This window comes from Cydia amplana, chromosome 13, assembly GCF_948474715.1.
Source record: "Cydia amplana chromosome 13, ilCydAmpl1.1, whole genome shotgun sequence".
Classification (NCBI taxonomy): Eukaryota; Metazoa; Arthropoda; class Insecta; order Lepidoptera; family Tortricidae; genus Cydia; species Cydia amplana.
In genome coordinates, this window is record NC_086081.1 from 16,296,532 (window position 1) to 16,873,247 (window position 576,716).

The following is a 576,716-nucleotide window of genomic DNA, read 5'->3' on the forward strand; positions in this document are numbered from 1 at the left end:
GCAGAACCATAACATGACCCTCTGTTTGCTCACTGGAAATCATTTTTTCATTCAAATATCAACCTTTCTACCCTTTAATACAGTTCAGTCTAACATACACAAAAATCGAGTAACATAATATCCTTATTACCATAATTTCATAACGAAGGGTGCAGAGATTTTTGATATTGCATTTTGATTCTCGATTCACTTTTTTTGGTTATTAGGAACTCATATTTCATGATTACGTTTAGATGGTTTGAAATTTTAGATGCGGTCAAAGATAAAGTGAAATTGCAGTGGTACGTGAGTGGGAAGGCAATTTGGTGGCTATATGACCTGTAACTGTAACCTACTTGTTCGTCGAGATGAAAAATTGCTGACACAAATTGTCTTGCAGTTTTTAACATCTCTTTTAAAGAATTTAAAATACCTAGTTATGAAGTTGATATATTATAATATTTAAATCTTTGTTTTGAAATTGCTTGGCAACTTTTGGTACCTTAGCCAAAAATGGGTATGTTTATTGCAATGTAAGTTTCCGTAACAAAATGTGCAGATATTACAAAGAAATTGACTGTAGAAACTGATCTCCAAACACCAAACGTACTTTAGCTATTTTTTGACTCAGTTCAAGTGAAAATTATTTGGCAGCTGTAATGGGGATGCAGCGAAAACTGTTTAACTAAAATCACGGGAAGGTAGTTTATTTTTCCAAGATCTACTAGATACTAATAATTTGTCATCGTAATAATTAATGTTTTATTTTAATTCTCACTTACACAATCACTACCCGTTGCAGAGCGGTCTCACATTGAGCCGTGGCAAAAAGCGGAGACAACACTGTAAAAACTAAAAATTTAAATAGGTACCTGCGAGTAAAACTTAAAGGGGCCATATATCATGCATGTCACCTTACTTTTCCAGTATGTATTTTTATTTGTATTTAATAAAAGGCGTGAAATTAAACCCTCCTTTATACGTAGCCCAACACTCAATTTTAAAGCCCCTTTTTACGTATATGCGGCTCAGTAGGTATAATCGTAATTCGCTTAGATTGATATACCTACCTTATTAATTATTATTACATACTCGTACCTACAGGTTCACATCTCATGGTCGACGTTCAGTCGCGGAATAAAATAACAGATGACACATCTAAATATTAAAACTAGATCTACGGATTAATTTTGGAAACAACGCCCGTGTTCGCCTACGGTTATGACCATTTTATTATTATTGCGTATACGGGGACGCATAAAGAGGCGCGACGGATGAGTGATAGATCACGTGTGGGCTTCTGTCGTCGGCAAATATAGGAAACCTTTTATATGTTTTATCAAAACATACCTACAGTGTAAGTATATTGTCTGTACATTTATTCACAAATTAAAAGTGAAAACCCCGAATAGAGGGATTTTAGAGGAATACAATATATGGTAGTCAGGATTAGTAAATTTTTTTCCAGTGCCGAAATTTTATTTAGTTTTAAATATCACACGTTGTATGGGGACCTTTGGAAACGTATGGAAAATATCATAGCGTAAACCATGAGATGTGCAATGTGAAAAGAAGTCGTTGTCATTACTACCCATTACTTACCACATGGAAAAACTGAAATAATTCGTCTAAAAAATTGTTCGTCTCTAAAAATTGTACGAGACATAAGATTAACAGTCCGGCCTTAAAAACAAATAGCAGTTTGTCTTTAGAATTTTATTAAAAGGTGATATTTTTTTGGATATTAGTCATAATTATAATATATGACCAATGTTCGATTAAAACAATAATAATAGTAGGTACAGTCAGCGTCAAATACTTTGTAGCAACCAAAGTAGCCAAATAGTTCGGTACACCATATATTTAGTATGGTGTACCGAACTATTTGGCCACTTTGACTGCTACAAAGTATTTGACGCTGACTGTACCTGACTCTAAATGAAATCAGCTTAAAAGTGGCATTATCGAAAAGAAATATTATACCACGCTCTTAAATTTTACTAAATTATTCATACATTATTATTACACAGTAAAATTTAAGAACGAGGTAATATCTGTTTTCGATAGGTAATGCCTTGAAGATACCTGGATAAAAATTACCTGGAATCAAAAAATGCAAATTTTATTCTGAAGTTTGTCTGCTTTATCGATATTTAATGCCTGTAACTAGATTATTAGTGAGTTATACAATATAGGTACCTATGAAACTATGAATAAGAAAATTTTCTCTATACTTCGTTTTTTTTAGGATTAGAAATTTGGTAAACAATCTTGATGTGTCTTTTAATTGAAAAACACTTTTTAAAAAATAATAACTATTACTTATGAAAGCAGAAGACTATAAAAGATCGTATTAGATTCATAGTTGTTACATATTTACCGTAACTTATTTTTAAAATGTGTTTTTCAATTAAAAGACACGTCACGATTGTTTACCAAATTTCTAATCCTAAAAAAAACGAAGTATAGTCATAAGACATGTCATAATGTTTATACGTCTGTGACGGATAAACTCTTGTAACTAAATACATTATAGTTACCATCTCTGTACATACAATACAATACTATACCTATAAATATAAAAAGCATCCCAAATGTGAGGCTCCAAGGAGGGTGGGGAACCAGTCTGCTGAAAGTGCTGAAACACTGGTGGTTTTATGGACAACATATTACCTAAAACGACTGTAGGATGGCGGTGCAGTATAAACAGCGCTATCAACTGCAACTGTAGTCTATATGTAATTAGTAAAGGATGACTCACGTTAGACCGGGCCGTGTCCGGGCCGGAGCTTCCGGCGCTTACTTTTCTATGACAGATGATCACGTGATGCTTTCCATAGAGAACGAAGTTCCGGAAGCTCCGGCCCGGACACGACTGGCCAATTACATTTTAGTATAAGGAAGCTGTCAATAACTGGCCACCCTTCGGTAACTAGTCACCTTATACTAAAAGGAATTCTGTTTATAGGTGAATATAATTAATTTCAGTATAAGGTGCCCAGTTATTAAACCAGTGGCGATTACGATACCAGTTAACGATTTACCCTATTTTCTTTCACATTTACATATTTTAACATATCTAAAAAATATTAAATCATATTTAAACCTCATACAACCCCAATTTTACTATCGTTCATTAATTATAACTAGCATTATAATTATATTAATATTTTTTTCTACTCCAGCACTTAAATGTGTCAATTAAATGACTGACAGTGATATCTAAAGCAATGTCATTTGAATGCTTTGTCTATAGGCTCATAAGATGACTGCTAGCAGTCATCTTATGAGTATAATACAACTGCTTTATTTTTTTTAAAGATACAAGTTCCGATCATCTTGATTGAAAGAGGTATGTTTTCATTTACAATAATAACTCTTTTTTTTTTTAAATAATAACTCTTTTTTTTTAAATAATAACTCAATTTTTTTTAAATAATAACTCTTTTTTTTTAATAATAACTCTCTCTTTTTTTTTTTCTTTTTTTTTTTTTTTTCTTTTTTTTTTTTGCTGCAGCTGTCATAGAAAAAGTAATGTATGCAACAGCTCATAATTGGTTCTTAAAATTCTCGGGTCTTTTTTTACAAAACTCGACTACGTCTCGTTTTGTAACTTCGACCCTTGAATTTTAAGAACCCTTATTATATCACTGTTGCATAAACTACTAAATTACTCGTTTATCTACTGTACGATACACCGCGCTTATTTAATCAAGTCTAAAGCACTCCGGTCAGTTACGCCATTTAAAACGTCATAAGAGACATATTTACGCTATGAGCATACGACGTTTTCTTCGTGTAAATGTTAAGGCAGGTGCACATTATGAGTCATGATTTTATAGCGTAGGGGGACAAGAGATAAGGCGTAATGTGCTTTATCACACATTCATTCGATTTAGGTAATTTTGTTAGGGTTATTTGTCGTGTGTAGTTAAGGAATAGCGGCCTTTAAATAGTATTTCTCTCTCTACAATCTTTTAAATAGTAATTAGTAACACTCTGTTTTTTCCTTGCTATACCTATGAGAGATCTTCACCAGTTGAGTCGTTCACAGATTTAAACAATGAGTTGGTGGCAGAGTTTTCAGGTCTAAGGTAGGTACCTACCGTTCGGATTCAGATTATAGCAGATTATTTACTGTTGCTGCAAAATTGCTGCCGACTGCACTGCTGCCGCAAATATCAAAATTTCGGTGATCAGTCGATCGATTAACTAATCTTGTCTGGTAAGTTTACAGATTGACAGAAAGTGTAAAATTATAAGTAGAAAATATCTCATGTCATGTATATTCACAATACATAAAAAATACTACATGCCCCTCTCGCTACAATATAATGTACTAGCTGTTGCCCGCGACTTCGTACGCGTGGATTTGTATATTGGTGGTTATATATTCTACATTAGCTTAGAACATTGTGCAGCAAGTGATTGCGGTAGGACGGTTAATCATTTGTTAATTATTAATATTATACAACGCATGAGACTTTGTCTTTCACAACCTACGAAGTTTCAAGCCCCTAACTGAATAAAATTGTCCTCGATATAATCCCTCTAAACCCCCTTAGAAGATTTTCATGTCCTCTATTTAATAAAACCTACTACCTAACTACCTATTTACGAAGTTTGAAGTTCCTAGCTTTAAATAAAATTTGAACCCTATACAAACTTTCAACCCCTTTTTAATCATTTTAGGGGATGATTTTTTAAAAGCTGAAATTATTTTTCTTGTATTCTAATAATATGCCTTTATACAACGATTCAAGTCCCGCACTCAAAAAAATGTTTGGCCTCCAAACAAATTTTCAACCCCTTTTTCACCACCTCGGGGGATGAATTATCAAAATCTCTGAAATTCGTTTTCTTCTCTTTTGATAAAATACATTTTTACGAAGTTTCAAGTTTGTAGCTTTAAATAAAATTTGAACCCTATACAAACTTTCAACCCCCTGTTTTAACCCTGTTAGAGGATGAATTTTACAAAACGCTAAAATAACTTTTCCTGTCTTCTAATAATATCCTCAAATAGAAAGATTCAAGTCACGCGTTCGAAAAAATGTTTGATATCCATACAAACTTCCAACCCCTTTTTCACCACCTTAGGGGATGAATTTTCAAAAACGCTGAAATTGGTTTTCTTGTATCTTAATTTAATACCTTTTTGCAAAGTTTCAAGTTCCTAGCTTAAAATAAAATTTGCACCCTAAGACGAACTTTCATCCTCTTTTATCCCCCTTAGGGGTTGAATTTCCAAAAACGTAGCAATTACTTTTTTTTGTAATCGGCTATTATGCCTTTCTAAGAAGTTTCAAAGCATTTGTAATGGATTAAAACTTTCAACCCCTTTTTAACCCTGTTGGGGGGATGAATTTTACAAAACGCTGAAATTATTTTTCCTGTATTTTAATAATATCCCGAAATACAAAGATTCAAGTCCCGCGTTCGAAAAAATGTTTGATATCCATACAAACTTTCAACCCCCTTTTTACCACCTTAGGGGATGATAATTCAAAAACGCTGAAATTAGTTTTCTTGTATTTTAATAACATATATTTTTACGAAGTTTCCAGTTCCTAACTTAAAATAAAATTTGAACTCCATACAAACTTTCAACCCCCTTTTAACCCTGTTAGGGGATGAATTTTACAAAACGCTGAAATAACTTTTCCTGTCTTCTAATAATATCCCAAAATACAAAGATTCAAGTCCCGCACTCTCAAAAATATTTGATCTCCGTACAAACTTTCAACCCCGTTTTTACCACCTCGGCGGATGAAGTTTTAAAAACGCTGAACTTAGTTTTCTTGTTTTTTTAATTAATTACCTTTTTACGAAGTTTTAAGGTCCTAGCTTAAAATAAAATTTGCACCCCAGGACAAAGTTTCATCCCCTTTTTTACCCCCTTAGGGGTTGAATTACCTGAAACGTCGCAAGTCCTGTTTTTTGTCATCGGCTATTACGAGGGGTATTCAAAATATTCTCGGTATGAGAATGAAAACAAACAAGTACGAAAAGTTTGATATTTTTATTTTTCTATGTACTCCCCCCCTATGTTCATACACTTAAAAGATCGATCAATTATTTTTTTTAATCCTGCATAAAAATATTTTTTATCTTTGGTGTAAAAATGCTCCTCCACTGCCGCCTTCAATGCTTCATCATCGGAAAATTTATTTCCACGCAGATCCTTTTTAAGATTGGGGAACAAAAAGAAGTCGCTGGGGGCTAAGTCCGGACTATACGGTGGGTGAGTAACAGTTTCAAACCCACATTCAACAATAGCTGCCTTGGCAATATGAGCAGTATGGACGGGGGCGTTGTCATGCAGAAGCATAACACCTTTGGTTAACTTTCCTCGCCTCTTTTCTTTGATTGCATCCTTTAATTGACGTAGAATGTTAGCGTAGTACTGTCCTGTGATATTTACACCTTTTTCTTTATAATCGATCAGTAATACTCCTTCACAATCCCAAAATATCGTGGCCATGACCTTGCCAGCTGAAGGGATGACCTTGAACTTCTTGGGATGAGCTGAACCCTTAATGTGCCACTGCATGGACTCTTGTTTACTCTCTGGGTCATAATGATGAACCCAGGTTTCATCTCCAGTAACTATTCTTTGCAGCACCTCATCAGGATTTTCACCGCACAGGTCAATAAAATCGGAACAACAAGCTACACGCATGTCTTTTTGAAGCCGAGTCAGCATTCGCGGAACCCATCTTGCACTTACTTTTGACATATTAAGATGGTCATGGATAATATCATGTACGGTACCAATAGAGAGATTGGTTACTTGTGCTATAGATTTTACCTTCACTCGACCATCTTCCAATATAAGTTTTTCCACTTTATCAATATTTTCTTGTGAAGTAGCTACTACAGGCCGGCCAGGTCTAGGGTCGTCTTCAACACTCTCCCTTCCACGTTTAAACTCGCTTGACCACTTTTGAATGGTAGATAAAGAAGGAGCAGACTCACGGTAAACACAATCCATTTCCTCTTTTATGGTTTTTTGATTTTTACCATGTTTTGTCAAGAATTTTATCACGCATCGATGTTCTAATTTAGTTAACATTGTCAATTCCCACATGATGTTCATGTTTGTTCAGCAATTGCAGAAAAACAAAAGAACATCTCGGTTCGAATTATACTTTTTTTTAATGTCAATGAATAAACCTTAGCGGCCAGTAACGAAAGAAATTTTAGAAGAGGTTGTAAGATATCAATACCGAGAATATTTTGAACGCCCCTCGTATGTCATTCTAAGAAGTTTCAAAGCATTTGTAATGGATTCAAACTATCAACCCCTTTTTAACCCTGTTAGGGGATGAATTTTCAAAAACGCTGAAATTACTTTTCCCGTCTTATAATAATATCCCCATATACAAAGTTTCAAGTCCAACACTCACAAAAATATTTGATCTCCATACAAACTTTCAACCCCTTTTTCACCACCTTGGGGGATGAATTTTCAAAAACGCTGAAATTACTTTTCCCGTCTTATAATTATATCCCCATATACAAAGTTTCAAGTCCAACACTCTCAAAAATATTTGATCTCCATACAAACTTTCAACCCCTTTTTCACCACCTTGGGGGATGAATTTTCGAAAACGCAGAAATTAGTTTTCTTTTTTTTTAATTTAGTACCTTTTTACGAAGTTTCAAGGTCCTAGCTTAAAATAAAATTTGCACCCCAGGACAAAGTTTCATCCCCTTTTTTACCCCCTTAGGGGTTGAATTACCTAAAACGTCGCAATTTCTTTTTTTTGTCAACGGCTATTATGTCTTTCTAAGAAGTTTCAAAGCATTTGTAATGGGTTCAAACTTTCAACCCCTTTTTAACCCTGTTAGGGGATGAATTTTCAAAAACGCTGAAATTACTTTTCCCGTCTTATAATAATATCTCCATATACAAAGTTTCAAGCCCGTTTTTACCACCTCGGCGGATGAAGTTTTAAAAACGCTGAAATTAGTTTTCTTGTTTTTTTAATTAATTACCTTTTTACGAAGTTTTAAGGTCCTAGCTTAAAATAAAATTTGCACCCCAGGACAAAGTTTCATCCCCTTTTTTACCCCCTTAGGGGTTGAATTACCTGAAACGTCGCAAGTCCTGTTTTTTGTCATCGGCTATTATGTCTTTCTAAGAAGTTTCAAAGCATTTGTAATGGATTCAAACTATCAACCCCTTTTTAACCCTGTTAGGGGATGAATTTTCAAAAACGCTGAAATTACTTTTCCCGTCTTATAATAATATCCCCATATACAAAGTTTCAAGTCCAACACTCACAAAAATATTTGATCTCCATACAAACTTTCAACCCCTTTTTCACCACCTTGGGGGATGAATTTTCAAAAACGCTGAAATTACTTTTCCCGTCTTATAATTATATCCCCATATACAAAGTTTCAAGTCCAACACTCTCAAAAATATTTGATCTCCATACAAACTTTCAACCCCTTTTTCACCACCTTGGGGGATGAATTTTCGAAAACGCAGAAATTAGTTTTCTTGTTTTTTTAATTTAGTACCTTTTTACGAAGTTTCAAGGTCCTAGCTTAAAATAAAATTTGCACCCCAGGACAAAGTTTCATCCCCTTTTTTACCCCCTTAGGGGTTGAATTACCTAAAACGTCGCAATTCCTTTTTTTTGTCATCGGCTATTATGTCTTTCTAAGAAGTTTCAAAGCATTTGTAATGGGTTCAAACTTTCAACCCCTTTTTAACCCTGTTAGGGGATGAATTTTCAAAAACGCTGAAATTACTTTTCCCGTCTTATAATAATATCTCCATATACAAAGTTTCAAGTCCAACACTCCCAAAAATATTTGATATCCATACAAACTTTCAACCCCTTTTTCACCACCTTGGGGGATGAATTTTCGAAAACGTAGAAATTAGTTTTCTTGTTTTTTAATATAGTACATTTTTACAAAGTTTCAAATTCCTAGCTTAAAATAAAACTTGCACCCCATACAACCTTTCATCCCCTTTTTAACCCCCTTAGGGGTTGAATTTTTCAAAATCGCTTCTTATCTCTTGTACACTTTATAAATTCAACCTAGTGTGCAAATTTCAACTTTCTAGCTTTTGTAGTTTCGGCTCTGCGTTGATGAATCAGTCAGTCAGTCAGTCAGTCAGGACACTTGCATTTATATATATAGATTAATACGAGTGAGGTGCCCGGAGATTATTGTCTAAAAATATTTATATAAAAAATTTAAAGATTTCGCTAAAATTCCTACGGTAACAAAAGTGAAAAGGTCTCTACGAGTTAGACTTACATTGTCAAATTTTCTACGTAATAAAATCATGTTTAGTATACGATTTTATGATAACCAACCGTTAAACTCGATCATATTTCATAGCAGGAGAGTGTTAGGACAATTTTCATAGCTTCATTTAACACTAACTCAATACGAAAGCCAAGATCCCACTTACCCCGGTATCCCTTTACATAATATTCAAACTACTATCACTAACACTATATCGTCCCCTGTCCGAAAAGCCACATAACAGTTCTTGACCCTTCCTTTCAAGTGCAAGAAACCCCGATGCATCCACTCCCCACCGGTTGCAGGATTCCCCGCCCCATCTGGGTGCGGAGCTCAGTTCGGTTCGGGTTGTCTCGGGGTCGCACGTCGAAGGAATTTCGGCGTTCTGGCATTCGAAGTTGCCGAGAACTTCTCGTAATTCAGTGATTATTACTGGTGCGTGCCTACATTGAGGGTGATACGTGATTCCGGTTTTGGGTAAGTTAGTTTCTATTGGTTTTCCCGATCGAGTGTTAATTAGGACCTCGGTAATTGGCGTTAGTTTTATTTTGTTTCCTTGTTAATTTTGTTTTCGCCTTTGCTAAATGTTGTTCACCGTTAATTCTTATATATTATTTGTTTGTTGAGGAATTATTGCAATATTGGATTTGCCTTTTCTGTTTACCTCCCGGTTTAGTTATTTATTTCATTTGCCAAAAAACAAAGGCGGTTTTTATTTTAGCTTTGTACTTGAGCTAGAATTTCGGGTTACAGGCAGAATTTTTCATTTAAAATGGTTTTTTGTTTAGCTTTATTTTATTTTATAGCTATTATTTGGGCTGCAATAAAAATGACCCAAACTGATTTTTAAATATTAATTTATAACTTTACTTACACTTCTTCTTAAATCACATATTTTTCTAAATGATTATTTTCCTGTTACAATCGTTTTTAATTAAGAAAGATACTTTTGAAATAATAGTCATTGGCTTTTTCCTATGCATTTGAAATAGGTAATTATGCGTATAATTGGTGGGCAAGACAATTTAAAACAGTTAAATTGTCTTGGTAAGCGTTGCAGTAGCGTTAGTGTCGCTAAAGTATGAAGTGTTTCAAGTTTTATGTATTTATTTGCATTTTTTAATTACACCTCTTTCGAAGTTATCCCAATGCACCTTAGACATACAATCGGTCCCCAAATACGTTAACCTGTAATCCATCTTCCGCTGGGTGAACACTGGAATTGCTCTAATTCCGCAGTTTGCCGTCCGCTTTGACCCATTATTACTGCCCAATTTGTCATCAGCTCAACCAATGATCTGAGAGAATTCACTAATTCTTCGTCAGGGTAGTTATTGTGATCGTTATTGATATTGATAATTAACCTTTTGGAGCTCATTTCCTATGATTGAATACACTAATTGTAATTATTTGGTCCTTTCTAAAATTTGGCCTGGAACTTAGCTTCGTGCTGCTACTTGGCTGCTACCTACATTCACTCTGTCTATTACCTCGCACTTTATAGCCAACTATAGTTTGAGTCCCTGGGAAGGAAATAATATATTACGTACTTTTTTTCACCTCAGCAGCTCGAACAAGGTTGTTTTGATGCTTAAAAACAGTGAGCAAAATTCGATTCGCTTTTACAAGTTTTCTCTTGAAGTGAAGAGTTGTTTGTTATCAACCGCTCTGGGCGAACACTGGAATTGCTCTAATTCCCCACTTTGGCCCATTACAGCCCAATTTGTCATCAGCTCAACCAATGATCTGAGAGAATTCACTATTTCTTGGTCAGGGTAGTACTTAACTATGATCGTTATTAGTAATTATTCTTTTAGAGCTCAATTTCTTTGATATAATTCATTATTTTAACAAAATTTGGTCCTTCTAAAATTTGACAGGAACTTAGCTTCGTGCTATGAGTACAGGCGCCATCAGATAAATCGGAGCGGCCAACGCGTTGACAAATATCTGAACACGCCTCTATTGTCAAGGCGCTAGAGTGCGTGTTCAGATATTTTTGAGCACCTCGGGCGCTTCGATATATCTGATGGCGACTGTACATTGCGTGTTGAGGATCATAATTTAGTTGCCTTTTTAACGCCACCATGGAATAATGTTTATTTTTCTATATATGTAAAGTCAACATTAATAGCAGCGGACGAAAGAGATTATTTACTGACTGTACACTGGTAGCGATAGGTACAGTCGCCATCATATATATAGGAGCGGCCAAGGTGTTCACAAAATCTGAACACGCACTCTAACTTCTTGACAGGAGAGGTCTGTTCAGATATCTGTGAGCACCTTGGCCGCTCCGATATACATATCTGATGGCGACTACAGTATATATTATTATCGCTACTCGTAAATGAAATACGTCTGGCATTTGTAGTATTGATTCTGACTGTGACATTACTGACATTATAGCCATAACAATAGTGTCTAGCGAGATTGTATTTCATTTGCTCGCATTACCTACTTAGGTATTATTTATTTTTGAAGTTTTGGTGCTCATTTTGTTAATGCTCTTTGTTATTACATATTTTGTATATTCAAGACTCAAGATTCAAGATTCAAAATATACTTTATTCATGTAGGCCTAGCAACAAGCACTTATGAATCGTAACTATATATAGTTATTACGTTTATATTATCTTAATTATTTTTACTATAACCTCTATATTATTATAAAGCGATTGGTACCTACGTGTTGTAAACAAAATGTAAGGACGGTGAATCCTGACCCACGTGATACAGTTCACACTAGTACGGGGGTCAGATGACACTTACTTGCCTGTTGGTACAAAGTACCATAAAGCAATGTAAGTTATGTAAGTAGTTTAACACCTTTATTAGCTCAATAATATATCCTTTATCTTTATTAAATTGGTACAATACAATTAACATCATTTACTCACAATGTTTTATGATTACCAAGCGGAAACGCAGCCGGAAAAGAGATTTTATGTAAACATTAATGTCCTGTCTCGGTTCTAGTCTAACCATCTCCCCTCCAATTAAGCATATGGCTCACTGTCGCTGTAATTATACTGGGATATTGATTTTACCGAAATATACGCCTTCCGCCGGCAATGAGATGTCACCTTTCATATAAAACATTGATTTTGGTAAGCGTATAGGCCTGTTTATTTTGTGTTACTGTCAAAGTTTTGTCTCAAGTTGGTTTTTAAATTAAAGTAGGTAGGTACATATCTTTGAATTCTCGTAATGTAAACAAAACAAAAAAAAAATACAAGCAAATATATAAAACTTCCCAAGGTACATTGACTTTCGGAATCAATAGTACTTAGGGCTTGTATATCTTTTTTTTTATTCTTCTTCATATTTAAAGGAAGCCTGTATCAAAGAGACATGTCGGCTCCGTTGGGGCTTTATATTACAGAGTTTCAATAAGTGTTACTTGGCAACTAGACATCAAAAAACCGGCCAAGTGCGAGTCGGACTCGCGCACGGAGGCTCCGCACCATCAACAAAAAATAGAGCAAAACAAGCAAAAAAACGGTCACCCATCCAAGTACTGACCCCGCCCGACGTTGCTTAACTTCAGTCAAAAATCACGTTTGTTGTATGGGAGCCCCACTTAAATCTTTATTTTATTCTGTTTTTAGTATTTGTTGTTATAGCGGCAACAGAAATACATCATCTGTGAAAATTTCAACTGTCTAGCTATCACGGTTCGTGAGATACAGCCTGGTGACAGACGGACGGACGGACGGACGGACGGACGGACGGACAGCGGAGTCTTAGTAATAGGGTCCCGTTTTTACCCTTTGGGTACGGAACCCTAAAAAACTGTACACAAATTTCGCAGTTTTAGACAGGGGTTCCGCCAATATCGATTGAAAAACCCCAATATCAGTTACCGGATAACTATAGAACATAATTATGGCATAATCAAATGAATTGTAATGATGGATATTTTTAATTAACTGATTTTCTTAACGTTCAGTATTTTTTGAAGATTAGTGTATAAGTTATTGTTTTTTTAAGTCATCAGACCATGTAACTTAAATACATAATAAAATTATAAAAGCGGCCAAGTGCGAGTCGGACTCGCCCATGAAGGGTTCCGTATTTAGGCGATTTAAGACGTATAAAAAAAAACTACTTACTAAATCTCGTTCAAACCAATTTTCGGTGGAAGTTTACATGGTAATGTACATCATATATTGTTTTTAGTTTTATCATTCTCTTATTTTAGAAGTTACAGGGGGGGGGGGGGGACACACATTTTACCATTTTGGAAGTGTATCTCGCGCAAACTATTCAGTTTAGAAAAAAATGATATTAGAAACCTCAATATCATTTTTGAAGACCTATCCATAGATACCCCACACATATGGGTTTGATGAAAAAAAAATTTTGAGTTTCAGTTCGAAGTATGGGGAACCCCAAAAATTTATTGTTTTTTTTTCTATTTTTGTGTGAAAATCTTAATGCGGTTCACAGAATACATCTACTTACCAAGTTTCAACAGTATAGTTCTTATAATTTCGGAGAAAAGTGGCTGTGACATACGGACGGACAGACAGACGGACAGACGGACAGGCGGACAGACGGACAGACAGACAGACAGACATGACGAATCTATAAGGGTTCCGTTTTTTGCCATTTAAGATAAGATAAAAGATAAAAGATAGTTTATTCAAGTAGGCATAATTACAATGCGCTTATGAACGTCAAATAAAGCTAGGTAGACCGGCTCCAACCCTACACCTCTGCCCCGAGAAGATTTAAATCCCCCCTCAATTGGAGGAGGGTATCCCAATATGGGACCGGCAACAAACTCGGCGGGACACATCTTTTCAAAAATAATTACATCTTATAATTAACATGCATTACGAGAAAATAAGGGAAAAAATACAATTTAAATTACTATAGAATTCATGCAATTATACACATAAGGTGTAATAGAAATTTGATTTAGAAAATATACATATGTACATGGAATCATACAAAATCGTATTTGGCTACGGAACCCTAAAAATGTGCATAAATACGAAAGTTGTCCGCTATTGTTGTCGGACACGGCTCGGCTCCGCGAACTAGTCTTGTTAAAACTTCGCCAGCTCAAGTATTTGAGGAACATAACCAAATAAACCTGCTCAGAAGTTTGGAATACTTGCAGTACTATTGTGCATTAAGCAACAAAACATACCCAGTTCTTTCAGTCACTCAGGCCTTACACTTAGAAACAACGCTGAGCAAATACAAGGTGTCATACGTTTGACACCAATGACGTACTACAGTTACAGATTACTGAGTTAAAAACTAATTAGCACAATTCACACAAAGCTAATATAAAACCCGCTAACTACAGCAAACTAAGTAAGAAATAATTAACCGAACTCATTGTTAAATAAAATTTTGTTCAATATCCTAAAACCGATTTTATGACGGGTAACGGGTAAGTATAGTTCGCAAGTCCCATTTTTTGTGTAAGTATTAACAAATTGTTTGTTACTGTTATGTAAACATCACTGGCATACACACTTGCAGCACATACTCTAGGTTTGTTCGCATCGCACCTTAAGCCCTTCCAGCAGTGGATAAAAAAAAAGGTTTATAACAAAATCCATCAGCTAAACGGACATCCGAAGCAACAACGTGTAGCCAAGTTTTCCTTCAAAGCCCCCTCGGGAACCTACCCAATTTGAATATGCGCAGCAGCACAAACACCCTAAAGAAATTTATCATTTACAAAATTAATGTAAACAGACTTTATCAGTTACTTACGGGTGATGGAAACTCGGAACTTTGAGTTAAATTTGACGAGTGGCTCTCGAACGAAGTTTTCACTTAAGGCAATAAGTTTTGAATTATGGAGGCTCGAGATTTGAGTGATGGGAAATTATGTTGTTCTTGCGAAGGTGTGCTTAGTTACAAGTGGGGTAGGTGCGTTTTTAAATGGCAGCGTTATCTTTGTAATTTTACTGGCTATTTAGGTTGCAAGTTGGTTGTTAGTCAAAATAGAGCTAAGGGCCATTGAGGGTCATTGAGGGCGAGCAAGGCTTAGGGGTAGGTGAGTAAGATTTAATTAATGTTTAACTTGTTGGCGTTTGAACCTTCGGGGCATTTAACTGTCTCAAACGGTATTAGTTTCACTAACTCGGGTTTCATATCAATTCAGAGTCTTGATTAGAGTATCATAACACCCTAACATAATATTTACATAGAAGCCTAAACGTTTATAAATAATATCTAATCTATCTATCTAATCTATCTATCTAATACCTTTAAACGAGCAATTCTTGTTTATTTATTTATTTATATGTATATTTATTTATATATATATTTCGGGGGATCTCGGAAACGGCTCTAACGATTTCGATGAAATTTGCTACATTGGGGCTTTCGGGTGCGATAAATCGATCTAGCTCGGTCTTACCTCTGGGAAAACGCGCAATTTTGAGTTTTTAATGTTTTCCGAGCAAAGCTCGGTCTCCCATATATTATTATTGTAACGTATGAATTATTTCATTTCATTTATTTCAGCATATACATACATGTATAAGCATTATAGCGCCATACCAAAGCGCTTACATACTAGTCACAATATCAATTAACTTAAAATAACATTTAATACACATTATAACCACACCAACTTAATTCAATAGCAATATTTTCCATAATACATTCAATAATAATGTATCTATACTAGATACTACACTATATATACTATGTATTATGGTTATGTATCTATACTATCTATTTTACACGTATACTATTTTTTCCAAATTCCATAAAATAACCTTCTCCTCTTAAGAGTCCGCAGCAAGTTCGGTTCTCCATATCAGAAATCAGAAATTTTATTTGCTTAAAACACACAAACGTAATTAACTATGTAATTACGCTCTCATTTTAAAACCACTAGCTAGATTGCTTTGAAACTTGTAGGATAAGGTATATCACTAATTATTCTAATTATTTTATGTACTTAGCTTTAAATATTTCATACAAAACTTGGTTTTTCCTCTATTTCATTTGGTTTATAAGCTGGAGCTATATAAATTACAGGCATACTAATTACAGGCATAAATAATTACATAGTATGAGGTATGACCTCATATCATTGTAAGTGCTACTTTTCATTACAATCCAATACGTAGTTTTAAAATTATAACAAAACTTCGTTTGTACGGGAAGGTGAAATTCGGCCGAGCTTAAGAAAAAATGCGTAATATTTCAGATTATCTATAGAACTTGAACTTCTATAACTTAGACTTACCTTATACATAAATTTACATTCTTCACAGCGAATTTTTAAACCAGCATTATTTAATTAAAACTTTCCTGTCTATTGTAAATAAACAGAATACCTATAGTAAAAGTTTAAGTTGAAGCATGATACCTAGATAGCAAAAAGCACAAATTTAATATTCTTAAAGCTTTGTCTGAAGTTAAGTAAAAGCTCTCACTGAACAATATAAATGCAATAAGGATGAAGTTAGGGCGCAGGACGATCCTGAATGGATAGCAACTATGAGCCCGATTCGGATTTTGTAATAGACATCTACTAGATATCTTTTAGACATCGCCAAGATACGATAAAGATATGTTTAAGATCTAACCTGTCAAATTTGACATTTCCGCGATTCTGAAGATACTCTTGAACGATTTCCACAAGATATTACTTGGAGATCTAATTCACATCTAATAGATATCTAACACGATCTATCATAAAAGTGACATTGGTTGCCCGAATTGCACTGCAAAAGAGAACTAGTTGAAATCTAAACTATAACGTATCTAGAATGGATCTAGTACGTGTCTACTCTTGTGAATATCTTGAAGTTCGAATACGGCAGTATAGCAAGTTATCCTGTTTCATAATAAAGTGCGTTCATGTCCTTATCCGAAGCGCGCCGAGCACTGAGCGGACGGCCGTGCGTGCCCGGGATATTACTATTATTGTATTGTTATTTAAAAAAAAAGAAAACGTTGAGTCGATCAAAATCAGAAGAAAAATAACTATTTAGTTGTTGAAAGTTTATTCCCAAAACAAAAGACTGGGTACTTAGTTACTTACCTACTTACAAAAATTGCATGTAATTGTCAACAAATCTTATGATTTGAATGAAGTTCCATAATCTGTGAGATCCGTTCGTAAACAATCACAAATGCCAATCAATAAGTTAAGTAAATAATGTATGAAAATTACAACGTGGCATTTCGTTTCCAATTATTTACAATCGTCTATTGGCATCTTAGCTAATCTACGTGTTTGTTATACATAATTATTGCTCCAAATAGATTAATCGTTTCATATAAGGCATAAAAATCCCTAAGCTACCGTTTAATATTTATCCGAAAGCTGGGGACTATTGTAAAAACACACGATATAAAGGAAATTCTTGTACTTTTCCGCCTTCATTAGTAAAACGTACAGCCAAAGAATTTAATTTCACTAATTTCAGTTCCATTTCGTACCTTGTCACAAATGTCACAGTGACAATGGGCTAGGAAACTCATACTATTGTCACTGTGACAAGGTACGAAAGAATACTAAAATTAAATACCTTGACCGTACCTTCCTACTCGTAATAAACGTATTCCCTTTTCCCCACTCACTGCAAGTCTCAAGTTAAAGACAAGCAACCATGGAAAGCTGAGGAAGGCACACAGAAGCCGCAATTTATAAAGGAGAAAATTAACTGGATCCATTAGAATAGAAAACTAATTAAGCTTTTCTACTCATTAAGTTATCTTAAGTAAGATGAATGGGCGGAGAAATGACGACCAGTTAAGTAAAGTTGGTAGATATAGATACGCCCATGCAAATGGTGATACTGGGTTTCCCGAAAGGGTCACTGAAAGAAATGTTTGCATAACAGTATGAAAATATTTTGTTACTTACGCAAAAATTGGGACTGATGAACTATGTGTGTCGGTTTTAGGAAATTGACCGAAGCTATTTTTTTAATTAGGTACTCAATGAGTTTAGCTTATTATTTTATTTTGACCTGGATTGTGAATTACGTTAGTACGTATTTTACCTACAAATAAACCGACACAAATAATCTATAAACTGCGCAGTGCTAACAAAATGTTAATTTAATGCAAAATCAACATAAGTATACTGGTACTATGGTACTTAACGTAGGTGTATGGTTTTTATGAAGTATCAATTTTTTGATACTGAAATAAAACAAATGCCAAAGAAGTTCTCTTGAAATTAAGACTTTGTATGGACGATATTTTATCTTTATTAAAAGTAAATTTGGTTGTCGCTTTGGTTGTTTTAATATTATGCGTATATAGTATGAGTATTGATATTGATACCTCATGCATCTAACACACAATTAATAGCCAAAACACTTGATCTCTTAAAAATCAAACAATATGCTGCTCAATTTGTACTAGCAAAAAAAACATTTACCTGCTCCAAAATCTTACACTTGACAAAACAAAATTCAACCTGTTGTATAAAGAGGTCTTATACAACATTTGAATGCGTATTACCTGTACCGTTTAAAAAACAAACAAAAAAAGTCTATTATTTCATCTTGACCATATATTGTAAAGTCACGTACAATGAAGGATGACTCACGGTTAAACAGTCCGGGTCCGGGCCGAAGCGTCCGACAATTTGTTTTCTAATTATAGAAAGCATCACGTGATCACCCATCGTAGAAAATGAAGTGCCGGACGCGTCGGACCGGACCCCGTTCTAGCGTGAGTCATCCTTAAATGTGTGTTCGTTAAAAAGGGACTTTTTATATATTAGTGCTTCCACTAGTATCAAAGATCCTCTAATACATCTGCGACCCCTCATGACGCAATCTATGCTTGCAATTGCCTAGAGGTCCCTTTTGTGGCGTAACTACACGGATAAGTGCACTGCACGCACATAACATTTCGCGGAACAGAACCGTGACAAGAAACGCTAAATTCTTACTAACGCGATGACAAAGTTTAATACAGAAATTCAAAGCCGCTTTATCCAAAACAAGGAAAGGTGGACATAGTTAAATCGAATACAAAACGTAGTACAATATCAAAGGCTCCTATAGATTCACTCTTTTTCTATCGCGACGGGAGAGTTTCGAAGTATTTGAAGAAATATTCCTTAAGCCCACAAAGGGTCCTCAGGTAGATTGCGACAATGCACGCAGGTAGAAAAGTAATCATTTTTTGGACTGTGAATTGGGATTTTTGTCACGAAGGTATTTGGGGTAATTGGTCTTTTAACAAGAGTTTACGCTGTTATTTGGCGACAAGTAATTTTGTATCGGATACTTTGTCGGTTTCAGACATAAAATGAAAGACTTTTAAGAGGGGTAAAGTTAATTTGTTGTTTTTATATAAAACTAGCGACCCGCCCCGGCTTCGCACGGGTTAACAAATTGTACATAAACTTTCCTCTTAAATCACACTATCTATTAAAAAAACCGTATCAAAATCCGTTGCGTAGTTTTAAGCCACTTTCCCGAATGAAGGTTGAGGGAGGCGATGGCTGAGATACGCGTCGTACTCGTGAACGGGTGCTGTTTGTGGAGACGGGTCTGTTTAAGCTAACACGAATATATTTAGTAACTTTATTTTTTAATTTAATTGCAGTGAGACGCCTCATTCGGTTCTCGTATGTTTTTTTTTTTCTCTCGTAATGTGTTAATCATACAGGATTGTGACTCTTGGAGACCCTATACATCTCTAAGGATAATTTGATAAACTATGTTATTTTTTAGTTCTGACACTTAGAGACATTTACACCTCTAAATAAGTTTAGATTTTTTTTCCATGTATCTGTTTTGTTTTTATTTTAATATTATTATTATAGTTTTTTTATGTAATTCGACATTAAGAGACCTTATACATCTCTAAGTAATTGTATTACGTTAGTTTGATTTGGTAGTTGTAGTTGTATTTAATAATTGTTGATGTATAATTATTATTATTTTGCTTGTATGTAAATTCAATGTTGACGTGTAAAAGTGCCCTTGTGGCCTATTTGCTGAATAAATGTTGAAGTTGAAGTTGAAGTTAAAGATCTAAGCATACATACAGACAGACAGCAGGAAGCGACTTTGTGTTATAGGTAGTACACGATAAAAAGGGCAAATACCATAAAAAATTACAGAATACATATATTTACAAGGGCAGACTCCAAAAAAGCGCCACAATTTTTCAAAATTTTTGTTGGCTTAACCCACTGCACCTTAAAGTAAATATTTGTTGTTACGGATATTTTCAGAAATCCCAAAGTTAAACGCTAACAAGAGCGCCAATTAAGAGCTCTTAGCGAAAATGTACGGACACAGCTTACTGCTTTTATACTTCGACAGAATTCCGGCCTTTATATTAATGAATGGCTGCCTTTAGTCCAGACGGGATAAATCGGTGTTTCACAAAATTTATCAAAGGAAATAATATACAGAAAAAAATATCGCAGTCGGAATCGTGGTCGAGGATTGTGAACCGTTATGTAATTAATTAGCTTTAATTATTATGTATATTTCAATGTTGTAATTTGTTTAAGTGTATTTTTAATACATTACAATATTACACACGTAGTATACGACACGGGCTCGACCTAAATACTGTAGTGTGAGGGCTATTGTTCGTTCTAAGAAGCTGTTGTAAGTACATATTATGTAGTTAATTTTAATTTAATTACTAAGGTCTCATGTCATGTCAATTTGCAAAATAAATATTTGTATATTGTATATTTGTATAATACAGTAAGTATAGTACGTTGTGAAACGATAGGTAAGTGAAATATTGCAAATGAGAGACAGCAATCTGAATCCGAACCGTACCTTAATCATAGCCGTGTAACAAATGTGAAACCTATTATTTACCCTTGAAAATCTATGTGACACTGCGCCCTGATTTGACATCAAGTGAAAGGTACCTTATTATACAGGGACGTCACGTTTCCGGAAAATTAAACGAATGTGAATTACAGAGGACCTTACCGATTTGACTCCCCATGACTGTAAACGATGTGGAAATTTATGGGGACCTTAAATTTCGGAGACAAAATGCTATCGATGTTTTCACAGTGAAATTCAAAGGATTGCATACTTAAGTACTAGTAGGTAAATATTAGTCTATAAATTTAACTACAAAGAAATGTTGATAAAGATGAGCTTAAAGTATTATTTGAGACTACAACTAAAATATGTTTAGATCATTTTTAAAGGTTATTAAACGTCTGGCGTAGAAGTCATTGTTTTTACATTACAATAATAGTACTTAAGTATGTTTACTTTACCAATTAGTTTACTTCAAAATATTTTCAGTCATCATTAAACGTGCTTAAAATACTGTTTTAAGCATTGAATAAACAAATAATTTTTTTAAGAATCATTTTTACGGTTATTTTCTTTCTTATTACGACACATTAAGTACAATGCGTCAAACCAACAAAATCCTTTAATAACATTAAAACAAAAGTCACTGGGCGGGCAATTGCCCTTCCAAAGTCTCTTTGCTTAAATAAAAACGTCAAAAATGGGTGAACGTTAAGAAAACTTGGTCTAAAACGACCCCAGCTACTTTTGAGCATTGTCTCTTCTTAAGGTGCAGTGAGTTTAGAGTTTTTGTAAAATCGTAGCGCTTTTTTAGATGATGGTTGCCAAAAAATATGAATAGCCATCATGTGGCCTATTTATATTCACTTAATCGATTCGAAACTGATCAGACAAATTTCGCTCGATAGAAAAATATCTCTAACATAGGTCTAAAACGCATCATTAAAAATTTGTAACTATTTTTGCACAAAAGCTAATTAACATGGAAATTGCTTCTAAAAATGCGTAATTTGATTTTTGATGAATTCATCCATGAATTGTTTTTTGTTAATAATAACTAAAAATAATAGTTCAATAACAATATACCTATCAGCGATCCCGGGTACGCACGGCCTTCCGCTAAGTGCTCAGCGAGTTGCGATCGAAGAAAGACCAGGCCGCGTAGCCAACCTGCCAATCGCTTACGCTCCGTAGCGATCGAAACGCAACTGTCACTGTCGCACTAATAAGGAAGAGTGATAGAGATGCACAAAGCGTTTCGTTGTCGAATCGATAGCAATTGTCAGCTTGGCTAGGCCGGCATGGCCGCAGGGGGTCTAGCCAAGATGACAATCGTTTGCGCTACGCAAACGCTATATCTCTCTATATCACTAATATTGGAAGGGTGATAGAGAAACCTGAACTCACGGCGCCTTAAGAACTTTCTCGGATTGAAATTGCAGGCACGCTCCCAGTGGCGAAATTAAATTTAAAAACAAAAGACGGATACAATTCGTTAATCTCTCTTCTGTTTTCTTTCCGCGCTTCCTTTAAACTTTTTAAGGTTCCTTGTCTCTAAAGGGGCCCACTGATTAACAGTCCGCCGGACGATATCGGCCTGTCAGTTAGAACAAAAAATTGACAGCTCCGAACGACTGACAGGCCTATATCGTTCGGCGGACTGGTAATCAGTGGCTCCCTTAACGCATGTTTTGGTTTTTAAACTGACTTGGCGATTGTTTTTTTTTATCCCCGACGCAAAATGAGGTGTTATACGTTTGGCGCCAATGTCTGTCTGTGTGTCTGGCATCATAGCTCTCAAACGGATGGACAAATTTTGATGTGAAAGCAATCTTCTTGCGGCGATTTTTAACTATGTTTGATAAAAATGGATCGAGCGGTTTGAAGAGTACTTATCAGCTTTTTCCTAAAATGATGTAAGGCATTTTTGGCATAAAATGGTTTAAAATTTCAAGAGTTTTATTTTATTTATTTATTTAATATTTATTGAGTGTATTAATATCTATATTCGTAACAGTGATGTCATTTCATACGTATCTATGCTTTAGTTGTGGTAATGACTTTGTTGATGCCCTTTAACTCATAAAACAGCTCTATAAAGTACATAATAATTAATATTATCCTTTTGCAAAAAAACGCAAATGTCAAAGTACTTAGATGGTAGACTGATAAGGACAAATATATTAAATAGCGGTTTTAGGTTTCTTCGCTTCTGAAAAACAGAAACTAAGTAGATAGGTAAATATTTATGTCATCTGAGTGAAAATTGTTTGAGTTTAAAATATAATTATTTCACCTTCGCAAGTTCAAATAAATTAGAGTCTATCAATAAAACCGACTAACATGTACCTTTGTTTTGTTCATTTGTATGTTGTATATTCTTTACTTCAAGTACTTATATTGTATATTATATTCTTCTTATTTATTTATTTTTAAGATTTTTTTAATTCAATTCTTGTACAGTCGCATGTTTTAATTTATGACCCATTTTTTTACCTTGTTACAGTGAAAGTCGCTAGAGACCTCATGCTATTGTCACTGTGACAAGGTTCAAAAATGGGTCATAAATTAAAACATGCGACTGTACCTACACAAGCAAAAAATGGATCATTTGTTATCAGACAATAAATAAATTTGTATTTTTGTATTTGTAAAATAGAATCACCAAAACAAAAGAAATAGGTAGGTACTTAATAACTCTAGACGGAAAAATAAGTCTCTGTTTAGAAAATTTCACGAAAATATCATTTCAATTTCAATGCCGAAAAACAAAAATAACTAAAAAATTTCGTTTCTCTAAGTTCATTTTAAGGTTAATCATTCAGAGGGCAGATGGTAAATAATGAATAAAAAGCGGCCAAGTGCGAGTCGGACTCGCCCATGAAGGGTTCCGTATTTAGGCGATTTATGACGTATTAAAAAAAAACTACTTGCTAGATCTCGTTCAAACCAATTTTCGGTGGAAGTTTACATGGTAATGTACATCATATATTTTTTTTAGTTTTATCATTCTCTTATTTTAGAAGTTAGGGGGGGGGGACACACATTTTACCACTTTGGAAGTGTCTCTCGCGCAAACTATTCAGTTTAGAAAAAAATGATATTAGGAACCTCAATATCATTTTTGAAGACCTATCCATAGATACCCCACACGTATGGGTTTGATGAAAAAAAAAATTTTGAGTTTCAGTTCGAAGTATGGGGAACCCCAAAAATTAATTGTTTTTTTTCTATTTTTGTGTGAAAATCTTAATGCGGTTCACAGAATACATCTACTTACCAAGTTTCAACAGTATAGTTCTTATAGTTTCGGAGAAAAGTGGCTGTGACATACGGACGGACAGACAGACGGACAGACAGACAGACAGACATGACGAATCTATAAGGGTTCCGTTTTTTGCCATTTGGCTACGGAACCCTAAAAAGAGAACTCACTGTCCTTCCTTTTTAATTAAACAAAGCGGCAAGGGATCACAGAATTCTATCCCTAATAATCATTTAGACAATATTACCTTTTTTGTCTCGCTCTAATCAGAGCTCATTTAAAGAATGGACAAGGACAGATGTTTAATTAACAGCGAACGTATTGTCACTGTTGCGTTTTTGTTAGTAATAAGCGTTTTAAGGGCTTTTGTGACTTTGTTTCCATTTTTGCTACGATTTTTTGGTATTTTAATTAGACACGCTCTTTCTGTATTTTAATTTTTGTGGAATATATATACCTATAGAAAATACTGAAAGATAGAGATCTAATATTTTGTATTCGCTATTAACGAATGTTTTTCAAGTATAGGTTAGGTATATTGGGTATAATTATCATTAAAGAACATTTTATGATGTTACATAAATAAAAAGGTGATGTTTGGATAGCAACTGCAGCAGCATTACTGTTGCGACAATACTGCTATGGCCTTGACGCAGTTCTGTATCTGTCAATTTCCTTGATGAAAAAAGCGACTTTTTAAAGTAAGTGACTTTTTAAAGTAAGTGACTTTTTAAAGTAAGGGACTTTTTAAAGTAAGTGACTTTTGCCGCCGCATTACTGTCGTGATTATAACGTGAATCCGAGAATCATCAAAGAAGTTGACAGTAAACGTTACGTAACAATAAACCGTCAATGACCGGACAAAATGGTTAAAAAGAGTTAAACAAGCTGTCTCTTTGTTACTTAATTTGAACCCACTTTATGACAGTATCATCGTAGATTTTAATGGATATAATTACTTTTAATTGGACATGTACCATGACCAACTGTCGCATATGCCGCCATATTTATGTTTAGGCTCATTCACCACACGCCAATGAACACAGCAACATTCTTACTGGCCATAAGTGGACCTTATGTCATGGCAATAAGGTTCTAATTGTCATTTAACTGTGTGGACGATGGAACAAGGGGTCCAACGAAAGAGTCACACAAACCTAACCTGGTGGCTGGGTGGGTATGCTGGTGCATACGATACACCACACCACAAAACGACATTCCGAAATAGGTAACATGAAATTAGACATGAATTTGAATAGTACCTAACAAATGTCTGTGCCTGGTACTAATTTTCGTTAGTATAACGAAAAAGAAACATAAAACATGAAAAAAAAACAACGGGTTGCACTCAGGGAGTGCCGGCAAAAGTGAAAACTCAATGACTAGTGCAAAATGCACTATGTATTATTGAGGTTAACGCCATCTAGCGTTAGCGTTAATTCTAAGCACTCCACTGTTAGTACTCGAGTTATATTAATACCAGTTAGAGCGCAACTCACTAGATGGCATTTAAATCAATAAAGAAAAACTCAATGACATTACATGTAACAGTTTTTCATTGAGTTTTTCTTTATTGATTTAAATGCCATCTATAAATGAGTGACCATCTAAATCTTATACGGTCACGTGATCGTCTTACGCTGTCTCGAGTTTAACATTTTTTCCCCACCTCAAAAAGTGCACAGCGCCGCTAAAGAAGTTTTCACTTCAAAAACACACACACAGTAGTATGAGTAGTTAAATATTCGTTATTTTCTTTGTATAACAATTTTTAGCAACACGAACTCGTACCCACAGAACATTATTAAAGAGGTTAGAATGGCTATCGCGCGCAGTTAGTATCGGAACCGGTGTCGCCGCTCGTTCCTCTCCACATTTCCACATTTCTCGCGCAACGGTAGTAAAAACTTGTGTGCCTGGTGAATGGATACGCCTCCTTTAGACAGATTTGATGTCTGGCTTCTTAATCTGAACGTTATTGTGGCGCAAAAGGCATGTTTACGTTTTTCGGTCAGCGCGGGCGAGTACTAGCATGCGAGCGTTTGCTCATAACCGGCGGCGACACGTACCCTGCTCGCATCGCCATTCTACTTGTTCTGTGCTCGTACCAGACATAAGTAAATATTATATATGTTTCCTAAATATTATATATGTTTCGTAAATGTTCATTCCGATGCCGATGGTTTGAGACCATCATGAGTAGACATTTAAGGGTAAATTTTCATGAATTTAAGCTTGTTTTAAAATGAGAGCTTATCTTCGAATGTATGGGTCTGGCTTGCTTATGGCGGCGGACCACAGCGGCGGACTCATGTGACTCACTGTGTGGACGATGAAACAAGGGGTCAAACGTTAATGTCAATAATCAGTCAAAGTAACGCGGACTCGGGAAACACCCCACTTTAATTATACTTAGAATGTATGCAAGTTCTGTAATAACCGTAATTTTCTATTAATGACTAGCAATAATAGACTGAATTACCGTAATTGCGTATGGCTCATGGCGTTTTAATATACCTACACCTACACTATTTGCTTTGAGGGTTTGATATTTGATGTAGCTAGACGTCCATACTACATAAGTTGTGTAATTAATAGTGTGTACCTAACATGAATGATTTACTTACTTACCTCCAAGTCAATTAGGGATTGTAGAAATGAAAAAGAAAACTTTTAACTTAAACTATTTCTTTGACAATTAGTGATAATATGTTCCGTTTTATAAAAATTTAAATGAAGAGTAGAAATGTTCCTTTAACTTCAGTTCAACCGTCCTTTCATTTTCTCGCTCGTAAATAAACTTTCTTTCAACCGTTTTTTTCCATTTGTTACAGGTTGTGAAAGGCGAGGGTTATGGAGTCCGTAGTCCAATATTTACTCCTAGCTCTGGCTCTGACCTCCGTGCAAATATCCTTCACCGAGAGCCGGCTAAATGAGAAACGCCGCGATAAAACTGAAAGGAGACACCACACGGCGCAGCTCAACGACAACATCTGCGATATATCCGACAGAGAATCCAAAGTGCACTGCTATTGTGATAATAATGAAGTAAAAACTGCAACCAAAGCTGATTGTTGGGTCTTCAATGGCGGCATTAACGAAACTGACCCCATTTGGTCAAGCTTCAATTCACAACCACATCTAGAAAAACTCAACTTCAACGTCAGATCCAACGGAGCTTTGAAATTCATCCCATTACACGTGATACACCGCCTGAAGAAACTACAAAAGCTGTACATTCATTACGCGACTATCAGCAAAATAGAGAAGAGGACGTTCGCAAACATGACCATATTGAGAGAGATAATGCTGACCAACGACAAAATAACCGAGTTAGATTTTTCGTCGTTCACCAACTTACCGGCGCTTGTAAACCTAACTATAAAAAATAACAAAGTGACTGAGATTCAGCGCGACGTGTTTGTGGATTTGCCGGCTTTGCGATACCTGGATTTATCGTTCAACAACATTAATCTGGCTCACGAAGGTTGCTTCGAGCATCTGACGGTGCTGAGTGATCTAATCCTAGAAGGCAATTCGATTACCGTCCTCAGCAGAGAGACATTCCGAGGGCTAGCTAATTTGACGCGATTAGATCTCAGATCTAACAAGTTAACAATGATCGGAGATTTCACTTTCGCTGAATTGTGGAATTTGAATGAGCTCCTGTTGGATAATAATGAGTTGGAATATTTACGTGAAAGAGCTTTCGACGGGCTCGCTCTGTGCCAGAAATTGTCTATGACCGGGAATAAATTGAGGTCTATAAATGATCGGCTTTTAGAAGGCGTTAGGGGACTTGAGTTATTAGATTTGAGGAACAATGAGCTTGAGTTCTTTACATTGGATACGGTTAAACCGATACTCGACAACTTGAAAGCGAAGACGTCAGTCCTTTATCTGAGCGGTGAGTGATAACGATTTAATTTCATTCATTTCTCGAATAACATTTTATAGAATGGCATTTATAATTTGATCTGATCGAATTTGGGAGTTTATTCTACAAGAAAATTTGCTTTATTTCGCTTCCATTGGTTTGCCTTTCAATTTGGTCTGTTAGCGTTGATGGAGTGAACTATTGTAACGTATTTGGCGCTGTAACAAAGACAGAAAATATTTCTCGTCGTAACAATGAAATATATGATTTTTTCTAACACAAAACACAATGAGGCAAACAACAATAAGTTTATTGTAATCAAATCATACGAATCTTATATTTGGCGCAAACGTGTTATTTAGGAGAAAATGACGCACACACGAGTGCTTAGCGCGCTCATGGGAAGATAAACAACTATTATTTCCGCCAAACAATGGCGCAGTCCCCGTAGAGCTCTAATCCCCTACAAAAGCACCCTCCATATTAAAGACAATTAATGAGTGTAACAACTCTCCCTATAGCAAGCCAACAAAGCCATAATAATAGCGTATACACAATGCAATGTGTTTAATTCAGTCAACAAACAGAATTTGTTAAAAACGATAACTTCATTACTTTTTTCGCCACGCGCCGGTTCAACGGAGAATGCCCCAGAGCCACAGTAGTTTAATTGAAAGTTATGCCTCCATTAATTTCGCTAAAAAAATTTAGTTAAATTTATTTGGTAAAGAACTCTTTTTATAAACTGTTGGCCAGGAAAATTAACAGTTTTTTGTAACAAAAATATGTTATGTGGTAGCTTGGGAAACTTGACATTTCGTATTGCTAGGGTCGTATTTATTCCAAAGCTTTGGACTTTAAAAAGATTAAGATGCTTACGAAAGATTAAGATTAAGAAAAATATCTGTTTAGAAAGAAAGGAAAGATCTTGGTTTATTAGGTTATGAAAAATACAGATAAACTTATAAACTTAATACATATTAAGTCGATACCTATTACGTATTTATTTTGGTACATTAGTATTTATAAAAACACTGATTACTGTGGTACATAATAGAATAGGGAATTATAACAAAAGTGAATCCTTTCAGATTTACATGACCTATCAATAAATAGTATAAAACAAAGTCGTTTCCCGCTATCTGTCTGTCCCTATGTATGCTTAGATTTTTAAAACTACACAACGGATTTTGATGCGGTTCTTTTTAATAGATAACTCTATCTATTCAAGAGGAAGGTTCATGTATAATTTGTTAATCCGTGCGAGGCCGGGGCTGGCCGCTAGTTGAGTTATAAAGTGAAGCGTATTGGGCTTTTTAGAATATTTAAACACCACTTATTTACACCAAAATCTTTGCGGTCTCTTTTCATTAATTACGAAATCGTAATATTTAGTAGCATTATTAGAAAAAAAATGGTCAGAGAAATACACAAAAATCGTAAAGCTAGTTAATAATAATTGAGAAAACTAGTTAACAACTAAAAATTTCCGCGGCGCAGTTTTATAACGAGTTGTAAAATTACATAGACACAAATTATAAATGGAATTAATTTATAAAGTGACCATGTACTTTTGCAGCTGGATGAACCTTTGTACAGTCGAGTTCACAAACATCTGTACAAGCCAGCTTTCAAAAATATATTTACACGCCTCAAAGAGACCGACATTAAAGTCGTGTAAACATATTTTTAGAACGTTGGCTTGTATAGAAGTTTGTGAACTTGACCGTACCCTCGTTGCTGTGTAACACACGTAATAATCTACACTTGTGTCACAATTTAATAGACTTCTCTCTCCACAGGTAACCAATTAACTTGCGACTGTCGTTTGTCGTGGATCCACGTACTGCGAAACGAGACAAAGAGCGAACCGCTCATAAGCGCGCTAGACGACGTGACCTGCGTGCAGAAACCCAGAGAACTACCCAACAACATCCCGCAAACTTACGACCAAAAACATAGTTTCAAAATAGAAGCCAACGCCGACGTATTTCAACAAGATGATGAGGAAGTATATGAAGAAGCCAGTCCAGCGTACAAACTGGAAGCCACCGCTCCACCAACAGTTGAACAAGTTGTAGTATTAGATATCCCTGTACAAGCGTTAACGTGCGCGCAAGAAGTACCACAAAACGGGGAAGATTCTTTAATGTTGTCCTCAAAAGACGAGAGCTACTGGCGACCGAGCTCAAGTTTCAAAATCCTTTCAAACCTCTCATTAGTGCTCACTCTAGTCACTATAAGTTTTTTAAATTAAACGCAAGCGAAACCGGACTTTAAGGGAACAATGGGTTGCGCAGGTTGCGCTTGTTTTGTAAGAATTTGTAAGTCTGCCGTTTCTTCTGTAGTTTGTAAGGATGAAGACTGGTTAATTCTATTTTATTAAATTATTTTGTAGCGATAACTTTGGTGGTTGTGAGCTGGCTTGCTGGGAAGTCTTAGAACAGTAGTATTGGTCAATTTGTGATTGAAATTAAGAACGTAAAATTATTTGAAAGCCCTCCGCTTGAGTATGAAATTAGAATATGTAATGCTTTTAATAATTAACCGGAACAGACAAGCAACAAGATAAAGTTGATTGGCCTAAGTACATGTAAATTGTAAAATCCTATAAAGTAATGTACTTAAAGTTAAATCTGAATTTCAAAATCTGAAGCATATTACCATCTTAGGACCATGTTTGTGTCTGTAATATTTTAATTAGATCTCCTTAGTATAATAATAAAACTTGGTTGCTAGTTGGTTATATGCACAGAGTTACCGCTTAAGTTGAGAAACTGTGACGGAGCGATGCTTTACACAGTAACTAGGGAACTAATTTCTAAAGCTTGGTTTTGGCATACATTAACTTGATTAACCTAATTGTGAGGCAAATAGTAGACATAAAACAATATTTGGAGAATGCTAAAATCATATAAGTCTTAAAGAATACTCGCTAACTCGCCACAACGTTAAAAAAAACCCTAAAAAAACAACGGGTTGCACTCCGGGAGTGCCGGCAGAAGTGAAAACTCAATGACTAGAGCAATATGTCTGTATAATTGAAGTTAACGTCATCTACCGTTATTTCGTCGCATTACTTGAAACCCCTAAGCACATCACTTTTAGTACTCGAGTTATATTAATACCAGTTAGAGGGAAACTCACTAGATAGCATTTAGATCAATAAACAAAAGCTCAATGACATTGTAACAGTTTTTCGATCAGGTCACATCTCCGTCTTACGGTCACGTGATCTGTCGCGAGTTTAAATATTTTTCCCAAATATTTTTCGCTAAAGAAGTATTCACATCAAAAAATTAAACTGGAAGAAAAATATTCATTTTATTGAATCAGTCTTGTTCTACATATTACTCGTAACACTTGGCAATATAACAATAAATTAAAATGAAGAACGTGCCCTATGGTAAACCAGGTCATGTACCATCGCCCACACTGTTAACTGTAGGTACATCGGTGACCTTTATGCCTTTTGTAATAAGGTCCACCGATGTACAGTTAAGAGTGTTGCTGTTTGTACATTTGTTTTTTCTCCCACTCCTCGACTTTAATGGTTGAATTAAGACTTCATATAGCAAACGGATACTTTTCACTGTCGACTCCCGACTCGACTATAATGACTTCATTATGAAACACTTTAGTGTACTATAATGAATTTGACCAATCACGTGTCGCCGCGGTCAAGAGGGCAAAACAAAACGATAGAACCAAAGACAAACGAGCCTCTTTTTCAGTAGATTTGTTTAATTATTTGGGTTGTATAGTAGAAAAAGTATAATTTTATTTGACTCATAGAAAAGTATCAGATATAATTATAAGTACCATAGTGATATAATCAAGCTTTCAATCTCGTACCTCACTTAGGCCACTCATCAAGCTTCGTGGCTAAAACACGATACTCTACTGAAAAGCTCTGTATTATATCACGACTGTATAAAATACGATGTGAGTTCCCGATATTCGGCAGTGTCATCGTCACAAAGTTACCCTGTTCTCCGTAAATCTCATTATTAAATAGTTGTTGTAATATTATATATAAACTTGAAAAGAATTGTAATTTTGTAAACTACTTGTAGGTATTTCTTATATTTATTGTATATTTTGTAAGTTTTTTTGCGCTGCTGATATTTGTCTGTATACGCGTAAGTCATAGTGTAGGAATGTTATAATTATTCAGATCTAGTTTTTGTCATACAAATAGTGTGATCAGTTTTAATTATTAGACCCTTTGTGTACCTATATCCTTAAACAAAATAGGAGCTTTACTGACTCAATTTACTGAATATAAGGGCTGTAAATATATTACTTAGATTTAAATTTAAAATAACTATAAAATTTGGAATGAGAAAATAAAGTAAATAATTAAATCGACTTAGAAATTTTAATTCCAAACTTACCTATATATAGGTACCTCTCGCATCAAATGATGATTAATTTCAACATTCACGACCCCTTTTGATCCTAATAGAAGAAAAGTGTCCCAAAATTCCCATACACGTTTCGTTCCTTCCATTTACTGTCATACTAAGTGTATAAATAATGGTAACGAGATAGAAATAAAAATCTTGGGACACTTTTCTTTCTGTTATGAATGTTAGTGTACAACTATAAAATGGCCGAATAAAACTACTGCAGGATACCCGGAAAATAACGTGGATTTGTGCTTTTCATCTACCATAAAAGGAAATGTTTCAATCGACCTGAACTCAATCTAACCGGCCACTGCACTCATTTAAAACGGTGTACCCTCGGTCCTTTGAAGCGTCACTCAATGTCGACGGGCGGCTCACCACGGGTTGCGATTGTCGATATGAGATTTTGCTTTTTGAACAAAGAGGTGTCCGTGTGATCTGGGGGCACGGCAGTGCCCCCGCCAAGTCGAGCGCGAAGCAAACACTGCCGTACCATCCTTTACTGGAACCATTTCGCCGCATTTTCAGGCCCCTATTTGAGAACCTCTGCTTAAGACCAGAACGCAGAAATTTTCGTCATCCAGTAAGCTATAATCACATACTTAAAATCCAAAATTTCAAGTCTGTAGGTCATTTAGTTCCGAAGTTAAGCGAAAGCAAAGTTTCGCATTTATGACACTCACTCACTCACTCATGATCATCAGAATAGAACTAGTACTTCCCATAAACTCAGAGTGCTGAAATTTGGTACAGAGTTAGGGTTTAATGGCCACATAAAGGGAAAACCTAAAAATATTAGTCACGTTCTAAAGATCTAAGAACTACATACGTAAGTTTGTAATCCCATATAAATATATGATATTACAAAGTTACTGTTGCAGTTCCTACAAATAGTAGGTAAAGGTACACTACGATGTACGATGTGAGTATGAATGAAGATATGTTTAGTTATGATATGTGTATACATAGTATGGGTATGAGTACCCGAAAATAAAGACTGCCTACAAAAAGAGATGAGATCCGATCAAAAACATTACATGTAAAAAGGTGCAAGTCTCGCAACGCTTTTACTACAAAAAAGTTTTGAGATGTAATGTGAAACCAAGTCGGTTATTTTAATCAGTGCCAGGGGGTGTTAAAACCGTATCAATAAGATATCTTTAATTTGTAATACATATAATGACTTGGCAATCGCACATAATGCTTTACTCGTACCGTACTCGTAAATATGTGTAATGCTCAAACTGCAATTAGCGCTAGTGTTATGTTCAATTAGAATTATTTTTAATAGGTGACGATGATCCTTTTGACATTATGCAGCCGTGCGATGGCCAAGTCATTATACATATTACAAATTAAAGATATCCTATTGATACGGTTTTAACACCCCCTGGCACTGATTAAAATAACCGACTTGGTTTCACATTACATCTCAAAACTTTTTTGTAGTAAAAGCGTTGCGAGACTTGCACCTTTTTACATGTAATGTTTTTGATGGGATTCTACTTACCAGTACCCGTACCATGAGTCACTGACAGTGTCAAAACTAACGTCTACGTAATTTACTTTCTATACATCTCGCTCGCACTAATATGAGAGTAGGTACGAGCGAGATGCATAAAAAGTAAGGAACGTTCTCGATAGCGTTTATAATGTCAGTGCCAAAATGAATTTTTCGGCGCTTATGAGGTTTTGGTCGCGTGGCTCTACAGTAGGTAATAATAACTCAATGAATTTTGTCTAATAATATTATCTTATTAGTCCTTGACGTCCGATATTTGATTTTAATTTAGGTATACCGTAAAACGGGGTGAGTAGGTTTCGCGGGGAGAGGTGGGTTATGAATGGGGAGAGAAGGTTTGAGAGGGGGGTGAGAAGGGATTTTAAGGCTACTGCTACAAAAATAATGTCTACCAATTTTAAATGGAGCTATAGTAATACGCATAATAAAAAAAATCGATCCAACAATCTTCCAAAATCAACTTTGTATGAAAACCCCTCTCACCCCAAATACGAGGCACTACGGGGTGAGGTGGGTTTTCCTCTTTATCGTCAAAATTATGTAATGGAACTAGCAAAAATAAAATAAAAACTAAAATACAAACGTCCGGAACACTTATTATATACACCATTCAGTTTTCATATGTAAAAATAAAATGTCATTGAGGTTTGAATTTCAGTTTTGATTCTACTCACCCCATTTTACGGTACATATTTTTTTTAAATTTAATAGGTAAGTATATACTTATAAATTCATACCTGACTTAAAATTAAATCTAACAATTACACAACAAAATTAATCAATTTAATTAAATCATTAAGCTCCATAATTGAAATCTGATCATTGCATGAAATTCTTAACACAAAATAATGAAATGCTAGCAGTTAGATACTTTTCTGTAACTAAGTAAGTTATAGTCAAGTTAGAAAGGTGACTTTAAGATTTGCTGAACAGTGCAAGGTGAAATTGGATTGGTATAATAAGATTAATAAGCACCTGGGACTTGTAACAAATACTTATTGTTAAGTATTGATTGTATTTAAAATAATGTTTCGTTAAAATGTTAGCTCAGAACATTAACAAATAACGAATGTGTCTATGGAAATTTATTTTTTGAATTTTAGGTTTGACGTATGAAAAGTGACTGGTAAATAATCACATGATATTTCGTAAATAAGTTTACATATTTAAATCGTCTCTGAATGATGAATTAACTAGTGACTTTTGTTTACATAGCATGTTCATAGAATGATACCTACTTTAAACGTAACATTTTTTCGTCCGCTGAAATAGGTCCTCAGCTTAAAATCAAATAAATACTTAACGAACGTGTTCCAAAAGCTCCGTAACTATTGGAAGCTGATTTTCCAAGTTCGCTAATGACATCGAAATTATAATGGAGTTCCAATATCCCGGGGGCCGAAAGTTTCGCGTATCCGACCACTTTTATATAAGTGTCTAACGACCAATGAGAGAAGTGCCGAAAAAGGCGACAGTTTGGTCGAAATTGAGTTGAGTAGTTAGGTGAGTTTAATTTGTTAGTATCGGCTTTCTACAAGTTGTCACTAGTGGCCATATCAGTTTGTTTCTTTGCCGTCTTTCCTAATGACATGTTCGAATTTGGTCGAAAAAAGATACCTCATCACCGTCATCTGGTACTACGCAGGTACTACGCAGCTGGTACTAAGCAGGAAAGTTGTGGGTACTGTACGTCGGTCGAAACATATCTTATTTTAGATCTCCACGACGAAATAGTCAGTCTGTAATGTCCGCCAGGTCTGAACCCTGCGGAAGGGTGCCCACGAGGCTGGCTATATTCCCCCGCTGGATGGCTATGGATGTACCTATTCTTATTATTTGGCCTAGGAATGAGCCAACCTAAAAAAAAACATCAACAACAAATTATATACTTGTAACAATAAGTTACACGAGTTGTAAACGTAACTGTAAATTTTCCGCGCAAACATCAAACTGTGCTGGAGTTAAACCAAGATAAGTCTGCAAGGATTTTGATAGCACACGCAGTGCAAGTGTTATTTATACGTCATAATTTTATAGCAGTTTTAAGTTTAAAATAACGCACTGCGTGTGCTATCAAAATCGTCGCAGTCTTATTTTGGTCTGACTCTATCTATGCACTTAAAGCGTCATTCTATGGAACTTGCTAACTATGTAAACAAAAGTCACTAGGAAATTCATCATTCAGAGACAATTTCAATATGGCGGTTTGTTTACATAGTTAGCAAGTTCCATAGAATGACACTCTATCGAGCCACGTCCGTGACATACCTGAGTATACCCAACTAAAATAAAGTGATAGCTATTTCACTAACGCCCTATACTCACATCAGCAACGACGTAAATGTAAGAGCAATAAAACTCAAAAAAAGACGACTTTTTCGTCAAAAAAACTACAACGTTAAGACTTTTCCGTCAAAAAACGCGCGAGTTGAAACAGGCCAAGCATTAAAGGGAAAAACCTCGGATAAACGTGGAAATGTAATGAAGACGTTATTCCTTACCTTCAACATTCGGCCAGGTAATAAGTAAGCGTATTTTTAACTCTGCGCTATGTCACGTAGACGCCCTTACTAAGGAAACGGTACTGAATAAAAGATGTAAATGAAATGTCTTTGTACCGGTACTACTGAATACCTATAGTACCAAGCAGTATCTAAGTAGAGAGATAGGTAACACTGAAAGTTCTTAGAAAGGGCCACTTTGATACCATAAAACAAAATCCGCAAACTTTTTTTTTTTGAGGTTACGGTTGTATTTGTATTTCAGGGTTGCTGGCTATTTGAAAGTAGTATGAGTATGTCGAGCGTTATTTAAATTTTAATATCATAATTTTCTACGGTTTTCACTGTAGGCTCAGCCAACAACAGAGTAACAATAGGCTTTAGTTACAGCCTGCACGGCTAGCACATGATTACCCGCGGGATAGCTCGCGCCGCGAGAGACGGCAGTCGCCCGTCACAAATTTCTATCTCTATCTGTCAATTCCTCGATTTTGGCAGCATGAGTTCGCACATCGAGAAAAGAGTTCCACGAGAGAGAGCCATCCCGCGCGCGACTTAGCCAATGTGGCCATTTATACATGGAACAAACTTTTCATTCGTGGCAACACTGAATCGGTAAAATAATAATCGGATAAGTAATGAATAGTCAGCCTTAGAAACGGAGCGTCCCTAGTCACGATAACTTTGTCTCTTTCTCGCAGTATGAAGAATAAGAAATAGCAAATATTATTTTTAAGTCGAAAATGTCAGTGTCAATACTGTCAATCAAAATTTGATTCGCTTTGTCGTTACAAGTTGGAATATATTATTATAATTATCTAAACATTACCTACCTAATCATTAAAATACAACTCCTTACGAATAATTGGCGTTTTGTTAAAAGTTTTGGCTAACAAAATACCATCTTTACGAAGAAGTCAAGTTGTAAGTACTTACGTACACAATTCAATCTTCATAAAGCTCTTTTCCGTTGTCTTTTGCAAAAAAATTACATTCCTTTTAAATCTTATTTACAGACTAAATATCTTATGCTAATCCCCGACATATCTCCCTTATGGCTGGCTAGCCGCTGCATTGCTGGCTTCGAAGATAGATTGAATGACAATCATGCACAAGCCTATCATCAAACACGGAGGTATTCTCTACACCTAAGCATGCTGCTGCTAACCGCAGCCCTCCTGCCATCACGGAGGACATAGAAGGGCTCAAGTTGGGAACCTACTCCGTGCAAGGACAGTCGAGTGTTGATAACACTTCTCAAATAATGTGACTTTTAAATAAATACTACCAAAAACTTTAAATGATTTTATTTACTTTGACCTTTTTGAGATAGGTACTCAGATTTAAGTACGATTCGTCGGAGTCGGAGCGCATTTCACATTTGTATGCCCAAAGCCGGTCGGCTGCTTGCGGATCGGATGGCTCCGAACGGATTCTATCGCTTCTGCCACACATTATGTAAATAGGTACACTGAAAAAGCATTCCGGCGCGGCCCAACTCCAGCCGGTCGGTGGGAATCGTAACTTAAGGATTAGGCTAGTACCAACTCGTACACTACAAAGTAAGTATTACGGCTGTAGTCTTCTGTGAGGTGGAGTTTGAGTTGAGCTGCCAGATTCATTATTTGCATTCTTTGTGGAATGTTGTTTCACAAAATTTCGTCTAAATCGGTTCGGCGGATTAAGCGTCAAGAGGTAACATATAGTCAGCAGCAATAGTTGCTAAGCGGGCGAGGTGTTCAAAATTACCTTGACGCGCTCTTATTCTCTTAACAATAAAGTCGCGTCAAGATCATTTTGAACACCTCGCCCGCTTAGCAACTATTGCTGCTGACTATACATAGGTACAGATTTACTTTTGCATTTACTTATTATAAGTGAGGTTGATCGCAATATTCAGGTCGGGATTGTGTTGTTTATATCCCACAATGAATGGAAACACCTAAGGAGCGACATAATATAGGTTGTCAACAATAATTGCATGTAAAAATACGCGTGTAAATATAACGGGTTAGCACTGATTGATAGCACGTAATTGTTTCCCGGATTAGCAATGTAATATTTTTGTATCAATTATTTATGTTTCTATTAATTATCCCCCAGTCAATTCGCCACCAAAGGTTTGCTTTGTTGATGTGGTCGTGATCGTACAATCTTAGGCTTAGATTTTTTTCTGTCGGATTTTCGTTTAACTTAAGAGAACAAACAAGTCATTGTGAAAAAATATAACAATTTTGATATTAATGGCATGATCATGAAACTCAAGATTCAAATTATACTTAAACAAAAAAGTGTTGTAGTATGAAATAAATATAAAATATGGAAAATTATCTTTCTTTTAGAACAAAAGTCAACAAAACTTCGACCAAATGCGCTTGTCGCCAAACTCAGTACCGGGAGCAAACCCTAGTCGCGACCCTCTAGCCTCGAAGACAATTTCTCTCATTTTGACGTTCAAACGCGGGACATTTTGTCTCCCATAGTACACTCGTGCTACGATTTTCGAGAGTATCCCGCGTGGAACTGTCAAACCACAAAATTATGTCGCTTTGACATTTGTCCGCGAGACAGCGGGTTGTCGCGCGGCTCTTATGCTACCGATTCGCGAGAGAGCTCTATGTCGCGGCATTTTCTCGCCTGTCGACTGTCGCGCCCATCATGTGCTAGCCGTGCTGGTTCTTGTAAGACTGTATACACTTATATTTAACCCTTAATCAAAGGGAAAACTTTTTATGAGATTTTTGAAAACTAAGAATGGTTTTTAGGTAATTTGGGTGCGTAGATTACGAAAAAATATGTATATTTTTTTTTTGTGGGGGGTAAAGGGGGGTTTTGCGGTGGGAAATAATTTCCCGTTATCCGTTACGGAATAGCAAAATATTGAATGAAGTGGGAAATAGTTTCCCATTGTCCGATACGTTTACGAACTTTTTACTAGTTAGTAGCTCCCCGCGACTTTGCTTGGAATTCAAGTATGATTTTTAGTATATACAGTAAAAAAAATTAACATGCAGGTCTAAAATTAAAGATTGTTATTATCTATTTATTATCTTATTACAAGAAGTTGGGAATACTAATGAAAGATTATTATTCCATGTCTCTTTACTAGAAATAAATAAAAATAAAATAAATGAAACAAATAAAAAGAAAATCTAAGAAATAAATAAAAAGAAATTCAAAGATATAAATAAAAGAAAAAAAAAAACAAAAAGGGCACAGATTTTTTTGTGTAACAGACAAACGGGCACATATTTTTATATATGGAATCAAATTAAAATTTAGGTGGGGAACAAACATTGGGAAATAATTTCCCACTTGATAAAACCTATAATTTTTTTGTAAATCGGAACAAACAATGGGAGATAATTTCCCACCTACTAAAATCTTAAAATCTTGGCTAAATAATATCGTTATCACAATTCTTTTCAAACAAAACACAGGGAAAATAAGTCTAGTTTATGATAGTATTCAGTGTATGCACTTACAAGATTTTTTTTTCGCACTTAACCTCAAAACACTAAAAAAACTGTTGATATTGCAAAAAAAATCACGACAACTGACATTGACTTTGATGTATGGTCACAAATGGCGGCCAGTAGAAAAGTGTTGCCATTTTTCAAATTCAAAATGTTACTAAGATTTTAAATTTAGTAAATTAGAATGAAGTGGGAAATAATTTCCCGGTATTTGATTAAGGGTTAATTAAATTTAAGCGCTTTTGTAATGATCATATATAGAAAAGCGTGTTGATTAAAAAAACCGTCAGAACATTGCCTATCACATGATTCTGAAACTCTCAGTATTTCTATGACTTCAGTAAAAAAACTTGAACAAATATATTCAGTGAGTGAAACAACTTTAATTTCGATTGATTTTCATACAAAAAGGGCTTTAGGAGAATGAGCCGCGTGTGGTTCAGGTTGTCCTATGTCATAGAGAAATATAGTAAGACAAGAGTGCTCACTCCATACATCAGTTCAGACTATTAATTTCAGTGTCTACATCTAACATTGAGTAGCGGAACTATCGCGGATAATAGCGGAATAGCGGAATAGATGTAGCACCGACCGGAAAGTCTTATGTCAACAGCATAAGCAGCAACATCGAGTAGCGGAACTATCAGTACTGCTACTTGACAATAGATGTAGCACCGACCGGAAAGTCTTATCTCAACAGTATAAGACTTTCCGGTCGGTGCTACATCTATTGTCAAGTAGCAGTACTGATAGTTCCGCTACTCGATGCTAGATGCTAATAGTCTTTTTCGTATTAAAACTGATGTATGGAGTGAGCACTCTATGTATTTTTTTCTCTATACCTATGCTAATAAAACATGTGCACGCGATCAGAAAAGCGCGCGTTAAAATAAAGTTCTCGTTCTCTCAGAACGATTTTCTCCATTCCAAAAACTTTCAGTCTGCCCCTCGAACTATACCATAATTTATGTTTTAAGATGATACATATGCACATAAATTGTATCACTAATTTTGTTATTGATATCGCTACCTTGAATCATAATCATCCGTTTAATAATACTGATACATATATCAGCATTATTTCAGACATCACCCCATAGACATAGACGTAGTTATATCGGCTATAACTTACGTCGCTGGCCCATGTGGCTAATTTGAACGTGCATTTCGCTCGTACATGTCCGTATATGTATTGGCGAGAGTGAGAGGCAGTCAAACGGAGGTGTGATAACAAAATTACATAATTAAAATATCATTTTGATGTCAAAGTTTGGATTGGACTCTTTGATTAATTCCTTATCTCATTATATATAATCAAAACAATAAGTCCTAAATAAATCATAAAACTTTTTAGTTTACTTAATTAGTCCAGGTGATTTGAGCTGGGTGAACAGAGTCAACTACAGGAATTACATATTTCATCAAACGCTCCTCCACTGGCGGGCTTCGTCACTTTCTTTAGTATGTAAGTATCTAATCTATCTAATACCTTTAAACGAGCAATTCTTGTATATTTATTTATTTATTTATTTATATATATATTTCGGGGATCTCGGAAACGGCTCTAACGATTTCGATGAAATTTACTATATGGGGGTTTTCGGGGGCGAAAAATCGAACTAGCTAGGTCTTATCTCTGGGAAAACGCGCATTTTCGAGTTTTTATATGTTTTCCGAGCGAAGCTCGGTTACCCAGATATTATAAGTTATATGTCATAAATATTTTAGTTTATAAGAAATTAATGGGCACCCGATGGGCACTATAAGCTTACTTATTTCTCTATGCTAAAAGTATACTTTAACGTTTTCCTCAAGATGCTATCCCTGAATAAAAATCTGCTTATAAATTAATGATAAGTTCCGAGAAACTTAGATACGAAGCCACGACCTATAAATACTTTTTAAAGCGTGCACCTTGCGTCTTACATGACTGACTTATTCATTATCATAATATTATGTGGTACTTAAATGTATTTCGCTACTTGAATTAGGCCTTCTCTATGGATCTCTACAACGACCATGTACTGTAGTCCCCACCTATTTATTTTTATTTTACTAGTCTATACCCACAAACTTCCCACAAAACGAACAAAGAAACACCCCACAACCTCAAACAACAAAGACAATGCTGGTTCGGTCACCTATTAAGAATGGCAGAGGACCGAGCTGCCAAGAGGGCGTACTTGGGAAGACCGACTGGTGGCCGCCCGGTAGGTCGGCCCAGATACCGCTGGGGAGACAGTGTGGAAGCGGATCTGCGTCAGCTTCAAGCCCATAATTGGCAGGATCGGGAAAAGTTATGTGCTCTCGCTTCGGAGGCCAAGATCCTCTTTGGATCGCTGAGCCGTAATAGTTAGTTAGCCTATAAAGTGTTCCACTGCTGGGCACAGGCCTCCCCTAAGTTGATAATATAACGAGTAACGATAAGTAACGAGTAAGTGCAGTATCCGTCCAGTTGCTGATATGCGTCCAGGTCGTCCCGCCAACTCCTCCAAGGCCGACCAACCACTCTGGCGTTTACGTTGTGGCCCCCACTCCGTGGCTAGTTTTAGCCCACCACTGTAGGTAGGTAGGTACGTCGTACATATTAGCCTGCACAGTCTCACTTGTCTTTAGCCTGTTTTTGACCTACTTCATTATTAAACTTAAAGTAAATAGTCCATAAACTCCTACAGGCTATTAATAAATCTTATAATCGGGCTATTAGCACGTCAATCCGACGCTGTTAATGATGAATGCCTGGTTATATAATAGCTCTGGTAATTGGTTAGCTTCACACCCTTCTTTAACACGCGACTAGGCTAGAAGAAAATATGAGACCAATAAAATAGTTTAATAGTTAGTAGAACATTATTCAAGTAGGTTATAAGTAAGTGTTATAACTTATAATTAATAATTATAATCAGGCGTTACTTATGCGGAAATCCATTATTAATGAATACAAAAACATTAATACGAATAAGAACGTGCTACTCAATCAGTGCTGACTTGCCTATTTTTACCTGCAATTTAATATTCCCACCCTCTCCAACGCTCGCTACACTCGTGGTTTCAAAAGTAAAATCTAATCGATGCTAATTTCAAGGCACGAGGGTTAAACAAACAACGTTGCTACCGAGTGAAACAGAAAATTTTTCACGATACTAACACCAGGAAAATAATGTAAAACAATCATTACAAATTGAATCAAAATGAATGCAATTACCTAAATATTAATCATTCAAAATCATTAGGACTTAAAAGTCAATTCTGCCAGCCAGCAGTAGGAATCAACTCAAAATTTGTATCAAATTACTTTACCACTCTTGTGGATAAAATGCAGCTTTCTTTGTTTTAAAAAGTATAAAGATGGTGCGGTGAAATAGTAGATTGTTAACCAAGGGATAAAATGATGCCTTTCACCCGAGTTAACCACTCTACTTTTGATTTCGAATACGAGGAAAGTAAAATGCATGTGTTTTTTTTAAACATGACCAAGTACATATATATTTTTATAGCATTTATAGAGGGTACTTTCATTTAACAATTTAGACAAAAGTATCATTATTTATGGAATGGGGAGTTAAATGAGCGTTTTCCAAAAAAAGTGTACATTTCATTAATGTCTTTAAAATATTAACTTCTTGTGCTCATTTTACTCAGAATCATTTGTACATTCACGCCTCATACATAAAAAACTATGTCCAAAAATTTCCTTTCCTGATCGTCACATTCTTGTATAAACATTTTTTTTATTTGTATGAACGTGACGCACTGGAAAAAAATTTTTCATACAAAATTTTGGGACACATTTTTTCATGTAAGAGGCGTGAATGTACAAATGCTTCTGAGTAAAATGAGCCCAAGAAGTCAATATTTTGAAGACATGAATGAAATGTACACTTTTTTTGGAAAACGCTCAAATATCAGAATGGAAATTATATAACAAATCCACTTAAAGCCAAATTTCAATTACTTATCGTACAAAAAAATCGTACTTGGAACGTAAAATGCTCTAGTGCAGAAACGTATCGTTTTCTGCACACCTTTTAGAACAACAAAGACCCTCTTTCAGGGCATGAGAAATGAAAAAGTATGTATAAAATGACGACTCTCCATTGGTAAGGGCCAAAATGACGAGTCATCTCGCCGATGTTAATGTGCCGTTTGGAGATGGGCACCATTTGCCGCTATTACATCCCTTCAGGCTCTATCGGTGCTGAGATGAGTTTTGAAATAACTTATTTTGTCACCTTTTGGCGGTTTTAACTGGGTTTTATGCGTCACTCTTCAGAGGAAGGTAATTTAATTTCGAGGTTGATTGAAATATGGAGGCACCTTAATGTTTTGTTGGAGTATCTTTTACACGATAACACGATTTAGGAAATAATGGTATTGTGTATTATTTAAATATACCTACTTTAAAAATTATTGTTCACATAGCTCGAGTACGATGACAGCTATCATTTGAATAAAATTTTGTGCAATAAGTATTTTAAAAGATTTCAATGAATGTTTAAAAAAAAAGTTTATATCTATAAGATTTAGACCGCCCATATAGGTGTCCTAGTAATTGAACACGCAACCGAACAACTGGAACATCTGAAGCACTATCAACTGGAAAACTGGAATTGATTAAAACTTTGTCTAAGGCTGATGAGCACCATTACTTTTTTAAGAATGATGGTTCATTACCCGTATCTCGCCCCTCTTCTTTATTAAGTACAGTTATTTCTATGGCTTCGACATACCTGACCAAGCGATGAAAATAAGCTAGTGCTTTGACTAAAAGCTAGACAAGTACAGACATTTAAAAATATAAAAAACTACTGTCTTGGGTGAGACAAACTCACGGCCTCTGGATCGATACTCCAGCGCTCTGCCATCTGAGCCACCAGACCTTGGTGGAGGCGACGGGTGTCAAGAGGGCTGGCTCCTACCTCGCGCAACGATTGGCATTGCCGTCCAGCGCGGCAATGCCGCCAGCCTTCTTGGCACCCTGCCACAAGACACCGAGCTGGGGCAGTTTTTTAGGGTTCCGTACCCAAAGGGTAAAAACGGGACCCTATTACTAAGACTCCGCTGTCCGTCCGTCCGTCCGTCCGTCCGTCCGTCCGTCCGTCCGTCTGTCACCAGGCTGTATCTCACGAACCGTGATAGCTAGACAGTTAAAATTTTCACAGATGATGTATTTCTGTTTCCGCTATAACAACAAATACTAAAAACAGAATAAAATAAAGATTTTAGTGGGGCTCCCATACAACAAACGTGATTTTTGACCGAAGTTAAGCAACGTCGGGCGGGGTCAGAACTTGGATGGGTGACCGTTTTTTTGCTTGTTTTGCTCTATTTTTTGTTGATGGTGCGGAACCCTCCGTGCGCGAGTCCGACTCGCACTTGGCCGGTTTTATTTAATTTTAGTTGTTGTAGTTTTTAAATTTTTGTTTATACTACTTGTTAAATATTGCTTTATGAAATAAACTCATTTCATATGGTACAATGGTGGTTTGACTGAACCCATGAAATCGGCTTTGGATCTCACACGTCTTACTCGTACTACTTTTTTATAATAACAGTTTTTTTAACCCTTAAATGCATGACTTTTTCTTTTTGCCCGAAATTAATATATGTATCACATAATTGTTTGCCGATTCTAGGAAAAATAGTAAAAAAAAAATATAACTCGATTTTCACTGCGAAATCAGTGTCAGAAGTTGAATTGGCTAAATCATATTACATAAATATGTAAATAAATACAAATACAAATACATATTTATGTAAATATTTAATTTTCAGTAATAGATATATGAAATTTTTTACTACCATTAGAAAGGTACACTATTTGTGATATGTTACTTATGATAAAGTTTGTAAATATAAAATAATTACAAACCCCAAAAAATCTGCCCAAAATCACATACTAAAAATCATCAACTTCCAGGTTTTTCTAAGTTTTCCGACATATCGTCTATAAACAAATGTAATTTTTATAAATTAAAATACAGCGTAAATTTATGTAATAATTCGGAAAGTTTATTAGTTTTGCTATTGAAATAATATACAGGAACAAATAGAATTTGTTTAACCATTAATCTGTGAGCTGTCTAATGCTTTGTAGACATTTGGCAACACTATGTATTTAAGGTTTAAATATTCACTTGTTTTCTTGCGGTCCAATGTTGTCATTAGTAGTAAATTTCTCCTGTCATTTTACAACGTAGATACCCCGCTTTTAACTCAAGCCACTTCATAAGAAATTGATGAGCTGGAAGCAACGGCGGAAGGACGGAATTACTGTATAATTAACGTTACGTAATGCTACCTGTCATTACGGACCTTACCGTGGGCTTTCCATGGATTAACGCATTTGATACTGCTGTAATTACCCTGTTTAACGGGTAAATACTTAAGGCTAGGTATTTAACAGTGACAGATAGCTATGACATCGCTTACGGGGTTATAACAATTTTTGAACGCAGAGGCCGCATATTCGAGAAATGTATTTCTTGAAAGTACATTTTGTAGATAGTTTAAATAAATACCTAATAATAATAAATAAATATTTTAGGACATTTTTACACAGATTGATTAAGTCCCACAGTAAGCTCAAGAAGGCTTGTGTGTTGTGGGTACTCAGACAACGATATATTATATGATATATAATACAAATACATAGAAAACACCTAAGACCAATACCTATCTGTGATCATCACACAAATAAATGCCCTTACCGAGATTCGAACCCAGGACCGTGGCTTCACAGGCAGGGTTACTAGGTCACTACCCAGACTACCCACTAGGTCAGACCAGGCGTCGTTTAAAACGTTAAAAGTTTAAAAATGTATTTTATTTATTTAAACTGTATTGTACAAACAATGAAACTTGTACAATAATAGGGCCAAACAGTAAATACAATTGGTGCAGAGAAAAGTGCGCAATGTATGTGTGTGTGTATTTCAATGCATATCATTTTATAAAAGTCACAATAAAATGACTCCTAAAGTATGTACTCGACATTCTAACCACACCTAACATGTCCACAATGCATATAATAAACAGTAATAAATCGCCTGTGTCAATACGACTCTCACCCTAACGTATTGTGGAGTCTCCCTACTGGTGCTATTGTTACAACTCAATATGGATTAAGGAAATCTAAATGATGTTAAAATGTTAAGCTTCTGAGGGTGGATTGGGGTTCGGTTGAAAGGCTCAGGCGAAATGGGCTATCGATAAGCTGTATGTGATTATAATGTGCCTATAGTGGCAAAAATTCTGCGCATTGTATGGATGGTTCGGTTTTAGCCCAACCGAATATTCGGCCCAATATTCGAATTCGGTAAAGTCTATATTTGGCCCATCTCTAATATTATACAAGGTACATAAACTCATACTTGACACGCTTTTATTAAAAGCAACAAATCAACTGCATACATTTCGGAGGGTTCCCTTAATATGCCCAAATCCGCTCAAATCGAATAAATCATGTCAAGGGGTGTTCGATTCCCGTTTTAGCCCTGTTTTTGTTGTATTCGGTGCCTAAAATAGCGTGATAATGATAATGGTTCAACTTGACACGTTGGCAAAGATTACGTACCTACTTATGGTACTGAAGATACACCACTTTCAAAATGTTAACTTTTCTGCATTGCCACAACCGTCAGCGAGTAATGGGCCAATTCGAACATACATTATATTAAAAGATTTAGATCATTCCTCCGGTGGCAATTAGGTTTACATCATTCAGATATTAATATCATTCTAAAGTCAGTGTAAGTTTGAATTGGCCTGTGAGTGTGAGTTGCACCCCATCATCATTGGCCTTTACATCCTTGTCAGATGTTTATTACAGCTGCTGTGTATTCCGAGAGTCGCATCTTTTCTTGTGACTGAACAAACCGATGCGGGCCTTGCACTGCTTCCCCCAACGGTCTCAAGTAAATTTGGCGTTAGCTGGAGGTGCCTGTTGCATTAGTTGCACCAAACCGTCACCATTAATACGCTCGCAAAATTTTACTGTAAGAGAATTTTAGGTTCATACTTCTTTGCCACGGGCCGCGTGAGGTTGATCAGTTGGTCAATTGTGGATGATAGTGCAACTAGCCTTTGAAGAATCATTCTTGAGATTATCCTGACTCCTGATAATCCTGATAGAAGACACATAGTGTAGGTATTTAATATTGCCAGTGTAAGTTTATTTTTATGAGGAGCAGAAAAAAGACGATTAATAATAAGTAATTATTGGCAATTAACATTTTCTAATTTTATTCTTATTTTGATACGAACTTGACGATCGCTAACGCTGGTTGGTGCATGGAAAGTGTGCGTGAGCTAATACGCCAATCACCAAGACGATTGTCACGGTAAATTAATATCAACCTGCTTGCCATGTTAGAAACTGCCGAATCTGATGGTTTTATTTAATCTGTAAACTTTGCTCAGCCGTAAGTGGGCGTCGGATGTCCGTTTGACAAATGAGTTATTCTCTGTACACCTGAGATTATTTTACTGTAGGTAAATATCATAATAATACAAGTCTATATTTATCGACAGGACATAATAAATCATCAATATCTTATCCGTCTTTTGAAAGCCAGCATTGAGAAAAATTCAAACTTTCATTTTTATTAGGGTTCCGTACCCAAAGGGTAAAAACGGGACCCTATTATTAAGACTCCGCTGTCCGTCCGTCCGTCCGTCCGTCCGTCCGTCTGTCACCAGGCTGTATCTCACGAACCGTGATAGCTAGACAGTTGAAATTTTCACAGATGATGTATTTCTGTTGCCGCTATAACAACAAATACTAAAAACAGAATAAAATAAAGATTTAAGTGGGGATCCCATACAACAAACGTGTTTTTTGACCGAAGTTAAGCAACGTCGGGCGGGGTCAGTACTTGGATGGGTGACCGTTTTTTTGCTTGTTTTGCTCTATTTTTTGTTGATGGTGCGGAACCCTCCGTACGCGAGTCCGACTCGCACTTGGCCGGTTTTTATCAATATACGATAAGTGAATTACATCATTGTGATGTCGATGTGGAGGGAGTCAGTTTTGTGACGGTTCTTACAAAGTGTATGTGAATATGCGTCACAAAACTGTCAATTTTCTTTACAGTCCTCGTGATTTTGAATAAAATCAACCCGAATTTATTTTCGAAAAAAAATGGTAGGTACCTACTTACTCTTTTTTTCTCATAACGCCCAACGACGCCAAAGCCACTCGTATGCACTTTAATCTTAAGTTTTGTTATAAGGTGATCAATCACTACGTAGGTAAAGGGCCATGGAGATTTCTAAGACAGTGTTATTTCGGGGAAATCCTATTAGCATTAATTGGAATAGGTATGTAGGCAGAATAATATGTGAATAACTAGCCCCACCCGCGTCTTCGTCCGAAATGAAGATCCTATCACGCATAACATCAGTACATAATAGCTACCAGATAATACTGATTCAATTTTCTACCATTCAATTGGGTACTTTCCTACTAGTCAAATCAGCTTCTTTATTAGAACTGTCAAAACCATTTGCCAATATAGAATTTATATGAAAACGTCACGGTCAACTCGCCTATACTTTTTATATTTCTATCTGATTTATTATATAGAAATTGTGTTTAAAAATAACTTATATCTATGTTTTTCTAAGAATTATTTGGTGTTTTATTTCGTGCAACAATAATTGTCTACTTCTGTTGTCTATGGAGCAGATCAATAAGGTTGTTACTTATATGCGCTACAAGGCTACAACCTGACAACCCGTGAGGGATGATTTTGATGAAAAGGTAAACATCCCTGTCCAAGTGTCCATAGGGAATAAATAGCCACCAACACCATATAGTTGTTGTATTCATAATAAATACATATCCCCACGGCTCCGCAAAGCAATCAGTTTTAGGGCTAAACAATTTTTACGATAAGGGTTCCGTCCCTCGTAAACCCGAATAGTATCAGCGTAGTGTGATCGATGCGTTCCTATAAATTCTATAAAACGTTATCTGTAAACCGTATCTATAAAACTATAGAACCGTTGAATAGATCTTTTAGAAACTATCCGTGAAATAGATGGGTAACTGTGGTAAATATGTGTGTACATATAAAACATAGAGAAAATAAATCATACCGTTTTTCGAACAGATTTAACTGTCAACAATAATAAATAATTTTGTTTTTAGGATTAGTATGATATTGTACTTACTTTATTTGGGTGGCGCGATGACCCAAAATAAGTCTTGGCCTCCAACACAGAGGACACCGCACTTTGCTCGATCCAGAGCGGTAGCTTTCGCCGACGCAGAGCTCACGGAGCATGAAATTGTGATATATTTATAAGTAATGGATATACAGCATTTTATTTTTGGAAATATACGCGCGGAGTAGGGAGAAAAAATTCCATGGACTGATTCCTAGGCAAGCGAAGCCACGGGCATAGGTTGAAAGAACATACCTTTCAAAACACGCATTGAAAAATAATTTAAGAAATATGGTTTTAATTTAACGTCGTTTTATTAATAAGTTAAATGTTACATTTCTAAACTATACGATATGGATCGAGGTAGGTATTTATTATACGTAAGATACGTATTTTCGGAACCAGACCATCATACCTTTTATTTGCAGGCCCCGCAAAAGTTTCATCCATTACGAAATTAAATTAGTAAGCTTTCGCTAAATTAAAGGGGGAAGTTATTAAGTAAACAAGTTAGCGAGTTTTGTCTCTGCGTCGCTAATTTGAGCAATTAGGAAGTATTGATACAACACCGTGTTTAATGCATTAAGTATTTTTGATTAAATCTCATTTTAGGGGCTAGCAGCTGAGCCCTAAATAAATTAGAAAATAAGTAAATTGAAATTATGAAAATAAAAAGCAGAATACTCACTATATTTTGACAATAATAACTATTACCACTACACACTAATAAGGGATAAGTAGATAGATACCTAGAATCTTTATTGAAACTCATGTAAGTTTTTGCGTTTTGGCGATACAAACAATTCAGAAGAAACAAAAAACAGCAATTAGTAAATAAGTTTTTTGACAAAAAAATATTTCTGGTACAAGCTTTTATCGCTGACTGTACTTTTCTTTCTCTAATCTGGATTATTATTGTTATCTCTTTAACGGGCAGTAAATACAAAGCCTGCAGTGGAAAATTGCCGTCTGGAATAGGTAATTATAACATCATAATATTCATAACATTCATAGCCAGCCCAAAATATGAATCCCCAATTAAATATAAATCATAAATCTTTATTTGCGATAGATATTGTAGGTATACAAGATCTTAGGCTAATCTAACAACCAAAAAAAAAACTAACTATTACGGCTCAGCGACCCAAACCTCCTCCTCCGAAACGAGAGCACACCATTTTTCCCGATCCTGCGCCGCCGCCGTTTCTTGCCAAATATCGGCTTGAAGCTGACGCAGATCCGCTTCCACACCAATCTAACAACCAACCTAAATAAATACTGAGCGGCTAAAATACTAACTCAGGGATGATGAATTAGTCGCTTAAGGGCTCATTTAGACAGCGCGCGAACTCGTATAGGTACGATTTTAGTTACATTGCGGACCATTGAGGTTACATCAATTCAGCCGACCGATCAAATGACGCAATGTAATGAAACTCGCAATATTGCGGGTTTTGATTGGTCGGTTGAACTGGACGTAACCAACAGTTCGCAATGTAACTAAAATCACATGCGAGTTCGCGTGCCATCTAAATCAGGCCTAAGGCTACTAGCGTTATTCATAAGTTCAAGTTCAAGTCTAACAAGCTCAATAAAATAAAAACAGAAAAGTCAAATGACGGGGCATACCTAACCATGTTTAATATAACAACTGAACCTAATACCTAAATAAACTGACTTATAATATTTAAAATATTATAATAAATAAGTGACTATGACTAGGTACAATAAATTGTGTAAAAATATTTTCCACGAAGTCAGTATTCAGTAAGAAAAATCAAGACTACGTTTATACGGAGTCATCTTAACATAAAAGACGCCCATTTTTCGGAACGTTATTCACTCAAACTTACCATTTTAGTAACAACTTTATCTGTGAGGATATTATGTATTAATTGAACAGTCTCATCCATTACCTCATTTACCTCAGAAAATGTGTAATTTCTTGTTTCCTGTCACCCAATCCCACTTCCTCGAAGCTCCTTCATTCATTCCTATCACTAATAACAACATTGATCTTTCAAGTCCAAAGGTAATACGCAATTACGATTTAACAACTTTACATCTGTCACTCGACAAAGACTCTATTAGCGCTGGTAGAAGGGTCATATTTGAATAAAAAGGTAGGGATAAAATTGCATTTCTTCATTGTACTATTTTCTTTCATGTGATTTGTTGAGGCAAAAACGTTTCCTGTATATAATAGGGTGAATATACCTAGATATACTTATCCGAATAACATACGAGCTGTCTTGACAAAGCCGAATCTGTGTAATTTTTAATGGTAATTGACGAATTCTTCCTTTGAGATACAATGGGTTTCAAATGAAACGTAAATGTAGCTAAGGAATAAGTAAAACATACAGAGCTGTTAAAATATATTGGATGTATTACAAAAGAAAGCAAGGTACATGAAAAATGTTTTATTTTTTTCACGAAACAATATGACTGTGTTGTTGTTATGTTTGAACATAAACGCTACATGATTTATTTAGTAATTGGTTCAACGTAAAACATTTGTTAAATTTTTTTGAAGCAAGAGAGAAGTTAACTTTTATAAAAAATGACATTCTAACTAGATATACCTAAAGTTTTATAAATAACGGGGCAGAATATTAGTGCTTTTCTCGTAAAGTGAAGCGTATAGCTGAGTCGGAAGGCGGAACCCTTAACCGCCTGCAGTTTTACCAAATAAGTTTACATATTTATTTCTTTTATTTTTTTATTGACTTACTTACATTAACAGTTGCTATAACAAACATCTATAACAAATTATTTTATTACTAAGTACTATACTATATAGGTACATGACTACTACTAAATACTAATTTATGATATTCGTAGGTGTAGAGATCGACTCCAAATACCGAGTGGCTAGGAGTCTCGGTTCCTTCTGTGAGAATATGTCTGTCTGGGGGTCGAAGAGAAGAATATTATTTATGTTATTAAGAGACACAATTAATCTTATTACTTTTTATTTTAAATATATAATGTAATTTTTGACGATCATGATGAGAAGATAAACATAATTTTGACGAATGTAGCAAATTTATAAGATAAAGATAAAAGATAGTTTATTCAAGTAGGCATAATTACAATGCGCTTATGAACGTCAAATAAAGCTAGGTAGACCGGCTCCAACCCTACACCTCTGCCCCGAGAAGAATATAGTGTAATTTTCATCTTGAAATAAAGAAATCTGAAATCTGTGATTCATTGCTACATACAGAGGGTTAGTGATTAAAGTCACTGTGTTGGTGCTGGGAATTATAAAAAGAGGCGTGGGGTCGCGGTCAAAGAGTAGTTCTCATCAAATGGTATAGGTAAGTACCTATACCATTTGATGAGAACTACTCTTTGACCGAGTAATATGTCACTTTTAAAGTTAAAAGTGACATATTACTCGCAACGATAGATAATTGGCAAATTATGTTAATAATGATTCAGAAAACCCAGACCTGGCCATTTTCTGCAATAAAAGATCACAGTCTATCCTATCAAACGCCTTTCGGAAATCTTAATATTGTACTGAATACCATTCAGTGTGACAGACCATTACTTTATAAATATTGAACTCTTTTTCGGACCAACATGTAGCTTTTTACCCCCAAAATAAGCTGGGATTTGGCCATAAACCTTTCGTTGCGGATATTGAAAATCCGAACCCAGTACGCATGAGCGGATCCCTTAATGTTTTCACATTATCGGGATACATGAACCGTATTACTAATGTTTTTGGGACTAAAATTGAATAGCTTTATGTAAACATGGAATAGTTTGAACCTTCGGTTCGTTTGATTTATATTTCAAAGTTTAATAATAGATAGAAATCATCACGAAAATGTATATTGGGATTGTTTAAAGCGTTGAACGTGTGGCTAGCATGTTATTTGTAGCTTTCCATTACAGAAGGGTCCTTATGCTTCAAGTGAGAGAAAGAGAGAGAGAAAGGCCCCCAGCGGCGTGCAGTTCCCATACAAGTTGCAGTTGGGTTGCAATCCGTCTGTATCGGCCCTTAGAGACGTATGTTCAATTAAATAGTAAACGTCAATGGATAATGATGATGATGATTATGAACTAGAAACCTTATGTACTTCATGCAGTACCTTACAAGAAAATGTGCCACGAGACGAATATGGGGTGTCATTCCGCTAAAATTGAGGACGCAATCCCCGACAGCGCTGCTGGGGCCCTATTCAACTCGCGCTAATGACATGGCGACTGTAAAGGTACTCGTGATCTGTAAAATTTTGATATTTGAATTAGGTATATTATAGTTAAGTCTCGCCTCGAATTCCACACCGTCGGATGTGAACATGCAAACAAAAATACATTTTAACATAAGGCCTGAGATACACTTGTAAATTTTACTTAAGTACGCAAGTAGGGATAAAGCTATTTGTTAGCATGAGATTAACCGTTGTATTTTATCGGAAACGTTCGTATTTGTCATGCTACTTCAGTCAACCTCAGTAATTTTTGTATGGAGACTGACTGAAAATGCAAGACACCTTCGTATGTTTGCGTGAAAAAAATATGGAAAATAAATTATGCAATACGTACAGACGTATTGCATAATTTATTTTCCATATTTTTGCCGCTGCCGGTACAGACCCGCAGCGGCCGCAGCACTAATGCTGTGTCGTCTTATTAATCCGAACGGTACCTAAAGACTGTTTTAAATGTGTATGCACATACATCACCAGAGTACACATTAAACACACCCAATCGAGATGCATTGAGGAGCCATCAGTAATTTCTTCCAAGAGGGATTTGATCCACTTAAGCGGGGTTTGGGTAAATTTTCTCCAGTTCCATTATTGTGTTTTAAGCTAGAGCAGTCTTTGTTGAAAGCAATCCCCGTAAAACGCGCACGTGCATTCGCCAAGAGACAACGTTGTGTTCCTCATGTCACTTATGTATTCAACCATAATACTTAGATAAAGATAAAAGATTTTTATTCGTGACGATCACAAAACATGTACGGACATGTACAGAGAAAAATTCGTGTGCATCACGAAATGGACCCAACTCAGTATAATGCTAGGAGGGCGATTGTGCACTACAATGAATTTTACTGTCCGGCAGTCCGAGTTTTTACGGTCCGATATGGCACGCCATTAAATGTATATAGTAGCTTGTGCACTAGACGTAATTTTACCGTCCGACATTTTACTTTTCCCCATTCCGAACAGTTTTTTTCCGGTCCGAGATGACAGCTATGAAAAACGTGCACTGCGTCTGGAATTAGTATTATTCATGACTTGGCCGCTTTTGGGTTACCTCTCTTTTAGTAAAAAGACGGACAAGTGCACAAGCCAATCATCCGTTTTTTTCATGCCATATCGGACCATGAAAACTCGGACTGCCGGACAGTAAAATTCATTGTAGTGCACAATCGCCCATAAAAGCCAGCGCTGGTCTTCCGTAGGGCCCATTCGGTGACGCCACGTCAGATAACACATAAAGATAACACTTCGTGACTGTATCCTGTAGGAATAAATTTTTTTTTAAATGAGTAGCGGCCCGCCCTGGCTTCATACGGTTTAATGAATTATACACGAAAAACTTCCACAAGAATCACTCTATTGATACGTGAAAACGGCATGAAATTTCCGTACGTATACAAACAGACGCGGAGGCGGACTTTGTTATATAAGGTGTATTGAATTGATATCTCAGCCTAGTCGGTAGTGACCCTGCCTACAAAAGAGGGAGGTCCCGGGTTCGAAGGGCATTTATTTGTGTCTTTATCACAAATATTGGTTCCTAAGTTATAGAACTAGGTCGATTTGTGTAAGATTGTCCCTAAATATCTATGTATTTATTATTTTTTATTAGGTAACTAAACACTTATCTACTTGGATACCTACTTATTTTAAAATAGTGCCAATTTACAAGTTTAGTTGTAAAAGTTTCGAGCGCTGGCAGACTCAACAAAACAGTTTCAACAAGGTAACTAACTAAGTAGTTAAAAACTTATTTAAGAACTGGAAATCGTTAAGTAACTAAGCAGTTACTTAACGATTTCCAGTTCTTAAATAAGTTTTTAATGATCGGCAGGGTTGATTTTGGTGGTTAAAAATTCATATAATTAAAGTTCATTGTCTGTCAAAAATTCAATCTCGATAAACACAACAACAATGTTGCATACAAACATTATTTTACTGTTGTCGCGGTCCATACCTTAAAAATGTTAAAACGCACTTATAAAAAGTATATTCAATTTTAGGTCTTTTAAGAAATTTCTTAGGTTTGTGAAATCGACGAACCCATTGGGAGTAGTAGGCGGTGGTAACAGCGACAGCCTAGCAATAAAAGAATAACTGTAAAATTGTTTTTTTTTAACGGGCTCGTTCTATTCACTCGTGCATGAGGGATTTGGTATCTAACCGCACTGCATAAAAGAAACAATGCCTTTTATTAAGACTTAAGCCGAAAAATCTCCTCCTAAAATGTCAACTATACCGTAAAAGTACTGAACTGTGACGCGGTGAGCAAAATTATGTTAAAGGGCAAAGTTTTAAACTTTTACGGTACCTAATATTATAAGCACGGTTGAAACCTGACGGTGGTAGGTGGAGCGATCCGCGGTTTACTGCGTTCAGAGGCGCTCTCATATTCATACCCTTCTTCATCGGGCACCTTTCATATTTTGAAGTTAGGATACCGTTTCTTTGACGAGACTATATTTACAGTATTTTTATTGCATATTTTGTTAGTTTGGATAGTACTGTAAACCAAGGTTTTGAGATATAAAAGAATGTACACGTTGCCTACAAAAGTGTTGGGTGATTAAACTGAAATAAAAATAATAATTGTAGGTATCTGTTTGGCCCTATGGTTGACTGGTAAATAATTTTGAATTTCAATTTTGAAAGCAGTAAATTACAATTATTATTATTGGGTGTGTAGACGCTGGAGCAAAAACTAATAAGGTCACAATCAATAAAAATCGTCAAATCGTTTTTCTTCCCACGATTACATCACAAATGATTATTATTAAGCCTTTTGCAGTAAATACTGTAAATAGTATGACGCACTAATGGAACCACTGCCTTATTCAGTGTCGCCGCGCGGCGTCTAAATAATAAAGCCCCTTCTTGGCGACATCACACTCACATACACATTATATAATAAATATACATATTTGCTTGTGTATTATGTTGATTAGAAATAATACGGTAGAGCAAAATATACAGGTATAGCACTAATTATACCTCTACTCGGAAAGAAGTGATGATGAGTTATTTTTTATCTCAAGTAAAAAATGTATTTAAGACATTTAAGTTATTGTTCGTCATCATATAAGTCGTTACCCAGTAGTCATATTGTAAGCAGCAGACTTAGCTTAGTTTGGGGCTAGGTCATCTGTGTAAAATTGTCCCCAAACATTTTTTATAAATACCAATTATGTAGAGAAACGCTCGAGTCTACTCATTTTAGTAAATGCGCGTGGCAATTTAATCAACAATAATTGACAAATAAATGATCAATCAATCAAACTTATATATCCGTTTGACGCCATCTTTATCACTTGAAGGGGAACGAGATAGAATTTTCTCACATTAATCGATTCGAAATCATATGTGTCAAACAGCAGACTACTCAGGTACTTAGACTACTCAGGTTAGGCAATTTTTTATGCTTTAATGACGTTACGTAGGTCACCAAATAATCTTCATCCGCAGAAAACAAACCAATAACAATTCAACATTCCAAATATAGTTTATAGTAGCGATCCGCCCCGACTTTGCACAGGTCATACAAAACCATTACAAATTATACACTTATATCTTCCTCAAGAACCACTTTATTGAAAGGTGAAAAGCGCAAGAAAATTTGTTCAGTAGTTTGTGAGTTTATGGGGATCATACAAACAACTTTGTTTTATAAGGTGTTTATGTAGATATAATTAAGGTACTGAAATAATCATTTTCCTAGAGCGCGTTCACAAATATCTGATCAAAATTAAATTAGGAATTGTACGGAGGTTACAGCTGTCATCTTACCCAAGATATGTGAAAAATACTATAAATTGTCGTGTGATATTAAACAACTTAATTTAAAAGCAAATTACGCCAAACAGAAATCTGTATAATTTTTTATACATAAATAATTTATCATTAATTAATTATATTTTTTGCCTTAAAATTTACCACATAAGTAGTCTATTTATATGTATATATCTGTAATGTTTGCGTATTTGCACGAGTAGGTAGCCTGTGTGATGTTTAATTCAGTATAATTAGTCATTAATTTGCTATGAGCTTATGTTGATTAGTTAAGCGAAGCTTCAAGGCGATGTTTGTAGTAGTTGGAGTTGATACATCATTTATATGAAGAGATGTGAATTTAAGATAAGATAGTTCTGTATTTGTCTACTAAGATTATCGAGATCAAATTTAATATACCAACTATCTAACTGATATATGTACCCCTACTGTAAATTTAATTCGATAGCGTGACGTGACGTACGCGTTTGCGTTAAGTGTCATTTTGTATGGGATTACTAGTTTCCAAAACGTCCCGCTTGAAGCTTGGAGCGCCGTTCAAAATCCCATACAAAATAGACATAACGCAAACGCGAACGCACGTTACGCTATCGAATGAAATTTACGGCTGCTATTTAACTGATCACCAGATTTAGTAAAATTTAATACCAAAATATATATTTCACCACCCTAAAATAATAAATGATCACCAAAATTGTAACTCCATTTTAATGTGAAATGATTACCAATTTTATTACATTTTACTATCCTTTTAAAGGAAATGATACCAAACTAAACATTATTAACCCAAAAATAGTAAATGATTACCAAATTTCAAACCCCATTTTAATGTAAAATGATAACCAATTTTTTAAATCTTGCTATCCTATTAAAGAAAATGACACCAAAATAATAATTGTAAACCCAAAAATAGTAAATGACCACCAAACTTAGAACTCTATTTTAATGTAAAATTATAACCAAATTTTTAAATCTTGCTATCCTATTAAAGCAATGACTCCAAAATAATAACTGTAAACCCAAAAAAAATAAATGACCACCAAAATTGTAACCACATTTTAATTAAAAAGGGGCAAATATTTAATATGTATATCGTTATGCTATTAAATTAATTAATTAATCCACTTCGTCACGTTTTTCTAGTAGCATTTTATTTCTGTAACAATCGCAGTTCTAACCTAACCTAACCCATTTTTCTAGTAGCATTTCTTTTCTGTATGGGTCGCAGTTCAAACCTAACCTAACCCACTTTTCTAGTACCATTTCTTTTCTGTAAGGGTCGCAGTTCAACGCAGTCCAAACCTAACCTAACCCACTTTTCTAGTAGGTACCATTTCTTTTCTGTAGGGATCGCAGTTCAAACCTAACCTAACCCACTTTTCTAGTAGCATTTCTTTTCTGTAAGGGTCGCAGTTCAAACCTAACCTAACCCACTTTTCTAGTAGCATTTATTTTCTGTATGGGTCGCAGTTCAAACTTAACCTAACCCACCGTTCTAGTACCATTTCTTTTCTGTAAGGGTCGCAGTTCAAACCTAACCTAACCCACTTTTCTAGTACCATTCCTTTTCTGTAAGGGTCGCAGTTCAAACCTAACCTAACCCACTGTTCTAGTAGCATTTCGTTTCCCTAAGGGTCGCAGTTCAAACCTAGCCTAACCCACTTTTTAGAGCATTTCTTTTCTGTAAGGGTCGCAGTTCAAACCTAACCTAACCCACTTTTCTAGTAGCATTTCGTTTCCGTAAGGGTCGCAGTTCAAACCTAACCTAACCCACTTTTCTAGTAGCATTTATTTTCTATAAGGGTCGCAGTTGAAACTTAACCTAACCCACATTTCTAGTAGGTAGCATTTCTTTTCTGTAGGGGTCGCAGTTCAAACCTAGTAATTTTGGCATCATTTTACTTTTGTAATTTTAGGCCTTATTTTTTTGGTGTTCAGTAATTTTTTTTTTGGTAAGCATGTTTTTTTTATTTAGGGTACCAAAGTATTTTTTGGTGGTCATTGTATTTGTAGCCGAAATTTACACTTAGGGGTATAGAGCCCGTACCATGAGTCACTGACAGTGTCAAAAGTGACATTTACGCTATCGAGAACTTAATTTACTTTCTATACATCTCGTTTGCACTAATATGCGAGTACGAGCTAGATGTATAGAAAGTAAATTACGTTCTCCACGGCGTTTATGTCAGTGCCAAACTGATGGTAGCCGTACAGATATGAGTTAGAAATTTGGTATAGGTGGGTATAGGTGGTACTTGATCTCAATAATCTTAGTACTTAGACAAATACAGAACTATCTTATCTTAAATTCACACAAGACATTCAACTGTTCAAACACAAGAAAAATATTTTGCGGCCCGTTGCAAGAAAAATATTTTGCGGCTCGTTTACACGAGTTAATCTCGACCCATGAGCTAAATTGGAACAAGAACAATGAATACAAAGTGAGCTAATCGAATAACAAAACCTACATAAAGTAAGGTGCATTGAGGTAACTTCGAATGTAGGGTAATTCTGAAAGTGGCAAAAATCTACTAAACTATAACTTTATATTGTAGCAACATTAAGCAATATGCCTTGATAAGCGTTGCAGTAGCGTAAGAGCGGTTTCGCACTACGTCCGATCCGAACCCGTGAAATAATGGTCCGAAGTAGCCGTAGAACTATGGTAATTTACGCACTAGATCCGTCTGATTTCTTTCCGAAATCGGATGACGGAGATCGGATCGGAGAAATAGTTCTACGACTACTTCGGACCATATTTTCAGGGTTTCGGATCGGATTCGGATCGGACGTAGTGCAAAACCGCTCTAAGTGTCGCTAAAGTAAGTGCTTCTGGTTTTATAGATATTTGCGGTTTAAAAATTACCCCGCTTACGAAGTTATCTCCAATACACTTTAAATACTAAAACATGTTTTTTTTGCGTGGCTGACTACTAACATCAATTTTTATTTTAATAACTACCGTGATACACAATCATATTAAATCAAATGTTTGGTACAGTCCACGTCAAAGATATGATTACATTTTTCGCCTTTAATATATACCACTTCTTACAAAATATTACTTACTTGTTGCAAGGATTTTTTGCAAGTTTACGGAAAAGATTTTCCTCGGAATAAAACCTAACTTATTAGACATTTTTCTTTCAGAGCAATTTCAGAGAAATCGTATAAGTCCTTTCGGCGAAAAGGAAACGATTAAAAAATAAGGAAGAGAAGAGGGCCCTACAGCGCTGCCTTAACATTTTAAGCTACCATTCGGACTTAAGGTGACAGTCCATTTCCAACCGCAGCTGCACTACTGTTCATTTTACTATGGAAATTGACAGTAACAGCGACGCGTTCAGTACCAGTAGTGCAGCTGCGGTCAGAAATGGAATGTTACCCTTAGACTTACTGCAGCAGAATATTGCTGTAACGCGCAACAGCAGCTGTAGCAGTATTCTGCTGCAATAGAAGCGCGACATTACTGTCGACTGCATTGCTGCTGCAGATGTCAAAAATCCGGGCAGTAACAACGAGTGGCACTCGCTCCAGTACTCGTCCAATTCAAACGCCCCCCTGTAAACTTAACAGGTGCTATAAGTTTTCCGATCTTAATCTTTAACAAGGTTACTTATACTTAGGAACTTTGCCTCTTCAATAATTCAGTTAATTGGCTTGCAACTAAAGAGTTTCAAACGGGGACTTGAAACTTGAAAGGAGGGACATTTTCTGTAATTTTATTCAGAAGGGCTTCTATGGTTTGGAAATTAGTCTGCTAGTGGCTTTGAGGGGCGGTTTTAAAAGACGGTAACGGGAATAGCGTAATTTATAAGGTTTACGGGAGAAAAATCTGTTTAGTATGACTTTGCAAAAATTCTTCGTTACAGAAATCAATAGATTTGAATATGCTGGAATATTGGGGGCCATTTGATTTTTTTACAACTACCACACAATCACATGTCAACTCTCTGAGCGAAGCCGGGTACTTCAGCTAGTATCCAAATAAAGCATTCAGGTCCATTTGCCAATCCCTCCGCCTTATAAAAACAGCGGTAAAACTTAATTTGCCGAATTAATCTCCTCTCATTCGGTTGAATATAAAAACGTGAATATGCAAAAGGCTCACACTGTTTTACGGTCAGTTTTGCATAGTAAACGAAGGCCGTGGGACATTTAGGTACTCCGGTCAATTTACGGACCGGAATTATGGCTTATTGTAAATAAAATATACATATAAATATTATTGGACAATTTTACACAGATCGACCTAGTCTAATAATAATAAGCTCAATAATAATTGTGTTGTGTTGACTAGACGGCGATAAATATAATATATAGGAATATTAGGAATACACCGTGTTTTTATATGCTCCGTTAATTTCATGGTTGCATTCCTGAGCTTAAGAAGGTCTCTGATGCTAGCGCGGGTACCCGGTGCAAAGGTTGGCCATCGCTACCAAATGGTAACGCGGCAAGTGTGACCCGGGCCCGGGGCACCTTTGCACTCGCGGAAGTCTTTTAGAATAAGACATTTTATTTAGCATTCGTAGTTTATTCATTAGTTTACATACATTAAACTTATTTTTTATGATTGTATTATTTACCATTAATTTTACTTGAATAAAAAAATATGTACTGGCTTAAATGTCATTCATATATGGGTACCACTACCAAGTCAAAGAATCATGTACTTATAGATAACTAGCTGTTGCCCGCGACTTCGTACGCGTGGATTTGTGAATTGGTGGTTATATATTCTACATTAGCTTAGAACATTGTGCAGCAAGTGATTGCGGTAGGACGGTTAATCATTTGTTAATTATTAATATTATACAACGCATAAGACTTTGTCTTTCACAACCTACGAAGTTTCAAGCCCCTAACTGAATAAAATTGTCCTCGATATAATCCCTCTAAACCCCCTTAGAAGATTTTCATGTCCTCTATTTAATAAAACCTACTACCTAACTACCTATTTACGAAGTTTGAAGTTCCTAGCTTTAAATTAAATTTGAACCCTATACAAACTTTCAACCCCTTTTTAATCATTTTAGGGGATGATTTTTTAAAAGCTGAAATTATTTTTCTTGTATTCTAATAATATGCCTTTATACAACGATTCAAGTCCCGCACTCAAAAAAATGTTTGGCATCCAAACAAATTTTCAACCCCTTTTTCACCACCTCGGGGGATGAATTATCAAAATCTCTGAAATTAGTTTTCTTCTCTTTTGATAAAATACATTTTTACGAAGTTTCAAGTTTGTAGCTTTAAATAAAATTTGAACCCTATACAAACTTTCAACCCCCTGTTTTAACCCTGTTAGAGGATGAATTTTACAAAACGCTAAAATAACTTTTCCTGTCTTCTAATAATATCCTCAAATAGAAAGATTCAAGTCACGCGTTCGAAAAAATGTTTGATATCCATACAAACTTCCAACCCCTTTTTCACCACCTTAGGGGATGAATTTTCAAAAACGCTGAAATTGGTTTTCTTGTATCTTACTTTAATACCTTTTTGCAAAGTTTCAAGTTCCTAGCTTAAAATAAAATTTGCACCCTAAGACGAACTTTCATCCTCTTTTATCCCCCTTAGGGGTTGAATTTCCAAAAACGTAGCAATTACTTTTTTTTGTAATCGGCTATTATGCCTTTCTAAGAAGTTTCAAAGCATTTGTAATGGATTAAAACTTTCAACCCCTTTTTAACCCTGTTGGGGGATGAACTTTACAAAACGCTGAAATTATTTTTCCTGTATTTTCGCGTTCGAAAAAATGTTTGATATCCATACAAACTTTCAACCCCCTTTTTACCACCTTAGGGGATGATAATTCAAAAACGCTGAAATTAGTTTTCTTGTATTTTAATAACATATATTTTTACGAAGTTTCAAGTTCCTAACTTAAAATAAAATTTGAACTCCATACAAACTTTCAACCCCCTTTTAACCCTGTTAGGGGATGAATTTTACAAAACGCTGAAACAACTTTTCCTGTCTTCTAATAATATCCCAAAATACAAAGATTCAAGTCCCGCACTCTCAAAAATATTTGATCTCCGTACAAACTTTCAACCCCGTTTTTACCACCTCGGCGGATGAAGTTTTAAAAACGCTGAAATTAGTTTTCTTGTTTTTTTAATTAATTACCGTTTTACGAAGTTTTAAGGTCCTAGCTTAAAATAAAATTTGCACCCAGGACAAAGTTTCATCCCCTTTTTTACCCCCTTAGGGGTTGAATTACCTGAAACGTCGCAAGTCCTGTTTTTTGTCATCGGCTATTATGTCTTTCTAAGAAGTTTCAAAGCATTTGTAATGGATTCAAACTATCAACCCCTTTTTAACCCTGTTAGGGAATGAATTTTCAAAAACGCTGAAATTACTTTTCCCGTCTTATAATAATATCCCCATATACAAAGTTTCAAGTCCAACACTCACAAAAATATTTGATCTCCATACAAACTTTCAACCCCTTTTTCACCACCTTGGGGGATGAATTTTCAAAAACGCTGAAATTACTTTTCCCGTCTTATAATAATATCCCCATATACGAAGTTTCAAGTCCAACACTCTCAAAAATATTTGATCTCCATACAAACTTTCAACCCCTTTTTCACCACCTTGGGGGATGAATTTTCGAAAACGCAGAAATTTGTTTTCTTGTTTTTTAATTTAGTACCTTTTTACGAAGTTTCAAGGTCCTAGCTTAAAATAAAATTTGCACCCCAGGACAAAGTTTCATCCCCTTTTTTACCCCCTTAGGGGTTGAATTACCTGAAACGTCGCAAGTCCTGTTTTTTGTCATCGGCTATTATGTCTTTCTAAGAAGTTTCAAAGCATTTGTAATGGATTCAAACTATCAACCCCTTTTTAACCCTGTTAGGGGATGAATTTTCAAAAACGCTGAATTTACTTTTCCCGTCTTATAATAATATCCCCATATACAAAGTTTCAAGTCCAACACTCACAAAAATATTTGATCTCCATACAAACTTTCAACCCCTTTTTCACCACCTTGGGGGATGAATTTTCAAAAACGCTGAAATTACTTTTCCCGTCTTATAATAATATCCCCATATACAAAGTTTCAAGTCCAACACTCTCAAAAATATTTGATCTCCATACAAACTTTCAACCCCTTTTTCACCACCTTGGGGGATGAATTTTCGAAAACGCAGAAATTAGTTTTCTTGTTTTTTAATTTAGTACCTTTTTCCGAAGTTTCAAGGTCCTAGCTTAAAATAAAATTTGCACCCCAGGACAAAGTTTCATCCCCTTTTTTACCACCTTAGGGGTTGAATTACCTAAAACGTCGCAATTCCTTTTTTTTGTCATCGGCTATTATGTCTTTCTAAGAAGTTTCAAAGCATTTGTAATGGGTTCAAACTTTCAACCCCTTTTTAACCCTGTTAGGGGATGAATTTTCAAAAACGCTGAAATTACTTTTCCCGTCTTATAATAATATCTCCATATACAAAGTTTCAAGTCCAACACTCCCAAAAATATTTGATATCCATACAAACTTTCAACCCCTTTTTCACCACCTTGGGGGATGAATTTTCGAAAACGTAGAAATAAGTTTTCTTGTTTTTTAATATAGTACATTTTTACAAAGTTTCAAATTCCTAGCTTAAAATAAAACTTGCACCCCATACAACCTTTCATCCCCTTTTTAACCCCCTTAGGGGTTGAATTTTCCAAAATCGCTTCTTATCTCTTGTACACTTTATAAATTCAACCTAGTGTGCAAATTTCAACTTTCTAGCTTTTGTAGTTTCGGCTCTGCGTTGATGAATCAGTCAGTCAGTCAGTCAGTCAGTCAGTCAGGACACTTGCATTTATATATATAGATAATTACCTATATTATTTCAAGATAACTTTCTCAGTATTGTAACTAATATTACTAAAATACCTAAATAATGTACCTCGGGGGCGAGAGTAGGCCTAATCAAGAAAGAAAGCGTATTAGTCCCAGTCAGTACCTAATCATATTACCCGAGGTATATAAGGGCCTCCATCTCATCCACTTAACGTAAATATGTACAGGTTTTACACCGCAATACACTCACGGAATCAATTTGTGAAAATCAATGTCCGAACGTTTTTATCGCGGTTGCTGTCGATTTGTGAAAATTGGATGTGGCGGTGGCGGTGGTTCGATTTGGATTTGTGTAATATTTAAATAAAAAATAAAAAAAATATCAGGGTACATCTTACACAGATCAACCTAGCCCAACTAAGCAAAGCTTGTACTATGGCTGCTAGGCGACGATATACATACTTATATACATAGAAAACACCCATGACTCATCAGGAACAAATATTTGTGTTCATCACATAAATAAATGGCCTTACCGGGATTCGAACCCAGGACCATCGGCTTCACAGGCAGGGTCACTACCCACCAGGCCAGACCGGTCGTCAAAAATTTACTGAGGTAAAATATGATGTATAGGGGAGGTAGGGGATCATTTGGGCGGTTGGGGCCCTTGTAATAAGTCCTGATTTACAAGGAGATGCCCGAGCCTCCCGACTGCCCAATGGTCCCCTACCTCCCCTACAAGTTTACTCTTTAGGCTGTCCCCGACCAAATTATTTTCTATTTGTAGTGGTGACTGTCATGACTCATCATTGTCATCAAGAAATTTGAGTGTCATCTCCCGCGTCATCAACGCTGCAGGCAGTAAAGGTGACATTCGGATAACCAGTTCAGCGGCATTACTTAGAGATTAAAGGTGACAGTCCATTTCCAACGACAACTGCACTACTGTTCATTTTACTATGGAAATTGACAGTAACACCGACGCGTTCAGTACCAGTAGTGCAGCTGCGGTCAGAAATGGAATGTTACCCTAATAGTGACACGTTTTTTCTTTGACTTTATTCATCTTATACGGAGTTACATATGTCTTTTATATGTTAAAAAAAAAAAAATTTTTTTTTGAAAAGATGTGTCCCGCCGAGTTTGTTGCCGGTCCCAATTTGGGATACCCTCCTCCAATTGAGGGGGGATTTACATCTTCTCGAGGCAGAGGTGTAGGGTTGGAGCCGGTGTAGCTTTATTATAGGATTAAACGAACTTACCTGAAGTGAAGTTCAATCCTGATTATATGAAGTATTTATTTCTGGATAATTAACAATGTAGTACATCTCGCTCGCTTGCCAATGTACGCGAATTTAGAGCCGCCATAAAAGAAAAAATCACCAACTGTCACGATGACACTTCATATAGTTTAGAGTATTCATACACTAATTGGGAAGTAACCATGGATCCATGGTTACTCGAGGAGGGTGGGGATATCCCTTATCCAGAAATAAATACTTCATATAATCAGGATTGAACTTCACTTCAGGTAAGTTCGTTTAATCCTATAATTATATTCGTATTTATTTCTGGATAATTAACAATGTAGATGTTTAGAGAAGAGAATTAAATAATTTGTAAAAACCAAATATCTCAAAAATCTACCCAAAAACAAGCACTTGTCTTTTTGGTAAGAATATACATATATATCTATATATCTATAATGGATACCTATCTCTATATATCATCAAAGGTAAACTAAACATAAGTTGCTATGAGACATCTTAAAGTAGATCAATGTTAAAATAAAAATTCTCCTTCCTATGACATGGGAATTATCAACAATAAAATTAGAGTCTGCTATTTTAATAGGTAAATACTTTGAGAATCAAAGATTTACTGTATACAAAATTTTGAACATGTAAATATATCTAATAAATAAGTATCTAACAAAAGTAGCAGACTAGTTATCTGAAGCATCCCTCCATTATATTAAAACATTAAATTCACTGGTGAGACCGGCCCTTATGATCTTTACCTTATCCAATGTGAGACATGATAATTGTCATATGTAAAGAAAATATAGAAATATTATTACCCCCTCTTTTAGTACTAAATAGCATCTAAGTAATGTATGATATATAAATATAAAGCCTCCATAAAAGAAAGAAGACATGTGAATGGCTACTAAAATACCTTGTACTTTCTTGTTACTTGTCTAAGATACGTAAGACAAGGTTTTAAGACATTATGATGCCATATTTTTCTCTTATATTGTATTCGTTTATTCCAATAAATACATAATTTCATTTTATTAAAATTGTGTCAATAGTCATAGGTTCTGGGCATCACCCAGTAAGTAAAATCTTGACAATATTAATTTTTCTTAGCTAAGGTCTTCAAAGAGTTTTGCTATTCTAAGTAAACATAAAAATAAATGTACTAGCTATTTGTTGAAACATGAAGTAACTAACCCTGTAATCTTAGTTTCAAATTCTCAAGTTGATTTATTATTCGTGTCATAATTAAGCGTAATTGATTGCATGTCCATATTCTAATCCGAATAAACTCTTCTTTCCCCGTTTGGAGAATCTTGAGACATGTTTGGAGCTGTTTAAACTAAATATAGTAAATTTGTTACTACATGGTGACTTAACACCAGATAGTTTACGTTAGAAGGGATTAAGTACCCTTATTTAAAATATTGTTAAGTACTTAACTAAGCTAAGTAAGTATTCACTTGCTTACTTGCTAATTATGCTAAACGGGGTATTACCAATTATATAGCCTACACTTAAAATACGATAAATTGCTTTCCTAGCTACAACAAGTTTCACTTTGTATTATATTTTAATAATTTATTTCCTCATCATCATCATCCTATCAGCCAGAGGACGTCCACTGCTGGACATGGGCATAGTGAATATTTTATTTAAGTACTTATTATAAATATCTAGAGGTACTTATATAAAAAGATGATCCTGTTGGGTAACATTCTTTCAATTATTTGTTCTAGTATTTCTCACCACTACAGAATCTAACAAAATAAGCAGTTTAAACCAAAACAACATGTAATTAGGTAAAATAATGTAAAACATTTATTTAGGGACTGTGTGAATTATAAAACCACACATATGTATGTGGATCGGTCTGTGACGTTTCGTGTATTATCCCATAATAAAAACCGCAAATCACTTGTAAGTGACATATGTTCGTACTTCGTATGTTGTACATACACTCTAAAAAAAATTTGGTTGGCCCTATCAATATCTTGATAGTCGTAATCAAGCATCTTGATTCCATACGAGCCTAACAAGAACTTAGACACATCAAATAAGGTAATTCTGATTGTTATTACTATATCTATGTAACTGAACCAATTAAGATCTTGTTCAATATTTACACGAAAAATAATTATGCTAACTAATTGATCCTAGCAAGATCAACTAAGGGCTTGATAATTATTATCATGATAAGTTACTGTACCAACTAATACAAACAAGTCAGTTTAACTAAGATGTAGGTCAATATTAACATGAAGAATTACTGTATTAACTATTTGACCCAAATAAGTTCAACTAAGAACATGATTACATCGACTAATGCACCTTATTAGCCTGAACTAAGATATTGTTAAATTTGAATCTCAATTGTTTAATAATTTCAACTAAGATGTAAATCAATGTTAACATGAAGAATTACTGTATCAACTATTTGACCCTAATAAGTTCAACTAAGAACATGATTGCATCGACTTATGCATCTTATTAGCCAGAACTAAGAAATTGTTAAATTTGAATCTCAATTGTTTAATCAGTTTAACTATGAAGCTTGTCTAGTACAATATACCATTCTTCATCAATTGTACTAGTACAATAACACACAACAACAAACAACAAGCTTCATAGTTGAACCGATTAAACAATTGAGATTCAAATTTAACAAAGTAAAGTTTTATGAAAAGGGGGTAAATGAATAAAACAAAAAATATATATAATAAGATGTTATTTATTCATCTAAACATTTAGAAAACTAAACGTTTTACATTTAAAAATCGAACTTTCTTTTACATACCTTACATATATATTATAATTAACATTTAAAACGGGCTACAAATATAATGACCGTTTGGCGTACAACCGTCGATTTCCCCCTTATGGGTACCCGTTGGCGGCAGGCTCGGGGACGTCTGTCGCCTACACGAGGGTCCCTGGGATGGCCAATGCGCAAAAAATGGCGCACTCTTAGAGAAGTAAAGGGGAACAGTTCCTCCGAAGTCGAGTCCGCAGTTCGGACAGCCGCTGGCGGGGTTTCGGAAGCATGGTCCCGATCATTTCCCGTGCCTCGCCTTAAAGCCTTGAGGCGGCCAATAGGGGTTTTACTGGGTAGACCTGAGGTCTCATTAGTCCACAACAGGGATTCCCACATAACCATCCCGGCCCGTCCCCGCGCCTTTTATTCCCGTCGCCCCGATTAGCACTTGCTCCATGTTGCACATACACTATTATACATTAGGTACACAAAGCAAAGGTAACACGTTCACTGTTCCAGGCTTGCCGTGAAATAAAGGCACAAGTAAAGTTTATTTCGTTGACGCGTACTTGAATGACTAAGTAGTTGAATGTTGAACGTCGAGGCTGAGACTGACTCCCCACTCGCACGGTCACAGGCGCCGAAGGGGCGCGGGCGGGGAGGACCGCGGGTGCACCGGCGCCCCCCCTACTTATCTCTTGATTGAACGGATTAACCGATTATTTAATTTAATTATGAATAAAATCGATTTAACAAATAATTCCTTAATAGAATGGAATATTAGTTTCGTAATTAATACAATAACTTGATCATAATGGGATTGAATGTTTTATCTTCGTTGTTCTAAATATTATATGTTTAGTTGATTAAAATTATGTAAATCAACAAAGAGAAAATAATCACATAAACTATTAAAATGTTTATAACTATTACCATATTTATCTGTTTTAATTAATTTGTTAAGGATTGAATCAACCTACGTTACATAATTATGCCAACAAGTTAATGATAGATGCAAAGTATACAATTGTTAGGATTAATAACATACCTACTTTATTAGTTCAATCACAGATACACTCATTGATTTAAGTAATCAGGTTTCTTTGATTTATATAAGATCGTTATTGTTATAATTAACTTAACGTCAACTAAGAGAAAACTGCTCTTAGTTGGTCTTCATTTTTTAGAGTGTATGCATACACCTCGAGAATTCTAAATAGGTACTAAGAAAAACAGAAAATGACTATTTATATAACATAGTCATGAGTTATTATGGATCGACAGTTTGTCTATAATGCTCTGTTAAGTGCCCAAAAATATCTTCATAGATCAGCTTGAACAGTCGTAAGACTGCTGAGAGGTGTAACTATCTATCCACTTTCTGTTGGATCTTTCTGATCATATTCGTACAGAGAGTATAAAGAAAAGCATATAAATGCAACAAAATGATCTGTTGTACATTTTATTATACTTTTGAAATTGTTTCAATTCACTACTGATTATTTATACATTTATAATTGATTAATTAGATCATTAGAGATAAAAGAAAAATATCTATTGCTCATTATGGCATAAAATGGGCATAAAGCATAATTTTACTTTCGGAATCCAATCCTTCTTTCATTTCAGCTCTACTATTGATAATTGTCTCCGATGGACCTGACCCATTATCATTAGCCCCCCAACCGTTCAAAGTAAATTTACAGTACCAAGAGGTATCAAACATTCTAACACAAATATAAATAAATACCTAAGTAATTATATTATCTTCATTTTATGTTTTGGGCTTAATTTGGCTAAGACCGTTACTGTTTTAAAAAGTCAAGGATTCTGCTATAGAGATTTGTTACTACACTACTGTTCAAAAGTTGGGAAATGTAATATAGCTATTACATACTTACCTATAAACCTAACTAATTATCTACCTACCTACCTACTTATATTATATTAACCATTTCTCTTTCTTATCACAAATGTATTCAAGTCTGCCATTTAATGGTCATGAACTTGTGCTAAACTGAACCCTATCATTTTGTAAAAGGGTTCCAAAAAATAAATAAATGTTACCACTGGCTTATAAAGGTCTGAAAGTTTGATAAATAAATGAGTTTGAAGCGTTGGGCTATAATTTAATTGATATTAAATATCCATCCAATGGCTGACTGATTAAGATTTCATATGTAGGTATAGTTTCGGTATTGTATCCTTGTTCACCTACAGTCTTGTATTTTATACAACATACTTCTCATTATCTTACATTTGAAAGTAATAATAAACTCACTTAATTCAGTATATAATATCTTTATATATCATTTGAACATTTTCACCGAAGGCAATTGGGCTTCAAGAACTTAAAATTCCCATGCTCAACTGACTGAGCTATCCGGGGACATTTCATAATTTTGTTCACACTATAATTGTGACATTTTGGCTAAAATAAATTAGTAGCCCTTGAAGGGTTATGTTATGATGTTATGATATTAGAATTTTTTAGTAAACTTGTATGGCAATTTACCAAACTGCCTGAAAAGGGAAAAAGTTATCCATATTCACACAATATGATATATTATTATGAAACACGCTCAAGCTATAGTAAACTTGTAAGAGTGAAAAAAGTATAAGCCATTAACCCCAGGATATGACCTTCACAATAAGGCAGTGGTTTGGATCTAGTCCTTATAAAGGCTGTTAAATAGCATTCTTTTGTACACTAGTATATGTGTGTGCTGTACACTGCCACGGCACTTATTTATTTTATTGTATTAGTGCAGGTTACAGAAGTTTTGATTAGCAAAGAAATAATAAAAATGGTAGGCCATTCTTAAGCCTTAAAAGGGTTCAGCATATATTATAAATGCTTAGCATATACATTAATCCAGAGGCATTATTCCAACAGCATATTGTTATTATTTGTAAACAGTAAGTAGATGCTTAATTAGCATACAATTTGTTTAATGCCGCTAGCGGGCTTGCTAATGACAGAATATCATCTATATTAGAATATGCTTGTAAATGATACAGGATCACATCCATGAGTGTGACGAAATTCATGCACTGAATTTCAAGTGCTAATGTCATTATAAGAAATTATTAGGTAATACAAAACAATTCACAAATGCAAGTGTGATTGGGGCCTTTGGACCCGGCATGGCTCAGAACAGGTTTTAGTTCTTAAGTTTTGTATGTACGTATTTATATTATTGAAATAAAAAACTTTTCCCATTCACAAATTATCATCCCACGGATGAGGTGTTTCTTCACATTTAATCCATTTTATTATTGAATAGTGATACTCGTGCTCGTCCCACGGACGAAGGGCTCCTTGCTATGCAATAAGCATTATATTATAGTCAAAGTGAGTTGAAAAAGATCTGACCTTCGTTCCACGAACAAAGCACAATGTTGCCACGCAACATGTGGATATTTTCAAGCCAACATTTCAAACAATGTCCCACGGACCTAAGTCTATGTTCTCTATAGAACGAAGCACAAAATGTCGCTACGCGATATGTGAATATCTTTAAGTCAACACCTCCAACAATGTCCCACGGACATAGACAAGCTCGTCACACGAGAATGTATAAAAACTTTGTATAGGTACTCTATAATAAAGTGAGGTTAAGTATGTAAATATCTTTAAGCCAACACCTCGAACAATGTCCCACGGACATAGACAAACTCGTCACACGAGAATGTATAAAAACTTTGTATAGGTACTCTATAATAAAGTGAGGTTAAGTACATGACTTGTATCAGAAGTCCAAGTTTCCCCACGGGAGCACTCTTAGCACCTTCTAGCTGCAAGAATTTAGAAAATGAAAACTACTTTTGTTTACTAGCTGACACAAATGCTGTCCGTAAAGATGTACAAGGCTGTACAATGTACTTACCACAGTCCGTGGTACTTACGTTGCGATATTTACAAATTTCATTTTCCATGTACACATTGCACTGTATATAGTTTAGGTATAACTGCATGGGAAAAACTAGTAATTACTCGATAAAACTTAATTTTTAATAACTATGCGACAGATGCGTTACGGCGCGCGCAAAATATATGAAGTGTCATCGTGACAGTTGGTGATTTTTTCTTTTATGGCGGCTCTAAATTCGCGTACATTGGCAAGCGAGCGAGATGTACTACATTGTTAATTATCCAGAAATAAATACGAATATAATTTGACGTTATACGCGCATTGTAATATGCCTACTTGAATAAACTATCTTTAATCTTATCTTATCTTTGTTTATATATGCATGGGTGCCAATAGTTTTGCTGACTGTACTTCGCACCGCACACGCCGCATCCATTATCTTATCTCTCCGCAATCCGTGCGTTCCTTGTTCCCAATGTAATGTAACCGGATAAAGGTTTTGGAATCCGTAACAGCTGCTCAATTTGCTCGGCCTTACTCGATTTGGCATCGTATAGTCTCAGTGGATAGAGTTTCCAGCACCGTTGTTAGTAAATATAACCGTCCTCGAAACGTCGGAGGTAGGGTTTGCAATCCGGATCCGAAATGCATGGAATTATTCGGATCTGGATCCGGTTCCGCTGATATTTCGGATCCGTCGTGCAAACCCTACCTCCGTTATATTTACTAGTCGGAGGTAAATCTTAAAACTTAAATACGCGGTTAAGTCCCGTTGTACAATTTAATAACATAATTTAGACACTATAGACAGATCCTGCGGAGGATCTCAATTACTTTTTGACTTTCATTATTTGACTAGCAAACTAGCAAGCGATACGCGGCGCAAAATTAAAGCAAATCCGTTCATGTAATCGTATTAGGTTCAGCTCAATCATAGCGCAATCTATGAATGGCCTTGATTTAGTGCTCGCCGTGCCGCGTGCCGTTTGCGTCCACTCTGCGGCTTAAAGGGGCCCACTGATTAACAGTCCGCCGGACGGTATCGGCCTGTCAGTTGTTCGGAACTGTAAAAATTTTGTTCTAACTGACAGGCCGATTCCGTCCGGCGGACTGTTAATCAGTGGGCCCCTTAACAGTCGAATGGCGACGGTGGCGGCGGCGGCAACCAGAGGTTGGAGCGATACGCAGTGATTGGACCTTTTGTTCTCACCTACTTGTCGCCTGTCGCGCAAAGCCGTGGCCGGGCCGTAACGGCAAGATACACACTCAAAGATATTTCTAGTATCCTGAGATACAGCCCACTGACAGCAAGCAGAAGGACAGTGGAAGCCTGGTAATAGAGCCCCGTTAGTCAACCCTGAAAACCTGATGTAGTCCAATTATACAGGGTGTTTGGTACATCGTTTGCCAAATTAAAATGGCAGATAGGTTGAATAATTTGCTATCTTCTCATGCCTAGAAAAAAAATGCACATGTTTTTCTTTTTCAGATCTACGGCAGTTTTTCGTAAATTTCAAATTGAGTAGTGCGTAAAACCGTGGCCTAATTTTTTTTCTAGGCATGACAAGATAACTCAACCTATCTACCGTTTTAATTTAATTTTCAAACAACCTGTATAAGTTTTACAATTACGATTTAAACGTAGTTTTACAATAACGCCTCCTGGCCTAGTCGGTATAGTGACCCATGCCTACGAAATAGAAGGTCCCGGGTTCAAATCCCGGTATGGGCGGTATATGTGTTTATCACGAATATTAAATTAAATTTTGTTCCTGAGGTACCTATGGATATTATCTATGTATTTATCTGTATAAGTACCTACCTATATATAACGTCACTAAAGTACCCATAAGTAGAACAAGTTTTGCTTAGTGTTAGGCTAGGTCGATCTGTGTAAGATTGTTTCCAAATATTTATTTAATTTTTGTTACCATCTTCGTTCTTTAACTACAGAACTTCTAAAATTACGAGTTAAATACTAGTCCTTCTTTTAAAATTAACTTCAACAAATGTACTTCGCAATTTTGTGAGTCGGCCTCACTGAAAATGTAAATTAAATTTTAGTCGAAATAACGTTACAGTGATGCAACCAACATGTCACGCACGAGTTTATAAATGAAACAGTTTGTCTTTGCCCCAACTTTGCTAACAATTAAAAACTTCGAGCCACTTGGTTCTTTGATTAACATTTGTTAGATAAGGGGGCCGATTTTATTTCAACAGTTTAATTTGGTTTTCGTTTTGTTTTGATACGAGCTTGTGTCAGCATCCGCCGCTGCGTCAATCAGCGTAGTAGGTGGTCCTGATACAACGCGAGTAGGGACGCGATTATCGCGAATTTGACTCGTGCGAACGCGCGATGAAACATATTGTACTCGAATAGTGTGGCTAGTATAGCTATCACCAGTTTGGCACTGACATAAACGCTATCGAGAACGTAACTGACCTATGTTGCTGCTCCCATCAGGGTTTCATATGTCATTTGTGTACCTACCTATACTCTTAAGTACTTGGAAAACCTGTAATGTACATGTGAATTGCAATAACTAAATAAATAAATACAATACAATAACATATCAATGCGAGCGAGATGTATGGAAAGTAAATTACGTAGACGTTAGCGTATATTATAATTATGTCAGTTTTGATACTGTCAGTGACTCATGGTCCGGGCTCAGGTGTCAAGCGAGTAGCGCGTGTAGTCGCGTTGTGCAGTCGCCATCAGATATATCGGAGCGGCCAAGGTGTTCACAATATCTGAACAAGCACTCTTAACGCCTTGACAATAGAGGCGTGCCCAGATATTTGTCAGCACCTTGGCCGCTCCGATATAAGTATCGGGTGGCGACTGTAGTCGACCCCTGAGCCATTATCGCCGATTTGTGCTACCAAAATGCAATCAGTTATTGTCTCAAAAGGCACGCTCGCACTTATTCTTGCGCGTGAGATGTCTGATGACACGACTGAAGGTTGTATCAAAATAATATCAAACCTTATCAAATGATTAAAATCAGAATCGGCCTCAAGTTAAGATGGCGTCAGATGTTAACTTTCTGTTGAGTTTTACGTCAATTTAGCTTATTTCTTGGCAAGTTCGCCCGCTGAGGACTATTTGTACTGAATCCACAAGTTTCTCACAATAACTGCCGGTTTTTTCAAGGTAGCAAAAGGGCTTAGTTTTAAGATTGGAGATACCTACTTGTTTATTTCTTAAAGAAGTTATTTAATAACTTAATTAAATGGTAGTATATAATGGTAGTAAAATGGTAGTACATATTTGTACCTTCATACGTACTTATTAATTTATTACAAAGAAGTAGGGCAAGTAATTGGTGACAGTATCGTAATATATATAAGTACCTAGCCATACTTTATAGCTTTTAGGGAGGGCTCATATTAATTAGTGTAAGTATTTTTGAAGAGTACTAATACTGTTATGACATGATTGTATAGGAATAGGACAAAGTAACCATGAACGTCGGTGGCAAGGCATTGATAAGTCAAAGCAAGTCGAAACTAATTTAGCTTACAATTATAATACTGTATTTACGTCACAAGCATCAGTTTCCGACACAAAATGTAGAGGTTTCGAATTAGTTGGAGTTTTAAACTAATGACATTGCTGTGTTAAAACATATTACCTATAAAAACTTAGCTCAATAAAAATCTGAATCAGACAGACAATGTAAGTATGTGACATTAATACCATATTGGTATCAAGTTTTAAAAATCAGAATATGCCGCGAGCCCTCTAATGAATAGCTTTTAAAACGAGGCAACCCTAACGAGTCACATCAAAATTTAACGGCGGAATTTAAACAAAATAAATCATTCAACCCTAAACGTAATCCGGGGCGTTCGGTATCTCCCGAGTTTTTCCTTCGACACCGGCCCTAATATTTTAAAATTTCAGACAAAGCTCTTCTGATTTACGATGGGATTGTGTAAATTGGAAACTTTCGGGAGACATATTGCTTTCGTTAGAGAATTAATGCTGTGTTCCAGGGTAAAAAGCGTCTCCAAATTAGTATGACAAAACGCCGGTTGAGCCCCGAGGACGTTCGCTATCGGTCATCCCGGTTTGAGTTATTGTTTCCCAATTTACTCGGCTAAAAGGTTCGGTGACGTTTGTGATAAAGTTCACGTATTTTATTACTTTTCGTATCATACGGGTGCGTTTCATTGGGTAAATTGAATAGGGTATGTCATCGTGCAAAATGAGATTTATTTTATATTTTTTGTTTGTAAACATTTAATTTTTGTGATTTTCTCAAATGTGCTATACGATACATTACCATGAAATGTATGTATTCAATGATGATCACTATTTAATGTATCAGCTAGCGCTAGAGATCAACGCTAGCCCAGCCAGGCTAGCACCATCATGTTGAGTCGGGACCATTTCATGGCTTGTATTATGTGAAGTTGTGTTACGTGTTGTTTTCTTCTTTTATTTCTGCCACGAATAAACGCTCTATTCCATTCTCTCTATTCTGATATTTTTTTTATAGTTAAAATATGTAAATTCATGCATGTACATCTAAAAACATATATACTCACACCTACTTATGGCTCACCAACTATAATCTTTTAGTACGCGAAAAACGACACAACTTATTTCTTAATGTTCAAAACTAAAACAAATAACCACCAATACATGCTATAGAGTTTCAGCCAATCGTTTTCTGTACGGTATACCCGGTGCGACGAGTTTCACATTCAATTTTATAAGTCCTGTATAAAGGTCCGTAGTACTTCTATAATTTTTAAGTCTATATTTGTCAAAATTTCTCCTTGCTTCTCTTCTATCCACTTCACTGTCATCATGCTCTAAATCTACATATTCTTCAGGCTTCTTAACATCTGCGTCCACCCATCCGTCTTCAAGGTACCACTTGCATTTATCCATAGTATCCAAACATTTGGCGTACTTGAAATTGGTGCAAACGTGTTTCAGCGATTCTGGGTTGTGTTTTGTTTTTGAAGCAACCATGTATTGTTTCGTTTTTGATCGCAGGTAATTCTTTATCGGGATCTTTTTTTGTTTCGTGTCCAAAATCGTTTTAAATTTATTCGAGTGTATGGGAGTTTGCAGGTCTAAGTCATGGATAAGAAATTCTGGGTCAACCCGTACTTCTAAACTTGGTTTCTTCGCTAGATGACTAATGACGTCGAAGTATAAAATCGCAATAAGTGTCTCGGGTAGCATTGCTTCGTCCTCGATTCCACTTGTCTAAATGACATTCCGCCAGACATTACTTGCTATAAGCATAAGATTTGTTATTATTATTCATGAATATTGATATTATCCGTGAGATTGTTCCCACGGTCAGTTGATCGCGATAGAATATCCATGTTAAGATAAAATTGTTTACATAACAGGTATCGTGTCTGTTTCATTTTGTTCACTAATTTTTCACTGCGTAAGTATAATGTAATATTCTTCTATTGTTATCTAAATGTACCTCAATGTCGATAATATTATTACTTTCTGTCGGACTACAAAGAATGGCGAGGTCCTCATTTATATTATATTTTATTTTTTTATTAAATTAAATAAATAAATTATTTTATTTACTCTGCAGAAAACTTTTTTTTTTCAAAGCTGGCACGGGGAAGTAATTTAGTTTATTCCTTAGATTAAAATAATAATCATTCATTAATCAAATATTATCTATCACATAGGTACCCAAGGATTGCATCAGCATTGCCATCCAGCGGGGCAATGCGGCCAGCCTTCTGTACGGATATGATGGTCGTTCTTGTCTACGTGACAGCGTGATAAAACGGTGTCCGTCACTTTCTTTCCCACGGTGTTAAACAGTGACAGTTATTTTATCACGTGGATAAAGATGGATAAAGCTATCCATAATAGGCTGGCTGATCACCCTACCGAGCGACTACGACTTAGGCCATTATTTTAAACAAGCTTTTATTAGGTCGACCTGTATGTAACTATGTAATGGAATGTAAGGTAACTAATTTAACCATCTTCCAATCATTTCGTCATTTGTACTTTTTTATATTGTGCAATAAAGGTTAAATAAATATTTTTCCTGACGCAATGAAAGTTTTAAATCTTTCAAACTGGAAAATTGGAAGAAATACTTATTTCTTCGTACTAAAACAAAATCAATAAGACCTAGTTCGAAGTAGCCGTTTAAACTTCGGCGACCGCATTTGGTGAACATGCAGTTCGTCTATTCACAAAAAAATTGTATTCGTCTGTGAGTTCGTTTTTCATTTAATTTGAATTTTTCGTTCCCTTGCGTTCCGTTCGTGAGGATCGTGACCACATGTAATTCAACTCCATTGTGTACGGTCATAAGCCATGTGGATGGCACGGTGGAGGGGGGCTAGCGCATAAACCGAAATTCGATTTTCGCGGTTATAGCCCTGACTGCCACCAACACCAACCAACACCTTCATAGCGTGTGACCAACTCTTACATCCCCACTCCGAGCACGTTATCCACATTATCCTAAAATCGTATATTTATCCACATTATCCGTTCTTTTTCTTCAAATTTAAGAGTTATTCTCTTGTCGGTGGAGTATCTTCCAGCATTCCCTTGCGCCAGCTCTTTGAGTTTGTGATACAACTCGACCCCTACTTTTTCTTTCACTTGTTCTAAAAAGCTGCGTCTGGATTTTCCTCTACCACGCTTGCACCTATCCTCCCCTCCAGGATAGTTTTTAAGAAGTGGTCGTGTCGTATTAAGTGTCCAATTATTATCCGTTAGAGACCACATAATATACCCGACCCGTGGAGAACCAATGTTGAGCTCTCAATAATATACAGCTTAGTTTTTCTATCTCCACACGGTATACGCAGCAGTCTTCGCTAGCCAGATCTCAGGATATTTATATCCATTCATAAACCTTAGACTCTAAGGCTTAGAGCATTTAAAAAGGATTCGCTCTTATATGTATAAATCTTAGAGCATTTATAAAAGAGCCTTGAGTTAAATGTATCCGCTAAGTCGTTTGTTTCGTGAATCGCTCCTGGCTGGCAAGTATTAGCACTCTTCGTTGCAGGTACTTACTTAGTTAGCGAACTTGTAAACAGTATGGCGGATTTCAGCTCACTGTCTCGGCTAAAGGCTACAGCATTCTAAAAACAGCCACGTAAACTATTTCAGAGAATTCGGAATTATATTTGTCTACTTACCTTTTTTGTGTTTTTGTTTTTGAGTTTTATGTGTTCGGTGTTATTAGCATCTCTTACGATGTTTTAATAGTAGATTGTTAACCAAGGGTGGAAAGTGAACCATACCAGCCCAGATATTTTGGCGCTCGAACGAAGTGAGAGCGCCGATAGTTCGAGGGTGAGATGGTTTCTTGTACCCGAGTTAAACAGTCCACTTTTTATTACGACTATGAGGAAAATCAAATATCAGAAAATATTTTGACGGTTAAGAAAATTAGGGACTGGAATTGGCGAAAAATATTTTGCAATCCAAAACTTTACTGACAATGCATTTAATATTTACGGAACATAAAATTACTAGCTTGCTCCTATCAATTTCGGTAGTAAATTGCTCCCCTTTTCATCCCCTTAACCTGTCGAATCCCACGATATGACGTCACCATAAGCGTTCTGGCTCATATATGAGCCGTGGGAGGAAAAAAAAAACTATCCTTTGTTCTCTCCCGCAACTCAAGCTATCTCCATACCAAATTTCATCAAAATAGGTCCAACAGTTGAAGCATGAAGAGGTAACAGACAGACAGACGGAGTTACTTTTGCATTTATAATATTAGTAATCAGCGTGAATTTTATGAATTCAAGAGAGCAACTGTATGCGTTTATATAATAATAATATATGATGTGTTAATTATTCACTTTTATTTGTGTGCAAAGTTTGTCCTTTCTAAATGTGTGCTTGGGCCGGAGCGCCGTAATGAAAAAGTTTGCAGTAGGAAGATTGAACCGGTAATCTGTTACATTCCGTGTCTGTCGGATTACGCTCTCTGTACAGGTACACGAGATTTAACGATTTTTGTAATTCATTTTTATTACGAGAACATAATTATAAGATTTATCTTATCATCATTATTATCATAACAACCAAAGTCACTACTGGAACTGGTATCTCAAATCGGGGTTGTCAATATTTAAATGCAGTCAAAAAATTTGGAACACTTTAATGATTAAAGTGTTTGTGTATTTTTACGTATGATTAAAGTTTAATCATACGTAAAAATACACAAACTAAGGAAAACTGCACATTTTATAGTCAAGTATAAGTATAATTATGTTACAAAATTCAATAAATATGATACCATAAAGTCGGGCTACTTTAGCCCTGGAGGGTAACTTTGGCCATTGAGATTTACTCGGTGCAGGTTATATTATTGCTCTATAATTATGGAAATATGCCATGAGGTTCGTTTTAGCTAACCTTTGACGTGTTTATGTTTTTTTATTAAACCCTTTTAAATGAGGTTTTCATGTGGGTCAAAATTACCCTGCATTAGGTTAAAGTAACCCGAGTTTACGGTATCAATACAAATTACCGAAATTTTCAAAGTTATACCGTAAAATGAACATTGATGCCTGTTTATAAGTAAAATAGCTATTGAATGCGTTAATATACAGATACCTATGAACGGAAGTCGTCAATCAAGCTTTCCTGATGGATGAACGTTTACTTTTGTCAATCAATCATCGATTCATACGAGCGGGAGAGAATTGACTCAAGGAACTTGGGCCGCTTTAGGCCCTTTCTTGACTTGTAGGTGTTGGTAAAGAAGGGAAGCTTAGCGCAAGGAATTACGTACGTGGACCCACTTGTTCCTCTATCTACTCTCTAAGGGTTGATTTAGACGGCGCTCGAACTCGCATGTGATTTTAGTTACATTGCGGACTGTTGGTTACGTCCAATTCAACCGACCGATCAAAACCCGCAATGTAATGCAACTCGCATGCGAGTTCTCGCATCGTCTATATTAAATGAGCCCTAACGCACGTGCATAATTAATAATTGCTGTGCCGATGCTCTCCATGATGCCGGCGGCCAATGATACTATGCGAGCAGCAATATAATTATGCGCGTGCGTTCGAGATAGGCACAAGTGGAGCAATGTTCGAAATTTGTCTTGTTAGGCAACCTTTCTTTAGTATTTACGCGCCATCCTTGCCCTGTGTCCCCAGCATTATTAATATTATTATAGTTGGTCAAACCAGTAAATAGGAAAAAAAACTATAGGTACTCATCCTTTTCTTTTGGGTGCTAGTACTAGTGTAAGACAAAGATAGTATGATTGTCTCTGTCTATGTTTGAAATGAGACAGTCCTTTGACACACTATAGTTAAATAATTGATTTATTTAATGTATTTAATATTCACCGACAATTGTTAACATCGATACATTAAAATCGTACAAGCTAATTCATGTAGGGAATGTTGTCACAATCACTTACAGGTAAACGCTTCAAGCAAAAATTATAAATAAACAACTATGAAAATTACTAAAATGTATTATCTACTTACTTATGTTTTAAGAAAATATTTTCGGACAGATATTAAATTTTTTCTTAGGCCCTTAGTGGGTCCTTGTCATAGCAGTTGCAAGTGTCCATAGGCTACGGTAACTGTTTAACATCACTTTCTTTGTCACCGAACTCACCGACGAGGTATAAAAAAGAGTAAACATATGTAAACACCAATAAATGAGTAAAATATCGTCCGCCATCTTTTATCAAAGACCGGAAATGGGAAGATTCAGCTCACAGGTGCGCTTTGAAAATATAAACGTCTAGGACAAGACATAGCTTTCATAAGATAGTTTACTCCATACAAACATGGACGCGAGAACAAGCTGATGTAACGTAAAATGTGTCTCCATTGCTTCAAAATTTAATTTAACACTTTGCACGCCGATGGCGAGTACCCCCGATATGCAATTTTGTTTTATGCCGCCGGCTATTTTAATAACTGTCACGCGTAACTCGCCGATCTCGAATGCCACTCGTGACACTTTTTTTCTTAAATCGCGGATGACGAGTACAAAGTCAAAGTCAAAATATAGGTACTTTATTCATGTAGGCCTAGCAACAAGCACTGTACCTACTTGTGATCAGATTTCATAACGTTTGTATAAAAATAACGAGCACAGTTCGTGATTTTAAAATTGTTAAGTATATTGTGGTAGGTTTATTGAAATATAATTATGCCGATTTAAAGTAGACGACCATCACGACTATCATGTCGTAACGCTTAAATGAGGTTGTGATACAGTTTCCATATAAAAAAACTGTTGGAGGTTAATAATACCCAGTGGGGAATAAACCTATTGGCTCGTGCGTCCCATTTCTAGACACGAGAGGACCATTTGATTTTCATTTTTTATTTAATACAGCAAAACTTAAACTTCAAAAAATAGGTAATACTGAAATGTTTCAAATCTTCTTTATCAGTCAACATCCGACAGTCACCTCGATGGTACGAAAAACTGAATTGAAAAGGTAGCAAACTTACATTGTGCAAATTAACTCAACAGTACAGTAGAAAATTGTTTAAATGCCGAAATCCACTTCTTGAGATCTTACCTATCGATTAATGTGATAATATATCTTATGGTATTTATTCTAGGTACCTACTTAGCGGATGGGTTTAATAAAAGACAACCATCCCATTCATCGTCAAACAAGCTCTCAAGTGGAATCCGACATTTGAAAATTTTCTTAAACAACTGGTTGAAAAATTTACAATTTTGAACCATCTTGACATATCAACTCTTGAATATTGGGAAATTTAATAATACCCTCACTTCAACACATGTCGGTGATGTGTACTGTCGGCAGCGACAATATGCAGCGTCTACGGCTGTTGTCGGAAAATTGCACGTCGCCGGGACATTGTTGGGAAATTTTCAAATCTTACCCTGACGGCCGGCCGCTTTTTCCTCTCACTTTAAATCGAATGTTTTGTACTGGTATGATAAATGTTTAACTAACAAAGTAAAAAAAAGTAAAAGTACAAGAGTCCCCAGAACATATAAGCACAGTAGGTATTATATTGAGTTTTTCGGAACTTATGTACGACATATCATTTGATATTTACCAGTTGCTTTTCGGTGAAGGAAAACATCGTGAGGAAACCGGACTAATCCCAATAAGGCCTAGTTTCCCCTCTGGGTTGGAAGGTCAGATGACAGTCGCTTTCGTAAAAACTAGAGCCTACGTCAATTCTTGAGATTAGTTATCAAGCGGACCGGATGTGGCAAAAATGCCGGGATAACGCGAGGAAGAAGAATTAGAGAGTAGGTATTATATTAAAAGTGATAATGATTTTGTTTCAGAATAACGATATCATAAACCACCGCACCACTCGATAGAAACTGTAGCGCAAGCTTTATGCTTTTTGAGAATTACGTCTTATTTAAAGTGACCACTTCATGAGTCTTCCCATTGTCCATCAATTGGGCCATCATAAATACCATTCGTAACTTGTCACAATTCTATATGACTGGTGTGCAGTAGATAACTGGTTAACAAAACAAAAACTCTGACGTTATATGATTACGCATACTGTTATTGCACATATTTTACTTGAAAAACTGTGTTATTTAACAAAAGGATTGAAGAAAAATGTCTGCGGGTTTTCCTTGTTTTCCTTTAATTTTCCGCTCCGTTACCACAACATTACAGTTTGTGTAACTTAAGAAAATATCCCGCCCACCAAAAACTGTCAATGTAACGTTATAAGCCAGACTATACCCGTTCTTCATCAATTCTCATCTACTCAAAGGTAGGTTAACTGGAAGAAATCCCTTAAAGGATAATTTCGGTCGCCTTTGTACTGCCTATCCTGTGCCATAAATTTGTGTTTTGTACAATAAAGAGTTTATACATACATACATACTATAATAAATATTACTTTATGTTAATCAGTTTAATCAGATCAGGTCAAGGTTCTAATTTATTACTTAATATATTCGATCCTGGCAACTTAACCATAAAACTCAGGTACAGTCGACGTCAAAGAGATCTTTACGACTAACGTTACAAAAAATTATTTACACGACTTTATTGTCATAGCATTTAGGTCGTGTAAACATTTTTTTGTTACTTTGGCTGTAAATTTCTCTTTGACGTCGACTGTACAATTAAATATCACAGCATAAATATGAATAATAATATGTATTAATTGCTGCTGCCCATGAAAAACACAATTAAAACGATGGGAATTGTAAAACAGGTATTAATCGTGAAAACTAATGCCATAATAAAAATTCAATATCCACCTAACCACGAAACAAACAAACATACATTAGAAGCAAGGAATCACAAAAAAACTTTCTTTCATCACCAATAATAAATGCTATTACTCACTAATGATGCATTAGAACTATCGCGGGCCAAAATATCGGCGTCTCCCGGGCCTTTGTAGCTGTACCCGGCTTTCACACTAATGTGTTTATTTATAAACGCTATCCTGTAGGAGGGACATATGGGTAAGTGATACGGATGTGCAGCCAACATTATACTTACTGCTGTGGCGCGACGCCCCCAAATGGATTTTGGCCTCCGACACCAAAGACCGACATGCTTCTCTGTCCAAGTTACTGCACTTCGTCTCTCCAGCAGTACCTGGGACGTCAATACGGTCTTCGGCGTTTAGTAGGTACTCCAGAGTATGCCCTTCTGACTGCACGGTCTTTACCCATTTGGACTACGTGCCCGAAACATCAGAGTCTGGCGGACTGTTACTGTATGGGTGTCACCATATACAACCAGCTACCAGAGCATATAAAAGATCTGCCATACACTAAATTTAAAACAGCGCTTTTTAAATGGCTACTGGCGAAAAAATTTTACTCCATTAATGAATTTATTGCACATAATAATGTATAAAATTAATTTTAGTCAAATTTATATTATTAATATTTTATTCGTTTTATTTATTACCATGACATACTCAATTATTTTATTATCAATGGCTGGGACTGTATGTGTATATTGTAAAGTTAATTTATTGTGCTTTCTATTTTAGTTTAATTTAAGTTAATGTAGTTAGTAATTAAGTTAGTTTAAGGTAGTCGTATGTAGTACAAATTTAATGTATTATAAGGACCCATTTGCATGCTTTGAAAAACAGCTAAAAAGGCTTGAAAATGTAACTTTATAACACCTGTATGTAAAACCCTTTTTATGTGCAAATAAATGGTTATGATTATGATTTGTTTCTCCAATGATGTTCGGCTTGGATACCAAATCTTCAATTTTCTGGTTATAAAAAAAAACAATTACACAATGATGTTGTGTACTCTTCATACTAACTCCAGGAGCCTGAATTGATAATATTTATTTACTTGTTACTGTTTTCTGCAAGAAAGAAATAAATAGAGAAGCATGGCGGGAAAACACGAAAAAGACTTCGAGACGACTTCTCTGACAAGAGTATCCGACTGAGAAGAAGAAGAGTTACAGTTTTGAACTGGCTTTCATACGACCTTGATAATCGCTCACGCTGATTGGTACATGCGAAATGAAGTGAAAGCCGTGCGTGACATCCGCGCCAATCAGCAAGACGATCGTCAAGATTGTATCAAAACCGTAACGGATCAGATCCATACTAATCCAGATCTGTCAACAAAATTTCTACAAATGCTAAGGATTGCGTCCTCGTGCGTACTTTAACGCCGTGAATTTCCACGCCAAACGGGGATGGGGGATGATAACACTATATCGGGAAATGGCTAATGTGGCGTGAGGGTGCATTTTTGTATGCATTTGTGATACTCGGAGCCACTTTCGTGGTAATACCTACTCTCTTTGTATCAGCTTCCGTTAGGGGCGGAAAGTAGCGGAAATTTTTGAATTGGAGCTGGTTTTTTACGTGATAACGTCTTATAAATCTATGAACACCGGTAGCATGCACGAAACAGTGTCACGTTGTGGACAGATCTCCATATATGGTAACGTATAAATATTTGCAATTGAAGGGATGTTTAGAAAAACAACATAACTGCTTAGAGCGGTTGACACTTTTTTAAGAACAAATTGTTAATCGTTTCAGGTGTCAACCAGTGTAGTCAGTTATGTTGTTTTTGTAAACATCCCTTCAATTATTCATCAATGTTTTCTTAAGACGTTATCACGCAAAATTATCGTCCGTAAACTGATTTTACAGATAACCATATTTTTTCCGGGTTACCTATGACTTTTGACATAGCCGTGAAAACTACAAGTTAATGTTGCAAGTATCACTGCTGCAATAATATCAGTGGGTATGGACCCAGAACAATATATCCATTTTAAAAATGACTATTAAACAGGTAAGTTTTATCTATTGCTTACTTATGGGTCTCATCTACCTAGATACCCAGCAATTTACATAATATTAAATGGCCTAGTGGGTAGTGACCCTGCCTGCTAAGCCGATGGTCCTGGGTTCGAATCCCGGTAAGGGCATTTATTTGTGTGATGAACACTAATATTTGTTCCGGAGTCATGGATGTTTTCTAAGTATATAAGTATGTATTTATCTATATACGTATGTATATTGTCGCCTAGCACCCATAGTACAAGCTTTGCTTAGTTTGGGGCTAGGTTGATCTGTGATGTCCCCCAATATTTATTTATTTATTTATTAACTTTCTTAAATGCCAAGCAGTAATATTGCTACACATACGTAAGACGTTTTTATTCGTGCTAAACTTGTACTATAGTTCATTTTTTAGCATTAGAAATAAGGTAAACAATCTTGATGTGTCTTTTAATTGAAAAACATGTTTTAAAAATAAGTCGCGGCAAATATGTAACAATTATGAATCTAATACGATCATTTATATTCTTCTGCTTTCGTAAGTAATAGTTACTGATTTTTAAAAAGCGTTTTTCAATTAAAAGACATGTCAAGATCGCTTACCTTCTTTCTAATGCTAAAAAAACGAACTATACCAAAAGATTGTGTCGTATAGCTCTGCGTTGTGAACAAAATATTGTATCATGGGATTATGAATTTTCCGGGTCGATTATGATGATTGCGTTTTTATTATCTATCGTGTACGTGTACTTATTAAAATTGTAACCATCTGGTAACTATCATAACCTACACCACTTTTTGCTACCAAAAGATAAGTCCTGTGTTCCTAAGGATTAATATATAACTACTTATCCAAATAACAAATACCTAAGTGATCAAACGAAGGCGTGCAAATTAAATTACGTAGGATTATTCATTTCCTTCCGGCTAGAAAGGATGATCCCATCATATTACTTATTGGTAATTTGATATGGAACGTTCGCTTACGTCGATGAGGGTAACACATAATTGTTTTTCGTGTTGTCGTGCGTAATATGCCAAGTTGATACGAGTACAAGGGAATAAGTCATTTTTTTCATTGAACATTTTGATTAAGTAGTCACATCTGTCATGACCTAATAGTATTCTTCGGAAAATTGGCTAGACGGGAAAATATAGAGCAACAGATACTTACCGCCGTATTCGAACTTCAAGATATTCACAAGAGACGACACGTACTAGATCCATTCTAGATACGTTATAGTTTAGATTTCAACTAGTTCTCTTTTGCAGCGCAATTCGGGCAACGAATGTCACTTTTACGATAGATCGTGTTAGATATCTATTAGATGTGAATTAGATCTCTAAGTAATATCTTGTGGAAATCGTTCAAGAGTATCTCCAGAATCGCGGAAATGTCAAATTTGACAGGTTAGATCTTAAACATATCGTTATCGTATCTTGGCGATGTCTACAAGATGTCTAATAGATGTCTATTACAAAATCCGAATCGGGCCCCTAATCTCGATAATTTATAGGTAGTTCGTTTTTAGGGTTCCGTACCCAAAGGGTAAAAACGGGACCCTATTACTAAGACTCCGCTGTCCGTCCGTCCGTCCGTCCGTCCGTCTGTCACCAGGCTGTATCTCACGAACCGTGATAGCTAGACAGTTGAAATTTTCACAGATGATGTATTTCTGTTGCCGCTATAACAACAAATACTAAAAACAGAATAAAATAAAGATTTAAGTGGGGCTCCCATACAACAGACGTGATTATTGACCGAAGTTAAGCAACGTCGGGCGGGGTCAGTACTTGGATGGGTGACCGTTTTTTTGCTTGTTGTTTTTGCTTGTTTTGCTCTATTTTTTTTTGATGGTGCGGAACCCTCCGTGCGCGAGTCCGACTCGTACTTGGCCGGTTTTTTTGCATTAGGAAGAAGGTAAACAATCTTGACGTCACTTTTTATTAATAAATATTGAAAAACGCTTTAAAAAAATAGTTTATATTACTTATGAAAGCAGAATAATGTAAAAGATCGTATATGATTTATAATTCTAACATACTCGTAACTTCACCTCATTTTGCCCTATATACAAACGCACACAACAAAGCAAAAGCTAATATCTCACAAATTCAATTTATTGCGCGTGGAAACGAAGTTCCCAAGAATCATTACCCCATTAAGCCGGTGGTCAAAAGTCAGTAGCAGACGCCAAAAACCGGACGAAATTATTTTGGACAATGGACCCTCAGTATTGTGGCTTACGGGGGCGGTGGTCAGGCTGCCTATTGTGATTTGAATTAGGATTTTGTCATTTCGGGGATAGGAGGCTTTGGTCCGTCCGCCGGCCGAAAATTTGTTTTGCTAATCCGTTTCTGTTGAGGATTTTTATCAAAATGTATTACGCTTTTGTAAGTTTTCAGGTAGATAAACGTAATTTCAACAGTAACAAACGATAGCACACATAATACAAGCTTTGCTTTCTTTATTTTGGGGCTAGGTTGATCTGTGTAAGATGCCCCGTAATATTTTTTTTTAATTTGTTGCTACAAGCCGACCAGTTGGCCGATGTAACATAGTTCGTAAGTCTCTAACAAAATATCTTGTAACTGTTAACATTTTTTCAGTGTTGACAGGTAAAAGCGTCATTTGAGCCGCACATCTATCGATGTTCCTTATTTAGCACTCAGCTCTCTGTTAAAGACCGACGTCTTATTAAGCCTACTTAATTATGAAGGCAAATTGTTGACCTCCGGCCAGAAATGGGCAACCGAATGTGGCCAAGTTTAATTATCTTGATCCTTCCCCCGTTTTAACGATTCCCTTGTGCGTAATTGCTTACGCGGGGCCGGAATAAACGCAAGACTGCACATGGGTAAAATGACTTGTAAAATTGGACAAAGGTTCAATATTGTTCTAATGGGGAAATTGGCGAGAGAAGATAATGACGGAGAATCATACGAAGATTTTAAAGCCTTTTTTGCTTGTCTCGTTATAGGTGTGAGGTACGCGCTATAGGCCCGGTTAAACTTGCCTACTTTCAAAATTTTATACTTTTATAAGTTTGGATGGGTTAAAATTTTCCGTCCATGTACCATAGACAAAACTGCAAGTTAATTTTAAACACGAGAAAAATAAAAAAATTATAAATAAAGAGAAGCCTTCTTTGGTGCAGATGGTCGTGTTTAGACTCGTGTAACTTGTGAAATGTTTTAACTAACGCTATTGTTTTGATGTCAACATTTAGCTGATTGCTAAAAACAAACACAATTATTTTTTCTTCATATGCTCCAATGGGCTGATGCGTACTATGCCTTAGCTGATAGATCTTCCTAATGTGTTTCTAAACAAGTCGGTGATCGAGTAATTAAGTATCTAAGTGTTTCATTAATCTGTTAATTACGAGTGTTGTTTGAAAGAAAAAACCGAATGTGCAGTAGCCTACCCAGTAAGGTGTCTATAGTATACTTACATTTATTTTTCTATTTTTTTATTCTTTATTTTTGGACACATTTTTGGCAAAAAAAACGACGAATTTTGATGTGGTTTATTTTAAATAGATGGAGTGATTCAAGATTCAATAATTAATTAACCCGGGCGAAGCCGGACGGGTAGTTAGTGTTAAATATTGTTAAAACAAATAGTGCTGCAAACAACGCAATATGTAGGCCATGCGTGGCCCTCACGCGAAATGATTGACAGTTTAATTTACCTCCTGACAGTTGTATGGGATCGCGGGACTGATGAATTGACACCCAATGCTTGTGGGGATAATTTTTGTACCGGTCAAAATTAGTTTTTGTGACGAGAACAGACTAAAATAGTGAAAAAAAAATTAAGTAACTTACACTCGACTTTTTATTATCACATCATGATTGGATATGGTCCCCGGGGTCAATCTTAAAATGTTTGTTTTATGGTATTTAAAATAACCAAACATACATTTTACGGCAGTTTTAACGGCCCACTATTCTGTTTAGTAGGTGAACAAAATTCATTTTTAGTATTAGGTGGCCAGTTATTGAAGGGTGGCCCAGATTGACGTTTTACCCTATAATCCATACTAATGTTATAAATGCGAAAGTGTGTCTGTCTGTCGGCTCAAAATTATTGCTATTAAATTTTATCCAGGCTCTATACTTACTCTAACTGTTGGAACCTTGGAGGATATAATCAAACGGAGACGCCATGTCTGTAATTTTCTGTACAAAACAGTCTGCCGATTTTTGCGGGGGAGGGGAACGTCAAATGTATGCGTAACGTAAAAATAGCCATGTCAGATAAACGTCAGTCCATACATTGTGTATGACCGTTGGCCGCCTATTTTCGACAGAGGGGAAAGCCTGTTAATGGCTACTCCGTTTAGTTGTATCCTCCAAGGTTGGAACTAATTCCACGCAGACGAAGTCGCGGGCAAAAGCTAGTATTACATAATACTAAATACTATATACTAAATTTATTTCGAACAATGCAATTACAAAGGTAACCCGTGCATGACTACATTACGTAAAACCATTTAGGTAGTCGCGTAAATAACGAGCTATTATTAAAATAAATGAAATTATTCTCGTTTCATATGAACAAACAAACGCTTTTTTTGTATTGTTACAGTTTTTTAATGAATTTACACTTTGCATTTGCAAACTGCGCTTTGTTTGTTTTCGCCGTCGAAAATATCACAGTTTTTAGTTGAAATTTGTTTTTTCAGCGACAAAGTCAATTTTTCACGTATCCAGTGGTTTTGTTTTGCGGAACCTCGGTAGACGCACTTTGTGGTCGACTGGAATTAATTTGTGAATGCATACCTGTTTTGTTTTTGCGTGTGAGTTATTTTTATCGGTTTTTGGGCGCTGGGAAGTCGAGACCAGATCTGAACACCAGAAGTAGCAACGTAACGAGGGGATGGTTCCGTGCCCAAAGGGTAAAAATGGGACTCTATTGCTAAGACTCCACTGGCCGTCTATCCGTCTGTCTGTCACCAGACTGGATTTCATGAACCGTTTGCGTATGACCGGTAGACAGTTGAAATTTTTACGAATGACGTATTTCTGTTGGGGCTATAACAACAAATACTAAAAAGTACGGAACCCTCGGTGGGCGAGTCCGACTCGCCCTTACCCGGTTTGACTTTACGCGTTTAATTTCCAGGCTTTACGCCTCCTCAAAATAGAAAGGAACTCAAAAGGAAGGTATGTTTCAATCATATAAATGTTCTACACTTCTGCGGTGCCTAAATAACTCTAACGACAAAATAAGAGCACGTAGTGGTGTCGTCACCGAACAGGAATTCTTTTTTCACCTCAGCAGCTCGAACAAGGGTATACTTTGCTACTTAAAAACAGAGAGCAAAATCGCATTTTGCTCATTTTGTCTCACTCAGTGAGCAAAATGCGATTTTGCTCACTGTTTTTAAGTAGCAAAGTACCCTTGTTCGAAATTAGTTCTTGTTGAAAACTTTATTGTTGGTATATCTTAAGAAAACATGAGTGAATAGAGGTAAGTGATGAAGAAGGAATACATTTTTCGGGTTCTCTAATATGTTCTCACTGCTGAGGTGAAAAGTTTTGTGAACGACACGAGATCAAAGTTATTTACATCTCGTGCGCTTTTGAGTCCCTTACTACGCTCAAGATTCTAAATTAGATTCACTCGCTACGCTCGTGAATCTAGTATAGAATCTTTCGCTTGCACGGGACTCAAAATAAGCACTCGAAGAAATATCAAACTTTGATCTCTTGTTGTACAAATAACTATTGTAGGTACTTATTTAAAAGCTAGTACCAAATCAACTTCCCGCTGATGTCATACTCGTATTACGGCTCATTTGATGACAAAAAGGGCCTGTAAGAAATCCCTCTTTTGACATCCCTTTTTATTTTTCTACGGAAAATAATCCCTTTTGAATAGAATAGAATAGAATAGAAAAACGTTTATTGCAAAAACCATCTACATACAGCACCACACATATACATTTAAGAAAGAAGATCTTATACACTAAACAGTTAAAACTATTAGTAGCTTAAACTAACATGCAATATATATTGCGATTGCTGAAAGGCGCCTTTTATATCGCGGGGCAAATTTCCAGGTAAAATATAGGCTAGAAGTAGGTAGGCGTAATTACGTATGCGAGGAGAAAATAAGATACAGTATGTTGATATCGTATATTGAGGTCACAGAGAGAAAATTATTTCTTGACTCGCCAGATTATTGATTAGCAGAGTTCCATTTTAGTCGGAAATACTTTGGTCAGTAGGCACCTAACTATTGTACTTATACACTAGCTAAATAATAAGGTCAGTTATGTAGGTATGAATAGGTTAAATATATCATAAATAAATGAATCCATTGCAGAAGCGTTAGGTAATGCTGCAACGTCGCTGGGGTATTTTTACTGCATTGCTGCAAGAAACGACAATTGTCCAGAACGTTATTGATATTGATTTTAACATTTTCTGCAGCAATGTAGTTGGTAGTAATGTCACAGAATAAGTAATAGTATTATCATACAGAACGGGCACGCACCGCCCCGCCCCGACTCGCATTACCTCGCCCCGCGACCATCCCGCGTCATGAATCTGGCGGACTTCTGGCGTGCTCTCAGTACTGCGACTTACCCACACATACACAATGACGCGTGTACAGACGTGCCGTACACACATATAAACGCAAATGATTTTTGATGTATGGCGTCTCCGCTCCGCCCTTTGGTCATGTTGCATAGATCCATTTCTATACTTACTACTGTGGTGCGATCACCTAAAGTAGAAGTTGGCTTTCGTCACCAAAGACCGATGCTTCTCTGTCCAAAGCCATTTCTGCCCAATCGACAGCGCCATGGTCGCTAAGGTATATTTTTATGCTGTTTCAACCAAAGGCCTCCCTCAAGAACACCTACAACTTTAGTCGGTACACTCTTTCGGTTCTCTCAAGAAGGGAAATTATTAGTTTCTCAGTGGAAAGAGCGGGGAGGTGAGAGTCCCGCAACCCCCTCAGAATCGGCCCACCTCAGATCCGGGGGTATTACTTACAGTCAGCAGCAAAAGTTGCTACGGGCGAGGTGTTCATAATTTTTTACCTTGGCGCGCTCTTATTCTCTTAACAATAAAGTCACGACAAGATTATTTTGAACACCTCGCCCGCTTAGCAAATATTTTTGCTGACTGTAACTGCATTCCCACACCGTCAAAAAAGGGTTACAACTGTTTGTGCGCTGCCGTCCTGCTATCTTGACAAGATCATTTAGTTAACCTTGTCGGAGGCTTCTATCACAGGGCGGACACGCCATACATCAAAAATCATTTGCGTTTATATGTGTGCACGGCACGTCTGTACACGAGTCATTGTGTATGTGTGGGTAAGTCGCTTTACTGAGAGCACGCCAGCCAGCCTATTATGGATAGCTTTATCCATCTTTATCCACGTGATAAAATAACTGTCACTGTTTAACACCGTGGGAAAGAAAGTGACGGACACAGTTTTATCACGCTGTCACGTAGACAAGAACGACCATCATATCCGTACAGAAGTCCGCCAGATTCATGTCGCGGGGCGAGGTAATGCGAGTCGGGGCGGGGCGGTGCGTGGCCGTTCTGTATGATAATACTATTACTTATTCTGTGCTTCTATGCTGCATCTGCGGTGTATCAGTCGCCATCAAATGCAACGGTTGGTGCGCTCTTGATTAGTCTAATAGCTTTGTGATGCAGTTGCATACATAATATATTATGACTCGCTTAACATACGCTTTTGAAGAACACAGAACTGTTGTCTCCAGCGGCAGCGTGTTCAGTTTTTAGAAATTGTTGCAACTTCTTCGTATGAAAGTACATACTGTTTAATACAAAGAAATTTGTATTTGTGAAACTACTTTACTAAAGTTATTAACGGAAATAGATATCATATACAAAAAAGTGATAAATGCCGACAAAATACTGGAACTCGACGGCGGATTCAGTCAATTGCAACCGCATTACTGTTACGGCGTCGCTGTTAAAGTCGCTGTATCTGTCAATTTGCTATCGCAATCACTATCGCCCTAAATAAAAATAACATGAGCAATACAGCATGCTTTTCCGCTTGTGACTCAGGCTGAACATTTGTTTGAAAGATCGGTATTTCTGATAGTTCACCAAAATAGTCTGTATCATGCCTTCTGTACAGTTTAAGCCGCACCGCGCAGCTTGATCGAACACATTTAGATTCACGTATGCATATCAGTACGGAAGTAAAGCACACCTGCAATAATTTTGAGTCAAGAGGGTTTACTGATATCGAAATCCTATTGTTACCTAGTAAAGTTGATAGTATGGGAATAGTTGGCAAAGAATTGGGCCGTTGTGTTGATTACATGAGGAAATAGTTATTTTCGATACAAGTTCGAAAAAGAGGAAACTCGAAACGAGTGGCGATAAATTAAAACACGACCGAAGGGAGTGTTTTAAATCGACACGAGTTGCGAATTACCTATTCGCACGTGTATCGAACAACGTTTTACAGTACATATGGCACTTTAAAGTTTCGACATCGCACGAAAAGTGCTATTTTACGCACTAGTGCGGAAAAGTAGCCCCATATATACTGTAAAACACTTTTTCTTGTCACTTTTTGCGATGGTTTCGTCTCCTGGATCAAACTTTAATTGATATTTATAATTCTTAAACCATAAACAATAACCAAACCATATTTTTCAGTTTTAGCTCCAAGTTACATGCCACATATACAAGTAGGCTAACTTGGCTTTACATTCTAGTTCATCTTAATTTATAGCAAAAAAAATTTTCAACACAATAAGTACACACTGAAAACAAAACACCGAACTGATTGAGTACCTACCTAATTTAAAAAAATAACTGAACTTAAGTAATAGCAAAACCCTAAAACCGATTTGTTTACAAACCGACCTGTTAGCCGGTGTAACACATATATAGTTCGCAAGTCCCAATACTTACCTATTTAGTAACAAAATATTTTGTTACTGTTATGCAAACATCTCTTTCATTGCATTATTTACTATTTGCGTGAATATTATTTTCACGCCGCGACAAAAATATTGAAATATCACCATCACACTGTCATCACATGTAAGGGTGTTAGTATAATAAAAGTAACTACGATTGTTTGACAGCAATATTTTTCCTTTACTGACGAAATGACACAGGTGCGACTCGACAGGTCGGCATCGGAAAATTTCATGAGATAATAAAGTTTAGGGACCGACTGCGCACGAAGAAAATGTTGTTATAATTTAGTATACCATTTGTTTTCTATAAACATGAGCAGGCTGTTGGTCTGTAGGAATATGTTGTGATATCTATGAAACAAGATAAAATCTCAACACAAAATTATACGTGTAAGTTAGACTGGGCAAGCCATGTCTGTCGTATGCCGAGTGAGCTGTGGGTCAAGATTATCACAGAGTGCTAGCCTAGCTCAAAACGGGAATTTTGCAGACCACGTTGGCGATGGCGAGACGAGATAGACCCCTTTAAAAAATGGCCAAAGACTGCTCAAAACTTGGCCAGCAGTGGGACACAATAGGCTCTCAATGGTAATAGTAGTGTGTACGTGTGTATATTACTCGTACGAGTAGTATGTTCAATATAGTGTGTAGTATCGCTGAAGCAATCTGATTTTAACTAATGAAATACAATCAATGAATTGGTACTTTGGATATTTTGGAAAATATTAAATATTCACGATTGACAAAGCCGAAAAACTAATAAAGCTGTTTATGCGGAATAACATTAAATTTTAATGCGTTGGGCAAGTTAAATATGAATACCTAGTTCTCGTAATGAATGGTAATAATAAGTACCTAAACTCATGGTATTGTTCCAGCAGGCGTTCTGCATGACATTAAAGCTCTCCAAAGGGCCTCTACGTGTTGGATCTATATCCCCACGCAAGTCTATCAAAAGACCGGGATTTATAGGCCCGTGAAATCCAAAATGGATAAACAAATAATAGTACCTAAACCATAGAGAAAAAAATACATAGAGCGCTCACTCCATACATCAGTTTTAGTACCAAAAAGTCTATTAGCATCTAGCATCGAGTAGCGGAACTATCAGTACTGCTACTTGACAATAGATGTAGCACCGACCGGAAAGTCTTATGCTGTTGAGATAAGACTTTCCGGTCGGTGCTACATCTATTGTCAAGTAGCAGTACTGATAGTTCCGCTACTCGATGCTAGATCTAGACACTGAAATTAATAGTCTAAACTGATGTATGGAGTGAGCACTCTATGTATTTTTTTCTCTATGCCTAAACTCACAGCTTTTATTGTATTTCTTTGCATGATTTTCATTATTTCATACACAAATTTATTTGCTAAATACTATGTATTAATCAACCTGTCGATACCAACGACTTTTGCAATTAATCTCAAAACTCGAGTTGACAAAACTCCAACAATCGATTAGCAGAAAATTGATTAATTCGGTTTCGATGGCCATCCGCCGTTGGCTTATTGCTACTTGAAATGAAATGAAAGTTTATTTACGAAAACATAATTATTGTATAGTAGATAATTTATCTACTGTTGCACAAGTTTAGTATAGGTACATTATTAACCCATGATATGTTCAGCCTTGCTGGGTCCTACATAAAAGCTTTTACTGTGTACATATGTCCACCGGTCAGGCGCTTGTATTCTGCTTACTTCTCTTCCCTTCTATAGTTCGTTTTTCTAGCAAAAGAAAGAAGGTAAGCGATCTTGGCATGCCTGTTTATTAAAAATCACCATTGAAAAATAAGTCACAGCAAATACGAGTATATTTGGAATATGAAGTGGCAATATTGTTTTTTTTTTGTCTAAGAAACTAATAGACACACGTCTTTAGTAGGGCAACAGTAGAGTGAGACTATATTTTTTTCACTAAGTACAATACAACTAACTGCGAAATTATAATCGGGGTTGATACTTGCATTTAAAATAAATTGTTTTATGCACAGAATAAAGGACCAGATAAAACAAAAAACGTAGACTGCCGTTATTTTTTGACATAATTGTTATTTAATAATTAAGAAATAACTCTTTACTGTGTCATTATTTATTTTGTTTTCCATAAAGATTCCACAGAGGCTAAATTATTATTCTTATTTGATTAGTCAGTTTACACTATTACCTATATAAAATTACATGTTATTGTCAAGGCTAATAACTCTTGACAATAGTTATTTGTACAACAAGAGATCAAAGTTTGATATTTCTTCGAGTGCTTATTTTGAGTCCCGTGCAAGCGAAAGATTCTATAATATAATCTAATTTAGAATTTTGAGCGTAGTAAGGGACTCAAAAGCGCACGAGATGTAAATAACTTTGATCTCACAAAACTTTTCACCTCAGCAGTGAGAACATATTACAGAACCCGAAAAATGTATTCATTCATCACTTACCTCTATTCACTCATGTTTTCTTAAGATATACCAACAATTAAATTTTCACCTCAGCATCTCGAACAAGGGTACTTTGCTACTTAAAAACAGTGAGCAAAATCGCATTTTGCTCACTGAGTGAGCAAAATCGCATTTTGCTCATTTTGTCTCACTCAGTGAGCAAAATGCGATTTTGCTCACTGTTTTTAAGTAGCAAACTACCCTTGTTCGAGCTGCTGAGGTGAAAATTATATTATTTACACATACAAACACTGCCCGATTCGAACTTTTAGATACATCAAATATTACATCTAGATACGATTTGGATTAGATATGTCAATGTCAAAAGTGTCGTTTTTGTTTGAAGAACCTTTAACACTGACATATATATTATTAAGTATCTAATCCATATGTATCTAGATGTAATATTTGACGTATCTTAAAGTTCGAATCGGGCCGGTAGATCACAAATTTCCTAGAACAGAAGCCGAGATAATCTACAGATAACGTATTGAATTCTGTGCGGAAATTGGCGCTCGACTTCTCATCCTAATAAACCTTGTGTGAGTAACAATTCCTAGGTGGCAGTATTCAGGAATCTCAATTCAGATTATCTCAAATACCAGAAACTGATAAAACGTGGAGAACACAGGTATAATACAGTAATTATAGTGCTACCGAGCAATTAAGAGAAATCCCATTTAATATTACTAGTGGCTCATTAGTCATTAAGTTAGGTAACTACATACTAAGTATATTAACAATTGAGTACCGGCGGAGTTTTGGCGAATTTTCTGTTCGTAGTCGGCTTCTCTCTACAAAGCGGGAATATGCTGGGATCAGCTACGAACGTAGCGCTACAAAACCGTTGGCAGTGAATGTGTTGAAATGTTTTTAAACTCCAAAGAATGGTAATTGAACAAAAACCGACGTAAACAAGTCAGTGCAAATAAACCGTTCACAAATACATGCAAATATATTGAACGAGTGACATTTTGCTAAGTGTTCGCGCCGGGCCAAATCGCCTCTTCTCGATATCAGTTGCTTATTCAATCGCGCCGATTTGAGCGAGTGGGCGAAAATACAGTTGGGTGCACCGAACAATTTACAATTCACTTGCCTCTCGGTTCAGACTCCAGTGCCGTGCACGTCGTGGTAAATAAAATGATAAACGTTCTTTTCAATAATATCGACTTTTTAGGGTTCCGTAGCCAAATGGCAAAAAACGGAACCCTTATAGATTCGTCATGTCTGTCTGTCTGTCTGTCTGTCCGTCTGTCTGTCCGTCCGTATGTCACAGCCACTTTTCTCCGAAACTATAAGAACTATACTGTTGAAACTTGGTAAGTAGATGTATTCTGTGAACCGCATTAAGATTTTCACACAAAAATAGAAAAAAAAACAATAATTTTTTGGGGTTTCCCATACTTCGAACTGAAACTCAAAAAAATTATTTTCATCAAACCCATACGTGTCGGGTATCTATGGATAGGTCTTCAAAAATGATATTGAGGTTTCTAATATCATTTTTTTCTAAAGTGAATAGTTTGCGCGGGAGACACTTCCAAAGTGGTAAAATGTGTGTCCCCCCCCCCCTGTAACTTCTAAAATAAGAGAATGATAAAACTAAAAAAAATATACGATGTACATTACCATGTAAACTTCCACCGAAAATTGGTTTGAACGAGATCTAGTAAGTAGTTTTTTTCTAATACGTCATAAATCGCCTAAATACGGAACCCTTCATGGGCGAGTCCGACTCGCACTTGGCCGCTTTTAATGTATACTACCTTGAAGAACTTCAGTAAATAATTAAAAAATATTTATTTTCAGGCAACGCCTAGGCCTCACTTAGAAGTTTAAGTCTGTGATACTTAAATAAGTAAAGTAAAATGAAATGTTTTTTTTCTAGAAGTCAATTATTGGTTGATTGCTGACATCTAAACCAAACTTCAACTTCTTAAATTACGATATGTATTATTACTTACCTAAATATCGGTCCTGTCAAGTGTGTGAAAACTGTAAGGATTATTCAAGTTAAAAATTATTGTTTATAAAACATGAGAAAAAAAGTTACCATATAACTGGTTTCATGAGTTTCATCCTTTTCATTGCACTGACGTGTAATCGTATGAAATGTATTTTAGCGAAGCGTTTTCCAGTCCCTCGCTGAAAATGATGTAACCTAGTGTCACAAAATGCACAGAATAGACGACCTTATGTTACTGTAACACGTTGCATTATTGAATGTCATCGTGATTACTGTCGCTAGCATTCGACAGTGGTCTGGCCATTGTGGTCTTTTGACTTAGTGCTGATTTCGAGTTGGATTGTTTAGAACTTTAATTGATACGAATTTAACTGTGTAGCAAATCATTTGAGTACCATCGCCCACACTGTTAACTGTACATCTTTGGACCTTATGCCTTTTGTAATAATTAGAGATGCCACAAATATTCGGCAACTATTCAGTATTCGGCCGAACATGTTGTAGAATTTGTTCAAAATATTCAGCACAATTATCACTCTCTTGGAGTAAAATTCAGAACATCATCTACAAAATTTAAATAAAATAAAATAGTAAGTTTAAATTTGAATATCCTACCTTCTCTACCATTTAGGCTGTGCTTTGTCTTCTTCTTTCTCTTGCCCTTATCCCAAGTTATGTGGGTCGGCACATCATGTTTTTCTCTTCCATTCTCCTGTATCTTTCATCACTTCAGCATTCACTCCTTGCTTTCTCATATCCTTGTTCACACAATCCATCCATGGGTCTACCATCCGCTCTCCGTCCATCAACATTCATCCCTAATTTTTTAAAACGGAGGAGGTTCTCAAGTCGACGCGTATATATATATATATATATATATATATATATATATCTTTTTTTTTTTTATGTATGACCACGCATAACTTTTTACAGAGTAGTTCGATTTCGATAATTATTTTTTTATTGGAAAGGGTATACCCCGAAGTTGGTCGCATATAAATTTGGAAAAAAAATCCAACCTTAAGGGTAGGCAAATAGGAAACTAAAAATGGAAAAATAAAAACTTTTTACAAAAAAAACCGACTTCAAAAAGGATGAAATAAAATATTATCCTTTTTTTGAAGTCTATGCGTTACCAACTGATATCTTTGAAGTCGGTGCCAAGTCAAGTAGTAACAATACCAGTCAAAAATAATCAGCTTTATGGCTATAAATCCCATTTTTGACTGGTATTGTTACTACTTGGCTTGGCACCGACTTCAAACATATCAGTTGGTAACGCATAGACTTCAAAAAAAGGATAATATTTTATTTTATCCTTTTTGAAGTCGGTTTTATTTCTATATGGAATTCATCTCTTCTCATTACATGCATGCTATCGCATCTGTCAGTAGATATCTACACTGAAAAAAATACTTAGCCGAATTCATCGAGTTATTTAAAAATTCACTAAACTTAACTAATAAAGAAATAAGTTTTGACCAATACCGATTTAGAAGTTGCAAACCGGCCGGTCGGTTAGTGTAACACCTAGTTCGCAAGTCCCAATTTTTGTGTAACTAGTAACAAAATGTTTGTGAAGTGTCGTTCGCTATTCACTTTTGACGTAAGTCATTTGGGTATGTTACAATTAAATTCATTGGAATAAAAAGTTTTTACTGTATCGCAGTTCTTTTGGCAATTATGATACTTAGTGTTTAAAACAGTATGTCGTTAGTGGTATGAATGTTTTTCTTTGAAGTGAGCGTTATTAGCATCAACAGGAACATCGTAGAAAAGTATTTTGTTGCCATACTTTTTTGTTTGACTCTGGACGTCCATTTATGAAATGTCATTGATTTTATGTAATGGCGTGGGATGTGTTGATTTGGTTTAATTACTCTTTAACTTATTTTCTTTACTAAGAAGTGCCCGTTGGAATCTAATATATGTATGATATTGTAAGAAATATGATTAAATTTATCGTATATATAGCATGCTTATCGAATCGTAGGCCAAATTCGGCATGATCCAAATAAAATAAAAATAATTTCAGAGACCACGGATTTCGATTTGCTACGATCCTGACATACCTCTTTCGCTTTCGTTACATTCCTTATACAAATTTTATATTAAAGGAAAAAATGGAAAAATTACGCTTCCGGCAGGACTTGAACCCGCAACCTCCGCAATCCGTGCGTTAGGTCTGCCAATTGAGCTACGGAAGCCCACCAGAATCTTGCGAATTTTTCCATTCCTTCCCTCATGCATACACGCCTTTGGGGTGGCGTATAGCGACATCTACCGAGAGACGATTGCATCTTTTTAACGGCACCGGAGTCTCAAGTTGCATTGAGAATTCACCAGTAACAATGTGCTAACCCGTACTAAATAAATTTTTTAAACATGCAGATTACGTCTGCGAGCGATATTCCAAATAACTACAGACGTAATCTGCATGTTTAAAAAATTTATTTAGTACGGGTTAGCACATTGTTACTGGTGAATTCTCAATGCGACTTGAGACTCCGGTGCCGTTAAAAAGATGTAATCGTCTCTCGGTAGATGTCGCTATACGCCACCCCAAAGGCGTGTATGCATTAGGGAAGGAATGGAAAAATTCGCAAGATTCTGGTGGGCTTCCGTAGCTCAATTGGCAGAGCTAACGCACGGATTGCGGAGGTTGCGGGTTCAAGTCCTGCCGGAAGCGTAATTTTTCCATTTTTTCCTTTAATATAAAATTTGGAATATCGCTCGCAGACGTAATCTGCATGTTTAAAAAAATTTATTCCTCATACACGCTCGCCGGTTTAGGGTGCTCTTGACCTGGCCTTTCTTCATAATTTCCCCGATCTGATCAGAATACCAAAATTGCCACAACCAAAATTGCCAAACAGCCAAAACTGTTACAATATCCTCCTGCTTATGCCTACATTTGATGTTACTAAGCCTGTACTTCACATAAAGCTTTTCTCGCTCCCACTCTTCAATGGCTGTCGGTAAGCTCTACGGGCCCGATTCAGATTTTAAAATAGACATCTATTAGATATCGTTTAGACATCACCAAGATACGATAACGATATATGTTTAAGATCTAACCTGTCAAATTTGACATTTGCGCGATTCTAGAGATACTCTTCAACGATTTCCACAAGATATGACTTAGAGATCCAATTCACATCTAATACGTAGATATCTAACTCTATCTAACGTAAAAGTGATATTGGTTGCCCAAACTGCGCTGCAAAAGAGAACTAGTTGAAATCCAAACTATAACGTATCTAGAATGGATCTAGTACGTGTCGTCTCTTGTAAATATCTTGAAGTTCGAATACGGCAGTACGTCACATTTTGTTCGAGTGCATTCATGCTTTACTGAGAGGAAAATGCTTTAGGTGTTACAGTTGCGTTATAAGTATATACAATGAAAGAAATGTGTACACAACAGTAACAAAACATTTTGTTACTAGTTACACAAAAATTGGGACTTGCGAACTAGGTGTTACACTAACCAACCGGCCGGTTTGCAACTTCAAAATCGGTATTGGTCAAAACTTATTTCTTTATGAGTTAAGTTTAGTTAATTTTTAAATAACTCGATGAATTCGGCTAAGTATTATTTTCAGTGTAGATATCTACTGACAGATGCGATAGCATGCATGTAATGAGAAGAGATGAATTCCATATAGAAATAAAACCGACTTCAAAATTATCTTATTACATTACAAAAATAATGAATAGTGAATACATTTTTCACCTTACGCCCATGTCACGAAACGGCCAAGCCACATATTTTGACTAAGGTGTAGAGTCTGTGAAGGTAGGGCCTGTAGAGTTAGAAGCCTGGCTCTACAAGATATCTGATAACTTTTTGTCAGTGCGAGCCTTATGGTTTCGTCTTGGCAACATTTTACATGAAAATGTTTTTGGTGGGATACGGTTTTCGCGGTAGCCCCTTAGCAGGTGACTGTGTACACTTGTACAGTGATCATCAAAAATATCGGCACACTTCAAATTTGTTTTAGATTAATTGTGAAGTTCAGTGTAAGTTGATAAGATTATAATAATATAGGCACTGAAAACTATATTATTTACCTAAGTGAACAACGCCCCCAGTACCTTTGAAAAGATTCAAAGCGGCGTTTTCACTTTTCGCGACTACCGCCATAACCTATAGGCCAACCGATCTGTCCGAAAGCGTCCTAATTTTGAGTACTTATAGCAATTCTTGAAAGTCTAGGCCCCTTTTCATAATATTTCTATCTTGATTTATTAATTATCTTGTAATGTAACGGCCAAGCCACATATTTTTAGTAAGGTGTAGAGTCTGTGGGGGTAGGGTAGAGTTAGAAGCTTGGCTCTACAAGATATCTGATAACTTTTTGTCAGTGCGAGCCTTATGGTTTCGTCTTGGCAACATTTTACATGAAAATGTTTTTGGTGGGATTTCACATCTTTTTGTAAGTTGCTTATGACAATCTTCCCATTTAAAGGATTGCGGATGATTTACTATTAAAAATCCTGAAATACGTACTTGGGGGGTATCTTTTATATACAATCTGCTTTTTTACTGATTCCCTATACAAACTTCAACCCCCTTTTTCCCCTAACGCCTTTTTCTACCCCTTTTCACCCTTACGGGGTGATTTTGGGGTTGAAACTATTTTATATCCTTCCGCATAACAATAACTATCTATATACCAAATTTCAACTAAATCGGTTCCGCGGTTATCGATTTCCCATACAAAATTCCACCCCCCTTTGCACCCCCCTAAGGGCTAATAATTTAAAGTTTTTGAATTATTTTGTTGTTTGTGGACTAATACTATCTCACATCCAAATTTCAGCTTCTTAGGACTTCAGGAAGTACCCTAGAGGTTTTGATGATCAACAGTGAGTGAATAAGTCAGTGACGAAATCGGGGTTTTTTAGATATTAATAAAATCCAAAGTATAAGAGCTATGCAATTGAAATTTTTTATGCTTAATAAGTCCACTATTGACATCATATCCCGATTGTTTTGTTTATCTGGTATAATCCAAACCCAAGTTAAGAGGGTTCAAAAAAACGACGAAGCGCTTCGAGAAAAGGTAGGTAGTGCCCTTGCGCTTCGCTTTGCTCGTCTTGGCGGGGGCACTACCCTGCCCCCAGATTTCGCAAATTGTGGGCATTTTTCTCTGTCCCTCTAATTACGCCTTCATTGGAGTAAAAGAGAAAGATTTCCGCAATTTACGAAATTCGGTTTTCGCGCTAGCCCCTCTGCATTAATATGTTACTCTTCGGAGCCCGCAAAGATGGCTCTACAAATAAGATCGAGTCAGATATTTTTACGGCCTTCGTTGTGTAACATAATTATTATTGCAGGTGACTGTACAAGCTCGTCTTCCCCGCTTCGTTCTAGAAACAATGTCAAAGCCACACACTGAATCCTCTTAAAGTTTTTGTAAGTCAGGCTATTTGCATGTTTGCCTGGGAACTACTTTTAACAAACTTAAAAGCTTTAAATCCTCAACATTAGAGTTCAATTTTGAACAGCACGTGTTTTTCTTGAGTAAGAAAACCTTGTCTTTACGGTCTTGGAAATAAAGTGCAGTTTTGTTTCCATGTTTTTGTTGGATGGAACGTATATCTTAGAACTTGCGACAGTTTGATAGAAAAGCGTAAGTGTGTAGGACATGTACGGCGCCTAAGACCTTTTAGGGGATGATAGTTGGACTCGCCTTCTATGTAAATGCAGGGCAATGAGTATTCCGAATCTGCTACAAGCTTCAGAGTTCAGTAGTTCCGGAACGTTGTTGTAAGAATTATTGCATTTGAATTGAAAGTTTTTAAATTTATTTTCTAAATCGATGAGGCGAATAGTTTGAACGAGTGAAGAATACGGTCTAAAAGTTGACACAGGGACGGCAAATGCAGCTACATTACTGCTGCGTCCTTGACGCGGGCAATGTCACTGTCGATTTCCTTGGTAAAAGGAGCAAACCTCGTTATAAACGTTGCAGTTCATTAAATTCTTGTATAATTTTCATATTAAAAAAAATGTTAGTCGAAGTTGGGTACGGGTAGCAAAGATAAGTTAATCGATCGGCCAGTATGGGAAAATCTGAAACTAAAGGACTATATGACGATCTCTTCTTAGGAACCATGTCATTGATTTTAGTAACAAGAAAAACTGCATTCATACAATTTAAAAAAATGTGTACCTACTCGGCTCGGGAATCGGGAATCGGGAGCTCGAATAATAGGTTTTATTTAAGCGTGCTTTGCAAAAACTTGGTTATAACAAGATTTAAGCTTAATAAGTATTAAGGTGACAGTCCATTTCCAACCGCAGCTGCACTACTGTTCATTTTACTATGGAAATTGACAGTAACAGCGACGCGTTCAGTACCAGTAGTGCAGCTGCGCGGTCAGAAATGGAATGTTACCCTTAGGTCCTAAGCGAGTTTAAAATGCATTAATTATAAGTTATACTTATACCATAGGTACCTACCATAAAACTTATTTATTATTAATATGTAAGGAATGCCTTGTATGGAGCACTAAGTAAGATAAATAAGTAAGTTTAAGAGTGCTTAGTGCTCCATACTAAGCACTCTTAAACTTACTTATTTATCTATACAAGCGCGACCCACAGACGTTAAAATCATATTAATATTATATTTTACGTCTCTGAATACTCTTCCAGTTTTCTTAAGAAAACGTGTGTTAAACTTTTGCTTCTACGTTTTCTTGAAATTTAAAACCCGGTGGAATATTTTTTGGTTTTAGTATTTTCTCACGAGTCTTTTGTGAGTTACTTTTAAAAGTGTATTAATATCACCTCCAGAAATGCTTGCTTAGAAATGTACGAGTATTGTACGAATGCCGGTAAATCTAGAATATCAAACTCGTTGATATTTTCTGTTCTTATATACCGTAAAGCAACGAATACACGAAGAAAATACTGTGACAAAATATGCTGTTTGAAAATATTTTCGTCTAAGACTGTTGTTTTAGTTATCTGACTGTTACGTCGTGTCGTGGTTGCTTACAAAAGAGTTTGTTTAAAAGCTTTAGGTAACATTCCATTTCTGACCGCAGCTGCACTACTGGTACTGAATGCGTCGCTGTTAGTGTAAGGCCTGAGTGGACGCTCGAAGCGGAGCGTTCGGCGGGGCGTGCAGCGTGGCGTCGGGCTCGCAAGTGATTTGAGCAGCGTGCACTAAGGCCGCTTATACGCTTGCATTTGTTTAACATGCACGCCGCACGCCCCGCCCCGCTGCACGCCCAACTCGAGCGTCCACTCAGGCCTTACACTTACTGTCAATTTCCATAGTAAAATGAACAGTAGTGCAGCTGCGGTTGGAAATGGACTGTCACCTTTAGTAAGCTAAAACTCGGATGACGAGTGCAGTAGTATTATCGTTATAACGTTAGGGGTTGTCCGAATGCAACGCGATACACCACGATGACACAATTTAACAGAGCCAATCCGTTGCGTCACCAAAATTAATCCATACTAATATTATAAATGCGAAAGTGTGTCTGTCTGTCTGCCTGTCTGTCTGTCTGTCTGTTACCTTTTCACGCTTAAACCGCTGAACCGATTTAGTTGAAATTTGGTATGGAGATAGTTTGAGTCCCGGGGAAGGACATAGGGTAGTTTTTATCCCAACAATCACCCTTTAAGGGGGTGAAAAGGGGGGTGGAAGTTTGTATGGGGAATCATTAAAAACAGATTGGGTAAAAATAAGCTACCCAAATTACTAACTCCACGTAGACCAAGTCGCGGGCAAAAGCTAGTATCTAAATAAAGGTGACTTTCGGATGTATACCGCAACTGCATTACTGTAGCGGCGGCGGCAACAACGGCGAAGTTAAAAAACGAGCCTAGCCTGGCTTACCGTAAATGGACAATCTTCAAACGTCCAAAAACTTTGAATTAAAAAGGCCTTACTAAGTCTAAAGCAAAAAAGACAGCCTACAAAGGCTTACGTTAATTAACGCCCGTTCCTGTTTCGAATCAATTTACCTTTAAAACGAAACTTATAGGTCGTTAATGGAAACAGATAGCAACCCTTAAACTTAGTGTTATTGGGGCTTGGAATTTCCGATTCCAGGGAGGACAGACTGCTCACTTTATAGTCCACAGTTTTTGGTTTAATTATGTTAATAGTTTTCGACTGAGTTGGAGATTTTAGGGTTAAATAAGGGTTGTTATGAGTTTTGCCAAGGATGTGGGTTAGATAAATACAGTTAAATTAAAAGTAAATTAGGGTGGTTCGAGTGGCACTATCTGCCACTTAAACCACTTTTCCAAATTGCGATTGTGTGGGTAACAGAGTTTGCGTTCAAAGTATCTCAAAATCATTTTACATAATCAATTCTTAATTGCTTATCAAATACTATTTACTCGCGTGGTTTAAGTCGAAAAACGCTCGCCATATTTATTTTCACTCCGTACTAAGGAGTGCCGCCCCTTTTTAGGGTTCCGTAGCCAAATGGCAAAAAACGGAACCCTTATAGATTCGTCATGTCTGTCTGTCTGTCTGTCTGTCCGTCTGTCCGTGTATGTCACAGTCACTTTTCTCCGAAACTATAAGAACTATACTGTTGAAACTTGGTAAATAGATGTATTCTGTGAACCGCATTAAGATTTTCACACAAAAATGTAACAAAACAATAAATTTTTGGGGTTCCCTATACTTAGAACTGAAACTCAAAATTTTTTTTTCATCAAACCTATACGTGTGGGGTATGGGTCTTCAAAAATGATATTGAGGTTTCTAATATCATTTTTTTCTAAACTGAATAGTTTGCGCGAGAGACACTTCCAAAGTGGTAAAATGTGTGTCCCCCCCCCCCTGTAACTTCTAAAATAACAGAATGATAAAACTAAAAAAAATATATGATGTACATTACCGTGTAAACTTCCACCGAAAATTGGTTTGAACGAGATCTAGTAAGTAGTTTTTTTTAATAGGTACGTCATAAATCGCCTAAATACGGAACCCTTCATGGGCGAGTCCGACTCGCACTTGGCCGCTTTTTTAATATATTTAACTAAGCAACGCGCCCGGCTTCGCACGGGTTAACAATATATACATGAACCTTCCTTTTGAAACACTCTAAAAGAAACCGCATCAAAATCTGTTGCGTAGTTTTAAAGATCTAAGCATATATAGGGACAGACAGAGGGAAGCGACTTTGTTTTATACTATGTAGTGATAGTGATACCTTTGTCTGTGTCTCACGGAAGTTGTGTTGTCTAAATTGACTAGGCTGACTCCCCTGCAGTTTAGAGTTGATTCCAATTAATCCCATACTGTTCGCTGTGTCATTAGCTGGCGGTGGAAGTAAGAGGCGATTGCGCGGAGTTTTGGCAAACTTCTGTCGAAATCGTTGACGTATGTATAATTATCTCAGGACTGGGCTTACGGGCAATAAGACTGGGGCATGAATGGGGAGTACAGCGGTGTGACACCGCTACAACGCGATTCGTTGATGAGTTAGCATCACGCGCGAGCGGCCGCGCGATTGGTCGCAACTAGTTACGTTAGACTACACGATTTGTTCGAAATCGTGAGTGACACCACTGAACTAGTACACAGTGCACGTAAGGCCAGTCCTAGATACATATACGTCAATGGTCAAAATACACCTGCTAACTCGGACTAGGGCGGACGGAGTTAGGACGTGCAAGTGGTAGTGCAGTTACTTAACTACTTATGATCATTAGTGTATATCCTCTTAGTGATAATCCCGACAGTCCGTTTTGCTGTTTTTAGGGTTCCGTACCCAAAGGGTAAAAACGGGACCCTATTACTAAGACTCCGCTACTTGGATGGGTGACCGTTTTTTTGCTTGTTTTGCTCTATTTTTTGTTGATGGTGCGGAACCCTCCGTACGCGAGTCCGACTCGCACTTGGCCGGTTTTTATTTCGCTTTCACTTTGCTCTAAAAATTTACGTAATCAAATTATAACTATATTACAAGCTTATATTAACTTGCATTGTTTCTATGTACCGATGTATGTTATGATAAAATCTTACAAGCTAAATTAGATCCACTTCCCATTATTCGATTGAACTGAAACCTCACTAACACAATTTATATAAGTTGGGAGACAATGCAATATCAGTGAGATAGAGACGGATAGCGTTTTGTTTCGTTTCTCTGCGAAAGATTGACATCTTGGCTAGACTCCAGCACCCCTAGCACATGATTGGCGCGACAGTATCTCGCGGCGAGATAGGCTACCCTTCTTTTTCTAACTACTTATGTTAATAAACGAGGGACGAGTAGTCTATTTCGCCGCGAGATACTGTCGTGCATTGGCACGAAAATAGAGACCTACAGGGCTAGCACATGATTGCATGTGCTAGCCCTGTAGGTCTCTATTTTCAAGCAGCAGTAATGCTGCTGCAGTCGCCATCCGTATGTAACATTTATTCAAATTAATCCGATGCTGTTCTGTTGTCATTATGTAATGGCGGAAGTGAGGCGCGATTTGGCTGAGTTATGGGCACGCCGCCGCCGCGACACACCTGCGTTCCAGCCGGGGAATACAAGTGGGTAAGTAGTGAGTAACGCAGTAATGTAAGGCTAAAGTTGACGACTGGTCTGGCCTAGTGGGTAGTGACCCTGCCTGTGAAGCCGCGGTCCTCCTGGGTTCGAATCCCAGTAAGGGCATTTATTTGTGTGATGAGCACAGATATTTATTCCTGAGTCTTGGTTGTTTTCTATGTATTTGTATATTATATATATCGTTGTCTGAGTACCCACAACACAAGCCTTCTTGAGCTTACTGTGGGACTTAGTAAATCTGTGTAAGAATGTCCTATAATATTTATTTATTATTTATTTAAAGTAAGATGGTAAATACTGGATGGAGCAGGGGGATAAAGGAAGGACCCGCCTATTCATACTCATACTCATACTCATAGTTTATTAATAATATAAATTACAGGTCAGGCTTACATGACTAATCTACATTACAGGTAGATAAATATAAAATTTTCATATTCAAACATTTGAGAAAAACATAATTAAATAAAAAGTCAATCATTGCAACATTATTTACTGCTATTATATTTATTTGTATCTCTATCGTACGTATTGTAAGAAATTCTAATTAATTATTAATTAAAAATTTGTATAAAATGGGTTAGTCGCACCTAACTTTTACAATAGGTAAGTAATTGAAAAATCTAAAAAAGTCAAAAGTAGGGTTTTAATACATCAAATGATGTAAAAATATTTTCCAGAATGTGAATAAATATATATCCAGAAAATGGGGACTATCTTTGTATGAAGAAGCGGCTGTGCCCTTTCCTCTTAATCATCTCAAGAACCCTGTTTCGCCTCAGTTGACCAATTGCCTGAGGTCAACGCAGGGCCAAAGGGCAAGGTCCCGGAATACGCCCCCGCTTCTCCTTTGAAACTGTTTAATGTCTTAAGCCCTTAAAGGCTTCCGAAGGTCAAAGGCTGTTTAGGTCGAGCTGACCTAGCTGCTAATGTTGGGAGTTTGAAACTTTAAAGTGCCCGCATTAAATATTAATAAGTAAATATATTAACTCACATTTATAGACAGATCTATCGCGAAATTTATTTAATTACCTTTATTTGCCGATGCTTCGACACAGATTTCACTGGTCGTGGTCGCGGCTAACTGATGTCCCAGCAAAATGTCAAAACAGATTTTTGTCCAACTACCCGACGAAGTGTATGAAAAAGTTTCAAGTAGACATCACATTTTCAAACCACCCACTACACATAAGTAATGTTAATTATTGTCAATAGTAAATAGACAAAGTAATCCTATACGAGAAATATAATCCGTACCGCAACTTCTAGAGACGAAGCAATTTATCATAATAAATTGGACAAATGATGGAGTAGGTTTAAAAAAAGACCTAAAATTTTCATAATTTTTAGTTTTTTTTTAACTTAAAAATTAATTGTATTGCAGCTATATTTTTAGTTTTAGGCATTATACTCTACTACTATGTAGCAGTGTCTGTATTAATATTGTGTCTTTCTAATTTAAATTACCACGCCAACTGAAAATTGCTACGTGATGATTTATATAAAACTTGTGAAATACATGAAGTAACAATTTATAACTATATTGTGTGTGTCAATTATAAATGAAAAATATCACTTTAGAAATAAATTGGTGACTTAAATTCTGCAATTATTTTCAATGGAAAAATAAAGGCAAATCAGCATCTAACGTGAAATTGACAATTTGTACGATAAAAACCTGCATTAAATTTTCATCGTAAATCAGAATAGGGACAAGAACGAAATGTATTTGAATAATAATGGTTTAGTTCACGGAAGTTATTACAAGCTCTTATTTAACTTGCAATGTTTGCATATAGGTACATATATGTACAGTCGCCATCAGATATATCGGAGCACCCAAGGTGTTCACAATATCTGAACACGCACTCTAACGCCTTGAAAATAGAAACGTGTTCAGATATTTGTGAGCGCCTTAGCCGCTCCGATATATCTGATGGCGACTGTACATATATCACATAATATATATTATATTTACGCTGAAAATTGAGCTTGAGCTGAAATTTCACATACATTATGTAAGTTGGGTCATGGGTGACAAATTGACAATGCAATACGGTACCATTGAGGTGATCTGATCGATTTAGCGATAAAAAACTTGTAACAAAAATGAAATTTTAGACAAAAACTTATTATTAAGGTAGTTCACAACTTTGTTCTCAGTTCGATATATCAATAGTAGGTATGGGATATATCGGAATGATTAAAACGAAATGTATTGTTCGGTTTCATACATAGGTACATATTTAATATATTATTATGTACCACAACGATAAACAATTGTTTCTGCTATACACATAACTCAGGAGTAGAAAAATCTCACAAATGTAAACTAAATTTTAACATTAAGTAACTACTTACACAGTAGCTACAGTAACTACTAAACATATCCTGATCAATAATAAGGTTCTATATTTAAAATTTTTAAAACTGAACCCCAAAAATCTCGAAGCTAGTGGCCGCCATTAAAAATCTGTCCACGCCGTATTCCCATTGTGTTCGCAAGCGTGGGCTAATAGAGTTAGCGAAGAACCACTACAATAAGATCCCCGGATCCATTAAATATTTGAGCAATCTAACAGTGCAGTTATACTGGCTTTAGCACCTTCTACTCAATAAGCGATTGCAATGACACTTATGACACTAGCACCGAACGTCAGTCCGGTAGCAATTACTGTCAATCATGCCAATGCAAGAACTATTTTCGTATCTTTTTTAACGGAGGTTGCACTTTGAGTTGTACATGGATAAATGTGATATTGCATAAAAAGCAGAGCGAATACGAAGAGGAATGGATGTCACATGCTTACAGTATTATGCTGAGATTAACAAAAATAGACTGTAATGGCACCTCTACACGATGGCCCATCATACTGGCCCACTAAGATCGGCCAGCGTGTAGAAAAGGTAGTGGTGTCGGATGGCTTATGGCGCGGCGGGATGGCGATGGAATGGCCGTGGTGACGGTTTTTCGGCCGCAAATCAAAGGTAGTAGGCCAGCGATGGCGCGTGTACGCATCTACACGTGGCCCATTCCAGAGTGCGTGCTCTGAACCATCGCATGGCCATCGCGTTGGTCCAGCGCTGGGCCATCGTGTAGTGGAGCCATAAAATGTAGCTCAATTTACTTAATTAATTTCTGTTGAACATGGTTTGGTGTCTGAGATAAAATTTGCCTTGTAAATAGACGGGTGTTCGTTAGTTTGAAGTTTTGTTTCCCCATTTTTTATTCTGAATATTGAACGCAACTTAAGCTTGTTGGTTTCAATCCAAGTGTCAATTTCCTCATGTTATTTCACCCTAAATATTGGATGCAATGCAAGAAATCGATCTTAACTTTTAAACACACTATAGTCAGAGTTTTGTTATTATTGATTTTTGTAGGTTATGAATAATAGTTGACCCCTACATTATTTTTGTGGCTAAAACCTACCGTTTAGCTAACATCCTTAGCGTCATTTATAAGGGCATTCATAACTGTCAAAAATCAATTCTTACGTTACGCCGACTCATCTACTCAAAGGTTAACTGGAAGAGGGACCCTCAAAGGGATAAGTTCGCGTTTGTACTTCTTACTAATTGTATGTTATTTTTAATATGTCTTTTTGTACAATAAATAGTTTACTACTACTACTAAGCATATACCTACCTAGTCGTATCGATCCTGTGTGATTTTTATCCAAACCTAACCTTGAACCGTTTCTACAAAAGTTATTCGTTAATTATAGGCTTATGAAGCGAGTGATTGATTTGAAATACGTTGATCCGTAAACTGAATGTCACCGAGTCTTTCACGTAACCCTTGACTAAGGGCACAGTTGATGTAACGCAGTTCGAACGACACACAATCATTATACAGGGGGCCCATTTAGATTGGTCAGTATGGGAAAGTCTGAAACTATAAGACATACGAAAATCTGTTCTTAGGAACCATGTCATCCATGTTAATAAGAAGAAAAACTACATTCATACCTACGTTTATAGTTTATTTATTTATAAATTCCTTTTTCTTCTTCTTATAGGTCTACTTAACCGTTTAAATCAGGTGAATTAATTTTGTATACAGGGTGACATTTAAGTCGTGATCAGAAACGTCTGCAAACGATGCCATAAAATAAAGAAAATAAATTAAAAGTGGAAAACACACTGTTTCTGGCGAGACTCGAACTCGCGACTCTGTATCACTAGCCCAACGCTCTGCCAACTGAGCTACCGAGACTTTCAGTCGAAGACAGCGTAGTGTTTAAGAAGTATAATACTTTTACGGTAGATGTCGCTAGGTGCCTCCCTAAGGTTCATATGGTGGAAATATTCCTTGAGTCTCGGTAACTAAGGTGGTTGGTAAGAAGTTAATATTGTTAGCCGCGGACTGGTTGAAGACTTAGCTGCATGGAGCTGATTTATGTTATTTGAAGTATTTAAGTAAAATATAAAATATTAAAACTGGCTTTAGTACAAAAACTCGCCTACCTTCTGCTGGAAAATCACGAGGCACCGTCTCAATCAACTAAATGGTAAAACTAAATTCATTATATAATTTACTTCATCTTACTTTTACCTTAGATTTGACTGAAGAATCACACTAATACCAACTTAGACATACTCGTAGATACTCGTAGATAGATAATATCAGTCATTTTACAATAAAATTGTGCCCTTGATTGAAAACTTTTTCAATAGTCTTGTTCACCATTTAGTAACATATTTTACAGTACTATAGTTCGTTTTTTTTAGCATTAGAAATAAGGTAAACAATCTTGATGTGTCTTTTAATTGAAAAACACATTTTAAAAATAAGTTACGGTAAATATGTAACAATTATGAATCTAATACGATCTTTTATAGTCTTCTGCTTTCATAAGTAATAGTTATTGATTTTTAAAAAGTGTTCATCAATTAAAAGACATGTCAAAATCGCTTACCTTCTTTCAAGTTCTTTCTAATGCTAAAACAAACGAACTATAGTGCGGGAAATGGCACTTTCCGTGTGTATGTCGAAAGTTTAAAGTGCCATATGTACCTACGTATACTTACGATACACATGCGAATAGGTAATTCACTACTCGAGTCGATTTAAAAAAAAAGGGAGTGCCTTCGGTAGTGTTTTAATTTATCGCCACTCGTTTCGAATTTCCTCTTTTCCGCACATGTATCGTAAATAACTATTTCACCACACCAGCTCGGTAAGGCTCTCTTTGTACTTCAATAACCAATAAGTTGCATTTTATCCAAATAACGAATTAAAATATGACTAAGTACACCACTATGGACAATGCCCTCAGATTTGGCAGCTTTAAAAGCATTAAAAGCTATATAAAGTCGACTATCGTGTTGGTAAATTTAACTGTTATAGTTATTTTACGCCCACATAGTTTGGGGTTGATAACGCTTAAAAAGCCATTTAAACCCGATTAAATGAATTCGCGAACGAGGCCGTATTAACCCTCACTTGAGTTTCCAAAAAGGTTTATTCGTTTTTTAGGGTTATAGGAAACGGAACCTTTATAGGATCACTCGTGCGTCTGTCCGACCATCCCCTTCCCCCCCCTCTATCTCCGAAACTACTGGGTCTAAAATTTTGAAAAAATACACAAAACAGTTCTTTACCTATAGATGACAGTAAAACCTATTAGAAATGTGCTGTCAAGCGTCAGTCGGACTTAATCGCGTAGTTTTTTAGTTTTGATCCGACCCCTACGGGTTTTTTTAAAGACATTTCACTCACGTTCCACATAAAAAAATAGATTGTTAAAAATTGGGTAATGTACGGAACCCTTGGAACGCGAGTCCAACTCGTACTTGACCGGTTTTTCTACAACTTTTAGTAATGACTGGTGAATAGGTAGGACTAGAGTGAACTGTTAACAAACTTGTGCACATTAAAATCGTCAAACTCAAAATGATCACGAAGTGACCACATTCCTTACGCAGCGTACTACGTAGGCGAACAACACGCGGACGCGAAGCGAAGCGATGCGGCGCGGGGTGAATCAATCCTTTGATATAGGGATTGCTCCCGGTACTGAGTTTGTATGGCGAGAACCGGGAATTCCCGGTTCTCGCCATACAAACTTACCTACTACTACCTACTTACTACTTACCACTACTACTACTACCTACTACTACTACTACTACTTTGATACCTATAGAAGTGGCCTACGTGGTGGGCGATCTCGTTGCGAACGCGAACGCCTTGGGCCCGCCGCGACGTGCCGCGCCGCGCCGCGTTCGCGAGTTGTTCGCTGACAAGACGCAGCGTTAGCAACTGATCCGGACATCAACACTTATTTTGAGAAATGCCAACACGGCAATTGCTTAGTGAACAAGAAAGATTCACTGACTCCTGAAGTCAAATATTAGCTAATGGTGGGTAAGCAATGTAAACGTTGAATTTCATGATTGACAGTAAAGTTGAGGGTATACATAATTGAAAATCATTTGAGTTTAGTGATTAACAAATCATAGATTATGATTATACAAGTTAAGTTGAATATGTACTTTAATCGATTTAAATATAAGACTTAATTTGTATAAATAACTTAGAAATATTTACAAAAAACAAACATGCAAAGATGAATGTAAAATATAGATCAATATAAAAATGGTTTATCTGGTTGGCAACATTGGTTGTCTTTGTTCAAATCGAATATAATAGGTAGTTTCTAAGTCTTGCTGAATAAATTATCAAGTATATTAATAATAGTTTAAATATAAATTGTGGTGATTATTTACGATTCCTGTGGTTCCCGTTATACGATGCTTATTGTAAACAAACCTTTATGAAAGCCGGTTAAAAAAACAATATGATTTCAATATTCCCACATTCGTTAAATAACAATGATTTATAAACTGAACCCGCAAAGTTTTGAGGCAAATGTTATTGTTGAAACTAGTTTTGTTTTATCCGGTGTTATTTATAAATTCAAATATTGAGAGTTGAAGCCTATTTCCGAATTTCGTTTGCAACTTTCAACGGTATTAACTGAAACTGAATTAGGAAGTTTGAAAGGGTTTCTATGTCTTGTTATGAGAAAGTTGCAGTTATGTTTTCATAACAGAAAGTTTAGCAGATTGATATTGGAATTTGTACCCAAAGAGGATCTTGGCCTCCGAAACGAGAGCACACCACTTTTCCCGATCTTGCGCCGTTTCCTGCCAATTATCGGCTTGAAGCTGACACAGATCCGCTTCCACACTGTCTCCCCAGCGGTATCTGGGCAAGTACGCTCTCTTGGCAGCCCGGTCCTCTCCCATTCCTAATAATAGGTGACCGAACCAGCGAAGTCTGTGGGATTTCATTTCACCGATGATACCTAATTGGGTCCGGTCACCAACTCCCCGAAGGTATTTTTTATACGTATGTTGAAATAGTTGTTATCTTTAAATTACTCGTATAGATTTTGTTGATTCCTCACGAATTTTCCTCCTCCTTAGTATCCCAAAAAAAATTGGAAGAGCGTGCTAGTTTTTAAGCCATAATGTGCAATTGTATGTTTCTCATGATATTGTACGATATATGTTTAGTGTTTCTAATAAAGTAAAATAAAATAAAACAAATGGATTTGTTTGTAGAGGACTGCGACTACGAACAAACAACCCGCCAAGCGGGTTCCAGGCACTCAATGTGTTAAATACAAGTAAAAAAAAAAATCCATTTTCTTCCACATACTTGCAAAGGATCTCACTGAGCATCAGAAGTGCTCGTAAATCCTGACCGCCTTGCCTTGGCTCTTCCAATAAGTCGTCATAAGTTGGTCGCTGTCGCGGCCAGGCCGCAGCGCCGCCTAACCGCTACTTTTTATTAAATTTCACTGGGAAAAAGTTAAGTTAGAAGTACTTAGTAGTAATTAATAACGATTAGGACAAAATTATATATTTAAAACTTTCGCGTTTTGAACACATATTAACTCACATTTATAGACGGGTCTAACGCGAAATTTATTCACATACCTTTATTTACCGACGTTTCGACACAGGTTTCACTGGTCATGGTCGCGGCTAACGTCGGTAAATAAAGGTATGTGAATAAATTTCGCGTTAGACCCGTCTATAAATGTGAGTTAAAATTATATATTATGGTAATTATGTAAAATTTTAACAATACTTCATCATATTTATGCTTAAACAATCTTCATTTAACTATTCATTTAGTCAATAAAAATAACAAATCGAACTTAAGTTACAATAAGTACTTACCTATAGCCTATAGGGACCGTGCGCATTGGAGGGTCTAACTGACATCTTGTGGCCTGAATCTGAAACATAAACTGTACTATGACACTTTACGCCACAGCAAATGCTGCCCTCCACAGTTCACGTACGTCTTCTTATGCATTACAATGCACAATGCATACTACAGGTTCTGCCATCTTGTGGGCTACATTGGAAGCTTAAACTTGACATTCACATTTCGTGCCATTAAACGGGGGCTCCTGTGCTGCCCCCACAGTTCATGCACGTTCCCTATTTTAAGTATCATACTTTATTTACTTACACTTTCCATTTGCAGACAAATCTTGACCTTAGTACTATTCTTATCCCAGAAATAATATCCAATTTAAGCGCATTGAAATGATATTGAGAAAATTAATCTGAAATTCAAATAAGGCCGGAGTTTCAGTGAAAACCTCTGCTTTTCCAATTCGCTATTGCAACTAATTAAAACTTTTGGTTAATTCGAGATTTCCATTATACTTTCAGAAACGTTTGCTTAACCTAGAAGTGTAAGGAGTATGGGAACATATCACACCGATGTAAGTCGAAACTGTTCAACTAAATTTTTAAACTAAAGGGGTTCACTGATTACCAGTCCGCCGGACGATATCAGCCTGTCAGTTGTTCGGAATTGTCACCTTTTAAGAATTTTCAGGCAAATGACGCTATGGTTCCTATGCAATAAAACTGTGTAAAAAAAAAGCCATGATGTCTTGGTTTGTATGGAGAAGCGTTCGTCCACTATCGTCTTAACTCTGTGCGTAGACTGCTAAAACGCTAAAATCATACCCATTCCTTTTCCTGTCATCTATAGGTAAAGAACTATTTTGCGTATATTTTTCAAAATTTTAGACCCAGTAGTTTCGGAGATAAAGGGAGGGAATGGTCGGACAGACAGACAGACAGACCACAGAACATATTAAAGAGGTTAGAATGGCTATCGCGCGCAGTTAGTATCGGAACTGGTGTCGCCGCTCGTTCCTCTCCACATTTAAGTAAAAACTTGTGTGCGTGGTGAATGGATACGCCTCCTTTAGACAGATTTGATGTCTGGCTTCTTAATCTGAAGGTTATTGTGGCGCAAAAGGCATTGTTTACTTCGTTTTTCGGTCAGCGCGGGCGAGTAGCATGCGAGCGTTTGCTCAAAACCGGCGGCGACACGTACCCTGCTCGCATCGCCATTCTAACTTGTTCTGTGAGACAGACAGATGCACAGGTGATCCTATAAGGGTTCCGTCTTTTACTTTTGAGGTACGGAACTCTAAAAATGGGGCGATGGGCCATTCGGTGTAACATAAACTTAGCCTAGTTAAGACGTCGGAAACACTGACTTAAATTGCTCCTCCTTTGTCCCGAAACTGGCTTGTCTCTGTTGACAAGAATGATCGAACCAGCTGAAGTAGCTGCAACTAGCTATTGCACTTAATTAAGTTTGCGTATTGGTATTGAGTTGCTTGAGCTGATAATTACTTTTAAAGGCTAGGTAAATGAGAGAGAATGACAATTATCTAAAAGATAATAAGATTTGATTTGATAGAAGAATTCCTCAAAATAACGATTAAATCTTATCCAGAGTTAGCCAGTGCAGTCATTAAGTTCAACTCCATTAAGCGTCAAGTTCTGAACTATTTGTGCCATTTCCTTGCTTGAGAAGTTCGCTTAGACCGGTCCCATTTGCATCCATTCATTATAAATTGGTAAAAGTCAGTGAAAAAGCGCATCTACAGCGTTAAATCTGAAATTTAAAGCGCTGGTGATCTAGCGGTAAAAGCGTGCGACTTTCAATCCGGAGGTCGCGGGTTCAAACCCCGGCTCGTATCAATAAGTTTTTCGGAACTCCCATGAGCTGTGGCAAAATGCCGGGATAACGCGAGAAAGAAGAAGAAGATAGCGTTAAATCTAGTTTGATGTGTTTTTTTGCTCGTATGTTAATTCGATGTTGACGTGTAAAAGTGCCCTTGTTGCCTATTTGCTGAATAAATGTTGATGTATGATGTTTGATGTCATAAATGTTTGTAATAAGGTAACATCACTAAAACGAATGTTAAATAAAAACTCAATGGCACCAAATTCGATACTACCCGAGATATTATCCCGTACACGTGTAGGTACGGCCGGAATTATTCGCAGACGGATTTGGAGGTAATTGAACTTATCTCAATGAATCATTATGTATTTTTATAAGCGCGTCATTATTTTTCGTTTATCCGTTTAAGCCTGCTTTGGAAATCGATAAGCCTGTCAATTAATTTTAATTGAAATCGAGCTCTTACTAGTATTATCTGAGATACAAGAAATATATTTAAAGGAAAGAGTCTGGAAAGGGACAAATATCACAATTAAAACTGAAATATGGAGCGGGAGGAGAGTATAAATAATAGTACAGAAGATTCACTCTCTAATAAAACGCGTCTATTACGACAGATATGACCGCTAGGTGGCGCAAGCGCGAGCAGGCGTCCGATCCCTAGCGGTGCGCAGCAACTACTATGGCTAGACACCAAACTTGGTGTGAGCCGCATGTACACTTGTAGCAACGCGATGAAATCGCGGAGTGAGCCACGTCTGGCGGGAGGACGTTTTTTATTCTACTAGAGAAAAACTCCATTGAAGTAAATTTCAACTTCATTGTTCTCTCACTTATCCCAAAATGATATGATATTTTATTTTTTTAGTTTGACAAAGTTACGGGCAAATCTCTAAGTGAAATTGGATTGAAATGAAGGATTATTATGTCAGTCATACCTACCTTTGTGACGGCGTTATTAAACATTGTCTATTCAATATCAGATATTGTGTCTAAAGTTATCCTTCATTTTATTTCTTTCTAGTAATCTAGAACCTAATTCAAACTTACATTGTGACATCAAAATGATACCTAAATGGTATCATTTGCACGTATATTTCGTAGTAGTCCGTACATACAAGGTGTAACAAAAATAGTGGGGATCAATTCTGATAAGGGAAAATTTTGGATGCGAAATGTTTTTGGCCTTTGTATGGAGGTTTGGCAAACTTGGACGACCCTGCCCAGCTGGCTGCCCCATAGAAAAAAAAAACCGGCCAAGTGCGAGTCGGACTCGCGCGCGGAGGGTTCCGCACCATTAACAAAAAATAGAGCAAAACAAGCAAAAAAACGGTCACCCATCCAAGTACTGACCCCGCCCGACGTTGCTTAACTTCGGTCAAAAATCACGTTTGTTTTATGAGAGCCCCACTTAAATCTTTATTTTATTCTGTTTTTAGTATTTGTTGTTATAGCGGCAACAGAAATACATCATCTGTGAAAATTTCAACTGTCTAGCTATCACGGTTCGTGAGATACAGCCTGGTGACAGACGGAAGACAACGGACGAACGGACAATGGACGGACGGACGGACGGACGGACAGCGGAGTCTTAGTAATAGGGTCCCGTTTTTACCCTTTGGGTACGGAACCCTAAAAACCTTGTTGGTATATTAGCTTGACGTCACAATTTTGAATTGGCCTTCAAGTTTTCCTGTGTATTGTCTTTCGTAACAATATCGTCGAATTATCTTTTGTAATAGGGTATTTTGTTTGATGTCAATAGATAAATTCTGTTTGTGTTTACTTTTAATTAAAAGTCCATCAGCCGGTCGTTCCAGTTGAACTACTTACTGTTGTATTTGAGCGTATGCAAAATAACGTAAGATTCCATTGTATAAATAATTTAGGTAAGAAAATAATAAAGTTTTCGTGATTCATCACGGATAAAATCCATTGAAAAGCTCATTCAAATGTTTATCGTAATTTCGTGCAACAAGTTAGGTAAAATCTCAATGAGTTTTGAGAAGTTTACGATACGAACGAATCTATTACTGAGGGTTTTTTAGCGATAACTCCTCTCGTTGTCGGCCTCCTAGCCTAGTGACCCTGTCTGCTAAGCAGGAGGTCCCGGGTTCAAATCCTGGTAAGGGCATTTACCTATTTGTGGGTCTATCACGAATATTTGTTTCTGAGTTATGGGTGTTTCGTATTTAAATATACCTTCTTGTCGGAAATCGTGGGCGTATCATACCGTCAGGAGCACATCAGGACCTTCAATCGTGGATGACGAGCCCTCGTCAATGAAATACGTTATTCAACTCACAGTCTTTACTGGATAAGACTGATTACAAATCATATCACACGTTACACTTCTTATCCAAAGCAAACCAGTGGATTAGACCCAGGAACCGCCACAGACGTCATCTTCTCCCGTTCGTTCTCATCAAGTTCTCCTCTGAAGATTGATTGACAGCATCACTTCAATTGTTCTGGATTTCATTTGTTTTTGACAGCGCACTCTATGACGCCTTGGCGGAACTATGCCGAACGCCACTCAGGTGTACACATAACACCCTAGTTTGCCCTATTTGTCAAAGATTGCGTGATGAAACGCCTCTTAAAGGCGATAGATGGCACATTTCAGCCATTCTCCGACATACTTATATATTTGTATGTTGTGGGTACTAGATGCCGGGCCCGGGCCGAGGCGTCCAACACGTCATTGTCTATGACGGCTGATCGGTGATCACGTGGTCCTTTCCATAGACAACGAAGCGCCGGAAGCTCCAGCCCGGCCCCTGCCCGGTCTAGCGTGAGTCATCCTTTTAAAGCAATAAGCCCAAAGTAGTGTACATATTAATAAACCAACTCGTCCACACTAACCCCGAAAATGAGTAAATAAGCGAGATCTTAAAATTTAATTATGCCCCTTGTTTGCAATGATCCAAGTTTAGCGGGAAACTTGAGTTGTTAAAGACGCACGTGACTCGTCCTGGGGCGATTCAGAACGGGGTACGTGGCCGAATGAAACTTCTGTAACGTAAATGATCCATGTGAGTAAATATTATTTATTGTATGTATATCAAAATAATCACTGAATAATTTTTTTTTGGTAGATATAGGTAATTTTATTGGGTAAAAAGTCAGCACGAGATAAATAAAAACTGTTTTAAATTAGGTACTGTACAAAGTACCTAAGCTAAAGAGGTTAGAATTATCATAATGTATATCATAATTGTACTAAGCTACGTCTACACAATTAAATTAATGTTTAGTATTAATTTTTCATCTCAGCAGATCGAAGAAGTGCTTTGATATTTAAAATCAGTGAGCAAAATTCGATTTTCAATGACACAATTAATAATTTTGATATGCAAAGTTAAAATATGAACAATCCTATGTAAGTAATATCGTAGTAGTAATGCCAATTACATTAACAAAAGAACTTTGTCTAACTGTTATTTAAACTTAAAGTAACACTGTTTTAATGAGGTTTCATTTAACTTGTTTATTTGTTAGTTAGTTTCTTTGCGCCAAATAAGAGTATTATAAGCAAAGTTTGAGTTCCTTGTGTCGGATTAAGCTGAAACTTTGCATACTGGGGAGACCGGGGTAAATTGAGGTATGGGGTGGAATGGTGCAAATTAATTTTTAGTTTAGGGTGGCCAGTTATTAAACAGTGGTCAGGAATTGACGAATTACCCTACATAATTTAAAACTAAACATTATTTAGGCGAAACACGGACGTGGCTCCAAATCTTCTGCTCTCTTTGTAGGTACCTACATAAGTGTATACAATATAGTAGTAGTAGTAGTAAACACTTTATTGCAAAAAACAAGTACATAACACAGAGAGAATACAGTAAAGGCGAACTTATCCCGTTAAGAGATCTCTTCCAGCTAACCTTTAAGTACTTAACTGAGAGATATATTATGAAATAGTTATTAGTTGTGTTATGTATAGTATCGACACATTATATTATTTATATTAGGATATATACCTAGTTACGACAATGTTTCAATATCCTTGACTTAATGAAATATATTGAAGAAACGATTCAGTTTGCGGAAGGGAAATGAAATTATTTTGAATTATTGGTAGAGACTTTCCTCCCATTTAGTTTAATTCTGACTTATTCTTACGGTTTCCCTTTGTATACTTAGGTACTTGACGTTTTCAATTTCATCTTCGATAAGTATATGCCGTGCGTATGTCTAAATATAAGTATGATATGATATTCTGTATCATCGCCGACACGACATGTCATAATAATATATTAAATATAGGTAGAGTCTGTGCGGAACAGAGATGTGAAAAATACTTTATAAAAAGTATTTAAATACAAAATACAAATACTTCCTTGATATACTATTTCAAATGCAAAATACAAAATAGTTTTTGAATTTGTATTTAAAATACAAAATACAAAATAGGTATTTTCAAAATACTTTTTAAAAATACAAATACTTTGCGATAAAAGGTACTCTGCATAGTGAATACCTAGTCTGAATTAAAAAGTATTACTCAGAATATCCGAATTGAAAAGACTCTCTTCATTCTTTGAAAACAGTGTGTCAATCAGTCCTCTATCTAAAGTGCAAATTTCTAGTTGTTGCTCATATTAACCGGAGGGATGGATGGATGATGGTTTATAACGGACAATTTTTAAAAGCATTAATTTAGATTTGTAATGTTTTACAGCTAGTATAATGCCTCTCGTTAATGTGATGAAAACGTCTCGTTTGTGCAGAAAAGTTTCATCAGGGCAGTAAAGTTTGTTCTCCTCTCGTACCTTGAAACCCTCGCAACACTCAAGATTCCACTTTTTTAACCACTCGCTACGCTTGTGGTCATGTGCGACGTTACTAAACAGATTCAACAGTATGAGAGAGTTGCCAGGATTGTAACATCAGAAGAGATTGTAACTCCTACCTACATTACCTACTATAAAGTATTTTGTATTTTGAAAATAGAAAATAGGTCCCAAAAACTATTTCAAATAAAATACAAAATAGTTTTCTTCAAAAGGTATTTAAATACAAAATACAAAATAGGTATTTTGCATTTAGTATTTGCATTTTAAATACAAGTATTTCAAATAAGTCACATCTCTGGTGCGGAAAGAGAAGAGTCGTAGAATGTATTGGGCCCCATACATTTTACGACTCTTCTCTTTCCGCACAGACTCTATACTTATACCTATATCACGCCGAATGATGGACTCTATCTCTTTTGGATGGGCTTAATTTAAAAAAAAATTGGTGCAGAAATATGTTTTACTGTATTTTTTAAAATGTTTACAAAGATTATAATCACGTGAAAACGAAATACTCCATAAAAATTAACTGTCATATCATAGGGACCATCATTCGACGCTAGAGGTATAAGTTAAAAGTTAAAAGATTGTCTTTGACTAAGAAATGAAATCATTAAGGATGGTTTTATCCACGTGATAAAAGAAGTGTCATTACACCACGCGATTGAAAGTGACAGACACTGTCATTATCACTTATCACACAAATATGGCCGTATAGAACCTTAAAATAAACTTGGTTATGTTTTTTCTAGTGTCATACCTAAAACAAAAACACATTTTACGAGCGTGCCCGTCTCATTATTACAACGACAAAAGAAACCATGAATTTAAGTCTTTTAACAGTATGTACTCGTAATATATTTCAAGTTTTCTGTTGCTAAAGCGATACATTGCCAAACATCTACTGAATACACATTAACTTCGATAACAAAGACATATATCTCAATAGACCATACACAAGTACCTTATGTGCAATAATCATAATCTTGTTCTGATTTCTTGTGATATACCTAGGAGGTAAAAGAGCAGATGAATCGCCTGATTTTAAGTGATTATCTTCGCCCATTGACACTCACAACACTATGGGCGAAGATAAAAAAGGGGTACACGACTGCACGTGCGTTGCGGCCATTAAGATACTTTTTCTTAGTTTGATACAATTTATTTTATTTCTTTATTTGAATATGGTTTTTTTTATGTCATATCATGTCATGTCACAATAACCTTAATGCAATACATAACTTTTATCCAGAATTTACCATAATATTAACAAGTTTCGACACAAATGCTCTTGCCGACAGACACTTTAATTGCTCTACCTGCGACTTCTATCCAGATATATATATGTCTGTGTCTGATATCAACCTATATCTGCTCAACACAACTGACTTACCCGATTACGAGGCCAATCGTCTTCGCGGTACATTTAGCAATTGCCAAGCGTTCGAGTTAAGCGTAGCTTCTTTAACGGTTCGAGTTAAGCGTAGCTTATTTAAGTGTATCAGGAGTATGCGAATAAAATTTACGATGGAAACTTGACTTAAGCATCGACCTTGCTAAAAAAGTTATCAGACTATGCGTCAAAGTCGTCTCTTAATAAAAAAATAGATTATTGCTTGCCCTAAAGCTTTGGTTTCCTCCGAAAGCGGTGCCGTCATATAGTGGCCGTCTCCATACAAATACTACGACATCGGTATTATTTAGTATGGAGACGGCCGCCATATGACGGCACCGCTATCCTAGGAAAAGCGATCTTTAGAGTTGGTCAAAGACGCCTACTAGTCTTAGTAAGATGGCATATAGTCGAGAAATTGGGACGGGTTTTTAAAGTAATTGTTAACAACGCTTGTTGGCAGTTACTATAAAGCTCGTAATGTCATGTCATCTTCTCTTTCTTTATTGTTGCAGTCTTAATTAATGATTAGACGGGTAAATTCTATATCTGGTTTAGTTTATTAGACTAACACACTGGATATATAAAAAAAATCACTGTTGCAGATACCTTTGAACGCAACCTGTCGAGATACATCTCTAATTGGAAAAGTAATTGAGGGTGGCAGATGTTTTTGGCTCGTTGTTTCATCCGCTACTATTGATGCTGACTGTACTTTTATTTAACCCTTAAATTCTAGAGGATACCATCCGGTTATACGAAAGTATTTTTACCCTAGTTGAAACGGATAACGCTTAGGTCAAAAAAAATAAACATGTATAGAAAATTCCCGCTCTCTAAATATAAGTTCCAAAAGAATTCAAGCGCAGAATTTTATCAATATCGCCAATTCGACGTGGCACTCGAAATATTCCTTCACGGGTCGGTTACGCTACTGCCTCCGGCTACTCCCCGAATTCCGCGGAATACTGAATCTACATATTGCGATGCCCCAGAGTTTTGTAACGGAGAGTTATTTAGTAAAAAAAAACATAACAAACGCACAAAATTGTCGTGACTTATTTTTCAAGTGTTTTTCAATAAAAGGCCACGTCAAGAATGTTTACCTTTTTACTAATGCTAAAAAAACGAACTGTAAGTCTGGACCACTGGAGGGCTTCAACTAGGGAACAAATCATATTATGTTATGAAATATTTTTTGATTTGTTTTTAAATCTTAAGATTGAAAGTCTCTTTTATTAACTGTCACTGGTTAAGTCAAACAGTCATCTGGATCAGATTCGCGTACCTTTCGTTTGTTTTAATAAGTGTTGGATAGGCAGTTTTATCCAGCAATTTATAAAGTTTATTTTTGGCTGTGAAATTGCTCGTTGGCTGGTTTGGTCAATTAGCAATTTTCTACCTTTATGAAGACAAACACAACTGAAACAGGTCTATCGTTATCGTTATGCAACAGTTTTGTGTAAATTTAAGTGGCTCGGTGATTAGTTACTTATTTTTATGCAGTTTTATCTACCATTGTTTTTGTTCGTTAATAAATATTTTTTATTTATTTATTATAAGCCCACTGCTGGGCAAAGGCCTCCCCCCTCAATCTCCTCTCGACTCGGTCTTGAGCAATCTCCTGCCAATCGTTGAGATATGCGTCCAGGTCGTCCCGCCATCTCCGTCTGGGCCTACCAGATCCTCGCCCATCTTGCAGCACCCATACTGTGGCTATTTTGGCCCACCTCTGTGGGTGCATACGGCAGACATGGCCGGCCCAGTTCCACTTCAGCTTGGCGGTCTTAGCTCCAACATCAGTAATGCGCGTTTTTGAGCGCAGCGTTGAGTTACGGTTTTTTAAGCCCTAAAATCTGTTTTTACAATCACATTTTTTGGTCCTAATCATTTTTTCTCCGTTTATTTTAGTAAATTTGTTTTGCATAGCACTCGTGTACCAATTATGGATCTACTGATGTCTGGTTTATTGAAATCCACTCAATAGTTTAGGCGCTAGAAGAAAAAATATGATTTAATATTTGGTGTCCTCTCAAGGCGGCTGTTTCGAATTTTCTTTAATAAAACAACTGAAAACAGGTAGTGAAGGGCAAGCGGAATCACCCATACGTCGTTTAAAAAAATCCGCCCTGCAGTAGCCTAAGCTACAGGCAGAGATGTACAAAATGGTTTTAAAAAAGCATTTAAATACAAAATGCAAAATACTTTTCAGATTTACTATTTCAAATGCAAAATACCAAATAGTTTTGCGTTTTGTATTTCAAATGCTAAATACAAAATAGGTATTTTCAAAATACTTTTTCAAAATAAAATACCTTTTGACCAAATCTCAGATATTTTTATTTATTTTAGGTACTTATTTATCATGAGAAATAGAGACACAATGCCGAGCCAAACAAAAACGTCTAATAACATGGCACCTTATGCATGACATTTTGGTCATATTTATCAGTAGGTACGCGTATCAATAATGTAAATCATGTAAATGTTTACATTATCTAAATTATCTTGTTGTAGTACAGTACATAGCCGTTCCAGTATTGTATTGTAGGGATAACAACAACACTTCAATATCATAAAAGTAGGTAATCAAATCAAATCAGTAACCACTTCACCAGCACCAGCAAACAATAAATCAGTGAAATCGAATCGTCGGCGTCAGCGGCGTTGCGTTTCATAGCCATAGATCATGTTCGTCGTTTTCGTTTGACATTGACACTAGTCAGACATAATAGCCGGTTTAGACTCTCGCGCGATCCACGAGACGAGCCGCGAGCCGCGCCACGAAACGCGAGTGTAAGCGGTGGGCTCGCGGCTCGTCTCGTGGCTCGCAAGCTCGTCGAGCTAATATAATTTAAACACTAACGGCACGGCATAAGGTTTATAACCGAATGACAAGCCGAACGCGAGTGCGTCGAGGCGAGCCACGAGCCGAGCCGCGAGCCGCAAGTCTAAACGACTATTGAGACCGTGCACGATGGCAGCGCCGCCTAGCGTTCGCAACGTGGTCGGCGCTGTCAAATAGCGAGCGCAACAAAATAAAGATTATTCCTTAAAAATATTTACTATAATGTACTTAACAATGTGCGGAATCTATTCGTATTTAATGTTAAATACACTTGGTTTTTGCTTTAGTGAAAACAGTAAGAATTATCTGTGTATTTTATATTATTCGGTCAATATCCTTCGTTGTTGTTTCGTTACAAATTCAATGAATAAACGCATGTTTCACTATGTTTTGATGACTCACTTAGTGATCTTTTTCCTGGGGATACGTACGATGCTTGCAATTATAAAAACTTTGACCTTTTTCACAGGTTTTAATCAACACATTTTATGTTAAAAATTTATGTTCTCCCGCTTAAGGCACAATGTCTGTTGTGACACTTGTGACAGACGACAGATAACCCTACGTGCCAAAAGTGTGCTTTTGACGGGCTTTAAATAACTAATATTACAATCACTTAATGTTGGTACACTGTATTAGCTATTTTATTAACATACAAGAAAAACTGTGTTGACATAGACTAGATAAAATGTTTAGCCATTACGTTGTTAAGCCTGGAATAGTACTATATGGTATAAAAAGCTAATATCTAGCTCGGCGTTGAAAATATATAAAATTTACTATTACGGTTTCGTCCAGTATTATTGCAGTTTACCACACAATAGCTATCGTGACCAATTTTTATCGTAAGTATGATTATAAAGCTAAAATAACTGAGAAGTATGGGAATTGACAGAAACACTGATACCAATCTTGTCATTATTGGCCACATCAAGCGCTGCGATCGTTTCGGCTTCCCCTACGGGTGCTTTGCACGGAGCGAATAAGGCGCGCACTCTGACTGGCATGGCTAGCAGTAGGCGCCTCTATCGGTCAAATTCGGCAATACAAGCGTCATTCGTTCATTTCATTTTGTTTGACTGGTAATGTTGGCTAAACTTAATCACAAAGTATTTTGCATTTTGAAATGAATGCAAAATGCAAAATACATCTCGAAAAGTATTTCAAATAAAATACAAAATGCTTTTTACTAAAAGGCATTTAAATGCAAAATACAAAATAGGTATTTTGCATTTTGTATTTGCATTTTAAATAGAAGTATTTCAAATAAATCGCAACTCTGGCTACAGGATGTACTGAATATCAGTATTTAACATACCCATAACCCTACTTTCTGTTTAAGTCGCAGTCGAGTAAAATGTTGATTTTGTGTTTTTGAATGTTGAATGTTGAAATGTAGAACGTATACAAATGCATAGAGAGACAAAAGTGGAATTCATTATCCTCCAAGATATCCCCTGAAAGGGTGTAAGCGCTAAATCTGGATTCAGCAATTATTTTCTATAACAAGAAGGATTTTTTCCGCAAAGACATCTAGGACTTTTCTGTGTAGAATTTATTAAGCTTTAATGTTGCCTTACATCATATTGTCATAGAGAACTTAGATTCCGAGAAAAATGCAAATTTCTCCAAGATGGTGCGATTCCTCGAGGTCCCCAAAGGTCAAATAGTGTGGACATGAAAAAGAGACCTTTAATTAACATACATACCAAATTTCAGGACTGTTCTAGAGATTTCGAGGTTAGACCTAATCCTAATCCGATTGTGCAATATCTCACGTCTTAACGCCTTACGAGTATATCAAAAGATAAAAATATTTCAACTGCCGTTATCGAAGTGAATTTGATAACAAATTAAATCTAGCATAAGAGATAGAAAAAAATGTCTACACGTCACGTGTAACACGTGTACTTTCACTTCCCAACAAACCTATCGCAGTAGTTTCATTTCCCAAATGAAACTTTAGCTTTACACTTCGGATCATCTTCCATATTCAGTCAGTCAAATACAGGCCTAGCCTAGTGCTGGACCCCTGGAAATGCTGTATTTTTTAACCCATGCTATGCACCCACAATGTGTACAATAAACTTATTTTAATTTTATTTTTGAAGTGAAAACTTCTTTAGCGGCGCCGTGCACTTTTTGTGATGCGGAAAAAATGTTAAACTCGCGAGAGCGTAAGACGTAAGACGTAAGATGTCATTGAGTTTTCACTTCTGCCGGCACTCCCGGAGTGCAACCCGATGTTTCATTTTTTTTATTATCATTTGGCTGTTTCATACATTTCGGCTGATGCCGGTGATTTCTATGGGGCAGCCAAATTTTTTTTCGCGATGTCGGCATTGGTCTCATAATAAAAGTTGTTCAATAAAGTCACTATGCAGAGTATGGTCAGTGATTGATATTTCACCTTGTCGGGTATCCCTACCAATATTATATTATGTACCTATTGTCTCGTTTTGTAGCGCTGGTGGCCTAGCGGTAAGAGCGCGACTTGCAATCCGGAGGTCGCTTGTTCGAACCCCGGCTCGTACCAATGAGTTTTTCGGAACTTATGTACGAAATATCATTTGATATTAGCAGTCGCTTTTCGATGAAGGAAAACATCGTGAGGAAACCGGACTGATCCCAATACGGGCCTAGTTTACCCTCTGGGTTGGAAGGTCAGATGGCAGTCGCTTTCATAAAAACTAGTGCCCACGCCAATTACTGGGATTAGTTGCCAAGCGGACCCCAGGCTTCCATGAGCCGTAGCAAAATGCCGGGACAACGCGAGGAAGATGATGACCTAATTGTCTCGTTTGTTTGATATACATTTTGAAGGTAAATCGAAAGATAATTTTATTGTGAACTGGGTTGTAGAAAAAAATTACTTAAAAATAACTAAATTAATGAATACCTAGACTACAAATAAACTAATCAAAAATACCTCCGCGAGCTGTTGTAACATTCATCATCATCATACCACACAAACAAAGTCGCGGGCAGAAGCTACTATTAAATATATCAACAAGGAGTCAAATCAGATTATTATTTACCTGTTTCTAGTTGATCTGTCGTATAAACACAGGGTGTTGCCTGTAACATGAGCAAATAATTAAAACATGTTATACTCCTCAAAATACAAAACTTTTGTTAAACAACTTTTAAAAATTATGAATCCTTTAGACTTCTACTCTTTAATCTTTTTCATACAAAATAAATATTGCCTTCAATGTACGCGGACATCAGTGTGTTTGACATTCCCTGTGACAAAAGCAATATTTCGTCTTAGAATAAACTTTAAAGTGTAATAAAAATCAAAAAATAAGTTATTTCCAAAAGTTGCTGAACAAATGTTGGTCAGTTTGAGGAGTAGAGCCTGCAGTTTAATTTATTGCTCCTGTTACAGGAGACACCCTGTATAAGTATCTGTCAAAAGCTATCGGGAGACAAGTTAATGCTACAATGCTACATACACTGATAAGATAAATACCATTACGGATATGATGGTCGTTCTTGTCTACGTGACAGCGTGATAAAACGGTGTCCGTCACTTTCTTTCCCACGGTGTTAAACAGTGACAGTTATTTTATCACGTGGATAAAGATGGATAAAGCTATCCATAATAGGCTGGCATGTCACCCTAAGATTTACATTTATAAATGTCACAACTATCAGTCTCAATTGTACTAACGATCAAACAACCGATTGATAGGTAATATTTATTTCAAGTCCAAAAACACTTTCATTTATATATCCTGACTGACCTGGCGTAGTGGATAGTGACCCTGCCTGTTAAGAGGCGGTCCTGGGTTCGAATCCTGGTAAGGGCATTTATTTGTGTGTTTAACACAGATATTTGTTCCTGAGTCTTGGGTGGGTTTCTATGTATTTATGTATTTGTATATCTATTTATTATATATATCGTTGTCTGAGTACCCACAACACAAGCCTTCTTGACCTTACTGTGGGGCTTAGTCAATATGTCTAAAAATGTCCTATAATATTTATTTATTTATTTAAATATCGACTGTATTACAATAGTGATAAAGTTCAAAATCGGATGGAAAAATGAAATAACTAAAAGCAAACTATAACGCTGTTGCCATCAATTGAAACTGGTTTTGTCACTGACCATTATCATACTATTGAGTTATTTGAGATCAGTCTGTACCATATCGTTGGATGCTGTGTACGTTTTAGTAGATGTACCTACTTGTACTAGCTTTCGCCCGCGACTTCATCTGCGTGGAGTTATTAATTTGGGTAGCTTATTTTTACCCAATCTGCTTTTTATCGATTCCCCATACAAACTTCCACCCCCCTTTCCACCCCCTTAAAATGTGATTTCTGGGATAAAAACTACCCTATGTCCTTCCCTGGGACTCAAACTATCTCCATACCAAATTTCATTAGTTTTTGTAAGAAGTTCAGTGTCAACACTGTGTTGTAGGTGAGTTTTTTAGTTTTTATTCGTAAAAGTTTGATTGAAAACGTAGTTGTGACATTTAAGTATAGATACGTAAGTATAAAATCAATAAATTAACGCTTTAAACTAGTTTCTCATAGCCCTACTTACAAAAAGACGGTGTCGGGTTCAGAGCTCTGTTAGAGCATAACATATTTCTATTATAGGAAAGAGAATGTATGTTTGTTTGTGTTTTAATTGTTCAAAGTATTTTAAAAGTTATTGAGTATCATCACTAGGTACACCTTATAAAACAAAGTCCCCCGCCGCCGCGTCTGTCTGTTTGTGTGTTTGTATGTTCGCGATAAACTCAAAAACTACTGAACGGATTTTCATGCGGTGTTCACCTATCGATAGAGTGATCCTTGAGGAAGATTTTTGTACATTTGTTAACCCGTGCGAAGCCGGGCGGGTCGCTAATTTATCTATGTAAGTATATTAATGTAAGTAAGTATAGAATCGCCTAGTATATACTAATAGGACATAGTACCTATCCATATTACAAGCCTTCAGTTGTTCCATCGGTTCTACCTATAGTATAAAACAAAGTCGCTTCCCGCTGTCTGTCTGTCCCTATGTATGCTTAGATCTTTAAAACTACGCAACGGATTTTGATGCGTTTTTATTAGATAGAGTGATTCAAGAGGAAAGTTTATGTATAATTTGTTAACCCGTTAGAAGAGGCGGGTCGCTAGTCAATAATAAAATTATCTTAGAATTATTCACCATACTTAAGAGGTATTTTAGGTACTTAATTTACTTTTTCTACTCCAGCACTTAAATGTGTCAATTAAATGACTGACAGTGATATCTAAAGCAATGTCATTTGAATGCTTTGTCTATAGGCTCATAAGATGACTGCTAGCAGTCATCTTATGAGTATAATACAACTGCTTTATTTTTTTTAAAGATACAAGTTCCGATCATCTTGATTGAAAGAGGTATGTTTTCATTTACAATAATAACTCTTTTTTTTTTAAATAATAACTCTTTTTTTTTTAAATAATAACTCAATTTTTTTTAAATAATAACTCTTTTTTTTTTAATAATAACTCTTTTTTTTTAATAATAACTCTTTTTTTTAATAATAACTTTGCTGCAGCTGTCATAGAAAAAGTAATGTATGCAACAGCTCATAATTGGTTCTTAAAATTCTCGGGTCTTTTTTTACAAAACTCGACTACGTCTCGTTTTGTAACTTCGACCCTTGAATTTTAAGAACCCTTATTATATCACTGTTGCATAAACTACTATTAAATAGTTTTGCATTGCTAATATCGCTTGCGTGCAGTGTTGTTATCAAGTTATGATCTAAACAGTTGTAGTTACAAACATGTACCTACTTAACTGACAAAAATAATGATGTTACATACTTTGATATCAAAATTAATGCCAAAAACATGATGTTTATCATATTTATCTGCTTTTGTTAATTATTGCTTTATCTAGGTACTTAATCATCATCATTAATCATACATAATTAAATATTGGTGAATTGAACAAAATCTCAACCCGAATCTGCAATTCAATAATATTTAGAATCATAAATTTAGAGATGTGGCCGTACACTGGGAAGTACTTATAGCAGACACTATGTCCAAGACCTGTCCGCCAGTGAAACTAAATTAGTTATGCGGAACTAAACAAAGTTTATATTTTCAAGTAACCATAGTACAAAGCGCGTCTATGAACGTCAAATAAAGTTACGCACTTCTGGAGATGATTTAAATCCCTCCTCAATGGGATACCTGTTTACCTGTATATATTCTGTATTAAAAATATCTTTTTTTTTTTCAGAGGCCTTCGCCATGGCATCAGCACTATCCAGAACCGTCAGAAGGCTGCCATTGCGGCAGAACCTATCACTTTTGTTCAGGAACCAGTCCGTATGGACGCCTGACAACATCGTCCACTCCCCGTACAAGGATATCCAAATCCCCAACCGGACTGTTGTGGAACATGTTTGGGAGAATCTGGAAAGGTGGCCTGATAAAGTCGCAACGGTAGGAATTTACAATAGGCTACATGACTAATTTTCATTTATGGTATCAATCGATCGGGTTTGTTTTTAGGATCAAATGTCTATATGGGACCCATTGCATTAAATTAACACAAAAGTCAGAAATTGTAGTCAAAGGCGGACAGTCGCACTTCACTCGTCGCCCTATACAAAACGGCAAGGGAACGTGACGTCAAGGTCTCTGGGAGCCCATCTTGTAGTATGGACAAAACAAGAAAATTGCGTTTTTGGCGGTGAAATATTGCGTTTATGTATATAGTTGCCATACAATATTTTTTTGGATGGAATGTAAGGAATCGAATGGTACCCTTACTTTTATCGTTTTTGGAAGTTAAAAAAAAACTTAAATTTTGAAATTTTCAGGTCCTGTATTTTTGTAATTTTTCAATATTTTATTTTAATATCCACATTATTGTGATAAATTGCTCGTTTGCTATCTATTTTACTAGATTTTGTTGTAAAATTCAACATGTGTCATCATCCCTATTTGACAGGGCTTGAAAATAGATAAAATGCTATGAGTCGGTTACACCAAACCAAGTTTCATGTTGATGCATACAGAGTTTTCAATTTTTTTCTGTATGGGGTAACAAAAGCGAAAAAGTTTGCACTGCACATTTGAAATTTCTTTGTTACTGCACTGCTCCTATGACGTCACAAGAATGGAGGCTGCCTTTTTTGCAACTATCGTTTAAATTTTAAACAATTTATCTATACAAGCGAAATATCGTAAAAAAAATATTTTAGAAAAATAATGACGAAACTATACGAAAGTACATAACTGTATTAAAACAATGTAGAATAACCTAAGATTTAAGGACAACAAAATCCGCTCTGCTCGTATAAGCTATACTTAACCTTGCTTCAAATATTAATAATAATCAGTCGCCTTTAGCAGGTGATATATTTAAAACGTGAAAGTTTAAATCTAACTAGTTTGCCCTTTTGCTATTTGTTATCTATTAAAATAAAATAAAAAAGCCTTTTATTTCTTGCAAGTAGTTACAATGTCGTTATATCTAGATTTGAATTTAAAATTTAAAAGGAATATACATTATTATTATAGTTAAAAAATATTCGTAATTAATGTCATTATTATCACTAAATTAAAATTAAAATTGCATTAAAATACCACTAAGCAAGAACCCCTTCTCGGGTAAAGGCCTCCTCCAGAGAGTGCCAGTTAGCTCTGTCCTCTGCTGTTAGAGTCCACTTTGGGCCGGCAATTTTTGAAATGTCATCCGACCATCGCATGTAAGGTCTTCCATCTTTGCGTTTGCCTATTGGTCCGGGCCACATAGTTATTCGGTTTGTCCACCTTTGGTCGGCCATCCTTGCGACGTGACCGGCCCACTTCCATTTCAACTTTCTTGCATAATCTAGTGCGTCTATCACATTTGTTTTTTCCCTAATAATTGTATGTCTAATTTTTTGTATCTTTTTTATGTTTGTAATACTGCTTCTCTGACACGTTTTTATTTTGTTCTTTACCTTCTTCGAGAATTTCCAAGTTCGTGCGCCATATGTAAGTGATGGAAGCAGACACGAATCCATAATCTTCCTTTTAAAATTAATCGGTAAATATTTACTCTTGAGTACCTCTTTATGACTCCAAAATTTATTCCACGTAATCTTTATCCTTCTCTCTACTTCGATTTCATTACTGATTCTGTCGAAAGAGATTTGTTTGCCGAGGTATATGAATTCCTTTACGTATTCTATTTCGATACCTTCGATAATAAGTGGAATTTTATTGCTGTTTGTCATGATTTTTGTCTTACTAATATTGATTTCAAGTCCCGTCTCTCTGCTAGCGGTCTGTAAAGTACGTATCATGCAATCAATTTCCGAGAACCGTTCAGAAATGAGCAGAATGTCATCAGCAAATCTAAGGTGGTGAATCTAAGTCTTAAGTGTTATCTATTATCTGGGGTTAATTAGCTGCACCAACCGCATTTAGTTAATGATGTAATAAGCGAATAAGTTTTCTGGCTTTCTTTGTCCGAGTGTCTTACTAGGTGATAAGTTATACTGATAACCCCTTGTCAATGTTGGAATAAATAAATAAATAAATGTGTTTATGTAATGTTTCTTCATTCAACAGATTTGTGGGTTAACAAATCGTTCATACACCTACCATCAACTTTACAAATACTCCCGAAACTTTGCGTCGCAACTTCGCACCAAACTGGAAGTAAGAGATGGTGACGTAATTTGTACTATGATGCCAAATTCTCCGGAGTATGTGATAGCTATAGTAGGAATATTGACAGCAGGTGCTGAGTTGACAACTGTCAACCCTATATATACACCTCGTAAGTATTTATTTATTTTAGATTTAAAAACAAAATATCTACTCATATTGACTACAGTGGAATCCGTTTATTATGACTCCGCCTATACTGACCAACCGTTTACTATGACGTAATTACTGTGCGAAGTTTGGTTTTCATATACAATTCTTAGTGACAAAGTCGGATAAGATGACTTCGCTTATAGTGACAAACCTATAAATCCTATTTTCATGAAATTATGTCCGGTTATACTGACACGTTCGCTGGTTTTCGTGGCCGTCCCCACGTCTTTCCCCGCGAGGACGTATAGTGCGTGCGTGGCATGTAAGTTGTTTTAGGTTTGATTCTCAGTGACAAGTTGATAATAATTGGTCAGGTTATTAAAACTCATTTCTTACAAAGGAATTCGAGATAAATTCGGAAAAATTACCAAGAATAAGAAGTTAATCCACTATGCTTTATATGACATCCGCTTAGTATGACGTGTTTGTCACTTCCCTTCGATGTCATTATAAGCGGATTCTACTGTACATGTGATAGAAATAAGTTATACTGTTAATCCTCTCGATAATAAAAAAAATAGATAAAAAAGATAATGAAAATCTAATTTTTAAATTAAGATATGTAAGTTTAAATAGTTTGTCCTAAAATAATAATGATATTCTATGTAAGTAATGTTTTCATTTATTAAATAATAATGTGTGTTGTTGTAGTAATAATGTGTTGACATGTAAAATACTTATATTTTATCAATAAAAGTTTGATTGATTGTAAGTATGCCTAAATAAATCATTTTTTTATAAACATAAAAAAATAATTTTGTATGAACGAAGCTACTTTGTGCTTTACGTTTACATATAATAGCATATATTTTACAATGATAACCTTTTGTAATATCTCAATTATTATAAGGATATGATACAAAAATAATACAATTTATTAAGAGCCCGTTAACGATTTTAGAGCCAAACTTTAAAATTGATAGATTTAGTCGTTGAAATTGTACACCTTTTGTTACGTAATATCTAAATAACAAATATTGGTTTCTATTAGCACGTCTTCTCATCTTGCCTTTTAATAATGAGGTCCCATGCGTGCGTCACTGGCAATATATGACGAGAAGGGCAGTATTTAAAAAATCATCAAAAAATTATAGTGGTCAATTATACAAAACAACAACAATTATAAGAACAGTTTCAGGACATGTTGTAGATTATTTAAGTATCAAAATTACGTTGAAATTAAGTCGATTTTCACGAAAAATTTTCATTTGTTTTGAAGTAATTTCTGGTGAAAATTGATTTCGTCTAACTTTCATTTACTCTTGTTCAATATCATAATTATAACAACAATGTAGTCTATTAAAGGTGGAGTACAGGATACCGTGTAATACAAAATTACCTTTTTTAGCAGTCCAAACTTTACGAAATATACAAATAAGATCGACAAAATCAGTGCTTTACGCGCGTTTACCTAAACGTTACTAATTTAGTGAGTCTGTTTTCAAAAAAAATATCTGTAAAAGTGCTTATAAGAAGACGTGCTAATAAGTACTTGTTATTTCTATTAAGTAACAAAAGGTGTACAATTTCATCGAATAAATCTATCAATTTTACATTTTTGACACTAAAATGGATACCGGCCACTTAAATTAAGTTATAATAACTGGTCAAATAAATAGACAAGGCTACACATAAGTTAGAGGTTTGTCAACCAGCAGTCTTATTACGACGATTTAAAAGGTATCTCTTGCAGACAATAACATAGAAATATAACTGAAGTCTACTTATTGTTTGTTTTCAGATGAAGTACAAAGGCAACTTCTACTCTCCAAACCTAAAATCATAATTGGTAACATAGACACTGTTAATGTCATCAGAGAGTCGTTAAAATTAGCCAAAATGAACATACCAGTTATATGTATAGCAGAAAATGATAGCTTCGTTCCTAATACTATTTCATTTAAAGAGTTGACTACAGATGTCGATCATAGTGTTCTTAATGATGTGAAGAAGACTGCTGATGATGTGGCCATACTGCCATATTCTAGTGGTACAACAGGTCTACCTAAAGGTGTTGAATTGACACAAAGGAATATAGTTACGAATTGTGTACAGGCTGATGTTAAAGGAGTTAAACAATATCGTGATACTACAGGTGTGAAGACAATATTGATTTCGTTTGGACGAAACATGTAAAAATAAATATTTAGATTTTTATCGCACATTCTAAAAAAACTTTGTTGGAAGAAAATATATTATAACACTTATTAACAACTTTGGGAACAAATCAAATTATTTTATTAAATATTTTGATTTGTGTTTTTTAAGTAGTCACACTCAGCTTCCTCGCATTGTCCCGGCATTTTGCAACGGCTCATGGGAGCCTGGGGTCCGCTTGGCAACTAATCCCAGTAATTGGCGTGGGCACTAGTTTTTACGAAAGCGACTGCCATCTGACTATCCAACCCAGAGGGTAAACTAGGCCCGTATTGGGATTAGTCCGGTTTCCTCACGATGTTTTCCTTCATCGAAAAGCGACGTAAATATCAAATGATATTTCGTACATAAGTTCCGAAAAACTCATTGGTACGAGCCGGGGTTCGAACCCGCGACCTCTGGATTGCAAGTCGCACGCTCTTACCGCTAGGCTACCAGCGCTTCAAAGGTAAGCGCAGCGCTTTTTAAGTAGTCACACTACTATACATAAATTATAAACTTAAATAGATGTCATATATTAAAGAAAAAGTGACGATGCCCTCCAGTGGTGAAGGCCGGATCCGAACCGGCTCTTTAGCAATCCGGGCTAACGCCTTGAACCCCTACGCCACCCCGCCACGGTGGAATCCGTCTCAATTTCTCGACCAAAATCCAACCAACCAACCAACTTTAACCAACCAACCACCAACTCTAAGGGCAAGCAATATATATATCTTTAATATATGACATCTATTTCAGTTTATAACACTTATTAACTTTATCATAAATGAATCCAACTGATATTAAATTTTCAGCTTCCTACCAAGACTCTATAATAGCCGTGCTACCGTTCTACCATATCTACGGCTTAGGAATAATAACACTTCACAAATTATCTATAGGAGCCAAAATAGTTACTTTGCCCAAATTCCAGCCTAATACATTTCTATCAACTTTGAAGGACCACAAAATTAGCCTGCTGTACATAGTTCCTCCTATTGGTAAGAACGAAATATTCATACATTAAACGTTCTTAACGTAGATATTTCAGTAATATTAATTTCAAATTTATTTCAATAACTTTGTTTTTTTTTTTTTCAGTGTTATTTTTGGGGTCACATCCAGAATCTAAAAAAGAACACCTAGCTTATGTAGAAAGAACAGCTTGTGGAGCTGCGCCTTTACCAAAACTAGATCTAGATAGATTCATGGAAAAGTGCAAGGTAACTATATTTTTATAACAGGTTTAAATATACTAAATAAAATTACTTTTTTAACACAATGTATTTACATTATCATTAGAATCATGTACATTAAACAGGTTTAGTATTTAATGAAGTTTTTGTGATTTCAGCCTGATGTCAACTTTATCCATTTGTATGGTTTAACTGAGACATCGCCGCTGGTATCAACAACTGCTCCAGGTTCAACTAATTATATGACAGCGGGTTTCGCGCTCCCTAACACCGAATTAAAGATAGTTGATTCAGAAATGAGGAATCTTGGACCAAATGAGGTTTGATTTTAACATTATAAAGCCGTACAGTTTAAACAGTTTTAAAATTGAATACGAGTAGAGACCGAGAAACTCAGGCGCATAGCTTTTCAAAGATATCATACACCAGAGAATTTGGGAATAATGGGAAGGGTATCGCATGGCCGGATGGTCTAAGTGGTGAGGACGTTAGCCACGTAAGCTGGAGACGCTAATACATTTTAAAAGAGAGTTTATAAATTATGTATATGTCGCAGGCAAACTGTAAGAATCCGCTGTTTACAAACGGCGTCGTTAGTTTACAAACGGTTTCACGTTTGTGTGAGTTAATTACTGATGTCAATAATAGTTGTAGTAGTACAACATGAAACCTTAATACACATATCAGGCACTTAATTGTAAAACAAGGAGGTAAAAAGGTAATACAATAAATAATAATTAAACAGGTTGGAGAGCTCTTGATCCGAGGGCCTCAAATAATGAAAGGATACAGAGACAATCCAGAAGCCACAAGGAACGTTATAGATGAACAAGGATGGTTTAGAAGCGGAGACTTGGCTTATATAGACGAATATGGCGCTGTCACTATATCTGATAGACTTAAAGAACTTATTAAGGTAAGTTTAATAAGTTTTAGTATGAAACTTGTCTAGTAGGTAGATTAATTTTTAAAACTTAATGGTCTAATTTGGTGCAAATTTTACGTATACAGTTTATGTCGCGGGTAAGTGAATTCATCTGTTATGACCTTTATTGACTTAGAAATAAAGTCCAAAACCTGCCATGCAAACTGCCACGGATGCAGCTGACCACCGGGGAATATTGATTTATTTAGTTGTGAATAAATACAGTAAAATAACTTTGGATATTTTTATATATTCATGGAGAGGAATGCAAAAAAAAAGTTGAAACACTTATTTTAAATTTACTTTAGGTGCTTTAATCCAATAACTAAAACTTTATTTGTATGTATTCGTCTTAATTCTGTCCATGAGTAGTAGGTAGGGTAGGTAGGTATATATATCGTATTTTCTACGCAACCGAAATGAAAAGCATTTAACTAGGGCATAAATGCCGATTTTATCCTCATCCTATAATAAATTGCATTGGATTTAATGGATTAAGTATTTTAGTTATGTTGCAGATAGCTATAGGTATCAGATAAGCGATTATCCGCAAAGATAATTTGAATCCATACATTTTTTTTTACGTTGAACACTAATATCCATTACATAACTAAATTTTTATGTAGGTACTGGATAATTAAGTAGGTATACTAATAAAAAAGAATTATCAAATATTCTTTACACAAATGCTAATTCTTAAGGAGAATGTAAAGAGCCTCACGACAGAGCGGCCCGGGTCCGGGCCGAGGCACCTGACACTTCGTTTTCTATAGAAAGAGTATCACGTGATTACTGGTCACCTGTCATAGAAAATGAAGTTAGTGTCGGTTGCTTCTGCCCGTTCTTGCGTGAGTCATTCTTAACCTTCAACACTTATTTTATCGCATACATTTGGTTGTGTGCTGCAATAAATAATAATTATTTTTAATCCCTATGATATACCAAACATTGACATGCAAAAGTAGATTTACGTGACTCGTAATAAAACGAAGAAAAAGTGTAAAGATAATTATACACATATTCCAGGTAAAGGGGCTCCAAGTAGCACCAGCGGAACTAGAAAGTGTTTTAAAAGAACACCCATCAGTATTAGATGCTGGAGTTGTAGGAATACCCGATGAAAGATCAGGAGAAGTACCAAAGGCCTTCATAGTTTTAAAAGATGGACATAAAGGAGACGAAGAAGATATCAAGAGTTTCGTAGCAACACGAGTAGCAACATTCAAAAGATTAAAAGGTGTAGTTTTCTTGGAGAGTCTTCCAAAAAATCCTTCTGGGAAGTTGCTGAGAAGGATGCTGAGGGAAAAATATACGTGAGAGTGGGATATTATAAATTGTTTATAAGAAAAAGACATTTTGTCTTAATAGTACTAAATATGTGCACTAGTAAGTAATATTGTGTATGTGTAAGTATAAGTAGTAACAAACATAATGTAGAAAAATTTATATTTTGATAATAAAATCAATTTATTGGGAAATTAATTTCTATTCAAATACAATTTTGACAATATTTTTGTATAAATTCTGCACTGAAATATGTTGTAAATATCTATTAAGACATTTTTTTACCTATTTAAACTGTTATACATAGGTACCTATGAAGTAATCATTTCAACATTTCGCCACTTTTCCTTATATTTCCTTATAACCTCAATTTGGAAAGCCAAATCTCCGCACGCAGAATTGAATTCGCTGCCAATATTGCCAGATCAAGCGGATCGTTCACTGGCACGACAACGGGGACATATTTTCCGCTTCCTAAATAATCGAATGAGCTAAAAAAGAACCGTCCATAGCGTTACACTGCCATTCTATAAGGTGAGGGACACAGTGTTGCTCCCTGTGACAATCCCGGTTTTCTTAAACATTATAGAAGTTATTTTAAAAACATCATTAATGCGAATAAGTGTTTTAAGTATTTTTTGAACTACACTGCCTTTCGATGACATTAAGAGTATCAAGTCTTACATTAAACATTATTTTCCATCCCTTTCCCGGTCCTTTTTTTCCTTCCCAAGAAATGTGATTTCATGCAGCGTTTTTGAGTCATCTTAAGGGAAATTTAAAAAACGCAAAAATCCCTTTTTTGTTTTATAACGTTATGTCTGTCTATCACGATTCAATTCCCTCACTCAAAAAATAACTCGTTCCCAATACAATTTTTTTAACCTCTTTCATCCTTTTAAGAGTTAATTTCGGAATCAAAACGATCTTATGCCTTCTTTTGGGAGTCAAACTATCTCCATACCAAATTTCGTCTTAATCGGTTCAGTGGTTTAAGCGTTAAGAGTTATCAGAAAGACCGACAGATATAATTACTTTCGCATTTATAATATGTATTAGGTTGGAGTAGGATGTCTTTAATCAAATGTTGTAACCTATTAGACATAAACCGCACTGCGTCTTTCCTAACCGTACGTTCCTATTTCAAGAGGTACTGCTTTCAAGTAATTTTCCACTTGATCAGACGCCGTTTTTTTCCTCTCCTGTTTCCCCATCGCAAGTCAAGTGTGAGGTTATTGGACTGCTAAGAATTCTAATAAAAGTTAGATACAGAGAGTTAGTAGCTCTAAGTGGCTCTTTACCTTTACGAGATTGGCGCTGTTCGCGGAGGTTTAAACTTTAAAGTGTATTTGGTTCATTTACTATGTGATTCTTTGGGAACATCAGGAACTTGTTTTCCAGATCTTTTAAATTGCTTGCCGTACAGTTTCTTGATGATAGTTAATGCACCAAGTATATGGTGATATGAATTTTATACGACTATAGATGTAACTGCCCTGACATAAAATTAACGAGGAAGAGCTCGCTCGGGGCCCCAATTTATGAAGAATCAATACCAGACTACATTCACACCCAAATTACTTTGCTATCTTTGAGCAAATGCATTTTTGTCATGAGTCATGAGTCTTTGAAGTATAAGAGAGCTGTTAACGAGCTGGTATGGTGAAAAACTATTTTACACAAGAAATCTAATAAATAGAATCAAGCTCAGCCAATCTCAAGTATCTTTATCATTTTTATTTATAATGAAGTTGCGTCCGAATTCCGATCTATTCCCCGTTTCAATTTCAACCCTTCCTAAATTTCGTTAGTTGACTTCCTGAAATTGGACGTAGTTTAGCGTAAAAGATCCATCCTCTAAAATTTGTCATTTAAATGAACGACTTTTCCGTTTGACAGAAAGTTCAAATTTGACTAACAGATTTTTGTGGATTGGATCTTTTACCCTAAACTACGTCCAATTGTTGCCATAGATATTTATTTTAAAGCAAAAGGATATCATATTAAAAGGCAAGCAGAGTATTTAAATGAACAGAGTGTAATTAAAGGTGTTTTTTTTTAATTAGTTGGGGATCCATCGTGCTTTCGTGCTACCAATTGTATCAACAGATCATCACTAAGACAAACTCCCCCGCCTTGTCTGTCTATGTGTATGTATATTCGCGATAAACTCGAAAACTACCGAACGGATTTTCATGCGGTTTTCATCTATAAACGACTCTCCATACAAAGACCAACAATTTTTAGCGTCAAAAACTTGTTGCACGATGCACCGACAATCCAGAATTGTGGGTCCGACTCCAATTTTGTAATGTATCTACTGGTCTGATCTCAGAGTTAGTTTATTTTTTTGCCATTATCTAGTACAAAAAACACTAACAAAAACCTAACATCTTGTCTATTGAGTTTTTTGTTTTAAATTGAACATGTACCAACCGATGTCTAGCAGGTAGCAAACGTGAACTGTTTTTTCTAAAAATATGAACACATGCAATAAGACAATAATCACCAAAGAATTATCGTATACCAAAAAAAATTGTGAGAGTATAAATCATTCATAATTCCAACGTGAAATTGGAGTACTCCATGAAACAGCGTGAATTCTTAAAAATACACACCAGTAAAGCTAAAATTTCTTGGAACTTAAAACCGTTTCATTGCAGCAGAATAGTTTTTGGCTTCCAACTTTTTCATTACTCCCCGTGGGCCGAAATGCTGAGCAGGATGTCCGCAACTAGTGGGGAATCTAGGGCTTTATTGCGACTGTGAAAAACCTTTTTAACTCTAATGACTGCATTTTAATGTTGGTGAGAGGGAACAAAGGGACTAATTAAACATTTGGTGAACTGGAATGTATTACGATTTTGGGATCTATTTACGAGTAGATAGGTTTTTTGTACAAGCATAGAGAAAAAAATACATAGATTGCTCACTCCATACATCAGTTTTAGTACCAAAAAGACTATTAGCATCTAGCATCGAGTAGCGGAACTATCAGTACTGCTATTTGACAATAGATGTAGCACCGACCGGAAAGTCTTATGCTGTTGAGATAAGACTTTCCGGTCGGTGCTACATCTATTATCAAGTAGCAGTACTGATAGTTCCGCTACTCGATGCTAGATGTAGACACTGAAATTAATAGTCTGAACTGATGTATGGAGTGAGCACTCTTGTCTTACTATATTTCTCTATGGTACAAGGTAGCTTTAGGAATTTAATAAAATATATTTAAAAAAGCTTAATTAGATAACTGACGTGTATATCTATCACTAAGTAGTCTAAAACAAAGTCGCTTCCCGCTGTCTGTATGTATGCTTAGATCTTTAAAACTACGCAACAAATTTTGATGCGGTTTTTTTTTAATAGATAGAGTGATTCAAGAGGAAGGTTTATGTATTTGTTAACCCGTGCAAAGCCGGGGCGGGTCGCTAGTTAATAATATAGCTGCTTGCCAGTGTATTTTATTGCTGACTTTATGACTCCGATGAACAATATTTACTACTTTATGACAAAACTATTTCATGAAACCTAATGACAGAAATTAAAATGACAAAACAAACACAAACATAAAGTGACAAATGTACAAAGTTTTCAAAAAAAGTTTAATGGCAACCATACAGATCTGCTCGCGCCTAGTGAAGACGCAGCCCTATGGGCCAAGACATTGGATATAGCTCTTAATTTTTTATTTTTTATATTATAAGCGACCTAAATCTTGCCATACGATTAAATAAATAAAAAAATGTTTTCATGTTTAAAGAAAAGTTTTTTGTGCAAAAAAATATAATAGGATGAGCCAAGAAAAACTAGCCATTGGAACGCCCCGCATCCGAGGCTGCATCCTGTTTTTTCTTGACTAATATTACAAAAGTACGAACAAAAAAGTTGAAACCGAGTTGTTGAAACGTAATATTTTATTTTTAAAGCCAAGCCGCGAATCGACTCGTAAGTATTTTTAAAATACTGTTGAAATGGCTCTCTTAATGGACGAACATGACATGGTTAAAAGATTGGTAGGTAGCATGTGAAATATTTCCAGGGTATTTCTTCCATGTGTTTTGGAATTTAAACGGAATAAAAATGAAATCAGTTTTAAACATTACTTTCTATAGCAAGATGTTGTATAATAATAGCAACAAAATAGGGCTAAGCAGACACAGATAATATGCAAATATCTCTTTCTAGATCCACATACATTTGTAAAATTTATGCTTAACGAGTTCTTATGCAAGACCATATTCACAACGATTTCTTGAAACGAAATATTTATTGCAAATATAAGATTTAAAACGTAACAGAAAAACCCGTCACTACTTACTCAAGACTAAATCTCAACCCAATAAGTTCAAAAGCACTTTGATAATGGAACTCATAAAATCTTTAAAAGGTTTGAAGACAAGAAATTTAAGAGTTCTTTGATTGGTTGTTAAGTACCGAATTAATTACTAGGCATGAATGACTTGGTTTTTCAGTTTCAATTTCTTCGAAAGGAACATTTTTAATATTATTATTTTTAATGAATTGCTTTTGCTTAATTTAATTTTTTGGGCGATTTCACTTTGCGTTATTCTTTGCCGTATTTTATTTTCCGTTTACACGCTAATTTATTCTGACTGGAATACTGTTTTGTTTTTATTTATTGGTGTTTAGTGAATAGAAAAGGGAATTTGTTTACATGGCGTAGATTGTTACCAACTCTAAGATATCCACTTATCCAATAATAGTTGTGTACTTGTATCGCGTACTCAAAAAAATTATGCATTCAAATAAATTCACAAAAGTGATTATCAACTCATAAGCCGAAAGAAGCCGTTCCCAAGGATCTAGCAATGCTTTCGACAATTTTATAGTACTAGGTTTTATTTTACACCTAAAATTATCACCTAAACCTAAAGTACTAAATATTATTCTTGTCCCAGACGAATTTCAGTTAGCTATTCGATCTGTTTCCGATATGAAACTGATCTGTCACTTCTATCATTAGATCAGTATCATATGGAAACAAATCGAATACGCCTACATGTCCAAATGAAGAGATGATTTGTGTCATAGTTTTGTGTCAGTATCAGAAACCTAATAATGCTTCTTTCAAGTTAAAGTCTCCATTCAACTGTCCTTAAATTTACCACAAAGTTAACCCTCTAGTGCGTCATAAAAATTATTTGTTTATATTTGAACTTTAACACATGTCAAGAGAGTTCAATGTTATAACTGCCATATATGGCTTCTTATGAACTAGAGGGTTCATTCGGGAAATAGTGTCATCCATAACGAGACATTCGGCGTAAATCCACATCTTCCGAGGTGTGAACTTTTCCTGTTTGCCTTCTCTCCTTAGGGACTTTTCCACTGAAACTTATCGAGTTTAACTTATTTGATAACGCAACCCCAAGAGTATTTCTGAACAGTATGAAAATGTTTTTACTTTATGGAATTTGATTTGTTTTGCGACGTATTCGTTAGGTGTTGTTTTTTCGATTTACTTTGTTTATTTCGGGTTTAGTTTTAGGTTAGCATGAGAAAAAAGGTGAACAAACTTGATGTGTCTGTTTTATTGAAAAACGCTGTTTAGAAATTAATACCTACTTACTTAATTACTTAAAAAAACAAAATAATTTTAATGTATATACCTATGAATAAAATTTACAATTGTTATATAACTATTTAACGTGACATATTTTTCTAGTGATTTTCAATAAAAATACAAAACGGGTTCACAAAGTTTTTTTATTATTACAGAGTTTCGAGAATTCGTCCTTAATTATTCTTAAAGCTTCTTATATTTACATTGTAATCTTAACCTAACATACATTAAATACCTACTAGGAAGTAAAAATTTAAATATTCTAACAAGGAGGCCGATTCTGCTTTATCGATCTGGTTTCAATATAATAATACCTCCTAGCCGAGTTGGTAGTGACCCTGCCTACGGAACACGGAACAGGAGGTCCCGGGATCAAATCCTGTCTTGTTCCTGAGTTATGAATGTTATCTATGTAGTTAAGCATTTATCTATCTTCTTCTTCCTTATTCTTCTTCGTTATCCCGGCATTTTGCGACGGCTCATGGGAGCCTGGGGTCCGCTTGACAACTAATCCCAAGAATTGACGTAGGCACTAGTTTTTACGAAAGCTAGTCCCATCTGACCTTCCAACGAGAGGAAAAACTAAGTAATACTACTGCGTAGTTGCCATCGGAATGTGATCTTTTTAAAAGATAATAATAAGTCGAAAATTGATCACACCACGGTTTAACCCTTAAATACATGATTTTTTCGTTTTGCCCGAAATTAATATATATATCACATAATCGTTTGCCGTTTCTAGGAAAAATAGTAAAAAAAATTATATCATCGATTTTCACTGGGAAATCAGTGTTAAAAGTTGCATAGTCTAAATCATATTTTTGGAAATATATAGCTATTAGTAAGGGGTATAGGAAAAATCTTAACTGCCAACAGAAAGGTACACTATTTGTGATGTTCCTATGATAAAATTTGTAAATATAAAATAATTACAAACCCCGAAAAATCTGCCCAAAATCACATACTAAAAATCATCAACTTCCAGGTTTTTCCAAGTTTTCCGACATTTCGTCTATAAACAAATGTAACTTTTATAAATTAAAATACTGCGTAAATTTATGTAATAATTCGGAAAATTTATTAGTTTTACTATTGAAATAATATACAAGAACAAATAGAATTTGTTTAATAATGCATAACATTTGATGTTTATGTTGTGTGTATAAATGCATCACTATGCATTTAAGGGATAAGGCAAGTAAAGAAATTGGCAAACCTAAGGCTAACTTATTCTGTCAACTTTGAACTCTCTCAAAAAGTTTGAAGTAGACGTTGCAACTAAAACCAATCTAATAAGAGCATTCAATATTTGTAATATTCTAATAAAATAATATTTACCGAGCAAAAGGCACGGTAAAGGCCTGCATTTTGTCTGTATTAGTCTAATCCAAATGTAAATACACACTTTTATTCAAATCGTGTAACTTACATTTGAATCACTTCCGTATCTGATTCAGTTAAAATTTGGAGTAAATAAGTATATTTCCGTGAGTAAACAAAGTGAGTTGGTGGTAACTATTGGGAATGTTTTTCTCAAATGTGTGTTTCTTTTAACATGGTGGTAACTAGTGGGAACAACCCGAATTCCGTTTCTAGCTGAGTTGTCCGGTAGTTCACGGTCTTACCGAAAGAGATGGCACAGAAATCAATACAATTTCATCCTAATACTAACACGTCGACATTCCCCCAGAGAATCTATTACAGCGTAGGTATACTCAAATAAGTATCTCAAAGTTTTTCCGTTTCATGGTTCCAAGAACACGACAAAGATTTAAAAGTCCGCCTCTTAGTGTAAATAAAAAGTTTTGGGATTTTCTTTTAACTTACTGATAAAAGTTAAAAGTTAGTTGAGACAGATTTGGGTACAGAAAAACACGTAAGTATTTTTGTGGACGCCTTTCTACAACAATTTAAGTATCTTAACTTTGACTTTGGAAGGACAGTCGTTACAAAAAGGACGTTCGGCAGTACAGGATGATTTTATAAATGGAGCACCAAGGGCGGCTTTTAATAAATGCTTTTATTATACGAAAAACTATTTTATTGGACACCAACTAACATTCACTGATTTTTGAATAAGGATAGGTACTTAAAAAATTCGTTATCAGATACTTATATCTCAGCCAAGTCAAAAATATGCGTCGTATACGGAAACCAAAACAAAAGAATAGCCAAGAAAGAAAGGATAGGTGATTGATTACTCCACCGATAAGGGCAAAGCTCTTAAGTTATGATGATGAGGTGGAAATATCCCTAATAATTTGGCGACGTGTTTCTTTCTCAAGTGGCGTATCTACAGCATTGTTTAATCTGTGGTCATGTCGCGTCGCTGTATCATGTCGGCCATTAATTGCAATTTCCTCTAACGTTGATTTTCCGACGTCATTAGTCGAGAAAAGTCTAGTTAATGTTTGCGCGGGCGGTCGCTTTGGAATTATTTTTCTCCTTTCAACCCTCGTTACATGTGTCACTATCTCTATATTAAATAAGTTTCTGTGAACACCCGTTTAAAAATGTAATGTGTTACAACAGCAGTGTGGCTACCACCAGTTTGGCACTGACATAAACGCTAGCGTGATTATAACTTACTATAATGCACCTTGCTCTTACTGACATATTAGTGCGAGCGTTAAAAAGAAAGTAAATTACGTTGTCACATAGCGCCAGCTAGTGGTTTTGGTGGAACTTCTTTGTTTTTGGTATTTCTGTTAGTGTTAATTTATTTTTAGAAATATTAAACATGATTTAATTTAATTATATAGTTTAGTTACAAATAGAAATATTTGTATTTCACCTTTTTTTCCTTGATATTGTGTCGTTAGGTAATTAAACCTACATGTTTTAAAAGGTAGCACAATATGACTGGCAACGTGCAGTTCGTTGTAAAAAGCTCTAATTTGAAATGGGAGAAAAATAGAATGAGAAGAAAGATGGCTTGTATTCGTGTCAGAACATAATATTGGTTGTTACAAAACTAAATTATATTAATATAAAACTCAGCGTGGAAATCAATTGTCGCTGTATATAGTTCCGGAGATACATATTTTGGTTACTGGGCTTTAATAGGTCGAGGCAAATGTTGCTTTCCTTTGCCATGTTGCTGAGGAAAGAGGTGCGTGCCCTTGAGCGTGGCAAGCTGATGTAAGAGACGGGTCTTCTCAAGATCGGGACGTCTTCATGGCCATTGTCACGAGTTCCGACCCAAATGCTATTCTTGACCGCTGCAGACTTTTCTATCGTCAGTCTCGTTCGTCTGGCGGAATGCAGAGGAGTTAACTTGGAGAAATTAACATCGTCTGTGGCAGCAGGTATGTGTGGGCCCTTAGGTAGCCCTTAGGTAGCCCTTAGAAAGCTCATAGTTACTTGAAGTTCAAGTTTTGTTATTGTCATAGATCGGTAACCTTTTGCTTTTGTCACATTTATAATGAATAACTTTAATATCATAACCAAGGTTTACTGTGATCGAATGGACAGTGTTACTTGCCAAATTTAATGCTCAGGTGTAACTTTCCGTGTTATAATTACCTGAATAAAATTTAATTACTTAAACAACTAGCTTGTTGGTGGTTTATCCTAAGATATAAGAATACAGATATTAATGAACCAACAGCTCTACCGTTAGCAGACTGAGCTAGAAGTTGTAATTTTAGGGTATGTAGGAGTTTTGAAAGAAGAAATAAAACAGCTATCAAGTGGACTCTTGTGTTTTCTTTCCTTTATTACATCCCTAGGTATTATGTAACCAGCCGGGTACATTTTCCTTAGTTTCATAGGTTTACAGGTTACAACGTAGACGATATAGACTACTTATATGTCAGTTTTGACACTGTCAGTGACTCATGGTACGGGTAGGTCCTACCCGTACCATGAGTCACTGACAGAGTACCTGGTACTCTATTACATAACATACAAAAAGCGGCCAAGTGCGAGTCGGACTCGCCCATGAAGGGTTCCGTATTTAGGCGATTTATGACGTATTAAAAAAAAACTACTTGCTAGATCTCGTTCAAACCAATTTTTGGTGGAAGTTTACATGGTAATGTACATCATATATTTTTTTTAGTTTTATCATTCTCTTATTTTAGAAGTTAGGGGGGGGGGACACACATTTTACCACTTTGGAAGTGTCTCTCGCGCAAACTATTCAGTTTAGAAAAAAATGATATTAGGAACCTCAATATCATTTTTGAAGACCTATCCATAGATACCCCACACGTATGGGTTTGATGAAAAAAAAAATTTTGAGTTTCAGTTCGAAGTATGGGGAACCCCAAAAATTAATTGTTTTTTTTTTCTATTTTTGTGTGAAAATCTTAATGCGGTTCACAGAATACATCTACTTACCAAGTTTCAACAGTATAGTTCTTATAGTTTCGGAGAAAAGTGGCTGTGACATACGGACGGACAGACAGACGGACAGACAGACGGACAGACAGACAGACAGACAGACAGACATGACGAATCTATAAGGGTTCCGTTTTTTGCCATTTGGCTACGGAACCCTAAAAAGCAACAAAGGTGTTAAGGTAAGATAATATAATTATGTATCAAGCTTCTAAAGGTAGTAAAGCCACATACGTGTCACGACGTCACCAGACTTCGCTCGACATGTGTGGCAACATCAGGGGAACACGTGTCGCCAGTGTGTATCATAAGAGTAACATTCCATTTCTGACCGCAGCTGCACTACTGGTACTGAACGCGTCGCTGTTACTGTCAATTTCCATAGTAAAATGAACAGTAGTGCTGCTGCGGTTGGAAATGGACTGTCACCACTGTCACCTTCACCTTAAGGCAGGCGATGTCAGTCGAGATTTCGCAGACGCACGACTTCGCCTGACGTCGCTATTACGGACATATATGTTAAGAGCGCTCCAACAAGAAAAGTCAAAATAATGCAAAATTGATGATATTCCTCGATGACATTCAGTACTTTAGGGTCATTATTAGAAACAATGAGTACTTGTTACGGTAAAAGCGTCTTCTTATCTTTAGGAATTACTTTTTAAATATTGGAAAAAGGGCTTATTAAATTAGTAATGATTTTTTTTCTGATGGTTGTTTCCGAAAAACCACGTGAAGCACTAAATTGTGAGCTCGTATTTGGAAATGTTGAGAAGTTTACTCTGGTAAAGCTGGCTATTTTGTATTACTAATACCCTGTACATTAGGAATTACTTTTGACATTTTTCCTAAATACCTTTGAGAAAGAGAAAATCGAAGAAAAACAAACTCAATTTTCTCTCCGAAACAAGTGTCAATTCCTACGAAATTCTACTTAATATCGAAGTCATTTTCATACTCAAGCAATCTGCAGCGTTTGCTTATACTGATGGTATACATTAGTGTTTATGAAATTCTACTATAATTTTTTGGCAATTTTTTGAAAACGACTCTAATATTACCGATGACGCGCGGTCGTGAGCTCAGTGCCGCGGCAGAGCTTGTAGAGGTAGGACGTGTGTCGGTCGGCTCCGCACGTTTTCAACGGCGACGACGAGGTTTTTTATCATTGTGTGCGGCAGGCGCCGTGTAAAATGCTATACTGTGTGCGTGACAGTGCGTGTAAACGGCGACTGAGAAACTTTGATCCTAGTACTGTGTATTTGGTTTTATAGTATAGTATGTAACTACCGGACAGCATTAAAGATATTTGAAATGATCTGATATTTTATAGGTACTAAATAAAAAAATGGCTGAATACAAATGCTTTTGATGACATGTCAGAATCAGAATATATAGGTCTGATGATGGAGCTGGGAGGTGGTCACCGGTACCAATCAACCATGCAACTAAACCACTTCGTGTTTCGGCTCGTTTGATTCGTCTCAACAAGATCTTTGACACAAGATAGGACTCAGGGTCTGATGATGGAGCTGGAAGGTGGTCACCGGTACCAGTCAACCACGCAACTAAACCACTTCGTGTTTAGGCTCGTTTGATTCGTCTCAACAAGATCTTTGACACAAGATAGGACTCAGGGTCTGATGATGGAGCTGGAAGGTGGTCAACGGTACCAGTCAACCACGCAACTAAACCACTTCGTGTTTGGGCTCGGTTGATTCCTCTTAACGAGATCTTTGACACAAGATAGAACTCAGGGTCTGATGATGAAGCTGGAAGGTGGTCAACGGTACCAGTCAACCATGCAACTAAACCACTTCGTGTTTCGGCTCGTTTGATTCGTCTCAACAAGATCTTTGACACAAGATATTACTGAGGGTCTGATGATGGAGCTGGAAGGTTGGCACCGGTACCAGTCAACCACGCAACTAAACCACTTCGTGTTTGGGCTCGTTTTATTCCTCTCAACGAGATCTTTGACACAAGATAGAACTCAGGGTCTGACGATGAAGCTGGAACGTGGTCAACGGTACCAGTCAACCATGCACCTAAACCACTTCGTGTTTGGGCTCGTTTGATTCGTCTTAACAAGATCTTTGACACAAGATAGTACTGAGGGTCTGATGATGGAGCTGGAAGGTGGTCAACGGTACCAGTCAACCATGCAACTAAACCACTTCGTGTTTCGGCTCGTTTGATTCCTCTCAACGAGATCTTTGACACAAGATAGAACTCAGGGTCTGATGATGAAGCTGGAAGGCGGTCACCAGTACCAGTCAACTATGCAACTAATCCACTTCGTGTTTGGGCTCGTTTGATTCCTCTCAACGAGATCTTTGACACAAGATAGGACTCAGGGTCTGATGATGGAGCTGGAAGGTGGTCACCGGTACCAGTCAACCACGCAACTAAACCACTTCGTGTTTGGGCTCGTTTGATTCCTCTCAACGAGATCTTTGACACAAGATAGAACTCAGGGTCTGATGATGAAGCTGGAAGGTGGTCAACGGTACCAGTCAACCATGCAACAAAACCACTTCGTGTTTGGGCTCGTTTGATTCCTCTCAACGAGATCTTTGACACAAGATAGAACTCAGGGTCTGATGATGAAGCTGGAAGGCGGTCACCAGTACCAGTCAACTATGCAACTAATCCACTTCGTGTTTGGGCTCGTTTGATTCCTCTCAACGAGATCTTTGACACAAGATAGAACTCAGGGTCTGATGATGAAGCTGGAAGGTGGTCAACGGTACCAGTCAAGCATGCCACTAAACCACTTCGTGTTTCGGCTCGTTTGATTCGTCTCAACAAGATCTTTGACACAAGATAGTACTGAGGGTCTGATGATGGAGCTGGAAGGTTGGCACCGGTACCAGTCAACCACGCAACTAAACCACTTCGTGTTTGGGCTCGTTTGATTCGTCTCAACAAGATCTTTGACACAAGATAGTACTGAGGGTCTGATGATGGAGCTGGAAGGTGGTCACCAGTACCAGTCAACCATGCAACTAAACCACTTCGTGTTTGGGCTCGTTTGATTTGTCTCAACAAGATATTTGACACAAGATAGTACTGAGGGTCTGATGATGGAGCTGGAAGGTGGTCACCGGTACCAGTCAACCACGCAACTAAACCACTTCGTGTTTGGGCTCGTTTGATTCCTCTCAACGAGATCTTTGACACAAGATAGAACTCAGGGTCTGATGATGGAGCTGGAAGGTTGTCAACGGTACCAGTCAACCATGCAACTAAACCACTTCGTGTTTCGGCTCGTTTGATTCGTCTCAACAAGATCTTTGACACAAGATAGGACTCAGGGTCTGATGATGGAGCTGGAAGGTGGTCACCGGTACCAGTCAACCACGCAACTAAACCACTTCGTGTTTGGGCTCGTTTGATTCCTCTCAACGAGATCTTTGACACAAGATAGAACTCAGGGTCTGATGATGGAGCTGGAAGGTGGTCAACGGTACCAGTCAACCATGCAACTAAACCACTTCGTGTTTCGGCTCGTTTGATTCGTCTCAACAAGATCTTTGACACAAGATAGGACTCAGGGTCTGATGATGGAGCTGGAAGGTGGTCACCGGTACCAGTCAACCACGCAAATAAACCACTTCGTGTTTGGGCTCGTTTGATTCCTCTCAACGAGATCTTTGACACAAGATAGAACTCAGGGTCTGATGATGAAGCTGGAAGGTGGTCAACGGTACCAGTCAACCATGCAACTAAACCACTTCGTGTTTCGGCTCGTTTGATTCGTCTCAATCTCAACAAGATCTTTGTCACAAGATAGGACTCAGGGTCTGATGATGGAGCTGGAAGGTGGTCAACGGTACCAGTCAACCATGCAACTAAACCACTTCGTGTTTCGGCTCGTTTGATTCGTCTCAACAAGATCTTTGACACAAGATAGTACTGAGGGTCTGATGATGGAGCTGGAAGGTTGGCACCGGTACCAGGCAACCACTCAACTAAACCACTTCATGTTTGGGCTCGTTTTATTCCTCTCAACGAGATCTTTGACACAAGATAGAACTCAGGGTCTGACGATGAAGCTGGAACGTGGTCAACGGTACCAGTCAACCATGCACCTAAACTACTTCGTGTTTGGGCTCGTTTGATTCGTCTCAACAAGATCTTTGACACAAGATAGTACTGAGGGTCTGATGATGGAGCTGGACGGTGGTCACCAGTACCAGTCAACCATGCAACTAAACCACTGTGTGTTTGGGCTCGTTTGATTCCTCTCAACGAGATCTTTGACACAAGATAGTACTGAGGGTCTGATGATGGAGCTGGAAGGTGGTCAACGGTACCAGTCAACCATGCAACTAAACCACTTCGTGTTTCGGCTCGTTTGATTCGTCTCAACAAGATCTTTGTCACAAGATAGGACTCAGGGTCTGATGATGGAGCTGGAAGGTGGTCACCGGTACCAGTCAACCATGCCACTAAAGCACTTCGTGTTTCGGCTCGTTTGATTCGTCTCAACAAGATCTTTGACACAAGATAGTACTGAGGGTCTGATGATGGAGCTGGACGGTGGTCACCAGTACCAGTCAACCATGCAACTAAACTACTTCGTGTTTGGGCTCGTTTGATTCCTCTCAATGAGATCTTTGACACAAGATAGTACTGAGGGTCTGATGATGGAGCTGGAAGGTGGTCACTGGTACCAGTCAATCATGCAACTAAACCACTTCGTGTTTGGGCTCGTTTGATTTGTCTCAACCAGATCTTTGACACAACATAGTACTCACAGGGTCTGATGTGCAGCTGGAAGGTTGTCATCCCAGACACGAAGTGGTTTAGTTGCATGGTTGACTGGTACCGGTGACCACCATTCAGCTCCATCATCAGACCCTGAGTATCACCTAGTGTCCAAGATCTTGTTGAGACGAATCAAACGAGCACAAACACGAAGTGGTTTAGTTGTATGGTTGACTGGTAACGGTGACCACCTTCCAGCTCCATCATCAGACCCTGAGTATCACCTAGTGTCAAAGATCTTGTTGAGACGAATCAAACGAGTTCAAACACGAAGTGGTTTAGTTGCATGGTTGACTGGTACCGGTGACCACCTTCCAGCTTCATCATCAGACCCTGAGTCCTATCTTGTGTCAAAGATCTTGTTGAAATGAATAAAACGAGCCCAAACACGAAGTGGTTTAGTTGCATGGTTTACTGGTACCGGTGACCACCTTCCAGCTCCATCATCAGACCCTGAGTCATATCTTGTGTCAAAAATCTTGTTGAAATGAATCAAACGAGCCCAAACACGAAGTGGTTTAGTTGCATGGTTGAATGGTACCGGTGACCACCTTCCAGCTCCATCATCAGACCCTGAGTATCACCTAGTGCCAAAGATCTTGTTGAGACGAATCAAACGAGCTCAAACACGAAGTGGTTTAATTGCATAGTTGACTGGTAACAGTGGCCACCTTCCAGCTCCATTATCAGACCCTGAGTGTCACCTAGTGCCAAAGATCTTGTTGAGACGAATCAAACGAGCCTAATCATGTTACTACATGGTTGATTGGTATCCGTGACCACCTTCATCATCAGATGCTTAGTATCAGCTCGTTTCTAAACTTAAGATACAAATTAAAGGTTTTATTATATAGCTAAAATAGTTTCACTATACAACCTATACCATATGCAATGACGAAAAATGAAAATAAGCGAGTACCTAAGTAAGTACGTATAATTTCTTTCTAGTAATAATGACCTACATAAGTATGTATATTTGCACTGGATTTAGTATTTTCGTACCAAATAACATTTTTAGGACTTTGATATTAAAGTACAGTTAGTGTTGTTATGATTGATTTCAATGTGCTTCACGATCGGATCAAGAATGTTTAATCCATCATTGTAGTGCGAACGAGGGAAAATGCGGTGGAAGGGTTCGGCGACCTGAGATCGCGGGGCCTGCCGCAGCGCGTAAAATACCTAAACTCGCTCATCCCCGAAATGTAATAGCACTCTTAAGCGAAATCGCTCGACTTCGGTTGACATGTACACTATAATAATAATATATCCCTGGCTTAAACAGCAATAATCAAAATAATTATCACAGACCAACCAAACATTTAAGCCATCGCTTGAAACAAACAGAAGTCGTCAACATTTTACCCTAGATGTTAATATCAAATAAACAACACGACCACATTACCCATAACTAAATTCCGTCCGAAGCAGGGGTCGTAAATCATTGGCACGTTTCAAATTAATTCACTACAGTACCTGACTAATCCGTGCGCAATCAGCTCGGCTTTTGTGACCGCTGGGGTTAATGAACTCGGGGGTAAATAATTTTGCACAGGTCTTTGGTAAATGGATTGTATTGGAGCAGTAACTAATGTTAGTTAATACTCGAGTCCTTTGAGTATGGCTTTAATGCCCTGGCCGGGCTTCAAACGTGTGACCTCCTGTAGGACTATGGCAGGGTCATATTTAGCAAAGAAAACGGGGTCTAACGCGATTTAATTTTAAAAACAATTTTCTTGTTACTAGCTTTTGCTTGCGACTTCGTCTGCGTGGAATTTGTGACAGCAGCTAAAGTACGAGTAAGTATAGCGCCTGGATAATGCTAATAGCAATCATTCAATTTAATTTAATTATTATAGACAATTCATTAACTCTTTCTATTCTACCCCCCTTTCCACTCCCTTCAGGGATGATTTCCGAAATAAAAACTATCCTATGTCCTTCCCCTCAAACTATATCTATGCCAAATTTTAACTAAATCGGGTTACCGGTTTAAGCGTGAAGAGGTAACAGACAGACAAACACACTTCCGCATTTATAATTTCATTTCATTTATTTATTTCAATATAAACTTACAGTGTAGCACCAAAACGTTTACATGAGACTTACGACTATTAGGTTACATTATGAGTTATACCTATATCTAAGAAAGAAAATTAAATAAAGAAACAATGTCAGCTAAATGATAAAATGAATAATCATTATAGATTAAAATTATAGATTAAAATAAAATAATTACAACAATAAAAAAATGTCAGGTCATTGCCATTAAATAATCAAACTTGAGACACTTAAATTAAATTAGACCAATCGAATTACAATAAGACAATAAAAAATAAACAATAAAATAAATTAATCAGATAAAATACTATTTAAGCTTTGGAGACATTTTCTGCAAAATTCACCAACATGATCAGCGAAAACATCAACATCATGACCCTCAATAGCCATCACATTAAAAAGGGCCAGTGCCCGGGGCGTAGGCGCGTTATCAGCCTGGCGGGTGCGCGCGCGCAGCCACGCGAACAGGCGGTAGCGGCGCCGCGGCGGCAGCGCGTTCACGGCGTCCGACACCGTCCGCTGTACTGGCACATGCAGGCCCATTCGTGCCAGCACGGAAGAATTGTTCACTCTGTTGTGTACAACTCCATGGTAATGTACCAACAAAAGTAGTTTTCGTCTCAGTTCTAGAGAGTGGAGACCTACCATCCCTGAGACAAAACGAGAGGGGTATAGATAGGGGTAATAGCCATAGGACCTGCTGTACAGATATCTTGCGAACTTTTTTTGTAGCTTTTCGATCATGAGAATGTACTTGCACTCGCAGGGATCCCACACTATCGCACCGAATTCGAGTTTACTACGGACGTATGCGTTGTACAATATTACCGCTATTCTCACATTTCTAAATTGAGAACTCATCCTAATAATAAACCCTAGGGTTTTAGAAGCACTTTTACATGTGTCAATGATGTGCTGTCGGAAATTAAGACGAGCGTCCATGGTTAACCCCAGATCACGTATTCCACCCACTCGTTCTAACTGAATAATAATATTAGTATAGGTATGGATTTACTCGTTTGGTTAGATACTGAATCATACACAAACTTAAACTAAATACATATAGAAATATATACCTACTCAAGCAAAAGCAAGTAACTATTTCTACGTCAGTATAAACACTGGTTTTAATAACGGGCTGCCGTAGAACATAAAGATGGCAATTTTTAAAATTCCTACCCGTAAGTCCCAGTTTCTCGAGACGTGTTGCAAGTCTATATAGCTTACTAGAAAACGGGGCATAGTTTCTTGTTCCAACTTCTAAGGGCGTCCGCTAGCTGGCGCGGTTGCACAGAGCGGGTGAGCGGGTCGAGGAAAAATAGAATTAGCAACGCTTACTGGCGCGGACGCGTGCGACCGATATTACGACAGATATGAATATACACAGTGTATATATTAAATCTGTGGATATTACCTACAATGGCACTCGTGTTCGTGCACCCCAAAGAGTATGGTGCACCCGCTCCGTGCACTCGCGCCAGCTAGACGCGCATACTTATGAGTTCTACCATAGAGTAGTTGTTTTAATTTAATAACGCATACCTACTTAAAACGTATGCGATATGCGTATAGGATTATATCCCCAAAACGCTCTGAATATAAATTCAGGTTATTCCTGCAACCTGTGCCGTAATAAAACGACGTAAGTGCCGCGAAAGTACGCTCTTTTGCGTTGTACAGTCGCTATCAGATATATCGGAGCGGGCGAGGTATGCACAATATCTGAACACGCACTCTAACGCCCTGACAATAGAGGCGTGTTTAGATATTTGTGAGCGCCTTAGCCGCTCCGATATATCTGATGGCGACTATACATGAAGGCACGGAACCCTCCATTGTGCGTGTAGTGGTCCGAAACGCACTTTACCAGTTTTTATTTTTCCATTCTACTGTATTCTTTTATAACTCTTCATTCAAATACCTATATACCCTCAATAACACTTCAATCTTAATTTAAATTCCTCTGAATATTCTCGATTTAAGTGTTTCAGCCAATGGCGTCAATGGCTGAGTAATTACCCAATTACCTAAACTGTTCAAGCACTTAACGTGCCTAGGTTATGATCGATTTATGACCTGGCTTCACAGGTCATTTGCTTCATAGACAGATCATGTTAGGGCAGCTCCCCAACTGACAGCTACAGGCGAATATAAGTATCTTTATTATGATTTCGCACTGAAAAGTAAGTAGATCCATACAAATAAACGTCAAAAATGACATTAATATTGCTGCAGTAACGCTGGTGCAGTCTGAAACCGAACGGTACGTTAAACGGTGAAAGATGCGTGGCGCAGCTAATTTACAAGTAAAATGGTGCCGATATGTGATTGTGTTCGTACAGACAGTGCAGTGTCTATTGTAAGACAGTCAACGCCTAGCTCAAATGCCGTCGCCTCCTAGCGGATACCGTAGTGCATACTAATGCAGGTCGTTGGCACGTCAGGGATAATCAAGCGGTAATTATTGGGAAATCGGGATGCGTATTCGACAACTATAATTCAGAGATCGCGAACTGTTGGTCCGTGGTCTGTTTTAATGATGCGTTCCGTAATTAAGGATGAGGTATGATTTAATTATGATTTGCGGTTGATGCAAGTCATTGTTTTTTGTTTAGGTAATAAGACTTATATTGTGTACTACTTATAGTTTATAATTAAGTGAATAATTAATAAATAGTTAATATTGTCCTTCGCTGCCTGAAACACAGGGAATCCTAGTTCAGGCATTTGTAAATCACTTGTCTTTATAAATTCTTAGTCTTTAAGAGCAACCACTGTACTATACTTTTCTCAATAAATTATTTGTATTTGTTTGTATTTGTATTGTTATCCATAACTGAAGCAATATAATGTTAATAAAAAAATTACTATGGGAATTTCTTACAGAAACTGACCTAGCCCCACAGTAGGTATGCTCAATAAGGCTTGTGTTGTTGATACTAGACGACGATTTATACATATAAATGTTTTTTTAGCCTATCTGAGTGTCCCACTGCTGGGCAAAGGCCTCTCTCCTTGATTCCCACGACTCCCGATTTGGTGTTTCCTCTGGCCAGTTGTTCAGGTCATCCCGCCATCTCCGTTTGGGCCTGGCTCGTCCACATCTCTCTATACCGGCATCCACATATATCTTCTAACAAAATGTGCTACTGTTGTGTCTTGGCAGATTGGACAAAATAACAACAAGAAATAGCAGATCAGCTGTTCAAATATTTCAAAAATCAATGAAAAAAGAGAAAGAAACAGTCTTAGGACCAAAATAAAACGATCGATACCTAGTGTCTATTAGTAGGTACCATTTGTGTCTACAAATGTCTATATTTAATTAACGATTCCAAAGATAGATCAGACGCTAGAAGCAAAAGTTGGTTTCTCTGCGTTTGTCAGACCATTATATTTTGACCCCTGCAATAGTGGTAATTGTTTGAAAGTGGGGACCAAAATCTTAGGTTGACAACACTGCCAACTTTAGTAGCAACGTCTTGACCTCGTTATATTTGGATGAATTTAGGCCCAAGTTAAACAGTGACGATCAAGTAAACGTATACTAACAGCCATATTCGAACTTTAAGATACGTCAAATATTAGATATCGAAACGATAAGTACTCGTAATTCACGCGTGCGTTTCGTTTAAATGAGATAAAACGTTTAATTATCAAAAATGTAAAATTAAAAAAAAAAACAGAAATGAGCAACAACAAAACATGGCGCTAGTGCAGGGTAGAGGTATAGACGCGTTGGGTAGGTTTTTCGTTTAAATTACATCATTTAGATATTACAAATTATTATTTTGACATGAAAATGTACCTACCTTAAGTTTGAATTGCCGTCTCTACTGCGTCTAGGCTACGGATGTTACAAAGAGAAATATCTAAGGTTATTATCAAAAATAATCCCATAGGATTCCCTAGTTTACTCATGGAGCGTGTCAAATATTCAGTCAAATCTGCCCTGATCCGGTATAATCCAGTATTCTCGTGTTTCGCTGCTTTCACTCGGATTTACCTAACAATACGGAAATGCAAATGGAATAGAGAACAGAATGTAAGTATTTTTATACCTTTTTGCTGGTTTGTTTCAATTTTTTATTTCGTTTCAAGCATTTTAAGCTGGTTGAAAGTAGGGGTTTGGGATAGATTAATTGGATTGTACCTACCTATTTTTTTTCCGCAACGACAGTGTTAAATAGAAACTTTAAAGCTGGCTAACATAGCTCTGTCTGTATGCCCTTTTTGATATTACTATTATGATAATAGCTAATTAACCCTTAAACAGGCATAATACGTTGTTGTGAGAAGTTAAGGTGACGTTTATATGTCAAACAAAAACGTCACTTTTGTCGCGACGCGTTGTTTTTTTTACCCGGTACTATTTCTTAAAATATTACCGGTAAAAAAGAGTAGCATTGTAATCATCATAAGGCAACCATAAATATACAGATTAGTAGCCATTAGCTTAAGAAGATGACAAAGTCAACCATGTCAAGGAAATGATACTTACGCCTTTTTCATTTTATCTAAATGATAATGTTAATGGTATTTGGAATAGCCCATGACGCACACTTTATTTGTAGCATTGACAAACATACCCATTCAATAGACGTCCTAAGTTATTATTTTTATGAACATCGGGGGGGCTGACAGTTCTTTCTTTCTTTCTTTCTTCTTATTTAGTCTCTTTTGGTTTATTTTAATAAAACAAATTGATTAAATATGTTTTAGATTTAGATTTAGATTTATTTATTTCAAGATGAAAATTACACTATAAATTTGCTACATTCGTCAAAATTATGTTTATCTTCTCATCATGATCGTCAAAAATTACATTATAAATTTAAAAATAAAAATAATAAGATTAAGATTAATTATGTCTCCCAATAAGGATCGTCATGTACAAAGAAAAACATGTCAAAACAATTGAATATAAACCTAGTTAACATTAAAGTCGATGTCAACGTAAATAATTTGTAACTGTCATTAAAATGTCAAATAAAGATAAAAATATCACAAAAGAACAAAATGTCATGTTTTAAATACAAATCAACAATTGAATAATAAATAAAATTACATACATCGTTACAAATTCAATTCCATGTACTCATTTATAGAATACAGAGGGTTATCCAACAAAAGGTTTCTCAATTTGCGCTTAAATGTTTCGTCACACGGCTCATTTCTCAGATCGGCAGGAAGGTGCTCGTAGTAAGTCGGGCCGATGACACGTGGGTTCTTTCTTGAAAGTGCCATGCGACGGGGAACTGTTCTCAGACGCCCTGCAGCTCGAAGCAGTTTGCCCGGAAAGTTAATACGCACAAATTGGGATATATTCTGTCTTACATATATCAGTACATCGAACAGGTATTGTGAGTAGTGCGTCATTATACGTTGAGAACCAAAGAGCTCTTTACAAGGGTGCCTGTCTTTTACACCGGCAAGTGTACGTATTGCGCGTTTCTGCATTATTAAAACTCTTTTTGCATCTGTTGAATTGCCCCAGAGCAGTGAGCCGTATGCCATGATAGAGTGGAAATGCGCAAAGTACACCTGCTTTAAGGCTTCTGCTGAGATAAGTGGCTTCAGTTTCCTCAACGCAAACGACGCACCACCCAATCGATCGCACAGGTTGTCTACATGGGGACTTCCAATTTAGAGTGTTGTCAATCATAAACCCTAGGAACTTACTCTTATCGCACATGGGCATCGGAAAATTAGCCATGCACGGTGGCAGTTGAACCTTTCGACCAGAAAACAACATAACATTTGATTTTGAATAATTAAGTAACAGCCCATTTGCTGAGAACCATTCCTCCAATTGGTTGCAAGCAAGTTTTTTCCGTATGATTATTCTTTAAATGGTACATTTCTAAATCCATTAGTGTGCTAAACTTCCAAAATTCTAATATTTACGTGACAGCTAGTCCATATAAAACTTAACTGTCATAAACTGATGATTACGGCTAATACATTGGTATTTGACAAGATATAATATTGTAGATGTTATTATAATTACATCGATATTCTCAGTTAGAAACGGATTTAAAGTAAATATAGTTTTTTAAACGAATCAATCCTAATAATATATTTACTTTGACCATGTACCGTAACCGTACCCAGCCCTAGTAGCACGGTCGCATTTTTATCATTTATCACCATGCCTGTCACGTTCTAACAAGTATCTAAGTGCGAAAGTGACGGGCTTAGTGATAGTGGATAAAAATGGAACCGTGCTGAGCCCGCAGGGTACTCGCCTATCGGTTATACATGATTCCTTCTGCGTGGTCTAGTCAAATACATGTCTATATGTTAAGGAGATCAAGTTACCCTTGTTTATAAGATGTTGTGAGGCTTTTCCTGTATCAGTAAGTTTTTTGACGTTTGGTGGTAAGGTAGCTTTTTTTAATTTTTATAAAAATGTACTGTTTGTGTGTAAGTTTAGTTTTGATATCAGCAGTGTTGTATACCAACGCTGCTGTTGCGTTGTATAAAGCACAAGAGAAGCCGGCAGAATTTGGTAAGCGAGACTTCTCAGTTACTTTGTTATTTACTATGAAGTAAACCTTAAATACCTATATCTAAAACTTGGGCCCCTTTGGCATGGTGCAGAGGATGCTGGCTGCATTTCTGATGTATGAGTTAATTTAGACACATATTATTATATAATATGTAAGCAGAGTATATTCAGCACAAGAGTAAAAACAAGAACAAGAATAGAAAGAATAACAAGCACGTCAATCACATTTTGATATGTCATATGCCGTCGGCCAGGATTACAGTAAGTAGGTTACTATTCTACAGATATGAAACCTCTAACAATTTCCCCGCTGTACCTAATGCGATATTAATACGTTGCGCGAGGAAGCTGCCAGCTCTTCAGTCACCAGTGGTGTCAACCAGTCTTTTACTAAACTTTTTAAAAAGCTTTAGGGCGTCAACTCCAAGCCAAGAATCTCAACTAAGAAGTGATGATGATGATGCATTCCTGTTTTTTCTTATTCATATACTTCATTACACGACGGAATAGGCCCTATCTACGACGGAATTAGCCACATTGCATCAGATCTTAAGGTTTTGGCTTTTGTTTTTAAATGCACCTTAAGTATTTTATAATATTTGTTTCAGCAAACCAGGAGGGATGCTACCTAGAACACTTGAATAAAGTGATACCATATGGCGATTACTACCCGGCGAAGTCGTGTTACAAGTACACGTGTGATACGGATAATATTACGCAGACGTTTTCGTAAGTATTGATAGACATAGTGTCACTACACATTAACCTCCTCCTCCTAACAAATATTAAATCCAACATTTCCTATAATGTAGGAAATAGAGTTGATTTTGCGTTGTTGGTAAATTGAACGAAACAAAACAAAAGCGACTCTGTTCCAATTGAATAGGATTTCATTTCATCGAACTGAAGAGGTACTACTAGGTAGGACCTTAAGCCTTAGGAGGTTAAGAGGAAAGGGGATGACCGCTTCTCCATACAAACGTAGTTCTCATTATTCTTCCTGGATATTAACGTTATAAACATTAACTATAGCTAAGCTCTTTCGTTTGTTTTATTAATTATTGTAGTTAAGAATTAGGAGCTTTATACTTTAATCATTTGTTTTTCGCTTATAACTCGTATTTTTACCAAAAAATTCGAACAAACGGGCATAGCTACGGATAAAATACATCAAATTGTGTAAAAATATTTTCCATAAGGCCAAGATATCGCACGTGCGATAGAGATAGAAACAGGCGGGTCAGTGTACGAAATTATTCGTGCTTAACCCTTCATATGTCTAAGCACTGATCAGTGCGCACGAATTTAAATCCATTGTTTTAATACAATAGGTTTAAATTCGTTCAAACTGATCAGTGCTTATACATACGAAGGGTTAACGTCCTTGCTTTAACTTATGATACTAATATCACCGTACACCGTTAATAAATTCATAAATTCATTTAATACTGATAAATATAATAATCTTCTAGCTTTGTCCCGTCATTTTATACTACTGTACAATTTCAACATTTTTCTTTTAGTTTGATATAAAATTTATTAAGATACACTAAAATAAAACATTTTAATTGTAGATGCGGCGTAGTGGAAGTAGACATAAGATGTGCACTCGTCAGTAACGAAGACGCTGACTATCCTGATTGCTGTCCTACTGAGGTGTGCGGGACTATTTCACCAGAATATTTAACTGAGGAAGACAAGACTAAACCAGTGATAGAAGAATCCAGTGAAAAGGGAAGTAAATCAACAGAAGAATCCAGTGGAAAGGGAAATAAATCACCAGAAGAATCCAGTGAAATAGGAACTAAATCACCAGAAGAATTTGAAGAAGGCAGAACTGGATCGCCCGTGTTTGAGGAAAGTGAGAGTGTAGCAACTGATAGCAGTGTAGTGAAATCACTAAATCGTGAAGGATCGGTTAATGAGATTCTGATTGCTGATGAGAATTCGAATTTAGGTGGGTCAGTTGTTACCGTATTATAATAAGTTAGAAATCCTAATTCTAACCGTTTTTTTTGTTACAAATTGTTAATTTTAAAATGTACCATGAAAAAGCAGTAAATTAGTACGTAATCATTTGAAATTAATATTTCTTTACACCAATAATCATTTTAGGTGGCCAACGTAGAATCAGTTAAGTAGATAGGTAATCATAATCAGTATTAGTTTTAACACCACATTTTTTATAGATCGCTTTAATTTGATTTAAGAAGTATTTATATGGCCCATTGCAAATAAAATTGAACGAAGTCTAGGTAAGAATGATTCACTAGTGTTTTTATATGTATTAAACTAATTTACCTGTATATAAGCTGAAGTTTTTCTTTCATTTCCTTTAATAAAAAAAGAACGCTAGGCAATGAAACGTTGCTTTACATTTTTGGGTACGCACCTATTAAGTTATAGGTATTATTAATTATAATATATTAAGTACATTAGCGTTATCACAGGTGAAAAACATATGATGTTTAAACCCATTGTTGACCGTTTAAATAGAGTAAAAAACATGTTATTTTATGTTCGTGCTATAAAACATATTAAGTCTTGTATATTCATTTTTATTGCCGCATCGACTCACAAGGCAGACAACATAGGTACTTATTCAATTTCAATAAATTTCCAAAATAAAAATGCAAAAGCTGAGTATCTTTGTGGTTTTGACATGTATTGTGACATGCGTTTTAGCTGCTGCAAGGGTGTATCCCTATGAACCGAAACCGCCTAAATATGGTGAGTCTTGTTTTTTTTTACATATATTTCACATTTTTTTTCACAGACTGCAATCTAATAGTAGATTGTTAATCAAAGGGGGGCACTTATTTCTGCCGAGGTAGTTTGGCGCTCGAACGCGGTGAGATCGCCAATAGTCCGAGGCTGGATTGATACCTTTCAACCGAGTTAAACACTCTATTTTTCATTTCGAGTAGGAGGAAAGTAAAGGGTGTTTTTTTTATTACGAGTAGTATACATTTTCATAGTATTTCTTGAGGGTACTTTCAATTAACAATTTAGCCAAAAGTATCGTTATTTATGGAATGGGGAGTTAAAATCAGAATGGAAATTGTATAACAAATCCATTTAAACCCAAATTAAAATTGCTTATCGTAATAAAAAAACCGTACTTACTTCGAACGTAAAATGCCTTAGCGCAGAAACGTATCATTTTCTGCACACCTTTTAGAATAACAATGACCCTCTTTCATAGCATGAGAAATGAATAATAGTTAGTTGGCTTACTTATTACGTTACATGTTTGCAGCTTGCCGCGTGGGGTGCTATTTAAGCGAGTTGGACCTAGTGTTACCGTACGAGAAACCATATTATCCAAAGGGTAAATGCGAGGTGTTTAATTGTCAACGAAACAATCAAACGTTTTGGTATTCGTGAGTATCGTCTTCTTTACTGACTTGTAAATATTATAATAAGCCAAAAAAAACTTAAACGTAGTGACATGTACTGTTTAGATATTAACTGAAGTTTAGAGAGTGCCTATAAGATATTTACCCGTATGGGAGCTGCATAAATTGAATTGAACTTGATTGATTTTATTTTATTTGTTTTATTATGAAGTGCAAAACTGCACCGATAAAACAGTCAGCTATTTTGAAATATTTATTAAGTATAATATTGTATATGTATATATATGGAGCCACGACGCCACACCTGCTAATAGTAGTAATACTACCTACCAGTTTAAAAGGATCATGGCAAAACTGGCAAGGTAAAACAGGTCACGATGTGCCATGTTAGGTACCTTGTGAGAGTTGTGAGTGGGATGGTATAGCAGGAAAACATAAGGAAAATATATTTTAAATATGCGCTGTAATATTATTCTCAACTTCTCATGTTTGTGACTTTATTCATTACCTACATAAATCGCATAGAAGCCCATGAAAGTGATCCAAGGTCATGCTATTCAAATATTAATTTAATTATTAGGTAGACATATTTTTCTAAATTATGATTAAAAATTTGAGTCTGAATACAATTGAACCCCTTGAAATAATAACCCAGGTACATTTATACAGTTTTTATCTTGAAATGAAATGAAAAACATTTATACAGTCACATGTGAGGCAAAGTAATCTGATGCAAATCTTATAGAATTGACTTTTAAGTGATGATTTAATGATAACTATACAATAACGTTCATTTGAATTTGATTTGTAATGTTTTACAGTAGTATTTTCCTCGTGCTGGTGTGGTGAATAATTTTGTGTTTCACTCGGGAGCAAAGTTTGCTTAACCGTCTCGCGTTAAAATTCTCGCAACGCTCAAGATTCCAATTTTCGAGCCATTTGCTACCCTTGTGGTTCAATTTTGGAGTCCTTGCCCCTTGTATCATATTTTTTCATATTAGAGCCGGGCTCTGCTAAGTTACACTGCTGATACCGGTGTGGTTTTACGCATTAGAATAAGAATAAGATTTTTTTTTCTTAGCCTATTTGTGTGTCCCACTAAATCCATGACTCCCGATTCAGCGCTTCTTCCGGCCAGTTGTTAAGGAAGGCGTCAAAGTCGTCCCGCCATCTCTGTCTAGGCCTGCCCCGCCCACGCTTCTTCGTCGGCATCCACTTGGTGGCTATGTTAGCCCACCTATCCGGATGCATGCGATAGACGTGGCCAGTCCAGTCCCATTTGATAATAAGAATAATATTATATTAACATACCTATTATTTATTTTTATTCTGCAGGTGTGGTGTCATAGCAGTATTGCCTGGTTCTCGTATAGTTGAAGACCGTTATAAGCATTATCCTGACTGCTGCGGTAAGGCTGTATGCGATACAACAACCACGCCGCCTTCAACTGCGACAACCTGCGGCGATTCTGCAACCACTGAAGCTCCAGGAACCACTGAGGCATAAAACTAGAACTTAAACTCAATCTAAGCAATGGTACCTACTAATGTAAAACAAAACTAATCGACATTTATTATAACTTTTCGTAGATACCTAATAAGGTTGCCGCCCTAATACTTGTGTCGTTTTTTACTGTCAATGGAAGCACAAACTTTGAACAACAATGCAAGCAAAAATTGAATATTTGTGAAAAAAACTAACCACCATCGGTAAGAACCGTGTACCTAAATTCATTTTTCAGCACGGTACTTTAAAATTTAGGTTTGATTTAGTACCTATATATTTCCTTAATGTCAATAGGACATGTGGATTGTAGAAAATTATAAAGTAGGTATGTATCTAAGCAATGATTAAACGATAAAACAAGAATATCAGCATTTATTTAATACATGATCTTTCCAAGAGTTATCGAATGCTCTAAAGCTATATGCGATATTCGTATAACTACCGTGGTTGAATTGACCTGAAATTAATTTGTAACCACTGAAGCACCTAGCATCTATCTAACACATAATATACCTACTAACACCATAAAATATGTTAGGTAAAGATGGGGCATGGTAAACCTACATCAATTACCTACAGAAATTACTAAAATTATAACGATATCCGTAAAAATAAAATGCTGTATTGCTGTTTTTCGATGATAGTCGTCAGAAGAAAATTTCAGCAAAATTTCCACCAACTGAAAATGAACTAGGTAAAACCAACAGAAAAGATAAAAAAAATAAGATGAAAAATTGAACGAAATAGAATTTATTCGAGTAGTAGCTAGCAAATAATATATTCTCCCTATATAGGGATATTAGGGATACTATATAGTATAATAATTATGGTTTTAAGATTCGTATTTTTCTACAGGCAGTTTAAATTTCTTATGTCCAAATGATTCTGCCACTTCTGGATTCTTAGCTCTTAGCACCTGGTTTTTCCAGTGATTTAGGAAATTTTGGCGTTTTCGTTCTGGGAGTTTTTGGACTTTCCGGAGTCTTTGGGCTTTCGAGTGCATTCGGTTTCTGAGGTGCCTTTGGGGTTTCGGGCGACTTCGGCGGTATCGGGTCTTTAGGTGGTTCCGCAGTGACAGTTACGCATGTTGCTTCGGTAGATGTCGTTACTGTGGTTGGTGGTTCGGTAGTTGGTGTTTCTGTAGTCGGTTGTTCTGTAGTCGGGTCACACACCAGTGTTCCGCAACATTTAGGGTAGTCAAGGGAGTAGTCATACTTTAGATGACAATTGGCCGGATAGCCTAGTACGCCACATCTGTAAATTCAGTTTATTAGATAAAGCTAAAAAACGATAAAATATTTTTATTCATGACGATCACAAAACATGTACGAACATGTACACTGTACAGACAACAACAGCAAGAAAAGAAGAAATCAATAAGTGTGCATGGACCCAACTCAGCATAATGCTAGCTATAAAGCCAACGTTGGTATTCGGTAATACCACGACATAACACAGAAAGATACATATTAAAACATTACAAAGATACACAAAAATATGCTATAATTGACACTAATCGGTTAAAAAAAAAACAAATTTTTCAAAAATGTTGTGCCATATCCGCATTTTACTACAGGATAATTAATTACACTCTGTTAACAGAAAATTATCACAAAAATGTGACATATCCAAAACTTTTGTGTCATATAATACATTGTACGTTTAACATTTACTCATCAAAAACGGATATGGCAATAATAAAAGTGCTTTTATTTCATGATTATTACCACTTTATTCACAATATTAGTATAGTATACTATAAATAGTAAACATATGTGCCGAAATGATAAATAAGTTCAATATTTCCTAAATGTAAAACTTATCGAAAGAAATTATAATTTTTTGCTTCTTTTCGCTCTGCTGTAAACCAATGTCAGTACGTATTCTCACCCAACGTAATGTGTATATCGTTGTTGTTGCGTAGATAAAAACGTTATACCGAAATAATAAAATGAATATTATTATGTATACTTACGAAACTAATTGTATTTGATTATTGGTTTGACATGTATATTGTAGGCAAGATTTTTCACCTTTTGGATAGTATGGTTTGTTATATGGCAACACCCTATTTAAATCTTTTATATAACATCCCTCTTGATCCGCTGAAAAAAAGAAAAACATCATTTAATAATAACACATACTATTAGTCAATAATGTTAATGATGTTGACGATCATTAATATAAATTCACGTAGATTAGTTGACCGAACGTAAGCGAAGGTCTCCGTTTCAGATTGTTGATCGAGCGTTAAGGGGCCCACTGATTATCAGTCCGCCGGACGATATCAGCCTGTCAGTTGTTCGGAACTGTCAACTTTTTGTTCTAACTGACAGGCTGTTGTCGTCCGGTGAACTGATAATCAGTGGGCTCCTTTAGCGAAGGTCTCCGTTTCAGCTTCGGCCAAAAATGCTTTCGTAAGTCCGGATGTTCTCCGCTGCTAGTCGTACAAAATAAAGAGTACTTTATTATGATACTAGCGACCCGTCCCGGCTTCGCACGGGTTAACAAATTATACATAAACCTTCCTCTTGAATCACTCTCTCTATAAAAAAAACCCGCATCAAAATCCGTTGTGTAGTTTTAAAGATCTAAGCATACAGACAGACAGAGGGAAGCGACTTTGTTTTATACTATGTAGGGTAAAGATGTCCCAATTTTACTCACCAAACTCCGCTGGCTTAGGCTCGTAAGGGTATATCGCCACTGCAGAATATACATATGATACCGTAGAAACCAAAATTAAAAAGCACAGCCTGATCATTTTATCGACTATAATCCACCAGAACTCGAACAAAACTGACCCATTTCAAGCTGATACTACGTTTTATTCTACACAAAGCGCAGTACACACGTCAAAAAAAAGCTTAAAAAATTAATTAAAAATTAAAAAACACGACTGCAGTTTAAAAGCGAACTGAAAAGCTAAAAATAATTTTTAGTTATGTTAGTTACTCAACTTAATGAATGTAAAATATAATATATAAGTGTTCTGTCAGGGTCGTAAACAGCAAACGGAAAAGCTTAGGCTCATTTAGGATCGTGACTGTACCTGTATATTTTATTTCGATGCAGTCGGGGACCTTGATATATTGAATTTTTCCCATTCACAGGTCCCCGACTGCATCGAAATAAAATATACAGGTACAGACACGATCCTAAATGAGCCTCAGCTTTTTCGTTTGCTGTTTACGACCCTGACAGAACACTTATATATTATATTTTACATTCATTAAGTTGAGTAACTAACATAACTAAAAATTATTTTTAGCTTTTCAGTTCGCTTTTAAACTGCAGTCGTGTTTTTTAATTTTTAATTAATTTATTTTATTTTATACATTTTAGTGACCATACAAACCAATCACATTTTTTATATGATTTAAGGCACTTAAGTTGCTTCAAGGAGCTTTCATCATGTTGATATTTGATATGTTAGCATAAAACGTGCTTAAAAACCTAGATAGGCCGGACCCAAAAACCAGATGTATTGAAAAGTGCTATGGCTTAATATCTCTGCAACTACATAATTATTTCCCATTAGTTGGCTTTCGGCCTTCGCAATTAAGATACTTAGGGAAGCTGCAGAAAGCATGCACCTATCTTACGTTCCGGGCCTTCGGCCCTACGCGAAGCTCGGCCTTCGGCCTTTGCAATTAAGAATCTTGGGGAAGCTACAGAAAGCGCGCACATTTCTTACGCTCTGGGCCTTCGGCCCTACGCGAAGGTCGGCCTTCGGCCTTCGCAATTAAGAAACTTGGAAAAGCTGCAGAAAGCGTGCACCTTCCTTACGCTCCGGGCCTTCGGCCCTGCGCGAAGCTCGGCCTTCGGCCTTCGCAATTAAGATACTTCGAGCTGCAGAAAGCGTGCACCTTTCTTAAGCTCCGGGCCTTCGGCCCTACGCGAAGCTCGGCCTTCGGCCTTCGCAATTGAGATTCTTGGGGAATCTACAGAAAGCGTGCACCTTTCTTACGCTCTGGGCCTTCGGCCCTACGCGAAGGTCGGCCTTTGGCCTTCGCAATTAAGAAACTTGGAAAAGCTGCAGAAAGCGTGCACCTTTCTCAAATAATTTGTACATTTCGATCACATCTTAGATTAATTCTTCTAATTCTATAAAAATTGGTATGCTGGTAAAGTACATGAAGCTGAACAATTTCCACCGTATTTCCCAAAGAGTCCAAGAAAGTTTGTATGAAACATTCCTTTTTGTTACCAAATGTGTAAGGAAATCTGGTAACAAAAAAGGATGTTTCATACAAACTTTCTTGGACATTTTGGGAAATATGGTTCATATTGTTCAGCTTCATGTACTTTACCAGCATACCAATTTTTATAGAAATCTAAGATGTGATCGAAATGTACAATTTTTTTGAGAAATGCTCACCTAGTCAATCGTTCAAACCGTTGCTTTCGTATTTGACACTTTCGCAATTGAAAATAACGTAAGCGCCACGTATGACGTTGTCGTATATAGCTGCAAAGAGAAATGTCATTAGCGCGATGTAGAACATTTCGTATTTTCTCTCCAACGATACAATTAAACATATAACTTATATATATTCGTATGATCACCTTAAAAAATCCTTTCTTCTAATATCCCATTCAATAGATTTAGACAATTCATTTATCTTTGCGTTATACTTACATTTTGTAAAATCTTGTCCTACCAAATGAATAGTTTAAACCATATTTTGTGTACAGTTTTAGAATCGTCTTTCAAAATCCTTTATTTTAATACCCAACTCGATAGGTTTATAAGTTTTATTTTTGTTTCGGTTGCACAATTTGCAGTGCATAATCCGCCATATTGGTTTTGTGATGACGTCACATAGCCTATGTTACTCGGGATGACGTAAGGATTCCAATGACATCTCAAACACCTAAATCGGTTCAGGCACTTAGCTGTTACGGTGTAATAAAGAAACTTACATACCCACATACAAACATGAACCCTGAAAACAATACACTCTTTTTTTGGGGCAGTCGTGTAAAAATACTGGAGATTTAGTGTAGAGCTGAGGGGCTACCGCGAAAACGGAATTTCGCAAATTGCGGGGATCTTTCTCTTTTGCTCTAATGAAGGAGTAATTAGAGTGACAGAGAAAAGTGCCCGCAATTTGCGAAATTCGGTTTTCGCGGTAGCTCCTCTGCATTCCCGAGAGTCGCCTTGTAGAAAGAGATAGAGCATATGCGTGATATCCAAGGTCAGAGGTAAATCCGCACTTGTATAAAGTGGACTTAAATAGGTACAAATAATGTAAACAGGTAAATTAGTTAATTTACCTTTTTTTAGGGTTCCGTAGCCAAATGGCAAAAAACGGAACCCTTATAGATTCGTCATATCTGTCTGTCTGTCCGTCTGTCTGTCCGTCTGTCTGTCCGTCCGTATGTCACAGCCACTTTTCTCCGAAACTATAAGAACTATACTGTTGAAACTTGGTAAGTAGATGTATTCTGTGAACCGCATTAAGATTTTCACACAAAAATAGAAAAAACACAATTAATTTTTGGGGTTCCCCATACTTCGAACTGAAACTCAAAATTTTTTTTTTCATCAAACCCATACGTGTGGGGTATCTATGGATAGGTCTTCAAAAATGATATTGAGGTTCCTAATATCATTTTTTTCGAAACTGAATAGTTTGCGCGAGAGACACTTCCAAAGTGGTAAAATGTGTGTCCCCCCCCCCCTAACTTCTAAAATAAGAGAATGATAAAACTAAAAAAAATATATGATGTACATTACCATGTAAACTTCCACCGAAAATTAGTTTGAACGAGATCTAGCAAGTAGTTTTCTTTTAATACGTCATAAATCGCCTAAATACGGAACCCTTCATGGGCGAGTCCGACTCGCACTTGGCCGCTTTTTTTCGAATTCTCGCACTTTTTGCAGTCAACCATGATTTAATCAATAGTTTATTATACTTATTTAGACATTATTAGTTCGCCATTTGTATTTTTATATTTTTCTTATTATCTTGTAACTTTAATTTGTACCACTTCCCGATATCTGATTCAGTTGAATTTTGTAGTAATAGGGGATATTACTGCAATGTTCTTCCGCCAGAGTGCAGCACTAGCACCTATCGTAAACCATAGAGTAACTTATACATACTGTGCCTTAAACTGATTTTTGACAAGTTTTCACAGACAATACATCAAGGCGGTTTGTTCAGAAAAGGTCTACCGGGAAACGCGAAAATCGAAACTCAGCTATCGGCCTCTTTATCGCTCGAATATGCAAGAATGATAGAGAAGTTTGATAACAAAATTTTCTACTCTCTCGTTTGCGGTAGACCCTTAGATTGTGACTGATTGTGGTAGTGGCGTCCCCTACGCAGAGTTTCGCGTAATATTCCCTATTCTGTAATTCCGATGACAATGCAATAGGTACGACTACGTACAAAGATGTTGTTCTACTGAATATGGAAAAAAACAACAGTCAATTCAATTCAATTATTCAATGTTAATATGTCTCACAACAAAACTGTTCACAAACAAAATTAGATTAAAAACAAGATTTCAACGAACAAAATAATTTTTTCTTGCAATGTTCGTTTAAGGGTAACATTCCATTTCTGACCGCAGCTGCACTACTGGTACTGAACGCGTCGCTGTTACTGTCAATTTCCATAGTAAAATAAACAGTAGTGCAGCTGCGGTTGGAAATGGACTGTCACCTTAAGTTTCTGCCTCGAAAAATTGCACTGTTCTGTGTGTTCAAAGCCTAAATAAAACGTTTACCAGCATATCGTCACGTTTAAACAAGTTGTTTAAACATAATTAATTATTGAAGCACAAATGAGATTTCACAGACAAAGTCTTTAACAATACAATAAACTATGAATCAAAAGTATAATGGTTTCCCGCGATAACAACCGTCACAGCGGTGCGTTATACCTAAATTCATTTAATAAATTGTATCTATTAATTTATTAAATTATATGAAACGGTATAATATTGACGATAAACGGTATAATATTGGTATAGTCTGCGACGTTTTAGTAGTCGACACGACGACGACACGACAAAAGATCAGAAAAGTGCCACTTTGATCCCTCCTAGCAGGGAAGAAAAACGCCTTTTTCGAATAGGTGATTTGAAAAGAATATTGACACAAACTGCGGTTTAAACGTGAATGAAAACATCAAAACCCGGCAGCCGCTAGTGCACGTGCTAATAAAATCCTGCAACTCGCAAAACAAAGGAAATTCGGTGAAAACAAACGAATTTGGGGAATAACGAGACGCAAGATAACCATGATTTAATGAATGCGGCGAACTTTGAACTGGAAGCCAATTCGAACTTACATTCTAACATCAAAATGATGTCATTTAGTTATCATTTTCGCGTGCATGTCGCTCGGACTTGCCGGACGCGAGCGTGACGCACGGGCGAATACCTAATAAAAAATGACATCATTAAGATATCATTTTGATGTGAAAATATATGTTTGAATTGATCTTCTAAACCATGCTGCTGCTGCAGTTAGTTTAGCTTACCGAGTTTCGCAAAGCCAGAGTATATAGGTAGGTACTTCCACAAATAACGAATTTTCTGAAGAATTATTTGATATGATGCCAACGGCCGCTTTCTAGCACCGCACCTCTTGCCATCGGCAGGGTGTTCATCCCACGCCATATAATAATTATAATACATTGTAGGTTATGAAGGTAGTTAATTAGTAAATTAAGTTTACACAGAGTCAAGGTAATTTCTCCTTATGTACAAAGGTGCATGCATGCATTACCTAAGCTGACTAGAGGTGCATTAACAGCAGTGCAAAGATCAACAATTATGTCACAGATATATCCTGGGCGCGGTGACTAATGTCCGTTATTTCCGGGCCTGGAATTAACTATGCCTCTGTTTTGTCGGCCTGTCTACTTAGGCACGTTGTAAGGCACAAGCGGTGGACCATCTTTTAAAAATGTTCTTTGTGCTGGTTTTGTTCCGGTAAAATCTTTGAAAGCCACGCCGTGCGCGGCGGGTGCACGGAGCGGGCGTACGCACGCGGGTGCCATTGTTGTAGGTTGTAGGTAAATCTATCGCACGCGTCCACGTCATGGCTCCTCTACACGATGGGCCAGCGCCGGCCACTCCAAGGGACGCAGCCATGCGGTAGAATAAATGCGCATAAATGCGTCCCTTGGAGTGGCCGGTGCTGGCCCATTCGTGTAGAGGAGTCATCAGCGTTGCTCATACTATTTTTCGTTAACCCGCTCACCCGCTCGGCGCAACCGCGCCAGGTGGTCGCCCTGAGCCTTGACGCCTATTGGATGCGCGATGGTTGACATAAGCTGTTTACACACACTTGTTTTTTTAAATTTAGGCACACGTAAGCGTAAAGTAAGGTTCAGGTAAGTGGAAGGAAAAGATTCGAGGTCTAGGTACACCCCAGCAGGGGGTAACAGGATGGAAAGAAGAAGAGAAGAAACGTATTTTTTTTTTAAACATGTCACTGCAGACGCTAGAACTAGATCCTTGCGTCGACAGGTTGTCTAACCGCTGCAATTTGAACCCATTGTCTTAATGAAACAGCCCGTTCTACACATTATGCATTTCTCCGGGTCATTTGTGTCTCGTGAATAAACAAACGGCGGGAATGCACTATTTACATTTGCATCAAATGGGATAACCCATTTGAAATTTTGCGATTTGAAATGTCGGGGACGGGCTTTCTGAGGAGCCGAAATTTTTTCTTGATGTTCCTGAGCATGTAATATTATAATAACTGGATTACATACTTAGGAACTGCAAAGAAAAACTTTTGTTGTTATTTTCTAGTTTGCAACATTATAGAACTTTAACCACCGATGGTCAAATCAAAATGGTGATTATATTCAATCGATTTATTACGGAAAACATTAACGCAGGTGTCTGTATGTGTACAAGCTGACGTAGCATATTAATTATGAAGTGACGTTGTCAACAAAATATCAGCAAGAATATCACTTCAAAATGAAAAATTACAAGATACAAATCCCTCTCCCACTTTTTTCCATCCTCTTATACAGGATTTTCCCCCTTATTTCATTGAAATAGAGTTCTATTTAGCATATTTATAAAACAGGGCACTTTTTCACACCTGTTCCCTGAATTTGACTGATCGCCCGTCCCTTTTGATATGAATTTTTATTTCGATTATCAAATGTCTCCAGCTATTGCGTGGTTTATTGGCTATAGGGGGCATAAGGCAATATTTATTACATCAGGATTTTATAGAGAAATTCTGATATTTGCTCAGCTGTATAAGCTTACGATAAATAAAGAGCCAATTCTACGGGTTAACTCATGTATTTTTCGTCACTCGCTGCGCGATATGTTTCAGAGTGCCTAGGGCTCCATTTTTAAAGCACTCATGCTGAGTATCAGGCGGCCTAGTCAAGGTGACAATCGCTATCGTTTTGCCATCGAATCGCTTTGTGTCTCTCTATCACTCTTCCCTATTAGTGTGACAGTGACAGTTTCGTTTCGATCGCTACGGAGCGTAAGCGATTGGCATGTTGGCTACGCAGCCTCTTCACATTGTTCGCGCAGTATATACGTTAGTATTTCTTACAACAGCTCAAATATGAAATTTTAAATGAATATTTTCCAACATAGATATTGTTTTAATATCCAATGTCTTAAAGCACTTCAGAAAGCTAATATTGTTTATAATTAAAAGGGGAGCCCATCAATTATGAACCTCTTGTTTAAACATTTCAATAAGAACAAAAACCAGGACCAGCGTCTTAGGTCTTTATCAAACCAACCAACTCCGAATGCAGGTCAAAACCAGGGATGTTGCGGATGCCGATTTTTTGACATCCGCGGATGCGGATGCGGATGCGGATTTTTAAAGTCTTACATCCGCGGATGCGGATGCGGATGCGGATGTCAAGATAGGTACATAAAAAACGTCAAATATTACATTTTAGTAATTTTTATTTCAAAAAACCGGACAAGTGCGAGTCGGACTCGCGTTCCAAGGGTTCCGTACATTAAATCCCACTCACGCTTGACTGCTAATTTCTAATAGGTTTTTTTGGCTAATGACTAAATTACCTAGCAGTCTAGCACTTACGCCGATGCTATGTTCCTGTACCGACCTGTTCCACATCCGCATCCGCATTAAATCCGCATCGATTTTATGCGGATGTGGATGCAGATGCGGATGTTGAAAATAACGCGGAAGTTCCGCGGTTGCGGATGCGGATGCGGATATTCGCAACATCCCTGGTCAAAACTTCACAACGATTCCAAAAGACATTATTGTGTACCAAAACTCTTTGCAGAATACTTGGAGGATACAACTAAACGGAGTAGCCATTAACAGGCTTTCCCCTCTGTCGAAAATAGGCGGCCAACGGTCATACACAATGTATATGGACTGACGTTTATCTGACATGGCTATTTTTACGTTACGCATACATTTGACGTTCCCCTCCCCCGCAAAAATCGGCAGACTGTTTTGTACAGAAAATTACAGACATGGCGTCTCCGTTTGATTATATCCTCCAAGGCAGAATATAATTGTTAGAGGAGATATTACGAAACTTGAAAATGTGCTACATGTGCTCTGTGGTGTGTGCAGTTGAGTGCACTGAAAACTGGGTATACATTATTAACTAGTTACTAGAAAAATCCTTCGATATTTTGCTATTTTCAAGAAAGTTGTTATTGAATACCACAAAGTTACAGTTGATTTAATATATCTACACTACGAGTATTTCTGAGGTTTGCACAGAATTTAATCATTCGATTTTATATTTGTACGAAATAGTACCAATATGTACTTAGCAACACCTATTTTTAGGGTTCCGTACCTCAAAAGGAAAAAACGGAGCCCTAATAGGATCACTCGTGCGTCTGTCTGTCTGTCCGTCCGTCTGTCAGAGCCTATTTTCTCCGAAACTACTGGACCAATGAAGTTGAAATTGGGCACACATATGTAAATTTGTGACCCAAAGATGGACGTGTAACGTAAATAAATGAATTTTAAATATGGAGGCCATTTTTGGGGGGTAAATGAGAAAATTAAAAAATTAAGTTTTTCAAACTATATCGTGTTCATAAAAATGAAAGAGCTCATTGTAAGAATCTCAAATATATTTTTTTTTATAATTTTAGGATATCTTCCCCCCCCCTTATCTTCGAAACTAGTGGGTCTAAAATTTTGAAAAAAAAATACACAATGTGCAGTCAATCGTTAGTCGGGCTTAATGTACGGAACACTTGGAACGCGAGTCTGACTCGCACTTGGCCGGTTTTTTTTATAATAACTATGCAAGTACCTATTCAAACTTTTTATTTTTTTACATTTAGTGGTTGTTTTTGTTTGTCATTCATCGTTACCCATTACAAACTAAGAATTAGGTATTGGGATTAGTCCGGTTTCCTCACGATGTTTTCCTTCACCGAAAAGCGACTATTAATTATCTTAAACAAAGTAAATAAAGTTGTAGCAGGCAATTATTATTTTATTAATTCTGTAAGAAGCCCCCAGCAGAGCACTGACGTAATAAACGCAAGCGGCGTGATTACGCCGTGAAGGGTCTCGGTGGAATCTGATTAATATGTTGTAGAGGTTCGTGAAGTTTCGGGTAAATTGTTTGATATAATGCTAAGAAATAAAGGAAAGTGGAAAAACTTACTGTTTCGGGCGAGACTCGAACTTCCGGATATATCCGGGTGTCCCAGAGTCACGAGTCTCGTTTGCAGACGTTTCGGATTAATACAAAGTTCATTAAAATTCTTTTTGTTATGAAAATACAAGTGAAAAACAAGTTACTTCGCATTCTGCACTGTTAAAGGTCATGAGGAAACCTACTATCGTACCAGGCGGCCTAGCCAAGGTGACAATCGGTTGCGGTTCGCCATCGAATCGCTTTGTGACTCTCTACCACTCTTCCATATTAGTGTGACAGTAACAGTTGCGTTTCGTTCGCTACCGAGCAGCGATTGGCATGTTGTCAACGGGGTCAGTATATTTTGCCACCTGTTTCACCCACAAAAAGGGGTCAATACATATTGCTTCTTGTGACTCTTATTCGCAGCTGTATTCATTCATTCATTCATTCATTCATTCATTCATTCATTCATTCATCATTTATTCATTCATTCATACCTGAGAAGCTGCCCGCCTTGTTTTCGCTTGCCCTCCTCCAGAGTCCAGCTCCGAATATAACTCGACCCTCTTCAAGCTCCAACGAAGTTGTCGTCGCATAATAATTATAAATACTATTTATATACGCTATACTGGGAATCTTGAAGAGAATCACATGTAGGTAATGAAATGTACAAATTTAATTTTAATTTTAGTTAATGTATATCCAAAAATATTATAATACTCGACAAAAAAATATTTTTCCAAGCTACATCGAAGCCTCAGTCGCACACTACAGTAGGACAACAGTCGGGATAGCGCTTACTGAGGTCGACTTCAGTTTTCTTGCATCCTGGCTTGACAAAGACAGCCCCGCAACTGTGGACATATGAAATATGTCATCGATTTGAACATATAAAGGGGCACACTGATTACCGGTCCACCGGACGATATCGGCCTGTCAGTTAAAAGCAAAAGGTGACAACTGACAGGCTGATATCGTCCGGCGAACTAGTAATCAGTGGGCCACTTAAGGTACCTACGTCAAAGAAGGCCCATCGTTTTTTTTTTCTTATATTTAACGAACGTACAGTTTTGTCTATGGCACTAGCGAACATGGACGCATAATTTGAACCCATTCACACGACATTTTGAAAATAGGCAAGCTTAAGAACCGGGGCCTTCTTTGGCGGATATTGGCAGATACCTTAATTAAGTAAACGTTATACCTATGATACAAAATGTATCTTAACTGTATGTAAATTTTAAACAGGCCATGTCTAGAATTTAAAACAGTCCATGAATGTTTTTGAGTCATTATTAATTTATTAGTTCATGGATCAAATCTCGTATTAAGTCGCATATTTTTTTACAAAAAAATAATAGATCAGTGATTACAACATTATTATTGGTACATTCTGTGAGTGAGGGAAATAAATATTACTATTATTAGTAAGTACCTACTTGATTTTTCATTATCATGGAGTATTTGTTTTATTGTCAGTGTAGATATTTTTTTGTAAAAGTCTTCTCAAACTTACGTTTCCCAGCGTGTTTCTCCGTTTCTCTGACAAGTATACAGTTCACATTTTTGATCTGGATAATAAGGTTTTTCGTAAGGCAACACCCTGTTTAGGCCCTCGATGTAGCATCCTTCTTGATTCGCTGAAATATTATATTCATAAAATATATTATACATAATATGCAATAATAATATTTATACTAATAGTGACTGTCAGCTATACACCTCGAAAACCCCTTTAGGTACACCATTTTGAAAAATTTCCGAAACCTGAATCGACAAGAAAAATCTAGGTATATATATATACATCTTGAACCTGCACACCAAATTTCACGAGAATCGATTGAAAAACGCAAAGCCCGTTTCTCAAAAGCTTGTAACTTGTAATACAAGCGGATGTCACTTTTTGACAGCTTTTGTTAGAAAGGGACTTTCACTTGTATTACAAGTTACAAGCTTTTGGGAAACGGGCCCCTGTAGACGAAAACTACATTATCTTAAGGAGTAGAGTTGCTTTTATTATAATTATAGTTATATATAGTTACTAGAAGAAATTGTGTTGGTACTGTTGGGAAAAGCGACTGTCTACTCTGCCCAAAAGTCTTATTATATCATATAAAGTAAATAAAAAAATCAATTAAATTTACCAAACTCAGCCGGTTTTTGTTGAGGTGGGTATATCGCTAGAGCGGCATAACCCATAGTGACCAAGGCTAAAATACCAACTAACTTCAACATTTTTAACAGTCAATCCTGTCAAAGCCAAAATAACAATGATGATAATTAGGAACCACGTTCCTTTTTATACTCACACTATCAGGCCAATTCGAACATAGACTGAGTAAATAAAAAAAAAATGATTTTGACTGAGATTTTCATTTAAATCATGTTATTTAGTAATCGCGCGTCTCGGCGCCAATACATGTACGGAAGTACCTATAGTTACGAGTTAAATGTACGATAACCAGACGATAACTGAATAAATGATGTTATAGTTTGTCAAAGGACTGTCTCATTTCAAACATAGACAGAGATAATCATACTATCTTTGTCTTACACTAGTACTAGCCAAAAGAAAAGGATGAGTAAAGTTTTTTTGGTTCTTATTTACTGACAAATTGGTTTGATCAACTATAGATATATCATTCTAGTATCAGTGTATTCGAATAGATCTGTATGTACATTTCAACCGTTATTAATGTGTTAAGCATCGTAATGCTCTATTTACCTATACTATATCCTGTAATATGAAAAAACCGGCCAAGTGCGAGTCGGACTCGCGCACGGAGGGTTCCGCACCATCAATAAAAAATAGAGCAAAACAAGCAAAAAAACGGTCACCCATCCAAGTACTGACCCCGCCCGACGTTGCTTAACTTCGGTCAAAAATCACGTTTGTTGTATGGGAGCCCCACTTAAATCTTTATTTTATTCTGTTTTAGTATTTGTTGTTATAGCGGCAACAGAAATACATCATCTGTGAAAATTTCAACTGTCTAGCTATCACGGTTCGTGAGATACAGCCTGGTGACAGACGGACGGACGGACGGACGGACGGACAGCGGAGTCTTAGTAATTGGGTCCCGTTTTTACCCTTTTGGGTACGGAACCCTAAAAAACGCTATTTATTACGTAGTAGTACAACCTTTAATGGCTTGATACGTGTTTTAAAGACACAAGTTTGGGTTGAATCTACTAAAATGTGTCTTTTTTTTAGGGTTCCGTACCCAAAGGGTAAAAACGGGACCCTATTACTAAGACTCCGCTGTCCGTCCGTCCGTCCGTCCGTCGGTCACCAGGCTGTATCTCACGAACTGTGATAGCTAGACAGTTGAAATTTTCACAGATGATGTATTTCTGTTGCCGCTATAACAACAAATACTAAAAACAGAATAAAATAAAGATTTAAGTGGGGCTCCCATACAACAAACGTGATTTTTGACCGAAGTTAAGCAACGTCGGGCGGGGTCAGTACTTGGATGGGTGACCGTTTTTTTGCTTGTTTTGCTCTATTTTTTGTTGATGGTGTGGAACCCTCCGTGCGCGAGTCCGACTCGCACTTGGCCGGTTTTTATATATTTGAACAATCGCGTACCTCAGTAAAACAAATATACATTATAAATAAAGCCGAGTCGATTTAATATGAACTTGTCAGTTGTGTCCATAGTAAAGGGGCCCACTAATTAACAGTCCGCCGGACAGTATCGGCCTGTCAGTTATTCGGAACTGTCAACTTTTTGTTCTAACTGACAGGTCAATACCGCCCGGCGGACTCTTAATCAGTGGTCTCCTTAATAGACAAAACTGACAAGTTCAATTTGAACCCATTCACACTTATATTTTGACAGTAGACAAGCTTAAGGGGGCCCCCTGATTACCAGTCCGCCGGACGTTATCGGCCTGTCAGTTGTTCGTAACTGTCAACTTTTTTTTGTAACTGACAGGCCGATACCTTCCGGCGGAATGTTAATCAGTGGGCCCCTTAAAAACCGGGCCTTCTTTGGTGTAAGGTACGACATAGTCGATGAACTAAAGATACCTACTCTAACGTATAAAACGTGATGCCTACAATCATCATCATATTTAAAGACTAAAAGTTTATATTTGCTTCTAAATAAACTTCATTTTATGGCCATATCTTGGAAAGATGAGAACATTGAATACGTTATGAGCTCTACGTGGAAACGTTACAATAGGACAATAAGGAAAATCAAATACTAGGTATACCTATTATGTATTCTATGTATTAACCGTCGTTTAAGTAGTAGTTACATTTATTGTACAGAAAAGAAAAACGTAACAGGGTAAATAAACATCATCACTAGATACCAAGGCAAACTTAAAAAAGAATAGTGTACAATTTCAAATACACATTATTATAAAACGGCTCTTCTATAATAGTATGAAATATCTGAAATTATTTTTTGCCTCAAACTCTAAGCTGTTCCACAAAAGAGGCATTGTTTTAGCATTGTGCGCCGGGTTGGCTATCTAGTTGCCTTTTGTTTAACAGTAGTTTGAGGCCAAAAAATAATTTCAGATAATCTATATATATAAATGCAAGTGTCCTGACTGACTGACTGACTGACTGACTGACTGATTCATCAACGCAGAGCCGAAACTACAAAAGCTAGAAAGTTGAAATTTGCACACTAGGTTGCATTTGTAAAGTGTACAAGAGATAAGAAGCGATTATGAAAAATTCAACCCCTAAGGGGGTTAAAAAGGGGATGAAAGGTTGTATGGGGTTCAAGATTTATTTTAAGCTAGGAATTTGAAACTTTGTAAAAATATATTATATTAAAAAATAAGAAAACTAATTTCAGCGTTTTCGAAAATTCATCCCCCAAGGTGGTGAAAAGGGGTTGAAAATTTGTATGGAGATCAAATATTTTTGTGAGTGTGTGACTTTAAACTTTGTATATGGGTATATTATTACAAGACAGGAAAAGTAATTTCAGCGTTTTTGAAAATTCATCCCCTAACAGGGTTAAAAAGGGGTTGAAAGTTTGAATCCATTACAAATGCTTTGAAACTTCTTAGAAAGGCATAATAGCCGATTACAAAAAAAGTAATTGCGACGTTTTAGGAAATTCAACCCCTAAGGGGGTAAAAAAGGGGATGAAACTTTGTCTTGGGGTGCAAATTTTATTTTAAGCTAGGACCTTGAAACTTTGCAAAAAGGTATTAAATTAAAAAACAAGAAAACTAATTTCAGCGTTTTTAAAAATTCATCCCCCGACGTGGTGAAAAAGGGGTTGAAAGTTTGTATGGAGATCAAATATTATTGAGAGTGCGGGACTTGAGTCTTTGTATAAAGCCATAATATTAAAACTCAAGAAAAGTAATTTCAGCGTTTTTAAAAATTCATCCCTTAAAAGGGTTAAAAAGGGGATGAAAGGTTGTATGGGGTTCAAGATTTATTTTAAGCTAGGAATTTGAAACTCTGTAAAAATGTATTATATTAAAAAATAAGAAAACTAATTTCAGCGTTTTCGAAAATTCATCCCCCAAGGTGGTGAAAAAGGGGTTGAAAGTTTGTATGGAGATCAAATATTTTTGTGAGTGTGTGACTTTAAACTTTGTATATGGGTATATTATTATAAGACAGGAAAAGTAATTTCAGCGTTTTTGAAAATTCATCCCCTAACAGGGTTAAAAAGGGGTTGAAAGTTTGAATCCATTACAAATGCTTTGAAACTTCTTAGAAAGGCATAATAGCCGATTACAAAAAAAGTAATTGCGACGTTTTAGGAAATTCAACCCCTAAGGGGGTAAAAAAGGGGATGAAACTTTGTCTTGGGGTGCAAATTTTATTTTAAGCTAGGACCTTGAAACTTTGCAAAAAGGTATTAAATTAAAAAACAAGAAAACTAATTTCAGCGTTTTTAAAAATTCATCCCCCGACGTGGTGAAAAAGGGGTTGAAAGTTTGTATGGAGATCAAATATTATTGAGAGTGCGGGACTTGAGTCTTTGTATAAAGCCATAATATTAAAACTCAAGAAAAGTAATTTCAGCGTTTTTAAAAATTCATCCCTTAAAAGGGTTAAAAAGGGGATGAAAGGTTGTATGGGGTTCAAGATTTATTTTAAGCTAGGAATTTGAAACTCTGTAAAAATGTATTATATTAAAAAATAAGAAAACTAATTTCAGCGTTTTCGAAAATTCATCCCCCAAGGTGGTGAAAAAGGGGTTGAAAGTTTGTATGGAGATCAAATATTTTTGTGAGTGTGTGACTTTAAACTTTGTATATGGGTATATTATTATAAGACAGGAAAAGTAATTTCAGCGTTTTTGAAAATTCATCCCCTAACAGGGTTAAAAAGGGGTTGAAAGTTTGAATCCATTACAAATGCTTTGAAACTTCTTAGAAAGGCATAATAGCCGATTACAAAAAAAGTAATTGCGACGTTTTAGAAAATTCAACCCTTAGGGGTTAAAAAGGGTATGAATCTTTGTCTTGGGGTGCAAATTTTATTTTAAGCTAGGACCTTGAAACTTTGCAAAAAGGTATTAAATTAAAAAAAAAGAATACTAATTTCAGCGTTTTTAAAAATTCATCCCCCGAGGTGATGAAAAAGGGGTTGAAAGTTTGTACGGAGATCAAATATTATTGAGAGTGCGGGACTTGAGTCTTTGTATAAAGCCATATTTATTAAAACTCAAGAAAAGTAATTTCAGCGTTTTTAAAAATTCATCCCTTAAAAGGGTTAAAAAGGGGATGAAAGGTTGTATGGGGTTCAAGATTTATTTTAAGCTAGGAATTTGAAACTCTGTAAAAATGTATTATATTAAAGAATAAGAAAACTAATTTCAGTGTTTTCGAAAATTCATCCCCCTAGGTGGTGAAAAAGGGGTTGAAAGTTTGTATGGAGATCAAATATTTTTGTGAGTGTGTGACTTTAAACTTTGTATATGGGTATATTATTATAAGACAGGAAAAGTAATTTCAGCGTTTTTAAAAATTCATCCCCTAACAGGTTTAAAAAGGGGTTGAAAGTTTGAATCCATTACAAATGCTTTGAAACTTTTTAGAAAGGCATAATAGCCGATTGCAAAAAAAAGGAATTGCGACGTTTTAGGAAATTCAACCCCTAAGGGGGTAAAAAAGGGGATGAAACTTTGTCTTGGGGTGCAAATTTTATTGTAAGCTAAGACCTTGAAACTTCGCAAAAAGGTATTAAATTAAAAAACAACAAAACAAATTTCGAGGAGGTGAAAAAGGGGTTGAAAGTTTGTATGGAGATCAAATATTGTTGAGAGTGCGAGACTTAAATCTTTGTATAAAGCCATAGTATTAGAACACAAGAAAACTTATTTCAGCGTTTTTAAAAATTCATCCCATAACAGGGTTAAAAAGGGGTTGAAAGATTGTATAGGTTATAATTTTATTTAAAGCTAGGAACTTGAAGCTTCGTAAAAAGGTATTTTATTAAGAGAAAAGAAAACTAATTTCAGAGTTTTTGATAATTCATCCCCGCAGGTGGTGAAGGGGGTCGAAAATTTGTATGGAACCCAAATATTTATCGGAGTGCGGGACTTGAATCGTTGTATAAAGGCATATTATTACAAATATTACAATACAAGAAAAGTAATTTCAGCGTTTTAAAAAATTCATCCCCTAAAAGTTTAAACAGGGTTGAGAGTTGGTAGAGGATTCAAATTTTATTTAAAGCTAGGAACTTCAAACTTCGTAAATAGGTAGTTAGGTAGTAGGTTTTATTAAATAGTGGACTTGAAAATCTTCTGGGGGTTGAGAGAGATTATATCGAGATTATCGAGAACCATTTTATTCAGTTAGGGGCTTGAAACTTCGTAGCCAGGTTGTGAAAAACAAATCTCATGCGTTGTATAATAATTAACAAATGATTAACCGTCCCTACTGCTATCTTTTGCTGCATAATGTTCTAAGCTAATGTAGAATTTATAACCACCAATATACAAATCCACGCGTACGAAGTCGCGGGCAACAGCTAGTTCATTATATACAGACGTTGTCGGTTGTCGGTCTTCTTGTGAAATTAATCCATTGTTGTAAAAAGGCGGAAAATGTAAATAATAATTATAATTATATTTAACGTCGATTGTACCATGGCAAAGTTAAAGGAGATTACATAAGATATTTATACCTTCCCAAAATTCTCGTTCTGGATTTCCCAATGACAACAATTAAGAAAGAGTAGGTACAACTAATAGCCAAGCATAATAACATCACGATTTCCCACACAAGGTTATTATTATCCTATTTATATTAGAAGTCACAATCATAACATCATTTTCCTCATATCCAACTACTTTATGCTTTTACAAAGTAACTTATAAAGTTATAATCTCTTACCATACGTGTTTCACTCGCAACCAACTGTGTAAACAACAAATAAATAAAATAACACCATGTATAAAACAATTCTGTTTTTAGCTCTTTTGGAAATAGCGTACAGTGCTGTGCATTTTCAGCCATACGTCGAAAAACCTGCCGAGTTTGGTATGTGAATCGAAAATTTTACTTTAATTAAACATTCACGTATTTTATCGTTGAATAAATTGTGGGAATGAGTGAACAGTATTTTGTACTTTATTTAGTTACGTTATGATTTGAACTGTAGTTCAAATTGAACGAAAAGTTAAAAAACATTTTGCGAATTGATTTAAATTTTTATTACCTAATGTTTTTTTTATTATTCCTTGATTCAATATTCAAATAGGTATGTATTGGTTTTTGACTGATTTTCAGAGGATTGGATACCACTTTATTTGCCAATTAAATGTTTACCTACGGCCATCTTTTTAAAGATTGTCATCTGATGTTTATTTTCTCACGTATTGTGTTAAAGGCTCATAAACCCTATTTACATTTACAGACTAAATATTAGTATGTGTCTGTTTTTTACTTGAATTTACTTAGAATGACACATTTTGATTTTACATGACGTATGATTCAAATATTATCATTTAAATTTAGTGCTTTGAATAGTATTTATAGTTTGTCAAAGGACTGTCTCATTTCAAACATAGACAGAGAGGATCATACACTATTACTAGCTCCCAAAAGAAAAGGATGAGTATAGTTTTCCTGGTTGTTACTGACTGACAAATTGGTTTGACCAACTATATTTTCTTTATTGGGGAAAAACAGATACAGACCAATAAAATTTACATCCAAAGACAATTCCCACTAGGAATGCTGATAGTAGTATTCAGAGCATTGTGATCAGAATTAAAGAAAACCGTTATTGATCCGTTGATGGCCCTAATTAATATTTAATCATTTAAAAATAATTTCTGCCCTAATTTTTATCCTATCCTTCAGCCAACCAAGAAGGGTGCTACATTCCGGAGCTGAATAAGGTGTTGCCCTACGAGGAGCCCCACAGGCCCGCAGACGGCAAACCGTGTGCCATTTACGTTTGCCACAGCAATAACGAAACCCAGATTGACACGTAAGTTCAAGAACTTTCCTCTTTAATGGAGACAAGCGTAAACAGACGGGTGACATAGAGACAGTGACAACAGACTAGACCGGTTAATTTTATTAACGTCCACTATTCCTTCATTTACTATATATTGCTTTCGGTTGGAAACCGCCGGACGAAAGCCGTTGCTCCAGGCGTCCTGTACACTCTTGCCCCTTGGCGACGGTTCGTGGCTAACGCCCTGAGCACAGAATAAATAATAGTACTAAGTACAGAAGACTCACTCTCTAACAAAACGCGTCTGTTACGATCTGCACAGATATGGCCGCTAGGTGGCGACACAGCGCCACGCGCGGCTTATGGCTTTCCCCAAAATTGGGGCCGAACGGATGTACTTTTAGCGACGAAATCGCGGAGTGAGACACGCCTGCCCTGAGGGGATACCGCGAAAACCGAAATTCGCAAATTGTGGGGATCTTTCTCTTTTACTCCAATGAAGGCATAATTAGAGTGACCGAGAAAAGTGCCCGCAGTTTGCGAAATCCTGTTTTCGCGCTTATAGCCCTGGACCTCTAGGCTTTGAACTGCGGGGATGAGGGGTAGGCTGAAAATCTTCGCATCCGGCCTTCGCTACTGGAGGGCCTGGCGGCCTAGCCAAGGTGACGATCGCTTGCGCTTCGCTATCGAATCGCTTTGTGTCTCTCTATCACTCTTCCATATTAGTGCGACAGTGACAGTTGCGTTTCGTTCGCTACGTAGCGTTAGCGATTGGCATGTTGTCTACGGGGCCTGGTCACGTTTTCATTATGATATTATGATAACTAATTTCTATTTATAATTTATTTATAGTAGTGTCACTGCTTAAAAAACACAATTCAAAATATCGAATAAGAAATTATTTGATTTGTACCCAAAGTTGAATTGCTATTGTTATTGATGCAGGCATTTTCCCACACAATAAAGAAATTGTTGGAATATCAGTAAATTCTACAAAAGAAATACGCAAAATTTAGTAGATTTGGTAGGAATATTTTGGTAAAAGAGTACCTAAACCCTTAGGTCCGGTATGTAAAAAAATATTTCGGTATTCTGTAAACAATGATATTATATTTATTCACACTTTTGCAGCGCCTTATAAGGTTATAAGGCGCTCCAGATAAGTATATGGCGTTGTATTATGCTTGGCGTTATCATTGTCTGTAAAAACCATAGTTTCTGGAACGATTATACTATACTTAATGTATACTTTCAGGTGCGGCAACGCCGTAGTACCCGACGGTTGCCGTCGTGTCATCCCGACTCCTGAAAAGACAACTGCAGACAACTGCTGTGGCGACATCATATGTGATTAGAATAGGCTTGAATCTTCCAAGGATCTTGCATTCAAACTGGAACTTAGGAGGTCTATTCAAACTTACATTGTTACATCAAAATGATATCCGAATTATGTCAGCCGCGCGTGCATTTCGCTCTAACTAAACTTGTCCGTGCATGTATTGTCGACAGTCGACATCATTTCTAAAACATCAGAATATGGTAAGGTCCTTGAAATGTTCTCAGGCCCTTCTCACAGATCATATGACATGATACAATATACGTGATTTTCTGACATGGCGTGGTAATGACAAGTTAGCTATATTAAAATTATAATTTGAGTAGCTGCGTCTTTTTTATTTATTTATGTTTAAGTATTTAACCTAAAGCATCACGCTAAAACTTTCAAAAAACTACAGGAAATTAACAAAATACAACAGTTTTTTTACAAACTTATTTAATCAATAAAAATAAATTAATTCAACAATTTGGCGGCAAGATAGCTTCGAGAGTCGAAAAAAACTCAACTCGAATAAGGAACTTTTTTAATTCCAATCACACGAGTATTCCAACTGCTTACACTAAAGTCAAACAAATGGTCAAATAATCATAAAATAATATAGGTACTATTGTACAGACCCTTAAAATTATTTTTTGAATATTTATTATAATTTAATTATTATAGATATCTAGTTACATTTTGAATTGAATAAAGTAAATACTAAAAATTGACACTTTCCAATATTTTTTTCTTAAATATCAAGAAAGATTATTATGGGAAACAAATGCTTTACTTACAAAAATAGACAATTATACATATTAACTAGCAAACTTTAAATCAGTGTTATTTAGCTAACCGGTCTACCACTTATCTTATGGTGAAGAAGTTACATATGTTAGTTTATGTTACATTTTGACGTTTAACATAATACAAAACAGCTTACTTCAACCAAGCCTTTATCGGGCCGTAGTTGATCTTAATAACTGCCTACTAATTGCCTCAGTTAAACGGTAGACCGCTAAGTTCAATATAGGTTGTTATTTTAATCGTAAAACCAATATGGACTACATAATCAACAAATCTATGCCATGGTAGGCCATTTTAATCAAAGAGAAACGTTATTCTGAAACCAAAACTCAACACTGTACAATATCAATTTAATATTAAATACATTTTTTTTCCTAATTACCTACAGAAAACGGCATTAATTTTGATGAAATGTATATAGGTAACCTAAATTACCCAAAAAAATATTTTTATCACGGGTTTCATCTCATCAAAAGAGGGGAGTACTAAGTTTATCGCATTATACCTACGCGCAGTCGCGCAGATGCCATTAGATTAATATAATTATAAAGATCAGAGCAATCAAGCCCACCCATTACGTTTTCAGTATAATTTAGCATCAAATGCACATTCGAGAATAAGGCCTTCCAAAATGGATATCAAAACGCAAGTCAAAAGCAAAACGGTCCACTCTGTATCATTGCTCTTTTGATACATCCTTTGATAGCAAATACACTCTCAATGGACACACTAAAACCGTCCATTTTCGAAACGCTGAAAGCCTAAAATGACATCGGGCTCCACCGCTATTTGCAAAATCACAACGTCAGTAATAAGATTTTGATACGCACTAAACGCAAAAGCATGGAATAATAGATCCTGTCAAATTAGTCTGAGCCATTTTGGCTAGCTAATCGACAATTATACGGCAATGATTACTTTCTTACTGAATCACAATAAGAATGGCTTAATGTTTTTACATTTTGTATAATTAATAGTCGGGCCATTCTCAAATGTTATGACTGCGATCGGACTAAACTCCGTCAAACTTTCCGTACATTTTGTATGGGTCGCGGCAATTAGATCCAAGACATATTTTTTTGAGAATGGCGCTGCTAAGTGTGGCTGATCTTTACATTAGGGCCTGTTTATCCTTTAATTAGTGTTTATGGTGAGTACTAACTTCATAATACATATTTGCCCGCTTTACCACACTTAACTCGCAGCCATACTAACTTGTAGTGACCTTATTGAACCCGTCGAACGACGAGCAACGATCGACCATACTTATCTGTAGTAGCATACGTGTGATACTTACTGAGGCGATACGACCCAAACTGAGTTACTATCACACGTGTGAAACTAGGGCGCTCCACGGCATTTTAAATAAATAAAATTAGCTTTTTTTTATTTTCTCACAGCCTTTTTTTCAGCCAGTTGGATATACTCTCATAATAACACATTAGACTTGGTTTTCGGAGTCACACTTGATCGTAGGGCAGCAATGAGGGTAGGGCTTCGTGAGATCCCCATTTGTCTTGTGGCATTTTGGGTCAGCGGAGGAAACCACGCCGCATCTGAAACATGTTTTTTTTTATTTAATAAACATTGCCAAGTCTGAAACATGTTTTTTTATTTAATAAACATTCCCAAGAGTTGACATTAAGTTAAAGAAAATAAAGCGAGTAGCGAGAGAATTTCTTTATACTACTGCAATACTGCTACAGTACTGCTAGCAACGAATATGATTTAGGTATAAATGTCACTTGAATGCTCGTGTCAAATTTCAAAATTAATTATTAAAATGACAGCGTAACCTTGATTGTACGGCGGTGCCTAGGTTCACGTCTCTGGTTGTGAATCTTAAATCTGCGTGAAGCGTAAATGGGGCATTATCTATGAAAAGGGACCTTATTGTCGATGGCGCTTACGCCGCACAGCGTCGCGCGGCATCGTATTTATATCGGAGCATCGTTAATAATGGCGTAAGGGCCATCGACAATAAGGTCCCTTTTCATAGATAACGTCACAAATACGTCGATATTATCAGTTTTGACTAAACATGTAAATTTTCTCTTCAAATTTTCACTTATTTCACAGGCTTTTGAGTCGAATATACTATTTCACCTTGGTATTTTCATTCTCGCATAATACCTAACAAAAAAGTGTTAGTCGTACCTATATATTTCTTGTTTACTTTGCGCTGTAACTAGAAACTCGTACAGGTTTATTTATAGCAAATATGCCTTCGTAATAACATAAATAAAATTATGACTTGTACGCTTTGCACCGATCAAATAGGATAACATGTTTATTCTGAAATTCCAACTACCTGCTCGTATTTTGGAAAAGTATTTGTATATTTAGCCTTATACGAATATACGCCTACAATACATGTTGTTAGTGAAATTTGATTCGAGTAAGTAGTTATAAAATGCTATTATTTTTCCTTTGTTCTAAAATTCGCTGAAGGATGAATCAACTTTTAGAACACTTAATTTCGTGTCCCTAGACTCCTAGACAAATTGATTTTTTCAAAAACCATGTCGATATTTTTACTTTTTTGTTTACACGGGCGTTATTAGATCCATAAGTATTTAAGAACACATTAAAATTAACACTTGATCAGATAAAAGTTACATTTTGTACGGTAACGCAGGAGAAAAAAGTTATCTCCCATACAAAAATCAGGGACACACCATTTTTGCCTTTTTCTACTGCGTTACCCTACAAAATGAAACTTTTATCTGATCAAGTTGTTAATTTATTGTGTTAATTAAATAGTTACGTATCTAATAATGCCCGCGTAAACAAAAAAGTAAAAAAAATCAACATGGTTTTTGAAAAATCGTTTTTTTTTTGCTAGGAAGTCTAGGGACACGAAATCAGTGTTCTAAAAGTTGATTCACCCTGAAACGCATAGAAATGAAACAAAATATTTTTACTGAATTTAAACTTCAGTTATAAATATAACGAGTCCTCTCTAGCGAATGATCCCTAGCTATTCGTTAGGCCTTAGGCCTAGATACACTTTTAAATTTTGCTTACGTAAGTAGGAACAAAGCTATTTGTTAGAAAGAGATAACGATATTCATCTCTCATTCTGTAGTATAGCTGTGTCCCTACTTACGTAAGTGAAACTTACAATACACTTCGGCCTTAATGAATGTACTTACGTAGCATAGTACAGCATATCGGCTCCGCACTCTATCCGGACGCATTGGCCGATGGGGGTAGCCATGGAGCCGTACGGGACGACATCGTTTACCTCCTTCACGTAACAGCCTTCTTTGTGAGCTGAAATAAGAGAAAATCACGTGTGAATACAGACTTCTTTAACCCTTTAAACGCCACGCTCATCGCGCGCGGCGCATCATTGTGAACCTTGTCGGAATGCACGAAGGTTGCTATTGGGATGTATCCGCGCGCGACAGTTGAGGGTTATACATATTTTATGGAATTATTTGAACTCAATAATTATTCTGAAATATTTTATAAATAAACTGTTTCGTACACGAAACTGTGAGTCGCGTCTGTCTAAATGGCGATTTAAACTTCGAAGGGACTCTTTCACCCGGGCTTAACCGGTTATCTACCGGGTCACCCACTTCACCCAGTGTCAAATTGTACTGGTAACCATGGTGACTCTAGGTTTAACCGCTTAACCCCGGGTTAGTGCGATGGTGCAAGTGGCCCTAAGCAATCAAAAGCATATGAACTCTAATAATTATTCATACCTAATCACAAAAAAAAAATCGGTGCTCCATGAAACCTATCATCGTTTGACATATTTAATTACTTAAGTACTCTCTAAATATTTACAGAAAATAGAACTGACACAATCATGACTCAATTTGATTAAATATTTGAATATTAATCAGGCAATTAACCTATCATCCATATGGTTATGCGCAGATCATTGTTTTATTCTTTAAGTTAATCATATTGTTAATGTTCTTCTACCCATAAAATATAGAGGTGATCTAAATGACTTGTAATGTTGTCATATTCGTATAAATACATATTTACGTTACAAGCCAAATTTTCGTCTGTGTGGAAGTCGTACCAAAACAAGCAAGAAAATCTTAACCAATTGTGAAATCAGAATCGGCCTCGTTTACAAACGGTTTCGTCGCTTCTAACTTTTACATTTGTACTGTATAAATTAGAAAAAGCAAAGCTCTTCCTTTCAGACTATATCTGAGTAATGTACGTTTATAACTACTTACTACTTTACTAAATAGTTATGCCTATTAGCAAAACATTTTATATGCCAATGTTCCCCGCATTGACCTTACTAATTTAATTAGGTGCGAATTTTTTGCAGAGCTGAGATTAGGGAATCATGCTCATGACATTATGCTGTATTTTCTTTCAAAAGTTTCAAACAGTGATAAAAATGACAATGAACTAAGGTATTTTAACAAGCGAAGCGCTACACAACCCTGGCACCAAGCCAAGTATGCAATACTGCATTCTTTATTATTTTCTGATTATAGCTCCAATATATTCAAGCATTGCGTGGTCATTCTCAAAAAATATGTCTGCGATCTAATTGCCGAGACCCATATCTTCTCATACAAAATGTATGAAAAGAGGCGTGGCAATTTGACACAACCACAGACATATTCTCAGAGAATGACCCTGGGCACTCCAGTGACCTCCAGGTCTTGGTCACTTTTTCTTTTGTATATAGGTATCTTAGTATATTGTAAAATTTTTCATAGAATCATTTAATTTGATATTATTGCGTCGACGTTGATTTCGCCGCTGTCTGTCAATTTCCTTGATAAAAAGTGACGTTCGCCGGTGCATTCATCTGTCACTCATTTTATTAAGGAAATTGACAGAAATTGTCAGCATCAACGCCGCCGCAGTAATGTCGCAATGGTAATACAGCTACAGTTGACATCCGAATGTCACCTAATGGGATGACAGCTGCTTGCATCATATTTACGTGGAGTGGAGCAATATTGGCCCAGTACTTTTAGAAATTTATAACCAGAGCCCGTACCATGAGTCACTGACAGTGTCAAAACTAATAGGTATGCAGTACGAGCGAGATGCATAGAAAGTAAATTACGTTCTCGATGGCGTTTATGTCAGTGCCAAACTAGTGGTAGACGCACAGACCAGCTATCATGGTCGCATTTTAATCACCTGTCATGGCTGTCATGCTATGCGTCACTTTCGCACTTACGTATTTGTTAGAACGTGACAGCCATGGTGACAAATGATAAAGAGCCGGTCATCTTAGCCCTACTGTGCATTTAGGTCGTCTTATATTTTTAGGTATTTAGCAATCGTGCCAACGTTAGCTCATTAGATTATTTATGTGACCTAGTTCACTTATCGCTGCTTGTGAACTCTGGACTTAAGTTCAAATAGGTCACTAGATTTATTCTCAGATCTATGTTTGAACAAGTGTTTTAATTATTGTCTACCGTTAAGAAATTAAGATCTGTATCTGAACTAGATTTATTGAAAACTGTGTATGTTGCTCTGGCGCAGCCAGTCATTGGCTATTGCAATGTTGTATGGGGTGGCGCTTGTAAAACCCACATGATAAAACTGGAAAGAGCCCAGAGATCCCTGTTGAAGGTCATGACATGTAGACCATATAGATATCCAACGAGTCTATTATATAAACAATGTCAATTGATATCTGTCAGACAACTATATATACTACTGTTAGCGTTGAAGCAGCATAAGCTTACCCCCTATGATCAAAATAAAATTACAAGTAAGCGAACAATGACAAATGTATGTGCACCATATAAATGCAGATTGGCTACTGCCAGACGGCAACAGGGATTTATGAGAATCTTTATATATAATAAGATTAACAAAACTCTAAATATCTATCCCCTACCTAAACATGAGTGTAAGAGAAAACTTAAGTCCTGGTTACTGGCATTAGACTATGATCAAACTGAAAGCATCCTACATTAGAATACTCACACACATACACACACACACACACACACACACACACACAATATGTATATATATATATATAATGTAATTGCTATGCACTCATATTAGAATGGCATTGTTTTCTGGTATCAAAACAGGCCCTATAATTAATTGATTTAAATATAAAATAAAAACAAAATGGGAAATGTAGTAAATAAGTCATACTAGATTAGATGTTCCTTATATAGTTTCTATTGTCTAGGAGAGGACACTGACTTCTGTAACACAGGTCTTTACCTAGCTCAGAAGTCAGGGACTTCAAAACCCACTTAGTAACTTGTTTTTTGTCAATAAAAATATTTTATTTTTATTTTATTTATTTATTATCACAAGTGTAAAGCCTGAGTGGACGCACGAGTTGGGCGTGCAGCGGGGCGGGGCGTGTGGCGTGCATGTTAAACAAGTGCAAGCGTATAGGAGCGGCCTTAGTACACGCTGCTCAAATTACTTGTGAGCCCGACGCCACGCTGCACGCCCCGCCGAACGCTCCGCTTCGAGCGTCCACTCAGGCCTTACACTTAGAGTTAGACTTGAACACCCCTGCAGCCGACCTGTCTCCATACGTATTGGCTCGCCTTTCCTGTGGGATAAGGCAGTGAAGCCGAGAGGGTTATGCAGGTGCTGGGCATCCCTACGTTTCTTTAATTCCGTCCCAGGCGGGGTAATGTCTTACACCATAAATCTTCTGCAATAGACGCTAAGGCCAATGATGAGACTTGGACTACATACCCCTTAATTTTTTTTAACGTGTCAAAAAAAAAATTCTTTCACTTTTCCTAATCAGAACACGATACCGAATAATTATGGTCAAACCGATCCCCACTATTTTTGTTACATCATGTATGCTTCGGTTAAAAAAAAAGTATTTTACATATAAATGTAAAAGCAATTAACATACATTATTAGCAATGGATACTTATATAATAATATACATTTAAAGCAACCTGCGTCATAACCTTAAGAACTATAGTAAATTACACGCAATTTAGAGATGAACAAGATACATTCGGACCGTAACTTAAGGCAAAAAAGCCGTATGTTCTATGCGGTCGTAACATTCTTAACATCATTTTATTTTAAATTGTACCATTAGTCTTAATAGGTCTATTTATATGAGCCATGTCTTATAATAGAACAGACTTTGCAATGATGGCTAAAAAAACTTGCATAATTTAGTTAGTAAGTTCGTATTATCAATCAATTGTAATACAAACATGTACTTAACTACAAGTTGCCATTGGAATGTTACCCTAAGGGCCACCCCATCACACTAGCGTCGGCGTCTAGTTAACTCTATGGCTGCTGCTCGACGCAACGTTGGCGCTACGCAGCGCCACTATTTTCCATAGCGCTGACTAGACGCCGACGCTCAAAAGACGCTAGTGTGGGGTCTCTCTAAGACTATACATATATGATCGTATACACTTGACCGGCTAGCACGAGTTGATTAAGTTGTGTTCTCGCGGCCGAGTCTATAAGTCGCGCATGATGTATGAAGTCGCGCGTGAGAACGCAACTCATGCTAGCAGGTTTGGTAGTCATTGGGATATCATTAAAGGTTTATTGCGATCGTTAAATTAATCGCTAGCGTACTTTATTTTGGCTACAAATTAGCATTACCCCTGAGGTCAAAGCGGCGTTATCAGACCTCAATGTCGCAGTGTCCCCACATAATCAGTATTCACGGTCATTTTACCCGGCACGGCGATAGTACATAAAATATAAACAGCAAACAGGGGCTATAACGGCAAAAATCCAAGTTCGCAAATTGCGGGCATTTTTCTCTGTCACTCTAATTACGCCATCATTGGAGTAAAAAAGATAGATCCCGCAATTTTCGAATTTCAGTTTTCGCGGTAGCCCCTCAGCGTATAAACTGAAGTAGATTGGTTTAAAGATTCATAAAGGTGAGATTCAGAAGTCAACTGCTTAAAATTTACTGTTGTTGCGTCGTTGTTGCATTGCCGACGCTGGTATCTGTCAATTTCCATGATAAAATGTGTGACGGAATGAACGTCATAATCGCGGCAGAAATGTGGCGGCAAACTTCACTTAATTTACCAAAGGAATTGACAGATACAGCTACGGTGAAAATGACGCCGCAACAGCATATAATAACGTCACCTTCATTCTCGTATACAGTGTGTAAGTCAAATACGGGCAATAAATTAAACCAGATATAGAATTTACCCGTCTTATCATTAATTAAGATGTTTTTTTAAGTTACACTTAATTATGACCCCGTGATTAATTTTTTCCACATGTACCGAGCAGCAATGTACTGTAAACATTAAGAAACAAGATGATAATGACATTACGAGATACGAGCTTTTCATAGTAACTGCCAACAAGCGTTGACAGTTACTTTAAAAAGCTCGTATCCCGTAACGTGTGTGGTGTATTACATTGCGGGCCGAATTATTTTGTATGGTTATAATTTTCAATGCATTTCTAAGTAAAATCTATCTCAATATACTTTTTAGGTCCTATGCTAACCACCGTTTAAATATTCGCCCGTATTGGATTTACACACTGTATACCCTTAGATGAAAGAAATAAAGAAGGGGGTGGAACTGGAAATTAAGGAGACCCATGTAAATCGCAGGCACCTACGGCCTCCTAACCTAGACGGTAGTGACCCAGCCTACGAAGAAGGAGGTGCTGGGTTCGAATCCCGGTAAGAGCATTTTTTTTTTGTATTTATCACGAATAATTGGTTCCTGAAATTTATGTATGTATGTACATCGTTGCCTAGTACCCATAGTACAAGGATGGTTGGTTGGGTTTAGGGATAGGCCTATCTGTAAATCCCTCTTTACAAAGTAAAATGTAAAGTTCCCAATTTTTTTCTACTTAATTAACAAATAGGTAACGAAATTCCTTACACTACTGTGAAAATCTGTTTACTGCGCAGAATCCGACCCTTCCGATAATTCTGCAATAATTTATAGAAGATAAAATATTTCACCACAGAGGTCACCCGAAGGTCAGGGTCCTCGTTTTGTAAACAACGCGTTGAGGTCGTTTGTTGCCTTTTAATTTATTTTGAAGAATCCCAGTGGCGCTGGCGTTTAAATTCGATGCGTATTTTATTGCATTCTTTAACCGGTTTCAAGAGCCCGTAACATGAGTCATTGACAGTGTCAAAACTGACATTAAACGCTTTCGAGAACGTAATTTACTTTCTATACAGCTCGCTTGCACTAATATGCGAGTACGAGCGAGATGCATAGAAAGTAAATTACGTTCTCGATGACGGTTATGTCAGTGCCAAACTGGTGGTAGTGGTATAGTGGTTTTAAAATGTATTGTCAACATTTATGCCGCTATTGGTGCCGCATAAGATCCATTTATTACGTTTTGACGATTTTTTTTTCGTCACATTTGATAGACGCATAGATAGTTCCTATTCTGTACAATAAAAAGCGGCCAAGTGCGAGTCGGACTCGCCCATGAAGGGTTCCGTATTTAGGCGATTTATGACGTATTAAAAAAAAACTACTTACTAGATCTCGTTCAAACCAATTTTCGGTGGAAGTTTACATGGTAATGTACATCATATATTTTTATAGTTTTATTTTTCTCTTATTTTAGAAGTTACAGGGGGGGGGGGGACACATTTTACCACTTTGGAAGTGTCTCTCGCGCAAACTATTCAGTTTAGAAAAAAATGATATTAGAAACCTCAATATCATTTTTGAAGACCTATCCATAGATACCCCACACGTATGGGTTTGATGAAAAATTTTTTTTTGAGTTTCAGTTCGAAGTATGGGGAACCCCAAAAATGTATTGTTTTTTTTCTATATTTGTGTGAGAATCTTAATGCGATTCACAGAATACATCTATTTACCAAGTTTCAACAGTATAGTTCTTATAGTTTCAGAGAAAAGTGACTGTGACATACACGGACAGACGGACAGACAGACAGACAGACAGACAGACAGACAGACAGACAGACAGACAGACAGACATGACGAATCTATAAGGGTTCCGTTTTTTGCCATTTGGCTACGGAACCCTAAAAACGCAACCGTATCCTTCAAAATCTTCTTCTGGGTTACGAAAACGTATGGTATTTTCGTAACGCAATGGATCACTTTTTTGTTCAATTTTTGGATTTCGTATTTGTTTCGTATTACCAAATTTTATAATAATCGGACGAAAAAATAAATAATGCTGAGACGGATTTGACAGTGTCTTCCGACTTCTTGTAACATCATAGATTTTGATAGATTTTTGTGTTTTATTTTAATTAGCCTGATTCAGTTACTAGACTTACTAGTAGCCGTTACAAAATATTTACCTTTCTCGAAAAAATATCACTTTATGACCTCTCATTATGGGGTTTAGGTAATAGAAATCCGTAAAGCTCCGAACAGCAAAATTCTGCATATGTAACCAACATGTAAAAATATAAAACTAAAACTACGGATTATTTTAGATGTAAAGCTTCCTTTTTGAACGTAAGCTAAAAGTGCAATCAAGTCAGAGTTATGAAAACAAATATGTGTGTGCAAAGTTTACTATCCTTTTGAGACACACTTTTTTTAAATTTATTACGGCAACGGAAAAACCTAATAAATTCGTGTTAGTGAAATCAAAACGAGTCTCAAATTGAACGCGCCGGGGAAGCCCGAATCCGTGTATTGACAGAAGTTATTAGTGTCATTTTAACAGGTTGTCGACCGAGTGTGTAGCATTACTTAGATTAGATTTTAAGTTTCCAAAACGTTCAGCTTGGCGCGCTGTTCAAAATCCTATACAAAATGAGACAACGAGTACGTCACATCACGCTATCGAATTAAATTTACACTAGGGGTTCAGGCGAATTGAAGTATTGATCAATATAGCTAAAGCTTACCAAGACAAATGCAATTTTATTAATAAATAAATTAAAATAAAAGTCATTTACGGTCGCAAAAACAGCAATATACAAAGGAAAATAACGCACTATATTGTGGCGCCATCGCTCGAAAAGATTGCACCATACCTTTGGTCTACTGTCGGGTAGATGGCGTTAATTTCTATATTTAACAAATTAACACATATCAGTGAATTAATAAGGGTCAAAGTCAAATGGCGTTCTAACAGTTTAATCTTTATAAAAATAATCTTTTGTCAAAAGATGGCAGTGAATTTGCTGTGCCTACATAATTTACTTTGAGAGTCCGCCTCTATTTCAAATTCTCTTTAGTGAAATATAACTAAGACTAGAACGCCAATTGGAACGTATATACATTTTAATATCTAATGGACGCGCTAAATGCCAATTCAATCATTAGCGCGTGCATTCCGCTCGTGCGTCCGTATCATCCGTATCAGGGATGTTGCGGATGCAGATTTTTTGACATCCGCGGATGCGGATGCGGATGCGGATTTTTAAAGGCTCACATCCGCGGATGCGGATGCGGATGCGGATGTCAAGATTAGGTACTTAGAAAACGTCAAATATTAAATTTTTAGTATTTTTTTATTAAAAAAAACCAAACGTTTAGTATTTGAGCAAGAATATAGGTGCGTTATATTTAATAAACAGTAACTTCGCCGACTTTTCTGGATCTAGACGATTTCGTTATAGGTAATGACGAAATTACCTAGCACTTACGCCGCCGCTAAGACGTTCCTGTACCGACTTGTTCGACATCCGCATCCGCATAAGCTCCGCATCGATTTTATGCGGATGCGGATGCGGATGCGGATGTTGAAAATAATGCGGATGTTCCGCGGTTGCGGATGCGGATGTTCGCAACATCCCTGATCCGTATGTATCCGCGCGAGCGAGAGTACGGGCGAATACTAACAAAATGACATCATTACAGCTTGAAACCTTCTTATTGGTTGGAATTTCCAAATCCTTTGCACCCGGATCCGGATGGATGGAATACGTCATTTGTTTTCTTTCTAGTGGGTAAAACAGTTTGTTATGAAAAAAACGGAACTATGATGCCATAGGATCATTAGTTTGGTGAATCAGTTATGAAGGCCGATAGTGAATAAATGCTAATTGATTATGTAATAATCATATAAATGGTCTTACTTACTACTGCAAATTTTTACAAAATGTTACACGTGTTATAGAAGATAGATGTTTATATCGTACCTGCAACAATTATGTTAATCTTCGAAGGCCGCAAAAGTATGTGACACGCTCTTATGGCTATGCAAATAAGATCGTTTTGAATGATTCACGGTTAGTTTCACTAGACTTATATCGATCGGGATATGAACCGTGATTACCTTTTGTATTGTTTTCGAGCTCCCTAACAAAACAAAACAAAAGATAATCACGGTTCATATCCCGATCGATATAAGTCTAGTGAAATAAGTTTTTGGCAAAAAAATAATTTTTGGTACCAGCTTTTATCACTGGCTATACTTTTCTTACGACAGACAACTAATACTCATCGAGAAAATTCTAAAAACCCCTAACACAATTAGGTTGAGTTGTTTCATCACAGAGTTCCTATGGCCACCTCCTCTCTCCATCATCAGATCAGCTCGATGGTACCATAATATTGCATTGTCACCCGACTTACATGTGTATGCAAAATTTCAGCTCAATCGGAAACCGGGAAGTGGATCAAATTTAACTTGCAAGATTCCATTACATAGTTACATACGGGTCGACCTAATAAAAGCTTTGTATAACATATTATTGCAGGTGAATGTACCAGTTTTTACATAATTACATGAAACTTGTTATGAACACTAACGTAACATATAATATAATATATCTATGTCTGGTATCCGTTTTTGTTGCTAATAGTACATTACGATATTAGTGCGAAAAATAGGAACGACCGAAGGGAGTGTTTTAAATTGACACTAGTTGCGAATTACCTATTCGCATATATCGTACAACGTTTCACAGTACATAATATATGGCCGTTTAAATTTTCGACATAAATAGTCACGTAATATGCTAAGTATCGCACTAGTGCGGTAAAGGAACATCATATTATGTACTGTAAAACTTATTATATAAAGAAAATAGAGCTAGTAAAAGTCCCCCCTGGTAGGTAGGTACCTACCTAGGTAAGTACTTATAATATTATGTTAAACAAACATAGTCCATAGAGGCCAAGATTCGACTCAACTCTTATCCATCTTAACAATATCTTAAAATCTCTGTATTATTTTATGGAGCGAGACGCATTCAGCTGGGAATGCGACCGTATCATAGATGTATGCAGTACAGTCGGGATCACAAACATCTACAAGCCAACGTGTATTTAAACGTGTATTTCCGTGTGTAAAATCCAAAAATGTATTTAAACGCCTTTAAGACACTGACAATAAGGTCGTGTGAATATATTTTTGGAACGTTGGCTTGTAAAGATTATTGTGAACTCGACCGTACCAGATAAGTGGAATTATGAGAAATAGAAGTTAATGATAACATTGTCATATTTTGTCTGTGCAAATATAATGCAGAATTAGATTGGTCCGACTCTGAAATAACTATAATATTAATTAGCTGGTATTGATCGTAAATAACCATCTGATAACCTGAAGCTATCATCAAACATGCAATCTTATGCTTGATTACATAAGTGTATACAAACTACGCTTTCATATTAAGAAATTTTACCTGTTCAACTTTCAATTCATCTCGATTTAAGCGCGTTTTTTTTGTTATTATTTTATATGCCTCATATTTAACTAGTAGTTCGCCCCGAACTGAGAACTCGCGGTTCGCCAAAAATATCAATTGAATGCAGTCGTCAGAGGATCGAAAACCGCGTATGATTTATTGCAAGGTCTGTGGAGCCCTTAACTGATACTGTATCTGTGGTAAGCCGAAATATTTCCTGTCAAATACCTATATTATGTTTATTTTATTTTATTTTTATCTTGCTAATTATTTCAAAATGGTAAATTTAAAACGATATTATACAAGTGTAAGCCGAGCACTTTCATTTGATACCAAACTCGACCATACTTTCTTGCAAATAAAATGACCAGAATAGCAAGACACCTCACAAAGAGCTTTTTGGCCTTCTAAGCTCTTCTAGCTCAATAACCCCTTGATCGAGCCTGCTCATAATTTAATGACTAAAATATAATGCCCTCGACTACACGTTTACCCAATTTTATTTAAATTAGAACAAATTTACTTAAGTTATTGTGTATCAAACTATCTTCTGACAGTTCAGCTTAAAAACATCGAAATGCCGGGACGTGCCGCTAGCCAGCCGCGTGTTCAAAGTTGAATGTAAGAACTTCGCTTCGCTTCGCTCGCTCGTTCGAAAACTTATTTTCATTTCAAAAGTCCCAAAGTTCCTTTTGGGACTTTTGGGTTTATTAATCTTATCCGGCAGTGCCTGAGAAGTAAAAGCTTTGAGTAAAGTTTTTGTTATAAAAGCTGTTCATGTTTTGATATTGTTATGTAGGATGGTCGCAGCGAAGAACTCGTTTTAGTAACTTTCCCCCCTTATTCGTAAACGCGCTTTAAGCTGAATAAGCTAATAATCGTTTGTCATTATCTGTCATTTTGACTTACATCTTTAGTAAGAAAGTGATAAAACATAAATTAACTATGTAATTGAGCCTTGTAGTGCCTTTATGAATAAAGGGGGTTTATTGTTAGTTACCATTTAAGGTAAGTAAATAAACAAATAAAAAAATTGTGTGTATCTTTGTCACTTTAATACTGTAAGAGCCATAGAAATAGAAGTTAGATATAATGTATATTCGAATTTTCCTTTGCCTCCTAACCTAGTCGGTAGTGACCCTGCTTACAAAAACCAGGAGGTCGCGGGTTCAAATCCTGGTGAGGGCATATATTTGTATTTATCTAAATCTATTATACCTATATATGTTCGTCTAACACAAGCTTTATTCAGCTTACTAGGGCAATTTTTGTAAGACTGCAATAATATGTATAATATTTATAAATATTATTGCCGTAATAATATTTATAATGTAAAAACTTGTAAACTCACCTAAATGCTCTGGTTTTTTCGGCACTTTCCCTCTAAACGTAGCAGCACTAGCCACACCAATCATCAAACACAAAAATAATAACTTCGACATGTTCAAACACTATCAACTTTTTAAATTCCGACGTACTATATGTTGTGCCTAAGCAAGTAGCTCTCTCAGCGCGTTGGGTTAGCAACTGGCATGCGAGTAACCGGTGTGCCGTATATAGTTGTGTTTGAGCTGGGATTTATACACACATACGATTTGTTTACGGCGTACTTGTGATGCAGGGTCAGCCGGCAGTTTTAGAAAAATCGTAGCGCTTTTTTAGATCATAATACGGTTACAGTTTTGAATGATTCACGGTTAGTTTCACTAGACTTATATCGACCAGGATATGAACTGTGACTACCTTTTGTATTGTGTACCCGTGAACAAGATGCATGTAACTGGGTCGAAATATCGGGAGCTCGAAAACAATACAAAAGGTAATCACGGTTCATATCCCGGTTGATATAAGTAAGTCTAGCATAATAATGATTAATCTTGAAGTATTTCTCTAGTAACTTCATCGATTCAAAACCAGGGCGCCTAGCCAAGATGCCATTCATTTGCGCTACGACAACGAAACCCTATCTGTCTCTCTATCGCACTAATATGTAAGAGTGACAGAGAGATTGGCATCTTCGCTAGGCCCACAGCACTTAGATATTTTATTTTATTTTATTCGTGATGCTTACTGCTTAGCTTGTTATTTGCTAAATGCAAATTACAAGCTTCCACATATATAATGCTAATTAACAAAAATATAAAGGTCTCGAAATAGCAAAATATTACATTGTATAGGTAAATAGAATACACGTTAGAAATTACGAACAAAAACTTAAGTCGGGTATCGTTAACTATCTATTGACAATAATATTTTTAACATTTTTAATCTTACTATGAAACAAATCCACATCGGGCATATCATTCAATTCATTAAATAGCCTAGTTGTTCGGGGGAAGAAACATTTTTTACGAATGTTATTGCGAGAAAGAGGGATGCGAATCAGGGGCCTTCTGCGCAATTGCGAGGCAGGTATATAGAATTGTACTTTACTCACAAGATCCGGAGAATCAACTATACCTTGGGCTATTTTCATTAATAGGTAAGAACATAACTTCTGAAACTCACCCAAGTGTGCTGGCTTCTTTGGCGCATATCCTATGGCCGTCGCCGCCATGGCTACTCCAACCATTACGCACAAAACAGCTAACTTCAACATTATTAGGTATATTATTATATACAAAAATAATATTGTTTAAAACTTGCGGTTTCTCCAACCAGCTTTGTGAGAGAAGTGGCGATACAGTAATAAAAACACGGTATTTATCTCGATGGTTGAAATATGTGCCTAGTTACGAATAACGTGCATTATATTTGTGATGTGATAAGAAAATAATAATTATAAACAATTTTTGTTGCTACTGACATGAATTAAGATAAATATCTGGGAGACCGAGCTTCGCTCGGAAAACATATAAAAACTCGAAAATGCGCGTTTTCCCAGAGATAAGACCTAGCTAGATCGATTTTTCGCCCCCGAAAACCCCCATATAGCAAATTTCATCGAAATCGTTAGAGCCGTTTCCGAGATCCCCGAAATATATATATATATAAATAAATAAATAAATAAACAAGAATTGCTCGTTTAAAGGTATTTAAGATAATACAAAAGATGACCAGTTGTAGACCGTGGCCTTACGCAAGATGGGTCGATTTTTATTTGGTTGACGCTTTTTTTGTTTTTTCACGAAAATGTTAAACGCTTTATTTACTTTTAGCGTTAAATAAACAATGAAATTGGCATATAATTAAAAATGCCACTTCCAATATCTCTACGTACTGATTCTAACCCATAATAAAAAAATGCCAAACTGATATAATATAGGTAGGTATCTACCTACCCTACCTCATGTTAAATATAGAAAAAAAAGTTGATTAGGCTCCTAAACAAAATTAGAATACCTACCTACTCGATAATTTTGTACTTGACTATAATTTCAATGATTAATTGGTTATCTTCAATAGAAGCTGTTATTAATAAATAAAACTCCGAAACGCAACTCTGCGGCCAACCTTAGCAAGGACGTCTCTTCGGAATGCGAAGGCTGGCAAGTAAACAAAGTGAAAAGATTTTGTCAATTTATATGATAAGGTGTATGTACGGTTATTTATTTATTGTTTATGTGTATAAAATGATTGTTTATGTATATAATATCCAAATTCCATTCTTTTTTCTAGACCCACTTTTTAAAATCAGTCTTTCCAATTAGGTACCAAAACTTTACAAATCATTTTTATCACCAGTGGATGCTGTTTAGCAAAAATGTGTCAACAAACAAAAATTTTACAATAATATTATGCCAACTTTAAGCGTCAATTTTTTGAGTTTGACATCTTATTGCAAAATGTATGTGGGTTGACACATTAACAGCATCCCTGTCTATCCTAGCCTAGCCAAGGTGACAATCGCTATCGCTTCGCCATCGAATCGCTTTGTGTCTCTCTATTTCTCTTCCATATTAGTGCGAGAATGACAGTTGCGTCAGGACATAAACGCAAGTCTGTGGGCGCCCTAAGACACAAACACAACGATGGCGCCGCGTGAGTCAAACGAGAAGACGTAAACAAAAATCCGCGGGAAAACACGCCAAATCCAATTATGTAAACAGACGATCACATTTTTAGGGTTCCGTAGCCAAATGGCAAAAAACGGAACCCTTATAGATTCGTCATGTCTGTCTGTCTGTCTGTCTGTCTGTCTGTCTGTCTGTCCGTCTGTCTGTCCGTCCGTATGTCACAGCCACTTTTCTCCGAAACTATAAGAACTATACTGTTGAAACTTGGTAAGTAGATATATTCTGTGAACCGCATTAAGATTTTCACACAAAAATAGAAAAAAAAAGAATAAATTTTTGGGGTTCCCCATACTTCGAACTGAAACTCAAAATTTTTTTTTTTCATCAAACCCATACGTGTGGGGTATCTATGGATAGGTCTTCAAAAATGATATTGAGGTTTGTAATATCATTTTTTTCTAAACTGAATAGTTTGCGCGAGAGACACTTCCAAAGTGGTAAAATGTGTGTCCCCCCCCCCCTGTAACTTCTAAAATAACAGAATGATAAAACTAAAAAAAATATATGATGTACATTACCATGTAAACTTCCACTGAAAATTGGTTTGAACGAGATCTAGTAAGTAGTTTTTTTTTTTATACGTCATAATCGCCTAAATACGGAACCCTTCATGGGCGAGTCCGACTCGCACTTGGCCGCTTTTTTTATTAATAACTCCAATATATTTTCTTCGGTTCCCGCGATAGTTATGGAACAAACCTATGTAAAAGGATTATAATTATCGCGTGGGTACCTAAAAAATAAAAAAATAAATAAAATACATCCCGACGTTTCGAACCACGTAGGTATTAAGCTATTTAAGGTAAATTACCAAAAAATGCATTTTGGTCTGTTTGCCTGTTTGCTGACATTAGTTTGTTAGGTAGGTACAGTCAAAGAATATAATTTCCCACCCATTTTGTACTTTGTCCCAGTGACAAATAGTATGAGGTCTCTAGCGTTTTTCATATTGATTGTATAAATTTCTGTGAATTGCCGCAGTGCACATTTCCTTCCTTGGCTTTGACCCTTGGCTTTGATATCGTTTTCTGTGAACCGATACGAGATATATTTTGCATAATTGCCTCAATGTTCAGTTGTTCACACAATAATATTTAAGTAACTTTTTTTGCTTTATTTTCCCATAAAAATCATATTTTTTATGTCTTCTAACATTTCGTACAAAAAAAGTACTGACTATGTGCAAAAAATTATGCACACCTTCTGGGATTGCGCAAGCTCGGATTACACACATTTAGGACCAAATTAAGGTATTAAAACGATTCCTCAAAACGATTTGTGGGTCTAATTTGATAGTTGTTTTTCATTATAAATAGCTTCATAAATTGTAAAAATAAAATATCTATTTAAAACAATTAACGCAACGTCTGACAAAGTTAATTTGTAATTCTGCTTAGTGGCGCTACCGCAAGTTCAATGAGGTAAGTAATTAAAATTAAAGCGGATTACTTATTAATATTCATCGGGATATCAGTCTCAAGTCGAACTTAGATGGTTTTAACTCCGTAAAACGGTTTACTCCGCTGGGTACTTTGACAAGTACTAGAACTTAGGGAAAAAAATCAAATTATTTTACCAATATTCTGATTTGTGTTTGGTAAATTACTCTGTAAATAATGTGTCATAATGATTGTTTATATGTAAGTAAATTATTTCGGAGAAAAGTTCTTAAGCCATAAACCGATAATTAATCACACTACTGAGTATGTTTTTAATAAACTGAAATAGATGTCGTTTTGTGTGATGATTTTGGCCGGGTCCGGCCTCCGCCACTGGAAATGAAATGAAATGAAATGAATATGTTTATTGCGAGAACATAGTGTTTGATTGATACAATCACAGGACTTAAATTAGAAAGTAGTCCTTATATTCTACCCTATGATAGGCATGCAGTACAAAGCAAGCGGCAAGCAAGCATGCAAAACAATTTAAAATATAAACATTTTATATATCGGATGATAAAAATTATAATTCAAAATTATTCAATTACAAAGTATCACATTATCAAATGTTAATGGAGGGCTTTGTTACTTTTTCTTTAGTGACATGTTACCAATGACCTTTTATTTATGCATGTGACACGTATTTCACTACCCATGGGGACAATAAATGTTTTATTTTATTTAAAGTCCGTCCAACCAAATTTTTATTTATGCATGTGACATGTATTTCACTACCCATGGGGACAATAAATGTTTTATTTTATTTAAAGTCCGTCCAACCAACATTTTCACAGAGCTAAGTGGAGCAAACCTAATCAACCGATCAAGCCGTTGGATATTCTAAATAAATAATTATTCTGATAATTTTATGAGTTTTATTTACGTCTTAGACCTTTAATTAATTTTGTGTAGTATATTATTTTTAGAAAAAACGCTGGGTGATTCCACTATTAAAGTGTCATTCAATAGAACTTGCTAACTATGTAAACAAACCGCCATACTAAAATTGACACTGAATGTCAATTTACTAGTAATTTTTGTTTACATAGTTAGCAAGTTCTATTGAATGACACTTTAGATTGCTAAGTTTTTATACCTCGCGCGTCGAATGGTGGTCCCTTTGATAGTTCATTTACATATACACAGGTACCTATGGAGTAGCTGTCACGTAAAATGTTTGTAGACATTTTTCGGATACAATAATTTATTTTTAATTTTTTACAAGCAGAAACGTCTGTGATCGATGCTATTAAGTGAAATTTATTCTAAGCACAATAATTTATTCAGATATATGGTAAAAACATAATATATTTCTTGAATAATGTTTTAAATCAAGCCCAACCAGAGACTTGAAGGAACTTGTAATAGGGTATAGGGTCCATCATTCCGTCTTAGGTTATGGCTTTTTATTAGGTACATTAGGTACCTACTTTCTTAAGATTGAGTATGTCCGTTTAAGTTTTGATATTTACTAACAAAATTAGTTAAGTCGTAGAATATAATATATACAGACTTTACCAAAAATAAGCGTTGGAATTACCCTAAGATTTTTTGATGCGAAAAAAAACAGGGTCATTAAACGTAAAAAACCGTATGATTCATGTTTTACAACTTTGTTTTTTAATCCAGGGTACTGCGTATTAAACAACATCCTGCTTTGTGAGAATAACATTGTCGTTAAAAAGAATTAACCAACTCTTAAAAAAGAGGAGTTTCATTCTACACTCGAATGCAATGAAAACTGAATGAAAAGGGGTCACTCTAAATGCAAAAATATGAAAATGGTAGTAGTTCGTTTTGTGCTAAATGAAGATGATCTGACGATGCAGTCGGAGGGTAACCAAAGGAACTCCGCGATGGAAAAACGCAAACACATCGAGTTTAGGCTCATCAGGAGGAACGAGGAAAAGAAAGGAGGAGGAGGAAGGATCTAGAGACGTAATTGATGCAAATGACACGCAAATGAGAAGAAGTAGGTACAATGAATGAATGAATGAATGATTTATTCACATGAATACATATACAGCGCATGCACTTAATTTATATATGTACTATATTCTGCCATTTGGCATGAGACACTTGGAAATGCAGCAATAAGTGTATCCCAAAAAATATTGTCAAGTAATTGTTTTGTCGCGTATCTAAGTTTTAAGATTTACCTCCGACGTTTCGAGGACGGCGTTGTCCCCGTGGTCTCGGAGAAGACTGGCTTAAGTTGATATCAGCATCTTCTAACCGCGCGAGTTTTTCGAACTACCCGCACTTGGTCTTGTTTATCCGCTTGAACGTTTTGCGCACTAGGGATGTCACTCTGTCGACACACAACAACAACACATTTTTGATTTCAATGGCTTCCCGTACTTTCCTGCTGTAGAAATGACGATCCGTGGATATTTCTACAGCAGGAAAGTACGGGAAGCCATTGAAATAAAAAAACATAGTAATTTCAATCGGGACGAGGGTTTCAAGATCTCATCCACATGGAATCCAGTCATTAGTAAATGTAAGCGTAAACGAATATCGACAGTCGATAAATCGAATATCGTTAGTGTGTCGACAGAGTGACATCCCTAGTGCGCAAAACGTTCAAGCGGATAAACAAGACCAAGTGCGGGTAGTTCGAAAAACTCGCGCGGTTAGACGATGCTGATGTCAACTTAAGCCAGTCTTCTCCGAGACCACGGGGACAACGCCGTCCTCGAAACGTCGGAGGTAAATCTTAAAACTTAGATACGCGATTAAGTCCCGTTGTATAATTTAATAATGTGTAAAAATCGTGAAAGTTTAAATCAGTGTAATTGTTTTGTGTGCCTAATTATTACAAAGACAAAGGTTATTGTTTCCTCAAAATTACCACGGTGACATGACTCGCCATGCACCAGTTTTGTGAAGTGTCCCAAAACCTAAACGGATTTGCAAAAATTAGAATACCTACCACTCAAAGCGTAATCCGACGAGCCAATCAGAACATTGTTGGTAAACAACCTTGTTTATGTGCCCAAATTGTGGAATTCCCATTTAGATATCTGCATTTATAATCTTGTTTTTGCCAAAACACGTTCTATGCTTTCTACGGGATGTAAATACTTATACGCACAACGAATAGATTCCTCTATTTCGATCTAATAAAAAGTTATGAATATTTATAATTCGTCTTCATCATAATTATTAGACGATATATGCGTCCACTACAGGATATAAAGGATGACTCACGTTAGACCGGGCCATGTCCGGGCCGGAGCTGCCGGAGCTTCATTTTCTATGGAAAGCATCACGTGATCACCTGCCATCTGTCATCGAAAAGTAAGCGCCGGAAGTTCTAGCCCGGACACGGCCCGGTCAGCTCGGTCTAACGTGAGTCATCCTTAAAACTTCCCCAAGTATGTTCACAACGATCGGTGGTGCGATGCCCTTATTCAACTATTCTGTATAAAATATTTTTTAACCGACTTCAAAATTGTAAAAGGAGGAGAGGATTCTGAATTCGGTTGGGTTTTTTTTATGTTTGTTACTTAGGAACTCCGTCATTTCTCAACCGATTTAGATTTTTTTTGATTGAAAATATTATAGTTATTACTGATTGGTCCCATTTTTAAGATCTTGTTCTAATGATGGAATCCATGAGAAATCGAGGGAACTCCTCAAATCTTAAAGGCATAAGTATAGTATTTTTTTGTATTTACATCATCAAATCAACCATGCTGGGAGGATGCATTAACGACGTCATCCGTGGGGCCCTTAACAGTGCCAAGGTTCCGGCAGTACTCGAGACCAACGGTCAGGCCGGGGTCGGTGGCAAGAGGCCTGACGGAATGACGCTGGTGCCATGAAGTATGGGGCGGCCGCTTGTCTGCGTAGATACCCTGGCGACGCGCCGTCCCATATTCCAACTACTGAAGTTGGCGCTGGTGCGGCCGTATCCTCGGCCGAAAACCTCAAGTATGTATGTATATCACCCTCGATAGTATCCAAAGCCTGACCAGGAATATAATTATGATCACGCGCCATGTTGCGGAATTTCACTGGAACTATTTTTTTCATACTATACTAGATAAGATAAAAGATAGTTTATTCAAGTAGGCATAATTACAATGCGCTTATGAACGTCAAATAAAGCTAGGTAGACCGGCTCCAACCCTACACCTCTGCCCCGAGAAGATTTAAATCCCCCTCAATTGGAGGAGGGTATCCCATTATGGGACCGGCAACAAACTCGGCGGGACACATCTTTTCAAAAATAATTACATCTTATAGTGTACTGTCAGACTGTCGCCATATGCATGAGAATAACAGCGCCCTCTTGATAATGATCGTATATTACTGGTCAGGCTTTAGGTACATATTTGCGGCGTTTGGGGTTGAAACTCTGGGGCCGTGACTTACGTTACTTATCTACATACTTGTTATAACGTAACAGTCACGGTGGTAGACGTTAAAGGGACGACCATAATATTAGCCCCGGAAATTCCCATTTAAATAAAACATCCAATTTCAAAGCTACACTTTATTTTTCTCTATTGGCAATATCCTAAACTGACTCTGAAAACAAGCAAATGTGTTATTTTTAGAAAATAAATTTATTTTACAAACATATTCGCCGTACAATCTAACCATTGTAGGAAACGCCGAATCTATAGCATCAAGGTCGATATCTTTCAAGAAATACGTCCCTTTCTTGAGCTTACACCCTGTAATCGGCACACCTATATTTTTAAATGCATTTTTAACCATTGTATTCGTACATTTAATACTTTTTATATTATATAGCCACTTAACCCCCTGTGGTGTTTTCTTTCCTGTCATAATTGCCATTTCTTTGTCAAATCCTGGTATATCTTTTTCCACTGTAAGATTTCCTCTAATGATAGATTGACCTATGATGGTGTTCAGTTCTATATTCCATTTATAGGGCGCTGGTTTTATGAAAGGAGGTTGTACATTTGGGCAGTTTTTTATACTGAGGATATTTATACGGTATGTTTTGCCGCAGTAGCACAGCAAAATCGGTAAAATTATAACAAATGGTAAAGATTTCATTTTACTGATGCTACACTACTGGGTCTATATCACAGTATGAATAAAAATACCTAGTAATAAGTTGCTTTTATAATTTATTTATAGATTCTCTCCGGTAATTTAACATGAAAATCAGATACGAAACTTGAAATAGACATTACTACAGTCATTAAAACTAACATAAATTTGTATTAGGTACTATTTCATAGTACCTCCCACGCAAAATAATTATAAATATATTATATTATAGTATTTATAGTCAAATAACACGAAATATCATTTATGAGAAATTGATTGGTATCATTTAATTTTATAATGATCTTTAAATTATTTCTCGATGAAAAAATAATGTGACCGTGACCATACTCAAATTTTATTTTAAAACACTTTATGCGACATGCGTCATGTCGCCTCATGTCGATTTATAACACTCCCTTCGGTCGTGTTTTAATTTATCGCCACTCGTTACGAATCACCTATTTTTCGCACTTGTGTTGTAATGTACTTACTATTATCTTTATTTATTATTTCTTACTGTACATATCTTTCAGCACACGCCGCAACACTTTGCCAGACGGACTTTTCGGTATGCTGTCGATAAACGACAAAACTTCAATCTTCTTATAGGGCGCTACTCTTTTGTTAACAAAGTCCATAAGTTCAGTATCAGTCACATTTGCCCCTTGTTTCAGCATCACGAAGGCTTTAGGCTTCTCTCCTGAGTAAGAATCAGGAATACCAATAACGGATGCGTCGAAAACTGCAGGATGCTGTTTTATCACATTTTCTAGCTCCGCTGGTGGTACTTGGTATCCTTTTACCTGGAATTAACAACAGAAGTTTACCTACGCCATATAAAGTCCATGGAAAATGGTAACGGAATGGATATAAAAGTTTTAGGACACTTTTCTCCCTTTGGGATCAAAAGAGATAACATAAAAAAAATAAAAATAAAAGACAAGTAACAAATACATATTTTGCCATTCAAAATTTACGCAAAAATTACATTTTTGGTATAAGCTTTTATCGCTGACTGTAGGTACTTTATTTTCCACAGGCAACTACTTAATATTCATCGAGACAATTCTAAAAACCCCAAACACAATTAGGTTTCGTTGTTTTATCACAGTGTTTCTAAGGCCACCTCCTGTCTCATCATCAGATCAGCTCATTGGTATCATAATATGATATTGTCATCAAACTTACTTAAGTATGCAAATTTTCAGTTTCATTGGAATTCGGGAAGTGGGTCAAATTTAACTTCCAAATTTCGACCCTTACAAACGTGTAACATTAGTTAGGTACATTGCAAGTCAATAAAAAGCTTGTAACAAAGGTAGACAGTGTACCAACTAAGCGCCACCTGCACCATCCCACTAACCCGGGGTTAACCAGTTAAGCCTGGTTACCAGTACAATTTGACACTGTTAACGGTTTAGAGTAACATTCCATTCCTGACCGCAGCTGCACTACTGGTACTGAACGCGTCGCTGTTACTGTCAATTTCCATAGTAAAATTGACATTAGTGCAGCTGTCGTTGGAAATGGACTGTCACCTTTAGCCGCTTAACCCTGAGTCAGTGGGGTGGTGCAAGTGGCCCTAAGTAATTTAAATAAAATGGCCCTTTATATGAAGGTACCTTGATCAGTTCCTTCAATCTATCAGCGATGATGACTCTGCCCTTCTCGTCAATGGATGCAAGGTCTCCAGTCCGCAGCCAACCGTCCTCCGCAAACACCTGCCTGTTGCCCTCAGGATTGTCCTTGTATCCCTTCATGACGTTTGGTCCTTTGATTAATAGTTCTCCCACCTGGAATTAGTTACTGGGTTCTAGCAGAATTATCAGTGCTTCACCCGAAAGAGTGGAGCGTATTACTGATCCAGAACCCTTTTGTTTTGCTGCAACGCACACAGCAAACCTACCTTTTATTATGCTTCTTGTTCTTTATTAAATTTTTAGTTTGATATTGTTATTGTTTCTATTTTTTTTGTCAATATGTGGGTATTGTGCGCGCGTCGCCTCTATGAGGAGCTATCAAAGCGCCAGTGTCTGATGACTTGCAAATAGGCTGAGGGCTTGCAAATATTTTGCCCAGCGGATCAGCATTGCCATCCAGCGGGGCAATCCCTCCTACTCAACTCCGTCCTATATAAGTCGAAGCTATATATGTCGCATAGCTCCGTCCTTTAGCGATTCAGTTTAGGTCCTAAACAGAATCGCAATAAGGACATCATGGTAAGGCCCGTGTTTGGGCCTGGTAAGGCAAAACTAAGAGCTAATTATGTAATTATTAAAATCCGCTTACTTCATTAGGACCTAAGTTTTTCATTTCTCCATCCACGATGCGTAGCTCCACGTTAGGCAGAGCACTGCCTACTGTCGTGTAATCCCTGGCTCCGAGAGAATTTGCTGTAGCCAACGGTGAGGTCTCTGTTAAACCGTAGCCTTGAGCGAATTCCACCTCCCGCTGAAATCAAAATTAGTCTAATTATGATTCCCAGCAGATAAAAAAGTTATTCTACTAAGCGCCACTTGCACCATTGCACTAACCCAGGTTTACCGGTTACACCTGGAGTTACCATGGTTACCAGTACGATTTGACACCGGGTTAACGGTTTAACTGCTTAACCGCAGGTTAGTGAGATAGTGCAAGTGGGCCTAAATAACTAACTCCGCCTGGGGTAACTTTTCATCAACTGCAATAGAACAAAGTTTTTAAACTAGCTGAAATTAACGAAATGTGAAACTTAAGCAGCTCAATGACTTGTACCTGGCAAAATATTGCCAGTATTTAAAAACTGATTTTAAATAATTATTTTACAGGATTTATGGTATACTTCTCATTATTGAACTGCCACGTCCATTATAGGGGTGTTTAAATACTATACCTCGTACCTTAGCTTTGGCAAACATCTTGTCGATATCGGCCTGGGCCAACGGCGCAGCGCCACTCATCATGCAAGTGATGTGGTCGAATATCTCAGCAGTTACTTGAGGGTGCGAGCCGAGGAACAGCACTGGAAAATGCACACAAATTAAATTAGAAACCTGCTTTCTAAGAATTAAAAAAAAAACACACGTCATAATCGGTTTACCCGTTTTAGAGCTACTTACGGTGTCGCTGACACACATAGACAGATACATAGCGTTCAAACTTAACCTTACTTTTGCGTCGGGGTTAGATATAATCATTTTAGGTTTCCGTACCCAAAAGGTAAAAATGGGACCCTATTACTAAGACTCCGCTGTCCGTCCGTCCGACTATCTGTCTGTCACCAGGCTGTAACTTATGAACCTATTTTTTTTAAATAGATAGAGTGATTCAAGAGGAAGGTTTATGTATATTTTTTTAACCCGTGCGAAGCCGGGGCGGGTCGCTAGTATATACTAAACATAGTCTTAATTTTGTACTATGCAGGAAAAAAATTACCGCCTCAAGTGAATTTAAATTAAGAAAATATAATTATATTGAGTAATCTTATATCGACCGGGATAATATGAACGACGACGATTATACCGACGGAATATTGTTTTCGAAAACAATACAAAAGGTAATCACGGTTCGTATCCCGGTCGATATATGTCTAGTGAAACTAACCGTGAATCATTCAAAACTGTTATATATTGAGTTGAGGATGATTGACGTTAGACCGGGCCATGTCCGGGCCGGAGCTTCGGAAGCTTCGTTTGTTATGGAAAGCATCACGTGATCACCGGCCATCTGTCATAGAAAAAAAAACCGGCCAAGTGCGAGTCGGACTCGCGCACGGAGGGTTCCGCACCATCAACAAAAAATAGAGCAAAACAAGCAAAAAAACGGTCACCCATCCAAGTACTGACCCCGCCCAACGTTGCTTAACTTCGGTCAAAAATCACGTTTGTTGTATGGGAGCCCCACTTAAATCTTTATTTTATTCTGTTTTTAGTATTTGTTGTTATAGCGGCAACAGAAATACATCATCTGTGAAAATTTCAACTGTCTAGCTATCACGGTTCATGAGATACAGCCTGGTGACAGACGGACGGACGGACGGACGGACGGACGGACGGACAGCGGAGTCTTAGTAATAGGGTCCCGTTTTAACCCTTTGGGTACGGAACCCTAATAAGCGCCGGCAGCTCCGGCCCGGACACGGCCCGGTCTAACGTGTGTCATCCTTAATTTCGCAGCCTCGGTAATAAACTAAAGATTATTGACATTTAAATGAAACTTACCCATCGGTGGTGCCACATACAAAATGTTAATTCTATTATTCCGCATGGCCTTCAGGAAGGTATCGGGCTGGAACTTCGGTAGCACATGCAGCTTTATCCCCACGCACAGCTTGTGCACCATGGCTATGCTCAGGCTGTAGCAGTGGTACATGGGTAACACCACTAGTTGGTTCTCTTGGTATGGAGCTGAAATTTAGATTTAAAACAACAAAACACAAGTCAATACAGTATTAAAGAATTAAATAAACACTTAAACGAAGAACATTTAGCCTCGTAAGACCCACCACATAAAGTTTTTATATTTTTAATTTCAAACTTATTCTTATTAAATTAGAACGAATTTCGTATGTTTTAAAAAGCAATGAAATAAAAGAAATGCTAATACTTTATTTGGTTCATGAAAAGTTCAAAATAGATTGCACGAATCTTAGGTACATTATAATGTACATTAAGTCTCAGGAGGATAAAAATAAACAATAAGCCCTAAAGTGTCATTCTATAGAATTTGCTAACTATGTGTTTACAAACCGCCATATTAAAATTGTCTCTGAATGCCAACTTACACTTTTGTTTACATAGTTAGCAAGTTCCATAGAATGACACTTTAGGTCCTGGCAGAGATGTGACTTATTTGAAATACTTGTATTTAAAATGCAAATACAAAATGCAAAATACCTATTTTGTATTTTGTATTTAAATACCTTTTGAAGAAAACTATTTTGTATTTTATTTGAAATAGTTTTTGGGACCTATTTTCTATTTTCAAAATACAAAATACTTTATAGTAGGTAATGTAGGTAGGAGTTACAATCTCCTCTGATGTTACAATCCTGGCAACTCTCTCATTCTTTTAACATGGAACTGTTGAATCTGTTTAGTAACGTCGCACATGATCACAAGCGTAGCGAGTGGTTAAAAAAGTGGAATCTTGGGTGTTGCGAGGGTTTCAAAGTACGAGAGGAGAACAAACTTTTCTGCCCTGATGAAACACAAACGAGACGTTTTCATCACACTAACGAGAGGCATTATACTAGCTGTAAAACATTACAAATCTAAATTAATGCTTATAAAAATTGTCCGTTATAAACCATCATCCATCCATCCTTCCGGTTAATATGAGCAAACAACTAGAAATTTTCACTTTAGATAGAGGACTGATTGACACACTGTTTTCAAAGAATAAAGAGAGTCTTTTCAATTCGGATATTCTGAGTAGGTAATACTTTTTAATTCAGACTAGGTATTCAGTATTCAGAGTACCTTTTATCGCAAGTATTTGTATTTTTAAAAAGTATTTTGAAATTACCTATTTCGTATTTTGTATTTTAAATACAAATTCAAAAACTATTTTGTATTTTGCATTTGAAATAGTATATCAAAGAAGTATTTGTATTTTGTATTTAAATACTTTTTATAAAGTATTTTTCACATCTCTGGGTCCTGGTTACTAAGTGGGATGCCACAAGGGTCCGCATTATATAAATCTGGACTAAGCGCGGTAGTGGCTAGCCCTTTGGTCACCAGTAGCCTCAATAAGGGCTGTTAATATTCCTATAAATGCGACGCGCTAAAACCCCACGGACCATCCGGTTAACATATGTACCTATTATATTTCCTTAAAATCAAGATGTTATAGTACAAAACCATGGGATAAGACTTGGTTACTGACGTGAATATAATATGCTTGTAAATAAACACAAAAATAAATAAAATTACAATACGTCTGTTTGTCAGATTAAAAATATCAAAAATATTATGTCTAGAGCAATAGTGTTCGTTTCAGATTTTGTGGATTTAAAATATTACCTTACCATCAGGATTATAATGCTTCAATTCTGTATCCTGTTGCGCACAGTTCGCCACAATATTCCTATGAGTCAACTCCACTCCCTTAGGCATACCCGTAGTCCCACTCGAATACGGCAAGAACGCAACATCACTTGTCTTGACGTTAACCTTCTTCAAAATGTCTAAATCCACATGATTATCTTCTATAAGCTCTTTGAATGATACCGTGCCCTCAACTCTAGTGGCTCCTGAGTCCAAACAGACGATTGGTATTTGCTTCTTGCTTAGTACCAACGCTTCTTTTACTGTTGTTATTGTGTCGGGGTGAGCAAAGATTAGTTTTACTCCCGATTGCTGGATTTGAGTTTGTATTTCGTCTGTAAACATGCATTTTTGATTGAATAGCGGTCCGTAACTTTGCTTACCAGTCTAACAGCTCCAACAGTTTTTATTTTATATTAAAACTACAATCTTGTGATTTACTAGACTTATATCGACCGGGATATGAACCGTCATTACCTTTTATATTGTTTTCGAGCTCCCGATATACAAAACAACAAAACAATACAAAAGGTTATCACAGTTCATATCCCGGTCGATATAAGTCTGGTGAAACTAACCGTGAATCATTCAAAACCGTTACAACCTAATTTAAATGTTAAAACATGATAGTACTTAGAAATGGAGGTAATTTAAATCGGCATATAGGTACTCGTACGAGGACATCAACATATATATCACAATAATATATAATAATTTTAAAATGTATACTTATTAATCATTTTACGGTAAGCCAACATTGACCCGGTGTTTTACTGTCAAAGTGGCAAATAATCAAAAATTCCAAATCAATATGGTCAGTCGTCAATAAGTAGGTACTAACGTCTTCTGGTGGAGCAGCGTATCGTTTGTTATGCTTGTTACATAAAATTCTTAGGCATCTATATAACCATAAATGCAGTTTCTCGTGTTTATGAGCCTAATCGAAATTTGCTGTATCGGTCAGGAAATGGTTGTTAAAATAAATGATATTTCTTTTGTTTATTTAGCTATATTTAGCAGCGTTCCAAAGATACTGTCGACAAATACAAATAAACAATTTATTATCATAAAGGTTGTAGTTATACATGTGCAGAGATATATCCATCAGACACCAAACTAGGCTGAGCCTATATCTTGGAAGTCTGCGAGAGCGATTGGCAACTATTTCACATGAGTAGATACAGATGCTTACTTAATACTAAAGTATAAAGTTCAAAGTACCTATAAAGTGTAAGTGTAAAGTGTGTAAGTAAAGTAGACTAAAGTATACTTAGTACTAAAGTGTAAGTATTTACTATGATACAAGCGAAGGAATACAGAATAACTAATGATACTTACATGGCGTGTAAATAGGATTAAAAGTAGTAAGCGTCGCTCCTGCGTCCAACGCCCCTAATGCAACTATAGGGTATTCCGGTGAATTAGGAGATATGACGCCCACCGTATCTCTGTCGTTTATTCCGAACTTCTTCCTTAGGTTGGCGGCTAGAGTTCGGCTAAACTTGTGTAACTGGCCATACGTGTAACTTCTATTCGTAATAGCGCATTCCTTGAAAATAAAAATGGTTGAGGTCAGGGAGTAAGAGAAGCAGGCGAGGAGGAGGAGCAGCAGGCGTTCATAGGCTACGGTGACTGCTTTCTAGGTATATCATACAAATAACAGTTTTGAATGATTTACTGTTTTCGAGCTCCCGATATTTTGACGCAGTTACATGCATCTTGTTCACGGGTATCCGTGCATGTAACTGCGTCGAAATATCGGGAGCTCGAACACAGTAAATCATTCAATACAAAAGGTAATCACGGTTCATATCCCGGTCGATATAAGTCTAGTATATCATACAAATGTTCTTATCTGTTCATACATTAAGCTGTCTTATGCAGTCGTAATTTGGTTTATATTTACGATTGTTTAACAATATGTCTGCAATTACGTTATGGTTGTTAAACGTAGACAAGTACCCAACAGTATCAGATAATAATGATCATAATGTGTTTTTTTAGTGTTTAGTTATATTTTTATAATATGTATGCTAGTTTTAAGGTATTTATGTATGGGCCACTAGTTGCCTGAAATAAACGATTTCATTCATTCATCAGATACTTAGATTTAAATTTCATTTATTTGCATGAAACATGGTACAATGGTTCTTATGCTATTGTTGTAACACATGATTAACTAAATAGTAGCATGCAAATTTAAACTTTAAACTCTAGGACATACAACACATTGAAGAAAATAGACAGGTAGGTATATAGCTACAGCATAATTCAAATGTCAATACTAAAACTACTTAAAAACAATTAATCTACAAAATTTCGTTATCTACCTCTCTATCGCTTTTACATATCCGGCAGATAACGAAATAGTACAAAAATATATCAAATTTATCGATAACTGGGCCAATTTTTGAACTCGAATGTTTTCGTGTCCGGGATGTAAAACGCCAACTACTCGACTACTGTTCAAAGGTATATACAGGGTGCCCGGTAATTAGTGGATAACCTTCTAACCACCGCCATCGCACCATAGCTTTGGCTTAATGTTCAGTAGATGGCGTTACTTTTTGATATTTAACAAATTAACACATATCAGTGAAAGAATAAGGATCAAAGTCAAATGGCGTTCTAACAGTTTTAATATTTTGTCGAAAGATGGCAGTAAATTTACTGTGGCTACATAATTTACTTTGACAATCCGCCTCTGTTTGAAATTCTGTTTGGTTTAACAAACAGACACAGGGACAGATGTAAAATAAAATATTTTACTTATAGCTATGTGATAAGATCGCCTTTCTTGTATTTAATTGTTAAAGATACGACATGGATAAATCAAACCGTCACCGTCATCATTCTTCAAACATAAATGCCACTTTTGACACTGACATAATTATCCGATCCATATCATATCATTAGCAAATTTTTTAAGTAGCTTAAAGTTCGAATCAGGCGTGTCTTTTGCGTTTCCTTTTTCTATGTATAATCAAACATATACATACCTACATGTAATATACTTACTTACCTAATAAAATCTTGCAATAAGTAATATTTTAAATTTATTGATTATTCTATTTGGTATATTATATACACATGTTTAACCAACTTTTTGCCCTTGTTTACTTTTGAATTTTACTTTACCGTAGCAGTTTTCTTCGCCCATTTATCCAAATTACGCCAAACAAACTCGTTCACAGTACACTCCGGTATAACAATATCTTTACAATGCGATCTGACCACATTTTCATTAGACCAGACATGTTTTTTTCTTGAAATAATCGCGGGAAACGAGTTACGAATGAACACACGCGCGGTCATGACTACGACCAAATAATGTATGCGGCGAGAGGCTAGTTTTGAACTATTTGAACTTACATACCTACTTTAACAAATCTAGTAGACTTTATCTCTATATTATAAGGTACACTATTGCGTAACACACCATTGGTAGCGGAGTAGTCAAATACCTATCGTTATGGTTCTGGCCTCGAATATATCGAGTGACAGGCACAAACAACGTACTCGTAATGTTATGTTATAATGATAGCGCATTTGTGATCACTGTACCGACGACTTCAATTGTCTTGATGCATTTTAAGCTTTACTACAATGGGATAAGGTGCAAAACAACGCTCTTTTTTATGGTAAGAAATATTTAGGCCTATTATCCGAATACAGATTTAAGTTATCATTTTGTGTGATAATTTAATTGTCATTATACTCATTATGTAATAATAGTTTTGGTACTAACATAAGGAAGGTTAATATAATTATTGAATTATCCGCAGCTTTGTTTGTCTATTATTTAATCTTGCAGTACTTATTTAACTTTTTTTTATTACTCGTACTCTGAGAGGAACTCATTATTTATAATATGAAGTGGTTTGAAATACTTATTAAGTATTTATAATATGAAATATGATAGTACATATTAAAAAAGAGCAAGCGTGGATAAAAAACATTTTTGATTAAATAAAAATATTAGTGTCCTTTCAACACTATATTCAAACTTTATTATTTTGCTCTGATTAAATATGGCCTGATTAAAAAAAAACTAGATAATATTTTCATAATCACGTATATTTCTCCTTCAATTCTCTCCTCAATATTTTCCCTGTAGCACTTTTCGGCAAACCATCCACAAACATAACATCATTAATCCTCTTATACGACGCTACTCGCTCCTTCACAAAGCCGCAGATGTCTGTAGGAAGGACTTCGTGTCCTTTCTTCAGGACGATAAAGGCTTTTGGTTCTTCCCCGTTTGTTTTGTGCGGAACCCCGATGACGGCGGCGTCGGCGACTGACGGGTGGTCCCGTAGGACAGCCTCTAGCTCCGCTGGGGGTACTTGGAAACCTTTGACCTGGAGAGGAAAGAAATTGATAGGTCAGTGAGGAATTTATTGGTATATTGTTAGATAAAAGCCTCTCTGCGGCGTCTTCAGGCCACTTTGGGTTATCCCATCGAACACGCGTTGTTAGTACGAGGAATCGATTATTGAAACGATTCCGTTGCCGGGTTCCACAATTGGAACCGGATTCCATTTCGCTAAAAGGGATTTAAGATGAATAATGACAACACGACACAAAGACTTTTTAGAATTGTAGAGCTAAATTATCATCACATTGTTAGCTAAATTGACATGGGCGATTATATTTAATTGCATCAACACACAACACACATGTGGTAGAATAAACACACGTCTACATAACAGCACCCATAGTTTAGCTACCTACGTTTCAAAATAGCAGATATTACTGAAGGTACCTACTGTTCCTCGAGTTTAGTTATGATAATTTAATTTTAATTTCAAGTTGCCCCATCAGTATCTCCTTGGAAAACCAGTATTGCTCTGTACAGAGGTTCTGTATAAAAGGAAGGTATTTCTATGGTTATTCAGTTACCTTGATGAGTTCCTTCAATCTGTCAGCAATGGTGACTATCCCCTGCTCGTCAGCAACCGCCAGGTCCCCCGTTCTGAACCATCCGTCTTCAGTGAACGACTCCCTGTTTGCTTTGTCGTTGTCTTTATAGCCCTTCATCACTTGAGGACCTTGAACTAGTAGCTCCCCTTTCTGCAAACCGTCAAAAATATACAAATAAATAAAATAAAATAATAAATTAATAAATATTGGACATTCTTACACAAATTGACGAAGCCCCACAGTAAGCTCAAGAAGGCTCAAAGGTCAAAAGGAGTTAAATACTTGGATTTGGGAGTAATTTAGAATATTTTTATATGACCTTGAGTTACTATAATAGTTAAATAATGACCCTGATACTAGTAGTTTAAGATCCAAAAACATTTAAACGTTAGTGTTATCATTATCAAAAACATTCCGAAATACACAATATCCCTTGTCTATTGAATGTTCTTAAATATTGTTTAGTAAAAGTCAGATCAAGAGACAGAAACCCTGTTTCAGATGAATGTCAGACGGATGGCGAATTTATAAGAGCTCCATATTAACTACAAAACCCTAATAAAATATAATTCTTCGGACTTACCTCATTAGGGGGCGCCATAAGCCTTCAGTAAGAAGTGCATATACTTGGAAAAATTCGACCTATGCCGCTGTGGCCCGGTGGCCGAATGGCTCAGGTACCTGCCGCGATAGCAGAGGACGCTGGTTCGATTCCAGCCTGGGGCACTGGAGGCCTTGGTCACATTTTCTTAGTATATGACATTTATTCAAAGTTTACCTCATTGGGTCCCAAAGACTGGAGATTCTGATCAACGATCTTAAGGTCCGTGTTAGGAAGAGGAAGCCCTACGCAGGAAAAGTTCTCCAGACCTTTAGGGGTCATCGTGACCACGGGTGAGGTCTCTGTGAGTCCATAGCCTTGTCTGAAATCCATTTTTCTCTGAAAACAAGATAATTATTTTCATGAAGACGAGTATAAACAAGGTCATCTTGCTTTAATAATCAGGCATAAAATACATCTTGTATTTGTTAGGTGTCTTAAACATAGACATGCGTAGAAGAAATAACGGGCGGCAGGTATGAGGTAATAACTGTTTTGTTATACTATTTTCTCATAATCGGTTGTTTTGTTTCTACTTTCCATAACCTTTACTTTGTCTCGCAATCTTTGACAAATCACTAACCACCATGTCGTACAACTAAGCAGGATTCACCCACTACCTAATGTGATTCTGATTCGGACATTAATAATAATAGATGCACTTGCTACTGTTGCAATTTGGTTTTAGTGGTTCCAGATAGGAGAAAGATGAATGATTGTCTGTCATTTTGATTTATAATCATTTAAGACGTGTCGTGTACTCGTATAGTCGTACTGTGTTGGCGTCATGGATACATATTTACTTCTTTTGTGCCTCCCTCACAGCACATAGAGTTCCAATCAACAAACTTTTCACCATTACAAAAGTCTGTTATTTTATTGGAAAAATACAGGTTATTTAAAGTACGTTATAGGTACCTAATGTTAACCTACCGATGGACAATAAAATTGATATTTACATTTTTACAGCCCCAGTCTCATTTCTTATCAAATTCCCAGTCCATTTTCAATCATTGACTTTCCAGATCTGAACCATGGATCAATCTTATCTTAGCCTGCCTTTACATTCCTAAAATTAATTTTACCTTGGCTTTCTCAATAAACCTTTCTGCATCAGAGGCTGCTAGTGGCGCCGCTCCGTTGATGATTATCTCCAGGCTTTGGAATGTTTTTGGAGACCCGGCTGGATGCGAAGTCATCATCAATACTGAAATAAGATAAACACTAAATTTAGGATAAGTAGTAAGAATATCAAGGCATTCAAACGTTTGTATCATCGCCATGACTTTCTACAACCAAGGGCGGATTCAATTTTATATTAACTCACATTTATAGATGGGTCTATCGCGAAATTTATTTTATTATACATTTATTTACCGACGTTTCGACACAGGTTTCACTGGTCGTGGTCGCAGCTAACAGATGTCCCAGCTAAATGTCAAAACAGATATTTGTGCAACTACCCGACGAAAAGTGTTCAATTTTATAGTCAGTGACGGCAGAGTCACGTGGTCAAATTCTACGCCCAAAGAGCCCAAGGGGTGGGTTAAAATATTACCCCCATGACCCTGCATCAGCCCTTATCTACAAGCACATCGACACATTCTTTCTGAGGTTGGATTTATTTACTCTTGTTACAGTCGAGTTCATAAATATATAGACGAACTTGATTGTACCATTGCTAGAGACTGTGCGGAATGAGAAGAGTCGTGGAATGTATTAGGCTTCATACATTGCACGACTCTTCTCTTTCCGCACAGACTCTACCATCCATGGCCGAATGCTTTAGAGGTTGGTGGCGTCAGCCTTCATCTTTAACTTACGACATAATATTATGTATATTTAAATTTATAATAGCTTATACATATATTTACTTAGAGGAGGAGCTGCAAACAAGATATTCGCCTTGTAGTTTTCCAGAGCTTTTAGAAACACTTGAGGCTCGAACTTAGGCAAGGTCACCAACTTGGTGCCCTGGGAGAGCTTATGGAACATGATCACCTCCGCCCCGTAGATGTGGAAGAACGGCAGCACCGCCATCACGACGTCCTGGTGCGTCGCTGGAAGATTAGGAAACAAAAATTATATAAAAATGTACATACTTAATCTATAGTTAAACTCTGACCAAAAATAACAGTTAGCATAGCATATTACATAGCAACTTAGGTACGTTAAATCATGCATAATTTTCGTATAATTAAATATATATCAAAATAAAATTTAAGGTTAACTGGAAGTGATCCCTGAAGGGATAAGTTTGCCTCTGTACAAATGATGTGTGTTTTTTCATGTTTTATGTTTCTTTTTGTACAATAAAGTGTTTTACTACTACTGCTAAAATTATCTTTTATAATAGTTACATTTTTTATCACCATAATCATAAAATTACCTGTTGTATCATTATACGCCCTTGTTAGAGGGTCATTAAGTTGCTCCATATTGGCAACTAAATTGGCATTCGTCAGCTCTACTCCTTTCGGTACTCCTGTAGTACCACTAGAATAAGGCAAGAAACACACATCTTTGGATGTCCTTTTTACTTCTTTCAAGCATGATAAATCAGCATGGACATCTTCACTTAGCTCATTGAAAATTATAGCGCCATCTGGCGTTGCAGTATTGTCAGTCTTTACTACAATGATAGGTAAGTCTAATTTGGCCATGTTTAAAGCATTGTTCACTACATCTACTGTTTCCGCTAATGTGACTACGATTTTGGCGCCGGAAAGCAGCAGTTGTCGCTGGACTTCATCTGAAAAGATATTAAAACTTCTTTTAAATACCTATTAATTACTCTATATTAACAATAAGTATTTATTTTTTATATTTACCTACTCCGTACTACTACGTTCTCGACTTCTTCGTCTGCTTACAATTAAATTAATTATAACTAGCATACGAATAAATGACAACAAAAAGTGTATTTATTGTATTTATTTAATCAAAATTCCATGAACTTACGTGCAGTCTAAATAGGTTCTCAATTTACAATGGAAACTATTTTCGAGCGAGAACATTTTCCATACAAAAGGGATAACATTCTCGAGAACGGCACAACTCTCGGTTTGATATACTTGTATCACCAACTCGTAAACGTTTCAGCGTCGAGTATGCCCATCATGCCCATGGCGGCCAGATCATGTGGCAGCTGGACACGAACGGCAGCTATATTTGAATCCATATATTTTATTTTAACTTTATTGCACAAAGATATATATAATTATGTACAAACGGCGGACTGAATACCAAAAGGCATTCTCTACCAGTCAACCATAGCATAGGGCTAAACATAAACACGAAAAGATGGTGCAAGGACAAACAAACAATCCAGTAAAGACAATTGACAAATATGTACATTACAATCCATAGTGCATCAAGTCCGATTAATGACGTAAACTAAACTTACGAGCAGTGTAAATAGGGTTGATACTGGTAATGACGGCGCCAGCGCCCAGTATTCCCAAGGCCACGAGGGGATAGTCGGGTACGTTGGGCAGCATGACGGCCACGACGTCGCCGTCGCGCACGCGCAGCTTGCCGCGCAGGTTCGCCGCGAAGGTGGAAGATAGTTTGAAGCCCTGCGAGTACGTGTAGCCTCGCCCTGTAGAGCCGCACACCTGGAAATAACCTTATCATTATCGTTATTCATGTTTTAATCACCTTAGAGCAAGAAAGATTTTCTCAAGCAACTCTTGAGCTAGCCGTTTACCCATCGAGCTAGTAAACTACTAAAGTGTTTGCTAGTTTAAATGCCGCTTGTCTTGTTGTTTACCTCTGACTTTATGTATTCTTGTATTGTTTTCTGTATTGAGGTGTGCAATAAAGAGTATTTGTATTGTATTGTATCTATCGGTAGTAGTGGTTTAGTAGTAAGATAAATGTGGTGAAGACTGCCTACAAGCTCTTTCGTCGCTTCTGACTCTTCCGTTTGTACACATACTCCGCTTACAGAAGGTCAGCAGAGCAGAAGGAGCCAAGCTCTTCCTGTCTGACTGTGTCTGAGAGAAGAACATAAAAATACGAGAGATCTTGATCTATGACGGACCATCCAACCAAATTCTTTATTTTATATGCGGGTCTTCTTCACATTTACCTTAGTTTCTTCTTTAATAGTCAGATCACAGCGAATCAGATACGAATGTAGTTAAGTATACGGGCAATATATTTCTATTTTTCTCTGTCGTTTCAAAGACTTGGCCATACTCACCGCCATTGTCTTTTCCGACCATTTCTCCAAATTCTGCCACAAGTAATCGTGTACAGTACAGTTTGGCACTTCTATTGGTTCCAAAGGCGACTTTATAATGCGTTCCTGTGTCCACGGACTTCCGCTGAGTTTTCTTGAACTTATGATGAAGGGAAGATTTTTGGTGGCGTTAAGAGTCCGATTTGCCATGAGGAAACACTTTGACCCCATGGTTGGTGTAGAGTTCGAAATTGGCTATCTGGAAGGAGTTTCAAGTTAAAACAAACTTTCATTGATAAGGAAAATTACATGCTGTAGGAACAGGGTCCAAGTTAACTGTCGATGTATGCCGACAGTATGCCAGAATGTACTTGCATCCTAATTCCGATTATAATTTCTTTAAGTTTTGAAGCATCATAAAATTGTTAGCTACATAGGTACCTACTCTAAGAAGCAGACGACGTTTTTTACTCAATTTTGCTTATTTCTTTTTACTCATGGCTATTGCAAAGATTCTTGTTATATTTTTAGGTACCCACCTACCGTAAAATATGCCTATTATGCTCCCAAATTGTGTTCCAAGAGTTTTTATATATGAAAACTATATCACAACCTCATTTAAAAAGTGTTACAATATGATAATAGTGGGGCTATTTTAAATCTGCATAGGCTAAATATCTACCACAATATATATAGGTACCCATATTTTTTTTACATTTCGTATTTTGGGGCACATTTATTTTTAGAGCAAAGCAGGCTTTTACGCTACTAAAAATGCGGCATACCCCGACAACCGAAGAGTTTTATTTACATTGTTATCTATTTGTGATATGACATAAAGATTATGTAAGTAGATAATTTATGAGTATTATAAAATATGATTGGTGAGTAGATAATATTTTACTCTTTTAGTGTGCACGAAAAATGATCGCAATTGCATCGTGATCACGTCGTGATCACATCGTGATGATAAAATGTGATTTTAATCACCAGTAGAAGTCACGCCTAATTTCAATAGAGGTGTTTTAGAAAATATAACTGTTAAATGAATAAGCAATAAAAATCCTACGTATATCATAAGATTTTATGCCAAAAATAGCCTTAGGTTTGGAAAATAGTGCTGATTCGATTTTTGTTACACATTAGCTGAGAACCACCGCAAGGAGTTCCCTTTCACCTTCACCGCATCGGACGATTTGTGATAAACGTGATTAGAAAACATGAAACCAGTTACCTAAATAAATGGTAAGTACTTAAATCATTCATAAAAAAAATAAGATTTACACCATAACTCGGTAATTGTTTATTAAATGCAAACCCGTAAACTCCACTTTACTGTTTTGAATTCTAAATACTTTCGTAACGGTGACCGAAGAGCCGGCGGCTACCTCGCACAACGTATCAGCATTGCGATACAGCGAGGAAATGTCGCCAGCATCCTGGGTACAATTCCTCAAGAGCCTATTTTAGATTTAAGCTAGTTTTTAATTTCTTTTAGTAATACCACTGTACGAGTAAATATCTTGTTTGGAAATAAATGATTTTCAAAATAAGTACTTTATAAATATTAGGTAACTATATTTTTTTACCTTCTGAATATTCAACTATTTAGTTAGAAAATTATAATCACACTTATTTTGCACTAACATTTGGAAACATAAACACTAACTTTTGTACCAGCGCGTCTGTCCTCTACGTCAATTGATAACGTACTAAACGTTTTTAGCGTTATTCATAAACGGCTGCTAACTCAACCATTGATGATCGTCGTTTGTCCCTATCTGTCGTTTTGCCATAAACGACGATCATCAGCTGATTAACTTAGCAGACGTCTATGAATAACGCCGTTTATATTTAATTTCGTTCGTTATCCGAATTACGAAAATCAGCTATTGATATGCTTTAATCGTACTTAACCATTTACTTTTCATTGTTTTTATTATATCTTTATTCCAGATTTTCAACTATTCTAAAAAAAATCTGGAAAACATCGCTCTATAGTGATGAGGCCGCCTGTTGTTTATCTTCTTTAATATATATCGGAAGTCGATAAATGAGAAGTCACTATGACAATTCAAAAGTGCCCCGAGAATTCTGGTTTCTTGTTATACAGTTATAAATTTTTTATCACCTACCAACTGTTGAGGTATATAATAACACATCCATAAATTTAATATAACTACAAGCTAGAATCTAGGACCTAGATAATTACAAATATTTCTTTTTCCTTCAAAAACAGAACCAAAATAATTCTTGTTTTCGGATGCCAAGAACACTCCATCTTCAAGCTGAGAATGAAAAAAAACAGAAAAAATTGTAAAGTTTATTAGATTAAACACAATATAATTGAAATGCTTCTACACAACTTGACTCGACTAACACATGTACGATAGGCGATTAAAATGACATATATAAGGTCGTTGAGGACTACATTATACGCCAACATACGCCACAAAACGACCTCAATGTCAATGATCCGATATAAACCAACATTATCATTGCTATACATTGTTCACTAGTATTACCGTAGGTACATATGCTAATATAAGCCAGACACCATCACGCACAGTTCCTATGAATCTTGGGATCAAGTTAAGCTTGCTACGTGCTCATAGTTGATTTGTGAATAAACACGTCCAAATAAACATGACATAACGTAATATCAGTGTTTACCCGGCCAGCGTGCCGGCGATACGTATTTAAAGTAGGACAGTGTAAGGTCATACAATGATATAAAAAACTTAGTGGCAAATTGATAAAAAAGTAATTAACTAAACGTGATAATTACAGGCGTAAGTACCTAAAAAGACAGGCCGGTGATAGTACCTAAGCTTTTATTTCCTAGAACCTAATGACGGCCAGATAACAGATAACTTGTAAACAGAGCCTAATGGTGGCCAGATAACTGGTGAATAATAACTGATTTTAAAATCCATATCTAAGAGAAATAATACGAGCATTCCTTCAGTATGTGGGTGAGATCAGCATTGTGTTCCAAGCATTTTCCTCTACCTAAGTACAACGTCTTATTGCTTGGCCTAAAGATTAATAATAGACGAGGAAATGAGCAAAAATTAAGAGACATACATACCTAGTCATTGATGCCTTACAAACATTTTAAAATTTTCAAACAAACAAGTGAACTTTGATACTTCAACCTTTTAGATAGAAATATAGTTTTTCAAAATTTGTTGCAGGCTTAATCACCAACTGTGAACTTTTAAAACGACCATTTCACCTCTAAAGGGATTTAGTTCTAATTTGTTATAAATTATAATATAAACTTACTTGACCAGCTCGTTTGATGTATAATTAACATTATCAAAGTCGTTAAAATATCTCAATTAACAGTATCCACTAGGTCACGTTTACGTGTTAATAACACAGTATACAAAGTAAACCAAGATTTCCACTATGTGGGGTACAAATTAAATATACATTGATCATCACATGATATTTTCGAATTTCCTTGCATCGAAAAGATCTTGAAGCAAATAATAATCCTTGGTTCAAGACCTTTTTTTATGTGTGAAATGTTTCAAATCTTTAGTATTCATTTTGAGATTTTAATTATTTAATTACCTACTTACTTACATCATTTTAGCGTTCACTAAAATGGCATCAAAAACATTATTCGCCGCAAATCGAACTGCAGCGCTAACAAAAAAGAGTCTGAAATGCCTTGGCAGCGTGCGGAAGTTTTCTGAAACACCTTGGACTCAAGAAGGAATCATAAAATCGCCTTTCAAAGACATTGAAGTGCCGACGTGTACGTTATACGAGTACGTGTGGCAGAATTTGGAGAAATGGCCGGATCGGACTATGGCGGCAAGTATTTCTAATGAGAATTGTCCCTTAGTTAGTTAATTAGTTAGTTTTCAAGCAAGCAAGTATATCGACATGAATTGTGTCTATTTTGCGTGAAAAATAAGGTCCTCCACGATACCTAGCAATGCCTTCAGTTTGCTAACTGCCTCCTTCAGTGTGCACGGAGTCCCTAGGTATTTGTTTCTCTATACTAACTGCAACTTGGGGTATACCTACTAATATATTCATCACACCGTAGGTAAAAATATGTTTAGTTACCAGCGGTACCTTGAACTCCCAAACATGAAATTGACCGGAAATGAAAACGTGACCTACAATTAGCATACACACCAAATGTCATAACCGCTCTCGACATTCCGACCGTTGGTCTATTTTGACTGCATTATTGTGTTAATTGAAGTGAACATACGATAATCTATTCGACTCGTCGCCTTCCTCATACATTACCAGGGTATCTGCGTCATGACCTGTCAATATGACGAATCTTACAAGTCTTACAACGCCCTGAGCCCTGAGTAACAGTGACAGCTAGCATTAATTAGAGCCTTCATTGTGTAAATGTAAATACATGCTATAAATTTCCAGGTGTGCGGCTTCACAGGGCGTGGCTACACGTACTCGCAGGGCTTCAAGCTATCGTCCACCTTCGCGGCGAACCTGCGCGGCAAGCTGCGAGTGCGCGACGGCGACGCCGTGGCCGTCATGCTGCCCAACGTGCCCGACTACCCCGTCGTGGCCTTGGGCATACTGGGCGCTGGAGCCGTCATCACCAGTATCAACCCCATTTACACTGCGCGTGAGTTCATTTTCGTTTGCGTCGTTATTGTGCTTAATGAACTGTGCATTCAATGGGCTGCCCAACGTGCCCGACTACCCAGTCATAGCCTCGAGCTTACTGGGGGCGCCGTCGTTACCAGTATCAACCCTATTTACACTGCGCGTGGGTTTATTATCATTTGTGTCACTAACCTGCGCTTGATGATGAGTACAGATTCAATGGACGGAGCAATTTGGTCGACTACCCCGTTGTCGTCATCAGTTCAACCCTATACCTACTACCTATACTACGCGTGAGTTTACTTATTTGATGCAAGGCTCAAAGATCACTCACTCACTGCTTTGCTCAAATCGCTCATCCATCGGTCTCTCGTCACTTAATACACGTTTCTAATTAAGCTCCTCTTTTCGTTTCAGATGAAGTCCAACGCCAACTCGTGATGTCAGACGCAAAAGTGATAGTCACGGTACGAGAGACAACTGACGTCGTCAAAGCCGCTCTTAAAATGGCAAAATTGGACATTCCCATCATTGTAGTTAGAACTGAAGATACAGAAGTGCCAGTTGGTACGATACGGTTCAAAGAACTAAGCGTTGACGTCAATGTTGATCTGTCTCCGTTGAAAGAAGTCAGACGAACTGCTGAAGATGTTTGTTTCTTGCCTTATTCGAGCGGTACAACAGGAATGCCGAAGGGAGTAGAGTTGACGAACAGGAATTTAGTGGCAAATTGTGAACAAATGAACGAGCCTATTATCAAAGCACATAATCCTACAACAGGTAGTTATAATTACCTCAATCTAATCAGTCAGAATTGTGTATCCTCTATATGAAAATCACCTGAAATGGATGCACAATCCACTGCTGAAGAAACTAAACCCTGCTACATACAAATTATTTTACAGAGTTTCATAACAGAGGGAGCTACTTTTCTCAGCATTGTATTTCTTATATAACTTTATCATTCTAGTAGACGGTGTAAGCCATAACGTCAAAATCATCAAAATATCTGATGACGCTAATTTTGTACAAACTTATCAGTAACAATGTATACATATCCCATAGGACCGCCATACTTAACGCAGCAATTGGCATAAAAACTTAGCGTGGTCTGACTTTAGAATCTTAATAACTTCACGGTCTGCTAGACATGCATAATAAAAACAACTGGTAATGTAATAACGTTCTATAATTATTCGGTCACGACACTCAGGACTCACGTGCTACCGGACATTGTAAGAATAAGAATAAGAATAAGAATAAGAATAATTTATTTATAATAAAATAGGTAGGCAATCACAAAGGTGTCCGGTAAGCACCAAACTAGGCTGAGCCTGTATCTTGGGGCTTACAAAGAGTAGGTAACATACGGTAACTAAACCTAATTAAAATGATGTGTGAAAGAGGGTGATAAGGTGTAAGCTTTTAGGGTGTGTATGTGTGTGTGTGTGTGTGTGTGTGTGTGTGTGTGTGTGTGTGTGTGTGTGTGTGTGTGAAAGGTGTAGGAGAGCGAGTAAGGACTAGATGATGACAGACCTAAACATAAGAACGTATTATATTTTCCGTATCATTGTAGGATAGGGTCACAAACCATTTTTTGAGTTTAGATTTAACATTTGATAAAGTACACGTTTTTAGATCGATAATTTTGCAAACAGAGTTATATATAAATGGGTGCATATGGGAAGCAAACCTCTTGGCGTGAGATGTATGGACAGCAGGTACCGGGACTCTATATATACGTCTGCTCAAAATGAGGTCTCTTACCGGTAAATTTGTAATACTTTTATGAACTCTACACACTGCGCTGAAAATAAATAATTGTCTGACTCTGAGGATCCCCGTTTCATTATACAGCAAGTCGGTAGGAAATCTAAAAGGTTTTCTTAGCATGACTTTGATGACAGCACGTTGCGCACGCTCTAGTTCTAGGAGTGCCGTCTTACCTGCGCTGCCCCAGACTGCAATACAATATTTTAAAACAGATTGGCACAGGGCATGGTAGACAACGCGAAGGACACTTAGAGGTGAACAGTCCCGCAGCCGTTTCACTAAATAAATCAGTTTTCTCACTTTTTTGGATAGACTAGTCAAGTGTTGTTTAAAAGAAAGGTGTTCATCAACGATAAGGCCCAGATACTTGACGGTGTAGCATCTACTTATGGACCCACATGAGCAGTTTAAGTTATTTGTGTCGCAGGAATGTAACTTTAAGTGGTATGTGAGCGGAGCAGAGGAGACTGATGTCTTTGAGAATGGGATGTGATAGCTTTTGTTCATATTTAGAGTGAGAAGATTGTGATCCAACCATTTCGATACTAATGATAGTCCTGCCTCAGCTGACAAGTATGTTTCCTCCCAAGTATTACCACTAAAAAGAGCTACGGTGTCATCAGCATAGCAGATGAATTCTGAGTTTGGGATAGTGGTTTGAAGAAGGTCATTAATGTATGTAATAAAAAGCGAGGGACCGAGGATACTGCCCTGTGGGACGCCGAAGTAGATGTGAGATCTGCAGCTTGTTGAATCTCCGATCTTAACCGATTGCTGTCTATTTGTTAGGTAGCTGGAAAACCAGTCGTGTGCAGAGCCTCGAATTCCGAGAGCTTCTAGTTTCTTGAGAAGAATGGGAATTGAGACGGTGTCAAAGGCCTTCGCCAGGTCAAGGAATACCCCTATACAGCATTTACCGGCATCTAGATGACCAGAGATCATGTTTGTGAGAGTAAGCACGGCATCTTCAGTCGATTTGCCGCGTCTGAAACCAAACTGATGTTCTGACAACAGTGAGTGTTTCTCTAAATAGTTCACGAGACGAATATTTACAATTTTTTCTAAGATTTTAGAGAAAACGCATAAGAGAGAGATGGGTCTATAGTTAGTGGGCAGATCTTTTGGGCCGGATTTGTGAATCGGGGAGACAATAGCTAATTTCCAACAGTCAGGGAAGTATCCTTTTTCTAGACTAAGGTTGCAGAGACAGACAAAAGGCTCAAGGATTACCTCTTTTATTTCCTTGATTAGTAAAGGTTTGATGCCATCGTATCCAGGAGCTTTGTCAGACTTGAGTTGCCTAATAAGGATCTCTACCTCAAAAGTATCGGTTGGCTGCATGAAAAATGAGTGTGGGGTGGTATGTGAGGGAACAAACTTGTCAGCTAGAGTATGTTGAGATTCCGCGAGTTTGGAAAGTATCTGATCAGCTAAATTACTACCTACCGTAGTAAAGTGAGTGTTACAACTATCAAGGGATTCTTGAGCGGAGTTTCCAGATTTGGTTAGGTGGGCGGCATCGTTTATATTGTTTGAGAATTGGCATATAGTCTTAATTGTTTTCCATAGTTTCTTAGGTTTATCTTTATTTTCTTGTATTTGCTTGTTATGAAATTCAGTCTTTAAATTGTATAATAAGTTGTTACAGAAGTTTCTGTAGCGGGTGTATATTATATGTGTGATCGGATTGTTAGGAGAGGCTCTTGAGTCCCTATGGAGTTTATCTCTGTGTTTTAAGCACCTAATTACCCCAGGTGTTACCCAAGGCTTAATATTGAATTTGGCACGGCTAATTTTTATCTTTTTCGTGTTATTTTTAATTGCAGAGCATAGGATAGTGTTGAAGTAGTTAGCTGCAGTGTTAACATCGCTACTATTAGAGATAGGACTCCAGTCGACCTCCGACAGCTCTTTAGCAATTAATTTGTAATCTGTTTTTAGCACCCAGCGATTTCTGTTATGGGAATTTTGTGAAGGACACTTGAGACCAGCCATAACAATGTTATGATCTGTTACGGAGCATTTACAAACAATACCTATCGAATCAACCGCGGCCTTAATAAAAATATGGTCCAGACACGCATTGTCCCTCGTGGGCTTAGTAATCGCAGGTAAAAACCCGTGGGCCGACATAAGGTTCAGATAATCTGATAGGTTATGATGGGAGGGCGTAGCATTATCGGAGATGTCAATATTTAAATCGCCAGCTATGATGATTTGGCGTGAGTTTGTAACATTGAGAAAAGTGTCTAAGGAGTTCAAAAATAAGCTTGAATCAGAGAAGGAAGGAGAGCGGTAAATGCCTAAAACTGAAGTTTGACCCTCAATATTTAAAGCAAGACAGTTTGCGTCGTCGATAGGTGGTTCGGTGCAGGTTACCGATAGACGGTTGTTTACATACGCAACAACTCCGCCACTTTTATTTATTACCCTTGTCGTATGGAACATTTGGTAGTTAGGAAGTAAATCTATAACCGTAGAATCATTTAACCAACATTCGGTAAGAATGATAATGTCGAACTCAATATTTATTCTATTTAACGTCACAAAGAAGGAATCGAAGTTACGTTGGAGACTTCTTATGTTTAGGGCTGCCAATTTAAAACTATAATTAGGAGTGAGATACTGTTGACAGTTTTCGAGGACTTCGAGTGCGAGACAATCAATAGCCAGGTCGTTGTCCAGAACATTATCTAACTCAAGTAACGCCATCTATGGAAATTAAATAGAAACAAAAAACTAAAATAAGGAAATACCATTCAGACATCGCTCCTAAGTAGCTTACCTGGATTTTACTCGCCGCTCCTTGTTTTAGTGTGGTGTTAAATTTGTGAAGTGTGTATGAAGTGTATAAATATATAACATGATTAAGAGAAGAACATATGAAAAATAACATAAGAATTGAGTAATAGTAAATAAAATAGCGCAAAAATGTTGTAAGAAGGTTGAAGTCAGGGATATTCGGGCTGCATATTTTCTGCTTCAGACCAGGACACATCCTGAGACTTCTCAGCAGCAGAGCTCGTGTAGCAGTCCAAACAACGGTCAAGGTCAGCGACGCGACGAATCCGGATAGCAGCACTGCCTTCTTGCTTTCTAATAAATATTGAACCGTGTTTGGTCCAGCAGAATTTGTACCCGGATTGTCTAGAGCGGGTACGGGCGGCACGAAATAACAGCCGGTTAGACTTTGTAAGCCTTTCATTGAAGAAAAGCTTTTCTGGAGGACCAGCTACCTGGATGTCAGCGGACGTTATGTTGTGCCTAGATTTGCCAGCTTGTAGAAATGCGTTGCGTTTGGTACGTCGTAGCAGGCGAACTACCAGAGGCCGAGGTCTCGTATTGCCCGAATCGTGTGAGTCGTTGGGTTTACGGCGGAAACCAACTCTAGTCACGGAGTCTACGTCCTCTTCTTTCAGAGCTAATCCAATCTTCGCGGCAATACATAACGCTAGATGCACCGGGTTTTCTTGGGGTGATTCATTGACACCCATTATCTCGATTTCGTTTTGGGTAAAAATTTGCTCCTGGTTATTGAGTTGCTCTTCAAGCTCACAGACTCTCTGTTGAAGAAAGTGATTATCAAGTTTCTGCTCTTCCAGCAGTTTAATTTTAGTTTCAACCGTTGTTAGCCTGTTTTCGAACAGAGCTAGTTTATCCGTGCACTTTGCGACGGTCTCAGAGAGCTTGGTTAGCTGTGTGTTTAAGTCATTGCGCAATAGCTTTATTTCCGAAGTGAGCCGTGCGATAGCGTCGATGTCAATACTCTCAGTAATTGGCGGATTATGTGGCACTAGGGTGAAGCAATTAGAGTTGTAAGATACATTTTCTTTACCAGTGTCGGCAGTGCAAGATCGGGTGGAACTGACGGATGGAGTGTTGGATGAGGAAGAATTATTCGCCGGGCTCATCGGTTTCTTTTGTTTGTTCATAGTAGGTGATGGCTTGCCAGATTTTTCGTGGCAATAACGGCACTTCCAGCTACTTCGGTTTTCTATAGTCATTAGCGAGAAGCGCTTATAACCCACACCAATTACATCTAAACACTCCAGGCAGAATCGGAGATTACAGTTTGAGCACTCTAAGAACTTACGAGACGCTGTTTTCCCGCCACATTTACCACATAAGGGCACCATGTTATTTGTGTTTGGAGACGTAAAATTAAGAATAAATGGTAGAAATAAATAAAATATATCGGGAGAAAATAAATTGACGTTGACGTGACACTGACATATGCATTCCAATTCTTAGATAAAGATTGTTATAACAAGCTAGCTTAGCTTAATTGCCGATTTGTGTCCAGTACTGGATGATTTGAAGACTGGAGTGTGATAAATATATGTGTAATTTTCAAGAAAAAGGTACCATCCGCTCCAAAAGTGTTATTAGGTTCTGACATCAGGTTATTTATATAAATATACAAGCAAATCGTAAGCGTAATGGTAAGCGTAAAAATGGTACCTTTAGCTTGAAAATGTCACATATGAAGAGAAGTATCAAAGAGTTGTGCTCGGTGGCAACCGTCAATTAACTAAAGTTTTGTAAGCAACTCATTATGGTCATCAAAGATTATGCGAAATATTAAATTACCTCTCTGTCTGATATTTCAAATCATAAATCGAATTTCCAGCGACGCACCAAGACGCCGTTATGGCGGTGCTGCCGTTTTTCCACATATATGGCGCAGAGGTGATGATGTTCCACAAGCTATCCCAGGGAATCAAATTGGTGACCCTGCCGAAGTTCCAGCCTCAACTGTTCCTGCGAACCTTGGAAAAGTATAAGACCAATGTTCTGTACGCTGTTCCTCCTATTGGTACGCAAAATTTTCAGTTCCTCAAAGTTCTCTCTATTAAATACGAGTAAATTTTTATTTGAATTGAGTTTTTCTAAATATAAAATGTCCTTTAAGGATGACTCGCGTTAGACCGGGCCATATCCGGGCCGGAGTTTCCGTCGCTTCCTTTTCTATGGAAAGTATCACGTGACCACCTATCATCTGTCGTAGAAAACTAAGCGCCCGGCCGGTCCGGTCTAACGTGAGTCATCCTTAAACAGTCATTTCAGTCCATGGAATACTAACTCGTAAAGGTATTTGTGGCTTCTATTTTTGGCTGTTGCTTAATTTTTTATGATTGTTTATATTATGTATTAAAAGTAAAAATACTATGTGATATATTTTACATTCCAGTGTTACTGATGGCTTCACATCCAGAAGCAACTCCCAAAACATTCCAACATCTGGAGGTGATCATCAATGGGTCTGCTCCCCTGACAACCGCAGATGCTGACAGATTCATCGAGAGAGCCAAGGTAACTTTACCGATAGAATGTAGAAACCAATACGCATTCATAATATAGGACAACGTTTAAAAAAATACTGTTAAAAAGTTTTAAGTAAGTAAAGAGTTGTGTATTGTAAGGCCCTCGTTGGGCGCCATAGTGAAGGATATCTGCCCACCACGTATAACAACCGTAGCGTACCATTGAAAAACTATAACAATTGTTAACAATTTTATTGCAAAAAAAAACTAGTCTAGCGATAAAAGTGTGCGAAAAAAGCGCTGGTAAGTAGCCCAGCGGTAGGAGCATGTGACTTCTAATCCGGAGGTCGTGGAAACCCTGGCTCGTTTTTTTGGGACCTTATGTACGATATCCTTTGATATTTACCAGTTGCTTTTCGGTGAAGGAAAACATCGTGAGGAAACCAGACTAATCTAAATAAGGGCTAGTTTCCCCTCTGGGTTGGAAAGTCAATTCTTGAGATTATTTGCCAATCGGAACCCAAGACTCCCGAGAGTGGCGAAAAACGCGGGATAAACGCGTGGAAGATGATGCGATAAATGATGATGATGATGATGGTGGTGATGATGTGCAATAAATTCCACACTCAAAATTATTTTCTGCTGTTAAGAGTAAAAACAGCACCAAGACTGCAACCATCAAAATCTCGTAAATCTATTCAGAAACTTCAGAAAGATATGTTGATTTATTTTTAAATACTGTATAATTTTGATCTTTTCAGAGAAAATTTGACTTCAGGCAAGGATACGGTCTAACAGAAACTTCACCAGTGGTGACTGTAACTCCAAGAGGGAATGACAACTATGGATGTGTTGGTCTTCCCATTCCTAATACTGAGCTTAAGATTGTCGATGGAAATCTTAAAACTCTTGGACCTAATGAGGTATATGTAATTCATTTGTTTTGTTTTTTTACATTTAACTTCAGGAGATAACTCCAAGATGTTGTGATGATGATGATGATGATGGTAATCCTGTTATCCCTCATTAGGGACAATATCTGGGTGACCGAGCTTCGTTCGGAAAACATATAAAAACTCAAAAATGCGCGTTTTCCCAGAGATAAGACCTAGCTAGATCGATTTCTCGACCCCGAAAACCCCCATATAGTAAATTTCATCGAAATCGTTAGAGCCGTTTCCGAGATACCCGAAATATATATATATATACATATATAAATAAATAAACAAGAATTGCTCGTTTAAAGGTATTAGATAGATAGATATATAAATAAACAAGAATTGCTCGTTTAAAGGTATTAGATAGGGTTCGCAAAAAAAAATTCATTTGTCGCAATCCTGAGCGGCTACTTCCAGCTCTTTCCAGCCGAGTCCAGTTGAGCCAGTAAAGTAAAATTGGGGAGTTAAAACTTAATATTACCTATACCTGCCATTATTTTTTTACAGAAAGGAGAACTGTTGATTCGTGGTCCACAAGTCATGAAGGGATATAAAAATAACGAAAAAGCAAATAAAGAAGCATTTACTGACGACGGATGGTTCAGAAGTGGAGACTTGGCTATTGGAGATGAGCAGGGCATCATCACTATAGCTGATAGATTAAAAGAACTTATTAAGGTACTTTTAGAATTACTGACAATTTTATGATAATATTGATTTAAGGCCATAAAATAGGGGAAAAAGACGATGCGAAAACTCGCATGCGAGTGTCATAATATTGACGGCTACTGAATTATTTAATTGATAGAGCAAATACCGCTATAATGTACTGAAACTCGCATACAAGCTCTCTCGCATCATCTGGAAGATCCTGAGCCTGGGCGCTTGCCCAAGAATAACAAAAAGGATAAGGGAAAAGGATAAAACAAAACTAGTCTAATTAAATGTGTAAATGCACTGAAAAGATGGATGAATGACAGTTTTCTGGTAGTATTTTTCCCGATAAGTATCTAATTTTTTAAGACACTTACCAGTATCATCAAGTTGGTTGAAATATGTTGTCTAGTATTTTATTCTTATTCAGGTCAAAGGCTTCCAAGTTCCGCCTGCCGAATTAGAAGGTGTCCTCCGCGACCATCCTTCAGTAGACGACGCTGCAGTTATCGGGGTTCCACATAAGACCAACGGGGAAGCGCCCAAAGCCTTCATAGTACTTAAGAAGGGGCACAATGTAGCCCCATCAAATATTTGCGATTTTGTAAAGGAGAGGGTGGCTGAATACAAAAGGATAAGTGACGTGATGTTTTTGGATGAGTTACCGAAGAACTCGACTGGAAAGATACTAAGGAGGGATTTAAAAGAAAAATATACGTAAATTTTCCTATGCAAATGTGTTCCTTGCAGAAAAACCATAATAATGTGGAGGAAAAATGAGTTGTGTTATTAATTGATTTGTTAAATACTAAAGACTTATATCTACTTACCTACTATAAGTAAATGTAGGCAATTAATTGGTAATATCTGGGTGACCGAGCTTCGCTCGGAAAACATATAATAACTCGGAAATGCGCTTTTTCCCAGAGATAAGACCTAGCTAGATCGATTTTTCGCCCCCGAAAACCCCTATATACTAAATTTCATCGAAATCGTTAGAGCCGTTTCCGAGATCCCCGAAATATATATATAAATAAATAAATAAATAAATAAACAAGAATTGCTCGTTTAAAGGTATTAGATAAGATCTGATTATAATAGGTATTGTATTCGTTCAAAAAAACTATGTAAATAAATTGTACAGGACTGTATGATATTAAGGGTAAGGATAATAAATGTATTTTGTTTTACAACACAATATTTTAATTTTATCATCATCTTGTCATATGAAAGGCACAAAATCTTCACCAAGGATCTACAAACGTCCTGTCGTACACTGCCCCGTTCACCCGTTGGTACGATCTTATTTTCCATTCTGTCGCGCCTGGGATATTTGTAGGAACTGAGGTAAATTGTTTCAACACACTCATTATGTGTTCCCCAATGTGCTAGCCACTCCAGTACATATCCCAAAACCCGATAAGTACAGTCAACTGCAATAAAATGTTGTTACTCTTCGAAGGCCGCAATAATGTGACACGCTTAGGGTTTGCACGACGGATCCGAAATGTATGGGAAGATCCGCGGATCCCGATCCAGATCCGGATAATTTCATACATTCCGGATCCGGATTGCAAACCCTAGACACGCTCTTAAATAAGATCGTGTCAGATATTTTTGCCGCCTTCGTTGTGTAACATATTATTGCAGGTACTGTATGGTACTGTACAACATGAGGAGGCCCGTGCCTATGCCCTCATGTTTAGTTTTGTGGGGCTACGACTACATTTAAGATTACCATGTATCTTCATCATCATCATCAACATTAAGAAGGCCCGGCCCTCTGTCGTTGCAGCATTTTGCATGCGAGCCTATTCTGGGCTTTTGTTTTTACTTCTAAAATAAACAAAGAAACAATAAAATAAAAACTGATCTAAAACTCTAAAGGACGGACTTCTAAATTCTTTATTGTGCCTATAAAATAAATTAACAAAGTATAATTTCCATGAGTAAGGAGATATTTTGGGGCTATATATAGTTAGTATAAATCAAAAATCGATATCATTTATTAAAATTTTCATCAACATACCTAAATATACGTATGGTATAAGGTAACATTAGGTATATTAAATGTAGGTACATATATATCTATTTTATCTTTATCACCCCAAGCCAGACCAGTATAATAGGATTAACTATTATCATCATGTTGAAGTGTATACAACATGTTATCAAGTGCTTATAATAGGTACATACTTATATTATCAGTACAAAGTTCAACGCACCAGAGGGCCTACCGCGAACCACGTTCGACGTGTTGTATCTCTGTCGCACTTATAAATTCGTACGTAAGTGTGACAGGGAGGCAACACGTCGAACGTGGTTCGCGGTAGGCCCTCAGTTATATCTTCCTACAGTACCTACCGTACCGTTCTGCCCGGAATTATAGCTATATACAATTATAAATTAACTACATTAAGGTTGTTCTTCATTCAATAGCCTATATTTATGTACCTACGTCCCACTGTTGTTGCTGGGAAAAGTCATAGGTACACAAAAGAAATACCTACTTATAAACATCAGCCGAATTAAGATAAGATAAAGATAAAATAAGATAATTCATTATTTGGATAATAAAAAGAAAATAAAATAAACTTCGCATAAAAACGTTTAATAAAGTTAAATATACAACACCAAACTTAATAAGATAACTTATTTTAAAAAAATCAACCAAAAACAGGCATTAGATCACAGACGATATTTTAAAAAGTCATTTTAAATTATTCCCAGCTTATTAATACACATTATAATAAATATTTACAATTTTATAATATATGTTTATGTTTTTTAACATTAATTAGGTATAATATACCTACAATATTTTGTATATACTTAGCCGCTGATAAAATAATGTGGCTTAAAATGACAGCAAACTTAATAACCGATAATATAGCGAGAAGTTATTTCTCAGGAACACATATTTATTCATTGAATATACGAAAACAAAACTATTTACATTTTGTTTTTACCTAACGGTTTAAATAGAAGTAAGTTAAATAAGAATAATAAATAATTAATAAGTTAACCTTTATCAATACCGTGGACTCGAAATCAATATTTAAGCCTAAAGCAATATTAACAAACTTAGCTATAATAGTTCCTCGAAGTCTCCTCTAACTTAAATAACGGGTTAACTTCCAAAAAAAATCTACACACACTTTACCAGACAGCTACTCCATTATAAAAATAAACTGTCATAAGGGAACATTTTCGACGCGAGGTGTCATTAACCCAGAAAATGTACAGTATGTACCTACATGAGCGCCACAAAATTTCAAGACTGGGTTAAGCGGCTAAAGACCCAAATCATTACTTCTTTATCATTATGAAAACACACCTATGTACTTGGGTGGGTACCGAAAAAAATCATCATTTTCACATTGTCCGATCCGATATCAGACTTCGGATGATCTTTGGAGAAAAATTGCTAGAAAATTCCTTATTGCAGCCATTCTCAAAGTGTGTTCCGCGGAACCCTAGGGTTCCGCGACACCCCTGCAGGGGTTCCGCAAGAATTTAGAATAATTTAGAATAATAAAATATGCATAATTATTATGCTTATTAATAAAAAACACACTTCTAAAAACTTTATTGTAGGGTTTTATTGTAAAAAGTTTTATTGTAGGGTTCCATCAAGTATTTCGCTTTCCAAAAGGGTTCTGTCAAAAAAAAAAGATTGAGAACCGCTGCCTTATGGTATCATAAGTCTTTTTATATTTGCATCATGGACCTAGAATATTACGGACGGACTGTCACCTAAGACAAACTGTGACACTGCAATGGCGGACGGTTTGAATGTGTGCGTGTAGACGAGTGTTACCATGTAACACAAATTCTCCCCTAATGGTGAAACAATTATTTTTAATATCGTCCTTGTTTTCAAATAAAAAATTTAGGACAGTTTTACGTTAGACAATAAAAAAGGTGTGTACGTATCTGATTTTATAGGTCTCGAAAATGCGCAATATTGCACAATTACTTTGTGCAAACATTATTTTCAATACCTAATGATATTTAGCATCGTAATGAAATCAGTTCGTCATGTTTTTTTAATTTATACATTTAACTTGAAACATATCTGGTTTTCAACAAAAAAAATATAATACATAACAAACAAACGTTAACTATCAAACATGCATGTCTAATCTCCTTAGTATCGGGAAATTACCATACCGACCTAGTTTGAAATGCATAATCAATAATTTAACCATTTATCTAAATGATCTCTTAATACATAATGATTTAATAAGAAGGGTATCAATTACCCTACTTTCGGGAAATTACCCTATTCATGTTACTGGTCACACTCCTGTTTTGCAGTTTGATAATTTATAAACAACAAATTATCGTGATTTTACGTACTAATTGATAAACTTAAGTATGAAAAGTTATTCCGTGACTTTTTTTCTTTCGATCGGTACAATTCTAGCAGGATTTAACTACGCATTCCGGCATATTTTATATTTTTCTTCGACATGTTTACTTCAATGACGTTTCGATTCGTCTGACGGCAAACTGGTGGATGTGGGCTGTCAATGTGTGTGTGTCACGCGTAAATACTATGAAACTGGTGGATGTTGGAATCACAGTTGTGTTGTAAGCGAAACTCTGTCCGTAATATTATAGGTTCATGATTTGCATTACCGTTTTCTTTTAAACAAAACACAATACTTTTTTTAAATGTATAAAAATTGAAAAATGCACTTTTACAGTACATATCGGGCTACTTTTCCGCACTAGTGCGTAAAATAGCACTTTTCGTGCGATGTCGAAACTTTAAAGTGCCATATGTACTGTAAAACGTTGTTCGATACACGTGCGAATAGGTAATTCGCAACTCGTGTCGATTTAAAACACTCCCTTCGGTCGTGTTTTAATTTATCGCCACTCGTTTCGAATTTCCTCTTTTTCGCACTTGTATCGAAAATAACTATTTACTTGTTCTTAAGGTTCTTGGTAGTGAATATGTTAAAAACCTTTTATTATAACGGGCTTTAACCTTTGACTAAACATTACAATTTTATCTAGCACTTATACTATCTCACTAAAATCTCACCTCCACGCCTCACGCATACATTTTCTTCAACTCCCTTCTCAAAATCTTCCCCGTATTCGTCTTAGGGATATCATTCACAAACACTACTTCTTCTATCTTCTTGTACGGCGCTACCTTCTCTGCTACGAAGCTCTGTAGTTCTTCTTCTGAGAGTTTGAACCCGTTTTTAGGTATGACAAAGGCTATGGGTGCTTCTCCGTGGTATTCATGAGGAATGCCGATCACCGCTGCGTCGGCGACGGCTGGATGGGATCGAAGGATGCCTTCTAGTTCTGCTGGCATTACTTGAAGACCTTTAACCTGAAGACCAATTTCGTTGGTTAAATCGATTAAATTAAAATCAATCCGTGGGGAGTTCGAAGTATTTAATTTTAAAGACATCATTATCAATAAAACTGTTACTGTTCATAACAAAAATGCCCGTCCTGAAAATCCTGATGAACCATTGAGGTATATAAGAAGAGACGAGATCTCGAACAAAATGTTTCCGCACCTCAGAGAAGTGCATGCATGCATGAGAAGCCGAAAATTGTTAATAAAGTCGCCACGAGTATTTTTTTACTCAGTTAAACAACGTTGCATACAATACTTTTTCTACGACGAAACATTTACTTTGAAAACTAAATAATAGTAAATCAACAGTCATTCCATTGCTTACCGGTGAAATGTTATTCCATCCCTTTTATTATATTTTCTTGTGCTATTGTTGCAACTTTTTAACACGCACGAAGGCATTTTTTTTTTAATTTTCTGTACATGTGTGGCATCTCGTCAATGGTCGGTGACGTACTAAAAGCAAAGAAGTGCATGCACTTCTCTGAGGTGCGGAAACATTTTGTTCGAGATGTCGTCTCTTGTATACCTCAATGTGATGAACTGATAAAATTGTACATCCCACCAATATTGTTATTTGGCCAATATGTTACCTACTTCGTCCGAGTATAACAAACAATACTATAATAACATGAATAATAAAAATACCCGTACTAGGTAACCGTATGTGGACACAATGCTAAATTACATATTACCAAAATACAATAACAACCAAGGTCAAACGTTTTTATTTTAAATATGTAAATATTATTACCTTAGACTATTTATGTGTATAAACAATAAACATGTTTGGTCTACGTTGTTTTATGGAGGAGAACGTATTGATATGGCTGGGCAAAGGTTCACTGGTTAATGATTTGCGTGATTATGGTTTTTAATTAGTAGTATAAGTAGAATTGCTTTCTTGAAGATATTAACACGGCGCGTGACTACTTATATTTTTATTGCGTACTTAAACATAATAATCATATAGCAAGACAGGTGACCCAGCAAAAATAAAAATATTTTGCCACACTCATCAAATGAAAATTTCAACCTCCCCTTCCTACCTAACCTTTACCTGCGGCGGTATCATGGTCGCATTTTATCACTTGTCCTGTCATGTGTCACTTTCGCACTTACTTGTTAGAACGTGACAGGCATGATGACAGATGATAAAAAACCGACCATCCTAGCCCTACTGGATCTTTAATAGGTAGGTACGAGTACCTACCTATTGATGGTCGAAACGATAAGAACGGGATAAAGCGTCCGTCTTTTACCAACAGATTCTCTATAACTGCGTTATCTTGAGGGCAGCCATGTTGTGTTTTACACGTGGTTGGTAACCACTAGATAATTTATTATTATTTTCTCTTTATTTATCTTTTCTCTTAAGTTAGGGTTTTTATAATATGAATATAAAAGTAAAATATAAAAACACTTACAAAACAATAAAAAATACATATAAACACATTATAAAAAACCTAACCTAGGGTGCCGCCAGCAGCGGGGCAGGGCCCAAGCTACCGGTGGTCAGGGCCGCAGAGAGAGGAACCGGCGGACTATCCGCGCCGTGTCCAAGATCACCGCCTTCTGCATCTGGCCCTTGATCCAACCACCTAGCGAGAGTCTCTCAAGATGTTGGTCGAGACTATATTATAGGATAGGATCCCGGTATTGGAAGCCCTAGTCGAGACTCTTCGCTATTAGACCGTTCGCTGAAACAACTATCGGGACAATGATCGTCGAATCAACATCCCACATGGCGGTTATCTCGTGAGCCAAGTCTAGGTACTTACTGGACTTGTCCTTCTCGGCTTTCACGAGATTCTCATCATGGGGGATGGTGATGTCAACGAGCACGGCCCGGCGTTGCGATCGATCTATTATCACAATGTCAGGCTTATTGGCTACAATAGTCCTGTCAGTGATGATAGATCGATCCCAATAGAGCGTGGCACGACCATTCTCGAGAACTGGCACAGGTGAATACTTGTAGTACGGTACTTCGTGGTCCACAAGACCGTATAGAAGAGGAAGCTGCTGGTGAATAATCCTGGCTACGAGATTATGTCTGTGCAAGTACTCGCCGTTAGCAAGATGAGAACAACCGGAAATGATATGCCTGAGTGACTCTCCGGGACGGCGGCATGCCCGACAAATGTCGACCGTACCGTCCTTCAGGATATATTTCCGATAGTTGTTCGTCATCATTACTTCGTCCGCAATTGCACAGGCAATTATTATTATTATTATTATTATTCTATAAGCAGGCAGGCAGTTGTGACAACTGATATTGCCTGTATCCAGTAATCATTGACAGTTGTCATTGACAAGTTGATGTATAGGTGTGCTTGTCTATTTTATTATTTCCAGAATATTAATAAAATATACCTAAATTTAAAAGTGGAAAAATTACTGTCTTGGTTGAGACTTGAACTCTCTCTTACGGTAGATGCCGCTCGGGTGACCCATATGGTGGAAGATGTGCTGGCTATGGGTAAGGTCTTGGTGGCTCAGATGTGAGATCGCTGGAGTATCGATCCAGAGACCATTAGTTTAAATATCACCCAATACAGTAATTTTTCCACTTTTAAATTAATCCTAAGCTTAATAGCATCGTTCGCAGACGTTTCTCACGTTTCTGCTTGTTAAAAATTAGAATTAATAAAATATGTTACCTTAATAAGCTCCTTGATTCTGTCTGTGACGTATAGCCCAACATCCTTGTCGTAGTAACCCAAGTCGCCTGTTTTGTAAAAGCCGTCCTCTGTCAAACTGTCCGCTGTCGCTTGTTCGTTCTTGTGGTAACCCTTCATGACCACAGGTCCTCGGATGTACAATTCCCCTTGCTGCAAAATAAATTTTAAAACACTGTAACTTACAGTCAAGGCTTTTTAAATTAGAAAAGAATACTATTTGTGACGTTCCATGTATAAAGGGTAATGCACATTGAGCACGAGTATAAGGATCCTTTAGGCATGGAACGCTACATTAATTCAGACAACACACCGTTACAAATAACAAATACGAATGTAATGAAACAAATAAATACAACAAATAAATTGAGAAGCGAAACCAAAATGATCACCAATCAGCAAGGCAAGTAACACGTACGACTATATAGCGTGGTCAACGGGTTTTCTGTGAAGCCAGTCCCTTTAGTGGTAGAAATTTGTGCATGTGTTCTGTAAAATATCTTCAGAAATTGCTTACAAAAAGTCGCTATTTGAATCTTTAAGACATAAGTAATAGTATAGATATTTAGTGTCAAAGATGCATCATCAATTTGGTAAGAAAAACTTTATCAGGGAAGGTACTACTTAGAAACCCTTGAACTAACCAACTAACTAATTTGGCTCCGTGATCCAAAGTGAATCTTGGCCTCCTAAACGAGAGCCGGACGGCCACCAGTCGGAAACCCTTGAAGCTTAATCAAATTTAAGTATATGATAAACTTACTTCACCGCATGGAACAGGGTTCCCAGTCAAGGGATCAACGAACTTCAGCTCTATGTTGGACATGAGAACCCCGCTGGCAGCGAAGTCCGGAGCGGTACCGATCAGCGTTGCTGTAGTCAAGGATGTCGTCTCCGTCGCTCCGTATCCCTGGCCGAATGCTACGTTACCCTGACAATCAATAGTTAGTCGTTTAAGCAAAGCAGCCTTTGGGGCAGAGAAAGTTAAAGAGGTCCGACAAAATTTTTATTAAAAAATTTTTACTCCCATATATGGCGGATATGATATTCAACTCTATTGACAGCTATTCAAGTTCAATTTTAAAATTACATGCATTAAGGGGTTAAAAAGCAGCGTCAACCGTTGGACCACTCGCTTGACAATCGTCATCAAGTTAAAGAACAGATACTTAAGTCTGAAAATCTTGCCAATTTCTAGGGGAAAGTCTGAGAAATAAATAAGTTGACACCAAATTAAAATTGGTTAGGAAAAAGTAATGTTTTCTTCGCTTCTGATTTTTGATATGATCTTGTAAAAAGGTGAAATTGTATTCATATATAAGATAGGACATATACTTACGTTACTTTTTTCCATTACCAATTGAACATCAGTGGCGGATAACGGAGCGGCGCCGCTTGTGATTCGTCTTACATGTTTCAAATGATCTTTGGTCACGTCTGGATGCTTACCTAGTAATACAGCTGGAAACAGTAGTGTTCATTAAAGTTTAAATCTTCTAAAATTTAGATCTAATCTATTATTTAATAGGTTAAGTATGTCTCGTTTCGGAGGCCAAGATCCTCTTTGGGTCGCTGAGCCGTAATAGTCAGTTTAGTTAGTTATGTCTACTTACCAATAGGAGGTACTATATAGAGAAGGCTGGCCTTTTGGTTCTTCAGGATATCTAAGAACAGTCCAGTTGAGAACGTAGACATGGTTACAAGTTTGCATCCTTTTGACAAGTGTCCAAGTAGATTAATCACTAGCCCATAGATGTGGAAGAATGGCAAAATACACGGCACTACGTCTTGGAAGGAATCTGAAAGCAGAAAGTGAATACTGGTTTAACTTATGTACAGTCAGCTGCAGAGAGAGGTGACCCCCCTGCAAACAAGTTTATATGCAGAGGGTCAGGGGCCATCTCTCTCTGCAGCTGACTGTACTTATGTAGGTGAATTACCTACAGTGTAAATGCGGAAGTAACAGATTTTTTTCTACTCAGAATGACGTGTGGCATTCTGCCTTTTGTAACTGTAAATTTTACTGTGCAAAAATGTATTCATAAATGTTCACTGATTTGATGCAATAAGATACGTGAGTTGTTTCAGAGAGGTTTTTCAGAATTGGCCAGCGTTGAGCACTAATGCACGTAATATTTACCTACTCACATAGAGTGACCTATAAGGGCCACGTAGGTACAAATTTCTGAGTAATCGTCACATGAAATAGACCGAAGACGGTAGACAGACAGAAGTATCTTGAGTTGAGAATAATAAGAGGTTTTTAATGTGAACAAACAGTGGCAATTGTGATGAATGAATGATTAAAAAAACGGAATTGCTGTAGTTAATCAAAGATAATTACAATGCACAAAGTCACAACGCAAAAAAAGAATATGCCGTCACCCATCATGAATCATGACATGACATGACATAACAGCTAAAGTTATTTTGAAGTATTGAAATTAGTATACCTACTTACACGTGTTTTTGTATGTCTCGTCAGCAGCAGAAGTTGCTAAGCGGGTGAGGTGTTCAATATGATCTTGTCGTGACTTTATTGTTACTTAAGAGAATATCAATGTGTCAAGGTAATTTTGAAAACCTCGCCCGCTTAGCAACTTTTTTGGGAACCCTTTTTAGATTGGTGCGGCCTGGAAAAAGGTTAACCCCATCCTTTCTCGTAACCATTATACATATCACTCTGAAATAAATATATCTACAAACTCACCAGTCGCAAGTATAGGATAGCAATTTCTTTCCTCAAACATAATTTCAAGAGCCGCAATGGCGTTCCTGTGGGTGATCTCCACTCCTTTCGGCATACCGGTTGTCCCGCTTGAAAATGGAATGGCTGCTATATCATCAGGCTTGCGTTTTTCTACTTTTTCCAAAAGGGCATTATCTATTTCACCATTTTCTGCTACTTCTGTAAATCTGACTGCGCCATTTGGTATTGCGGTTTCTGTACCTTTTATTATAATTCTCATATCAAGGTTAGCATTGTGCATTGCTGTTTTTATTATGTCGTAGCATTTTGATGTCGTCACTATTAGTTTTGGCCTGGTTAAGGATAATTGGTGAGTGAGTTCTACTGCAATAAAAAATAAAAGATAATTAAAAAACTACCCCGGGCCTCAAATTATCTCCATACCAAATTTAATCCAAATTGGTCGATTTACCTAAGCGTGAAGCGGTAACAGATAGACAGGCAAAGTTGTTTTCGGATTTATAATATCAGAACCACCTAGTAGGGATCAAATTGGTATAAAAGCCATCCATGTGTGGCAAGTTAATAACGAACACATTTTAAACAAACAAATGTAAGCCGGTAATAAAACGTCCGTGTAAACTTGCAAAGCAATAAAGATTATCTACTCTCGTGTCATTACATTCCGGATTATTCACTAGAACAGTTTTATTATGACAGATTTTCTTTTCTTTGTAATTTGTAATAATGAGAAGTAGGTAACTACCTAATAAATCATGCGAATTGATTAGCTGTAAGAGATCCCTTAAAGGGATAAGTTCGCCTTTGTACACATTTATTATATTATCTCTTTGTTATGTACCTACTTGTTTGGTGCAATAAAGTGTTTTACTGCTACTAAATAAGTAAATAGTTTAACTCATTACTTCACAATTGAAATGGCATAATTGCTAGATGTTTTTTCCTGGCTGATACTCTGAATTACATATACTGGTAAATAACAATATGTCTATAACTAGTTACTGATAGGTTATTTACTGAGATGTTATTGTTTGGGTTATCCAAATAGATAAAAGTCAGCCGTTCATACTATTACACAGATATTTATATAATACCTATGTAAAAGGTGACATGTCTGTTTAATCTACTATCTCTACGCCTTTTGAAGAGTTTACATTAATTACATATTATTATTATTATTTTTTTAATTTATTATATATTATATATAAATTTAATAGTTAGCAAATAGGTACTTACTCAAGATTCAAAATATTGTTTCCTATCTCACTAATTTAAAATTTCCCTTGTCAAAATTAATAACCCGACACCATTTTGGATTCCTACACTTTGACAACAACCATTAATTTACATTTAGAACCAGTGAAACCCTCTATGTACAAAATATTCTACACAATTTTATTCTGAACTTAAAACAAAACAAAAACTTCTGAATCGATAAAAAGAAGAAAATAACTGCCTAAGCGAGGGTCATGTCGGGTAAGAGAAACATAGTTTATTATAATCGGGCCAAGAGTGATGTATGAGGATACTAATTCCACAGGGCGGACACGCCATACATCAAAACTGATTTGCGTTTATATGTGTGCGCGGCACGTTTGTACACGCGTCATTGTGTATCCGTCAGATACTATCTGACGGACTTCTGGCATGCTCTCAGTAGAGCGACTTACGCACACATTCATGTCGCGGCCAGTCGCGGGGCGAGGAAATCCGAGTCGGGGCGGGGCGGTGCGTGTCCGTTCTGTATGATAATACTATTACTAATTCTCTTGGGTTAGTGGCCGTTGCAGCCGATGAAATACGGCGTTTCGTGAACCGGAGATTTCCTTTGACAGGATTGCTGATCCTTAGGACGTAAAGCCACCAAGATTTTTGATGTAAATTTTGAGAGGCTCTCAACTTTATCTTGATAATTATCTACATTTATGTCGCGTGCAAACGCAACTAGACTAAGTGGTTTGGCGCTTTAATACTCGTATTGAACTAAGTAGTTCAGATACGTAAGGTGCTTAAATGGTTCGATTAGTTAGCTACTACCTATACCTTCACAGTAGGTACATATATTATGTTTAAAAATAGTCCTTACATTCTTTATAAATAGGGTTGATAGTGGTCATCGTGCACCCAGCCTGTATAATCCCTAGAGCTGTCACCACGAACTCTGGACAGTTGGGTAGCATGATAGCCACGATGTCACCTTGCTTCAAGCCGAAATTCTTTAGAAGAGATGTCGCGAAGATGCCCGTGTTGTGCTGAAGTTGCTCGTACGTGTACGATTTTTTGGTCTCGGCGCATTCCTGAAACAAGTTACATTACAAACAATATATATTTTAGTTTTTACTTGAAAATTAAGACAAGCACACTGCTATTAAAATTGTCGTCTTAGAGCGTTGTCACACTGTCAGATCCGATATCGGATATCGGATAAATACGACTACAAAGAAGCAAAAAGTAAAAAAATAAAATATTAAAATGCCTTTTAGGGTTTTAGTTGTGCGATCTGATTCCGATACGATACTTGATGATTTGTCAAGTATTTCTTCAACCATAAACGTCACTTTTGACTGTGACAGATCAGTATCATATCGGAATCAGATTTCATAACTAAAACTCGAACTGAACCGATAGTGTATGTCTGTACTTAGGATAATCCATCTGTCGAACATCTTGGTCCAATGTGTATTTGACTATCATTATATTAGCTTAATAAGAGAATGAGACGCAATGAACATGTACAAAAAAATTGGACAGGTGTGGAATACCACCCTTACGCAGTTTTTGTGATCAGAGAAGCAGCAACGGGCCTGGATTAGTTAAATTATGTTTTATCCCTTTCTTACAAATACATAAGTCAAAATGACAGATAAGAACAAACGATTATTAGCTAATTGAGGTTTGTAGCTCGTTTATGTTATGAATAAGTAAGTACCTAGTAAGTCGTCACAAAGATGGAAACAACTCTATTAAAAGTGATGCAATTTTAGTTCGGATTTACATAAATTATGGCGTGTACATTCAACAGAAAAGTGGACAATCGTTCGCTAAATGATACCTATTCAGGCTGAGTTCAGTATTTTTTCTACCGTATGGAAGTTTCTTAAGATTGCATTTTGAACAAGACTATTATAGCTCTTAATTTATCGGTTACTATTGTTCGTCCTCGAGTTAAAACAGTTTAAAGTAGCTATAGTTTGTCAAAGGACTGTCTCATTTCAATTCAAACATGGACAGAGAGAATCATACTATCTTTGTCTTACACTAGTAGGTACTAGCACCCAAAAGAAAAGGATGAGTATAGTTTGTTTTTGTTATTTACTGTCACAAATGTCAAAATCGATGCTGCTGGCTGGATTCTTGACATTTGGGGCAGCAATGCAGTCAGCGGCAATGTCGCGCAGCCTAACTGCAGCAGTAAATACTGGTGTAGTCTGATTTAAACGATACCTTTAGTCATCTGTCATCAGTTTGACGCCAATGTCTGACTGTCTGTGGCATCATAGCTCTCAAACGAATGGACCGATTTCGATGCGTTTTTTTACGTGAAAGCGAGTTTCCCTGCGGTGGTTCTTAGCTATTTACCTATGTTTGATAAAAATCGATTTAGCAATTCTTTTCCAAAATGATGTAAGATAATCGAAACAAAAACAAATTTTCTTAAACGTTCTTATTAAGTAAAACCTGCTTGCAAAGACCTTTGCCTTGTTTGTTTAGATACTGCCAAGGTTAATAGCAAACGTCCATCTAAAAAACCGGCCAAGTGCGAGTCGGACTCGCGCACGGAGGGTTCCGCACCATCAACAAAAAATAGAGCAAAACAAGCAAAAAACGGTCACCCATCCAAGTACTGACCCCGCCCGATGTTGCTTAACTTCGGTCAAAAATCACGTTTGTTGTATGGGAGCCCCACTTAAATCTTTATTTCATTTTGTTTTTAGTATTTGTTGTTATAGCGGCAACAGAAATACATCATCTGTGAAAATTTCAACTGTCTAGCTATCACGGTTCGTGAGATACTGCCTGGTGACAGACGGACGGACGGACGGACAGCGGAGTCTTAGTAATAGGGTCCCGTTTTTACCCTTTGGGTACGGAACCCTAAAAAATGCGTAAGCGCATTGTTTACCTTGACATGTCCTACTCCTGACCTAGGACATGTTTACCTGACTATGGGAAGAATTGCGAATTGAGCAGTACCTAAATTATGTTATGATATAGAAGGCAACAAGCAGACGAATCGCCTGATGATAAGCTATTACCGTCGCCCATGGAAACCCGCAACACCAGATACGTCGTACGCTTAATTAATAGCTTCTTAGCTTATACGCAATTGGTACAATTAGGTATTTAAAGTGCCTTTAGACCTATGTTCGTGATTTATTTATATCGAGCTAAAGTCATGAAATCAGGATTAGAATGGATAAAGTTAATAGAAAAGGACCTCAAGATTGCTAGTAAAATTTTTGACAACCGTATTATAATTTTATTTTTTAACAAGCAGAAACGTCTGGGAACGATGCTATTAAGTTTAGAATAAATTTAAAAGTGGAATTATTACTGTCTTGGGGAGACTCCAGAGGCCGTGTGTTCAAGTCTCACCCAAAAACTGCCGTCTGAACCTACTGCACCTTAACATTGACATTCATCACGTTTCGGCCAGAAGTCAAGCACCTAGATCGCTAATCTGAATGTCAATTGACTTAACTTGTCAATTAAGTTAACTTCCTTGTTAAAATGGTGTTTACCTCAAATCTAAAGCAGCTATACAGTGTGTAAATCCAATACGGGCGAATATTTAAACGGTGGTTAGCATAGGACCTAAAAAGTATATTGAGATAGATTTTACTTAGAAATGCATTGAAAATTATAACCATACAAAATAATTCGGCCCGCAATGTAATACACCACACACGTTACGGGATACGAGCTTTTTAAAGTAACTGTCAACGCTTGTTGGCAGTTACTATGAAAAGCTCGTATCTCGTAATGTCATTATCATCTTGTTTCTTAATGTTTACAGTACATTGCTGCTCGGTACATGTGGAAAAAATTAATCACGGGGTCATAATTAAGTGTAACTTAAAAAAACATCTTAATTAGGTAATGATAAGACGGGTAAATTCTATATCTGGTTTAATTTATTGCCCGTATTTGACTTACACACTGTAGATGAGTGACGTTAAACTAATCTTTGGATAAGATGAAACAAGGAAGCTCGTTGCATTTTGGTGTTCAGCCCTAGTAGCACGGTCGCATTTTTATCGTTTATCACCACGCCTGTCACGTTCTAACAAGTAAGTAAGTGCGAAAGTGACGGGCATAGTGATAGTCGATAAAAATGGATCCGTGCTGAGCCCGCTGGGCTACTCGTGTAACCGCAATAATCGAAGGTCACTCTCATTATGCCTTCATTGGAGTAAAAGAGAAAGATCCCCGCTATTTGCGAATTTCGGTTTTCGCGCTAGCCCCTCTGAACTTTTTATGGTGCCGCCGTAGGTTGAAAGAGGTTTTGAAAAATCGAAGCGCTGTTTTAGTTTTAGATACGGTTGCCAAAAATGTTATTAGCAATCTTGAGGCCTTTCTCTAGTAACAGATTTTTTAACTTTCGCTTTACACAATAAAATTAGGAACATAAATCTAAAACGCACTTTAAAAATGTGTAGCAATATTGCATAAAATATAAAAATATTTTATTGTTTTATTGTATTTGTATTTGTTGTTTCTAAAAATGAGCAATATTCTGTTTGATCGAACTCATCGATAATTTTTTATTAACAAAAAAAAAAAAAAAACATGGTATCCGCGATCTCGGGCACGCACATCCATCTCGCTCACGCTTACGCTCAGTGAGAGTGAGAGAAGAATCTGAACCTACGGGGCCTTAAAATAAGGAAGTCCAGAACACCAACCTCATCATGTCATCATCAGTTCATCTGATCCTCATTATGTTAGTATCTAAGTACTATATATATATCTTTGTTACTTCCAAATTATCCTCATATATGTATGTATGTGTCTTCACGTGACAGCTCAGCACGGCTACCACGAGTTGGCATTTGACATTTACGTTAGCGACTGTGTAAACTCGATCGCATTCCCTCTCTATCGCACCAATACATCAGTGCGAACTAGATGGACTGCGAACGAGTTACACGACACGCTAACGTGAACGTTAAGTGTCAACTCGGGGTATGGCTACAGGTGATTGTCCGTGCCTAATTTTATTGTATTAGTGAGCCAGTATTCAATATCCCTTCGCGCCTACATTTTTCAAATTTGCCGCCATTTTCTACTGTCAAGATCTGGTTGACAAAGTATATTTACAAATTAGTTGTACCTAACCATAATTTCAACTTAATGATTCACCCGAGTTCGTACTACAAATAACGGAAAAGTACCTAATTAACGAGTTCCTATTCGTTGAATCTCTACTCTGCAAGATTTGTTAAAAAATTAAACCTACTAAATAGTGGCAAACATTTTAAAGTTTTTTACACAAGGTTTCTTCGAACGCACTGAGACAAAAGGTGTTTATCACTAGGTACATAGTATTAAAATAAAACAAATTCGCTTCTCGCTGTCTGTTCCTACCTATGTATGCTTAGATTTTTAAAACTACGCAACGGCTTATGATGCGATTTTTTTTAAATAGATATAGTGATTCAAGAGGAACGTTTTATGTATTATTTGTTAACCCGTGCAAAGCCGGGGCGGGTCGCTAGTTTATTTTAAAAACAAAATACGACATATAAACTCACCAATGCAACTAACTTTTTAAATCCCGCGGACTCCGTCCAAACTCTATCCAGCAGTTTCATATCAGGAATTTTCTTTTCCGGCAGAAAAGACTTTATGATGAAATCCTCGTCTTTTTTCAAAGACGCACTGACAGAGAGTTTCCTTTGCCATTTTATTTTTTTTAATTCACTCGTGATAAGTTTCCGCGCCAGGCTGTTCATCGTGCGCGTGAGGTTCTGTGCGGTTCGCGTACGACTGATCTAAATAAGCGTGTTTCGAAATGAACCGATTCTATTCTGCTTTGTTGTTGTGAGTGACATGATAATAGGAAAGACTGACAATTTTCAACCATCGAATAATGTTATTGAACATCTGGCCCCGTAGACCACATGCCAATCGCTATCGCTACGTAGCGAACGAAACGCAACTGTCACTGTCGCACTAATATGGAAGAGCGATAGATAGACAAAGCGATTCGATGGCGAAGCGCAAGCGAACGTCACCTTGGCTAGGCCGCCTGATCGTCTAGCCAAGATCCAAGATTACAATCGTACTTCGACAAACGTCAAACGAAAAATTAAAAATGTTTCGGTATGACAGATGCTACGAAAAGTTACGTGAATAGTCACGTAACTTTTCGTAGCATCTGTCATACCGACATAGTCCGAAAACGCGAGTGTAGACATAGGTCTACACTGGCGTTTTCTATCAACGCCTGACTAGATTAAGACATTTCGCATAATGTCTGTCATTTGTAGAGTCTGTGCGGAAAGAGAAGAGTCGTGGATTGTATTGGGCCCCATACATTCCACGACTCTTCTCTTTCCGCACAGACTCTACACACAATTTTGTTTCGTTTCATACGGTCACTTTTCATTTTATTTCCGTCTTTTCTTTTCTCGAAAGTTATAAGCTAGACCTATAACTTTCTAGGGTCTAGGGTATAGGTAAAACAATGCTCGCAATTTTAATAAATTAAAAGCTACACTAGAATCGGTTTTGGGGAACTTAAGTCACATCCTGAAATCAGGTACTTACGGAAGATACATTTTTGTCTATTTCTTATCCTTTTAAGGTGTTCAAGTGGCAAAATTGCCTTTTGAAATATACGAAGCATGCTTCGTATATTTTAAAACTATGCAGAGTTTTGAAGTGACGCACATAAATGATTGAGAACTTTAGGATGGCAACTTTATTTCGCCACTTTGCAGTCTTTATTACTTATTTGTCTCCTATATTGTGTGCTACGTAGGTAATAAAGTGATAATAAGGCAATAAACCATGTCGAAATATAAACACTTTCTTATAGGTATCGCGCAGTATGGTCGCATTGTTTTTTGTGAAAGATAGTCAAAGTAGGTACTTATTACAGAGCATTTTAATAAATGTTTCACCTATCTGTAGCTGGTCAAGCAGATCTTGTCAGTAGAAAAAGGCGGCAAATTTGAGAAATGTAGGCGCGAAGGGATATCGTCCCATAGAAAATTTTAATTTCGCGCCTTTTTCTACTGACAAGATTTGCTTGACCATCTATATCAATGTTGTTTTAAATTATAAGTTGCAACATTTTTTTATGACACAACTTCAGTGCTGGAACTCGAAGGGTTAAGACGAAAGTGGACGACCGCCCCGAAACCGCGTTTCCATACCAAACCAAGGCTCGGAACCGGCTTTTTCTTTAACTTCATACAAAAAATACCGGTATTATTTAGTACATTATTGCAGAGGCCGGGAAAGGGCAATTCGTGGATGAGTTTCGATTTTGTCGGACGACGCGTAGCGGAGTCCGACAAAGAAGACGAATCCACGAATTGCTATTCCTGCCGAGGCATATATAGTGCTTTTCTCCAAAACATGCGAGGAAATAAAGTAAAATAATAATTATTTAAGCATCGAGCATCACTCAAATCGAAACTTCACATCAAAAACGTCAAAAACAATTTCCCTCTTTAATTTATTTTTAAAAGTTAAAGGCACAAACTTATTCTGCCATTCAGTACCATTCAATATTCGTTCATTGAAAATATAGTTGGTCAAACCAAATTGTCAGTAAATAAGAACAAAAAAACTATACTCATCCTTTTCTTTTGGGTTCTAGTACTGGTATAAGACAAAGATAGTATGATTCTCTCTGTCTATGTCAAACTATAATTGTGCAATATAAGCTTTATGAACACGGATGAGATCCTTAAAAAATATAAAAATAATCTTTGATTTTATTAAGCAGTATTCGCACGATCATACACGAGCACAACGGTCTTGTAAGAACGAGACATGTAAAGTCGTTTATATTACTATCTCACTCTATCCTATAGCTTGAAATGATAGCTGATCGGGTCGTGTAGACGCGGCCCGCGGCTGTAATAATTAGCTGTTTGCGTTTTTTATTTTAAAAAAGTAAAAAACACTACCTACAGTAATAAGTTATTACTGTAGTGTTTTTTTACTTCCCGTCCGCTAGAACAGGACAGCGATAGTTTTATTTTTTTAAATTAGAGTTTGACAATAAAGAAGTACTTCCGGTACTATTTTTGCTACAATAAGGTGAACATTTCCGAGCATATTGGAGAAAACGTTCTTTTTCATTCTTTGGCTTATTATTTCATTTTTAATGGGACAATTTAATAATATGAATTTGTTACCTAAAAACAAAATTCAGTCCTACGTAACGAGCATAAAAAAATTCAAAATATTGGGCTATTTTGGGTTTTACAAAAAAACCGGTTCCGAGCCCTGTTCCATACAAACGCATGGAAACTCGGTTTCGGGTTTCCCAGTTTTTAACTTAATGTTATAGAAAATAATATGTCTTACACAATTTGATATACCTGGTATTGAATAGCTATAGTTGGTCAAACCAATTTGTCAGTAAATAGAAACAAAAAAAACTACCTATACTCATCGTTTTCTTTTGGGTGCTAGTACTAGTGTAAGACAAAGACAGTATGAATCTCTCTGTCTATGATTGAAATGAGACAGTCCTTTGACACACTACAGGGTGTCTCATTTAAAATTTAAATCGGTCAGTATGGGAAAGTCTGAAACTATAAGACATACGAAGATCTGTTCTTAGGAACCATGTCATCGATTTTAATAATAATTAATAAGAAGAAAAACTGCATTCATACATTTAAAAAAAAACCGGTACCTACTCAAAATAATAAAAAGGCGGTGGTCATTTTCGAACACTTGCTAAAATAAATTAAAGAATATGAAAACAATGCATTTTATTCATTTTAGACATCATGATTCATAGTAAAATTTACTGCTTAAGACCTACACAATCGATATCTAAATAGAAATAGTGTAAGTTTATTTTTTTCAAAACAACCGGGCTCGATTCCCGAGCTGAGTACAGGTTTTTTTTAAATGTATGAATGCAGTCATGGTATAATAATATACTCCGCCTGGTACTCTATTCCGAGATTCGCGAATGACCTAACTGGCACTTGCCTACGTCATCATGCTGTTTACAGGTTCTCAAACTTTAAAATGTGGGAGAATTTTAACCAACAGTGAAAATTATTTTAACGGCATTAATTTTAAGTTATTCATGTAGAAACATAGTAAAATAAAACAAATCTATACTGCACTTTTCACTCCTACTCTTACAGTTCCGAATAGAGCAGCCAACCATTTTCGTAACAAAACATTAATTACGAAGCTTACGACGTGAAAAGTTTGGAAAACACTGCGACTGCTGACACTGAGCGAGAAGGGAATAACAATTAACACGCGTTCGACAAGGACGGTCGGTCAGGGACAAAATGGCGGATTGTCAAATGTGAAAGCGCTATCCTGTGTTGCCAGTAGTGTAAACAGAATTACCCGAACGTCTGAAATTTCTTTCGTGAATCGGAAGATATTGCTAATGAATAATTAAAAATGACGTGTTATTGTAAAATTTAAGATAAAATACATATAAATGAAAATTATTAAATTATAAAGAAATAAATTAACTTATTAACCATAGATATAATGTACCCATGTAACATGTTATGTTGAAATAAAGTGGCAATGTTATTGTGACGTAGGCAAGTGACACTCTGGGAAGAGAAGACCATGTTTTATTAGACCATGAATGCAGTTTTTCTTCTTATTGAAATCGATGACATGGTTTCTAAGAACAGATCTTCGTAAGTCTTATAGTTTCAGACTTTCCCATACTGACCGATTTAAATGAGACACCCTGTATATTTCCCTTATTGAAGCCAGTAAGGTTGTAATTTTGTAAGTAGGTACATTGTAGACAATTGTAGATCAGAGCCCGTACCATGAGTCACTGACAGTGTCAAAACTTACATTTACGCTATCTAGAACGTAATTTACTTTCTATAAATCTCGTTTGCACTAATATGCTAGTACGAGCGAGATGTATAGAAAGTAAATTACGTTCTCGACGGCGTTTGTCAGTGCCAAACAGATGGTAGCCGTACTGAGGCATTGGCCCGTATTAATCGTCATCCGAATGTCACCTTTAGCAAAGCATGACAATCGTAAATAATAATATCGTGATATAGTTTACTCGATCTTAACCCTTTCTCCGCCAAAGACGTGAACTGACGCGCGCGGGTACAGCCCAATATCAACCTTTGTGCATTCCGACAAGGTTCACGATGACGCGCCGCGCACGATAGGGCTACCGTTCAAAGGGATTACATACATTGTATTCATATCTTTTGCTGTATAAATAACAGTACTTAAGTCATAAAAATTTAACTACCACCGTTGTTTTTTTATCTTCTTATCATAATAACTTACTTAAATACTTATGTTTTTAAGCATTGTTTTGTATTATAAATGTGCATATTCATGTGTGTTGTTAATAATTTTAAAGCAATTTTTTATTAAAAAAACATGTAGGTATGTACCTATACCTAGGTACTTTGCAATAATTATTATCTACAAATAATACCTACCTAACATAAATTCTAATATTACCAAAATGTTTCTGTAATGACTGTTGTAGGTACTTGCATTTTTTACACAACTGCCCCAAAAAAAGAGTGTATTGTTTTCAGGGTTCATGTTTGTATGTGGGTATGTAAGTTTCTTTGTTACACCGTAACAGCTAAGTGCCTGAACCGATTTAGGTGTTTGAGATGTCATTGGGATCCTTACGTCATCCCGAGTAACATAGGCTATGTGACGTCATCACAAAACCAATATGGCGGATTATGCACTGCAAATTGTGCAACCGAAACAAAAATAAAACTTATAAACCTATCGAGTTGGGTATTAAAATAAAGGATTTTGAAAGACGATTCTAAAACTGTACACAAAATATGGTTTAAACTATTCATTTGGTAGGACAAGATTTTACAAAATGTAAGTATAACGCAAAGATAAACGAATTGTCTAAATCTATTGAATGGGTATTAGAAGAAAGGATTTTTTAAGGCGATCATACGAATATATATAAGTTATATGTTTAATTGTATCGTTGGAGAGAAAATACGAAATGTTCTACATCGCGCTAATGACATTTCTGTTTGCAGCTATATACGACAACGTCATACGTGGCGCTTACGTTATTTTCAATTGCGAAAGTGTCAAATACGAAAGCAACGGTTTGAACGATTGACTAGGTGAGCATTTCTCAAAAAAATTGTACATTTCGATCACATCTTAGATTTCTATAAAAATTGGTATGCTGGTAAAGTACATGAAGCTGAACAATTTCCACCATATTTCCTTGAATGAAACATCCTTTTTTGTTACCAGATTTCCTTACACATTTGGTAACAAAAAGGAATGTTTCATACAAACTTTCTTGGACATTTTGGGAAATATGGTGGAAATTGTTCAGCTTCATGTACTTTACCAGCATACCAATTTTTATAGAATTAGAAGAATTAATCTAAGATGTGATCGAAATGTACAAATTATTTGAGAAAGGTGCACGCTTTCTGCAGCTTTTCCAAGTTTCTTAATTGCGAAGGCCGAAGGCCGACCTTCGCGTAGGGCCGAAGGCCCAGAGCGTAAAAAAGGTGCACGCTTTCTGTAGCTTCCCCAAGAATCTCAATTGCGAAGGCCGAAGGCCGAGCTTCGCGTAGGGCCGAAGGCCCGGAGCTTAAGAAAGGTGCACGCTTTCTGCAGCTCGAAGTATCTTAATTGCGAAGGCCGAAGGCCGAGCTTCGCGCAGGGCCGAAGGCCCGGAGCGTAAGGAAGGTGCACGCTTTCTGCAGCTTTTCCAAGTTTCTTAATTGCGAAGGCCGAAGGCCGACCTTCGCGTAGGGCCGAAGGCCCAGAGCGTAAGAAAGGTGCGCGCTTTCTGTAGCTTCCCCAAGATTCTTAATTGCAAAGGCCGAAGGCCGAGCTTCGCGTAGGGCCGAAGGCCCGGAACGTAAGATAGGTGCATGCTTTCTGCAGCTTCCCTAAGTATTTTAATTGCGAAGGCCGAAAGCCAACTAATGGGAAATAATTATGTAGTTGCAGAGATATTAAGCCATAGCACTTTTCAATACGTCTGGTTATTGGGTCCAGCCTATTTAGGTTTTTAAGCACGTTTTATGCTAAAATATCAAATATCAACATGATGAAAGCTCCTTGAAGCAACTTAAGTGCCTTAAATCATATAAAAAATGTGATTATTTTGTATGGTCACTAAAATGTATAAAATAAAATAAATTAATTAAAAATTAAAAAACACGACTGCAGTTTAAAAGCGAACTGAAAAACTAAAAATAATTTTTAGTTATGTTAGTTACTCAACTTAATGAATGTAAAATATAATATATAAGTGTTCTGTCAGGGTCGTAAACAGCAAACGAAAAAGCTGAGGCTCATTCAGGATCGTGACTGTACCTGTATATTTTATTTCGATGCAGTCGGGGACCTGTGAATGGGAAAAATTCAATATATCAAGGTCCCCGACTGCATCGAAATAAAATATACAGGTACAGTCACGATCCTAAATGAGCCTAAGCTTTTCCGTTTGCTGTTTACGACCCTGACAGAACACTTATATATTATATTTTACATTCATTAAGTTGAGTAACTAACATAACTAAAAATTATTTTTAGCTTTTCAGTTCGCTTTTAAACTGCAGTCGTGTTTTTTAATTTTTAATTAATTTATGTATTTTCTACTTTGTGCGAAGTGCGTGGTCGAGGAACTAATTTCGACAGTTGGACAATCTGGGGAAAATGTGAACATTTAAGGGTAATTAGATATCAAAATCTAATTCAATGGACACTGGACGTTGGAAACTTGGAACACAGTTGTGTACTTATTACGAAAAAATACCTTAGAAAAATACCTTTGGCAAATTGCCATGTTATGTAAGTAGGTATACAGGGTGTCTTTACATAAGATTTATGTATACTTAAGTAGGTACACCGTTTTTACACGTAGTACGTACAGCAAGAAAATAATGTTATTTCTAGCCACGTAATAACGACATAATAAGAACGTTTTTGACACCCTTTCCGAAAATCTAGTAATTTCTATTATGGCTTGGGGTTTTTAGTTGTCATTCTTTTTTTTTAATCTGAAAGTACCCTTTTAATAGCTTTGAAAACATAGTCTACAATTAACTTTGTGACAGAATTTATGGCTAGATTATATAATATTGAGGTACATGTGATACCATTTTTTTATAATTTACAAACCGGTTTTTGGCAGATTTGACTAGGTTTCAAAGACACAAAATCAAAAATAATAATAAAATAATTTATTTCAAAATATTTTAATAGATATATGAATAATTACCTACATAAAAAGTTTATAAAAGAGTAAATAACAATTAGTATTAGACTAGCTTATTTTATTGATTACGTATATGACTAACAAGCTGTTTCTAATAATACAATATATGGAAAAATAAATGCACATTATTAAGTATTTTTTACTTCTGTTTTTATCTAGGTACTTGTATTTGAATGCTAAATTAACAAAATATTGCACAAGTCTGATATTGTTCCTATAAATAAAAGTTGCATTTTACAATTCATGATCACGGCGATAATATATGAAACCATTGCATTGATTTCAAACATATAAATGTAAATAATTACAAATAAAATAAAAACATAATAATCTGTGATGAGGTGTGCAATAAAGAGTATTTGTATTGTATTGTATTGTATAATAACACGAACATTTTGATGTCATTGATGAAATATTAAATATATTAAAATTGGCCTTGTTTTCATGTGATATTATTTACATATTAAGTCAATACATTCTTTTTAGTCAATACATAACAATTTATAAAACTGTCAACAATTTTCTATTAATACTTCTCAAAAATAAAACTTCACATAAATTTTGGTTACACTATTTGATTGGACCCTTAATTTGACCTTATTGCCTAAGATAATACAGTAATTAATTAATTTGACTTTTGAGAATGAGGACAAGACAATAGTCGTAACTTAAATATTAATAAAACGTCATACAAAACTTGGTAAAAATACTTTTTACAGTTAATTTCGGTTGGCAACTTACATGTACAATTCAGTTAACCCTTTGACCGCCAAATACGTCAATTGACGTGCGCGGCTACAGCCCACAATATGAGTTATTCCCACTAGTTACCACCAAGTTGTTACCAGTGGTAACTACTGGGAATTTTTTTCCCACCTTGTACCACCGAGTTGGTGGTATTATTATTATTATTGGGGGTGTTGTGGGCCTTTGGATGCCACTTCGACCAAGCTGTGATCTATTGTGACGGCCCTTTAAAGTTCACTACTAATGCCCGCTGAATCCAGGAAATTCCAGATTCTTTGGCCCGTAATGCTCTGTACCTCATAGGGTTCCAGTATGTGTCGCCCTAGGTAGGTACTTCTTTTGGACATTAGTGGTCCGCAGGAACAGAGAATGTGCATAGCAGTCTCCTCTGACTCCTGGCAAAACCTGCATGTCGCATCTTGTTTTTTCCCTATTTGGAACATGTGTTTGTTCAACTTGAGTTGGTGGTGACTCCTGGGAATTATTTTCCCAGTAGTTCCATACCAGTGGTAAAAAGTGGGAAAAAAAATCCCAGTGGTTACCACTGGCAACAACTTGGTGGTAACTAGTGGGAATAATCCCCCAATATCAACCTTCGTGCATTTCGACAAGGTTCACGATGACGCGCCACACACGATAGGCGTGGCGGTCAAAGGGTTAAAAAAGGCAGTTCTCTTTAAACAAAAGCTAAGTATGTGTGATTTTCAAACATTTTAACGATTCATGTTATTCCTTAAACAATAATATGTAAATAGATTTATAGTCGAGTAAATACGTATCAGTCTTAAAATACTAAGATCCTTAATACTATACTTTTCCCAATACCAATATGTGAATACTTTAACAAAATACAAATATAATAACATTTTAGCAGTATTAAGAAACAATTAAAAATCGAATGTATAAAATATCTGTACATTTTTGTCTTACCTTTATGATCTAATGGTACACTTAACACATAACGGGGCCGATTACACGTATTTTCCGCTATGTAGCGAAATAAGAAAAGGAAAGCGGGTAAAGTTATATTTAAATTGTATAATTTTTCCTTGCTAAAAGTGTAAAACATCGTGACGTGACAAATCTCTTTTGAAAATACATAGTTAAAAGCAAAACTAGATTTTAAAACTGTGAAATTTTAACCCTTTGACTACCAACGACGTGAACTGACGTGCGCGGCTACAGGCCAATATCAACCTTCTTGCATTCCGACAAGGTTCACAACGACGTCGCACGATATGCGTGGCGTTCAAAGGGTTACTACAAATAGGGTCAACGAGGGAACAGTGGCTCGATAGAAAAAGCCGGGTACAGTGGCTCATTTTACCTAATTTCAACAGGAGAGAGGTGACAGCCACTGTTCGAGCTGAGCCACTGTTTCCGCTTTGACCCTAACCATTATTGAGTCGACACTTAACACAGAACAAATACACTTATCTGATATTAATAGGAAGACTTTGAGACCTAAAATATCTTGATTACCAGTTTTACATCACGGTTCATTTTCAACCCTATACACCGTGTTTTTATTGAATTCCGTTAACTTCGGGGTATGGTTAAGTACTTTTAAGAGAACTAAACGGCATAGTTAACTTTAAAAAAAAAAAACATTTTTTTTGCTTTTTTTACAAATAAAATTAAGTTTAAAAACTAATTAAATGTAGCATATAGCATATAGCGTTGTTTTAACACGGGCTTTACATTTAACTCAACCAAAAAATTGAAATCTGTGACATATCAATGTTATATCGAACATCGATCGACCGAGATTAGCAAATGTATGAACTCATTCTAAACACTAATCAATATGTATACTGGCCCTAAGGCAAGTGTACACGCTTGTAGAGGCCTCATAGGAAAAAAATAAATTATTGATTATCTCCGAAATGGAGTTAATTAGAATATCGGTGTCTTTGAGAAAGTTACTTGATTTAAGCTCAGGAATGCACCCTTGAAATTAACGGAAATAAAATAAAAACACGGTGTATAAGCTCGCACCAAAGAGTTATTGATTGTAAGAGAGGTACAGTCTAGAAAATAACGGAACAGATGATAATGAAACAGACGACGCTGAACTGCTTTGTATGTTTTTAGACCCGTACAGCGCCATCTTGTTTATTAAGCTATTAAATTCGATTTACGAAATTATTTTAGACTCACACATCTTACACCAACAAATATTTTAATACTTTAACAGTACTTAGCCTTCAAATCCTTCCTCAAGATCTTACCAGCCGGATTCTTCGGTATCTCATCAATACTCTGCACCTCCTTAATATGTTTGAACGACACTAACTTACTGTTAACGAATTCCTTCAGTTCCTCAGGCAAGATGGTCTGGTTCGGTTGGGGCACTACGAAAGCTTTTGGAACTTCGCCGGTGACCGGATCGGGGATGCCTAGGACGGCGCAGTCCGCGATTTTGGGGTAAGTTCGGATGATGGCTTCAAGTTCCGCGGGGGGTACTTGGAAACCTTTTACCTGAAATGAAATAGTACATTATTGTCGAGGTTCGGAAGTAGCTACTTGCAGGCTGAGGATTCGTTTTAAACGGACGACCTTGGGAGTCCGTTTAATTGAATCCGAAGCCAGCAAGTAGCCTTCCAGCCGAGTCATATATAGTGCTTTTCTCAAAAATGGTGCAAGAAATAGAAATATTTTACAGAACTTACAGAAGCATCGTTCTAATTTTCACAGAAAAAAATACAACTAATAAAAAAAATTGCTAGCCGCCTTTAAAAAAAAAAAGAAGTGTATTTTTCTGCTGAAAATACGCCAACCTATTTGAGACACCTAAATAGTCGCGGTACCAACATTAAGCCTGTAACAGACTATCGCACCGCACCGCGACCTTGGAGCGTCGCACCCATAAGTGAGAGCGAGAAAGAGATATCTGTTTCTCGCTCTCACTTATGGGTGCGACGCTCCAAGGTCGCGGTGCGGTGCGATAGTCTGTTATAGGCTTTATAATAATAAGTGCTGATCATCTGTTTGGCTGTTTAAGGTCTGTATGCCTTCATTTGATATAGCCATTTAAAGTTTTAAAAAGTTTGGAACTCGTTAAATAATGGAATTTGTATGCGACATTGCAGTCCCGAAATCGAGACTGCAATGTTTTTAACTTTTTAATTTTTTGAATGACCATAAACTACGCACTTCGCGACCTATTTTTTAACCGGCAACGTCGACTTTGCCGTCCATTTTTGAGAAAAATTGTATTGTTTAATGCTTTTCTAAGGGTCGAGTGCACAAAATCATCTGTCACCGTTAAAGCATTCGCTAAATTTTATTGTATCGGAATTTTCATACTACACTGCGGATTGACGTTGATCGGTCCGCTAAATGTGGTCGGTGCAACTGGCCCTAAGTCTTCTGTATTTATGATCCGAGGCCAAAGGAGTGTTTTAAGTTTAACGCGTGTTTATTGGGTGGACAAGCAAATCTAAATTTTGCTCGCTTTATTGTAGTATGTGTACTATGCCTCACCCACACACGTACGTAGTGGTAGTATATAATAGCATGTACGCGTTAGTTTAAGAGAATATATTCGTATTTAGACACCAACAGTTGTATCATTGACGCCACACCTTACATGGCGATCCTGCCAGTGCGGCCTCGCGCTGCACTGGCAGCGCGCTGCGCTTGCCAGTCAAGGACGTGGACAAAAATCAAAAATTTTAAGCTGAAGGACTATGTTAAACAAAATTGTGTCGGACATTTGTGATTAAATCAGAGCAAAGTGAAAATGGGATAAGTGAATATATTAAAATCGTGCATAATTGGACAGTAATTGCCAGGACTAGATACATATTATTTAAAACGAACTCTACACGCGGAAGGTTGTTGTAAAACATTGGTGGATGACTTTATTGCGGATTAGTATCATAAAAACGGTAAAAGTGGACAGTTTTGATACTTCAACAGAAAGACTCCAATAAAAAGTAAAATGCTGACGGGGACAAAGCTAGTAATGATGGTTTGCAACAGGGAGTTGTTGGTGTCCTTGGTCGAGTGTGGCGTCTGGAGGTCCAGGGACTACAAGGAAAGAGTAGGTTGGTGTGTGGAAAAACGATAAAGTGATAAGTGTAGTTTAGTGCTGTGCCGTGCAAAAAGGGACATTTAATTATTTTAATTGTTTATTTTTTATGTTAGCTCCATAGTTACATTTTTTTTAAATAATAGATACCTACATTTTAACGTTTTTGTTGGACTTTATATTAAAGGTCCTTATGTTAGTTTTTTAATGTGACTATTGAATAAAATCCTATTTCAGTAAGTATAACTATGCCGCTTGATGACAAAACCATAATATATGGGTGGTCTAAAATACATACATGTGATAGTTTCGTTTTATTAAATTTCATATATCCTATACTTAGTAAAATGACATGCTTTTATTCCTTATAACTTACAAATATGGCACATAACATAACGGCGGCGCGTGCACTCCTTAAAGGGATCGGTATGCGGCGTCTGTTATTTCATCTCTAATTTCATAGTTCGTACACTGATTTAGATTACTTAAACATTATTGTAATGATATTAAATTGAAAGAATAAGTAGTAAGTAATAATTAAAATATTTCAAATCTCAGATCTTAAAATATAAAAGTATGTCAGTACCGACTTTTAACCATAAGTACTTTATTTTTAATTAGAATTCGAATTGTGTTTTTTTTTATGATAGCGAGTTACAATTGTATCGGACAAGACTTTTTTTTAATTCACGGATCTGACATATTTAACAAAGAAAATAATGACGAAGTATTATAATTATGGATATTATGACTTTTAAAGTAAATAGTGGTATTGCAAAGAAGATCTGTGGTATTGTAGGTATAGGCTTGTTTAAGAAAAGATTTAACGTTGGTTTTTAAAGAGCGCAAGTTTCGTATAAATGATAGTAAATGAATGTTTGTGGTAAGTTTAAGAAAGGTAAGGAATGTGAAATAATGGATAGCATGGTTGTCGATTGTATTATTAGTAAAATGGAATTTGTATGTTATTGGAAAAGTGATAAAATATTGATATATGGGAAAACTTAAACACGTAAGTTTTTCAAAGAACGATTAGCCTGATCAACTAAGAGTTGCTGAAATTCTTATATGTTAAAGTTTTCATGGTGTTTGAGTTATTATGTGGTTGCATTTTGAGTGATGGTTTATTTTGAGAGGGAAATGAAAGAAAGTCATTGAAAAATAAATAATTATGTATCTATCGCATCTTCGGTGGCCCGAGAGGCGGCCTTGAGCGATTAGGTTAGCAAGGGTACGCCAGGATACAAGGCAGGCACGGAATCCTTGGAGGTCTGACCATGATTCGGTCGAGTATCAATCGTGGAGACTCCTTGGACACACGGAATGATATTATGTATGGGTGTGTTAAAATAACTGCCTGTATGAATAAATAAATAGTATATGTGCGCGCTTAAAAATAAATATCCTTGTATCCTGAGCAAATAAATAAATAATTATAGTAAGGTCGGCCGACCACGTTTATAAAAGCGTTGCGTACCCTTGATCTTTGATTTCAGTGAAGCATAAAAGATGCCACTATAAATGAATAAATAAAATAAAATAAAACAAAGGAAATATATTTAAATGAATGACGTCATAATAAAATAACTTGCAAGGAACTGATAATGTATACAATAAAAAATTAGAAATGATATTATAAGGTACCAATGACGAGTAACAAACCTATGTTTGTAACTAAGTAAGACTAAAAAGGACGAAGAAACGAATTGAATTGACGAATACACTACTAAATTTGGAAATAGTTCTTGTAATTTTTGAATTTAGTTCAATAAATATGTCTAGTGTAGTTTTTAAGTGTTTATCTTTTTTTGTGTTTTCATTTTTATTAGACTTAACATACATATTAGTAGTTTTTTTTAATAAATTTTGTTTATCATTAATTTTAATATATATTTTAAAAATAAGTAAATGAAGTTATTTTTGTGTATTTAAGTAGGTATATTTCATAGAGTAAGTTATATAACGGTAATTAAAATAAAGTGGTTCGATTCGTCATCAAGGCATTCATAAATATTTGCTTATATTATAATTTTTTATGCCATAATTTTGCTATCAATTGTATGTTATGATTGTAAGTTAAATTGTTTTGATTTAATAAGCACATTAATTTCATCTGTGTCTAATTTTCTTTTAAATTTGAATTTATCTACTTACTGCTTTGATTGTTTTCATGTACAATCCTTTTTTTTGTAATCATTGTTTTACTACAATGTATTCAATGCTTACGTAAAAAAAAAATAGATTAAGTTTTATATTTTAATCATTTTTTTTTCTTCAAGGGGGGAGGTGTAGTATGTGTACTATGCCTCACCCACACACGTACGTAGTGGTAGTATATAATAGCATGTACGCGTTAGTTTAAGAGAATATATTCGTATTTAGACACCAACAGTTGTATCATTGACGCCACACCTTACATTATCTTGAAGAATAAGTTTTTCAATTAATTTAAAATTAAATTAGGCCAGCAGGCGGAAGTCGATTTCTACACGCCTCCAGCCATATGCGCTGACAATTCTTATTTAGGTTAAAATAGGGCTATTTTAACTAATTAATTATTTTAACTATTAAAATTGTTTTGGCTTGCCTTTTTATAGTGTAACATTGGTATCATCTTAAAGCTGCTTGTTTTCTTAATAAACTATTAAATTCACTTTTACTTATAATACACAAGTCGACAAAGTAATTCGGAATTAAAGCAAATATTTCGTAAGCGAATCGCATGCAAAATACGCTAATACTTTATCCTACACGTAGACATTGCATAAATAAAGAATTTTGTTAAAAAAAAACAACGGGTTGCACTCCGGGAGTGCCGACAGAAGTGAAAATTCAATGACATCTTACGTCTTACGCTCTCGCGAGTTTAAAATTTTTTTCCCCATCACACAAAGTGCACAGCGCCGCTAAATAAGTTTTCACTTCAAAAACTAAATGAAAAACCGGCCAAGTGCGAGTCGGACTCGCGCACGGAGGGTTCCGCACCATCAACAAAAAATAGAGCAAAACAAGAAAAAAAAACAAGCAAAAAAAAACGGTCACCCATCCAAGTACTGACCGCGCCCGACGTTGCTTAACTTCGGTCAAAAATCACGTTTGTTGTATGGGAGCCCCACTTAAATCTGTATTTTATTCTGTTTTTAGTATTTGTTGTTATAGCGGCAACAGAAATACATCATCTGTGAAAATTTCAACTGTCTAGCTATCACGGTTCGTGAGATACAGCCTGGTGACAGACGGACGGACGGACGGACGGACAGCGGAGTCTTAGTAATACGGTCCCGTTTTTACCCTTTGGGTACGGAACCCTAAAAACTTACCGTTTCATCTAGTTTTTCACTTACCTTAATAAGCTCCTTCATCCTATCCGTCACGTATAGGTATTTCTTGTCGTCGTACTTCCCGATGTCGCCGGTCTTGTACCAGCCGTCTTGGAACACCTCCTTGGTGGATTCCTCGTCTCTGTAGTATCCCTGCATCAGGTTTGGGCCGCGGTACCAGATTTCACCTTCCTGGAATGGGGAAAAATTAAATGGTAATTTAAAAAAATGTTGTTTTTCTGTCACATCAGCTAGGTGAGATTGTCACCAGACTCTAGTAAATAAAGAAGACTGACATTGACTGATATGTAAATTTATTAATTTCCGCTACCCAAAGGAAGGAAGGAAGGAGGTTGTCTCGAAGAGATCGCTTTTTAGCGATAAGACCGTCTGTTGTCTCTGCTTGTGTTTCTGTATTATTTTTGTATTGTTTTCTTTTATTGAGGTGTGCAATAAAGAGTATTTGTATTGTATTGTATTGACGACCCTCATTCAACCCCGCGAGAATCGATGCTGTCGTAGATGGCCCAATGGCACTAAATATAATTTTTTGTCCATTTTAGTTACCTACATAAAAGCTAAAATGCAAAATGCAGCTATCTACTACTTCAATAATGTTGAGGATATGTGGAGATTCTATGTCTTCTCTATTTACTAGACTGTTATCCCCTCGAGCGGCAAAGCAATATTTTAAAATTGCCGCGCCGTGCGGTTAGCAGCCGAGAGGCGGCAAATTTTCAATATAAAAAAATTGGCGGCTACACGGCATCTTGCTGCACGAGGGGTTATTAAAGTTTATTATCAACCATAATCTAGCGATCTTGTAGTTGTCTTGTCGCTATAAGACCTTTTTCTAAAGCGACTATCAAGACCTTTTTTGTACCATTCCAGCTTTTTTGAAACTGATCGCGATGTTATTGGTCACTGTGAGACCTTGCTAAGACCAGAGTCTCCTTTCCAGCAGGCATCGCCTCTTGTGTCTGAATGTCCGCGATCTTGACCTGTGAGCTGGAGAACACGTGCCCGACCGACGCGTGGTTGGCGTTGGTGTTGAAACCGATCCCGATGTTATTGGTCTCTGTGAGACCTTGCTAAGACCAGAGTCTCCGAGACAATTTTTTTACCTTTCCAGCAGGCAGTGCGTCTTGTGTCTGAATGTCCGCGATCTTGACCTGCGAGCTGGGGAACCGTGACACGTGATGTTGAAACCGATCGCGATGTTATTGGTCTCTGTGAGACCTTGCTAAGACCAGTCTCCGAGACAATTTTTGTACCTTTCCAGCAGGCAGTGCCTCTTGTGTCTGAATGTCCGCGATCTTGACCTGTGAGCTGGGGAACACGTGCCCGACCGACGCGTGGTTGGCATCGGTGTTGAAACCGATCCCGATGTTATTGGTCTCTGTGAAACCTTGCTAAGACCAGAGTCTCCGAGACAATTTTTATACCTTTCCAGCAGGCAGTGCCTCTTGTGTCTGAATGTCCGCGATCTTGACCTGTGAGCTGGGGAACACGTACCCGACCGACGCGTGGTTGGCATCGGTGTTGAAACCGATCCCGATGTTATTGGTCTCTGTGAGACCTTGCTAAGACCAGTCTCCGAGACAATTTTTGTACCTTCCCAGCAGGCAGTGCCTCTTGTGTCTGAATGTCCGCGATCTTGACCTGTGAGCTGGGGAACACGTGCCCGACCGACGCGTGGTTGGCATCGGTGTTGAAACCGATCCCGATGTTATTGGTCTCTGTGAAACCTTGCTAAGACCAGAGTCTCCGAGACAATTTTTATACCTTTCCAGCAGGCAGTGCCTCTTGTGTCTGAATGTCCGCGATCTTGACCTGTGAGCTGGGGAACACGTGCCCGACCGACGCGTGGTTGGCGTCGGTGTTGAAGCCGATAGAGATGCCGCCATTGGTCTCTGTAAGACCGTAGCCTTGGCGGAAGTTTATTTTTGGCTGAAACGGGGTTTGAATTAGTGAATTTGTGGCGTAAATGGCAAAGTTAAAGCAATATAAAGTTAGTAAAAAAAAAACCGTCGCGATATTTGTTCAATTGTTTAGGATTTTAGGTTAAATTAAAAGGATTTTGTCCAGCAGTGGAGATATTTTTCTGTAATTTGCTGGTAGCCAGACCTTTCGCCAATAACTTTCTTCGTATTAAGTCATATCATTATCATTCGATAATTAACAATCGTCTTTGGTGAAAACACTATAAGCACCTACAGGTGACTTTTTCAAAAATAGCGCTAGCTAATAATTCTTAAGATTAGATTAAGAAAGCAACTGGAAAAGCGCTAAAATGAGAGGAGGAATGATTATGGCATCATTCGATCATTACTGGCGTGATGAAGCTTCACTCACGTTTTTGTTCAGCACGGCGGCGGCGTCGGCCTCGGAGACGGGCGCGGCGCCGCTGATGACGCCGTACACGCTCGCCAGGTGCGCCGCGCGCACCGCCGGGTGCTTGCCCAGGAACACCACTGCGATTAGGTACAAATATGGTTTCATTATGGGGAATTCTGACTTAGGGGCTGTTCATAAATTACATCATTTATTTTTGACGATTTTGACCCCCCCTCCCCCGCTAAAATCATCCAAAAATCATGCTTCGAATGACCCCGTTTCCTCCTACGTCATGCTATGTCCAGAAAGCAAAAGAAAACATAATTGTTTCAGAAATTGTCCACTGCTATCTGTACCCGATTGTGTAAGTTTCGAAAGAGTTAAGAAAGTTCTCAGAAATTTCAGAAAAAATTCACAGTAAAGAAATAAATATTAGGGTACACCTTACACAGATCAACCTAGCCGAAAACTAAGCAAATTTATATCAGATAGATACGTATATACTTTTATACATAGAAAACACCCATGACTCGGGAACAAAATATTTATATTCAGCACACAAATAATGCCCTTACCGGGATTTGAACCCAGAGCCATCGGCTTCAAAAGCAGGGTCACTACCTACTAAACCAGACCGGTAAACAAAGAAAACTTTAATTTTGGAAATAGAAAATCTCGATTCCCGTACCCACATTAACAGCACATTAGCCTGGTACTTGACGAGGGTCTGCAGAAACAACTCCGGCTTGAAGTACGGCATGGTGACCAGCTTCACGCCGAGGTACATCTGGTTCACCTTACCCATGGGCGGCACGAGTAACAGCACATTAGCCTGGTACTTGACGAGGGTCTGCAGGAACAGCTTCAGCTTGAAGTACGGCATGGTCACCAGCTTCACGCCGAGGTACATCTGGTTCATCTTACCCATGGGCGGAACGAGGAACAGGACATTAGCCTGGTACTTGACGAGGGTCTGCAGGAACAGCTTCAGCTTGAAGTACGGCATGGTCACCAGCTTCACGCCGAGGTACATCTGGTTCATCTTACCCATGGGCGGCACGAGTAACAGCACAATAGCCTGGTACTTGACGAGGGTCTGCAGGAACAGCTCCGGCTTGAAGTACGGCATGGTCACCAGCTTCACGCCGAGGTACATCTGGTTCACCTTACCCATGGGCGGCACGAGTAACAGCACATTAGCCTGGTACTTGACGAGGGTCTGCAGGAACAGCTCCGGCTTGAAGTACGGCATGGTCACCAGCTTCACGCCGAGGTACATCTGGTTCACCTTACCCATGGGCGGCACGAGTAACAGCACATTAGCCTGGTACTTGACGAGGGTCTGCAGGAACAGCTCCGGCTTGAAGTACGGCATGGTCACCAGCTTCACGCCGAGGTACATCTGGTTCACCTTACCCATGGGCGGCACGAGTAACAGCACATTAGCCTGGTACTTGACGAGGGTCTGCAGGAACAGCTCCGGCTTGAAGTACGGCATGGTCACCAGCTTCACGCCGAGGTACATCTGGTTCACCTTACCCATGGGCGGCACGAGTAACAGCACATTAGCCTGGTACTTGACGAGGGTCTGCAGGAACAGCTCCGGCTTGAAGTACGGCATGGTCACCAGCTTCACGCCGAGGTACATCTGGTTCACCTTACCCATGGGCGGCACGAGTAACAGCACATTAGCCTGGTACTTGACGAGGGTCTGCAGGAACAGCTCCGGCTTGAAGTACGGCATGGTCACCAGCTTCACGCCGAGGTACATCTGGTTCACCTTACCCATGGGCGGCACGAGTAACAGCACATTAGCCTGGTACTTGACGAGGGTCTGCAGGAACAGCTCCGGCTTGAAGTACGGCATGGTGACCAGCTTCACGCCGAGGTACATCTGGTTCATCTTACCCATGGGCGGCACAAGGAACAGCACATTAGCCTGGTACTTGACGAGGGTCTGCAGGAACAGCTCCGGCTTGAAATACGGCATGGTGACCAGCTTCACGCCGAGGTACATCTGGTTCACCATGAGCGCGTTGAAGCCGAAGATGTGGAAGAAGGGCAGTATTGCTGGCAGCACGGCCTGGTGGGTGTCTGGAAGTAGACATTTAAGGTACATTTGGACAAATTGGGGCAAGCGTACTTTAATTTGAACCTCCTAAGTCCCGATGCCCTTTTAAAAGGACAAATTCAAATCGAATTTCGGACTATAATGGAATAGGAAAGGGTTTCAAATTTATAACTGCAAAAATTACTCAGGAACGTAGCTTACAAGTCTATTACATATGTGACTCGCATCAATGTTGACGGTTTTCATAATCAGTTATCCCTAATATATAGTAAGAGTTTACACTCTAGGAAGCCGGCCTAATTCTAATAAAACATTTCCCTTCGCGGAAATCGGGGCTGGAAACTCGGAAGTATCTTTCCTACAAATATGTTTCTGACATATTAGGCCATATCGGCCATATGTAATGTTTTGAAAAGATGTGTCGCGCCGAGTTTTTTGCCTGTCCCATATTGGGATACCCTCCTCCAATTGAGGGGGGATTTAAATCTTCTCGAGGCAGAGGTGTAGGGTTAGACCGGTATAGATATGAGCGCCGCGCCGGCGCGCCGCCGCCGCCGACAAAATTTTCGCGCCACCGCCGCCGACGCTGCGCTATCGGCGTGGCATCGGTGTGACCTTGGTAGTTACTACTACTTTCGGAATCAGATAATATATTTTTAATCGAGTTTAGATCATTAACGGCGCCACTTCGAATAGTTTATAGGCATTCAAAAGGTATTTTAGGCGCATATAATTTAAAAACATCGAAGGCAAATGCAATCTGTCTAGTAACCGCGATAGTAGTATTGGGGAAACGAAATTATTAAATATCAATTTGAACATCAATATGCTTGTAATAAACACACTGATTTCCTTCCATTTTTATTGTGGAACGTTCCACATTACAATTTATAGATTGTATATACACTACATATGTCAATCACAATGAAAAAATTAACTGTGATCAACTCTGGCTAACGTGAGACTCGAACCCACATCTTTGGATTGCCTATGCAATGCATAACTAATTTTGCCAGCTAACCATCCGTCATTTACCGCGAATTTAACCATTACAAGCATGGTTAAACGTCTTTAAAAGGTATAAAAAGGGGTTAATTTTGAGATATTAAGCGTTTCCACATCCAACATTTGGCTACGCACGGAAGGGCGTCGGAATCGGGTCTCATTTAAACTGGTCAAATTTCAAGCTTTGCTTTCTCGCAGCTCAATCTTTGGCCTTGCATCGCTCGCATGGAAGTAAGCCGCTATCTGAATTTGCAAGTTTTTGGCCCTGTTTGGAGCTCAACTTTCGGCCTCTTGTAAAACGCTTGAGCATTGGTCCTTGTCCGATCTTAGCTCCATTGCAGCTCGGCCTTTGGCGTCGCACGAATGCGCCCGCAGGAAAGCTCGAGATCTTTTTAACACTATGGCTTCGGTTTTTATCGGCCTTCGCCCTCGCTCTGCTCTCTTGCAGCTTGGCCTTCGGCTTCGCACAGAAGCGCGCCGCAATTGCCGCTCCAGGCGTTCGGCCGTTAGCCTTACTTGGCGTTCGATTCTTAGCTGTATGCTTACCTGCAGCTCATCCTCTGGCCTCGCATTGGGAGGCGTCGAATTCAAGTCTTCGGTGTTACCTACATGGAATTCGGCCTTGGGCCGCACTTTTTGACATAAATCGGTTTTGTTGGGTCGATATTGGTTAATGACGGAGCTCGATTTTCTTTGGACTATCGACAAAACGTTTCCCTGATACAGTCAATCCGCAATTTTTAACTTAGCACAAAAGATAAGGGCCTCGCTAAGATCTTCCGACCAGAGCCTCGCCAAGATTAAGACCGCCTCTGATGCCGCGCGATAACGCTTATCCACAGTTTATACGATATCAATTTTTTTCGTACCATTATTCAATAAATTATCGTTGAAAATAAAAAAATGCATTTATTTCATAACTTTCTTACAGTAAAAACATGTTTATTCGGTAAAATTTTGGTTTGAATTGTTGAAGGTGTTTCAAGGCCACGCCACCGATTCGCCGCCGCCGCCGACCAATTTTGACCGGCGCGCCGCCGCCGGCTAAATGCCTATGGGCGCTCATATCTAGACCGGTATAGCTTTATTTGATTATGTTCATAAGCGCATGTAATATGCCTACTTGAATAATAACTATATTTATCTTATCTTTATCAATTACCAGAAGTCTCCTTGATAACAATAATTTCCGGATCAGCTATCTGCTGATTCATGGCCACCACACTCCTATGGTCCAACACCACCCCCTTCGGAAACCCAGTAGTCCCGCTAGAAAACGGCAGAATGGCCACATCATCTGCCCCCCTCTTCACCGACTTCAAACAGTCAGTACATAGGTTAAAATCTTCAGCGAATTCGGCGAATTTTATCGTGCCCTCTGGCAGGTTTTCGTTGTCGACTAGGATTATAGGAATGTCTTTCTTCAGGGCATTTAGGGCCTCTTTAATACTGGCGTAGGAGAATTTAGAGGCGATTATCGCTTGGCAGTCGGTTTTGGCTAGCAGGTGTTGCAGCTCGTCTGAAATAATGAAAGGAATATTTTAATGGTCGCTCAAAAAACGTCCTGTGCAATAAGTTTTCCTGCTGTGCCATTAGTTTTAGGTTTAAATACCGCTTTGAGCAGATTTCATCTTTTATGGATGCTGGAAGTATAACAGGATACCATCATCATCAATAGACGTATGTATCCAATTTCTAGCCTCGTAAGACCCACCATATAAAGTTTACTAATTTTTAATTTTAACCTTATTCTATATGTAAATTAGAGCGAATTTCGTTTGTTTTAAAAAGCAATGAAACAAAAGAAATGTAACTTTATTTGGTTCATGAAATGTTCAAATTAGATTGCACGAATATGTACATTGTAATGTACATTTAGTCTCAGGAGGATAATAATAGAATGTTATAATGTTTTAAATGATAAGATATAAAATAAATTAATTAAAAATTAAAAAACCCGACTGCAGTTTAAAAGCGAACTGAAAAGCTAAAAATAATTTTTAGTTATGTTAGTTACTCAACTTAATGAATGTAAAATATAATATATAAGTGTTCTGTCAGGGTCGTAAACAGCAAACGGAAAAGCTTAGGCTCATTTAGGATCGTGACTGTACCTGTATATTTTATTTCGATGCAGTCGGGGACCTTGATATATTGAATTTTTCCCATTCACAGGTCCCCGACTGCATCGAAATAAAATATACAGGTACAGTCACAATCCTAAATGAGCCTCAGCTTTTTCGTTTGCTGTTTACGACCCTGACAGAACACTTATATATTATAATTTACATTCATTAAGTTGAGTAACTAACATAACTAAAAATTATTTTTAGCTTTTCAGTTCGCTTTTAAACTGCAGTCGGGTTTTTTAATTTTTAATTAATTTATTTTATTTTATACATTTTAGTGACCATACAAACCAATCACATTTTTTATATGATTTAAGGCACTTAAGTTGCTTCAAGGAGCTTTCATCATGTTGATATTTGATATGTTAGCATAAAACGTGCTTAAAAACCTAAATAGGCCGGACCCAAAAACCATGCAGACGTATTGAAAAGTGCTATGGCTTAATATCTCTGCAACTACATAATTATTTCCCATTAGTTGGCTTTCGGCCTTCGCAATTAAGATACTTAGGGAAGCTGCAGAAAGCATGCACCTATCTTACGTTCCGGGCCTTCGGCCCTACGCGAAGCTCGGCCTTCGGCCTTTGCAATTAAGAATCTTGGGGAAGCTACAGAAAGCGCGCACCTTTCTTACGCTCTGGGCCTTCGGCCCTACGCGAAGGTCGGCCTTCGGCCTTCGCAATTAAGAAACTTGGAAAAGCTGCAGAAAGCGTGCACCTTCCTTACGCTCCGGGCCTTCGGCTCTGCGCGAAGCTCGGCCTTCGGCCTTCGCAATTAAGATACTTCGAGCTGCAGAAAGCGTGCACCTTTCTTAAGCTCCGGGCCTTCGGCCCTACGCGAAGCTCGGCCTTCGGACTTCGCAATTGGGATTCTTGGGGAAGCTACAGAAAGCGTGCACCTTTCTTACGCTCTGGGCCTTCGGCCCTACGCGAAGGTCGGCCTTCGGCCTTCGCAATTAAGAAACTTGGAAAAGCTGCAGAAAGCGTGCAACTTTCTCAAATAATTTGTACATTTCGATCACATCTTAGATTAATTCTTCTAATTCTATAAAAATTGGTATGCTGGTAAAGTACATGAAGCTGAACAATTTCCACCATATTTCCCAAAATGTCCAAGAAATGTATGAAACATTCCTTTTTGTTACCAAATGTGTAAGGAAATCTGGTAACAAAAAAGGATGTTTCATACAAACTTTCTTGGACATTTTGGGAAATATGGCGGAAATTGTTCAGCTTCATGTACTTTACCATACCAGCATACCAATTTTTATAGAAATCTAAGATGTGATCGAAATGTACAATTTTTTTGAGAAATGCTCACCTAGTCAATCGTTCAAACCGTTGCTTTCGTATTTGACACTTTCGCAATTGAAAATAACGTAAGCGCCACGTATGACGTTGTCGTATATAGCTGCAAAGAGAAATGTCATTAGCGCGATGTAGAACATTTCGTATTTTCTCTCCAACGATACAATTAAACATATAACTTATATATATTCGTATGATCGCCTTAAAAAATCCTTTCTTCTAATATCCCATTCAATAGATTTAGACAATTCATTTATCTTTGCGTTATACTTACATTTTGTAAAATCTTGTCCTACCAAATGAATAGTTTAAACCATATTTTGTGTACAGTTTTAGAATCGTCTTTCAAAATCCTTTATTTTAATACCCAACTCGATAGGTTTATAAGTTTTATTTTTGTTTCGGTTGCACAATTTGCAGTGCATAATCCGCCATATTGGTTTTGTGATGACGTCACATAGCCTATGTTACTCGGGATGACGTAAGGATTCCAATGACATCTCAAACACCTAAATCGGTTCAGGCACTTAGCTGTTACGGTGTAATAAAGAAACTTACATACCCACATACAAACATGAACCCTGAAAACAATACACTCTTTTTTTGGGGCAGTCGTGTAAAAATGGCCATTATCGCTAAAAGATAACGTTTTAGCAAAACAATATTTGCGCAAAAATATTAGGTAACGCGATACGTATAAATAATCGAACTTAAATAACAATTATCGACTTATCGTGATTATATGATTAGCCACTGATTTATGCAATAATCGTGACTGCGATATAGTCTAAAAAAAAATGCAATAAGGTGAAAAAATATACTTGACTGTACGTGTTCACTTATTATAATGATAAAATACACCAAGTTTTGTAACTTTATGTAAACTACACGGCACATGACGGCACACAAATAATACGGCTAAATATGGAATATATGAATAGAGTAGGTGGTATTTTGTATGGAGACGGCCGCTATAATTAGGTATGACGGCACCGCTATTCTAGGAAATCAGAGCTTTATAGTTATTAGACTTATCTTATACATTTAAACGAGCAATTCTTATTTCGGGGATCTCGGAAACGATTTCGATGAAATTTGCTACATGGGGGTTTTCGAGGGCGTAAAATCGATCTAGCTAGGTTTTATCTCTGAGAAAACGCGCATTTTCGAGTTTTTATATGTTTTCCAAGCAAAGCTCGGTATTGAATATTGAATGTTGAAAGCTCGGTATCCCAGATATTTAGTACTTAATGTATTAGACATCATTATTTTTTATTTTAACTTTAGACTAGTCAATTATCTTCCAACGAATTAAGGTTAGGTACTTTTATATTGAGAAAAATAATGTCTACAATTATATCTAGTCATTGTATCTTATCGTCCAAAATGATAGCAAGTCACATAAAAATTACATGACGTACCCTTGTGATTTTTTCGATACATAAATAATGAGGTGATAACAATCGATACTTATGCCTATGCATAGTATAAGTCCATATTTTTAGGTCTTTGCATGACCCCCTGGGCCCTGGATTGAGTCTAAGACAACATAGCAGCCTGCTTCTAACGTTTCAATTATTTATTTGCGAAAAATTTACTAGATTTTGACCATGCCACCCCCATGTCTATGAAGCTGGATCCGCCCTTGAGCAACATGTGATAACCATGTAAAAATCAAGAATACCAGGCAGCCTGCTTCTAACTTTCCGATCAGGCTAGGGTACTCGGGTAGTTTGGGCCAGGGATCGGATACCGGTTTTTTTTTATGGAAACGGAAACGGTATTCTTTCGTTCTTTGCTAATTATTTCATTTCTAATTGGGCAATCTAATAATACGAAGTCGTTACCTAAACACACCACTGAGTCCTACATTTCGAGTATAAAATAATTCGAAAAATATGGTTATTTCGAGGTTTTTGCAGGTTTGGGCATTATACAGTGATAACTGCGTAAGAATACTCACGAGCAGTGAAGGCAGAATTCACGAGACTGGCTAATGGCTATGCAGCCTGCTTCTAACGTTAGGAGCAGGCAAGAGGGTACTTGGAGAGGTTGGGCATTATACTGTGATAACTGCGTTCAAGAATACTCACAAGCAGTGAAGGCAGAATTCACGAGACTGGCTAATGGCTATGCAGCCTGCTTCTAACGTTAGGAGCAGGCAAGAGGGTACTTAGGGAGGTTGGGTATTATACTGTGATAACTGCGTAAGAATACTCACGAGCAGTGAAGGTAGAATTCACGAGACTGGCTAATGGCTATGCAGCCTGCTTCTAACGTTAGGAGCAGGCAAGAGGGTACTTGGAGAGGTTGGGCATTATACAGTGATAACTGCGTAAGAATACTCACGAGCAGTGTAGGCAGGATTCATGAGACTGGCTATGCAGCCTGCTTCTAACGTTCCGTGCAGGCAAGGGTACTTGGGTAGGTTGGGCATTATACAGTGATAACTGCGTTCTAGAATACTCACGAGCAGTGTAGGCAGGATTCATGAGACTGGCTATGCAGCCTGCTTCTAACGTTCCGTGCAGGCAAGGGTACTTGGGTAGGTTGGGCATTATACAGTGATAACTGCGTTCAAGAATACTCACGGGCAGTGTAGGCAGGATTCATGAGACTGGCTATGCAGCCTGCTTCTAACGTTAGGAGCAGGCAAGAGGGTACTTGGGGAGGTTGGGCATTATACAGTGATAACTGCGTTCAAGAATACTCACGGGCAGTGTAGGCAGGATTCATGAGACTGGCTATGCAGCCTGCTTCTAACGTTCCGAGCAGCGCGCAGGGATACTCGGGGAGGTTGGGCAGGATTATCGCCACCTTTATAACAATCAAGGAACACAAAAATTAAGAAAAAAACGTATAAAAGGAAAATAACAGGGAACAAAAGAGATGGCGCGCCGCGTGAAACTTGCGACGGAAGATATGGCCATCGCACGGGTTTTTACCTTTTATCTCAGTTACTCTGAAAATCTTCTGAGTAATTGAGATAAAAGGTAAAAACTAGTTTAGCTAGGTTTAGCTTGTCAAATCCCTTGGCTATTTTATACTAAAATTATATTGCTGTGGTATGCGGGGTAAAATTAGGCATGTTTTCGTGATTTTTTTTATATCGAGCCAACTTTAACGTTTTTTATGATTTGCTTAGAACCTGCCCTTGCAAATATAGTCTAGTTTCCTTGTTAATTTTTTCATGGCATTTAATTTTGGCCTTGATTAATAGGTGTAAAAATAATTGACTTATATCTCAGGACTGGCCTTACTTGCACTAAAAATGGTACCAGTTCAGCGGTGTCACCCAGAATTCGAGCTTATCCTGCAGTCTAACGCAACTTGTTGCGACCAATCGCGTTGGAGCGGTGTCACACCGCTGTACTGGCACCATTCATGCCCCATTCTTATTGCCCGTAAGGCCAGTCCTGAGATACCTATATTATATACGTCAATGGTAAAAATGCTGTATGAAAACTAAAATTTTGTGTATTAAATTATTGAAAACAAACTTTGTCATCATTCTTCAACTTCAACTTGGTTCGGAGCGAGGCCGCGAAAGCGACGGACATCCTGTGTGTTTGCGCGTACGTGTAGCCATGGCCTGTCACTGCGCACACCTGTAAACAACGCAATAATCAATAAACTAGCGACCCGCCCCGGCTTCGTACAGGTTAACAAGTTATACATAAACCTTCCTCTCACTCTGTCTATAAAAAAACACGCATCAAAATCCGTTGCGTAGTTTTAAAGACCTAAGCATACATAGGGACAGACAGCGGGAAGCGACTTTGTTTTATACTATGTGTGATTTAATACCTCGGTCACATACTCGACGAGACGTAGTATGGCCGCGCCACTCCTCAAACCCACCGCATGGACCTAGAATATTACGGACGGACTGTCACCTAAGACAAACTGTGACACTGCAATGGCGGACGGTTTGAATGTGTGCGTGTAGACGAGTGTTACCATGTAACACAAATTCTCCCCTAATGGTGAAACAATTATTTTTAATATCGTCCTTGTTTTCAAATAAAAAAAATAGGACAGTTTTACGTTAGACAATAAAAAAGGTGTGTACGTATCTGATTTTATAGGTCTTGAAAATGCGCAATATTGCACAATTACTTTGTGCAAACATTATTTTCAATACCTAATGATATTTAGCATCGTAATGAAATCAGTTCGTCATGTTTTTTAGGGTTCCGTAGCCAAATGGCAAAAAACGGAACCCTTATAGATTCGTCATGTCTGTCTGTCTGTCCGTCTGTCCGCCGTATGTCACAGTCACTTTTCTCCGAAACTATAAGAACTATACTGTCGAAACTTGGTAAGTAGATGTATTCTGTGAACCGCATTAAGATTTTCACACAAAAATAGAAAAAAAAACAATAAATTTTTGGGGTTCCCCATACTTAGAACTGAAACTCAAAATTTTTTTTTTCATCTGACCCATACGTGTGGGGTATCTATGGATAGGTCTTTAAAAATGATATTGAGGTTTCTAATATCATTTTTTTCTAAACTGAATAGTTTGCGCGAGAGACACTTCCAAAGTGGTAAAATGTGTCCCCCCCCCCCTGTAACTTCTAAAATAACAGAATGATAAAACTAAAAAAAATATATGATGTACATTACCATGTAAACTTCCACCGAAAATTGGTTTGAACGAGATCTAGTAAGTAGTTTTTTTTTAATACGTCATAAATCGCCTAAATACGGAACCCTTCATGGGCGAGTCCGACTCGCACTTGGCCGCTTTTTTAATTTACTTATACATTTAACTTGAAACATATCTGGTTTTCAACAAACAAATTATAATACATAACAAACAAACGTTAAGTATAGCTCCTTAGTATCGGGAAATTAACATACCGACCAAGTTTGAAATGCACAATCAATAATTTAACCATTTACCTAAAAAATAAATAAAAAGTCATTTATTGTCGCAAAACACAGTAACAAAATAAAACAAACAAGGAAACAGAAAAAAGACACAATAAGCACATAAGTACATAATGATTTAATAAGAAGGGTATCAATTACCCTACTTTCGGGAAATTACCCTATTCATGTTACTGGTCACACTCCTGTTTTGCAGTTTGATAATTTATAAACAACAAATTATCGTGATTTTACGTACTAATTGATAAACTTAAGTATGAAAAGTTATTCCGTGACTTTTTTTCTTTCGATCGGTACAATTCTAGCAGGATTTAACTACGCATGCCGGATATTTTATATTTTTCTTCGACATGTTTACTTCAATGACGTTTCGATTCGTCTGACGGCAAACTGGTGGATGTGGGCTGTCAATGTGTGTGTGTCACGCGTAAATACTTAGAAACTGGTGGATGTTGGAATCACAGTTGTATTGTAAGCGAAACTCTGTCCGTAATATTATAGGTTCATGACCCACCGCTCCCTATTTTGTCGGTTTTTTGGCGCGAGTCAAAGGACCGGCAATATGGAGTATGGAGCGTCGCGATTGATCGCGCGAGTAGAGCAGTGTGTGGCCGGTGTGTGGGTATTTGGAACGTATCGTATGGCCATACACTTTTTAAAGTAGGTATGCTTAAGAGGAAAGACTCCAAACAAGTCTCCATTTTCTCTCTGATATTACTCAAGTTTCACTTCGTCCGACAAAATCGAGTCTCATCAACGAGTTTCCGTTTCCCGGCCCCTGAAATAATGTAGGTACGTACTATTCCTGTCCCTTCTAGCTCCGCAGAAAGACAAAAAAATTAGTTACGAAATAGAACATTGTCCATTGAGGGCGGTAAACAAGGATTTATGAACGAGTGTGAATTGAAGCCCGAAGTCGAAGGCGAGGGCTTCATCAACACGAGTTCCTACCTAATTCCTGTCCCGCGCGTGGCACACACAATATTTTTTTCATCACACTTGTGAAAAAAGGGAAATAAAAATGTTGCCTAATTTCGTACGTAGACGATAGGGCTGTACCCTAGGTGGAAATTTAGGATTTACGGACCGCATCATCTACGTGTAATAACACCTTTTACGAGCAAGGGTGATAAAAAGGTATAAGCCATTTAAAATTATTAACAACCTGACAGTAGGTAAGTAAATTATGTAAATGTTGTTTTGTTGAAGGTGGGCGTAGGCTCAAAAATTCCTTGACATTTGACATTTCAGTATCTTGCTAATAATTGTTATTCACAGCAAAACTTTAAAATTAAAGTATTTATTTAAATCTACATATGTATAGTCAGTTGCTACGTGACAGTCAATAATAAAATCTAATCAACAGATTTCTACTAAGATAAACTGATTATATAATACCACTCATATTGTTGCAAATAAAACTTTGTTTCATAAAAAATATGGTTCAAAATGGAATAAACAACAATTTTGTTGTACTTGTTTGTGAAGTTATCCAGGGGTGTTTAACCTTTAACAAGAGCGCAATCGTTGCAAAAATGCGTTATGCATTAACAATGGAAAGTGAATGTATTGTTTATGTAGGTACTAATGTGAATACTATGCTCTATGCCTACACTACACTATGCTCAGGGGCAGGGAAACAGTTTACAACTTGTACTACAATTTACAAGTTGTTCGAACATCAAAGGTGTGTGAAGTCTGTACGGAAAGAGACAAGTCAAAGAATGTATGGGCTCGCTTACATACCACGTCTCTTCTCTTTCCGCACAGACTCTAAGTATAGAGAAAAGGAAATATATAATTCAGGCAAGGATGAATTAAATTGAAAGAGATGGTTCCCAGGATATAAAAGATTAAGATATAGCTTCTGCCCGTGACTTCATTTGTGTAGAATTAGTTTATTCTAATAAATTAAATTTAAAAGAGGCAACCAATATACATTTTTTTCTACTCCAGCACTTAAATGTGTCAATTAAATGACTGACAGTGATATCTAAAGCAATGTCATTTGAATGCTTTGTCTATAGGCTCATAAGATGACTGCTAGCAGTCATCTTATGAGTATAATACAACTGCTTTATTTTTTTTAAAGATACAAGTTCCGATCATCTTGATTGAAAGAGGTATGTTTTCATTTACAATAATAACCCTTTTTTTTTTTAAATAATAACTTTTTTTTTTTTAGAATTAGTTTATTCTAATAAATTAAATTTAAAAGAGGCAACCAATATACATTTTTTTCTACTCCAGCACTTAAATGTGTCAATTAAATGACTGACAGTGATATCTAAAGCAATGTCATTTGAATGCTTTGTCTATAGGCTCATAAGATGACTGCTAGCAGTCATCTTATGAGTATAATACAACTGCTTTATTTTTTTTTAAGATACAAGTTCCGATCATCTTGATTGAAAGAGGTATGTTTTCATTTACAATAATAACCCTTTTTTTTTTTTAAATAATAACTTTTTTTTTTTAAATAATAACTCAATTTTTTTTAAATAATAACTCTTTTTTTTAATAATAACTATTTTTTTTAATAATACCTTTTTTTTTTTTTTTTTTTTTTTTTTTTTTTTTTTTTTTTTTTTTTTTTTTTTTTTTTTTTGCTGCAGCTGTCATAGAAAAAGTAATGTATGCAACAGCTCATAATTGGTTCTTAAAATTCTCGGGTCTTTTTTTACAAAACTCGACTACGTCTCGTTTTGTAACTTCGACCCTTGAATTTTAAGAACCCTTATTATATCACTGTTGCATAAACTACTATTATACATTTGGCCCCAGGTTATTGCTGACTGTACTTTACTTTCAACAGGCAACTGAGAGAATTCTAAAGGGGCCCACTGATTATGAGTCCGCCGGATGGTATCGGCCTGTCAGTTGTTCGGAACTGTCAACTTTTTGTTCTAACTGACAGGCTGATACTGTCTGGCGGACTGTTAATCAGTGGGCCCATTTACTCAAACACAATTAGGTTGCATTTGTTTTATCAGAGCTACTATAGCCACCTCCTGTGTCCATTATCAAATCAGCTTCATGGAACCATAATATTTCATTTGTTTCGCTACCACAAAACTTACATAGGTAATGAATGCGAAGTTTCAGCTCAATCAAATAATGGCAAGTGGGTCTAATTTAGCTTGCAAGATTTGACCCGAACATACAAACATTGCAAGTTAAGTATAGTCGGTAAAACCAATTTATCTGTCAGTAAGAACCAAGAAAACTATACTCATCCTTTTCTTTTGGATGCTAGTACTAGTGTAAGACAAAGATAGTATGATTATCTCTGTCTATGTTTGAAATGAGACAGTCCTTTGACAAACTATAAAAGCTTGTAAAAACTATGAAGAGTCAGAAAGAGACACAAAATCACAGCATACTTACAGTTGCAGTCTTATCTGGCCATCTGTCCAAGTTCTGCCAAATAAACTCGGGGACGGTATAATTCACTTTAGGAATGTCTTTGAAAACTGACGTTAAAATATTCTTCTCCAAAGTGCTATTGTTACGAATAGCAAGCTTTAAAGCTGGAATGCTCAATCTCCTTGCTGTATGGTAGGCAGATCTTCTTAATGTGCTAGCCATACTTATAATAAAAAGTCTGGAAAATAAGTAGTCCTGTGAATATGTATAGGTTACAAGGAAAATAACTGACTATCATGTTTTGTATTTGTTGTTGTTCTTACTAAAGAACGATTTTATTTCGTTATGTTTAAGAGGTAATAAAATTACATACAAAGTAAAACCTAGAACACCGTTGAAGGCCAGACTAGTGGTAAATCAAGTTGGAATTTTATTTTATTACCTACTTAGACTTCACATTGTAACTAATTAACACTAATTAGTAACTTCGATTACACAACTTGTAATAAATTGATTCGTGATAAATGAGAAAATTAAGAATCAAGACGCTCACCTTAATAAATACCAAAAACACTTGTTTGAATTTAAATTTGGAACACTAGTTTTCTCGTACCTCTACCACAACTACAACACTGTTGACTAATACCTTGTTGCAACTAAACTGGTATTGGAATGATTGCAATATGTGTGATACTATAATCCGTGTGGACTTTGTAACTAGTCGAAGAGTTTACAATTTTTTGTACACACACAGTACCGTGACAGTCCTTTCACAACAAACAAATTGACCTTTGATATGGACCAAAGAGTAACTAGGAATGTAGTTAACGTCAGTAAAGATGCAGGCGATTTCTATATTTTGCCCCCGACAACATACTATTGCGTAAAGTTGACTTTCGATTACACAAACTACGTCACCAGATGTCACTATAAAATTCATATAATTTTAGTGGCATTAATATTAAAATAAAAATAAGTACGAATTAATATTTTTAATTATTATAATTTTCAATTAATTTTGCGAAAAAATAAGAGTTTTGTTCAAATGTGATTTAATTATGCTGGCAACACTTGCATAACCGCCAAGACCATAGAGGTACAATCATAATTATATAGATGAAATGGGCGAGGAGTCAGTTGACCGAACGAGATGCACTTATAGAACTTTTAGTATGGAGTAGCAGAGAAAGCGCTTTTGAAATAACCCGACCAAATTACGTAGGTTATGTTTGGTAGGTTGTCAGGAACGTCAAAAAGTGTTTTTAATTTGGTCGCATCACGTATGTTCTGTCCCTCACGGGCGCACGCGTATAGCTCATTTAAGTATATAATACTAGGTATATGGCCAAGACATGCAATTTTTTAGCTGTCACTGGAAGAGCGTAAATTAAAAATATTTTAGTGATGGTTGAGCCATTTTCTTCGTTATGGTTTGGTTATGGTGCTGGAGGAAATTAGATTATAGCCCGAATGAAAACACATGCATGCCCTGCCCTGCCATGCCCTGTTGTGAAAACCTCCAGAAAGTGCGTTGAGTTCTGTGTTATTTTGTGCAATATGGACGCTATTTTAGAGTAAATTTATTTCGTGATAGGTATCTAATAAGTACCTACTTTTGATAAGGCACGCCACTATCGATAAATCTGCTACAATGCCTAGACTATGTGCTTGTATTGTGCGTAGTAAATTATTCATATTTTCTTATTAACATGTATTTTCTTGTGTGTGAATGCTTTTTCACCACACTCGCTTTCTTTTCTATTGTTTACCTAAAATTGTACTTTCCTAGCGAATAGCGATAATGTGATGTAAAACATGTATGCAATAAACATATTGAATTTAATATTCTGTTTTTTTCTTTATTCCATTATTGATAACATTAACCTTTTCCACATAATGTTAGGTCTACTTGGGCGGTTTACAAGTACATTTTTTGTTTGATTTCTTGTAAATAATTAAAGGTTTTTGTTACAAGAAACCAAACAAAAAATGGACTTGTAAACCGCCCGAGTAGACCTAATATTATGTGGAACGAAAGTACACGTATGGATGCATATGTAGTTGTGCACGCACACAAACATACTTAGTATCGGCGGAGAATCAGAGATGGCTCTTTCAAATGAGTTTCCATAAAATGCTTCAAGAGGGCTCTCTTTACGGGGGGGGACACTAGAAATGTAGTTAACGTCAGTAAAGATGCAGGCGATTTCTATATTTTGCCCCCGACAACATACTATTGCGTAAAGTTGACTTCCGATTACACAAACTACGTCACCAGATGGCACTATAAAATTCATATAATTTTAGTGGCATTAATATTAAAATTAAAATAAGTACGAATTAATATTTTTAATTATTATAATTTTCAATTAATTTCACGAAAAAATAAGAATTTTGTTAAAATGTGATTTAATTATACTGTTTGTTTATGCTGGCAACACTTGCATAACCGCCAAGACCATAGATTGGCTTAAAGGTCTCGTAACCAGGCCATAAAATTAAAAAAAAAAAAACAAACAAGACCATAGAGGTACAATCATATATAGATGAAATGGGCGAGGAGCCAGTTGACCGAACAAGATGCACTTATGGAACTTTTAGTATGAGTAGCAGAGAACGCGCTTTTGAAATAACCCGACCAAATTACGTAGGTTATGTTTGGTAGGTTGTCAGGAACGTCAAAACGTGTTTTTAATTTGGTCGCATTACGTATGTTCTGTCCCTCACGGACGCACGCGTATAGCTCATCTAAGTATATAATACTAGGTGTATGGCCAAGACATGCAATTTTTTAGCTGTCACTGTAAGAGCGTAAATTAAAAATATTTTAGTGATGGTTGAGCCATTTTCTTCGTTATGGTTTGGTTATGGTGCTGGAGGAAATTAGATTAAAGCCCGAATGAAAACACATGCCTGCCCTGCCCTGCCATGCCCTGTTGTGAAAACCTCCAGAAAGTGCGTTGAGTTCTGTGTTATTTTGTGCAATATGGACGCTATTTTAGAGTAAATTTATTTCGTGGTAGGTATCTAATAAGTACCTACTTTTGATAAGTTACGCCACTATCGATAAATCTGCTACAATGCCTAGACTATGTGCTTGTATTGTGCATAGTAAATTATTCAAATTTTCTTTTTAACATGTATTTTCTTGTGTGTGAATGCTTTTTCACCACACTCGCTTTCTTTTCTATTGTTTACCTAAAATTGTACTTTCCTAGCGAATAGCGATAATGTGATGTAAAACATGTATGCAATAAACATATTGAATTTAATATTCTGTTTTTTTCTTTATTCCATTATTGATAACATTAACCTTTTCCACATAATGTTAGGTCTACTTGGGCGGTTTACAAGTACATTTTTTGTTTGATTTCTTGTAAACAATGAAAGGTTTTTGTTACAAGAAACCAAACAAAAAATGGACTTGTAAACCGCCCAAGTAGACCTAATATTATGTAGAACGAAAGTACACATATGGATGCATATGTAGTTGTGCACGCACACAAACATACTTAGTTGCGGCGGAGAATCAGAGATGGTGCGTTCAAATGAGTTTCCATAAAATGCTTCAAGAGGGCTCTCTTTACCTATATACTTACTTTACTCTTTGATTCCTAGTGTCCCCCCCCTGATATGGACGACCAAATAAAACGCATCTGACATCTGTCAAAGTCGCACTTCGAGGTGGCGCTAGTGAAGCGCTTATATATGTGAGTACGAACGAGAGGTCCGATTAGTTTCATTAGTTCCAAATCAAGCTTATCCGTTACAGCATCTTTATCATCTCTTTATCGCTTAAATTACATGTCAAGATAGAATAATTTACGGAGCGATAGGTCAGTAATTTCGCTTTTTAATTTAATTTTAGAATAAGTATTTAAGTACTTATTCATAATATTCTTCCTATAATTATCTTAGAGTATCTATAGAGTCCTACCATCAGAAAATATTCAATGTAATTTGTGAAATACAAAGTATACAAACCTACCTATAGTAAAGTCGAAGGTGCCTAATAAGTATTATATTAGATGCAAAAGGGAAAATAAAATAAACATAAACGTATTATTGTTTTATTACAAGATGGAGTGAGTTAATACAAACATAAATCAGACTTGGAATATAATAATCATTTCAGAGTTTACAAGTTTCCATTCACATGTTACTTAAAAAATAAAATTAAACAAAAAAATAATTAAAAATATAATTAAAAAAAAACAACCAAAATAACTACATTTTAATTCTTTTTTTAAAAAAAGGGAACCGGCATCAAAAAATCAACCCACTGAAAAGCACAAAATAATTTTTATATACCCCAGCCCTATCCTTGTTCAGTCCCTATACCGTCGTTAAGCAAATTTCTGCCAAAAAGTAGTTAATACCTAATAATAAGAAAATTAATAGCCATCCGGGTAATTACTTAGTTTTTGAAGGCGGTGCCAAACCAACAAAAATATTCTTTGCTGCCAAACAGAATAAAAAACGAATAGTTAGTAAGTACCTAATGCAAGAACTAAGTTAGTAAGACTCTAAAATTTTGGTTTGGCACCGACTTCAAAAACTAAGTAATTACCCGGATGGCTATTAATTTTCTTATTATTAGGTATTAACTACTTTTTGGCAGAAATTTGCTTAACGACGGTATAGGGACTGAACAAGGATAGGGCTGGGGTATATAAAAATTATTTTGTGCTTTTCAGTGGGTTGATTTTTTGAAGGCGGTTCCCTTTTTTTAAAAAAAGAATTAAAATGTAGTTATTTTGGTTGTTTTTTTTTTAATTATATTTTTAATTATTTTTTTGTTTAATTTTATTTTTATTTTTTACTTTTTAGTGATAGGTTCATTCTTCATTTATTTTAGGTTTTGAGCTAAAATATGAGTTTGTTTCCTATAGTTATTAAAGCGGTTAGAAAAAAAAAGTCGATCGACCCATACCTAGGTGTCTCTAGGTAACTCTGCAACATAGGCACACGACGACGAGTCGGTTAACCAAAACAGTAGGTGCCTATGGTTTACCAAACCTGAGTTCCATTAGGTACAGTCAGGGTTCAGCATCAGCTCTATCTTGGGTACTGCTCACCCAAGTGCTCATCAAGGCGTGTCGGATGACAAAAACAGATTGTGTCTATGTTGCACCAAACCTGAGTTCCACTAGGTGCAGCCAAGGTTCAACATCAGCTCTATCTTGGGTACTACTCACCCAAGTGCTCATCAAGGGGTGTCAGATGACCAAAACAGCGTGGGCCTATGTTGCACCAAACCTGAGTTCCACTAGGTACATCCAGGATTTAGCATCAGCTCTATCTTGGGTACTGCTCTCCCAAGTTCTCATCAAGGGGTGTCGGATGACCAAAACAGCGTGTGCGTATGTTGCACCAAACCTGAGGTCCACTAGGTACATCCAGGGTTCAGCATCAGCTCTATCTTGGGTACTGCTCACCCAAGTGCTCATCAAGGGGTGTCGGATGACCAAAACAGCGTGTGCGTATGTTGCACCAAACCTGAGTTCCACTAGGTACATCCAGGGTTCAGCATCAGCTCTATCTTGGGTACTGCTCTCCCAAGTGCTCATCAAGGCGTGTCCGATGACCAAAACAGCGTGGGCCTATGTTGTACCAAACCTGAGTTCCACTAGGTACAGCCAGGGTTCAGCATCAGCTCAGATCTATGTATACTAAAACCTTCTCCAAAATGTAACAAACACTTTTCTGAAAACCGCATCAAAATCGGTTCAGCCAAACGCGAGATAATCGCGAACAAATATACATACATACATACATACATACATACATACATACATACATACATACGGGTCAAACTGAGAACCTCCTTTTTTTTTGAAGTCGGTTAAATATAATGCGATGAAGGCGCTGTTCACTTTTAACGACAGATGAGAAATTCTCATCGTGTCAACGTCACGAGCTACACCCCTTTCACTCGGTTGTCAAAAACTGACAGCTGACCGGGACGCGAGAAAATTATCGAGATGAGAGCATGATATTGATAATGTCGGGAATCGGGATGTCTAGTACTGTCAGCACCAAAAACATATATAGTGACGGCCAAAGTGGCCAATATATCACACCTTTGTTATACCAAAGTGGCCAAATAAGTATATCACACCATAGAAATAAGGATGTGTTCCGATATATATTTGGCCACTGTGGCCGTTAATATAGTCGCGTTTGTCTACGTGACAGCGTGATAATGACTGTCCGTCTCTTTCAATCACGTGTCACGTGGTGTTAAAGAGTGATATTTTATCATTAAAGCCATCCATAAGACGCCTGCAGGATGTAGTAGGTGTATTCGGGTAATTTCGAATGTCGGATACTTCTGAAAAGGGACTCTTATTACAATGGAATTTTGGTTGATTTTCATCAGATTTACGGAATTATCTGTTATACGAAATTACCCGAATACACCCTATTAAAGATGGTAGAGCAGGGCCTTCTATAAAAGTACTTAACGGCTGAGTTCATAACATATAACATTGAAATTATTTAATATGTATTCGTACTGCCGGGCCTTAAAATAAAAGGAACATGAAATGTCTACATTTGTGAAGCATTAATATTATTAGTAAACGTATTATGTACTTACCATACTTAGGTACATGAATAAAAAATCATATAGGTACACACAAAAGAAAAAAAAACTGAGTACTTAGTTTTGACAATGCACAACGTAACTTGAAATTTTAAACTTTATCGTATTATTAGCGCCAAACTAGAATTTTAAACTGTAAGAAAGAGCCCGCGTAAAAGTAAAAAAAAAAAGTATTATTCATGTGAATTAGGTAGTGATGTAGTAAAGTTTATGCTATTGCTAGCTATTGCTAATAAATGCTATGATTTTTTTTTTCGTATTCTGAAAAATCTAATGATGTTAAGATTTAGAAATAGTATTCGAAACTGACTAGGCGATAACTACTTTTTTGGTATTTCGCTACAATTGATAGTTTTACAATAACAAAGCTATACTTGGTCAACCAGATCTTGACAGTAGAAAAAGGCGGTAAATTTGAAAACGGTAGGCGCGAAGGGATATCGACTATCGTCCCATAGAAAATTTGAATTTCGCGCCTTTTTTTACTGACAAGATTTGGTTGACCAGCTATAATTACAATTTTCACATCATAATCCCGAGTGCTATCGAATTATCGATACATTTTCATAACAATTCAACACTTCACGTCGTTTGTCGCTGTGGACAAGATAAGATTGAAGCCAAGGAAAGTGTGAGAGTGATCCATTTATTATCCACGTCGATAAACGATAAAAACGACTGCTAGCTGGGTGACTTATGATTATGACAATAATTTCTCAAAGTCCTTTATAGTCTACTTTGAATTTCACTATCTCACCATTATTTTGTTAATGAGTCTCGCTCGGATTTAGGGTGCGAGATGTTTTCCCGGATTCGACAGAAGTCAAAGCCAGGTACACCCAACAAAATGTACTAGATGAACCTGGAACCATGTCAAATTGTCTATAGGAGTTCTCACTTTTATAATACCATCTATTTTATTTAGTTCCATGGTTAGGTCTATCTAGTGGACTGTATTCAGCACTATACTCAAAATAAATCTAGCCTCGTAAGTCTCAAAGCGATATGTGTTTCTAATAAATTCCAACTACAGTAGAACCTCGATAATCCGAACCCATAATTATTCAATTTTTTAGGTGTTTTATATTTTAAGGTTAATTTGTACGTCAAACTTATTATTTTTATGTAAAAAGGTGTTGTTTTTGTTTGATCTTGTCCCAAAAAAACCTTTGATTATGCAAACTATAGTCTCTGTCCATTAGTTCGGTTAATCGAGTTTCTGCTGTATGTAATGCTATAAGATTTAAAAATTTTTTAGTACTTATACAAATACGCGAATGGACTTCGAGGAAAGATACTGCAATGCCAACATTAAGAATACAGCGGGCTCAGCACGGTTCCATTTTTATCGACTATCACTAAGCACGTCACTTTCGCACTCACATACTTGTTAGAACGTGACAGGCATGGTGATAAATGATAAAAATGCGACCATGCTACTAGGGCAGGTCCTGTAACTTTTATAGAAAGAAAGGATGTTATATCTTATCCAAGCATGACCTTAACATAACTAAGGCCCACTTGCACCATCCCACTAACCCGGGGTTACGCGGTTAAACCATTAACCCAGTGTCAAATTGTACTGGTAACCATAGTAATTTCAGGTTTAACCGGTTAACCCGGGTTAGTGAAATGGTGCAAGTGGCCCTAACAGATCCGGAAGATCTTAAGAAAACTAGCCAATTTTCTTTCAATTTGGGAAGACTATATCGATTACAACTTCAACAACAGTCTTTTTTCTTTCATAACAAATCTTACATTAATCGAGACTCACAAATTTAGCAAGTAGCTTGAATTAGTTCTTCTTTATTTCTTCAGTTGAATTTATCATCAGCTTTATCCCCGCTAAAAAGAAATAAAGAATTGTATTATTTAAGTGTTACATGAATAATTGTGTGTATTTTACAAGCTTTTATTTACTTTCACCTGACCGTTGTCTGTTTGTCGGTCTGTAATCAAATCTTGCAAGTTAAATTTGATCCACTTCCCGGTTTCCGATTGAGCTGAAATTTTGCATGCATGTATAAATCGGATGACAATGCAATATTATGGTACCATCGAGCTGATCTGATGATGGAGACAGGAGGTGGCCATAGGAATTCTGTGATGAAACAACGCAACCTAATTGTGTTAGGGGTTTTTAGAATTGTCTCGATGAGTATTAGTTAATTGTCTGTCGTAAGAAAAGTACAGTCAGCGATAAAAGCTTGTACCAAAAATGAAATTTTCGCCAAAAACTTATTTAAATATTAAATTTGGAAAGATAGTATGATTCTCTCTGTCTATGTTTGAAATGAGACAGTCCTTTGACAAACTATAACTCACCATTAATTACTGGAGATTCCCAATTTCTTCTTCAAACAATCTCTTCCCGCCTTTCAAAATCTTCTCCGAGTCCTGTCCATGTTTCTTCATATATGCCTCCAACCGTATCAGCCACTGCGCCCAATGTTCCCTCAGTTTATCCATCGAGAGGTGATAATAGTCAGCTTTGGAACCATCGGTGTAGGCGATGACTAGGAGAGCGTCCCGGACGTTCAAATGCTTGTAGTTCAGGTCGTTGCAGACTGCTCCGAAGTAGGCTGCTAGCTGGACTGGGTTGTCGTAGGTCGTGGCTATGGATTTGCGTTGCTTGTCGGATTTCTTCCATTCGATGACGGTTGGCTTGTCTCTGGAAATTAAAAAATAAATAAATATTAACACCTATTTTAGGGCATGTGGCACGACAAATCTTTTCTGTAAAATGTTTTGATTTACATGTTTTGAAGAAATGGACAATCAGTTTTCGTTTTAGCCTTCATCCTGAGTTGTATTGCAAGAAAAATAAGCCTTTCAATTTCACAGAGAATTTGGCCTTGTTTCTTTATGAGCAAGCTGTTAAAATATCTTCAGCCATAATATGTAAATTGTATAAATTTACATATTATGGCTAATTTTATTAACCGATTGTTTTGTTATTTTGTAAAGAATCTGTAGCAGTCTGGCCATGTTGGCGGTAAAAATAAATATTTGCAAGGACAATAGGGAGGTTCATCGTTTGTATGGGAAAAATTCAAACTGTAGCCACCCTAAAAGACAACTGTAGACTGAACACACTATCAACTGCATTTGATTTATTGCTAAGTCAATCAGGCAATGGCCACATAAATTAAAGGGTTAAGGAGTTTAAGGACAACATTTACAAAACAAAGTATGGTAATGAGTGTAATGAACCTATTTCTCGACTTTTTTTTAGTGTCCGAAACCGACACATGTTTTTTTGCCGAAACCGAAACCGAAACCGAATGTTCGGCTTTGGCTCTAGTTTCGGCCGAAACCGAAACCGAAACTTTTGAAGACTTGTTAAAATCGTTGAAAAAATTTCATAAAACCGCTTTTAAACTCATATTAAGGGGCTGTCAACACCCAATGTCCTTAAAATTGATGTTACTTAAGGGGCTCCGCCACGCCAATGACCTTCGATCTGAATCCCTTAGTTTTCTTATGTTTTTTGTAGCTTATCATATTAACAGCAACGGCTTTAAGCAATATAGTATTCCATATTTACTTCAAAGTTCATTGTCTTCGAGATATTTGGCATCAAAGTTGAACAATTTAAGGCCAAAAAACTGGTTTTCTGGCCATAACTTTTGTGTTAATTCGTTTAAAATTAAAACCATAGACCGTTTTACGACACGTCAAAGACGAACCCAAATATGTAAGTAGATTTCGTATACTTAAGTAATATCCTTCACAGCAATCTAGATACCTACGAAAAAAGTGTTCTTTTAGACAATGTTTAAAAAAATCATAAAATAGTATCAATTTCTTTCAAAATCCGGTAGACAATAATGGGGATAAAGATTGAAGAACCGATAGGCGTTTGTCTTATAAAAATCTATCTGTAGTGCAAAAGTAGGAGATAGGATTCAAAACTTGTCAAAAATCGATGAAAACCGCAGGTAGCCCCTTTTAAGAAAAACTATTTGATTTAGTAAAGCAAAAAATATATACCTATGTTTGTTCCGTTCTTAACGTTTAGTTTTTAATTAATTAATCAAAATTCCGCGCGCTTCTACCGTTTATCGATGCAAAGCCAAAACGCACTTCATAACGATACAATATTGACATTTTAGCCAATAGGATCGTCCGAAACTGCTCGGACGACACGCTAAGGACAACGCCTCAGCAGCGCCTCTGTTGGCAAAAACGAGAACTAGCGAGACGCCGCGGCATGCGTATCGACCGCTATCGATTTAAATCGCTTTATATGTTTTAAGCCTCCAAAACTAAGTGTTTTAGTGATATATCGTGCGTGACAAAAGGCCTAAGACTATTTAACGTACCGCCGGCCGGTGTGTGAGAGAAGAAAAGGTGCTGAACGTAAAAGAAGAACCAGTCTCATCGAGAGGATTCCGCCATTACTGCAGTATCAGGTCAGTCCAGTGCGTGATATCCTTTGGTTATTTTATCGTGTTGTACCGTTTATTACCGGCGAGTATAGATATTTATGCTCGATCCTGAATGTTGTGAATTGGCATTGCATCTCATACCAAAACCGCGCCATTTTGCAACATCTATTGGTGCCGAAACCCGGGAACGACCTTTTGACCTCTATTCACACTCGGCCTACCAAGTACCAATTTCACTTCGTAACCTTCTAACATTGTCGTTAATACTCGTTTAATATCCTTTCCTACCGTGTAAACGAATTGCAACGTCAATCTATCGCGTAATTACGAAGTTAAAATCATAGTCTTTGGTTCATGTTGTCTCGCTTACTCCAGCGTCTACCGAATTTAAAACTGCTTAATCATTTCACTAAAACTATTGAAATATACCGAATCATTTATAAGTTTTATAACCGAATTGTTAAGTACCTAATCCTATAATTTTGTAACGAAAACTACAACTTAGGTACAATATTTCCTACCTACGGGTATTCTGAGAATTAACTTCCCAGTGTAACGAGACCTCCGTCTTACGGAGTTTTGTACGTAGTTCAATCACGCGTTTCGTTGGTCTTCTCCCTTTGTTCAAAGAACCACATAACTTGACCCCACGTCCGAGGCGTAGCATACGGCGACTCGGGTCTTGAGCGTGTTTTATACACAGGTGTTCGGAATTCGTATAACTCGACTAATTTTCTTATTTCTTACCGCTCGACTTACCGTATTGGAAATTGTAATTATATTTTGGAAATCCAACTTATCGTATTAATAACTTTAACGGAAGATAGGTATTGTAAACGTTTAATTAGGTATTAACTTTAGTAGTTCCGGATTTCTCAAATTAATTTCGTGTTATAACATTTTTATACTGGACTTTCTTTCATTTTATTTTCTATCGACTTTACCGATTATCGATAACCGTACCGAGTGCCTTTTGAGTTCATTTTCGTATAAATTGACTAAATTGATTAATTTTACTAAATTAATTCCGCGAACTCGGGGTGCCGGTTTTAATAGTTGCCGCATTATACAAACATCGACGCTGTTTTTATTGTGCTATCACTGATAACGTATAGTGTTTTTAAATACGAGCTTGTTGTTTTAGCGTATATTATTGCGTATTTAGTAAACATTGTTTTCTAACCTTAAACAATGTCTTACCTAACAAGGCGTAAATCTAAATCCAGTGTAGGTAAAAAAGGTACCGATACAACTTACACTGTCAACAACTTACCGAGTTTACGACGTAAACGAACTATAGCGTATAACCGTATAGCGAAGGCTTTGGAAATAGGGACCTTAGCCAATACCGATGATTCACAAGTTGAATTATTTCTTTCATATTGTCAGGAGATAAAAAATATCGCTGATAGTTTTCAAGAGTCTCATCTTATCATTTCGGATCTATTAGGGGATGGTGAGGTCGACGACAGTGAGAACGAAATTCAGGAACGATTCGACGAAGCGTATTTTAACGTAGTGGCCTTACAGCGTAAATTTTCACCGTGTTCGTCTCAACAACCGGGTATTTCGAGACAGGACATAACACCGGGTTCGCATAGTAGTAATATGCGACTTCCAAAAATTTCGCTACCGACCTTTTCGGGTACTATTAAGGAATGGCCCGAGTTCATCGCGACTTACAATGCGCTTATTCACGAATCGACCCTTTTGAGTGAAATTGAGAAATTTCATTATTTAGTGTCCGTTTTACGCGGTGACGCTTTATCGTTAATCAGAACGTTTCCTGTTGCAAGTGAACATTATTCAAGTGCATACGAGGCTCTCAAGTCCCGTTACGAGGACAAACGCGACTTAGCTTTTACGTGTTGGCGTGACATTTTAGATGTCAGTTTTAAAACGACTAGCGCTCAAGATTTTCGACACGCGCTAGATACAATCGATGAAAATCTAACTATTTTAAAACAGTTGAAGTTACCGACCGAACATTGGGACTTTGTCCTGTGTTATAATATTCTAGCCAAGTTAGATACAAAGCTGCGACGCGAGTTTGAGGAGAAACACACCAACGTGGAGATGCCTCAGTACAAGCAAATTAGGGCATTTTTACACGCGAAAAGCGAAGCTTTGTTGCGCGATACGCACTTTACCGCCGTTACTTCTAAAAACGCGAATACTTCTAAAGAGGCAACGGGAACTTTACAGAAACCGAAGCGACATAGCGTCACGCATACACTCCTCTCTCCTACCGTGAACCCCCTTCCAAAGGGTGGTGACAAACAAGAGGTGAAACCGAAAGTTTCGGGAACTCCGAAAGTTGTCCGAAAATGTTCCTTCTGTGGTGAAGAGCACAACATATCAGCCTGCAAGGACTTTATAGCTAAATCGGTGGATGAACGAATGGCTATTACCACGGAGAGGAAATGGTGCTACAACTGTCTTAACGCGTCTCATTCAGTGCGACAATGCACATCGATATTCTCTTGTCAGAAATGCAAGCGGAAGCACCACACTCTGTTGCACCGGGAACAAGCTGCCAGCAATTCTGAACCTTCTGGTGAAAAATCAAGCTCAGTCGTCTTACTGGCTAAAGAATCGTTGACTCCGTCCAATTCACCTTCGAATACGACCGTGCTACTGGCAACCGCGCTCGTCCAAATTCGTGATGCTTCAGGCGAGTTTCAGACATTCCGGGCGTTATTGGACGCCGGGAGTCAAAACAATCTTCTCACTACACAAGCGGCTCAACGGCTAAAGTTGGAGCCTACACCGACTAGTGAGGGGCCCTGCGGCCTAGGAGGTGCACCCGCAACAGTGACTGGCAAGGTCACATGCGATATAGGTGCCAAGGATACCGTACATTTTCGCCTGGAAATGTTTGTTTCACCGCACATTTGTGATGAACAACCAATCGGAAGACTCAATACGAGTGGATGGGAAGAACTCAAAACATTACCGTTAGCTGATCCTGGTTTTGATATTCCTGGTCCAATTGATGTCTTGCTCGCTGCCGATGTCTTTGCTGAGTCACTTCTCGACCAACGTTTGAAACGCTGCGTCAATAAACCGCGTGCTCTCAACTCTGTCTTCGGATGGCTGATTGTCGGAAGAATCCGACTAGCATCGTCGTCTTTATTAAGTGTACCTACACCTAATAAGGATGACAGCTTAAACAATATCGTTCAACGCTTCTGGGAAATCGATACCGTTCCACATTCTTCCCGATTAACCCCAGATGAACAGCTCTGTGAAAATAGTTTCACAAACGAGCATTACCGTGACGAGACTGGTAGGTACGTCGTCTGTCTCCCCTTCAAAGATAACGCTGAGCCTGTGTTTGAAGGCTCTCGGGAGATAGCGTTACGACGCTTCCATGCTATCGAAAAGCGCCTTTCTCGTGATTCAGACTTGAAACAACAATATGTTGATTTCATGACCGACTACATCGAAAGTGGTCACATGACTTTGGTGCCTGCTAACGACTCGCTATTAACAGGCCCAAAGTTACAATCCAACATTGCGGAGATTCTTCTTCATTACCGGGAGCACGAAGTGGTCTTTATGGCCGACGTGCGCCAAATGTACCGTCAAATTAACGTTGCTCCGCATCACCGGGATTACCAGCGTATTCTCTGGCGAGCTCATCCAGATGAGCCTCTTCAGGAATACGTATTGAACACCGTAACGTACGGGGTCTCCTCGGCTCCGTTTCTTGCTTGCCGAACGATCCAGCAATTGGCCAACGATGAAGGTCATAAGCACCCGAAGGCCAAAACCGTTCTAACTTCCGATATTTACGTCGATGACGTCGTTACCGGAAGTTCTTCGCTGGATGACGCTTGTGACATCAAGTCACAGGTTATCGCACTTTTCAAGCTCGGCGCTTTCGAGCTACGAAAATGGGTAAGCAATCGACCCGAACTTCTTAGGGATTTGCCCTCGGAAATGTGTCTCTCGGACGCCATCGCATTTACCGAAGCCGAAGACACCACCGTTAAGGTCCTTGGCCTTAAATGGGAACCCGCTTCAGACTCGTTCGTTTTTAACGTCCAACCTTCGAATCAACCGTGTACCAAACGAACGATTCTAAGTGAGGTCGCCAGAATCTTCGACCCTTTGGGTTTCTTGTCTCCATTGACAATCCAAGCCAAAGCCTTGATCCAAAAACTTTGGATTCTCGGCTCTTCGTGGGATGAAACTCCTCCTCCGGAAATTGTGTCCCAATGGAGCAATTTCTCTCAGCAACTTCCTCAAGTTAGAGATCTGAAAATCCCTCGCAAATTCACCATCGAAGGTGCTCAATCGTATCAGTTGCACGGATTTTGTGACAGTTCTGAGGTAGCGTATGGCGCCGTCGTATATCTACGTGTCACCGAGTCTGATGGCTCCGTTCGCGTCCACCTCGTTTGCGCAAAGGCGAGAGTTTGTCCTCTCCGGAAACAATCTTTGCCCAGATTAGAATTGTGCGCAGCAGTGCTGCTTGCAGATCTCATCAAGTTCGTCAAGGACACGCTGCGGCTGCCTGTCGAAGAAACTTACCTTTGGTGCGACTCAACCGTTACATTGGCTTGGTTACGCGCTCCGTCCTCTCGTTGGGTGACATTCGTCGCAAATCGTGTTAGCCACGTGCAGGACATCGTTCCTACCGCTTGCTGGAGACACGTTTCCTCTGGAACGAATCCCGCAGATATCTGTTCACGAGGGCAGATGCCTCGGGAACTTCTCACCAATACGCTATGGTGGGCGGGCCCAGAGTGGCTCTCTCACTCACCGTCTGAATGGCCAACAGATCTATCGAAAGATCGCAACACCGATAACGTCGTACTTTCCGAACAGCGTCGTGTAACTCTCGTAACAAGCCAAACCGAACCTATCAAGCAAACGTCAATAATCGATCAGCTGTTAGAGAGATATTCGTCGTTGGACAAAGTCTGTCGCATTCTAGCTTACGTGCGTAGGTTTTGTACCAACGCGCGTAGCACCGCTTCACGATCTGAGAGCTTGCTCATAACGGACATCGAGCGCCATCGCGCGCTACTAGAAATCGTCAAGCATTTCCAAGATCGTCATTTTTCCGATGTCATATCGAAACTTAGGTTGCGAAAACAGCTACCTCGTAGTCTTCGCAAACTAAATCCGTTCCTAGACGACCAAGGCATTCTCAGGGTGGGCGGACGACTTGCGCGCTCCGGCTTAGAATTCGAACATAAGCACCCTGCGTTATTGCCTAGAAAGTGTGTACTTACGACACGCGTAATCGAATCCGTCCATCGGAAAACCTTTCATCCTGGTCTAAATACGACTCATTATTTAGTCCTGCAACAATTCTGGATCCTCGCGGCTAGGCGAGCGATACGACACCAGCTGTCGAAATGCATCCGTTGCTATCGTCTTCATCCGCAGCCTCTGCAACCGTTCTCTGTAGTCGGCGTTGATTTCGGTGGTCCATTTCGCATCAAACTCGGATCCCATCGCGGTGCGAAAATCGACAAGGCTTACTTATGCCTGTTTGTGTGCCTAAGCACAAAGGCCGTGCACTTGGAGGTAGTGTCAACGCTATCAACCGATGGCTTCATCGCAGCCTTACGTCGTTTCGTTTCCCGCCGTGGCCGTTGTAACGTCATACATTCGGATTGTGGTACTAACTTTGTCGGCGCGAGCTCACAACTAGCGGCATGTATCGAACGAGCCTCGCACGCAGAACGTATCACTTTCAAACGCAACCCCCCGTCCGCTCCACACTTTGGAGGGATATGGGAGATCCAGATTAAGGCCGCCAAGACACATTTATATCGCATCGTTGGCGACCAGGTCTTAACCTTCGAACAATTATCGACATGTTTCACCCAAATTGAATCGATTATGAACTCGAGGCCTTTGTGTCCTTTAAGTTCCGACCCTAACGATCTGAATGTCCTCACACCCGGTCACTTCCTGACATTAGAACCCCTGACCGCAGTGCCAGACTCTGACTACGCGGACGTTAAACTTAATCGACTAAACCGATGGCAGCTCATCCAAGCGTTCCAACAGCAGTTCTGGAAACGCTGGCAAAATGAGTACCTACACGCCTTAACTCTGCGGGCAAAATGGACCAAAGACTCAACACCGTTAACCGTAAATTCAATCGTACTTATCAAAGACGAGAACCGACCTCCTCTTCATTGGCCGTTGGGACGAGTTGTCTCTCTCCATAACGGACCTGACGGAGTAGTTCGGGTGGCTACCGTGCGAACCGCGAAGGATAACTTAGTTAAAAGGCCCCTGGTCAAACTATGTCCCCTTCCATCCGAATAATCGCTCCCATTAACAACGTTCCCTAGTTTTAAGATTAGTTTCGTAAATCGTATTTTTACCAATAGTTAAGTAACGTTTTCTTTTTCTTTCGGGAAAATCCCATTGGTATTTTGGTGGGCGGAATGTTCCGTTCTTAACGTTTAGTTTTTAATTAATTAATCAAAATTCCGCGCGCTTCTACCGTTTATCGATGCAAAGCCAAAACGCACTTCATAACGATACAATATTGACATTTTAGCCAATAGGATCGTCCGAAACTGCTCGGACGACACGCTAAGGACAACGCCTCAGCAGCGCCTCTGTTGGCAAAAACGAGAACTAGCGAGACGCCGCGGCATGCGTATCGACCGCTATCGATTTAAATCGCTTTATATGTTTTAAGCCTCCAAAACTAAGTGTTTTAGTGATATATCGTGCGTGACAAAAGGCCTAAGACTATTTAACGTACCGCCGGCCGGTGTGTGAGAGAAGAAAAGGTGCTGAACGTAAAAGAAGAACCAGTCTCATCGAGAGGATTCCGCCATTACTGCAGTATCAGGTCAGTCCAGTGCGTGATATCCTTTGGTTATTTTATCGTGTTGTACCGTTTATTACCGGCGAGTATAGATATTTATGCTCGATCCTGAATGTTGTGAATTGGCATTGCATCTCATACCAAAACCGCGCCATTTTGCAACAATGTTAATAAATATTTATTATATTTTAAGACCGTGGCCGCACTCGATACATGATTGAACGACATCGGCTCGATGCTCGATAGAAAATAATTGCAAAGTTTGGTCTTAAAATCACCATTAAACGGTTCTAAATGTTCTAATGTCTTTATTTCTTGACTTATGTGTCTGAAATTAAAATCAATTTGTCAAAACATTTACTTACTTATACCTTATACCTAAACCGCTAACGAGTAATATTACACAAATAATCCACATTTATTTTTATTTCAATAGTTTTCTTATTATTCCCTTGAGCACTGGTGCCTAGCGGTAAGAGCGTGCGACTTGTAACATAAATGTTACGTAACCTAGGTTAATCGTATGTAATTATTTCTGCGTTCATTAATATAAGTACATTATTTTACAAGTACGATATTTTAACACTTACCTAACATTTACTTGATACCTACACTAATCTAGGGATTAAAGTAATTACGTGTGTTCTAATTAAAATCTCAACTTGTTATTTGCGCTTCTGACTGTACTCGCCGCGCAAATCAGTTTTTGGGCCACCGACCGGTTCCATGCCCCTTGCCGCGCTTTCCCCCCGCGCTGTCTGGCTGCCGCGCCGCGGTCCGTCCGGCGATTCATTCGTTTCTGAGATTCAACGCAGGCGCACGTCGCTCTCTCGCAGCGTCCGTGCAAGCCGCGCACTCGCAGCGCATACAATTTTATATTTTAATGAGGGCTTAGTAAATTGCCTCAGTTTCTGTACTCGTTTAGTACATGTAATGAAAGTTAGAGCCAGTGTAACCCCTTTGGGTAAGTGTTGAACATTTAAGAGTGCTTTAGGGAGTAGTAAATTTGAATGTGTGTTCAACGGTTATTTACCGTTAAGTTGTAACGATCTTTTCTTTGTTTGATTATGAACTTCCTTAGCGTAGTTTAATAGGTGCTTAGTTTCGCTTGCAAATCTTAAATGCTAGTGTTAATGTTTTTCTGTCTTATTTAAAAGCAGGATTAAAATTGTAATTTGTATGTTTTTAAAAACTATATGCTTAACTGCTCATTTTGTAAGCTCCGCCTGACTGTGACATTTTAACATCACCAAGGCATTCTCACGGCTATCACGCAGTACTTTCTCTTCCGTTTCTGCTCTTCTTCTTCAAGCCGGTCACAGTCAAGGGAGCCGTTTCGTGGGTTAATTACTAAGGCGAGCTAAAATAATTCCAGGGTTCAATAGCACGGCTAGGAGGCCGACGATGACACGCTCGCGCTGACCCTGACGACCTGGTGCTGACCCTGGTGGAACACGGCTGACGTCCCTCAGTCCTTCATCGCTCACAGCAACACAGCGGGCCAGGGAAGTACTAGCGTGTGGGCAGCGACTACTTTCGTGAACCGGGAGTAGAAATCAGACGGTTAACGGACTTTGACCCTTCGACGATCTTCTCGAATGCTTGCGACGTTTTGAGCGATAAATAAATTGTTATCAAGTGAGATTATTTGTTTTAATTTAAACCTCACAGCTTAAACGTAGCAGTGGCGCCCTTACGTGTTTTTTTTTGAAAGTCTGATTTTACTCCCGGGTAAGTAGTTGTGGTACATGTGCTTGGTGTTTGTTTCTTTTTACGTTTTTATTTTTTTGTGAAACGTTTTTTAAGTTTTTTTTGGTTGCCAGCAACTAAAGTGTACGTAACTGTTCTTTTTAATTGTGTAACTAACTTTAGGTTTTTCTCAGGGTACAGTCGGACGTATTTTTGTAATTTAAATTTAATATATTCATATATAATTTTGCAACGGTTGTCTAACGGCTGTAATTTGTAATTTTGTCCGCTAGTACAGTCTGCTACATTTTGGAATTTTATTTTTACGGCTCAATTTCGGTAATACTCGGTTTCGTACGCATTAGTTGCAATTTAAACGCTTTTTTCTGTGTATTTTTATTTTTGTGTCTGTGCTTTGTTTCTTTTCTTCATCTTTCCGTTTTTTTTACACTTTCAACCAGAACGTTAGTAGCTTTATCATTTTATATTGTGACAGGCGGAGTATTTTGATTTTATTTTAAATATTGTTCAACATTTAGCCAAAGTTTATTTAATAATAGTTCGTAATGGCTTATTCCATAAAATTTATGTCTCTTCAAAAAAGTGAATTAGAGTACGAAGTGGCTATACGGGGTGAGACTCCAGCTGCTTCAGTCCAAGACTTGCGTAAGCAGATAGCCAAATGTGGTCCCGTTTTTCCATCCGAGGACATACTTGTTAGCCCGTTTGACGCGAAGGAGGATATAGACGGGGTGGCTTCTGTTTTGGAGAAGGTCAATACATTGCTTGATTCCAAACCTCTCAATAGAAGTTCCTTGCTCCGAGCACAGAATTTGATCAATCACGTCTATCATCGGCTTAATCGCGTGACTTGTGTCGAGGAGGTAGAGAAAGAGGCTTATGATCAATGTGTCAGCTTATTTAGGCAATTCTCGGACCGCGCCAGTTCCCTTAGGGACGTGGTTGATCCATTCACCACTAGCACTGGTGTGCAGGCTTCTCCTGTCACTTTAACGGCGCCTCTTAATGTCTCGGTGACGTGTGAGGGTAACGACGCGAATAAGTTCTCAAAGTTAAGATATGACGGTCAGACCTCTGTGCGGGCATTCATTCAGCGCGTATCCGAGTTTTGTGCGGCAAGGAACATTTCGAGTAGCAAGATTCTTCATAATGCTACTGAAATTTTTACAGGCAATGCGCTTCATTGGTTTCGCAGCGTTAGGGAAAAGGTAACAAGTTGGGATGACCTAGTTGTACTTTTGAGGCAGGATTTTTGTCATGCTGGCTATGATTTCAAGCTGATCAATGAAATCAGGGCACGTACACAGGGGGAAACGGAAAATATAGTGATTTACCTAGCGATCATGTCTGGTCTTTTCTCTCGTTTAACTAAGCCTTTGCCTGAGAATGAGAGGTTGGAAATTTTATTGCACAATATACGGCCTTGTTACGCGAGCACTTTATCTTCCGTTTCTGAAATTAAGACTATTGAGGAGCTCAAAAATGTATGTAGGAACTATGAGAACATTCAGTCACGCCTTTCTCAGTTCAAAGAACCCCCACGTGCGTCTTCTGATACTCTGGCCCCAGAGTTCGCCTACTCTGGCGGTTCTTCTAAAAATAAGAATAATTCTGCTACTAATTCATATGGGAACAATTACAATAATTATAATTATAAGTATAAACAGTTTAATCAAAACTATAATAAATCGCATGCTCAGAGTAATAGCAACTATAGCGGTAGTACTAATGGCAAAGCAAATAATACTCCTAGTTATGTAGCTGCGGTCACTAAATCCGAGCCGAAGGCACGTTATTGTCCGAGATGCCGGGTGAATACTCATAATTTGAGACAATGTACAGTGAATAAGGATGTCATTGTTTGTTTTGTTTGCGGTCGTAAGGGCGTAAAATCTCCTGATTGTCCTGATTGCATTAAAAATAAGAACTCAGATCCAAAAAACGGATAGAGCAGAATTGTGTCGATAGTTGTGCTACACCTAAATTTGATAAGGAGGACTGGCAGGATTGGTTGCGTACAGTTAATCTTTTCTTTAGGTCATATAGGGTTGACACAATTCTGAGGCAAAATTTAGAGGATGATGACAGGCCTTACGTCTCAGTGCAAGTCGGTAATTTAACTTTGTCAGGGTTGTTGGACTCTGGCTCTGCGGTAACAATCTTTGGCAACGGTGCTCATTCAGTACTCGTTGACAATGGGTTTAAGATAATGAGCGGAAGCTGTTCTTCGATTACTGCAGCGGGTGGTAGCGTTTATAGATGTGAGGGTTACATAGAGTTACCTATTAACTTTAATAACCAGTTTCATGTTGTGAAGGCTTTTATCGTGCCGGCTGTTGTGAATAACTTCATTTTAGGTTGGGATTTTTGGCGTGCTTTTGATATAGTACCCAAGCAACTTTGTGCTATCATCGTGAATGATGGTGCTTCGTCGGTTTGGAGTGTCACCAAACCTGATCGTGAAACCTTCATTCAGGGATACGACAATTTGGATGACTCACAGAGACTATTGGCGGACAATGTAGTAAAACAGTTTGAGGATATTTCTTTTCGTAGTAAAGGTTTAGGCGTAACGAATTTAATTACACACCACATTGATACTGGCGATACGAGTCCAATTCGTCAGCGCTACTACCGGTTATCTCCTGAAAAGCAACGCATTTTAGTTGAGCAGGTGGACGAGATGCTTTCTCTTGATGTAATTGAGCCTTGCGAGAGCGCTTGGTCTTCGCCTGTATTGATCGTCACCAAGAAGAACGGACAACCTAGATTTTGTCTCGATAGCCGTAAGCTTAATTCGGTGACAAAGCGTGACGCTTATAACTTGCCCTATATTTCCGAAATTCTGGATAACCTTAGGGATGCTCGTTATCTTTCTTGTATTGACTTGTCCAAAGCGTTCTGGCAAATTGAGATAGCTCCGGAGGATAGGAACAAGACGGCATTTTATGTTCCTGGTAGGGGTACCTTTCACTTTAAGCGAACTGCGTTCGGCCTGACTAACGCTCCTGCTACTCAACAAAGATTAGTGGACCTGTTATTCTCAGAGTTCGGTCTTAAAGTATTCGCCTACATGGACGACATAATAGTGGTTTCCGAGGATTTCAATAGTCACGTAACATTACTCTTACGCGTTTTGGATAAGTTAAAGAGAGCTAACTTAACGGTTAACTTAGAAAAGTGTCGTTTCTTTAACAGCCAGCTTAGATATCTCGGTTATGTGGTTGATGGCTCTGGCTTACGAACGGATCCGGAAAAAGTCGAGGCTATTTTAAATTATCCTACTCCAACTTGTCGCAAGGAGGTCAAGAGGTTTCTAGGGACTGCTACGTGGTACAGGCGTTTTGTACCTAATTTCAGTACAATTGCTGGTCCTTTAAACAAGCTTACTTCTTCAAAGAAGGGCTCTCCGCCGTTTGAATGGACCTCGGAGGCAGACTCTGCATTCAGGGAACTTAAGGAGCGACTTGTTTCTGCTCCGGTGCTTTGCTGTCCGGATTATTCTAAGCCGTTTGAGGTACACTGTGATGCCAGCAATTACGGGTTAGGTGCCATGTTGACCCAGACTATCGATGGTAAGGAGCACCCGATCGCGTACATGTCGAAGGCCTTGACCGCTGCTGAAAAGAACTACAGTATAACCGAACGCGAGGCTTTAGCTGTAGTGACTGCGTTGGAGTATTGGCGTTGCTACGTGGAAAATGGACAGCCTTTCACGGTCTACACTGATCACAGTGCACTTAAATGGTTCCTGTCTATTAACAATCCCACCGGAAGATTGGCTCGTTGGGGTGTTCGTCTCTCAGCATTTAACTTTGTTCTCAAACACCGTAGGGGAGTGGATAACGTCATTCCGGATGCGTTATCTCGTGCGTCTGTTGGTGCTATTAGTACTTCAAATTCTCATCTGACCTCCAGAGATACTTGGTACACTAATATTTTCAACGGTTGCCTTCATAACCCAATTGATTTTCCAAATTTCATGATTAAGGACAATTCCTTATACCGCTTGTCCAAAAATAAGCATAATCTTACGTCAGAATTTTCATGGAAGTTGGTTGTTCCTATGGAGTTACGTCAATCAACCGTTTCCGATAATCATTCCGAACCTTCAGCAGGGCACATGGGCATTTTTAAAACTTACCGTAGACTTTGTTTACGTTACTATTGGCCTCGTATGTATCAGGACGTTGTTCAGTTTGTTGGATCGTGCGACAAATGTCTGGCATATAAGGTTCAGAACCACCAAACTTTAGGGGTGATGGGTAGGCCAAAACAGTGCTCACGACCATTCCAGATGATCTCTATTGACTTGATGGGCCCGTTGCCAACTACGAGGAAAAGAAATAACTACATTCTAGTTGTCACGTGTTGTTTTTCGAAATATTGTTTGATTTTCCCGCTTAAACAGGCTACTGCGGAGGTGATTGTACAAAACTTAGAGGATTCTGTTTTTCTAGTGCACGGGATACCACAAACGGTCCTAATGGACAATGGACCACAATTTGCGGGGAAGGTTATGGATAATTTTTTCAAATCCTATAATGTTCCAAACGTTTTTTTTACTCCGAAATATAGTCCGCAGGTCAATTTGGTAGAGCGTTACAATCGTACGATTATTACTTGTATTTCCACCTTTGTTGAGGATGACCATAGATCCTGGGACGTATTTATTCCCAGGGTTCAATTTGCCATAAATAGCGCCGTCAACGAGGTCACGAAGTATGCACCATCATTTCTGGTGTACGGTCGCGAGTTAGTACCTTGTGGGACACATTATACGGACAACGATATCGGACACGAGGTGTTGTTCCTACCACGCGATATCTACGCCGAAAACTTGGGTTGCCTTTCCGCTATTTTTGATGACGTGCAAAAGAAACTGTGGCACGCTCATGAAAGAAGTACGTCACACTACAATCTTAGACGTCAACTTGTGGAATTTTCGGTGGGCGATATAGTTATGAAGCGCGCCTATTTCTTGAGTGACAAGGGCAAGCAATTCACAAAGAAACTGGCTCCTAAATTTATAAAGGCTAGGATTATTGGGAAAAAGTCACCTCTGGTATACGTTTTGCAGGATTTAGGGGGTAAAGATCTTGGTACTTGGCATGTTAAGGATCTTAAGTTAGTGGGTCTTAATAAGTAGTTGGTTATTATACTTATTATTTTTAGTTAGTATTATGTCTGTTGATCACACTTCAAATTTGTTGTTGAAGATAATTACATTGCGCTTTGACATCTTTAGGTAACGGTTCTTGTATGGTCTCCAGTTCTTGCAACGGGAAACCCTTATAATTTTTCTGGAATCGAGCGTGGTGATTAAGCCTATAGGGTAATTGCTAACGTGGTAATGTAAGCGTGAAGTATGAAAGATATGTAACGTCAGTGTAATTACAGGAACCAGGCTTCACGGATTTTATTCCTTAAGGGTAATAAAATCCTTCATGGCGCGCCGGGGTACTGTAACATAAATGTTACGTAACCTAGGTTAATCGTATGTAATTATTTCTGCGTTCATTAATATAAGTACATTATTTTACAAGTACGATATTTTAACACTTACCTAACATTTACTTGATACCTACACTAATCTAGGGATTAAAGTAATTACGTGTGTTCTAATTAAAATCTCAACTTGTTATTTGCGCTTCTGACTGTACTCGCCGCGCAAATCAGTTTTTGGGCCACCGACCGGTTCCATGCCCCTTGCCGCGCTTTCCCCCCGCGCTGTCTGGCTGCCGCGCCGCGGTCCGTCCGGCGATTCATTCGTTTCTGAGATTCAACGCAGGCGCACGTCGCTCTCTCGCAGCGTCCGTGCAAGCCGCGCACTCGCAGCGCATACAATTTTATATTTTAATGAGGGCTTAGTAAATTGCCTCAGTTTCTGTACTCGTTTAGTACATGTAATGAAAGTTAGAGCCAGTGTAACCCCTTTGGGTAAGTGTTGAACATTTAAGAGTGCTTTAGGGAGTAGTAAATTTGAATGTGTGTTCAACGGTTATTTACCGTTAAGTTGTAACGATCTTTTCTTTGTTTGATTATGAACTTCCTTAGCGTAGTTTAATAGGTGCTTAGTTTCGCTTGCAAATCTTAAATGCTAGTGTTAATGTTTTTCTGTCTTATTTAAAAGCAGGATTAAAATTGTAATTTGTATGTTTTTAAAAACTATATGCTTAACTGCTCATTTTGTAAGCTCCGCCTGACTGTGACATTTTAACATCACCAAGGCATTCTCACGGCTATCACGCAGTACTTTCTCTTCCGTTTCTGCTCTTCTTCTTCAAGCCGGTCACAGTCAAGGGAGCCGTTTCGTGGGTTAATTACTAAGGCGAGCTAAAATAATTCCAGGGTTCAATAGCACGGCTAGAAGGCCGACGATGACACGCTCGCGCTGACCCTGACGACCTGGTGCTGACCCTGGTGGAACACGGCTGACGTCCCTCAGTCCTTCATCGCTCACAGCAACACAGCGGGCCAGGGAAGTACTAGCGTGTGGGCAGCGACTACTTTCGTGAACCGGGAGTAGAAATCAGACGGTTAACGGACTTTGACCCTTCGACGATCTTCTCGAATGCTTGCGACGTTTTGAGCGATAAATAAATTGTTATCAAGTGAGATTATTTGTTTTAATTTAAACCTCACAGCTTAAACGTAGCAGACTTTCAATCCAAAGGTCGCAGGTACAAACACTACAGACCCCGGCTCATACCAATGAGTTTTTCGGAACTTTGGTAAATATCAACCAACGTGGGTATTGTGGGTCTTTGTCACATAGTTCAGTTTCATAGAACGAATTACCATTGCGTATGTTTCGGCCCGGCCGAAAGGCTCGGCCGTTTTTTGGCCGAAACCGAAACTACGGCCGAAACATGATTTTTTGGCCGAAACCGAAACCGAAACCGAACCTTCGGTCGGACACTACTTTTTAGGGTTCCGTAGCCAAATGGCAAAAAACGGAACCCTTATAGATTCGTCATGTCTGTCTGTCTGTCCGTCTGTCCGTCTGTCTGTCCGTCCGTATGTCACAGCCACTTTTCTCCGAAACTATAAGAACTATACTGTTGAAACTTGGTAAGTAGATGTATTCTGTGAACCGCATTAAGATTATCACACAAAAATAGAAAAAAAACAATAAATTTTTGGGGTTCCCCATACTTCGAATTGAAACTCAAAAAAATTTTTTTCATCAAACCCATACGTGTGGGGTATCTATGGATAGGTCTTCAAAAATGATATTGAGGTTTCTAATATCATTTTTTTCTAAACTGAATAGTTTGCGCGAGAGACACTTCCAAAGTGGTAAAATGTGTGTCCCCCCCCCTGTAACTTCTAAAATAAGAGAATGATAAAACTAAAAAAAATATATGATGTACATTACCATGTAAACTTCCACCGAAAATTGGTTTGCACGAGATCTAGTAAGTAGTTTTTTTTTAATACGTCATAAATCGCCTAAATACGGAACCCTTCATGGGCGAGTCCGACTCGCACTTGGCCGCTTTTTTTACATATCTTTATTACTGAACTTGACATTAAATGTTTCAACTTTATTTACATGTATGGACTGTACTGGTATTAAAGTGCCAAAAATATGTACACACTACCTTAGTAATGTATGGTCGTATACCTACTACACCTACCTACTTCATACTTTTAACAAAGAGCATGACGATTGATGAGTGATGACTAACAAGGCGTTAAATCGCGACCATCATACAGACATGTGTCTCTAAATTGGTTTGTCAGAATTTAGCAAACAATACTTAATAATAAATACTTACTCATAATAGGCTATAGCATCAAATACCCCTCTGTATTTCAAAACTGGGTGAACTACGTTGGACTCGATGGCTTTCGGAGATGATATGTGCTTCAAGACCTCCGCTACCGAATTCCAGACCGGCTCCACATCTTTCTCTATGCGGTGCTGAGACTTCGGCTGAGTGAAGTAGTCTTTGAGCGTGCTGTGGAATTTCGAGCCGAGAGCCAATTGAGCTGCCAAAAAGAAACATTGTATGAATTAAAAGGAAATTGTAATTTTATTTAATTGGCAGCATATAGGTATGTAATGCTGCCAATACATTTTGAAACAAAATTTTTTAATTTGATCCATGACCCATAAGATCTTCCCAACCATTATTGGTGTGACCTGAACTTGGGACCTGCTGCTGAGTCCTGCTTCATAGGCCGGGTCACTAAACGCACTGCCAACTAGGCTAGGAGGCCGTTATTTAATGGTAATATGGAATTATGGATACGTCATTAAGTTCACAATACCGATTAAACTGTTTGAAAAAATGCTATTTAAATGAAACTAATATAATTATAAAATATCTACCTATCTATTAAGCTCTTTTATTCTGAGTTAGAGTATGTCTCTTAACTTCTTAACTCAGTGTGCCACTTGGCAAAGAGTGGCATTCCCAGGTGGCAAACAAAACGCCAATTACTGTATATTATCTACCAATTTATGCCATTCTTAAAAAAAAAATCGCCTAGCTGCATCTAGCTTCAATGCTTTGTATATGAGGTTAAAACTGATAACTGTGTCTGCAGGGTAAATCAATATTTCAAAAAAAATTATAAATACCTATCCCCTAGTCACACTTACCCAGCAGTGGGACCCTCTACTCTCTAGGAAAGATCCTAGTCATGATATTTATCATATAAATACAGATCACAATATACATAGCAGTGTAGTACAGTACATGAACACCTATTTAGAAGTTATGTACTTTATAATAAACAAATAGAAGTACAAATATCACTTGTAATTCTTAAGGAAATAAATATCTATGAGTCAATTGTCAATAACATTATACAGATAATTATGTGGGAGTGGCATTAACCACTACTCTTTTTAATAAAACTGATAAGTTTGGTGGCATACATGAAATGGTAAATGACTCTTACCTTGATAAAATCGATCAAACTCCTCTTGTCCCATTTCAGCAATCCTTTCCTGTTTCCACTTTTCTAATGCTGCCCTAGATTCATTTGTCATAGTTTTGTTCAGAATCAGAGTCACCGACGGATATTGCTGGGCATAATCATTTCTGTAGGGCTTGATCTGAAGTATCTTGTCCTCTGACACATAACCCTGCTCTGCAGCCGTGCTTCTAGCCGCACTGACGGCTGCTGAAGTCTTCAAACCTCTCACACTAGCATTATTTAACAGCACACCCACAAAACTAACACAAGTCCTCGTATTCTGCCACATTTTTCTTTTAAAAATCTCCACCGGCAAAACAGGATTGTATTTGAGGCCGGTTATATCATTTTTCTTAGCGCTACCGTCGAATTTCGCTGCACTTTCGCTAGACGCCGACGCTCCGTTGTTTTGATCCGCGAGTTTGCTATTTTTAGCTGCAAAGATAAGTATAAACTGAGAATGTGGCGCATCTACGCGTGTATAACTCACGGCGCCAGTAGCGTAATGTCATATGATTGTAATTGGCAAGGCACGACTATCTGCATGCGGTTGATACGCAATAAAACAGACGGGCCCGTGAATACAAATATAAACGACCAAGTAAACAAAGCAATTAGAGTAGACGCGCGTCAAATCTTTGTTTCATGAGTAAATGTGAACGTCATATGACTTCTCACATGGCAAACCAGCCTATTTTTACCTTCAGTTGAGTAGAAAGTTGTAATAAATCTCGCCAAGGTTGCAGAAACCTTACAATCGATTTGCACTTACCAGACTTCCGTAATTTCTGTTTCCTCTGCTTGTTTGTCTCCAATAACGGGCCGAAAAGCTCTTTGTTCTCTTTATTGTACAGCTTAATCTTTTCTGCCGGTTTCAAGAGAGAAGCGGGACGGACCACTTTAGTCCTGATCGAGTCCTTCGAATTACTCGATAACGAAATTCTTCGGCCAATTGCCGATATAGGTCGTAACATTTTAAAGAAAGATAAATTCTGTCTTTGTTTTTCGCTTTAAGAAGTATTTTTAGAGAATCAGGACGCTAATATAGAGCACTAGAAATCTAGAACAGATGGTAAAACAGAATTGCAGGCAGGTAGAAAATCAAGTTACATGGCTGTCAAATCTCTGCTGACAGTGCTGACAGATCCAACGCCATTTTTGAATTGAAATGACATTGACAATTGCCATGACGAGTTATGAAGGGCGAAGGGAGGGCGAAGGCATTCAGCGAAGGACATTCATATGAGAATAATAAAATTTTACTTTCACCGTCGTAGTTACTAAAATGAAATACGAATAAATAAGCAATAATAGGACTAACCAAAACAATAACATATTATGGCAATGTTGTTGTTGATAAAGCCGGTCAAACAACTTTGTCAGTAGAAAAAAGCCCGAAATTCAAATTTACTATGGGACGATAGCCCTTCCCACCTATTATATATATTTTTAAATTTACCGCTTTTTTATACTGACGGAAATAATTGACAGACTATAATAATAATTATTATGTTCGTTTGTTTAACGCCATCTATGCAAAAAGAGTAGCAACTTGTTACAAGAAACCTGAGCACATAAAATAATCTACTAAAAGTTGCAGCTATAACAACTAGATGGCGGAACCGTAGGCAAAGTATAATACGAACAATTTAAATTGTTACAAATTGTATGAAATTTGTTACTGATCCCGTGTTTCTAAAATTTTCGTTATAATGGCGAATAGTGAATGAAACTCATGCTAAGCTACTAAATGAAATGTTTGCCTCGTCGTTCTGCGGTCCTGCAATCCTGGATAGTTCTCTATATTTGGCGGTGTTATAGGCAAGGTACACATTGGCGGGAACGCGAAGCGGCATTTCAAAAACGCCGGTTGCCGGATTCGTACGGGACTACGGTTTACTCAATATCTGAGTAAGACGCGCAAAGTTCGAAATTTGAACAAGTGGCAATAGAGTAAACAATGAATGATATTTTATTCATAAAACCGTAATGTAATATTGGACTGTGAAGTGTTGTAAACATTTTGTTTGTGACTTTTTGTGCTGCTGAGGAGTGTATTTTGCAAGTTGGATTCAAATTAAAGGTAAGAATCTTATTTTATTGTAGGCAATAGGTACCTTCAATTATTAGTCACATTTTGGGTACTTATTTAGGTAAAATTAACTCGAAAATGTAGGAATTAAAAAAAATGTAGTGTGCACACCTCAGTAAAAGAAACATCAGGTTGAAGACAAGTTGAAGACAACTTAAAAAAACAATTGATCGCACTATTTGTACTTGTCCGTACAATCCGGAGGTATATACTTAGGGTCGGTTGCACCAAACTGTTCGAATCGTTAAAGAGTTCGCTAAATTTTAATGTAAGTATGGAAAGTTTCATAGTAAAGCGCCGGGGCGCGCCGGCTGACTTTGATCAACCTGTCAAATGTGGTTGGTGCAACTGGCCCTTAATACGTATCTTAGTTAGGGTCGGTTGCACCGTTTAAACGTTCGCTAAATTTTATTCTAAGTATGCGAATTTTCATAGTTCTCTGCCGAGTGATGTTGATCAGTCTGTCAAATATGGTTGGTGCAACTGGCCCTTAATAAGTATAAATACTATAGCTGTTCAAGCAGATCTTGTCAGCAGAAAAAGGCGGCAAATTTGAAAAATGTAGACGCGAAGGGATATCGTCCCATAGAAAATTTGAATTTCGCACCTTTTTTACTGACAATATTTGCTTGACCAGCTATACTTTATAATATATATTGGCGCGAGCGAGACGCATTCATCATTTTACAGCTTGATCTCACAATCTAAGTTTGAATTGGCCTCCCGGCCTTTCTTCCGAGAAGAGTTTTGGGTGATCACAATCAACAATTTAATGGATGAGCGGGAACAATGACCATTCATGAGCATCCGTTGTGACTGATAACATTCACCTAAGTACTTTTTAGGGTTCCGTACCCAAAGGGTAAGAAGGGGACCTTATTAGGTACTCATTACTCCGCTCCACTGTGACGTCTGTCTGTCACCGCCGTATTTTTATACAAACACTAAAAACAGAATAAAATAAATATTTAAGTGGGACTCCCATTCAACAAACGTACGTGATTTGCCGTTTTTAGGGTTCCGTAGCCAAATGGCAAAAAACGGAACCCTTATAGATTCGTCATGTCTGTCTGTCTGTCCGTCTGTCCGTCTGTCCGTCCGTATGTCACAGCCACTTTTCTCCGAAACTATAAGAACTATACTGTTGAAACTTGGTAAGTAGATGTATTCTGTGAACCGCATTAAGATTTTCACACAAAAATAGAAAAAAAAACAATAAAGTTTTGGGGTTCCCCATACTTCGAACTGAAACTCAAAAATTTTTTTTTCATCAAACCCATACGTGTGGGGTATCTATGGATAGGTCTTCAAAAATGATATTGAGGTTTCTAATATCATTTTTTTCTAAACTGAATAGTTTGCGCGAGAGACACTTCCAAAGTGGTAAAATGTGTGCCCCCCCCCCTGTAACTTCTAAAATAAGAGAATGATAAAACTAAAAAAAATATATGATGTACATTACCATGTAAACTTCCACCGAAAATTGGTTTGAACGAGATCTAGTAAGTAGTTTTTTTTTTATACGTCATAAATCGCCTAAATACGGAACCCTTCATGGGCGAGTCCGACTCGCACTTGGCCGCTTTTTTGCGTAGGTAATGGTACGGAACCCGCCGTGAGTCGGACCTCTCACTTGGCCGGTTTTTAGGGTTCCGTAGCTAAATGGCAAAAAACGGAACCCTTATAGATTCGTCATGTCTGTCTGTCTGTCCGTCTGTCCGTCCGTATGTCACAGCCACTTTTCTCCGAAACTATAAGAACTATACTGTTGAAACTTGGTAAGTAGATGTATTCTGTGAACCGCATTAAGATTTTCACACAAAAATAGAAAAAAAACAATAAATTTTTGGAGTTCCCCATACTTCGAACTGAAACTCAAATTTTTTTTTTCATCAAACCCATACGTGTGGGGTATCTATGGATAGGTCTTCAAAAATGATATTGAGGTTTCTAATATCATTTTTTTCTAAACTGAATAGTTTGGGCGAGAGACACTTCCAAAGTGGTAAAATGTGTGTCGGGGGGGACTGATAAAACTAAAAAAAATATATGATGTACATTACGATGTAAACTTCCACCGAAAATTGGTTTGAACGAGATCTAGTAAGTAGTTTTTTTTAATACGTCATCAATCGCCTAAATACGGAACCCTTCATGGGCGAGTCCGACTCGCACTTGGCCGCTTTTTTAATGGCGGGATGGAGAATGCTGTCGATTCTGAGTAGAATGAGCCCAAGAATGTCCAGATCTGAAAGAATCAGGTTTTCGATATTTATTTTAGAAAAAGCCCTTTAATTCGTGAGCCAGTTAGCGTTCAAGTTAAATTTGTTTTCATTGAACTGTAATTTAAGCAGTCCGCCGGACGTGATCAGCCTGTCAGTGAAACGCACAAGGTGACAGTTCCGAACAACTGACAGGCCGATATCGTCCGGCGAACTGGTAATCTGTGGGTCCCTTTAGAAGGAACTTATAAAACTGTTTATTCGAAATCAAAATCCATTGCACACACGTCGCACGGATCTACTTATTATAAGTAATACTTATTAAAATTCAATGTAATTTGGACCACCTTTTGGTTCTGATGGTGGCTCGTGGCTGGTTCCATTTTGGAATCTTTCGCTTAGGTCTCAATATCAGCACGAGAATCTTCACAGTTTTGAATGATTCACGGTTAGTTTCACTATTATACACTTGTATCGACCGGGATATTATACAAAAGTTAATCACGGTCCATATACCATAAGTCTAGCAAAACATTTTTTTCACCACACCAGATCATAAAAGCTCTCTTTGTATCTACTTCAAAACCTGATAACAAAGTTTTTTTAGTTAATGGTTATGATTCCAATTTTTGAACCACTTGCTACGCCCGTGGTTCAATTTTGGAATATTTTGCTTGCTCGGGTATCAATATAAGCAGGAGCGGTTAAACAACAACTTAGCCCCCTTGTAAACCAAATACATACCTAACTATTTATCTTTTGTATAGGCAGAGATGTACAAAATGGTTTTAAAAAAGCATTTAAATACAAAATGCAAAATACTTTTCAGATTTACTATTTCAAATGCAAAATACCAAATAGTTTTGCGTTTTGTATTTCAAATGCTAAATGCAAAATAGGTATTTTCAAAATGCTTTTTCAAAATAAAATACCTTTTGACCAAATCTCAGATATTTTTGTTTATTTTAGGTATTTATCATGAGAATAGCCATAGAATAGATAATGTTTGTCATTTTCGTTTCACATTGACAATAGTCAGACATAATAGCCGGTTTAGACTCTCGTGGCTCGCAAGCTCGTCGAGCTAATATAATTTAAACACTAACGGCACGGCATAAGGTTTATAACCGAATGACAAGCCGAATGCGAGTGTGTCGAGGCGAGCCACGAGACGCGCCGGGAGCCGAGCCGCGAGTCTAAACGGCTACATAGAGAAATAAGTAAGACAAGAGTGCTCACTCCATACATCAGTTCAGACTATTAATTTCAATGTCTACATCTAGCATCGAGTAGCGGAACTATCAGTACTGCTACTTGACAATAGATATCGCACCGACTGGAAAGTATTATCTCAACAGCATAAGACTTTCCGGTCGGTGCTACATCTATTGTCAAGTAGCAGTACTGATAGTTCCGCTACTCGATACTAGATGCTAATAGTCTTTTTGGTACTAAAACTGATGTATGGAGTGAGCACTCTATGTATTTTTTTTCTCTATGACGGCTATAAGGCGCGCACTCTGACCAAAGAAAAAAACCGGCCAAGTGCGAGTCGGACTCGCGCACGGAGGGTTCCGCGCCATCAACAAAAAATAGAGCAAAACAAGCAAAAAAACGGTCACCCATCCAAGTACTGACCCCGCCCGACGTTGCTTAACTTCGGTCAAAAATCACGTTTGTTGTATGGGAGCCCCACTTAAATCTTTATTTTATTCTGTTTTTTGTATTTGTTGTTATAGCGGCAACAGAAATACATCATCTGTGAAAATTTCAACTGTCTAGCTATCATGGTTCGTGAGATCCAGCCTGGTGACAGACGGACGGACGGACGGACGGACGGACAGCGGAGTCTTAGTAATAGGGTCCCGTTTTTACCATTTGGGTACGGAACCCTAAAAAAGGGCGCGCATGGCTAGCAGACGCCTCTATCGGTCAAATTCGGCAATACAAGCGTTATTCGTTCATTTCATTTTGTTTGACTGGTAATGTTGGCTAAACTTAATCACAAAGTATTTTGCATTTTGAAATGAATATTAAAAATGCAAAATACATCTCGAAAAGTATTTCAAATAAAATACAAAATGGTTTTTACTAAAAGGCATTTAAATGCAAAATACAAAATAGGTATTTTGCATTTTGTATTTGCATTTTAAATAGAAGTATTTCAAATAAATCGCATCTCTGTGTATAGGTACTTTAACTTATTTCGTTGTAAATAGACCTTCTTGTATGTAAGTCTATTATTTATCTATACCTACTAACCTATTATAGCTACCAAGCTATAATATCTACTACAAAGTGAAGTAATCAGGTTGATCAAACACAGTTACGATCCACGGTTACTTGTTGATTCTCGCGCCCTTGCTAAACGAATCGCGTCCTAATATTCGGTAAATTAGTGTCTAATGGGTGTAAAGTACCTACATAACGTTTTCCACACGTAAGTATTTAGTAATGAAATTAATAACGGTTTCGTTCTTCTTTTGTTCTTTTACAAAAACGGTTCCGTAATAAACCGGTATAAGTACATAGTACGAACTAAATTAATATCGGTTTAAGAACGATATCAAATGTTTTTTTGGAAACCGGTTCTAAATCCGGACCATGCTAACTCTGCACGTCGTCATCAAAATTTTGGCCTTTTACAATCATTGACAGAACTTGTATTTTGGATTTTTGTCTCATTCTGTTGCCCTATCTATCTGTAAATGAAGATAAAGATAGTTTATTATTCAAGTAGGTATATATTATTACTATGGGCTTATGAACGTCAAATAAAGCTACACCGGCTCTAACCCTACCCTACAGTACACCTCTGCCTCGAGAAGATTTAAAGCCCCCCTCAATTGGAGGAGGGTATCCCAATATGGTAGGTACAGACAGGCAAGAAACTCGGCGGGACACATCTTTTCAAAACATTTCCCGACTATCGATTACCGACGCAATCGCGGTCAGACCTAGCAAAAAATAAAATAGTTTACAGTACTTTCCTTTTAATTCATTATCCGGAAAGCTTGAGAGCACTCTCCCGCTCTGACTTTTTGCAGGCTTATAGCATTTAGCGAATGGAACTGGCGCGACTTTTAAGCTCAGCCTGATGCGAACGCTGCAAAATATCATTCATTCACAATTGAACGAGCGATACATTCGTTCCATTCGTCCGCCGATAGTGTAATAACTTTTAGCGCCCGATCGTCCAGAGGCGTATTCCACGCGTATTCTGATCGGCCAATCTAATACCAATATAATTATTATATCAGTATTCAAACCGAAGTTTGGTGGTTCGATCCCCGGCTCGTATGAGTTTCTTGTAACTTATGTAAGTAATGTAATTTAATATAGTCTGTAAACAACTTTGTCAGTAGAAAAAGGCGCGAAGATCAAATTCTCTATGGGACGAAAGATAACCCTTCGCGCTTACATTCATTTAATTTGCCGCTTTTTTCTACTGACGGTAATGGTTTAACAGACTATATATTATACCAATCACATTTGGGTCAAAAAAACATCGTTGGTTTGGTTTTCCTTTCTTCTTCCATCCCTCCATATTCATTAATTTCTAATACATTTTGCGTCACGTCATCTGCCCGTAGTGTCGGTTCGGAAAGAGAAGAGTCGTGGAATGTATGGGGCCCACAGACCAACCCCTATAGACAGAGCTTATAGGACGACTCGCGGTCATCACCCGTATGGTGCATAGGTCAAATATAATATCGCACGCGCGCCGCTCCGATCAGTAGCGACCAAGCTTACGACCTGTTAGCAGTGTGCACGTGTCTAAGAAAATAAATCGTAAACTATTGAATTCTTGAGGAAATCATGGGATATTGCAGCGTAATATGGTGTGGCAAGTCATCTTTCTACTTACAAAACAGATGGAATTACCTTCGACGGGAAAGTCAAATTCATTATTTCGTTGAAAATTGTTTCTTGTCCGCGGGGTTCATTTTATAGTGGTCAATAAGCTCAGGGCGAAGTATGTCCGTCCCTTTTCGTCAACTTGAAAATGCAATGTGCTATCCCTTTCACATTACGACTAGGGATGCGACGATGATGGTTTCGTCAGTTGCGCGAACTTCGTGCCTTCGTTCGTACCGTATTGTACCATTTTAAAAAATATAAAACAAAACTGTGATTCTCTTTTACTTTTAATTGAATATAATAATGTAATTAATCTGTAGTTTTAATATAATGGTAGTTTATCTTAAATATTAAGTAGGTATACGTATTTTCGTTTTTTGCTAGTAGTATAATCATTATAGAGTTCTAGTATTAAAATAAGAAATGGGTGAGTTTTTTTAGAATCGCGTAGGTGCGCAGTTAGTTCTCATGTCACCAGATGGGCCTCATGATGAACTTCAAAGAAGTGCGAGGGAACTAGGTGTTGGTTTGTGATAGGCATATGTTGTGTGGGTTTTTAGGGTTCCGTACCCAAAGGGTAAAAACGGGACCCTATTACTAAGACTCCGCTGTCCGTCCGTCCGTCCGTCCCTCCGTCCGTCCGTCCGTCTGTCACCAGGCTGTATCTCACGAACCGTGATAGCTACACAGTTGAAATTTTCACAGATGATGTATTTCTGTTGCCGCTATAACAACAAATACTAAAAACAGAATAAAATAAAGATTTAAGTGGGGCTCCCATACAACAAACGTGATTTTTGACCGAAGTTAAGCAACGTCGGGCGGGGTCAGTACTTGTACTTGGATGGGTGACCGTTTTTTTGCTTTATTTTTGTTGATGGTGCGGAACCCTCCGTGCGCGAGTCCGACTCGCACTTGGCCGGTTTTTTAGAATCCTCTAGGGGAGCAGTTAGGTCTCATGTCACGAGATGGGCCTGATGATGAACTTCAAAGAAGTGCGAGGGAACTCGGTGTTGGTTTGTGATAGGTATATGTTGTGTGGGTTTTTTAGAATCCTCTAGGGGAGCAGTTAGGTCTCATGTCACGAGATGGACCCGATGATGAACTTCAAAGAAGTGCGAGGGAACTCGGTTTTGGTTTTTGATAGACATACGTTATCATCTTCCCCGCGTTGTTTCGGCTTTTGCCACGGCTCATGGGTACCTAGGGTCCGCTTGGCAACTAGTCCCGAGAATTGGCGTAGGCTCTAGTTTTTACGAAAGCTTCTGATATCTGACCTTCCAACCCAGAGGGTACACTAGACCTTATTGGGATTAGTCCGGTTTCCTCACGATGTTTCCTTTACCGAAAAGCGACTAGTAAATATCTAATGATATTTCGTACATAAGTTCCAAAAAAACTCATTGGTACGAGCCGGGTTTCGAACCCGCGACACTACTCAGAATAACAAACCATTTCCATTTTTACTGAGAAAAAAACAATGTACCCAATTTTTTTGGCCTATTTCATTATGTTTTTAATAGAACACTCTATAATGACCGTAACAAAATGGAAAGTAAATTGTATGAACTTTCGGTGACAATTTTTTCTCGTATTAGGATTGAAAGAGATCGCGATTTTAAGTGGAAATAATATAAAGATCTAAAGTTAAAATGCAAGATGCGGGAACAACTTTAAATATAAATGCCATTATGTTAAGTAAAATTTTTAGGTTTTACCTACATTTTTACATTGCTAAAATATTATTAGTCAATAATATTCTTAAATAAGTTTACTTTAAGTACCTAAACTAAATGATAACAATTTTACCACAATAAATTACTGTACCACTGTCCGTAATGAACGTGTCCCATCCCTACGCTGACACGTGACATCGCGCCATATTTGAAACGACCAATCGCAACGCCGTGAGTACCCCTCCCGCACCTCACAGTTTGGTGAGTTGCGTCGCGAACAAAATGACCAATATTAGGTTTCTATAGGCGGTATTCTATGATGGGGCCCAATACATTCCACGACTCTTCTCTTTCCGCACAGACTCTACCCCGTACCAAGCTAGTCGATTTGTTCTTAGTTTTTTCAACACTCTGATCCTTAAATGACGACAGGAATTTTAGGCTATGATTATGAAATGCTATGAAGATTTTGCTTGGTCCCACTCTGGTAAGTAATTTTAAGATTTTTATATTTCGAATAGGCCTTACGAGCGGATATAAAATGCGTTTTCGATATCATTTTAATACTTACGTCAAATGCACCCCAATGGTCCCAGTTTGTTGCAATGTAAAGTGAATTTTTTAATTAAAAACGCCTGCTGCAACGTTACAGCAGAATTAATTATGGTTTCCTTTTGTAAATTCATGAATAATGGGTTTTTATTGTACCTATCCAGATTAAATTGCGAAAATGAAAATGCAGCTTTCACAGCTACAAATTTCTTAACTGTTAACCGATTTGAATAAGGAGGATAAACTTCGCTATGTTTATTTATTGTAGTTTTCTGTAATTTTACGAGCTTTTATTTAACTTGCAATAGTTGCAATGTTTGTATGTAAGTATGTTCGGGTCAATTCTTGCAAGCTAAATTAGACTCACTTCATTCGATTGAGCTGAAACTTCACTTACCTACATATGTCAGTTGTTTGCGAGTTGGGTGACAATACTGACAATGCAATATTATGGTACCGTCGAGCTGATCTGAGTGTATTTTTTATTTTTTGCTATTTTTATATATTGTGACTTTTTTTCCACTTTTGTGTTATTTCTAGTCAGGATCGTGAGCCCTTTTCATCCTTATAGAAGAAAAAAAATGTCCTAAAATTTTCATACGTACATTTTTCAAAATTTCCTTTTTGTTACCATGGCGGTAACAAAGTATATATGGGGAAATGGTAACACAATAGGAAAAACACTCTGGGACATTTTTTGATTCCATTAGGATCAAAAAAGCTCGTGATTCTGAGTAGAAATAACACAAAAGTGGCCAAAAAGGTGACAATATATGAAAATGAAAAAAAAAGAAACGCTCATCTGATGATGGTCACAGGTGGTGATAAAACAATGCAACCTAATTTGCATTTGACTGTGCCTAAATTTTTCACAACACGTATAGCATTTTAGTATTCTTTTGATATGCTATTAGGTCATCTATCCAGACAATAAAAATAGCTTTTCCAAATAGCAAAAGCTAACAATGGCCCGCAGCATGAGAAATAACGGTTTTTGCATACTAATGCATTTTTGCGGCTGACTTTTTGATGCCAGATTTAGGAGTTTTTAGGAAAGAATAATGCGCAATTTAAAATGCTCGCTGAATAGTAAATTGAAATAAAATGTTTTGAAAAACTACTGCGGCTTTACATAGTTCCTTTACCACAACAAACAACAAAGATGAACGATAAATTGAGTGTCGGATTGAAAGTTCTCAGCAACGCATTTATTTGATTTATTATCATATGACTAGCTTTTGCCTGCGACTTCGGCTGTGTGAAATGATGATGATTCATAGAAACTGTAATATGGCCTTCCTTGGGTCTCACACTATCTCCATATAAAATTTCGTTTAAATTGGTTCAGCTGTTTAAGCGTGAAGGTAACAGACAGATAGTCTATCTGTCTCTATTGTAGCCAAAGTCTCTATCTGAGATTTTTTTTTACATTTTATGATATTAGTAGGGATTAGTAGGTACCTACATAAATGTGGCATTTCATTTCTGATAGAAATAGAAAAGCAGCCACGAGATGTGCCCAAAACGTCAAGATGAATTATTAAAATGTTCGGAACGAAAATTGCAGATCTGGAAATTACGAATCGGATAGGTAGGTATACCTAATATATCCTTAGCATAGTGCTACTTTCAGTCAGGTAATGGCAATTTCTAGCTCTAGGTCGGTCAGCAGGTCATAGGAACTCTGTGATAAAACAACGCAACCTAATTTTGTTTAGGGTTGTTAGAATTGTCTCGATGAGTATTAGTTGCTTGTGGCATTGAGGTATAACAAGAGACGACATCTCGAACAAAATGTTTCCGCACCTCAGAGAAGTGCATGCACTTCTTTGCTTTTAGTACGTCACCGACCACTGACGAGATGCCACACATGTGTGACACATGTACAGAAAATTAAAAAAAAAAAAAAATTAAAAAATGCCTTCGTGCGTGTTAAAAAGTTGCAACAATGGCACAAGAAAATATAATAAAAGGGATGGAATAACATTTCACCGGTAAGCAATGGAATAACTGTTGATTTACTATTATTTAGTTTTCAAAGTAAATGTTTGGTCGTAGAAAAAGTATTGTATGCAACGTTGTTTAACTGAGTCAAAAAATACTCGTGGCGTCTTTATTAGCAATTTACGGCTTCGCATGCATGCACGCACTTCTCTGAGGTGCGGAAACATTTTGTTCGAGATGTCGTCTCTTGTTATATACCTCAATGGCTTGTGGAAAGAAAAGTACAGTCAACGATAAAAGCTTAAACCAAAAATGCAATTTTTGTCAAAAACTTATTAAATTTAAGTTTAGAGTTATCTTTTATATTTAAAACGTCACTTAAACTGGTTTATCTCTCTTGTATCTAGTCGTAAGCTCGCTAAAAACGACTATCGAGTTGGAACAGCGGCTATCGAGGAAACTCGATAACGCTGTGCCTTGGGCAATGGCCGAAATAATCACATTACAGACGGTTGTGGGTCAGACCATTTAGTAGCGAAATGGAAGATTGAAAATTTCATACAAATATGAATTCTGTATACCTATTGGTATGATGGTTTGACTTTAACTACTATACTTTTAAGACAAATATTTTAGAGAATATAATTTTCATATACTACATCGCAGCAGCACATTGCAGTATTGTTATACTCCAAGAGGTTCCATTCCACATTTTTGTTGAAGACCATGTAATAACGAGAAGAAGAAAGAAGCGTACAACTCCTGTTTGAAGTACCCCAAGTGTGATTTTATGGCATGAGAATTATAAGGAGAAAATTCAAGGGGCTGGTGGGGGTATAAGGTAACGGCACCACTTGTCAGCCTGGCAAATTTTCTTGGAGCTTAGGACGACCACTACAAGGATCAAAAATCAAACTGCGGTCTAAGAATTATGCTAGAGACATAATGCTAGAGATCCTGGTATATTCTACTTAGCTTGCGAGTTTATAAAAATCAAATAAAGTTTTTCATTTAATTTCACAACATTTATTTCTTAAATGTCTGTAAAGATTTCCAGATTTCACAACACTACAATACAATACAATACAAATCCTCTTTATTGCACAACCCCAGAATAAATGCACATGGAAACACAAATAATACATGAAGACAGAGGTAAACAACAGGCGGGGGGGACTACGTAGATTTTACTCTAATACCCCATTTAATATTCAGGTCCGACTTAAATGCATAATGTCTGGCTTTAGTACTTAAGTAAACGGACTTGATAAGATAGCCTAAGAGTGCACCTGAGTCGTGAATAGTTAAACTCTGGTGACCCAAATACGGCTGCTACCAGTATAACATAACATTTGGATTAGAAATAACAATGGGTTAAAGGAGCTCACAGTATACTGGACAAATCCTAGAGAAATAGACGGTGCGTTGTAAATTACAGGCATTATCTGAATCACAAAACATTATAAGGACTAACGCAATTTGTACATACATACTTAGTCCTTGTTTTCCTCTGAATTGGTAATTAAACAATTCAAACACCAAACAGATCGTTTGTGGTAAAGACCAACCACGTAAGAACAACCACAAAAAACAGCATTTAGAAAAATATAAAAGTCGTATGTCCCATGGTGATTGCACAAAATTTCGACCCTTTTGCTATAAGAGAATAGATATCAAAACCCTTTATCGTTTGGGAATGATGCGTATTTTGATTAGTAATTAAACTAAATTAGGTTGTCTGCCAGATCGTGAAATTACATCACATCAACTGTAAAATTGAATCGTGTTTATGTAAAGGAAATACTGTGTACCTTCTGTAAACATTTTGGCAGTCTCGCACTGAAGTTGTTGGAATTTGGACCGCGACTGAAAGTATTAAAGATTATTTTGAATTACGGCATATTATAATGCTTTAAAATTTGCATCTATAGGCAGGTTGTGTTTTAATTATCGAGTACAGTTATAAATTATAAACTAAGAGCAAGCTCCGTAAAAGGATACAATTTTGGGAGCAACCAAACCTCAAGTGAATTTACTTTTTCACCTCAGCAGCTCGAACAAGGGTACTTTGCTACTTAAAAACAGTGAGCAAAATCGCATTTTGCTCACTGGGTGAGACAAAATGAGCAAAATGCGAGTTTGCTCACTCAGTGAGAAAAATGCGCTTTTGCTCACTGTTTTTAAGTAGCAAAGTACCCTTGTTCGAGCTGCTGAGGTGAAAACTTAATTGTTGGTATATCTTAAGAAAAAATGAGTGAAGTGAGAGGTAAGTGATGAAGAAGGAATACATTTTTCGGGTTCTCTAATATTATGTTCTCACTGCTGAGGTGAAAAGTTTTGTGAACTACACGAGATCAAAGTTATTTACATCTCGTGCGCTCTCGCTACGCTCGTGAATCTAATATAGAATCTTTCGCTTGCACGGGACTCAACATAAGCACTCGAAGAAATATCAAACTTTGATCTCTTGTTGTACAAATAACTATTGTTAGGTTCTTAGTGGAGTTCAGTTCTGAGGAATGCTAAAGGAACTGAATTTCTATAGCAAGAGCCGAGAATTCCCAGAGACTGATGTTGTATAGAAAACCAGGACTGGGAGCATAGGTACCCTAATTATTTCTAAATCTGGGCATCTGGCTCCTGTTCATCGGTGGAATCAGTCGGGCATTTTTAAAACAATCGATTTTGTATTTATAATTTTCTTCTGCATGCGCAATAAAAAACAAATAATTTCATACTTTCCTTCTGTTATGCCAAATGTGCAATGTGCATGTATGTCAACTTGTTCCGACCAACGAACTATAGTAGTTTTTTAATCAGTCATTCAAAGAGTATTATTTAGGTCGGGAACTAACGGTGCAAAGGTTATCTATTCAGAGAACCATTCACAAAACCAACTACTGTTTTAAAACCAGTATAACTCTTTCTACGATGTACCTTTAAACGAGCATTTCTTTTTTGTTTTATTTTTATATATACCTGCTTATTTCGGGGATCTCGGAAACGGCTCTAACGATTTCGATGAAATCTGCTATAGCTAGTTCTTATCTCTGGGAAAACGCTCATTTTTGAGTTTTTATATGTTTTCCGAGCAGAGCTCGGTCTCCCAGATATTGTCAAATTATATGAGACGAAGACCTTGCGCAAATGTATGGTGGCGAGTATTTTAAATACTACATATTATTGTAAGTTAGATTCATGCACTACGTGTGATATTAATTTGATAAAAACCGGCCAAGTGCGAGTCGGACTCGCGCACGGAGGGTTCCGCACCATCAACAAAAAATAGAACAAAACAAGCAAAAAAACGGTCACCAATCCAAGTACTGACCCCGCCCGACGTTGCTTAACTTCGGTCAAAAATCACGTTTGTTGTATAGGAGCCCCACTTGGATCTTTATTTTATTCTGTTTTTAGTATTTGTTGTTATAGCGGCAACAGAAATACATCATCAGTGAAAATTTCAACTGTCTAGCTATCACGGTTCGTGAGATACAGCCTGGTGACAGACGGACGGACGGACGGACGGACGGACCGACGGACGGACGGACGGACGGACGGACGGACGGACGGACGGACGGACGGACGGACGGACAGCGGAGTCTTAGTAATAGGGTCCCGTTTTTACCCTTTGGGTACGGAACCCTAATAAATGAGGTCAGTTTTACTTGAAAGCTGAGCCTTAAAGGTCTGGTAATGAGATACAAATTAAAATGTTAATTAAAACTTTGGCAATGAACCGCTTTTAATGGAGTGTAGAGTTTTTGAAGCTTTGTGAAGGATGCGTTGTTTGTTTACTTTGTTGTTTGTGACTGTTGGGGAACAATTCCCTTTTAAACTGAGAGAATACGTTTGAAGAGTTGTACTGTTTTACAAGTTTCAAAGTTTTGAAACGGGTGTTTATGAAATTGTATTCAATTATTAATTATTATTTCATCAAACGCTTATATTTACAGTTTAATTGCTGAGTCAAGGTCTCTCGCGTTGGCCTCAATGACTCTCGATTTTCTTCTTTCGGCCTCGCACCTGTAATAGGGATCATCACTCGTCGCGAGAATAGGTATCCGAGCGAACGCTCGGCTCTCTAACATGCAAATTGCAAACGGAAAAGCGTTAAAGAACATTGTTAAACTTGTTATAGTCTTAATTAATACAACGTCAGACCTTAAGAACGTCAGAACAGTGCTTCCCAGCAGTTCCCATTTAACAGACAATCTCCTTAGTTCCATGAAAGCTTGGAAATGTATTCCGTTTTATACTTCAGGAAGCGTTAAATGGTACAACATCCTTTATACAAGTTGTACGGGTAAAGGTTAACGCTGATACACGCGGTGTGTTATTGGCGTACGTGTCGCCATCAACTTTAAGATTAAGTCTGGTCCCCACAGAAAACCAGTGTCACGGTTTAGGTATGTTGTTTATGTCTGCATGCCTTTCTTTTTTTTAATGTACCTACTGTGTTGTGGCGTTAAAATAAATATATTTCTTCTTCTTCTTCTTCTTATACAGGGTGCTTTCTGTAACAGGAGCAATAAATTAAACTAAAGGCTGTACTCCTCAAACTGACCAACATTTGTTCAGCAACTTTTTAAAAGAATGAATCCTTTAGACTTGCTCTTTTTCATACAAAATAAATATTGCCTTCAATGTACGCTCACATCAGTGTGTATGACGTTGCTTGTCACGCTTTAAACATAACAAAATTTGCAATACATAGCGTCTTAGAATAAACTTTAAAGTGTAATAAAATTCAAACCATGAGTTGTTTTCAAAAGTTGCTGAACAAATGTTGGTCAGTTTGAGGAGTACAGCCTACAATTTAATTTATTGCTCCTGTTACAGGAAACACCCTGTATGTTTCAATCGCCGCCCGATTGAATTAATCGTTCGTGCCATGGCTTATTCATAAACACGCACTTGCGACAAATTCTTTTATGTCGTCACACTCTTCTCAGAGTGGTCGTGGTTGTCATACCAGGGCCGGTGGCAAGCTTCACAATCCGTCGCCATTCTTCCCGTACTTTAGCTCTTCTTGTACATTCATGGAGTGAATTTTTGACTAGGTCTGACCAACGCATAAGGGTTCCGTTTTTAATTGACAAGTGACCTTTAACCTTAAAACATCTGCAAAGTTATCAGCGAGTTCTCAGTTTCCGCGTATTAGCTCATCATATAGTTATTATACTCTTTGATTAGCTCGCTCAATATTTAATTAAGTCTTCAGTATTTTACTGAACGAAATTCAATATGCAGTTGCTCTAAGGGCTCTTACTAAAGCATTACAGGACCCCTAGTGCATTCGATAGTGTGACAAACGTTCGCGATTGCGGTATATCTATTTTTGTATGGGATTTTGAACAGCGCACCTAGCGGGAGGTTTTGGAAACTGTAGTGACTATTTGTTCAGTTTCCTTTATCGTTGTCCGTACACAGACATCAGAATGAAGTCATTTAGTTATCATGCCTCTCGCTCGCACCAAAACATATACAACAAGTACAAGCGAAATGAAATCTAAATTACACTATTTTGATGTCTGTACCTACGTTCGAATTGGCCACGATGTCCTTCATTGAAAAGGGACGGGTAAACACAAATCAAATGAAAATAGTCAATAAATAACATGCTGATGTATCGTAATGTTCGTTAATAGTTCAAACCTTCCCGCAACCTTCAAATCAAGGGTGAACAGGCACCTTCTGGGCAGGCTCGCTCCATCGTAGGCTACGTCACGCTAGTCTGTGGCCATGAGTAAGCCCATTTATAATGTAAAAAAAAATAAGTTAGTGCAGTGATTGTGCAAGAGCAAATAAGAGCTTTAACTTGTTATTTTGTGACGCCTACTGCCATACATCTTCACCTACTACCTGTCAATACAAATAATGTTTATTTGCTTAAAAATATTTGGCATTTAAAAAACCGGCCAAGTGCGAGTCGGACTCGCGCACGGAGGGTTCCGCACCATCAACAAAAAATAGAGCAAAAACATCGTGTTTGTTGTATGGGAGCCCCCCTTAAATATTTATTTTATTTTTAGTATTTGTTGTTATAGCGGCAACAGAGATAGCTAGACAGTTAAAATTTTCACAAATGATGTATTTGTGAAAATTTTAACTGTCTAGCTATCGCGGTTCATGAGATACAGCCTGGTGACGGACGGACGGACGGACAGCGAAGTCTTAGTAATAGGGTCCCGTTTTTTACCCTTAGGGTACAGAACCCTAAAAAGGGCGAGAGTGAGCAATTCTTCACTTTATTAATAACTTACGACATTGCCTAATCATGTCACTCATACAAATGAGTATGCGTATTTATAAATGCAAAAGTGTGTCTGTCTCTCTGAACCAATTTAGCGATAGTTTGAGTCCCGGGGAAGGACATAGTGCAGTTTTTATCCCAGAAATCACCCTTTAAAGGGGTTAAAAGGGGGTGGTAGTTTGTACGGGGAATCAATAAAAAGCAGATTGGATAAAAAATAAGCTACCTACCCAAATTACCCCACGCAGACGAAGTCGCGGGCAAAAGCTAGTAAATTATGAATCTCGCGCTCTATGCAATCGCTTCGATGCGTCTTTGTGCAATCTGTGAGTACCTATTGACTCACCATTTTTGCCGCCTACCTCAACTCGACACTTATCTTCTCCGAATCCTAAATAGAAACATTTGACATCACTAAATGACCTCAGAACGAGAAATATTCAAAGTCAACATGTCTCTCCTATTACGGCATTTACTGCCTTCCTTTTTGTATGTAACAGGCCAATTCGAACGTATAATGACATCAGAATGATATTTGAATCATGTTATTTAGTTATCGTGCGTCTCACCCGCGCCAATACATGTACGAACAAGTACGAGCGAAATGCACGATAACATGATTCAAAAATCCCTCTTTATGTCAGTGTAGTACGTTCGAATTGACCTGACATAGTTAACTGAATAGACCTACACCTTAATGCAGCGTAATAAGATCTACAAATGGAAAATGAGATATATTGCTATTAAACATGGTAAACGCTATAAAAAAATTAATTGCCTTTGTTTTATTTGGGTTATTAGATAAAGCTGTAAATCAAAGGTGTCTGCAAAAGCAATAGGTAAGCGCCCACATTTTTTTTACTTTTTTTTAGTTACAATCTTTGTTAGTTTGATAATAAGGCCGGTTCCGAATGAGTGTCTGTAACAATTTGTTACAGTTTTTTTCTTCTTTTGATACGACCTTGACGATCGTCGTTAGGGTAATATTCCACCTGTCCAATTTCTTGAACCAATGTGCATTACGTCTCCTCTCTTATTAAGCAAAATGAAATTTACACTAGGTTTTCTTTACCCCTGGAGTCTTTCGGCAGCGTGACGTGACGTACGCGTTTGTTGTCATTTTGTATGGGATTTTGAGTTTCCAAAACGTCCGCTTGGCGCGCTGTTAAAAATCCCATATACATAAATAAAAATAAGGCAACCGCGAACGCTCGTCACGCTATCGAATGAAATATACACTAGGGGTTCTGACGTAATTTTAGTGGCAATGAAAACGAGCCCTTAATTTGGCAAAAATCACGGAAGGTCGTTCAAACCTCCTCCACGCTCAATAGTATCAATGATTTTGGTTAAAAAAAATACAAAAAGAGAGTCAAAAATTGTGTACAGTATTTAGGACAGCACCAAAAGGCTAAGTACCAACTCTCAGATCTCGATAAGCCTAATATTTATTTTCCACGACAGCACTCTAATAATGTCTTATTATCTTATGGGTATAAACTTAGATTGCGTCATAGCAATAGCAAAGATGTATAAATATGTAAAAATGCATAGTATAATATTTACTATTTATAGTAGGTATGTGCAAGACTGCAGTAAGACGTTTTCATAGTCATCATGAACAACCAAAGGGCATTGACCGCTCCACTAAGACACTGACAACAAATATTTATCTTACTCTTTGTCATACTAATTTAAATTTAAATAGTCACTCCACTTAAGCCGTAGGAATAATGTAGCATGTAGCCTCTTCGTAAGAGACTGCCGTATTCGAACTTCAAGATATTCACAAAAGGCGACACGTACTAGATCCATTCTAGATACGTTATAGTTTAGATTTCAACTAGTTCTCTTTTGCAGCGCAATTCGAGCAACCAATGTCACTTTTACGACAGATCGTGTTAGATAGATATCTATTAGATGTGAATTAGATCTCTAAGTAATATCTTGTGGAAATCGTTCAAGAGTATCTTCAGAATCGCGGAAATGTCAAATTTGACAGGTTAGATCTTAAACATATCGTTATCGTATCTTGGCGATGTCTAATAGATGTCTATAACAAAATCCGAATCGGGCCCAGATTCATACATTTCATACTTCACACACAGATTTGAAAGCAAAAAATGTATGAATTCGGTAGTCAATAGTAATAAGTACGCCGTCGCTGCTACAGTCATAATCGAAATGTAACCTTTAGGTTTTGGACTTTATGTAGGCATCTCTTTAAGTCCAATAAAGGCTTGATCTATAAATCATTTGACACTTTGACAGCCATCCATATAGCGGTATGTTTAGGGGTCAATGGCTGCCTACAAACTTAGTTTGGTCAAATGGTTTTGACCTAGATTAGTTTTTGGTCTTAACATGACATATGGCTGTGAATATATTTTGTACTTAGTCACAAATTAAACAAATGACAGTGACGTGTTATAACAAGGCCCTATCTGTGCATTGCATTGCGTCGTCGCAGCGTCAATAGTGCGACGTTTTACATACTTATATTTTTTCATGATATTATGCCACATGAATACGTCGCGACGACGCGACGCACGACACTAATGGGGCCTCGCTCTTACAGTTACCTACTTACTTACAACTTATTGTTAGATAAAATATGTTGTAGGACAATGTAGGTAATTTAATTGAACAAGAAACTTATTGATAAGGGAGCTTTGTTCGCAGGCGCGCGGTAAAGTAATGGTAAAATTCACACTTCAGGGGTATACGAAGATAAATGATTGGCTAGGTTTTATATTCAGAAAATATTTTTTTCCAGTTTTACGTCTAAAGTGATATCTTTTCTTGGATACTATATGAGCTATTTTTATGAAATATTGGCAGATTTTGGCAGCGAGAAAACTCACAGCTAAATCTATTGAGGTAAATTTTATGGACATAAACGGTATTCGCTTCGTAAAAAATAAATTTACCTCAAAATATCAGGGCACCGAGATTAAGCTCCGAGTTTTCTCAACAACACTACGGCGTCCACCTGCAGCTGCATAAATGTCACTTGCGCGTTGCAGTTTACAGCTTCAGACTTTGCGGTTGCGCTTCCGCTAAATGTATGAACGGTCTTGATTTGCCGCTCGCCGCGTGCATCCAGTCCGCGGCCTAAGGGATAAATACAAATCTCTCCCCGAGCTTACAACACATTCACAGGAATACCTAATTTCGCAGAGATTGAATTTCAAATTCGATAGTTGAGTAGATGAGATTAGTATGTAATTGTAAAAAAAAAAACAATTTTACAATTAGTTACCATAAAACATATGGCGCCGTATTAAAGCATCATTGAGCTCTGCTGTCAAACTCGGACACGATTATTTTCATAGACTAAAGTGTAAGGCCTGGGTGGACGCTCGAAGCGGAGCGTTCGGCGGGGCGTGCAGCGTCGGGCTCACAAGTGATTTGAACAGCGTGCACTAAGGCCGCTCCTATACACTTGCATTTGTTTAACATGCACGCCGCACGCCCCGCTCTCCTGCACGCCCAACTCGAGCGTCCACTCAGGCCTTACACTAACATTCCTTCTACAATAAAGCCGTCCGCTAGCTGACGCGGTTGTACGGAGCGGGTTAGGTTATAGGTATTCGCGGGCTTGGTTTCCGCAACTCGACGTCATATTATTGCGCCTACGGAGCGGGTTAACGAAAAGATGCGTGCGACGGATTTTACCTACAATGGCACCCGCGTGCGTGTGCCTGTTCCGTGCATCCGCGCCAGCTAGCGGACCCTAAGGGCTCATTTAGACGGTGCGAGAACTCGCATGCGAGTTTCATTACATTGCGTCATTTGATCGGTCGGCTGAATTGACGTAACCTCAATGGTCTAAATGTAACTAAAATCGTATACGAGTTCGCGCGCCGTCTAAGTGAGCCCTAACTCTTTGCTTCCTATCATCCGTAATCACATAAACCCAGTTTCAGTTTCTACAAAATGGTGGCTTTATGTCTCTCGTTCGCTTAGAATTGAAATCGCTTTTGACCTGACTATATTCCCGTTGGTTTAGCGAGCGCTGGGGATTTGAGTTCTTGAACTCAATGTTACTTGATTTACCTAAACTATTTGTGTCTTAATTTAACACATACACAGCTAACGTTTTCATAGCGCTACGATTGTAGCTCATTCCAGCGTTGGCCCGCTTTGTAGCCTGACTTTTTCTTGGATTAGATTCCAGTCACAAACTATGACAGTGACAACCATAGCGTAAAAATAATAATCAAAACCAAATGCGACTTATGTGCCTACGTGACAAGAAAGCGTTTTTAAAGTGTTGAGTCACTAGAGAATTGGTAATAACACTTTTGGCAACCGTATTTTGATATTTTGATCTAAAAAAGCTGTACGATTTTTCAAAAACTCCGGCTGAAGGCTGAAGTAAAGGTCATCTTGAAATAGGGATGAGCTTGCAGACGAAACAGTGTTTTGTGAATAGTCGGGTCTCCAGGGATATCAGAGGGCCTACCGCGAACCACGTTCGACGTGATGCCTCCCTGTCACACTTACGTACGAATTTACAAGTGCGACAGAGAGCCAACGCGTCGAACGTGGTTCGCGGTAGGCCTTCTGGGCCCTGTGTCGTCCCATCTGTTGTAAATGTACTTGACAGTTGTCCGCTTTCAATCGGTCTAAAATCGTAACTGGGGTCTGGTCCGTAACTGGGATATTTTTGGAGTTCTGCGGGTCGCTCAAATGGGGTTTCAGCTTTATTATTTAACAGTGGATGGGCGTTTGTCAAATACGTAGTACCCTTATATTGATTAATTTAACTGTATAGTTCTAATCGATACTCGTACCTACTTATGTCCAAAAGTTTTAATAAGTAATTGAATAATTACGATCGGAATATCTGTAGTAAATAAACATATAAAATATAAACAGAACTATACAAGAAGTTTATTGATAAGGGAGCTTTGTTGCTTTGGTTGCTTATTTTTCATAAAAATAACTCACATAGTAGGTATCCAATAAGAGGGTTCACTTTAGACGCAAAACTGGGAAAAAATATTTTCTGAATATAAAACCTAGCCAAATCAATCATTTATCTTCGTATACCTCTGAAGTGTGAATTTTACCATTAATTTACGGCGCGCCAGCGAACAAAGCTCCCTTATCAATAAACTTCTTGTATAGTTCTGTTTATATGTTTATTTACTACAGCTATTCCAATCGTAATTATTCAATTACTTATTAAAACTTTCGGACATAAGTATTACATAGGTACGAGTAGGTGTGCGCGTAGTTAAAAGTTGTTTTGATACTCGTGTATGAACAAAGTCGTGTCTCATATCATATCATAGTATCAACGGTACTTCTTAGGAAGGAACAGTCAATTATGATTGGCCGAGCTTTAGCGAAAGTCTCCGTTTCAGCTTGGACAAAAATGCTTCTGCTTTCGTTTGTCGGGAAATTCTCGTCTATAGTTCACATTTCTCAACCGATTCTGTTGATATTGTGAGCAGATTCAAATATTTACTGTTTAGCTTTAGTAAAGTTTTTCAAAATGGCGGAGCCATGAGGGTTCGCAGTTCGCGAGGTCCACAGCTCACAGAGGTCTTAGTATAAATTGTAATATTCAAATATTCAAGTCGGTGCACGGTTAGATTAGACGAACTCTAAGTAGATACCTACAAACATAGCGTAGTTTGCAATCTATTAATTCAACTGTCTTTGGCATTAACGTTAAACACGTGAATAACATGTGAATAGACGTAGGTACTTATAACGTCTTCCACACGCTCCCAATTCTCAATTAAAAATGTCTACTCAATTAACCAAGGGACTGAATTAATAAATTTATGGCGGTTTAATGAAGGGCTTAGTGTGGCCTATATAAAGATTTAATCACTATTTATTACTATAGGACAAGATGACGTAAATTGACCTAAGAAATTCTACTTATATGGATCTTTGTATAGGTCCTAGATACTGAGGCTCTACCGTGATAAAGAAATTCGTAAGTTTTTATCGATCCTTTTTTATGGAAAGATTCATGTACATGAAGATTGAAGCATAAGGATCCTTCTGTGATGGAAAGCCACATTTATTTCTAAATTTAAAAGTATTGATTGCATTGACATATGTATATCTAAAGGACGGGCCTCACGGGCAATAAGAATGGGGCCAGTACAGCGGTGTCACGCACACGAATTCGAGCCAATCGTGCAGTCTAACGCCACAACGCGATTGATCGCAACCACAGGGGTTGGTCTGTGGTCGCAACTAGTTTCTTTAGCTGCGCGATTGGCTCGAATTCGTGAGTGACACCGCTGAACTAGAAGTGCATTCTGCTCGTAAGGCCCGTCCTTTGGAGGTACATATGTCAATGATGGATTGTTATTGCTGTGTGGGCAATGCTCATTCTTAATTGACAGCCTGTCATCGCTATGGACATAAGAGTTATAAAGCGGTCATATAAAAGCGTTATTGTGAATGGCGTTTAGTGCAGGCTATGATGCAACCATTATTATGCAGTTGGACCGACACAGTTTCTGTTTTAAATGATTTGTAATGGTGAGTGTCACTCAGCGTTAATTTGCCTGTGCCCTATTAAGGATGACTCACGCTAGACCGGGCGAACCCGGGCCGAGGCGTCCCACATGTCTTTTTAGGGTTCCGTACCCAAAGGGTAAAACGGGACCCTATTACTAAGACTCCGCTGTCCGTCCGTCCGTCCGTCCGTCCGTCCGTCCGTCCGTCCGTCTGTCACCAGGCTGTATCTCACGAACCGTGATAGCTAGACAGTTGAAATTTTCACAGATGATGTATTTCTGTTGCCGCTATAATAACAAATACTAAAAACAGAATAAAATAAAGATTTAAGTGGGGGATAAACGTGATTTTTGACCGAAGTTAAGCAACGTCGGGCGGGGTCAGTACTTGGATGGGTGACCGTTGTTTTTGCTTGTTTTGCTCTATTTTTTGTTGACGGTGCGGAACCCTCCGTGCGCGAGTCCGACTCGCACTTGACTGGTTTTTTATATGATGACGGCTGATCGGTAATCACGTTCCATAGAAAACGTAGCGCCCCGGCCCGGTCTAGCGTGAGTCATCTTTAAGGTCATCGTTCAACGTTAATTAATATATCAATTTCCTTTTGAAACTTACTTTCTCGACAATGGGCTCAAAACCGTGAAAAACATTTGACAATAGATGAACGTGACTAAAATTCTTAAGATAAAAAAATAAATACAATTCTAACAATACAGAGTTATCATTCCCGTGGATTACCGAAAAATAGCCTCACACGAGCCAGGGGGCAAATTCGAACGTACATTTTGACATCAAAATGATATCTACATATAGGTAATTAATGGTCGGTACATGTAATGGCGCGAGCAAGACGCACGGGCGAATGAGAACAAAATCACATCAATTTGAATTGGCCTCCAGGATAGTAGGTACGTTTTGATTAGCATAGTTTTATCTTATATCTATCACAATTAAATTGGAAATGAGAAACATTCACGGTTTTTACACATTGTGAATTATGAAAACGGGACTGAATCCCGAACGTCAGAGGTAATTATAAAACTTCATTCTACGCGATTACTAGACTTAATCGCGTAGTTTTTCGTAATTATCTAATAATGTAGAAATGAGAAGTAAGTAGCTTGGGCTTAGCTAAAACTTAAGTTTTTATCTGGAGATTGATTGGACAACATCATTGTTTGACAGCCTTCGAAATACCTAATAAACTCTCGCTAGTACGCGACAATAGCATCTCAGTCGTATTGTGTAAAATCCTTGACGGGGCGCTTACAAAAAGCTACTTAAATCCTGTGAAAAATACTTTTAGCTGTGCTTCTTTCAGAAAGACCTGGCGTTTTCTAAATCGAGGAAATATTCAGCGAATTTTCATAACGGTTCAGCTGAAAAGCTGTCACTGTGAAAATTTATTGTTTCTGTCAAAAGCTCCAATCGCCATCTTGATATTTAAGGCACAATTTTATATTGTTTTCTAACAGTCCGTGATATACTTATATAGGTACAGTCAGAAGCAGAAGTTGCTAAGCGGCAGTGTTGGGCGTAATTAATTACTTGTGTAATTACTAATCGAATTACATGTAATTATTTTTTTTGTAATTTAATTACATGGAAATTTGATTACATGTAATTCAATTTGCCGTGTAATCTGCAATTGCGATTACATTAATTCGTAATTTAATTATTAGATTACTTTTCGTTAACCTTTTTATTCATTTGCAAAGATGAACAAATTTACTTGGAGTATTATAAAGAAAAACTTTTTAAAAATCCTCTCTTACCTGGATAGGGGTTGTGCACAAATCACGCGAGGTATTATCGGCTACTTTGTGACTGTTATTTTTCTATTTTCGTTAAATAGACTATATTCTTTATTATTTTCGTTATAGACGTATTTTAAAGTGCGGAGTGAAGGTTTATGTTTAACGAAACCGAGAAAAAGTATCTACTCATTTGGTAGGTATTTTTTCTTAATTTCGTTCACTGTTAGTAAAATACACGTGAGGTCTCTTTATAAAGAAGGTCCTGCACACGGCGGCCAGGCTGCGGGCCAGAGAAGTCGGCTACGAAATAGTCTGGGTCAAGCACGGACGAGTGTATGTACGCAAATCAGAAGGAACACAACATATTTGGGTGAAGGACACGGAAACGCTAAAAAACATTAAATAATATAGGTAGCCTAAGTATTCCAAACACTATCCCTTTAGCTGTTAAGTATGTAATTTGGTAACTAACTATTCCTATTCATTCGTAATACATTATACTTAAAAATAGTTTCATATAAAAATAAGTTTTGTTCTAAAATGTGCATGAGCTGTGTTTACAACTGTAAGATGTACTCTATAATAAACAAACTCATACTTATACTTATATACACCTACTATTTACAAATGCATAATATTTATGTTACTAGTTTGGATTTACTACAACTGATCTATTCTTTTTACTTATGCACTGATAACGCGCGGCTGCGGCGGCCACACAAACAAATTCTATGTCTCTGTTATAATGTGGTCACTTATTATGGTTGCCTATGTATTAATATACTTAGTTCTTTACGTACCTTTCCAAATACACTATACAACTTACAGCACACTCGTCATAAACAAAATAATGAAAACTTGCATGGTATTAATACTTACAAAAATAATAAATCATGTCCAATAAACAATAAATATTATTATGTAACTCTCGAATTTTTATTTTATCTTTCAAGCATCTATTTACATCTATCTGCCTGTTTAAACTACATTCGGCGTGGGTTTTATTTAACTAACGTAACACTATGTCTATTAGTTGATACCAACATTAACTTTACAGTTCATTTTTATCCTAAAGCACTAATGAAGCGTGTCTGTTCTAATACAGTCGGTTATTATTCGATATATAGTGGAAAAGTTTGTATTAATCATTTGTCACGGGCGGTTTAAATACTGTGGCTGACGATATTGACGCGACCCAGCTGTGCGATAACAGACATGTTTCATGCCTAGAAGATTGTATTGCGATTAAAAATACATTTAAAAAGCCTTTTATGCTGATCACTCAAAACATACGTAGCCATCAGCGCAACTTTGATTACTTTAAGTGTGTGCTAAAACGAGCTAATCTCGCGCCTGATGCTATAGTACTGACGGAGTGTTGGCTACAGGTATGCCCCCAGCTACCGACCCTCCAGGGTTATAATTGCTTTGCGTCAGACCAGCAATACTTGCAAAATGACGGAGTAATTATTTTTGTCAAAGAAAATTTAAGTGTAAAGGTCCTAAAAAATAATTTTAAAGAGGCAAATGCTTTATTTCTAAGAATCAACAATGAATTTGACTTAATAGGAATATACAGATCGCCTAGTTATTGTAACCCTGCGACCTTCTTGGATTCGTTAGATACGTTTTTATCACATGGCACAGACTGTAAACATGTTATCATAACGGGCGATATTAACTTAAACATCACGCCAAACGCGTGCAGCGGCGGTGCTGACGACTACCTAAATGTTTGTTCGGAGCACGGCTTCTACTCGGGTAATTTTTTGCCCACTCGAGGGAACAATTGCTTAGATCACGTCATGATAAGATCCAAACTAAAGGTGGCAGTCATCACTTGCAACGAAGATATCACAGATCATCTTCTTATTATGACACTCTTTGACCATGCGATATCGAACGAAAAACGTAAATATATCACTAAACTTGATTTAAAAGCTATTGATTCTGAAATTAAGAATATAGATTGGTCACCTTTATACCAGATAGATGACGTAAATGTAGCGTGTGATTTTTTGTGTACCTCACTTACAAACATAATTAAAAAGCACAAACAATGTGTCCGAGTAAGTAACTCTAAACGTACAATTAAACAATGGATTACTCCCGGGCTCCTAAAATGTATACGAAAGAGAAGCAGGTTGCACCAACAAGCAAATAAAAACCCTAACGATGAGTGCATCCAAAACCAATATAAAAAATATAGGAACACTTGCGCTGATATTTTAAAAGAAGTTAAAGCTAAGCATCATCAGCGAGAGCTTTTAGAAGCACGCCTAGATGCAAAAAAGACATGGAAGACGGTAAAATCGGCATGCAATATTGCGTCTACCCGCTCCCAAGCTTCTGAGCTTCTTGAACTTGATACGAACCCTAAAATTTCGCTAAATACAGTAAACACCTTTTTTAGTTCCGTCGGTAAGAATTTAGCGGAGGTGACGCTCAATAAAATGGGAGTAAGTGAGACGTACTTGGCCAAAATGCACCAGGGTGAATGTTCTCCGGTTTCGTCATTCTTCCTCCGACCTACAGACACTCACGAGGTAGCTTCTTTTATTAGTCAATTAAAGGCTGGTAGTTCCCCGGGATTAGACGGTATCACACCAGATTTATTAAAAATGACTGTGACTAGCGTTACCGAGCCCATCACTTATTTGTGTAATCTGAGCATAACTTCCGCTACTTTCCCAAATCTTCTCAAACTAGCTTCAGTAACACCAATTTACAAGGCGGGTAGTAGAGAACAAGTCACTAACTATAGGCCAATTTCCTTGCTTAGTATAATTGGTAAACTCATTGAGAAAATTATCAATGCACAGTTGTTGTTGTTTCTTGAGCGCAATAACAGCCTGTCGCCTAACCAATTTGGCTTTAGACAAAAGAGATCCACCGAACAAGCGATTGACCTACTTGTTGGTAAAATTGTAGATTCCTTAGATAAAGGCGAAAAGTGCGTAGGATTATTTTTAGATCTTGCCAAGGCCTTCGATACAGTTTCTATTCCGATCCTTTTGGCTAAACTCGAGAGCCTTGGCATCAGGGGACTCCCACTTAAGTGGTTTGAATCTTACTTACGAGATCGTAAGCAATGTGTTCGGGTGGGAGACAATGCCAGCGACTTTGCTAACGTAGATTTTGGGGTCCCCCAGGGAAGTGTACTCGGCCCAACTTTGTTTTTGGCTTATATCAACGGCCTCTGTAACCTTAAACTAACAAATGCTATAACTATATCGTTTGCCGATGATACAGCTATTCTGGTACGCGGAAAAACCTGGCCAGAAGTCCAGAGCACCGCGGAGCTTAACTTAAAACTAGTTGTAGAGTGGCTCGATTCCAACCTGCTGACATTAAACGTCCAGAAGACCAAATATGTCTGTTTCTCAATCGACTCCAGAGGCCAACCTCATGACGGATTTTGTATTACGGTTAGACATCAGAATGACGTGTTGTCCGGGTCCTCTAATTTAACCAGTGCTAGCTTCTTAGAGCGTTCAAACACCATGCGTTACCTTGGTGTACTGCTCGATACTCACCTCACTTGGCGGCAGCACATCGAGTCACTCAAAAGCCGTCTTCGTAAGCTTACGTATGTCTTTCGAACTTTAAGAAATATTGCATATCCCGAGCTGTTGAGGACAGTTTACTTCGCTCTTTGTGAATCCGTGCTATGCTACTGCAATTCATTGTGGGGAGGGGCGGCAAAGACGCACCTCATTACTTTAGAAAGAGCTCAACGGTCTCTTCTCAAAGTTATTTACCGGAAACCATCACGATACAGTACTAAAGAACTATACACGCTTGCCAATGTTCTCTCGGTTCGCCAATTGTATCTTAGAAAAATCATGTACAATTATGGAAAACTGCATGACAAGATTTTTGAAGCAGACACAAGACGCCGTCAGCGCTGGAAAACCACAAAAACGCGTACAAAATTTGCCCAAAGATTTCACCCCTTCATTTCAGCTCTAGTAATGAAATCATTCTGCAAACTACATCCCATAAAGGGACCTCCTAGCAAACGGTATTTAACTAATTGGCTTACTCAACTAGATTACCACGACACTGAACTCCTCCTAAACGTGTTAAAATAATTAATTAAATATTTACAATACTTACATAGATATACATTTTATAATAATAACATTGAAATAATACTCCCTTATCATAAATATTATAGTATGCATTTTTACACACTAACACACACACACACACACACACACACACACACACACACACACACACACACACACACACACTCACACACACAGTGTAACTCTCTGTACAATTTGTACCTACCAATATATAGATTAAGAAACTAGTATAAGTAACGAAACTGTGTCCTGTAACACAGGGTTTCCTAGATCAGGACACAGGGACGTGATTTACTGTATGTCTAAATTTATACAATAAACTTTTTTCATTTTTCATTTTTTCATTTTTCATAAAAAAAATGCTTGGATTTCTCATTAAATTATATTCCCTTGTACAAATTCTTGCAAATTTTTTTAATATAAAAACATTGTCATTAATGCACGATTGACAAATTTAAAGTTCATTAAAAATTTTCATCTGATTTTGGAAATAAAAATGATTGAAAATTTGCATTCAATAACAGTAATTGTAATTGACAAAAGTAATAAATTTAAAATTTTAATTTCTAAATGTAATTAAAAATGTAATTAATAATTACATTTTGTAATTGTAATTGTTAATCGAATGCGCGATTACTTTCTACATGTAATGGAAATTATTTGTTGAAATTACATTTTGTAATTGCAATTGTTAATTTATGATTTGATTACTTTTTGCCCAACACTGCTAAGCGGGCGAGTTGTTCAAAATTAGCTAGACACGCTCTTGTTCTCTTAACAATAAAGTCGCGTCAAGATCATTGTGAACACCTGGCCCGCTTAGCAACTTCTGCTGCTGACTGTACCTAACTTTAGTCTAGTCTCTCTATTCAAGGGCAGGCGCAAATTTAAACGAAAAATGAAAAATGAATGCTTGGATATACATACGAAAAAAAACCGGCCAAGTGCGAGTCGGACTCGCGCACGGAGGGTTCCACACCATCAACAAAAAATAGAGCAAAACAAGCAAAAAAACGGTCACCCATCCAAGTACTGACCCCGCCCGACGTTGCTTAACTTCGGTCAAAAATCACGTTTGTTGTATGGGAGCCCCACTTAAATCTTTATTTTATTCTGTTTTTAGTATTTGTTGTTATAGCGGCAACAGAAATACATCATCTGTGAAAATTTCAACTGTCTAGCTATCACGGTTCGTGAGATACAGCCTGGTGACAGACGGACGGACGGACGGACGGACGGACGGACGGACGGACGGACAGCGGAGTCTTAGTAATAGGGTCCCGTCTTTACCCTTTGGGTACGGAACCCTAAAAAAGAATATAAAGAAATACCTTCTCCTTGTGTACCGTAACTATATTTCATTACCTTTTCTTTTGTCAAAGATATAACTCCGTATAAAATCTAAGTAAAGTAAAGTCTAAGAAATAAACATGCCTCTGTAACAGGGAAGTTGCGGATGCCGATTTTTTGACATCCGCGGATGCGGATGCGGATGCGGATTTTTAAAGGCTCACATGTCATGACTAGGTACATAAAAAACGTCAAATATTACATTTTAGTAATTTTTATTTCAAAAAACCGGAGAAGTGCGAGTCGGACTCGCGTTCCAAGGGTTCCGTACATTAAGTCCCACTCACGCTTGACTGCTAAATTTCTAATAGGTTTTTTTGGCTAATGGCTAAATTACCTAGCAGTCTAGCATTTACGCCGATGCTAAGACGTTCCTGTACCGACCGGGTCCACATCCGCATTCGCATTAAATCCGCATCGATTTTATGCGGATGCAGATGCAGATGCGGATGTTGAAAATAATGCGGAAGTTCCGCGGTTGCGGATGCGGATGCGGATATTCGCAACATTCCTCCTCTGTAAATCAAGAAAAATGTTTGCTCGAAAAGATGTAACCTGGCCTCGTCTGGCCTGGCCTATACTCGTGTATATGGCGAGTTTGAAATTTAACTATTTTAACACATATCAGTGAAAGAACAATGATCAAAGTCAAATAGCGTCCTAAACGTTTTTTTCCCGTGCCAAAAGATGGCAGTAAATTTATTGCGACTACAAAGTTTACTTCGACAATACGCCTAAATTACTTATCTTGGCTTTTGTACCTATAAATAGGAATATTTTTTTTCGAACACAAATAGATATTTTTAATTTTTATTACACGACTGCCCCAAAAAAAGAGTGTATTGTTTTCAGGGTTCATGTTTGTATGTGGGTATGTAAGTTTCTTTATTACACCGTAACAGCTAAGTGCCTGAACCGATTTAGGTGTTTGAGATGTCATTGGAATCCTTACGTCATCCCGAGTAACATAGGCTATGTGACGTCATCACAAAACCAATATGGCGGATTATGCACTGCAAATTGTGCAACCGAAACAAAAATAAAACTTATAAACCTATCGAGTTGGGTATTAAAATAAAGGATTTTGAAAGACGATTCTAAAACTGTACACAAAATATGGTTTAAACTATTCATTTGGTAGGACAAGATTTTACAAAATGTAAGTATAACGCAAAGATAAATGAATTGTCTAAATCTATTGAATGGGATATTAGAAGAAAGGATTTTTTAAGGCGATCATACGAATATATATAAGTTATATGTTTAATTGTATCGTTGGAGAGAAAATACGAAATGTTCTACATCGCGCTAATGACATTTCTCTTTGCAGCTATATACGACAACGTCATACGTGGCGCTTACGTTATTTTCAATTGCGAAAGTGTCAAATACGAAAGCAACGGTTTGAACGATTGACTAGGTGAGCATTTCTCAAATAAATTGTACATTTCGATCACATCTTAGATTTCTATAAAAATTGGTATGCTGGTATGGTAAAGTACATGAAGCTGAACAATTTCCACCATATTTCCCAAAATGTCCAAGAAAGTTTGTATGAAACATCCTTTTTTTGTTACCAGATTTCCTTACACATTTGGTAACAAAAAGGAATGTTTCATACAAACTTTCTTGGACATTTTGGGAAATATGGTGGAAATTGTTCAGCTTCATGTACTTTACCAGCATACCAATTTTTATAGAATTAGAAGAATTAATCTAAGATGTGATCGAAATGTACAAATTATTTGAGAAAGGTGCACGCTTTCTGCAGCTTTTCCAAGTTTCTTAATTGCGAAGGCCGAAGGCCGACCTTCGCGTAGGGCCGAAGGCCCAGAGCGTAAGAAAGGTGCGCGCTTTCTGTAGCTTCCCCAAGATTCTTAATTGCAAAGGCCGAAGGCCCGGAACGTAAGATAGGTGCATGCTTTCTGCAGCTTCCCTAAGTATCTTAATTGCGAAGGCCGAAAGCCAACTAATGGGAAATAATTATGTAGTTGCAGAGATATTAAGCCATAGCACTTTTCAATACGTCTGGTTTTTGGGTCCGGCCTATTTAGGTTTTAAGCACGTTTTATGCTAACATATCAAATATCAACATGATGAAAGCTCCTTGAAGCAACTTAAGTGCCTTAAATCATATAAAAAATGTGATTGGTTTGTATGGTCACTAAAATGTATAAAATAAAATAAATTAATTAAAAATTAAAAAACACGACTGCAGTTTAAAAGCGAACTGAAAAGCTAAAAATAATTTTTAGTTATGTTAGTTACTCAACTTAATGAATGTAAAATATAATATATAAGTGTTCTGTCAGGGTCGTAAACAGCAAACGAAAAAGCTGAGGCTCATTTAGGATCGTGATTGTACCTGTATATTTTATTTCGATGCAGTCGGGGACCTGTGAATGGGAAAAATTCAATATATCAAGGTCCCCGACTGCATCGAAATAAAATATACAGGTACAGTCACGATCCTAAATGAGCCTAAGCTTTTTCGTTTGCTGTTTACGACCCTGACAGAACACTTATATATTATACTAGCTGTTGCCCGCGACTTCGTACGCGTGGATTTGTTTATTGGTGGTTATACATTCTACATTAGTTTAGCTTTAGAACATTATGCAGCAAAAGATAGCAGTAGGGACGGTTAATCATTTGTTAATTATTATACAACGCATGAGATTTGTCTTTCACAACCTGGCTACGAAGTTTCAAGCCCCTAACTGAATTTTATTGTTCTCGATATAATCTCTCTCAACCCGCAGAAGATTTTCAAGTCCACTATTTAATAAAACCTACTACCTAACTACCTATTTACGAAGTTTGAAGTTCCTAGCTTTAAATAAAATTTGAACCCTCTACCAACTCTCAACCCCTGTTTAAACTTTTAGGGGATGAATTTTTAAAAACGCTGAAATTACTTTTCTTGTATTGTAATAATATGCCTTTATACAACGATTCAAGTCCCGCACTCAAATAAATATTTGGGTTCCATACAAATTTTTGACCCCCTTCACCACCTTGGGGGATGAATTATCAAAGACTCTGAAATTAGTTTTCTTTACCTTTACCTTTTTACAAAGCTTCAAGTTCCTAGCTTTAAATAAAATTATAACCTATACAATCTTTCTACCCCTTTTTAACCCTGTTATGGGATGAATTTTTAAAAACGCTGAAATTAGTTTTCTTGTGTTCTAATAATATGGCTTTATACAAAGATTTAAGTCCCGCACTCTCAAAAATATTTGATCTCCATACAAACTTTCAACCCCTTTTTCACCTCCTCGGGGGATGAATTTTTAAAATCGCTGAATAGGGTTTTTTGTTTTTTAATAAAATACCTTTTTACGAAGTTTCAAGTTCCTAGCTTTAAATAAAATTGAACCCTATACAGACTTTCAACCCCTTTTGGATCCTTACAGGGGATGAATTTTTAAAAACTTCTCTTTTAATGAAATAACTTTTTACGAAGTTATAAATTCGTAGCTTAAAAAAATTTAAACCCTATACAATCTTTCAACCCCTTTTTAACCCTTATAAGGGATGAATTGTTGTAAACGCTGAAATAACTTTTCTTGAGATCTAATAATATGGCTTTATACAAAGATTCAAGTCCCGCACTCTAAAAATATTTGATCTCCGTACAAACTTTCAACCCCTTTTTAACCCTGTTAGGGGATGAATTTTCAAAAACGCTGAAATTACTTTTCCTGTCTTATAATAATATACCCATGTACAAAGTTTCAAGTCCCACACTCACAAAAATATTTGATCTCCATACAAACTTTCAACCCCTTTTTCACCACCTTGGGGGATGAATTTTCGAAAACGCTGAAATTAGTTTTCTTGTTTTTTAATATAATACATTTTCACAAAGTTTAAAATTCCTAGCTTAAACTAAAACTTGAACCCCATACAATCTTTCAACCCCCTTTTAACCCTTTTAAGGGATGAATTTTTGGAAACGCTGAAATTACTTTTCTTGAGATCTAATAATATGGCTTTATACAAAGATTGAAGTCCCGCACTCTAAAAAATATTTGATCTCCGTACAAACTTTCAACCCCTTTTTCACCACCTCGGGGGATGAATTTTTAAAAACACTGAAATAAGTTTTGTTGTTTTTTAATTTCATACCTTTTTGCGAAGTTTCAAGGTCCTAGCTTAAAATAAAATTTGCACCCCAAGACAAAGTCTCATCCCCTTTTTTACCCCCTTAGGAGTTGAATTTCCTAAAACGTCGCAATTCCTTTTTTTTGTAATCGGCTATTATGCCTTTCTAAAAAGTTTCAAAGCGTTTGTAATGGATTCAAACTTTCAACCTCTTTTTAACCCTGTTAGAGGATGAATTTTTAAAAACGCTAAAATTACTTTTCTTGTCTTATAATAATATACCCATATACAAAGTTTCAAGTCCCACACTCACAAAAATATTTAATCTCCATACAAACTTTCAACCCTTTTTTCACCACCTTGGGGGATGAATTTTCGAAAACGCTGAATTTAGTTTCCTTATTTTTTAATTTAATACATTTTTACAAAGTTTCAAATTCCTAGCTTAAAATAAATCTTGAACCCCATACAACCTTTCATCCCCTTTTTAACCCTTTTAAGGGATGAATTTTTAAAAACGCTGAAATTACTTTTCTTGAGATCTATTAATATGGCTTTATACAAAGATTGAAGTCCCGCACTCTTAATAATATTTGATCTCCGTACAAATTTTCAACCCCTTTTTCACCACCTCGGAGGATGAATTTTTAAAAACGCTGAAATTAGTTTTCTCGTTTTTTAATTTAATACCTTTTTGCAAAGTTTCAAGGTCCTAGCTTAAAATAAAATTTGCACCCCAAGACAAAGTTTCATTCCCTTTTTTACCCCCTTAGGGGTTGAATTTCCTAAAACGTCGCAATTACTGTTTTTTGTAATCGGCTATTATACCTTTCTAAGAAGTTTCAAAGCATTTGTAATGGATTCAAACTTTCAACCCCTTTTTAACCCTGTTAGGGGATGAATTTTCAAAAACGCTGAAATTACTTTTACTGTCTTATAATAACATACCCATATACAAAGTTTCACGTCCCACACTCACAAAAATATTTGATCTCCATACAAACTTTTAACCCCTTTTTCACCACCTTGGGGGATGAATTTTCGAAAACGCTGAAATTAGTTTTCTTGTTTTTTAATATAATACATTTTCACAAAGTTTCAAATTCCTAGCTTAAACTAAAACTTGAACCCCATACAACCTTTCATCCCCTTTTTAACCCCCTTAGGGGTTGAATTTTCTTCTTGTACACTTTACAAATGCAACCTAGTGTGCAAATTTCAACTTTCTAGCTTTTGTAGTTTCGGCTCTGCGTTGATGAATCAGTCAGTCAGTCAGTCAGTCAGTCAGTCAGGACACTTGCATTTATATATATAGATTTTACATTCATTAAGTTGAGTAACTAACATAACTAAAAATTATTTTTAGCTTTTCAGTTCGCTTTTAAACTGCAGTCGTGTTTTTTAATTTTTAATTAATTTATTTTTTACTTCCAATCTTCTCATTGGCTATTTATGGATCAGTAAATATACCTATGCAATATGTAAATACACAGGCCAATTCGAAAGTACACTGTCATCAGAATGATAATTATGAATTGGCCTGCATCAATATTATGTACGGTACGGACAAGTACGTACGAGCGAAACGCACGATAAGTTAGATGTCAAACTGAAATCAGTGTAGGTACGTTCGAAATTGGCTTGATAAATAGTTGAAATCTGTCCCGCAGTGCGATTGCATTCGACCAATGCTAGCCATTTCCTTTCAAGTTTTCCGATTGGAATTTTCTCATTTTCCATGGTTAAATGACGTTCCTTGATCGAGAATAGTACCTACAGTAAGTATATAAATATAATACGTAGAAGTCGCTTCATAAATATGACCGCTTTTAATACGTTTTACCGCGTAATATGTACGACGTCTTTTTATACTGATCCTTGCGTCTTGTTTTCATACATTTATTTTCACGGTCAATACGCTTCATGCACCCTTCAAAATCTGATTTTACTGTAAATAGGTTTCGTGTTGCTAAAAATAAATACAACTTAATAACTGTTACTAAAGACTCAAAAGGTATGGATGAACTGTTATAAATATGTAATTGTATTGATCTAGGAATGCATTAGGGTTCAATTAATAGTACATTATTGTCGAGGTTCGGAAGTAGCTACTTGCAGGCTGAGGATTCGTTTTAAACGGACGACCTTGGGAGTCCGTTTAATTGAATCCGAAGCCAGCAAGTAGCCTTCCAGCCGAGTCATATATAGTGCTTTTCTCAAAAATGGTGCAAGAAATAGAAATATTTTACAGAACTTACAGAAGCAACGTTCTAATTTTCCATTAATTTTCACAGAAAAAAATACAACCATTAAAAAAATTAGCTTGCCGCCTTTAAAAAAAAAGAAGTGTATTTTTCTGCTGAAAATACGCCAACCTATTTGAGACACCTAAATAGTCGCGGTACCAACATTAAGCCTGTAACAGACTATCGCACCGCACCGCGACCTTGGAGCGTCGCACCCATAAGTGAGAGCGAGAAACAGATATCTCTTTCTCGCTCTCACTTATGGGTGCGACGCTCCAAGGTCGCGGTGCGGTGCGATAGTCTGTTATAGGCTTTATAATAATAAGTGCTGATCATCTGTTTGGCTGTTTAAGGGACCTATGCCTTCATTTGATATGGCCATTTGAAGTTTTAAAAAGTTTGGAACTCGTTAAATAATGGAATTTGTATGCGACATTGCAGTCCCGAAATCGAGACTGCAATGTTTTTAACTTTTTAATTTTTTGAATGACCATAAACTACGCACTTCGCGACCTATTTTTTAACCGGCAACGTCGACTTTGCCGTCCATTTTTGAGAAAAATAAAATACTGTTTCAAGCTATTATTTTTCATAGGAGTAAAAATTAGTTTATAAGTAGTTAACGTTTTTAATATATATACCTACATACCTATGTAGTTATGAATATTAATGTACCTAAGCCCAAACACAATGTACTTATCTAGATAAAAAAAGTCATTTTATCGAATTTTGCAATAAACCCCTACGAAAAGAGAACATTATTTCATAAATTGTGTCCAGATGTTCACGGAATAATATTATTATAACTTTTGTACCTTATTATGCGGCGGCAGAATATAAAGTAAAAGGGACATTATGGAGGCCAGACTTACTGAGTGAGGAATTCAGGCCACGTACGTATACATATGACTATAGTTTGCTAAATTAATTCGCGATTACTATATGAAAAGATAAAAACAAATACGTATACATAATTATTTCTGATAAAAACAAGATATATACAGTGGTATTATTAAAAGAAATTAAAAACTAGCTTAAATCTAAAATATGCGCTTGAGGCATTGTACCAAGGATGCTGGCGACATTTCCTCGCTGTATCGCAATGCTGAGGGGCTACCTGGAAAACCGAAATTCGCAAATTGCGGGGATCTTTCTCTTTTACTCCAATGAAGGCGTAATAAGAGTGACAGAGAAAAATGCTCGCAATTTGCGAACTTCGATTTTCGCGGTTATAGCCCTGATACGTTGTGCGAGGTAGCCGCCAGCTCTTCGGTCACCAGTTACGTCAACCAGAAGGCTTCGCGATTTCTGCGAACAACTTATGCGCGCTGGGACCCCACGGACCTAGAGTTTCAACTCCAATTACATATATAATTTATACTTACTGCGGGACATCAAGCTGAGTGAGAAATTTTTAGCGCAATTCTCTGTTACTTTAAATATTAATTTGTGTAGGTACATGTTCTTTTTTGTGCTAATAAATATTTCTTATATTATCTTATCTTACTACGACGAAGCACCAAGTTAAAGTATGTTCAGTCACTTCAGTCAGCTGAAGAGATAACTAACCCCCTCATGCATATAAATTTGCTTGCAGGGGTATCAACTATCTCTGCAGCTGACTGTATATTAACAGCTATGTAGTTGGGTCAAAAACTTTTTTCGCTGTCTTGTTTTTTTTGTGCCCAAAAAATGTGACTGGTAATTCTGTTTATCTACACGCAACACATAATACATACCTGCAACATCAGGTACTTAAACACAATTATTTACCCTTTCAAGGTATAACAGCTTGTCTATAATTTTAAGAGTGTAATAAAGCTCCACGGTAAAATTTGAATCGCCGCGGCCTAAGTGGTCTTTAAGTATTTCTAAATGTAAAATGCCTCATTTTCTACGCTTTATAAATTTTATCAAATGTCACAATAATAAACACCTACAGCTGAAAATGTCACGTCACATCATGTTGCGCAAAATATTGTGTTTTTGGGCCGCAATAATAGGTACTACCTATCTGGCATTATACTTAGTATTTTCACATAGCTTGACTTAGTAACACGCTTATAAAGCTATTTTGAATGCGTAGGTACCTTAGTAACTTTTGAAACTGACTCTATACCTCTCTCGTCAAATGATGGTCCCTACACAGTCACGTTTAAAAATAACGATACGGACAAAGTGCCAAAAATATGTATACACGACCTTATTGCCCCTATATAATTGCCTTCCGCTCGCACATGCTACGCGAGGCACGCTCCTACCTCGCGCGCTTTATGGAGTCTTCATTCAATGCTCGCTCAGTACGCAGATGCTGACATGTTCGCTAATAGTTTAGCATGCCTATGCAATACTGCTAGACTCTTTCTTAATTCTAAATATTGTAAATTATTGACTGAATTGTAAATTTTATTTTTTTCGACATTATTTAATCTTAAAAATATTGTAATTGACTGAATTTGTAAGTTTTATCTTTCTTGACATTGTATCTGTTTGCATGTTTTTCTTTTGTTTTTTTGTAATGTATAGATGTTTCTAGTGTGTAAGTGAATTGGTGTAGTACTGTAAGCTTGCACTGTATTAAATAAATAAAATAAGTATACATATGTCTACATATTATTGGCACTTTGTCGTCTGTATTATCTATCTTTTCAGACGTGACCGTACAGTAACGACCCGATTCGAACTTTAAGATACGTCAAATATTACGTCTACATTCTCATACGATAGGTATGGATTATGTAGATATATCAGTGTCAAAAGTGGCGTTTCTTCAAACAAAAACGTCGTCTTTGACACTGACATATCTCGATCTATCCATATCGAATCTAGACGTAATATTTGTCGTAGGTATCTTAAAGTTCGATTCGGGCCGTAAGTCACATCACACTCACACTCTGTACTCTGGTAAGTACTTACTACTTACATACTACAATACAGGCCAGTTAATTCACGCCTATTAATAGCCCTCTGTCACCATTAAAACACCCAATTTGCATCACCGTTTAACATCAACGTTGTATAAAACAGTGATTAACACTGCCTCATTGTTTATGTAACGTCGTAACTCAAAATTGTAAAAAATGTCCGCGGGTCATAAAAGAATGACGTAAGATGGGCTGCAGGGCATAGTGTTTAGCGAAATAGGTCGGGATGGGTCGTAAAACTCAGGCTGTGGGGTCAAAGGCATAAGAGGCCGCGGAATGTAATCTCGTTCATATTTATACAAGGGCCCGTTTCTCGAAAGCTTGTAATTTGTAATACAAGTGGAGTGGAGTCCGTTTCTAACAAAAGCTGGCAAAAAGTGACATCCTTATTGGAGCTATAATTTTATTTCATTAGTATTGTTATTATTTTCATTTTTATTTTTTATTTTTATTTTGACGATCATGATAGAAATTCTTATATTTTTGACATCAATGCAAACTTATTATGTAATTGTCTTTCATGAAATAAATCATCTATCTATCTATCTATCATCCGCTTGTATTACAAGTTACAGGCTTTTGAGAAACGGGTCCAAGGAAGCATCTACATTATCTGCAAGTACCTACGATAAAACTGTTACTTGTATCAGGCTGGTTCCATTGACAGTTGTTGTTGGCTTTAGTAATTAGAATCCTATCGAAAAATTAAAAAGAAAATGTTGATGTTATTCAAAGAGCTTTGTCGCATAAAATAATGACGTAAGATGGGCTATAGGGTATAGTGTTTTGTGAAATAGGTCGGAATCGTAAAACTCAGGCTGTGGGGTCAAAGACACAAGAGGCTGCGGAATGTTAGCTCGTTTATATTTGGAGCAGCTGAGTTAGAGAAGCAATTACAAGTAACATAATCGTCAACACTGTATCCCTTATTGCAGAAATATAAGGTCCATTATTGATCAGTTGAAGAGTGTTGCTGGGAATACCTAAGGTGTTTTGTGTTCATAACCACGTATTCACGTTATAAGCGTAAATTTGCTCTCAATACTCAAGATTCGAGTTTGGTTAAGGTCGTTTTGATTTGAGGAGAAGTGTCATCAGAGAAGGCAGTAATAATAACTATATTTTTAGTGTTTTAGTCAGCTATAGAGAACTTTAGGCACAGCTTTAGGCTATGTTATGTTTCTAATCAAATTATGGAGCCTCTAAAATCGAACAAATGCAAATAAATGTTTATCAATCCTTCGACTAAACAGTAGAACGCTTCTGATCTTATTTAAATCGCTAATATCTGACGCTTGGACCCTCAGCGGTCAGCTATTTTACGATGTTAGTGTTTTTGGTCCAGCTGCGATATACCCAGTTTTTACCTATAGAGGTCGTTAGCGTTAGGGTAGGTTGACTTAGCAACCAAGGGCAAGGTAATGTAGTTTAAACCGTTGGTATCTTGATACTTGCACTCCCACTATGTTTTTAGTCCACTGCAATTGCCGGCGAACTTTAGTTCTCTTTGTACGTGAATTACGTAGAAGCTAATGGAACCAGTATTTAATGGAGGAAGATAAACGTATAGTTGGAAATCCTTTTACACAACGACTGAGTTTTCGGCGCGAACTGGGGGGGGAGTTTATAAGTTGGCTTGGCGTGTATTTCTCGCTCTGTCATTTTTTTATCAAAATTATAAATCCATCAAAATCAAGTTTCTTCTTCTTTTACGTCTCTTATAATCTCTTCTGAAGTAAAAAGAGTTTATTGACATTGACACTATTGCCCCATAATATTATACCGTATTGTAGCCAAGCCTGGGCAAAAGCATGATACGCGCAGATAGCCGTCTTCAAATTTGTATTTATATTTATCTGTCTAAGAGCATAGGCGAAACAAGATAATTTTGAGGCTATTTTTCCCACGTGAGCCTCCCAGTTTAATATGTTCATCAATTTGTTATCAATTTATTTTATATTACCATACGGACCACGGGTTGATAAAATGCAAAAATTATAAATCCATCAAAATCAATTTTCCTCTCGGCTTCAAAAATAACTCTTACCGCAACAGACCCAATTTCTCTCATTTCCTTATACAGACTTACGTAACACGTATGTACACTACCTACTGGGAATACATGAATAGAACAGCATCCCGAATGTAAACAAATGAGTAATGTAAACAGATAAATATTACCACGTGAATACCCAGTGGGCCGGCTTTTTACTGGATTTAAATTTAATAGGGTTTCTGAATTTTTAATATAAGTTGGTCTGTTATAACCGCTTGCCGTCGTTAAGGCTGCGTTTCCACCAGAGATGTGCGAGGATGCGTAGCGACTAGTGAGGGATGTGTTTATTAACCAATGGGGTTGGCAACTGTCAAAGGTTTGCATATATGGCGCCATCATAGCTTGCCCCTTTTTCTATGAGATTTGGCTTACTAGGGCTGGCATCCAGGGCATTAAAAAACAAAAAATTTGACACAATTCTTGGGATTGACAGGGCAAGCTATGATGGCGCCATCTGCTAAAAATCGACCAGCCAACCCCATAGTAAAAACATTTCTTAAATTATTTCAAATAAATTTGAAGGACCTGTCATATGGACCATCATTCGACGGGAGAGATATAGAACCATAAAGGATAACTCACTCTAGACCGGGCCGTGCCCGGGCCGAGGCGTCCGACATGTCATTTTCTATGACGGCTGATCGGTGATCACGTGGTGCTTCCCATAGAAAACGAAGCGCCGGCAGGCGTGTCTCACTCCGCGATTTCGTCGCTTTGTTACAGGTAGCTAAAAGTACATCCGTTCGGCCCACTTTTGGGGATAGCCATAAGCCGCGCGTGGTGCTGTCGCCACCTAGCGGCCATATCTGTGCTGATCGTAACAGACGCGTTTAGTTAGAGAGTGAGTCTTCTGTACTTAGTACTATTATTTATTCTGTGGCGCCGGAAGGATTACTCACGGCAGGGTCCGGGCCGGTACGGAGCTTTCGGCGCTTACTTTTCTATGACAGATGACCGGTGATTACGTAATACTTTCCATAGAAAACGAAGCTCCTTATTTACCACATGACCTGTGTGCAAGACGACGTCATGTTACGCCATCTGCACCAAAAATTCAAGCCATGGTCGTATAAAAAATGGTGGCGTTCTAATTGATCTTCAATGTAGATAACTGTCACAATACACATGCTTAACAGTTGTTCCAGTATGTTTGTTTAAACTAGCGGTATGATTAAACAATTGACTGTCGGCGGTCGTCAGATTGCTTGTCAGCATGCGATGCGTTAGTCCGAGATACGACGTCGAAAACAGACGCCCCGATTCGAACTTTAGGGTACATCAAATATTACGTCTAGATACGACATGGATTAGGTATGTCAGTGTCAGTGTCAAAAGTGTCGTTTCTTCAAAATAATCGGGCCGAGAATGTCTCTATTGCTTTCGGATATGCATGTGCATATTTTAAAGTTGTATTGTACCCTGCACATTATGTTTAGATTGGGGAATTTTAATGTTATTTCTACTCGGAATCACGAGTTCTTTCCATCCTAAACACGATTCCGACTAGTATTTATTTTTACTGAAATTTCGTTAGTCTAGATTCTCAAATATTTATTGTATACTATCTCGGAGGTGTGTAGACTACTATGTTGAAAATATCTACATTCATTCTACACGGGTCCAGCAAGCTTCGGAAGCTCAGTTAGTAACTTGGTAAGAGCGCTCAGACTTGTGCAGGGTAATTCAAATTAGATAAAAAAAATTCATTTCATTTGGTCATTCTATACATTGTGTTTGAATAACAGATATTTACAAAATTAAAAAATAACACATGCAATAAAATGAAAAACTAACAGTCAGTACATACGACAGAAAAGTGGTTGGATCACGGACTAGTTGAAGAATGCGAAGGGTTTGAGTGCTCAGATTGAGTGATTTAAAGGAGGTTGCATTACATCACTCAATTGTAATAGCCACTGACACTGATTATTTTATTTATCGTATGGCAATGGCAATTATTTTACACTGTATCTAGATTTATTAACTAATTTACAATCTTAAACTACATTTGTCCAAGTAGGGTAATGGCAGCACTCGTTACGGTCTTGATTGACTAAGTAGACTGTATTAGCTCTTGAAGTATTTATTTATTTATTTAAACTTTATTGCACAAAAGAAGAACTTATCGTACAAAAGGCGGACTTAATGCCAAAAGTATTCTCAAAGTATGGTTAGTTACTAAATTTATCCTTGCAAAGTTATTGGCCACTACATAGTATGTAATTGGCTTGTTTCTTTCTGATTTGTTAGGAATAGTGTCAATCAATCAATCTTTGGGTAATATGGCTCCATCGATACTGTCGATGATTTCGCCAACGTCAAAGTGGATCCCACGTGGGATCGAATTAATATTATTTGTAATAAAATTCAGCCAGTGTACGGTATAAAAGTATAAAATTATGGCCTCTAGGGCTCTAGCCAGCCACGGTTAGAGGTAGAAATACCAAAATAAATGCTCTAGAGCACGACGTTGTTCGGTAGTCTGGTTCTCAGTTCTTGTAAGGCGATAGCTAGACTTTACAAGAACCCGCGTGGGCTACCCGGCGTTGACGCCAGAATGGTGGTTATACGCGTTTCATGATTATTTTTTCATTATCTGCACACTTCCACATTAGTTTACTGCATAATACGCTATCAATATTACACTTTAAACAATATTAATAAGCAAAAACAAAGAAACCCTCAGGAATAGTGTCAGAAGCGATGTTTCTTCGCACAAAAACGTTACTTTTGACACTGACATTTCTAACCCATATCGTATCTAGGTGTAATATTTGACGTATCTTAAAGTTTGAATCGGGCCGACCAACTACGAGCATAAGAAGTGAAAACAGATTTTAGTAAATCCCCGCATTCGGCGAGCAATAAGTATACCCCTCCCTCAAGAAAAGTAATGCCTTTGTGCAATTTGTTAAGCTCCTCTGTGCAGGATTAAATGCAACTCTCACCCTGAGGGGTAAAAGGGGGTAAATTGTATCATGGACAATGTGCTGAAACACATTTCAGTATTTGTAGAGCTGAAATATGACAGTGTTTAGGCATTTGTGTTCCAGTCGAGTAGCAATGGGCTGAGACACTTCAGTATATGTATCTTTGTTAGATAACGCTATATATATAAGTAAGTATAAGTTGCAGTCACCTACCATAATAATATTTTACACAACGAAGGCCGCAAAAATATCTGACACGATCTTATTTCTATAACCATAAGAGCGTGTCATATATTTTTGCAGCCTTCGATGAGTAACATATTATTGCAGGTGACTGTACACCTGTGTTATAAAATTAGGAACCTAAAATCCTAATCTTTTAACCTAAGTTATATAATATTTAGTACATTTCACGCTCATCAATAATCATATCAATACATATATCGATATAAAAAAACCTTTGCCGATTTTAAAATTACAGCTACCGTTCAGTGTTTGTCGAATGTACCACTCATTTCCCAAATATTCAGTTATATTTACTGAAAAGCTACTGGTGTAATATCAAATGATATTCATACGTAAGTTCCGAGAAACTCGTTGTTACAAATTGAATTTTGTACCCAACTTCGGTTCTGAAACCAACATCATTAAATGAAATACATAAAATTAATATAACGTACATATATTCCTAGAAAACGGTTGGTAATGAACTAACTTGCTCGAAAGTCTCGAAACGAACATCCATATTCGAACTTTAAGATACGTCAAATATTAGATATCCAAACGATATGGATTGGATATGTCAGTGTCAAACAAGTGTCAAAGTGGCAATTCTTCAATCAAAAACGTCACTTTTGAGACTTGTTTGACACTGTCATATCTTGGTGATGTCTAATAGATATCTAGTTCAAAATCCGAATCGGGCCCCATGTGTTCTTACAAAAGACGCAAGTTACAAGTTCAATTGGTATTCCAATTTAGAACACGAATTCGATTGATAAGTTGCGAAATAGAGCCTTTTGTCAGTACGGTAGGCAATATATATTAGAGATGCTACGAATAGTGGTTTTGGCCGAATATCAAATACCGAATATTCGGCTACAATTTCGGCCGAAGCGCACATATTCGACAGCGAATATTCGGTAAACATATATAAGTAATTATGTATTATTTTCAGTCACATTTCATTTATGAAAACTGGTCGCATACAAAGAACAATGTTTGCTAATATTTAGGTTTTATTGCTCATTAGTATTAGTGTTAGCGTCAAGCAAATCTAGCCTATTTAGGTAGGTACGCAATTTTTCTTCATAAGTCGATAGGTATTCGGTATTCGGCCAAATTGTACACAATATTCGGCTCAATACCGAATGTTCGGCAAAGTGGCAGATAAGCAGAATACCGAATATTAGGTTCCGAATACTCGCGACATCTCTAATATAAATTGCTCAGTAATATCGAAAGATATATTTCTTCAGTTTGGAATAAATTATACCCTCATAGCCCACCTGTGTCTACTTGAAATCTTTTTGCGTATATATAATTTAGGAACCATGTCATCGATTTTAATAACAAGAAAAACTGCATTCATACATTTAAAAAAAACCTGTACTCAGCTCGGGAATCGAACCCGGACGTTTTGAAAAATAAAACGAAAACTAATTCTATTTAGATATCGATTGTGTAAGTCTTAAGCAGTGGATCCGGTCACCTACGGCCACTTCCTTCTACGGCCATCGTGGAAATTTCTACATCGGCCATATCCCTGTTCGGTCTTTTCCTACTACGGTCATTTCCCCAAAGGACCACAATGCAGATTCCTACTACGGCCATTTCCCCAAAGGACCACAATGCAGATTCCTACTACGGCCATTTCCCCAAAGGACCACAATGCAGATTCCTATTAAGGCCATTTCCCCAAAGGACCACAATGCAGATTCCTACTAAGGCCATTTCCCCGAAAGACCACTGTGCAAATTCCTAGTTCAGCCGTTTCCCCGAAAGACCATAAGACGGAGAGCCGGCATACCAGTCACTACCTCATCGGGTAGCAAGATTCGGCTCCTATATAAGTTATTATTTTTTTGTAACCTAATAAGCCAAACCTGGAGCTTTCGGAATCCGGCCTGATCAAAGGGTACCAAAATAGGGGTCGTCTGATTTACCTCATCTCCGGTAGCAAGGTGAGAGTTATACCAAAATGAAAGTACTAATCTTCCGGTACATAAAAAAATATAAATATAAACCTGGAGTATTCTAAATTCAGCCTACTTTAGTGGTTCGATTCAAAACACCTTAGGAATGCCCCCGAAAGATGGTTCAAATGACATAAACAGTTTTCATTTGACAGTATTTACCATAAAATGCAAAATATTAAAGGCTGCAACACAAACCGATCACTTTAACGATTTTGCTTAATTTTTTGGTTACATAAAGACTTAAATAAATGGGCACGGATGGTTCCGCACCATAGACTATACAACAACATTAGCCACGGTTAAGAAAAAGCAGTAAAAAAAGGTTTATTTTATGGAAGCATCCAATATTTATTTATTTTTATTTTTAGTAATAAGGCCATACGAACCCGCGGGCAAATGCTAGTTTCAACAAAAACCCTGACATAGTGGACTGTGATTATTGTATTCTAATGAATCAGGGTTACAATATGTATAAGTAAATTATACAAATGGTATAGTAAATGTATATATTATTATTGAAATAAAATTAAAATAAGGAACAGAAAACATAAAACACTCGTTACTACTTATTAACTTAACTTTTTAGTTTCCACTTCGTTACAATACACGTTCCACTTAAATTGAATAATTGCTTATATCTAGGTCGTCTATTCTTTCTTTTGCTTTAAAAGCAGTCTCCAATAAATGACTTTATTTAAAAATGAGTTTTCAGAAATTTCTGAATTGTCCAGTTTTTGTAGAAGCCTCTTATATTTACGATCGAAATCAATGATATCTTGCCTTCTATTCTTTTTATTTTGGAATATATGTTGCAATATTTTGTTTTCGCTTCGTCTAGCTTCATTTTTTAAACATTTCAAAAACAGAAATATATTGGGTGTTTTTGGTAGCATTGAGTTCAGACGATGATGCCATCCCTCGATGGCATTATTTGTGCGAAAAAACTTATCTGTCGAACAGCAAAACGTGTCAATCGTAACTTTTTTGAACCAGAAACTTTCAAAGTACTTTTTGAATTTTTTTACTATCGGCGTTTGAGGGTGGTCTTGTATAATGGCCAACAACGTCTTTTTTATTTTGTTTGCCGGCAGATATGCCAAATGAGCAGCTTTTCTGGTCAACGTGCGTCCATGCGGCGTTCTCTTGAGCTTAAGTTCCCTGGATTTTTTCCATACTGCAGTGCTGTAGTGGAATTGACAGCCTGTTATTAATGCGTGTGGGAAAACTTCACGAACGCTATTCAGTATGCCTAACTCGTAGTCACATTTGAATTGGACTATATTCACAAAAAGCTTTTCTTGCACTAAACGAAAAAATCGGGTGTATGTTTTTTTTTCTTTATTCGGTAGTAATCCGTAGACCACAGGAACTATATTAACTGTATTTTCACTCGAGTTACTGTCTAGGTGGAGAGCAAATAACTGAAAGAAAGGATGTGGAGCTGCGTGGAATGTGCCGTCTGCGTAATAAGAACCGTCGAGGTTTTTTATTAGGTCTCTGCACATGACAGTGGCAAAAATTAATATTTTGTCGTCAATGCCATCTTCGCACACTAAGAAATCGTCAGCAAGTGTACCTGTAATGTGAACGTCTTCTAACTTTCTGAAGCTCAGTCGATCCGTATGTAAAAATCTTTTCCGGGCGGCGTACAATCCGTTTTTTATTGAGGAAAAGTGGGGAATGTGTTTTGCGAACTTTCGTCCCTTCTTGTTTATCAATCTTTCAACGTGAGTTTCATAGATCTGTTGTACAGATGTGAAGTTGGTACATACCTCCTTCTTACAGTCATCTAATAACATTTCGATTTCCTTTTTTACATAATTAGGCCTGCACTGATGCTTTTTATTATTTTCTCGCAATACATTTTTTCCTTTAGAATCGATAGAAATAGAAGCATAACAATTGTCTTTGTCTGAACAACGCCACAAAGTTGTATGATTTTTATTTTTCTTACCCGTGCGTAAATTATAACGGTACCCTTTGTAAAACGCTATAGGTTTACCTCTACGGCTTGTAGTGAATTGGAGTTCGTCCATTTTAATTCAGTACTTTCGGGTCCCTTTCACGGATTTAAACACTATTCATATTAAATCATAATATTCACACTACTTATTACTACTGCTTGACATAATGAATAAACAAATAAATAACGACAATTTTCCATATAATTCCAAAGTAGAAAGTCTAAGTGGCCAGTTATCACATCATTCAAGTAGGCGACAACGAATAGGTAGATTAGGTAGTAATTAATAGTTGTACAGTCAGCAGCAAAAGTGGGTGAGGTGTTCAGAATGAAGTCAACACGCCTTTATTGTCTAGAGAAAAAGAACGCGTGTAGATCAATTTGCACACCTGGGGCCCGTTTCTCAAAAGCTTATAACTTTTATTACAAGCGGAAGTCTCTTTTTAACTTTATTCGTTAGAAAGAGACTACCGCTTGTAATACAAGTTACAAGCTTTCGAGAAACGGGCACCTGAACCGCTTAGCTACTTCTGCTGCTGACTGTACCGTGAATAATGCTTGATAATATTTATTTATTTAATCTTTATTCTGAAAAATCATAAAGCATAAAAGGCAGATCTAATGCCTGAAGGTATTATTTTCCAGTGAAACCTTAAGGCAGAAACAATAAAGGTACATACATACATATTTTAACTCTTCACCCTAATTTTGTCATCCTTGATGGCAACGGTAGGAGGGTAAGGGGTAATGAGAAGAAGACAGGCTTTTCAAGGAATGTGGGTGCAGGCTATAGAAAAGTGGGCATTCAAGGAAAGGAAAGCAAAGAAGGAATGAAGGAGGGATGAGAAGGTGGGAGTAGGGGGAGAGGGGTAGAGTGGCCGTAGTTGACGAATCCAAAGTGGTCATATGGAGAAGTGGGTGTACAAGGAAGCCGATAGACAAGTGGCCGTTTAAGGAAATGGCCGATGGATGGTCATATGGGGAAGTGGCCGTACAAGGAAGCCGATAGACAAGTGGCCGTTCAAGGAAATGGCCGATAGATGAAATGGCCGGTCACGGGAAGTGGCCGGTCACAAAAAGTGGCCGTAGGTGACCGGATCCGTAAAGGATTTTTACTAATATGAAACATGATGTCTAAAGTGAATAAAATGCATTGTTTTCATATTCTTTAATTTATTTTAGTAAGTGTTCGAAATGACCATCGCCTTATTTTTATTATTTTGAGTACCTACAGGTTTTTTTTTAAATGTATGAATGCAGTTTTTCTTGTTATTAAAATCGATGACATGGTTCTTAAGAACAGATCTTCGTATGTTTCAGACTTTCCCATACTGACCGATTTAAATGAGACACCCTGTATAGGTATATAAGGAATCTGAATTTGAATTTTATGAATTGTAGTGTTAGATTTTTACTAACATTACTTAGGTATATGACGAATTTATGAATATATTATGTAGATTTATCTCAATATTTTGGTAAGGGAAAACGTACCTACTCTATCAGATCTAGGTACCTAACTTAGCGGTATCCAATTTTGCCTATTTTCCCCATATTGCCTATGTTATGTGATGTGAGCATAAGGGAACGATAAATTTTTATTTAATTACTATAATTTTTTAATTTATAATTTTAATTTGTAATTTTAGATATAAATATTAAATTTTAAGATATTTATCTACACTAAACTATGCCAACAAGTATACGTGTTACGTAGCTATGTACATTATAATTTAATTACTTATCTTAAAACGAAGATAAAAAAGAAAGCTTTTATTTAAGGAGATAGTTTCGGGTGGCATAGCGTGGCCCCACATTTTGTAACATTTTTTACTTACCGAAACATTTGATAAACTCATATTAATTTACGTAGGTACCATAACATGCATTAATTTAAAACATTGATTTGAGTGTACCGGTCTACTCAGTAAACCGTGTTCTTTAAATTTTTTAATTTTTATATGATAAAAAAAGCTAAACAATAATTCACAATATTAAAACGGATTATATCGCGTATAGAATTTATACGTACTACAGCTACTACTATTATAGTTTATGATGGTTCATTATTTTGTAAGTTGGTAGTTTTGCACAGTGTACTTCTTCCTCAGTCACCCGTTGTCCACGAACGTTGTAAAGGGTTCGAAACGCCGGGATGTAGAATAAATTCAATATACGCGATATAATCCGTTTTATTTCATGAGTATCTATCGCGGTAACCGAAGACAATATTAATAATTTGCAGATTAAAACATTTGCTAAAGGAATCCCAGGTGAACCTCTCCAACAGAAGATGTTACTTAGCGGAGATGAATTGTCGAAACGAACGATTTATCAACTTCGAGAGCCCTCGAGTTCTTTATGATTTCGAACGAGTGGAGATTTCGCCAACCAGTGTAACATGGACCCCCTATTATGTGGAAGCGAAAAAAAACTGGTCAAGTGCGAGTCGCACTCGCGTTCCAGGGGTTTCGTACACAGAGATGTACAAAATGGTTTTAAAAAAGCATTTAAATACAAAATGCAAAATACTTTTCAGATTTACTATTTCAAATGCAAAATACCAAATAGTTTTGCGTTTTGTATTTCAAATGCTAAATGCAAAATAGGTATTTTCAAAATACTTTTTCAAAATAAAATACCTTTTGACCAAATCTCAGATATTTTTATTTATTTTAGGTATTTATCATGAGAATAGCCATAGAATAGATAATGTTCGTCGTTTTCGTTTGACATTGACACTAGTCAGACATAAATAGCCGGTTTAGACTCTCGTGGTTCGCAAGCTCGTCGAGCTAATATAATTTAAACACTAACGGCACGGCAAAAGGTTTATAACCGAATGACAAGCCGAATGCGAGTGTGTCGAGGCGAGCCACGAGACGCGCCGCGAGCCGAGCCGCGAGTCTAAACTCTAAACGGCTATAAGACGCGCACTCTGACCAAAGAAGAAAAAAAGGGCGCGCATGGCTAGCAGGCGCCTCTATCGGTCAAATTCGGCAATACAAGCGTCATTCGTTCATTTCATTTTGTTTGACTGGTAATGTTGGCTAAACCATGAAGTTATATTTTTTAAACTGGAGCGATTTGTCACTTTTTTTGCCATACTAATTTGAACCTTATCACCGAGACAGAAAGTTGTTCGTACCAGACTAGAGAAAACGGTCCACTTGAGATAGAAAAACCCGAGCCCTGTGTCTCACTCGCACATGTTGCCAATGTTAAAAAGATACCATTATGGTAGAAATTATATCAATAAACTACTGAATTTAATTACCTTCTTATACAATTTTAGTGCTATATTCAGACTACAGTTCTGATATCTTTTAAGTAATTTGTAAATAATTATGATGCCAATATTATTAACTGATTAAACCAAGCGCATACAAAGCAAAAAAAACTAAATTTTAGTATGGTAGAAGTTGTAGTAACTTTAAATATTAATTGGTATCCCCAACTTGATGACATTTCTTCAAAACACGTGAATGCGAAATTTCTTAAAAATTGTGAAGAAATGTTGTGTTAAAGGTTGTTGGAGTGAAATAATTGCTAATTGTGGAATATTGTTTCACAAGAAAGCCACAATTATTACATTTTACTATAAAAATACAAGACAACATTGTCAAACTCATTAGGGTGACTATGATGTCGGCACGTTTTGAATCGGTCTCACAGAATTCTTATTAGTTATTATTAACGTAGGTAATGTAAAAGTAAGTTTAACATAATAGGTACCTACCTTATGTCTTTATTTCGGCATGTTTAATTTAAGATTTGTTGTAGAATAATTGAAGGGATGTTTACAAAAACAACATAACTGCTTAGACCGGTTGACACTTTTTTAAGAACATTGTTAATCGTTTCAGGTGTCAACCAGTGTAGTCAGGTATGTTGTTTTTGTAAACATCTCTTCAATTGCCAAAATTTAAAACCAAAGTGCTTAACTCCTTAAACATTACAGACTCTCATTTATACATAATATTTTGTTAGGTGTGTTAAACTGTTTATATATGACATCGATTCTTTATAGGTAGGACACATTTCCGTCAATAGAAAAAAAGCACCAACTTTAAAAAAAACGTCATATTTGCTAAACAGATCTTCAATGACGCTTATACTTTAAAAAAACTGAAGTGGACAAAAGGGAAGCCTACCTTTATGAACATACCATGAGTGAGTGCGAAAGAGGCCGACTACAAATGAAAAAAAAACCTGACCACTTAAAATTTCACTTTATTTAGAAAATGACACACCCTACTGATATATTCCATGTTATCCTAATATCCCACATACAGATGTCTTATGGTCACCCTAATTAGAACGAGATGCAGGGCTCTAGTTTGACTTCTCATGTGGACACACTTTTTGGTCAATGTACTCGATCCAGTTTATTAACTCTAAATCCGTGGGCTAAACTTAATCACAAAGTATTTTGCATTTTGAAATGAATATTAAAAATGCAAAATACATCTCGAAAAGTATTTCAAATAAAATACAAAATGGTTTTTACTAAAAGGCATTTAAATGCAAAATACAAAATAGGTATTTTGCATTTTGTATTTGCATTTTAAATAGAAGTATTTCAAATAAATCGCATCTCTGTTCGTACATTACCCAATTTTTAATAATGTATTTTTTTATGTGGAACGTGAATGAAATGTCTTTAAGGGCTGATTTAGACGACGCGCGAACTGGTAAGTAGGTATAAGATTTTCGTTACATTGCGGACCATTGAGGTTACACCAATTCAGCCGACCAATCAAATGATGCAATGCGATGAAACTCGCATGAGAGTTCTCGCACCGTCTACTACTACGTCTTTTATATATCTTATGTAATTAACTGGTTTAGTTTGACGTAAATAAATGTATTTTCTTTCTTTCTTTCTAGAACTATTTTGTGTATGTTTTTCAAAATTTTAGACAGTAGTTTGGGAGCTAAAGTGGGGAGGGGGGAATAGTCGGACAGACAGACAGAGAGACGCACGAGTGATCCTATAAGAGTCCCGTTTTTTCCTTTTGAGCTACGGAACCCTAAAAATGTACCATTGTTACGTGTTGTTTTCTTCTTTTATTTGGCCCCGAATAAACGCTCTCTCTCTCTATTCTCTAAAAAGCTGCAACGCACATTTGAATTGGCCTGTAAGTAAGTCGCTCGTGTAGGTAAGCGTCTGAAACGACAAGACCCGAAGATGAATAGTGCAAATAATTTCAGGTGCAAATAATATAATAATCTATGTTGGAGAGTATGGATAACGGTTTATACAGCGTGCACGTTCTATACCTGCATTTATCTTCTTAATCGGAAAAATCGTATTCAAACGACCTATAACCATAATGAGCTAATTTAATTAGTGGAAACTGTTTTCGGTTATGTATACTTAAGGTGACGGTAGAGGTGGGTAAATTTTCAGATTCTGTCAATTTACCCCATTTCACACACAAGCGCACTTCACGCACACTACCTCACTTTACTGGGACAGGTCATTGACCCATCAATTTTTTTTAAGATAGCGTTTTGAGTTTAGTGTTAACCACTGACCTCTTTTGAGGAACAGAAACTGTAAAAACGTTCCATTGAAAGAAGAAAGAGAAACAATACATTAAATCTTGCTCTCCTTGTCTGTTCATGTCACACGTGACGTATTTAAATTCTAATTTAATTCATTTGATTGTTAACTATTTTCTGCATATTATGGCTTTGTCGAGATACGCGTTTTGTAAAGTTAAACCGAATAAACCCAGATGTCATTAAGTCAGATGTAAAATGTTATTTACTACTCTATACGGTTATTCATAAGGCGAAAAATCAATTCAATTAAAAATTTAAATAAATAAAGTTTCGGCAGGGTGGAAATTTAATTAAAGCCGACAAAATAAAATTTAATAATATATGTCGGCTGATGTACCCCTAAGATCTTTACAGATTTACTTGTACGAGTATCGTATATTCGCTATTTATTTTGCTATTAAATTTATAAAATTAAAATAAATAATTAAATATTATACTGGCATTCCACCGCTATTATTTCAGTGCTGAACTGATTATCTTCGATCGTAGCCTTGATGATGTAGTTGTACTTACACTTAAGGCGGTAGGAGCGGCAATGAACCCCGCGCAGCGTAGAACGAGAGGTGCGTTGGGATAAGTGCATATACATATAATTCTTCGTGCGTCTGTCTGTCTGTCCATCCGTCTGTCACAGTCTATTTTCTCCGAAACTACTGGACCAATTCAGTTGAAATTTGGCACACATATGTAAATTTGGCACACAAATGTAAATTTGTGACCCAAAGATGGACGTGTAACGTAAATAAAATGTATTTTAGAGAATTTGAAATACGGTAGCCATTTTGGGGGGGGGGGGGGGTAAATGAAAAAATTAAAAAATATGTTTTTTAAACTATATAGTGTTACATATCAAATAAAAGAGCTCATTGTAAGAATCTCAAAGATATATTTTTTTTATAATTTTAGGATTAATAGTTCAGCAGTTATTCATGAAAATAGGCAAAAAATGATCATTCTCCGCCCACTTTCTCCGAAACAACTGGATCTAAAATTTTGAAAAAAATACACAAAGTAGTTCTTTACCTATATATGTCAGGAAAATCTATAAGAAATGTGCAGTCAAGCGTGAGACGGACTTAATATACGGAACCCTTAGAATGCGAGTCCGACTCGCACTTGTTTTTGTTTAGCTCTTATTAGGTTTAAGGAGTTTTATGAGTGAAAAAAGAAGTTTTTTGTTTTATGTGCCCGCGTTATTGCCGATCGATTGTGTTTTAAACGATAATTAGACAAAAAAACTTGTTTTTCACCCAACGAATATAGATCCCCATGACACATCTTCCAAGTCGCCTTTGGATAGGCTTAATTTTAAAAATAATTGAAATAATGTTCTATATCATTCATACTTGCAAAAAAAGACTAAAAATAATTTACGTGACCAATGCTTATTATTAGTAAATATCTTACAATTTAATATCTGATATATCACACGATACAAAAAAATGGCCGCAAAGTTAAAAGTTTATTTATTTACGTTACTAGTCCATCTTTGGATCACCGACTCTTTGTCATATGTGAAAAATGTGTACCAAATTTCAATTGAATTAGTCTGTTAGGGGCAGACACACGAGTGATCTTAAAAGGGATTTTTTTCTTGAATGATTTGTATGTACTTACCCCAACGCACCTCACGTTCCACGCGGCGCAGCGTAATCAGTAAGTACCTAATAATTAGTGTCCGACCGAAACACAAATTTCTGTATATATAAATATAGTTGTCCTACTTGCTCCCCAACTTTTGGTCTTTGTCACATAGTTTAGTTTCATAATACGAAGTACTATTTCGTATGTTTCGGCCAGGCCGAAAGATTCGGCCGTTTTTTGGCCGAAACCGAAACTACGGCCGAAACATGATTTTATGGCCGAAACTGGCCGAAACCGAAACCGAAACCGAATCTTCGGTCGGACACTACGAATAATCACAATGGTCTTAAGTACCACAGACCCTACTGTCACTTAAGTCCTTTATGACAATCTCTGCCTATTAGAACTTATAAAAAAAAAGAAACCGAGTAATTATATCCAACTACCGAACCTGCTTACAAATTTTCTCGAGATATTTGAGAAATGTGATATGCAAAGGAGAACATTCGAACAAACGAAAGTATTTTTGCCCGAGCTGAAACGGAGACCTTCGCCTACGCTCGGTCAGTGATGGTTTAGGTACAGTCAGCTGCAGGTCACCCCTGCATAGAAGATTGTATGCAGGGGTGGTACCTTTTCTCTGCAGCTGACTGTACACCTATAAAAAATTGTTGTACCTGCTGCAATTTTATACCGGTACCGTACTTTATATTTCAACAGGTATAGTACCTTCAAAACGAAGCGGTATTGATAAATAATAACGGTACCGTACCGCCTATAAATAATAATAATAATTCAGCCTATATACAGGGTGGTCCAAACCTTGACGTCCAAAAATTTTTTTTTAGATTCCTCACGTCGTGGGCTATCAGAATATACCCCATGTATGTTAGCCGATTTTTCGTAGTTATCGAGTTATGATTTTTTTTTACTTTTAACTTTTCATATGAAATTCCGTGGTTCCCATACAGAGTGGCTAAAAAATAACTGCATTTCCGTTGCCAGGGAGGTTTTGGGATTATACTGAGCAACTTTTACAATGGGGCCAACCCCGAAACCGCGAAAAAAAATTACCCTTCCATAGAAAATGGACTAGCCAAAATGTATAAAAAGCCAATTTTTTTTTCGCGATTTCGGGGTTGGTCCCATAATAAAAGTTGCTCAGTATAATCCCAACACCTCCCTGGCAACGGAATGCAGTTATTTTTCAGCCACTCTGTATGGGAACCCCGGAATTTCATAGGAATAAGAATAGAATAAGAATAAGAATTGTTTATTGCCACATACATGAACATAAAATAGAGTTAGAATTACTTACATAATAAAATAAAACAGTTGTTATCATATACAAAACAAAAGTGAGAAGATCTTTGTATTAGGCAAAGGGTTCCAGTCTCAGCGTGTGCCGGGCCTAGGTGCCCGGCGCTGGTTTTCAGACCGGTCCCAGACTAAGGACGGTCGGAGAATATTACCTACATAGGAAAAGTTAAAAGCTTAAAAAATCATAACTTGAAAAGTACGAAAAATCGGCTAACATACATATGGGGTACATTATGATAGCCCACGATTTTTGGACGTCACGGTTTGGACCACCCTGTATAGACAATAATCTCAACGCTAGCCCAATGCGGATTGGGGACTTCACACACAGCTTTGAATTTCTTCGCAAATGTATGCACTACGAGTATGCAGGTTTCCTCACGATGTTTCCTCCTTCACCGAAAAGCTAGTGGTAAATATCAAATGATATTTCGTACATAAGTTCCGAAAAACTCATTGGTACGAGCCAGGATACCAATGAGTTTTTCCTTACCGCTTATACCGTAAAGAAATAATGCAGTCTCTGCTTTGCACGATTATTGTGTGGACATAATTCTTATAATCACCGAAACATACATACCTCTACGCACAGAATGTCATTGAAATAAAACATTGTTTTTTATAGTGAATTAATATAACATTCGATTTATACACATAACAATAAGCAGGCCAGGCCGCAGCGATATTGGCCTGTAAGCTTCATCTCGGTCTCCAAATCCGTAAAACTCGCTGGTACTAAATGCTGGTCTTGCCGTTATTAATTATCTTGATTCTTGAAGATTATCAGAACAGCACGTTACGTAATCGCATACATAGACGGAACGAACGTCAACAAAGTAGGTGTAGACACTGCAAGTCTTTAGGTATTAAACGAATTACGCTTCGTATTAATAGATGAGTAATATTTAAATGAACATATAATATTCTCTAACATAAATACAAGATTACAATTAATTGACATCAAAAGTCATTGACGTACAGAAGTCATATACATTTTTATAATGACGCAAAATTGATACCAGCATAATGAAAATCAATCCCAATCAGTAAAACGAGTCTTTAAACTTTTTTCATTTTAAGCGGGTTTTGAAGGAACAAGTTACTTAAATTCGATTGTAATCGTATTGTTTTAGGATAATTTACTGCTGTTTTCGACCGTTACGACCCGTAAATAACAACAACTCACATTTAAAATTTGACTGGAGCTCGACGTGATTATATTTATTTACCCTATTTTATGAAATACAATTTATCTACTGGTATACATTTTCGTATGCGTATATGATGAAATGTCTTTATTAATGTCAAAAACGAGCTATGACGACGTACACGTCTGCTTCGATGCAAGGCCAACGGCCATCTGACTCGAAGAAGAGTTTTGAGTGATGTCGTCAATGTATGGAAATTATACGAAAGTTTACATTTGGGATTGAATTTCTGTGTTGTATTTGTGAGTAAAAATATAAGTAGATAATAATCTGGTAGTTTAGTTATCTAGCCTTCAAAATCCCACAACAACTCAATTACTGTCAAAGACAAAACTGTAATGCGTCTTGCTCAAACGGAACTCCATATTTTGATTTTTGGACACTTTTAGTGTCGATTTGTAGAGAATTACAGGAAATAAAAAAAAATATGGCGTGAAGAGCCGGTACACGGCTTCTTCGTGAACAGATTTACGTATAATTTAATGCAGTTATTAATCATTCATTGAACAAATTGATTGCACAAAGTGAGGTCTAAATCGAAAACGTCATATACCGTCCCCTTAATAAATATATTTAATTGTAATAATCTAGGTATATGTGTTATTATTCGCTGTTTATTTCCCATTATCAATTTAAAAAAATAAGGCAATTGTCACTGTTGCACATGACGTAATGCATTGTGTGTTATAGTATGTACAACTAGGGAATGAAATATCCCATCAAAAACATTTTCATGTAAAATGTTGCCAAGACGAAACCATAAGGCTCGCACTGACAAAAAGTTATCAGATCTCTTGTAGAGCCAAGCTTCTAACTCTACAAGCCCTAACTTCACAAACTCTACACCTTAGTCAAAATATGTGGCTTGACCGTTACTGTCACATGGACGTAAGGTGAAAAATGTATTCACTATTCATTATTTTTTATAATAAAATAGTTCTTGGAGTAACGAAACGGCCAAGCCACATATTTTGACTAAGGTGTAGAGTTTGTGAAGTTAGGGCTTGTAGAGTTAGAAGCTTGGCTCTACAAGAGATCCGACAACTTTTTGTCAGTGCGAGCCTTATGGTTTCGTCTTGGCAACATTTTACATGAAAATGTTTTTGGTGGGATTTCACTTCTTTTTGTAAGTTGCTTCCATCCCCTAATTTAAAGGGTTGCGCGTGTGATTTAAGGTACTATTAAAAATCCTGAAATACGTACCTCGGGGTATCTTTTATACAATCTGCTTTTTACTGATTCCCCATACAAACTTCAACCCTCCTTTTCCCCTAACGCCCTTTTCCACCCCCTTTTCACCCTTACGGGGTGATTTTGGGGTTGAAAACTATTCAATGCCATTCCCCATTACAAAAACTATCTACATACCAAATTTCAACTAAATCGGTTCAGCGGTTATTGATTTCCCATACAAAATTCCACCCCCCTTTTCCCTCCCTTAGGGGCAAAAAATTTCAAGTTTTTGAATTATTTTGTTGTTTGTGTACTAATACTATCTTACATACCAAATTTCAGCTTCCTAGGACTTCAGGAAGTACCCTAGAGGTTTTGATGATCAACAGTGAGTGAGTCAGTGACGAAATTGGGGTTTTTTTACATATGAATAAAATCTTAAGTATAAGAGCTATGCAATTGAAATTTTTTATGTTTAATAAGTCCACTATTAACATCATATCCCGAAAATTTTGTTTATCTGGTATAATCCAAACCCAAGTTATGAGGGTTCAAAAAAACGACGAAGCGCTTCGAGAAAAGGTAGGTAGTGCCCTTGCGCTTCGCTTTGCTCGTCTTGGCGGGGGCACTACCGTGCCCCCAGATTTTTTTGATTTGCATTTTTAAGTAGTCACATTTATCTTGCTAAAATAACTTTTGCCTACTCAAGAGCTGTAGTACTCACACTAGGTACTATATATGAATACCTTATTACATAAATTACAATCTGAAAGAGCCGTCTGTTCAGGCCGATTTTTCACGAACAATTTTTCTAATTATGGAGGTATTATCTATAATATACTACTTATGCACGTATGAAATGTACACTAACAATTATTTTATAGACTATAGTCGTAAACCAGCACTCATGCTATGTGGAATAATTACCTACATTAACGATGGTTTTATAGCGGTAACCTCAATGATCAATTAGGAAATAGCCAATAAATTAGCACAAGAATGACACGTCGTGACTTCCAATCGTTAGTTCTAAGTTTTAAGGTCAATTTTGGAGTAGGTCAGGTCTGATAATTAGGCAATTGACACATTGATAACTAGAACTGCCAGGTTAGTGAGCTTTGGTTTCATTGCGCCTAAATATCATAATGCCATTGTCATTATTTGTGGCTGAATGTCATAATGACTTTTATTCATATCGTCCAGTAACAAAACGCCCACATTTTAAAATTCCTTCCAAATTGTCATAGTTTGTCAGAGTTAAGTAATCAGGCACACGGTGTATTTTAAACGAAAAAGTTGCCAGAAACAGTGTTTTTTTTTTCTCAATTATTTTGGTTTCATCAGCCGCCGTTTCCATTTTTTTAAAGTGGTCATTTTCATGTTGACAATAATGCTTTCAGTGTGTAAGTGTAATTTAGGGAATTAAATAGGTAAGTAATCGATTTTTCTTCTATATACTGCGTAGGTATATAAATCAAATTTCAATGCATCGTTATCTATGTTAAATACCTATATTACCTTCGTTATAATTAAAATCAACAGTTTCCGCCGAATCCCCGTAGGTAATCCTAAAGCAACATTTACAAAGAAAACACGCGTTAATTTGATTGGATCGATCCGATGATTCGATTCCGGGCAATCAATGTTTGCATGCCATGTGACTGTTTGCCTCCCCTGAGATTATTCAACAATGCCATGTAAACTGTTTGCTACCCCTAAGATTATTCAATATTAGGGTTGTCACTCAAAATCTTCGAATGAATTTAACAGCGTCTCATAGGCCAATTCGATCGTGTTTATGTTTCTAAGCATGTATTGTAAACTGTGTGAAGTGTCCATGTCTCTAAAATATATATATTTTGAAATTTCTTAAAAAAATACATTTTCTGACAACCTTATGCTCAACATATCGATATAAAATAACGTGTTTATACATAATACTCACGGAAACGGAAATACGTGGTTAAACCGGAAATTAAACTCTTAAGATGGCCGAGTTCTGAAGATTAAATGTCAGAAGAGTTTCCTTTCATACTTCCGTTGGAGAGGATCCCGAGAAGATTTATGCTTTACATCCTTTATGTACAGGTTTTAAGTTTTAAATGTGTTTCGGTTATTGATTTCCCATACAAAATTCCACCCCCCTTTTCCCTCCCTTAGGGGCAAAAAATTTCAAGTTTTTGAATTATTTTGTTGTTTGTGTACTAATACTATCTTACATACCAAATTTCAGCTTCCTAGGACTTCAGGAAGTACCCTAGAGGTTTTGATGATCAACAGTGAGTGAGTCAGTGACGAAATTGGGGTTTTTTTACATATGAATAAAATCTTAAGTATAAGAGCTATGCAATTGAAATTTTTTATGTTTAATAAGTCCACTATTAACATCATATCCCGAAAATTTTGTTTATCTGGTATAATCCAAACCCAAGTTATGAGGGTTCAAAAAAACGACGAAGCGCTTCGAGAAAAGGTAGGTAGTGCCCTTGCGCTTCGCTTTGCTCGTCTTGGCGGGGGCACTACCGTGCCCCCAGATTTTTTTGATTTGCATTTTGTAAGTAGTCACATTTATCTTGCTAAAATAACTTTTGCCTACTCAAGAGCTGTAGTACTCACACTAGGTACTATATATGAATACCTTATTACATAAATTACAATCTGAAAGAGCCGTCTGTTCAGGCCGATTTTTCACGAACAATTTTTCTAATTATGGAGGTATTATCTATAATATACTACTTATGCACGTATGAAATGTACACTAACAATTATTTTATAGACTATAGTCGTAAACCAGCACTCATGCTATGTGGAATAATTACCTACATTAACGATGGTTTTATAGCGGTAACCTCAATGATCAATTAGGAAATAGCCAATAAATTAGCACAAGAATGACACGTCGTGACTTCCAATCGTTAGTTCTAAGTTTTAAGGTCAATTTTGGAGTAGGTCAGGTCTAATAATTAGGCAATTGACACATTGATAACTAGAACTGCCAGGTTAGTGAGCTTTGGTTTCATTGCGCCTAAATATCATAATGCCATTGTCATTATTTGTGGCTGAATGTCATAATGACTTTTATTCATATCGTCCAGTAACAAAACGCCCACATTTTAAAATTCCTTTAAAATTGTCATAGTTTGTCAGAGTTAAGTAATCAGGCACACGGTGTATTTTAAACGAAAAAGTTGCCAGAAACAGTGTTTTTTTTTTCTCAATTATTTTGGTTTCATCAGCCGCCGTTTCCATTTTTTTAAAGTGGTCATTTCCATGTTGACAATAATGCTTTCAGTGTGTAAGTGTAATTTAGGGAATTAAATAGGTAAGTAATCGATTTTTCTTCTATATACTGCGTAGGTATATAAATCAAATTTCAATGCATCGTTATCTATGTTAAATACCTATATTACCTTCGTTATAATTAAAATCAACAGTTTCCGCCGAATCCCCGTAGGTAATCCTAAAGCAACATTTACAAAGAAAACACGCGTTAATTTGATTGGATCGATCCGATGATTCGATTCCGGGCAATCAATGTTTGCATGCCATGTGACTGTTTGCCTCCCCTGAGATTATTCAACAATGCCCCTTTTTTGTTTGCTACCCCTAAGATTATTCAATATTAGGGTTGTCACTCAAAATCTTCGAATGAATTTAACAGCGTCTCATAGGCCAATTCGATCGTGTTTATGTTTCTAAGCATGTATTGTAAACTGTGTGAAGTGTCCATGTCTCTAAAATATATATATTTTGAAATTTCTTTAAAAAAATACATTTTCTGACAACCTTATGCTCAACATATCGATATAAAATAACGTGTTTATACATAATACTCACGGAAACGGAAATACGTGGTTAAACCGGAAATTAAACTCTTAAGATGGCCGAGTTCTGAAGATTAAATGTCAGAAGAGTTTCCTTTCATACTTCCGTTGGAGAGGATCCCGAGAAGATTTATGCTTTACATCCTTTATGTACAGGTTTTAAGTTTTAAATGTGTTTCGGTTTTTGTGTTTACGTTTCTTTTAGGTCTATGTATAAGTTGGATTAAGGCAATGAACTACGGTACAGGTAATATTCCAGAAAGCACCATTTTACACGATTTTGGGCCACGCATGGTAACGACACACAATTTTCACATAAAATAATAATGATGTAAACCCTCAATCGATATTAAACTCAACGCGCAACGAGCGACGAGGCGGGCGGCGCGATCAGTGCACGAGTTGCAGTCGCCGCGAGCACTCGAGCCTGAGGAAGGACCCCCGAAGGGCCCGAAACATGTCGCCAATAGCGACTAAAAACTCAAGTGAGTGAAACCGTTGTCGTATAAACAGTTCATGATGTAAACCCTTAAGTACAATTCCCACCGAACGGGCGGAATCGGCGCGCATTTCATTTGTACGACCGCAAGCCGGTCGGCTCCTCGCGGACGCGGACGTGTCCGGTCGGACACCATCGCTTCTACCATGCATAAGTAATGTCTCTGAAAGAAAATACAATTCCGCAAGGCTTTTTTGGAGGTTAAATGTTTGTTACTTACTTCACCAACTATTTATTATTTTGTGCTGCGCCAAAATTTCATAGGTACTTATAAGTACCTATAAGAGTGAATGGGTTCAAATTTTGCGGCCATGTTCGCTTAGTAACAGACTAAACTGCAAGTTTATTTAAAGCAGAAAAAAGTTCGGGCCGTCTTACGCAGGTATTTATGTAGGTACAGTTGCCATCAGATATATCGGAGCGGCCAGGGTACTCACAAATACATATATGAACACGCGCTTCTATTGTCAAGGCATCAGTGGCGGTGCGTCAAACATAATATCCATAGGCAAGCCGGGGCCTAATTTGGCTTACATATTTCCTTTACAACTTTGCTCAAACGTCCAAAAACAGGCAAGCCGGTGGGAATCGGCTTTTATGAACACGCCGCTACTGCAAGGCATTAGAGTGCGTGTTCAGATATTTGTGAGCAACTTGGCCGCTCCGATATATCTGATGGCAACTCTACCTTACCATTTTATTTCATACCGCATAATTTTGGCAAAAAAAAAGCATTTTGGGTCGCGAAAATGACGCTCGTTATCCAGTCAAATTAGACAAATCATCTGAAATAATTCCCGCAGCATTGGAAGTTGGTTCGCATAATTCCTTTTTATAAAATGGAAGAATATAAATACTAATGGCTGGGATTGGACCTGAGTCGAGGAGTGAAAGATGACTTATTTCAGTTTTTTACCGATTTTGCTTCGAACGCTTCATTACCGTGATCGCGCTGATTTCAGAATTTATGAGGTAATACTGCGCAATTTAATAAAATACCTGGCCCCGTAGCCAACATGTCAATCGTTAACGCTCCGTAGCGAACGAAACGCAACTGTCACTGTCACACTAATATGGAAGAGTGATAAAGAGACACGAAGCGATTCGATGGCGAAGCGATAGCGATTGTCACATTGGCTAGGCCGCCTGAACACGTTTGCAGCCAGATATCACCTTATAGTGTACAATTTTACGTATTTTTGAGCAGCATGCTTGCTAAAATCGCACGATGCCCAAAAACGTCCTAATATCGTACTTTTTGGTAAAATCGAAAGTTTTACTAATGTAGTTACGACTCCCACCGACCCGCTGGACACCCACATTTTATTTAACGTGTCTACATAAATATTTAGGTATTTATTATAAATTATAATTTATAACAAATTAATCTATTAAATGTCGTAGGTACAAGAGATAAAAATACTACAACCCATTGAATTATCGATTAGGTATATAGTACGGTGTAGTGATAGTAAGTAATATTAAATGACAGGAAATCTAAGGCTTTACACATTCAAATCCAAATAAATTAATTCGTAATGTGTACAAGCGATGTTGCAGCACCGCTCGCCGTATCATAATAATTAGAGATGCCCCGAATAGTGGTTTTGGCCGAATACCGAATATTCGGCGACCGAATATTCGACATTACAAGCGGACATTTTGAGTTACAATTATTATGAAAACTGATCGCCAGTAAAGCTCAACAAAAGCTGACGTTAGCTAAGATATATTTTTGTTGAAGAGAATTCATGAATAGAGTCAAACAAATCAGATTCATGATAAAAATAAAATGTTTTTTAACCAACAAATGCTCAAAAAATGGTCTTCGTATTTAACAACTTTCCAAGAACACATTCTAAATATAGGTACCTACATTATTGTGCAATTTTTCTTTTTAAGTAGGTGCAACAGATATTTGGGTATTCGGCCGAATAGTATGCAACATTCGGCCGAATACCGAATATTCGGCAAAGTGGCCGAATAGGCCGAATACCGAATAGTTGCCGAATATTCGTGGCATCTCTAATAATAATGTTTAGAGTCTGTTCGGAAAGAGAAGAGTCGTGGAATGTATTGGGCCCCATACATTCCACGACTCTTCTCTTTCCGCACACACTTTGAAATTTAAATTGAGTAAATATAGCAGTAGTACGTTTAAATCGCCCTGGATAATATTTCCAGTGAAAATATTAAAAGTCGAAGCTGAAGCTAAATGTAGAGAGCAATTTTAAAGACTCGCATTCAACCTATGTGAATTTATGCGTACATTTTTGCGCATTAAAGGAAGCAACTTTGTAAAAGATTGCATTTCCCGTAGATCGTTTGAAAGTAATCTCTTTCGTGTATTCCTGCGAGGAATGGTAGGAAATTGGCCCAAAATTGTACGTGAAATGAAATTTGCGTACAGAAAATGATAGTGTGTGTCTTGTAGGAAGCATCGAAATTGTTGCAACAAAATTTTAAACAAGCCCATCGATGGGAATTGGGGATTACATACAATTAGTACATTACGATACTAATGCGAATTACCTTTTCGCACGTGTATTGTACAACGTTTTATAGTACATATGACCCTTAAATTTTCGACATAGGCATATGTGGGGCTTGCTGAATTTTTGTAAGAATGTGGTATAATATTAATTTATTGATGTACTTAATCGTTGTAGTCTGTGTCTTATTTAACAAAACAGTTTAATTAAGTTTATAAAAGGCTTTTTCGTTTTAAGTCTCCCGTTTTAATCCGATCTCTTCTGTTCCTATAATTTGTTTAATTTTAATTAGTTCGCGTTTTAAAAGAAATGTTTTGTGTAAATGAAAACATTTGTTTTGTAAGCAAAAAGAACAATTTTAAACCCGACTTCTTTAGGTTTCTACACAATGAGAAATGCTCGAGAACGTTCGTGAATTCAATTTAAAACTTTGGTATTTTTACAGTGAAAGGATATTGGATAAGTTATGTTATACTAACAATAAGACCGGGTATTACGAATCCGGATAGATTCTCTGACTTTTGTTGTAATTGAATAGCTCACCTAGAGCTAGACCTCATGAACCCTCATGACTCCGCTGTTTTAGAAAATATCCAAAATCGATAAAATAATTTTTTTGATTAGTGTACCTGGGCTATAACCGCGTAAATCGAAGTTCATAAATGCACACTCTAATTACGCCTTCATTGGAGTGAAAGAGGAAGATCCGCGCAATTTGCGATTTTCGGTTTTCGCTCACAAAATTTCACGAGAATCGGTTCAGAAATACATCATGTAGACTGAGGAGATCGGAGACATCCGTAGGTTCGTACAAAAACGTACGGTCAATAATTGTACGAGTACGTAAAAAATAAGTAAAATGAGTTAAAATTAGGACATCTTAAATATTCGACAAGTAAAGATTTGAAGTGCGTACACATCATATCTGTTTTGTGTCGGTCCCTCATTACTGAGGATCGTATATAACCACCTACTTTTGCAGGTCCTGTGATTTGTAACACACGCAAACACTGCAAAAGTACAGGCCTTTGCTGTGAGAGAATTTCTAGTTTAGTTTTCGCAAAGTAGCTTAAGCCACGGCATTTCAGAAAATTCGTTTTAAATAGAAACGGGTTTTACGATTACATACATACTTATATTACTTATATGTAGATTTAAATACGCTTACATTACATTTATATCATCATCCTCTTCCTCGCGTTGTCCCGGCATTTTTGTCACGGCTCATGGGAGCCTGGGGTTCGCTTGACAACTAATCCCAAGAATTGACGTAGAATTAATAAAAATATACAAGTTGACCACTCAAATAAGCCAGCTTAGTCCGGCGTGGGAAACGCCAATAAACTACGGAGTGTATTCAATATTAGTGTTGGTAGGTAATAAGTTATTTTCTAAGTTTTATTGAAATTAGATAGTAGGTAGGTACATATATAGATCCGTAAGTAAGTAACACAAAATGATTATCATCATGTTACATTTCCTGTGTTCAATTCCGTAAAACGTTAAGCAAATCGTATAAGCCGACACGTGTCAAAATAGACGAATAATTTCGTTCCAGCGGCTCGGCTGACAGCTAGGAATGAAGATGTAGGTATAAATATTTTATTCACGTAGGTACATATGTATAAGATGTTCCATCCGTCAAATAAGGTGTATAGGGGTAACTTCGAAGGGGCGGTACTTTTGAAAATTGCTAACATATAAATACAAATAAATACACTCTTTATAGCGCTGAAAGCCACCAGCAACATGCTGAGAGGAGGCCATTTCGTGGCACTTTAATCTTATTTTGTGTTTTCTTTCATATTATATATTGTCTGTGCTTACGAATAAATTCTATTCTATTCTATTCTATTCTATTAATTCTATTCAATATAAGTGGAGGCAAATAACAGGCGCCAGGCAGTCATATCGCTAAGAAGCGAAAGTATGTACTAAATTAAAAGCAGTCTATACTGTAGCAACAGTAAGCAAAATAGTACCGTGAAACTAGCCATTTTGCACACTTTTTTCGAAAAAACACGAGTTTCCCAATACGATTCATTAAGTGCAAAAATAAGAAATTCGCAACAAGTGGCGATAAGTTAAAACACGACCGAAGGGAGTTAGTTGTAACAAAACAGTTTATCTTTATGCTGGCTTTTTGAACGCATTATAGGGGGTTTATGTTGTGTGTGTAGATAAAGTAGGTACCTATATAAATTGCAAATGCGCGCGTCGAATAAAGTAGACTCACTTTATTTTAATATAAGGTAAACCGTGCTAAATGATGAATGCGCGCCTTTCAGCCAACTTCCCCGGAATATTATATACGTAGAGCACGCACCTACAGAATGTTGATTCTATATAAACTTAGTATTGGCAGAATACCGCGCGCAACACCTGGGTTCACCAGTCTCTCTCAGAAATCGTCGGCAAGATCAAGGGTCTGCTGCTGATAGCCTTCTTAGTCGAGTTGGCTTGGCAAGAATAGTGCCGACAACCCACTGAACGAAATAGGCGCAATAAAATGACGTCTAGTTGTGGAAACCAAGCCCGCGAACTCATATAATAAATACTTAGTGTAAGGCCTGAGTGGACGCTCGAAGCGGAGCGTTCGGCGGGGCGTGCAGCGTGGCGTCGAGCTCCCAAGTAATTTGAGCAGCGTGCACTAAGGCCGCTCCTATACGTTTGCATTTGTTTAACATGCACACGTATAGGAGCGGCCTTGCTATGCGCACGCCCCGCCCCGCTGCACGCCCAACTCGAGCGTCCACTCAGGCCTTACACTTAGATCTTCGTTTCGTATGGTTTTTGGCCAGAAAATGCGAAGGATCGAACTACACCTATCTAGGAAGGATTTGCCAGGGTGGGTAACTAATATTGGTAGATAGCAATATTATACTGCCATCTCCCTCTAGAAGTTGGAGGTTTTCCGCTCTTGCGTATTTGCAACCTTACAATCACTCTTTATTGCACACCTCAAAATACATCATATTTAGGTATATAATAAAACCAAAATTACGTTTTGCAAAAGGCCATTTATATCCAAAATTGGTAGCTAGCATTAAAAAGAAACCCAACGGTTCCCTTTTTCGACTCGAGTTTTTTTCCTGATCTTGTTATTACAGTGGTTCGTCTGTGAATGTTTACTCTGCGCTCCGAGGGCTTAGAGAACGTTGCATTGCACCCTGCAATATTCATGTGGTTCCGGTGCCTAATTAGAATTCCATTGAATTTCACTGAGTTTTCGTATATTTTCCAACTTAAGCTTAGCGGTGAATATTATGGTATTCAAGCGGCTATGTAAGTACCTAAGTTCATTTTCTGTCTAGAAATTATTTTATTTTATTTTATGAAAGTGACGACTGTAGACCTACTTACCGAAGTCTTGGACTCGTCATTTGAGCTCAAACACAAAAGCTACCGTCAAATTAGCTACCGTAGAATTTCATCAAATACTAATTGTATAATTGTGTAATATGAGGAAAGTCTAAGACAGTTTTGTGCTACAAAGACAGCGAAACGAGAGCGCTGTACAGCCGTACCATGGCCCACACTGTTATCTGTACATTGTTGGACCTTATGCCTCTTGTAATAAGGTACATCGATGTACAGTTAGGAGTGTTGCTGTTTGTACGAAGCCCCGTACATCAGTACCCGTACCATGAGTCACTGACAGTGTCAAGACTGACATATTATAGGTACGCTAACATCTTCTACACATCTTAGTGCGCGCGAGATGCATAGAACGTTCTCGATAGCGTTTGTGATGTGGCCACACAGCACAGGTCATAGAGACAGGTAAAAGAAATAGTTTTTCATATTGCTAATAAGAACCTATTGCTACTGTCCTAACTTACCTAATATCAAGACAAAGTGAACATTAAATTAATGCCTTTGGCAATAACAGGAAAGTTATAAGTATCACGTGCAAAAGTAATCAAAATAAACGACGATAGGAAGTTATATTGGGCACACAGTTTCTGAAGACAATTACGTAAGCCACATTTAAGATAAAGATAAGATAAAATAAAATAGCATAGTATAGTGTCCCACTGCTGGGCAAAGGTCTCTCCTCGTTTTTTCCACTCGACCCAGTCGTTGATATGTTCCCAACTCCCCACCATTCTGGGTAGAATGCGTGCAACTCGTCCCGCCATCTCCTTTTCGGTCTGCCGGTACGCCTGCGCCATATATGGTTAATCTATATTATTTAGGATTTAGGCTATTGTGCATGCTATATACACCGCAGTCAGGCATACCTGAAATATCCCATATGCAGTGGTATGCCTTGAGGACCCGATATGCTCAAAATAGATATGCCTTACATATCATATTCTGATGCGTGTATGACATTCTCTTCTAATTCGCATTGCGAGTAAAACCTGGGTACACAGACATAATTATAGTTTGTCAAAGGAATGTTTCACTTTAAACATGCATAGACAGAGAGAATCATACTATGTTTGTCTTACACTAGTACGGATGAGTATAGTTTTTTTGTTCTTATTTACTGACAATTTGGGTTAACCAACTATAACAATATAAAATCCTATATATTTACTGTGAATATACTAATTATAATGGTATTATAGGTACCTACAAATAATTGTGAAAAACGTTACTAATCGGGTATAAATAGAACGTGTGGACCACGTACACCCTTAAGTTAAAAGTGACGTAAGTACCTAAACCGTAGGTACAATAGTTAGTGTTCTTTTTCCTCGCGTTATCCCGGCATTTTGCCACGGCTCATGGGAGCCTCGGGTCCGCTTGACAATTAATCCAAAGAATTGACGTAGGCTCTAGTTTTTACGAAAGCGACTGCCATCTGACCTTCCAACCCATGCAGAGGGGAAACTAGGCCTGTTTGGGATTAGTCCAGTTTCCTCACGTTTGTTTGTTGTACAATAGTTAGTGCCTAACAGTTATTTATAACAGTTCCGAGTAAAATGACAATTCCCGCAACAGATGATCTCAACTATCATGCCATGGAAATATACGGTTGAACATTGTGAACTTAAACATTTGCGTTGGGACCTATGCTATGGACTGTTTCGGACCACGATATGAATAATTAAATATACATATGTATATACATATATACAGTGTGTAAATCCAATACGGGCGAATATATAAACGGTGGTTAGCATTCCTTAGAAGTATATTGAGATAGATTTTGCTTAGAAATACAATGAAAATTTGAACCATACAAAATAATTCGGTCCGCAATGGAATACACCACACAAGTTTCGGGATACGAGCTTTTTAAAGTAAATGTCAACGCTCGTTGGCAGTTACTATAAAAACTTCGTATCTCGTAATGCCATATCATGCTATGTTTTTTAATGTTTTTACAGTATGTACATTGCTGCTCGGTAAATAAATAAAAAATATTTACGGGGTCATAATTAAGTGTAACCTAAAAAAACTTCTTAATTCATGATTAGACGGATAACTTCTATATCTGGTTTAATTTCGTGCCCCTATTGGACTTACACACTGTATAAAATGAAACGGTTCCGTTCGCTACGTTTGCGCGTATATTTCGATGCTATTAATAAAAGCGCCGGAGCTCTAAACGCTGTATAGAACTTATCCGCCTACTAACAGATAATATCGGTCAAGGCGATGCTCATATGTTTGTTTATGCCATTTTCCTTTTTTGCCTGATTATTTGGATAGCCTGTTTAAGTGGGCGAGGCGAGATTTGACTCGTGGTTTTTTTATTCTCTAGCTTTGAGCTAGATTTTAAATAGCCCTAACTTTAGATGTTTCTTTCATGTTTAGTCGTTGAATATTTAGGTATCCGTCTTACAGTACCAAATACATTTCTAGAAAGTACGTTATAGTCCACAAACATCTTTACAACAAGCCAAAAATATTTACACGAATTTATTGTACGTGTCTTGGAGGCGTGTAAATATATTTTTTTAACGTTGGCTTGTTAATATGTAACTTGACCAGGTACTTATTTTTATTTTATTTGAAGGTGTCACGTAATTTATACAAATGTTTCTAATTAACAAAAAAATATCAGATTTAAGTAGAGTGTGAGTGGAGTACTTACAGTTTGTGGAAAACAATCGAAATGCGGAGTAGGAGCAAAAGAAAAACCAGGAGATATAAGATGTTAAGCACGGGGCTAATTTTGGAAATAAATAAGTACTTTAATCCTTCGTTTATTTTGCTTTGTTCTCATAAGAATACGTAATACAGATTAAAAAGTCTAAATAATATACAATTTAAACTAACGTCAAACTTCGAAATAAAATTAATTGTCGTAAATCAGACAGTTTAATACATTTTCAGGAAAATAAGTTTTTTTATAAGTTTATTTTTTTTATTTCAATCTATTAGACGAGCGTCTAATAGATTTAATTTTTTTATAATATATTTCATATTATATTTCATATTTCTTTATTCATAAAATTACAAACTTTATATGTCAAAAATGTATACTTATAATTAGTCAATTTCAATTCATTAATATATGTTATATTTATATGTCCCCTTATTTCCAGGACCATTTTAGTACAAAAATAATCTAAATAGGAACCCGAGCAATAATGCACCTATTGTTGACGCATCATTGTGAGATGATTGCAATGTTGACGTCATCGTGCGTCAGCTCTATTTGCTGCGGTTAGACTGCGGGGCGTGCTGATCATTCTAACTGTAGCCTGTTTCATTAATGACTGTTATTAAGTCGCATAGTATGTATAAAGTGTCATTCTATGAAACTTGCTAACTAAAGTAAACAAACCGTCATATTGAAATTGTCTCAGAATGTCAATTTACTAGTGACTTTTGTTTACATAGTTAGGAAATTTCATAGAATGACACTTTAGTGTTAAGTGTAAATAGTAGCTATTAATAATTTGTATTTTAATTGTAATTGTATTTCTGTTTAATTTTGTTTCTACCAAATGTAATTTTAATGTACCTATTTGTCTGAAACAAAATATTTTTTTTTGTAGTAATGGCAGTGTAGCTTAAGAAACCAACAAGAAGCCGTTCCCATACAATCGAAAGTTACGTTCTTATTATTTTAAAACGACTGCATGCTTAACTTAGTTGAAATGCCGTTTACGCCTTTATACAACAGGGGCCCGTTTCTCAAAAGTTACATCCGCTTGTATTAAAAGTTACAAGCTTTTGAGAAACGGGCCCCTGGTCTCCAGTAGTTTGCCAGTTTAACGTAGAATATTAAAAACTAGAATTTCGAATAACCTGCAAATTCAGCTTGCATTGGAAACGCGAACCCGCATGTTCCGCGTACCTGATACCGATACGTCATCGACGTCATGCTACCGAATAGATACCGCTACAAAAGCTTTTCTAACCAATCGTGAGAGAGAAACGTAACACGGGACAGCAGTTTTTTTTTATTTCAGGGGTTCATAACCTTTTTTAGGTTGATACCTATAAGTATGTGTTTTCGTTAAGCCTTACTGGGTAACAAAGTTTGTGATGGTTGGTGGTAGACCAAACAAAAAATATTTTCTATTTTTTTCTTCCCGTTATACTGGCTCCTCCCCCACTAATTAGGCACTAGGCACACAACAGGAATACATGTGCCATTTCCCGTTTTCTTTCATAACCCGAAGCCATTACTAAAAGTAGAACTGCATTACCAATCACAAATCGTGCCAAAATATTACAATGCATTGCATACCGGCAGATAATCGTGACAAGCTCTTATCATGATCAACGAAGCCCTTGGAAATACAACCTTATAACCATAATTTAAGGTTTAAAATCGTACTTTGTGAAATGTAGCATAATGAGCGATTAAGGATTGATACGTTCGAATATCTGGGTCGAATGGTCGGTACGTGACAAATATTTTATGGGTTCTAAGACTTCTAAGTGCGGGTGTTGTGTTTCTAATTTAACGTATAGTGATGTCATGGTTGTGTGTGGTCTGGGATTATTCAGAAATAATGTTTGCGTAGTCATACTAGTCATACTCATTCATTATTATTAGTATTTCAGGGGTACTAGGCAACGATATAGACACTTATTTCCGATATTACCCAAATATTTCATACACGGCTACCTCCTGTTTGACACTGAGATGTTCACTAACGTGTGCGTAGGTAACTTACTTTCTATGCATACCGCTCATACTTGCACATTTGTGCGAGCGAGATGTATACAGATAGGTTACGCAGACGTTAGCGTATATGTCAGTTGGACCCTGCTAAGGCAGTCGTGATATACCATCGGCCACACTGTTGTTCGTAAACCTTATTACAAAAGGTCCACCGATGGACAGTTAAGAGTGTAGCTGTTTGTACAGTCGCCATCAGATATCAGAGCGGCCAAGGTGTTCACAATAATCTGAACACGCACTCCAACGCCTTGACAATAGAGGCGTATTCAGATATTTGTGAGCGCCTTGATCGCTCCGATATATCTGATGGCGACTATACAATACAGTCCAGCAGCGCGAGTATACCTATTTTACTCGGAAGAGTTTATTTCTAAAAGCATGAGTACCATGAGTGACTTCACCGTAATGTGGGACGATTTTATAATACCTATCGCCAACACATTCAAGCCATTCGAGCAAATAATAAGAGCGGTTTCGCACTACGTCCGATCCGAATCCGATCCAAACCCGTGAAAATATGGGTCTAGAAAACTCGGACCGAATTCGGATATTCGCTTACGCACTAGTCCTATCCGAACCCGTGAAAATATGGGTCTAACTCGGACCGAATTCGGATATTCGCTTACGCACTATTCCTATCCGAACCCGTGAAAATATGTCTAACTCGGACCGAATTCGTATATTGGCTTACGCACTAGTCCTATCCGAATACCCCGCCCGCCCCGCTGCCTCTCTGCTCGTACGCAGCTCGGCTTTAACTCGGACACAGTGCGCGAGCGTTCATACAAATAATACTAAGGCTACTTCGGTCCGTCAAACATCTTCTCCGGAATGGAGATTCTAGAATGACGGAAAGAAATCGGACGACGGAGATCGGATGTAGTGCGTAACTTACCATAGAAATAGTTCTACGGCTACAACGGACCATATTTTCACGGGTTCGGATCTGATTCGGATCGGACGTAGTGCGAAACCGCCCTAACGATCAAGAGCGATTAAAATATTTTTACTAGAGCCCGTCTAAGCTTTGCAACCATTTGAATAGAACAAAGTGAGGGAGTGTCATTTGACATTAATGATGACATTGCCACTTAAAAGTAATGTCATTAGGTACTAGTGGAGTCTGGTCCGTAATCACTATACATAGTATAAAACAAAGTTGCTTCCTGCTGTCTGTCTGTCCCTATGTATGCTTAGCGATCTTTAAAACTACGCAATGGATTTTGATGCCGTTTTTTTAATATATAGAGTGGTTCAAGAGGAAGGTTTATGTATAATTTGTTAACCCGTACGAAGCGGGGCGGGTCGCTAGTAACAAATGTCGAATAGCGGCCCAGTGACGTCACGAGCAAGCTCTAATGATTAATTCATAGATCCGTCTTCCTAATGCCAATACAAACTTCCATTTAGCATAATCTTATAAAGTACTTAAAATAATACCAAGGAATAGAACATTTAAGTAACTCGCATAGTTAAACATCTGAAACGCAAATTACCAATAATTATTTTTAGTTACCGGATTTCCTAAAAGTATAAAATTTTAGTAATTTAGAAACGTTGTATTTGAGTTTAGTTAGATAAATAGAAACTAAATTTATTATCAAGGAACATACTTTAAATTAAATACTTGTAAATCAATATTTTAATACGGCTGATCAAAGAGAACACTTAAATTAAACGAAGTAGCCAGATTCAGATTTAACAAATTGATACGGTTTTGATCTTATTTTGAACTTGAAGATCGCTAACGCTGATTGGTGCATGCGAAATGAAGTGGACGTAATAATTCATAATTCATAATTTATTGCATATATAATCATGTGGTACAAGACAGATATGGTAAATTCACACATGAACCCTGTTAGGGCACAGCAAATGTTTCTTAAAACTAAACTATAACTAGGAGGTGCAGTGCAGGCACATGTGCACGTATTGACTCTTGTGTGAGATGCGCGCCAATCAAAAAGAAGATCGTCAAGGTCGTGTCAAAACCAATTCAAACCCGTAGCAAGTTGTTAAATCTGAATCGAGCTCTAAGTCAAAAAAGGTAATTAATAGTTTATTTTAGTTCAGTATCGGCTCTTGGAACACTATCTAATCTTTGAACTTGAGCCTTTCCTGTCTACGGATCTGTTTAGAAGTACTTAAACATTATACATTAGGCCCAAGACACACTTAAATGTTTACTTACGTAAGTAGGGACACAGCTATACTACAGAATGAGAGATGAATATCGTTATCTCATTCTAACAAATGGCTTTGTCCCTACTTAAGTAAGTAAAACTTACAAGTGTATCTCGGGCCTTATATATAGACGAAGCCCTTAGTACTTATGGCTCCTCTACACGATGGGCCAGCGCCGGCCACTCCAAGGGACGATTTATGCGTTAGAGGGAGCAAGTGATATTGCTATCTCATTCTACCGCATGGCTGCGTCCCTTGGAGTGGCCGGCGCTGGCCCATCGTGTAGAGGAGCCATTACATTTTTGACTTCAAAAAACAGACATTCAGTTATCCCTTCTCCGTAAATATTACCTAAGATGTATTCCCCGATCGCAGTTGTTCAATACTACTAAATACACAATTTGTGATTGTTTAATATAAAAGTATTAGGTATATTTAGCTAAAAAAAAAACACTGTAGGTACCTATGTCAAACTTATAACGGTATTACTTACAATTATTGTCGTTGTCAAGCTGCACGCAGTACAGGTACAAGCTGGTACCTAGCAAACGGGACAACAGCAGACTAACAGCCATATTCGAACTTTAAAATACGTCAAATATTAGATATCTATTAGACATCACCAAGATATGTCAGTGTCAAACAAGTTTCAAAAGTGACGTTTCTTCAAACAAAGGGCCCGATTCGGATTTTGAAATAGACCTCTACTAGATATCTTGTAGACATCACCAAGATACGATAACGATATGTTTAAGATCTAACCTGTCAAATTTGACATTTCTGCGATTCTGGAGATACTCTTGAACGATTTCCACAAGATATGACTTAGAGATCCAATTCACATCTAATAGATATCTAACACTATGTAACGTAAAAGTTAGTGACATTGGTTGCCCGAATTGAGCTGCAAAAGAGAACTAGTTGAAATCTAAACTATAACGTATCGTATCTAGAATGGATCTAGTACGTGTCGTCTCTTGTGAATATCTTGAAGTTCGAATACGGCTGAAAAACGTCATCTTTGACACTTGTTTTACACTGACATAATTATCTTGGTGATGCTGATGTCTAATAGACATCTAATAGATATCTAGTTCAAAATCCGAATCGGGCCCTAATTGTCTAAACGTTGTCACCGACGCCGGTTCGGATATTGCATCATCTGCCTTTAGTTGCAAGGAAATGCAATTATGGTGTTGCACTTGTTTGGGTTTACGAGTCACTTGTTTTTATGGATAGGTCCATGTATGTCCACTGTCCAGGCTAGTTTCATTTGGTCGCGAGAAATCGGACCAATAGAATAATTAGGTGGACTTAGCAATGTGCCAAAGGAAATTTTCAAAAATTGCAAAGTTCCCATGAAATATTGTCGGAATATTTTTTCTGCATTTTATTGCAAAACTTTTTTACAGTTGCGAGATTACGCCAGATGTAGACGCCAATGAGTGACGTAAATGTACAATCCCTTCTGAACGGGAACTTTCTTAGTGTAAACTTGCAAATCTCATTAAAGTTTTCAGACATTTTTGTAAAATTTGGGAATGTTATGCAACTTACACATTGCTAGGTGGACTAGTAAAACGCAAACACGTATTGTGTAGGATAATATTTTAAGACATTCGTGGTTTTCCAAGTCAAGTCGGTTTTTTGAAGCACATCAAATGATGCGGACCTCTAACCTCCTCTTAGTCCTACATATTCGTGCGACCAATAATATATATTTTTGAGATTAGATTTTGAGATCAAAATACATTTGCGAATCTATTCGCAAACCCAATCCGCGCTCCGCTTACGCGAATGAATATTGACAGCCCCTTACGTGCGTGCACACTTTCGCAAAATAAGGAAAATCAGTGGCATTCGTAAAGGGGCCCACAGATTATTACCAGTTCGCCGGACGATGTCAGCCTGTCAGTTAAACGCAAAAGGTGACAGTTCAGAACAACTGATAGGCTGATATCGTCCGGTGTACTGGTAACTTAAAGAAAAGAAAATTAACAACATATTTTTGCGTAAAACCTCACAAGTCACAATTCCCACTCAGAATTTCGACTCTTTTGTGAACCTCATTTTCTGAGGCATTTATTACAGAATATTGTTCAGTAACAAATAATAGATAACAAGTACAAAGTAGGGTTTCGTATCAGGCTTTTGTGATGACCGAGCATCGAGATCTATTCGCAATTCATTTTGACACTTTAGTCTCGATACCTTGCGAAATGCGCCCTCTGTGTTTTATTTATTTAATTAACATATTTCTTTGTTACGGAGATCCAATAGCTTAATAGCTATCCAAACAAAATTAAATTTAATAGCGCCAATGAATAAGAGATGGAAAGCCCATTATACTAGTTGATAAAACAGCAGTTGACTTCACAAAATGATATGCTTCCCGAGAGCAATTTTTCGCTACTTCCGAAACTTCCGTGACACAAATTTTAAATACACTGAAACTTTCACAAATGGGACTATTATAATATATGTATTTATTTAATATACTGTGGTATGGTATTATCGTAAGACGTTTTTAACTCGTAGGACGTTTTTAAATCTGTAGATACACTTCGTATTTGAAGAGACAGACTGTAATCCCTCGAGAAAATACTAGAAATTTTACTGGTTTTCATATCACAGCAGCCAGCCTATTATGGATAGCTTTATCCATCTTTATCCACGTGATAAAATAACTGTCACTGTTTAACACCGTGGGAAAGAAAGTGACGGACACCGTTTTATCACGCTGTCACGTAGACAAGAACGACCATCATATCCGTACTGGTAAGTCTTGCGAATTGCCACCTTGTATTGATACCCTCTATACATTGTGTTGTAAAGGAAATAAATACCCAATAGACTTTTTCAAACCTAACAATATAAGCTCGACTCTTTCTATACCACTTCTTTTATTCGATACTCTTAGGGCCTTAACAACAACGAGCCTACGAATCTGCTTATACTTTTTCAAAATTCTCAGTAGAAATGAAATGTATTTATTTGTAGGTACCGTTGCACGCTCGCGTCGAAATCGTTACGCGCTCGCCTCGCTTTCAATTCTCCCGCAAATTGCCAGTGTGATAAGACTCTTAAGGTATGTTCGGGTAAATCTAAATGACGAATAATTTCGAGAATCACTCATAATTCCATCAAGCCAATTCCAATTCCAATTCAGCGCCAATTTCCAGTGTTGAATAAAACTAGACAATTTTCTTGTGAAATTCAAGGAATCTGAGAAACATCTGAAGGGACTAAGGGATTCGATTCAATTTCTAAATGTCAACATACATTTTGGATCTAAGAAGAAATACTTGTCTCACTAGATCCATTAGATCTTTCGACTGGATCTATAGAGAATGAAGGCAACTAACGTAAGTATTAGATTTCCTAATTTTCTATTAGAAGCGTCGTGTCCGAGCCACAAGCAAAGGCTATCTGAATTCCTTTGAAAATCCAATTGCAGTGACTGAATCCACCTAGTGGCATTCAAACATTAAAAACCTATATTGATTTGATATTTATATAACATTACTCACATTACTTATCCAACTTGCACTTATATGGGGTGTTTTTTCAAACCTCCCCCAGATTCTGTGAGGTTAATATACCAAACATATATGGGCCCGATTCGGATTTTGAAACAGACATCTGTTAGATATCTTTTTGTAAGAATAACAACACCCTGGAAGATGTCTAACCATTTATTTTCTTGTCTTGTTCCAATTCACAATAATCTCGTCTTATAACCACCGTTCGCTAGCACGGCTCAACAACCAAAGAGACCCGTCCGCCAAGTGTTATGTAATAAAAATTCCTTCTTACATAACAACAATATATTTCTTGATCACAATATTCCGTTACAGTTTAATCTCCAATCCTCACTTCACAATCATCCTCCCGTCACCTCTGCCCGTAACCGAATGCCCGTTAACCGCCATGCCAGTCCTTTTATTCTTTCTTCAAACTACCTACTCTTTACAAAGGTCAACTATCAGTAACGTTACTTTTAAACTTACTAAATTATAGATTGCCAATGATTATTCAACTCTTTATTTCATTAAATATGCTTCAAATAATTAGTAATTTTAATGAATCTTACATTTTAGACATCACCAAGATACGATAACGATATGTTTAAGATCTAACCTGTCCAATTTGACATTTGCGCGATTCTGGAGATACTCTTGAACGATTTCCACAAGATATGGCTTAGAGATCCAATTCACATCTAATAGATATCTAACTCTATCTAACGTAAAAGTGAAATTTGTTGCCCGAATTGCGCTGCATAAGAGAACTAGTTGAAATCTAAACTATAACGTATCTAGAATGGATCTAGTACGTGTCGTCTCTTGTGAATATTTTGAAGTTCGAATACGGCAGTATGTCTTAATGATTAGATTAGTTTAGATAAGGCTTGTGTTGTGGGTACTAGATGACGATAAAAATAATTAATAACATCCATAACTTAGGAACAAATTAATATTTGTGATAAACACATAAATAAAGGCCCTTCCTTACCAGGATTTGAACCCGGGTCCGTTTTGTGTCGTAAGCAGGGACACTATTACCGACTAAGTTATGAGGCCGCATATTGCTAGAAGATAGAGATGGCAGTTACCTCGCTCAACGCATAAGTCTGGCTGTTCAGCGGGGTAACGCAGCCAGCATCTTAGGGACCTTGCCGCAGGGACCTTTTTATATACTTAGTTTAGTTTAGTTTTATTTTAGAATAGTTTGTATTTAGTTTAATTACAATTTTAAGTTGCTTTTATTTGTTGTTTTTGTCATTTTTTTGTACCTTATATTATAAATAAATTTTTTATACTAGTTTTCATCTAAGATATATCAAATCAAGATTGATTTTGAAATCCCGAATGCCGCTTAGGTTGTTGAGGTCCACGTTGATTGCAAGTAGGGTTTGCACGACGGATCCGAAATGTATGGGAAGATCCGCGGATCCGGATCCAGATCCGGATAATTTCATACATTTCGGATCCGGATTGCAAACCCTAATTGCAAGAATACAGAAGCGTAGAAGTGCAAATGTGGACGTTGTTTGGATCTAAATCTAGGGCACCCATTTCTACGAGCTCACACAAATACCTACCTAGATCCAGTTTCATCTCGTTTCAATAAGTGACGTTTTTCGATCGTTGATGATTGAAACTTTTAATTTTTATTGTAAAAACAATTTTTGGTTATTTTTTTAAATTTTGGACTACTTAATTGCGGCGGTGTGATTGATTTGACTAAGTTTTAATATTTATTTTTAATTGGAAGTTATTATTATGTTTATTTTGTTATAGTATGCATGTGCCTAGATTTAAGATTTTTCAAAGACAATGTAATATTTTTATTAAATAAATAAATGAATGAACTATATAGGAGGCCAATTCAAATTTAAAAAATACGAGAGGTTGGGGGTCAAGTTCCATTAAAGATGTTATACGTATATCGTAACATCTTTTAGATATCATTTTGATGTCAAATGTAAGTTTTGCCATTAAAATAACTTTATTAAGTACACTACTGAAAATATAATATCATGTTTGAAACTACGTCAGAACCTTCCTTCGGTCCACAGATCCCTAACGACCGAATAAATCGGTAGCCAACCTTTTAAACATCTGGCTCAAGTATAAATACAATGTTCTCCTCTCATAAGTTCCTAACTTATAGATAAGGCCCATAAGTTTGGGAGATAAGTCGGCCAAGTTACAATCTTTGTTTGTGATGTCGTGAGAAAAAGTATTGGGAAAGAAATTGGTACGTTTAACGTTCGACTTTATAGGTCTTTAAGAGGATAGTGACTGCTGGGGTCCCTTTGTTTCCCATAAAGTTTTAAGTCATAATGTATCGTTTATCATATTATCATTAGTCATAAAACTGAAACCGTTATCTTTCAGGATTTTCGTAAGGTTATCCTATAGGTAGGTTAGGTTAGGTTAGGTTTGTTTTATGGCAATCCTGAAAAGTGATGCGTTTCTGAACCAAATTAATTATGACTAACGAAAATGCGGGCAAACAATACATTATGACTTAAAACTTTTTGGGAAACAATAGAGACCCAGCAGTGACTGCTTCTCCAAATAATTTTATATAACATGCACTAGAGGGTTAATCCCGAAAATGGAATCTAAATCCAAAAATAGAATACTCCTCATTAAGTAATATCCTTTTAACCCTTCTCACTTACAAATGCATCGTTTGTCATCAACTTATCTTAACTGGTAGTTTATTGCTAGTTTGACAACCCTAGAGTTAGGGCTGTCCCCGCTTAACCATAATTAATTATTCGGGCTACGTCTACTAATGACCCGTACGGGTATTAACGGTATATTTATACTAAAGGATCACGTTGGTTTTAATGAATTAGCTAGTTTTGAATGACCATATTTTTTTTATTAAGCAGATTGCCTTATCTAGTCGAGTGTGCTCAGAACATAAAAAGGGGAACTACGGCGTTGCGTGAACAAGAGATTTCCTTTGGCAGGATTGGTCCTTAGGACCCAAGGATGGATTTAAGAAGTGGAGCCACCCAGATTTTAGATTTTTGATGGGGTGGGTGGGGAGGTTTTAAGGTTTTAAGCGTCTGCGACGTCTGAGGTTAATAATTCTTAAAGTTTACGTTCTAAGTCAAGTTTTTAAGTGCCTATTGTATATTTAATTATTTAAGTATTGCGGAATGGAGTATCGAGACAAACCATTCTGGTTTAATGATGCTTTTGGATCTAAATATTATGTAATTGTGATTTATCTCTAATAAATAAAATAATAAAAGTATAATTTTCAACTACTTAAATCAAAGATGTAAGTAGATATAGATTTCATCCAAATCGGTTCAGCGTTTATTGATTCCCCATATAAACCTACACCTTATCTTTCATTTTTAAGGGATTTTTTGGGATAAAAGCTATCATATGTTCTTCCCCGGGACTCAAACTATCTTTACCTATACCAAATTTTATCTAAATCGGTTCAGCGGTTATTGAACCCCCATACAAATTTCCGCCTCCCTTTTCACACCCTTAAGGGATTATTTTTGAGATTAAAAGTATCGTATGTTCTTCCCTGGGACTCAAAACCATATCTATACCAAATTTCAACTAAATTGGTTCAGCAGTTTAAGCGTGAAGAGGAATTTAAAAAAAAGTTTTTTTCTTCATATTTTATGTGTTTTTACTTCGGAATGGTGTCATTATGATATCATAAACGAATTCGGCATCCCCGATATATATGAAAACGATACCAAACTTGGCCTAGTAACTAAAATGATATAGATATCAAGATAAAGTTGAGAGCCACCCCCTAAAAATTTACACCAAAAATCTTGGTGTCTCCACTTCTTAAATCCATCCTTGGGTCCCAAGGACCAATCCTGCCAAAGGAAATCTTTTGTTCATGCAACGCCGTCGTTTAGTGCCTACACTTTCAACTAATCTATTCTATCAGAACAGAAGAAAAAAAAATCAATTTTTTAGGTGTGTTAGTAATTTAACTTAATGAATGTAAATTAGAAATTTTGTGCAATCAGCGTCCTAAACAGCAAACTTACAAATATGAATCTTGAAAACAATGGCAGTCGTTTAAAAAAGGCAGCTCTTATTTCATCCTTTTGATGTACGGAACCCTAAAAATAAAAACGCGGTTGCTTTGTAACGTAAAAATTGTAAAAATTAATTAAAAAGGTGTCTGAACCGGATTCATTCCGGGCTAATAAGATTTTTTAAGGAGCAAGGCTTTTCAATCACAGCTCTACATTCGCAAAGTTAAATTATCTTTATCCCTAAGGGCGTAAAAAGTTTACTGTGTTACTGTGTAGGTACTGTTACAGATTATATAATACTGTACCTATATAAATATAAACCGACGTATATAAAAATACGAATTTCTTTATCTTTATCTTGTGTTCAAAGTTCCTGAAACACTAGGTACTAAATAATATTTTTATGCGAAAGTAATAGGCCAATTCGACCATACACTGATAATATCAGAATTACATCTAACTGATGTTATCCAGTTATCGTGCATTTCGCTCGTACTTGTCCGTACATGTATTGGCGCAGGTGAGACGCACGATAACTAAATAACATGATTCAAATATCATTCTGATGACAGTGTATGTCCGAATTGGCCTGTGTAACAGGTGTAAATAATATTTCGGCTTATCGGAAAATTCGTTTGAAATTAAGGAGAAAATGAATAATGGAATTCATTAGGAAAAGCCATAGATGAGCATTGAGCAACACAGAACAGAAATTTAATTACTTTCATTATACAGGATTTCGTCTAATTAAAATGCTAATTTTAGGTAATAATTGGGTTATACCATAGAGAAATAAGTACCTAGGTTTAGTTAGAGTGCTCACTCCATACATAGGTAATACGGTACTCATTTATAATAATATTAAGTTTTAAGCGAGCTTTGCGAAAACTTATTTGTTATTAGTACAAAGAGCAGGGTCAATTTTCAAATAGGCATTTTTTGCTGTCCCACGGCTAAAACTCGAAGTCCATAGGACTGAAAGACTAGATATGTATAGGTATATTTTCATTCAGTGTATTATAAACTTCAAAAATAATGTACAACTGTACCTTAAATATTATTTGTTTCGGACAAAATCACATTTGAAGGTCCAAAAACGGCGAAATTTGCCGTTTTTCGCGTGTCCCAGTGGCGGCATAGCCCAATAAAAAAAATCATAACTTTGGATGTAGGCAACGTATTATTAATAGCTTTATATTTTTATAAAGAGCATTTTCTAGAGAATTTATTTAATAATTTCGATAATTTAATGCGTTATTTAATATAACAAGGGAAGCCTTTTTATCGTTGTCCCGCGCGGCACTTGTTTTGTTATGACTTAAAGATACCCCCCAAAATCTTCTTTGACTATTGAATAACGATTAGATTAAGTTTACGATGCAATAGCGCGGTTAGTTGGGCGTCTATCACCATTAAGTATGCAAGCGGAAACAGTTTTATTTATGTAAAAACAGGTAATAATCTCTTTCGATATATTTTGGTACGACTACAATGACATTTGTATGGACGCTTCATATGTTGGTACACAGTCGAAATAAAAATGTGTATTTCATAATAATAGTTGCAAATATAGTGTTAAAATATATAGTAAAATAAATAGGTGAATCGGTTATATGGTGAAAGAAATTTCGCAAAAAAATATTATTGACGACATTTGTATGGCGACATTTGTACGGCTATTTTGACCGTACAGATGTCGATTGTGGCATACAAATGGCGACATAGTGCCATACAAATGTCGTAAAGGCGTCATACAAATGTCGTCAGGGTCTTACAAATGCTACAAAATTAATAAATAGTGACATTAACATTTTGATACTGCCATACAATGACGAAAAAATGCCATATACATGTCAAAAGCGCCTTAATAATTGCTAAATAGTGCCATACAAATGTCGATCTTTAGACGTCCATATCTACCTAACTATAAAAAGTAGCGTGGTGCCTCGTACAGTATATTTTTTGTTGTAAAGAATCCTTCCTAAATCGATGATCATAAATCTAAATTTCCAAAAATAAAAAATTTCCATACAAATGTCGAAAAAACACCCTCTTCAAAAATTGACCCAGCAATACCTACTCCTAACTCTACATCGGTGGACCTTATTACAAAAGGCATAAGATCCACCGATGTACAGTTAACAGTGTGGGCGATGGTAGTAAAACTTAATGCCGGCTGTACACACCCGTCGAGAGACCCCGAGGCAGGCCGGGAACGAGTGTGTACATAATGCTCCCTTCTTGTCGTCTCGTTCTCACTCGTTTCGTCTCGCGATATGGCTAGACATCTAATTTGGTGAGGGCCGCATGCACTTGCAGCGACGCGACGAAATCGCAGAGTGAGCCACGCCTGTCGAAGTCTTATATTTTCAGTCGATGAGATCCTAACCTACACGGCGGCTACATTGCCCTAATTATAGAACAGACCAAAGTAGATTCTTACATTACTCTTTTGTTCTTAAGAGCTAAAACTCTTGACTTTTATCTATTGGTGCACTCTCATCTTGGTTTACGAGTTCAACTATAAAGAAGCTTTAAACCAACTCTATGAATCTTTTAAGACTTGGCTTTAGGGACTGTATTAAAGTTTTATGTTAAGGTTTACTATAAACGTTTCGTACTTTATTCTATTAAGAATAGAGTCTATATTGGTGTGTAGCAGGGTATTTTCTAAAACGCATACTGATGTCGTGTCGGTTTGTCTCCTGATATGATATCCTGCGGCGGTAGCACGGTCGCATTTTTATCGCCTGTCACAATGTCTGTTAAATTCTAACAACTGCGAAAGTGACAGGCATAGTGACAAGCGATAAAACTGCAACTATGCTGCTACCGCTGAGAATGGCAAACGAAGGCATACCGATTTTTTACTATGAATGTTCCGCATTACAACATTTTCGTACAACCATACAATAAGAGCGTATTACAGCTGCTTATATTTTTGCGCGTTTTCATGTTAAAAATATTAGCAGATAACTGTACATAAATATGTTACGCGAAAATAGGTTTTTTTTCTTTACAAGATGTTTCCATGGGACTATTATGAGTGAATCAGAGTGACTGTTAATAAATTGTTTTATAGTTTAATTACCGCCCTAAATCTACTTTGCGCCGTTCTGTGGAGCAAGAGCTGGGTGTATTGGGGATGGGGTGGGACGAGGCTACCCAAGCTGCCCAGGACCGGAGTAAGCGGAAGGAAAAGATTCGAGCCCTACACCCCAGCAGGGGGTAACAGGATGGAAAGAAGAAGAAGATAGTTTAATTACGAATAATTCATATTGTATTACGAGATGACCCGATGAAATCTACAAAAAAAATGTGATTTCAAATAAATATCCTACCAGAAAAGACTACTTGACCTCATAGCAGTAATTACACCTATATTTCCTGCCCGTTCCAATCCGGACGATCATAAACCGCGCATTGTTTAGTAACCACGGTCCGTGGCTATTCTAACCCATACTTTATTACTGCTCAAGACGTATGTCTAAATAGATTTCTCACATATGTGTAGCTCTTAAAATGTAGAGAGAGGCAAAAACGAATGATGCATGAACGAAATCACACGCACATGAACATGAATATGAATAGGTAGCATAGAACGCTGTTTTCAATCTTTGTCCTTCTAAAAAGTGTGTTAAAAACCTTATCAGCAAAATGTATGCAAACTTTATAACTAAAGGAAATACGAGCTAATAGGAGCTGCGGCCCGCAGTCTGCACCGGTCCGTCACCATTAAAGCAAGCTCCTGATGATGCTTCTCGGTACGGAGTGAAACATATCGAGCGTTTTTGTACGTGAGTGACCCGTTTTTAATATATTTAAAGGAAATACGCCTATTTTCCGGAACGCTTTGGACCCGTTTTAAGAATATTGAATAGAATACCAATTTTACAAGAATATAGAATGAAATACGGTACAATACCTATTCCAAGAGGGATGTAGAGTCGGGCCAAGCTAACTCAGGATGACATTTGCATTTATCTCAGAGTTCCTATGGCCAGCTCCTGTCTCCATTATCAGATCAACTCGATGGTACCATTATTGCATTGTCACCCGACTTAGTACATAATTATGTATGCAATTTTTCAGCTTCATTGAAAGTCGGGAAGTGGGCCAAGTTTAACTTGCAAGATTTGACCCGTACAAACATAGTTACATACATACTTACCTAAGTACATTACAAGTTAAATAAAAGCTTATAAAAACGCCTCCCAGATTCTCCTGTGCTTTGCGGTTTCAGCAGAAAGGAAAGAAATATTAGGGCAAAAAATGCAAATGGCCGCAACAGACGACAAGATGGTCGAATAATTCGGAGGCTGTGGTGTTTTTGTGGACGTTGGGCAGAATTACTAAGGCTGTTCCCATTTTACAGTGTCTGCCGTTTATACACTTGAAAACCTAAAAGCTTTTGATGGAACTATTACGACTGTGAGAGATAAATACCTACTTAGGTACTCTCACAGTAGTAATAGTTGTCAATAACATGATTCAAATATCATTCTGATGTCAGTGTAAGTTCGAATTGGCCTGTTAGTGTCTCAGAAAGTAATGAATAGAGTGGCCTATGTCTAATTAGTTAGGATAGGGTATTTACTAGACATGTGAAGCCTAATACGACGTAAATAAACTCAAGGGGTTGAAGTGAATAGGTAGTCGTTAGGAAACCACAATGGGTCCCAAATGTATTCGTCCTGTCAATTAAATAGAAGGTCCTGGAAGTACCTGTTACTCTGTTAGTTTCTAATTACTTTAATTGTTCTGAATCTGCTACATTGTTTTCATTAATTTTATGTTGCTATAGATTCTATGAACGAAAAAAAAAAATCAAAACAATAAAAATCGGCCCTTGTATGTTACAAATACAAATGGTTTTTAGGGTTCCGTACCCAAAGGGTAAAAACGGGACCCTATTACTAAGACTTCGCTGTCCGTCCGTCCGTCCGTCCGTCTGTCACCAGGCTGTATCTCACGAACCGTGATAGCTAGACAGTTGAAATTTTCACAGATAATGTATTTCTGTTGCCGCTATAACAACAAATACTAAAAACAGAATAAAATAAAGATTTAAGTGGGGCTCCCATACAACAAACGTGATTTTTGACCGAAGTTCTCAACGTCGGGCGGGGTCAGTACTTGGATGGGTGACCGTTTTTTTGCTTGTTTTGCTCTATTTTTTGTTGATGTTGCGGAACCCTCCGTGCGCGAGTCCGACTCGCACTTGGCCCGTTTATTTAATAACGCCAAGTTACATGTCAGGTAGGTACATTCCATATCGATTTACAATAAATTGGCAATGATATTATAATAACCATAGATAGGTTATACTCATACTTGAGGAGCACAAAAAATACTTCCATATTTATTTCTGTTCCTACGAAGAAATCTGTTATTTTTGATTAATTTTGTCATTCCATCCATCTTTGTTACACTCGTTGTTAAACTTAAGGTCGTCTCTTTCTCTTTCGGTGTGCGGGAGCTCGTTTGCACGTGTACATTTCTCGCTTATCCAGCCGCGTCTAAAGGCAACTTGTCCAATTTGTCACAAGTTAAGCGCTTCAATTTTGGAACGCCTATAACCTATCTTGAGTTATAAATCATTGTAAATTGGAACATTTTTTATTTGAATATTACAGAAGAATTACAGAAGTTAATTCCCACTAACTTTCAAGTCCCAAAGCCCTAAACTAGTAGGTAAACCTTTTATTCGCATGAAACCTTAAAACGCTTCATCCTTCCAAATCCGGGCTAAGAAATTGAATTTGCTCCCGTCGTCTTCATATAAGTATTCCCTGATTGGGTTGGGTATCTATAATGTGCAGGTAGGTTTCCAGCAGAGTTTTTAAAACATAGGTAGCGGTTTTTTAGATCATATTATACGGTTGCCAAAAAATATGAATAGCAATCTTGAGGCGTTTCTCTAGTAATTTCATGGAATCGAAACCTGATCTAACAACTATCGCTCGATAGATATAAACACGAACATAGGATTAAAATGCATCATTTTTTTATATCTATTTTGGGACAAGAATCTCTTCTAAAAATGTGTAATTTTATTTATGATCGAAGTAGTCGATTACTTTTATTTTATTAAATTAAATATAAATGACGAGTCTCTTTTCAAAAGAGCGTATTTTTCTTTGAATACCATACAAAAATAAGCCCTTTGGAAAAGAAACTCCTCAAAGAATACTTCAATTGCATTTCGCATGCACCAATGAAAACGACTGATCATATCTTATCAATACCAAAACCAACAGTTTTCGAAATCTGAATGTGGTGACCGCATTGACTACGCACCTCCATAATATTGCTGCGTACCTACCTATAATATCTGCATTCTGCACCGACCTATAAATCCACAGTTGCAATCTCGGCGTCCAATTTGTCATTCCACCAACATTGCCGCTCGAATCAACACCTGCATTTGGGATCACTAAGCCGAGAGCGCAATGTACCTAAATGAAATAGTCCAGTTCAGTGTAAAATTGATAAAGTCGAATGTCAGAAGTCCCTTAAAACTCGACTTAGTTTTAAGATTATACAAGTATTAAGTTACATCTTCTGTTTTTGAAGTGAAAACTTCTTTAGCGGCGCTGTGCACTTTTTGAGGTGGGGAAAAATTTTTAAGCTTTCAAGAGATGACGTAACCGTAAGACGGACACGTGACCTGATCGAAAAACTGTTACATGTAATGTCATTGAGTTTATCTTTATTGATTTAAATGACATCTAGTGAGTTTCGCTCTAACTGGTATTAATATAACTCGAGTACTAACAGTGATGTGCTTAGGGGTTTCAAGTAATGCGACGAAATAACGCTAGATGGCGTTAACCTCAATTATACATAGTGCATTTTGCACTAGTCATTGAGTTTTCACTTCTGCCGGCACTCCCTGAGCGCAACCCGTTGTTTTTTTTTACTCTTGTAAGATTTTCGTCATAAAATAATGATCAATGAAGGCTCTCGCGAAACGTTTTGATTAGACAGAAATGGCGAGAGACCTAATAAAAAGCCATGCAAGGACCATCACATCACGACGCTTTTGCCAGGAGTATACTATAATGAAGATGAGACAAGATAATAATAACAAGAGTTCATACATTTTTTTCATTTAATTATATTAAATTAAATTCGTAAAAGAAGTCGTCTCATAACTCAATTTAAATAGCAGAATCTTTTGCCTTAATGTAATCAAGCTCGAATAAAAAACGCTTGATGCTACCCGTGTCTTCTTCTGTTATGATCTCCGTCAATATGGAAACAGAGTGCAATTGCTTTAAAATGTACATATACTATTTTATTTAGTTGGTAATATATTTAAAGCATGCAGTGTTTACCTCAATTTTATTGTACACTAAGCTCTTAGTCATTAAGGATTTAATAAATTTATGTATGCGTCAGTGTAATCAGTTACTGGTAAACCAAAATAAGTACTATAGAAAAATTACATGCTTAAAAAACAATAAATACTCGTAAACTCTTGTAATTAACGGCTTTTTTGTCCACGAAGCTAAGAGCTCGGCTAAGTCCCTTATTTCCGCTGCTGTAATGAAAAGTGGAAAACTCATTTCTCTTCGTGCGCTGATGCATGTTTGTGTTTGTTTTGCTGTTGGGTTGTGTTTGTTCTTTTATAAATCTAAGTTCTTATATAAATCTAAGTCTTAATTACTTTTAAAGTAATTTCTACTCTAGAAGGGACAACCGTTATTTTATGTAAGTGTCAGAATGTGAAAAGAAAAGCAGGCTTCGTCAACTGATTTATTCAGATTTGCCAACTAAACTTTAGGGAATAAAAACGTAAGCAGCAGTAGGTTCAGCCAACAGAGTTATTGAATAATCGGAGCGTTTTTTAGATCACAATATGGTTACCACAAATTTTATTAGTAATTTTTCTAGTAACTTCGGCTTTTTTCTAGTAACTTCGTCGGTTCTAAACCTGAATTTGTCGACTTTTGCTCGATAGTAAGAAATCACACCTAAGCTAAAACGCAACTTAAAATTTCGTAACAATTTTTGCACATAAACTAAACATAGAAAAATTGCTTCTTTATAAATGCGCTATTTTGTTTATGATCTCACGCTAACGCCCATTGAGAGTGGAAGAAGAACTTAAACCCACGGGGCCTTAAAGGATTCATTTAAATTTCTCAACTATGTGATACCCTTTCTGAAAACACCTCTACCATCCTAAATATCATAAGTAGTAACAAACAAAAATTCGAACCCACGGGAATGACTCGGTATTCACCGGTTATATATAGGTGCTTATAGATATATAATACAGGCGTATTATAAGGCTTACCTTTTTTACAAATTTATGAAATTTGATGGCTGAATTCTTCGTCAAGGAAAACTTTGTGCCCTTCTCTTTGACCCCTTGTGAGTGTCCCTTGGTGGTTACCGTGACAAAATGGCTATGACGAAGGTTCATGTCTTGACAGAGGATATTTTTAGGGTTCTGTGACCTAGCGACATCTTATTCGGCACACCTTAGTAAGAATAACAGATACAACATACAGCTTAAAGAAAAATAATTGAATTGAAAGATAAGAGAGATAAAGAAAATATGCGATCTTAAGCGCGATCTCTTCCAGGCAATCTTGGTGTAGCCGAAACAAAGCATTTAATAAAAAAGAGTGTTGCAAAAACATTATGACAACTTTTTGCATACACAAAAATTACAATAAAAAGCGGCCAAGTGCGAGTCGGACTCGCCCATGAAGGGTTCCGTATTTAGGCGATTTATGACGTATTAAAAAAAAACTACTTACTAGATCTCGTTCAAACCAATTTTCGGTGGAAGTTTACATGGTAATGTACATCATATATTTTTTTTAGTTTTATCATTCTGTTATTTTAGAAGTTACAGGGGGGGGGGGGACACACATTTTACCACTTTGGAAGTGTCTCTCGCGCAAACTATTCAGTTTAGAAAATAAAAAAGCGGCCAAGTGCGAGTCGGACTCGCCCATGAAGGGTTCCGTATTTAGGCGATTTATGACGTATTAAAAAAAACTACTTGCTAGATCTCGTTCAAACCAATTTTCGGTGGAAGTTTACATGGAAATGTACATCATATATTTTTTTTAGTTTTATCATTCTCTTATTTTAGAAGTTAGGGGGGGGGGGACACACACACATTTTACCAATTTGGAAGTGTCTCTCGCGCAAACTATTCAGTTTAAAAAAAAATGATATTAGAAACCTCAATATCATTTTTGAAGACCTATCCATAGATACCCCACACGTATGGGTTTGATGAAAAAAAAAATTTTGAGTTTCAGTTCGAAGTATGGGGAACCCCAAAAATTTATTGTTTTTTTTCTATTTTTGTGTGAAAATCTTAATGCGGTTCACAGAATACATCTATTTACCAAGTTTCAACAGTATAGTTCTTATAGTTTCGGAGAAAAGTGGCTGTGACATACGGACGGACAGACAGACGTACAGACAGACAGACATGACGAATCTATAAGGGTTCTGTTTTTTGCCATTTGGCTACGGAACCCTAAAAATGATATTAGAAACCTCAATATCATTTTTGAAGACCTATCCATAGATACCCCACACGTATGGGTTTGATGAAAAAAAAATTTTTGAGTTTCAGTTCTAAGTATGGGGAACCCCTAAAATTTATTGTTTTTTTTCTATTTTTGTGTGAAAATCTTAATGCGGTTCACAGAATACATCTACTTACCAAGTTTCAACAGTATAGTTCTTATAGTTTCGGAGAAAAGTGACTGTGACATACGGACGGACAGACGGACAGACAGACAGACAGACAGACAGACATGACGAATCTATAAGGGTTCCGTTTTTTGCCATTTGGCTACGGAACCCTAAAAACACAAATACAGTAAATAGACATAATAACTGAATTTTAACTTTTTTTCTGCAAAGTGTATTGGGGTTCTTTGGTCCAATTGATCTTAAAAATAACTTGAATATTTTAAACTTTAATTCGGCAACGTCAAAAATACTGAACATAAACTTTGATCGTTTTTCTATTTTTTTCTTTACCAGAAACATTGATATTATTGTCGTTTTGAGGGAGCAAGTTGTCTGAATACCTACAACTTCATAGGTAAATATGTAAGTATAAGTAAGTCTATTCTAGGTATTTCTCCCTGTTATACGTAACGTAACACTCGGTATCAATAAAAGAAAAACGTGTGCCATTTTCTGAAGATCAAATAACAGTGAAAAGCTAAATTGCGTACAATACGTAAGTGAAACTGAGAAAATAGCAGTGTTTCCACAATAATAACATATCAAAGAAAAAGTCAATGTTCTTTATTGCCCAATTGAGGCAAATTATAATAAATGTCAAACTACAAGGTTATGAAAATCTTTTGCTCTGAAAAGAGGTGACGAAGTATTATTTTTTCATCGAAATTTAAATGATACGTACCTACAGGGGCCGTTTCTCAGAAGCTTGTAACTTGTAATACAAGCGGATTGACAGCTTTTGTTAGAAAGGGACTTCCACTTGTGTTACAACTTACAAGCTTTTGAGAAACGGGCCCCAGGTCCTAAATTGTTGGTAGAATATACGTACTAAATAATGTTGCAAATAAAATGTACGATTATGATGATCATGTTAATGATTACTAGTAGGTAGTACCTACTGCAAGAAAAGGTATCTTTAGATAAGTATTAGAATTTACATATATGTAAAAAATCGATATATACGTATAATGAAGGAAAAATGAATATGAAAAAATGAAAATGAAAATGAAAAAAGTTTATTGTATAAATTTAGACATACAGTAAATCACGTCCCTGTGTCCTGATCTAGGAAACCCTGTGTTACAGGACCCAGTTTCGTTACTTATACTAGTTTCTTAATCTATATATTGGTAGGTACAAATTGTACAGAGAGTTACACTGTGTGTGTGAGTGTGTGTGTGTGTGTGTGTGTGTGTGTGTATGTTAGTGTGTAAAAATGCATACTATAATATTTATGATAAGGGAGTATTATTTCAATGTTATTATTATAAAATATCTAAATCAGGGGCCCGTTTCTCAAAAGCTGTAAGCTGCTGTAATATAAGTGGAAGTCCCTTTCTAACAAAAGCTGTCAAAAAGTGACATCCGCTTATATTACAAGTAGTAACAAGCTTTTAAAAAACGGGCCCCTGAGCCCGTACACTGACAGTGTCAAAACTGACATTAACGCTATGGAGAACGTAATTTACTTTCTACAGCGTGCTTCCTGTAACAGGAACAATAAATTAAACTGTAGGCTGTACTCCTCAAACTGACCAACATTTGTTCAGCGACTTTTGAAAATGACTCATGTTTTGATTTTTATTACACTTTAAAGTTTATTCTAAGACGCAATGTATTGCAAATTTTGTTATGTTTAAAGCGTGACAAGCAACGTCAAACACACGGATGTCAGCGTACATTGAAGGCAATATTTATTTTGTATGAAAAAGAGGAAGTCTAAAGGATTCTTAATTTTTAAAAGTTGCTGGACAAATGTTGGTCAGTTTGAGGAGTACACCCTTTAGTTTAATTTATTGCTCCTGTTACAGGAAGCACCCTGTATACATCTCGTTTGGACTAATATGCGAGTACGAGCGAGATGTATAAGTAGAAGGTAAATTACGTTCTCCACGGCGTTTATGTCAGTGAAAAACTGATGGTAGCCGTACTGGATGGCTGACGCGAGTAGGTAACGTAAAACCTTTGATGTCTTTCACCTAAAATTAAGACAAGGTTAGTTTATTGTTGATGTGCTTCATAATAATATAGTTTCATAAAAACGTAGTTAAAATTTTGCAAAACATCACGTTCTGACTCCCACACAATGTTCGCAGCATGTTGCACGTCAATTCACCAACCAAGATTTATCGAAGAACCAATTTCTTGTTCGAACTGACCACCTCATTCTCAAAACAATCTCACCCCGACTGTAAAATACCCAGTATAATTAGACCTGTAGATTCATAACAAGTATACGTGGTTGGAGCTTAAGTTTATGCTGGTTGGTTGAAGGAGAAGCGATGGGTTAGTGGTGTGAGTTACAGACCAGCTGGATTGGTTGAAAGTTTATGACAGGTCGAAGTGTTAAATGTAGAATTAGATTTATGGTAGTGGTCGTTACTTTGAAGTCCAGGTCAGGTTCTTATATCTATAGTTAACCGAGTGTTTCGCCTCGGAACGGGAAAAGAAACTGAGAAATAAGAAATCCCACCAAAAACATTTTCATGTAAAATGTTGGAGACTAGACCGTATGGCTCACACTCTCAAAAAGTTATCAGATCTCATGTAGAGCCAAGCTTCTACCTCTTCTACAGGCCCTAACTCTACAAACTCTACCTTAGTAAAAAATTGTGGCTTGGCCGTTTCGTTATTACAAGAACGATATATGTATTTCATATAAAAATGAGGACTACTTTGTGTGGAGAAGCGGTAGTCCCCTTTCCTCTTAAAGACCTACATATAGTAGGCGGGACAGATTAGTCACAGTTTTGACGGCCGCTGTGACAGGAAGTTACCAAAGAAACAACGTAAAATATTAGTGCATACCTACATAAAAGTCTCATTCTGTGGCCCTAGTGGAAAAGGGTACAAGTCTCGCACAGCTTGGGTGTAAAAGAACATAAGTGTTACGTGGAACTTACACCCTCTTACACCTGCGCTGCCCGAGACTTGTACCCTTTTTCACTAGGGCTACAGATTTTAACCTTGCTTTTAAAACTGAGACTAATCTAGACACGTTTGGGCGGTACGTAGGTAGTGGTGTGAACTAGGCTACCGATTATTTAAGGCTGCCATTTGCATCTATTTTTACTCCGTCTTTTATAAGGCTACCTGCCAGTTCTAAATTAATCTAATAATGCATAATAATGTTATTAGAGTCCGTCTGAGGTAACTTTGTACCGACTTGAATACGACTAAATGAAGGATGTCATCATATTTGAACGTCATAAAATCTTTATTAGCGATAGATATAGAATTTTTTGTACCTAAACCTAGAGATGAAATGAAATTTTCATGCCTCAGCCTCACTACAGCCCAATTCCACCTTCACATATGCGACCAAATATCTTTTTATGGGCACTATCGAGATAAGCAATAAAGAAAAACCCCGTCGAGGGTAGCGTGACCATATTCATAGCAATTTCTTCTGGTAAATGTACATGGAAAAAATGTTAGTGCGTATTCCGAGAAAAAGGTTTCCCGTGGTGTCCGTGCTTTCCCGTGGATTTACCATGTTTCATTTTGGTCTATTTTGTGTTACAAAACAGATTATAGCAGACATAAGTACCTAAATAAAACAATAGGCGTGTTTGTAAACATTGCTAGCCTCCGTAATGAGCTACTGTTTTGTCTAGGACGTATAGAGAGATATGTTTAATAACAAGACTCTAGTTTCAGAATACATAATGATGTTGTTATATACTTAGTACCTATACCGCCATCGCCAGTTGTTTACATCTATTTGAGCTTGGGCCAAAATGCTTTCATATGTGTCAGGATATTTTACTATACAAGTCGCAATTCTCAACCGATTAAGAATAGAATAGAATAGTTTAAATTTTATTCGTATTAAACACAGACAATACACATAATAAAAAGAACATGGTGAAAATAAAGTGTCACGAAATGGCCACATCTCAGCAAAATTCTCGTGAAATTTTGTGAGCAGATTCGATAATTAAATCGAATTTGATTCAGTTTTTGGGAGTTTTTCAAAGTGACGAAGCCATTTAATTAGTTTTAAGTTATGCTCACGAGGTCCCACACAGAGCCACTAGTTTTCATGTACTAGCTCTTAGACTATCCGATGTGCCCTGCCTGGATTGTCCTATGTTACCCCCATCCCCTTGGTGCGACGGTGAGCACTGTAGTCCCGAGATTGGATGTGTCACGGCGTGCTATCGACAGCGAAGCGTAATTAAGTCAAGACGATATTGATGGTGTCCATGTTGTGGATCCAGATGGCACGCTGTCTAACAACTGAGTGAGATATGGTAGAATCTAAAGGGCTACGGCTCATTTAGACGGTGCGAGATCTTGTATACGATTATAGTTACATTGCGGACCATTCAGGTAACATCAATTCAGCCAACCGATCAAACGACGCAATGTAATGAAACTCGCATGCGAGTTCTCGCACTGTCTACATGAGCCCTAAGATGGCCGCTCTTTATCATTTGTCACCATGCCTGTCACGTTCTAACAAGTATGGAAGTGCGAAAGTGCGACACATGACATGACAGGTGATAAAAACGCGACCATGATTATTGTTATTGCGTAGATACTGTCATATCGTCGCTATACTTACTCAACCTCATATCTGCAACAATCATTTGATGGAAATGTCGCTTTTCTTTCATTCGGAATACGGGTGTTTTTGTCATCAAATGAGTATTGCAGATACGAGGTTGAGTAAGTATAGCGGCGATATCCTAGCCACTCAGAGGCCTATAAAGAGGTTTCCCGTTTCATTCTAATTTGAATCGTTATTTTGACAAAACAAAATTGCATTTGTCTTGGCAAGTTTTGACGCGTGGGCAGATATAGTCCGTCAACCAAATCTTGTCAGTAGCAATGTAAAGCAAACTAAAGTAGGGCAACACTCAAAGAGCAGTATTGCGCTAAGAAAAGCAGCAATGTACATCGAACCATAAGATTTTTTTTTCCGCTGAGCGCGCCCTGCGTACGTCAATTCAAATTGTCACTCGCGGTTTATTGAAAAAAATTGAAACATGGACGGACAATTTAAAAGCGATGTTAAAACAATGTTAAGGTCAAGTGAGGTAAATGCAACTATGGGGTTATTGCGACTCTCCGTTCTATCTCGAATACGATTGGTCGAAACGCCCTCTACTATGCAACGTTTCATTTCCAAGTAGCTCAGGCTTTATTACTAGACGACAGGAGGGCGTTTCGACCAATCGTATTCGAGAAAGAACGGAGAGACGCAATAACCCCATAGTTGCATTTACCTCACTTGACCTTAATCAAAATGATGAACAAATTTGAAGATATCAAAAACAACTCTCTATCGTAGTGCTTATATTCTCTTTGTTCCCTATGTCTTCTAAGTTTACTAAAATAAAATCATATCAAAATGCATATAATTAGATAGTGCATATATTTGTTATTTACAATATAATATGCCACTTGTTAATGTAAATTAGTGTACTGTTCTGAATGAATATGACATACCTGTGTAATTTTTTTGATTGGTATATATTGTACAATATACATATTAAAAATAAAACAACTGATATTTGGGTGTTTATTTAATTTAAAGGTAAATAAGATAAGGGGCACTTTTCGACTTGGTTGTGTTGTACACGTATATAAACCGCCATAGGTAAGTATTGTCTGAAGAGATACTTTCTACTACGAACGCCTTATATTGGGCAAGATTTAATCCTGCAACAAACATGTATGGATTAGGTAGATATTGCGAAAGAACGGCGATATAATCAAGGCTCTTAATACGGTTTAAAAGGTTTACCTTTGTAAATAGTCGCAACTGATTGCTGAAAATATTAGACATGTGGGCCTATGGACGGTTTCCAGGACACAATTTATGGTCTTGTTGGATAGATTTAGGCATACGTTTTCATTTTATTTATGCCTTTTAACCCTAAAACAAAAAAACTGAACATAATCTTAAAAGTTCGAAAGAGTTCTTCCAGTACTTGTCATAACCTCCATTTTTAGTAATGTTTACCATCAACGAGCATGATTGTACATTGTAGGCCCCTTAGCTTTGCTTATTCTTATTTAATGTATTGGTATTTAATGGTGACAGCAGAAATATCTCTTGAAACAGAAACGATTCAGAATGAAAACCAAATGAAAACAAATAAGGTGACGGCTGTCATTCACGATCCACATTCCACAGATAAAACACTGATGACACGCGTTTTGGAATTATTTGAACACAGTGTTGCTAACCCGCGATTTTTCAAATTTGCCGCCTTTTACTACTGACAAGATTTGGTTGACGGACTTTATATAGAGGATAAAGTAAGGTATTAAATAACTGTGACATTAATACGAGATGGTTGATCTCTGAATTCGTCCTTGAAATGTATTGTCCCTTGTTAGTAAATATACACTGAAATAGATGTCATATCTTACTAAAGAAAAAGTGACTCAGCCCTGTGTAGCTACCACCAGTTTGACACTGACATAAACGCTGTCGAGAACGTAACTTAATTAGGTACTTTCTATGCATCTCGCTCGTACCTACTCGCATATTAAGTGCGAGCGAAATGTATAGAAAGTAATTAGCGTAGGTATATGTCAGTTTTGACAATGTCAGTGACTCATGGTCACGCGTAAATGTATGGCAGTTTGAGGCATCTACACCCGGATCTGGAAAACCACAAATCAAAATATTTGATAAAAATAATTTGAGCTGTTCCCAAAAAGTTGCAAAAATTTCTTGATACGAGTAGGAGCCTTACCTATTAAAATATGCTTTGTTTGGACCTTAATAATAACAGGTGTGATTTAGTTAGTGTATGTTATAGTGCTAATCTAGTGCATAGTTGTATTGTCACATCCCAATTACGCGTGTAATCAATCTAGGTAATTGAATTACCGAACTAATTTCAGAGCTGCAATCCCCCCGTAATCGACAAGCCTTGTCAACTTGTACAATTAAAGCTACATGTCAATGAAACATGCAAATCTGCAAGCATTTCCTCCACGCCGACGTCAATACAATTACGCCTACCATCTGTGCCGCGACCACGGCTGAGGAATAGACGTAATTATTTAATGCCGCATCACAGATATTCCAGTAATTTAGTTTCCAGTGGACTGGACTGTTTCGTATCAGGCATGGAATAAAAAACAAGCAACAACGGTTGCACTCCGGGAGTGCCGATAGAAGTGAAAACTCACCTCACTATGTTACCGACGCCCGGTAACACGATACATACGTTTAGCGGAGGTATTCTATTTATTTATTATATATTATTATTATTATTATCATTCTCAAATAAGATCACACTTTTTCATTGACATATTTATTTACATACTGCCATGACAACGTCAAATTATTTGAACATAGGTAAAGAGTCTTGAAAAGGAGTCCGCAACATAAATGTCAAATAACATTGAGTTTTTCTTTATTGATTAAATGCCATCTAAATTATGAGTGGCCACCTTACGCCCCTTACGGTCACGTGATCGCCTTACGCTGTCTCGAGTTCAGTTATCATTTTTTCCCCGCCGCCACCGAACAAGCCGAACTTTAGCAGCTTAAGCGCACGGATGTTTCATGCGATAAACATAATAATTCAATACTATTATGAATTATATTGACATTAATAACTTGCTGTGATAATTAGCTTAAGATAATATAATTATATGTTCTTGTTGCTAGGCCTACATGATTAAAGCATAAGTATTTGAACTTGAACTAAACGCATAGGCGCAGCATTGAACGCATGCGACCAAAATGACAATGCTCTTACCGCTGCGTATATCGCGTAAATGTATGGTCATTACTAATGACTCATTAGATTAGGTATCTGACAGTCTATCATGCATGAGTTGCGTTTTCGCGCGCGACTCCATACATCAAGCGCGACTTCAAGTATGGACTCGCGTGCGTGAACGCAACTTATACTAGACCGCCTGATGTCTAATTGTTTTACATAGAGGGATATAATTATCTCTTTTTGAAAAGCTACTTGGTTTGGTTACTTTGGACGCGTAGTCTGATCCGCTACTTTTTATGCCGTCTGTACACTATACTTATCTATTCATGAAGATGTTGAAGTGCACTTGAATAGTTAACGCTAAAGCGGGATCGGCTATTCGGCTGAGCCTGTTGCGTAAGCTTTATTCCTGTCTGTTTGTTTATCATGCAGGTGCGAACTGTACTCGAAACTCTGAGGGTTTACCGCGAACATCGGAAATCGATAACAAGGTTTAAAATAATTCAAGTTTCCACTAAATTATTAGTGTCTGGAAAACTAAGTCGAGTCGTAAAGCAAATACAACCCTTGAAATATTAAAAAAAAAACCTGCACTCGCGACGCAAACAGCCCCAGAAGGGTTAAGATGGCCGGCTCTTTATCATTTGTCACCATGCCTGTCACGTTCTAACAAGTTTGTAAGTGCGAAAGTGACACATGACATGACAGGTGATAAAAACGCGACCATGATACCGCAGCGTTGTCCATATTATAGAGTCTGTGCGGAAACAGAAGAGTCGTGGAATGTATGGGGCGCAATACATTCCACGACTCTTCTCTTTCCGCACAGACTCTATCTAGTTGCTTCTTAAACGCTGCCTAACTTGCAGGTTTCTTTAATATTAAATTACAATTTAAAATGTAACTGTCCAATTTAAATTCTGTTCGGCATTATAAAAAAAAAACCCTTAAGTCTTTCCTGGCATAAAACTAATAAACAAATTAATAAACACACATCGCTGTCGTATGTAATCCTCAATTTTTCACGAGTAACGATTTAATTCTAGCGTCGATCTCACGCCGCCCACACTCTAGGTGAATAAAGACAACTGTTTACATTAATGTTACCAATCTACCCAGATACAAATATAGACGCTACGTGACTCACTTTGTAAAGGCGGGGTTACACTGCTGTTACTGACCTGTGAAAATACACAGGCTAATTCGAACGTACACTGACATCAGAATGATATCTGAATGATGTCATTTAGCTATCGCGCGTTTCGCTCGCCAAGTATGAGCGAAATGCAAGAAAAAAAAACAACGGGTTGCACTCCGGGAGTGCTGGCAGAAGTGAAAACTCAATCACTATTGCAAAATGTCTGCAGCACTATGTATAATTGAGGTTAACGCCATCTAGCGTTATTTAGTAGCATTACTTGAAACTCCTAAGCACATCACTGTTAGGACTCGATTTATATTAATACCAGTTAGATCGAAACTCACTAGATGGCATTTAAATCAATAAAGAAAAACTTAATGACATTGAAGTAACAGTTTTTCGATCAGGTCACGTGTCCGTCTTACGTCTTACGGTCACGTGACACCTCTCGCGAGTTTAACATTTTTTCCCCATCACAAAAAGTGCACACCGCCGCTACAGAAGTTTTCATTTCAAAAATAACTGAAAGGCATCATTTACATGTCATTCTTATATCATGTAGGAATACGAGACGGGAGGAGCCCAAACGATATCTTACCGTATAAATCATTGTGCCATTTTTTGCGGGGGGAAACGTGCATACAGTCGCACTTCTCACTCGCTACATATAAAATCCAATCTGTAATGACGACACAAATACACAGAAAATGTCACACGTCAAAAACAAATCTTGCACACCTTGATCCCTGTGTACCTTAGAGAATATAACCAACGGAGACGCCGTCTATAATTTTCGTTACAAAATAGTCTGCCGTTTTTTGCGGGGGAGGGGCACATCAAATGTAGGTATACCTACGTAACGTAAACTTAGCCATGTCAGATAAACGTCAGTCCATACATGTGGTTGACATGTCGTTGACCATTGGCCGCCTATTGTCGACAGAGGGGAACGCCTGTTAATGACCACTCCGTTTGGTTATATTCTCTAATACATATAAGCTGTGTACGGACGAGTCACAACGCGCAACGCCATAGGTACAGTTTGTACCAAATAGTACGAATGTCGTCTCCCTTCCCGGTGGTGCGAAGAGTAGAAGTAATACAACGGATAGAAGGAACTGAATAATATTACGAAAGGAATGAAAAGATTTGCGATGTCCTGGTAGGCTTCTGTAGCTCAATTGGTTAAAGCAACACACGGATTGTGGAGGATGCGGGTTCAAGTCCTGCCGGAAGCGTAACTTTGTCCATTTTTTCCTTTAATATAAAATACTACGGATAATAAAGCAAAATGCTTCGTTAGGCGTCTTTAAATTTAATTTCACTACTTTTTAGCAACGTCACGTGTACCGTGTACCAAGCCTGTAACTTCAGTGTAAACTAGGCATTATATTGGTAAGATATTTAAATAAGAAGCCCGAGCATAAAAACTAATCGGAAACGATAACTAGATCATCGTGTTTTGAAATTCGCTTGTTGATGTGCATGTTTCATTAAAAAATGTTCTAACATATAACTCCATATAACCCCAGGCACCCCGCACTAGCGTCTTTTGAGCGTCGGCTATAGTTAGCGCTATGGAAAATGGCGTCGCTGCGCAGTTGCGCCATTTGCAATGTTGCGTCGAGCAGCAGCCATAGAGTTGACTAGACCACAGATTATATAATACTAGACGCCGACGCTCAGGAGGTGCTAGTGTGTTTTGACCCACATAATCAGGCGTAGCTCACTCCGCGATTTCGTCGCTTTGCTACAGGTAGCTAAAAGTACATCCGTTCGGCCCCAATTTTGGGGAAAGCCATAAGCCGCGCGTGGCGCTGTCGCCACCTAGCGGCCATATCTGTGCTGATCGTAACAGACGCGTTTTGTTAGAGAGTGAGTCTTCTGTACTTAGTACTATTATTTATTCTGTGCCATAACATAAATAGGTAGGTACCATATTAAGTCATTTTCATAATTGTCATATTTCCAAATTAAAAATTTCTAAACTAAAAGCAAAGTAAAAAATCTTGTTGAGTTGTTGTTTTAATCAATATTCCAATAATCTCATGCTCATCACACCCTCCACATAAGGAGCAATCTAGGCAACCACGGTGCGTAGCCAACATGCCATTCGTTTACGATCCGTAGCGAACGTAACGCAACTGTCATTGTCGCACTAATATGGAAGAGTGATAGAGAGATACATAGCCTTTCGTTGTCGTAGCGCAAGCACCCAGATCAATGGCCTGCACCTATACCTTTATTAATAGCCCTCGCATTGTGTTAACTCGTAAACACAGTTTAACTACTTTTTTAAGGCGTCCAAAATACGGTAGGTATTAGTCATCTAAAAGCAGTTTCTAGACCAACTCACTAAAAGCCGTTGAACTTATTTCTATGCTAAAAATGAAAGCAATTAGCTGGGCGCAGTTTTGATATTGTTAGAACCTAGGTTTCGGTTCGTAGAAATTGATTTTACCGACTGGGTTAGGACAGAGTGTTGCCAGCTGCTGCAATGCAGCTTATTTTACTAAGACGACTAGGTGAAGACGCCACAAGTGCTGGTGGCCTAGCGGTAAGAGCGTGCGACTTTCAATCCGGAGATCGCAGGTTCAAACCCCGGCTCATACGAGTAACAATGAGTTTTTCGGAACTTACGTACGAAATATCATTTGATGAAGTTGCTTTTCGGTGAAGGACTACATCGTGAGGAAACCGGACTAATCCCAATAAGACCTAGTTTCCACTCCGGGTTGGAAGGTCAGATGGCAGTCGCTATCGTAATAAGTAGTGCCTACGTCAATTCTTGGGATTAGTTGTCAAGCGGACCCCAGGTTCCCATGAGCCGTAGCAATGCCAGGACAACGCGAGGAAGAAGAGACTAGGCTGAAGATGCTGGTTCCATTCCGGCTTCCCCCACTGGCAGGCCTTGGTCACTTTTGATATATGACATTTTGTACACAATAAACTGTGGGAGTGTCATTATAAAAGTCATCTTTTCATAGCAATTTGCAAATACCATGCAGTTCTTGGTCCGCCTTTCTGCGTATAGACAGCCTAATCGCGCTTAGTTTTGTCGCGTCGCGTCGTTTCGTGCGAAAGACGATGTTCACAGTCACAGAGAAGGTTAACCGCTCGGCCACGACATTGCGCGACTTGCGACAGCGGCACCAACAACCATTGGTGGGAACGAAACGTCCGATCGCTGTGGCTCGTTACAACCAAAGGTTATCGCTGCCGCCGTCGCAAGTCGCGCAATGTCGTGGCCGAGCCGTCAAACCTAAAAAACTGCTAAAACCTTAAATGGGCGACAACAGAGTCGTTAAAATATTTTTATAAGGCCACGCGACACTGGCATTAATTCCGAGGACATGTTCAGCGTAGATAAATGTTGATATATTAGCTTGAAGTTATAAATGGTCAGATGCGTCGGTTGCGCTAGCGATGGGACATGGGACTACTCTGGTTAGCGGGAATATTGCCACCTGATGCTGATTCAAACTTACATTTGGACATCAAAATGATGTAATTTTGTTTTCATTCGCCCGTTAGAAACACGGTTTATGAACAATGTTTCGTAATACCTATGTATTGTTTACCAACACCGTTTTTAAATAAAATAGTTGATATTTAGTGAATACGCGCCCTTCTTCTTTTTGAAGTGAAAACTTCTTTAGCGGCGCTGTGCACTTTTTGAGGTGGGGAAAAAATGTTAAAATCGAGACAGCGTAAGACGGACACGTGACCTGATCGAAAAGCTGTTATATGTAATGTCATTGAGTTTTTCTTTATTGATTTAAATGCCATCTAGTGAGTTTAGCTCTAACTGGTATTAATATAACTAGAGTACTAACAGTGATGTGCTTAGGGGTCTCAAGTAATTAACGCTAACGCTAGATGGCGTTAACCTCAATTATACATAGTGCATTTTGGACTATTCATTGAGTTTTCACTTCTGCCGGCACGCCCTGAGTGCAACCCGTTGTTTTTTTTTTTATTATTATATGTAAGTTGTCTCGTTTGTGTTTACAAATAAAAATATTGCTGTTATAGGTAACTATTTCTTTTAAATTTTCGTTCTTTTTGCAAATAACATTGCCGGCAATATTTCAAGCCTTTTCCCATCACATCCCTCGGACATTAGTCAAATGTAATCGGCCGTGTCCGTGTCGGCCGTCTGCTAACGACGTGTCACATCTCGGGTGGCTGCTCTACTAATTCACATCACATTTTATACTTACGACTTATGTAACTGGACCTTAATATCCCCAAAACGTAAGGGTTTACAGAGGTCTGATCTAAACTGGTTTGAGTTTAAAAGCTTGGAGTCAGACTAAAAGGTTATGGTGATTTTTTCCGGTTTCGGGAGTTTATGAAGTCAGTACTTCTGTAATTTTGTGTGAAAGCTGGTGTTGTTAATGTAGTAATGAAAATTATGTTAAAAATGGTGTTTGTTTGTTTTTCGACATGCCCTGTCATCGAAGATTAAGTTGTCGGCAGAAAAAAACTTTGGTGCGGTTTTGAAAACACTCACCACAACAGCTTTTAATTTATGGTTACTGAAAAAAAAACTATTATTTGTATACACATTCGCTGAAAAAGATCTATATATATTAATAGTGTAAATGTACGAATATATTAAAAGTCTAGCCATTTTGTGCAAAATAAATCAGTTTTAATGCCATAGTAAAACTGTATAATAACCTTCATAGGTATATTTATCTCGCGTAGGTAGTAATAGTCCGACGTCCACAAACACCATTTACGAGTAAAATACAATTACGAGTAAATGGCTTAGATGGGGTAAATGACGGTCCTAGTGTTTACATAACGCTGTGACTGCTAAGTTTAAAGGGACTATAGATTGGCCACCACTGATATAAAAGACTCGCTCATCGTATGGCTGCATGATGGTGGCTGATGGTACACCAGAGTTTAATCATAAGATAAGATGCCAAATATGCCGCACGTGCAATATTTTTATTTACCTACCATAGAATTATAAACTGAAATAGAGTTTATAATTTATATACTTAGTAGTGTTTCTACATTTTAAAATATTTTTTATGAAAGAATAATTAAATTGTTTCCCAAAAGAATATACCGCATCTATCCATCTCCATACATCTAAGGACTAACAATTAGAACTCACTATCCATCACAACAAGTGTCATCTTATACCGCCCTCTGTTATTGAAATCTGAAGCTTATTACGTTTATTTAAGGTTAATAATAAAGTGTAGGCAAGTGATGAAACGGTGTTTGTATGCCCTCAATTTCAATGGTTCATAAAAGTGAAGTGTTTTATTAAATCTTTGTGAATAGGCGTTAGTCATGATTAATTATTGAGGCGAATATAGTAGGCGCCGTTTCTTTAAACTTATCTATATTATAATTGCAAAAGTGGAAACATAATGGTGCGAATATTAGTTTAATTAACTTAGACATTAATTTTAATTCCTAAAATACCAGCATATTGAAATTCCACATCCGAAGCATAGCTCTATTCAAAGCGTTTAAATGACAGCTTGTGACATGACATAGGTATTAGGTAACCAATTTAACCCCGCTGAATTGAATAATAAAATTATGACTGATTGAGATTAACAGGCCAATTTTAGTTTTAGTTATTAGATCTGTATTCAATATGATACTGTTCTGCCAGTACCTATCAAAAGTGACGTTTTTTGGTTGAAGAAATGTTTTTTTTGACACTGACTTTTTTAATATTTTCCGTTACATTTACGACAGTTAAGGTCAAGAAAATTGATTTCTGTACCATTTCGTACCTTAAATACATAACAATCAATCTGGAAGCCATTCCTTGGCCGGATACATTCATTGGTGACGTGAAATTCACAAAAGAGTCAGCTTTTTGTGAAATTTGCACTACGCACGTCACCAAAAGGCATTGGAAGTTTTGAATAGGGCCTCATGCCGATAATTAATCAGGAATGGACTATGAAATTTCAATATCGACGTCCGACCGAACTTAGCGGAATTCATAATGAACGGTTTGAACTGACAGGCCAATCCGAACGTGCGTTTCACATCAAAACGATGTATAAATGATATCAGTTAGGGCGATTGCTATAGTTATTGGCTACTATACATAGTATTAATTGGCCACTCCTATCAAATCATATGGCTCCTCTACACGATGGGCCAACGCCGGCCACTCCAAGGGACGCATTTATGCGTTAGAGGGAGCAAGTGATATTGCTATCTCATTCTACCGCATGGCTGCGTCCCTTGGAGTGGCCGGCGTTGGCCCATCGTGTAGAGGAGCCAAGAAAGAAACAAGCCATTAGAAGTTTTATTGTTCAGAGTAGCCAATTACTATGTAGTGGCCAATTATAACTATAGCAGTCACCCTAGTTATCATTCGCGCGTTCATTTAGCTTGGACTTGTCCGTACATGCATTAGGGCCACCGCACACTAGCGTCTCCCGAGCGCCGGCGCTATGGAAAATGGGCAAAATGGCGTCGCTGCGCAGTTGCGCCAACGTTGCGTTGCGTCGAGTTGACTGTACTGACGCTCGGGAGACGCTGTCACGTGAATTTTCCTAGCCCGGCCGGGGCTTTACCCAGCGGAAACTCACGGACAATTAAGTTACTTAATTAACCAATCTAAATCTTACCAAAAGCTCAAGCAGGTGCTAACAACTTATTTCCATCAGCCTTTCAGGGGTTTCTAAAGGATATCAAATGAAATGTTAGTTTTTGTGACACATAATTTAATTCTATTCTCACAGGGAAATTTCTCTACAAGTAAATCATTCAGTGAGCTAGCATTAAGCACCTTATTCTATTTGTCTCAGTTGGTAGAAGCTGGGTCGTGCCAAAATGGTTCTATAATGATTTACAAGCAGACCTAACTAAGTTTGTTAGTCCCTAAACTATCATTTGCCATCACATACGATTGTAACTAATTCTCTAAATTTAAATTTGGAAAAATGCTTCTAGGATGGAAGGAAAGCGTTCACCGACCTCATTATAATGTTACCGCCAGTTCAAGCCCGACGTGTCATCCTCCGCTGTGCCAGAGCCGACTTGCAGCAGCAGGAGTCCGACCCGACACCGCAGAGGACTACGGCCTCAGCTTGAAGTTGTCGTGTCCTCCACCCAGCTGAAGAGCGAAAACTCCCATGGCGAGCTGCTCACCAGACACACTTGAAGTTTTAGGAATATGGACAGACTTCCATACTCCGATGTAATAACCGAATTTACATTCGTAATAACATTCGTAATAACACCCAGTCAGCTGAAAGAAACATTTCAAGATTAATAACTAGAAACATGTGGTCTGCTAACCTAAGAGACATTATACGATCTAAGTTTCTCACCAGCTGGAAATTCTTAGAGTGGACTCATCTCTCAGCTGTGACTCCCCCTCCCAACCACATTGTTTTACCAGCAGACTGGAAACAAAGCGAAATGGTCAAATTATGCAAGGACAATGATTCAACAAAGAGTCAAACCTGAAAACACTACACATTATCATATTCTACTTACCGTTTGTGGCAAAATAACTATAGTATGAGCTTCTCAGCTCATGGGCGCAGCGACTGCTGCCTCTCCAGGACTCGGATCGATGCTACCAGAGCATGATGTTTTTAGCTTCACTTTAGAACTTAAAAATGCCCATCACGGGCGAAAGCCAACCAGAAAATGAATCTCAGGCCTACTCTCCCTGGGATGACAGCAATCAAAATAACAGTAACTATGAAATTCATGGAATAATTTTATATGTAAGTTCAACATACAGAAATAAATCATATTTATTTATCTAAACATATTTCAACCTTTATTGTATTTATTTATTAGGTTTTTGATTTAAATTTTAATTAATATTATTCCACAAATTTAGAATTTAGTTTTGAGGTAGCAACCCCATCAGCTTCAAGTTTCTGGCTAGATGGTTGTCATATGTATTGTTGCTACATCAATGACATCCTTGCCACAGAACAAAATCATTCTCTATTTGAGACCTATGTAAAAACGTTAATCTGACATATCCATACAAACGCAGTGTCACAACGCTAGTGTGGGGTGGCCTTTAGGGATCTATATCTGAATCCCTAAAGTCTTTTCTCCTATCTTTGCATTCCCTAATATTGTTTGTCATAATGATCAGTTGTCCTAACACTAAAAACCCTAAATTTGGTTTACCTAATTATTGATTACTTATCCTAATGTTATTAAGCATATTTAATTTTTTACGACGGTCGCAGTTCTAACCCTAACCTAACCCACTTTTGTGGCAGCAAGTTCTAAAACCTAACCATTTTTCAGAACCTTACATTATGGAAAATAATCGTTATGACAATTGATCGTTAGGGCATGTGCCCATTAGGACAAACCAGTTAGGGCAAGTGACTTTAGGACAAACGTTGTTAGGGATTCAGAATGACACCCGGCTTTTAGAGCGAGAAAGACGCTCGGGCGAATGAAATGAATGACATTATATAGATATCGTTTTGATGTCGGGTGTTAGTTTGAATTGGCCTCTAAGCCAGTCGGACTCAGGTGACATTAAGAATTGATTGGAATTGGTCTGTTCATTACCTCTACTTTCAAAATAGAATGTTTGAAATATATAATTGATTTTTCTATTAATTAAAAAGGATGAATTTGTTTTATATTCAATAAATATTTCCTAAAAAGTATGTGCGCTGATGGCCTAGCTATAAGAGCGTGCGACTTTTAAATTTAAATCCGCAGGTTGCGGGTTCAACCCCCGGCTCTGCTCGGCACGGCTCGTACCAATGAATTTTTCAGAACTTATGTAAGATTATACCTAATTTTGTAATTTTCGGTGAAGGAAAACATCGTGAGGAAACCGGACTATATCCCAGTAAGGCCTAGCTTCCCCTCTGAGTTGGAAGGTCAGATGGCAGTCGCTTTCGTAAAAAAATGTACCTATGCTAATTCTAGAGAATAGTTGCCAATTGGACCCCAAGCTCCCATGAGTCAAATAGATATAATTACCTATACAGTTTTATAGATATATCTAGTGTTTCGCTTTGAATTCAATTTATCATCTAACATCGTAAACCGGAGCCGGTCATCGTCACCATTTCCCTGAACTCTTCAGATGGTTACAACCTACGCAAAGTATAACATGTATCTGTCAGTTTCACAAATGTTTCACAAACGGTCCCGAACAAAATGTAACCGCATATTGGTCGCAGGTGTTATTAACGGCCCAATGTCCGTTAAAAATAGTCCAGGGTGCATAGCCAACATGCCAACCGTGTTCGCGCTCCGTATCGTAGCGTAGTTGTTAGATATCGGAACGGGACGAGTGAAACAAATGCTGCTCAGATACGCACTGACGTTTATTCGCCACTAGCGACCCGCCTGGCTTCGCACGGGTTAACAAATTATACATAAACCTTCCTCTTGAATCACTCTATCTAATAAAAATAAATAAAATAAAACCGCATCAAAATCTGTTGCGTAGTTTTAAAGATCTAAGCATACATACAGACGGACAGACAGCGGGAAGAGACTTTGTTTTATACTATGTGACACCTTATTATAAGTACATGCATAACAGTAGTCACCTCTCTAACACTCTTCCATATTAGTGCGACAGTGACCGTTGCATTCCGCTCGCTACGGGGCATAAACGATTGGCATGTTGGCTACGCACCCCGAACAGATGTTGCCTATTTATACTTGTTTATAGATGTGACCCAGTGTATGCGTAGATATCGTAAAAAATCACATCGTTTCCCTTTATTACCAAGTTTATTTACTTTGAGGGACTACATTTTGTGGCCATCATAATTTTGGGACATGGTATATATTTTAACTACATTTCCAATTCCAACATTTGATTTCAAAAACCTTTATAAACCGAAACTATTATTTTAAATACCTTAAAGAAGCCTGCTATTTATTTTTGTACCTACAAAGAAGATTCAATATTTGTTTTTATGAGTTCCCTATATAAAAACTCATAGCACCTCAGTTACTTCTTGATAAATGGCATTGATTGTATATGCAATAGTGCCGAAAAATTGGGTCCTCATAAAAACAAAATACACTCGGTATCTCCCTAAATATTCCAACAGAACCTTAAATGTTTGAAGGATAAGTTATGATATAAATTCTCATGTCAGCTTGAAATTGTGTGATTGTGGCGTTCCATGCCTAAAGGATCCTTACGCTCAATGTTCATAATGACCCTTTAGGGCAGGAACGCCACAATTAGGTATATCTAACAGTGTAACTCAAGCATGGAAATCGTAGTAAACAAATCAAAGTGTGGTCGTCGATCTTTTACAAGATAGCTAGATTAAGAAGCGCACGCTTACGAGATAAAGTGGATACAGTAATACAATAGCCGCAGTAAAAATTGAGACGTTAAATATGTCTGACTGATTTAATTTATAGATAGTGAGTCATAAGAATAAGGAACACGATTTGTTTAAGGCTGAGCTACACCCGTTGCTAGTGTTGGTTCCACAGACAAGACATCCTCTAGACTGAGCATAGTAACTGGCCGGCTACCCCCTCTGCCACTATATACGGTAGTTTTACTCCATCTTCGAGTCAAAGTGTCAGAATCCCGTGCCGTGATTGGTCCGTGTCTTTGAACGGACCAATCACGGCACGGGATTCGCTCACCACGTCCCCCCGCACCCCCGTATTTTTGGCAGCATCGGTTTCATGAAGTAATTGCTCTAAACTCCGTCTAGAGGATTCCTAGTCTATGGTTGGTTCTGACTACCTTGGGTCTTCTGCTTTAACTCAAATCAGTTTTTCAGACTAATTATTAAGTCAAAACTTGCAGCCATATTCGAACTTTAAGATACGTCAAATATTGGATATTGAAACGATATGGATTGGATATGTCAGTGTCAAACAAGACAAGTGTCAAAAGTGACGTTTCTTCAAACAAAAACTTTACTAATTGACACTTGTTTGATACTGACATATCTTGGTGATGTCTATTAGATATCTAATAGATGTCTAGTTCAAAATCCGAATCAGGCCCTTGAGTTCTTTTCAACTTCGCCAAGCAGCCATAATACAAGCTTTGATTTGTTTGGGGCTAGGTTGATCTGTGTAAGATGTCCCCTGATATTTATTTACCTTATTAGACTCGAGTCTTCTTTAGAGAACTCTCATTTATTTTACAAATTTATCAAAACTCATTGTTTTCACATAAAATTCATGAGTAAGATACACAAATCATACAGTAATATCAACTTACTTTGCCACTCTTGTGGATAAAATGCAACTTTCTCATCAGTTTTTGAAGAATAAAGAGAGCTTTTACGAGCTGGTGTGATGAAATTTAGGCTCTTTCCAGGGTTACCATAAGGGAATTAGGGACTTGCCGATTAGGCTGAACACACTTTAATCTTTAAGGTAATTTCACGCGGGGAAATGTCTGTTTGCTTAGGCCCGGCAAACTTTGGCGCGTTTGAACAAATTTAAAAGCAAAAGTAGGTACGTTTAGACCAGGGGCCCGTTTCTCAAAAGCTTGTAACTTGTAATATATACCTATTATACCTACAAGTGGATGTCACTTTTTGACAGCTTCTGTTAGAAAGGGACTTCTACTTGAATTACAAGTTACAAGCTTTTGAGAAACGGGCCCCAGTCAGTGAAGAACAGGGATGCTTCACAAACAATTACAATTTAGTGACTAGTAGGCCAATTCAAACTTATATTGTGACATCCGAAATGATGTCAGTCGCACGTTAAAAGGTACCCCTTTAAGACACTGACAGTAAATTCGTGTAGGTAAATATATTTTTGGAACGTTGGCTTGTAAAGATGTTTGTGAACTCGACCGTACCTAAATGTTATTAAACTAAATATACACAAAGCATGCGACGGCGTCTCATAGTTACTCACCAGTTAGGTTATGTATATTTATATATAATATAATTTTGATATATATTTATTTATAATAGTATTAAATATTATTTGTTCCCGTCGTCCACAACGTGTCCTGCACTGCATGCTGTCCCGCACACTCCGCTGGCTCCACAGAAAACCAGCGCCGTTGGCCACGCTAGTCGTGCCAGCTGCATTGCTGAGTGGAGACCATTTCGGCTTCACATCTTTATACTATATCCGCTGATTTGTTTATCTTTGCCTTGTATCTGCAATGTGTTTTGTTTGTATTGATGTGTTGTCTGAATAAATGATTTCTATTCTATTCTATTCTATTCTATTCATTAATTAATTTGGGCTAATGTTTGCCGTGTCGGGCCAATGTTGGATGCCCTTAGCCGTGGGTAACACGTTAGTAATAGGCTATCCAACCTCATTGTTGCCTAGGTCCCTAATTATGTTGACACACCTATTTGGATGAGTACCAAATTGGACCGTTAAAAGAGAAAATTGGTATAATAATCGTAAAATTAAACGTGTTTAATACTTAAATGCGTGATCAGGGAACAAATTTTACATAACAACACCTACGTGTAGTACATAGGTTGAATTTTACAAAATGTTGGTAGCCTAGGTTTAGTAATTCGTCTAACACTTTTATTTTTGGAACAATTATACCTACATAGTTCGACCTAGAGGCCAATTCAAACTTATTTTTACATCTAAATGATAATATTTAAATGATATGTAAAATGCGTCTTGCTTGCGCTAATACGTACGGACTAGTTATATGAGCCGATTTGTGGTAGTTATTTTCGATTCAATTTATTATTATCAGCTTCCTAGCGTTATCCTGGCTTATTTGCGGAGCCTAGCGTCCACTCAGCAACCTAATCCCGAGAATAAGCAAAGGCACTACTTTTTACGAATGCGATTGACTAACCCAAAGGGGAAGGTAGGCCTGGAAAAGTCCGGTTTTATCGGGACAAATTGTGATTTCATATTTATCCCGCCCTTACGCTTCAAACCAGCCAAACTGTAGTTGGGGAACCGACGATGCTAAAGTGTAGTTACTCAAGCGTCGTACAGACAGATACCTATTGAAATCGAAATATTAGATGATAAGAAGAAAAAAAGTTATATAAAGTTTTTTTTTTCCAGCGAGCCGGAAAGCGTCTACTATTTTTATTTTTTATTTTGATCGTTTTTGTCCACGTTAATGCTATATTTTTTCTATAACTTAATTTAACACTTATTTGTAGGCATTTTCCTAATCTGACGACCACAAGTTTGACACCTAATTTTTAGGGTTCCGTAGCCAAATGGCAAAAAACGGAACCCTTATGGATTCGTCATGTCTGTCTGTCTGTCTGTCTGTCCGTCCGTCTGTCCGTCTGTCTGTCCGTCCGTATGTCACAGCCACTTTTTTCCGAAACTATAAGAACTATAATGTTGAAACTTGGTAAGTAGATGTATTATGTGAACCGCATTAAGATTTTCACACTAAAATAGAAAAAAAACAAATAATTTTGGGGTTTGCCCATACTTAGAACTGAAACTCAAAAAAAATTTTTTCGTCGAACCCATACGTGTGGGGTATCTATGGATAGGTCTTCAAAAATGATATTGAGGTTTCTAATAAAAAAAAATTATAAACTGAATAGTTTGCGCGAGAGACACTTCCAAAGTGGTAAAATGTGTGTCCCCCCCCCTGTAACTTCTAAAATAAGAGAATGATAAAACTAAAAAAAATATATGATGTACATTACCATGTAAACTTCCACCAAAAATTAGTTTGAACGAGATCTAGTAAGTAGTTTTTTTTTAATACGTCAAAATCTCCTAAATACGGAACCCTTCATGGGCGAGTCCGATGTTTGTGTATGTAGGTGAAAAATAGACTTAACTAAACAGACTTGTAACCATTGTTACCAATAAACTTTCATTTTCATTTTTCATTTTCATTCTCCGACTCGCACTTGGCCGCTTTTTTTTACATTGTAACCGTCAGATTAAGGAAATGCGTGCAAATAATTATCAGATTTAATAATAGCACAATTATAGCGTTAATTTGGACTAATATGACCAAATCCACAATCTGCTTAACAATTTGTTGAACCCCCCACCAACCAAGGGCTCAACATAGATGGCTAAAAGGGGTAAAGGTAGACTACACGGGGTAGCAAGATATCACTCATATCTTAATCTGACGCGCTGGAGTAAACACAAAAATCCCCTCTTGGGCTCCCCTACCATTGTATCCCAATATAACGAAAAGAAAATTCAACAACAACATAAGAATCGGCTCATTAAATAATTCCGATAGCGCCTCTGTTCTTGTCATTCAAACCAGGATTAACGGAAATAGAAACAGAAGCTGTTCGCTTTCGGGTATGTTCTAAACTTGGTGAAGTTTAACTAAATGACAAGTTTATATAATAAAGACGGATAACCAGAGACGAGTGAGAAATAAAAGACTGCCAGTTTAAACAAAGTTTCGTTCCTTTGAAATAAGGATTTTCTTTTCCATATATTGAGCTTCTAAAATGTCTATATCTAGGGAGGAAAATGGGGTTACGTTTGTTTGTTGTGCTTTATGTATATATAACAACGGTAATCTGGCCCTATTCACGCAAATAAATAATTTATGATTTATGGAGAACCAGTTTTAACAGTTTTCATTCTGTTTTAACTTTAATATCCTTGGTCAAGCAGATCTTGTCAGTAGAAAAAGGCGCGAAATTTAAATTTTCTATGGGACGATATCCCTTTGCGCCTACATTTTTCAAATTTGCCGCCTTTTTCTACTGACAAGACCTGCTTGACCATCTATACTTAAAATGTAAACTTAAGAGGTCTATATTATTATTTTGTCTGTAGTAGGACTACAATTCAACAGTCTGTGAGTTTAATAATTTAAGAAGAATTAATTTCTATTTCCAGAGTTCGGATTAAGACGAGGCTCTAATTAGGTCGTTAACAATGTATCTGTCATTATACGTGCCAGATGAGGTTTTTAATTGCCATAAATAGTTAACTTTCCTCTTAACTTGTTATACGGGTCTTGGTGTTCTTGTAAAACTTATATTAATTTAGATCGTCGTCGGGAAGTTAAAGCAGCAATCATCATAATTCAATAGTTATTTATTTTATGGACAATGTTGCAATGCAAGGGGGCACTGTTGTTTATATTTCCTCGTGCTAATGTTGATACCCGTGCAAACGCAATATTCCAAAATTCAGAATTCTAACAGTGGAATTGAGAGAACAATGTAGAAATATTTTTCGGGTCTCTATTGTTTCCCATGAAGTTTTAAGTCATAATCAGTGTCATAATGTATTGTTTGCTTGCATTCTCGTTAGTCATAATTCACTTGGTTCAGAAACGCGTCATGCGTCACTTTTCAGGATTTCCATAAAACAAACCTAACCTAACCTAACCTAACGTATCTATAGGATAACCTTACGAAAATCCTGAAAAGTTAACGGTTTCAGTTTTATGACTAATGTTAATATAACAAACAATACATTATGACTTAAAACTTTATGGGAAACAAAGGGACCCCATATTTTTCATATAACCAATATCCAGGAGAAACATTCGTCCACTATCCTCTTCTCGTCTATGATTCATTATTCATTAATTACGACCTTGCTCCTCATTTCCTAAAATACAGTTGCAACACAGTGTTTTCTTGTTATTTGAGACGTGAGTACCAATAAATCTACTGCACGAACACGCATCTGTGTCGCCCGGCTATTCCCGATACAACCATTATGTGGCTAATTCTGTTGCTACTATGTCACCGTTATAAACTCATTGCTTTGAGTACCAAAGACTTGCTCATTGGTACTCAAAGTAATTGAAAAAACTTTGAATATTCAACAAACACCTTAATCCAGTATAAAAAGATGTTGAAAGGCACGAAAAACTAACTAAACTAAAAATACTATTTTTGTTTAAATTTTGACGACGTACAAAGGTATAAAATCTCCAAACTCCATAAAATATTTGATACGATTATAAAAAAAAATGCAGATAAATCAAATTCATAAGTACCTGTGAAAGAGATATATAACACGAGCCCAAGCTACGCGATACTAATGTAGGCGCCTAATCCTAAATGCACTCCTTTTTTTTGGCAGTCGTGTAAAAAGTACGTAAGGTCAATGCGGCAAAATCCGTTTGAGGGAAATTCCGTAAGTACACGATTGTTAACTTCATCGATAAAGCAGCGATTGCTTTCAGTTTCAGCAGTCAAAAGCAGATCTATAAGCTCTATATATTCTATAGTTGAAAAATAAAAGAAAAATACTCTCGTGATCGGAATTTTCCGCAGACGGATTTGGCCGCAATTACCTTAATAAAGGAACCAGAGGGGCATCATGATCTACGCTTTCTACTTTTTGCTGTAAGCAAAATATTTCACAAAATAGGTAACTTGATTAAGCGGGGTACTGTTTCAAACTAATTATTCAGAGCAGTATTCATTGCTTTCATTACCTTGGCAATGGGAAGAAGACGTGACTTGTATGCCGAGTGACTTAATATTTATACTCGTATCCTGTTGTGATGCTAAATATTCTTGCCGTCCTGACTCATGCGCCTGCAATATACACTTTGGTGAATTAATGTCAAAAACAGGAGTGACATTAGAACTTTAAAATCCCAGTTATTTAATGCCTATTGATTTGATATTTACGCGCCTGAACTTATATAGTTGTGGGTGGGTGACATGTGACAATTTTGAAGGCCGAAGGCCTTACGATATTATTATCCTTATTATATCATAAATGCGAAAGTAACTCTGTCTGTCTGTCACCTCTTCACGCTGAAATTTGGTATGGAGATAGTTTGAGGTCTGAGGAAGGACAGGATAATTTTTAATAATCATCATTATCCCACGCAGACGAAGTCATTACACGTGATTAATGAGAGTTTATTTTTATTTCAGGTTAAAAGAAGACAGAAGACCAACGATACAATGGCTGTTCGGATAATATTGGCACTTCTTTACATCACATCCAGCTTCGCAGCAGAAATACATCCTAAAAGGGACCACAGTATCTGCGATGTTGACTACAACAACACATTTAAGATACAGTGCCTCTGTGACAAGGATCAAGCAAACCAATTGATCCAAAGCGCAGATTGCTATGTAACTACTGACAACATCTATCCCGATGACCCAGCATGGGACCAGTTCTCCATTCTGAAAAGCATCACAAAACTAAGCCTATCAAATTCGAGAGGAAAAACACTCAAATATATCCCCACTAAAGGATTACAGAAAACCAATTCCCTGACGAAGATAGACGTTAAATACAACAACATACAAAAAATTGAGAGTTACGCATTTGCCAATTTGACAGAATTAAAAGAAATCTACGTAAAAGATAACAAGATTGAAGTCTTGGAGGTAAAAGCGTTTGCTCATCTCAAGAAGTTGACAAAAATTGTATTAGACAAGAATAACATTGCTGAAATCTATAGGGACGTTTTTGTCGACCTACCGAATCTCCAAAAGTTGTACTTGACGACCAATATTATTACTACTATCCACGATAGAGCATTTCTGAATTTGAACAATCTGAGACTATTGGAGATCGATAACAATTTACTGTTCAGTTTGAATAATGAAACATTTTCTGGTCTTACCAACTTAGAAATATTGGACTTAAGTGGCAATAGTTTGGAAGTCATTGGAGACAACACCTTTTTGCCTCTAAAAAATCTACGTTCCTTAAATTTAGAAGGAAACAAAATTCAAATGCTTGATGATAAAGCTTTTAATGGACTTGGAAAACTGCACTCACTGACTTTAGCTAATAATAAGTTGACTAGCATTGACAGTGTGAGAATCTTCGAAGTATTAAAAGACCTGACGTCATTGAGTCTGAGGGATAATCAGTTGCAAGAACTGAATGCTGAGGTCATGGCGCCGATTCTAAGTAACTTTTATGGCGCAAACAGCACTCTGGATGTAGAAGGTGAGAGATGTTATTATTAATCGTTCGGTAGATTTTGTAATCAAGTTTTCAAAAAGAAGTTCATAGTGTTAATTCCTCGATGAAGCCTTATTTATAATTAGTTACTGTAATAGTAATTATGTACAAGTAAAAGTACTTATCTAGTGTAAAGGCAACAGTGGACAGCCAAGGTCAGCCTTCCTTGTCATGTTTAGCTATAATGAGCAAAATATTAAGTTTTCATACCATAAATAGGTACCTTATAATATTAAAAATTTATCAAATAAGACAAAACCAAGTTACATGATGGCATGGGACCATTTTTAGAGTTCCGCGATATTTTGAACTAGCCTAGCTGGCAAAATCTTTTTGCATTTTCTGTTTGCTATAAAAACCCCACTTTTCCAAATATTCGCTAACACTATAATGCATTAAGTTTTAATGGTATTTTTTTTCTTTCACAGGAAACAACTTCCCCTGCGACTGCCGGTTGGAGTGGTTCACAACACTGCTGAACAAAACACAAAACAAAAATCTCGAAATCGCTTTAGAGAACCTCAAATGTACTCCAGATGCCAAGGTTAGCCATTTATACGCCAAAGCCACAGACGTGGAGAAAAGTCAAGCGATCGAAGAAGAACCAAATCAGAACGCCGATTATGAGTACTATGACGACACACAATTGAACGGAAAGCTTTTCTACGTCGATTTGAGGATATTAATGAACTGCACCAATGATACTGCTACTGCTATACAGCCAATGATACCAGCCAAAGATGCTAGTCATGAAAACAAACGTATCGCTACTGAATCCAAAGTAAATACGATACTCAACAATGAATTCCTCGATTCTAAAGCAAGGAAGGGAACAGTCACTGAATCCAGGAATAAGATTGTGAAACCTACTGATGTTTCCGTTAGTAAGCCGAATCTGTATACTACTAGTCGACTGGCAACAGTATCTGCTAAGCCAGAGAAAAAGGCTTACGATGAGATGGCAGCAGACGAAGCAAAGCCTGACGCTCTAAGAGACCAAATTGCTGAACATATGCCAGGAAATGCACAGCAAAACGTCGCTTGTGCCGCATTTACTGTTACCCTTTTAGTGTCTAGGTTATTATTTTAATTTAATATAATTAAACTATAGTAATTAATAACGTTTAGTATATGTTAATGTATTTAAGCTCTCACAGTCATTAAAATAAAAAATAAATAGATATAAAGACTGGAGGTTGTATAAAATTATTTTCGATCCTGGTTTAACTGTTACAGCGTACTGTTGTCTTACTGTAATCGTCCGTTACGGTTTAAGGTTCAATTTATAATGGTTAATGGCCAACATTTTCAATTGCATTAACGTTTCGGCCAACACTGCTTCCTGGCAGATACTCGTAATGTTTGGTAGGTAAATGGTTGGATAAGATCCTAAGAAGACGAAGAGCACTGAAATTTAAAAATTTGAGGTTCAGACCTAAAATTTGGTATCTTGGTCTGATTCTAGCTAGGTCGTTCTATGAATCTTTAATTTGAAGCTAACTCTCGGCGCGATTCGGAAAATGAATAAGAGATTCACTAGATATGAAATATTAAAGATATGTGACGTTCCACAGCAAAAGGTACCATTGCCCCGGCTGAATATTGGAGCAGGGCGTTAATAATAGCGTAAGCCCCAGCCGCCACAAGGTACCTTTTGCCGTGGAACGTTACATATCTTTACTATCTAGTGAATCACCAATTCATTTCCCGAATCGCGCCGTTTGTATGGCGTTTGCAGGGACCGGAACCGGTTACCTTAACCGGGATTTCTAAGAAACCTGGATATCATTGCAGTAAAGAAAAGTTCTTTACCTATAGATTATTTTACCTATTACCTAGTCACTGTTCAGGTAAGTAGCTAAGTATTTACTTCAAAATTGTAGGTATAGCTTAATATGCCTGGTTGAGAACAACATGAATGTATACAGGCTTTAGTTTCTTTCAACTCTCTGTTTAAATAAACTCTTAAATGATAAGTTAGACAGCTCACTTGGCTTAACTTGGCTTAACGGAAGAAAAATTCATACATTATTCGCATAAATGCATATAAATAAGGTTGAAACTCCAAAGTATTACGAATGGAGAAAAAGGTTTTGACAAACTTTTTCAAAGTTAAGCGCGCTTATTTGTTTATGCAGTAATTTTATGCATCTATTTTATAATATGGACATAAAAAGCTCGAAGTTAGTAAAAATTTTTATTTTTGGTGCAAACTGCTAAGGAGAGAAATTTTGTCGTCGGCATGATCCAGAAAGGGCCTAATAACTAATAACCAAGTTGACAATCGTTAGTAGAAAACACAAATTGAAAATTAGAAACATAATTAAATGTATGGGGTATAGTCCAAAGAGTGTATAGTCGCCTTTCGTAGCAACAATTATCATCTCGATACATTTCCTTATAATCTTTTCGTTTGACGTTTGTCTATGTACGATTATCATGTTGGCTAGGCTCCTAGATCTCTTAAAGGTAAAATACCTAATACGAATATTTCTGAATCTGGAGCTCTATCTTAGGTCCAATTGCCACTTAGAAGATAGTACACAAATGATAATCTCACCAGTCACAGGAACATCAGTGTTTCAAGTCTTCAACACTTTCAACTTTACTTGCTAAAGCTTGGATGTTTTAAATCATGACTACTAGCGCCATCTTGTGGAGACCATCCGTAACGTTAGGCTACAGCCAGCAGCCAAATAACTGTTGAGTGGAGGAATAAGGCTTCGATTTCGATTGCTGTCGTCTAGATGGCGGTGTACTGTAATAATAAATAATAAGGGAGTCGTTCTGACTCATGATTATAGATGGCGATTAAATAAAATTTTGGGTCTTTTTTCAACCCAGTTTATCACAAAAATAAAATTTCTGGTTCGTGTTTGAAATACTTGTAGGTGTGGATAATCGCTCTCTATTTCTTTTTTATTTATTACAAACATCTCTATTACTTTTTTATTTATTAGAAACATACCTACACAAATACAGGATACTTTTTTAAGTAACCTGCAATACTTTACGATGTGAATCATACTAAGCAACTTTAAGTATGGGACCAACTCCGACACCGCGAAAAAAATTTGACTCCTATAGAAAATATCATCAGACCTGCCGAAATGTATGATGTAAATTGTAAATGGACAGATTCTTTTTTTGTCGATTCAGGCTTTGGATTTTATTCTAAATGGCGGTGTCATACATTTATTCAGTTTTAAGCTAAGGTATGCTCGCGAGATCTACAGCTTACACAGCCACTATAGTTATAACATATTACCTAATATTTCACAACGGTCCTTACAAAGGCGGTACATACTCTTACTGCGAAATAACTAACTGACCTTATTAGGTTACAAATACAACAACAACCGACCGTATAGTCAAAATGTTAAGTTCTATTTTAGTTAATAAACTAATTTTGAGCAGAAACATTTTAGCGTAAATAAAACCAGTGCACAGATTAAGCTATAAATATGCCGCTGAATAATGCAAAAGCCTGCAACGGGCTGATAAGAAGAACGGCCTTTATTACACGCACTACTCGCCCAGGGTACGATTCTGGGGCCAGGGTTTAATATAGTAAATAATTAAAGTACATAAGTAAATCTTTTGAAGCATATACGTATTTTTTTAGAAAAATACTCAGATTTTTTATTCGATTCATCATGGGTCATTTTCTGAGAACATGTCTGCGGTTGCATCTAATTGCCACGACTCTTAATACTTTTTGTATGGGACGCGACAATTATACCGCAAACATATTTTTTGAGAACAACCCACTAAAGAAAAAGTGACCAAAGGCCTGATTCGAACTTTAAGATACGATCAATTTGCTAAAGATACGATATGGATCGGATATGTCAGTGACAAAAGTGACGTTATTGTTTGAAGAATTTTTTTAGTAAATTTTTGACGTAGAGTCTCTTCGGAAAGAGAAGAGTCGTGGAATGTATCGGGCTCCATACATTCCACGACTCTTCTCTTTCCGCACATACTCTATCTTAAAGTAACTTTAAGGTCAATCGAGGAACGCTTGAGAAACAGGCATATGTAGCATTTTAAAGCACATGCAGTTGTAACCAAGTTCCACAGCGTGTCTACCGAATAGTCCTGCAGCAAACTGCATATTGCGGTCCACAGCTCTCATCCGCAATCTGCTGCACTTGTGATAAATCTTCTTTCTTACGGCTTTCGCCTTCAGGGTAATGACTGATTACTTCAACAAACAAGGAAAGTTATTGGCCTTGGTTAATTTAATTGAGAAACAATTAGCGATATAGCGGAATTGAACTGTTTTGTTGATACTTTGCGGTGTAAGTTAATATCACATTACCACAGTTTACAGGAGTTGGCATGCCTATGTGTATTGATTACTTAGATTTTTTTTTACAATATATTGGAGCAAACGTACAGTATATTCAGATCCTAATGTTTGATAATGCCACCTTAATACGCCAAGTTTCCGATGATGTATAAAAAAATAATTCTAATTGATGCTTAGGTACTGCTGATGTTTTTGGAGGACATGCAATCAATCAATCACTTGCAATAAAACATACTTAAATGCATGCAATTACAATTGAAATGCATTGACGTTGAATTTATAATTTTTTTAGCAATGGCAAGCAGCGCAGCATTGCTACGCTGCAATGCTTTCGCAAATGGAATATCATTAAAGTTAAAGTTGACGACGCAATATGGTGAAAGCTGTTTAGAACTGCGTCCCAAGTCAAGTAAGTTATGATTTAAGTTATTTAATTGAAGTTAGGTTCACTTGGGAGCAGGAAGTTTTCGGAAACCTAGTGCTTTGGAATTCCAAATAGATTAATTATCTATTAGTGAATGATTTCCTGCGTATGATTTAACTTGATAACTATTGCGACCAAATAAGGATATAATATATCTCTACAGTTCGCGTTCAAAGGTAGGTACTTAATATTATGCTATCCGGTGGCGAATGCACTAGTCCCAAAACGCACTATTAGTCAATACACTCTAATTTCGAAAGCCCCTCTTCTCATAAGAAACTAGGCCCAAAATACCATATTTCCAAAAAGGCTCATTCTCGATTTACACGAGAACCATTGAGAACTAGTTCCAAAATACACCTTTCCCAAAATACCCCAAATTGTGTTCACCTGTGCGTGGCGTAATACTTTATTCTCATAATGCGTGGGTCTCAAAACACTCTAGTTCCAAAATACCCTATTTTTTTGGAATGTCTCTTTGTGACTGCTTTCAGCCGTAATCATTACCCGTTTGATGCCTAAAATATTTTTTTCAAAAATAGGATTTATTTAATTATTATTTTGAGCTATACAGGGTGTAATCGTTAAGTGTTGCTCGGCGATAGTTCCGTAAATATAGCAGATATCAGAAAATTAAGATAAATAATGCCAATAATGCCATAAATGAGGGTAGTTTCTCGCCCACCTAATTATGATAGTTCCATACACTGCTTTATCAACACAGGCATTAAAACACTCGTGTGTATATTGCCCTTCACTTTCACTATATGCACTTTCGATATCAATTTGAAATTTTCTGATATCTGCTATATTTACGGAACTATCGCCGAGCAACACTTAACGATTACACCCTGTATAGCTCAAAATAATAATTAAATAAATCCTATTTTTGAAAAAAATATTTTAGGCATCAAACGGGTAATGATTACGGCTGAAAGCAGTCATAAAGAGACATTCCAAAAAAATAGGGTATTTTGGAACTAGAGTGTTTTGAGACCTACGCATTATGAGAATAAAGTATTACGCCACGCACAGGTGAACACAATTTGGGGTATTTTGGGAAAGGTGTATTTTGGGACTAGTTCTCAATGGTTCTCGTGTAAATCGAGAATGAGCCTTTTTGGAAATATGGTATTTTGGGCCTAGTTTCTTATGAGAAGAGGGGCTTTCGAAATTAGAGTGTATTGACTAATAGTGCGTTTTGGGACTAGTGCATTCGCCACCGGATATACCTACGTAGGTACCTAAGCACCTATCAGTCCTATCACAGTCTAATTGTTGTACATATGGATATGGACTAATAGCTTTTTTTACTGTAAATAGATTTATTTTAGATTTTAGATTTAGATATTTATTCTCATAATATGAAATTACATTATAAATTATGCTAAACTAATCTACATGAATTTATATTATGATCGTCATTAACATTAACATGATATTATTTATTAGATACAAATTAAAAATGTCTTAAAAATAATTAATCTTCTGTCAACAATTTTATCAATTCATGTCAAAACAAAATACGGGAATAACTAAGTACGAGTATCTCTTAATGATCGTCATGTTCTAAATACAATAAATATGGTATACATTACGTTGAATATCAATAAATGAGAACATGTCAAATTTACACGATTCAATTTACAATTTCAAATGTCAAAGTCATATACTCATTTACTGAATAAAGTGGATTATTCAATAAAAGGACCCTCAGTTGACGTTCAAATATTTCGTCAGATGTTTCCATTCGTAATTCAGCGGGTAGACGCTCGTAGTATGTCGGGCCGATTACTCGCGGGTTTTTGCATGAAAGTGCCATGCGTCGCGGCACTGTTCTGAGTCTCCCCGTGGATCTGATTAATTTGCCCGTGACCTCAACACGTTTAAACTGTGGGAGGTTTTTTCTTACGAACATCAATACTTCGAATATGTATAGTGAGTAGTGCGTCATTATTCGATTTTTCTTAAATACTTCCTTACAAGGGTGCCTGGGTTTAACTCCTGCCAGTAACCGTATCGCACGTTTCTGGAGTATTAATACGCGATTTGCATCCGTGGAATTGCCCCAAATAACCGTACCATATGACATCAACGAGTGAAAATGCGAGAAATATACGGCCTTCAGTGACTTCCTAGATATTAGTGGTTGTAGTTTTTTTATGGCAAAAATAGCACTACTCAACCTATTACATAGCCCGTCAACATGGCACTTCCAATGCAGATTTGAGTCAAGTGTAAAACCCAGAAATTTGGTCTCATTACATATAGGCATAGGCCCGTCAGCGATACACGGTGGCACTTCAGCGTTACGTCCTGAAAAAATCATAACATTTGATTTGGCCACATTTAAGAGCAGGCCATTAGAGGAAAACCACGTTTTCAACTGGTCACTTGCTTCGTGAATTTTTTCAGCAAGTTGCGTGTGCGATGGTGCGTTGACGACGACTGTTGTGTCATCCGCAAATAGAATAGAAATGCCACTCGTAATTGCCGACGGGAGGTCATTTATAAATAATAAGAATAACGTGTTGCCAGTTGCCGATCCTTGAGGGATGCCCAAATTGACATAACCAGTATCTGAAGACACTGTTTTGCCACTTATGGACATTTTGACCACCTGCTTGCGGCCAGACAAGAATGATGCAAACAAACTTAGAGCGGAATCAGTAATGCCGTACATACTTAACTTATTTAGAAGCAATTTATGATTTATTACATCGAATGCTTTTGAAAGATCGCACAGTATGCCCGCCATTTTGTACCTATCATCTAGACCAGTCATAATGCAGTCTACCATCTTATGTGCCGCCATGGTAGTGGATCTTTTTTGTCTGTATGCGTACTGATGGTCAGTAAGTAGCTTATTAGATTCCAAGTGGGCCATTAGGGAAGATGATAGAATGGACTCCACTAGCTTTGAGATGGTAGGCACGATGGTTATGGGCCTATAGTTGTTGACATCACTCTTGTCTCCTTTCCCTTTATATACAGGGCATACTCTCGTACTTTTAAGAACACTTGGGTATGTACCAACTAGAAACATGTCATTTAATAAAACTTCTAAAATGTCAGATAAAATAGGCCATATACTTAATATAATGTTTAAAGATATGTCATAGACGTCGACTGTAGTCCGGGTGTTTAACATAGACTTAATCGTCTTGTCCAGAAGTTCACGTGTTACGACAGGAAAAGTGAATGTCGGTATATCAGAGCCATCCAAGTGCCTACTGACGTACTGTTTGGATAATGACTCATCACTGTTTATGACGTATTTCGAAGCTATGTTTAAAAAGTACGAATTAAATGCATTTGGAATTTCTTCACGAGACATGTTAGCGGTCCCGTCAGGCTTTTTTAAAGTAACGGTTTGGGTGCATTTTTTCACGCCGACCTCTTCATTAACAATCTTCCATATCTCTTTAGATGGATTTTTACTTTCCGCCAGTCTAGTTTCAACATATTGTCGACGGGCTCGTAATGACTCTGACTTAATTAATTGTGAGTAATGCTTTATGCAGTCTGATATGATATGGTTATTAGGATACTGGCGCAATATCTCATGAAGGTCGCGGTGCCTTTGCATATATCCAAACAGCTCGTCTGTCGCCCATGGAACCGTTGATTTCTGTCTTAACTTCAATGTCTTAATTGGAAAGTGTAAGTCTATATAATATGTCAATATATTAAATAATTTGTCGAATTTATAGTTAATGTCAACAGTACTATCATAAATAAAATTAAAATTGTAATATGAAATGTCAGTGTAAAATGCATAAATAGATTGACTATTGAATAATCGGCGTTCCATTGTTGTATTCGCTTTGGTGTATAACTTTTTTATAGTGAACTCATACCGCTGCGCGTTGTGATCACTTATAGCGGTATCCAATGCTGTTACTGTGAGATGCTCGCGCGCGTAGTTAGCTAAACCACAGTCGATGGACGTGGCAGAGTCAGCCGTAACGCGAGTTGGAAAAGTCACAAGATTTATACAACCAAAAGAATTAAGTACGTCGTCCACCCGCCGTTTCGAACTATTGTCAGATAGATAATCCACATTTTGATCGCCAACAATGAGGTACTTTTTATTTTCGTCAGTTAGCTTATTTAATAATAATTCAATACGTTCTAAATAAATGTCAATGTCGCCATTACAAGTCCTATACAATACAATAATAATCAAATGGTAATATGGAATTTCAATAGCAGTAAATTCTATGTGATATGGAACGCATAGGTTATGTAGGTCATTCCGTAACTTATATTGTATATTGTCGCGTAAGAAAATAGCTACCCCACCGTGCGCGTCGGCGCGGGCGCGGCAGTAGCCGTTCGCGAGCGTGTACCCACTTAACCTAACGCGCTCCAATTCACTTTTATTACACCAAATTTCGCTCAATCCAAGTATATCTGGGTTTTCATCAAAGCATAATAGTTCAAGTAGTGAAGTTTTTCCACAAATCGATCGTACATTTTGGTGAATGATTGTAAAACTTGTTGTTACCGTTTTGTCGTGGTTGCGCGTTGTGCATTGGAGTTTTTTGGTTGTACGACGTTGAAATATCGTACTCCAACCCCCGACGGCCAATTTGCAACATTTTTGGCGGCTTTCACCTTGTCAGCTGGCACATCTAGGCGGAACGAAGTGTAGTTTCCTCGAGTGACCACCAGTTTCTGGCACACTGGTGCCGCGATACCCATGTTAGTCTGGACGTGGCGCACGACATCCTCCGTGGTGGTTTCCTCGCTGAGGTTATATACGTGCAGGCTGACCACGCGAGGTCCCGCAGCACGCAGGCCAGAGGCGCAGGGAGACTGTGGAACCGGATCAGTAACGGCCGGCAACGGCGGCAACGGAGCTGACGATATCCCGGGGCTACTTACAGCAGGGGCCGTTGGAAGACAGTCATCTTTTTTTGTGGCGCACGTCCTACTTTGGGCCGAAACAACTCCACGACGCGGTCGAGATCGGCGCGTCTCAGTCAGATGGTCAGGATTTGTGGGCGCTGGATCTGGCTGTTGAGCACTAGACTTCACCGACGGCTCTGGATCTGCTGGCTTCGGAACTGGAAGGATAGGGCTCTCATGCCCAGGGGTCATGGCAACAGAGACAGGCTGGGTTGGAGGTGGTGCTGGTGATGATATCAGTTCTACATTTTGGATATCCAGCGGCAAATCATCTTGAAGAAATATCAATCCTTCCGGACCGGACTGATTTAGTGCTTCTTGTGTACTAGTCAAGGGCAGATCTATATTAGTGTTTGTGAGAGTGCCCAAGATTTTTTGAAGACATCTACTCTGATATGTAAGTAGCCTATTTTGTCCATTTATAACACCACAGCAAGAAGTAATCTGCCCTTTCATGTCTTGTATTTGATTTTTTAGACTATTTACTTCTTCCACCAACCTTGTAACGGCCGCTGCCTGTGTCGCTTGTTTTGCCATTGATAACACCGTTTTTGTTATGTTTTGTAACTGAATCACTTATTTGTATACAAAGTAATTGTTTAATAACAAAATTAAATAGCGTATATGTATTAAATCAATTAAATAAATTAAAATACAGAGGAGCCTTTAAATTTAAACGTCTGATGCACAGTGTTCCAATCAGTATCATATCGGAAACAGATCGAATAACTAAAACTCGAATTCGCCTATAAGTATTTCCCTAAGAGTTTCCCTAGTATAGTCTGTAAAGCCGGATATGTCAGTAGGAATGTAAAAACTAAAGTATGGTATCCCTAGGAGACGAACAAAAAGCACCAATGTACATCGAACAATTCAAACGTAGTGCTGACCCGCGATTTTTCAAAGCCGCCTTTTTCTACTGACAAGATTTGCTTGACATATATCTCGATTTATTTAATTTTCTATTATTCAAAACAATATCAACACATAGGTACATTATTACAATCGCAAGTTTGACTAACAGCAAAAACATACCTGTAGTCCCGTAAGTACCTAGTACAGTCGTCAGTTTTGCTCTTAGTCAAACTTGCGATTGTAATAATGTGTGTGGCACACATCAGATGTATCCGAGCTCACTCAAGGTGCTCACAAATATCTGAACACGCCTCTATTGTCAAGGCGTTATAGTGCGTGTTCATATATTTTGGAGCACCTCGTCCGCTCCAATATATCTGGTGGCGACTGTCCGTTCAAGGCCCTGTCGATATCCACGGCACAAGATGGATGGGGCCAATAAACGGCCAGTCCCTGAGGGCCCATAGGGCCTCTCAATCATTCCCTTATGGCTACTACGGTTTATAAGCTCTACTAAATAACTACTGATAAAGTTTGCTTCGGAGTTTGTTTTTGCGGGGTTCCCTTTGAGTTGTTGAAATACACTTGTAACGGTTTAGGTGGTATTCATTATAAGTAATAAGTAAATACCTTTAAACGAGCAATTCTTGTTTATTTATTTATTTATATATTTATTTATATATTTCGGGGCTCTCGGAAACGGCTCTAACGATTTCGATGAAATTTGCTATATTTTCGTCGTACATAATTATTTTATTCTTAATAGCCCTGCCATGTCACCATATTTTCAATTTCATGTTCCAAAAAAGCAAGAAAAATATACAAGCATTCAAGGATGCCGTAAAAACTTCGTCACATCAAAATTAAAAAAACAATCTCGTTATAAAACGTCCTCCGGCCTCCGCCAGCGGCGGTCGAAAAACGTCACAATTAATTAAAGTCACTCTTATTAGCATTAACTTCATTAGCCAACGATTTCCACTTGAATTTTTAACCGAATTTATGAATTAATCAGCGTGCCTTTGGCCTTAATTAACCACTTCGTTCAATAAACAGGGAATAAACTTTAGGAAACTTAAATTAGGTCAGATTTTGAAGTTTGTCGGCGACTTGAAGATTTAATTTAGTGAAAACGACATGAAGGAGGTTATTGAAAGTTTAAGGTGCGATTCAGAGACTTGAGATATTATACTAATTTGGTATCAAAGTGAAACAAGAAATTGTGCTGTAAGCATTTAGTTGCTTATAACACCGGACGCCTGGCTAATAAAATAGTACTTTTTTATTTTATTTCTTAGCCTGTTATAGTATCCCACTGCTGGGAAAATGCTCTCCCCTTGATTTCCACAACTCCCGGTTTTGTGCTTTTTCCGGCCAGTTACTGATGAAGGTCTAAGTCGTCCCGCCATCTCTGTCTGGGTCTTCCCCGTCCGCGCTTCTTTTGCGGTATCCACTGGGTGGCTATTCTAGCTATTACAATTTTATTTCTGGCAGACGGCGATTCGCCCCCACAGGATGGGCCCACACAAAAAGCGACATCTAGAATGGCTTTGTTGTTATTATTAATTAAAATATTGTTATTTTTTAGAATTACGTGGCAGGCCCTTTTTATGAATTTCTACGTTGTTTAAATTACGAGCGACATTGTCGCGTGGGCGTATTTTATACCTAAATGAAACCGCCCTTTGTATTTCACTTCATAATGTTATACGTACTTATTCGTATTTGTATAAAATTGTGTTTTAAATAATCATAAAATAAAAAAGTATATATTAATAAATCGCTTTTTATTTATTTCCTTTTGAAATACACACATGTGAAAAACTGAAAACGGGTCAGTTGGTGTAGAAATTACACAAAGTTTATCCTTAGTAAGACCCAATTTTCATTACAGGGTACCCTTCCGTTTCAAAGTAATTAGAACAAACGACAAGAATTACAAATAGGAAAATGTTGTATGGCAGGCCTTACGAGGTTCTATTGCTGACCAGAAGGTTAAGGAGTTGGCAGACGACGTTGAGTTGGAGATTGCTCTATCGACAAGAGCACAACTCCTAGATATAAAGAAGAAGATAGTGAATTCAAAAAGATTATCACCAAGCGAAGAAATATAAATATTATGTACATATTGGGTGTTGGAAACTGCTGATTTAAAATTGGATTTTCAAGGCCACGAAAATTATACAATATAACTTTACATTTTTAGCATATACTATGAAACAAGTTGAATCTGCCTCCAAATTTAAGTCCTAGCGACCATCTCACACACGAAAGCAGCAGGCTGGAGGCAATTCCTCGTGCCGGTGAATAGGTCTCTGTAGTCATATCGCTTCGATACCGTCCCGCAATCGTTGTTCGATTTGTTCTCGTCGTTTCCATTGTTTCGCCAACGCTTGTAGAATGTGTTGTCGAATTGTTGACCTGAAATTATAAAAAATAAATATTATAGGACATTAATCATTATTATGAGGCCATATTGTCCCACTGTTGGGAAAATGCCTCCCTCTTATTCTTCCACGTATCCCTATAATCGGAAGTCCCCCAACATTTTTGTTAAAGGCGTCAAGCTCGTCCCACCATCTTCTACGAGACCGTGACGCCTTACAATTTGTGGGACACAACGGGTGGCTGTTTTGGCCCACAGTCATCCGGCATGCAGCAGACGTGTCCTGCCCAGTCCCATTTGATTATATGACATCAATACACCATTACATACTGTAAAATCTACATTTTACTTATAAAATCAAAAGTATCAAACCAACCTTTCACCGTATAAAAGTCTCCATTCTGAAACAGCCTCCTAAACCCAACGAAATACTCTTCCTCATATTCTGGCAGCTTCTGAAAGACCACATCTGCCTCATCAGCTCTGGTGACCACCGCCAGGATCCCGCCTTCCATGAAGCAGGTCTGCATGGCTTCGGTCCACGGCTTCTTTCTCTGGTTGAGCTTGTAACATTTTTTGGTTTTTTTATCGTATGTGTAGCCTGGAAAATAAACAAAAAATAGGAGGTTTTGATGATCAAATAATTATATTTTTAGCAAGCAGGTACGTCTGTGAGTGTTAGTACAAATTTTATATTAAAAGAAAAATGAATAAACAAGACTCCAACTTGCAACCTTTTGGAATACCGAAGCTTACTAGAAGCGTGCGATTTTTTTCATTCCTTCCTTTTTTGTTTACCTACACGCCTAAGCGCCACTTGCAACATTCCAATAACAGGTTAAACCTGGAGTAACCATGATTTCCAGTACAATTTGACACTGGGTTAACGGTTTAACCGCTTAACCCCGGGTTAGTGGGATGGTGCAAGTGGCCCTTGGGATCTAGGGAGTGATCGGCCTGGTCGTCCAATGGCCACTAAAGAAGTATCTGTAAATAACCAAGATAAAACAGCACTCACCACGGTCGATGGTAGGACAGGATGGAATAACCTCTTCGACCTTTTTGCAGACAAACGGCTTTATACTGTCCGTGTCACATGCCTCTAGCTTGTAGACGCCTGTATCTATTTCCATCACCACGCATGCGCTCTGGCCTTCTAAATCTTGGTCTTTATCTGGTAAAGGAGATGGTGTAGACAAACCTGGAACATTGAGGATGGTAGCGCCATAGACGCTAACGTCAATTCTGCCAATTTTCGCCATTAAAAACATTATTCAAAAAACGTAACGACAAAAAAAAGTACTATAGAGACTGGTCGCAAAAATCACGAGAATCTGTTAAGAAATACGACCTGTAGAGGAGAACATACGAAAGCATTTTTGCAGAGACGGAAACCCTCGCTAAAGCTTGATCAATAAGTATCTATAATAAATTATAATTATTTCAATGATCAGATGCTGTTTGGACGAAAATTTAAAAAAATAGGTAGACATAGACAGAATCAGAAGACGAAATCGAATTTTTAACATTCCATAATCGATTGTATTCCATAAAAAGGTAAGCGCAGGATTCGATTTTGTATGTATCTTTAGCTTTAGCTGCAATTCGAAAAAAAAAGTATATACCTACTTCTGCTTTTAAATACCTACCGTCAACAGTCATAAACTCCCCCAGCCCAAACTCATCATGTATCCCAACGAAAATCTCCGTAATATTAGGCTTGAGTTTCATCGGGGCGACCAGGGTTTTCACAACGCTCCACTCATCTGCCGTCTTCGGATAAAACAGGGCTGTGCCCTCGTCGTCGCAGGCCAAGAAGGCGGAGCCCCAGGTCTGCCCGGACAGGTCCCAGTGGAGCTTGTAGAAGGCGTCGAACTGGTTGATGTAGGTGTAGTCCTTTCTGTAGAAGTGATCGCAGCGAGAGGCTGCGGCGATATTTAGTCCTGTTTTGAAAATATAATGTTTGTGTTAGATTCTAATTGTTGAGTTGAAATAATATCTAAAATATGTCAGCCGCGCAAGCATTTCACTCCTACTTGTCGGTACATATATTGGCGCGAGCGAGAGGCCAATTTAAATTTTGTTTTATACTTACCTACAAAAACAAATGTAGGTATTAGGTACTCAAACGAAATTAATTAGTAGATGCTACAAATTTAATTAGGCTTAATGAAGATACCTACTAAGTTTCCATGGAAAACGCCAAAAGTTAACCCCTCAAAAGTTCCGGAGCTCTTACTTAAATTGAGTTAGGTAAATGAATAAATAATTTACTCACCGATCACAAAAACGAGTACTTTAAGAGACATTATGTTTAACAGTGTTTCTTATAAGGAACTATTATTAGCATGTCTTATCGTTCATAACATAAACAAGGACTTACAGTCCTTATTATCAACAAGAGAGATTGACCAAAAATAATGAGGTTCCGTAGGAGAATATTTACATTTTGTAGGCCGTTTTATTAGGGGCAAAAACGTACCCGCGCTAGTGATTAAAAGTGTAATCGATATCAATAGCAAACAATTTTTAAATCATACGAGTCTGAGTCCAATAGTCCATAGGCTACGGTGACCGCTTACCAGCATCGTTGTATACTAGTGTTCTGACTCATATTTCTAAAACGGCTCTAAAATTATTATCACAGATCCTTGTGCGGAAATATTTAAATCTTCTATCGGTTCTAGTACAGTCAGCAGCAATAGTTGCTAAGCGGGAGAGGTGTTCAAAATGATCTTGACGCGACTTTAATAAAGAAAATAAGAGCGCGTTAAGGTAATATTGAACACCTCGCCCGTTAGAAACTTCTGCTGCTGACTGTATATATATATATTTATGATCGGTGATCACTAGCGATCACTTTTTAGCACTCGATCACTGGATAGTTTTATTTATAGTTCCATAAATTATGCTCGTGTTGATGTGTGATAAACGGAGCGGGGTCGGCGGCGCCGTAAATAATGGAATAATCGGCTTCTGATAGCCGCACCATCTCCACTGGAGGGTTTAGGGTTCCGTAGGATAACTAGGAGGTATGCGAAGTCAAGCCAGAGTTGCTAGTGTAAAACTGGTCGTATAACTGGTAAAGTTAGACAAATTGATTATGTTATAGGTACCTTGTTTGCTTACTAGCAAGCCTTGTTCTTCTCGGTTCTTTGTGTTTTGCGTCTAGACTCCACAAAAGCTATCTACTTAGCTTCGGAAGATTAACTATCTAGCGACATGTTGACAGTGTTTAATACGTCGCTAGATATCCCTGCAATAATAATATGTTACTCTTCGAAGGCCGCAAACATAATTATGTGACACGCTCTTAATGGCTCTACAAATAAGATCGTGTCAGATATTTTTGCGGTCTTTGTTGTGTAACATATTATTGCAGGTACTGTACGATAGACTTGCTAGCTTGACATCTATAACAGAAACGATTTATCGCCGATATTTTTGTTATATTAAAAACGATTTTGCTCAAAGCAATGAGAATATGGTTCTCTCGATTAGGAAGGCTCGAAAAAATCAAATAAATTCGCATCCGCTACAGGGTGTTTCCGTTAAATGAATAAGGTAATTTAGAAGGGACTGCACAACGAAACTTTTTTCATGGAAATGAAATCCAATATTGTGTTTGTGAGTTGTTTAACAAAATTCGGTTACTAAATATTAAAATGAGTAGTTAAGTTCAAGAGAATATATGAGAAATGATTAAAGTGTACTGATTTATAAAGACCGGTGATACACATAGTATTTATGTACAGTCACATGCAATAATATGTTACTCTTCGAAGGCCTTTTTCAGTAATAAATTACCATACTATGTACGTTTTATTAACGTTGTAATTGGTATTTTCTCTAAACGATTGTCGCATTACCCATGAAAACCTTTTCCAGCGATTCTAAACTCCATGTAAATATTTTTAGAAAGCTCCGGGTTTATTGATCGGCCATCTGCTGCCGTTTGCATAATATTCCCTCCGATCCGAATCGGGGACTAACTAACTTTATTGGATGTCTTATTACTCGATTATGCAGGAAGGTTAATGGTTTTTGTTCGAAGTAATAACAGTAAATGTTTTATAAGATTAAAACGGTCACTTTCTTTTATGTATAAGCCATTCGGATAATTTCAGAATTGGGGTAATCTTGAAAATCTATTTATAGTCACTCATATTCAGATATAATAAGAGTACAGTAGAGTAGAGTTCGGAATTAACCGGCACTTTTGTAGTCTTTTTTTTCCTTTCGAAATTACCCGAATACACCCTACAGTTTTGTGTTTAGCGCTACCTATGTTTCTGAAATATTAACTGGGCGTTTTTTTTTTGTTGTCCCCTACATTTTTTTTTCAAATTTGGGATTTTTTATGTTATTTCTACTCAGAATCACGAGCTCTTTCTATCCTAATAGGAGAAAAAAAGTGTCCTAAGGTTTTTATTTCCATTACGTCACCATTTTTCATAGACTTTGTATGGCGGTCGCGGAATGGAAAGATCGAAAAATGTATGGAAATCTTGGGACACTTTTTTTCTCCTATTAGGATAGAAAGAGCTCGTGATTCTGAGTAGAAATAACATAAAAAATCCCAAATTTGAAAAAAAAAGTGTAGGGGACAACAAAAAAAAACGCCCACCTACACATTATTCAATTTGTGAATGAAAAATAGTCTGAAAACTCTTGTTCTCTAATTAAGTCTTAACATAAAAAAATCCCAAATTTGAAAAAAAAGTGTAGGGGACAACAAAAAAAACGCCCACCTACACATTATTCAATTTGTGAATGAAAAATAGTCTGAAAACTCTTGTTCTCTAATTAAGTCTTAACCAAAAGTATCCATTTAGCAACAAAAGTATTGAAAGAAAACATTAATGTCTAGTCATGAATTTTTATGTTATACCTATACCTAATTTTATTTATTTTTAATATTATCTCAAATGTACACATACCTATGGATCGTTGTTGTCTGGAATAAATGATTTATTATTATTATTATTTGTATCTCCGTTACAAACTCTCGGGTTTTAAGCCCGGTCATTTATAAGGCGTGCGTGGGGATATAGATCCAACACGTAGAGGCCGTTTGGAGAGCTTTGATGTCATGTAGAACGCCTGCTGGAACCCATTCATGGGTACATAAATAGATACCCATAAACCGGTTTCAGCAGGCATTGGAGGCTATTGTAGAAAAATGGAAAGAGTCCTGGGCTATGGTTTAAATTTGGCTGGAAAATAAGACTGGGCTATTGCAAAGAGTTGCGGACACCTGCCATAACATTGTGATATACAGTGTTATCGAGGCAGGCGGTGACTCGCCACTCGCTAGATGGGCACCTGAAGCGCCATCGTACAGACGGCCAGGCGCAACACCGGCGTGAGCGGCTCAGGGGTGTCGAGAGGTGTGCTGCGCTTTCTCCGAAGTTACTCGCGGCGTTATGCCCTTTAACACTTCCACCCCTGGAGCATATAGCTCTAACGACTCCTCTCTGGACGGCCAATTAAGGCAAGCCAGAGTCGAGAGTCCTGCGGGTCCCCTTGGGGTCCACTCCGACCGAAGAAGACACGCCGGAGACGGAGACCCTGACCGACTCTCTGGAGCACTCGGGTCCGTGGGGTCGTTACTCCCCAACAGCTCGCCACAAGCTGCCCTGCGGGCTTATTATTATTATTCTCTTTATTTATTTTAACTCTTAGGCTAGGTTATTTTATAATATGGATATAAAAATAAAATACAAAAACACTTACAAAAACAATACAAAATACGTATAAACATATTATAAAAAACCTAACCTAGGGTGCCGCCAGCAGCGGGGCAAGGCCCAAGCTGCCGGTGGTCAGGGCTGCAGAGAGAGGAACCGGCGGACTATCCGCGCCGTGTCCAAGATCACCGCCTTCTGCATCTGACCCTTGATCCAACCACCTAGCGAGAGTCTCTCAAGATGTTGGTCGAGACTCTTCGCTATTAGACCGTTCGCTGAAACAACTATCGGGACAATGATCGTCGAATCAACATCCCACATGGCGGTTATCTCGTGAGCCAAGTCTAGGTACTTACTAGACTTGTCCTTCTCGGCTTTCACGAGATTCTCATCATGGGGGATGGTGATGTCAACGAGCACGGCCCGGCGCTGCGATCGATCTATTATCACAATGTCAGGCTTATTGGCTACAATAGTCCTGTCAGTGATGATAGATCGATCCCAATAGAACGTGGCACGACCATTCTCGAGAACTTGCGCAGGTGAATACTTGTAGTACGGTACTTCGCGGTCCACAAGGCCGTATAGAAGAGCAAGCTGCTGGTGAATAATCCTGGCTACGAGATTATGTCTGTGCAAGTACTCGCCGTTAGCAAGATGAGAGCAACCGGAAATGATATGCCTGAGTGACTCTCCGGGACGGCGGCATGCCCGACAAATGTCGACCGTACCGTCCTTCAGGATATATTTCCGATAGTTGTTCGTCATCATAACTTCGTCCGCGATTGCACAGGCAAAACCCTCGGTTTCTCCGAAGAGATCCCCGAATCGTAACCAGTTCACCGACGCGAGCAGGTCCACATCGGGTCCCGTGAGGGCCTTGTAGAACCGCCCGTGTAGCACCTTACTCTCCCATGCCGTCTTGCGATCCGCAGTACTTAGTACCACAGGTTTGCGCCAGTTCTCGTTTGCCAAGGAGAGCGGCGTGAGGTTCCTGTCTACTGCCACCACATCACGATGCATCCCACACTGGTTGTTAAGGAAATAATTCCTGAGATTGTACACCTCGCGGTTGTGGAGATCCTTGGCGTTTAGGAAGCCTCGGCCACCACATTTCCGTGGGATGTACAATCTCATAACTGACGAGCGTGGGTGTAGCATGCGATGCGCGGTGAGCAGTGATCGGACCCTCCGATCCAGGGCATCCAGCTCGGTCTGAGTCCACCTTAGTATGCCAAAGGAGTATGTGAGTAGGGGCATTACCCAGGCGTTGAAGGCGCGCACTTTGTTGCCTCCTGACAAAAGACTGTTAAGGACTTTTGTGAGCCGACTGAAAAAGCGCTCCTTCACCGACCGTCTAATACCCTCGTCCTCAATACCCAACGACTGTGACATACCAAGGTATTTATAGGTTTCTGATTCAGAGATAGATCTGAAAGACATTGTCTCAGAAGGTTGTAAATTTGTTGAATTTACAACCCTCCCCCGCTGTACATGCATAACCGCACATTTATCGACACCAAACTCCATGTTGATGGCACTACTGAAGACTTCGGTGGTTTTCAGTAGCTCCGTCAAGTCTCGGCTATTTGGTGCAAATAATTTGAGGTCATCCATGTACAGAAGGTGAGAAATGACTTCACCCTCTCTCCGAAGCCGGCAACCTAGTCCCAAATCCTTCAGCAGGGTGCTGAGGGGATTCAGAGCTAGGCAGAACCATAGGGGACTCAGACTATCACCCTGAAATATTCCTCGCTCAATCCTTATGAAATCCTGCGGGCCAGGGCGGTCATCCCCGCCTCCTGGTTGACGAAGGACTGTGGTCCACTGTCTCATACACGCGCTTAGAAAGGCTCTCAAAGCTGCATCAACTTTATACAGCTCTAAGACCCTCCCCAGCCATGAATGAGGCACCGAATCATAGGCCTTCTTGTAGTCAATCCAAGCGGCTGAGAGGGCCTCCTTGTTCCGCCGGATTTGTTGGCAAATGGTCATGTCTATGAGGAGGAGCTCTTTAGTACCACGGGACCCAACCCTACATCCATTTTGAGCGGGGGCCAAAATATTGTTAGCGACAATGTGCGCGTTGATTTTTGTCCTCAAAATGGATGTAAGGAGCTTATAAAGTGTAGGTAAGCACGTGATGGGTCTGTAATTCTTCGCTTCCGTGGTACTACCGGACTTATAGAGCAGGAAGGTGACACCAGTTGTTAAGGAAGGTGGGAGAGAACCAAGCTCGAGGGCTTGTTGAAATTGTGCTGCCAAGCACGAGTGCGAGCATCGGAACCATTTTAGCCAGAAGTTGTGCAATCCATCCGGCCCAGGACTTTTCCAGTTCTGGGCCGTGCGGATGGCACAACTTACGTCATCGGGGGTGATAGTGACTACCCCCATAGGTTCGATGGACTCGCACTCACGCTCGACAACATTCATCCAACCCCCCTCGGTGTGTCCGACAGGCACCGACCAGATGCTACGCCAGAAGTCAGTCATGACAGTAGGATCCGGCGGCTGCGTGTCGGACTCACGAAGGTTGGTTTCCTCCCACTTTCGGTACACCTTCCTTTGGTCACTCTGGAAAAGACGATTCTGCTGGAATCGATCCACACGCTCTCTGTAGCGGCGAATACGGTTTGCCCATGCGTAGACTTTCTGCTTTAGAAAGTCGATGCGCTCCATAACGTTGGCCATGTAGTCGCGGGGCCTGATATCCGTCCCCGCAAACGCCTGGTTTACAAAGCGCATTACTCGGGGGCGATTGTTGCCCCCCCTGAAGCAGATCAGCTTTGCGATAAGAGTCCTAAAGGAGCTGATACGTCGCTCGATCCGTATTTGCCATGCGGGGGCACCTCCGGCGGTCCTAGGTGCACGTTCAGAGTCCGGAAACTTGACTCGTGCAACACGGCACGCCGCGATGGCTCCGCAATACATGATCGCGTGCGTATCATCTAAATCTTTACTAGTCCGTAGATATGGCTCTAGTAAAGCGTTTAGGGCTCCCATTAGCGCTAGATTGCGTCTATTCATAGGCAAACGTGGTAATCGTGGCCTAGTGTTGGGAGTGGAGCGATACTGCGTAATCGCCTCATCCAGAGTCCTCCTCAGATGCTCATTGGCTGTACTACTCACACTCTGCGCGATCTCCTCCTCGTCGGCGTTGAGATCCACCCGCGGTGCCCCCGGTGCCTGGTCGGGTGCGAGCACCGAATCCGGCAACGTCGCGGGCGGGTCCCGCGCCGAGGTGGAGGCCGCGCGAGCAGAGAGAGCCTCCAGGCGAAGCCGATCAAGTGTCGAGTCATCCAACCGCTTTAGCCGCTGAATGACGCGCACCTGATCCGATAATCGTTGCTCCGACACGGTGATGGTGGGTTCAAGAGCCTGAAACAGAGGCAGTATTCTTGAACGATAGGCGGATAGTTGTGTTCCCCCCTCTGTAGCCCCATAATAGGCGCGCATGACATTCTCGTTCATTTGCCGAGTCCATCTCATGCGTCGCACTATACCACCGGCAGCGGGAGCCGTGGGCGGGGCAGGATGTCCCGCAGGCCCCAAGCGTGCCGGCAGCGGTGGCCGCCCTCGTCGCGCAGGTGGTCGTGGCGGCGGCGGCGGCGGCCCGCTCTCGTCACTGGACCCGTCTGTGTCAGGCGCCGTTGTTATTATTAATTCATAATTACGAACATGTACAATGAAGTTCTTTTATAAGAATTTGGAGAACTTATAAGTGTCAATTAAAGCAACATATTGCCCTGTCCTATTGTTATATACAGGGCCCGTATATTTTATTCCATTGACGCAAAAATGACGTAAGTTAACATACAGGGAGTTTTTATGACACTACAAATTTATACTGACGGGTTACTCGTTCGCACAGTGTATTACTAACCTGTTGATTCGTAGAAAAATAAATACTTGTCATTTAAAATACATTATTAAAAATCTAAAATATGTAGGTACTAGGTTTTACACTGGGGGTAGGTAGGCATTAAATTATTTAATATACTACTAACAATTTGTTATTTAGTTGAGTGACAATAAGATGAAAGTCAGGTTATAGTCCGATAAGAAATTGTAGAAAATTATTGAGCGCCACTTCCTACGTTAGCTACTGTCACATTTTTGATGTTAAATGCTTAAACATGGCAACAGTTTAGTATAGTTTTTTTTTGTTCTATTTAATTTAATTTCTACTATTTTATATCGAGACGTTCCTGTACTACTCTGTACTAAGTACGAGTATCCATATCAAAGACGTTGACAAATGATTAATGATTAATTATTATGAAAATACTAATTGGAATGATTCTCTATGTAGAGTGACGTCATTTATCCGTCAAAAGCGTGATAAGTACGCCCGTACTTATTACCTGGCCTGGCTTTGCCTGGTTATTATACTAAGAACATAAAACAACCATACTTTTGGCAAAAATGTAAAAATAACTAAAGGAAAATAAATAAATGCGGTCGGAGCTTAAGTCTTTCAAAACCATACAAAGTACTATTCTTTCCCAAAATACATATGTAACCACCGTAAGTGACTTTGGAAAGCTCATTCATTTAGTAACCGTATTCTGTTGCCATAAGTACCATTTTTAAACTAATTTTTCAATGTGACTTACGACAATAACTGGGGCAGTATGAATGCACAGAAATATCAAGGTTGTTTTCATAAGAAATGTTCCAGAATAAAGCTAAAGCACTTATGTAACTGTTTCTGGTACTTTGCGTTGTTTCCGCTGTTGGCAGATGTTTATTATTATGGCAGAAATAATACAAAGAAAAGCTAGTACTGCCTAGAAAAAATACTTTGAGAAAACAGCGGCAAAAGGAAATTGCTAAAAATGTGCGGATAAAATGCGATATAAAAACGTATGTACGTAAGTACCTACTTATTATTAAGGGTTCCGTAACCGAAGAGTTAAAACATGGAATTTTATTACTGCCTCTCGCGTCGAATGAAAGTCTCTATGACAGTTAATATTTATATGAATTAGCTGTCACGTAAAAAGTTTGTAGTTTTTTCTTGAAGTTTAGCCCATTAATTTACTTAGAAATGTGAAATTTAATTAATAACAAAATAGTCTACGACGGTATTAGAAAAAAAAGATATTGTAAAAAATAATTCATCACAACAACGCAATCCTCGGAGGATTAGTCCAACTCTCACTTTGCTACTTATTTTCTTTTAATTTGGCGGTAACAGCTTGTTTCACTAAAATTGAAATCTGCCATAAAATTTTATAAACCCCTATAATTTTTTACTTAATATAAAAATGTTTACAACCGTTATAAATGGTATTATATACATAAAGTACTACTCGTTAAATAAAGTGTTCTTAATGACCCTTACGAAAACGAAATCCCTCTTAACGATATAACATGCGTAGTACGTCGAATTAAAAGCATTCCCTTTGTGCCCGAAGATAAAAATGTACTTACATAAGCGTAAATATACCATTTATTTATAACAACGGTATACAAATCGCTTAAAGAATAGGTTTACTGTTTACTGTGGTTTATTGTATTGTAACCTTTATTGCAGACAAATAGTCCATATTATACACATAATAAATTAACAAACAGTATTAAAAAAGAAATAATTAATCATAAATTCACTTCAATTCAATTCAAAAATTTTAATAGTAAAATCAACACATCAAAAAATATAAGTGACATTCCGCGGGTACCTAAATATCTTCTGTACATCAAAGCTCTCCAAGCAGCCTCTACGTGTTTGACCAATACCCCACGCACGCCTTACATACGACTGGGATTGAAAACTCGAGAGTTTGTAACGGATATAAATATTACTCCGCAACAAAATACATCACTACAAATCCAACCATTGTCCAAACCAACGCAACGTTTGTCGGATAAGCTTCTTAATACAAAAGCTACACAACATGGCTGCTCCTGTACTTACCTAAGATTACATATACAAATACTAAACAGACATCACTACATGTCGACCCAAATCCTATAAAAAAACCGGTTGCACTCCGGGAGTGCCGGCAGAAGTGAAAAATCAATTACTAGTGCAAAATGTCTGCAGCTCTATGTATAATTTAGGTTAACGCCATATATAGTACTCGAGTTATATTATTATTACCAGTTAGAGGGAAACTCACTAGATGGCATTTAAATCAATAAAGAAAATCTCAATGACATTGTAACAGTTTTGCGATCAGGTCACGTGACCGTAAGATGGACACGCGATGTGTCGCGAGTTTAACATTTTTTCCCCACCTCAAAAAGTGCACAGCGCTGCTAAAGAAGTTTTCACTTCAAAAAGAATACTTATTCGCAGTTCAAACTCATACTGGTTTAGCAAGCTTAGTAACCAATGGGAACGTCATGATTGCCTATTCTGTTTTAGTTGTTTGATTAGGAGCCTTATTCAAACTTACATTGTGACATCAAAATGATATCTTAATGCATTCTTAATCTGACTGCATTACTGCAGGAAACGTTAAAATAGTTATTTACGATACAAGTGCGGAAAAGAGGAAATTCGAAACGAGTGGCCGTATTAAAAATAAATATCGAATTTGTTAGCTGAATCGGCCTCATATCCCCTTGGGCGGTACCGCTCGCAACAAAAGTGGAATGATTCATAAATCTCAGTTATTGTTCGGATCGCGCCCGCTCCGAATTACATGTCCGAATTAGCGAACTTTTTCTGATGAGGTGGAAGTTGGACATGTTTCCTACACGTGATTTATAATATACATATTATTAAGGGAATATGGGGGATAACTTTCTGTATTGTTACTATTCAATTATACAGCGTAATAACAGAAACGTGATAAAAAGTTTATTTTGCCCCACTTTGGTAAAAAAAAAGTGATACCTACCAAAAAGGCATTCATTGGCACCCATGCATACAAGTATTGTATTATATGTAAGATAAATTTTATAGCAAACAACATAAGATAAATTTGTAAAACGAACTGTTCATAAAAAGCACCCTAAAAGCATACACTTTATCACCCTCTCTCACACATCATTTTAATTAGGTTTAGTTACCGTATGTTACCTACTCTTTTGTAAGCCCCAAGATACAGGCTCAGCCTAGTTTGGGGCTTACCGGACAACTTTGTGATTGCGTACCTATTTTATTATAAATAAATTATTCTTATTCTTATTTTTTCCTGGCCTCTTCAAGGAGCCCGATTCAGATTTTACGATACGACCTTGAACAGCGCTCACGCTGATTGGTGCATGCGAAATGAAGTGAAAGTCGTGCGTGAGATGCGCGCCAATCAATAAGACGATCGTCAAGGTCGTATCAAAACCATAACAAATTAAGAGGGGCTACCGCGAAAATCGAATTCCGAAAATTGCGGGCATTTTTCTCTGTCACTCTAATTACGCCTTCAATGGAGTAAAAGAGAACGATATTCGGTTTTCGCAGTAGCCCCACAGGACGAGCATATCGTCCTAATGCGGCCTTTGTACTCGGCCGAACTGTGACAATGACAACGTTATCCCGCGTGAAGCCGGCCTAATGCTCGCTCTGACTCGTGTAGCTTTATGTGAAAAGGATTACTGGTATAATAAGGAAAATAGTACCGTCTGGTATGTAGCTAAATCTGAACTAAATATGTATCCAGTATGTCGTGAAAGTGGAGTAAGTTGTGATAAAATATTGTGTCTAAAATAACACTAGGTTAGAGACAATATTTTTTCAACACACAATAAGACTACAATATTAATAAATCTAGTTCAAATACAAAGCAAGCGGAGCCAAGAGCACTTGATAAGCGGCTGTTTTAAAAGTCAAATCACCAATCACAAAATATTCAAAGCTGCGCCCGAGACTGTTCCGACTTGCAAATCATACTTCACGTGTACCTTCGTGTGGTTAGTTCATTTCCACTACATTATGTATGAATGGACGGGAATAAATAACAACAAAACATTTCATAATCCCTGTCTGTGGGGATATGATGATTGTATTTTGATCAGATTTGAAAAACAAACTCAAAAAATTTACAAAAGATTCTATAATTTAAATGAATATTTTATGTACATAGGCAATTGATCGTTATGATGTAATGTTCTTTATTTCATTTGGGTCTTAGGTTACGGTTTTACAATGTGAGTATAAAAGTACAATACCAAAACACTTACAAAACATTACAAAAATATACAAAACGATATAAAAATACACACATTATAAAAAACCTAACCTAGAATGCCGCCGGCAGCGGGGCAGGGCCCAAGCTGCCGGTGGTCAGAGCCGCAGAGTGAGGCACCGACGTACTATACGCGCCGTGTCCAAAATTATTATTATTAATTACATTATTTAAATGTTATATTATTGTTATTGTTTTTTTGCATGCACTAGTTAGTAGTAAAATTGTACGCCCGAAATGGGCAAGCTGATGGACTTCTGTGATATGTATAAGACCTATGTCACAGCTTTGACAATAAAGAGATCTTATCTTATCTTATCGTCTATAGCACAGAATAAGTAATAGAACTAGGTTATGGCATAGAAACTAATAGCAGAATGACTGCCTTTACCAAGACGTAAACCTAATACGTTTTCCGGGTCCATAATTAATTTTATTAATGGCTCTGAGCTCTGTCATTAACATCACCAAGCACCAAGAAATACTATTCACCTAATGGTTGGGTGGTGGCAACGTAATAAGATATAACATATGTATAACATTGGATAAAAATAATCTTTTGTTGTGAAGAAAAGGAAAGGGAACATTTGGACAGTAATAATTTCCTAGGTTTTCTGAAGCTTGTGCGAACGCTAAAGCTCTGTTTTCCTAGGATAGCGGTGACGTCATATAGCAGCCGTCTCCATACAAAACGATACGGCTAAATATGGATAAGACGGCCGCTACCTATATGACGGCAACGGCACCGCTACCTAGGAAACCAGAGCTTAAGGAATGGAACTCACTTCCTGCAAATCTAATCCCAGCCCATTATAACTTGGATCGTTTTAAATCGAAAGTGAATATATATCTTTTAGGTAAGCATGCTCCATCCAAGACTGCATCGGCACTTACCATCCGGTGAGATTTTTTCGGAGATAAGGGGGGGAATGGTCATTTTTGTCTATTTTATAAAATAACTTCTAACCTATGTATTTTAAAATTATAAAAAATATATATTTAAAATAATTTTATTTGAAAAACTTTATTTAACTTTCTCATTTACCAAAAGTGGCCCCTATGTTTAAAATTCATTTGTTTACCTTACATGTCCATCTTCGGGTCACTAATTTACACACAACTCACACAAATAACCCAGGACAGAAGATACTGGCAAAGGAAAAGTAGAAGAAACAAACTGCAGACAAATAAACCTAAAATTCTTTAGATATGTAAAACTTTCTAAGAGTCAGAACTAAAACGAAAAATCTAATTATATGTATATTGAAGACATTTTTTATTTTCTTTGAAAAATACGAAATCTTAAATCTTCATTATTTTTAAAAGTCGCTGAACAAATGTTGATCAGTTTGAGGACTATAATAGCCAACAGTTTAATTTTTGCTCGTATTATAAGCCACACCCGGTATAAACAATATTATCAATTTATCCTACGTATAGACATTACTATTATACCGCATTATCCGATACAAAACATTTCTTCCGCAGCGACTGTCAGTCACAAGTGTTACAATTATGAACAATGTACTCCCATAATGCTCACACAAGGAAACCGAGGAGGTTGTATAAGACCAAGAACAGCAACAAAATTGTAAACACCCCCCATCATTGTTGGGTAACATTGTACCCGAACAACACTCTCCGAGTTATTATTTGCTCTGTCGTATGGACTTGTTGCTTCGGGTCACTTTTTATCAACTTTTTCCTTTTGGGTAAAGAGTTTTATGTTGTGTGATTATGTGATTATGTTTGGAATGTTACGCAATTTGTAAGTTAGGAGTTTGTCGATTGGCTAATTTCATCACTGGATAAATTACGTTATTAAATGCCTGCGTGTATCTTTCACTACGTTGTCACAATTTCTGTTAATATTAATGTATACAAACTGTCTTGATTCCTCACGCGTTAGAATTTTTATATGGATAAAGCGTTTATTTGATTGCTGCAAATACACACATAATCGAAATATATAGGCAGAATATAGAAATATATGGTTGCACAACGTACAGGTAACGTATAGGTTACAAGTTACAAGCATATCGCATATCCCATCCAGTTTTTTGTCAGTCAGGAAAAATATTGGGACTATGAGACAAAGCAGAAATGCTAAAGTGAGTACATATAGTATTGTTTTACAGTTAGTATTTTCCTCGCGTTGTTGAATATTTTTGTGTTTCATTCGGTAGCAAAGTTTGTTTAACTCTCGTGTCTTGAAACCCACGCAACGCTCAAGATTCTGCTTTCGATCCATTGCTACACTTCGATTTTTGAATATTTCGCTTGCTCGGGTAAACACGACGAGTTTATGAACAACTATACGTTGTGAATAAACTTAAATGGGGTTGAGAAGAAGAGTTGTAGCGCCATCGGAAGTAAGTCTAATGAGGAGTTCTAATAGAAATGGCAAATAATGTAAACAAGCCAATTTACTTTTTGTGAGCAAACATGATTTTACCAACGGTTCATTTCCTATTTTTTATATATATGTCAATTACTAGTTAAAATTGTAGTTTTTGATAATAATTAACGTATTTCAATTATAAAAATAATATTATAATATAAATGTTAATTATTTTTAACATTTCAATGAAAACAACCATCGTAAAACTTTTAGGTTTTACGTCAAATGCTAATAAAATCTGTCATATTTGGCATATTTGTATATTAGGCATAAAAATTAATATGGCAATAATTGTGTGGAAGCAAGTTCACGTTTCCTATTTTAACTTGCAGGTAACTTGATAATCTCAAACAAAGCCAACGAAGATGGCTACTCTCTCAGCCTCGCCAACTTGTCCGAGAGTCCCCTTAATTAAAAGTTATCGAACTATCGGTAGCATGTTTCAGGATAACACTAATACCTAGTCTGTCAGACAAACGCTGGGATAAGACGAAAGGGGCCGAAGTCACGTGAGCGATTGTATAAAGAAAACGTATTCCCCGTTTTCTTCTCTGGATATTGCCATTACAGAAATGTTATTTACGTAATTTTATGTATATTAGTGCTCACTCCATACATCAGTTTTAGTACCAAAAAGACTATTAGCATCTAGCATCGAGTAGCGGAACTATCAGTATGTACTGCTACTTGACAATAGATGTAGCACCGACCGGAAAGTCTTATGCTGTTGAGATAAGACTTTCCGGTCGGTGCTACATCTATTGTCAAGTAGCAGTACTGATAGTTCCGCTACTCGATGCTAGATGTAGACACTGAAATTAATAGTCTGAACTGATGTATGGAGTGAGCACTCTATGTATTTTTTTCTCTATGCCAAAGGGTAAAAAACGGGACCTTATTACTAAGACCTCGCTGTCCGTCCGTTCGTCCGATTTTCACAAATGATGTATCTCTGTTGCCGCTATAACAACAAATACTAAAAATAGAATAAAATAAATATTTAAGGGGGGCTCCCATACAACAAACACGATTTTTTGCTTTATTTTTTGTTGATGGTGCGGAACCCTCCGTGCGCGAGTCCGACTCTCACTTGGCCGGTTTTTTTATTACTATGAGAGTAAGGAGCTTTTAAATTAATTTTTCGCTCTTAACTCATACGAAATACGATAAAAGTCAGCCCTTCGTCTACGAATAGTACGAACATAGCTATGATTAATATACAACAGCAAATTGTGTTAAATATTTTCCATAGTGTGATATCCAGGTAGAATGGGTACATTTGTATGGAGAACCGGTCATCCACTATCCTCTTAAGGAACCCCAAAACAAAAACACCTATTGAAAATCAATGTTGACTGGACCCCAGAACTGCTTACTGCTTGGCTTATCTACTAATTTTAAAGTCAAATTCTTAATCCTCGCAAGTATGCGGTCCGCGTCGACGGGGCTGCTTTGCAACGCAAAACAGGCAGGCTGGGGGTTGTTTATTATAAAATTACGTTTAACACTGACTTGGATAAGTAGTTGGGTGACAGTGACGGCTTATTTCGGTCAATGGACTGGCGCTTTTGTTTAGTGTAAGCTAACTCTGCATGGAATTTGCAATGATAAAGTTTAAATCAAGCTTCGAAATAAATTAAAAGTGAAAAAAATTACTGTCTTGGGTGGGACTTGAACCCACGACCACTGGATCACCAGTACAATGCTCTGCCATCTGACCTACCAAGACCGTACCCAATTCAGCGAAAATTTCCACCATATAATAATAACATCGTTAATAGCTTCGTTCGCAGACGTTTTTGCTTAATAATAAATTAATTTAAAGTTTAAATCATACTTAATGTCAAATTTCTATGAAAGTATGACGTTTACAATGGCACTCCCTTACTTTGTTCTGTTCAAGTCGGTGCAAAGTTAGTTTAGACGGACTCTAGTCGCTCTTTGCTTGGCGTTAGTCGTTCTGGCGGGTATTATACACATAACTTATCTGTCAGTAGAGGTGGCTGTCAAATAACATGAAGCTGCTATTTCAAGGAAGTTCAAATTTTTATTACTCCATTATGGGTTAAGTATTCGTTGACCACCATTTTGGTAACATCGCCTCGTGATTCATTTCTTTGTTTTTGCTTATTAATATTGTTTAAAGTGTAGCATTGATAGCGTATTATGCAGTAAACTAATGTGGAAGTGTGCAGATAATGAAAAATTAATCATGAAACGCGTTTAACCACCATTCTGGCGTCAACGCCGGGTAGCCCACGCGGGTCCTTGTAAAGTCCAGCTATCGCCTTACAAGAGCCCATAACCCAACTACCGAACAACGTCGTGCTCTAGAGCATTTGGCATTTCTACCTCTAACCGTGGCTGGCTGGAGCCCTAGAGTAGAGGCCATAATTTTATATTTTTATACCGTACACTGGCTGAAGTTTTTCACAAATAATATTAATTCGATCCCACGTGGGATCCACTTTAACGTTGGCGTTGGCGAAATCATCGACAGTATCGATAGAGCCCAAAGATTGATTGATTGATTGATACTCCATTATGTTGTCCCACCCATTTAGCAGATACGTCTGCGATCGATACTGAAAATTCTTATATTAAAGGGAAAATGGAACAATTCACAGCTTTGAAAAAGGATTTAATATATGAGCAGTATGAACTGAACGAAATTTATTTTCTCTTTCACAAAATGACCAATAGTGAGCTATATAATTTATAGGATAAATAAGCACTTTCTGAAACTCAGACTAACGCACAGAGCTATCAAATACCTCGCAGTTCAGCAAAATAACAAAACTAGCACGAATAAATTCAACCGTAACCAGCCAATAGTTTTATAATTTTTTTATTAATCATCAAAAACACCAGTAAACAGCACGTGCACAATTACCAAGTTGCCAAGCAACTAAATTCATTACATCCTTGATTAGTATGCGAGAAAAAAGTCCCATGGGCAAATAACTGTCGCCGAGGAAACTATTTACCGCCCGCCGGGAATTGATAATTAAATTAATGCCCTCATCGGTATGCGTGCCGCGGGAGGGAATTAGGTACTTTCTTATTTGCCCCTTGGCGTAGCTTAGCCGAGCCGGTAATCTAAATAAAGGATGACTCACGTTAGACCGGGCCATGTCCGGCCCGGAGCTTCCGGCGCATAGAACGAAGGATCCTATAGAAGTGGTATTGTCACTTTTACGATAGATCGTGTTAGATATCTATTAGATGTGAATTAGATCTCTAAGTAATATCTTGTGGAAATCGTTCAAGAGTATCTCCAGAATCGCGGAAATGTCAAATTTGACAGGTTAGATCTTAAACATATCGTTATCGTATCTTGGTGAAGTCTAAAAGATATCTAATACATATCTATTTCAAAATCCGAATCGGGCCATTTGTCTAAAACATGTTATTTCAAAATGTCGTTTTAAATTGAAAGCGTAACTTCGATTGTAGGGTTCGTGTAACTCTCGGTGCGTCTTTGTAAACTTTACAACCATATTTTTCTTCCTAAAATTCCACCCAGTCATCGACTTTGACACAATGCGGCAACGCAATACGGTTCATGTATATTGATGACGCGCAGGCCGGAAGCAGAGCTGTCGATCGCTTGTCGCAGTCATTCAGGCCACACAAACAAAACTGTATCATGCATGCTACTCTGACATGAGGGCAACACTGATTTAACTTTTTTCATGTTTTGATTTTGTTTTGATAAGACCTAGAGCCCGATTCAGAATTAACAACTTGTTACGGTTTTGAACTGACGATCGTCTTGGCGAGCATCTCACACACGACTTTCCGCATGTCGAATCAAAATAAGACCAACACTGTACCAAACTGTAAATCTGAATCGGCTCCTTGGAGTCCTGGAGGTTCACTCACGCTGAAATGCAGTGGGAAACTTATCTTTAGACATCTCCCTCTATTATCGGGGCGAGTGAGATGCACTGTGAGTCCATTACTGTTTCACTGTGGCTTCATAATAATATTCTTACAGAGTAATGAGACTTGAGGGCCTCTTGGGGCCCGATTCAGATTTTGAACTAGACATCTATTAGACATCACCAAGATACGACAATGATATTTTTAAGATCTAACCTGTCAAATTTGACATTTCCGCGATTCTGGAGATACTCTTGAACGATTTCCACAATGTCTAAAACGTCTCGTTATGTATTTTTAAATCTCAAAACGATTTTGAAACGATCTTAATATGATAATTTAACGTAAGTGACATTGGTTGCCCGAATTAAGCTGCAAAAGATATCTAGTAGAAATCTAAACTACCAGGTATCTAGTACATATCGTATCGTTCTCTTCTCTAGAACGGATCTAGTTTTCCGTATATCGCGGTTGATCATTTAACGCATTCGCTGCCAGCGCGAGCTACGAGCTACGCGCTACGTCCGTAGCCGACAATACGGAATTACCCACGCGTAGTGAAAAGCGTCTACGAATAGAGTAGCCAGCCTAGCGGTGATTTAGGCACAAATAAGTTTTTCAACTCGCAACCAACCAAATCCCCAAAGCCTACATCCTACATCACACCTAATGTTAGTTGAGTTGGTGAAACACCGAATTCCAGAGCTGAAAATAATTTGTGGCATCAAAGGGAAAAAGATTTATACTCAGATTATTCATCTCACGTGCGCGTAAGGGCAAACGACCTTTACTCACAAGGCTTTAATTCAATTGGAACGCGTGTCGGTTAAGTCTGTTTAAGCGGTAAAGTTGAAGGTATCTGATCTTGGCAAGGATACGGGGATATTTATCGCGGGAAATTCAAGCAGACAGCACGTTCATGGTCCTCGTGCTGGTTGGAGTAAGCGTAGAGGTGATTGCTGAGGTTTGGTACCATTTTTTTACCATATAGGTACCGTTCCGATTCAGACTAAACGTCAAATTAGTCGACTGCAGGAATATTGCAGCGAGAAATTACTGCCGCAAATGTCAAAATCTTTGTTGCTGCCCGGATATTTGACATTTGCGGCAGCAATGCGGTCGGTAGTAAACCCTGCAATACTGCTGCAGTACCTAATGCTAGTGTAGCCAGAATCCAAAAGCGACCTTTAAGGTTGAAGGTGCAAGATAATCAATGTCCTTCGTATATTAAGACGGATTTGATTCGTTCCAATCGATAGCCATGCGTCAAAAACGGCTACTGTATTTATCCAAAACGGCAGTAATGTCGCAACAGCAATGCAGCAGCAGTTGACATCCGAATGTCACCTTACACTATCACTGTTACCACCTCAGTATCTTTTTTTTACGTTAACATTTACATTTTTCAATAAAAATCCAAACTATACAAATGATTTGTAAAATAACAAGAATCTTTAAAATAAATTAGTATTTACCTGTAATAAAACTTCAAACATACCTTTCAAACGTAGCGTTCATTAAACATACCGCTAATATTGTACTCATCCCTTGAAACCCTCGCATAAAAACAACGTCGTCTTCCAAACATCGTTTGCCAAAATGAAAAATAACTCCATCTACATCGTCCGCCGCTAACTGTATCATCAACGGAAAATACTTTTATGAACCGCAAGGATACGAAAATAACGCCAAGAACGCTTTTCGCGCTCATTTCGCTTAAACAGAACAGTCATATCTCACTGAGATGCTCAGTTTTATATTGGATCTTATTTTGGTAAGCGCGTTTCATCCCTCCCTTGATAGAAAAACCGGACAAGTGCGAGCCGGACTCCCGCACGAAGGGTTCCGTACCATCACTCTACTCCGTACTCTACTCGTACGTACCGTACTCTCAAAACGCGTCTGTTACGATCAGAACAGATATGGCCGCTAGGTGGCGACAGCGCCACGCGCGGCTTATGGCATCCCCAAAATTGGGGCCGAACGAATGTACTTTTAGCTACCTGTAGCTAAGCGACGAAATCGCGGAGTGAGACACGCCTGCCATTACGCAAAAAAACGGCATAAAAATCACGTGTTTTGTATGGGAACCCCACTTAAATATTTATTTTATTTTGTTTTTAGTACCTATATGTTGGTATAGCGGCAACAGAAATACTCGTACATCATCTGTGAGAATTTCAATTGTCACCAGGCTTGATAGCTAGTCACGTTTCATGAGTTACAGCCTGGTGACAGACAGACGGACAGGTGGAGTCTTAGTAATAGGGTCCCGTTTTTACCCTTTGGGTACGTAACCTTAAAAAGGGTGAGAACCTAGATAACCGTCGATACTTCAAAGGCAAGAACAAAGGCCAAGCTCAATTTATAGTAATTGCATCACTTTTCACTCCTCCCATTAACGGTACCTTTTTAATCCGATTTTTTCCGGTTAACTCCCGGATATTGGAGAAGTTACGGCCAACTTACTCGGATCTATTGAGGCCCGGGACACTTAGTAGTACTTTAGCCGGGTAACCGGTTTAAAGGGTTTTAATAGATTGGGCTACCCGATATATGGGAGCAATTTATTTGCCTCTTTCGTCGAAGCTAGCCCGTGATTCTTTGGTACTTAATTGGAGTTTCGATTGAGTCGAATGGCTCGTAATTGGCTTTTAGTTCGCGATGGATTTATGGGTACAATTAAGGGTTTATTAATTATCTTGCTGTTATTTGTTGTTACTGTTAGCGTAAATTATAATCGTGTCCTTATTTATCTTTCACTGAAGTGTTATACATTAAGCCGAATGAAGTATTTGTGACTGGTACTCGTATACAACCGTATAATATTATAAATCTTAGTTAGTGGATAGTTAGGTCATAAGATAATTGTAAGTATCGTACGTTATACCTAACTTTAACATTATTTTTTTATAAGTAATTGAATTGAATTAATTTAATTTAGCCATAATTTACTTAAGTAAGTAACAAACAGTGAAACATAATATATAAACTTTACCAGTAGAATACTCGCATCATCTCGGTCGTAATTTACTTTACAACAACCGACGATGGAATATTCCTAAGTATATCAATTTAATAACGTTCATACTCGTATACACAAATTAATTATGTTTCTTGTATCTTCTCGCTGCGATAATTTTATATGCTCATATTAGTAACATGATAAGACCAAATAACATGTTAATTTGGAAATCTTGTTACTAAACATGTTTTTTATTCTTTGTACTGAGTTTTTTTTGCCTTTTGAATGAAAATTACTAAGTATCACGGAAAATAAGCATATCGATGTCGAATGGTTAACAAGATAAGCAAAAACGCAAATTTATAAACATACAAAATATTCCTTTGATCCTTTACCTCATAAGCAACTTTTGATTTTCAACTTAATAAGTAGAATTCATCAGAATTTTTCAGTCTTTTATTTCACTTGACAATAAACATTGACAAAAAAAAGTATAAGCACTATTTGTGCAACGTTTTCGCAACGCGAGGTCAGGTAGACTCCATATACACAGACTTTTCGAAGGCGTTTGATAAGGTGGATCATAATATTCTCTGTCACAAGATTGAGGCCTATTATGGCATTCATGGTAGCCTTCTTCGCTGGGTCCATTCTTACCTTCAAAACAGAAGTCAGCTAGTCGCCATCAACGGGTTCTTTTCTCCTGAGCTCCCCATAACTTCGGGTGTCCCTCAAGGGTCTCACCTGGGCCCGTTGTTGTTTGTCCTATTTATAAACGATCTTGCTGATTGTTTAAGTTGCCCCTGCTTACTGTATGCAGACGATCTTAAAATTTTTAAATCTATTAATGATACGAGCGACTGCTTAATGCTACAAAAAGATCTTACACAGATATCAGACTGGTGTCATCGAAATCATATGTATCTAAATGTTAGCAAATGTCATGTAATCTCATTCTCGAATAAGAAGTGTAAACTCATTTATGACTATGAGCTATCGGGACAGAGTCTCGACAGGAAATCAGTCGTCAAGGATCTTGGAATACTGTTTGATGATCAACTAAGTTTTCGTCCACACTATGATTATATAGCTAGTAGGGGCAGGCAATTGTTGGGTTTTATCTGCAGAACAACCAAGGGCTTTAGGAACCCAGATAGTATGCTTGTATTGTTCTTCAGCCTGGTGAGGAGTGTACTGGAGTATGGTTCCCCTATATGGACCCCGCATTACTCTGTACACAGCTCCGCTATAGAAGCGGTACAGAAGCAATTTTTGAAAGTTCTTGCGTTTAGATTTAAACTGGGACGTACATACAGATCGTATACTAGTCGACTAATCAAGTTCAATATCCCCACACTAGAAGCTCGTCGTAAGATGTATGACTTTTTGAATTTATATAAAATTATACACTCAAAAATTGACTCTGCTGCACTATTATCATCCATTACCTTTAACACACCTAGATTTAGAGGTCGTAACACTAAACTTTTCGCACTTAGAGTGTACAAAAACAACACTTCCTTCTATAATCCAATTACAAGAATGTGCCGCCAATATAACGATTTAACAGCCGGTGATCATCGCGGTAGGGGCATTGATATTTTTGACCCTCACATCGCTAGGTTTAGGAAATGCTTGGCTGGCGTCCTCTTCTCCTCTTCTCCCACTAAACTGATGACATCTGCCTTAATCCTCTAAGTTTGTTTCATCTGTGATGTTTAATAGTCTTTATATGTAAAGTTCGTTACTCGTTATATTGTAATGTTTAGATAGTTTTTCCTTCTCTGATATTTTTCACTGTAGCTATAATATGGTGTTAATTAGTTTGTAATATTTCCGCTAAATTGTAAAACATGCTGTGTACACTTGTTTTGGATCTCGTGCTAGATTTAAGCCATAATGTACAATTGTATTACCCATGATATTGTACGATGTCTGTTTAGTGTACCTAATAAAGTAAAATAAAAAAAAATAAAAAAATAGAATACCTAAGTGCCAGTTGCACCAACCGCACTTGACAGACTGATCAACGTCACCCGGCGCGCCGTGACGGCGCGCGGTTAACTAAGAAACTTTCCATACAATAAAATTTAGCGAACTCTCTAACGATGACAACCAGTTTGCTGCAACCGACCCTAAAGCTTTGACGGTTTTTAAAGTAACAGTTAGTTGCTATTCTTTATCGTGGTGCTGCCTTTGTGGTTGTATGACATGCCTTTTACATTCTCAGGGCACTTGTTAAACGTTACCTCGATTTTTCTAGTTTTAGCATTAGGAAAAGTACAAACGTAGATCTGAGACAAGGAGAAATCTGCCAATAATAACTACCATATTTACATACCATATTTTAGGGTACATTATACATACTCGTAATTGAGTGAGTTTAAGGGCCCGATTCGGATTTTGATATCTTTTAGACATCAATGTACGCAATTCACGTCTAATAGATATCTAATGGAAATCGTTCGTTCATACGATATTTTAACGTAAAAGTGACATTGGTTGCCCGAATTGAGCTGCAAAAGAGAACTAAGTAGTTGAAATCTAAACTATAACGTATCTAGAATGGATCTAGTACGTGTCGTCTCTTGTGAATATCTTGAAATTCGAATACGGCAGTAAGTGGATTAAGTTGTGCGCGATTGAAAAGTTTGGTTTATGCGAACAGGAGTAGGTATCTCTAGTTTATTATACCGATTATACGTACTCTGCACTCTGTATAGGTACTATTTGACAAAGATAGTTACAGAAGGTTACTATAATACTTATGTTTGTTAAATTGATGTCGTATTGAAAAAATACAAGCAAAATATAATAACTTATTTATTGCTGGGTGCTTTACTTTGATTACCTATAACGGCCTCCTAGCCTCGTCGGTATGAATCAGCCGGGTTCATATCCTGGTAAGGGCATTTATTTGTGTGTTCATCACAGATATTTTTTTCCTGAGTTAGGTATGTTTATGTAGGTATTTAAGTACTTATCTATAACTATATATTATATATATCGTCGTCTAGTATCCGCACAAGGATTAGGTCGATTCAGTCGATTTCATTTTCGTGTTTTTAACCACTACTCAAAATTACATAGTACAATTTTATTGTCAATGATTACTTTCATAATGATTTTTGGTCCGCTTTTCAGCCTGAATTTAACAATTTTGCACCGATAAGATTCATAACTTAGCATTTAATTAATATATAATTTTATTCACAATTTTAATGCTTAAGATTAGAACTCCATTAAATGACCCACCAAAACGTGCTTGGACCTATGCGAAGATTAAGCCTTTTAAGAATAATTTAATGAATCACGCGTTTTGGTTATTAATATCTACCCTCGCTTATCTAGTCGGGTAAATATTATATTGAAACCTTTGGTCCCTTTAAATGTATGTTTAAAAAGGCTCATTGTAAAATAAATTTAATGTGGTATCTTTCCTTTTTATCTAATGATCTGAGTATAATTTATTTTTAAAAGTATCCTGTTTTCAGAATGGAATGTTGACGTATTTTTAAGAAGCATTTATTTTAAAGGTGATTGTATTTTTCTAAATTTTTTTATTCAAGCCTTTAATAAATAAACACGCTTTTCTAAAATTACAGGCTGATCCAAAAATAGGTACGCTGACAAATCCTTTGCGGATTATTTTTCTTACTAATTACTACGTCTTTTACAAGTTTAAAAGACATTAAAAACAAAACGTAGTATTTTCTAAATATTCTCTTTTAACTTTGATACCTACACAAACGCAAACGTTTCTAAAAAAAATATCAACCATTTTGTTGCAGTAAAAATTTTCGGTAACGTATTTTTGGGTCGATCTGTTAATATCTACTGTAGCGTATGTTCTACGATTATTCCCGGGGTTGTTAAATAAAACAACAGTTAGTACTTACGAGTATGTACCGTGCGACCGACATTGTCGGTTCGACAAGTCACCGCGCGGCGCCTTCCTGTCAACGGGGTGACGGTTAGCGGGTAGAAGACCAGGCCCCTATTTCACCACGGTGACAGGTGCGACAATTGTCGACATCACTGTTACTGACGTCACAGGCCTCCATAGACTATGGTAACCGCTTACCATCGGACGGGCGGTGTGCTTGTTTGCCACCAACATATTAATTAAAAAAAACTCCATTATATCGCCAATAAATAAGTACTTATTTTGCGAAGCTAATGACAATTGTCACAAGAAACACGACAATTGTCACGAAATTCTCCTTTGTTCTCCGTCTGCCTAAAACGGATAGTGCCTATGTCGCGTTATGCCTAAACTTCAATCTTTAGGGGCATAAAGACTATCTAGCTTGCTGGCCGTTTCGCTGTTTGTCTGTATAGTGGACCGGCTGTTTAAAGCTCGTGCCTAATTCTCTAAGTGACATACTCGCGTTTTGCCTAAACTTCAACTTTCAGGGGCGATAGGTCATTTCTGCTGTTTGTCTATATACTGCCTGTTTCGAGCACTTACCTAAATCTTTAAGTGGCATAGTAATAATACCGCTGTTGTCCTAATGCGTGGTAGTCGTAATGCGATGTAGCTTAACAGCCATTGTCTTAATACCCTTTAGTACAAAAGCTATAATGGCATGTTGATAATTAGGAACTTGACGTTTTATGTCATGTGCGACTTAGACTTGAGAGCTACATAGGCACTATCCGTTTTAGGCAGACGGAGAACAAAGGGAAATTCCGACACAGAACTCATTTACTGTCAAGAATTACCGAAAGTTGTATTAAACCGTGTGACAATTGTCATCATCATCATCATAAACTTCGAAAGAGAAACACCTGTTTTTTGCCGATATAATAAAGTTTTTTTTTTAAATAATACACTGATGGTGGCAAACAGGAATACGGCCCGCCCGATGGTAAGCGGTAACCGTAGCCCATGGATGCCTGTGACGTCAGCAACAGTGATGTTTTACAATTGTCGCACCTGTCACCGTGGTGAAATTGGGGCCAGGTACGCATTGCACCTTTATTGCTGCGCATATTACATGTGTCACTACATCTACAATGTCCTCGGCATAGTCGTACTAAATAAGTTAGCGTACATTATAGAACGTCTAGATACTAACTTATCTAGATAATAATTTATCTTAGTTTTCACCATGAGGTGTAGGTAAGTATTAAGTCCATGGGTACCTGCCATATAAACATCCGGGGGGCATCCGTCTTTCCGTGCCGAGAATTAATTTATTTGGGGCATTTTGACGCGCTTGAAATATGGTTTGGATAACAACTGATAATAAAATAGATGGTTTTGCTTGAAATATAGAGGGTACTTTGAATAATAACATTGGTTCTGTTATCTTAATAATTTGAGTTTGAAAAGGATTTTAATTTATGTAAAAGTTACTGGAGATACTGCCTACTAAATACTACGATTTAGGTTTCAACGAGGGTGCGGAGTGTTAGGGTCATCAACGCGCATGTAACACCTCTGGAGTTGCAGGCGTCCATAGGCTACGGAGACTGCTTACCATCTGGCGGACCGCATGCTTTTAAGTAAAAAGACACGTCAAGATTGTTTGCCATTTTTCTAATGCTAATTAAACAATAGTTAGGGCTGAGCTGTAGGCTACTAGCGGGGTCCATAGGTGGCGGATAATGGAACGACCATTAGATATGATGGTTAGCTAACCATTCGGAGCTCCGAATACCCAATAAGCAGTCCCCGACCAAACAGCGGCGAAGTTATCAGGGCGTGGTGCGAAGTCCGGTGGGACGGGCTTGTCTATAAAAAACCACAAAAGGCTCGTTGACGACTTCATGTCATGGCGAAAAAACGCCGCCATCAAATAAGCGTTCCCCTGGTGTTGGGCAGCAGCAACACCAGTACCATGAAGAGGCCGAGGAAGCAGGTTCCAGTAGGGCTTGAAATGGAAATCAACAGGCATATCCTCGGTTGTTGAACTGCGGTGAGGAAGGCAAGGGGAAACCACCGCACTACACTCCCTTTACCCCGCAGCAAAGATGAATAGTACAATAAACGAAAATACTGTCCTTGACAACGGGCTTCCACGACGTAACATACCGTGGCGGTCCGAGTCCGGCAGGGGCAGAAACAAGGCTGTCTCGGTCTTCATCCCGCGAAACCCTTGTCAGGATATGAAGATAGGAACCTGGAACGTGCGAACTATGCTGCCCGACGGAAAACTAGAAGAGCTTTTGAGTGAAATAAGAAGATTAGACAGCATAGACATACTAGGTATAAGCGAAACACGCTGGGAAGGAAGTGGAGTGATGAAGAAAGTTTACAAAACTATAAGAGAATCTCAAATAAAATAACATTGCTGTGTAGAAAATCAAAAATAGAAGATATGGAAAAGAACTGTGAAATGATTGAACAACTCATCAAAAAGGGCGAAAATGATAAAGCATACGGAATCATAAGAGAACTACATAGAAACCATAAAACCAAGTCAACAACAATAACAAACGAGAATGGACATATAATAACGGACAGCAAGGATATTCTGGCAAGGTGGATAAGATATGTAGAAGATCTGTACAAAGGAGATGGACTGGAAGAAAATGATATTGAGATTGAAGGGGAAGTGCATGAAGATGATAATATGGGGCCAGAAATTATTACAGGAGAATTCGACAGAGCACTAAGAACAATAAAAATGGAAAGGCTGCGGGTGTTGATGAAATATATATAGAAATGATAAAATATGCTAATAACCCAATCCTAATAGAAGAAGTTTTTAAGCTGGTTTCGAATATGTATGCTAAAGGAAAAGTACCCAAAGACTTTACACTGACGAAAACAGTAATGTTGCCAAAGAAAGCAAACACCTTGAAGTGTGAGGAACACAGAACGCTTAGTTTAATATCGCAAGCTTCAAAAATCCTACTGAAGATAATACAGTATCGCATAAGAGATAAGATCGAGAGCAACCTAGGAGAGGATCAATACGGATTCAGGAAGCAGAAGGGTACTAGAGAAGCAATACTGGCATTAAGATTGACCTTAGACCGACGATTAGATATAGGCCAGTATACAAGTGTAGCCTTTATAGACCTGCCCTAGTAGCACGGTCGCATTTTTATCATTTATCACCATGCCTGTCACGTTCTAACAAGTATGTAAGTGCGAAAGTGACGGGCTTAGTGATAGTGGATAAAAATGGATCCGTGCTGAGCCCGCTGGAAAAGGCTTTCGACAGGGTGGATTGGAAGCTGATGATGAGAAGACTAAAAGAAATAGGTTTAGACTACAGGGACCGAAGGATAATATATGAACTATACAGATAAAAAGAAACGATTATAGAAGTAGAGAATGAAAAGGGAATGGCTAAAATAAAGCAGGGGGTAAGACAGGGATGCTCATTATCACCACTCATATTTAATGTGTTCATTGAAGCAGCAATCCTGAAGGTTTTGGATTCGGTGAAAGAGCAGGGCATCCAAATAAATGGAGAGAGAGTATTATTTGTTAGGTTTGCTGATGATATTGCAGCCTTAGCTAATAACAAGATACAATTAGAGATGTTGGTAAATACAGTGGATAAAATATTTAGAGAATTTGGTTTAAAAATTAATAACAATAAAACTAAATTCATGGAAGTGTCTAAGATAGGTAATATAAAGAGTGAGCTGAAAATAAGGGGAAGAAATATAGAACAAGTCAAGAGCTTTAAATATTTGGGAAGTATCATAACAGAAAACTCAAGATGTACTCCAGATATAAAAGCAAAAATTGCAATGGCTAAACAGACCTTCTATAAAAAGAAAAACCTATTCAAATCACGTATATCCTTAAACATAAGGAAAAGATTTATGAAAACATATATATGGTCCATCGCACTATATGCATGTGAGACATGGACGTTAAATAAGAGAGATCAAAAATATCTACAAGCATTTGAAATGTGGTGCTGGCGAAGGATGGAGGGAATAAAGTGGACGTAAAGAGTGACCAATGAAACCGTCCTGAACAGAGTGAACGAAAAGAGAAGTTTAATGAACATTATTAAAAGCCAAGTGAAGGAGCATGTAGGGGCCGTGTCGTACCAGGACACTAAGGGGCTGGCTTCGGATCGACCAAGGTGGTGACAACTTCATCACGCTGCACCGACAAGAGCCCAGCTCTTAAATTGAATGATGATGAATGAATTAAACAATGTAGATATAGCAACCCAATAAGAAATCAAGCACCTGTAAGAATTACAAAAATTTTGGACGCTCACTGAGCATTCTGTTACAAAAATACAGCTTGGTTACCCGTATACCCGAGCCACTCTGTAGGATTATTTAATTGGCTCCCGACCAAGGGCACAGCCTTAATTGGGTACAATTAAAAAAGCTACGAATTCGAAAATATAACTGAGAGATGCCTAATCCCTGGAAGATGCTTATTGATACCAAAAGTCCGGTATATTTCTGTACGGTATCGGGTACCTAATTGACTTTTTTTTACAACTCGTGACATGTCCATCTTTATGTTGACAAAATAACAAGCCGTAATTAGAAATACTTACTTGTTGCACCGTCAGCATTTTAAACGACAAGGACATGTGTACCATTGTCACTACCTAATAATATCTTAATCGTATTTTTGAATAGCCTATAAAACGTAAGTCTAATTTTGTCCTAGTAAAAAATAAAAACAAAAACAAGGTATCCATAGTTACCTATTTTGTTGCTAATAGTTAAGTCCCTAAGCGCCACTTGCACCACCCCACTAACCCGGGGTTAACTGGTTAAACCTGGAGTTTAGTTAAATAATTCAAGTATTTAAAATTATAACGGTGTAAAAAACCTAGGGTTTTGTTTTCTCTCTCCTATAATAGCTTATTGGGACATGTGGCGTACTAGAAGAGAGGCCTATTAGCAGTGGGCGATAAAGGGCTAACATGATGTGATAAGAATTGCTCGTGATTCAGAGTAGGATCAACATAAGCACATTCAAATAAAATGTGTTGACAGTTTTAATAATATGGCCCACCTCTAATAATAAGGCCTTTAGGAATGAGGCCCGTAACTTGATAATGAAATTGGCTTGAGAGTTATCCCATCCAAGCGTGGGACACGCACGAGTAATTCCGCCTCATACTTCCTCGTGCGAGCTCATGAGTGGAGTTATCTCTACAACCTTAACAAATGTAGTAGTGTAGTGTAGATAATGGGTAGTACCTACTACATCTATTACTGGTAATTTCTCTATATGAGTACATGGACCTACGTAAGACAACTTTTGTAGCAAATATTTTTCTAGTATACCTATCTACCTGAAATTAATGTAGGTAATAAAAACTGGGCGTTTATTGAACATACTTAAGGTATGTCCTTAGATGGTCCTTAGTGACAGCGTTGCATGCTGCTGTGATTCCGGATGGCCGAGCGGTTTTAGGCATCAGCCGCGATTGTTTCCACGCCTTTTTTCCACTGTCCATTTGTTTCTTTTAAGCTTTACAGCATCGTTTGCAGACGTTTCTGCAATACAAAATTAATGAAAGATGGAAGATCAATAATTGGACATTTCCAGGAATGAATTATTTAGTTCTTCGCAAAGCTCGAATACAGTTAGTCTGCCAATTTAGCAAGTTCAACTTATTTGCAAAAACCGGGTGTAAACTTACTAATTAACCTAGTTTATTATAAACAATGTTAACATATTTTAGTGTAACGTAATAAAAATTTACATATTTGTGTAAAGTTGGACATACTGTACATAACTTTGAATATGAAGAAACCCACTGAGAACCCATGACTTGGGACTAAATATTTGTGTTCATCACACACATAAATACCCTTACCCTCCTGCATTCGAACCCAGGACCATCCGGCTTCACAGGCAGGGTCACTAGCCACTAGGCCAGACCGGTCTTCAATTGCTTTCATGTAATCAAATTATAACCAAATATCATACAATATATGCAGCCATACTCATATCACATTAATGTAATTAAGGACTAACGAAATATAAACTTTTACTCATTTCAATTGCAAAATATTTGTTTACGTTCGTGTTACAATCCCCATTATGGTTTCAGCGGTGATAATTACGTCATAATAAATTCACGCGACACAGTTACGCATACGCACCTTCATTAGAACATGAACACGTACTAAATAAGCTATCATTATGATTTATCGGATAGCAGCACGCTTGGTCGTGTGTTCGTGTTGCGTGCACGGGAGCGGGCGAGTCCACTTCATGGACTAGTTTAACTTGGTCCCATTTAGGGTTTGCACGACGGATCTGAAATATATGGGAAGATCCGGATAATTTCATACATTTCGGATCCGGATTGCAAACCTTAGTCCCAATTCTTATTGCTGGATGCGCTAGTGTCAGGTGAGTCTAGTTTATGGCGTACCAGTCAAACTCAAACTCGTTTTTCTTGTAATACTTGTCCGTACAATCGCCGTCGTCATTGTCATGTCGTTTGTCATAGTCTTCATAGCCAGATCAAAATTTCACACAGTTAAACACCGTTGTCACCTGTCTTTCAATTCAAAAGTTGATTTTACTGGTCTAATTCTGTGGCCCTAGTGAAAAAGGGTACAAGTCTCGCGCAACTTAGGTGTAAAAGGCCATAAGTGTTACGTGGAACTTTTTACCCTCCACAGGGCCACAGAATTCTCAACGGGTAGTGTACATTCTTTGGGTGCCTTGAAAAGCCGCAATTGCATGTCCTTAGAGCCGCTTCGCGATCCGCGAGTTGCTGACTCCTGACCTAATATCACATAGTCACGCCCCTATTTCACCACGGTGACAGGTGCGAAAATTGTCGACATCACTGTTACTGACATCACAGGCCTCCATAGACTACGGTAACCGCTTACCATCGGAAGTACTTATTTTGCGAATTTTTTCAATTGTCACAAGAAACACGACAATTGTCACGAAATTCCGACACAGAACTCATTTCGTGTCAAGAATTACTGAAAGTTCTATTAAATCGTGTGACAATTGTCATCATCATCATCATAAACTTCGAAAGAGAAATAGCTGTTTTTTGCCGATATAATAAAGTTTTTTTAAATAATACAATGGTGTCAAACAAGAATACGGCCCGCCCGATGGTAAGCGGTAACCGTAGCCCATGGATGCCTGTGACGTCAGCAACAGTGACATATGTCGAATTGTCGCACCTGTCGCCGTGGTGAAATAGGGGCCAGGAGGTCGTCACGTTCCGCCATACTTACCAAGTTATTGGCAGCGAAGCCATCGGAATTACACAGCTGCTCCCATGATATATGCCCGGCATTACGTTTGATAAAATATGTTCGATATTATACTTACCAAAGGTGTGGTAACCACCGACAAGCCATACATTTTGACTAACGTATCTGTGCAACGCAACAGTGAGTGGCTTAGTATATTTCGCTTGAGGACAATTTAGTTTTTTGTTGTTCTGTTTTTTTTTTGCACTGAGCATTTTAATTATATTTTACCTGCTGCCTGAAAGAAATCATGTTTGATGATAATAAACCACTAATGAAAAGATTTTTACATTATTTGATGTATAGATATTTACCATATATAGTTTGTCAAAGGACTTTCTCATTTCAAATATAGACAGAGAGAATCATACTTCTTTGTCTTACGCTAGTACTACCACCCAAAAGAAAAGGATGAGTATAGTTTTTTGTTCTTATTTACTGACAAATTGGTTTGACCAACAATAGCTGTAGCCCTTCGTTGAACATTTTTCGATCTTTTGATGATTACATAAGAATTTAGAAGCGAAAAAAACATAGAAACTATTATCTAAATGCTATAAAAATCATAGGAAGGGCCATAAAATACGTCATTTAAACCTAAAAATTAGTGTAATAGAATTTTACTTTTTTCCTTTTTTATGTGGTTCCGGCGGCGGCCATTACTGAATTATTGTATTTTTGTTTTTGTTTGTTTTAATAAGTTATATTTATAATTCTATTTGAGATGGGCTAGCAGGAACATTAAAAAACTTTTTCATCAAAAGTTAATTAAAAAACAGAAAAGGAAATATCGTTATATTATAACGAAACGTACCTAATTGTGTACTTGTGGTGGCATTATTTAATTAGGCCCAAATTGTCGAGTAATAAAATTATAGCCCCGGGCGTTCTGGCAGGGCTATAACCGCGAAAATCGAAGTTCGCAAATTGCGGGTATTTTTCTCTGTCACTCTAATTACGCGTTCATTGGAGTAAAATAGAAAGATCCCTGCAATTTGCGAAATTCGGTTTTCGCGGTAGCCCCCTCGGATACGACGAAATTTTAATAACGATGAGATGAAGCCAACGACAAAACAGTGTACCTATCTCAAGTTTGAGAGTCGCCATCAGATATATCGGAGCGGCCAAGGTGTTTACAAATATCTGAACGTAACCTCTATATTATCAAGACATTAAAATGCATGTTCAGATATTTTTGATCACCTTGGCCGCTGTGATATATCTGATGGCGACTTTACAAACAATAAAATTTTTAAGCTGAGTGTATAATAACCTGTAGCCGCCCAGAGACCTATAAAAAGGTCTCCTGTTCCATTCTAATTTGAACTTTGTGTTGACAAAATTAAATTTCATTTTGCTTGGCAAGGTTTGACGTATCATATGGGTGGCTAGAGGATAATATAATTATGTAATTTGGAACAAAGATTACGATTTTGGTGTTTTAATTAGATACAAATCTGTGTATGATTCAGATAGACGATCGATTAATTTGATGTTGGAAGGGCCATTTTACAAATACTTTACCCATTTAAGTATTAACTTTACGAGTCCTACCCTTTTACTAATTAAATTAAATAACTACCAGGGTGAGTAGGTTTCGCGGGGAGAGGTGGGTTATGAATGGGGAGAGAAGGTTTGAGAGGGGGGTGAGAAGGGCTTTTAAAGCTACTGCTACAAAAATAATGTATTCCAATTTAAAATGGAGCTATAGTAATACGCATAATAAAAAAAAACTATCCAACAATCTTCCAAAATCACCTTTGTATGAAAACCCTTCTCACCCCAAATACGAGGCACTACGGGGTGAGGTGGGTTTTCCTCTTTATCGTCAAAGTTATGAAATGGAACTACCCAAAATAAAATAAAAACTAAAATACAAACGTCCGTAACACTTATTATATACACCATTCAGTTTTCATATGTAAAAATAAAATGTTATAGAGGTTTGAATTTCAGTTTTTACCCTACTCACCCCATTTTAGGGTATAATAAATTGTATTGTAATATTTATAGAGACAGTGTTTTGCTCTAACACATAAAACAACAAAGTTTAGCTATAAATTCATCCACTTGTCTAAAGTTGCATTTGTGTTTTTGAACATTAACATAACAATTAGTAAGTTTTGGATGTGCGTAGCTGTTTAAACTTGAATTCCGTTCATTACCGTGATTATACAGGGTGTTTCCTGTAACAGGAGCAATAAATTAAACTGTAGGCTGTACTCCTCAAGCTGACCAACATTTGTTCAGCAACTTTTGAAAATAACTAATGTTTCGATTTTGATTACACTTTAAAGTTTATTTTAAGACGCAATGTATTGCAAATTTTGTTACGTTTAAAGCGTGACAAGCAACGTCAAACACACTGATGTCAGCGTACATTGAAGGCAATATTTATTTTGTATGAAAAAGAGGAAGTCTAAAGGATTCATAATTTATAAAAGTTGCTGAATAAATGTTGGTCAATTTGTGGAGTACAGCCTTTAATTTATTGCTCCTGGTATAGGAAGCACCCTGTATACCTTAATTAAATTTACAGGAGTATGTAATGATTTCAGTGTTAGAAATATTTTACCCATTTCAATCTGTATGCCATGGTTTTCATATGAAATACGACCCGCCCCGGCTTTGCACGGGTTTTCAAATTGTATAATGTAAACCTCTTTAATCATTCTGTGTATAAAAAAAAACAGCATCTGTAATGTTTGAGAAAAGATACTTCGATTTATTAACAAAGCACTTTATTGTTTAATTTAGTTTTTACATTCAGTCGGCCATTTTCTATGAATCCACGAATGAAGAGCGAGAGAACGCCGTGCGAAAGAGACCGCATATTAGGTTGCATTCACTATGGATGCGTTCTCACACTCTCCCCGCCTTTAATACTTAAGTAAGTGTACAGCTTAAACCTAACATATTAAATATGATACAGAAATGTAACTTATTCTACACATCACAGTTAACATCCTGCTCTCCACATTCAAGCATTTGGTTAACGTGTCTTTTACAAACCGAACCATTGACATCAACTAAATATGTTGCTCCGGATACAGACTCCTGGACTATAATTCCCTTAATCCATGGTTTGCATCCCTTCCTGTAATCTCTAACCATAACACTCTGTCCTATTTTAAAATCTACACTGCGGTCACCACTACTATAATTATTTTGTTTGATTTTATTTTCATATTGTATACAAGATACAGGAGGTGGTCGCAACAGTGAAAATCTGTTCCTAAGCTCTCTCCCCAGCATTAATCGCGCTGGCGTCACGCCATTGCTTTTGTGCGGTGTGGAACGATAATCTGCTAAAAAGAGATTCATTGCTGTTGTTATGTTGTACCCACTGTCCATTATTTTAGTTATATGACTTTTAAATGTTTCTACAAATTTCTCTGCAGCGCCATTGGTGGCTGGATTTGGTAAGGTGGTGAGAATGTATGTTTAATTTGAGTTAAATTACAAAACTGTTTAAATTCGGCGCTGGTGAAACTTGTGCCATTGTCTGTAACCAGCTGATGTGGGTAACCATACCTAGCAAATAAATTTTTAAAAACTTCTATTGTGGTTTTAGTGGTTATATCATTCATGATAAAGGCCTCTGCCCATTTTGAATAACTATCAATAATTACCAGAAACATCTTTTTTTTATATGGTCCAATAAAATCGGCATGAAGTCTGTACCAAGTAGATGGCGCTACTGGCCACAATTTTACAATTTTTGTTGGATTTTTACTATTACTTAGACAAGCCATGCAGTTTTTGGTAATTTGCTCTATCTGTTTATTGAGTTCAGGCCACCAAAAGTATGACCGGGCTATTTCTTTCATTTTTACAATCCCAAAGTGGCTTTTATGTGTCTCCTGTAATACCTTGTCTTGTATTGAATGTGGAATTATGATACGATAGCCCCAAAATAGGCAACCCCTATCCGTACTAATTTCATCCCTTCGGTTGAAGTATGGTAATAAATTAGGATCTATCATTTCCTTACTTGGCCATCCATCTACTAAATAACGTATTACAGTTGACAGATTACAATCTTTTATTGTTTCTTTCTTTATTAATTTCCAATCTAGCACTTCTAATTCGCTACTATCTGTATAAAATGTATTTCCTATATCCCCTTCTTTACATAGTTTATGTAATTCTACATCATTTTGGCTCTCCTCAACGGTGCGAGACATATAATCTGCAGGGTTTTTACCTACATATATGATTCTTCTACTTACTAGTTTTAAGAATTTTTTTAATCTGTAAAATATTTGTAAAAAATATAACGAATTGTTGATTTGGCGCACAAACATGCTTGAATGGCCCGGAAAAGTCAGCGTAAGAAGTCCCCAAAAGATGGACTGACGATCTGGAGAGCAAATAAATAACACTTACATCGTGACATCATGATACGTGATATCTAAATCATGTTAGTCACGCGTGCATTTCACTCTAATAACCATATTATTGTGTTCAAACATGTATGTGCATACGCGAGACGTACGGCCGACTGACATCATTAAGATATCATTTAGATGTCACAATGTAAGTCTGAATTGGCCTCCTGGCCAAAATTTGCTGGAAGCCGTTAGTTGCGGCCGCCACGCGATCGTATTGATCAGATCCTTAAGGAAAGCCTTTGTCAGGCAATTGTTTGACTTAACGATGATGATGATGAGTAATTTGTTTAGTCTCGCCTGAGATGCAAATTTGTTTAAAAACCGCAACTTGGCCCTTGTGTCAAACTTGGCGAAGTTGAGATATTGTTATCAAGAATTAATTGGGGCGCTAGAATGCCGCTTAGTCATTCTGCTCACAAAACGGCGTAGTACACAGATTTTACGATACAGTACTTACTTGCGGATTAAAAAAAATCACAAAAAAATACTTTTTCTACTCGTCGACTGCAATGCTTGAATTAAGACTTCGTATACCAAAGTGAAATCGCATACTTTTTTCACTATGGGACCCGAACTCAACTATAATATTCATTTCGATACAGTTTAGTCAACCATAATATTCATTTCGATACAGTTTAGTCAACTATAATTAAATTGACCAATCGAAAGCGCGGAGCAAGTACCAGGGCCTCATGAGTTACGAGAAGGTGTCGTTGACCAACCGGCCGGGGGCGCGGGGCGCGGGGTCGGGTCACGTAAGAGTATGAATGTATCGCGGCTGCTCGCGCATCTTAGCTGTATACTTTTGGTTTTTTTACCTACATATATGATTCTTCTACTTACTAGTTTTAAGTATTTTTTTTGTTGACTCGTAGAAAAAGTATTGTATATTATAATAGTGATATAATCAAGCTTTTCAATCTCGTACCTTCAACAAAGCTCTCCATTATATCACGATTGTATAAAATACTATTATTTAGCATCATGTAGCTCACAACGAGTCACAACTGCTTACAAATAATAAATGACACAAGATGATCTTATCATTGTAAACTAAGTTGCACAACATAACAACATACCTAAGTTTTTAAGGTAAATACAATGAAACATTGAGGAAGCGTCATCTGGTCCCCGTACTAGTAAAAACTGTATCACGGTGGAACAGGATTCCCCTTGTCGTTATTTACATTAACGTGTAATGTTGATGTGTGTGTGGATAAACAAAAATAATGTGAAGGTGAAGTAGTAGGTAAGCTGAACAGACACCTGAAGCCGTACCACGATTTGGCATGTGAAATTTACGTTAGGTAGCGCTTGCGACACCTCTCTATTGCACCAATCCATCGGTGCGAGCGAGATGGACTGCGATCTAGTTTAGGCATACTTTTAGCCTCGGGTGTACAATTTTACATACACCAAAAACAACAACATTGCCAGCGAATGTATCAGCGGCATTGATAAGAATGAAAACCCACTGCGGTCGATCATGCCGCGGCACGGGGCCATTTTCCAGTATTTTATACAGCATAATGAACACGAGGTTACTTTTGTACGAAGGTGACTGATAAAGATAATTATCTTTCGAAAGGCGTCTTACTGTTTAACACATTTTACTGCGACAACTTCTAACAAACAGCAAACAAACAATTAAATCACAAAGGGTTCTAATTGTCCAATTTCGGGATATTTAAATCAGAAACGCCATTTGCTTTGTCTGTTATGACAATGGGAGAAAATTGTTTGCGGGGCAACGTTTTTGTGGCAAAAAGTATTTAGACAACTCTGATTTGATTTTGTGACTAGAATGTTTAATTATGAGGTCAACAATTCGACTTATTAACCTGTTCATTTTGATAGAGGTTACATTAGGATGACGACTGTAGGTAGCGTTAGGGTAACATTCCATTTCTCACCGCAGCTGCACTACTGGTACTGAACGCGTCGCTGTTACTGTCAATTTCCATAGTAAAATGAACAGTAGTGCGGCTGCGGTTGGAAATGGACTGTCACCTTTACTGTTGCAACGTTACTATTGGTACTGTTGCAACGTTACGAACTCCTTGATAAATTGCGTTCCTGTCATTACCACATTACTGTCACTATCAATCCGTCACTCATTTATGTATTTTATAATCTAAGACTTCCGGTTCGAGCGCCATCTTGATAATTCCTTTGTATTTTTACTTTAATATTGTTTAAAGTGTAATACCGACAATGATTTATAACTCAAGATAGGTTATAGGCGTTCCAAAATTGAAGCGCTTACCTTGTGACAAATTGGACAAGTTGCCTTTAGTCGCACCTGGGCAAGCGAGAAATGTACACGTGCTAACGAGCTCCCGTACACCGAAACAGAAAGAGATGAGCTTATGTAGTGTGACAAAGATGGATGGAATGAGAAAATTAATCAAAAATAACAGATTTCTTCGTAGGCACAGAAATAATTATGGAAGTATTTTTTGTGCTCCTCAAGTATGAGTATAACCTATCTATGATTATATGTATAATATCATTAATATCATTGAATACCGATAGCTTATTATACAGTAAACTAATGTGGTGGTATGCAGTGAATAAAAAAAAATTAAACTGTTTATTGCAATAAGGTTTACAAACAAAACTCTTAGGGTAACATTCCATTTCTGAACGCAGCTACACTACTGGTACTGACCTAACGCGTCGCTGTTACTGTCAATTTCCATAGTAAAATGAACAGTAGTGCAGCTGCGGTTGGAAATGGACTGTCACCTTTAATCTATTTTTATTTAGATTTTAATTGATTGAGTCCAAGTAGATCTCATGCATTAATTACATTTACATATATTATTTATGCTAAATCTATTAAATTAATTATGTCCATTGGAAGACTTGGATAAATTATTCAGTAACATTATTTTGCTTATCCGATCTATATTCTATTATTGATAAATGGAGAATTAAGCTTGAAGTGTGTTTAACCACCATTTTGGATTCAACGGCCGTTTGTCCACGTGCTTCTTGTAAAGTTCGCTATCGCTTTACAAGAGCGAATAAAATCACCGGACACTGTCTTGTACTAACCGTACAATACCAATCGTGTTATGGCTCCTCTACACGATGGGCCAGCGCCGCGCCGGCCACTCCAAGGGACGCATTTATGCGTTAGAGGGAGCAAGTGATATTGCTATCTTATTCTACCGCATGGCTGCGTCCCTTGGAGTGGCCGGCGATATGGCCCATCGTGTAGAGAAGCCATTACCTTGCTCCTACGACCTTGATACTCGCGAAATAGCCCCCACTGGGCTGAAGCCATAATTTTAAAAGAATTAATGAAATTTTAATCTAAGAAAAAGTGACCAAGCCCTCCAGTGGTGGAGGCCGGATACGAACCAGGTCTTCAGCTATCGCAGCTAACGCACTGGACCTCTAGGCACCTCTAGGCTACACCGTCATAGTGGTAAGTACCCGTCCCAAATTGTCGACTATCTATATGCATCTGAGGTTAGTCAGGGACTGTTTAATTTTCCAACTTTTTAAAATAATACATAGGTACATATAACGACAAAAACGATGTATGTAGGCAAAGACGTGTCTCTAGATATGTTACAGCAATTGACAGTTTAAGGGGACGGTATATGACGTTTTCGATTTAGAGCTCACTTTGTGCAATCAATTTGTTCAAGAAATGTTTAATAACTGCATTAAATTATACGTAAATTTGTTCACGAAGAAGCCGTGTACCGGCTCTTCACGGCATAATATTTTTTATTTGCTGTAATTCTCTACAAATCGACACTAAAAGTATCCAAAAATCAAAATATGGAGTTCCGTTTGAGCAACACGCATTACAGTTTTGTCTTTGACAGTAATTGAGTTGTTGTGTGATTTTGAAGGCTAGATAACTAAACTAGCAAATTATTATCTACTTATATTTTTACTCACAAATACAACACAGAAATTCAATCCCAAATGTAAACTTTCGTACAATTTCCATACATTGACGACATCACTCAAAATTCTTCTTCGAGTCAGATGGCCGCTGGCCTTGGATCGAAGCAGACGCGTACGTCGCCGTAGCTAGTTTTTGACATTATTTAGACATTTCATCATATACGCATACGAAAATGTATACCAGTAGATAAATTGTATTTCAAAAAATAGGGTAAATAAATTTATTTAAAATTTGATTTGTTGTTATTTACAGGTCGTAACGATCGAAAACAGCAGTAAACTATCCTAAAACAATACGATTACAATTGAATTTAAGTAACTTGTTCCTTCAAAACCCGCTTAAAATTAAAAAAGTTTAAAGACTCGTTTTACTGATTGGGATTGATTTTCATTATGCTGGTATCAATTTTGCATCATTAAAAAAAAGTATATGACTTCTGTACGTCAATGACATTTGATGTCAATTGTAATCTTGTATTTACGTTAGAGAATATTATATATTCATTTAAATATTACTTACCTATTAATACGAAGCGTAATTCGTTTAATACCTGAAAGTCTTAGTGTCTACACCTACTTTGTTGCCGTTCGTTCCGTCTATATGTGTGCGATTACGTGTTTTTCTCAATAATCAAGAAACAAGCCATAATCTTCAAGAATAAAATAACAGCAAGACCAGCATTTAGTACTAACTAGTTTTTGCGGATTTGGAGACAAGAGATGAAGCTTACAGTCTAATACCGCTGCGGTCGGGTTATTGTTATGTGTATATATCGAGTATTATATAAATTTACTATAAAATAACAATGTTTTATTTCAATGACATTATGTGCGTAGGTATGTATGTTTCGGTGATTATAAGAATTTTGTCCACACAATAATTGTGCAAAGCAGAGACTGCATCATGCTTTCTTTACGGTATAAGCGGTATGGTACCGTTATTATTTATCAATACCGGTTCGTTTTGAAGGTAAAACTATACCGGTTGAAATACAAAGTACGGTACCGGTATAAAATTACAGCAGGGACAACCATTTTTATAGGTGTACAGTCAGCTGCAGAGAAAAGGTACGACCAGATAGATAATTGTATGCAGGGGTGGTACCTTTTCTCTGCAGCTAGCTGTACCTAAACCATCATTGACCGAGCGTTGGCGAAGGTCTCCGTTTCAACTTGGGCAAAAATGCTTTCGTATGTCCGAATTCTTCTCCTTTGCATATCACATTTCTCAACTGATTCTCGTGAAAATTCGGTAGTCCGATATAATTATTCGGTTTCTTTTTTTTTTGAACAATTTAAAATAGGCAGAAATTGTCATAAAGGGCTTAAGCGCCAGTAGGGTCTGTGACACTTAAGACCACTGCGATTATTAGGTACTTACTGGCCCCTATTTCACCACGACCACGGTGACAGGTGCGACAGTTGTCGACATCACTGTTGCTGACGTCACAGGCCTCCATAGGCTACGGTAACCGCTTACCATCGGACGGGCGATGTGCTTGTTTGCCACCAACATTTTAATAAATAAATAAACTCCATTATATTGCCACTAAAAAATTCTTATTTTGCGAAGCTAATGACAATTGTCACAAGAAACACGGCAACTGTATCGAAATTGCGACACAGAACTCATTTCCTGTCAAGACTTACCGAAAATTCTTTGAAAAATCTTGTGACAATTGTCACAAGATTTTTTCGCGAGAGAAATGTCTGTTTTATCCGATATAATAAAGTTTTTTTTTAATAATAGGTACAATGACGGTGGCAAACACGAATACGGCCCGCCCGATGGTAAGCGGTAACTGTATTATTAAATTGTACAACGGGACTTAATCGCGTATCTAAGTTTTAAGATTTACCTCCGACGTTTCGAGGACGGCGTTGTCCCCGTGGTCTCGGAGAAGACTGGCTTAAGTTGACATCAGCATCTTCTAACCGCGCGAGTTTTTCGAACTACCCGCACTTGGTCTTGTTTATCCGCTTGAACGTTTTGCGGTTCCGTTGTACAATTTAATAATGTGTAAAAATCGTGAAAGTTTAAATCAGTGTTAGCGGTAACTGTAGTCCATGGATGCCTATGGCGTCAATAACAGTGATGTTTTTGTCGTACCTGTCACCGTGGTGAAATAGGGGCCAGATTACGCCGCGCCGCGTGGAACGTGAGGTGCATTGGGGTAAATGCATACCATTCACTCAAGGAAAATAATCTCCCTTATAAGATCACTCGTGTGTCTGCCATTTTGTTAAAGCCAATTTTCAACTACTGGACTAGTTCAATTGAAATTTAGTACACATATGTCAAGTAAGGAAGTAGTAAGTCGGTGATCCGAAGATGAGTAACGTAAATAAATGAACTTTTAACTTTGCGGCGATTTTTGGTATCATGTGACATATCAGATATAATACATAATTATAAGTAGGTGAGCAAAAATGTACCATAACCTAACTCAGAATTGTATTACATAAATACATATACAAAAAATAGTTCAACGCCAAAAGATTAATGGAAGACCTATGTCCTATAATAGGTGAGTTGGTCTTAAACAAAAAATATGCAATAAAAATGTGTAACTGTGGAACCCATAGTGAATCCTACTCGTACATGATCGGTTTTTATATTATGTACCTATAAGATATTTTCTACTTTATACTTTATAAGTGTACCTACATAATATTTACTTATAAGCAGTTGTCACGTAAAATATTTGTAGATTTTTTTGGAAGTATGTGTCACATCATCATCATCTTCCTCACGTTGTCCCGGCATTTTGACACGGCTCATGGGAGCCTGGGGTCCGCTTGGCAATTAATCCCATAAATTGGCGTGGGCACTAATTTTTATGAAAGCGACTGCCATCTGACCTTCCAACCCATAGGGGGTAAACTAGGCTCTTATTGGGATTAGTCCGGTTTTCTCACGATGTTTTCCTTCACCGAAAAGCGACTGGTAAATATCAAATGATATTTCGTACATAAGTTCCGAAAAACTCATTGGTACGAGCCGGAATTGCTATTCGCACGCTCTTACCGCTAGGCCTCCAGCGATTTTTTTGAAGTATGTATAGCACAAAAAAAAAATTTAGAAATGTAACATTTAAGGTAGGTAATTAAAATACGGTATAAACATTATTGGAGAAAACTTGGAGGAAGTGTCATAGGGATCTACATTCGATGCGTGGAAAACAAGTTCTTTTGTCTAATTATAATCCATCGGCAATCACGCGAGCGCATAAAACGAAAATCATTTTTTTTTCACTCCCTAAAACTCCCTTAACGTAATAACAGTAAAACAAAAAATAAAATATAGAGGGTTACCAACCAGCCAAAGAATTATAAGTAGATATATGCACTTATCCCAACGCACCTCACGTTCTACTCTGCACGGGGTTCATTGCCGCTCCTACCGCCGTAAGTAACTATCAACACCTACATTATCAAGGCTACGATCGAAGATAATCGCTTCTGCACTGAAATAATACCGGTGGAATACCGGTATAATATTTTTTATTTTAATTGTATTAATTTAATAGTGAAACAAAAGGCGAATATACCACATAAAAGTAAATCGGTAAAGATATTAGGGGTACATTAGCCAACACTGTTTCCATATATTTTCAAATTTTATTTTGTCCGCCTTAATTAAATTTTGCACCCTGCCGGAACTTTATTTATTTAAATTCTCATTTAATTGATTTTGAGCCTTATGAAAAGTCGTATAGAGTAGTAAATAAAATTTTACATCTGACTTAATGACATCTGGTTTTATTCGGTTTAACTTTAGAAAACGCGTATCTCGACAAAGCCATAATGTAGAAAATTGTCAACAACCAAATGAATTATTAGAATTTAAATACGTCACGTGTGACATGAACAGACAAGGAAAGCAAGATTAAATGTATTGTTTCTCTTTCTTCTTTCAATGGAACGCTTTTCCTAAAAGGAGGCCACTAAACTCAAAACGCTATCTTAAAAAAAAACTTGATGGGTCAGTGACCTGTCCCAGTAAAGTGAGGTAGTGTGCGTGAAGTGCGCTTGTGTGTGAAATGGGGTAAATTGACAGAATCTGAAAATTTACCCACCTCTACCGTCACCTTAAAGTAAATATTTACCTTGTAAAACCAAATGAAAAATGACAAAATATTTTGAAGGAAGTATTTATAAACAAACTCCCGTTTCGTGGCGGACAGCCAAACGTTTCTCTTCTCAAATGACTTTGAGAAGTCAAAGTTTTGAACTTCCTGGTAAAACATTGTTCGTTTTTCAAACAGCCCACAAGAAACAGGGACCCATGATTTATTCACTGAATATCTGTTTGGTACCGTCAAGTGGCAGAAGGTTGCAAAGTCAAAAAATCTGAAATTAGATACATAATAATTATTTAGGGACAATATTACACAGATCGATCTAGCCCCAAATAAAGCAAAGCTTGTATTATGGGTAGGTAGCGATATACATAAATAGATATATAGGTAACATACATCGTTTAGGGGGTAATTGCACAAAAGATCCCTGTAGGTTGAAGTGTATCCACAAGGGCCCCCGAACAACATAAGATAAGATAACATTACATAGTTCAAGAACAAAATATTCGTGATAAACACACAAATAAATGCCCTTACTGAGATTCGAACACGGCCCCTCCTGCTTCTTTTTTCTTTTTTTTTATAATATACATCAAAACTTTATCAGAACATGTAGTGGATGGTCTATGGACATCGGCATTATACGGGATGTTACAAATTTTATTTTGATTTTTTTTTACAACGGCATGAGATAGAGAGCTGTAATTTTTTCCAACAATGGCCTTTAGTTCCAATAATATTTGAGAATAATTGGGGACCCGTCCGTCTCACAGATTTGGATGAAAAAAATGAAATAGTTTTGAGGTTTATTGCGTATTGTGGACCCCCAGGGGGTTGGAGGGGGTTGAAATGTTGTGCAAGTCATCATCATCCTTTCCACCCACTTTGGGAGCAAAATAGGAACATTTTACTTTTATTTTATTTTTATTTGAAAATCAGATAAAGGTAATAAAACAGATGAAGCTGTAATTTCCTGGATTCTCTTGTCTATAATGCTGTATCTCGAGTTGCTGTGTTTTTCCATTCGGCAAACCTACCTGCGTCACAATCGTCACGGCGGACCGCATCATTATTCTTAAATTTTTACTAATAAAGGAAAGTTCAAAATATACTCCACAGCGAACATTGAGTGATGGGTTGACATTTATTTCCTAAATACATCACTCGCTATTGTTGGCTTCCGTTATGAAGGAAGATAAAATATTCCTCGAAGCAAGGCATTGTAGGGAAATGTCGTGGGCCGGAGGGACAAGCTATAGGCGGTTTGTTTTTGATGAGATTAAATAAGTCGCATATTGTTTTTACAGAATAAATGTATTACTTGTCTTGTATAAGACGAAAGTGGACGACCGCTTTTCCATACAAACGTAAGTCCTCATTTTCATCTCTGAATATTAACAGTATGTAGAAAATATTTTTACGTAATTTTATGTATATTAACCAGAGCTATTCTCCCTTCATTCGTTTTTTTTTTCGATTTTTAATGATTAGGTAAGTACTAGAACTTGAAATAGGCAGAGTGCCGGGAGGGGAGTAGACACCAAACTCAGGTTACTGTGTTATACTTAGTTTATCTCATGACACTATACAAGTCACCACCAATCTCCCTAGTAATTCTAATAATCAACTATATATATTGTTAAACTACGTGTCTTGAAGAGGAAATCCCTTATCGAATGGAGAGGTGTTTTATCTGTTTATTAATTCGCTTAGCATCCACTACGTGGTTTACGTGTACTACGTGAGCTACGTGTAGATACGAGCATCTGCCTATCACAAAATTCTAAAAAAATTATGGAATTTATTTTACACTTCCAACTCTTATAATAATAATACAAAAAACACAAAAAAAGTTAAATATTTAGTTATGGTTAATATACATGAAATTATGTAAAAATGTTTTGTCAATATCCAGGGAGGAAAATGAGGACTACCTACGTTTGTAAGATGCAGTCGTCCAATAACGTCTTAATGGTGTAAATCTAATTGAAAATTGCAAACCGTTTTACAAAATATATACTAAATATTTAATATTCCGTCCGTTTTAATACGGAGCTATAAACAGAACAGGCTTGTAAGGCTTTAAACTAACTAGAAAGTTGAGGAAGGTAATGAAGAGAGGAGCCAAGTCAGCCAAGAGAATTGTACACGTGCAAAGTTCGTGGTAATTTTGAGTAAGTCTTATATGGAGGCAATTAAATAAAACGAAGTAGTTAAAGTAAGCATACTAGTATTAGCTTTTTTATGATATAGTAGGCAAACGAGCAGACGAATTGCCTGATGGTAAGCGATTACCGTCACCCATGGATACCCGCAACATCAGAGGGGATGTAAGTTGATAAAGCCGGGAGAGCGCTCTTTTCTTGAAGGTTTTAACCACTTTTAAGGTCGTTTCAGGCGACTGTATTTTCCACAGTTTAGCCTTTTCCGTATAACGGCCCGTTTGTCAAACTGTATTGCTTGTAGTTCATGATTGAAGGTCGTAACTATGTCCAGCACTGAGACATTTAAGTTTTGTATAAAATTATAAAAAATCTTTAAGTAACTCAAACAGTAGAAACCATGTTATTGTTAGTACGTACCTACTAGTAATTTTCATGAAAGTATATTAAATTTTCCGCATGAGTACAATTTTACGAAACTTTTAGTATCCGCAATCAGAATTTACTTATGGTTGATACAGAAAACAGTGTTAATTATTTCACCGTCGTTAAAACAAACAAATCGGCAACATACAACAATAACATGTGTTTATTTTAATAATAGTTTTACAGGCAAAAAGAGAACGTACCTACTCATTTTTTATAATTTGATGTAAAATGAATACAAGCCTGCATCGTTACATATTCTTTAGTGTAGGTACTCTTCATTTGCATAAGTACCAATCTCAAAAAATGTGATATTTTATTATGCGTTATGTTTGGTTAAATTCCAAATGCAAACCCAAGCCCGATTGCAGTGCTGCCATCTGCATTATTGCAGGAAATCTAATTTCATCATTAAGGACATTCATATTGACAACGATATTTTGGCGGGGCAAATGCAGATATGTAATTGAACATTTCTAGATTGTTTACACCTCTCGCGTCGAACGATGGTCCCTATGACAGTTCATATTTTATGGAGTAACTGTCACGTAAAAGGTTCGTAGACAATTTTTGAAAGTTTAGCACATCAATTTATAACCGTAAATTACGGTAAAATAAATGCTTTCAATTATTTTTATCTATAGGTAAAATAACTTAGTTCTATGCATAGTGAAGTAAATTTCTTTTAAACTACCACTTGTAACTGCTAGACAGACGTTTTCCCGGCCGACAGTATCTTTGTATGTAACATATTTCCATAAAACAGTTTTGTGCCCCAAACTCCACCGCACAATATGCGCGAGTTGTGAGTCTGTTTTAAACTACTTATAAATGCGAGAATAAATCGCTGGTCGTTTTGTTTTTGAAGGTTTTTGCATGTTATGGAAATTACCCTTTTTAAAATAAAAACTTTTTAAAATAAAGATGGTGATAGAGTTGAAAATGTTGAGTTTAAAACTTTTTAAACTTTAATTTGAAGTAAATATACCTGATTGAATGTGTAGTGTAGTCAGTAAACTAGTTTCCAACTGAAACAAAGCTAGACATTCTTATCTTTGTTGCGTTGATCTTGTTGCAATAGTTATCGTTTGCAGGCGAATGCTTAGTACTATTATTTATTCTGTAGCGAATGTTTAAATTTGAAAAGAAAAACATGATTTTGGTAAATTGCGAATATCTACGTATTCAATATTACTGATAAGTTGCAGATTTTTTTTTATCAAATAAAATCATAACTCACATAAAGGATCATAGTTTTTTATTTACTTTAATGACACTTATTTATTTGCATATAATATAAATGAATAAAATGTACCTACATATTAGGCACAGTCCAAACTTAAACTATGAAATCTAAAGAGGGCCCTGGGGCATAGTGCCAAAGATACTGGCAGCAGTTCCTTATTTACTTATATTAACTACTAAACTATACTTCAAACTAAAGTAAACTCCATTACACGTGGATCTTCCGGATTTTATCAGCCAGTAAAAGCATTGAGCAAATAGTTCCAAACGCACAAGTTTGTTTTGTGTGTTTTTGCCCAACTCTCCGGAACTGTTATTTGATTTAGAAGTGTTATAGGACGTATCCAGCCAGCCTATTATGGATAGCTTTATCCGTCTTTATCCACGTGATAAAATAACTGTCACTGTTTAACACCGTGGGAAAGAAAGTGACGGACACCGTTTTATCACGCTGTCACGTAGACAAGAACGACCATCATATCCGTACAGTTGTTTACTAAATAGGCCGGCCTTTTTTTCGATTTGTTCAGAAGAAGAAAAACCGGCCAAGTGCGAGTCGGCACGCGTACGAAGGGTTCCGTACCATTAAGCAAAAAACGGCAAAATTTTTTTTTGTGTGGAGACTCACTTATATAAATATTTAATTATTCTGTTTTTAGGGTTCCGTACCCAAAGGGTAAAAACGGGACCCTATTACTAAGACTCCGCTGTCCGTCCGTCCGTCCGTCCGTCTGTCACCAGGCTGTATCTCACGAACCGTGATAGCTAGACAGTTGGAATTTTCACAGATGATGTATTTCTGCTGCCGCTATAACAACAAATACTAAAAACAAAATAAGATATACATTTAAGTGGGGCTTCCATACAACAAACGTGATTTTTGACCGAAGTTAAGCAACGTCGGGCGGGGTCAGTACTTGGATGGGTGACCGTTGTTTTGCTTGTTTTGCTCTATTTTTTGTTGATGGTGCGGAACCCTCCGTGCGCGAGTCCGATTCGCACTTGGCCGGTTTTTTTTTAAGGTTCTGTAGTCAACTAGGAACCCATATAATTTCGCCATGTCTGTCTGTCTGTCCGTCCCAGGCATTGCTCCGTAATCGTGCCAGAGAGCTGACTTTGGCAAGAACATAATAAATCAATCATAACGACAAAGTGATAAAATACATGTTAGAAAAAAAGTAGGCTATAGAAGGGTTGAACAAATGTTGCATGTTCGGTAGTTAGGTCTGCAGCAGAAGTTGCTAAGCGGGCGAGGCGTTCAAAATTACCTTGACACGCTCTTATTCTCTTAACAATAAAGTCGCGTCAAGATCATTTTGAACACCTCGGCCGCTTAGCAACTGCTGCTGACTGTAGCTACAAATGGACTATTCTCCTCGTGATGCCAACCACATAAAATAATATTTCCTTGGGAAAACTAAATCTATTTATGTTCATATATAATAAGTTCAGTTGATTTTCTTTTCATACAAATTTGTCATAGAGAGGTCTTTAGAGATCGTACCGCAGAACTTTTTGCACTTACTAAAGTAGGTACTATATAAAAACACAGTGTTTCCTTGTATACCAATCACAATTCAAGGTAATCCAAATATGTAAATAAATGTATTTACAAATTCTAAAAAAAAAAATGACAAGAATGTGCGCTAATATATTGGTTAAGTACTTAGTCGGTGATTATTGCGGGAGGGGATTGATATTTTTCACCTTTTTACAATTGCTAGATTTAGAAATGCTTGGTTGAAATCCGCTTCGTCGAATGGTGATATCTGCTTCGACGTTTGTTTAAGTTTATTTCATTCGTAACTTTACTGTTTCCAATAAAATGTAAAGTTTATTACTCGCTTATATTGTAATACTTAGTTAATCCCTGATGTTTTTCACTGTAGCTGCAATATGTTTTATTAAATATTTTCCCGCTTAATCGTAAAACATGCCATGCATAAATACATTTACTTATTTCATTTTAAGAAGTGACGTCGACCAAAAGCTGTAAAATCGCTTCAGCTCTAACCTTGCATTATCAATTCTTTCCTAAACCCTCCTACAAAGGGAAACGCCTACGTCAGTTGGTAGGTACCTAAATTGACGAATATTTATATCAAAAACTGTGTCTATTGAACTGGCGGTCTAGTATTGTTGTACGGCGCCAATACTTCCCGGCACATTAAGGGAATTTTGCCAATCTATTTTTGAAAAATTCTTTATACAAATATTGTACATAGAAAAAGCAACACGGGAAACTTTAAGGAAATGAGTGGTCATTTCCTTAAAGTTTAACTGGAAAAAACCCTAAACCGGGATAAAATTAAATTAACCCCGTATTAATTTCCCGTGTTGCTTTTTCTACCACAAAAGAAGTAACGATGAATGACAAACACAAACAAAATTGTACAAAAACTAAAAGTAAGGCTACCTATGCAAGTTTTGAATACACTTTGTTACAAATATAGGCACATACATATATAAGTATAACAATCAATAAAAATTGTTTTCCTTTGTTTTAATATTTTTACGAATTTAAAGTTGATCAGTTGGTAGAAAGTAAATTGTATCCATTACGTCTCCTATTTTAATAACTGAAAGCGGATTAAGTAAAAAAAATGCATTTTCATAAAAATAATTTGATATGTTCTCTATTTGAAAAATAAAATAATAGAATAGGAACGTCACATCACTATAACGTACCATTCCTCTGCGGGAAGAAGGTTAATTTGGTATCTGCAAAGGATCGCACTTTGATATCTTCGATTATATTATTCAGAAGCTTTGCTTATCATGCTTTGATTGAAAATGAATACTTTGAGAGATTATCCGAGCGTAAGGATTCATAGAATAAACAGTTATAATTGTGCTTTGTTTCTTATTGGTTTAGCTGATTGAGATTTTAAGCCATTTTATTAAATCAAATTGAATCCATTCTGAAAGTGTGTACCTAGTTTATGTGAAGTTCATCAACGGTGTAAATAAATAAGGACAATCTTACACGAATCGACGTACTAACCTAACCTAACCTAACCCAACCAATAAAAAAAAATACCTATATCCAGACGGCAATAGAGAATATATAGGTACCTACTTAAATATATTGTAGAAGTGGAAGGTAAACGTGCCTTTAAAATACTTCTAATAATAAAATTAGGAAGGAGAAAGAGCAAAAGCAAAACTAGCGGATAAAATATTTTATATTGACAGCAAGAATAACAACCATGCGTCTCTAGGGACTCAATGCGCCTGCGGGCGGCGTGTGCAATACATGGCTTGCAGCGCTGCAGCCGAGGGCCGATCGTTAGACCGTCCATACGGCGCGCAGCGCTTACAGCTGAATTTACAAAATTTGTAAGTAATAAAATATGTACAATCATCATCATCACCACAATATAAATACACTATTAGATATAAATGTCGGCGGCTGATCAGAATATCCGCCAGATCATGAAATTCATAGGCATATCGCGAAACGTGAAAATAATTGTTATTCCCTGAGTCGACGGAGCCCCGCTATGTGTACAAATTTGGTAAGGTTTTGTGTAAAGGACGACTCCCGCTAGACTGGGCCGAGACGTCTGACAATACGTCATTTTCTATGACGGCCCGGCCCCGGCCCGAAGTAGCGTGAGTCATCCTTAACCCGTGCGAAGCGGTTCGCTAGTATTACTTACTAGGGACTAGGGGTATTGCTTGTTCAAATTGTTTCGCTCACTAATAACGTATTCATACGATAATAAAAAGTTTTTGGCAAAAAAATCATTTTTAGTACAAGCTTTTATCGCTGACTGTACTTTTCTTACGACAGACAACTAATACTCATCGAGACAATTCTAAAAACCCCTAACACAATTAAGTTGCTTTGTTTCATCACAGAGTTCCTATGGTCACCTTCTGTCTCCATCACCAGATCAGCTCGATGGTACCATAATATTGCATTGTCATTTCCGACTTACATGTGTATGCAAAATTTCAGCTCAATCGGAAACCGGGAAGTGGATCAAATTTAACTTGCAAGATTTGATTACAGACCGATAAACAGACAACGATCAGGTGAAAGTAAATAAAAGCTTGTAAAAATCATGTTAATGCGATGACCGAAAGCGGATTAAATAACTTCCCCACGCCACGAAGAAAAATCCAAAGATAAATTGCAAGTGCGAACTCTTGTCTCTCGTCATTTTTCCTCATCGATACTAACTTTGGATGGAGTTGCTAAAACGGTTTGAAATTTTGACAGAACTCCCCGATAAGATAAGGGCCGTTAAATCCCATTGAGGAGTTGCCTTTTCCATATTCCGGGAAAAAGATTACGCGGATTCTTTGAGAGTTTTAAGGCGGGCGGATTTTCGCGATCGTTTCACACCAACAAGTTTTGCCACGGCGATGGGAAGTGGGTAATTATTTTGGGATCTTTTTAGTGATTTTGTGTCAAGGCTAAGTAGGTTCTCGAGAAAGTCCCGGGAAAGTGAAAAAGCGGCCAAGTGCGAGTCGGACTCGCCCATGAAGGGTTCCGTATTTAGGGGATTTTGACGTATTAAAAAAAAACTACTTACTAGCTCTCGTTCAAACCAATTTTCGGTGGAAGTTTGCATGGTAATGTACATCATATATTATAGTGCTTGAGAAAGGAGACCAGCTCTAGTAGCACGGTCGCATTTTTATCATTTATCACCATGCCTGTCACGTTCTAACAAGTATGTAAGTGCGAAAGTGACGGGCTTAGTGATAGTGGATAAAAAATGGAACCGTGCTGAGCCCGCTAGGCTCTCCGAAACATGTCGCGCGAGTGACTTAAAACAAGTGAGTCTAAACCGTAAAATTATTCAATGTTAGCATGTCTCACAACAGTTTAAATTCGATTGGTACATCATATATTTTTTTTAGTTTCATCATTCTCTTATTTTAGAAATTACAGGGGGGGGGGACACATTTTACCACTTTGGAAGTGTCTCTCGCGCAAACTATTCAGTTTAGAAAAAAAATGATATTAGAAACCTCGATATCATTTTTGAAGACCTATCCCCACGATACCCCACATACTGTATGGGTTTGATGAAAAAAAAAATTTTGAGTTTCAGTTCTAAGTAGGTATGGGGAACCCCCAAAATTTATTGTTTTTTTTCTATTTTTGTGTGAGAATCTTAATGCGGTTCACAGAATACATCTACTTACCAAGTTTCAACAATATAGTCTTGGAGGATATAATCAAACGTAGACGCCATCATGTCTGTAATTTTCTGTACAAAACAGTCTGCCGATTTTTGCGGGGGAGGGGAACGTCAAATGTATGCGTAACGTAAAAATAGCCATGTCAGATAAACGTCAGTCCATACATTGTGTATGACCGTTGGCCGCCTATTTTCGACAGAGGGGAAAGCCTGTTAATGGCTACTCCGTTTAGTTGTATCCTTCAAGAGTATAGTTGGTATAGTTTCGGAAAAAAGTGGCTGTGACATACGGACGGACAGACAGACGGACAGACGGATAGACAGACATGACGAATCCATAAGGGTTCCGTTTTTTGCCATTTGGCTACGGAACCCTAAAAAGGTGACGTAATTACGGTCTGGAGGTCTATAGACAAGGTGACAATCGTTGACAGAATAATCGTTGAAAGAAGAATAATGTGTGTTTAATGAGCCTACTCGGATTACTCCCACCTCCGCTACATGTATAGACAACATTTGGTTGAACTGTTCTCACCTGGAGTCAAGTGTGGTGAACGGTGTTCGTTCTGATCATAAAGCTCTTATTGTAAGGCTACCTAGTGAAAGAAAGCACACTGGCCGCGTGATTGAAATAAGACCACTAGGTAAAAACAGACTGATACAACTTAAATCTAATTTGGCAGATACAATTTCAAATTATTATTATTATTACAGCTTTATTTATTTCAGCGAAATGTGTACAGTTTGTAATATAGCAGTTTTTTTTTTTTTTTTTTTTTTAATATAATATAATTTTTGTTTATTTTATTATGTTGTTTTATTACTTCATTTCACTGATCCCTGTTGGGTAAAAGCCTCCTCGAGTCCCTTCCATTGTTCTCTGTCTGTAGCTAGTTTCATCCAATTTTTTCCCGTTTTTTCAACTACTTCAACTATGTCGTCTGACCAGCGCTTTTGTGGCCTACCCTTATATCTTTTTCCTGGTGGTCCTGTCCATTCAGTCACAATTTTAGTCCACCTTTTGTCCGTGTATCTTGACACATGGCCAGCCCATTGCCATTTTAGACGCAGTGTCTGTTTTAGGGCGTCCACAAGCTTGGTTTTTTTCCTGATCTCTTCATTTCTGACTTTATGTATTCGTCTTAGCTTCAACATACTCCTTTCCATGGCATGCTGACATGTGGAAATTTTATTTTTTATTGTACTTGTGTATGTCCATGTTTGACAACCATATGTCAGGCAAGGCAGTATGCAAGTGTCCATTATTATCTTTTTTAACTTTGGATGGTAGTCGCCTTTAAGTACTTCTTTTTGAGACCAGTATTTTTTCCATGTGTTGTTTATTCGTCTGTCGACTTCTTCTTCATTATGTTTTTTGTTGAAGGACACCTGTTTGCCTAGATAAATATAATCGTTTACGTATTCCACTTCGTTTCCATCTACTTTTATTATCCGTGCTTTAGAGTTGGTCATCACTTTGGTCTTTTCTATGTTTATGTACAGTCCAACGCGCATGCTCTCATTTGCCAGAGATTGCATCATTTCTTCCAGTTTATTTGATGACTCAGCGAAGATGACAATGTCATCTGCAAATCTGAGATGGCTGAGATATTTGCCCCGTATCCACAGTCCTTGGTTACTCCAGTTCATTTTTTTGAAGATTTCTTCAAGTACAGCTATGAAAAGTTTAGGTGATAAGGGGTCTCCTTGTCTTACTCCCTTTCTTATTGGTATTTCCTCTCCAGTTTTTTCCAGCCTTACTCTGCTGACGCTTTGATTGTAAATGTTTCTGATTATGTTTATGTAGGCATTGTCCACTCCGCAGGATGTAAGTGCTTTCCAGATGGACTGATGTGTTATGCTATCGAAGGCCTTTTTATAGTCAACGAAGGCTACATACAGCGGAAGCCTGAACTCGTAGTATTTTTCAAAAATTTGTTGCAGCGTATGTATATGGTCTATAGTAGAGTATCCAGCGCGGAATCCAGCTTGCTCAACTGGTTGGTTTTTGTCTATTTGCTGTGTTATGCGGTTTAGCAATATTGATGTGAAGAGTTTGTATATGCTAGACAGCAAGCTGATTGGCCTATAATTGCCAATGTCCAGTGGGTCTCCTTTCTTATAGAGAAGAACTATATCTGATATACACCACTGTTTGGGAACTTGTTCTGCTCTAAGTATCGCATTGAACAGATGCGTCAGGTAAGGAAGCAATAGTGGTGCACCTATTTTTAGCACTTCATTACTTATGTTATCGGGTCCGGGACTTTTTTCCGTTTTTAGCTTTTTGATATGTGTACATACTTCTTGTTCACTTATTGATTGCAAGTCACTGCTTAGAATATTTCCCAAGGAATCATCTTCTTCATTGTTTGTAATATCCGGGTAATCACTATAAAGTTCCTTATAAAATTTTGTAGCTACATTTATTATGTCTTCTCTTGTCTTGGTTTCAGTCTGTCCTTTTTTGAGTTTTTGTATCCATTCTTTATTTGTAGTTAGTTCTTTTTGAGCCTTTTTGCTGCTTCTGTATTTTTGTAGGTTATTTTCAATAATTTTCTTCCTATGCTCATTGTAGTCTTTCTTTATAGCTTTGTTACATAGTTTAAATAATGCTTTTAGTTCTTCTTTCATTTCTTTTGTTTTGTTTCACAATTTCAAATACACAATTAAACTCAAATGATCCGAATGAGCTATTCAACATACTTCAGAGCACGGTGTGCAAGGAATTCGATAAGACCTGCGCAAAAAAGCAAATAACAATAAAAAGTAAGATGTGTTTCCAGGAATGGGCCACGGTGGGGATTCGCATAAGTAGAGACAAATTATATCAGTTATATGAAAGGAGATCATATACGACCAATGAAAGTTTTCATCAGTACGTCAGAAATTATTCTAAATTATTCAAAATAGTATGCAAAAAAGCAAAAGCAGCTTATATCAAAGAAAAAATTAAATGCTCTAAAAACAAAGTCAAATCTGTTTGGAAAATAATAAACACAGAAACGGGTCAAAGCAGTAAAGGTAATTCAAAAATTGCTTTAACAGTTGATGGCAAATTAGAAACAGATCCCGTCAAAGTAGCAAACGAATTTAATAATTTCTTTTCTAAAATACCCAAGGAAACCACTAGATTTCTGGCATCATCAACAGCTGCTGCTGAATCGTTGCTACGTGAAAATGTTAAACTTGAAAATTTAAGTCACTTTCATTTTAATAATATTTCCGCCATAGACATTCTAAAGACGTTCAAAATGATAAAAATAAAACGAACTGAAGATCTATGGGGGGTATCGGTACTGGTACTGGAATCGATTTTGGAGGTAGTAGCACCATCTCTAGCATTAATTTTTAATAGTTGCATAGGAAAAGGCGTTTTCCCAAGTTTAATGAAATTTAGTAAAGTGGTACCAATTTTCAAATCAGGCGATAGTAATAATCCGACTGATTATCGTCCAGTATCTATATTGCCAGCCTTTAGCAAAATTTTTGAAAAAATAATCCTTGTGCAATTAATTTCTCACTTCAATTCTAATAAGATCCTTCATACACAACAATTTGGTTTTACCAAAAATAGATCGACTGCTGATGCGGGTATAAGTTTAATTAAATTCATTTTGCAAGCTTGGGAAGAGTCGCAGGACGCGATTGGCGTCTTCTGCGACCTTCCCAAAGCCTTTGACTGTGTAGACCATAAGACGTTAATTGCCAAGCTTTGTTTCTATGGCATTCAGGGACAAGCATTGAATCTAATACACTCTTATCTATCAGAGAGAAGCCAAAAGGTTGCTGTAAATGGTGCCTTGTCGTCGGATGAAATGGTAGAGCTAGGTGTGCCGCAGGGATCGATTTTAGGCCCTTTTCTGTTTCTGGTTTACGTCAATGACCTGCCGTATATGGTAAGCCGAAAATCCGGCATTGTCATGTTCGCCGATGACACTTCCTTGCTTTTCAAGGTGAATAGAAAGGAGACTGAGTTTGCTGGGCCGAATGAAACTCTCTCTGAAGTGTGTGATTGGTTTGCTGCAAATAATTTAATGTTGAATCCAAAGAAAACGAAATGTTTGAAATTCTCTTTGGTTAATGGTTCTAATCAAAATTTAGTTTCTAACATCAAACTTAATGGTCAGTCTGTTGACTTTGTAGAATCAACGATGTTTTTAGGAATAACACTTGACTCAAAACTGCAGTGGGGAGCCCATGTAACTACACTAGCCAGTAGGTTGAGTTCAGCTGCTTTTGCAGTTAGAAAAATGAGACAGATAACTAATGTAGAGACGGCACGATTGGTTTACTTCGCCTTCTTTAATAGCCTAATGTCATACGGTATTGTACTGTGGGGTTCTGCTGCCGATATAGAAACAATATTTGTACTGCAAAAACGAGCAATAAGAGCAATATATAACTTAAGGGCGCGGGAGTCACTGAGAGATTTTTTTAAGAAAATTGACATTTTAACGCTGCCGTCCCTATATATCTTTGAGGTAATAATGTATGTCAGAAGAAATTTGTACAATTTTCCAACAAACGCTGATAAACCAAAGGTTACCAGAAATTCGGGTAAGCTTAAAGTTTCTTCCTATAGACTTGTAAAAACAAAAAAGACCTTCTTGGGAAATTGTACAAAGTTCTACAACAAACTACCTTTAGAAATTTGTGAGCTCACGGATGCAAAATTTAAAACCGTTGTAAAACGAGCACTCATTGCTAGGGCATATTATAAAGTTACGGACTACATCACAGATCGAGATGTATGGAAAATGTACTTAAGTGACAAATCAAGTAAGGGTTAAATATTTGGCTTTTTTAATGGCTATGTACTTAATGTATGTTTAAGATTAATTGAAATATTTAATTTGTTAAATAATTGAAATTGATTTTATTTATAATTCTTTATTTTGTAAGTACAATGTATACCAATAACGTTATGTGTTCCTAATGGCTATGTATTTAATGTATGTTGTGATTTTTTGTAATGTTTAATTTGAATTCTGTACAACTGTACTTTTTTGACATTCATAAGTGCATTATATTAATGCCTAAATTGAAAAATAAAGAATTGAATTGAATTGAATTGAATCTAATCGAAACTTAAATAATGTCACGTGATTTTTGTGGCATCTTTTATTCCGATACATTTTTTCTTGTCGTTAGGCGTTTGTCGACTATGAATAGAATATATTATGTTTGCAGATGTGAATTCGGTGAGATTATCGCTATCTTATACATAATACAATAAATTAATTAAAAATTAAAAAACACGACTGCAGTTTAAAAGCGAACTGAAAAGCTAAAAATAATTTTTAGTTATGTTAGTTACTCAACTTAATGAATGTAAAATATAATATATAAGTGTTCTGTCAGGGTCGTAAACAGCAAACGAAAAAGCTTAGGCTCATTTAGGATCGTGACTGTACCTGTATATTTTATTTCGATGCAGTCGGGGACCTTGATATATTGAATTTTTCCCATTCACAGGTCCCCGACTGCATCGAAATAAAATATACAGGTACAGTCACGATCCTAAATGAGCCTCAGCTTTTTCGTTTGCTGTTTACGACCCTGACAGAACACTTATATATTATATTTTACATTCATTAAGTTGAGTAACTAACATAACTAAAAATTATTTTTAGCTTTTCAGTTCGCTTTTAAACTGCAGTCGTGTTTTTTAATTTTTAATTAATTTATTTTATTTTATACATTTTAGTGACCATACAAACCAATCACATTTTTTATATGATTTAAGGCACTTAAGTTGCTTCAAGGAGCTTTCATCATGTTGATATTTGATATGTTAGCATAAAACGTGCTTAAAACCTAAATAGGCCGGACCCAAAAACCAGACGTATTGAAAAGTGCTATGGCTTAATATCTCTGCAACTACATAATTATTTCCCATTAGTTGGCTTTCGGCCTTCGCAATTAAGATACTTAGGGAAGCTGCAGAAAGCATGCACCTATCTTACGTTCCGGGCCTTCGGCCCTACGCGAAGCTCGGCCTTCGGCCTTTGCAATTAAGAATCTTGGGGAAGCTACAGAAAGCGCGCACCTTTCTTACGCTCTGGGCCTTCGGCCCTACGCAAAGGTCGGCCTTCGGCCTTCGCAATTAAGAAACTTGGAAAAGCTGCAGAAAGCGTGCACCTTCCTTACGCTCCGGGCCTTCGGCTCTGCGCGAAGCTCGGCCTTCGGCCTTCGCAATTAAGATACTTCGAGCTGCAGAAAGCGTGCACCTTTCTTAAGCTCCGGGCCTTCGGCCCTACGCGAAGCTCGGCCTTCGGCCTTCGCAATTGAGATTCTTGGGGAAGCTACAGAAAGCGTGCACCTTTCTTACGCTCTGGGCCTTCGGCCCTACGCGAAGGTCGGCCTTCGGCCTTCGCAATTAAGAAACTTGGAAAAGCTGCAGAAAGCGTGCACCTTTCTCAAATAATTTGTACATTTCGATCACATCTTAGATGAATTCTTCTAATTCTATAAAAATTGGTATGCTGGTAAAGTACATGAAGCTGAACAATTTCCACCATATTTCCCAAAATGTCCAAGAAAGTTTGTATGAAACATTCCTTTTTGTTACCAAATGTGTAAGGAAATCTGGTAACAAAAAAAAGGATGTTTCATACAAACTTTCTTGGACATTTTGGGAAATATGGTGGAAATTGTTCAGCTTCATGTACTTTACCATACCAGCATACCAATTTTTATAGAAATCTAAGATGTGATCGAAATGTACAATTTATTTGAGAAATGCTCACCTAGTCAATCGTTCAAACCGTTGCTTTCGTATTTGACACTTTCGCAATTGAAAATAACGTAAGCGCCACGTATGACGTTGTCGTATATAGCTGCAAAGAGAAATGTCATTAGCGCGATGTAGAACATTTCGTATTTTCTCTCCAACGATACAATTAAACATATAACTTATATATATTCGTATGATCGCCTTAAAAAATCCTTTCTTCTAATATCCCATTCAATAGATTTAGACAATTCATTTATCTTTGCGTTATACTTACATTTTGTAAAATCTTGTCCTACCAAATGAATAGTTTAAACCATATTTTGTGTACAGTTTTAGAATCGTCTTTCAAAATCCTTTATTTTAATACCCAACTCGATAGGTTTATAAGTTTTATTTTTGTTTCGGTTGCACAATTTGCAGTGCATAATCCGCCATATTGGTTTTGTGATGACGTCACATAGCCTATGTTACTCGGGATGACGTAAGGATTCCAATGACATCTCAAACACCTAAATCGGTTCAGGCACTTAGCTGTTACGGTGTAATAAAGAAACTTACATACCCACATACAAACATGAACCCTGAAAACAATACACTCTTTTTTTGGGGCAGTCGTGTAAAAAGTAGCCACAAAACGAAACTGCAGAGCAGACACAACATTAAGCCGGAATTAGCGGTCAGCATTTTGGGTTAATGTAAAATGTCACCAATGCCTCGGAACTTCAATAGTAGGCTCCAGCGTACTATTCCTGGCTCGGACCTAACATTCACGGCACTTAACACAACTTTAGTACACTTTTACCAGCATAAGCTGACCCCTGAGTACACTTAAGTGTTACGAATCTCTGGGTCAACTACATTAAATGAAAGTATAATATGGGAGTGATGCATTGTACCGCGGCCTGCGGCACCGCTAATGTATTGCGAAGTTTGGATCGAAAATGAGTTTTATTTTTAAAGTTGGAGCCTCTTTTTGGGTTGAAACTGTTGCAGAAATATATTTTTTCTACTCCAGCACTTAAATGTGTCAATTAAATGACTGACAGTGATATCTAAAGCAATGTCATTTGAATGATTTGTCTATAGGCTCATAAGATGACTGCTAGCAGTCATCTTATGAGTATAATACAACTGCTTTATTTTTTTTAAAGATACAAGTTCCGATCATCTTGATTGAAAGAGGTATGTTTTCATTTACAATAATAACTCTTTTTTTTTAAATAATAACTCAATTTTTTTAAATAATAACTCTTTTTTTTTAATAATAACTCTCTTTTTTTTTTTTTTTGCTGCAGCTGTCATAGAAAAAGTAATGTATGCAACAGCTCATAATTGGTTCTTAAAATTCTCGGGTCTTTTTTTACAAAACTCGACTACGTCTCGTTTTGTAACTTCGACCCTTGAATTTTAAGAACCCTTATTATATCACTGTTGCATAAACTACTATAAGTAACGTGATCTCGTCCTCTAAATTTAAATATAATTACAGGTTTCGTTAAATTTGGACGATAAGAGTTCAAATTTAAAATAAAATTACCTCGCCAGTACTTATTTGCCAGCATTTAGCAAAGATTTGGAAAAGTGTATAATTTTAGATATATTTCATTGGATTAAAAGTTATGAGTGTTATGACGACAGTATGCTTTGCAATATTCCTTAGCTGTTAATTTCCATACATATAATTAAGTTTAGTGTCCTCCCTAAAGAATTGAATAAAGTCGCATTTACACAATACAAGAACTTGCATGCGATTTTCGATAAGATCGCGGTATTTAGTAGGGATGTACCGACTAGTCGGGAAAGCCGACTATCCGGCCACTTTTGTAGTCGGCGATTAGTCGGCGGACTAAATACAATTTAGTTGATCGACTGAATTCATTGTACTCTGTAGTTAGCAATCTATTGAATATTGAATAGTCTTCTATCATAATCTTGATTATCTTTTTAAAGTCACATTTGAAATGTAACCAAAACAGCAACACAATTTTTATTTCACAAGTGTGATTCTTGAACAGCGCGAGCTCTGAGTAATTGGTAAAACTAATTATTCACCGTCATGAGTCCCGGGCTCGCGGGACGTACTCTTATAAAACACGTTTCATTCCTAACAAAACGACTTAAGGGGACGGTATATGACGTTTTCGATTTAGAGCTCACTTTGTGCAATCAATTTGTTCAAGAAATGTTTAATAACTGCATTCAATTATACGTAAATTTGTTCACGAAGAAGCTGTGTACCGGCTCTTCACGCCATAATATTTTTTATTTGCTGTAATTCTCTACAAATCAACACTAAAAGTATCCAAAAATCAAAATATGGAGTTCCGTTTGAGCAACACGCATTACAGTTTTGTCTTTGACAGTAATTGAGTTGTTGTGTGATTTTGAAAGCTAATAACTAAACTAGCAAATTATTATCTACTTATATTTTTACTCACAAATACAACACAGAAATTCAATCCCAAATGTAAACTTTCGTACAATTTCCATACATTGACGACATCACTCAAAATTCTTCTTCGAGTCAGATGGCCGTTGGCCTTGCATGGAAGCAGACGTGTACGTCGTCGTAGTTCGTTTTTGACATTATTATAGACATTTCTGGACATTTCATCATATACGCATACGAAAATGTATACCAGTAGATAAATTGTATTTCAAAAAATAGGGTAAATAAATATAATTAAAATTTGATTTGTTGTTAATTACAGGTCGTAACGATCGAAAACAGCAGTAAACTATCCTGAAACAATACGATTAAAATCGAATTTAAGTAACGTGTTCCTTCAAAACCCGCTTAAAATGAAAAAAGTTTAAAGACTCGTTTTACTGATTGGGATTGATTTTCATTACGCTGGTATCAATTTTGCGTCATTAAAAAAAATGTGTATGACTTCTGTACGTCAATGACTTTTGATGTCAATTGTAATCTTGTATTTACGTTAGAGAATTATATATTCATTTAAATATTACTTACCTATTAATACGAAGCGTAATTCGTTTAATACCTGAAAGTCTTACAGTGTCTACACCTACTTTGTTGCCGTTCGTTCCGTCTATATGTATGCGATTACGTGCTGTTCTGATAATCTTCAAGAATCAAGAACAACGGCAAGACCAGCATTTAGTACTAACTAGTTTTTGCGGATTTGCAGACCGAGATGAAGCTTACAGGCCAATACCGCAGCGCAGCGGCCTGGTTATTGTTATGTGTATATATCGAGTATTATATAAATTTACTATAAAAAAACAATGTTTTATTTCAATGACATTATGTGCGTAGGTATGTAGGTATGTTTCGGTGATTATAAGAATTTTGTCCACACAATAATTGTGCAAAGCAGAGACATGCTTTCTTTACGGTATAAGCGGTATGGTACCGTTATTATTTATCAATACCGGTTCGTTTTGAAGTTAAAACTATACCGGTTGAAATATAAAGTACGGTACCGGTATAAAATTACAGCAGGGAGAACCATTTTTATAGGTGTACAGTCAGCTGCAGAGAAAAGGTACCACCCTTGCAAAGATGATTCTATGCAGGGGTGGTATATACCTTTCCTCTGCAGCCGGCTGTACCTAAACCATCATTGACCGAGCGTTAGCGAAGGTCTCCGTTTCAACTTGGGCAAAAATGCTTTCGTATATCCGAATTCTTCTCCTTTGCAAATCACATTTCTCAACTGATTCTGATCAACATTTGTAAGGAGGTTCGGTACTCGGTAGTTCGATATAATTATTCGGTTTCTTTTTTTTGAATAATAAAAAAAAAACCGATTATTTCAGACAAACATGGTCCATATTTTGTTAGTACATCTTAACAATTTAAAACTTATAGCTAAGGTTAACTTAAAATAAAACTTAAATAACTATCATATTAAAATAGGCAGAAATTGACATAAAGGACTTAGCGCCAGTAGGGTCTGTGACACTTAAGACCATTGTGATTATTAGGTACTTACTGGCCCCTATTTCACCACGACCACGGTGACAGGTGCGACAATTGTCGACATCACTGTTGCTGACGTCACAGGCCTCCAAAGGCTACGGTAACCGCTTACCATCGGACGGGCGATGTGCTTGTTTGCCACCAACATTTTAATAAATAAATAAACTCCATTATATTGCCACTAAAAAAATCTTATTTTGTGGCAATTGTCACTAGAAACACGACAATTGTCACGAAATTGCGACACAGAACTCATTTCCTGTCAAAACTTACTGAAAACTCTTTGAAAAATCTTGTGACAATTGTCACAAGATCTTTTCGCAAGAGAAATGTCTGTTTTATCCGATAAAATAAAGTTTTTTTAAATAATACAATGACGGTGGCATACACGAATACGACCCGCCCGATGGTAAGCGGTAACTGTAGTCCATGGATGCATATAGCGTCAATAACAGTGATGTTTTATAATTGTCGTACCTGTCACCGTGGTGAAATAGGGGCCAGATTACGCCGTGCCGCGTGAAACGTGAAGTGCATTGGGATAAGTGCATACCGTTCACTCAAGGAAAAAAATATCCCTTATAAGATCACTCGTGTGTCTGCCATTTTGTTAAAGCCAATTTTCACCGTAACTACTGGACTAGTTCAATTGAAATTTGGTACACATATGTCAAGTAAGGAAGTAGTAATTAAGTCGGTGATCCGAAGATGGACTACTAACGTAAATAAATGAACTTTTTTTAACTTTGCGGCGATTTTGGTATCATGTGACATATCAGATATAATACATAATTAGAAGTAGGTAAGCAAAAATGTACCATAACCTATCTCAGAATTGTATTACGTATACAAAAAATAGTTCAACGCCAAAAGATTAATGGAAGACCTATGTCCTATAGGTGAGTTGGTCTTAAACAAAACATATGCAATAAAAATGTGTAACTGTGGAACCCATAGTGAATCCTACTCGTAGGTACATGATCGGTTTTTATATTATGTACCTATAAGATATTTTCTACTTTATACTTTATAAGTGTACCGACATAATATTTACTTATAAGCAGTTGTCACGTAAAATATTTGCAGAATTTTTTGGAAGTATGTGTCACATCATCACCAGGCACTAGTTTTTAAGAAAGCGACTGCCATCTGATCTTCCAACCCACAGAGGGTAAACTAGGCTCTTATTAGGATTAGTCCGGTTTTCTCACGATGTTTTCCTTCACCGAAAAGCGACTGATAAATATCAAATGATATTTCGTACATAAGTTCCGAAAAACTCATTCGCGATCTCCGAATTGCAATTCGCACGCTCTTACCGCTAGGCTACCAGTAGTTCCTAGGCCTCCAGCGATTTTTTTGAAGTATGTATAGCACAAAAAATTATTTAAAAATGTAACATTTAAGGTAGGTACATTGTAATTAAAATAAGGTATAAACATTATTGGAGGAGACTTGGAGGAAGTGTCATAGGGATCTACATTCGATGCGTGAAAAACAAGTTCTTTTGTCTAATTATAATCGATCGGCAATCACGCGAGCGCATAAATCGAAAAATCTTTTTTTTTTTCACTCCCTAAAACTCCCTTAACCTAATAACAGTAAAACAAAAAATAAAAGATACAGGGTTACCAACCAGCCAAAGAATTATAAGTAGATATATGCACTTATCCCAACGCACCTAACGTTCTACTCTGCACGGAGTTCATTGCCGCTCCTACCGCCGTAAGTAACTCAACAACACCTTCATTATATTTTTTATTTTCATTTTATTAATTTAATAGCGAAACAAAAGGCATACCACATAAAAGTAAATCGGTAAAGATATTAGGGATACATTAGCCAACACTGTTTCCATATATTTTCAAATTTTATTTTGTCCGCCTTATTGAAATTTTGCACCCTGCCGGAACTTTATTTTATTTATTTAAATTCTCATTGAATTGATTTTGTGCCTTATGAAAAGTCGTATAGAGTAGTAAATAAAATTTTACATCTGACTTAATGACATCTGGTTTTATTCGGTTTAACTTTAGAAAACGCGTATCTCGACAAAGCCATAATGTAGAAAATTGTCAACAACTAAATGAATTAATAGAATTTAAATACGTCACGTGTGACATGAACAGACAAGGAAAGCAAGATTAAATGTATTGTTTCTCTTTCTTCTTTCAATGGAACGCTTTTCCTAAAAGGAGGCCACTAAACTCAAAACGCTATCTTAAAAAAAACAGTGTTGGCTAATGTATCCCTAATATCTTTTTCTACTCCAGCACTTAAATGTGTCAATTAAATGACTGACAGTGATATCTAAAGCAATGTCATTTGAATGCTTTGTCTATAGGCTCATAAGATGACTGCTAGCAGTCATCTTATGAGTATAGTACAACTGCTTTATTTTTTTTAAAGATACAAGTTCCGATCATCTTGATTGAAAGAGGTATGTTTTCATTTACAATAATAACTCTTTTTTTTTTTAAATAATAACTCTTTTTTTTTAATAATAACTCTTTTTTTTTAATAATAACTTTTTTGCTGCAGCTGTCATAGAAAAAGTAATGTATGCAACAGCTCATAATTGGTTCTTAAAATTCTCGGGTCTTTTTTTGCAAAACTCGACTACGTCTCGTTTTGTAACTTCGACCCTTGAATTTTAAGAACCCTTATTATATCACTGTTGCATAAACTACTATTACCGATTTACTTTTATGTGGTATGCCTTTTGTTTCGCTATTAAATTAATAAAATGAAAATAAAAAATATAATGAAGGTGTTGTCATTATATTTTTTATTTTCATTTTATTAATTTAATAGCGAAACAAAAGGCATACCACATAAAAGTAAATCGGTAAAGATATTAGGGATACATTAGCCAACACTGTTTCCATATATTTTCAAATTTTATTTTGTCCGCCTTATTGAAATTTTGCACCCTGCCGGAACTTTATTTTATTTATTTAAATTCTCATTGAATTGATTTTGTGCCTTATGAAAAGTCGTATAGAGTAGTAAATAAAATTTTACATCTGACTTAATGACATCTGGTTTTATTCGGTTTAACTTTAGAAAACGCGTATCTCGACAAAGCCATAATGTAGAAAATTGTCAACAACTAAATGAATTAATAGAATTTAAATACGTCACGTGTGACATGAACAGACAAGGAAAGCAAGATTAAATGTATTGTTTCTCTTTCTTCTTTCAATGGAACGCTTTTCCTAAAAGGAGGCCACTAAACTCAAAACGCTATCTTAAAAAAAACTTGATGGGTCAATGACCCTTATTATATCACTGTTGCATAAACTACTATTACCGATTTACTTTTATGTGGTATGCCTTTTGTTTCGCTATTAAATTAATAAAATGAAAATAAAAAATATAATGAAGGTGTTGTCATTATATTTTTTATTTTCATTTTATTAATTTAATAGCGAAACAAAAGGCATACCACATAAAAGTAAATCGGTAAAGATATTAGGGATACATTAGCCAACACTGTTTCCATATATTTTCAAATTTTATTTTGTCCGCCTTATTGAAATTTTGCACCCTGCCGGAACTTTATTTTATTTATTTAAATTCTCATTGAATTGATTTTGTGCCTTATGAAAAGTCGTATAGAGTAGTAAATAAAATTTTACATCTGACTTAATGACATCTGGTTTTATTCGGTTTAACTTTAGAAAACGCGTATCTCGACAAAGCCATAATGTAGAAAATTGTCAACAACTAAATGAATTAATAGAATTTAAATACGTCACGTGTGACATGAACAGACAAGGAAAGCAAGATTAAATGTATTGTTTCTCTTTCTTCTTTCAATGGAACGCTTTTCCTAAAAGGAGGCCACTAAACTCAAAACGCTATCTTAAAAAAAACTTGATGGGTCAATGACCTGTCCCAGTAAAGTGAGGTAGTGTGCGTGAAGTGCGCTTGTGTGTGAAATGGGGTAAATTGACAGAATCTGAAAATTTACCCACCTCTACCGTCACCTTAAGGGACAAACGTTTTGTAAGAATATTATGCCCTTTTGTTATTTCAATAAGTCTGTGTCCATGTAAGTGTGCCAAGTCATTTTATTATTTCACAAGCCGTACGCCCGAGGGGACTTATGCTTCTTAAAAATGACGAAATTTTTAGCGATTTTTTGGCAGTAACGACGTGAAGTAGGGGCCATATTTTATAATTAGAAAAAGATATACCAATTATCAAAATGTCGCACTTGTAAACAAAATGGGCCTATCAGTTGTGACTGACATATTGTATTCTTGAAACATATTTTTGATTTTATGCTGGTATTTAATAATTTTGTTACTTAAAATATAATATTAAGTAGGCAGGTATATGCAAATTGTTTATTTTATTTTTCGCCCAAAAGATAATTTTGAAGTCATGTACCTATACATATTGCGAGCTACAAGTGCGAACAAGATGCATAGAAAGTTAGAAAGTATGTTACGCACACGCTAGCGAATATGTCAGTGTCAAACTGTTGGTAGCCGTACAGTTTGCCCCTCGTATTTATTCGCGTTACACAAGCCTGAGGCCTACCACGAAACCCGAAATTCGCAAATTGCGGAGATATTTCTCTCTTACTCCAATGAAGGCATAATAATAGTGACAGAGATAAATGCCCGCAATTTAAGAACTTCGATTTTAGTGGTTATAGCTCTGCATAGGTACCAACATTTTTATTAAGGGGCCCACTGATTAACAGTCAGTTAGAACAAAAAGTTGACAGCTCTAAACAACTGACAGGCCGATATCTTCCGGCGGACTGGTAATCAGTGGGCCCCTTTACGTACTGTATCGCTGCCGCTGTCGGTTTGTATCGACCGACAGTATTCATTTAATGGTGTCATTAAAATCGGTGCTTTCCAATCGCATACATTTTCAATTTCTTTTTATGACCAGCAGTAAAATGAGCTTTTGTGCAAATCAGACTAGTTCAACGATTCGCTTTTTTGTTTTTTTTTATTTGTGTTGCCATTATCATTTGGCGACACGAACGTAACAACAATGACACAGTAATGGTCAACCGTATGTCGTTTCATTTAGAACAATTCTTCCTGGTAACTTTTTTCCGGAAAAATTAAATCTGAGTAACTATCACTAGTGTCGGTTTCATAATTATTATTATCACAGGGACCCTAGATTTTGGAAGAAAAAGTTACGTACCACTACTTTTGAGGTTAGAAAATTCTAATCTTTTTTTTTATATAGTAAGTACGTTTCTACTAAAAAAACAGTTTTAAAACACAATTAAATAATGCTAATTTGTCAGTAAATTAAATATCTGAAGTAACCGTGTGAACCCAATCTCCAGGGATCCACTAGTGGCCACCAAAGAGTCCCACTATACAGAATGGCTCAAATTACGTTGGCAAATATGCATTTATTTCAAGTAATTGTACATAAAAAAAAATTAACTTATCTATAAAATAAAACTAAATTAAAACTAAAAACGTTGGCAAATATTTTTTACTGTGCAACCAAAGTAACAGATTTATTGGAGTAAAGAAAAAATCAGTACAACATAGCTATGTCAAAAAATCAAAATCAAAATAGTTTATAGAAACAGTGAAACTTATGATTAAACAAGGTTTCGTAAACTTCTATGGTTAACCACTGCTAAAGGTTTGCAAGATATAGAAATTACCCGTGACATCTACACTAGGCTATGCCTGTCTCGCAGGATGGCACTTTTCCTAGTTTGCCGTTTTCCTAGTTATGTTGTACCGATTTTCAGTAATTGGAAACTAAAATCGACAAAACCTTTTACTAAACTTTGACACTATTTTGTGCCGCTTCTGAAATTATATACTTATGGACATATGTGTTATTATATTGAAACTAGATCTTGATGTCCTGACCTCTCATTAAAACGGAGCGTATTAAATATCCCTTAACCAGAAGATATCTTACAAAGTATTAGGCTTTTATCTATTCTAGTAACTCGGTAAGGTCAGCCACGATCGTAAAAATAAATGTAATATCGAGTTTTATCTATCGCTTTAGGGCACAGACTATAGGGATTTCCAAAAATTTCGTCGATTAGTTTTTACTTGCAGCAAAACAAATTTTAATGCCTCTCGAGTCGCCCTACCCTTACCCTTACCCTACCCTAAGATATTATATTTTTAATTTCGTCTTTTTAGGGATATTGAACTGAAGCCATGTCCGGACAAGCAATCTAGAAAGTAATATTCATTTCAGGCAACATTAATTTCCTTAGATTAAGTTACAGTAATTTGATAGTTATAATTATAACTGTTATAACATTTTGCGTAAACTTTAGACTGTGATCCGAGTTACTTTAGATTTTTTCTAGCATTATTATGCGTCGTTTTAATTAAAAAAATATCGTCATTTTAGTTAGAATAAAATAAACGCTTCAAAAAATAATTTTATAATATGAACACCACAGTTGATCGCAAGTTGGCATCAAAGTTGCTTCTCATAGATTTTAGTCACAAAGTTAAGTTATCTTCAATCACATAATGTCTCTACTAAACTTCCTTTATATCTAAATAGGTACAGTCAGCATCAAAAGTAGCGGATCAGACTAAGCGTCAAAAATATCTACCTTTCTCTAACAGCTTAAAAAAAGCGATATGTCTCTATATGTATTTAAAACAATAAAATTTTAGACTGAATGTAGATCTAGGATGTAGATCTTAAATAAAATTAAAATTAAATAAATAAGTATTATATAATAGAATATAATTAATATTATTCGTAAACATAAACGAGACAAACTATAAATATTTTAACAAAAACATAGAAAGAATAAAGTGTCACGAAATGACACACACGCACACAAATTGACTAAGCCCCCAGACGTAAGCTCAAGAAGACTCGTATTGTGGGTACTCACTCTGACAAAGATATATAAATACTTAAATACATAGAAAACACCCATGACTCAGGAACAAATATCAGTGCTCAAAACACAAATAAATGACGTTACTCTGATTCGATCCCAGGACCATCGGATTGATAGGCAAGGTCACTACCTACAAGGCCCGACCGGTCTGTTTGTGGCATGGAGCTCCCAAACGGATGGACCGACCACCCAGACGCGGGGAAGGGCCTGGGATGGTTATGTGGGACTCCCGTTTAAGCTAATGAGACCCACGGTGTACCCACTAAACCCCCTCTTGGCCGCCTCAGCGCAGATACAGGGACACAGGGACACAGGGACACTGCACTGGGGACTCTTCCGAAACATGCTGACTGTACTCTGCAACCACCAATTTCTTTGGGTGACACTGACAATAAAAAGTTTTATCACATTGCGCTTAGTGCACAGGGGAGCGGCGTAAAATTTACTGACCATACCTTTGCTAAATTAACTTTTGTTATTTATAATACTTTAAGGTCATATTATGTTTTATCAATGTTGAAATCGACAGTGGCTTTTTACTCGAAAGAATAAATTATGTTACTGATATGCAGATATGTACCTAATTGTTTCTATCAGTCTTGATCAGACCAGGCCTTCTCATGCTTCAGGTATATATACCTAGTCGCCCTCAGTCACCAGGGGTTTTTTCTTTAGAAGGTATTTATTTTTCTATAGAGCGAAAGTTGTTTAGTCAGATTTCGAATAGATGAAGACAAGTTACAATAGAAAAGTCTCAAGATTATTCATATTTTTTGGCGGCCTTATTGTGATCTGAAAAAGGGCTACAATTTTTCAAAAACTTTGCTGGTTGATCCTGCTGCACCTTAACGAGCGCATCAAAAATGTACCTGGTCTACAAAATTGTGACCTAGACTTAATGTTTATTTATTACGACAGACCTAGGAATAGACGTGTATGTACGTCATATGAAATGGTTCTCGTAAACTCGTAAACGTAGGAATAAAACAAACACATAGCTTTATAGTCTTAAATTATTGTCTCAGCCGTGGTAAAAGTGTTATTTAAGTAATTGGATTTTAATGGTGGGAAAGCGCTGGTGGCCTAGCGGTAAGAGCGTGCGACTTGCAATCCGGAGGTCGCGGGTTCGAACCCCGGCTCGTACCAATGAGTTTTTCGGAACTTATGTACGATATATCTGATATTTACCAGTCGCTTTTCGGTGAAGGAAAACATCGAGAGGAAACCGGACTAATCCCAATACGGGTCTAGTTTATCCTCTGGGTTGGAAGGTCAGATGGCAGTCGCTTTCGTAAAAAGCCCACGCCAATTACTGGGATTAGTTGCCAAGCGGACCCCAGGCTCCCATGAGCCGTGGCAAAATGCCGGGACTACGCGAGGAAGAAGAAAAGGATTTTAATGGTGGGAATTTGGCGAATTAGAAATGTAAATTCAAATGCACATTTACTTCCTTTTAATGTTATAGCTGTACCTACGCGTTGCGCAATAAGCAACTCTGAAAAATCTAGTTTTTCTTTTAGTACTTTATTAAAATGTTACCTATTACATCGAAAAGAAAAATAACTGATCGCAAAAACATATTACAACTGTGTTTTCCTATGATGCCCTTTTCAGTGTTTGAAATTAGATATTTATAGGTACTTTTTCAATGTTCATGCAAAATATAGGTACCTAAGTCTCTTCAAAAAGTGAATTATTTACCGAGAAATATTTTATTCTATGCTTGCTCGAAATAAACCTTCAAAAATGCTAGGGTACGGAGCTAGGCAGTCGAGCGTAAGCTCACATTTCATTTCCTAAATTGGACTATAACAGGGATCTGCTCATTAACAAGGATTTTGTTATAGAGTGCTCTCTTTATACCATCTCGTTAGCTCTGATAATGGAAAAAACACATTTGTGTGGCTCCAAATTTCGTTTAAATTCGAACAAAATATTTATTTCTAAATAAACATCACGGTTAATATCGTGAGCATTATAAAAGGCGACATCATCATTGTTTTCCTAAGTACCTTCGGGAACGAAATTATCAAGCAGTTTAGGCAGTCAAATTTCAATCTTATTTTATTTGGAATAAAGGTTTTGTGGGTGATGTAAATAAGTTTGCAGCTCAAGTGGCATGGCACTGACAACCTTTACGAGTATGCCATTGTTTGCGGCACCTTTGTCTGTGCTCTTAACTGCGAGACTTGCGAGAGATTCAGATAATTAAAAAAAATAAGCCGAGTGCGAATTCCACTGGCATTCCAAGATTTTAAGGCGTATCTGACATGTCTTTTAATTGAAAAACACTTTTTTAAAAACATAATAACTATTAATAAAATAAAAACTTATAAATAAAAAATTTGGCCTAGGTCGTGGTCGCTCGGTACCCAGGTACCTAGAAGGCTGGCCGCATTGCCCCGCTGGATGGCAATGCTGATCCGCTGGGCAAAATATTGGCCAGCCCTCTGGTCACCAGAAGCCTCTATAAGGCGCTTTGATATCTCCTTATAGAGGCTACGCGCGCTAGGTCCCCGCGGCCCCAGGGTTTCCACCCCAAACGCCGCAAATATGTAGCTACTACCTAGTGTCACATATTTGCGACGTTTGAGGCTTTCGGCTGAGGATGCTGCCGCACCAGCACCAACTTTGGCGTACCTATCTTAAATATCATAAGTCGTTGTTTTATTGCTATTTTACAAGTTTTTATTTAACTTGCAATGTTTGTACTACCTGATTTTCTGGTCTAATCTTGCAACCAAAATTACGTAGACCAACTTATCCATTATTCGATTGAGCTGAAACTTCACATAAGTAATAGGTACGTAACGTAACACGTAAGTTGGGTGACAATGCATTAATATGATACCATCGAGCTGATCTGATGACGGACACAGGAGGTGGGTAGGAACTCTGTGATGAAACAACGCAACCTAAAGTTGTGTTCGAGTTGGTTAGAATCGTCACGATAAATAAGTATTGGTTGCCTCGTTGCCTGTTGAAAGAAAAGTACAGTCGGTGATAAAAACTAGGATGAGAACAGAATTTATTGATAAAAAAACTATTTTTTTTTTATAAAATAGTTATCAAATGAGCTGCCTAGTCTTCGGATGGAAAGCGTCCCTTGAATATACATATTTAATCATCAGAAGAGCCTTATATATTGCCGACCTTTGAGGACCCTGAATACTCGCTTCTTATACATGGAAACCCATGTCATAGTGTAACAAAGGGTTTCCTTTGTATTTACCTTCCGGGAGTGATTATTCCGTATGTAGCATGTTCTACGGTGCTAGCGTTGAATGGCCGGCCAAATCGTGGATAAACAGTAAAGTAGGTCCTTAGGTACTTATCCAAAAACTCGGTTCTGTCCAAGATTAAAAAACTCGATAAATACAATTTTATGGTAAGTAAATACATATATAGGTATACCTATTTCACCAGATCGTAAAGGCTTTTAGTTTTATCCACAAAAGAGGCAAAGTTAATTGGTGCAAATTTTCAGTATTTTTCTCTTGTTGGCTACCTACTAGAATAGGCTACATGACTAATTTTTTTTTATGGTATCAATCGATTTGTTTTAGGATCAAATGTCTATATGGGACCCATTGCATTAAAGTAACACAAAAGTCAGAAATTGTAGTCAAAGTCCGACAGTCGCACTTCACTCGCGAAACGCCCTATACAAAACGGCCAGAGGCCGTGACGTCATCGCCCACGTTGTAGTATGGACAAAACAAGAAAATTGCGTTTTTGTCGGTGAAATATTGCGTTTATGTATATAGTTGCTATACAATATTTTTTTTGGTGAAATGTAAGGAATCGAATGGTACCCTTACTTTTATCGTTTTTGGAAGTAAAAAAAAAAACTTAAATTTTGCAAATTTCAGGTCCTGTATTTTTGTAATTTTTCAATATTTTATTTTAATATCCCCATTATTGTGATAAATTGCTCGTTTGCTATCTATTTTACTAGATTTTGTTATAAAATTCAACATGTGTCAACATCCCTATTGATCGTAATGATTTTGAATTATAATTATTTAATAGCGTTATTTTGGATTTGATTTGAATAGTTTTACAGTTAGTATTTTCCTCGTGTGGTGTGTGTGTGTTAAAAAATGTTGTGTGTTTACTCGATAGCAAAGTTTATTTATAACTCGCGTGCCTTGAAACCCTCGCAACGCTCAAGATTCGCCTTTTTCAGTTCAGTGTTGATTTGTGTAGGTTTTTTTTTATTGCTATAACAAATTAAATAGTAAAATAAAAATCAATCAGGGTGTTAGTGGCAAAAGTTCTAATTACTTGGGAAAGGTAAAACATTGCATGATATGGTATGGCACAAAGTCATGTCTTTTCGAATTAAAATCATAATAATTATTTGTTAACGTGTAACATGTAAAACTGCTGTAGGTACTACTACATGTACTACTTGTAACATGTAAAATCATTTAGTTGTATAGGTATATGAGCTATGTGCTAATAAAAATCAACTTACTATAAAATATGAAACATTTAGGAAGTTATATAGAATATTAATAATACAGTTTTAAAGGTACCTATAGATGTAACAGTATTGTACAATACTGTACAAAGGAAAAGCGGATATTACAGCTTGGTCCAACGCTCCAACAATATGTACATTGTTGTTTACAGCAATATTTCATTGAAACAATTCATTTCCCAAACCCAGAATATATAAATTTAACATAAACAGTTCAAATGGCAGCAGAATGGAGTCTTTGTGAGTTGTTTTTAATACCACCAACCATACCACCTCGTAAAGACCCCCTTTAAACTTAAAAAAAAAAACTGTTGAGAAAGTTGAATTTTATCTACAAGAGTGGCAAAGTAATCTGATGCAAAATTTGAGTTGCTTCCTCATGTTGGCTGGTAGAATGACTTTTAAGTGATGATTTTGAATGATAGGTCAATATTGTATATACTTAATGAATAAAAACAACGGGTTGCACTCCGGGAGTGCCGACAGAAGTGAAAACTCAATGACTAGTCCAAAATGTCTGCAGCACTATGAATAATTGACCCATCCTCCTTTCTATTGAAAAACTTTAGTTCCGAAATAACTGGCCAGTGAGCTTAAGCGTTAATTGTTTAAAATTCGAATAGAAAATTGTAAAGTTACCTTGCAGATCTCGCATCTAAATATATTTGGTAATGATATTTTTAGTTTTATTCACCAGTACTAGAGTTAATTTTTAGGGTTCCGTACCCAAAGGGTAAAAACGGGACCCTATTACTAAGACTCCGCTGTCCGTCCGTCCGTCCGTCCGTCCGTCCGTCCGTCCGTCCGTCCGTCCGTCCGTCCGTCCGTCCGTCCGTCCGTCCGTCTGTCACCAGGCTGTATATCACGAACCGTGAGAGCTAGACAGTTGAAATTTTCACAGATGATGTATTTCTGTTGCCGCTATAACAACAAATACTAAAAACAGAATAAAATAAAGATTTAAGTGGGGCTCCCATACAACAAACGTGATTTTTGACCGAAGTTAAGCAACGTCGGGCGGGGTCAGTACTTGACCGGTGACCGTTTCTTTGCTTGTTTTGCTCTATTTTTTGTTGATGGTGCGGAACCCTCCGTGCGCGAGTCCGACTCGCACTTGGCCGGTTTTTATTAGCGATTTCATCAAGATGTAGCTTTATTAAATTATATTTGAGTGATATAAAGTTAGAATGTAACTGTGAGATCCTCGTATTTCAGCCCGTACAAGATTAGAACCTTTTTCATGTAACGTCATTGAGTTTTTCTTTATTGATTTAAATGCCATCTAAATGAGTGGCCATCTAAACCTTAAAGTCACGTGATCGCCTTACGGTCACGTGATCGCCTTACGCTGTCTCGAGTTTATCATTTTTTCCCCACCTCAAAAAGTGCCCAACGCCGCTAAAGAAGTTTTCACTTCAAAAATAGTGTATTATATCATGATCTAAGATGTCTAAGTAGGTACAGTCAGAAAAACTGTTAACTAAGCTAATAATTTTGCTGAATTTACATACCTACAGCCTTAAAACCACCATCAGCACGAATCTGTTCCCAATTTCATTCACATCCTAATGGCCTGCCGTACCTACCGCTACAACCGATTACCGGCTTTATCCCTAGTCGGTTCATTATTCCGATTTAGAACTAAAATGGACGACGTACAAGCCAAGGTTCTCTATACGATTGGCGGACTACGCGATTTTACACAGGGCAGAGTGGACAGCTGTGTCAGTCTCTTAGAAAACTTCAAACAAAATTTCCGTGAGATTCAAAAACATTATAGTTATTTGTTGTACAAGAGGGGACAGTTGTTGTCTAACCTCTCGCGCTATATTGATTTTGCTACCCGCTGAGTAGGGTTTGCAATCCGGATCCGAAATGTATGAAATTATCCGGATCTGGATCCGGATCCGCGGATCTTCCCATACATTTCGGATCCGTCGTGCAAACCCTACCGCTGAGCAAGCGTAAGATTCCACTAAAGTGGAATCTTTAGCGTTGCGAGGATTTCAAGGCATGAGGGTTAAACTTGTTCCCTAAGAACGGTCATAGGGATCATGATTCGAAGCGAGAGGTATAATTATAACTATTCGTGATCGCAGTACGTTGTCGCCATGCTTCAATAGCAATTTAAAAGTTACATTCGTTACCTTTCTTTCAAAGAGTTAATAAAGGTTTTATGCCGCAGTTAAGGCACCTTTAACTTTGAGCCAGATAAAAAAAATACGTTTAACTTTCTGAATTGGCTTAACACGACATGAAAAAAGTGCAAACTTATTTAATTTCACTTGTTAGTGCTATTTGTGATTAACGCGAAATTGTGCTTTAGTTGTATTAACACAACTTGGCTCCGAGTTGAAACAAAAACTGTTCTCACGATGTCTAACTTTGTCCTATATCAATCGTTTTACCGTGCCAGTAACAGACCAAATGCCGGTTCTATTCGAAAACTAGATAAGGTACTAAATTTTAGATAAAATTTAATAGAAAAAGAATCCGACAATCTCCCTTGCCAACACCACAGAATAAATAATAGTACTAGGTACAGAAGATTCACTCTCTAACAAAACGCGTCTATCACAACAAATATGACCGCTAGGTGGCGCAAGCGCGAGCAGGCGTTCGTTCCTTTAGCGGTGCACGGCACCTACTATGGGTAGACACCAAAACTGCATGTACCTACTTATAGGTACTTGTAGCGACGCGAAGAAATCGCAGAGTGAGCCACGCCTGCCAACACGAAAAATCTTACCGAAATTCTAGTCACGGTGACATGAGTTTTGGTAAGTTAAGCTAGCTGCCCCGCACCGTGCCAGGTCAGGTCTCTCCAAATAGCGGCCATATTAACCGGGATTCCTTTCAGATTGCCCCGGCGACCCTCATCACTTTGGACACTGTCATTACGCATTGAACAATTTCACGTCCACGTGCTGTATAACGGGCATGGGACTAATCCTATTGAGAACTTTAATAGTTTTGATGTTTCCTTAGGTTTAGAATGTGAATTGCAAGTTTTATTTACTACTTTAGCTCTTTCTGATTATTGAATACTTTCAATCAAATCTCTGCAGTTCAATTTGAGCTATTTCTTGGTGTATAATTAGCTGGATATTGAACATGATAATTACTTACGTAATTACTGTAAAACTTCGGAAATAACGGCTAGGTAGCATTGCCCACCCATTTTGATGCAGTCTCAGCGGTCCCTTCAAAAATCTTAACCCTAAGAATTGAATTGTTCCTTGTTTCAACGTTTTACTAGCTGTAAATATTTGCATGGCAAACTTAACATAACCCACCATCAATATTGCGAAAGAAAGTGGGTTTAACAATAGTTTAAAAATTATTTCTGTACTTAAATAAAATCATGCGTACATGATCATAAATGGATGTATTTCTTTTTTTTAGAAAATGTTGTTGGCTTGTTAGACGTTAGGTTTTCTAAAAAAAAATTCGATACCTAAAAATAATTTCAGTGCCTGCGTAGTATAAAGCAAATTTTTGCAAGCTCACTCACTGGAAACAAAATCTGAATAGATAACATACCGTCCCCGAATACTAAATTCTCTATTATAAATAGAAATCAAATATACAACACAGAAATATCACAAAAACTTAAATCAACAAAACTTATGGAAGATAGCAGGAAATGTCAGCATCACGTTTCATCTTTAGAAACTTTTTCAATATTACGAGTATCTTCTTATTATGCCACCAACTTTCGTGTTAATATAATTTGTAACTTTAATTAGGTACCTAGTTATCTTGTTACGTGTTACTTTTTATTGGTAAGAAAAGTTAAATAAGGTCTTGCTTGTATGCAGTGACGAAGTATCCGGATAAAAATTCCATATTTGAGATTTTAAATCATTATAACAAGTTTTAAGTATCACGATTTTCACACAATATTATTTACTTTAACGGCAAATGTTACGTGTTGTCAAATTATTAAAAAAAACTGCAATTTTTTGCTGTTTAATGTTTGTAACTATATACAGGGTGCCATTTGAGTCGTGATCAGTAATATGTTTTTCTAACTCCATAAACAACGAGCAATTTAATGCCCCTACTCTTACTAAAATCAGACAAGATTTTTTATTTTTTATTTTTATTTTTTGTCATTTATTTTACGTTTACAAGTGGCAATGTGGTATTTAAACAGCTTTGTAAGATATTTCAAATGAAAGATTAAGTAAATTTACTTATAACTGGGACAAATGAAAAAATTGATGTCAATGACAGTTCCGATTCAAAGAGGCGATTCAATTTACTAATTTAAATATCTTAATAAGGCGTTGTAATATCCGAAATCCCCTTATAAAAGTAAAATAAATGACAAAAAATAAACAAAAAACAAAATAAAAATCTTGTCTGATTTTAGTAAGAGTAGGGGCATTAAATTGCTCGTTGTTTATGGAGTTAGAAAAACATATTACTGATCACGACTCAAATGGCACCCTGTATAATTTCAACAACCAATATCAAAATCCACTTGAACGAAGTCGCGGGCAACAGCTAGTATAGTAATTACGTGTATAACCTTGACGTATCTAGAAGCCTGTCAGAACACCCTAAACATTCCAACTCGGATTACACAATTATGCCAAAACCGCTATTACAATGAAGCATGAACACCTACTATTCTAAATTCAAATCACATCCCCTGGATCCCATTACTCTCTCGCATCTCCACTTAATGACGAAAGAGACGGGTAGATAAATTGTTGGAAGTACCTATTTTGCTTGAGCGTGTGACATTGATTTAGCTTAAGGTCGGGGCAAACAGATCTGTCTTACCATCTTAATGATGTGTTGTAATATTAATACTGATTGATTTAGTGTGCTCAAAGACACGTAAAACTTAAAGACTGCCCTGACATTTTTCGGGGCCTTGTGAAAGCTGGTGGATGCGACTGGGGACCGTATGGGCAGCTTCCTCGCACAGTGTATTAATATTGCAATTCAGCGGGGTAATTCTGCCAGCATCTACGACGGCACCTTACTGAAGGAGGGTGAATGAGGACTATTCATTGAGGAAAGAAAAAAAAAGTGTCCTCAGTTCTTCATACATATTTGGGTGTTAGTTTTGCGACGGTCTATACAAAATATAATAGGTAGGTACTTATGTAAAAAGGTGTAACAAAACTGTTCATTTTTTTCGAACACCTTTTTTCTTTTCAAATCGGTAGTCCTCGTGATTCTGAGTAGAAATAACCCAAAAGTTTTTTTCGAAAAAAGTAAATGGTCCACTTTTGTCTGAAAATGTCCATCTACTTATAAAGTGCTTCTAAATAATAGTTTGTGTTCCACTTACCAAATTGGATAGTTGCACCAGATGCATGGAGCCGGACAGCATAACAAATTGAACAGATCTTAGCACGGGGGTGTTTTCAAACTTTTGAAAATAAGACCCAATCGCAGTAGCAATCACCAGTTTTAGGATTTTCAAAGAGCGGGAAATTTTATTTTAATGGTCTAAAAAGTGTAAGGGTCGGTTGCTCCAAACCGTATGTCACCGTTAAAGCGTTCGCTAACATTTTTTATAGTATTGGAAGTTCACTGCTGAGTGACGTTGATCAGTCCGCTAAGCGTGGTTGGTGCAACTGACCCTTAGTGTTAATTTATTGGGTGACTTGCAAAGTCACGTGGATACCGATCCAGGACCGTTTTCACATTGTCCTATCCGACATTGGATGTACGAGTAGGATCCTATTACATCCGCATCCGCAATTTTGGGTCATGGGGTGTATTTGCAACGGTGCGCTCGCCTGCTGTGACTTCTATGAGAAAAAGTTTTTTTTTTGCAATGCAGATTTCTTAAATTAATTAAATAAATACAGAATAAACATTACTTATAATATATTTTACTTCAATCCGATATGGAATCGGATAATGTGAAAACGCCTAATAGCGCTTTATAAACTAAGATCTCATCGTGAAGTGTCATCATGACACTTGTGTTAAGATATTTTCAAGAATAAAATAAAGGAATGAATGGAAAGATTTGCGATGTCCTGGTAGGCTTCCGTAGCTCAATTGGTTAAGAGCAACACATGGATTGTGGAGTATGCTGGTTCAAGTCCTGCCGGAAGCGTAATTTTTCCATTTTTTCCTTTATTAAAAATTTTCAAGAATCACAAAAAGCCGCTCCCATACAACCAATGTAAACTCTTATTTTAAAACGAACGACATGTTAATGTTTCACAAAACCTAACATGAATATTTAATTTGTATGCCAGCAGTTCTTTGTACTCCAGTCTTTATTATTTGTTTTCTCCATTAGGATTAAAGTTCTGTTGGTTTTGAAAGTTTTGATCATTTGCCGTATCATGTTTCTAATGGAATAGCGATGGAATTTACTTTAGTTTACTTCATAACACAAACACAGACTTCCAGGCTGTTGAAATACTACAAGGGTCGAGTTTTGTACACTTTATTTAAACAAAGTACCTATTTGATATTAATGGTGGATAGCAACGTGGTAGTACCTAAAGTAAAATAAGTAAAATAACTATTTACTTTAGGTAGGTAAACTAAACTTATAAGAGCGATGTTAGACTGTTTTTTTGTAAAGCTTGTGGTTATTTATTACTTAAAGATAGCATTTTATCCACAAGAGTGGCAAAGCAATTTGCTTTATCGAGTGATACGTATTTAATAGCATTCGTTTGGATTTGATTAATGTTTTACAGTTAGTATTTTCCTCGTACTGGTGTGTTAAAAAATGCTGTGTTTTACTCGGGAGCAAAATTTTTGCACTGAAGATTCAATTTTGAAATATTTATTTATTCGGGTATCACGAGAGGTTAAACAATTATTTTGGAAAAAAAAAGAGTGACGATTACGACGCCTCGTTACATCGCGCGCTCGATTACTAAAGTCGTTGCTCCTAGAAGAAGATTCTCAAAAATTGATGATCGAAACATGTGGAACGTTTATTCAACTAATACGCGAGCAACTCGTTTAAAGTAATTTTAATGTGTTCGTGTCGCACGGGAGTTACATAGTTAGAATATTTCCGGATTCTTTATCTCACAAAAACCACGAAGAATTGTCAAATCCCCACATATCCAGTCGCGAATGTAAATGCAGCGCTTGATTCATATTCTCGGGACATTGAGAAAGCGGTTTGGGACGGATTAGGGCGCGGGGCGTAAGGGACAATTAGGCAAATGGGGTTGATAGAGGCTGTAGGTGGTTTTGTATTGAAGGTACAGGGTATAACTATAGCATCGAAAACATAAATGTGAAATGAGAACCTAGTTCAATATTACGAATATGCGTCGTTGTTGACTTCGACTGTAATGGAATTGAGATCTATATGGGTGCCAAGTAGGTCTCTATTGTTTCTCAAAAAGTTTTAAGTCATAATGTATTGTTTGTCCGCATTTTAGCACTTTATGTTAAACAAGGGTCCCTTTGTTTAACATGAAGTGCCAAATTTTAGTTCTCTTGGGGTGTAAATAAAGTTCAGTGGTAATTCCCAGAAAAACTGAGTAGTTTTCCCTGTCATATTTTCATAGAAATTTGACATTAATGATGACATTGCCACACATTGCAAATGCCATGCAGAGAGACGAAATTTAAATAAAAGCAATTTTATAATATGACGGACATATATTGAATTTTCAGTCAGCATTATTCTGTCACAAAAACGGCAGAATTTCTGCGTCCCCGAATATCCAGTCACAGTGGTAATGCAGTGGTGTATCCGTCCCCGCGACGTTGAGTGAGCGGCTCGGCCGGATTAGGGCGCGGGACGTATGGCGCAATTAGGACAAAGGGGGTAAAATAACAGTTTTAAACTTTATTAAAAAAAATTGTTTACACTAGAGACAGAATATACATAAGACAAAGCTTTTAGTATATTTTTGACAATAAAAAATAGTCTACATGACTGACACATATCACTCGGCCCGATTCGAACTTTACTTTTCTTCAAATAAAATAAGTGTCTCATTTGATACTGACATGTCTTATCCAAATCATATCTAGACGTAATATTTGACGTATCTTAAAATTCGAATCGGGCCGACTGACAGTTATCCGCTCCTCCATGAATATTAGTATGATATGCATCTTATTGGGCATTATATTTGACGTTTTCTGCGCGCAAATACAGTTGAGTCACGTGAGCCGCACGCTTCACAATGTACAGCCACCAGATATAGGTATCGGAGCGGCCAAGGTACTCGCAAATATCTGCACACGCCTCTATTGTCAAAACGCTAAAGTGCGTGTTCGGATATCTTTGAGCACCTGACACCTCGGCCGCTCCGATATATCTGATGGCGACTATACTTATAGGTACACTTTTCACTTCGCAATCATTGAGCTCTAGTCAGATATTTTTGACAACATAATAAAGTAAAATTAATTTGATTCCAATGTTAAAAGTATAACAACGGTTAATTATGCGAGTGTCAGTTTAAATTACAATATATGTGTATACAAAGCAAATGAGAAATGATTTTATCCTATTTTTTGTACTTCGTCCTCGCCTCCCTATAATCCGTGTTTCGAATTTTAATCCAGCTCAGCAATATTCAGAAACACATTTAATACAAATATAATTTAAAAATATTGCATCACGGCCGCACACAAACGATTACATTTTTAGCCCCCGAAGTATAAAGAGTTATTATACATTTGACGCCATAAACACCAATGTCTGTCTATGTGTGTGGCATTATAGCTCTCAGATGGATGGACCGAATTCGATGCGGTTTTTTTCACGTCAAAGCGAGTTTCCTTGCGGTGGTTTTCAGCCATGTTTGATAAATATCGATCAAGCAGTTTTAAAAATATCTGGTCTTTTCTATTAAAATAATGTACTTAAGGTATTTTTAGCATAAAATATACCATAATATAATCTTTGTCATAATATTAGCGTAGAGTGTTTTGTACATGATTTTTTTTGAATTTATTTAGTATTATGTGACACATTCAACAAGTTTTTCGATCGATATAATTTTGATATAACAAAATGCTTATTTGTGTATAAGGCCATGCTTTAATGAAAATTGTGGTCTGAATCCTGAAGTGCATACTTCAACAGGAATTTAATTAGCAGTACTTAAGGTGACGGTAGAGGTGGGTAAATTTTCAGATTCTGTCAATTTACCCCATTTCACACACAAGCGCACTTCACGCACACTACCTCACTTTACTGGGACAGGTCACTGACCCATCAAGTTTTTTTTTAAGATAGCGTTTTGAGTTTAGTGGCCTCCTTTTAGGAAAAGCGTTCCATTGAAAGAAGAAAGAGAAACAATACATTTAATCTTGCTTTCCTTGTCTGTTCATGTCACACGTGACGTATTTAAATTCTAATAATTCATTTGGTTGTTGACAATTTTCTACATTATGGCTTTGTCGAGATACGCGTTTTCTAAAGTTAAACCGAATAAAACCAGATGTCATTAAGTCAGATGTAAAATTTTATTTACTACTCTATACGACTTTTCATAAGGCTCAAAATCAATTAAATGAGAATTTAAATAAATAAAGTTCCGGCAGGGTGCAAAATTTAATTAAGGCGGACAAAATAAAATTTGAAAATATATGGAAACAGTGTTGGCTAATGTACCCCTAATATCTTTACCGATTTACTTTTATGTGGTATATTCGCCTTTTGTTTCACTATTAAATTAATACAATTAAAATAAAAAATATTATACCGGTATTCCACCGGTATTATTTCAGTGCTGAAGCGATTATCTTCGATCGCAGCCTTGATAATGTAGGTGTTGATAGTTACTTACGGCGGTAGGAGCGGCAATGAACCCCGTGCAGAGTAGAACGTGAGGTGCGTTGGGATAAGTGCATATATCTACTTATAATTCTTTGGCTGGTTGGTAACCCTCTATATTTTATTTTTTGTTTTACTGTTATTAGGTTAAGGGAGTTTTAGGGAGTGAAAGAAAAATGATTTTCGTTTTATGCGCTCGCGTGATTGCCGATGGATTATAATTAGACAAAAGAACTTGTTTTCCACGCATCGAATGTAGATCCCTATGACACTTCCTCCAAGTCTTCTCCAATAATGTTTATACCGTATTTTAATTACCTACCTTAAATGTTACATTTCTAAATATTTTTTTTTGTGCTATACATACTTCAAAAAAATCGCTGGAGGCCTAGCGGTAAGAGCGTGCGAATTGCAATTCCGGCTCGTACCAATGAGTTTTTCGGAACTTATGTACGAAATATCATTTGATATTTACCAGTCGCTTTTCGGTGAAGGAAAACATCGTGAGAAAACCGGACTAATCCCAATAAGAGCCTAGTTTACCCCCTATGGGTTGGAAGGTCAGATGGCAGTCGCTTTCATAAAAATTAGTGCCCATACCAATTTATGGGATTAATTGCCAAGCGGACCCCAGGCTCCCATGAGCCGTGTCAAAATGCCGGGACAACGCGAGGAAGATGATGATGATGTGACACATACTTCCAAAAAAATCTACAAATATTTTACGTGACAACTGCTTATAAGTAAATATTATGTAGGTACACTTATAAAGTATAAAGTAGAAAATATCTTATAGGTACATAATATAAAAACCGATCATGTACGAGTAGGATTCACTATGGGTTCCACAGTTACACATTTTTATTGCATATTTTTTGTTTAAGACCAACTCACCTATTATAGGACATAGGTCTTCCATTAATCTTTTGGCGTTGAACTATTTTTTGTATATGTATTTATGTAATACAATTCTGAGTTAGGTTATGGTACATTTTTGCTCACCTACTTATAATTATGTATTATATCTGATATGTCACATGATACCAAAAATCGCCGCAAAGTTAAAAGTTCATTTATTTACGTTACTCATCTTCGGATCACCGACTTACTACTTCCTTACTTGACATATATGTACTAAATTTCAATTGAACTAGTCCAGTAGTTACGGTGAAAATTGGCTTTAACAAAATGGCAGACACACGAGTGATCTTATAAGGGAGATTATTTTCCTTGAGTGAATGGTATGCATTTACCCCAATGCACCTCACGTTCCACGCGGCGCGGCGTAATCTGGCCCCTATTTCACCACGGTGACAGGTACGACAAAAACATCACTGTTATTGACGCCATAGGCATCCATGGACTACAGTTACCGCTAACACTGATTTAAACTTTCACGATTTTTACACATTATTAAATTGTACAACGGAACCGCAAAACGTTCAAGCGGATAAACAAGACCAAATGCGGGTAGTTCGAAAAACTCGCGCGGTTAGAAGATGCTGATGTCAACTTAAGCCAGTCTTCTCCGAGACCACGGGGACAACGCCGTCCTCGAAACGTCGGAGGTAAATCTTAAAACTTAGATACGCGATTAAGTCCCGTTGTACAATTTAATAATACAGTTACCGCTTACCATCGGGCGGGCCGTATTCGTGTTTGCCACCGTCATTGTACCTATTATTAAAAAAAACTTTATTATATCGGATAAAACAGACATTTCTCTCGCGAAAAAATCTTGTGACAATTGTCACAAGATTTTTCAAAGAATTTTCGGTAAGTCTTGACAGGAAATGAGTTCTGTGTCGCAATTTCGATACAGTTGCCGTGTTTCTTGTGACAATTGTCATTAGCTTCGCAAAATAAGAATTTTTTAGTGGCAATATAACGGAGTTTATTTATTTATTAAAATGTTGGTGGCAAACAAGCACATCGCCCGTCCGATGGTAAGCGGTTACCGTAGCCTATGGAGGCCTGTGACGTCAGCAACAGTGATGTCGACAACTGTCGCACCTGTCACCGTGGTCGTGGTGAAATAGGGGCCAGTAAGTACCTAATAATCGCAGTGGTCTTAAGTGTCACAGACCCTACTGGCGCTTAAGTCCTTTATGACAATTTCTGCCTATTTTAAATTGTTCAAAAAAACAGAAACCGAATAATTATATCGGACTACCGAATTTTCACGAGAATCAGTTGAGAAATGTGATATGCAAAGGAGAAGAATTCGGACATACGAAAGCATTTTTGCCCAAGTTGAAACGGAGACCTTCGCCAACGCTCGGTCAATGATGGTTTAGGTACAGCTAGCTGCAGAGAAAAGGTACCACCCCTGCATACAATGATCTATCTGGTCGTACCTTTTCTCTGCAGCTGACTGTACACCTATAAAAATGGTTGTCCCTGCTGTAATTTTATACCGGTACCGTACTTTGTATTTCAACCGGTATAGTTTTACCTTCAAAACGAACCGGTATTGATAAATAATAACGGTACCATACCGCTTATACCGTAAAGAAAGCATGATGCAGTCTCTGCTTTGCACAATTATTGTGTGGACAAAATTCTTATAATCACCGAAACATACATACCTACGCACATAATGTCATTGAAATAAAACATTGTTATTTTATAGTAAATTTATATAATACTCGATATATACACATAACAATAACCAGACCGCAGCGGTATTAGCCTGTAAGCTTCATCTCTTGTCTCCAAATCCGCAAAAACTAGTTAGTACTAATTGCTGGTCTTGCTGTTATTTTATTCTTGAAGATTATGGCTTGTTTCTTGATTATTGAGAACAGCACGTAATCGCACACATATAGACGGAACGAACGGCAACAAAGTAGGTGTAGACACTAAGACTTTCAGGTATTAAACGAATTACGCTTCGTATTAATAGGTAAGTAATATTTAAATGAATATATAATATTCTCTAACGTAAATACAAGATTACAATTGACATCAAATGTCATTGACGTACAGAAGTCATATACTTTTTTTTAATGACGCAAAATTGATACCAGCATAATGAAAATCAATCCCAATCAGTAAAACGAGTCTTTAAACTTTTTTCATTTTAAGCGGGTTTTGAAGGAACAAGTTACTTAAATTCAATTGTAATCGTATTGTTTTAGGATAGTTTACTGCTCTTTTCGATCGTTACGACCTGTAAATAACAACAAATCAAATTTTAAATAAATTTATTTACCCTATTTTTTGAAATACAATTTATCTACTGGTATACATTTTCGTATGCGTATATGATGAAATGTCTAAATAATGTCAAAAACGAGCTAGGACGACGTACACGTCTGCTTCGATCCAAGGCCAGCGGCCATCTGACTCGAAGAAGAATTTTGAGTGATGTCGTCAATGTATGGAAATTGTACGAAAGTTTACATTTGGGATTGAATTTCTGTGTTGTATTTGTGAGTAAAAATATAAGTAGATAATAATTTGCTAGTTTAGTTATCTAGCTTTCAAAATCACACAACAACTCAATTACTGTTAAAGGCAAAACTGTAATGCGTGTTGCTCAAACGGAACTCCATATTTTGATTTTTGGATACTTTTAGTGTCGATTTGTAGAGAATTACAGCAAATAAAAAATATTATGCCGTGATGAGCCGGTACACGGCTTCTTCGTGAACAAATTTACGTATAATTTAATGCAGTTATTAAACATTTCTTGAACAAATTGATTGCACAAAGTGAGCTCTAAATCGAAAACGTCATATACCGTCCCCTTAACAGCTGAATCATTATTAGCAGGAATTGAATTCAAAATGTTAAACAGAAATCCCAATAAACCGGACATAACTAACGTATGAAATTACGCCCATAATATTTACGTGATACATGGTTAACACTAACAGAAGTTTATATTACAGTGAAACCTGGTTAATTGACACCTGGATAAATGCAAAACCTCAATAATTGCAACCAAAGGTCCGGTCCCGGTCCCTTGAGACCAAAAGGCCTCTATAATTGAAATTTTGGAACCTCTATAATTGCAATTTAGATTTAATTGCTTTTCGGAATTTTGCCTCTGTAATTGACCACATTGCAACTAAGACCTCTATAACTGACACTGTGCTAAAAGAACCGTTATTTTAGCTCTTCTCATTACCTCTATTATTGAAACAAGTCTTACTTATTACCTCTGTAATTGAAAAAATAAAGACTTGTAGAGAGCCGAAACAATATTTTTATAGCAATGATAATTTTATTTTAAATCTTCATCCGGAAGTAAATTTATTTATTGGATATCTATCACAGAGTGTAGTAGGTGAAACAGTTTTGATTAAATTAAAAACATAGTATGCTTTTTACATTCCAATTAAACTTTCTTCTACAATTCAAGGGATTTGTTTTAAAAACCCAAATAACTACAAGAAAATAAAGTATGAATTAATGTAGTGTATAAAATAAATTAATTAAAAATTAAAAAACACGACTGCAGTTTTAAAGCGAACTGAAAAGCTAAAAATAATTTTTAGTTATGTTAGCTACTCAACTTAATAAATGTAAAACAGAATATAAGTGTTCAGTCAGGGTCATAAACAGCAAACGGAAAAGTATAGGCTCATTTAGGATAGTGACTGTACCTGTATATTTTATTTCGATTGCAGTCGGGGACCTGTGAATGGGAAAATATATCAAGGTCCCCGACTGCAATCGAAATAAAATATACAGGTACAGTCACTATCGTAAATTAGCCTAAACTTTTCCGTTTGCTGTTTATGACCCTGACTGAACACTTATATTCTGTTTTACATTTATTAAGTTGAGTAGCTAACATAACTAAAAATTATTTTTAGCTTTTCAGTTCGCTTTAAAACTGCAGTCGTGTTTTTTAATTTTTAATTAATTTATTTTATTTTATTCATTTTAGTGACCATACAAAGCAACCACATTTTTTATGATTTAAGGCAATTTAGTTGCTTCAAGGAGCCTTCATCATGTTGATCTTTGATATGTTAGCATAACACGTGCTTAAAAACCTAAATAGGTCGGACCCAAAAACCAGACGTATTGAAAAGTGCTATGGCTTAATATCTCTGCAAATACATAATTATTTCCTATTAGTCGGCTTTCGGCCTTCGCAATTAAGATACTTGGGGAAGCTGCAGAAAGCGTGCACCTTCCTTACGCTCCAGGCCTTCGGCCCTACGCGAAGCTCGGCCTTCGGCCTTCGCAATTAAGATACTTGGGGAAGCTGCAAAAACCGTGAACCTTTCTTACGCTCCGGGCCTTCGGTCCTACGCAAAGCTCGGCCTTCGGCCTTCGCAATTGTACTTGGGGAAGCTGCAGAGAGCGTGCACTTTTCATACGCTCCGGGCCTTCGGCCCTACGCGAAACTCGGCCTTCGGCCTTCGCAATTAAGAAACTTGGGGAAGCTACAAAAAGCGTGCACCTTTCGGCCTTCGGCCTTCGCGATTAAGATACTTGGGGAAGCTGCAAAAACCGTGAACCTTTCTTACGCTCCGGGCCTTCGGCCCTTAGCAAAGCTCGGCCTTCGGCCTTCGCAATTAAGAAACTTGGGGAAGCTGCAGAGAGCGTGCACCTTTCTTACGCTCCGGGCCTTCGGCCCTACGCGAAGCTCGGCCTTCGGCCTTCGCAATTAAGATACTTAGGAAAGCTGCAGAGAGCGTGCACCTTTCTTACGCTCCGGGCCTTCAGCCCTACGCGAAGCTCGGCCTTCGGCCTTCGCAATTAAGATACTCGGGGAAGCTGTAGAGAGCGTGCACCTTTCTTACGCTCCGGGCCATCGGCCCTACGCGAAGCTCGGCCTTCGGCCTTCGCAATTAAGATACTCGGGGAAGCTGTAGAGAGCGTGCACCTTTCTTACGCTCCGGGCCATCGGCCCTACGCGAAGCTCGGCCTTCGGCCTTCGCAATTAAGATACTCGGGGAAGCTGCAGAGAGCGTGCACCTTTCTTACGCTCCGGGCCTTCGGCCCTACGCGAAGCTCGGCCTTCGGCCTTCGCAATTAAGATACTTAGGAAAGCTGCAGAGAGCGTGCACCTTTCTTACGCTCCGGGCCTTCAGCCCTACGCGAAGCTCGGTCTTCGGCCTTCGCAATTAAGAAACTTGGGGAAGCTACATAAAGCGTGCACCTTTTTTACGCTCCGGGCCTTCGGCCCTACGCGAAGCTCGGACTTCGGCCTTCACCATTAAGATACTTGGGTAAACTGCAAAAACCGTGCACCTTTCTGACGCTCCGGGCCTTCGGCCTTACGCGAAGCTCGGCCTTCGGCCTTCGCAATTAAGATACTCGGGGAAGCTGTAGAGAGCGTGCACCTTTCTTACGCTCCGGGCCATCGGCCCTACGCGAAGCTCGGCCTTCGGCCTTCGCAATTAAGATACTCGGGGAAGCTGTAGAGAGCGTGCACCTTTCTTACGCTCCGGGCCATCGGCCCTACGCGAAGCTCGGCCTTCGGCCTTCGCAATTAAGATACTTGGGGAAACTGCAGCAAGCGTGCAACTTTCTTACGCTCCGGGCCTTCGGCCTTCGCAATTAAGATATGCGGCCCTATGCGGAGTTCGTTATTAAAATACTCGGGGAAGTTGCAGGAAGAGCCCATCTATCTTAAGCTCCCAGTCTTTGCCCCCTCCGCGGAGCGCGGCCTTCGTAATTAATATTCTTGGGAAATTTGGAAGCGCGCACTGAGCCTGTCTTATGCTCCGGGCCTTCAACCCTACGCGGAGCTCGGCTATCGACCTTTGCAATTTGAATACTTGGGGATATTGCAGGAAACGCACATCTGTCAGTACGCTCCGGGCCGTCATCCCTACGTGGAGCTCGGCCTTCGGTCTAACACTTTGATACTTTGTTCCGTCAAAGTCGATGCAGAGTTATATCTGAAGACGGACTCTATACAATCTAAGACTCTCTACAAAGAACTTATTTACACTTTTCTATTCCCTTAGCGCAATTTAGAACATATTGGCTTGGTTTCAAAACAAGTAAAATATGATTAATATAATACCTATGTATAATTTTTTTTTTATGATCAGCGGCCAAACCACTTCCTTTTAATATCCCAACAACAATAGGATAATATTTGGTTTTATGAGATTAGCTTTTCTTAACATATTTTGTGAATTCTTACTTTCTCGAAATTAGACTGAAACCCTCATATTGTATATATATTATTGATCGTCTTTCAAAGCGCTTCATTTTGATGCCCAACTCGATGGGTTTGCAAGATATTTTTTTCTTAAAGTTGCGCAATATAGCGTATTTAGTCCGCCATATTGTTTTTATAATGACGTCATATAGCCTATGTCACCCGGGATGACGTAAGGATTCTAATGATATATCATACATCTAAATCGGTTCAGGCATTTAGCTGCTAGGGTGGAACAAAGAAACTTACATACCCACAAACATGAACGCTGAAAACAATACACTCCTTTTTTTGGGCAGTCGTGTAAAAAGTGCAAGTTACATAATATATAGACCAGAAACCCAGAATGTAAGCTTGTAAATCTTTTTTCAATTGTTCATGGCACCTCCATAAAAGCAATTTGTCAGAACGCAACCCCTATTAATGAGAACCTCTATAATTGACACAACGATTTCTTGAACCTCGTTAATTGGCACGACCTGCTTAATTGAAAAACCTGGTTAATTGACAAAAAAATTGCCGGTCCCTTGAGATTGCAATTATCCAGGTTTCACTGTATTTACTAATTGCATAGCATAACCAGAGGGTTGAAAATGGAGGAGACTGAGAATCTTAATACTTACCTAAAACGCCGGAATATTCGTGGTTGAAGCCAATGCAAAGCGCGCTAATTCATGTACCTACAGCCAGCAGCAGAAGTTGCTAAGCGGGCCAGGTGTTCATTATGACCTTGACATGACTTTATTGCTAAGAGAACAAGAGCATGTCAAGGTAATTTTGAACACCTCGCCCGCTTAGCAAATTCTGCTGCTGGCTGTACGGAAAAGTACGAGCGAAATGCATGCGCGAATGATAACTAAATGACATCTTTTTGAAAATGCAAGTTCGAATTGGCCTCCCAGTTCGTAAAATAGCGTTACTATTATTTTTAAATCGCGACTGGTTGGACAACTGTCGTTCATATTATTTCTTAGGCCCACTTGCACCATTCCACTAACCCGGGGTTATCCGGTTAAACATGGTTACCAGTACAATTTGACACTAATGCGGAAAATAGCACTTTTCGTGCGTATTTAAAACTTTAAAGTGCTATATGTACTGAAAAACGTTGTTCGATACACGTGCGAATAGGTAATTCGCAACTCGTGTCGATTTAAAACACTCCCTTCGGTCGTGTTTTAATTTATCGCCACTCGTTTCGAATTTCCTCTTTTTCGCACTTGTATCGAAAAGAACTATTTCGTGATTTTTTTCTTACAAGCCAACATTAACGTTACTGCTTTTGCTTGCCCTTGCAAATATAGTCTAGTTTCCGTGTACATTTTTTCATGGCATTCGCTTTTTAAAAACCTGCGTGTAACATAACATTCCTTTTTTCGAACTGTCAAAACGATTTTGCTACTATTTATACGAAACACTAGCATGTGACGTCACAATCTAATAACCTACTCTTTATAGTTTTATACGGGTTTTAAAATAGAAATTGTGTCTAAAAATAACTGCTGTAATTTATTTTAAGTACAGACAAATACCCTATTCAATAAAAAAACTACAATATTGCGTTGGCTCTCAACGGTTACATTTACAAGCCCCTGGTATGACCCAGTTTGATTTATCGATAAACGTATTCTAATAGTAATATTCCAAGTATCTCTCTATGAACATTGTAAACACAATATCCAATATGAATTAGATAGGCAGTGACCGAATTCAAAGCGGCCTTTCAATGGTATGAGCTGTCCAACAACGCTTGCGGCTTCTCACAATGTTACCTCGGTTATCGGATATTACATGAATAAGCTAGTTCGGTCTGATAGTTACCTATATAGTTTCTAAACATGCTAATCTCTAAAAAATATATTAATTAAAAATAAAATATAACCAAATATATTATGCATTATGTATCTCTAAAAAATGATTTCTGAAGAAGATTAGACATGTGTCGTTCGCGAGTGAGAATAGGTTTCGGAACGGTTCGAAGGAATTCTGAGGGTTTCGGAAAAACATGGCGGGATCGTATCGCGTGATTCGCTATTTTGGTCGCACTTATGGCTGTATTGTATCTGATTGATTGACTTCTCTCTCTACTCACTCGGGAACACTATAGTCTACAGATCCACTGAGCGAAATGAGCGAAATAGTTGATATATATCACCGCGACTGAAAGATATGAATCACTCTTTTCAACTCAGTGAACGGTTTTGCGCATGTCTAAAGAAGATATAATATGTAGGTACTTGGCGGGCTCCTAGCCTAGTCTGTAGTGACCCTGCCTACGAATCAGGAAGTCTTAAAGCAGAGGACACAAAGGACTCGAGTTCCTACCAACACTAGGAGGACCTGGTGAGGGCATTTATTTATTTGTTTGTTGATCACAAATATTTCTTCCAAGTTTATGGATGTTTTCTTTATATTTATATATATTATATATGTCGGAATCGTGGGCGTATCATACTATCAGGAGCACATCAGGACCTTCAATCATGGATGGCGAGCCCTCGTCAATGAAATACGTTATTCAGCTCACAGTCTTTAGTGGATAAGACTGATTACAAATCATAGCACACGTTACACTTCTTATTCAAAACAAACCAGTGGATTAGACCCAGGAACCGCCACAGACGTCATCTTCTCCCGTTCTTTCTCATCATGTTCTCATCTGAAGAATGATTGACAGCATCACTTCAATTGTTCTGGATTTCATTTGTTTTTGACAGCGCACTCTATGACGCCTTGGCGGAACTGCGCCGAACGCCACTCAGGTGTACACCCTAGTTTGCTCTATTTGTCAAAGATTGCGTGATGAAACGCCTCTTGAAGGCAATAGATGGCACATTTCAGCCATTCTCCGACATATATAATTATTATCGGCTCGTACCCACAACACAAGCTTTATTGAGCTTACTTTTGGATTAGGTCGATCAGTGTCAATTTTTCCTTTAATATTTATTTATTACTGGCAAATAATAATTTAAATCTTTAACGATGTACGCCATGCAGCTACAGCTAAACCCATTGATTTTCACGTGCTTTCATATCATTTCATTTCATTTCATTGAAGGGATTCGCCTTACGCGGATTTAACCCCTTTTCCCAGAATTTCCGCGTTGCAAGTGAGAGGCAGTAATACCTTTATCCGTTTAACGGTTTCCGTCTGATTTCCGGTTCTATCTTCACAGAGGGTTTTGTGTCTATAAGCTTATATTTAACCGAGTGAAGATAATATAATCATGTTTTGTTATGTATATTAGATTCTTACGTCATCGTAGAAGGAAAAATAGAGGGAAAGAGAAAAAGAGGAAGACAGAGAAAAAAATATTTATATTCGTGTCATAACAGAAGGTTTAGGAGTTGGCAGAGAACCGGACGAGTTGGAGATTGCTCCACCGACAAGAGCACAACTCTTAAATGTAAAGAAGATTCTTGCTGGTGGGTGCCAAATATGTACTTAAGGTCAATCTGGCCCTTTACATTTTATTTAGCCGGGACACTTTTTTTCTTCTATTGGGATGGAAAGAGCTCATGATTCTGAGTGAAATAAACATTAAGCATTCCCAAATCTGAAGAAAGTTTAGTGTACAACTTTGAATAAAATGGCCCATATAGACGAAAAGCGTAACTTGACTTTCGTTTTTTTTTTAACAAGTTAAACAGCACAACATTACAGTAAACATTCCAAACCATTGCTAACTTACACAGAATATTAAAAGAAAAAGAAAACAAACAAACAAAAGTTATATATCTACATCCAGTATGTTTTTATAATAATCATCCAATTTCACGATTGCTATGAAACAATTTTGTTTGACTATAGGAATCTACCCTACGAGATGCCTGTTCTGTTTTAATAATTTGATAATTATAGTTCCGTAAAATGTTACAACTTTGCTCCAAAATTTGAAATATGATATGATGATTATAATTGTGATATGTTGATATATTATGAATGCGGATTTAAAGTAGACGATCACTATCATGATGTAACACTTGAATGAGGTTGACATAATTTTAATGGAGCACAATTACCCAGTGGGAAGCAGAGTAGGCACATTTTATGGTTTTCATTTTGATACGACGTTGACCGAGAATACCAATCGGTATTGGTTTACTCTTGTGGTGGTTACGAAATGAGATGGAAGCTATATTTGTAATCTACTTGTAAAAACAGCATCGGCCTACAAGCCGGAAATTCGCTATATCTGAACGTATTGCGTAATAATGTTGAAACGTGCCCCTTTTACTAATAATGTGGGTTATCGGATTGTGAATGAGGGTTTATTTACGAATGGATAAAAATTATCACACAATGGGGGATTTAACCGAATGATCTTATCCACATATATATAAAGTGTCATTCAATAGAACTTGCGAACTATGTAAACAAAACTTACTAGTAATTTGACATTCAGTGTCAATTTTAGTATGGCGGTTTGTTTACATAGTTAGCAATTTCTATTGAATGACATTTTACGTACGATAGTCACTTTAGTAGTTGCCATCGCCATATTTAGAGCTTTAACACATTTCACCGCTGAGCTACGGTCGCGGCGCTACGTTGTAGTTGATAATATGGGTTTCCCGGTATGTAGCGAAAATACTTTGTAGAGGCAAAACAACAACGTGTAGTGATAAGCGCTGAATGGTTTAATAAAAAACTATTATATAGGTCAATTTTGCACATATTAACCTATATAGTCCCACAGTAAGATTACTAAGGCCTTGTTTTGAGGGTATTACGCGCTGGCCACGATATTGCGCGACTGGCTTCGGCTAAGGCGACAACCATAGGTGGGAACGAAAGGTCCGATCGCTATGTCTCGCGCCAACCTATGGTTGTCGCCTTAGCCGAAGCCAGTCGCGCAATGTCGTGCCAGCGCGTTAGGCAGGCTCACTACCGACAGTACCGACTAGGCTAGGAGACCTTTTACATAACATAACCAAATAATTTAAATGGTAATAACAATACATTTTACACTACAAATTATTAACCATTTAATTACTGAAGCAACAAACGCATTCAATTAACTCATGTGAATGTAAAATTGAACTGAGTTTGTACATTTCTAATATACGAAACAAACGAAAATAGAGGATTTCAAGTCTCTTATCCTCCTTCTCGTACGCAGATGCTATTTATAGGTACAAGTATATGAATATACAGGGTGGAATCAGGCGATAAAATAAAATAAAATTTATCCTCTTCCTTTTCTATTCCACTTTTCTTCTTGTACATAATTTATGTATTTTTGAGCATTATATTTTAAGTGTAATAACAGTTTACTTAAAAAAATACGCAATCACGTGTCAAATTAATTTTCCAGATGCATTTAATGACACCTTGGGGCCTAGCCAAGTTGACAATCACGGATAGAAAAAGCCAATACAAACTTAAATTTTGTCCCTCTCTTATCTCTCACGTTTATAAAGATCTTGATAGACTTAACATACATTTATGAAAACTGCTATAAGTATGCAAACTGTTTATACATATTTTATTATATTTATAACATTTATAACATTCAAAATTAAAATTCAAAATAAGTAGGTATATTTATTTCAAGAAATACAGAAATTTCAATAAAAGCAGCACAGTGATCCCCACACAGAAATTTCTATAAAACCAGTAGTACTTGTGGGAATCTTAGAGTCATACCGAATAATAACTAAACATAATACATTCGCGTCCCTCATTTCGTTTTACCTTGTATATATATCTGTACAAACTGTAGCTGTGTATGTACTGGTAGGCTCGTCTGTCGAGCGCTCTAATTTCCTTGCTTATTTGGGGATGCCTTAAGCTCGGGGCCTGAACTTGAGTAATCTGCGAACGTTATTTTCTCAAGTGTTTCTAGTTAAATATATTCTGTACTTGATGTTATGCCCTTGCACTTTCTTGGTGTAGAAGCTTTTTCAAGTATCCTTGATATAATTTTAGAAACTAAGCCAGTGCTCTACTGTAGTCAGAATTATATGTCTCTAATTTAATAATCTGGGCGTTTTCTAAAATAAATATTGAACACCTGATTCTCACAGACCCTAGTGTTTTCAACTCAGAATCACTATATTAAATCCTGATGCTAATAAAAATGTTTCAAAATTTGAAAATTGTTTATTCCACTACGTCACGCACATTATTTTCACACTAAAACGTGACGTAATGGAATGGACATTTTGGGACATCGTTTTTTAATGGTAGGATGGAGAATGCTGTCGATTCCGTGTAGAATGAACCCAAGAATGTCCAGATTTCAAAGAATCAGGTTTTCAATATTTATTTTAGAAAACCATCTACGTACGCTTAAATGTATAAATTTGTAGGTAGTTAATGATCTGTATTTGTAAGTAATAGGTTCATTTACTTTTTTTTAATCTCTTTGTCTGATAAAGTCATAAATAGGTATTAACAAAGTACGACCCGTGCGATTACTTACGTTCTAGCAACATTTAGGTTGTGTTGGGTGTTTGTAACAAGATGTGAAAGAACACAAACCTCCGGAAACTAGTCAAGTTGGGTTTAAATTAAAAGGAAATTTCCACTTTATACGAATAATTTTGCTTATAGATTTGTCATAGATTTTATTTCGCTGTTAATTCTTTTCGTACTTGCCTTGGCTAAGTAGTCATAATAATTTTAATAAACAACCTAGTAATCATAAATGTAATAAATGACTTTATTACAACAACTCCATATACAATTTAATTTTATTTGACTCATTAATAAACGAATTTATCGATGTATTAATTATTATTTATTATATTGCAATGACAAGCTCATTCACACGCTGGGGCGATACAAATGAATAAATTGGGTCTGTAGTGTGACTGGCATTCGATAATTGCAGAAATGTGCTTGGAATAATTTATTACATTAAAGCAAATTATAGTAAATTCGTGATGGCATGTAATTAAGGGTTTTTGTTTGGTGTAAAGTTTCTGGGAAATTAATTATTGTATTAAGCAGAAACATTATGTAGGTCTGCAAACAACACCACAAGGTTAGAAATGAAAAGTGGAAAAATTCACTGTCTCGTGCAAAGCTTGAACTCGCGACTCTATTACTAGCCCATCGCGTAGCCAACTGAGAGACAGAGACTTCACTCAGTGACAGTGAATATTACCACCATATCACTCATATCTCAGCTCATAGCCATACTCTCTCATCATAGGGCGAAATTCTAAGTATATGTTTTTCTTTTTATATGTAATCCAGTGACATGTACTTACATGCCATACGATAAATAAATAAATGTATCTTTAGCTCAGTTGGCAGAGCGATTGGCTAATGATCCACAGTCGCGAGTTCGTCTCGCCCGAGATAGTTACTTTTTCGACCTTTCATTTATTTGTAGTTAAGCTTTGTGGTGTAAGAAAAATTAAAGGGGTACATGTGATAAAAGGGTACAAAGATATTAAAGCGGATACTTAACGGAAGCTTAACGGTCCAATTCGAAAACTGCTTATAAGATGTCACGGCGATACGATGGCTATCTGTCAGTGTCAAAAGTGACGTTTTGGTTGAAGAAATATAGCCGAAACTGGCCGCGTAGCCAACGTGCCATTCGCTAACGCTCCGTAGCGATCGAAACGCAACTGTCACTGTCGCACTAATATGGAAGAGTGATAGAGAGACACAAAGCGATTCGATCGCTAAGCGATAGCGATTGTCAGCTTGGCTAGGCCGGCTGGGCCGAAATTGTCGCTAAACTTAGTTATTGAAGGCGGTTCCCTTTAAAAAAAAAAGATATTATATTAAGTTATTTTGTTTTGGTTTTCTTTTTGTTTATTTTTTATTCTTTTTTATTTTGTATTTCATATCATAAGTAATCGCTACAATACTTTGTACTACATATGTTACTACACCTGTACGTATGTTACTACATAGAAACGCTATACATAAATCAGTAAAGTTTTCGATAAACATCGCATGCATGAGTGTGTAATTTTGGCAGACTGTAAGCGCCTTCATAAACAACTCTATCAAAGATGTAGGGGCTACGTTACTACGTTAAAGTCGCGGAGCTAAACAATGTGTCGAGACAAAGCTCGAGGAGTGGCCCTCCAGTGACGAGCCCTCCCTTTGTTCTATGACCCTGGTCACTGGCTGGTGGTCTGAGGGATACACTTTCATACAATTTGCAACCAGTTTATGGGTGACTTTCACTTTATCAAATACGGCTTTGTACAGTCACGCTCCGTGATTGTTACGCCATTTAGGGATCTAAAATGGACAAACTATAGCGTAAGTATGGGACAATAAATTTAGCTTATTGGACCCTAAATGGCGTAACAATTGCGGAGCGTGATAGCACTTAAATTCTTATTACCAGCTTAGCAACCCGCAAAGCCCGCAACGAAATTAATGTAGTTAATAAGCTGCTTATACTGTTTTATTAATAGATGAGCGTTTTCCAAAAAAAGTGTAGGTACCTACATTACATTCATGTCTGCAAAATATTGACTTCTTGGGCTCATTTTACTCAGAATCATTTGTATATTCACGCCTAATACTTACATGAAAAAATGTGTCCCAAAATTTTGTATGATTTTTTTTTATCTAGTGCGTCACGTTCATACAAATAAAAAAAAATTCATACAAGAATGTGACGATCTGAAAAGGAAATCTTTGGACACATTTTTTTATGTATGAGGCGTGAATGTACAAATGAGTCCAAGAAGTCAATATTTTGAAGACATGAATGAAATGTACACTTTTTTTGGAAAACGCTCAGATATGTGTATCAGTAGGCTGTTGTTTATCGGTTGAATCAATTGTCTAGAGCCTGCACAAGGTTGCACAACAATTAAAGTCATGAAAATCATTAAAATCCAGGCTCTGGGCTAATTTTTATCCAAGATTTCGTAAAATAAAGGCAGAATTGATTAGTCCTTCGTGGAAATTATTAACTTTTTTAGTGACACAATGGTAAGCCAGACGATATCCGCTAAAGATATGTACCTACACCCCATCAAATATATTGTAGCGGCTACGTTACTACTTAAAGTCGTGAAGCTAAACTATGTGTCGAGACAAGGCACGAGGAGTGGCCCTCCAGTGACGAGCTCTCTTTTTATTCTGTGACCCTGGTTGCTGGCTGATGGTCTAAGAGAATCGCTTTCATCTAATTTGCAATCATTTTGTAAATGGTGAACTTTTAGAAATAAATCATTACAAATTGTGGACGAAATATCCAAACAAGTATATGGAGTGAAAATCCCTCTCACCCCTCACGTCACCACAACCTATGTGAGCAGGAAGTAGTTTCTCTTTAGACAACCGCATGAGATTGCTTTTGTGTACAACAATGAAATGCCTCGTCCATCCACCTCCACGGAGCGTCCTTCAATGTGCCTATTTTATTCGTCGTCTGCCGCGGGCTTAAAGGAAAATTTCTAACAGGAAACAAAATTGCGGAATATGCACTTTGAACTTTCCCCTTTGTTATATTTTGTCGGATGTTGGGCTTAAAACTGTGGTGACAGTGCTGTCATGAAATAAATTATGCTTATTAAGCCTTGTTAGTTGTGGGAAGGACTGACATTTTGGAATATAATATGACACATGACACGTGGTAGTCAGCAGCAGAAGTTGCTAAGCGGACGAGGTGTTCAAAATTACCTTGACACGCTCTTATTCTCTTAACAATAAAGTCGCGTCAAGTTGAACACCTGGCTCACTTAGCAACTATTTTTTTTATTTTATTTATTGAGAAACAAGCGGTCATAATTATACAAAATGTGTACATCAATATTTTAACTCCTACAAGACCTACAGTTTCCTTAAATTGTAACTGTGCTAAATACTATATAATATAAGTACACATACATTTACACTACGAGTATAAATTTAACACTATTACTGGTGACTGTACGCCATCAGATATATCAGAGCGGCTAAGGCTCTCACAAATACCTGAACACGCCTCTATTGTCAGGGCGTTAGAGTGCGTGATTAGATATTGTGAACACCTTGGCCGCTCCGATATATCTCATGGCGACTGTACCTACTTAGTAGTTTACAACTATTTGCTTTCTTTAGGTGCAGAGGGTACCTACACCAGCAGTTTTTGAAAAATCGTAGCGCTTTTTAGATCATACCTAATCATTATCATCATTCAGCTCTTGACATTTGCGGCAGCAATGCAGGCAGTAATGTCGCGGTGTAATACTGCTGCAGTAATGCTGGTGGAGTCTGAATCCGAACGGTAGGTACTTTTAAGGTGACAGTCCATTTCCAACCGCAGCTGCACTACTGTTCATTTTACTATGGAAATTGACAGTAACAGCGACGCGTTCAGTACCAGTAGTGCAGCTGCGGTCAGAAATGGAATGTTACCCTTAACCTTTTTGATCGATCAGTAAAGTACACACAGCGTCTTATTACATGCTAAATATTCACATATTAACTAAACAACCCACGCTCATGCAAGCAACCCAATTAAGGCCTGCATTTTCACAAAGCCATTCCCGACTGCAACACATTCCAAAATATGTAAATAACATTAGACCTTATTACCTCGATGTAAGCTTCAAAATTTAGGTGCCGAATTAACGCTCTGAAAATTCGCTCACCTAATTTTTGCTCGCAAAGATACAGAGTAGGATTAAAATAAACTTGGGTACGTGCTGATGGAATAAAATTGTGTTTTTTTAATTTTTTGCGCACTCTTGACGGCCATTTTGAATGAGATATTGTTTATGGATAGCGACTGACACTTAATAAGCCATCGTTCAAAGTGAACGTGACCCGCATTTTTGTGAACAGATATGCGCATTTTTGTGAATGAGAGAGGACCGAGCTGCCAAGAGGGCGTACCTGGGAAGACCAACTGGTGGCCGCCCGGTAGGTCGGCTCAGATACCGCTGGGGAGACAGTGTGGAAGCGGATCTGCGTCAGCTTCAAGCCGATAATTGGCAGGAAACGGCGCAGGATCGGGAAAAGTGGTGTGCTCTCGTTTAGGAGGCCAAGATCCTCTTTGGGCCGCTGAGCCGTAATAGTTAGTTAGTTATGCGTAGGTACATACCTATTAAGGGGATAGTGGACGAATAATATGCTTTTCCAAACGTAGTCCCCAGTTTCGTCCCTGGATACTTTGACCTCCAATTATAATTAATTGTAATAAATACAGGTATAAAATGTATGTAGAAAGATTTGATAGCTAATATTGCCTACACCTAAGCAAATAGTCATTACCTATACCTAGACCACTTTTTAAACAGATTGATGCACATAACAGTTGGATGCTGATAAGCAATAATGTGTTTACCCACATAAGCACCGTTTTGAGAAAATGGCGTGTAAAGATTTTTTCGCGGTTTTTGAGTGTTCTAAAAATTAAAGATTTTGATTAAACTGTTGTATTTGTCAGTTTAAATACAATTAATACAAGTGATTTATACTTATAATTTTCGTAATAAATTTTAATTTGTCGCAATAATCCCCTTTTTGTTTATTGCGAATTGCATCATGACGTCAAACTTTCTCAAGAACGTGTCATTATATTAACACAGTTTTGCTAATTGTGTAAATCTGCCTTTGAACTTATAATCTACATGTTATAGCACATAACTTGTTGTAACATACTATACATTTTGTTTTACAATAATCAATCAAGTCTCATAATGCATTGATATGATATTTTTTTCGATTTACAAGAATGATTCAAGTGTAACAAGTTATTTAAAATCATTATAATTATAAAAATAACATTATTTTACGAATGCACATACATTCAAATTTTTGAATTTGGCATTTAAAATGAATTGCTTACAAAAACTACAGCACTTTGCCGTTTTGTTTAGATTAATTCGGCAAACTTTCCTCAAAAATAAAACCCTTAAAAACTAATGTGATTACGCTTTCTAAATACCTTATTTCGATCGGCATTAGTATTTATCTCTTTAAACCCGCAACAATTAACATATTTGTTCACTAAATTCGTAAAATTACTTATTATAAACACCATTTTTAGCAACATTTACCTTCATAGCGCTTCTGGTAAAACAGAACTAATTGAATGTGATTTCCGCAATAATGAGTTAACCTCTCTTAAGACATTATTGACATTTTAGTACGCGTTCTGGCCATTACTGCAATAAGTTAAGGCACTAAACTCATTAATGCAAAACAGACAACACATGTTAACGGATTTGTGTTAACCTTTTTTCCTTCTTTTGGAATATTTATAAATTTCAAATCACTAAGGTCATTTCTGCAAAATGAAGTCGAGCGGATCAGCTACAATATGGCATCAAAATCTATTTTTTTAAGTTTTTGTGGGTTGACACATTATTGCTTATCAGCATCCAGTTTTGAATGATTCACGGCTAACCGGTCGACATAAGTCTAGTGAAACTAATTTCACTAGACTTATGTCGACCGGGATATGAACCGTGATTACCTTTTGTATTGTTTTTGAGCTCCCGATATTTCGACGCAGTTACATGCATCTTACCCGCATGTTACCCGTGAACAAGATGCATGTAACTGCGTCGAAATATCGGGAGCTCAAAAACAATACAAAAGGTAATCACGGTTCATATCCCGGTCGATATAAGTCTAGATTGATGCACAATTTCGGTGAGCCCCTTCACGGCTTTCGATCTCATTTATTTTGTTTCAAATCAAATTGCAAAGATTCGTGTATGTTTAAAAGTTTGCACCTTACATAAGAAGAAAAATGGAAACATACCGTTGACGTGGATTGTACATTTTATGTTTCGACTTACAAGGTGACACGCTGTATTCTAATATTGCCACTTTTGTTGTGTGTTTGAAAGAGTCTTTGTTCTGGTGAAAGTGTAGGTACTTTATGTATGAATACCCGAGAAATAAAAGGCGCAAATGAGGTAAAAGTTAAACAGTGTGTGGGCGTTAGGCGTCTTTATTACGAAGAAATTTAATTATATAAATAATTATTATATTTCTCGCATTCGATTATCTGATTATGTTGTTTTTACAAGCCTTTATTTATCTTGCAATGTTTGTATATAGGTATGTATGTTAGTGCGAAATGTTACAAGCTAAATTAGACTCACTTCCCATTATTCGATTGAGCTATAACTTCACATAAAATGGAAGATGAGTGACAATGCTATACCTACTTATTATGGTACAATCAAGCTGATTTTATCATGGCCACAAGAAGTGGAAATAGGAACTCTGTGATAAAACAACGCAACCAAATTGTGTTTGGGTTTGTTAGAATTGTCTAGTTGAGTATTAGTTCCCCTATTGAAAGGAAAGTACAGTCTGTGATAAAAGCTTGTGACAAAATGCTTATTTAAATCGCAAATTCAATTAAAATTAAAGCATTGTACTAAGTTAGTTTAATAATAATGAAAGTGTGAGGCATTATTTTGTAAGAAATAGCATGAATTGTGTTTTAAGTTACTTATAACTAATAAACAAACCAAGCTAACAAAAACATCAGCTTCTCCAGCCACTCAATGTAGTCATATCAATTGACCTAGGTTTGCTAGATGACTAGGTAATCTAGGTATATCGAAGAGCGGAATATTCATGAGCGACCACGACAAAGCCACTCGGTGTCCGAATCCGAATCAAATGGGAACTGATTGCATAATGCAAGTTGATCAACGGTGGGTATTCGTTTCAATTATTACCACGGTCATACATTGCTCATGGAGAGCAAGAAGCGAGAATGAAAACTGTTAATTACAAGTTTTATTTTTATTTTATTTATAAGGTTTGCCAACAGCGTTTACAATGATAAATTGTTACGTACATTCGATAGGTATCTTAAGATTACTGCACAGCTAATTATAGTCAAACACCATAAGTGTTAAAGTTAAATTAAGATTCGGTTCCTATCTAGAAAATCACCACGCAAGTTCCTTGCCATCTTATGTCATGAGTGGTAAGTACTTATATGATCTTACATGTAATTTAAGAGAATAAATATAATAATTATAAAGTACAGGAATGAAGAAGAAGAACGCACAAAAAAGTTACCGACAAAAATATTTTTTGATACACTTTTGTTGCCGACTGTAGTTTCTCTACTTTGCATTTCAAGTTTGTACCTCTCAAGATCTTTCTAATGAGTCTAAACTCGATGTATATTGGTTTTTTTTCATCATGAAGTTCTTTCGGTGACCGTCCGACTGCATCATCAGAACAGCTCTAGGTATACATTATATATTATTGGGGTAGTACTGGGCCTTTGAGTGTCAGGTATTGATCTATTGTGACGGCACTTTAAAGTTCATTACTAATGTCCGTTGCATCCAGATCTCAGATCTAGGGGCCCGATTCGGATTTTGAACTAGACATCTATTAGATATCACCAAGATACGATAACGATAATTTTAAGATCTAGCCTGTCAAATTTGACATTTCCGCGATTCTGAAGATACTCTTGAACGATTTCCACAAGATATTATTACGATATTTTAACGTAAAAGTGAAATTTTTGCCCGAATTGAGCTGCAAAAGAGAACTAGTTGAAATGTAAACTACAACGTATCTAGTACATATCGTATCATTCTCTAGTCTAGAACGGATCTTGTTTTCCGAATACCGCGGTGGGTATATCAATTTCAACCTAATCAGACACCGTAAAGTGGTTCAAATTTGAGTTGCAAGAATTGTGACACACATAATTAAACATAATATATAAATATATGGCGTGAAGCTAATTAAAAGTATGTAATAATGTTATGTGTCAAACTTGTAATATACAATTTAATACGTTTTTATTAAAAACCGTTACACGTTACCTATAATCAGATTATTCAATGAATTAAATTTAACTCAATCTGCCTAAATTGAATCATTAATACTGACGCATACCTAATTAAAAAGCACGATTCGCAGTAGGTAAAGCCTAAATTCGGACGGACATATCTGACATACCTTCATTAAGTCATAAAAGTCAGGAATAAATCGGAATAATTATTTTAAGCGTCAGTTTTATGAACTTAAGGCACAGTAAGTGCACAGGCACAAATGGCGAACTTAAGGCATTAAGTCCGCCATTTGTACATTTTTTATCGCGCAAAAAAGTTTAAATAAATAAATAAATGTGACTAGGCTTTCCTTTACCTCTAGTCTTTTCAACTCTGCCTTCCACGATGTTTAGGAAAAAGTCGTCGTGCTGTATCGGGCGGCCTAGCCAAAGTGACGATAGCTTGCGCTTCGCTATCGAATCGCTTTGTGTCTCGCTATCACTCTTCCATATTAGTGTGACAGTGACAGTTTCGTTTCGTTCGCTTCGTAGCTTTATCGATTGGCATGTTATCTACGGGAGCAGGTGACCTAACATCATGTTTCTCCTATTCCTTATGGTGTGTAATAAGCATCGCCTTTATCCTACCATACCTTCATTCGTCTTCCTTTCCAGACGAACTGTACGCTTGTGGTAATATGCGGAAGGAGGTAGGTATAGTTAGCGACTTCTGCTGCTGACTGTACTGTATGATAAAAATAATTATGCTACTTTAAAATAGTTTTCATGAGGCCCTAGCTCTCCCGCGCTGGGAATGACGTGCCAGTTTACGAGCCACACTTTATCGTAGGTATTTCATTCAATATATCTGCCGTGGCGAACTTGCACAGAATTGTTTATTTTGAAATTACGGACGTGATTCGAATATCCTGGCCCCGTAGACAATATGCCAATCGCTAACGCTACGTACCGATCGAAACGCAACTGTCACTGTCACACTAATATGGAAGAGTGATAGAGATATTAGAGAGACACAAAGCGATTGGATGGCGAAGCGATATAGCGATCGTCACCTTGGCTAGGCCGCCAGAAACTATATCGATAACGTCATATTTTACGAAAAGGAAAATTATAACTGGGGTTGCGGTCGTAATCTCGCATGAGGAGTCACTATTCCTTTTAAGGATGCTTTAGCATAAACGCGTAAAGTCACATTTAGGCCCATTTAAGTGCCTACAAAACATCATAGCGAGTTTTCGTTAGTCAAAACTCTCGCGTCGAATGATGGTCCCTATGACCATGGTTCATTTCAATATGGAGTAGCTGTCACGTTAGTACACGACCGAAGGGAGTGTTTAAAATCGACACGAGTTGCGAATTACCTTTTTAATTGTATTGTACAACGTTATACAATACATATGGCCCTTTAAATTTTCGTCATACGCACGTATAGTACTAGTTACCGCACTAGGGCGCTAAATTAGCACCATATGAACTGTAAAAACAATTTATATAACTAGGGTTTGAGATCCGGATATCCGGATATCCGAAATATCCGGATATCCGTCAAATCTAAGATCCGGATCCAACGTCTCATAGGATCCGGATATTTCGGATCTCACGGATCCGTTAAATATTGCATTGGTCGCGTTATTGGTACGCGATAACGTCATAAAATAAATACAAATATTGCTTAAACTAAACAGTAGTAACAGTAACAGTATTAAAACGAGCTACCTGCATGCCTCCTGACTGGAATAAGGGTAAATATTTGTATGTTTTAAAGTAATTATTATCAGGTTTTCGCTCAATCGCCTTTGGGTCGTCTACCTGGAACATCATTAGTGCTTGTGCGTGTTGTTATCAGTGACTTTTTTGTGTTATCGTGTCGGTTCCCAGTCTTCTGTTAACATAAATAACATGTGTTTGATGTGCTGCTGAGTAACTAATATTGATATTTTTTTCTCGTTATTAAGAAGCTGTAGCCCAAATTTCTTAATTTCCCGAAACTTTTGCAGTAATTTTACATTATTTTGCAGTAATTAACTGGATTTATATATACCTATAATGGAAGATTGTTGTAATGGGGACTGAATAAATGAGTTAGATACTTTTTCTAAGCCATTTTTCTCAGTCGAACGACTGAAGGTATAGCTATTTTACCAAGGTAAAGGAAGTACGTTTTTTAATAGTATAAATTATATCACACCACACCGGTATAAAATAATACAAGTACATAAATGTAACTTTTTGTCCATTTTCTATTTTGTGAGCTTATAATGGCAAATTTAAGAAAAAACGCCGAAGTTAAAGCGGTGTTTTTAGGCACCTTTAGAATTAATTCTTCTGAGCATATAATAATTATTAATAATTGTAATTAACTAAAATATGAACATTTTACATTTTACTAGCTGTTCCTTGTATGTAAGTTGTAAATTTCGTCACCTTTCTTGATACAGATCCGTATTATCCGAATTATCCGGATATCCGGATCCGTCAAATTTTAATATCCGAAATATCCGGATCCGAAAAATTTACGGATCTTGCAAACCCTATATATAACGAATAATATGCTCAACTAACTCGAATAACGAGAATCTTGATACTTGATACTTCAGTCATTACGTAACTGTCAGGTTTCAACTCCAATACCTCAAATTCAATTCCAACAATATCTAGCGCTTGAACACAAACGGCAGATCGATTTATGTTTAACAATTTGTTATTGTTTTGACCGGTTTTGATACGACCTTTAGCAGTACCATGAGTTGAAATTTGACATTTACGCTAGCTACACCAACATACATCAGTGCGAGCGAGATGGATTGCGATCGAGTTCCCGCAGTCGCTAACGTAATGGCTCCTCTACACGATGGGCCAGCGCCGGCCATTCTAAGGGATGCAGCCATGCGGCAGAATGAGACAGCAATATCACTTGCTCCCTCTAACGCATAAATGCGTGTGTCAACGTGTAGAGGAGCCATAAACGTCAATTGTCAACTCGTGTCTCTTGTTAACCGGTACTTGACGATTGTCTTGACTTGCTGATTGGCGCGCGTCTCGACTCACTTCATTTCGCATGCACCAATCAGTGTGAGTGATCTTCAAGGTCGTATCAAAATAATATCA

General features: G+C 37.1%; 14 protein-coding genes, 1 long non-coding RNA gene and 1 other non-coding gene across 24 annotated transcripts; 6 read left to right on the forward strand and 10 right to left on the reverse strand.

Moving 5' to 3' along the window:
- Positions 1–1,774: 1,774 nt before the first annotated feature.
- LOC134653613 (uncharacterized) lies at positions 1,775–382,864 on the reverse strand. Of its 5 annotated transcripts, none has more exons than XR_010097268.1 (2): positions 382,745–382,864; positions 1,775–1,907 (listed from the first exon to the last, which is right to left on the reverse strand). It is a non-coding gene; the product is annotated as an uncharacterized LOC134653613 (long non-coding RNA). The 5 variants fall into 5 exon arrangements; XR_010097265.1 differs by lacking the exon at positions 382,745–382,864 and adding an exon at positions 140,960–141,120; XR_010097267.1 differs by lacking the exon at positions 382,745–382,864 and adding an exon at positions 133,724–133,764.
- LOC134653562 (connectin-like) lies at positions 9,572–30,642 on the forward strand. Its single transcript, XM_063508945.1, has 3 exons — positions 9,572–9,732; positions 27,114–28,186; positions 29,959–30,642. The coding sequence occupies exons 2-3, from the start codon at positions 27,133–27,135 to the stop codon at positions 30,411–30,413; spliced, it is 1,509 nt and encodes a 502-aa protein (XP_063365015.1). The 5' UTR covers positions 9,572–9,732; positions 27,114–27,132; the 3' UTR covers positions 30,414–30,642.
- Positions 137,435–145,593, forward strand: LOC134653553 (uncharacterized). The gene is made up of 8 exons (XM_063508933.1): positions 137,435–137,642; positions 139,764–139,974; positions 141,757–142,110; positions 142,967–143,152; positions 143,253–143,374; positions 143,506–143,667; positions 144,093–144,263; positions 145,299–145,593. Exons 1-8 carry the CDS (start codon positions 137,448–137,450, stop codon positions 145,587–145,589), a joined length of 1,692 nt encoding a protein of 563 aa, XP_063365003.1. The 5' UTR covers positions 137,435–137,447; the 3' UTR covers positions 145,590–145,593.
- On the forward strand, positions 168,703–173,698 carry LOC134653653 (uncharacterized). The gene is made up of 4 exons (XM_063509047.1): positions 168,703–168,832; positions 169,441–169,561; positions 170,407–170,793; positions 173,527–173,698. The coding sequence occupies exons 1-4, from the start codon at positions 168,733–168,735 to the stop codon at positions 173,696–173,698; spliced, it is 780 nt and encodes a 259-aa protein (XP_063365117.1). The 5' UTR covers positions 168,703–168,732.
- On the reverse strand, positions 186,055–187,578 carry LOC134653301 (venom peptide HsVx1-like). Its single transcript, XM_063508629.1, has 3 exons — positions 187,458–187,578; positions 186,830–186,953; positions 186,055–186,167 (listed from the first exon to the last, which is right to left on the reverse strand). Exons 1-3 carry the CDS (start codon positions 187,546–187,548, stop codon positions 186,071–186,073), a joined length of 312 nt encoding a protein of 103 aa, XP_063364699.1. The 5' UTR covers positions 187,549–187,578; the 3' UTR covers positions 186,055–186,070.
- On the forward strand, positions 193,660–196,111 carry LOC134653302 (uncharacterized). Its single transcript, XM_063508630.1, has 3 exons — positions 193,660–193,797; positions 194,623–194,752; positions 195,978–196,111. Exons 1-3 carry the CDS (start codon positions 193,707–193,709, stop codon positions 196,075–196,077), a joined length of 321 nt encoding a protein of 106 aa, XP_063364700.1. The 5' UTR covers positions 193,660–193,706; the 3' UTR covers positions 196,078–196,111.
- LOC134653597 (uncharacterized) lies at positions 198,212–212,997 on the reverse strand. 2 transcript variants are annotated; one of them, XM_063508995.1, is made up of 3 exons: positions 212,908–212,997; positions 200,003–200,123; positions 198,212–198,403 (listed from the first exon to the last, which is right to left on the reverse strand). In XM_063508995.1, the coding sequence occupies exons 1-3, from the start codon at positions 212,969–212,971 to the stop codon at positions 198,289–198,291; spliced, it is 300 nt and encodes a 99-aa protein (XP_063365065.1). In that variant the 5' UTR covers positions 212,972–212,997; the 3' UTR covers positions 198,212–198,288. The 2 variants fall into 2 exon arrangements, with proteins under 2 accessions (XP_063365065.1, XP_063365064.1); XM_063508994.1 differs by lacking the exon at positions 212,908–212,997 and adding an exon at positions 211,751–211,890 and having other exon boundaries at positions 198,218–198,403.
- On the reverse strand, positions 221,396–230,274 carry LOC134653554 (uncharacterized). Its single transcript, XM_063508935.1, has 8 exons — positions 230,059–230,274; positions 228,259–228,469; positions 226,902–227,255; positions 225,091–225,276; positions 223,771–223,892; positions 223,181–223,342; positions 222,514–222,684; positions 221,396–221,694 (listed from the first exon to the last, which is right to left on the reverse strand). The coding sequence occupies exons 1-8, from the start codon at positions 230,233–230,235 to the stop codon at positions 221,398–221,400; spliced, it is 1,680 nt and encodes a 559-aa protein (XP_063365005.1). The 5' UTR covers positions 230,236–230,274; the 3' UTR covers positions 221,396–221,397.
- LOC134653303 (uncharacterized) lies at positions 230,981–236,841 on the reverse strand. The gene is made up of 8 exons (XM_063508631.1): positions 236,652–236,841; positions 235,851–236,061; positions 234,834–235,196; positions 234,319–234,504; positions 233,530–233,651; positions 232,622–232,783; positions 231,823–231,993; positions 230,981–231,281 (listed from the first exon to the last, which is right to left on the reverse strand). The coding sequence occupies exons 1-8, from the start codon at positions 236,838–236,840 to the stop codon at positions 230,991–230,993; spliced, it is 1,695 nt and encodes a 564-aa protein (XP_063364701.1). The 5' UTR covers position 236,841; the 3' UTR covers positions 230,981–230,990.
- LOC134653535 (uncharacterized) lies at positions 240,238–250,607 on the forward strand. The gene is made up of 8 exons (XM_063508909.1): positions 240,238–240,458; positions 241,044–241,254; positions 241,653–242,015; positions 247,639–247,824; positions 248,200–248,321; positions 249,034–249,195; positions 249,718–249,888; positions 250,295–250,607. The coding sequence occupies exons 1-8, from the start codon at positions 240,246–240,248 to the stop codon at positions 250,583–250,585; spliced, it is 1,719 nt and encodes a 572-aa protein (XP_063364979.1). The 5' UTR covers positions 240,238–240,245; the 3' UTR covers positions 250,586–250,607.
- LOC134653551 (uncharacterized) lies at positions 254,910–267,646 on the reverse strand. The gene is made up of 8 exons (XM_063508930.1): positions 267,400–267,646; positions 262,731–262,941; positions 260,645–261,007; positions 259,548–259,733; positions 259,274–259,395; positions 258,698–258,865; positions 257,917–258,087; positions 254,910–255,220 (listed from the first exon to the last, which is right to left on the reverse strand). The coding sequence occupies exons 1-8, from the start codon at positions 267,598–267,600 to the stop codon at positions 254,930–254,932; spliced, it is 1,713 nt and encodes a 570-aa protein (XP_063365000.1). The 5' UTR covers positions 267,601–267,646; the 3' UTR covers positions 254,910–254,929.
- Positions 278,001–300,538, reverse strand: LOC134653552 (uncharacterized). Of its 2 annotated transcripts, XM_063508931.1 has the most exons (9): positions 300,326–300,538; positions 295,543–295,650; positions 294,757–294,859; positions 289,769–290,125; positions 287,439–287,624; positions 285,549–285,667; positions 284,979–285,143; positions 283,218–283,385; positions 278,001–278,318 (listed from the first exon to the last, which is right to left on the reverse strand). In XM_063508931.1, the coding sequence occupies exons 1-9, from the start codon at positions 300,524–300,526 to the stop codon at positions 278,028–278,030; spliced, it is 1,698 nt and encodes a 565-aa protein (XP_063365001.1). In that variant the 5' UTR covers positions 300,527–300,538; the 3' UTR covers positions 278,001–278,027. The 2 variants fall into 2 exon arrangements, with proteins under 2 accessions (XP_063365001.1, XP_063365002.1); XM_063508932.1 differs by lacking the exons at positions 294,757–294,859; positions 295,543–295,650; positions 300,326–300,538 and adding an exon at positions 294,392–294,494.
- Positions 308,607–329,831, reverse strand: LOC134653574 (mitochondrial genome maintenance exonuclease 1-like). Of its 2 annotated transcripts, XM_063508963.1 has the most exons (5): positions 329,530–329,831; positions 328,740–329,192; positions 327,608–327,821; positions 309,237–309,582; positions 308,607–308,756 (listed from the first exon to the last, which is right to left on the reverse strand). In XM_063508963.1, exons 1-4 carry the CDS (start codon positions 329,729–329,731, stop codon positions 309,243–309,245), a joined length of 1,209 nt encoding a protein of 402 aa, XP_063365033.1. In that variant the 5' UTR covers positions 329,732–329,831; the 3' UTR covers positions 308,607–308,756; positions 309,237–309,242. The 2 variants fall into 2 exon arrangements, with proteins under 2 accessions (XP_063365033.1, XP_063365034.1); XM_063508964.1 differs by lacking the exon at positions 308,607–308,756 and having other exon boundaries at positions 309,232–309,582.
- Positions 330,602–452,596, forward strand: LOC134653555 (connectin-like). 2 transcript variants are annotated; one of them, XM_063508936.1, is made up of 3 exons: positions 330,602–330,840; positions 450,352–451,387; positions 451,831–452,596. In XM_063508936.1, the coding sequence occupies exons 2-3, from the start codon at positions 450,382–450,384 to the stop codon at positions 452,490–452,492; spliced, it is 1,668 nt and encodes a 555-aa protein (XP_063365006.1). In that variant the 5' UTR covers positions 330,602–330,840; positions 450,352–450,381; the 3' UTR covers positions 452,493–452,596. The 2 variants fall into 2 exon arrangements, with proteins under 2 accessions (XP_063365006.1, XP_063365007.1); XM_063508937.1 differs by lacking the exon at positions 330,602–330,840 and having other exon boundaries at positions 450,337–451,387.
- An 11,550-nt stretch (positions 452,597–464,146) lies between these two features.
- On the reverse strand, positions 464,147–466,605 carry LOC134653654 (C-type mannose receptor 2-like). Its single transcript, XM_063509048.1, has 5 exons — positions 466,575–466,605; positions 465,946–466,239; positions 465,315–465,497; positions 464,673–464,897; positions 464,147–464,331 (listed from the first exon to the last, which is right to left on the reverse strand). The coding sequence occupies exons 1-5, from the start codon at positions 466,603–466,605 to the stop codon at positions 464,153–464,155; spliced, it is 912 nt and encodes a 303-aa protein (XP_063365118.1). The 3' UTR covers positions 464,147–464,152.
- Positions 466,606–482,178: 15,573 nt separating this feature from the next.
- Positions 482,179–482,251, reverse strand: Trnat-ggu (transfer RNA threonine (anticodon GGU)). The gene has a single exon. It is a non-coding gene; the product is annotated as a tRNA-Thr (tRNA).
- Positions 482,252–576,716: the final 94,465 nt, after the last annotated feature.

What these genes read in the sequence shown, in the direction of transcription:
- LOC134653562 (XM_063508945.1), top strand. Translation starts at nt 27,133, where the DNA reads ATGGAGTCCGTAGTCCAATATTTACTCCTAGCTCTGGCTCTGACCTCC. An exon ending in GTCAGTCCTTTATCTGAGCG is followed by an intron (nt 28,187 to 29,958) that starts GTGAGTGATAAC and finishes CTCTCTCCACAG; the next exon opens with GTAACCAATTAACTTGCGAC.
- LOC134653553 (XM_063508933.1), top strand. Translation starts at nt 137,448, where the DNA reads ATGGCATCAGCACTATCCAGAACCGTCAGAAGGCTGCCATTGCGGCAG. An exon ending in GATTCATGGAAAAGTGCAAG is followed by an intron (nt 143,375 to 143,505) that starts GTAACTATATTT and finishes TTGTGATTTCAG; the next exon opens with CCTGATGTCAACTTTATCCA. An exon ending in GACTTAAAGAACTTATTAAG is followed by an intron (nt 144,264 to 145,298) that starts GTAAGTTTAATA and finishes CACATATTCCAG; the next exon opens with GTAAAGGGGCTCCAAGTAGC.
- LOC134653653 (XM_063509047.1), top strand. Translation starts at nt 168,733, where the DNA reads ATGTACTGTTTGTGTGTAAGTTTAGTTTTGATATCAGCAGTGTTGTAT. An exon ending in AATATTACGCAGACGTTTTC is followed by an intron (nt 169,562 to 170,406) that starts GTAAGTATTGAT and finishes TTTTAATTGTAG; the next exon opens with ATGCGGCGTAGTGGAAGTAG. An exon ending in GAGAATTCGAATTTAGGTGG is followed by an intron (nt 170,794 to 173,526) that starts GTCAGTTGTTAC and finishes TTTATTCTGCAG; the next exon opens with GTGTGGTGTCATAGCAGTAT.
- LOC134653301 (XM_063508629.1), bottom strand. Translation starts at nt 187,548, where the DNA reads ATGTTGAAGTTAGTTGGTATTTTAGCCTTGGTCACTATGGGTTATGCC. An exon ending in ACAAAAACCGGCTGAGTTTG is followed by an intron (nt 186,954 to 187,457) that starts GTAAATTTAATT and finishes ATAATATTTCAG; the next exon opens with CGAATCAAGAAGGATGCTAC. An exon ending in GGAGAAACACGCTGGGAAAC is followed by an intron (nt 186,168 to 186,829) that starts GTAAGTTTGAGA and finishes ATATGTCCACAG; the next exon opens with TTGCGGGGCTGTCTTTGTCA.
- LOC134653302 (XM_063508630.1), top strand. Translation starts at nt 193,707, where the DNA reads ATGTATAAAACAATTCTGTTTTTAGCTCTTTTGGAAATAGCGTACAGT. An exon ending in CGAAAAACCTGCCGAGTTTG is followed by an intron (nt 193,798 to 194,622) that starts GTATGTGAATCG and finishes CCTATCCTTCAG; the next exon opens with CCAACCAAGAAGGGTGCTAC. An exon ending in AACGAAACCCAGATTGACAC is followed by an intron (nt 194,753 to 195,977) that starts GTAAGTTCAAGA and finishes GTATACTTTCAG; the next exon opens with GTGCGGCAACGCCGTAGTAC.
- LOC134653597 (XM_063508994.1), bottom strand. Translation starts at nt 211,841, where the DNA reads ATGTCGAAGTTATTATTTTTGTGTTTGATGATTGGTGTGGCTAGTGCT. An exon ending in GAAAAAACCAGAGCATTTAG is followed by an intron (nt 200,124 to 211,750) that starts GTGAGTTTACAA and finishes CTCTTATTTCAG; the next exon opens with CTCACAAAGAAGGCTGTTAC. An exon ending in GATATGCTGTACTATGCTAC is followed by an intron (nt 198,404 to 200,002) that starts GTAAGTACATTC and finishes AACATGTTTCAG; the next exon opens with ATGCGGCGTGGTTTCCTCCG.
- LOC134653554 (XM_063508935.1), bottom strand. Translation starts at nt 230,235, where the DNA reads ATGACCGCGCGTGTGTTCATTCGTAACTCGTTTCCCGCGATTATTTCA. An exon ending in TAATCCTATTTACACGCCAT is followed by an intron (nt 227,256 to 228,258) that starts GTAAGTATCATT and finishes GCATGTTTACAG; the next exon opens with ACGAAATACAAACTCAAATC. An exon ending in AGATGTTTGCCAAAGCTAAG is followed by an intron (nt 223,343 to 223,770) that starts GTACGAGGTATA and finishes TTTTGATTTCAG; the next exon opens with CGGGAGGTGGAATTCGCTCA.
- LOC134653303 (XM_063508631.1), bottom strand. Translation starts at nt 236,840, where the DNA reads ATGGCAAATCGGACTCTTAACGCCACCAAAAATCTTCCCTTCATCATA. An exon ending in GGTCGGAAAAGACAATGGCG is followed by an intron (nt 236,062 to 236,651) that starts GTGAGTATGGCC and finishes GGTTATTTCCAG; the next exon opens with GTGTGCGGCTCTACAGGGCG. An exon ending in AGTCTTTGGGACCCAATGAG is followed by an intron (nt 231,994 to 232,621) that starts GTAAACTTTGAA and finishes GACGGTTTGCAG; the next exon opens with AAAGGGGAGCTACTAGTTCA.
- LOC134653535 (XM_063508909.1), top strand. Translation starts at nt 240,246, where the DNA reads ATGGCATCAAAAACATTATTCGCCGCAAATCGAACTGCAGCGCTAACA. An exon ending in CAACCCCATTTACACTGCGC is followed by an intron (nt 241,255 to 241,652) that starts GTGAGTTCATTT and finishes TTTTCGTTTCAG; the next exon opens with ATGAAGTCCAACGCCAACTC. An exon ending in GATTCATCGAGAGAGCCAAG is followed by an intron (nt 248,322 to 249,033) that starts GTAACTTTACCG and finishes TGATCTTTTCAG; the next exon opens with AGAAAATTTGACTTCAGGCA.
- LOC134653551 (XM_063508930.1), bottom strand. Translation starts at nt 267,600, where the DNA reads ATGAACAGCCTGGCGCGGAAACTTATCACGAGTGAATTAAAAAAAATA. An exon ending in TGGTAATGGAAAAAAGTAAC is followed by an intron (nt 258,866 to 259,273) that starts GTAAGTATATGT and finishes ATTGATTGTCAG; the next exon opens with GGTAACGTAGCATTCGGCCA. An exon ending in ACCCTGTTCCATGCGGTGAA is followed by an intron (nt 258,088 to 258,697) that starts GTAAGTTTATCA and finishes TTTATTTTGCAG; the next exon opens with CAAGGGGAATTGTACATCCG.
- LOC134653552 (XM_063508931.1), bottom strand. Translation starts at nt 300,526, where the DNA reads ATGGCTAGCACATTAAGAAGATCTGCCTACCATACAGCAAGGAGATTG. An exon ending in AGTTGAAGAATGATGACAAA is followed by an intron (nt 294,860 to 295,542) that starts GTTTGTTTTCAA and finishes ATTGTTATAAAG; the next exon opens with GTGGCGATAATCCTGCCCAA. An exon ending in TGTTATCAAGGAGACTTCTG is followed by an intron (nt 287,625 to 289,768) that starts GTAATTGATAAA and finishes GTCTACTTCCAG; the next exon opens with ACACCCACCAGGCCGTGCTG.
- LOC134653574 (XM_063508963.1), bottom strand. Translation starts at nt 329,731, where the DNA reads ATGTTACGACCTATATCGGCAATTGGCCGAAGAATTTCGTTATCGAGT. An exon ending in ACAGAAATTACGGAAGTCTG is followed by an intron (nt 329,193 to 329,529) that starts GTAAGTGCAAAT and finishes TTATCTTTGCAG; the next exon opens with CTAAAAATAGCAAACTCGCG. An exon ending in GATGCTATAGCCTATTATGA is followed by an intron (nt 309,583 to 327,607) that starts GTAAGTATTTAT and finishes TTTAATTTCCAG; the next exon opens with AGACAAGCCAACCGTCATCG.
- LOC134653555 (XM_063508936.1), top strand. Translation starts at nt 450,382, where the DNA reads ATGGCTGTTCGGATAATATTGGCACTTCTTTACATCACATCCAGCTTC. An exon ending in CAGCACTCTGGATGTAGAAG is followed by an intron (nt 451,388 to 451,830) that starts GTGAGAGATGTT and finishes TTTCTTTCACAG; the next exon opens with GAAACAACTTCCCCTGCGAC.
- LOC134653654 (XM_063509048.1), bottom strand. Translation starts at nt 466,605, where the DNA reads ATGTCTCTTAAAGTACTCGTTTTTGTGATCG. An exon ending in AGTACTCGTTTTTGTGATCG is followed by an intron (nt 466,240 to 466,574) that starts GTGAGTAAATTA and finishes TTTTCAAAACAG; the next exon opens with GACTAAATATCGCCGCAGCC. An exon ending in CTGTCCTACCATCGACCGTG is followed by an intron (nt 464,898 to 465,314) that starts GTGAGTGCTGTT and finishes TTTATTTTCCAG; the next exon opens with GCTACACATACGATAAAAAA.